Source organism: Calliopsis andreniformis, chromosome 1, assembly GCF_051401765.1.
Source record: "Calliopsis andreniformis isolate RMS-2024a chromosome 1, iyCalAndr_principal, whole genome shotgun sequence".
In the NCBI taxonomy this organism is placed as follows: Eukaryota; Metazoa; Arthropoda; class Insecta; order Hymenoptera; family Andrenidae; genus Calliopsis; species Calliopsis andreniformis.
In genome coordinates, this window is record NC_135062.1 from 3,211,213 (window position 1) to 3,782,730 (window position 571,518).

Genomic DNA, 571,518 nt, shown 5'->3' on the forward strand with positions numbered 1-571,518 from the left:
TATACACATTTATTAGGTGAACCGTTTATTAATATACATATTATCCTATCGTATTTTTTGTATCTATGTTATCACTTTTCAGTGAAATCAGTTTATTCAAAAATACAATTTCGTGTAAAAAAATATAATTCTACATCTTCAACTTACTTTTTCATGTATTAGATTGTCCTGTAAGTTAGGATGCATGCTCGATTCAGTAAGAAAACGAAAAAGGTTTATGCAACAATCTAATAGAATGAACTTTCGAGTTGTATTTACCATCAATTCAAAGATACTCAGTATGTATTCAGTTTAAGTATCTAAGAAATCCGGCGGGGTGAAGAGAACTTTTATCCTTAAATGACGACTTTGCCGATATAAGGAAGAAGAGTTCTTACTTCAACGTACTTCTCAGATCTTTGGAATTATATTTTAGTAGACATGAAATTGATTGTAATCTATATTAAACAAAACTGAAAGTAATTGTGAAAAAACATGATATTTTCAACTTATTTTAATAATAAAATTCTGTATAAATAGAACCACTATCCCTACTTTTGTGTTAAACAAGTCGGCAGTTCGTTCAACATTTCTATCTACTACGTATATGCAGAAACAATTTTTTTAATTAATCTTGATAGTACATAATAAGTCAAACCTTGAATGAGAAAATACGAACAAATGTAAGTAAGGAAATATTTTTCATATGATAGTTACCTTATTTGTTTTGTATATGTATTCCTTGCTTTTATGTAGGACGTATCTACTATTTAGACAGAAAATTAATAAAATTTGTCTCATTCACTGTTTTATGCGAATTAAACTTTCAATTAAGCAAATATAGAAAACAATTTACATGAAAATTATAAAATCATCAATCGCGCTCTTATTATTTACAGGAATATGAATATTACTTGGATTTTAGCAGCTGTCATTTGCTTGTTGTATCTTCAACCGTGCCTTACAGAACTGAGGCTTATACAAACAGTGTTCAGACATGGAAACAGAAATCCTACGGAAGCGACAACATATTACCCTAACGATCCTTACATTAATATGACGTACGAACCAGAAGGACTAGGAGGTTTAACAAATGTATGTTAATATTTATGTAACCTTAATCTAATATTTATGAAAATTCATTCAAACATTTTTAAATTATTTGCAACAAAATTTAAAAATACGATATTCAAAAATGAAATATAAATATTTATACGCTTCATCAAAACGAAGAAGAAATGCTTATAAATGATACTCTTCGATTTCAATCAAATCAGTTACTTATTTTTTGACTCAAATTAACAGCTTTATTGTTCTTAAACATAGTAAATGTTTAAGTATCAATGTTGAACAATTAAAGTCATTTTTTAAAAAGATTCATAGTAAGAAAATGTCCTTTTAGGAGGAAATTCATTGTTTAAAATAGAATGCTAAATGTTTATATCGTAATATTTTTTAATAAGAACAAAGTGAATACGATAGTATTCGATAATGTGATTTCGAAACAGTTTAAACTAATTTTTATATGTCCACAGATGGGGAATTGCATGATATTATCTATTTTCAGGGATAATATAGAAAAAAAGTAGAAGTAATTATGTGAATTAATTAATACAAAAGAATAACATTTTTCATTATACATACAATCTTGGTTCACATATTTTTTTATGTCAAACCGCTCAAAAATTACATTATAAAATATTGTTGCACTAGTTCTCTGCTTATTAACAAAGACATCAACACAAAAACATAGAATTACAATAAAAAAAACAACATTTATTCAATGACAAGCTGTATTTTAAAATTTATAAACTTTCTCTCTATCATTATTTCATTATCAATAGATGTTATACTGATCGCTGGATATCCCGTGCAAATTAGGTTTCAACAATATTAAGTAAATTACTAAAAATATTTTCTTTATACAGACTGGTAAAATGTCAGCATATAAACTCGGAGAATATTTTCGCGAAAGATACAATCAATTTTTGGGACCATTTTATTCATCGGAAAGTATCTGGTTTTACGCTGACCAAATGGAGAGAGTAATTATGACTGGAGAACTCGTAGCTGCTGGAATGTATCCCCCATACGGACAACAAAAGTAAAATCAGATGCAAATTTATTAATAAAATAAATTTCAAAATCATAAACATATTCACTGACAAAAATAAGAATATTGGATTCTGATTTAGATGGAATCCTAATTTGAATTGGCAACCTATACCTATATGGTCACCTCCTAATAATTATCTTTACAATGGTATGTTTTGTAAGAATACTCAAAAATGGAGGGCTGAGGTGGAGAAATCGGATGAGGAAGTGATAAAATTCGAAAAAGAAAACAGAGACATATATGAGTATTTGTCTCAACATACAGGGGGTAATATCACACAGCGCAAGACGTTCAGTTTACGTCAAGTTCTATATGCTCAGGTGAATAATACTACTAATATTTTGTTATTACTTTTATTTTGCAAAGTAGTAGTAAGATCTCTGCAACCAATTTCACATACAATATAGTATCTTTACGAAATGTACTAAATTAGTGTTCACAAGATTTTTCAGCTCTTTTTTTTATTAGCATACAGTATTTTAGCATTAATGTTTTAGAAAGATATTGGCTTGAAATTACCTGCATGGACAAAATCAGTTTTCCCAAATGGAAAGTTAGATGAACTTGCTGTGTACGATATTATTATACGAACTCGCACTACAAAATTAAAACAATTACTAGGTGGTAAGATTCAATTTCTTATCCTTTATTGAATTATTTATTACATGTATTAATATCATAGGTACTATTATTTTTATACTACAACATTTTATTCATTTATCTAAACAAATTTTGTAAATAATGTAGCTGTTTAATATAATATTTAATTATTGTACTTAATAGGAATATGGATGCGTGAATGGTTGAAACACGTCGATAACTACTTGCATAAGAAAAATATGCAGAAAGCATTTATGTATGCTGCTCATGAATTAACTATTGCTTATATACTCGTAGCATTGGACAATTTTGACTATAAAATTCCTTCCTACAGTAGTACTCTCATTTTTGAATTACATGAAGAAAATAATCAGCATTTTATACAGGTAACAAGTAATTAATTCGCTACTTACATATTGCAAAATAGGTACACATTATGTCACACGTTCAGTTTGTTATCATTGTAATTTTGTTACTTACATATTACACGTGCCAAAGAATTAGCATGTGAATTGTTTTACTTGTACAAACCCAGATAGCACACGAAGTCTTAAAGATGTCCAGTTTACGTCCATTTAGGTCTGAACGTCTTATGGACGTCTTTGAGACGTCTCCTGGATGTTTTTTAAGGCATCTTGGAGACGTACTAAGTTATAACTTCAGGCATCTTAAAGTCGTCTTTTGCACATTTTAAGCATTTTACCGAATGTCTTTTAGACATCTTTGTGTTCTTTAAAAACGTTATACCGCGAATATAATGACTTTATGTTAATAAATTTTTAAATAGATACTTACTTAAGTAGATATTTATATTACTTCGTAAATAGATTTTAATACGTAACTATTTTTATAACAATTTTCCGAACTTCTATTTCAACATATTTCTGTATTAACAGATATTATATAAAAACGATAACAATATTCAAGTACTTAAAATACCTGGATGTGACGAAAAAATGTGTCTGTTAGATACTTTCAAAAATATCGTAACATCTATGCTACCGGAAGATCTGACATCACTGTGTGGCGATTCGAATGAAGATAAAAAATAAAACAAAGATACAGCTTTTAAAATAAAAATATATAACGCGGTATTTCGTTAATAATTATATGTTGATTGACTATAAATTGAAATATGTAATTGACTATAAATTGAAATAAAACCAAATTTTAGTATAAATTAAAAACTTAAACATGAAATTTGTTACAAATTTATTAATATTTATACAGAATATATTACTAAGTATCTCATACTATAAATTTTATTTCCTATGACTTATGATTTCATTCTTAGCATTTTTTACATACACAGTTATGGTAGAAAGAAGTGGTGGTAAAACGGGGTGGGGATAGCACATTAATGGTTTTCTTAAATAAGATTTAAGTTTCTCTTTCCTTTAATTCATCCACTGGAGTTAAAAATTATAAATAAATTTTATTTTTTAAGAACCCCAAACACATAGTTTGACACCCACAGTCTACACTTTGGCCACCTAGCCTGCTTGACCTTAATACGTAGGTAAAATTTCCAGTAGTGTTTTGTCCAACCGTGTACTTACGCTTTAAGCGGCGGAACTAATTGATGCGGTGGTCCTTCGACCTAAGTCTGTGCCAGCCATGCTACCTACCAACGACACACTACATCCGTATATTCCAACGAATTTCCATAGTTAAATGTAAAATCTCCATAATTTTGAAAAACTGTCCGTAAAGAAGACAAATAGGGCTATATTTTAATTTTTTCAGATTTTTAAATACGTACTTGTTACAAAAAACCGCACTTATTTAAAACAATTGCCAAAAATGAAAAAAAATAGTTAAAAGCAATTATTTTTTAATTAAATAACTTTTATTTACTTTTTATTTACTTCATTTGATTTACTTTGTTTCAATATCTTCCCTGTAAACAAGTACAAACTGAGATTCATTCGTTTATTAGTTCGGGAGCTATGAATCTTTAAGGAAAGACTTTCCACAGCTACTTCAAGCAGCTGCAAAATTCATAACTTTAATGTTTTTGCGGCAGTATTGTCTTTAGGTCCTCCAGCGATCATCTGTAGTTATTTGCACCTGAAACGTCCCTACTATTGCATAGACTCGTTGACTGGGGAACAAATACCGACTACTGTAAATATTAACAACATGCATAGGCGACTGATCCTCTCCGACCAAAGGCTCAAACTTTGGTTTCCCGCTGTGAGATCAACCGAGTCAATACTTTTCTGAGGTCCCAGTCGTTCTCTCGACGTTGTTACGAGTCCAGACGAGTTACGTAAAGTAACTATGAAAAGGCTCGATTCAAAGCTCCTTCCGTTGACCTTTGACTTTGCCTGGAAGTCACCATGCAAGGGCCGATAGGCATTTCCGTTGCACCTAATTAATAGAATTCTCTGAAACTAATATCATTGAACTTTTCTCGGAAACTCTGCGATGCAGCCGAGTCCGCACCATTTTTTCCCATAGATTTTTTAGTATAAAAAGGCCAAGAAATTCGATCTAGCGGGCTCATTTCTAATCCAGTTCGAGTTTAATACGCGGCTTAGACTGGAATCAAGATCGAGCATTAATTCTCCTTCGAGCAGAATCTTAGAGTACAGTACGTAAAGTCACTGCAACGCAGTTTTAAGGACGCGTCCCCCGCATACCTCTGTACGTAATCTAGAGAGAGAGGACTTAGTTCCGCGACACTTGTATTCCTTTGAGTCAAATTTAAACTTGTAATAATACATGCTTTTATAAGGTTTGTTAAATTGGACTTAGTTCAATCAAAACCTTTCCTAAATCCAATAAGAAGCGAACGCGTAACAATCCCATAATATTATATCTTTGCCGCTCGAGATATATTATAAATTTAAAAGTTACGAGGCTATACTGACATCTTCGCAATCCTTGCGAAGGTCCTTTTCCTAACCTACAAATGGCTCCCAGTGTTGGCCATTGCGCACTGGTTCGTCCACGTCCCATGGCTCCCAACGAGTGTAAAGTTATTCGTTGGTTCGTCCACGAAGCAATAACAAAATTCCAAAAACCCTGACCCTCCGTCAGACAATCTAGTCCTCGGCTCGTAACAACGTGTACATCCAGTCCGTCATGAACGTGTTAATGCCATCGATTTTTTATGAGTGTTTTTAAAGAAGAAAGTTTATTCGCAAACTTTGATTCCAGTGGATAAGTTAAAGGAGAGAATTATGAACAATGAGTAGTACTGAACAATGAGATAATATATTGGTAAACATTATGGAAAGGATAAAAAAGTGAGTAGATATAATATAACGGTGTAACGTTTGAATAATTAAACATTTTTAAGGTAAAATATCTTAAAAAGTATTGAGTTTTCAATGACCTTCCCTCATATTTTTTATACGCATAATAACACAAGGAATCAATTTATGTGAAAAAAATCGTAGAGTTCCATTTAGAAAAATAGTGTAATTGCATTTTGCAACTGCACTGGTGCATCTATAGAAAAAGTACTGTATTATGACAGAGTGTGTTAAACAGTACACAATTTTCCTCTAGGATTTTTTTCTAACTTCACTTGAAATAGAGTTATAGCCTGTCCCAGTTATAATAATCACCGCATGTATGTACTTACATACAAAACAATAGACATAATACTTTATATGAACAGATGTATTTGCTCATTCAGGTACATACAGGTAAATCCTTAGATAAGCCTTGATTAAGGCTTTAGAGTGTGAATTATGTTTATTAAGAATTGTATCCCAATATTGTATCAGTATTGCCATTTGCTTAAACAGTGGGTGAAATGACACACTACTGACTCAATCGGATAGACGATACATATAAGGAGACGTGGTAGCATCTCGCGACAACTAGTTGAGTAGCGCGTGATGCTAGCAGTATATCTACTCTGCGACCAAAACGTCAAAAAATTTTAATAGCGATTTATTCTTTTAATGCAGTGTGTAATGGATTGTAACGATTGCCACATTGTTAAGTATCATCGTGCGCGTAAAATGAGCCCTCACAAAAAATCTCCAAATAAGTTAATCACCTCCAAAAAAGTACCCAAAAAATATTAAATAGCCCCCAAAAAGCCATCCAAAAGGTATTATTAAACTCTCCAAAAGTACTTTCAAAAAATATTAATCTACAAAAATGAAACCCGAAATTTCAAACAAATATAATAAAAGAACACCCCAAAAATTTTTATACCATCTAATTCGAAAATAGTATTGAAATTAAAAGTAGTTGGCCAATTTATGCGGGTGATCTAAATCTCGGTAATTGTGAAACTGCGAAAAAACATTAATCTATTTGATTTGTGTGCTCCACAACACGTTAATTAGAAGATCGCGATAAAACATTAATATTTTCAATGGATTCGCAAATAATGAATATGCGTAAAAACCAGAAAAATCACATTTATAATAGACGCCCTTCAGCATATAAACCTAAGTACTACGTAACGGCTGCGTAACCCATCACAGTACAATATATAAATACTACGTAACACGGGAGTCATAAGTTCTGTAACTTTTGTTACATATACAAAATATAACCATTACATAACATAGTGAGTACAATGTTCTATAACTTTCCCCGTAGTATAATATGTAAATGCTACGTAACATTGGAGTTACAAGTTCTGTAGCTTTTGAGACACGTATGTTAGCGACAACGTATTTTTAGAAAGAATTTGGGAAAGGATGATCGAATGATGGTCGGCCTTTAGGGGATTTTTGATAGGGGCTGTGCGTGGCCATGTGTCTGGCCATGAAAGAAGGTGAGTGACATTAAACAGTCTCGTTAACGGTCGATGGCTGATGGCTACGTTGGGTCATCGAGTTATTGGGTGTCATGTGACTGTTTGGCAGAAAACCAAGTGTTTGGAAAAAGAAAGCGACCCGAGGTTGCATTGCTAAAGAATAAGAATATTATTCCTGGAGGATTTGGACACGGAGTGAGGAAGGCTTTGCCTTCTGGTAAGAAAATTGTGATGAACCCCACAGCATTTACCTCAGAACCTCAGTGAGCGATTCTTCGTTAGGGAATTTCGTGGAAAAGCGAACCTCGAATCAAATATACAATTTATTAAATTTATTGTATTTATCATATTTATTAAAAACATTTACGAAAAATCATAAACATATAAAGGTATACAATACAAACATGTAAATACATTTCTTCCACTTTCTCACATAAAATCTCTCAGTATTAATTACTCTAAAGTTCGAATCTTTTCGTATGCACGATGCATGACTGGAGAGTAGTGGAAAGTGGAACTCTAAATATCCATTCTCTAATAAAATGCAGTAATGTGCGATTCAAACTGCGACAGAGTAACAATCAAAACAGAACTTTCATAAAAGTAAAATTGACATCAAACATATGATTGGTAAAAATAATAAAAGGTATTTACACATTAAATTTTTTGGGCTTCTATAATAATGTTTCGTACTAATAATATACATATAAAACATTTTTTTTAAGATAAAGTGCTGGATATGGACATGTAATGGTTCTGCCTAGGACGACAGCAGGAATCGAAATATGAAGCGAAAGGAAAGTAGGTTAAGAGATGTACAGTATGTGACATACCTATGAAAAAGATCTGTATACAAAATAATAAAAAATAATACTTTAATAAAAATAATTCAAATATATTTTATTTATGCAAATAAATATCCTATAAACATTAATTATATATAATTATTTATTACGTAACAATAACGTTAGTGGTATTACTCTGGGAATACATAAAATTTACATAGCAAATATGACACATTTATGTAGCCTGAGGTAGCTGGTATGAATCACAATTTTACGTTAATGAGGCGAACATTTTTACCTTTATGTTATCTTTATATGACCCTCGTGAACCTACCCGCGAAAACCTAAAAGCTCAATGTACCTATATTCTATACCTTTTATTATACTATTATTAGAAGCATGGTTACTTATTATCTTTACAATATGCTAAATAAAAGGAATAAAATATGGATAATAAATGTATTCAATAAAATTTAATTGTTATTCATTATTTCTTCATACAGTGTCTGAAGTTCTTCTTTTGATATATTAGCCCACATATTATTCCATTCTTCTTCTGATGGAATGACATCTTTAACTATTTCGAAATATTTGTCAATTGGACAGATCTCATCAGTATTAGCGAATTTATATGGTATCAACTTTTCTGTTGTTCCAGTCCAAAGAAGCATCTAATAATAAATAAACACATTAATGTAGATACAATTTATATTACAGAATATTTAAGATATACTAATTTTTTATCCTACTAAAAGTGCATATTCTAACATGTCATACTATTTTTTATTCGTTTGCGATGTGACAGTAATAGTAATTCAGGGTTTAAAAAAGTAGGCATTTACTTTGTTTTGAAAATAACCTCAAGATCTGACATTGATACGAGTGTAATTTAAGATAAATTCAACGAATGCAGAATAAGAATAGTTATTGGAACATATCGTAGATAGAAAATTAAAGATTACTCATTATTAGATTAAAACTTATTTTCTGCAGTGCCGAACTGTTTATCGTAATTTATAAATTGTTTTTAGCTTTATTCTTTTTTACTCAATTTAAATCCATTTTACGTTGAGGCAGTAACAAAGATAACCCGAATTGACTATTCGCCTTGAAACCAGGTGACTACTGCATCCCACATTATTATGTACTTTTGAATATGAATAATTAACCAAACTGGCAAACCATTTGTTCTAAAACTCAAAATATTTTGTACTGATTATGCACATACCAGAATGCGTATACAACGAAAGATACTGCTAGAAAACAGAAACTTGGAAATAGTGAATGCAGAAAAAAACCTAACAAGCAAGTTTTACTACCGAGTCAGAGCATTAAAATCGTAAACATATCAATACCATATTAATGGAATATATTATTATTGTAATAATTACCCTAATATATTTTTGGCCAGCCTTGTCAACCAATTTTTCAAATATAATCGCAGATCCATAAGCTGGTAATTCGGGCTCGATAAAATTGTGCGCTCTTACGAATCCTGCGATATTTACTTCATGTCCACTGTACAAATAAATCTTCCTTTGCTTGTCACGCTCTTCGTTAAGTTTCATATTGTCAATGAATCTTTTAACAAGCATACCGCCGTTAAATCGTTTTAATTGTGGCGTGTAAGAACGAATTTCATACTCAAGCTTTACAATTTCCTGAAGCTGTTTAAACACTTCACAGGTGCACCATTTAGGTAACGTAAGATTCATGTTTTCCTGCAAAATTTGTTTTCATTATTGATTCAATTAACAAATTTTGTTAAAGCTTCTACGCACTAGGGATAGCTTATTGAGCAACAATTTAGTCACATAAAAAAATCAATTAATTTTATTACTGTGTTCAAAAAAGAAGAGAATGAAAAAATATCTTGCAATCATGTAAAATGTACACTTCTCTATAACATTTCGTGAGTAACAAAACTGTCACACAATTTAATATCGCAAGTACGTGTTTAGTTCTCATAATAAACCTTTAATCTTTGTAATTAAATTATACCTGTGCTGCTAACGCATTATAAATTTCATATACTTGATTCGTTTGAGTTATATTTATACCTGTTTCTTCACTAAGAAACTTAAATAGATCGTTATATACAGACACTTTTTTGAGAACTTCATCTGAATTTTTAATTTTCATTAGAGCTTCTGAATATCTGTAGAAAAAAACAATATTCTATTATTAAGTAATAAAACAATAAGTCAATTTTATGTTTTTAAATGACAGCTACAATAACGAAATAACTATTTCGACAAAATAACGAATTATATTATCAGTATAAAAGTACTAAGGCACATTCGTTCTAAAATTTATCGTATCTGAGATATTTGACTCTGTTCATCCCATTACTTTCATTATAAAAAATTGTCGAAGATATGCTCAATACTTCGAATGAAATGAACAGATAGTGAATATGATGAAATAGCATTGTTGACTTTTCGATGTCTTTGAATGTTAATGTCTCGGGGTCAACTAATGCGAACAATAATTTCATTGTTTTCATTACAGACTTTTAATGATTATTTAATCTTACGAACAGCGAAATTTCCAGTTTCGTTTTTACACAATCTTTCAATGTTTCACATTAAGAATACGTGCGATTTTAATATCCGTTAGCTTGCGAATTTCGTGACTGAATTTAATTTTTTCATATTCCCTATAAATGAAAAACATATCCACTTGTTGTTGGAATGAAAATTTGATGTTGCTTATGTTCACTAATCGTAAGTGAGAAACTCAGGCCCACTGTAGACAAACGTTTTTTGCCACCGAGCTTTTGCCAGCCGTAGCGCGTTGTAGCAACAAGGACAATTCCAACAAGGAAAGACATATGAACGCGGCAACTTGGCATTGGCGGTACGTTTGCGTATTTTTAAAAGAACGCAGATCCTGTTTCGCCGCTTTGCGTGAATTTACCGCTACAACTTGCCGCAAACATGCCGCCAAATTGATGCGTTCGTATGCCTTTTCTTGTTTTCCACAACTGAAAATTGGTAAGTATCATTGTTACTGTAACGTGCTGCGGGCAATCGCTGTGGCAGCAAGAAATCGCGTGTCTGCAGCGAGCCTTAATGGCACTAAGAGATGTCGGAATTCCAACAATAAGTTACTATCTACTATTTCTTTTCATTCGAAGTACTAAGCACATCTTCGAACATGTTTTATAATAAAAGTAAAGTAATAGAATGAACAGAGTCAAGTATCTCAGATACAGTAAGTTTTAGAACAAATGTATCTTAGGTCTTAGTGTTAACAAAAAATTGGATATCCCATTTAAAGGAACAAAATTGTCCTCTAGATCTCTTCTACGTCTCCACTTGTAAAAAAATCTATTCATATCACATTATGTATTTTTTTAAATCTTTCAACTCTCACAGGCAACATTTTCGCTTATTGTTTGAAATAACGAATATTCAGATAGATAGTTCGTGAAAAATCTTTGTATAAATCGCAGTTAATTAATTTCTTTACAGATATCACTTCACTATTACAGTTTTAGTTTCTGCTCGTACCGCTATTCTATCTTTTACTCGGATTTTATTATAAACATATAATAAAATAAAGATAAATAAATAGAGTTGTGAAATAAAACTTATGCAACCTACATTACAGAGAAATCTGGTTTCATTAGATTATCCACTTTCTCTGGCATATAATGCGTCGGTATAGGTATCCATGGTAATTCCTTATTCCATAATTGTATGGGAATTGGATGATAAAGTCCAGCCAAGACCAATTGAAGTGACACTTTTGTTCGATCCATATCTGTGCTAACCGCATAGACGTCACTGGGGTGATAAATATTTCCCAAGAATTCATTATAACGTTCTCTTAACATTTTTCCGATACAATATTCCCTCATCTTTCCTTGCTAAATATAGCTATAATTAGTCATACATCTTTTTGTATGTGTACTTCTTTAACACTGTATACTTACGTTCGTCAACTGTGCCAGGCCCCATGGTTCATAAGTTGACAAGTTGTAAGAATCTTTCGGCCACAGTTCTTTTTCTCGTGGAGTTCGTTCTCCATGTCTGAATAACTGGTCAAATTTAAAAAACTTGATGAAAGGGATACATATATAAATAATGGAATTAAATATTTGTTTAATTTTGACAATGTTCGTAAACTAGTAGAATCTCCATTTTAAATATGTTTACGCTTTTAACTTGTAACATATTAATAGAAGAAAGACATGAAGAAATATTCAATTGTTAAGATTTGAAGCAAAAATTATGAATTGATACAAATTTTACTTGTAATTATAAGATACGTGTTACAAAAATGCATCTGAGTATTTTAAGCGTTAACAGATTGACAGTTAAATTGACTAATTCAATTGTGTACTTACTACTTGCACTAATTCCAATCGGAGCTCTGAGTGCTCTGAGTTTCCGATGTTTAAAAATATACCTAATACGAGAATGAATGACGTTAAAATTAATTGTGTGTAAATCATATTAAATGAAAAAGACATACATTAAGCGCAACGATTAGAACCGATATTCTTCAAGTGCTACACTGTACGATCGTAACTGTATAGTTTTATGTTTTCAAGTGAAGCAACGTCGGACGATTACTTCTGAGTCAAAAGTTCTGAATGTGATATTCCCACTCCACGCGCTGGTGTTGTAATATATATCTACGCACACATATACTTTATTTCTGTTATAATCGTAAATATAACAGAAATAGCAAATAAAAATATCACACTAGATAATTTTTTCACATTTTTCATAAAAATATGTAAATATGACAAATGAAAAATGTTGTAATTATTGTAAAATACAACGAAGGAAAAGAATAATAAGTAGCTATAATTAAATAATAAATATAATATATTATAATATTATAGTATTAAGTATTATGATAAAATTTTCTACTTGGATCACTTTCATAATCATATATCGATAAATATTTGTTATTTAATTTACAATATACCTGTACTACATTAATATAAATAAATACGTATACCTATTAATGAACTTTTTTCTTTTCCATTTCATTTGTACTCATAATAATTATTACGTTTCAATACATTAAAGTTACGACATTAAAAAATACGTGTAAGTAATCATTATGTATTTATATGACTACCATGTATACAGGATGTTCTTGAATAAGTTGGAAATATTTTACGTACTGATTCAACACCTAAAGCAACGAAAAAAATTTATATGTATACACATATGTCCTATTTCATCTTGTTTACGAAATATAACAAGTTTTGTATTGTAAATAATAATACTTCAACAAGCACAGCTGGTAGGTATGAATTAATCTGTTCCAGAAATTTCGTCAAATTCGAAGAATAGCAGGAAACATTGAATTGAAAGAGTAGTTACACCCGTAACAAGACAACTTCAAGCATGTGTTGAAATGGCATAATCATTTCGAGCATTTCCCGTGAAGGTAATCACATACGACATGAAAGAACACAAAATTCGCTCTATCTTGTAACCAAGGTAAAATAGAACATATGTCTACCTACACTTTTTCATTATCTTTAAATGTTGAATCAATACGTAAAATATTTCCCACTTATTCAGTATTTATATAGGGTATCCCATTGTAAGTTTCACATACAATTATGTCCCAAACTGTAATTTATTTAAAAAAGATTTCAAATAAAACTTACTCTGTTTCGAGGTGGACATCTTATGGTGGTTACAAATCCTTTCTAGGTGGATGTGCTTCGGCGATTTCAGCGTAACCTTTGTTTTTTATACTGAATTCTATGTTCCTATTTAAGTAAGCATGTAGTCCATACCGAAACGAATTCATTGACCTATGATACATTGGTCTTTCAAGGTCATTCAAGGTCATTCAATACCTTTCGAAGCTTACCTTCGCTGTACACCCACAAATTATTCCTTATCTCCTATATCTGAAAGAACGACCTCCTCAATGAACCGACTTATTCTATCCCGAAATAAAAGTGCTACGTTCTTGAATGTTTCCCTACTCCGTGCTTGTAGGCACGAACGACGAATAACTACGGTAAGGACCAGTTTCCGAATGTACAACGTAAGTAAGCTTTGAATGGCACTAAATGACCTTGAACGACTTTGAAAGATAAAGGTGTATAGGTCAGTGAAGTCGTCTCGGAATGGGCTACAAGTTTACCTAAATAGGAACATATAGTTCCGTAAAAAAGAAGCAAAAGTCACCTTAAAATTTCGAAAGTGCATCTGCCTAGAGAAGATTTATGATCACCATACGATGCCCCCCCCCCCCCCCCCCCCCCCCCCCGGCCAGCCCTCTCTCGGACAGGGTAAGTTTGATTTAAAACATTTATTGAAACGAGCAATGACTTGCGAGATCATTGCGTGTGAAACTTCAAATGAGACACCCTGTATAAAATTATATAGCATATTTTACACACGCGCGCACATCCTTGTAGTCACTCAAAACTAGTAGCACCATCTACAATTTGCTTTCAAAATATAGAAACATAATTATATAATCGACTGCCCGATAGAAAACCAAATGTAATTGTAGATTATAGTTAAAAAAAACGATGATTGAATATTTTGGATGATACACTTTTATAGTTACATACTCGTATCAGCCATATCATTCGTAAACTCTGTTTTTAAAGATAGATACAGTTGAACATTGTCATGACAGAGATATAACTTAAAGCGCTTGAAGATTATCGTGGGATTACGTCGCACACACAATAGTCCAATGCGATACTAATATAATCTACGTTATAACTATGTATATTTGCACATGTGTAAAATAAAAATTTAAAAGTTCCCTAGCGGTGGTTACAATCATTTAACCGTTGACTGCTATAAACTTTATAATTTATTGATCATATTTTTCATTATATAAAAATTTATTTATTGTTTAGAACTATCATTTTGTCGGAATTAGAAATTATTTTTGTTTCCAAATTATATCAATACATAACTGATGCAATAGCTATGACAATTTTGAACATTGTGTTACGTATTTTAAGTATTTAATTTATAAATGAACTTCTTCAATATTGCACAGAAGTTAAAATCACAATAACTTTATCGATGGTTTTTTTAATTTTAACTTATCCTTCCAATATTCTACATATTAATTGAAGGCAGATATTGTATACCATAATTTTGAATGATAATTTCCTTTTATATAGGTAATACAAAGAAATATTCTATATAATTTCTATAAATATTTTATAAATATTTACTGTATTACATTAAATATTCTATAAATATTTAACACATTTGCTATTCTGTAACTTTTATATTCTTGTTAAGTCTAATTTTACCATATATTTCCAATTCATATAGATAATATAACTAATATAAAAAATACAATGAATATTTTCATAGCTAATAAAATAAGCTTATGTATACTTGTTAAAAGAATTAGCTAACAAATAGGTACTTTTTTTTTTGTAAAATACCAAAAGTAAAGTCAAATTTTGTAGGGATTATATAACTGAAACAAATGCTTATGTAAACGCCATCTATTGGTTAAACTGAACATAATTTAAGAAACACACACACATATATTTGATTATGCATCTGCAGGTCAGGTATTCAAGTTATATATGTATTATGTATGTATATATATGTAACTTTTTCTATTGCGAATTAAAGTTAAAATGAAATTATGTAAATGTATACAGATTTTATTTTGCATGCAAGTTGTCAAAATTGCTTTATGATTATAGATTATTATGTAAAGTAGACATCAATGAAATGTATTCTCATTAAAAGAAAAAGGGTATGGGTCTGAAATCCTATAATGAAAGAAAAGTATTTAATAGAAAATATTAAACCTATATAAATTTTGTACTAAATTTTAAAACATTTACAGGAAGAAAGATATCAATTTAGAAAACATTTTCATTCGCATTTTGCAAAATACGTTAAATATAAATCACATTATACATATATATTTAACATAAATTTTGTAACACACTTACATTTTCCGTACCGCATGTATCATATGCATATTTATATGTACGTATATAAATGTATGCTCTTACTGTATTTTACACGTACGCACGCCATAAGAAAATGTAGAAACTTGATCTCTGTCCTACACATGGTGTAGGTTACGTTTGAAAAGTTACGATTTATTATTAACTATTTACACACTAATGTAATTTTTGTTTGTTCGTAACACATAAATAGCAAAGAATATCAATAATTTGTTTCATACAATATCATCATGTATGTAATATCTTCTATATATATTAATTATTAAATTGACAAAACAATCTTTTAATCCTTATTTTAATATTATTCGTGACAAACATAGTATATGAAGAGTTTTCTTTAACGAACAAGGATAAGTTCATACGTTCATACAAAGATACGTTCATACACAACAGTTACGAAAAAAATGTGCATTATTTTGCACATAACCTAACAAACGTATAAACGAAAACATACCTTATGAATGTAAGAAATATAGAACTATGAAGATATAATATTTTTGGTTTTTATTTTATTATTGTATAATAAGCATAAAAAATGTCTGTAAAGAGGAAACCAGATACACAAGTGCCAGCAGAGGAAAGTGATTTATTATCGATTAGACCACTTGGTGCAGGACAAGAAGTAGGAAGATCATGTATTATGTTAGAATTCAAAGGAAAAAAAATTATGTTAGATTGTGGCATTCATCCAGGTTTATCTGGAATGGATGCATTACCTTTTGTAGATTTAGTAGAAGCAGATGAAATTGATTTATTATTAATTTCACATTTTCATTTGGATCATTGCGGAGCTTTACCATGGTTTCTACAGAAAACAAGTTTTAAAGGTCGATGTTTCATGACACATGCCACTAAAGCTATTTATCGTTGGCTATTATCTGATTACATCAAAGTAAGCAATATTGCCACAGAGCAAATGTTATATACTGAATCAGACCTTGAAACAAGTATGGATAAAATAGAGACGATTAATTTCCATGAAGAAAAAGATGTATTCGGAATAAAATTTTGGGCCTATAATGCTGGACATGTATTAGGAGCTGCTATGTTTATGATAGAAATAGCTGGTGTTAAAATTTTGTATACTGGTGATTTCAGTCGACAGGAAGATAGACATTTAATGGCTGCTGAAATTCCAAATATTCACCCGGATGTCTTAATTACTGAGTCTACTTATGGAACACATATACATGAAAAAAGAGAAGATCGTGAAGGAAGATTTACAAATTTAGTTCATGAAATTGTTAATAGAGGTGGAAGATGTTTAATACCAGTATTTGCATTAGGTAGAGCACAAGAGCTTCTCCTTATTTTAGACGAGTATTGGAGTCAACACCCAGAGCTTCATGAAATTCCTATATATTATGCTTCTTCTTTAGCAAAAAAATGTATGGCTGTTTACCAAACTTATGTGAATGCAATGAATGATAAAATTAGAAGACAAATAGCAATCAATAATCCTTTTGTATTCAAGCATATTTCTAATTTAAAAGGCATTGATCATTTTGAAGATATTGGACCATGTGTAGTGATGGCTTCTCCTGGCATGATGCAAAGTGGTTTGTCAAGAGAATTATTTGAATCATGGTGTACAGATGCAAAAAATGGAGTTATAATAGCTGGCTATTGTGTAGAAGGAACTTTGGCAAAAACTATCTTATCGGAACCTGAAGAAATTACAACTATGTCTGGACAAAAACTACCACTAAAAATGTCTGTTGATTACATATCATTCTCAGCACATACAGATTACCAGCAAACTTCAGAATTTATACGTATTTTAAAACCTCCCCATGTTGTGCTTGTGCATGGAGAACAAAATGAAATGGGAAGATTAAAAGCTGCGTTACAACGAGAATATGAGGATGATCCTAATACGACAATGGAAATACATAATCCTCGGAATACAGTTGCAGTAGAATTGTACTTCAGGGGAGAAAAAACTGCCAAAGTAATGGGTACATTAGCAATGGAAACACCAAAACCAGGACAAACATTATCTGGAGTTTTAGTTAAGAGAAATTTTAATTATCACATGCTAGCACCTTGTGATTTGTCAAAATATACAGATATGAGTATGAGCCAAGTTATTCAAAGACAAAGTGTATATTTTTCAGCATCACTACCAGTATTAAAGCATCTTCTAACTCAAATTGCTGGAAATTTAGAAGTCATTGATGATAAAAAGTTACGTATTTTTAAAAATGTTGACGTTACAATCGATGGAAAAATTGTTACTATGGAATGGATTGCAACACCTGTAAATGATATGTATGCAGATTCTGTTTTAACTGCAATATTACAAGCTGAAATGATGGAACAACCACCTAAAGTATTGCCAGCACCCACGAAAATGGATAGAATGCACTTTAAGGAGTGCTTGATAGAAATGCTTCAAGAAATGTTTGGTGAAGATTCTGTTCCTAAGATTTTTAAGGGAGAAAAATTATATGTAACAGTTGATGGAAAAAAAGCGCATATAGATTTATTGAATTTGGAAGTAACCAGTAAAGAAGATGAAACTTTCCAGCAGATAGTACAAACAGCGGTCACAAAACTACATCAATCACTGGCACCACCTTGTGATACAATTTAAGGAATATTTTTTTAAATATATGTAGAATAAGATTTACATGTTCATTCGTATAGAATAATAAATAATTAATTTTTTTTAATTTATTGTACAGTTTAATAATGTTGCACAACTGACTTTATTTACGTATCTTTATATAGAGATTGGTAGGAATTAATAAGTAGAAACTCAGAAATATTTGTATTTACATATGTAATATTCTCAAATTGTGTTTTTTATTTTGATAATATAAAATTTGAAAAAACAAAGCAGTTCTTATACTAAAATTTGATAGTTAAATTATTGTTCGATTCTGTAGAATATTATAATATACTGATCACTTGTAAAATTTAAATATACAATTCATTATTTTAAATTATAATTTAAAAAATATACTAACAAGATGATATAAATGTGTATAACTCACATCATTGAACGTGTATGCAAAAACGCATAATAATTTAATAAATAATACATACTTTAAACAGTAAAAATTGTGAAACATGATCTGCTGTTAAAAGTATATAAATATGTATAAACGTGTTTAAAAAGTATATAAATGTAGGACGAGTATTTATAAGCACTACTACCATTAGTAGAAAAAATTAATAATAAAAACATCAACTTTAAAAATTATATTCGGAAAGATCTCCCCAGGCAGGTCCAGCTTTAAGTTTTACAGGTAATGGCACTGCAAGCTGACATACTTGTTCCATTGATTCTTTTACTATTGTTGCAAACTGTCGTAAGTCATTTATATTTACCTATTGAGATTAGGGAACATTTTCATTATCTGTTTAAAAAAAATTTATTTAATTATACAAACTGAAGCTCATTAAATCCTTACCTCATACAATAATTCATCGTGAAGTTGTAGTACTAAATAGCCACCTCTTTGTTGTGCTATTTTACTACTACTTCTTAATTTACGTGTTGACTGAACAACAGGCATAATAGCTGCTGAAGTTGGAAATTCAAATCGTAACCTTTCTTCTATATTCACCATTGCTTTTTTCACAATATCTGCTGCAGAACCTTGAACTTTAGTATTTATTGCTTGACGTTCCGCTTGTGCTATATAATGAAACAATGACAATAATTTATTTATTTGTATTTAGAAAAGTTTGATTACGTTAAGTTTAATTATTGATTAAATTGTGTTATGCTTTATAAAAAAAAATTGAAACACCATAAAATTTACATTTTTCTGATAAATTTGTGCTTGTTAATCCAGGAAGCATTCTGCGTCTTTCTAAAATTGTTGATACATATCCATTTGTACGTGCTTCTTCCAATACTCTATTTAACCATTTAGATATACCTGGATATGCATTCATAAAAGTTTGTAAAAATTCTTTGGCTTTATCTTCATCTACGGACAAATTTTCAGCAAGTGTTTTCACTCCCATCCCATAGATCATTCCATAGCACAATTGTTTTGTGTGTTGGCGCATTTCGTCGTCAACCTATTAACGAAACCATATTACTTTAATTAATACATATTTTAAGCAAGCAAACATACTGTACATGTCTGATATTATTTACCGCATCTTCAGATACATGGTTCCAGTTTGCTGCAATATTTTTAAATATGTCACCTGGTTTTCTCATAATATCACACAATGTTGTATCTTTCGAAAAATGAGCTAATATTCTTAATTCAAGTTGACAGTAGTCTGCTGATAATATAACATTTCCAATTGCAGGAACAAACGCCATTCGAACACTTATTACAAAACTATGATCTTCAGAATTAAAATCTTTTGGTACATTTTGCAAATTTGGTTCATGCATTGAAATTCTGCCTGTTAATGTGCGCATAACACAGTTGCTGTGAATACGACAACTTTGTTGAGCCAAATTCAATATTGGATAAACAATCTACAACATAAAATATTAGTTAATATTTTTTATGCACAATAAGAAATACTTTTTAGATTTTTATTTTCGTTTATATACACACTTTAGATTGGGTTGCATTTAATTTACGCCACGAAATAACAAGGCTAGATATTGGATGATCAGATTGTCGCAATACAGCCTTATTAACACTAACTGTTTTCCCTTTTGATAAACCTACAATCTATATGATTTAACACTTAATTAATAAGATTTAAACAGTTATAAATAAAATATATTGTAAAAGTATATTAAAAACCTCTCCAACTTCTTTGCTGGAAGAAAAGTTAAACTTCTTTCCAGCTAATGTATATGCTCGTTGTTCTAATGATGTCATTTCTTGACGAATAACAGAAGATAAATCTTGTAATGATTTTAAAGACACACCCAAACCAGTTAATTCCATGCACGCTAGCAAAGTTACTGTCTTCATTTCAACATCTGTAATATAAATTAAAATTTTATCAAAAGAAGTAAATACATAATAATAATAGAAAAATGTTACATGTTAGTAAAAGGTAGTTCAATACCTTTAAATGTGTATAGCAACATTGGACTTAATTGCTCTAATTTATCTAATAGGGCATCTGTTATATGCCATGTGAGTACAGCTTCAGCAGATGCTCTGAATTCTCCTGGTATTGAACTTCTAATATTCAACCCAGGACCTGTGTCATAACATGCACCTATCCGTTTTGTTATGAAGCATCCTTGTGGAAAATATTCTTTTACCTATTTATAATTTAAACAATTATTTAAATGTAATAACCATGATATATCATTTGCAAATATACTTTTATAGTAAATACTAAAGATTATAAGTCACATAAAAAATAGTGGTCTGCTTTACCATTTCATTAAAATTCTTTTCATTAATACTGCTTTCAAATAACCAATTTGCTACATTCGGATCTAAAAATTTACAATTTGTAGAAATTCCGCAACACTCGTATATGGTTTTAAATACTTCTTTGGTTGCAAAACATTTTACATACAAAAATGAGTTAGTCAATACTTCTTTTAATAATTTCATTTGTTCTTTGGCTGGAATTTTTAACTCTGGAAACATATTGTTTTGGTAATTTTTGAATATAACAACGTTAATAAAAATACAATTCTAAATACCTTGCTCATTAGAAAACGAAATGTAATATGCAATATTATTTTCCCAAGAAATAGCAGCACCGCATAATTTTTTATCTGCATGAATGTAATTATCTGATCTTCTGGACCTTTTTTTCCTTTCTAGACTAGTGGAACTAATAATTTTGGAGCCTATATTATTTGCGTCATTATTATACTGTTCACAATTTAAAGCTAGTGCAATATATCGCTTTTGCATTACTTCGCGTTTAAATAAGTTAAATGTTCCTCTATCACTTCCGACTTTTATAATATTTAATGTATTCCAATTAACTGTCTCATTTATGTTGTTTGCAGTTTTATTAATTTGTAAATCTGTTTCAGGATTTTTTTGTAGTTTTTTAAAACTAATTTTAGATTTTTGTAAATCTTTTTTTGATGTTATAGGCACATCTTCATCCGAATTTGAAATCATGCTATCTGTACTACGATCTTTAGTTATAAAATTTTTCAATTTTGGTGTAATCTTATAATTTTCGGTTTGTATCATATTTGATACAGAATCCTTACATTTTGCTGTATTATCTATTATACGATTGGGTATTTTTTGTGTTAATATCTTTTGTTTCTTTGCAGAATCTAATCTGGTTCGCAACTTAATACTTGCAGCAGGTGAATCTATATTTTGTGAAGCAATAATAATGTCATCTGAATCGGACTTGTTTGAGTCTAATGATGCCCCACGATTTTTACTGAAGATAACTACATTTGCCACTGGTGATCTTTCCGTTGCAATGTCTTTAAATCTACGTTTCTGTGATATTATTTTCAAATCATGTGAAACATCTACAGTTTTTTCACACCTTGTAGTATTCTTTTTTTTTATTTCTGGTGTTGAAAAACTAGTTCCAGGAATGTCTGTATGCTGTATATTTGTATTTTTTACATCTTTGATATGACATTTAACTAATACCTCTTCATTATTCATTTTATTAAATTGATTCAATTTTTCTGTTATTCCTTTTGACTCGTTCCAAGAGTCATCTTTCCATGAAAACATGCTTTGTTTCATTTGCGAATTTGTAACATTCATAGAGTTCTTGTTTATTATATGTTTATCTTCCGTATTTTTCTCTAGTTGTATTTTATTAGTGTTTTGAATATTTTGCACACATGTTTTTGTTTTATTTTCATCTATTATTTTAATATCAGACAGTTTAGATTCCTCAAATTCTGAGAATTGCAATGAGTCTATATTTTGCTCAAGAACATTGCATATTTGTGTATCAAGATTTAAAGTATCATCAAATAAACTCGGACTTCCCGAAACTCTTAATTTCATATCCTTTTCAAAACTGGATAAACGTGAAACTCCATTTTCACTAGCTGATATTACAGTATCTACTCCATTTAAAGTTTTTATTTTCTTAGTGAGTATCGCATCTTCAGCATTTTGTACATCATTCACGGAATGCTTGATCGTTAAATTTTGAATTCGACTCTTCTCACTGTTTTTGAAACAGAGTAATGATTCACTATCTCTTCTTTCCTCAAAATCATTTATTTTGGGACTATCGTAATCAAAGAAATCAGAGAAAAACTTTTCAGTTGGAGAACTCAGAAATTCTGGTATATCTATTTGCAATAATTGATTAGTAAGTTTGGTACTGTTACTTTTATTTTCTTGAGCTATATTGTCTATATTACTTTTGAAACTTTTTAATGTATTTATATCATCTTTAATTTTTTCACATAGTTGCTGGTTTGCTAAATCTTTTTCTTCACTAACAAAATTGATATTTTTGTTAATGACTGAATTTGAGTTCTGAACATGTTTATTTTGAAATGCATTATTATTTGTATTGATTTTATTCTGAGAATTGTTACTTAAAGAAATTTCAATACTTGTTTGTGGATTTGTACATTTTGTATCGTGTCGTGTATCTTGCTGCATTAGTGAACTTGTTACAGAGCAAGATTCATTTGTAATAGATTGTTCGTTCTGCTTCCATGACATATTTTGCAATTTTAATTCATTCTGTAATTAAATGATGAATTATTAATTTTTAACGTAAATAAAAAATATCCAATTTGAGAATAACAATCTAATACCTGAACTAACGCTCTAGCTTCGTGTACCAACATGACTGCAGCTTCGTAAGTCGTTAAACCATCTTTTCCAGTAACAAATATTGTCCGTATTTTATTTCGTTTTATTGCTTCTGATTCATGTTCACCGTCTTGTTCTTTTTCACTGAAATGTAATTTATCCGTTCAATATTTTTAGAAATTATTTTTATATACTATGGACGTTCATGAAAATGTATATTTTCATAAACACAATTAAAAAATTTGAATCTAAGCGGAAATGTTTTTCATTCTCTAAATATTACAGCATCTATTCTACTTTATTTATTTTGTATATTTTTGCATATTATTCGCATTTTGTACCTTTTTGCACATTTAAATTTTCTATAAGTGATTAAATATGATCTCAATATGATTGAAATATTGTTGCAATAAGCGTACCTTTCAAATGGAAGTGCTTTGTAAAGCGCTCGTTCAACATCAAGTTCATTAGCAATAGCTAACTCTGCTACGCACGTGATTCCTTGTTTGTAAAGACTTCTGGCACGTAATCCATTTAACATTGGAAGACGCAATAAATCTAGTAATTCTCTGCACACGCCGAATTGTAAACGCGTTTGAAATTGAGAAACAAGCAATTCCATACAATCCCAACCCAGCTGCTTACAAAATTGAGTGATCATTCCTAAACATACATTTTAAATGTGTAGTAATAGTATTATGCATTTTATTTTCTTACAAAAAATGTGAACATAAGGTGATATTACCAGCAAAAGTAGAAGCAGATTGTTGTAAACTTTGGAGAACTCCGCGACAACAGCCATACTTTTTACAAACTGTATTAAGAGGGACTTCTCGTACTAAATCATATAAAGCTAATGCAGTATAGAACCTTTTATGTATACTGAGCTGGAAATAAAATTTTTAAGATATATATTGTGATAATGAAAGTTAGCACTAATGCAATAATTAAATGTTTATTAAAATATGTACTGTTTTTCCTTGTCGTGTAATGCCCTTAATAGCTGATGTTAAAAATCGTTCTTCAACACCAACAAGTTGACCAACTCTGCGTTCACTTTCCGAAAGTGACTTCCACAATTCGAGGAAAACCATCCAATCAATCGTCCCAATTTGATTTCCAGAACTGAGTGGAGTTACTAAATATATGACATGTAATTCTGTATCTAAGACAAAACATCGCCTTGCTTTTTGAAGCTCTTCAAGCAGGATCAAACCATCTATAGGTGGTACAGAAGCTGCTAAACATGCTTTTCCAAAAGCTGTAGCTACCCATCTATTTCCTTCTTCTGTTTTTTGTGATCTAAATAATATTATAATACAAAACAGTGAAATAAAGTGTACTGATTAATATAACAATTTGTAAACACCCTTTATAAACATACATACAATAAGAATTCATTATCTATTAAAAATTTCATTGCTTCATTTAAGGGATTTTTCGATGTACTCTTATCACTTAAATTTATCAACGTACATTTAGTGTACAATTCAAGATCTGATGGTGTATATACAACTTCACTAGCTATAGCTTCTAAAAGAGCTCGAATTAAAGGTCCTGAATCTTCAAGACAAGATTCAATAGGTTCTAAAGTACCTGACAGTAATGTTTCAGCTACTTTTTGCTCACTTGATTTACACATAAGTATACTTTCACCTATTAAAATACAAAATGCCTTTTATTTAAATGCATAAAATTAAATCATTTTTCTTATTATCTTATTTTACCTGCTGTATCTTTTCCCATTCTACCTGCACGCCCTATCATTTGTTTATAGGTAAGAATATCTAATAATTTACCACCAAACATAGGAGATCTAATTATTACTCTTCTTGCTGGTAAGTTGACTCCACTACTTAAGGTGGATGTTGCAATAAGAACTCTTAAAGATCCAGATCTGAAATAACAGATAATATTTAGTTACAGCTTTTTGAGTGCTAATAATTAGAATAACTATACAAGTACCTAAAAGAACCTTCTAAGATATCGCGTTCGTCCATAGTGAGACCAGCATGGTGAAAAGCAATTCCAAATGAAACAGTATTCTTCAATACATTATCTAAACCCGTAGGACTACGTTTTAATTGCTCTAATGTTTCAGATATTAATGTGGAATCTAATTGTTGTCTTAAAGTTTCACCAAGTCTTGTATTTTCTCGACCTAAATAAAATAACATTTATATGTATAATTATAAACGGAAACTCTATTAAATATGTAACAATCGTTAGCAAACAAACCTAGTTTAAAGAATGCAAATGCTATCTGTTCTGCTAATTTTTCACACCAATTTTTTGTTGGGCAAAAAATTAATACACTATGTCCATCAGATATTGTCTCAATACATAAGTGAAGAATATCATCTGTATCCATAGTTAATTCTGGATTTGATGTTAAAGTCCTGATAAGACATAATTTATTATCATAGATACATTTACCAATCTGAAAGTAAAAATATTCTTTCCAGTAATTTTAAATTATGTAAATATTACATTTTTATGTAATTTGAATACCTTGCATTGTTCATTCAGTGGTATTGGTCTAAAATCTGTTTTATATAATTCTGCATCTAACCACTCAGCTAGAAGCGATAAATTTGGAAGTGTTGCAGACATACCTATCAGCTGTATATTAATATTTTCATTTCTACAATAAAACAAAATGAAAATTTTTATATCTGTAGCAATATGTAACTTCTATTAATATACATATATAATTATATTCTACTGTGAAATCTAATTACCTAAGTGTCATATACTTCAGTTTAGTCAAAAGTAATTCAAGAAGATAGCCTCTGTTTGGATCACCAACAAGATGTAATTCATCAATTACTACAGCTCCTAAGTTGATTAACTCATTTTCTTCCATTAATCGATTTACTAAAGAGTTAGCTTTTTCAATTGTTGCTATTGCAACATGAGTGGCTGCAAACCCCCCAGGGGGTGCAATACCACCCATAAATCCTTCAACTCTAATACCGCTATCAGATAACAAATCCTATAAAGTTATATTTACAATTGTACAATATATAACATTTCTAAATTCAAATAAACTGATAAAATACGAACTTACTTGAAAGTAATACATTTTCTCTCTTACAACAGAAACAAATGGTAAAATAAAAATCACTTTCTTTCTTCTTTCTAATATTGTTTTTAACATTAGGATTTCTGCCACTAATGTTTTTCCTGCTGAAGTTGGTGCAGAATATATAAGATTACGGTTCTCTTCAATTAGTTTATGATTGGATAAACATTCTACTTGCCAAGCAAACATTTCTTTTATTCCTTGTGTTTCGTATTTCTGTAAAATACAATTATCATTTTGTAATATGATAAATAGTATAAAATACTATTGAAACAAATGTTATTTATACTTTTGATATTCAAAAATTGAAATAAAAATACAGAGTACTGAAATGTACTACCTGAAAAATATTAGGTGGTAAACCCCACGAAGCTAATTTGTGTCTGTCTTGAGTCGGAACAATAGAAATAAAAGAATTTATTCCTGATGATTTTTCAGCATTACTTATTGCAACACTGCTAATTGATGACTGTATATTGTTTGTATCGTTTCTTAGATTATTTTTACTTTTATTTTTCATATCGCTGTGATCAACACGCGAAACTGAAGCTTCAGATTTATTACATTGTTTTGTCAATGTATTTGCATTAGATGTAAGATAACGTTTTGTACAATTGATATTAAGATTTTCTTTTTCTACATTAGATAATTTTGATCTCTCTTTTAAGGAAATAGCTTTAGTTCTCAATTTATTTGATAAGTTAGTTTTACTAATAATTTTTGATTTTGTGATACTTTTCTTAAAGTCTTCATGATTTGAATCATTCTGATTTAAATTAGTCTTATTCTCCAAATTATGTAACACATCATTTTGCTTCATTTGAGATTCTTTATCAATATCATTTAACTTATTTGTTCCATTGGAAAGAAATGTATTTTTGAAATATTTTTCTATATCACTGCCGTAAGTATCTATATTTTTAATTTCATCTTGAATACAAGCAGATAAAGTATCATCTCCAAAGGATGGTATTTTATTAAATGATTGCATTTTGCTTTGTGTTATTTAAATAGAACTATACTTCAAAAGTACCTAAAGTAAAGTTTAAAGGAATTAAACTATAATACATTATAATTAATTCATTGTAATTATACACATGGGCTTTTTGATTTTGCAGCTTTTATATAATGCACATATATGCAAATTTTCAGAGCATTATATACACATTATCATTATTTTTGATTTCAATTTATTTTACCACTTATTTATATTTATTTCATATTCACAAATAACACAATTAAACAATTAAATGTATATGATCAAAAATTATTTAAATATCACAGAAATAATTGTATAAGTATAAATTCCATTTATATACAAAATTAATAAAAAATTCATTCTTGTAGGAAACGTTATACATGCTCCATTTGCTTAATATTTAATTAAACTTTCATAATAACTAATTCATGTGTTGTATAAATGAAAATGAGGAGAAAACTATATCCCCATTTTTATATTACTTCCTCCATCATAGAAATTCTGTCAATTACAATCAAAACATTATTATCAAACTTAAAATGTAAGACACGTGATCAAAGTTGTAACCACGCATGATTGCATGCAGGGAGGCCAAGCTCCCAAGTTCAAAGTTGAAGCTACGTTTGCAGCGCCGCGTACCGTTTCGGAGAGAACTAAAATGTGTAAAAATTTACGACTCAAACTTGAATGATTATAATTATATTTTGTAAAGCAAGAAGTGTGAAAATGGGTCTGATCAGACTGATTAACTGATTCCAAATGTACAAAATAGTGGCTTTTTCAAATCAAAACAAATATATCTTTTTGATTTTCCCAAAGAACTTAGTTACTAAAAACCAATGAGAATATTATTTGTATTATTTGTATTATAATGTAATGACCCACTAGCATACGAATAAGATGATTAAATACTATATTATTTAATTATGAAGAATAGGATAGGTTATCCAACCTGTTATTTTATAGGTTGAATTGCTACATCATGAAGCCTGTAAATGTTATTATTTCTCATATACTTTGGTTTATTTATAATAAATCCAGGTATTTTTCCTATGGCATAGAAGTTGAGTCTTGTTATTCCTGCATTGAGGAGTAGAAACAAACAATTGGTTTCTATTTATAGGTTGATAAGTAAACAAAACCTTACATCAAGGATATTAGAGTACATAGTTTCTCCTGAATTGTTATTTTTATTAAAAAATGTATAAACTGAAGAACAACACAGTTTTGTGGCTAATTGTTCTACTCTAATAAGTTTAATAAATTACAGTTGTTACATTACACAGGCCATTGAGGCAAGACATCAAGATAATGCCATGTACATACATTAATTTCAGGAAAGCCTTTATCTCTCATTCTATATTATTTTCTAAACTGTTTGCTATCAGCTATAATGGTTTACTTTTAGATTGAATCTCAAGTTTTGTAACAGGTAGATCTCAAATAATATAATTCAGTAATAAGTACACCAGAAGAATTTTAGTCAGTTGGAGTGTCCCTCAAGGATCACATGGTAGACCTTTGCTTTTTAATATTTTTCAAATAGCAAGTAACTAATTGCAAGTTTGTCCTTTATGCGAACGATTTAAAAATCTTTTCTGCTGTTGTAAATGAACATGACACCATTCTGCTACAAATTATTTTCTTGAATTTGAAAAAATGGAGTTATTGAAACAATCTTAGATTCAGTATATTCAAGTGTCTTATGACACTTCTATTTTTTAATGATCACTATCAAAATATAGGTAATTCAGTTTTCTTGAAATTTGTATTTATTCATTGTTTCTCCGCACTCTTTGCCATGAATATGTGTATAATCACAGTTTATATAGTTGGTTCACTCCCTCGATTTTTGTATCGTCAAGAATACAATGAAGAACATGTCGGAATCTTAGCATTTCGCGTGGTAAAATCGACAAAATTAAGCTCAATTCAACGTCATTACGGCGTATGTAGCGTGAACGTGTCTGCGCCCATATCGAAAGAAAAGATCCAGAATTTTATAAACTGTGATATTAGTATTACCTTAGAAACTCTTATTAAATGTAATTCATTCATCTTATTAAATATATAATTCAGAATGAATAAAGGTGTAGATTATACGTGACTTATAAAGATTGCGTCAATATATTCACATAAGGGTAATGGAATTACCACGGGGATAATAAAATTCAAAAATGAAAAATTCCAATGTCTTTATGAAATTGAAGAAACGCATTCTGATTTTAATTTAATATTATGTACGTGTACAATGGATGCACATATACATATTTCGTTTTGCAATAATATTACTGATATACAGATAGTACTTAAACTTGTTCAAAAACTTGCTTATTCTTAATTAAGTTATTGTGATTTCGATGCAAAAGGGCCCACCAAGTACATTTTAAGTTTAATTGTTCAATTTGTGTATGACTCCTAAAGCGATGCTTGTCTCGCAAATTTTTTGGAGCTCACACTGAACTATTCACATAAACTATAAAAGGCTAATGTACTTAGTTTTATCATTTGATTTCAATACTTTGTAAGACCGGAATAATCACGATTTCTGCAAATGTATTGGGTATACATTTTTACACTGACGTTCTAGCTGGGATACACTAGGAATATTTTTGTTGGGATCGAAATCACCACAATTTCTGTAAATGTACTTGACGCATACTTTTACACAGACAGTGTTTTTGTTGGGATTTAGTTACTTTCTGCAAAGTTTACCCCTGTTTTTTAGTTAACACGAATGTGCTAATATGTATATATAAATTTGTCGCTACTATTGATTTACATAGGTATTTAATACAATCATACTTCGACTTAATAATTTCTAATATGTTACCTCGTGATAAATTTCATAGTGCTATATTTATTATAACGCTATTATAATATGCAACTTTTTTACTTCGAATAACTCTTCAAGAAAAATATATAAGCATTCTTGGCATCTCTAGGCCAGTTTTCTTCAGTTACAAAGGCTTTATCTCAAGGTGTAACCAAGTAGAAAGCTCGACTCTTAACATACATGTATAATGACTCTTTCATTAGAATCAGATCAGAACCTTTATTGTCGAATAGCAATATCTGAACAACCAATACATCTGTAGATGAAATTATTCCGTTTTTATAATTCTTTGAGATTCTTTGCAACTATAACATTCGCTATCAAATTTACGCCAATCTGAAAATTCTTCTTCAAGCAATTTTAGTAAAGTTGAATTTCTTTTGTTAATACAAGAAACTATAGGAAACTGAATTATGCAATTACGTTGCAAAGTGACGTCAGTATAGCTGCAATTTTTACAGAGGACAGTTACGAACATTTCATGCTCTACCTTACTTTTAAGGTATTTCAATTTAGTACATAAAGCCACAAAAAATTCAAAAGTAATCCATTGTACATTTCAAGAAAATTTTCCTCCGATGAAATATCTAATGGTCGTAGTGTCCAAACTTGTAATTATCGCCAGATACGAAATAGTCAGTTCACTCAACGGATCGGAACTATGTACCTGCCATAATAACGTTCTTATCGATACGCATTGTAACATGCATTACATTATCGCATTTACGTAACAAGACACTATGCAGATTCAAAAATCCACGTACATTCCACTACATACCATTATCAGTATTTTTTTCATTAGATCTTTCTTGCACACGTAAAATCGCGTTACTCATAGCCCACGTAAGATCCGCAACTTTGGATCTTCGTTTTTTCGTAACTTTCATAACTGGTAAATTAGATTTGCAGTTTCGTCTCATTCGATTATACTCCAAAATTGCCGGTTCATTGGCTTTTACAGCGTGAGGATCGAAATTAATCAGACGAAGACTATTTAACGACGTAACGCAAGAGAGCGCAACGTTATCGAGACTAAGTCCTTGACTCTTGTGAATAACAATTCTATAACTGAGCAATACAGGAAACTGTTTTCGAAACATAAAAGCCGTATCCATTATTTCAAATTTCACGGTAATCCGTGATCCCGTGATCGTACATTTCGATCCCAAAGGTAGAACAATTTTTGACAACTATACGCCTAGAAAGCCCAGTCATGCGAAAAGTGTCCTCGTCAGTTTTAACCAAGAGTCGCGAGACTTTTCACTTCAAATAAGGTACACAGTCTACTGTATTTTCAGCTTCAAGCATAATTTCGTCCGACGATATATAATTATAATTATATATAATTATAATTGTGCGAGTTATATAATCGCACAATTTTTGCAAACGTCTCGTATAATTCGAAAAAGTAAGTTCTAGTTTTCTGGCCATTAAACATTTCGTATCAGAGGCTAGCAATACACCAAAATTGTTGTACATTTATAATTAATTCGTCGTAAGCGAACAAAGTCCGTAAATTAATACTCCCTAAAGAACTAAGAATTCTTTCGACCTTCTTTTTCGCCAATTACACAAAAATCGCTTTTGACTTCCACACGGACATCACTTACTATAACTATAGCTATAACTATAACTATAACTTATAATATATATGCGAGTATATGTCAGTATGGCTGTTATTGCGAGTGTGGCTGTGTTGCGGTATTTCTGTTTCATTAGGAAAATTTTAATAAGTCTGTAAATGTTGATTATTATTTTATTTCGTTATAACTATAACTTATGTAGTTACAAGTTATACTTATATAGTTATAAGTTATAGTTATGAACACAAGAAGCTTCTAATTTAATTATTGATTGGTGCTTGATTATAAAAGTTTCTACTTTCACTATCTATATAGGTAAAAACTGATGAACGCATAAATAATGCCTATGCCTAAATAACTGGAATTATGAAATAAATTTATAACAAATTAAACTAAAAACATATGGAGTATTTTATTACTTTCATTTAAAATACGCAGTTAGAAACAAAAAACCCAGATACATAACCTCTGTTTCTACAACCTGTCAAACGTCGTGCACGGCAAACGAAAGTCATATCTCATTTAAAATGATCACAGCAGTTTCAAAAGAAACTAGCAATCGGTACGCGACTACTAAAAATAACATGGTAATTATTTAGGATTAGAGGCTGCCCGTCAATTTTTTTACGCCTTTGCTACATTGTAGATCTTGATGTGTAGATTAAGAATCCGGAAGAAAAAGTTGCCGCTCGCTTCTCGTTTTTGAAATATAAAATTTTACATTACGGTGCGGGCGCAGCCATATCAAATATACAGTACTGGCAGAACGGATCTCATGCGCATGCGCGAGTTCTGTGAAGTCATGGAACGCGCATATCTGCTTCTGAAAGCTTGAAAATCTAACAAAAATAGTTTACCGTAAAATGCCAGGATATTTGGTGACTCAGATGATGAATAACCCTTGGCTTGCTTCAAGATCTAATTGGAAATGCGAATGAGTGGCCCTTGTTTATTCGGCAAACATTTTGGAATAGAAATCTCAATGATCACAACAGAATGATCATTGTAAATTTCTGTTAACTAAATGGAGTTGCCAAAGACATCCTCCATGAGGTATTACAATTTACTTTAAAAGAGAACTATATGACAGGCAGGCGATATGAAATATGGAGATGAAAGGCGTGTATTCCTATTCGACGTTCCATAAGACAATGTTTTATTTAAGTTGGGATACATATCCCAAAACATAAACAATCAATATTGATTATTAAAAAACGGCGTTTTTCAAAGCCACAATAATTAACGTAGAAATAAGTATTTAGTTTAACTTTATCATGTGTTTCGAAATGTTTATAAAGAAATTATTTTTTACATAAACATATAAGTACTGACTTCTTTGCTTCTGGAAATAAAAATAAATAGCTTGACTGCAACAACTGCTTTATAAATTCATGTGCTTGCTCTATATTGCAAATTAGTAAAGTACATATTATACATGTTAAACCAACATGGAAATAATGCAGACAATTCAAAATTTCACTAGCACGCATGCGCGTATCATGACTCCACGTAAGATGCGCATGGGTCATTCCACGCGAAATCGAGCACGTTTCGGAGCAATTTCTTGTAATTTGCTCAAATTTGAATATGTTATAGTCTTTAACGATATTTAAACGTACCCCAAAGGATTTTTCAAAATTTTAAAAATTGTCGATTTTACAGCTGTTTGAAGTTAAGTGCTACCTTTTTTTTAAAAAATTATAGCTATTGAACTAGTAAGCGGATGGAGATGAGCTTTAGGTGCTTATAGAGAAAACATTGAAGTTTGTAAAAAAAATTATTTCATTACAAAAAAATTGTTTTTTAATCATCTTTTTTGCAATTATTTTAAACAAATGCAGATTTTTAAGATGATGCGCGATTTTAAAAATCTGAAAAAAAAGGAGAATATAGTTTGATCCTTCCCCTTCTGCCAGTATTGTATAACTGATACGGTGGCGACCGCACCATAATATAAACCTTTAAATTTCGAAAGGAAGAAAAGAGCCGCAATTTTTTCTTTCAGATTCTTAATCTACACATCAAGATCTACAATGGAGCAAAGGCGCAAAAAATTGGTGGGGAGGCCCTAGTCCTAAACAATTACCAATAACATTAGTAGTTTATAAACATTTTTATTTACGCAAGTCCAATAAAAATGCATTTATTAACAAGAAGTTTTGTGGTATAATTCATACTTGGCGCGAATGTCTGCCGAGACTTCTGATGTGTTGCCAATCACTTCAATTGAACAATGTAGCCACACTCTAAAATTGATTTAGACTACAAACATTGCATTTGGCATCTTCCTCGTACGCGCAAATTTACATAAATCTATCTTTCTCCCTCTAACACACCTAGTAATATAGTTCTCACAGATATCTTACTAGAGTTTACTAGACGTTTGCTGGCACGAGGCAGACATCTCTACCGAGACTCCTGATAAACGAACGATATTTTCAGCGCTGCCAGCATTGGCAGTAATTCCCAAATACATCCCCTGCATACTTGTCTGTAACATTACCAGCGTCAGTTGTTACGTTCCGGAACGGATACGTCACTAATGGAAATCGATTTCTAATTTTCCAATACGTGTCAATGTTCCACTGGGGCTCTAGAGCCCCTCTAGCATTTTCGTGTCATTCTCGACGTTATGGATTTAGTTAGAAAATTTTTTTTTTCGCTAATCTCAAGTATTTCAAACGTAAATTACTTTAAATCTTAAGAACACTTTCAGAAAATAGATTATACAATTTATTTTATTAATAAAAAATATGTTAAAAAATTTTTAACACAACAATTATGCAAACATAACTGAAATATTTATGCTTTTTATAAAAATATTAGTATTCAGTTAGTAATATTAGTAAACGGTAGAAATAACGTTTGCATTTTTTTTATAAAAAAAGTTGTATAGTAATTCCAAGCATTGCAAGTATTTAAACAATTTTTTTACACATATGTAACAGAGTTATCGTTTCATTCCATGATTGATGTTAGCTTCTGCCGCATTAAATTAATGAAATTGATTGTACAAAAAATAAAACATTACCTATTATCTTTCAAATTTTGAACGAAACATGAAAAATTTAGGTGTTCTGCTGAAATAAAACCTGTTCGATCGTCACCTGCCAAATTAATTTTAGGTGGACTAGTTTAATTTAATTGTAATGTACGAATTAATTTAAAGAAAATCAAAGTTTCAATTTAATAGTAAATTCGATTCGAATGCACTAAACCTACCTGCCGACCCTGCCACTCGATATTGACGGGCGAGGAATCCCGAAGCATCCTTGGGCATGGTGCCATTAGCGGAAATATTCACTACTACTTGTTAAAAGTCGCTAATTTTTATTAAATGTACGGTAATCACGCAGGAAAGGGACACCACATCGATTTCAATAACTTTGAAATATGCTGTCAAGAACACAATTTCAAGTAACGTTTTCCTATACATGTTATCGACGCTCAGCTTTATTTTCCGAAATGTATGCAAAAACCCTTATCTATAAATGTAAGTAAGGTTCGTCGCTAATACTTCAGAAACTTAGGTCGAGCGGCGGCTACATCTGTAGAAAAGTTGTTCAGAATGTTGAGTTGAGTTCTATAGCATATTCTAATTTCATACAATTCATAGAAGTAGCCCATTTTCTGTATAATTAATGACAAATATGAACGAACGAATCTCTTATATTCACCAAATAAAAATGATAGCAATCTCGACATAATTCGGATCATTTTTAATCATTCGTATCATACCGTTTGAATCGTATACTTTACGAAGGTTGAGTTGAGCCGTAGCGTGAAACGTCACAAAGCTCAATTCTTTTGCCAAAATCTAACGTTTGCTTATTTCTTCAATCCCCGCTAGAGACAAGTCACGCGTATTTACGAACACTACACAGTCCCTTTCCCTACGTCAATGATTAGTTCTTCAACTGACCGTTATTCATGAGCAGAGGATGCTAGAAGCACTTTCGAATTTTTAAGTTGGTACTGCAGTTTGACTGTGGACACGAAACCCCATAAGATGTAAAGTCTATTCACATACTTAGTCAATGGTCGCGGTCTTACAAATGTTTTTAATTTCAGTTCCCAGTTATAGGCTTAGCAGATACTACGAAGAGTTTCCCTTCGTCTCCGAGAGTATCTTTCGAACTTCGGATCGTCGACACAAGTTTCAAATAATGGAGAGAGGTTTGGGAGATTTACAGTACAACTATTGAGCCATTGCGGCTTCCTTCTGGCGTGCAGAGGTCCTTACCACCAGAATTTAGCTGAAACATATGTGGAGGTGCACTATGTTTTACCTTAGCAATAATTTACACTCTATACCTAAACTGGAGATAATATGTGTAGGAAAATAATACTAAATGTTTATGAATACTAAGCTAATGTATTTAAATCATCAAAATAATAAAAAAGAGAAAAAAGAATAAAAGAATAACGCTACAATTAGATTGAATAAACGCAATAATAAACGTTAAACTCTAAAATGATAAATTAAATAAATGCAAGAGAATGTAAGGAATAAAATGCAATAAATGAAACGTAATGAATAAAATGCTATGAATAGAATGCTAGGAGTAAAATGTTATGAATAGAATGTTAAGAAAAACGCTAAGGAAAACTACATTAATTGAGAATGACGCAAAATAAATGCTAGTCTAAATGCTAGTCTAAATGCTGCACAAAACACAAGGTAAGAATACTAAATAATTACGCTTAAATATACGCACCGGAGAACTAACTTCTCCGACTAAAGAGCGATCACTCCTTGCACTGTTTTATAGTTTTATTTGACGATGCGGGGAGCCGGGATTCATCGCGGAGAAGTATTACGCCTTTACACCTCTCGTCTGACTTGGAGACATGGTGTACCTAATATGAACTTCGCGCGCGATGCGCAGACCTGTTCTGTTCACAAATACTTTCATCTACTTTAACGTCTTATAACTATTACCACGGACGCGTATACAGGATAGACTGGACATGCAATGCTTTTTCTCTGGTTTCACGTCTTTAGGGCTTTAGAGCCTCATTACCATTTTCGTGTCACGCTCATTTATAATGCATAAATAAGAATGCAGCACTGTGAGCGGTAAATATATCGACTCAAAATTAAATACAAGATATGCCGAAAGGTTAATTTATTAGATCGTATTATTAGATTATTATAAATTCATACAGTCACTGGCGAGATATAAGATATACTTTGACAATAATATATGTAGATAGCATACTTAAGGAGTCAAAGAGCCGATAACGTTCTCATAAAGCTTAAAATTTCTGTTTTTCTATTTATTACAATTTTTTAGCTGATTGAAAACTCTTTTAATAAATTAATTATTTTCAAATATGAGTTTATATGAACTTTTTCCAAATGATCCACATAATACTTTTATTATGTTTTATAATCCTTCGCATTCTATAGTAAAATTTATAGCATACATTGAATAAATAAAATTATATAAATTCATAATGAAATTATTTAAAAAAATCGGTAGTGCATTAATCTGAGAAACAATTATTAAGAAGATTCTTCTTGTTTATTTATTAATCTTCATAAATAAAGTATACTTATCTACAAATAAAAAAATTAATAAAAGAGTAATTATAGATGTTAATATCCATTGTTAATGTTAATATTAATTAACAATTTCTCCAATAGTCGCTGTAAAAATATTTCAGAATAAAATTAGAGAGATATTTGATGACAGAATATCGAATGTTACGTTCCGAACAGGAAAATTTTTGGATTTCTCCTCTTTTGACTACTACGTTGGCTGGGATGTGTCACGATAATGCTTTGCATTTTGGAAATTCCTGATCGGGCATATTCCTAGCCTTTCACGTCCAAAATTCAAAATTTTATAATTGTCTTCATCCGCTCTCCTTGGAACCGTCATTGGAGATTGACGCTGTGTGTGCACGAGAGCGTGTGCGAGCGTACGTGTGTGTATGTATGTGCATTTTTCTGAAGCTTCGAGAATGTAAACGCTCACATTTTTGTCAAAGCAAGAAACGTTGTACATCGACATTCGAAATTTGCGAGTTCTCATGAGCCAGAATCAATGTAACTAGAGCATGTGCGATTTACACCTTTATCGCAGAATTGTACGCGTCGTTGCCTGTAACGCTTGTTAACATCTATTGCAAATCGTTCATGGAAACCAAGAGCATTTGAATTTCGCATCACTAGAGACTTAATGCTTCACGTGTTATAGAAGTCGAAATGAGAACTTTTCAGCGCTCAAATTTGGAGCTCGTGCAAAAACTACAAATAGCGTGTGACCACGTAAGCGGCTATGCCTCAAGTCGAATATAATATCGAATATTTTCCAAAATGGCGAAAACCTATATGGTTTACCGTATTAATTGTAAGAGCGATTAGCTGCTGAAAATTCTAATAAGTGTGAAATCTGTAGATAGCTGCATAATTGTAAAATCAAAAGATAAGATACAGAGAGAGAACACACGCAATACATTTAGTATAAATTAACGAATAGCGGGACAGCTCTCGTGACGTTACCACGCGCGATTCGCTAGGACCTCACATAGATACGGCAGGTGATCTAATTGGTAATCCGCGAAGGATCCTGGCTGTCCTAGCTTCCGTTATCAAGCACTCTTCGTCGACAAGTCGCAAAGTGCGTAACGGGAGCACGTGAGTTAATTCAATTTATTTTTTCTTTCTTTTCTTCTTGCTTATTCCATTAGTTTCGCTATTTCTATTTATTTTTTCAAGTATAGTTTCATGGGAGTGAATAACCTCAATAACTCACGTAAAGCCATAACCCAATTATCCATTTTATAGTGAAAATTTCAATAAATATATATAGTGTATATAAATCTAAGATCTCCACGCGTGGATGTGTTCTTTTTCTATTTTTTCCAGAATTAGCAGCATATTGAGCATACAATTTTCACATAACGATGACCTGACATAAATCTGGCAATTTTCTGTTGAATTACGATTTGGATTCCGATTTGGCAATTTTTTGTATATTGATTTCTTTAACTGCGTAAGTTGCACAGATTATTTCATTTAATGTTGATTTTGTTTATGTAATAAGCCATTCCATGTCAACTCGATCACTTTTGTACCTCGATGTCAGGGATTTTGATCATATTGACATATATTATAATCTATGTGCAATTAAGAGATGGTTAAGTAATTTTTGTTGACATTTTTTTTTTATAATAAACGGAGTTCTACAAAGTTTTTGTTAAAATTGACTGTTTTACGAATACTTTTTACACCATCCATTTGTATACAGGGTGGTCCGCCTAACTTTATCATCTGGAATGTGTCGCTTATTTTTGATAATATTAAAAAATGTTTCAGATACAAGTTGAATGGTTTCGAGGGTTAGGTAATTTAACGTAACTAGCTTTTTCGTAAGTGAACGTACAGAGGATATATCAAGTTCACAAATTTGTTTTTAAATGGATTTAAATATTTGTTAGTATACTAATCGATCCAGCTGGTCGTTTCTTACAAAATTTATGCCGAAAAATCATTAGTTCAGGATATACATATATACGTTTAATAATTGAAGAAATTGATATTTAAATATCTAGTAATTTAATGGTTTTTTGACAGAAGTAAATTAATACTTTTTTTGTAGAGAATGATTAGATAGATTGATTAACCTTTTCTTTTGACTTTCCGAAGCTGTCCGAAGTCTGAAGTGGTCCTAAATGCTGAGTTTATTTGCATACATGCAGCTGGTTTAGTAGTGTGTATAACGAAGAGAGAAATTTTCAGTAATGCATGTCGCTAATTTGGGTATCACAGATTCCGTTTCCACATCGGCAGCCTTTCGAATTAGGCGTCGCACAGTGGGGTATTTGCACCAGAAAGCCGGAAAAGAGTCGATTTCAAAAATTTCGCGTAAAATATAAAGTCATTGATGATCGTTGAGTGCCTCAGCAACAATGTACTAATGTTCCTTTTCGCGTTTGTGCACTTATAAAACAGTGTACTTTACCTAAAGTTAAAAGGTTTTATCGTACACATTTCTCGTTTAATAACGCTCTAAAATTTCATCTGTTTACTAGCAATTTCTGTCTCCCAAAATGAAAGCTCCTCAGATAGGCAGATACTGTACCTTCCCACAGGTTTTTGTTTTCAATCAAATATATGTATATTGTTATTAATATTTCAAAATAATCCATGACTTAGTAATTCTTTTGGTGATTATGAAACTTTGTTAACGATTTTATTATACTTCAGAGTGAGTTCCGATGCTAGTTTTTGTGTTATTTTATTCTACAAGGACTTCTGATTAGGATGCAAAAAGAAATAATTCTAAAGTCGTCCGAATTTGTTTTATAGTTAATTTTGCTAAACGTGACTATAAAGATATGTCTACACTATATAACAAAACATTGTTATATAACCGATTTGTTGTTTCTAGCTTTGTTATATGAAATTTTACTGTAACTTGTTATTAAAACTTGTTAAATTGCGTCTACATATATAACAAAATATGTTATATAGCAAAGTTATATAACTTGTTAGAAAACAGAAAACAGAAAAAAAATGTCATATAACAATGTTATGTAACAATTTTTCTGTTATATAGCAAGTTATACATTACCCATCAAGTGTCGGTAAATTTTGAAAGATCAAAGAAGATTGCGCTGCATAGTCCGTTCAACGAATCGACGAAAACCATGATTTGACATAATATGTACAACGCGAACAGCGAGAACGCAGACTTTTCTGGAAGAGTTCATGGCATCATAAACGCACGAGTTTAGGTTTTAGTGTGTGATCCTTTTATGATTGCCCAAGCTCGATCGTACTGTAATCGAAAATGTTCATCACTGATCAAGGACCGATACTACCCTTGTGTGGTGTACCTATTTCGTGTGATCGGTATATGCCGGTTCTGATACGTAGATTGAGTGTATATGGACCACTACTCCAAGGACACGAATCTGGCGTTCCGATCAATAAAATCAAAATGAAGATCATCGCGTAGGCAACGAGCGATAACAATAGTTCTTGATTCCTGCTAATGTGGGAGCGTAGAGAGCTCATTATGTATTGGACTTTGGACCATCATGGGAGTATGGGAGTTCAATAAATCAGTTTTATCGTTTTCACACTCTCTTTCCATATTTTGTTCATTTATTTCTAAGCATTGTTATCATAGATTAAAAAATTTTTTTTTTACTTTATTAGTGTCGTATAGCGAACTCTCTTAAGCCGTAATTTGTTGTAGTAGCAGTAAATGTCCAAAGAACCGTTACTTGCCAAAATTTTTAGTTTTATTATCTATTCAACACGTTGTACAGGTTGTGAAGCCTAATCATAATTGTTATGTTTTCCATATGTTCATTCAAAGTCGAGGTGCTCCTTGGGTTCATTACTCGCTATATTCATTAGTAGTATTACCTGCGTGAGTCATTTGGGGAGGCGATCGGTACCTCCGGATAATCATTGGGAAAGGTTGGAATTTGCCATTTTTAACTAACAATTTCCCACTCCATTCATTTCAGACACCGTCTTCTTGTTACCCTCTCTCTTTTACCAACAGCGAATCTGTTTGAATTACCAACTAGCATCTCGGAATGAGGTACCTTTTTTACTTATTTTATGACCGATGCTATTTATTAAATATTCAAAGTCAGAATTTTTCATTTTCGCGAAATTTTTAAAACTTCCATCGCACCTAATTCTCCCCTTAATGGATGTCTGTCGTTTCTTTCAAGATGCGCTATGTCGTTTTCTAGCCAGTAATGAAGCCCGTATCCAAAGTCTCCGGCTGGGTTTATTTTGGCTTGTCGACAAAATCACATAGCATGCTGCTGCCAGAGCTACGTCCTCACTACTTGATGACATGATGAATACTGATTACATCGCCGAAAAAATGTTACATATAAGTTGCTTTTGTGCTGTCTAACACAAAAATGTTATATAACATACATTATATAACATTTCCTTTTTTCTCTAACAAGTTATATAACTTTGTTATATGGCGTACATAAGTTCGCGTTCGCTGGTACTTCGCAGATCGATGCCATGCAATATGAGAGTCTTGAAAGGGACTATGGGCAGTATAGGCACTTAAGATATTTATGCTTTCTAAGAGATAAGACTTTATTTGAGTTTTCTATTTTTTGACTGCATTCAATTAAAACAGTTCCATCGGAGAGTAAAGACCGTGCGAGATATTCAAAGTTCTTTTCCTAAAAAGTTTTGAGGAAATCTTAATAATCTATAGTTATGTAATCAATGTTTATAAAATCTGTAGTTTAGTGTAATTTAGTGTATTTAGTGTTATATATACATATATTTATTAGTGTTTGCTTAAGTTAATTAGCGTCTTGATATTTTAAGATTTGTTTGTTTTACTTACTTTATTTTATTGATAAGTACAGAAATAACGAAATATATTATGAGTATCATTGTCCGTATTCGGCATTTTGCCCTTCGGTGTTCAGAATGAAATACATTTACATATAGGTAAAAAATGGCACAGCATTCTTCGATACAGGCTACTGTAGGGCCATCTGGAGTAAAACTAATGACTCGGAAACGTTTATTTGATGTCATGCAAGAATGCAAAAATGAAAATATAAACAAAGAATTAGAATATCTTGAAAATTACTTGTTAAATCAAGACAATTATATGATAGAAAAGTGTTAAGCATTCAAACACAAAATATCATGTATAAAATCAGAATTGAAACGTCAATGGATATCTGCAAATTACAAGGGAAAGTTGTTCATGATAACAAGTAATAATTAGCTACAAAAACATTTTGATTTGGACGACCATTTAAATCCTTTACCGATTTATGTGAACGAAGTAAAAGAAAAAAGATAGAAGATATACGAAAAAATATAAACATTGAAGAACTAATATTTGCGACACAATTAAATCTGAGATTATCCGGTGAAATAGATACTTCAGTACTGCTTAAGGAAATTACAAAATCTCCAACATTTGCAACAAAATTTAAAACACTCTATTCAAGAAAATCACAAAATAAAACAGAACTAGTATCACGCTCACAAGTTTTATTTGTATTTGTTGAAGCAGATTTAATGAAAAGCAAGTATGAAATGATCAAAACGATCGACAGAAAATTATTCCCATCTTATACTATTCTACAAAAGGTTAAAAACATCCAGTAAAGTCCTAAAGATGTCCAAAAGACGTCTCTGAGATGTCCGATGTTACAAATCAGTATGTCTTTAGGACGTCTTAAGAAACATTTATAAGACGTTTTAAGGACGTCCAAATTACGTATATAAGACGTTCAGACAAAAATTAGACGTTTTTAAAAGGTCCAAAAGCGTAAGTCTTTAGGACGTCCATGTAGTGTGTCTAAGACCTTTTATAGAGGTAAATTTTGCAAGTCTTTAAGATGTACGATCTTGGATGTTTTTAAGACGTCTAAATTATGCCGTAAGACATTCAGGCATAAAATGAACATAAAATAGACGTCTTGAAGGCGTTGTGTGCTATCTAGGATATAATTTCGAATGCAGTTTCTTGACCTGCTCAAGGATTTCTATGAGCGAGAAAAGCAATAACCCTAAGACGAAGATAGTACTAGGACTTAGTAATCGAAAGTATAAAATTCTACATTCTTTATTTGATATTGACGCAAGTACCACCAATCGATTCCTTATGTTTTCCCGACGACAGTAATATAATTTGAATGACTATACGATATCATTTAAATGATTTATGAAGAAATTATATGGAAAAAAAGATTTGAAAAATTTTAAGCTATCTTCGTTAAAAATTATGCGATTTACATAGTGCTTGATATCATTTTAAGCGGGAAAACAAAAGAAATTCATTTGTGTTACTTCTGTAACAGTACAACGCCTAATAATAAAGTTGATATTTTGTGGCAAAGTCATAAATTTTTGCCTACGAAGCCCTAAACCCATTTGCTGGCCCTGCCGCTTGACACTGACAGGCGAGGAATCTCGAAGTATCCTTGAAACTAGGGTTAACAGCGTAAATATTCATTACTACTTATTGAAATTCCCTAATTTTTGTTAAATGCACTGTAATCATGCAGAAAAGGGACCATTTCGCCAATTTCAATACTTTGAAATATGCTGACAGAGACGCAATGTCCAGTAACGTTGTCCTATACATGTTACCGCTCCTCAGCTTTATTTGCCGAAATGTATGTAAAACACCTTATTTATAAGTGTCAGTAAGGTTCGTTGCTAATATTTCAGAAGCTAACGCCGAACGGCGGTTATATGTATAGAAAAGTTGTTCAGAATGTTGAGTGAGTTTTACAACATATTCCAATTTCATAAAATTCGGTGAAGTAGCCCATTTTCTGCGTAATTAATAATAAATATGAACTCAGGAATCCCTTATTTTCACACGATAAAAATAATAATAATCTCGACATAATTCGGATTATTTTTAATCATTCGAATCATACCGTCTGAATTGTATACTTTACGAAAAGCAAGGTCGAGTCGAAGCTTAGCCTGAAACCTTACATAGCTCAATTCTTCTATCAAAACCTAACGCTTGCTTATTTCTTCAATCCCCACCAGAGACAAGTCACGCGTATTTACGAACACTATACAGTCCCTTTCCCTACGTCAACGATTAGTTTTTCAACTGACCATTATTCATGAGCAGTGAACGCTAAAAATACCTTCGAATTTCTAAGTCGGTACTGCAGTTAAACTGTGGACACGAAACTCCGTAAGAAGTTAAGTACATTCCTATACTTAGTTAATGATACTAATAGTAGTCGCGTGATTTGAAATTTGAAATCGCTTGGTAACACGTACTGCCATTATTGTATGTATAGAACGTATGTATAGAACGATATCGTGATGTACACTACTTTAGTCTGTGTGTTTTTTTAATATCATCCAATTATTGTTTTGGGATACGTAATTGTAGTATTAGAAATAAAGTATTATGCAATGAGAAGAACAAGTGCTATTCTTATAAAAAATACAGTGCAGTATAATCTCTGTTAATTTAATACCTCTGTGTATTCAGTATCAGTTTTTTCTCTTGTATTTTCTGGAAAGTGGTATTGCTAAAGGTTGAATTGTGAGAAGTCAAATTTAAGTATGTATCTAATTTTATTGCTTCTTCTATTATACTTGGATTAGAAGAGCAGAGCGTTAAAGTTTTTAACCTCCTTTTATTTGGCCTGTTAAATTTAAATCATTCTCAAATTTAAAATAGTTCCATAATATGCCACTGGCGGCAGCACTTATCACCTACAGGCAAATGGCGGCGGTGATTGCTCTGCCCTATCTACTATGACTTCTCCTCCTCACCAAGAAAGCTCCATCCTTTAGACTTTAGACTTTAGATCATTATACAATATCATTATATATCATTATATAATAGGACATTATATTAACATTAACAATCGATGTAAACATCTATAATTCCTCTTTTATTAATTTTTTTTTTATAAATAAGTACTTTATGTTTAAAGATTAATAAATAAATAAAAAGAATATTTAAAAAAATTTATTCTCAGGTTAAATACATTATCAATTTTTTAAAATAATTTCATTATGAATTCATACCATTTTATTTATTGAATATATGTTATAAATTTTACTATAAAATGCGAAGGATTAAGGGACTTGCTACAAACATAGTAAAACGTAACAAAAATATCATGTGAATCGTTTAGAAAGAGTTTATATAAGCTTATATTTGAAAATGTTTGATTTATTAAAAGAGTTTTCAGATAGTTAGAAAATTGTAACAATTAGAAAAGCAGAGATTTTAGGCTTTATTGAAGCCTAATCGACTCTTTGATTCCCTAAATATGCTCTCTATAGTATTGATTTGTAATATGTGTATTAATTTGTAATAATTTAATCTAAGAAACTAACCTTTCGGCACACTTGTATATAATTTCGGATCGATATTGTAATTGTTATTCTTACCGCTCGCAGTGTTGCTTTCTTATTTCATGCACAGCCGCTAATGTTGGGCGTGACACGAAAATGGTAATGGGGCTTTAGAGCCCCAAAGACGAGAGACAAAGTACTCGTCTGTGCTGTAACGATAACTGTAATAGCAGATACCGATCTGTCTATCTCGAAAAATCAGGTGATTACCGTGCCCCTTTAATGTACATAAAAACAATGTATGGTCCACTTTCAGTCAAGTTTGAGCTTTTATAATATAAAACCTTTTTATAATGTAAAATCTCAAACTAGACCAAAGGTGAACATACAATGTTTGTGCATTAAGCTATCGATATTTTTTGTTAATTTTAATACACCTTTCTCACATTGAAATTTTTTAATTACTTAGTGTTTTATATGGATAATTGTCATAATTGTAATAAAAGTCATTATCATAACCATGTATGTATAAGATTATATGGGGCATCGGAACTGCGTGCTGCAGCCAAGATGAAAGGATGGAGATATATGGGAAGTATATAGCTCGGTCTCTTTTATGTCCGCTTGAGCTTAATGCCAATGTGTTAGAGAGTTGACGAAAAGAGACAGAGATTAATATCTGTACTTTAATGTTGGTTTCATTCGCCTTTCATTGGAAGTATACCCAATTCCCCGTATAGTCCTATACGTATATGATCATACCATACTGAACATAGCCGACGTTATGGTAAGAACTCATTTAGTCGAAGAAGAGGAAGTACACATGTAAATTGTACTACATTTTGCAACAGGAAAAGGTATCTGTTGCTATGAAACACTTTGCATAATAGCAGAATAGCTTGTGAAATGACATGAATTCGCGTTAGCGATTGTGAATGTGTTAATTAACCTGTTATTTTACTCATCTTCATAGAATTTCAACAGAGATAAACAAAACGTAATCTGATTAACGCTTAAGGATTATGACTAACGTAATTTTGATTAACGAATAACAGAAATAGTCGAAGCTATTATAATCAAAAACATGATTAAATTAATAATCATTAATTACAAAATGGCTGTACTTTTATTCGTTATGATTGTATCTTAAATGAATACTTTTTGAAAAATACGTATTCATCACATAATTAAATGAATAAATAATTTATTTCCATCGTATAAATTAATTAAAACTGACTTTGTACGTAGAAATATTGTTTCTATTTAATAAAACTTGTATTAGAAATATTCTACCTGCTATATACTACTTCCATTAAACTGCTTCCATAAAATTGTAAGTAGTTATTAGTATTACTGATTTTCAATTACCGATTACGGAAATTACTTATGATTGCTGATTTATCGCAATAACGACTAATTGATTAATGATTATAATTATCACAATTACTTTCAATAATCAATTACAGAAGCAGGTTGGAGTCAATGGGACGGAGGCTAGAAAGGCTATAGCTCCGGAACCAACCTTTTAACTACTTCTAAGGAGACTCTTTCTGCAAGTACTTAACAGAAAATGATTTTCGATTTATTAATGTCTTTTTTCAAAAGTTATATTTAACTGAAAACATTTTTTTGCAAAATTCTGCTTACTTTGGACTGAGGATTAAAGACAATTATTCTTTCTAAAATTCTCTCAAAAAGTGAGGAAAGTTCTAATATAGGATCAACCCACCCACTCTTACCGCTTTTCATATCAAGTGTCATCAACTCTTGCCCAACCTTGGTCCTGACAAAACCTTAAGGGTCTATGCACATATAGTCGTACCACGACCGTATTGTGCCATGATCCTGCCATGACCATGCTGTCACGTGATGCCACTGACAACCAGACCTATCCGAACCGTATTCTTCAATATTTTCGAGTTAATAGAACCTGAAAAAATAAACAGAATTATATCATGTTTGGTATCATTTTCATCAGAAAAACAACAGGAATCGATCGGTGACATTTCTGAGAAGACTTCATAAGAAACATAGAAATTAGAATTTTCGTTACTAGAAGACCCATTGTCTTTGTCCTTAGGAGTAAAGTGTTTCGGATGCGAGGCCCTTAGCTGTGCGGCGTTCAACTGTCATGAAAAAAATACCCTTCTCGTATTCAAAAAGTAATGAAAAAAGCGTTCTTATCGGCCAATTTCAAGAGCTTTTCAAAGATGAAAAAGCAAGGTTACTATTTTTTTTAAATATTCTTCTTTTCTTATTATTCTTCGTTAAATTATAAACAATAATATACATATATTTGTATGTTTATGTATAAAAAATATTTCTGTATCTGAAGCCTAACGAGACCTAAAATCTTTTTCGCTATATAGAGCTGAAAAACAAATGCAGTTTCCCACTTCCTTCACTTACCACAGTTACAACATTACTTAACTGAATTCCTACTATTCTAATAAAATGAAGAGGAACTAATAGAATGAACTTGGGTTGTTCCGGTTCTGAGGTACAAATTTTATGTATGCATGTATAAAATAAATTATATATAGAATAAAATGTTTTCTTCACTGTTTTAAATGATGTGAATGATAGACATTACGCCAACCAGCGCAAAAAGGATATGATGTTTAAGTACAAATATAGGCGAAATGTGTAATAAAATCTTTTCTAAAAACGTACTGTAACTACTTGAATATAGTATAATAAAATATACAGAAAGTTTAAGAATAATTCACCATATAGTTTTATTAATTAAAAACCTTTTCAAATAAAATATTTTCCAAAAATTCCAAGATTTTTTCAGAAAAAAGAAGAAAAAGAAATTCCTCCTTTAAATTTTCTAAAATTTCTGTTGACGTACCTGTGCGCATACAACTTTTACTATTTGCGGTTTGTGCAATTACGAACTGATTGCAAGCAATATTTGGGAAAAGTGTCCATGAACTGTTCAATGAATAGGATAAAGTTACCAATTAGGTACTAGGTGTTGACCGATTACCTTGCCCCCTTCATTGTTTCCACATACATATAACAAATTACAACAGTCATAAATAGAAAATATTTGATTTCATTAAAGAAACATAAATATCTTCAGGTTAATAATGCTACAGATACATATATGAAAATAAAAGGGGATGGCACAGAAATAGGTCAGTACACAGTAGTTAACACACTTACGCTACGCACCTATCCTATCGTACGCGTACATCGTTCTAAGCGATCGAACTCATTCGATATCGCGGTAAGATAGTGTATTAGAGTGTGAACGAAACCTAAAGATTGGAGAAAACGCAATGGTTGGACGGAGGGGCTGGCGGACAGGCGAGCAGACAGGCAGACAGACAGAAGCTGGAGCACCTGTCTGTCCCTCCACTCTTCTGTTACGGCAAAAGAGGGGCGGCAGTGGATACTCCGTTCTGTGGTTCAGTTCCTCGTGCACGCTCACGCTGATAAGACCTTATTCTAATCACACGTCACCTAGCGTCGATGGTCGTGTTCGGATCTTTTGCGCGATTTCACGCCACATCTGTCGCAATTCCCTATTCCCTTCGTTCACTGAGCGTGTCGCGCGCATTCTGCCTCGTGTCTCGCTCGCGTGTTTCAAACTGACGCGGCTGCTGGTAGCACATTCATGTAACGGATCGATCCGGGAATTTCTCTGATCCGGATCCCTCGATCTCTCCCGATCAACCACGACAGCTTCTCGTTTCTACCTCGCTTCTTGCTCCATCGTCGCATACGTAATTACTCGCGGTCCGTGTCATTATATTAGCGCGATCGTTTTGTGCCGCTCTCATTTATTATTCGATCGTTCGATGGATGGGTGGAATGCACAAGAGGAATGAAAAAGTTGTGTGTTTCGTATTAGACGATCCTAATAGATTCAATGTAAAGGAATCAATCTTTAGTTTCTTTTCTGACAGCCCCCCCTCGTTAACAGCTTTCAATCGAAGCAACTTATCTCTGGTGGAATGGAGTTGTTTAATTCGTTTAGTTCGTGATCGAGTTTCTGGTGTTAACGTTAGCCGCATGAAAGATCGACCACGTGCTTTCACATAGGTTGCAAGAATATACGATCAATGATAAATGATCAGCGTTAATGGTTTTGTTATTACTAAAAAACGTAAATGTAATCTCGTTGATGCAAATGTAGACATTATAGAGGAACACTGTAGTACTCATTTCGAGAGTCCAATATTGAGGTGCCAATCAAATTCGAGGAACGGAAGGTCGAATAAGTTGACGCATATCGGGTAAGGGAACCTGTTCGGTCCCTAATAAGAGTTCAGATGTTACGTAATGGTGGAAAAGAAGGAGCGTGTTTCTGGTCGGGAGACGATTTTTCGTGAACTTGATAAACAGCACGTGTCGAACGCGATCGACATTGGGGACTAGGTTGTTGAAAGTTTAACGAAGTTTAATTCACTGATTCGCTTCAGTCGCAAAGGGAAATGAAGTCCTTGAGTGAAAGTGGTATTATCGTTAGTATTTGCAGGACTGAAACCACGTGTGTGACGTGAATTATTCGTGACAGGTGCATTATAAAGTTTATTGTTTTTGATCGAGCAAGGAAATCGATAATCAACAATTACTTGACACGTGAATGCGGGTTTCATAGAAAATCCTTTGGTACTGGCCTATGACTATCCCCTTACGCCTCCTGTTGGCTGCTGTCGTTGGATTAAAGAGATCATCCTATGAAATTGGTGAGCTATGACAATTTTGTATCATCTTATATTATGAGTTTTGGAAATTTGCGTGTCTATACCAGCAGTATGTAACTTTTCTACATGCTGAAGTATACCTATAGGTGGAACGTTAAATGTAGGTACTAACATACCTTTATGTGATTTTTGCACCTATGGTAAAAAATAAGAAATTCAAATCGAAGGAAATAAGTCGTTTCAAAGATAATGTCTCATTGCAGCAGAATTATTCATGACTATTGTTACTGAGCCATTATGTCTTCATATTTATGAAGGTTCCATCTATTCTTACCAATATTAGTACGTACACATATTGCTATTTATAAGTTCTAGAATTTTGTATAATAAAATGTAATTCAAGAAACTGAATGAACCTCTATATTCCAGGAAATAAATTATTCAGTTTATCACAATTAGTAATGTATTTTGTATTATATTAAGTATCTTTCAGCAGCGTAATGATATGTTGCAGAAAGTACTAACAAATGTATCAATGCTCGCGATATTATAAGTAGTATGTGTACATATTTCACCTTGGCACACTTTTTACCATTTCGTACCTTACAGTAAGAAAGTAATTACCTTACTTTTTACCTTGCAGTAAGAAAGTAAGAAAAAAAATATGGGGTGTAGTGCTCAACTTAAAATAATTACTTTATGCATGGTTTAGCACATGTAGTTCAAAAGTGACATAACTAAAGAAACGTGTTTTTCGAGAAAAGCAAAAACCCATTTATGAGCTTAGAAGAAAATTACTTACTGAATAAATATCTAATATTAACGTAAAAAATAGTTTTATCTAATGAAAGTTATCTGAAGAGTAGTTATGTATTATTTGCAATAGATACATGATTTTTTATCATTTTCTAAATAATTTGTAATTTATATTTTACGAGTTATTTAACTGAATTCTACAATTTCGATGTTTACTTAACAAAACTTTTTTAATAATTTTACATATTTACTAAACTGACTCATGGTTGTAATTCGAAAATTGCATATTTTTAGTTGTTATACATGTATTTTTACTTTTGAACTACATGTGCGATATGCATTACTTCCCTTGTTTTTCATTGTTTTTAGCAATTCAAAATAATTATTATCCGCAAGTGAAATGTCTTTTTTACATCAATCTTAAATTGCCTTGAATTTTATTAAATGATGTATTTTTGAAATAATAATATATTATAATAATGCATAGGATATTTAAGAACAAGAATTATCTTACAACTAGATAAACAATAGAATTTTTAAAGTAATGAAAAGTTGCTCGTAAACATAAATATTAAACTATTATTTTTGATAATTCATACAGTACTTTTTTTGCAGAAGAGTATAGTTATTCATTTCATAAGCAGTTATCCTGTTAATTCTACTTCTACAGTTATGTTCTGAGCAATGCAAAACCAAGCTGTGTTATTAGTTTTTAGAATGTGCTTTTTACTTTCTGAAAGTTCGTCGATAAGAAATTATCAGCTTATAAATATAAGAATGTTGTATGTGGTTTCTACTTGAGCAAATTTCTTATTGTATACAAATTATTTTTATTACAAATTCATTTTATTCCACTTGAATTTCATTAGAGTAAGTCGTACTAATACGAAAAATGTAATGAAAACTTTATACAAAAACCATACCTGAATTAGAGAATGGGATTTGGTGAGAATACTCTCCCCCGCCTTCAGGGAGGCCTTATTTTTTTAAATACATACTACTATGTTTTTACTTTTATTTGTAATAATTCCTTGCAAAATTCGTTCAAGGAATAGAAAATATTCTAGTATCTATTATGAAGAGGACCTCGGAGTGTATGAAAAGTAGGGGAGAGGTGGCATGAATAGAACACTTTCATTTAGGATAAAATAGCAAGGAAATTAAATGACCATTCTACATAGTTCTAAGTGTACCATTAGAAAAATCAGTTATTTCACCACAATAATGCATGGCACCAATAAGTTCCTCTCTACAAATACATACATTGTATACATATAGGTACCAAGTTAATTTTTTAGTTTTTAAGAAAGTGCATTTTATTCTATTCATAAATGGGTTGTATTGAATGGGCAGTTTAATATAATAAAATAATAGTCGCATTAATTTTATAATTATTGGTTTTAAGACATGACAATTATAATATTATTGATTTCTTTCGTAAGTTATATGCAATTTTATTGCATTAAGTTGTACATTATGTTTGTAGATTTGAAAAATAAAAAATAATTCTAAGATTCGAAAACGAAAGATAATCCTTTTAATAAAATATGATCTATAATCTCAAAAACATTTATAATATAATCAGGAAAAAGTAATTCAGTTTAGGTAACAATATCTTAATAACTATAAAATTCCCTATGTGACCTATTCATAAATATAACAACGACTTTCGAAATTTAATTGTTTATTTACTACGCTAAAGAAAGGATGTCTCACATTTTATGTTATTATTTTTGAAAAAATATCTGATCAAATGAGACAATTAAGAATATGAATAAAATGTAATGGTACTTTACAAAACGCTTCGAAAAAATAGAAAAAAAGTGAATCGTCTGTCGTCATTATGTTTGAAGTGGTAGCGGCTTCAAATTAGTGTGGTTGAATATGTCATAAAGTAAGTCCAAGATAAATATAACTTCATCGTAGAAAGTTTTACCATTTTTGACATAATTACAATGTCCTATTTAATACGTGTTCCATTTATGCAATTTCTCCCCTATATGATACGTAAAAATTATTCGCCGTGATAAACTGAAAATATTACATAAACTGAAGAATGAGTGCACATATTTATAGTTTAAATCATAAACTTTCTTTGTACAACTATATGTACCTACTTACTATAATTAACAATTATGTGTTAATACCAAACATGTATCCATGTAGAGAAACATTAGCATGTTAATTTGTTTTTAATGTAGACAGTGAAGGATCCTCAGCTCCGATACAATACTGTAAGTTATGGGTGACCATATGACATTAGGAACTCTGTCAGTAGGTAGGCAGATCAAGACAATGATCTAGAATATCATCGAGTAATTATCTTGAACTCTTGGATATGTTCAAATGTGGACTAATTTTGTTTCCATATTTTATAAAAATCAATATTATGATTATTTAATATCAAGACTTACTAAATAATTTTATACAGATTTTTCTTTGGTTCCTCTTATTCGTAATTTTTTGTTGATTTTCCAATAACCTCTGTATTAATCTTATAGAATAATTAAAATATGTGTCGTCTTGCATTGTTTCACGTAATGACTTTAATTATTAATTCCGTTAAAACCGATATAAATTCTAGCTGCTGGAGCCCGGATAAGAAACAAACACTCATTTTATATTTAATAATAATATACATATTTTGACTAATATAATTTAGTACTAACAAAGTAAGACCGTTATAACATGGTGTAAATGCTCAATATCGAATCAAAATCTGTCATATACAATTTTAAGGGGTTATATATCATATGTTCTAATAGTTTTGGTGTATGTGTGTGTGAGGGGCGAAGACTTTAGCCGTTAGCTACAGGGCAATTAAGAGAACTTTCTTCAGAACTTTGCGAAGACAGAAATACCTTACACTGAAAACAGTGATAAATAAGTTGAGTCGACTACCTAAAGTTTATCAGATCAATCCTACATCTGTTAACAAGGTGTTTATTATCTAGAAAAGTGATTTCGGCCATATTTTTTACGTTGCATTTATTAAGATAATATTTTGCTAATATTACGCACAAATTGTTCATACAAAGGAAATATAAAATATTACCATGGAAGTAATGCCGTGCGCGTAAGAGTGTCTGAGCGGTAGGACTCTGAGTTTTGCTCTAGCACACGGGTAACAGTACGCAAAACCAAACAAATACTTTACACTTTATCAGAGACAAGGGGTATTATTGGGATCGTCGAATTCTGGTCCCACATGGACTCTTTCATCGAGACTGAATTATTATTAATAGTGGAGGCTTAGAGAAGAAAACTAAAGAATAGGGTTTATGTTTACTTAGATTTGAATAAATAGCTAATGTATTTTGAACAGTTAACTTCTGGCTTAAATATAAGAACAATTTCGAAATAACAACAGTAACAAAACTGACAGTGATAGAATACTTTAACGGAATCCTGATACAGTGATATTATGACGTAACGTACAATATACATTTTTTACTTAAAGGAAAACTCACCAAACTCATCGCACTCGCCAATCTAATCCCAAATTTTGATTTATATAATTTTACAAATTTGTTGGTCTTCTCTCTCTCTCTCTCTCTCTCTCTCTCTCTCTCTCTCTCTCTCTCTTTCTCTCTCTCTTTTATTTTTTTTCTTTTAACCTAGTATATCTGTAGGAAGAGAAACACACACACCTTAACTAATTATCACTATGAATAACAAAAATTAAAATTAAAGATAATAAAACAATAATTATAAGAGTTTAGAAAATTAAATGATAACTATTAACTGTCACAAAAAATTAAATTGCCTTTTTTGAAAAATTTAAGAAAACTCTACTTAACTGACTTCGCGGACTTATGACACGCAGTTTGCGATTTCTCGTCAATGAGTGTCACAGTTCGCGTTTTCGGAAGCGTTTAGAAGTTGATGCTCCGAAATTAATTATGTTGCATTTTTTTGTTACGACCAATTAGAAGTGACTTTGTTGCGAGGCGCACCCGCTGGGTCCCTGCTATTCGCGCGATCACACATATGTGTACGCGTGTGAATGTTTCCTTCGTCTCTATCCTCACCCGGCTTCCATATATCTCTTCATTACAATATTATATAAAATTCGTATAATACATTTTCTTCAAACTTAAAACGACTTACAGATTTGAACCATACGTGTAACGCACATACATATAAAAATTCAATTACAGTAGAACTTCGATTTTAATTTAAACAGTGAAACAATGAACAATAGTTTGTTGAAGAAAATGAAGCTAGTTATTTCGTGATATTTTAGATGCTCGAAGTTATTACAGTTAAATTACTAAAATTCGTTTTGTCATTGGAATATTAAAATAAACATATATGTTATGGAAAATTAAATTTTGATTAACAAAGAGAGAAATTCGTAGAAATGATGCCTATGTGACTCGATGTACCGGATGTAAAGTATACGGTTTTGATTTTTCTGAACTATGCAATTTGAAACGCGAGTTCTTGAAACAGTGCATTCCACCGACGACTATCGAAAGTCGGTTTACAAGCAGTTTTTGGTTATGGCGGAATTTATAAATTTACAATAATAATTTTGCGTGGTTAGGCTGACTGACGCTGAAGAATTTTGAATTTAAAATGCAATCGGTAATAAATAGCAAGATTTGAATCAGGTTTTTCGGGTAACGATGACTTTAAGAAAAGAAAGGGTCGAATTACTAACTCTTATTATGCGTGTGTGTCTCGAGTAGGGAAATTTTGACTATGCTAGACTTTGTTGAGACATAACGGTACAAAAAGTTAGTTCGGTACGTAACATAGTACTATCATAGGAAATACGTAACGGGAAAAAGGAATGTCTGAAGTTCAAGTCAGCCTTTTCTATCCTTGATTTTTTAATATTACTAGTATTACGAAACTGTAATACGGCAAGCCTCTAGTTGATGTAAGATGCACTTGTTAGTGTTAATGAGGCGGCCAACTAAACTCATGCAACCGCGTAATCACAATGAAGATTCCCAGCTCAATTTGCTTTTAAACAAAACCTTCTACGCTAGTTTTACCTACTCGTACCCAATCTCGAAGATGTAACAACCGTGATCGTCCCTTAGGAATTTTCGATCACAATCGCCGTGGGAAGTATGTGGTCATTATTCTTTACTAGGTACTGTTAATTAGTAACCAATTATCTCGTGAAAGAATGTGCACGCTAAGTGCACAAATGGACTGCCAATGTCTTCGGGCAGCAATCAACTTTAGGTCAAAAGGTTTAATGAACTTGCAAGGACCTTTCGATGACGCGCAATGGCTTCATTGTTTCGTACTATGACGTATTTGCAACTAATATATACGAGATCATATCGATTGAAAACAAATAATGAATGAACTGAATAAGTGGTGAATTTAAATGAATCCTTTATTAATTTTCTTGTGCGCATATTCCATATAATACTTCCGCTGATATAAACTAAATCAAATAAAGAAATTTTGACATTTTGATGCTTTATATATGATACTATATTTGGTGCAAACATTATTAGTAGATAATATAATAGTAGATAATAGTAAATTTAAATGATATAAGAATTACATGTAGTTTTTACGTAAACAATTACTTAAGAATTATCTTATAATTTGGAAATGTGACGTTGAAATAGAATTTTACTTGACACTTACAAGTTAGTCTCAACAAACTAATGAAACACTATTTAATATAATGAATCCTGTTTTTACTTGATAAAATTTACTTACTATTCTATAGTATTTTCAAAAATTGCGGGTAGCATGATTTCACTTGAGGTATGATACTACGCATGCCGAGATTTTTTCATTGTATCTATGCAGAAGAATTAGGAAGTAATTAAGGCTATGTATTTTACATTTTCTTCGCAACGTGGTATAATTTCTTTGAACATATCTAACGAGAAAATCTTAATAAATTTCACATAATTTTCCATGTTGATAAGAAGTAACGCCTTACTGTTTGAAAAAAATTGGATGAGGGATATTCATAGGTAAATATTATACAAGTTTAATTTTTTGCATGTTTAGATATATAATTTCATGTAAACTTGATTATGGTAGGTATAATGTAAAACTTTCAGAATAACCAATTGTTTCATGTAAGATGTCACGCACATATGTATGCTAATTCAGAAAAGTTCTTATTACATATTCGTGTCTTTTAATACTCTTTGACGATATGCTAACAACGTAGTATATCTAAAAATGGAGTAATTTTCGGGTCAAAGATGAGGTGAAACTGTAGGATGAAATAGTTTACATACATGTATTTATATACTATGTATAGATTTAAGTTTGAAGGAATTCATTTTAATAATCAGTTAACCATGCATACTCTTACTTACAAATTAATATTCGCAAATATTTCTGTACACTAACATACGACATTCCGAATTGGTAATCATCAAATCTATTTATCGTCTAATTTAGAAATAAGAAAAGTAGCTCGCAAAAAAAATTTAGAATTTGAAATTTCCCAATTGGTATGTTTAGAATATGATGAAACTTTATATACATACAAGGCATCGAAAAAAATTGGATACGTATCCTTATTAGTCTCAAAATAGAATATGGGAAATCTATTTTACCAAATATTTTTGAAATAAATTATTTGAAATAAGGCAAACAACAAAAAAATGGTTACTAGTTCTTACTTTAGACAAGGTTCTTCGTGTGTGTTTGAGTCTCTAGATTAGCACGATAAGGCTAGTTGCACTATTGTTTATCTCTAAGTCGTACGGAATGACGATGGAGGCGTCATAGGTAACCAGTGATACCGTAGGTTAATATTTGATAACTACATCATAGCTCATGATTTTCGTTTTACGTAGGATAACATAAGACGCGTTTATCGCGAGAAAAATTTTGATAATATTCTTTTTTACCGATCTGCTGAGGAAGTGAGGATTTTTCTATACAAAACAATATTCTGGGTTTCTTCAAGTAATTGGACCTTCGTAAAATACCTCTGGTTGCAAAGTAATATCCAAAGTAACAGAGTCAATTTAAAACTATGAAAAACACTTGTCGAAGAGTTAATTGATTTCTTTCGATCTATCAATTTTTGTCAGTGTAACTGGCAGAGATTTGATGGTTTTAAAAACCTCGTCGAATTATCTTGCAAGAGATAGATATTTATGCTCCAATAATTTTCAGACGAAACATTTTTTTCTTGGCTTTTATAGGTATCAGCAGTGCAGTAGTTGCTACCAATTCATCCTTGAAAAGAAACTGTCATTGTAAAGTACAACGATTGTTTAATGAGTTGATAATAATACCAACGCTCTTAACCCATTCGAGCAGCATTTACTTTGTACCCCCTATGGACAAGATAAGCTAAGCAATTTTTCAGGACATTAAAATTCTGTAGCGTGGAAATACATTAGTAAACGATTAAAGATAGGTTAAGAGATAAAAGATTAGAGAAAAAACTGGAAACTATTACTAAATTCTAAATTCTAATGAAAACTCCCATTAAAAATATTTTTGACGCTACTTGCACCTGATACACGAAAATCATATTTCACCCTACGGAGTACGCCTTCATTTTTATCACGAGAAATCAACTTAGAAAAATCATTGCTTATGCTACAGTTAGTAGCTAACTTGACTAAGAAATACTTGGTGGAGTTCAGAATACTAAAAAGCGAAAAACAAACGTTGCGAGAGTCTCTAAAGGATCAAATGGAATTCGGTTAAATGGAGAGGCCGAATGAACTGTCGCAATTGATGTTTATCTCTGTGAATCGCGAGTAGTAATTCGCAGTCGCGTACACTAGTGCGTACGCGTGCAGTAGTTCTGTAGTCGCTAGGTTAATGACATCTATAATTTTGATAATTAAGAAACGATGGTCTTAGTGTAAGTCAAGTAACGTACTGTCCTTGTGTCAAGAGTAGGGGGAAGGGAGGCAGATTGATGCAGAAGAACTAAATCTCATATTTTATGCAACAAAAATGAGTAAAGTAATAAAATTTTTTGCTTTATGCATATCATAACTAATCAATATTATAATAGCAATCAAAAGAATCATTAAAGTCAGAAGATAATAAGAATATAATGACTTGAGTAAAAAATGGATTTTGTATCATTCTGCCCCACCTACGGGGCACTTACATACATTGGATGGGGCACTTTGATACAAAGCGTAAATTGTATGAGAATGGTAATTATTTACAAAAATTTAATGAAAAACACCATTTTTATTGTGAGAGATCATAATCAGTGTTACAATTTGTTACTTAAAATCTAAATTACGTATAAAAACTAACAATGATTCACATTTATCATAGACTTTATGGCAGATTTTTTAAACAAAATATCACAACTTATATTAATCTTTAATCAAATATCTATCTATTTAAAAATAAACTTTGGGAAAACTTCAAAAAATAGGAACTCACATTAACTAATCAAAAAATAAAAATATAAACAAAATGCTATTTAGCTTCTATTGCACATTAAATCGACTTAAGTCAATAGAAAAAGTATAAAGAAATGATGTTCGAGATGTGCTGTTTGAGAAATTTGGTTTTGCAACTGCAAAACAACATCCATGAAATCAACGCTTGCCTTATCTTCTACAATAGGGAAGACAAACATACAAGATCCTGGTTTTTTCCTGAGATACGATACTTGATAATCGATCATATTATATTTAGAAACGACTTTGGCCACGTAATAAACAACAGTTTTTTTCTTTTCAAATTTAATGAGTAGGAAATCTCCAACATTTATATTTTTAGAATTGAAAACATCAAAATTTATATCCTCATCTTCTGGATCAGATGGAACTTCAAAATCTTCGTCGTCATCATCACTCAATTTCACAGATTCATTCCGACTGGTATCGGAGTCAGATTGTGAACGACGATATCTTTTCTTCTTAGTTTTTTTAGTTTCCGTTAAACCCAATAAATTTTTTACCGTGTTCAATTCTTTTGCTTTTTGCTTTAACATTTCAATTTGCTGTTTCCTTTCCTTCTCTTCGTGCAATCTCTGTAATCTATCTTTTTCAGGGGAATCAATGAAAACTCTCGATTTCCCTTTCTCTTTTCCTTTCTTTGATAAAGAAGTGTTTTTACCAATGACTTGTTTTAGATATGGTCTAACTATTTCAGGGAACAATATTGACGTAGAGACTGGTGAAACGACATTAGGAAATAATGTTACATCCTCTTCCAATCGGTTTCCAAGGGAGTCAGCTTCAAAAATTGGTATCTTGTCTTCTTCAGTTTTTGGTAACCTCATTATTTTGGCTAATATCCGCTACCATAAAACCTAGCTCTTGTGTATTTTCTTCATTTGTCACATATCATTCTTGAGGCATTGCCAAATGCCTGGCATTAAAAACCCACTTGTAGTATTCTTGGGGTTAAAAGATTTCGAAATTTTTCAATGCGATGTTGCAAAGTTGCAGTTTTGATCTTGTATTTGTCAGCTGCCCTCCGTATAGATAATCTTTTGGATACAACTTCGGATATAGCAGTCTTTACATTCGCCTCATTAATACTTCCTCTATCAGTCTTAGATTTGTACGTTCGTACCATTTTCTGGAAAACAGAATAACTAGTTTACAGATTTTATACAAACTTGTATATTGGGACACTATTGTATGCTAGCGGGGCACTTTGATGCATATCAATGTGCCCCCTGTCTTAGTGTATCAAAGTACCCCAGCGAACAGTTTCAAGAAATTAACAATTATTTATAAAACCACTGAACTTATTTAAAAGTCACGTGCAATTCTGATTACTAAATAGAATAACTTACCTTTAGTATTTTTAAATATTAACTAAATGATGTAAAACAACGTTGGAACACTTTCACACTTCACGTAATTTTTTAGTTGGTCGTGCTAAAAACACACCTACTCTTGTCAAACGCCAAAGGTCAAATTGCGGGCAGCGCGGTCGCAACTGTTTTGTTCCTACATGTCTAGGCACGTTTTAGTGATGTCGCGACATGAATAATGTTTTTCGATTGTTAAATATGGTTGGTGTATCAATGTGCTCCTTGCATCAAAGTGCCCCGCCTCCCCCTATAGCTTTGTCTCTGGTTTTCCTATCTATATTATCTATTCTAACTAAAAATATATTAGGTCGGTTATCAACACATTTGACACCTGCTGGTGAATGACTCGCTGATTCTGACAAAATATCAAGTTACGGGGTCACTCGAATTTAGAGCAGCGCTCATATCATATCGAACTTTACCAGGACGTAACAAATGCTTTGTGGGATATTGGTTTCTGGAGGGTAGGTCTTTTAAAGGTTTGTTGCCTTTTTAAGGGGTAAAACCACTCTAGACATAGAAAAGAAGACCTAAATTTGACAATTTATTTTGGGAGTATGACAAACGGAATAGAATTTATTTTCAGAGGGTTTACTTAACACATATTGAAGTATGAAAAGCAATATTTTTATTTTCATTTTCATACAAAATGGCGGCGACGGGGCCCGTCGTCGGAAACACCTTTTTTTAAAACACCCCCATGGGAGGACGAATTTCTCGCCATGTATGAGTCTTGGAACAAAAGATCAAAAGATTTTGTAATCTATGTACAACTGGCTTTGGAAGTACGTAGGATTTTTCTTTTTAATCGATTTTTGTGGAAGTAGTGCACTTTTTAAGAAATGAATCGATTTCTTGCCATAAAAATGGGCATTGAATTGTTTATAAAAAGAAAAGTTTACATTCAATCAAAGAACGGCTACGTACTTCCAAAGAGAATATTGTTGTAAAGATATTGTAAAAATTTCAAATCGATCCATGCAATAGTCACCCAGAAATCCGTCCTCCCAATTTGAAAAGAGTGGTTTCGAGAAAAACGCGTTTAAAGTTTTATGAACACTTTGGTCCTTGAAATTTTTGTTTAGCTCTAATCTGCAATGCCTGCACCATACATTTGGCCATGCAGATCGATGTTCGCCTCCTCCTCTTCCTTCCTAAATGCTTCTAAGAATGTTCGGGTTTTTTTTGCGGCATCGCTAAGAAATCTCTCAGAAAAGTCTCAACGCGCGCTCTGAGGCGCTACGGCAAAATCGATAACTGGACCTTCTAAAATTTGTTTTTCATTATAAATCAAATGGCATACAGTTTCTATGACCTTAAAGTATCGTTTAAGCCAAAAAAAAATATCAATTTCTTTAAAATCTTAGAGCGGTTTTACCCCTTAAGGTTTATTGGAGGGCTGCAAATCCTTTTTGTGATATTGAACAATGGTTTAATTGTTGTTGATCAAGCTGATTTTAGCCTAAAACAGAAATACTATGTACGTTTTTGAATTAAACTTATTTAATAATTTAATGAATTGTTTAACTTGTTTCATAAAGTTCCGTAATGTATTCTTGAATGAGAAAAGAATTTAATGTTGCTAGTAATTAAAAGAGAGGGAATTGAGGAGTTGCAAAGGACGCAGTTGTCAATAATTTACTAATTTAATAAAGCTGCAAAATAAGTATGCAGAAACATTGAAAGTATACGAATGGTTTACAATGGAAAAGTAATTATTGATGCCACGAAAGTAATACATAATTTGTTTAATATTATTATTCTCTTTACGCTTGAACACAAGTAGGAAGGAAAATGACTTTTATTCTGTTTCGGGGCCCGCATCATCAGTATCGAAAATTATTGACGATATTATTGATCGTTTACAGACAATATTAAATGTAGATTAAATATTAATGAAATTTTGATCTTTAAGACCCGAAGCATCGAGTACTCATTATCTTCCGCACCAGTCATCCCTCCCATAATGCGCCTACGTCTTTACGCAGATCTTAGCAACAGATAAATCGATACATCTGTTCTATTGATTTCGATGAGACTAGGCTTAATCGAAAGATCATGCGAGCATGATATTACTATAACAACATTGAATTTTAGATCTGAGTTATGGATTTAATGATATTTGTTAAAGATAACTACACGCAAAACTCCAGTAAATATGTACGATTGTGCCAATTACGCTTTGCATACAGTAGTGGCCATTGAAATTGCACTACCTTGCAGGTGTCGACGCTTTTGCATTGACTGTGAAATTATCGTCTCTATTACTGTCCGTTAAAGACCGAATGCCTCTGACTCACTTAAAATTTTGATGTGTACAACAATTTGGATATATTTAGTTACCATAATTACAGTTATTTTCATATTAAACAAATTATATTTTTAGGAAGTTTGGCAAGTCTATTAGGCAATACAGTATATTGAAATTATTTTTTTAAAGCCATATTGGCTTTGTTCGGTATCTCGCAGTATTCAGTCACTAAAGAAGTTCACATTTTTACCGTTCACAACCCAGAATATAGGTTAGTGTTAGGTCTGTACTAAGCCTTTTTAGAGGTTGTTAATTTTACAAAGTTACAAGTTACAACTGCTGAATGATTGTTGTGAAAAACAGAAAATATTATAGACATGTTGTTGTTGAGAAAATATTATACACTTGATGTTGTCTTTAATAGATGCAATAAAATGACATAATGCTGTTAGATAATAAAGAAAATTATTAATATAATTCATACATACCTTAAGGGGGCAGCCTAGGATATGGCAGAGAGGTGACATTACAGACAAAATTTGGAAAAATATGGGTTTACGGGTGCTAACTTTTCGTCTTTATATGAGAAGCTTCTGAGCTACGAAAAGGTTCATTCAAAAGAAACACGTTTAATGGAGCACAGTCAACTCGTGATTTAACGAGATTCTGCTGATATTTAGTAATACGGGTGTTATAAAGTAGAGCAAAAATCGACCGTTTAGAGTCGTGGTATCCAAGCAATTTTATGTAATTTAGAGAACGTTCTGAACGAAATCATGAGTTGACTGCCCACTACTGAACTTTTTTCTTTCGAATGAATCCTTTCCCAACTCAAAAACTTTTCATATAAGGACGAAAAGTTATTTCCTGTAAATCTATGTCTCAGCCTTATTTTTTGCTGGGTTATCGATAAAACAAGTTTAATTGGGCTTGTGCAAACAAGGCGGTGCCTAATTAAGAAGGCTGTCGATGTGGAATCAGAATTTGTGATACCCAAATTGGTGATGTGAATTACTGAAAATTTTCTTCTCCATTGCATACACTTAGGAACCAGCTGCGTATACGTGAACTCGGTATTTCGGACCACTTCAAACAGCTACGGAAAGTAAAAAGAGAAGACGAATTTAAAGTGAAGCTTACTCACTCGCTCTTGAAACTCAAACGCTATCCAAGTCGCGGACAAGTGGCGCGAGCCATGCGCGATCATTTGGTTTGTTCAAATATTTTCACTTTCCAACTTAGAATTAGAAGGAGACTCTTGGGTGTGATCCTCAGAGAGATGTATGAAATTCTGAGGAATGAATCTAGAAATTAAACGATGACATTTTGCGAAATATCTCGTGCTAATGTGTATTTCTTGGTAACAACTAAAACACAGACTGTAGCAGGATGTGTGGTACAACCAAGAAGGCATATACGTATAAAATAATAACATTAGCGCCGCTTATTCTTTCATATATGTATAAAGCTCTGGGTTAGTCAAGTACACGTATGTATATCAGACAAATCCTTAAATTAAATTTTACCGAAAACTAAAGATTATATTCTTTACTTTCAGGTTCACTCAATCACCCTCTTCTCAATTGTATCACATGCCCTGCTGCACCGTATATGTATATTGAGGAGTTAATAGTATCCCTAAAATAAGCGGTTGAGTAATTGCGAATGATTGTTTGATTGTAAGTGACACGTCCCAGGTTCAATACCTGGTATGCAAAGGACTTTTTCTTCCTGTTTTTAAATATTTAAATTGTATATAAAAGTATTACGCAAACATTGTAATTTTCTTACACAAATTTTCATTCATAAATAAATATTTATCGTATATATTTGAACTTTTTCTTTGTGTTCAAAAAAATCTTGAAGAATGAAGTTAAGAGTTACACTTTCCAAAATCACATCATGGGATCTAAGCAACCGATGCACGGATTTTGATGAGATTAGGCTTAATCATCAGATCGTACCAACATTATATTGCGATAATATCATTGAGTTTTAGATCTGAGCTACGGATCCAATGATATACAAGATTAAAGCTTTTCATACGCAAAACTAGTAGTGCTACACTTACGCCCCGCATATTGCCGCAGATTGGCGTCACGGCACTACTGTGCTGCTTGATTCTTATTGGCTTCAAAAAGAATGACTATGCAGCCTCTATGTGGGTTTTTCACACGTGCAGGTGTAGGATTTTATTTTCATGTCATTACTTTGTTGAACCTGTCGCAAATAATTCTTAAGACAATGAATGTCAGAATAAGGTTGAATAGTGTGTTGGATATTGTGTTCGACCGCAGCATTAGTCACGTATAGAAAATTCCATCTTTAAGGTAAATGTCTCAAAACTCGGAACCTTAAGATGTCAAATGTCCTAGCAAGTAGATAACCTGAAAGTGTATGTCCTGACACTTAAATTACATCCCTGAATAGTAGCTGAATATACTATTTTTTTATTATTAGGTACATTAGAATTTAAGCTTAAAATGAAATAAAATTAGCGTTATTGTTTAGGTATCGAGTCATACCTTATTGGAATATTTAGTTTATATGTATACAAATTACTAGTCGTGATCGCATGTGCGCGAGTGAGCTTCACCCAAGACGTTACGAAAGTAGTTAATATTTAAATGCCAGTGGACACAGTCAATTGTGTGAACTTCCTTGCACTGTAATTTCTTTCTGTCTCCGGTATCCATCCATGATGTGTTTTATCCTATTAGTTTGAGATTTTTAACAGCTTTCAGAGTCTATTTAAACTATTTAAACTTGTTGTTCACTGTACTTATTAATAAGAAGAACATATCGAGCTGCACAAACTTCAGGTAAACTTCAATAGAAAGAAAATAATTCCAGGTCCTAATTGACTTTCGTGATCAGATCCATGTCGTTTCTATTGTCGATTAAAACGAAATGAAGCAGTAAATGTACACAAATGCACATGGGCGAGACGGGGACAGAGGCAGTGGACACAACACGCAGGACAAGGACAACATATCTAAATGTAGTAACTCGTTTCGTTGAATTAACTATAGTTAACTATGAAATTGCAATATATTATGCAGTTTTTTTTACAAATATATACATTACACTTTTTTATTTAAAATTGGCCAGTTGGGGGTCGAAAACATATTTCACTTAATATCTCGAAAAGTATTGCGTGTCGCAAAATGGGGCGATTGCATATTTTTGAACGATGAATTCACTCGTGTAAACAGTTTTTGAAAATATCAATTTGTCTAAAAAATATATTGCAAAATAGTATATTTTCGTTGATTTCACTAACTAACTATTGATCGATCTTTTTACAAATTTATATGCGAATACATATTATGAACCAAAACACGAAACAAGGATAAAATAGAATTTTAAATTTTCAAGTTATAAACGAAATAAAAACATTCCTAGTTGATCTACATTTTATGCGAAATTAGGGTCTGAAACGAGTGATCTTAGAAAAAACATGTATCCTTATAATGTTTGCATCATTATATTATGATACATGTTTATTGTTTACAAATGTACAAATAATAATATCGTTAATAAATACTCGCAACGTTTCGCACCTGTTACAAACTACGAGAGGTTCAGTGTCAGTAACTCTTGCATAGATAAAAATGTAGCAAGTAAAGATGGTTTATAAATCATTTTCCATCAATAATTATTATTTACTACATGCAAACAATTGGAGTTTCTCCGGAAAATATGGTTAAATCGAAAAAATTTACAAGAAAGTACGATACCTAAGTTCAAGCAGGTGATCACTCATAGTCTGCAAATCCCAGGTTCGAATCTCACGACAGTTTTTTATTTACTTTAATTTTTATTTTATATAATTCTAATTTTCATATCCGTTTTCGTATGTCCTTCGTATACCTTTTCATAGATTAGAATTGTTTTATAATAAAAACTTTTCTCATTTTTTAAAAAATGTTTCAAGCCGTTTTGTACTTTGGAAACAGAATTATCTGATCATCCGAGAAGACAGAATCACGAAGGGAAGGATATTTTTCAATTTTTGATAATTGAACAATTATGTTGTAAATTATCTACATCTAAGAACATAGGGTAGCTCTGAAAAGTGCCATTTTTGTTGTGAAATGTGTCATCGGTGGTATTTTCATCTTCGTTGTAGAAGCTGAAATGACTGAAACATATTAATATCATTCTACATAATTAATATAAAAATGTAAACTCTGGAAAAACGAAAAAAGTTTTTATTACAAAATAATTCTAATCTGTGAAAAGGTATACGAAAATTAGGTTTATTTAAAATAAATAATTAAAAAAAAAACCTATCGAGAGATTTCGAATCCGGGATCTGCAGATAATGAGTCATTACCTATTTGCATTTAACTATCGCAATTTTTTGTAAATTTTTTCGATTCAACTATATTTTCTGGAAAAATTCCAATTGTTTACACGTAGAAAATAATAATTATTGATGGAAAATGATTTATAAACCATCTTTACTTGCTATATTTTTATTTATGCAAGGGTCACTGACACTGAACCTCTCGTATTGTTTGCAACAGATGCGAGATGTTGCAAGTACTCGTTAGTGATGTTATTATTTATACATTTCGTAAACAGTAAACATGTATCATAACGTAATGACGAAAATATTATAAGGGTATATGTTTTTCTTAAGTCCACTCGTTTCAGACCCAGTTTTGCATAAAATATAGTTCAACTAGGAATGTTTTGTTTATAACGTAAAAATTAAAATTCTATTTTATTTTTGTGTTTTGTTTCATAGTATTCGCACTAGATTTGTAAAAACATCGACCAACATTTAATTAGTGAAATCAAGGAAAATATACTGTTTTTCAATATAGTTTTTAGACAAATTGATATTTTCAAAAACTGTTTACATAGATAGATTTTTCGTTCAAAAATACACAATCGCCCTATTTACATAATCTTCCTACACGCAATAGTTTTCGAGATATTAAGCGAAATATGTTTTCCACTGCCAACTTTGGGGTTAGTTTTAACCTCTTGAACATGAATTACAGTTCATAAAAAAATACGTGTCGAATATTTTCGGTTACTATACAATCTTGCTAAGTTTCATCAAAATCGAAGATTTATACCTCGCGATGTTCCCTTATTAGTGGATGTGTAAGAAAGATAAATTGAGTTTCAAAAATTAACTCTATTGTAAAGACAGGAATAATGACATTTATAAAATAATGGTTGTAAAATATTCTTTGTATAAATGGTGTAAATGCTTCAATTTCCCGTAGAGTATTACTTGTAAAAACTATGAAATAAATGTAAGTAATTATAATGTGAAAAATAAACATTTTCGGTAATTTAGTAGCATCAACTTTCTTTTTATGTCACTAATGCTGTTTTATTTTAGTTAGTATTATGAATCTTGAAAAAGATTATTTTTATTTCTTTAGAGCTCTATAATAAGAACTACTGGCCAATGGTATGACTAACAGATGAATTGGAATGCACGGATTTATTGCATTCAATCTATCTTCTACCATTTATTTTTATATTAAATTGTATAGTTATAAAATACTTATGCACAGGAATCTTTAGAACCAATTTAGCGTCCCCTATGATTCTATTCCATAGTTCGTGCAAAGTTAGTTGTCTTATTTTGCAACTTTTTCAGCGAACTTGCAAATGGAGTAATAGAAATAAACTTGCTTCATTATCCTCTACTATTTTGTAAAAGTATAAGTGTAAATTAATGTACTATCACTTTACCGTTTTTAAATTAAAATATCTTCTTTAGTGGTTCTTTGTCGTAAGTTGCTTAATATTTTCTTGCAAAAATTGATAGCTACAGAAACTGAAGCTGCATCAATTGATCTATTCAAAACTATAGGACTCCATTTAAGAAAATGAAGTTGACCGTTTTCTCTAAACCTTCACTTATTAAAAAATTCTTGATACCAGATTACGAATATGTTTCTCTCGAAATCAAGTAAGTTTCGTTTTAGTATTTTTTCTGTCGTCAACAGCAAGCGAGTTATTGAAGTGCTTTGTTTTATTTGTTGCACCCTGTATGTAAATATGGAATATAAATATAGTATGGGTACATATTGTGTCTTAATCATACGTATTTTCAAGGAAATTTTCTATCTTTTGTATTGTCCACATTCTTACAAAAATATTTTGCTGAAACTCTTCAAGGATTTTATAAGAACTATCTAAATGAACTAGAGATTGATTTATGTTAAAGTCACCATTTCACCAACGAAAAGAAACATTCTCAAACCACATACATGTATACACAGATGGATTCCAAATCTCAAACGGCTCTGGATATGCAGTCACCGGCAATAGACTAAACAATTCAGTTAAACTGCACCCAAAAACACCCATCCTTTACTGCGAACTTTACACTGTTAAACACGCTATTGAGCTTACATTCATAGAACAAAATAGAAACTTTACTATTTTTTGCAACTACATAAACGCCATTTTATCAATCCAGAATCCGTGAATAAACGACTCAATCAACTGCTGTATTTGATACAGCAAGTAGTACAGAAGTACAGAAGTATTTGACTTCCAAGGCGCGGACATCTAGGCAAATTCTAGATATTACATTTTTTCTTCGTATTGTTAAAATGTTCGCGATGTGAGTAATGGAATGTACTGAGTGCATTTTTGGCATATTGCGATGGAAATGGTATTCATTCTTTAATACATTGTTGACCGGCAATTTTACTGAAAATTTATCTCATGTCACCGGCTATTCTTTCGTAATTGGATGTGGAAGTAAAACAATATAAATGAACTTTAATAAATTTAATAAATTAATAAAAAAAGCACATCACGAGTTTACTCGTGACCGGTTAACAATGTGTTAAGAATTGAGTGCTTTCCAGCCATCAAATGCGATCCTACATTGTGTGGGACAGTGTTATACAATCTCAATTAGCAGCTGAAACACTATTTAGTTTCTTTATTTCACCCCTAGAGTGCAGAGCAGTCATTTTAAATGAGTGTCATAAGAGTTTGAGCGTAGCACTGTTGAACACAGCATTTTACCTGTGTATACGTAGTGGTGTCGTGTCATCTTAACAAGCGCAGTTGGAAAGCACCGAATCTTACATTGTGTTACACATTGTCGCCCTTACACGCTGCTAGAAAGCACATTTATGTACTTGCAACACATTTTGATTTCACATCCTTTTTTGTATTGTAATTGTTATCTTCCATTTTTTATGATTCACATCATATGTACTTGCAGCTCATTTTGTACTCATATTTTTTTCCATAATTTTCTATGGGGATATGTACTTGCAGCTCATGTTGATTCCACATATTTTTTTTATATTGTGATTTTCTATGTTTTGGGGGGATCTTCTATTTCTTTATGGCATCCCTTTTCGTCCTCGATTTTTTCACATACTTGGCATAACTTTTTTACTTTTGTGAAGTTTTTTGTTTTCTATTTACTCAGAAAGAAAGTAAATGTAAAATAAATGACTGGAACAAAACCTGCAAATCCTCATCCAAACCATGGCTAACAATAAGTAAGAACGATTTTTATAGGAAGAGCATTGCCTGCACCTTGCCAAGACACGATCAAATTATAACCTTAAGAATTATAATAAGACATACGAAACTCACCCATCAATACCTCTTTTTTAAAGAAGAACCTCCAATCTGAAAACTATGTAAAGTACCCCTGACAGTGGATCATATTATCTTGGACTGCAGAAAGTACATCACAAATCGTCCAGAGTGCAATATAAAACCCGCCCTGAAAGATATGTAGCTTGATGGACACGAACACAACGGAGAACCTATTACGATATTTAAAACAGACTAAATTATACAATAGACTATAACCTACCTGAGCCGCTAATAATCCATAATGTGGTTGATGAGACTCTAAATAATATACTTTAAAAAAAGGATTTTATAATATTTTTAAGAAGACTCTGGTTATTACTAATTACACCATACAATTACAAGGTATTTCCTATCAGAAACCTGTTTCGAGTTCATATATGAATTTTTTAATATTCTATGTAATCTCGTCACTAATTGCTTTTTGATAACGATAATTTGCAAATGTCGGTGGCATAGCAAAACGTATGGATACTTACTAAAAATGTATAAGTAGCATCAAGTAGCATGCCACTAGCATTCACTTGTTACGTATATCCTTAGGCATCGTCAGTATAATTACACTTATACTTCATGACTAATTTTTCCCTTATCTATACCGTAGCGTAAAGCTATAAAAATGTTCATGACGTAGTAACATTAGTGAACTATTACATCTTACGAGCTACTTATAATGTAAGTGAAACTCATTTTAAAAGGTAATAAGTTGGAAAATTGACTTCGGAGTAGCTAATAACTGTATTAAATAAAATGTAACAATCTTCCCCTTAAAACAGTTCTTGTTTTTAAATATGCATAAATAACATTTATTGAAAAGTTTCGAGTAAGCGTAAGTTATCATAGCAAACGATCAATACACAGTAGTGTAACACGTGTAATACTAGGTGTAACTGTACCTAACATGTGATTCGCTCGATACAATTAAGTGTCACATGGACACTAATTCTGTATTCTCTGCTTTGCTTAAGGATTTCTGTATGCGAAAAAAGGAAAACCTCTAATTAAACCTTAATTATATTTGAAAATATTCGAATTTAGTGGAATTTGTAGGGTTTTAATATGCAGAACCGTACGTAACAGCTTATTATACCAGGAGGTTTTGGATGATATGATATTAATGACTAAAAGTGATCCCAAGTATGTATATCGGATTTCTACAGCAGAATCTAAAATAATCAATCGTATTACTTTAAACAAAATTTTATAAAATTTGGAAATTTTCAGTAAGTAGTAGTGAATATTTTCGCTAATAACATCAGTCTCAAGAAAAGCTCTTTAGGATCTTTTGTTTGTTGGCATCGAGTACACGTTACTTTAGAACTCACAATCGAAGGTTTAAAACATTGCTACAAAATATTAACTTTGTTATTATGTATAGTAACATTACGAAAGTGATACAGATGAATTTCTTATGTTCTCTAGGTTAAAATGATACCAAATACTATATAAATATAATATATATATATAAATAATCTAAATTACAATCCGACTTTTTAGATCTTATAAGGCAAAGCCGAGTAGTGTTCGGTCACTTTGCCGAGGATTGGATTTTGCTAGTAGAGGATGTTAACAGATAGGCCTGTGTCTTAGGCACGGAGGTACTGCAAAGGATCGAATGGTTTTCGAAAACATGATTTTCATGGAGCATGTGCGAGTAGTATTACAAATATTTTTAATGAGAGACACACTGTAGCGGCAGAAATAAGATTAAAAGTGATATTTGGACTACAATATTGGCAATGTTTTGGTAGAAGACTTGCGCTTGATGTTTTCCAATGGTTTCAATGGTTCCATTTGCCCTAATATCTTAAATTAGGGTTTTCAAATAATTGCTACGCACCTTTTTGAATTACAGCAACTTGTTTAATAATTTAAGGAATAGTTTAATTTGATTAATGAAATTCTGTAATATAGTCTTGAATGAGAAAGGGATCTAATGTCGCTAGTCATTAAAAGAACAGGAATTGAAGAGTGCAAAATACGCAGTTGTCAATAACTTATTAATTTCGTAAATGGTTGCAAAATAAGTACGTTTTTCTTTTTCCTCGTGTGTAAATGGATTAAGCAATGATTTGTGTTAAAGAAATACATATGCTAAAACATTGAAAGTGTACGACTAATTTACAATGAAAAAGTGATTATTGATGCCACGAAAGTGATATATAATTTGTTTAATTTTATTATTCTCTTTAAGGCTGTATACAAGTAGGAAGAAAAACGACTCTTATTCTTTAAAAGGGTCCGCACGGGATAATTATTATCATCAGTATCAAAAATTATTGACGACATTATTAACCGTTTATAGTCGATATTAAGGAAATGTAGATTAAATATTGATGAAATTTTGATTTTTAAGAACGAAGCATCGAGTACTGATAATCTGTCCTACTAGGTACCGCTCGCATAATGTATGGTTGTGCCTATGACTTTACACGGCGGACATTTGGGCATGTAGACGTGCGGATTTCCAGACCTAGGAGAACAAACTCTTATAAATAAAATGCTGAAAGTGACACTTTTCTGGACTACATCACGAGATCTCATTATCTTATATTAAGATAATACCATTTGAATTTTAGAACGGAATTACGGATCAAATGATATTTACGATTAAAAGTATCCATGCGCAGATCTCCAGTATCTCAAATATATGCGATCGTGCCGGTTGTACTTTGCATACAGTAGTAGTCACTGAAATTACACTATCTTAGAGGTGCCAACTTTTTTAGCAAAAAATTTGGATTTTTAAATCGCGGCACCGTCTGTGACGTCTAACTGTACCTCGGCATCAAACGGTATGATACAGATGATTGAGAGTAATCCGAATTATGTCGTGTTTGGTATCATTCTTATTAACAGAATCTAAGGGATTCATTTATACTATTTTTAAAAAAGTTTAATCAAAATTGGAGATTTTCAATAAGTGATAATGCATATTTTCTTTAAAAACAGCAGTCTGGAGATGGGCTCCTTGGGGTGCCTCGCCTGTTGTCGTCAGGCGCACGTCGGTTTCTGGCCTGGTAATCAAAGGTTTATGGCTTTTCCGCAACATATAAGTTTTGTTATTATGCGTGCTATTATTAAAGTGAAACAAATGAATTCCTTATGTCCTGCCGATTAAAATGGTACCAAATTTTATGTAAATCGCACCATTTTTAATGAAATTAGGGAAAAATTGTAAAAATCGTGTTTTGTGCATAATTTCTTTATAAATCGTCCTGTGTCGTATTTGGTATCATTTTCATTGGTAAAACGTAAGAAATCGATTGGTAGTACTTGTGCCGAAATATGATAGAAAATGTGGAACTACATACTTTGGTTTGCTAATGTCTAGTGCTATCTTTGTTTTAGAGGTCTTCCGTTTTTCGCGCACAGAACCCGTTACCAGGCCAAGGGACTGAATGCGAAATTAGTGTCCATGTAACGCGTATCTGCATCCAGTGAATCCAGTATTGGGTGCAGTTATGTGTTACACTGCTGTACTCGACATCCTAGCACTACCGTGCCGCTTGGCAACGAGTATGGTAGTGTCGGCTACGTTCCGCATATACAGTACTGTCCCGTAAAGGGGCCGAGTTTCAGACCCCGGAAAAGGCTCATGACTATTCCCACCACTCAGTGAAGGTCCTCTAATCGAGCGATCGAGATGGTCCTTACAACGACGAGTCATACATTCCTCTGGGTGCTGGCGAAGTAACGTATGCCAGGAAAAAGACAGAATTAGGATGTTTCTTCTCACTTTGACCTTTAAGTACCTATGCATGTACACAGCCCGCGCAGATAAGTACATTTACAAATCATGCTCTAATTTAAATCGCTGCCATGCACCTTTTATTCATTATAAAACATTAATTGTAGTTACAAATAATAATTATTTTAACATTAAGGATAATATACAAATACGTATGTATGATGTTTATATAGTCACCTATACGTAACTTATACAAGATTTAACAGATACTATGGCCTTCGATATTTTAAGGGTTGATAGGAGATCCAAATTGAAGTGTAAAATGTATCGTGTCGAGGATGAAAGACAAAAAGTAGTATGTCAGTCCTGTAAAAGAGTCACGTGCAGTCTCATTGTGCAGCTCTTTTACGGGAAAGTACTGTACTTGGTGTCGCAGCACTGCCGTGCTGCTTGATACTGTGCTTCTTTTCATAGGCAACCTTCCAAATATACTCTTTTTTATCACTAACGACGAAACATGCTACTTTTTGTTGAAAATCATGTCAACCTACTATGTATGTAGTAGAGGCGTGTAGGATCTCAACTTTTCGGGACCGGGACAAGACGGAGAATATTGGGCAAGATCGGACGGGATACCGAAGCAATATGAGTAAAGGTGTGTGAGATCTCGAAAATTTCGAGACGAAACAAGACAAAAATTTATTCAGGATCTCGAAAGTATGTTGCTACTTGAGAATGCCGAGATTCTCGAATTTATTCGAGATTTATTAAAATTTGTACAATCTCGAATATATTTGAGATATTATTTCGCAAATATCGATATCTCGGTATTTGTGAAAATCTTCAGGTTTTCGAGGTTTCCATTGGTTCTAGTCAACTGATTAATGATTATGAAAATGCTATTTTTCATTACTTAAACTGTATGGAGAATTTATTTCACTTAATAACAAATCTGATGCTTTTCTTGTAATACTTTTAATAAAATTCCAATAACTGTTCTGTAAAGACTGTTACTACGAAATTAAAAATATATTTTCATGCAAATCCAGCAGCTAGAAGTATAAATATAACAGAATGGTTGGAAACAAATCATTCAAGATTTACGAATTTAGTAAAAGCCACATATTATATTGCTATTTCAGCAACCCAAGTAACCAGCAAAAGACTTTTTTTCACGGTTAGTAACAGTGTAACGCTTAAAAGAACATGATTGTTATCTGATAATACAAAAATCTTAGCATTTTTACACACAAATTTAAAATAAAATATAATACATATCAATTATTTCGTGCATTATTTTCGATCCATATTTAGAATATACTTTATATTCTTAAAACGAGAGGTTGACAAAGTATAGTCTACGTCAGACATTCTATAAAATATTTGTGATAATATTAGGTTTCCAAAAGTAGCTCATACATGAAAACTACTTGTTTCTGACAAAGAAATTCATATATGTGAATTAAGAAAGGTATGATTTTTTGCTCTAGGTTTAGGAACTCTTAAGACAAATTAAATTATTTTTCTAAAACAAGAAACAACTCATATACATTCATTAAAGAAGAATAAGTATAAAAAATAAGTATGAACACAAGTAACAAACTTTTCTTATATCCCATTGTAAAATGTATAAATGATAATTTAAAAAAAAGTTTTGATTGTTTCAGTTTTGTTCCCCATTATAAGATCAAAAATTATGGTGCTATTTACCAAAACTAATCGCTAAACAAAATTTGGCGTCTGGAAATTCTTAGAAAACTTGAGATTTTCAAGAATCCTGATTTTTGGCATTTTCGACATTTTCGAGAATCTCGATATTTTCGAATGGTGAGGTACTTTCTCGATCTTATCTTGTCTCGATCCTAGTTTTCTCGTCTCGTCTCGAACACCGAGATCTCAAAAGTTTCCAATTCTTGCACACCTTTAAATATAAAGCGCTCGTGCTCTCGAGTTGTCCCGGAATCTCGAGTCGTCCTGGGATCTCGAGTCGTTCCAGGATCTCGAGTCGTTCCAGGATCTCGTGTCGTTCCGATTGCCTTATGCACTCACGAACAAGTCAAGACTTAATACGGGATCTTGTTTCACGTTCGTTACAATGGTTTTGTTGCTTTTAACTTGCTTCCATCTTTTGGCTAACTAAGTACTTCACAATGCTGAAGGATTTGTACACGATGAATAATATTTAGCCTCAGTGTCTTAATGTCCTCTTTTCCAGAAATTAATTGAAATATTTTATTATTGTATCCATATGAAACATTCAAGTCAAACATGATATGACTATGATTATTATAGCTACTGGGCTTTCTCATATTCGTAATATTTATTAATAATAGGGGCAAACTATTTCGTGTAACGTTATAGACTAATATAGACTATACTTCGTTCACTGGGAGAACGCAGTTGTCGGTTGACGAGTTTTCGTACCCTTTGCGCAGTTCACGCTTACGCTCATTAGTTATTGGCTCTGTTACTCCCGAGCACATCCCTACCCATGAACCCCTTGTTGGGCCCTTGGAGGTCCTACCATTTCTAAAGAAAGTCACTTCTTCAAGTGTTAGCGCATAAACGGTGTGAAAGAAATTTTGAGCAAGCAAACGATATTCTTTTAGATTTTAGTTTTCTCCGAAAGTATTAATGCGGCTCTGTTAGCAAATAAAAATCTTCTTGAATATCGTCTCTGTCGACCGAAAACGTACTGCTACTAGTCAGAATTCTTACTGCGTTGCAATACCATAAACGACCCTAGATTTCCCGTGTCATAAACTACCTGGTCGCATCGAACATTTTGTAGGAAATCCAGGAAATAGTTCTACCGTTGCTGTTTCTTTATAATCAAATAAGCTGTGGATTCTTATACATTGATATCTCAATAAATATTGTTTCTTAATAGATAGAAACATTTGTTTCATTTGGACACTAGGTATACAGAGTAGAAAGAAGCAAGGTGTGTCCTTTTAGGCTCTTGAATCCTTCACCAATCTCAGTGGAAAAGTCAGTCGGGGCAATGGAAGCCATCTGCGTGAAACGACTGCGTTCTCTCAGTGAACGCAGTATAATAGATTCGTACCTTATGTAATTTGTAAGATATTTAAGATTATTTTATCATTATAGCAACAAAATCTTTGTAATGAATTTAAAACGGGATCCTAATTTCACTAAACTTTTGTGATGAAACATAACATGTTTTATTTCATATCAACTCGTAGAAAGTGTGCTTTTTCCGCGGAAAATGAATCGTGATATTTTAAGTTGCATCGAAGATAAAACTGTCTTCTTGTTCGTAAGACAAATAAAGCGTGGTACTTCTTGTTGTAACGCACGTCGCGTTGGTATTGCCAACAGGAAAGTTATCGGTATTCAAAGAATTCACCGAATTTTTTAACTCTTGAAAAGTTGACTGTTTGGAACTGCTACACCTTAAAGCAACACGGGATCAAAAATGACCTGGTGCTGGATAGGTGAGGGTTAAAATTGAATATACATATATGTTGCATCATAATGCTATATCAATTATATCAATTATAATATTCTCTTTTGTCGCGGGTGCAATGGAAGTCAAAAACAGTGAAAAACTCCTCTAATTCAGAAAGTCTATTTATAATATTTAGTAAGAATATTATAACATTACTAAGATTATCATGTCTGAGATTTGGCACATTTAATGATGTCTATGAATATATTGTCATAACAAGACTGCGGATGTTTAAAAAATTCCTACTTTTACAAATACAGTTAGAGAAATAGAAACTAATTCATGATTTGTTTCGCTCTTCAATTATTATAAATTATAGGTAATTTTTATTATTTTGTACATTTTTGTATATTAAGTATATGAATTCTATACTTTCACATATTTTGAAGTGTCTTATAAATGCATAAAGATCCGCACTCTAGTCATAATCCTCCAATTTGATAGTTAAGACATCTTCTAAAACTGTCAAGCAGGAGTATATTATGAGAGTCCACAATTCCAGCAACAGTACAAAAATTGAACGTTGTTAAAAAAACATCTGGAGTAGAACAAGTACCTTGAATTAGATGCGATTCCACACAACAGATGTGATTACAAATAATCCTACGATGCGAAAAATAATAGAAATTTTGAAATGGAACTTAACCATTGACTAGTGATTGACGATTGGCAGTACAGAACAAAAGAATAGGGTGCAAAACAAAAACATACCCGTCACTTATGATAATTGACTAAAAAATCCTGCAGAAGTATATATATTATTTTTTAGTGGTTCTAATAGTTACAAAAACTGCACATATCGCACATGTATTTAAAAAGTGACACAACACAAAAGAGTATGTTTCTCAGAGGTAACAAAAAGCTATATACGAGTTTAGGAGAAAACATATTGAATGGATTAAATATGTATATTTTGAGAATTATAATTTTGCAAAACAATAAGTTCCCACTATTATTAATAATTATGTTAGAACTGGATTCACATAAACTGCTTATAGCTTGATGTGGATTGCGATGGTCGGTAACGTCGAGTAGCGTCTAAGCGTCTGATGCCGTGTCAGCCATTTTGAATGATTATCTTTTGCCCAGTGTGACGTTACGCTTGGACAGTAATCTTTGCCTAATCGAGCTCGTGGATTTTCTATACACACACTATATGTATACATGCCGTAAGTAGTGTATATGGACTAAGGCATCTCCCTACAGGGGACGACTGATATGGCATCTTCCTACGTGGTGCGTACGGGGATGGCCGGAATGGCGCCCCCAGTAGAAAGATCATCGCTGAATAGAATACTGGGCAGCTTTTAGCAGACTCTTACGGAGCAATTTTAGACACATTGGTAGCATTCAGAGCAACGATGGACCGAGAAAAAGACTCTTTGGAAGGAGAGCCTGACCGCAGAGAGGGCGGGGGAGGCCACCGAGGTTACAATGCGCGCCCGCATAAATGATCTCCAGCAACGAATCTAGGTTATATCAACTACATTCGTAAACATAAACAGTGCAGAGTCTCGTGACAGACCGCTATATATAGCGGTAGCAAATGTAAATGGTAGTTCTGGTGTGTCTTCTCTAGTTGTCGCGAGACCTTCGTTCGCCGCTGTTTTCGCTCTGTCACCCGTCCTGCTCTTGCGCGAGAGCGAAAATGAACACCGCGTATCCTTGAGTTTGGAATACGCAGAAGACTTTTGGGGATAAAGAGTCTTGGGGAGAATACAGGATATAGTTTGAAGCATACATCGCGGCTATATCGCGAGCAAATGGCTGAGGTGGGGCGAGGAAGGCTATAGCCTTTGTCGTTTCATTGGTTAGATCGACGCGGGACGTGTTGACTTCTCTGTCTGCTATTGAGCTATCGGACTACGAAATTCTGGTTTCGGCTCTAGAGCTCCATAAAGCTTTGATTTCTATAACGAGATCGTCATGAAATATTTCGTTGACTTAGGATGGAAAAGATCGGCGACCATGTCGATACAAAACGAGTGTTTTGGGAGGGCGAGCTGGGCTTGTATAAGAAATGGTCATGGAATGCTTGACGATGGCGGCTAGAAAGGTCCTGGACGAACTCATTGGCATTAACATTACAATAATACACGTGTCGAGTTTCGGAACGATGTTCTGTAGACACCGTTTCGTCCGCATCAAACCACGTTGGTTCCAACGATCTCGAATCGTCAGAGTAGGACGATCTCTCTAAGTGCAAGCGAATAAGTGCGAGACATTTTGTCTTCTTTGAAACAAATGGAACCCGCGATACCGTCGATACTTAAGCCGAAGTTTACACTCGTGTAGCGCCCCACGGCTTACTCTATCTCCGCCTCACATGTCTTACTCTATCTCCCTCTATCACCCCCCCCCCCCCCCCTCGTTGTGTTTATTTTCGCTCTCTTTCTATTAACATTGTTTTATTACTTATTAGTGCATATTCTATTAATTTAAATACTTAATTCATATTTTTGTACTTTATTATATGTATGTCACATGTTACAGGTTTTAATTATATCTTAATATAAATATAACGTATTTCGTACGTTTTCACCTAAAACATATACCGTTAGAATAAGTGCACCATTAGAAATAAAACACTACGCATGTGCGAATTCTGACTAGCGGGTATATAAAGAGCTGCGAAAGCAGTACGAAACACACTTCTCTCTGGCATCGAATTGCGAGAATACGAAAATCTGAGAAGCAGCTAAGGTATTCATCCAGATATCGAGATCGTTCTTTTATAGCGACCGTTTTCCAGAAACCAAGAGTATTCAATGCTCCTTTACAGATTTAGGTTTGCGTAACCTTTATGACAGGTGCACTACGACGATTCTGAGTAAGTGCAGTACAAGCGATATCTTGAAGGCAGCTGATTTACTAAGCCCTGTTGGACCGAGACCGCTCCCCTAGGGATTGCAACTGTTCTAGCAAATAAAGTAATTGATGTTCCTTTAAGGTTATAGTTCACACTTGCCACAAAGCAGACGAATCGCCTGTCAACAAGCGTTAGAAGCCGTTCCCAGTCTGACAGATATTAAGACCGCGGTAGTGACTGATATAACCGATATAACGAAAGGTTTATGGATGCTTAGACAATTCAAGCAAGGGTTAATTAATTCCGAAAAGGTTAATTGTTTCCCGAAATTTGAGACCGCTCCGAGGTTATAGCTACCTATAGTACTGACAGTGACCAGGGCACACAGAACCAGACCCTTTGCACATGCACACATAGATACACTTACTCCTGTACCACGAATTAGATATAAATTAATATTCTGGTATTAATGATAGCGTAATCATCTAACCTAACCTTTTATAATAAGCGTAGACGTATAACCCTTACGCTCCTGAAATATTTTGTAGATATCTGATAATCTAGCCTCACTTTTATACAATTACATATAATATATAACCATTTTATACTTCCATTAATATTCAACTAAATTAGAGTAGGTATTCAATATTGTATTAACGTTAGGATTAGAATAGGTTTTTATTGAATAAGTTTTGTTAAGAAAGGTCTAAGCTTTGGATTTCAACTCTTTAACCGCACGCCACAAGAACTCACGCCTTTTTGTCAATTGGAAAGCCACTTTTCCATGGACAACGTAGCATCGCTTTATAAAAATACACTTAAATCCACTTAAATAAAGAAAATGCATTTTATAAAAAAAACATTAAAGGAACGTAGAGTAGCGTTCAATCTCATAGTGATTGACTGATTCCGAATTTTTAAAGATTAGAACAAGTGTGTTTGGTAGTAGAAACAGAAAATCTTCATACAGGGTGTGAAAAATAGACTTGAGCGATTGACAGTTTCCGAAGTCAAGTGCAAAATGGTTTGTTCGTTCCTTTGCTATTTTTGCCCCTCCTTAGTGGACAATCAAGGGACAACACGTGTCTTGAAATGTTTCGAAGTGCCTGCACATTGCAGGTACGTACGGAAGAGCATAGCCTTAGATAAAAGTGGCCGTTGCTTGATTGTTTGCAACGCTCGCAATACTGACGGTTTTAGTATTAGGTATGGTTCAGCGAAGGTTAAATTCTGTCATTAATACTAATAAAGTATCAACAACAATTTTCTATGTGTATGTCATGAAGGAAAATTCATAAATATACAGGGCATTCAATTGTATTCAATAAATGAAAATCATTTATTGATTCGCTGCATAAAAAATTTGTTAGACAACAATTAAATGGCTTCGAGTGGAATATAAGACGGTGAAATTAGATTTTCTGTACGTAAATGCGTACAGATCGTTAAAGAAAGATTTTATAAGATTTGTCAGTGTCAATAATATAGTTTTTCAATTATTAAAAAAAAACATCCCCTAAAGTAGTATTTTTTCATAAGTATTATCATATCTTTTTGGTGAAAATGAGGAATTTCAATTTAGCTTGTTACTTCCAATAAAAAAATATGGCATCACTTAAGGAAAAAACATTATATACAAACATATTTTAACTCAATAATTGGACACACTTGCAAAATTGACATTCAAATATCATCAAATAATAAAATATACAATTAGTTCATTTAATTGTTAAAAACGATATAAAATTCCTGTGTCCGTGCATGTATACATATGTGTACATACATAATTGGTATCACTACTATCATCTTTCTTTGAAAGAAAATAGAATGACGCATGTCTCTTCTGTCTTTGCGGCAACGGTTAGTTCCATTCGATCTCCAGAATCGTCGGTATCAAAATCTATCCCGTTCGTTCAGAATGAAAACCTATGAAGTGCTATCTGAACTGAATCTCAAACCCTTCACACTCACTATTATACGATTGGTGTCGGTGAGTTCCGTCCCTTTTCCGTGATGATCTCGGTAATAGAAACCAAGGCTTAATGAAACTAACTAATTAGCAAATTTGAAGTACGTTCTTTTCTAAAATTGCCGGCAGCAGAGGGGCAACTCATTGTCATCTTTGGCTAGGGAAGTAGAGAGATGGGCGAGGGGTCGTATTTGCAGATTGCCCTGTGGAAACGCAAGACAAATTGGCAGCCTCTCAATTTATTACGGCCCTGGAGAGCAACATTGTTGGAGGTCGTTGTCACCCAGACCCTGAAGATGGAAGCCGTGGAGGCACTGTTGTAGGAAGCAGCGCAGTGGTCCGCATTCATGAGTAGAGGGTGTTATGAAGGGGAAAAGTTTAAATCCCTGCGCGTTTTGAGTTTCAGTGGAGGAGAAATTTCGAAACAATGCAGCTTGCGAATAGGAAGCCAAAGATAAGAATGCCTGTTGGGCCTGCAGGAAACCAGGTCACCTAAGAAGAAACTGCCCAGAAGTAAATACGAGGAACTGAATAGAAAAGAACGGGCTGAGAAACAGACGAGAAAGACGGGCACAAACCGAAACATAAAAGGTCAGGGCGACGTAAGAAGGCCGAGATGTTGCATTCCCTTAGCCAAGAAAATAACCTGAAGAAAAGTTAAAGAAGAGCAGAAAAAAGGTTTCGAAAGACATTAAGAGGGAAGTTAGAAAGTACTCCTATGTAGCAATGTGGAGACAACACATCAACGTAAGAAATGGATTGCATACTGTCACCGGTAATTGTGGTGATCAGGGATTGTTGCGGGCCCTGTAGGCCGCGACCCTTGCTTGATAAGAAATCCGGTGCCGGGTCTGTCGCCTCGCGAGGCCTCCTGGTAGAATGCGCAGAAAGGCGGACGTTGTTCTGCAGGATAGCTGGGTATTCCCCATTTCTCTGTCGCATTAGATGGTGTGAATGCAGCTTTGTGAAACAGTGAAATGGATCCAGAGAATATGACTCAGGAGCACTAGCGTCTTGTCCAGGGCTTTTGCATGGTTCTCCCCTAGGACGAAAGACAAATGTTAAGACGCAGTTTGAAAAGGGTCATGCAGATACGAGTTTCTCTTGTACCTCTTTTTCAGATAGTAGTGTAGGCGCCGGCGTGAACCAAGAGAATCAAACCTGTGGCGGTTGGGACGCCCGCCCTTCGAAGGAGGGAGGCAGTGTTGCGAGCACCGGGTACGTGGTCATTATCTGCTGTGCTCGCAACGAAAAATGAGAAGACAATCGAAGCAGACGACGTCTTCCAGATTGATCTAACAGAATCCTTTAACAGCTATCACCGCGAAAGGTTATCCGATATATTGTACGCCGTTAAATAATAAGCGTGTGTAAACAGAACTTAGAACTGTAAATAGTTAGAGCTGTGAATAGTTAAAACTGTGAATAAAGCTTCCGAATCTTGTATAGTGTTTAATATATCGACACAACGAACGCGAGCTTGTGATACGTGCGGGAAATCGCCGGCGACTTCTCAAATTCGTAACAGTATATTAGTTAACGTATCATTTTTCAATTATTAACATTCTATTTCTTGAATATTGTATTACAAATAAAAATCAAAGTAAAATCGGTAACTAGCGAACTTTTAAATTCGATTTCTTCGAAACGAAGCTTTATATAAATTCATTTGATATTTTCAATTGATATGTATTAAACGTATCATCCCTTTTCTAAGGATAACTCTCATCACGCTTTACGCTGTATAGCGATACAAGAACTAATTCAGTAGTAGCACGTCCGGTTTCTCAGAGTGGAAGATTCGCGTCGACTTTGCTATGCGTCCAAGTTTACTTGTTAGTACGTGCATGTTAACATACTGCAAATGTAAAAGTGAATAATCACTGTTGGCTGCGACTCTCGAAGTTACACAAGTAAATGTACTGTGCAATTCTTTTTGAAGAGAGTCGTTCAAGAAAGTAGAATTTATTTGTTACTAGTACTTTCGAAAATAATGTTTTAGTACCGCTGAAAAAATTAATTGTAGAAACAGAATGATATTTTGTGAGTATAACATAATTTTGCTACCTCGGACAAAAAAATCATGGACAAGAAATCGTTATTTGTATATTCTCATTTAGTGTACTATAGCATGGAAGTAATAAAATCTTATGTACAATTGTTAGTTGCATAATTCTCTGGACTTAAATCAAGTTTTCGATTACAAAAATATATTTCGGCTTCAATTTTTGTATGTATTATAAAGATATTAATTCGTCTTGACTTCAGCTATTATGTTATAATAACAAAAATATGTAGTTCTTTTTAGAAAAACTTTGATAACCTTGAATCCCTAAAAAATATGACTTTAAGAAAAATTTTTGCATACTTTACCTAAAATTTGCCTTTTTGGTTAAAATCTCTAACATACTTTCTTAGCATCAAACATGAGCGAGATATTTAAGATGTTCAAGTTAGGTTGGACACTATATGTATACCGTCCCATATTACACACTATACATAGAGTGATGAACATACATTACTGTCCATAATTATTTGAACACTTGATGGAGACTAATTAAAACTTCCATATCTTTATTTTAATGAAGATCTATCTAAATAGATTAACATGAATGAATGTTGTTACTACTTTAAAGAACTAATATAAGTTGTAGATATGATAAAAATCTTACCAGCGAATCTGAAAAATCTTATCAGTATCCATTACAATCATCCGACAACAATCCAATTGAGAAATTGCGAGATATTACTTTTTTAGTCATGAATAATGCGCACTCATGATAATTAATTTAAAAAGATTTTCATTAAAGAAAAAATGTGAACGTTTTAATTAAATTCTATTAAATGCTAAGTATTTATGAAATAGTATAGCAGAGGATACGTAAAATAAGACAAATTGCGAAATTTTGAAATATCTAATCTAATTTTATTAAACTTTTCCCATTTTTTACATTTAAAAGAACGCTATTGGTATGTTCTATACAAAAATAGACTCTGTCTAGTTCTTATATAACACAGAGACGTCTTAAAAACATTTTAAAGACATTCAGTAAAGTCCTAATAATGTCCAAAAGACGTCTGTGAAACGTTCGGTTACAAATCAATATGTCTTTAGGATGTCTAAAAAAACATTCATATGACATCTTAAAGATGTCCAAATTACGTGTATAAGACGTTCAGATGAAAAATAGACATCTTTAAGACATCCATGTAGTGTGTTCTTAAGATGTCTTATGTATGTAAACGGAAGTCCGTAAGAGATACGTTGTTGGATGTTTTTCAGACATCCAAATTATGTAGTAAGACATTCAGGCACAAAATGGATGTAAAATAGACGTCTTCAAAACGTCGTGTGCCATTTGGATTAAGCTAATACACGAGAATTGAAACATAGGAGCAGATTTAATTTTTTCATTTATATCATATAATTAACATTACAAAGTGTGCGTTATTAAGTTATACGTAAAAAAATTGTTGCCATTTACAGTGAATGACACTTATAATGATGTTATAATAAATATGTTTATTAATATAAAATAACATTTGAATATAAAATATGTGTTAAACAGTGGTTCACTCAGAGCTCGTAACATAACCCAAAATATAGGGAGAACCACATCACAGGCGTGCGAGGCTTTCAATTGACGCGCAAATATAGCACCATTATCAGTACCTTTTTTAACGAAAATAAACTAATATAAAAAATTGAGGAAAGTTTAACGTAATTCAAAATATAAAAGATATTCATGTAATCGAATATTATCTATAAAAGTTAGATACAAAAACGCTGTGATTGATTTACGATCAGTATGTTTCCAAATGCAATTCCACTATGTCTTATTTAGTGATTGAAAGGTGTGATATTATAACGGTTTACTGTGAATGTAGGCAAGATGCAGTACAGGCCCCACTGCTTTATGAAGAGAGGTATCCTGATCTAAACCCGCCTTCTAGGCAGACTTTTATTAATGTCTACAAATTATTTAGAAGTACTGGAAGCGTAGATATAAGAAAGCATAAACACAAGAATCCCGCGACTAATGAAGACACTGAAATAAATGCTTTAACAGATATAGCTGTCAATCCACATGCGAGTACAAGAAAAATTGTTCGAGAAGTAGGCATGAGTCAAAATAGCGTAATACGAATTCTCGCCTGACATAAATCTTATCCATTTCACATATCGCTACATCACGAATTACACGGAAGTAATTTTCAAGATCAAATTAGTTTCTGTCAATGGGAATTGCAGCAGAATAGTTCATTTTTTTCTAATGTCTTGTTTTTAGACGAAGCGACATTTAGTAATCATGGTTCAATTAATCTAGGGAACGCCCCTTATTGGTTTGTTGATAATCTGTACTGGCTTCCAGAAATTGACCCCCAAAGACAATGGAGCGTAAATGTGTGATGTGGTATTTTGAACGACAAAGTAGTTGGGCCATACTTCACTACCGGAACAATGACAGGACAAAAATATTCTCAATTTTTACAAGAAGATCTACCAATTTTGTTGGAAGATGTCTCTTTACAAAGCCGCCATAATATGTGGTACCAACACAATGGCTGCTCCGTTCATTATGCACGAGTAGCAAGAAAAACGTTGGATTCTAGGTTTCCAAACCAATGGATTGAACGAGGTGGAACTGTTTCATGGTCAGCACATTCGCTTGATTTAAATCCACTGGATTTTTTTGTGGGGTCTACTAAAAGAGACCGTGTACATAAATGCCCCAACAACAGTTGAAGATATGCACCAACGTATTATCACAGTATGTGCAAATATCACCTCGGATACACTTGTTATAGGTGCATTGTCACAGGAACATTTATGAAGCACAGGTATTCCGCTTTCATATTTTGAACCTTATATATTTTCTCTGTCCGCGACTTTGAATGACCTTGAATAATAACAGTCACTGAATTCCTAATGAAAGGTTCTACCACTATAGGTGTTTAAAAAATGGAGGTGACCTTGATATCTCTAAAAAAAATGACAAAAAACAAAAATTTTGTTGGCATTGTGTGAGCTCCATTGAACCATTCAAGTCTTTAAGACAATTGACGTATCTTTAAAAACAACGAAAATATTTGAGGTGTAAATGTTAGGTGATTCACCTTGTATATATAAATATATGTACAGAACAAGTGAAGTCCATGAGAACATTATACTGTGTTTCTAACTCTTTTTATTTTGTTTATTTTCGTTTCATGCGCAAATAATATTCAACCAATCAGTAATCATCACCACCTTATCCGATGACTCCCTTGAGGATCATTATGTGTATCTACTATGAATTTACCAAAAGCTATACTGCATAATTACACCCGGTTTATTTAACTGCATTATATTATATTATAATTGATATTGTCAATCATTCCGAAAATTTAATAGGAATTATGAGTGTTTGATTTTGTTATAAATTAGTTACCTGTTATATGATTTCAGTTAGAAATAAAGATAAGAAAATTTCTCTTCCAAAGATAGATTTACAAAGGAAAAAGTTTAACTTATTTATCTATATTTAATAATTAACGTCTTTTTCTGACGGACATCTTTCGTATCTAAGAGATTCTTATGTAAATAGAAGGAAAAGAATGAATTCATTTAATTGAAACTCTATAAAATTAGTGAGTTGAGTTTTCATTAAGTAAAGTTAATTTAAAGTTAATTTATTGTAGAAATAAACATCTGAATTGGAAAATGCATATAACAATGCATTATAAATATATAAAATACTTACTTGTATTTTTTTTTAGTTATTTACAAATTGGATAATTGTATATTGTCTGTGACGGAAAAGTAAATTTAAATAAATTTTTTACTTATTTCGACATCTTCACTCAATGTAAAATAAAACTTTTATTAACTTGTGAATTCTACTGTTTGTCTCCATAATTATATTATTTAATCACAAATTCTCTTTTAGCGATATTGATTAATGAATCTAAAATAGTCATTCAATTTAAAAAGACAAAATTATTATTTTATTATAACAAATGTTCATGTCTTAGTTATTCGAGACTCACAAATGCAGGTTAGTTGCACAACCTGATCAATTATATTTGACCCACAAAACCAGACTGGAAGTGAGAGTTCTTCCAACGTCGTCGTATCTAGGAATATACCATGACAGGGAGCTAACAGTCACATATTTTTATTTATTTATTAGTTGTTACGTACCCCTGAGGAATGCGTATCACTCCCATAAAAAGCTGGAACGCATTACAACCGATCGCATGCTTTGTGAATGGTATTCGCTCTTTTACTATCCATAAATTTGTTAAGTTGCCAGTTACGTATGCCAAATCTGACATACCAGTTTAAATTATATTGAAGAACGATGTGGCAAACTAAACTACGATGTGTCAAATACTCCTGACAATATAATATTTTTAAATTTATAAGATTTGGATGTGAGAAAACCATACTTCAATCAGGGATACTTCCTGCTTAAGGTATTTAAATACTTTTAGTCCATTTTAGATTTTGATTTTTGGTGAATTAGTCCATGAAGATATACGTACAACGGCAAAAGAAAAAGAATTATTTCAATAAACAATGTAACAACCTCGGAAATTCTATTGAAAATATTACTTACATGTTAACTTCTAACTTATATTGTGAAAGAGTATTCTGTGTTTAGCAATCGCATCAGTTACACTTTTATAAGTTTTTTAACACATCAGTAGTGAGTTATATTTATTAGTACTGAAACTTATGTATAATTTTCTTAATTTTAATAGAGAAATATACAATATTTACTTGCTAGGAGTCATTTTAATTTCAGTAGAATGAATTTCAAAGGAAGTGGTAAAATAAAAATTCCAGATTCTGGAGTTCGAAGTTTATCAATCTCTGTAGATTTCTTTTACCATGTTAGTTTAATTGTTTTATAGTAACGTGAAATGGAAATATGTAATACGTTTTCTAGAAAATGAGTGGCACCGTAAAAAACACTCACTACTATAGCTAAAGATTAATTATATATGTAGACTTCAAATTATTATTCCTAATGCCTATTTATGTATAACTCCAAGAACAACAGTATTACTCGAGTGCACATTCATCAAGATACATGTATATATATGTGTATATGCGATAAAAATACGAAAGATCGTTAACCTATCTGATAACCAATAATTTACGATTAGGAGAGTACAATTTCTGAAGACTCCTCCTATTTTTATAAGAATGGTATGTCAATTTTTCCATAGTTCAGAAATGTAGATATACATAGTGCCTAACTGTAGACACTGTGAAATTTTCATTCATAAAATGGCAATCACGGACGGGACGTTATTCTCGATCAGATTGAAAACCAGTTCTAGACACGCCCGTTTCAGAGTAATTCTTCATTACTTTTGCCGCGTTTAATGCACAACTTCCTTGCGGTGGGATATCCATTATGTCAAACTATATTTCAAGGCTCATTTCCTTGCATTCAACCCTCATTCTTTGTCCACGCCCTAATGTGAAGCAAGAGCTAGGGTTGCACCGGAGTCAAGCTATTCAAATAATTTGACACCATCGATACGATGTATTCCTTGGTTTCCAATGAAACGACTCCGTCATGATAAATAATTCGCTATTATAAATCTTACGATTCACTAAATTGTTTCACACTTACCGTTCACACGATATGTATCTGTATGCAAATTGAAACGAAGGTTGAGAACGTTTTACGATTATAGCAGAAAGAATATTGAAGAGACTACTCTTTTCGTATACATGTTTACGAAGACAGCAATTTTAAACAGTAAACTGTATTTTCAGATTGTATAACTTTATTAATTCTGATAAGGTAACAAAAAGAAACAAAGAAATGTGACAAAAATTACGTAACTTAATCGTAGAGTTGTACAATGCTTGTCAAATGGGTCTTAGTTTTGAAAAGAAGAATATAAAGTAGATAATAAAAAGATTAATTTTCAAGAAAAATCTGTAGTATGTATCCTGTAATTCAGAGTGACTATAATCGATTTTTATCCAATTAACACAAATTTCTCAATGATTAAAATTTACTAATAATTAGATATTTGATAACAGTGTGTCATTCTTTTGTAGACCAAGAATAATTATATTCCGCATGTAATATTCTATGGTAATCGCATCACTTCAAAAGATTGAAATGATTTTCCCCGCTATGAAACTTTCCGCAAAAAGAAACATTACTCAAACTTTACATCAATAATTGCGAAAATTGAGATAATAGTTTAGTTAAAGTAATGTGAACGTATCTGAAGACTATAAGTATAAAGTAGAATACTGTAACGTAATGAACGATTTGAAAGAATAAATTCTCTCCATAAATCAATTTGTATCCTCTATCCTTATCAATGTGCATCTTGAACAAAGTGCATGAGCGCGATAATCTTGTGGGAGGTGCGGTGATTATCTCGATTACACCCTTAGTGGGTTGAGCAGAGTGAATAGTCGAATTTCGGAAAACACAATAATCCGAAAAACGAACAAAGGCATTTGATTTTAAAACGACGCATAATGATATACTATATTTCATTTAATCGTATTATAATTTATTTAATCGTAAATAATTATGGAAGCACAGAGAATAAGTATGATCCTTGAAGCTGCACCAGCAGCTAAGGTGTTGGCCATAATACGAACCGTATACTTAAACCTTATTGTCTGTATAATTTAAAGTTCGATCATCGATATCGAGCGTTATTACGTACCGTGCAAACTATTTCGGTTGTATTGTGTAAGAGAATCACGATTTCTGTCGATTTACGTCTCTTGTGAACTGTTTTGTTTGAACGTACGCTAAAAGATCACTGATAAAAAGATGTAAACGGTATTTGTACTCGAGGACTATTTTTAAGTTTAAAATAAATCTGAGAATATTTTCATTCATGTTGCACATAATCTATGAATTGTCGATCTTCTGACTTCTAAATTTCATGGCCAACTTAAATAAGACAGTTTTCAAGAAGTATGTGTCAAAACAGTATTGATACGGCGATTATCTTATATTTTATACAGCCTTTTAATGAACTATACCTACTGCTCATTTGAAAACTACTAATTATGTTTAATATATATTATATTGTAGTGGTAAAAATATTAATGAAAATAATATTTTTTTAATGAATAAGAAGTTTGAATCTACAAGTATTATGATATAACCGCTTTTTTTAAAATATTTTTTTATCTTCATCCAAATTGATTATACAAAAAGCGTATTAGGTAAATTGTTCAATGGGGAACAATTAAACAAATTCATAAAGAAGTATTTCTTTTTTAATTTCTTCGAGTTACTTTTGCTTAAAGAACACAACCATTTATGGGTAATGTTCTTATCTGACGCATGTACAAATAGTAAGAAGCAAATCCGAACCCATCACTGAAGTTTTTAACAAAAATATTATTTATTATTCGATAATATGTAAGAAACTAAATATCAGTAATGCTAATCTTTTGTTTACCTATTGCCATAAAAAGTTCAAATAAATATGTATGATTAAAAATGTTTATTTTTTCGACTGTAATAAATTGAATGTATCAAATTAGTTATGTACTATAATCTTTTATATATACCTAGTATTTTCTGTATTTCAATTTAGGTACAAGGTTCATTTTACTTTTGGTCCCTCTATATTTCAACTTGAGCAACTCGGTATAAAAATTCGTGCAGAGAGGTTGCTATATGAATTTGTTATTTTAGTGATCTTCGTAGATCTATGGAGTTAAGATTAGAATACTGTTTTAGAAACAGTCCAAAGCAGACTATATTTGAATAGTTTCAACGATGCTAGAAAACAATTTTAGGGAACACCACAGCTGGGATTGCTGGGATACATAGTGGCAAATGATCTTTCAAAACCAATGAACTAACGCCGTTTACCTTTATGAATTCTCACAACATTAGAGGTCCTCCTCCATGTTTCAAAGTTTGCGTAACTTGAGACGAACGTAGAAAATTTCCCTTTCGAATCTGGGTCGAGAAATGTACACCAAACAAACTTCTGTTAATTTTTGTTCTCCCAGTTTAGATCACACGTTTCGAATCGAGAACAGACCACTTCTTATACTTTTGTAGAGAGTCAACTAAGCTTTGCTAGTTTCTTCGATAGCATAGGATATGTTTTTCTAGCATGCTTTAATTCGCTCGCATGCTTCGACTTACTAATTTTAATTACCGTATTTCATCTTAATAATTTAGCACACCATGTTCGTCGATGCTATTTATTATGATATAGTGAATAATTCATCGTTTGTATTGACATGTTAGTATTTTTAGTCGTTCTTCCATTGTGGATAATGTACATGTTTTATAGGTTTTCTTTACAGAATCGCAAAATTGTAGGCTGACTTGCAATACATATTTTAGCTACTTTACGTGTGAAAACTAGTCTCGTAGGAAAGGCACGATTTGTTCCGACGCACTAGATGACATCGGCTTTGTTGTAATTTATTTTTGACTATGTTTACAATACTGTAACATTGCCAATATCCTTGATTGGTCCTCGCTATGAGCCGCTACTCATTTCATTTAGATTTGATCAGTGGCGATCAGCTACCATTTGGTAGATAAGGAATCCAGAGACCAAGAATAACAGTTATGTCAAAAATTTGGTAGGAAAAAATCATAGATAGAAAATGATTTTTATTCACATAAAGGGTAATCATCATTAAATTTAAAAAAAAAATTTTAAAAATGCAATGATTACAAAAAATGAACTTTTATGTGTTGTGATTACTAATCAATGGTTATAAATGATTACAATCATTTTTGGTTACCGATAACAATCATAGATGACGAAAATTGTTTTTGGTTACGAATAACAATTATCAATGACAAGAATGTTAATTTGTTACAGGTAACTTTTATAATTGACGGAAACAGTTTTTGGTTATAAATAACTATTATGGAGAACCAGAATTATATATTGGTTACGGATAACCATTATCGACGATCAGAATTTTATTTTGATTACGTCCGATTCTTGAAATTTCAATCCAGAAGTGTTTATAATATACACTTAATATGCTTTACGATAATTCAATAATTCTCTACAGAGGAAGTGAGGAATGTACAGAAGAATGTAATGTAAACAGATCTATTACTTAGTTGTGTGTAGAGTGTAGCTGTCCTGAAACTTGTGCCTTCTCCTGTTCTCCCCTTATTTTGTAGTATAGTAAAAGCACATTTAAAAATAATATAAAAAATAATTAAAATAAACTAAAAATTATAATGATTCTGACCGTCAATAATGATTATTCGTAACCTATCCATAATTTTGGTCGTTAGTAATGGTTATTTATAACCAAAAACTATTTCCACTATTTATAATAATTATTCGTACCGTATTAACATTCTCGTCACCAACAACTGTTATTTGTAACCAAAAACAATTTTCGTCATCTATAATGCTTATTTGTAACCAAAAACATTCTGGTTATTTATAATTATTAATTAATAACCAAAATCATTTTAAGCAGAGAATTGCATGGTTGTACATCAATTTATTCATGTTTTGATTATAATAGTTATGGTCTTCGAGGCAAACAATTAATTCTCGTATTTCATTAGTTGTATTTTTTGTGTGTCAAATTCATACCTCCTATAAACTAAAGTATTCTGAATCACAGTATTAAAACAGATTTATCTCTTGCATTATAAATTGCAAATGTTTTTAACATTTTCTTATATCATGCCTGTATAATAGAGGAAAACTGCTTAAGACCAATAGGTTTTTATTACCTTTTTTTAGTTACCGTTATTGTTAACATGATGCTGTGGTTCGATGTGTTCAAGAATATAAACAATAGTGAATCAGTTTACAATCAGGAGTCATAAGTCAAGAAAAGAATATTTCTCTCGAATAGATAAATAAAGAGGGATACTCATTTTCAGCATGTATTCAAGCAATACAGTTTGTATCGAAAACAGAATCTAGTGAAAAACGTGTTACGAAGGAAGAAGGTTAGCAAAACAATATTCCGCGAGGATCGCATTCTCCATCTCACCTCTGAAACTGATCGACACAAAACAGCTAAACAAGTACTTAATAAATTTAGTACTGAAATTAGTAGCAAAGATAGTAGAAAGAAAAATCAGTGTTCGAACAGTGCGGAAACGATTAAACGAGCTTAATTTTAAATTATGATTCAAATTTGCTAAAGAACATCGTTTTTGGGCTGTAGTAAATTGGTCAATAATCGTTTTCGCCGAGAAGTTAAAGTTTAATAAGATGGAGTGTAATGGTAAATCATACGTTCGACGTCTTATCATGGAAGAATTTTCACTGAAATGTGTAAAATCAGCAGTAAAAGATTCGGGAGGATTAGTCAACAGTTGGGGACGAATTATATTACAAGGCGTTAGTCACATTCATAGACTTAACAACATTATGGATCAATATAAGTACATGAATATCTTAAATCAGGTACCTACTTTTTCGATTTACAAGTAGTTAAATGACCCTAAACATACGGCTCGCAAGGTTAAGCAGTCTTTAAGCTAATGAAATGTAACAGCTAGTTCAGATGATGCGGTTTTTCGATTGATTCGATAAGTTTGCTGAGTTGATAACTAACAACAATGGACTTCTTAATCATTAAACTTTAATCCTATGGATTGATAACATAGACATAGATTTGATGACATAGACAAAAATTTGAATGAACTCTATGCTGTTATTCAAAAAGGATAGGGTAATATTCCGTTTAAGTATCGTTGTTGACTGATCGAATCGATGTCAAGATGTTGCGAAAAAGCTTTCGACAAAAAGTAGTCGAAAAGGACTAAATTTGTAGAAAAACTTGGTAGGTCTCGCGAATATTCGCACGAACGTCTGATGCGAAGGTCCGTCAAAAAACTAACTACGGCTTCTTGAAAACCTCGTCGAGGACCCCTCACAACACCTGATGTTGTTAGATACCTGGGCTTTCTCCCAAAGGTGCTTAACTTGTAGGCTTAGGTTCTCCGAAAACCGAGTCGATGCGCGAAGAAAGTTTTTCAATGTTTGACATTCAAATTCCTGGCTTTAATGATTTCTATAAACAAAATTAAACTAACTACATGAGTTAAATTGCGCTCGGTGTTTATGCCTATTGCACCAATCGCCAAAAATCTTCGCTTTCCTGAGCAAGTATTGCCAAAAATTTATAGAGGTAGAGATATTTTCTTGATGTTTAAAAAAACGGTAAAATGGAACGTTTTAGCAAGTACTGACCGGACATGCCATACGTGTCAGAAAAAATGGAACTGCCTCTTAGAAAGTATATAATTAGTTTTTCTTGTTATTAATAGATTCTATAATAAAATTCGACTAGCCCATAAGACTTGACCAGTGTCGGAGAAGCAAGATGATATAGTTTTTGTCATTGTTATTCGTTGAATAGCAAAAGGAATGTATTAATTTATCATTTTTTCGTAGTTTTATACAGATAGATATTATTTTCATACAGATAAATTAATATTTTCTAATTTATAAGAATAAAAGTTTTATACCTTTATGAAGCTTGTGACAGGTGTTCTATTTTATCCCTTCACTTGAAGATCTTTCGATATTTTCAGAGAATTTTAAGACTTTTTCTATAGTCAAATGATTTCTTTTTGCTATATTTTTATCGAAATCCGTTATGCACTACTCTCCTTCACATTATGTACGTGTTATACCTCTAAATTGTGCATTTCATAAAATACGAAGCGGCACGGCAACGTCGCGATGCCAAGTATATGCGTGACGTAGCCGACATTACCGTGTTGATACACGTTGTTTGGAGTTTTGTGTAGAAAAAACTTTAATCGTTTATATCATTGGATTCGTAGTTCAGATCTAAAATTCAATGACATTATCACAATATAATGTTGGTACGATCTTCCGATTAAGCCTAGTCTCATCGATATCGATGCATCTATTGCTAGTATGAACGGATATCCGGATATCCGTCGTGTAAAAGCGCAGGTGCGACCATACATTATAATGAGAAGGGGATTCGGTACGACATAGGAGGGGTAGCCCGCGTGATAGACCACTTGCTCTTTTCGTCGGAGCGGATTAAGCGATCTCATAGTGTCGACCTTAGAGCATATACATCTGGAGGTAGCATCGATTACTGGTAAAAGCTTAGACCATATATGTATATTACTAGACACGTCATGTGTATACAGTAAAAGTTGGATAACTGCCTGAAATTCGGGATCAGTAACCCAGATAGCACACGACGTCTTGAAGACGTCTATTTTATGTTCATTTTATGCCTGAACGTCTTATGACATAATTTAGACGTCTTAAAAACGTCCAAGAGCGTACTTCTTAAAAACTTGCAAAATTTACGTCTATAAAACGTCTTAAAGACAGACTACATGGACGTCCTAATGACTTACGCTTTTGGACGTCTTAACAACGTCTAATTTTTGTCTGAACGTCTTATATACGTAATTTGGACATCCTTAAAACGTCTTATAAATGTTTCTTAAGACGTCGTAAAGACATACTGATTTGTAACATTGGACGTCTCAGAGACGTCTTTTGGACGTTTTTAGGACTCTAATGGATGTTTTTAAGACGTTTTTAAGATGTCTCTGTGCTATTTGGGAACAGGCAGTTATATACCCAGATAGCACACGACGTCTTGAAGACGTCTATTTTATGTTCGTTTTATGCCTAAACGTCTTACGACATAATTTAGACGTCTTAAAAACATCCAAGAGCATACATCTTAAAGACTTGCAAAGCTTACGTCTATAAAGCGTCTTAAAGACACACTACATGGACGTCCTAATGACTTACGCTTTTGGACGTCTTAAAAACATCTAATTTTTGTCTGAACGTCTTATATACGTAATTTGGACATCCTTAAAACGTCTTATAAATGTTTCTTAAGACGTCGTAAAGACATACTGATTTGTAACATTGGACGTCTCAGAGACGTCTTTTGGACGTTTTTAGGACTTTAATGGATGTTTTTAAGACGTTTTTAAGATGTCTCTGTGCTATTTGGGATCGTGTGAACATCTGTTGTTACAAAATGTGACATCTTTAAGACATCTTTAGAACATTATACAGATATCTTAAAGATGACTTAAAGACGTTTGTTCTAAACATTCAGGACGTCTTACGAATACCGGTAATTTCCCAGATAGCACGTAGACATCTTATGCACGATTTAAGAATGTCCGGGACAGATATTCGTACAAAAGACGTAAATAAATTTATATAATAAATCTTTTACTAAAAAAAAAATTATAAATTTTATAACCGAAAATATCTTTATTGAAAATTCATTATAATATTATTTATTAATATTCATAAAAAAACACACTGCGTGTGCAATCCACTTTAAATTCAACTGTGGAATAATATGATGCGTAGTTATATTTTATTTTATGCAATATTTTTCATGATAAATAAGCACTCCACCACCAACACTATGGATGATATGAAATTTTTCCTAGCGTAAACATACACACATGATGAAAGTCTTCATTCCAATAGGGGTGCAGTCTGGATTCAAATTTAGGTTCTTTCAGAGTGGTAGCCAACCTCCTAAGCACGGATCTACTGCAATTCTCACGCGAATTTATTTTGCCTATCGTATATTACTTGTCCCTTTAATAACATAACATTTTAAGTAAAAACAATATTTTATAATTTATAATATGCTAAAGTAACATATTTTCACGTTCACGTTAATATATCGCGCGCGCGGTATTGTATGTACATATATTAATAACAAAATTATACATTTTCAAAATTAACCTATAAAAGCGGATGCTCTAGAACATTCACAATTTAAGTCTTACGAACATTCTAAGGATGTTCAAAACGAATGTAGGATGTGAAGTGAATATTAAACGGATGTCTTGTGGATGTATGGTGCTGTCTGGGATTCTACAAATGTCCTACTCACACCTTCCGAACGCTTTCGAAATGATATGCCTCATACATGATAGAACGTTAACTTTAGACGTTTTTAAGACATCCATGTAGTATGTCTTATAGTACGTTTTATGAACGTTACTTTTAGACATTTTTAAGATATCTATGTAGTATGTCTTATGGTACATCTTATGAACCATAATTTCAGACGTTTTTAAGACATCCACGCCATATATTCTGCAGTACATCTTAAGGACGCAAAATCAGACACCTTTAAGACATCCATGTATTGTGTCTTTAAGATATCTTATAAATGTAAATTTAAGATATCTTATAGATGTAAGACGTATGCTGTCGGATGTTTTTAGGACATCTAGATTATGTCGTACGACGTTCAGATATAAAATGGACATAAAATGAATGTCTTCAAGCCATCGTGTGCTATTTGGGGATTCTTTCCCCTAATTGAACCCGAGCCGGGGGCAAGAGTTTCCCTTTGAAATGGTTTGAACATCGAAAAAGACAGCTAGTGAAAGAGGAAGAGGGTAAATAGTGAAGGTGAGGTAAAGGAAACATCATTAACAAAATGCTAATGCAATGATAAGACTTCTTTAATTTTGATGATTTTTTAATAAATAACGAAGTTATTAACGAACTAATAAATAACGAACGCCTTCATTAACGAAGGCTCGGAGGAAATTTTCGCTGAGGAAAAAGTTGCTTAGAATTACGTCAGGAATAGTCCCTTCTCGGGACTTACACTTATTCTGGGACACCTTGAATTGCTCGGTCCCTATTTTGCTATCGAGTTTCTGAGTATCTCAAGAGGGGTCCGCTTCAGCGATGGGGATGACTACCAGGCAGTTACACCGTAGATAGATTCAGGCAGTTATCCAACTTTTACTGTAGTGCATGTATAGAAAATGTACGATTTCGGCTAAGCAAAGGTAATTGTCTAAGTGTTACGTCACACTGGGCAAAAGATAATCATTTAAAATGACTGACACGACATCAGACGCTTAGACGCTGCTGGACTCTACCGACCCTCGCAAGTCACATGAAGCTACGAGCAGTTTGTGTGAGTCTAGTTTTCAAATAATTATTAATGATGGTGGGAACCTGTTGGTTTGCAAAGTTATAATTCCTAAAATATGCATATTTCATATTTCATTCATTCAATATGTTTTCTGAAAGTTAAATATTTTCACATTCTCGTTAATGTCGAACAGTAAAACAGTGTAACACGTTCGAAATATCGATGTGTCACTCTTTCGAAATTGTAGATATGGCATACTAGCACAACTTATACATCCTGCCCGTGTGTGACGTCACGTAAATGATTTTATCTTAGCCTGAAAAAAGTTATTCGAAGCCGTGTCTATAAGTATACAGGGTGAGTCACCTAACGTTTGCACCTCAAGTATCTTCGTTGTTTTTAAAGACACGGCAATTGTCTTAAAGACGAAGTTCGATGGAGCTCACATAATGCCAAAACAATTTTTGTTGTTTGTCATTTTTTTTACAGATATCAAGGTTACCTCCATTTTTTTTAAATGGAACAACCTCTTTTTAAACATCTATAATGATAGGCCTTTTCATTAGGAATTCAGTGACTGTTGTTCAAGGTCATTCAAGACAGAGAAAACGTATAAGATTTAAAATATGAAAACGGAATACCTGTATTTTATAAATGTTCAAAATAATGGTCGTTTACGTCGAAATATTGTTGTAAACGGGCTCTGATGGAATGTTGAACTGTAATAAGTGTATCCGGGGTGATATTTGCACGTATTAAAGATGTATTGTGATGTATCATTAATGATGATATGCTGATGGATATCTTCAACTGTTGTTGTAGTATTCATGTACACGGTCTCTTTTAGCAGACCCCACGAAAAGAAATCTAGTGGATTTAAATCAAGCGAATGTGCTGACCATGAAACAGTTCCACCTCGTTCTAATCAATCGGTTTGGAAACCTAGAATCTAATGTTTTTCTTGCTACTCGTGCATAATGAACAGGACAGCCGTTATGTTGGTACCACATATTATGACGGCTTTGTAAAGAGACATTTTCCAACAAAATTGACAGATCTTGCAAAAATTGAGAATATTTTTGTCCTGTCATTCTTCCGGTAATGAAGTGTGGGTCGATTACTTTGACATTCAAAATACCACACCATACGTTTACCATTCCCATCGTCGTTGGTGGTCAATTTCTGGAAGCCAGTGCGGATTATCAACAGACCAATAATAGGCGTTTCGCAGATTAATTGAACCACGATTACTAAATGTTGCTTTGTCTGAATACAAGACATTAGAAAAAAATGAACGATCCTGCTGCCATTCCCATTGACAAAAATTAATTCCATTTTGAAAATGACTTCCATGTTCTTCCTGATGTAGCGATATGTGAAACTGATGAAATTTATGTCGGGCCAGAATTGGATTCGTAAATAAGTATTAATTATTCTTTTAATTAATTCTGATCTATGGTTTTCTTGATTATTTTCATGCCTTAGTTTAAGCAGAAATGTTGGTATTTTATTTATGATATTGCTTAATAGATTGTGATATGTTCCTTTTCTTGTAATATAAAATATTCTAAAATATTTTTCTATTACCTTTAAATATTTCAATTATGTCTTTGCATGGTTTGACTAACCGTTCTCAACTTTTTCTTTCTACTATCATAATAATAATATATATTATGATAAAACATCATAATTTCTTATTAATATACATACCAAGTTACGTATCAGGATTGCATTATGTGTTACGAAGGAAGGTGTTAGCTATACGTGCTACATGTTCTTGAAGTAACTGAGGATAAAAAGGCATCAGCCAATCCTGTGCAAAGGAAAAAGAAGAGGATATACTTACTTACAGTAGTGTTCTTTAGAATTGCACTAGCTTAAAAGTATCACCGTTTTTAATTTAATTTATGTGACTACGTTCGGCGTGGTAACCGGAGAACTGGGAAGAAAATGTCGACTCACTCGGTATGCCGGGTTCGCGTTGTTAAATGAACGAGGCGAGGTGTGGTGACGAACATAATTTATTGTTAAGTCTTATACCTAAGTATTATAACTAAGTCTTGTAATTAAGTATAATATAACAACGTCTTATACAGGGTGTAACAAAAATGTCGCAGTTCCTTAAAAGGGGTGATTCAGGGAGTGATTTGAAACAACTTTTTCCTTAGCGAAAATGTAAGATGAGGCTTCGTTAACGAGTTATTAACGAAAAACACCGGCCAATGAGAGCGCGAGTTTGCCGCCCGAGCGACCGCGGTAGCGTTGGGTACGCGCGCTAGATGCTACAGTTGTACTCCGAACAAGAAAGTCGTCATACATCGAAGAAAATAGCATTAGTATGAAAACTGAAAGCGACATAATAAATAACACCGAGTCCTTTTTTTGTTTATCACTTGAAGTGAATAATTACTTAAAATCGAGGAAAACTACGTGCAACGTAAAAATACGAATATGTAAATCTCTTATTCGCATAACGTATAAACGAAAAAGCAATACAACGAAAAATAAAGGAAGAAGAGAACAAACTTCACCTGTAGTTTGTAAACCTGTGTCACTGGGTCACTGTACCGATCCTGGTCATCGACTGTCGAAATGGTTTATGCTAGGGCACGCGTTTAGGTAATTTATGGCTTTATTGCTTTGGTTTCAAAGGAGACATGATCTCGGAGTGTCCGAACAAAGAAGGTCTGAGGTGCTTAAACTACGTGGGGGGTACAAGGAGCTTCTTTGGAAAAATTCTACCCTGCCATAAACTACTCCAGAGGTCGATGACCAGTATCGGTACAGTGACCCAGTGACACAGATTTACAAACTACAGATGAATTGCATTTAATTAATTAATGATTATTATTTTTTAAATCTAACGCAGACTACTTTCAACGTTTCTATCTTCAACGTTAATTCTCCAATTCTCCGTTCATTTCTTTTGTTGCATTGCTTTTTCGTTTATACGTTATGCAAATATTTTCACACTAATGCTATTTCCTTCGACGCATGTCGACTTTCTTGTTCGGAGTACAACCGTAGCGCCCAGCGCGTACCCAACGCTACCGCAGTCGCTCGAACGGCAAACTCGCGCTCTCATTGGCCGGTGTTTTTCATTAATAACTCGTTAACGAAGCCTCATCTTACATTTTCGCTAAGGAAAAAGTTGTTTCAAATCACCCCCTGAATCACCCCTTTTAAGGAACTGCGACATTTTTGTTACACCCTGTATATCTAAGGGGCTCTTGCCAGGCGAGTTGGTTTCGCGCAAGTCACCTATAACGTGTAGCAGAACTGTTCCCGCAGTCGATGACTCCCCGAGGCGGTCCGGTCGGACTGTGGAGTCGAGAACTCCTGCCTGGTATCGACGATGGAAGTCAGGGACTCCTGGAACTGTCGCTCCTTTGCAGCGGATAGTTCGGGAAACGGAATATGACGGTGGTCAAACAGATCCAGAGTAGCCTAACCCCCTTTTGGTATTGATTGAAGGACTGTTGTGCGTGGTCTCCCAAGCATACGCTGGGCTGTAGATCCCGTTCTTATAGATTATAGATTCACCAAAGTGTGGTTATACAAGAGTGTCTCGATAGTGTTACGCTTATCTTATAGTATTTTCTATGGAGGGCTGACATACTACCTTCCGTAGCCGCCGCGGTTGTTTATCAGTTAGGCGGCCTGCAAATCTTAAAGCGGTATCGCGCTACGCGGGGTGGCCGCCTGGCGGTCGCGGCGGTAACTAGTCGCAATTTCGCCGTTTGCGGGAGTGGGGAGTTCGCGTCCTTATAGAATGTTACAACTGTCATGCTGTCATGCATGACAGTAAGTTGCATGCAAGAAGTAATCGTCAGGGTCAACCTTCATCTTGTGGGACCATACATTTTTTAATACTTTTTGTACATATCGACAATATTTAATGAGTAGAGTTTAAAAATATCAATGTTAACTCTAGAAATACATAGTTATCAATAGATATACGTCTTTAAAAATGTATATGACGTATTTGGACGCTATATTGTCTTGGTTCAGTGTCACGAGAGACTCAGTCGGTAAAGAGATCGACTGACCGAACGAGTCGGCCGAAGGCGAGCGAAATGCAATCACAATTATGCTAGTGTCTCGTTCTCAATAATTACTTGGTAGTAATGCCTTGTGAATGGGAAACTTCACAACTTTAGATATCAAAAATCTTAATTTTTCAATCACCTACCCGAACGTCATGTTGAGAGTTGTCATATAGTTTAGAAAATAATTTGAAATTATCACTAGTCGAAGATGATTATAGGATAACAATAAAAAAGTAATGTAACTCGTTCGGTCGATCAATTATACTTTGTGTCTCGTTCTTAATAATTACGTGGTAGAAATTTAAAAATGTTATAATTTCACCGTCTATTTCTTTACCTATATAACATTACTATATGTATGTCTATTTATTTATATCATTTTCGATATTACAGGTGGAGAATACATGTAGTGAGTAACATATAGTAATGCTAAAACGTACATGAGAATACATCCAGCAGTTCTTCTTATAGTACTTAGATCAACACCTTTTGGAGTGCTTTAGAAATTGAAGCAAGTCGTGCGTTGTAAGCACTAAACTCTTCGGTATTTATATTGGCCTTTTCAATAAGATTTTTAATCCAGTGTCTAATACTGTTTTGCGGGGTTTCTTAATTATAATAAATAGATTTTTAAGTATTGTTTAATCGCAGACGCTACACAGAGTTCTGGATTAGATCTAAGTGTTGATAAAATCAGTTATAGTTGGAAATGATTATATCTAGACGTTTTGATTCGGTCAGGAATTTTTAACTGAATTGATGAGTTCGAACTTATAATATTGTCAATGTTAATTAGTGTAAAAGTCTGCAGTCTATGGACTGTAGTGAGAGTAAGAAGTGTAGTTGTTTTTTCTGACAAACTTTTTAAATCATTTAACTCTTCTTCAATATTGTTCAATATAATCTATAACAGTTTAGGTATGCGAAGTGCTTGAGTATTTTGGTTTACATGGTTATTTTTTATAAATTCCTCTAACATATCTTGACAACATCTCATTATTCGATAAATCCTCCATTGAAATTAACGAAATAGCCGATTTTGTTACATTGAGAGAACAATAGGTAGTTTTCTTGTTCTTTACTTCTTTTATTCAATCAGATAGTAGAAATTGTATGATCTTAATTACACTGGTATTAAAAACTTCAAATTTGTATTTCTGGGCGAAGTTCCACCACTGACTTAAATATCTTTCATATTTTTTAATAGCCGAGTGCGTTATTAAGCTTACTATAATATCCAGTGATTCTTCTGGTATTCTTTTTTTTGCAAATGCTTCCCTGATAAGTTCACGGCCATCAGGGAAAGACTTTTATGCAGCGGATGTCGGATTTTTTTACAAGGTAAAATTAATAGATTTTTACTTGGTGTAAATATCGTAAAGGGGTCAAATTTTTGGAAAACTTTTCTGAATACCTCAGTGGCTAGTTCCCACTCAGTATCAACGTTTTTATTTCTAGACGCACTGTCAGCTTCTATGTTTTCTGCAGAAGGTATATATGTGGCATACAACCAGATTTCTCTCTCTTCGCATCATTGCCAGATATTTCTTGCTAATTCACTCAGACAAGGGAAGCGAACATCGCCTTCTTTATTAATATAAGCTATAGCGGTAGTATTATACATTCTTAATAATATTTCACATTTTGCTAATTGATTTGCAAATAATCGTGGACCAAAAATGCAGCTAAAAGTTCTAGATAATTAATGTAGTTTACTTTCCTCTACATTCCAAAAACCTCCAATAAGTGTTCCTTCTGAGAAGGCTCCCCAACCTGTGAGTGAAGCATCTGTATCTACTTTAATTTTGAATTTCATTCTTCTGATGCGGTTAATTCCAATTCTGGAATTTTTACTCCACCAAAGGAAATCTTCTTTTAACGATCTTTTTATTGTCATTTTTGTTTCATAGTTATTATTTTTTGTTAACAACTCTAAAAATTTTAAATGCTCTAGTCTCTTACAATGTATTGTACCATAAGCTACTACTGGGCAACAAGCAGTTAACGCCCTCAGTAAATAAGCAAATTCACAAATTTTTACTTTCTTCCCGATTATAAAGAAATCTAGTGATTCTGGCACATAACTCTTTTCTTTTCTGGTAACTCCACTGTTTTCTTAGGAATTAAGGAACTCTTTTTATAATTGATAACAAAACCTAAGCTTTCTAGTATTTAATTGTCATCATTATTTTGATAGAGTTTAAAATTTGTTCCTATGCATAACAGATCATCTAAGTGTGTCACTGATAAGAACCCTCTAGATCTTAAAAAATTCGTAACAGGTTTCATGATTTTTGTAAATATAAAGGGGCCTGTGCATAATCCAAACGGTAAACGTGAATTGATACAATTTTTTTTGGAATATGAATCTCAAGTAATTTTTGCTATTCTCATGAAGGGCAAATAAAGAATAAGCATCCTGTAAATGTAGAGAACTTAGAAAAGCGTTTTTAAACATTAAGTTGTTTGCTGATCGTAAGATCTTCATTTTAAAATGGAGGTGAGTAATAAATTTGTTTAATTTTTCTAAATGTATTATGAATTTAGATGAACCATCTGGCTTTAGCATCAGAAAGAATTGAGAGACAAACTGATCTTCAGATTTTTCGCACTCTTCTATGGTTCCTTTGGACAATTATTTATTCTGGGAGGTAGTTTTTTAATCTTTCAGAAATTAGGCTAACTTCCTCTATTTGCGTATTATTGACCGGCTTGACTGAAGAGTTGATCGGATTGAAGAACGAGCCTAGGAATTCGATGCCGCTGGTCGACTTGATGTCATCCTTTGTTTGAGTCTGAAAGTAATTCGCCGATTCTGGTACAGACCCACTTTCCGGGCTTTTACAGACGGATTTTTCCAGTTTCCCTGAAGTTGTTCTTTGTACTGTTATTTTGTCTTATTAACAGCTCTGGTCTCTGAACAAGCTTTTTCTGTAGCTTTTACTTCTTTTACATTATCAGCAAGTTTCTGTCCGTATATTTTTATCAGGTTTAGTTGCTTCTACGATGGGTTTAACAGTTTTACTTAATACTGGTATAATAAAAGACCTTTTTGTCATTGATATCTAGTGGAAAGTATCTGCGAGGATTTTCCCTGCGCCACAGAGATACTTAGTGAATTTCGTATAATCTAATCCTTCCTCAGATTCATTTATAACCATTGAGACTGTTGCTATAAGAGCCACAATTGCTGTGACTACAATGTTCTGTGTGTCAACAAAATGTTAATCACGTTTTTTTAGCAATGTCTGCTAACACAGGCTAAACTTCAAGATTTATCCTGGGGCCTTTTGTATACAAGTCGTCCACTCAAGGGTACTTCTTTATAACTGATGCTTTTTGCTCCTCAAGTAAACTCTCTGACACGAATCTCCTCCAAATAGTTTTAACCCGATCCTGAAGTGGTAATTGAGCCGTAGTCTCATTCTGTATGTCTTTACCAATCATCTTTAACGCGTCAGTTTTAATTTATGTCGTTTTTTCTTCCTCCGCCCCCTCGGTATCCTCCAAGTTGATTATATTTTGGTCATTTTCTTTTTGATCAGTCTTAAAAGGGATCGAAAAGAAATATTGATTAAATTTTTAAAATTTAATATTGTCGTATGGACTTTGTCCAGTGCTTCGTGTGGAAGTAACTCCCTGTTTTATATTTCGTATCTTCGTATGGAAAACAGACGGTCATGGGTTGTGGTTTACAGTTTTCGTGTGGAGAACTACAAAGAGATAAGACTCGTGTAGACTCTTACCTTCCAATGGAGCATCCTGATTGTTCTCTTTGTGAGAAGTTATCAGAGCATTATTTGTACTTGGATTCACAATGAATTGCGTGAAGATTGTTGTTAGGTTAATTATCTGGTCTTCCAGATTTATGAACCTTCTTCCAGTTTTAGAGTCTAATGTATTATGCTCCCTTGATCTGGATCTCGATCTTTTCTTTTCTTCTCGTTTGCTATGTGAAAAAATTGAACTAATCTCTATTTAATTTACAAAAAAAAGGAACCTACGTTTTTTCCATACGTGTGAAGTCTTCCACACAGCAAAACAATATGACGACACCCAACATGGTGTTCGGAAAGGTAACTAAAAAATTAAACTTTCTAATCTCTAAAGCTGTGAAGTTTTGCATACACAAGGCATTACTACCAGGTAATAAATGAAAACGAGACATAAAGTATAATTAAGATTAAAGTACATATAAATTATAGTGATACTTTTTTCTATTATATAAAAAAATAATGTCATTTAATTGCATCCATTAAGGATGACATTAAGTCAATGATATTTTTTCAACAACAACGTCGACATAACATATTCTCTGTTTTCCACAATAATCAATCGACAGTTTTTTAATACTGTATTCACTATGCCCAGTACAAAGTACCCTTCCACCCTGTTACCGTGGTTGTTTTCGTTTCCAGAATTTCGCTTCATCTATCTTTAACAAGAGTTAATCATAAACTTTAATAATTATTAAGAATGTTAGTCACCTCATCGACTTTGACGTTTTTCAAATAAGTTGTAGAAATCAACTTTTTCAACAGCGTTTTCCCTTCTTCCAAACATGAAAATTATAATTTCTTCTCCACGATTCATAAGTTTAAGAGTACAATATGTAGGTTTTGCTCTTAAACGTATAAGACCTACCACTAACCTATATTCTGGGTTATGATCAGTAAAAATATGAACTTTTTTTAGTGACTGTAGTGTCATTTGCTGGACTTCCTAAAAATAAGATTTGTTGAATATAAAAGTAACTATAATCATGGTAACTAGGTATATCCAAATTGTCATACACATCAAAATTTTAAGTAAGTCAGAGGCATTCGGTCTTTAATGGACAATAATAGAGACGATAATTTCTCATGTCACAGTCAAGCCAAAAGCATGCACCTGCAAGGTAGTGCAATTCCAGTGGCCTCTACTGTATGCAAAGTATATCCGGCACGATTGTAAATATTTACTGGAATTTTGCATATAATTATCTTTAATAGTCAATATCATTGGATCCGTAACTGGATCCGTAGCTAACTACAGCCTAAGCAATGATATTTGTACGTTGATTGTTCGTCATAAAAATGAAGACGTACTCCATAGGGTGAAACATGATTTTCGTGTAGCATGTGTAAATAGCGTCAAAAATACTTTTAATGGGAATACCCTGTAACGGAAGAAATGAGATTGGTAGTAATGTTTTTGAAGAATATTAAATTATTGTTTTATAATGACTATATATTTTATGTTAACTCATATTAAGAATGCTTGTAAGATTATAATAGGATAAGATTCAGAACTAGGAAACTGCGCGTGCACACACCCTCGTTTGCAAGTATAAAAGAAGCTATACGTGTAGCAACTGACCGATTCTACCTTGGTACTGCGTTGTACAAACACAAAGACCTCGGATGCAGCTAATATTACCGTCCAGTGGGAATTAGACTGCTCTTCTCTTAAGCAGCGACTGTTCCTCAGAGATTTGAAAGGTACATACTATTTAATTGGTGCTCTTAGAGGTTAATTGTTCGTATCCTCTATATAAGGTATAGGAATTTTTATGTACAGCCAAAAAACGCTACTATAAGAAGCAGTTCAGTATCTCGCGAAGACTTGAGACCGCTTCTGACAAGATTAAAATCTCTAAGGGCACCGAGTAAGCCTTTAAACGAGAATAGAACTGAGCTTGAAGGAATCTTATACGAAAGAAACAAATACTATTATTTCGAAGGAATTTATAAACGGCTTTGAAATTATAGTTGACCCATAATTTAGGCAATTGGGGTTAGCTTGAAATAAGGTTTATTTCTCATGAAAGTATAACGAACGTTTATTTTAATGCATTCTCGATCGAGAACCGTCATAACCGCGTAAACACGTAGTATCATAACCGTCTATACGTATTATACCTTTACGTATGTACAAAAATCCTTATATATCTACACATTATATCATTTGCTATTGTTGTTAAAATTGAGTTAAGTTAAATTTTACAGCAATGTTTTATATCATTTTATAAAAGATCTGTGGATTTCAATTTTGAAGCGCACATCACACGAATCCCTATCTAGAGGACCTCTATTTCCATCTAGATATTATCGATATGTCGTTAAGATGTCGTTAAAGCGAAGACAATTCTATTATTTTCTGTGCAATTTGAGAAGTGCAATCAACGGCATTTCTCTTTCATGCATTGTTGTCATATCGAATGATAATAATATCTACATATATACATGATTTTACCTAAGAAAAAGGAAAAGAAATAATACAATCAATCTCATTGAGTTGTATGCAAATACCTTTTTAAAGCATACAACCAGAGGAGGATGTAAATTTTTGTCCTTTTAGATTATTATATTTTGGACTTCCCACAATAAAAGGAAAGGACACCATAAGCACTTAAGGGATTTTTCTCATTAAAAAATCGATTTCTTTTTTTTGCATTTTCTTAAAGCCTGTAATCCTGTAATCTTAAAAATATGTAATTATTGTATGGTCTTGGAATACTTAATTAATAGTAAGTGCCAAAAATCCGTTGCCATGTATTATGAAATCAAACAAAACCTTTAAAACAGTTTTGCTCGAAGAAATGGTTTGAAAATGGTGTAATTAATATCTCGAGAACTAATACACCACGCGATTTGAAATTTGGTACAGATATAGCGTGAACATTCCTTTCTAGCATGTCCTACGATAAGTACGGTTGGTCTATCCGTTTTTTTGTATAATTTGCAACAAAACCTCCTACGTACCCGAAAAATGTCAGTCTTTTTCTTTAATATTCTGCCATTTCTACAAAGTTTTTTTTATTTATCTTAATTCATACCAGGCTAATTCTCATATGGATTAAGATTGTTTTTAAGTTTTCCGTTTTAGACACCTATAGCGGGAGAAATCGCATACACCATCGATTTTACATAACAGATGAGCAGCCTTTTCATTTTAAAAATATAGAGAGCCTGACTGTTTTGCACAATTATACATCTTATACAAATATATACATATATAAGTTATTCCATCCAGTATCTTTTTCAGTTTTAATTTTTAAGATCATTGTATTTCTAATGCAAAAGACCCCTTAAAATACTACACTAAATTCGAAAATGTATTTTGTAAAAATTTATTATTTCTTATTACAAATTTTTTAATACTTATTATTTATTATTTTAAATCTTTGCAGGACTACGCATAAGTTCTGCAAATTTATTGATTAAATAATTGAAATTAATAGAAGGTAAAATTTTGTATTTTATAGGATGTTCGACGACAGGTGTTCGAAGTTTTAAAAGAAGATTCTATATGTTAAAATAAGACGAAAATCAAAAATGATAAAAATGTGTTTCAGGCCTCGTTTCAGAGTTATTAATTATTGAGAAAACGCCCGAAATTCTATTGACTTTAGTGTGCCTGACTTGGAACTGATTCTACTAATTTCTTTGTATCTGACTGGGTACTTATTCTACTTATTTCTCTGTACCTGATTTGGCTAGTACAACAAGTCGACAGTAGAATAAGTCTCAAGTCAGACACATTTTACACAAATTTAAGTCGTTTGTATAGTTATTAACAAATCTGAAACGAAATCTCAAATTCAATTTCGTCACTTTTGCCTCATATAATCTTTTATAATTGTTATCGAAAATCCTCTACATACCTATATTTAGTAATGCAAATATATTTAACAATCTCCCTAAATAATTTTTACGTGCTTTAAAATTGTAAATGACTGTTCGAAATTTTCCCTAAAAACCGACGCGTCAACGCGCAGCCTGAAATCTGTCGCCTTTGGATATAACTTATTCAGCTCATACCTAAATTCGTCTCTGCATCTAACCATCGATATCTTTCGCATAATATGCTTGACTGCAATTAAATTGTTACCTTTTTGTCAGGAGTTGGACAGATGTGACAAATGGCATACTGCAATTAGCTTTTCTTTTAACACGTGACCTTATTCATCTGTCTTTATAACAGCGGCCGAACTTGTATTTATCTGCCTACATAATATAGCGAAAATCGGGATAATAAGATTGCGAATATCAATTTTTATTTCTATTACTAGTGCATGCCGACTTTCTTTATTATGCCATTGTTGCATATGAAAGGGTAATATGTATACCTACTTTAGTATAGTAGAGTAGATATTGGATGTTACAATAGAAAATTTGAAGGTAATTACGATTCTACACGTAATTGTGGCCTATGAAAGTTTGATATCATGTAATAAATTAGTAGACAGAAACTTAAATAAAGGTAGGTTTTGTAGGGACAGTAAATTTTCATCTACTTACCTATCTACGTAATTTATAGGATTTTTAGATGCCGAGTTTGTCACCTTATTAGGTAACTATTCATTCCCTTTATAATTTATGTATACCACTGCTGTTCACTATTATATCACGAAGTTATGTTATAATAAAAAATCAAACAGATAAGTTTTTTGCCACAGAATGCTTTATTAAATAGCTGCAATATGGGTATGAAAAAGGGTGAATTTTGCGTTCATTCTCTTTGGAAGACTGGATATAGTGCTTAAACTGGTATCCTGAATCCTACACCAAGTGTTGAGAGCCTAGTGTATATACATGTTAAAATTGTATTTATCACAATAATATAATCGTTGTACATCTTACTCCAATATGTTCGCCACTTTGACCAATGGTCGAGTAAGATGACAAATTTGCTCATAAACTAATTTTTAATTTTACTAAACCATATAAGATTATTGGAGTAAAATATTATTTTTTGTATAAGAAAAAAAGATACATTTATTTTCGATTGGAATCGCCATCTTATCCTGATCTTCCTTACCTACTTCAATAATGGATCGTATAATGGTATGTGTATTACGTTTTTATGTGGACAGTACATATATAGGTATAATAATATTGTCACAGACGTTTGAATTTTACAGACATTCAACTTTATTTTTTATTATATATTATGAGCATTAGTTCACTGATGTTATACCTACATATGCATGTTTCTAATGATCGCATCGAATTCACTTTGCTTTTATCTATTTAACGGATAAACAAAGTTGTTCGTACGATTTGAGTAACAGCGTTGTTATTCGAATGAATATTCGAATAATTTGTTATTACTATATGAACATATGGATGATAAACTTGTAATTGTCCCTGTAAATTTTCAGACGCAAGGGTGACGAAAGTGTTGTAGAGAAGAGTTTTAGTCACACATAGCAAGAATTTTATTGTTTTCTGGATTTGCTTGATACATCATTATTTTTTTCTAGCAACTTTTTTCTATAATTATTTCATATATAAATTATCATCCAAAGAAAGCGAGGTGAAACTGTGAAGACTGATTATGTTGATAATTATGAAAACAATCTAGCAATAACTAAACTATTTAAAAAAGTTGAATTTACCGCTTATTTTATAATGTAAATTGATATAACAACAGATAATTGATAAATTCTTTTCTATACTTTTTTTTTTCATAGTTATCAGCGCAATTCTAATTGATCATGATTACTTTATTATATTTTTGATTATTATAACTTTTATCGTTTCTGAAAGATTAATTCATTGGTTTTTGATTTCCTACAATACGAGGACTGTGTTATAAAATAATTTATTTTCCCTTTTATCATTTTTCGATTTTCTACATGTTATTCTAGTACAATGCAATCTTGAAAAATAACGTTGTGCATAATTTTGTGATTGATTATTGTATCAATAGACTGGCATCCAAAGTGTATGAGACCGAAAAGTCGTATTCTTGCATTGAACTATATTTTTCATTATATTTCGAATGTATGGATATTCATTTCTAATTTTTTACAATGTATAAAATTACACTACGAAAAACTTTTTCATTTGAGATCACTGTAAAAATTCGTGTATTTTCAATGTCGATCTTTTGAAAAGTAGTGGTAAATATAACTTTAGGTTTAGACCATTTCTGAATTATACATATCATAAAATGAAAATGTGGTTGTAACCAATCAGACTGGAATGATTAGTCAAAAAATCACAAATGAAAGACTTTTAAATAAAACGTACAAGAATAATTGAACTTTTAACAAAAATGCGCAAATAAAATCATTAAGTTCAATGTAAAATTATTCTCGTCCATTAAAACTGTAATGTATTGTCAAGGATACAATAGTTTTCAATTGGTTCCGTATGCAATTTTAAAAAAAGAACAAATGTTTTAATCACGTTTAGTAGTACTTCCTCGTTTACTATATCTATTATACAAATCCTATGCTAGAAAGTTATAAATGCTTTGTATTGATTGTCATTTATATAGATATTTTGATCGCATAAAAATATTAGCTTAGCTGTCGAAAGAATGAAGTGCGGAAAAATTGTTATACACGTCTTCCTCATTAGATTCTAGAGACTGACTTGATTCAGAATAATCCACGTGTCTTCCTAAAAATATCAGTTCGTAGGCGTGTAAACACGCGGCACGTTATAAAAGCGCGTGTAAATGATTTATCTTGATCTTCGCCTACGCTTTTGACTCCGACGTCCAGAATTATCTCGCGGTACATTTCATTCCTCCTTCCTTTGCTTTTTATTCTCCGCGCCTTGCTGTTCTATTTACCCCCTTTATCTTCATTCATATAAATTATTCTTCCACCAGACGGACCAAGTTTCGTACGAAACGAGGAGTATCACGATCTTAGTCAAGAAACATTCGAGATATTAGATAAGCGAATTCTTTAGCGTGCAAAAACACACGAAATTAAGCTGAGTATTGTCGTCACTGGTGTAGACAATTCTTTAGTTGTTTCATTTATTCCTCCCACATCATGCTATTTCATGAATAACTTTCAATTATCTCAGTAATAAAATGTTTACTGCATTATTACACGCAATTATTGTAATAATATTGGATTCTAATATTATATCATTTTGTTCTTGAAAAATTAATTTTAATACAGGTAACAGTAGATGTTTCGGTACTGTGTTATTCGTAAGCAATTGTAATTGATTTATACTATAATCTACTCTAACGTGATATTATTAATAATCGATTGTACAATATACAGTTACTATTTGTAGTGAAGGAGACGAACAATGAAATGATAAAATATGAATAAGTAATTTTATGTACATAAATGAGAACATGCATCACCGATTCTAAGATATAGTGTCAAAGTCAACATTCTGAGCAATTCACTGATACATACATATGTATAACCACCGATTGGCCTTATAATTAGTTTTCGAATTGCACAAAATATTTTCAATATTGCCACGCCATATTTTTAAGGTTTGAGGAAGATTGAGAAAAGTTCCCGCTAGATAGGATTGGGGTAGGTTTGGAATAAGTTCAGGTTAGATTTGCATTAGTTTCGAGTTAGGTTTAAAAACAGTAATCACTACTTATATTATAATTACACAATGTAAAAAATACATTTATGTAATTGTAATATTTATATTAATGACAGAACAAGAATTCTGCTGTTATATTCGCTTTGATTTTTCTTGCATCTGCTGAAACGTGGGATACATGGCTCCAATTTCACGCTAGGCACACTCTATCATTTAAATGTGTATTATTACCTATAATACTATTTATTATTTAAATTGTATTTTAAATCTACTTTAAATCTATTCCAAATCTTAGAAATACGTGTAGTATTGAAAATATTTTTGTGTATATCTTTGTAAATAAGGTTAAGTGGCGGTTAAATACGTATCTACATTATACACTATGTCGACCAAAAGTATGGGCCCATGCCTTAGTAAAAAGGTAAGCATTACTGAACATTTAGTAGATACGCAAAAAAATAGAATTAATAATAAAGAAATCACCATATTAAACTTAGAAAAAGTTGTTTAGAATATTAATGTTGACAACATGTCTCAAGTTTACTGAAATCGATAAAACGTCACTTCATTTCCCATCTATGTGTATAATTACCTGTAAAAATTAAGAAATAAGTATCTATATTTCAACCAAATGTTTAATCCTTCATTTTTTCACATGATAAGTTGTTTAAATAACTTTTGAACATGTTATAATTGTATTTGTTAAACATAATCGAGTAGTTAAATATTAGGTAAACCTAGCACATATTTAGAAACAATGTCACAGTTTTTAAAAAATTCGAAGTCATAGAATAAATATTAGAATTGGAAACAATAAAAATATTAATTCTTACACGTTATAAGCGTGAACAAATGAATGTGTAAATACATTCGTACAAAAAAGAACAGTAAATCTAGAGGGAATAGATTTATTACACCAGACGAACAGAGTGTCGATTACACGGTATCACTAACATCGTGATTCAAAGATTAAGCAACGTTGGGTGGAGCTCAATTTTACTTTTATTTTAGATAGATCTAATTGTAACATATTTTCTACGAAATGGTTGTCTATAAAACGTCTTTGATTCAAATTTCACGATGAATTAGAAATTTGTAAATAATTTTTTTTAACATGATATTAACAATAGTAGTGTCAATTCAGTTTGATTATAATATTGTTAATCTGTTTTTATCTTTTTGAGATTGTTCATGATCAACAATATTGTCAATACTTTTTAATATTGACAATATTATTGGTCATGTGCGGGCTCATTTAGGCTATTCAAAAAATTTATTATTTATTTTATGCACTTGAAGCTACATATAGTTAGTCGAAGGTAGTAATACACTTGAAAGCTGTCAACGAATAGTTGAAAGTATTTAGTAATAAGATTCAACTTCGTATGAATCACTAGTCAATAAAAATTTCAATTTGGATTCATTAAATCTTCATGGTCCTATCAATAGGCTGACGTGATTTTGTAGATAAAGATGAGACGAAACTCAATCTTATTCGGTCTACTCTTAATTGATATTAAGCAATATAGCGTGGGAATAATCTACAGATTTGTCCTACATTTATTTACCTAACTGTATCTGTAGTTATAAAGTAAAATGATCTAAGTCACATGTTTTTGTTTTGGAGATATTGGTATTTAAATGTTTTCAATTTCAATACTGTCTTATGGTGTTGGGTTTTCTTGAACCCTTACTTTTGAATGAAAACGTTCTTCTAATATCCTTCTTCTTTCTGAAAATATAAATTTTATATTTAAAATTTCAACTAAAGTCTTAACTTGAATTTCTTGAAAATGTGACGTAGGTCGTTTTGTCTTATAGTCACAGATATAGCCTAAATAATCTTAACTGTTAATAATACACTTGTGAAGCCTTAATAAATAATGCGACATAAAAATGTCCAGTAGTGTATGAACTGCTAAATTAGTTTTATTGGACATTTTTACTTTCATTTAACAACTATTGGTCATATCTGTCTAAAGGATTATTCAATCTGAACAGTGTTCGAAAATAGAAAAGATAATAACGAACGTATCTGAAATTTTACTGAAGAGATTAATAGTATAAATTATAAATATTTTTTCTGACAGTTTCATTCTGATACTACCGGTGTTTTTGAATAATTCGATAATTGTTACATCATAGCAACTCAATGAAAATAGATTGACAGTTTAAATGTGTGACAATCCAAAAGTAGAATATGGTAGCTTTGCTAATGATAATAATTATAGTATTTCCTCTTATGATCTACATTATTACGTTTGTTTAATATAATTAAAGAAAGTATACTTAACGAAAATTTTGTTTAAACTGAAATCATTTTTATTCGGTGCTACAGTACTATATTGTTATTATGAGTTTATCATTTAAAAGGTTATAATTTCTTTAAAAGAAGTTAACATTGCACCTTAAGGAGGCGTAAAAACAACAATTATATTCAAAATTTTGAACAACTTTTCGAGATACGCTTAAGTAGATTTTTCCCAAAACTGCGATATAGGTACATCCAAATTTCAGCATTATTTGAAATGGTACTCCAGAAAGTGTTGACCTATTTTCTGCGGAAACAGAAAAGATTTTGGTCCAAATAGGCGTATATATTTCAATTTTTGATTCATAAGTGCAGAGTTCTTTAGACTTTATCTAAGTCTTCTGATGTCTATGCTTCATGGATAGAGGTCTATTGTTGCCGTCTTGTTTTATTTATTGCTCGAAGTAAAAACATACCGAAGCAAAGAAATTGATTGCTCGTTATAGTAATCAAAAGCATTGGATTGTGTTCTTTAATTTTATACTTTCCGGTACTATTTTCTTCTAATTTCCTTTACTTACGAGTATAGTTAATTGATCTTCTAATTTAATTGTAACTGTTGGCCTTTTTTGACTCGTGTGATCCGATAATTTTGAAATCGTACAGTGGTATCGGAAACTACTGTCTTTGATGTTTTCAGTAGGGTACCTTTAGCTTGCTCTTATTTTCCTTCGAAATACAAAACGCACTCGATATCGGAATATTCAGGTTTTTTGTCTTGCACATTTTATACTACTTTTTTGTATTAATCGTTCTCTGACAGAGATTTAGAAATAGTTTCTTTCTCTCTTATTTTTATATAGAAGATCCCCTCCCATCTCTTCTCGATATTCATGTACTTTACATTCCATTCCGGTGGAAACAGTCATTCAGTACACATGTGGTTATTGTACAGATTTTACTCCTTTTACTAAAACCAATATGTATTAAACATTTCTTTATTTTGTTTATTTAAAGAAGAAAACTTGTGTTTCTACCTTATGTCAAATCCTCAATAGTTCTCTATAGTACCAAGAATTCATCTCGCATTATTTGGCTCGTATAGTATTTTTTCAAATAAAATGTGACTGGAATCGACTGGACGAGAACTATTCTTCAGCTTTACAATATTGACAATTCGAACATCTACACACATAGTAAGTACTATTCTGATGGTATTCTGCTTCGAGTCGTTGTCAATGACTTGCTGATAATACTTATAACGATATGAATAACTGACCTCTCTTCCTTGCAAGATTGTTGCGTATACCTGTGCTGTAACTCACTTACGGAACATGACGACGATTTTCTCTTAAAAGGCTATGCTTTTCGACTAGGTATTTATACATCAAATCAGTTACATTTTCATTCTATTTTTAAGATTTTATTCGAGTCATATTTAAAAAATGCGGGATTTTGAATTTGGTGTTTACAGATTTCCATTCCAAACATTTTTAATAATTTATAACAAATTTGATTCAAATCATAGTGTCTGAAAATGAAATAAAACTGATTACTATTAGGAACATAGTTTCAGTTACAGCTTTCCATTTCGATAAACTAGAAAAAGCAGTTATTAGTTATTTTTACCGTATTAGTGTAATCCGTTTGTAATTGAGTTAACTGTGTCACTTGAATTGTAGATGTTTTAACTTGCCCAGTTAGACGGGTTATTTTTCGATACTGAGAACATAACCGGTACGGGTCAGGGTTCGAGTCTCTGCTCATGGGACAATAGTATTACGTGTGGATCCACTTAGATCTAAGCATTGCTGGGCGAAAGTTAACCCTTTAATGTCAAAACTAGTAAATTGTTATCTGAAATATAATGATACCAAATATTCATTTCCTAGAGATACTTAAGATTTATGACCTGAAACGTATAAAATTCTACTTTATCATAGGTGAGACTACAGATCTATCCCTGAAGAAGATTATATATTAAGAGGGATAGAGGTTGATACACTTTTAAAATCTGTTGCACTGTTGCAACGCGGATAGAACTGAAAATTTAATGTCAATATTTGGTATAGTTTATCTCTTTACTTGTGATTATACACGTATGACTAAAAGTAATTGGTTTCATAACATTAATCTAATTGAGGTCTGTATCATTCAGAGGCATTAAAGGAAAGGGTATTGTCATAAAAAACTAGTGAATAATGAATAAGTTGCTACTTTATAACGTTTTACTTTATTAAATGGTATTTTTGAAAACAAGACAAATGGCTAGAAACTTTTTCACCGATTGTGTACGTTTGATTGAAATGCATACACATACACGCGGTTAATTTTCAAAACATTATGAATACAAAAGGAATGTTTGAAACGAATGTTAAAAAATTATTTAGTTTTCTTGAGAGCCTTATGAGGAACACATCTGCATTTTTTAATGAAACTTCATATTTTGTATCAGATGTCGATATCGAAACGTTTTCAAATGACTATCTACACTACACACGTATTTTTCATAAGCCGATCTAAATGATTAATTTACAAAGTTAACGTGTCGCCTTGTTTCAAGTTTATTTTGCTATGTTTGTCATACATTTCGTGGACCTACTTCTATCGGCTCAGGGTACCGATCTGATACGCTGACAATCTTTTCTCGTCGCTTTTAACCGTAATATGACAAGGTGCTGGGGCCAAAGACCTTGCCATTGAATTCGGCCATAATCGAAGTTGACGTCATCGAGTACCCGTCTTGGTAAGGAGCGTCCACGTAAATGACTTTCACGAATATTGCCTGCGACACTTTGTTAAGGCAAGCACCCTCCGCGCGGTGAAGTCAACCGAGGATTGAACATTTCGCGTTCTTGCCTCGTGTTCTTCATATATAAACGCAATTTACGTTTTGTGTCCCTTATATAAGGGAGATATTAGCATCGATGGACCATGAACAAGAGCTCATCTAAGTTTGCTTGAATAAAACCCAATTCAAACCATTATTATTGCAAGAACGTCCTCATGATTCGTCTTGACAAATGATCATTTTCAATTGAGCTAGAATAATTTGAAAGGCTGTGGCTTCTCGGCGTAAACTGATTTTCTGAGGGAATGGAGAAAGTGTTCTCCATTTTGATATACACATGTATATGTATAATTATACAGTACATGTAGATATATTTATATTTGATTTGGAAGAAGGGATTATAATGAACACTGATCTGTATCAAATTCTCTCATGACAAAAATAATTAGTTTTGCTTTATAGAGTTTGTTGTACCTATTGCATTCGTATGCGAAGGTTTAAATTTCTTTATTGCACAGAGTTCCTCTAACAAACTGAATTTTACGAAAAACGTAATTTTCTAATAAAAGTGTCGATTTTTCGGCGATTAGGCGGAGTTCCCCTAGTGCTGGACGGCACCTAATATCGGAGATTAGCTATACCTTTAAAAAATGAAACGTAATAAAGTGACCAAATTCTAGAAGTAAATAGCAGATTGCCTTCTATTACTTTTGCCGTTTGGCCGCTTTCTAGCATTTCATCTTTTAAAGATGTAGCTAATGTTCGGTTTTAGGTACCTTTCAGCACTAAGAGAACTCCCACACTTTTTTAAAATGTAAGTAATGATCACATTTGGAAGTACAAATTGAAACGTCTTTAAATATTAAAAACTGAGTTCAAAATCAAATTATACCAAAGTACTTTTTTCCATGAAACTAGTAAATTTTTTTCTACTTATCTGTCTACTTGTAACCAGATATTTCTATTAAACAATAAGGAAACTGTTTTCTTATTGTGTAAAAAGAAACTAAAGTTTTTGTGAAAGAGGACAGTACCTACGATTAGTTCATCTAGTACGTAGATTAGGTAACTAATTGTAAGAAGTAAACGTATTCGCTTACCTTATTTCTTAGAATAAGAAAGACTTCTAAAAGAAGAAACTTCTCTTAAAAATCATCCAAACTGCTGATGTTCTATCATGTGTCTATGTAATGGGATAATGGTATTAGAACACTCAATTTCGAATATCAATAATTTATAATCAGAAGGTAATTATTTGACTGCATTTAATTTATCTCTATGTAACGTATTCATACAATACCATAACCTAGAACATGTTATGGTTAGATATAGTTAGCGACAATTTATTGTGAGTGTTAACATTCAATATAAATCTTCATTTTAATCACATCTTTCACATATTCCTTACTTGGTAATGGTTTTTGGTGTACTTCAGCGTTCTTTTTTAGACTCATTTCGCCACTAATTAAAAGATTCCGGAGGTACAGTGTAATCTTTTCCCCTGATCTTCTACAAGGTACTAAATATAACAACATGTACTACAACTTTAACATCTACTTGTACAAATACAGAATACAGGTAGTACTCACTTTTTTCATCAGTCATGCATATGTAAGTACTATCTACTATACATACGTGCATAGTACAATGATTCATGGAATTGGTCAAACACTAGACTGAAACATTGTCAACTTTTAAATTACTATAACTTTGTGAAAAGATGTCACACATTAACCTTCCTGGACTCATGTTAAAGTGTGAATCCTCTACTTTCATATCCCTAAATTTAATTGTCACGAAGATGTTTTTAGATTACTAATAAGAAGTAGATGAAAAAGTAAAGATAGTTCTTCTCTAAAAAAATTGTACAAATTCAAACGGCTCCAGTTTTTTTAAAAAATTTTTGTTGCCATCAAGATCATCCTGTTTAACATAATTTAAAAATTAAAGCCTTGCATTTGTGAAAATTTCCATAAACATTAGTATGCGATTTTTTGTTGTTGAGGTATTTCATCTTGAACGAAGTGTATATTACCGTCATAATAATACTGAAATACATTACGAAAAATTTACACGATTGAGATGCAAGATTATCTACGTAAATTCGTTGTGGTGAATAGAGTGGATTAAAATCTCGTTTGCTTAATGCGCTTATAACAATTAGGATCGAAATTAATTTGTATTCGATAACAGTAGCACATATCACAAAAGTATTGCAACAAAAAATTGCATACCAACTTTTATGGAGGTTTTCGTAAATGCGAGACTTCAATCTTTAAGTATATGATAATTAAACTGGAGTTATTTGAATTTTTACAATTTTTTAAAGAAATACTATGTTCTTTTTCCATTTGCTTTCTAGTGTAGAAACATCTTCATGACAATTAAATTTACGGATGTGAAAGTAAAAGATTTATTCTTTAAAATGACTCAAGTGAAGTTAGTATACGACTTCATTTTACGATGATTTAGTAATTAGAGGACTGATAATATTTCAGACTAGTATTTGATCAATTCTGTAAGTCACTATATGTAACATTAACACATCAATTCCAATTGGTTAAGTTAATTCGTATGTTCAACACAATTTTATATATTGAAGAAATAATAAGTACCATTGTATTTTGTTTTATTTGCAATTTAGTATTTAATAAATGTATAAACACATTATAATGTATATACATTTGGGTATATAAATGAAACATGAAATATGTAACATTAATTATTATAATAAAGTTCCATTCTTACGCATGTATATTTTCTAAACTTTCTCTAATTCAAGGAAGATAGTATTCCATATCCACTAAAAATATTTGACCCATCGAATATCTTTCAATTAAATTTTATTAAAAGCTAAAAGCTAAGGCTGCTATATTTTGAGATTTGGGTGTGACCAATCTCATGTATCATGTTCTTCTTGTAAATCTTGCCATTGATCAGTAACCTATTCCTTATAGCTTGGCCCATTGTGATTAGTTTTTGATTGTGCCGCGGTCGAAGTAGTCATGTACGCTGATTGTAATCTTCTTACATCCTGATTTAAGTGCTATGAGAAACGACGTCGTTAGTTACATACATATTCCTTTCTAGTTTCGTCGCCTTTGTCACTGAAGAAGAATGAATTTTTTTTAAATCAAACGAGAGAAAAGATTCTCGCGCCGTTAATCTTTTCAATCTTATTTTTATAGCGATATATGCATCTATTGTATTATGCGTCACCGTATTTCACTTCAATATCTTCAGTATAAGTTTCTAATACACATAATACCACTTGATTAGTTAATGCAGTCTCAACGAGGGGAGACCAGAAACAAACGTAACACGGGATGAATGTAACAAACGTTATAAAACAAATACCAATCGATTAATAATCTGTTTCCACTTTTGCATGTTATTTCCATCTCTCTTCCATCTTTGTTTTTAGCAACAAGTGATACTAAGCGGTTCTTCTTATTTTATATATTACAAGTAAACTTGTAGAGTCTGTTTCAATTACGTATCCTTTTGTTTTGGGTTAATAAAATCCTTTAACTTTTTTTATATTGTATTCAGTATAATATATTGACCTTATAGGTAGCCATAAAAACTGTTATAATTATAAGTTACATTAGCATGTAGAACACGTTCATGAGAAATACTGCTAGTAGGGATAAAAATAACAAGTTGTTATTTTTGTCCCGATTGTAACTTGCGACTTTCTTCTATACTCTTTACTTTGATGGATATGTTATTTTAATGAAACTTATTAAGGAAAGAACTTGTTGAGTTACATTTCCTAAATTTTATAGACGATTGATTTTAAAGTTTGAAACAGAACACTACAAAATAACAAAAACCAGTGATGCAATCAGCGTAGTAATATTTATCAATACAATTATTAGAAATACGTAATAACTTTGAATTTCTCGAAAATTTGTTAAATTATTCTCCTGTTTCACATAGACTTGTTAAGATATTAAGCTGTATACCAATTATGAAAATAGTTATTCTTATCTTGGGTCTTGTCACGATGTTCAATTTTTCAGCTTTAACGTACAATAAAAGCATTCTGTTTTGACTATTATATAACATAAATAAAAAACAGAAGATAGTCCTCAAATGTGATTTCTAAATACGGGATTACTGTTTACAGAATGTCCCACATTCGTAAAAGAAAAACAGATTGTGGGCTGGCTCCTTAAAAGTGTATGTTAAGTTTATCTTAATATTTATACTTATTTTTACCTTCAAAATAAGTAGAAATACCTTTCAGAATATTTTTTCTATTACTTAATTTAATTTTTAAACTTAAATAGGGTGTTACCATCGCCCTTACCTCAAATTATCGCATGTTATTTTCGTCCCTAGGGGTAGGGGCAAAAATGACGAATGACATACCTTAAAAAAAGGTTTATTTAAAAAAATTGGTGTAATATATTACTAGTATTTTTGTTTATTTACGTTGTTTAATAATGTAGGTTTACTGTCTTATTCGACCTTTTTAAAAATTTTATAAAACTTAGAAGCTACAAAGTCAAAGACACAAATTGTTACTTTTGTCCATGGTCACTGGTCTTCCCTATTTACTTACGTTTACACGCTAAGATCGCTTGATTTGTCTAAATACAATTTATTTTTTAATTTGAGAAAAGATATTCGTTTTAAGAAAATATTTAGTGTTTCACCTAAGTTAAATATTTAAATTATTTTCGCTGCCATCGAAAGTAAGAAGAAATGTTATTTCTATTAATTGAAGTATCAATATTGCAGTTTCCCAATGAAAGCTCACAAATCACAGAAGTAATGTTAATTTATACATCTCCCTACGTTCATTCAGCACTGCTAAAGCAAACACATAGTATTTTTTAAGAATGAAATCTACAAAAAGAATAAGCATACGGGTCGTTTTGACCGCTCTGATAGTTTTACTACCAAACACTTAATAAACTAAACTCATTCATTATTCTTAACATGCGAAACAATCACGATAATCTTAAAATGGAATTCAACATGTTCTCGAAGGGATATCTTTCATATCATCATATGCACGACCTCAGAACATATAAACTCCTCTTAGCCATTTTTCCTTATTTTTAATACCAGAGGTAATATTTTAGATATTCGACTTGAGACACCCTGTATTAAAAGACCCGAATTCTGTATCACTATCCCTAGATCAAAATAGGTATAGTCGATTATAAAGGATTGACTGCTGGTAACAGGAATTTAAAGCGAAATGTTGATGGATCTTAAGTAACAATATTTCTTTGTATATTGAGTGCAACGAGGGTAAAGGTCCAACGCGAAATTTATACGTATAAGTGGCAAGCTGCCCATGGGTTAATTTTGGTTTTGGATGAATGTCTTCCGCGTATTATAAGCGAATGTCTATTTATTCGACTAGTTTATGGATCTACGATGATTCACAAAAGCTATGGTTCCTTTGCAGAAATCTTTTCAATGTAATTTCTCAATTATTTCATTGTAAATATAAAAGTTGCGTTAACAATCGTTAACGACTGACGAAACTGACGAAAAAACTAATCTATATAGAATATTGTTTGCATGTGACAGAGACTTTCCTAGAAGCACTTAAACGCAAGTTCATAGATTGTAGATCATTGGTTTCATTATTAAATGTTACGTAATATTTGCTACTGTCTAGACTACGCGTCTAACAATTGAGAAGTGTTTAAAATAGTTTAATACTCGTCTATCGTATATGCAATCGTAACTATGCGCTGGCATTCGTAATTCATCAGACGAGGTTATTAAACTTGAAGTTGTAGGAAGTGACGTGAATCGATCAGCGTAATTCGATGAATCATTTAAAACTTGTACGTAGAAAGTCAATTTTTCACTTTTCGTCGTTAGAATGCTTGTCTCTTTTTGTGTACATACCAGTCCGTGACTAATGGTTTGTTTTCTGGTTTTGGAATTATCAAGAATTATTTTAGATACAGTTGCCCTATACATTATTAAAAACAAATAGTAAACCAGTCAATCACTATTACTTTATGTTCATAAAAGTAACTATTGAAAATTATAAGTATCCTTTCTATGTGAAAGGTGGTTTCGAAAGGGTTCACATGTTCTAAATATTTGTCACTTTTCACGTTATAATAAAAATAGCAAAATTTGTAATATTAAATACTACAACTTTTTCTAAACTAATTCTTACATACATACGTATAGAGTCTTGTTTCTTAATTTATTATAACAACTGAAAATATATTATATTTCGCCTATGCTCATTTTCACTTGTCTTATAAGTTTACTTTATTTTCATTTTTTGCGGGAAGTAAAGAACGTTTTATACAAATAGAATACTATATGCTATCTTCACAAATGCTTACATAATGACCTTTTGGCGACACGAACAAGTCTTAGTTTGCATATACCGTTAAAATTATTACTATAAAATTATTACTACATGTATGAATTTTACAGGAAAGGGTAAATTTAAAAGTTTGCAAATACATCTTTAATGCGTTTTTTTTTGCAACATTTGTTTTATACTTGATTTCGTTCAACATCAATTTGGGTATCTATTACTTGAAGTTAAATTAATTGAATTCAAGTCGTTTCAGTTCGAATTATTTCAACAAGGTTTTCGAGTCAAGTGCAACATAATATAGCATAATATAGCATGACATAGCATTTCTTAACAGTTACATAATCAATATTCTTAGTCAATTCTTAATTTCTGTTTCGGTTTTTTGTCCTAGTAAAATTTCAAAATAAATGAGGAAATTAAGAAGCTAGTGAAATAGATTTTTCTTTCGTCGCTTCGATGGAAATAACTTAGCGCCTGGCTTAATTAATCATAAGACGTTAGAAATATTTTCGGGACCAATTTGGCCACGAAGATTCCGTTTGAAATGATTTTTATACGGAATATCAAGAACTATGATAAAACAGACCGAGACAATATGACTCTTTAAGTGTTGCGTTAGAGCCTTAAGATTTATATAACAACTAGTGTATCTATGAAGGTGACTGACCTATTTACTATTGCTCGTGCCTATGTTATCTGCGGTAACTGACAGACTTCTGTGGGTTATTCTTTTCAATTTAGAACTATGTAGTGCAGGTGTAATTCACGCTAAGTTGACGACAGTACCAATAAATGCTAAAATTGACAACATGCTCACCCTCGGCTCTTCTCTCCGCATTTTACTGTGATGCCAATATTCGTTCTTGCAAACATTATTGTTAGAACAAGACTATTTTCACGATTATAAATCTTTTTTCTGTTATCTCAACGTAATTAACAATTTCTAATTTTAAATAGTGCACAAAAATGCAATGAAATATTTTTATACATGACTTGTTTCTAGCATAATGTTAACCTGGTATGTACATAGCATTTTAAAGTTATGTATTTTAGAAACTGCAAAAACGTTTTCTTATTAGTTAACCTTCCGTCTCCAAACTTATTTTTATCGACAGCGCTGTCTGCAAACTCGGTCATTTAAGCCCATGTAATTTTCTTTATACATTGTGTTTTAGAAAATTCAGAATATTCTTGAATAGTCTTTCAAGCTTTTACTATATGTTATCTATGGACACACGCTCTATTTCTTTCTCACCTTGGAGGAAATTCAAAATAGAAATGGTCTAGATCATAAACGTTCAATTTTTAAATATTAAAATTCACACTAATAAATATCTACTATTGACTCTTTTTAAAGAATTAATTGAATTTTCAATTCATGCTCTTAGAAACAAGGAAGGATTAAGGAGAACTAGGGTAGGGGGCTTTCCCCAGGGTGCCACTCTCTAGTTAATGTTTTTCTTCAAAAATCACATTCAATTGAAAACATGTTTTTTTTAATTCAGCTTACTTGGCATCAAGGATTGAAAAAAGTTGTTCCATATTAAATTTTCTCAGAAAGTAAAAAGTATTATAATGTAATATAAACACCCTCGTCTCATTTTCCATATCAAGAGTGTTATCAATCATCGTCCAGTCCCGGGCCACAGGAAACTTCAATTCGGACCTACTTGGAAATTTGAAGAATTTCTAAAAATTCACCGACAAATTTAATGGTGATAATTACAAGTGCCATATCCAATTAGCAATTGAGAAATAATTGTATTATCTCAGAATGTATTGTTTTTATACCTAGTTGTTTTACACTCACTACCTACTGATACTTTTTTCATACAAATTGAAGTGCACGTGTCACCACTGTACATTCTTCTAACTTCATCATTCATCGTACGGTTCTCCAAAAGATCACTTTCGCCGACACTTTCTTATCTGTAATCGATACGCGATTAGTATCCGGTTTTTATGGGCAACAAATTCAAGAGGATGAGGTCATCACTAATAAAGGCTCGTATGCTCGAGATTAAACATGCATGCATATATGTAAAGTTATAGAAGTGCGAGGTCAAGAGCCACTTAAGTACATTCTGATGTGTCCGTTTGTCTAGATAGATCTCGACAAGAATCTTGATCCCCGGTTTCTGTTCACATTGCGTGAAAGACTTTCAAGTGGTTTCAGGATGAGAACGGGAACTATAGCCATGATGATGGATGAGATATTTTCTCAATGAATGTGATCAAGAAAAATAAGATTACATGTTATAGTACAAAGTATCACATTACTAGATATAATTACGTGTAATCGTGGCGATTTAAAATTCGATAAGCGCTATATGTACATGTGTACACGTATACATGTAGTACACATATGAAAAATTTAATGTTATTTATTTTAAATAAAATTAATTGTCAAACTGAAAAACTGTATCGACTATAATCGACTATACGTATAATTAGTATATCAAATTAAAAAGACTAGATTCTATTAATTTCTGAAAATCACCCAGATGGAAATTACTTTTTAGAGCTATAACGATACTGTACCTAAGTTTTTGATTTAATGAATCATGAGTTTGGATGAAATATTTTAAGTTTCAATATAAGAAAATATCATTAAATAAATATCTACAGCGTTTTAACGATAATGTGACAACTGTGTTATTTACATGGTTGCAAACAGGATTAAAATGTTCACAGCCAACGCAAATTTTCCACAGCAACAGCAAATTCGTGGCATCCTCTTCACACCAATACCAATTCGTATGTCGTATGTTTGAGATTTAGAGTGTGAACACATTACTGTCACGTCAGATGAAATTACGTCACATATTATAGCAATTTATTATAGCGAAATAGGTCTGAAGCAAAGGAGAAACCTCTACTCTCACTATGGATTTATTATAATATGTCAGGTGAAATTATGCCACACATAACAAATCCATAGTGTGAGCCGAGGTTTTCCTTGTTTTAGACCTATTTTACTATAATAAGAAACAAAGCTAAAATATGTAACGTGATTTCACGTGACGTGACAGAAACATGTTCGCACTCTAATTCTCAAAGTTAATTGAAGCAAAAGGAGAAATAGAAATTAACTGTTTACTGAATTAATAGTTACTATGAAATAAATTCGACGACGTAATAATATCTAGTCCAACGTTTTAATATCATTGTAAATATGCTATAACTTCAAGTAACACAAAATAAATGGCAATGCAATATGTACTTATTATATTTGTTTAACTTTAGATTCTTAAATACAACTAATACAACGAAGGTGCTTACACAATGTATGTAAATGTACTATGCATGATGTCGCAGTCAACGTGTTAATCGGATCGAACACCTCAAGTCACTGAAATTCGAGTGACACGATATTTACTTTTTGATTCAGCATATTTGAAATATATCTATTAAGGCAATATTCAATTTTTATACTTAAGGCATCTATTGTGGTTGATTTACGTATATTACATTTATTTATGAGTATTACTATTGTTCAATTGATCGTAATCAACTGGATCCGATTACTGTATAAGATCTGATGGGTTTATATTACATATTAAACGAAATAGTGAGTTGTTCGTTCAACAAGTATACGATTATTCTTCAATATAATAACAGAATTTTTTACGAAAAGGGAATATTTGTCGAAACAGTTTTAATGTTTTTATTTTATAATACTAAATTCTATTTTCACACATAAATGCTAAGCATTTTAATATTGTGTTTTATTGTGGCATCACTTGATTCATTTTCTAAGTAAATCGTTGTTAACAAGAATACAATTTTATTATTCACAAATATCATACATCTGTACACGCATAGAATGATAAATCTCTAGAACAACGTGTCTATAGTTTGCATATAGACAACGTTTATGGACATGCTTAGAAAATAATTCTTAATTGCTAGAAATATGCATATGTATATATATACATACATATGTTCGTATGTATTTATGTAGGTATGTACGTATGTATATAATTTAAAACAGATCTATAGAAAATTCTTGTTCCAAATTATTTTTAATATCGATTGCCATTTTTAACGTACATGTTAAGAATTACTTGTAAGTAGGTATACTGTAGTAGATTATAAGGTATCGCTGATAAACTGATAACATTCGTTGACTTTTTTTAATTTCCTAAGAAACAATTTTTATAGGTTTAAACTGTTGGGATCTGAAAATGTATCATGTTAGAATTTAGAATTCTGTTTAATAACATAGCTTTTTCTGTGCTGTCCTTGATCGGACGCGAATAGGTACAGAGTATGATTCACTAATAACTATATGAAAGCATTTCGTAATTTAACCTGCAAGAATTTCAATACCAAATCAATAAATGTCACTATTTGATTACAAAAATTCAGCAGTGCCTGCTGTCAGTTATTGAGTGGGTTAAAGTAAAATGTCTGAAACTTTTTATAAAAAATACAAATGTTTGTTTTCATATTTAACTTTTTTTTATAAATAGTATATTAGATTCTTACAGTATAAATCTACCTGTATTATAAATACTGTAAATTTTTCGAGACCTCTTTCCTGGATTCGCTTCTACCATCCTTAACATTTTCTTCTTCATCAGCCCGACGTGCATTACGAGAAGTAACACCCAAAAGGTATACTCGCGAGCATGAGCGGTAAATATGTCCTCACTTGACAACAGTTCTCACGAGACTCCAAAATTTTATTTGGAAATTATAAAACTCTTTAATTAAAGTTTGATTAATTTTATAGTATAAAAGCATTAGTCATGTTTAATGATTATACTATAAAACACGAAACATATAACACCGTAAAACTTTAGTTCTATGTGGGAGGCCTACTATGTACATATTTAAAAGTGTTAACAATAATGAATGATCTTTATCCATCTCCTTTTCTAAACAACATGAGAATGAACAGAAACCTACATTCCCTTCAGTCATTATGTTCACTCAATAAAAGGACTACTCACTTCGTTCCACCCTAATCGAATCGCTTCAGAGAGAAGTTGTATTATTAGCAGGACGTGTAATGGGCGAAATGAAAATATGCTTACTTAGTATCTTGTTTCAAAGTCTTCTGCAACACGTGAAAAACAAGCATCCTTTTTTTGTAATACTCTTGATGAATTGCCGAACATCGTCGAAGCTAATATCAGACGTCCTGAAAATCCTGTTTGCTAGGCTTGCAAATCATCACCAGATGGCTACTTCTGACAGGTAATCTTCTATAAAATATATTAAGGGTTTACTTCATTTGCAGGCTAACTTCAACATTTTCCTGCTACGTATGAATTCTTAATTTTAAATTTTAAGATCATGTAGTCGTTTATTAATATTAAACTGAATAGATACAATGATTAATCGGTCTACAATAATAAGGCTATAACTCATCATCAGTAGTACGCTGGTTCTAACTTAAAAGCTCAGCCATTAGTATTATTGTCATTAACTGAATGGTCTGAAATAAAAAACTTATGTTGATTTGTCCACTGAAAATTATCGTCTAGAATATAGCGTAACATGTTTCGAAACTTTTAATAAGTGTGGGAATTATTACAGTTTGAAGAAAACAATGAGTTCTACTTCAAAAAGTAAAATTTAATCACTTATAAAAAATTTAATTATTGGGCTATCAAAAAGAATCATACACTAAATTATAAATGATAATTTGATTTATGAACCTGTGAAAGTTTTTTATTTCATATATCCCAGTTCTTGTATAGTGTGGTAGAGAGCAATCAATGTTTTGCGAGCAGCAAATAACTTCACCAGTTTCTAGTATCTTTACTTTTAAAAAATTTTTATATGAAATTGTTAGATTATTATCATCTCAGTCAGAAAGACTAAATTTCTCATACAATAATTACTTACAAAAAGAATGCTAAAATTACTTATTTTCATAAGTAATTAATGAGTGATTAAAATAAGTATTACTTATTTTTTTTACTTCACAGGTTAGTGTTTCCCTGTAACTAAATTGAAAATATAACTTGCTTCAATTGTACGGCTCATACTTACATATACATATAATAGGTCAAATATTAAGTGTTCCGAAAAAAGAAAATACCGCTAAGAATACAGTTACAAATGTGTATCAAGCTCAGAGAAAAATTGACTGCCCTTCTAAAATCGCTATCTTGGATGACTGATCCCCGTCTTAGTCATCTACGCCTAAACCTTGTAGTCCTTCAAAATACAAATGATTAAACGAATATTTACATAAAACACTTAATTGTTGACAACTAAGTAGTCGGATTTTCGTCGGAGGAAAGTTTGTAGATATAGTATTTCATAGTAAGTATAGTGTTTCGACAAAATTAAGATACATTGTTGTACTTAGTGACTCTCAATAGGATTAGTGACTCTATCAAGTTGAAATTGATAGTGACTTATTCGATATAGTTGAAAATTATACTTCTTCTATCGTATATTTTGTAGTACTTTTATCATATTTTTAATTCGATAATTTATTCATAATGTCCACGATAAGAGGACAAATTTTAGGTGGCTGACTTCTAATAAGTACATCATTTGTATAAATATTAAAATATACAGGACATTTAAATGGGAATAACTGAATATCTCCGTTATTCATAGTTCTATGGAAACTCTCTTCAGGACAGAATTACACTGTTTAAAAGGGCACAACCCCCATAGATCCCTGTAGTAGATTATTTTTTGTGGCAAAGCCTAGTCATAAGAAGAAATGAAATGTATTGTTTTTTGGATAGTCAAAATATCCTATTGTTGATCAGATACATGAAAGGTACTAGTTTCCATAACGTACATAGATAGTTTGTGCACTAGTAACAATGCAACGAGAGGAACATTCCTTTATGAGGACTGTAGAGATGTACGCGCAAATCGCTGAAGGCGTGTGTATACAGTAGTAATAACAACAATTGAAGCGACATTGAATAAGGTGTGTATTCAAAGTTGCGCTGAATCAATTATTATACTGTAAGCATTTATTGGGAAAAGTTATTTTATTAACATAGCTTTTTATAATCTATAGATAAATGCCGAGAAATCTTTAAATAATAGTGTTATAAATATCATTAATTTATCATGCTAAACTTAATTGTAAATGATAAAATATAGACTAATCCTACCTAATTTGAATACATGCACAGTTATTCATTCTTTTGAAGTAGTTATTTATTCTTTTGAAAGAAACAGTTAAACAAACAGAGTTTGTTTGAGTATTGCAAAGATCTCTATAGGTTTTATAACAAAGTATCGGAATGTGCGATAACGGTAAAATAGCGAAATAAAAGTAAAAAGAAATGAATTGTACATTTCCGTGCATGTTATGCAGTAACATCTACTGTGCAGAGATAAGAAGTCCTGTAGAAAGAATGCAGGTCTATCTGGTCAGCGTGAGAAGGAGCTACGTTTCCTCTCACATTTTTGGTTTTAGCGTAATATTGATCGACAGAATTACACACAAGTATTTATTCGATCGAAAGACCCTTTTTGCTTCTGTTCATCTATTCTGTCTGTTTCGTTCATACCATATGACATTTTTATAATTAGAACCAGAATCATGAAGTATGTATTCCATGGTATCATTACCCAAATAGCACACGACATTTTGAAGACGTCTATTTTATGTTCATTTATGCCTGAACGTCTTACGACATAATTTAGACGTCTTAAAAACATCCAAGAGCGTACATCTTAAAGACTTGCAAAGTTTTCGTCTATAAATCGTCTTAAGGGCACGCTACATGGACGTCCTAAAGACTTACGCTTTTGGACGTCTTAAAAACGTCTAATTTTTGTCTAAACGTCTTATATACGTAATTTGGACGTCCTTAAAACGTCTTATAAATGTTTTTTAAGACGCTATCCCAAATAACACAGAGACATCTTAAAAACGTCCTAAAAACATCCAGTAAAGTCTTAAAAACGTCCAAAAGACGTCTCTGATACGTCCGATGTTTCAAATCAGTATGTCTTTAGGACGTCTTATATTTTTTGAACAATTTTCGTTAGGTCTTTGCGATTATCTTTGTGCTTGATTTTATGTAGATAACTCTATTTTTTAAAAATGTAGCTCATATTCTTATTGCTCCAAACGTTCCAAATCACATAAAATTGGCTTAGCACGAAACGTGAAATATAAGTAACAAACATATTTTGACGAACTTCATTGCGAACAGTCTTCTATTTATCTTTTTTCTTATGCTTATTTCTTTATCGCATTTGAATTTGTATCTTAAAGAGGTCACAACATAAATCCATGTTAGTAGTTGTTAATAAAGTGGCTGTTTCCAATAAATGCTCAGAGACAACATTATCGTAATTTAATCCTGCATAAGTCTTTATATTATATTCAATGATTTGAAAAGGTGTTAATTTATGTGACTAACTTTGAGATATAGCTTTAATTATATTATTACTATATAAGTAAGCACAAATTTGCATTGAGAACGAGCGTATGCTGAATAGCTTCCTGGAAGAGGAAGACTCCCTTTTATGTAGGTTTTTGTGTTATAGCGATTGTGTTACATTTTTTGGTCGATTGCCCAGGGCTTTAAAAACTCTGCATATGTTTTATGTTCAATGATTAATCACTTCTCGCTTATGATTCTCTTCACGCGTCAGCAACTTTTTACTGTACTTGAAATCCGAGGTCTTGATACGACCTTGTTAGTACCCCAATTAAAGACCACTTTTTTAATAGCAGTAGAGAACACCCTTATCCTCATCTTTGACATATCGTTTCATCATTTTTCATGAAGACGACTACAAGTTAAATTTATTAAAAGTTGGGTTAATCCATGAAATTTTATTTAATATGTTTCCAATTTGTGAGAAATTGTATTCATGATATCTAATAGATGTTGTAATATCTATTATGTGTATAACCTAATAAACTTACCTCTTTATACGACAGCATAACAAAATGAAACTAATACTAATTGTGTTATATCTACAAAAGCAACTCATGATTAGTAAACTATTTATAAATTACTTTTAGAACAGTCACAAAATGCATAAATTCTTCTCGTGCCACTGAAGAAATACATCGTACATGTATTTATAAGGTGACGCAACTCACAAAAGTGTGTTTCTCAAGAATTGTTTTGTTATTTTAGTTAATTTAATTATTGTTATTTTCAACTAATACTTTCAGAGATACATGTATATGGTTTTGAAATTAAAATGAATGTACTGTTAGTAGTATCCGTATAGCATTCTTTTACAAAGTTATATGATATTCTTTTACAATCATATTTGCAAGATACATTATTTAACAGGTAATAGAAATACAATATACATAATCTGCTTATATAAATGAACTACTTCTTATCACTTTACTGAATATGTTCTGTTAGAACTTCATAGTGATGTATGTGTTCAAGAATGAAACTTCAATGAAATAGTAGTTGTAAACTAGGTCTAGCTAATAATGTATATTCTCAAGACTGTAGCTGCCTTCATGCCAGCTATCTGTTTGCTAATTATCAACAATTCTCACTGTAATATTATAGCGCTGTTCTTGGAATGGAGTCACTGTTCCGCGCATGTATCGTGACACGAATAAATATATTTTTTATTGATTTTTAAATATATTTGCAAGGGCGTAATCAGAGGATGAGCAAATGAGGTATTTGCGACCCCTCCCCCCACTCTGGTTTGTGGTTTGTGGCATATTATATTTATCACATGAGATTTTTAACAGATAAAAATTTCACGAGAAGATATTAGTGCTATTATCTATTAGAGAATTAGGGTAAAAATTCAAGTACAGTGCAAAAATGGAAAGATGCCCAACGAGATAGCACAAGACAAGAAGGGTACTTCGCAGGTCCCGTATATGTCAGTCTGGATATGAACTATTCAGCAATGAATCCTTAGGTTGGGCGCACATTGACATAAAGGGAACGCAGCGTTAGGCAGCGCAGGTTTTTGCAAAGAGTGAGACAGCGCATAATTAGAAGGCAGACTAGCATTGAGCAAACAAAAACCTGCACTGCCCTTACGGTCGCCTGGTCAATATATGCCCAGCCTAATCTTTTCAAGATAGTCATACGCTCGAATTTCAAAATAAAGAAAGGTATTGGCATATCGCATTTAAGAAAAGGTGTACTATGGAGATTATACAGATAAGAGCCGATTGGACTCGTATTCCCTTCGCTAGTCTTCTCATCTCTGCACAGTATGTATTACTTACGCAGACCACTACATGATCTTGTGGCCTCTCTTTAGAAGCTGGAATGTCTAGGCCCAGACACAGATAAGACCGACGCCCCTTTAATAGTATGGCGTAATGAATTTCCCGTTTCCACTTTTCTAGTCTGTCTATTCTAGTAGAGGGCATCCTCTGTTGACCAACACAAGTCTGTAGCAAGATCAATTCATAATCTCCTTCAAATAATTATGAACTATATATAATCCATATACTATGAATCTTCCATAACAAGTCCCTTGAAGAACATTGTCTATAAATCTACTATTAAACTATTTTCCAAACATATTCTGTAACTCAGCTTGTCTCAATATGCAAACTAAGTACATAGACAAAAGTAGAGTTCGTTTTCACGACAAGCACTTACACTTTAATAATAGTAAAGTCCTGCTTTACTAACACTATGGTTTCCTTACACATAGTTTCCTTTTAAATACTATCTTACAGTATTCAGTTAAAACCTAGTTAACGTTCGATTTTTAGCAATAGTATTAGAGAACCCAAAACAATACATTTTTATCCCTGCACTGAATATTAGCTTTATGACGACTGCTAAGTTTCATGAATCATTTTACAATAATGTAACTGTGTATCAATCATCGTCATAGGTTAGTAATATCTAATAGTCACGCGACCAAACTTATTATTCCCTATGGTTCCCGATATTAGCCACGTATTCAGGGCTGAGTTAAGGTTTTATCTGACCTGGGGCTGCACAACGATTGATGACACGTTTGATATGAAAAACGTGGTTGGAGGGAGGAGTTGACAGATATAGGTACCAGAATATGTCCTACTTTTTTAAAAGGCTTTATAAAGGATAACTGCTGTCCATCTGCGGTCTAAACTGAACTAAATTTTGTAGTAAATGTTTTCAATAAAATGTAACTTTTGAAAAAAAAAAAAAAAAAGAAACTAAATCGAGAATAATTTTTGTTTTCAGTATTTGCAGAAATTTAATTTAGTGTATGAAGCAATGAGGCCCCTTAAAGGAGGCCCTTTGGCGAAGCCTCAAATTAGAATTTTCAATTTTTTTAGTATTTCTTTTTATTTCGCTTGTTCTTTAATTACTTAAAATTCGAGTGAAACACACTTGTGAACCGATAATTCGTCTACTAAGGATCTGTGTTCATTTAAATACAAATGTTCATAGTTAATAAAAATACTACTTCATTCATAATTTCGCCAGTGTTGATTTTTATCATATTTGATTCTCTAACCTATGTACATACAATATATCAGGAGACGCGGTAGCGTCTCGCGCCAAGTAGTTCAGTCACACGTGACGCTAGCAGTGTATCTTTTCTGCGATCAAAACGTCCAAAAACTTTGATAGCGATTTATTATTTTCATACAGTATGTAAAGATGTTAACGACTGCCTCATTATTAAGTATCACCATGTGCATAAAATGAACCCTCACACGAGTAAATTGAGATAGAAAGAACTCAAATATCAAGATATTAATTTTACGTGTAGGAGTAATTTAGCATGCTCGGTTTCATCCGACAGGGATGCTTTTTTGGCTTTCACATTTTCGCCGCTAGGTGGTTTTCTGGCTTTTATAGTTTTGCCGCCAGATGGCTTCAGCTCCGCAACTAGGAAGCTGTCCAAATTTGTTGCGTTTTGAACGAAAATATTAGTAATAAAAGCTAATATATATAAGAATAATAATGAAAAAATTAGAAAAGTAATAAATTAAAAAACAGAGGACTCTTGTAACAACATGTCCTAATACGGGGAAAGTCGTTTAGACTAGTTTAGTCGTTTTAGACTATCAGATATTACAATACACATGCATAATAAGTAAGAAAAAGACACGTGGACAGACTGTGTTGTATAGAAATAATGATTTTCTACATATCAATAGCAAAAACAAGTGAAATCCTTCATCCCCCCCCCCCCCCCCCTCCAAAAAAAACATTTAAAACGTGAAAACACCAAGTAGTTGAGTTCGGTTTGGACTCTGGAATCTCCCACCTTCCATGAAATATTTTCAAAGAAATTAACCCATAAAAAATTTCCAAAAAAATTAATTCATCAAAAGAAACATCCAGAAGATATTAATCCCACAGAAAATCTTCAAAAAATTAATCCCTCCGAAACAGCATCCAAAAGATATTAATGAACCCTTCAAAAGTACCTTCAAAGATATTAATCCACAAAAATAAAATAAAAAACTCAAAAAGTATAATAAACACCCCAAAAACTGTTGATTACCATTTGACTCGAAAAAAATACTGAAATCAAAAGTAGTTGCCCTGATTATACGTTGTGCTTTACAACACGTTAATTAGAAAATGACGATAAAACATTAATATTTTGAATGGAATTACAAATAACGGATACGTGTGAAAATCAGAAAAATTAAACCTAAAGTGTATGTACTTGGCGAGTTCCTTTAATCAAGATCATATACATGCGAAATTGGTGTAACAAATATAACTGAAGAAATATATAAACCCCAAAAATATGAAGTCCGCCAAAAAATATTAATACATAAAAATAAATAACAAGCATTAAATCTCTAAATAATATCAGAAGCCCCCCAAATAATTATCCAAACCATATTAAGCTCTAAAAATATGTGACTTTCACAGATAAAGTTTTAGGTTATAAAATGTATATTCAAAGAATGTTTCAAATAATGTCGTTATTTGTATACTACCGACTACACTATACATAACGCCACAAGTCCGATTTTGATAAAATGCGCCTACCAAGTACACTTTAAGTTTAATATTTCTAGTTTTCGCATGTATCCGTTATTTGTGAATCCATTAAAAATATTAATGTTTTATCATGAGTTTCTAATTAACGTGTTGTGGGGCATAATGTACAGACTGGACAACTACTTTTGATTTCAATACTTTCTTCGCATCAAATGGTAACAAATATTGTTTGGGGTGTTTCTTTATTATATTTTATTGAAGTTTAATATTTTTGGGTTTTATTTCTTTGGTTTAATATTTTTTAAATGTACTTTTAGGGGTTTTATTAGTATCCTGTGGATGCTTTTTGGTAGCTATTTAATATTTTTTGAATACTTTTTTGGGATGATTAATATATTTTGGATGCTTTTTTGTGTGTATTATACTACCCTGTGTATATTAGTTTGTTATTCCAATTGTTTTATTTCATATTTGCAATTGTTAACTAAGTCATTACTTATCCATTGGTTGACATTTTACATATTTCTTCTATATTCTTAAAGGTTTTATTGTGACATTGTAAAGAATAGACGATTGTCAGTATTTAAGTATCGATTATAGTTATCCCTTGACGATTATAAATAATATTCCTCATCTAATAAATTACATTATCAAATCTTTTTGCTTCCAGGCAACATGAAGGTATGTTAACACGGTGTAAGAAACGAAAGAAGAAGAAGAAAAAGACATTCAGGAAAATTTATTTGAATGCGGAACTCAGGAACCAGTATTACTTGAGTGAGTACAACTCGATAACTAGCAAAAAATAATTGATTAATGTCTGCAGGTTCGTTTGTTGCAATTTCCAACGAAAGATCTTAAAGCAATTCGTCTTGCAGATCGTAATAGGAAAAGAAATGATAAAGACACGTCTTGAACACGTTTAATAACCTATGTGAGATACTAAATCCTGTTACTAAAGTTAGATAGCTGCAATAGTAACTGTTATGTGCAAATAGTCATAAATGCCTCTATATGCAATAATTATACAACTATGTTTCATTCTCGAAATAGGGATAATGATTGTAACTGTTTGTGGAAATTATAGATTAGTATGACTTCTTCGTATTTACTTAATCTCAGTCGCCCAGATAGGCTTGAAAATTAATACGTTAGATAATCTGCGTCAGGGTTGGTTGTAATCATTACGAAGCGCATCAGTTTACATTTTTTCTTCAACTTTTATTCAATGAAAGTATGTACGTGTCGGTAATTACATGCATATTCATACAATATATCTACTTACATCCCAATATGTCTCTTTATATAATCACTAAAAATGATTCAAGAAGTAACTTGGTTTGCTTTTGAATACGTGATAAAATGAAATTATTTTTGTCGAATAAAACTGTTGGACGGGATTCCCATACGCGTCTGACGCTGTGAGCTGTGGCCTGCGCTGTGTCTAAACACACACGGCGACTTTTAATACACATGTGATCTACCGCATTTGTTTTTTCATTGTTTTACGATGTGTGCGGTGGCCGCAGAGACGCAGACTGCTGCGTCAGACGCATGTAGAAAATCCTCAGTATGTTGTGGCAGCATTATAATATGCGAAATATGCTTTATATAAATACAAGATACTATTAAATGCTTTTATTGCATGTGCTAGTTGTATCCATACAGGTAATTAAAACTTCATTGTTTAGACGTATTCCTGTATAAAGTGTATACTGCAAATAGTAGGATGATACGTAAGAAATACCTAAGTGATAGATACTTTTCTCCACATGGAATTCAATAAAATTAAAGTAATTCATAAATTAGCAGGAACTTTTTACAGAAATATTGAAAAGCAATTATTAAAACACAAATGATTACATAGGATCGTATTAACCTTTTTTTACAGATAAAATAACTTTAAAAGTAATAATATCTGGGATAACCTAACGTTCTAATAGGTCTATTTAAAAGAAATACTTTCTCAATGATCAGCAAATATTGAATGCTATATACACCTTCAATTAGTATTAATGTACATACTAGAAAATTATTTAGCTTTCTTATTTGACTCCTTGTCTTATAGGAATAATTGATTACGTTTCGACATAATACAGTTAAATATAAATATTATTATGTTTATTATTATTTAAATAATTGCATGTTTTCAGCAGTGTGTTATTTTAAATGGTTGTCTATGATATTTGATAGGTTGACCGAGTAAATAAAGTATGATTTCCGTCATTGTATTTATCCGAAATAAAAAATTGAACGATTTTAATCTATAGCAGTCGCTACCGTCTGTACTAGCACGAAACAAATAGATTTTTGTTGATAAAATGACAGTCACATAAGGTAAAAAGTTATAAAATTCGTTACTTCTTCAGGTGACTAAAAAACTATTATAGATATTGACAATCTTAGTTTACATGATAAAGGAATATTATTTACGATGCGTATAAAATTTGAAGAAAATTCCTCAATTCTTTCTTGAGATATCATGACAATTATTCAAAATGATACAGTGCGAGAAACATGTAGGAGCTTGAATAATAATAAAGATAATTGCATGAAAATAACACTGTATTACCTTGAAAACTGACTAAACATGTGAAAAAGATTAAAGACTTTTGGTTTGTAAATATACATATAATAATTGTTTATTCTAAAAATCACCTAAAGTCGTTGCTTTCAAATGGGAATACACCCTTCAAGTACTTAATAATTATAATCGATGCAATATACCCACATTAATCAATTTATCAAATAATTCAACTTTATTATAAAGTCGTATTGTTATATATTGACCATTCTCTCGGTGATAGAATTGCCTTCCAATTTTAATTACAACTCATAGTAGTAATACAAACATGCTACTATACAATCTTAGAATTAGTAGTACATCCCATTCTCAGTTGGTTGCTTACGATTTTTTTTCTTCCAATGAGAATTTGAAATGATTTTTTATTGCCATTGGAAATCTATACGTTTTTGCTATTGCATTTTATTATTTTTAGAGAAAAATATAGAAAAAGAATTTCCCTTTTCAGAACATAGGTACATTCACTCGATCGTTTCGATCACGGAACAGTATCGAGTAGGGAGCAGTAGTTACTATAGTGTAGATATCAGCAAACTCGTTGGTCGGTAATGTTTTGTCATGGCGAAGAAATTTCCGCGTTCCAAACGATGAGGAATCCACCGTGGTTGGTGTTGTTGACGCGAACTTGAATAATCTTGTTACAGTAGCCGGACTAATAGTCAGTGTCAATCCTTTTTTCTCCGGACGCACGTGCATTGACATGTACCATCTGGTCGCTGGACGTCGACGTATAGCAATTGAACGTAATGATATTCTGGTACCATCTACGTTACGACGCCCTTTCTTCCTCTTCTGCTCCCTTTTTCTCTCTTCGCTCTCCTTTTCTTCCCGTTTAATCTTTCTTCCCCCACTTTAGAGGCTGTTAGTCGGTGTTGGCCATTGACCGACCTTCGCAGTTGAACTGTGCCGCGAGAAGATAGGAGACGCTCCTTTCTCTCCTTTCTTTCAATGTCTCCTTCGTCTCTCCGTCTCTCCCCTCTCCGTCTACCACGCGCCACGAATGTTTCAATACGCGGAATGAAAGAATTTCTTCCTGGAGATGCAATCTAATCGTAAGATCAATGCACTAAAGTAGTATCTCACTAGTCGCAATTTATTATCCAGATATACATTTACGTAGTATTGTTTATTAATTTCTTTAATAATCAAGATGTTAATAGTATATGTGTACAAATTTTAGTAGAAGCTTTGGCGTTATTGTATTAAAAGCATTAGCTCGACATGTTTAATCCTTCGGCTTTATAAGCAGCTACGGTAACGTTGTTTATTTGGTGTAAGTCACAAGTTGAAAGGTTAGAAAACGTAACATGGATATTAAAAAACTTGTGACATCTCTTGAGCTTACAATACGGCTTTTCAAAAAATTATATTTCTTTGAACCTTTTATTATTACAATTGAATTCTTAAATAATACAATCTGATTCTTAAGATAAGTTACAGAACACTCAAATAATAGTAGAGTGTTAGTGTCTGATTAAAGTTCTTCTGCATTTCAAATTCGAAAGTCCTTTTATACCTAGTGCCCTACTTAATTTTTAAGTCTCAGTTCTTATATCATTTTGTTTATGACAATCCTAGGTATCAATCTCTAAAAAAATAATGAAGCTGTTTTCGTAATAAACATAATAGAAGTAGAAATTAAATAACACAAATGTACATATTATATCAAACGTCGAGATTTATATGAAGCTTACCATTGTACGAAGACTAGTAGACTTATCCTTGATAGTTTAATGTATCACTGGTAGCACAGTGAGTAGTTTCCTTAGATCAATATTTGTGTCTAATTGAGTCTTTCATAAAAGTAGATCTAATACACATTAAAGTACTTACATACCAACCGAAAGAGTACTCACTTTAGTTAAATCATGTATAGGTTGTAACATTTACAGGGAGATTGATTGAAGCGATTGAAAGATCGACATAAGTATTCATAGTATCTAGAAATCATCATTAAGTAATTAATAATTACTTATGGTAAGTGTCAAATGCTTTAAAAGCAGATGGTAATAAATAGACTGCGGATCTTTATACAAGTATAATATGTCAAAATATGCAAAATAAATATGAGGAATACGTACAAAATAATTTTACACATTTACAAAATATTAATCATGTCATTGTCTTATTTATTGTAATTTAAATTACAAGATACTAAAATTGTTTTTTCTATATTGTCTGTTGCAAATTAATGCCTCTTTTCTGTTAAAATTAATTTGTATGCTGAAAAAGAGCGTTCAGCTTCAATCTTGTGTTCAATTTTTTGCCCACAGCCATTTTGCCCAACAGATGCATTTTTCAAACTTTCCATTATTGTATTTACTAAATTACTAGATTCTTTTAGAGGTAAGCCCACAGATTTGATTGACCATGCTTCTTTTTCGTTGAACGACTATACGAAGTCTTTTATCCCTTGTAAGTGAGTTGCATAAAAAGAGGCTGCTTGCAGTCAGCTTCCCCATCTTGTTATTACGGGTTCTGGTGGCAAAAGAATATCTTTGAATTTATTTTTATAAGTCTCCACGCGTAGTGGAGCTTTTAAGAACACCTTTTTCACACTGGATATCAATTTATTAACGGCAGAGAATTGCAGCCGAAGTTCCTCAGTATCCTGTTCAATCCATGTATGATACAAGTAATATACAGCATATTTGGATAAAATATTTTCAAGTAGTTCCGGCTTTCAACATATACGCTGCTACATCCGTGACAAACAATAAGATTTTGTCTTCGCCTCCATTTGGCTATAATATTCTCACTGCTGAATTGACAAATCTAGCAATAGCATGGTTTGTTTCTGGTTTTTGCTATGAAGCTAAAGGTTCAGTTTTTTCAGTTCCACAGAGCTTTCCAGTAATTAAATTTGCAATATAACGACCAGTAGCATCTGTAGTCTCATTCACGGATATCCAAACGTGATTGTCGCCAATATTCTCTCGAATTTTTTGGATAGCCAAATTGTAACAATCTTCCAAATAATTTTTATGTAACGTAAATTCCTCTTGAATACCTTGACTCGATTCCTTGATTAAGAAATCCCTCCACAGCTTATTACTGAGGCATTTATCACCACCATAGTTTGACACGTTTCTATTCTACTCTAAAAATTATTTTTTCTTGATGAACTGGTATCACCCTGTGAACCATCATGGCTTGTAGTAGCAAAAATTTTCTTACACTCTTTTACATTACTTTTGTGCACAGCTTCTAATTTGTGATTTTCTGGCGTATTTAATCTCCTTATTACATGCTCCACAAAATACCATTTCTTCTTCCGCAACAATATAATTATCATTAACAGGAGCAAGCCACTGCGTTACCGCTACACTTCTGCTGCATTTTGATTTAGGCATTTTTAATTTTCGTAGCAAGTATTTTACTTTTAGTGAGTAATGGACACTGTGTATATTTAACGTCAATCGATGTGAATCATACGAAGTTGTAATGATACCGCCAACCTAATAAAACTACGGAAATTTAGCCGTCTGTGTATAATGTTATTTTCGTTTTGCCTCTCGTTGTACGTAAATAGAGGATTAATTCGATCGTCGCTGTTTAATCTAATACGTCCGCCTATCTTGCTTATACTTCCTTGATAATTTAATTAAATCAATGACAAATTTTCAGTAGAATATGCATGAATATGCAAAATCTATGCAGTTATGCAGGATATACGCACTTATGTAAAACATATTTTTAAAATCTTCTAATGGCAACAAAATTTCTGTGCAGGTTCCATAAATATACATATTACCTATTAGGTTATTCATTTGCATAAAAATCCGCAGTTTAGTAACAAACGAATTACTACATACATATGATTATCTGTGAATTTGGGACTAAGTTTGGGTAACCAGGAACAAATATCCATTTACGATATACCGACTATTGTAGTTAAAAAAGTAAGATCTTTCAATTTAGTTCTACTTCATTAAACAGGCACTGTACATCCAAATGACTTTCTTATTTAATAGGCGTCTAATGTTTGAATTTAAAAAGCTCCTGTATGTTCTAGATTGTACAAGGTGTAAAGAAATTAATGATCGTGGCTTTCAAAGGTGAACCTACATCTCTGGATTGCTGGACATTTGCACAAAAAACTCGTCCACAAAATTGTTTGTAGCATTGAAAATTAATGTTAATTTTTTTTATTATGTAATCGTATTCAAATCGTTTAGCAGAGAAAATGTTTGAAAAAAACTATATGTCGTAAATGAACCGATTAGTCAGGAAAAGTTGTTAAAGATTTGACATCGCTTTGACTGTGTAAGATCACACATAGGAGCATAAGCCTATCACTACTTTTTACTTCTACGCCACCGACGCTGTTAAGCTTATCACTACTTTGGCACGCGGCAACATCTACTCTGAATGTGAGGCCTAGCATAGTGGTGTGCATACCCCAGTACAGGAGGCCTAGCAAGGTACATTGATCTAATAAGCCCAATTCGTGTAACTTTTCTTTTTTTCCAATACTTTCAATGTGATATGGCAACATTAACAATCGTGAACTATAGGATGGTATATAATGATAATGTATTTACTTACCAATTCGATGTTTAAATTTTCTATCTCCTTGTTGTTTCATCTTTCGGCACATGAAATTAACGATCAAGTACTAATAAACAAATAGTACTGCACCATTATTAATAGTATTTTGAATAATAACTGTCATATTATGCTACATATACAGAGTGAACAAAAATTAGGTGACAACTTTAAATTCAAATATCTTTTATGAAAAACGTTTTTTCAAAAAACATTTTTGCTCGTGTATTTATATTCAAGAAGGAAATTTTTTAGTGGCAATTTTAAAAGTTTTTAAAATGAGTAAAAAGTGTAAATTTCTGTCGAAAATCGAGTTTTTTTTTTGGTGAAAACATATATGTTGAATCAAGGAAATAGAAGGTTTAAACATCAAATTGGGAAATAAATATACTATCATTATACAGGATGTCCCAGCATATGTAGTACAACCAGGGAGGTGGTGATTTTACATGAAAAAACTGATCGAAAATAAAGGACACATTTTTTTCATTTGAGGTTTTGTTGTTGAGAAGGTCAGCTACTAAATATTCACTGATTACGCGTGCATTTAACTATGTTCCACCAATGTTGGGACACCATGTATATAATCCTATAGTTCATGATTGTTAATTTTACTATATTACATTGAAAGTATTGGAAAGGAAGAAAAATTACTCGAATTGGGCTTTTAGGTCAATGCACTGTGCGAGGCCTCCTCTATTGGGGTACGCACATCACTATACTGGACCTCACATTCAGGGTAGATGTTGCCGCGTACCAGAGCAGTCATAGACTCATGCTCCTACGTGTGATTTTACACAGTCAAACCGGTGCCAACTCTGTAACAACTTTTCTTGACTAAACGGGTCATTTAGGATACATGGTTCCTTTGAAACATTTTCTCTACTAAACGATCTGAATGCGATTACATAATAAAAAGAATTAACATTAATTTTCAATGCAATAAACAATTTTGTGAACGGGTTTTTTGTGCAAATGTTCACCGATCCCGAAGTGTAGGTTCACCTCTGAAAGCCACGACCATTAATTTTTGTTTATACTCTGAACAGGCTTGCTAATTTAAAATTTTTTTAAAAATTAAAGAATAAAAGCATAATTAGCGCTACAGATGCACAGCGTAGTTTCCTTTCTTTGTAATATTTACGTCTTTTTACTATAGATCTTTCATTATAGTAAGGTAATTATATCAATTGCTCTTATAATTTTCTTTTACTATTAGGAAGTATGAAAATATTTGACAAACCTCTACAACAGTTTGTAAAATTGTCTGCTCATATTTGATCTAGTATGTGTACATTGTATACAGGTTATCTTCTTTGCTATATTATTACATCCTGTCATGCCCATTTTATAAAGTCAAATATTTGTTAATCAAAAATTATAATGGTACACGTTTATACGTAACGGAAAAGTAAACTGCATAACTTGTCAATTCTTACGGAAAAACCATTAATTACTTTTATTCAAGTTCCTGCTTAATACCTTGACAGTACTCTAATACACCATTATGAGTTTCAGTCAGAGTGTACGTTCATCCGTTTGTCATTTATGTTCCGATTTAAACAAAACGGAAGTGTTTCTGCTCTTTAAGTACAATGTATAGGCAACTAGGTAGCTGCGAACTCTGAAAAATGAGTTAAACGTGACCGGTTTGCAAACTCTATCGACGGTAGCTCGTTCATCGTCGACATGAGGCCATATTTCTAGAATAAGTACGTGCCTTCAGTAATGACGTTTCTTTTCGGTCGCTGCTTTGCTTTGAAAATCGACTTATGACACGATCGTACGATCCACACTACCGGTTTTTCCTCATTTGGTGCCAGGAGACATTAACGTGCCCCATTTAACGTACGTGGTGTCCCATGATGTTAGGATTCTGTCTCGTAAATTGTCGCTATAATTGTCCCGTCAACTAGTGGTGATCTCCAGTGCAATGCCGCATCAAATTTACTGATTAGGAGACGGTTAAGGAAGAAAGACAAAACTATCTTAAGTCTACGTAATTCGAGAAACATTATAGCATATTTGTCAGGAAACTCCGTCCAAATTTTGTAGATTTATTAAGAAATAACATTTTTGACAGATTTTTAGGTATTCAGATAAAGAATAAGCCAGTAATTATGAAAGTCGTCTAATGGTAAGTCAAACTTTTAAATTTTAGATTTCTGAATTTATCACTTACTTATTTGGTATTGCGTTGATTTTACTTAGGCTACTTTTGTACACGACGTATCTTCAAAATTGTAGGACTGATTTTTTCTCAAGATACTATTTGAAACTTTTAGTGGTTGTTATTTCAACTAATTAATAAAATGTCTGAACTGAGATTTGTGGCAAGTTTCATATGTGTAACCACGTGCGTTTCGAAGTAGTCATTTTTTCGAGAATTAAATCAACTAACATCAAACAACGAGTAGCTATCAAATTTTATTTTTAAGCGGGTAAAACTGCAAGAGAAACTTAAAATATTGCGTGCAGAATGTGGAATCCCGATTGAAGGGACAATACTTTGACATCACTGAAAAAGTATAGTGTATTCCAAAAACTATTGAAGACTGGAAAGGAATAAAATTATCTTCTTGAAAGTTTAACTTTTCAGAACCCAGCCCTAAAACTTTGTAGCATCTTACACATGTAAACATGTTGACAGCAATATGATAGTGTGTGAAATATTCGCTACTACTAGTATTAGTTGACTTATACAAACTAAAAAAATAATTAACAAAATCCACTACAAAAAATTATTAGGAAAATACAAGATAAAATAAAGTTTAATGTTTGCGTTCCTTCTTTAAGTTGTTAAGACATCCGTTATTACTTTTTTATAATAACAAACTACACTAGTTCTTATACAATTTGTGTATAAATCATTTACAAACAAAAATGGAAGATTTTTACATTAACTTATATTAATTTATAGTGATTTAAATAAGTATTCCGTTTTATTCTACCGGTTAGATAAAACGGAGTGATTTGACTTTTTTTTTTAAAAAAACGCAATCTCACGGGAAACGGTTAAGAATTATGAAATGAAAACTACCATGTTTATACTAGATATCTCACTATATATGTATAAAAAATTAAGCTTAAGCCGTGTATGGGGTTCAGGGTAAGCAATTAAAGTCTAAATAAATACCCACGTAAGTCTAAATAAATACCCTATAATCTACAACTGACACTTGATGCTTTTGATAACGGAAAAATTAAATTAATATTTTGTTCAGAACAATGTAATTAAAAACAAACACGAGGCGACGAAACATAACAAAACTTATAAATGCCTAAATCTAAATAAATACATCGTTGTGTTTACAATAGTTTGCAGTAGAACTTCTCGTATTTTACATATTACTTAAATTAGTTATTTTTAAGTTGATAATAATAAAATTATCTTTGAAGTTTGAATTACTGCTGGAATTGCCTTTAAATTACATCATATTTAGTCTTTTTCTATCTACAGAGAAGGTAAGTTGTATTATTCTTGTTAAACGAAAAGCAACTAAATATTGACAAGCGAGAAGAATCAGAAAGGATATAACCAGTTCACTACCAATGCAATTATACTTATAGTGGGTACAATTTCGATCTTATCGATGCATATCGCATGAAGAACAAGATTGCAAAGGATGTGTAATAATAACATCGAATCTGTCTATCTAAGACTTAATTGCAACATGTTTACAGATCTGGTGTCATTAATTTAGTGCTTCTTTTAAAATTGAAACATCCGATAGGTACATTTTTCATTGTGTACTGATTCGAAATACAAAGACGTCGATTTCTTCATTGGTCAATTTATACGTATGCTATTTTCTGAAATGTTTCTTGCAACTAATTACAAGATTTCACAAAAAAATATTTATATATACTTCGTATCGTACGTATACTTCGATATCGTGAGTTTAGCCGCGTGTAGAAATATATCGACCGGAAATTTGAGTACTACGAAGGCGGTCATTTGTCGTTCAAGGCATCATATTTGCTCGACTACTTGAGCAGGTGTAATGAAGTTAAATTAATCTGAAAGCGTAATTTTTACTGTTTAATATTCTACAGCCACGGGTTTTTAAAAGAGATACAAATTTTAAAATTAATGAAAATTAGGAATTTGAAATAATTACGATACACGAGATTTCTGTTATATGCATAGGAACTGGCGAAAATTGATATGTCTAATACATTTTCTTCTACCAAATGAAAAGTATGTCTTAGAGAATCTTCAGGTTTTAATAATATATATCATGTTAAACTATTTCCGAATTCATGTTAAATATTTGAAAAAATAGAAACATTTTTACAAAAACACATCGTTACATGTCCTAATGTTGACTAATACCAATTTTTTACTTATTACTGGATGATCAAAATATTTATTCTGGCGTTTCTGATGTCCTTAGTATGTGTCAAATATTCGAAAGACTAATCGAACTTTCTGTGTTTCTTTAACAATTTGAATTGTCAAAGAGATGTAATGATGTGAAGAGAAAAGTTTACTTGCTACAGGTTGTTGCTATAAGTAGGTATATGAGTGTATAGTGTTTAAGGGAGTGTTACACCGTTCCATGAATTCACGTTCATAACATTTTAGTTGGAAGACTAATATAAAGACTAAGGTTTATAGATTTATGGTATGTACAGCCATCTGAAAAAGACCTCGAGGAAACATTTGAAAAATGTTTCAAGGACAAAAATAAATAGAATGTTTTTCATCTTTGAAACACGTAATTGTCAGATCTTCGTTCATTCGTTTTCAATTGTATAACTACCAAATTATTTAGACTTACGTTAAGAAAGCTAGCACGTCTCATTTGTCTTATGAAAAGTAGCCTATCTCGACTATCTACGAAGAAGAATTGTACATTTCATATCTTCTTAGAAATAGTAGCATGCTTCAGCTTCGCCACAACAAGTAATGTATTTCACCATTTTGCCACGAAAAAGATTACATTTAGACATTTTATGGCACATAGCCATAAATCATACGAATGTACTTTTCTTTGCGAAGGAAAACTGAACGTGATATTTGGAATTACATTGGGGGCAAATATGTTCTTGTTCGTAAGACAAATGAAACGTGCTTCTTTCGTTAATGCACGTCGTTTTGAAGTCCTTTTGGATTCTGTGCGAAACTTCAAATGGGTATATCAGATAATACTTATTTTGTTAGTTATTTACTATTTTATATTTTCTGAAGTGGTAGTTTGAAACATATAGGGTGTTACCTCAAACGCGAGGTTTCACCCACTTGCAGCCACTTGACAAGAAAGAGTTGAGAACAAAAGTTGCAAGGTATGGAGTGTACAATAGATATCAGTAAAAAAATTTCGAAAATTGTTTTCATGACAAAATCAAGGTCACCTTGGGTTTTACAAATAGGATTTGACTTTAGATTAAATAGTATTTGACTTTAAGACAGTGTAAACATAACTGGCCTAAGATTACTGAATGAAAACATATGACTAGAAATAAAACTAGAAAATAGTAGAACAATTGAAAATGAAAATAAATGGAAAACGAAAAAAAAAACGAACAGGGCTGAATAGTTAGTTTTCTTACAGGTAATGACTACCTACATACAGTGGCGACCATATACTTAAGAACATTTCATATTTTAGCTTTAAAACCCTATATATTTCTAAGTGACCTAAATAATAGTATGAACAATTTATTTCTCAGAATTTTAAACCATAATGTACAAGTCTATAGTAGAGTTTTTACAATATTCTAAGAAAAGAAATATTTTGTAAATTGTTTTATACAATGTATCGGTTTTGTGGTGGACTACTTAAGAACGCTGTGGTTATGCAGTTGCAGAACGGTTATGCAATGTAAACAAAGTTGACAGTTAGATGATTTGCAATAGTACAGTGAGTAGTCCAGTAATTTGGAATAGTAATACAATGAGTAAAAGACAGAATATTACTCCAGAACAACGATGGCTAGTGCAGCAGGTTCGAAAAGATGCAATGTCATTTCAGCAGATTTCTGTAAACCTAGAAATATCTGTCAGAGCTTGCTATCAAGCAAGAGAACACATTAAACTTTATGGAACATCAGACAACAGAAAGCGAGACCCCGAAAAACTGGCCAAAGAACTGATCGCAGGATTCATCGTTTACTTAAAGCGGATAGGTTCAAGACTGCTATTGTAATCCACAAGAAAGTATCAGACCATTTTCATGAAAAAATAAGAGTGAGAGCTGTTCGGCGAAGACTGAATGAATTTGAGTTATATGGACGAGTTGTCAGGAAGGAGCCACTCATTTCTAAAAAAAATCATTAGGCTAGAATTGCGTTCGCAAAAGAGCATTTAAACTCGTCGTCTCAGCAATGGTCCTGAATAATTTTTATCGAAGAATAGAAATTTAATCGATTTGGATTTAATGGTAAGATATTCGTCAGACATCGGAAAAGAGAAAAATTTCGCAAGAATTGCATAAAATCGACTATAAAAGGTGGTGGTGGATCGGTACTTGTATGTGGGTCCATGACAGTAGAAGGAACAGGCCCTATTAATCGAATAACGGGAAGAATTGTAGACACATACGTGTATTTAGATATTGTAAAAAATGTATTGCTTCCATTCATAGAACGCTATATGCCAGAAAAAGGGTTTTATCAAGTAGATAATGATCCAAACCATTCAGTAAGAGTAGTAAAGACATTTTTAAGCAACAATAACATTCGAGAAATGAAATGGTCAGCACAATCACCGGACCTCAATCCGATCGAAATGCTGTGGATTGATGTTGATAAACGTGTAAAGGAGAAAAAGCCGAGTTATACAGTTACAGTTAATGAATTATACAGTTTTATACAAGAAGCCTGGAATTTGATACCTCCTGATAGATGTGCTCGATTGATTGGTTCTACTGCGGAGGCGTGCTGCAGTAATTAGAAAGAAGAGTGTACCTACTAAATATTGATATGTTATAATGATAAATCTAAGAAATTTGTAAAAGTATAGATATTTAGATCTTATAGATCGTGCCCGCAAAAAATTGGACACTTACATACAAAAATATAAGAACTTCGTAATTATAATAAGTTAACGGAAACTATATTGGTATTTGAGTATGTATAGAGTTAGCTTGTAAAAAATATAATTTATTTTAGTATATTTGTATCATGTATAAACACATAATAAATACTACTTAATTTTGTTAATTGTTCTTAAGTATATGGCCGACACTATATATGTTGTTCATATAGAGAGTGTAAATATTACACATACCAATATTTTAAATAATAATGAGAGAGCTCAAACAGAAGGCAAAGTGTTCTATTACATAATGACGGATCTGCCTCCATTCTGCGGCAATAATGTTTCGAAGTTAATACGATTATGTGCTAAATTTAACAGTAAGAAGATTCTATAATTTTACAGATATATGCAATAATACTAATAGAACAAAATAGTTTTAATAAATTTTGCTGATGTTCGTAGAAATGGATCTCGAATTTTTAAATAAATCTCGGATTACTGCAAAATAGTCATGTTAACTTTAAGGTATTATTACTGTAAAATGAAAGCAGATCGAACTTTCTTTTATGGGATATTTTGTATTCTTTTTGAGCTTTTCTACTACCCTTTAAAATATTGCTTCATATATTGTTTACACTCTGTATGAATCGAGCAAGAAGATTCAATGAATAGAATGAGTGAGAATGAATGAAATCGGAACGTGTTTCATCCATTTAAAAGCAAATAAAGAATGCAAGTGTCGTAGAGTGAGAGAAAAATATCCTAATTTGTCTTCTGTAATAAAGGCACTGCCGCGCAGCCGCGCCGCCACACAGTATCAAGCGAAATTGATGGCTTGTAGCTGTCGTCATCTCAACGAACTATAATTAAAATAAGGGGGATTTTGCTTGTAACAAAACCTCAATTTTCTATCCGGACAGCACTATAAACAGTGTAAACAAACATCATATATGCCAGTTATTATGAAAATGGTAGAAATCTAAAAAGCAAAAATATTGAGATTTTCACTTATTTTATATTGTATCGATTTATATTTCAGTGACATAAAGATGTCACTTTCATACTTATCCGCGGCAGTTTCACGTTACTTTCGATAGTGGTGTAAGTCCCTTATATTTTATGCGTGAATTGTGACGCTTGTAAAAAAATAAATAATTACATTCGCTTGCGTGGGTCATTCCATGCGAAATCGGTCACTCTTCGAATATGTTGTAATCTGTAGTGATGTTTAAACATATCTTAAAGTATTTTTGAAAAATTTTTAAATTATAATTTTTCAGTTGCTTGAAGTGGAATACTAACTTTATTTCAAATATTCATATCTCCTGAACTAATAAACGCATAAGAATCAACTTGTGCGTTCTTATAGCGAAAACATTAAAGTACTAAATAAAAATTATCTCCTTCAGAAAACATTGTTTTTGGCTATTGTTTTTTGTAATTGTTTTAAACAAATGCAGTTTTTTGTAGTGGACGCGAATTTAAAAATTTAAAATAATGTGAATATAACCCCATTTGTTCTCTTTATGAACAGCTTTTAGAAAATACGGATATTTAAAGTTTGGCTCTATCAAAATTCGTTGAAGTTAACGCTCCGTTGAAAACGAGTGCAGCATATGTTGCCGCTTCGGCGCGACTAACTCCCTCTCGTGCGATACTAACAACTAGGCAACCATATCAGGTATACCCTGCACTATTACAATACACTATTTCACAAAAACATTCAAGTTGAACAAAAATTTATTCAAATAGAATGTTAGAGAATACGTGGAACCTGTTTTTTCATTCTAGGGAACTACAAATATTGTAGTTAAGTTATATCAGTTGCGAGCTGCGTAAAGAAGGGCATAAAGATAGTAGTGTTGGAAGCCCGGGTGAGAAACTAACTTAGACCGATTATACTTTACAATACAAGTCGGTAACGTTTCTATTTAGAACACCGGTTAGAACTAAATATTAAGCTAATCGATGTGACAACACGTAGTAAGTGCAACTGGCGTATACGACTGTGGTATAGATGAGTCTGAGTTTGATCTGAGAGCTAGAGTAGGGTATAATATAGTCTAGTGTAATATTCAAGAATGTCTAAGGATACGCTCTTATACAGACTATTGAGTATGATAGAGGGAGGATGACAAGGGTCCTTAGTTGGTATAAGTAAGCCTGACGAATTAGTATTTTGATATAGAAAGTGAAAACAGGAGTGACTAGCTGTGCTTATTTGGTTGGTCATCCAGCAGTAACAATTTCAAGAAAAATGAAGACGCTTCAATAGGACATTAAAGATGAACTTCAGTAACAATCTAATCAATAGTTAATCAAATAAATTCTATCATTTATTCCATTTCTAAAGCAAACGTGTTATCATTTTGTTCCTACCATTTCTTTCTTTGTATTTTCTCACAAGACATTTATTGAAATCATGTCAAACTAACAATAAGTTACTTTTACGTGTTTATACGAAGTAATATTTACATACCACTCACAACTTGCATGTTATCTTAATTATAACATAGAGAATTCAAGATACAGTTTAACAAATCTAGTTTTGCGAGTCTTGTTGATTGTTATCAATTATTGATACCTTATCAATTGTTTTATTTCTACTCCTTCGTAGATGTTCTACAGTGTAGCAAATACTTTATCTATGAGAGTGCAGAAATAAAACAATTGATAAGTTGTCAAAAATTAACAACAGTTGACAAAAATGACCGGTAAAACTACATTTGTCAATCTATACAATAAGTGTGATATCTTGTTATCTGATAGTGTAGATGTGTATCTCAGTCAAATAAGATCCTTATTTTCCATTGGAGCTACAGCATCGCGGAATCTGTAGTGTGCAGAAGTAAAGTTGAATGTTTAGATTTAAGAGTTCTAGCAGAAAAAAGGTACATGTCACAAATTTATGTAATAAGAAGACGGCGGATTGAAGAAAACATTATGTATCTTCGTAAGAAATACAGTAGGCAATAATGATTATTTTAAATGATGTACAAATTATTGTTAAAGTTTAACTGAATATTTCAGCTACAAATATTAGTTGTAAAATTCGTTTTATTACACATTTTATGACACGGTTTACTTTGAATAAACTACATTGGTAAATCAGCCTCTTGAATATTTTGAAATTAATTGGAACATTATATTTCTAAATATACCCCTCTTTGATCGCATTCGATGTATGATAAAACAGGACATATACAGAGGGTATAACTTGTATAAGACTGTATGTAAGTGCCTAAATTTAGCGTTTTATATATATATCTCTACCTGAGAGTCAAACTGACCCTAAGTTCTTTTTACTATTTTTCAAAAGAGCAAAAAAACAAAAGTGATTCATTTCTTCACACAGTATTACAATCTAACTCGTTCAGCTAAGCCGTGGTCGAGGTCGTGCGAAGCTGATCTACACGTTTTTTACACTGTGTATTTATTATACCGCATGATCGCAGGTGAGGTACTCGGTACTCGTTACTCGTAAAATTCTTTGGCGCATCGCGACGAAGCTGGGACGCACAGTCTTAGCTTTCTAAGATAAGACGGCCACGCGTGGCCGTGGGTACGATTTGTCGTGACCCGCAGGCCAAAGATATTCCCGCTTGCAAAAATCTCCCGATAACATAACCTCGTATGTCACCTCTACTTGCAGACCGTAGATAATCCGTACGCGAAATCGCTTCCTTCTGCCAGATTGCCTTAGGCGACCACCAGGAATCTTACGACGTGCAGTAAGCGTGCAAGATATTCTAAAATCCGGAATCACGGGGAGAAGAAAGAAAGCTTTTACTGCACGTGTAGCTTTGCCGGTGTCCCTCACAAGAAGAAGGCCGATGCTGCTGCTCTTGACAGGTTCTTGCTCCGCGGCACTTCCTTACAACCTTCCCGATTGGTCTTCACGTGTTGCGTGATTTCGCGGCCAATTATGGTTACGTATCGATCTTCATCAATAATTCGCAAGAGCTACCCTTCTGTTCTGGTGTACAGAACTCAATTTTGAATTCTTCGATTTCTTGAAGAAACTGAATCTTTAATTTCAATAAGGGTTTTAAGCTGACTCTCAGGTAGGGGAAGGTTGCCAAATTTGACCGGTGCCTCGGTTAAGCCACCAATGTATTTTGTAATATGTAAACAAATTGCACCGTATAATAAGCAATATGTGTTGTTTATATGCAAAGTTAGTTAATGCGATAATCACTGCCATACAGCACCACTTGATCCTTAAGTAAATAAACGTAGCCTGTTTTAACAACTCAGAATCGGATATTTCAATATTCGACCGTAAGCTCTCTCATTTTTACTTCTCGACTGCTATTATTATAATATATTAGTAAAGGACATCATCTAAATGTAACACGCCGATTTCAATGAAATTCACGTATAACATAGTTCTTCGAAAAATATTTGAAACATTTTTTTTGTATCCATCAATCGTCCATATTTACGAGATGAAAACCACCTTCAAAGTTTGGGGGTTAAGCACAAATATTTTCTTCTATATCTCATTAATTATTAGTTAATTAAGTTAGTGTAAGAAAAAGCTGTTTAAATCAAAATTGTGTGCTTTTTCAAAAACAATTTATTTATATAAACGGTTTTTCAAAACATTAATTTGTTTAAAAAAATGTATTACATATTATTTATTTTTTGTCGTTTTCTGAGATTTAATTATATAATTTCCAGAATATTTTTTCTTCTGGTATGAAGTTTTAGAAACAAAAGGAAAATAGTATTTACTAATGTATACGCTAAATATATTTGCTCCATCCACATTTGTACATGCTGTTTCGTTAATTTTCCAGACATAGGTGTTGCAATGTGTATGTTGGGAGCCTTGAACATTATTTGTTGTATCCGAAATTCTAATTTTCCACTGGCTTCTTTCAAAATGATGAATAACGATAATAACAGTTCACCGTCAGCTGATATAATCGGTTGAATAGTGTAACTGTAAGTCAAGTAATTTTTTGATTGAATTAGTATTTCTGTTGTCTTTTCTCCTTTTCAAGAGAGTATTCTCTCGGCGTGGATTTTTATCTGGAAACCGTTGTGATCAGGGTTATAAATATTTTCTATTCCCAGCTCGTTAATATATTTCATAACTTGCGATACAAAAATATCAGCTGCTTTCATCGTCTTCATCAAATTTGGTCATAATTTCTTATAATAAATTTTGTAGTCTTTCTTGATACAATATTATGAGCTCGTTTAAATTTCCATACCCATTGACGAGACGCTTTAAATCTTACCACGTTGAGTTTTTTCTTCTCGTATAAATTTCATCGTCTCAAATCAATATTGTGGACAGTCATTTTTCTATTCTTGGTTACAAATCTATCAAATGTCCCTTTTGCAGTAAAGTGCATTTTATCTATCCATGATCCACCTTTATCAACTTGAGTTTCCCATCTGTATACTTGATTGTATGTCTTCAGTTTTTGAATCTAGCTTTTACCATATTAAATGACAGCTTTCTCTTTTTTCCACTTCGCCAAAAGTAAATGGCAGTCTTTTTGTATTCGACACTAATATTGTCACGGTCTATTTTTAGGAGGTTTTCCTCATGTGAAGAACTTGATGAAGATTCTCCTACAGTTGGTCGTGACGACAAATCGGTTAATACGTCTCTTTCTTCATGTATATCGAAAACGGTAAACACCGATTCATCTGTATTTTCATCAAATATTAGCTCCTGTTCTGTTTCTACCACTGTATGTCCAACTAGTTTAACACTATCTATATCTGTCCGTATACCATTTGCATAATTATATGTTTCTATTAACATATTGCTGATATTAACTGGATTAGCTTTGACTTTCCATTAAAGATATAAGGTAATACCAACGAGTACACGCTAACTGCACAGTATAATTAAAATAAGAAATTCACTGAAATAATACTACATACCACAACTGATAACTTTCTGCACAAAATGAAACTACTCTATCGCACAAGCACACAATTTTATTATAATAATGACTTTCACAATGAATTCACAACTCCAAACTGACTTCGATTATTACTATTTGTAACCCATATTATAGACTTCAATAAACACTTCTTCATTCATAACCGATATTCTCTGTCTAACTTCGAACGTAAACATTCTCAAATCTCGTGTACCCAAGTAGTTCGTAACAAAGTTACTCTTGCACATCTTTTATAGAAATTTATTGTACATATCGATAAACTTACGCACACATGGAAAATATTTTGTAAGAAAAATTCACCAAAAATAGATAATGTATAATATATTTGTTAAACAAACTAATGTTTCGAATAACCGTTTGTATAAATAAATTGTTTATTAAAAAGCACACAATTTTTGTTTAAACAGCTTTTTTTTATACCTAATAGTTCACAAGATATAGAAGAAAATATACGTATTTGACCCCAAACCTTGAAGGTAGTTTAACCGCGTAAATATGAACGATTACCAATAAAAAAATATATGACAACTATTTTTCGCAGAATTATGTTATACGTAAATTTCGTTGAAATGGGCGTGTTACACTTAGGTGCTGTTCCTTGTAAGGGCGGAAAAGTTCTCAATGCTCGGAGATCCTCTGAGTCCAAAAATGTTAAAAAACTGATGATTAGGTTCTTTATGTGTGGATGTATATTTATGTGTGTGTATGTACGTATGTATGTATGTATATATGTATGTATGTTGGCGTCTATTTTGCTGTATATCCGTACAAAATAAAAGTACTATGTTTTGATGATAAGCTACTCATCTGATGTCGGGAAACGATATCGCAACCGAGTTGTCAGTTTCTTTAAAGAAAATAGCATGACTTTCAACGATATACGAGGAGGGGAGAGGTGACATGAATGGGATACGTATTGAACGAGATATTGTAATTATCTTAAAAATGATGAAGCTTTCAAGAATCAAATTGTATTTATTATGAAGCCATATTATGACATGTTCAACCCCTTAACCATATCTCTTTTAAACTTGATGCCAGTTCATACGTAACGACGATAGGCTTTAATCACCTAATGTTTTTTTAATTATGTTCTTTCTTAATTTATCTTAATCTCTTTTTCGTGCTTCAAACTAAAATTTTTACTGTTTTCTCGAACAATTTTATGAGGTACCGTTACATTTCGTCTAATATTCTTTCTTCAACATAGTAATCAATAAAATTTAATTTCTAATATAATTGCCGTATTTATGAATGGGACGCATGGGGAATTTTATGATTATTACGATACCACATTATACTTTTACCCAAGCTCAATTGTTTTTTTAACTCTATTATCATTGCTTCTTACTAAAATAGTTATCTTTTGTCTTTTAATCTTACAATAATTTTTTATTTTTCAAATATATAAGTTTAACGTAAAACTTACAATTAGTATAGTAAGATTGTGATAATTATATAATTTAAGAAAATATCAATAATATTATAATTTTAATGCCTAAAGAAATAGTGATGCCAATATTATCTTGTTTTATTACATTGTCCCATTCAATGCAACCAATTTATTAATGGGACAAAATGCACTTTTTCAAAAAGTAAGAAATAAGGCCAATAAATATAGAAAGGAACAAGTAAACATTATTATAGTATAACAACTGATCCGTCCAATGCACAATGGTCCAGAAGCCCGGTTTTTGTGGCCAAAATTCAAAATTTTGTCATAATTTTCTAAAAGTTGGTAATTAGGAGTTTTTGGAGTCGCTGATAACAAATCTGACATTAAAAATTAAAAATTTTTACGGCAGGGTTATTATGGTGATCTAAAGGGTGGTATTTCGTGGCCGCGATTAAAAAATTTTGTAAATCGATGTTTTTTATTTTCATAGAACAATATCATTGAGATACTTAATGACATGTTTTAAATAAGTATAACCTTTTCTTGTTAGTTTGCCTGAAGTAAAAGAGTTCCATTCATACCACCTCCCTCGCCTAAAGCGTAATAGTGTCTATGATTTTTTAATTGGTTCATATAACCTGGCAGGAAAAGTTGATACATGAAATTGGTTGGTATTTTGTTATTAATAAATTACACCAATTCAGATTTCCGAATTTAATTTTTCTTTTCAAGAATAGGAGCGTCTTAACTATTTTAAATGGAATCCTATATTTTTTAATATATTATCCGATAGATACCGTTATTTCTTATAAAAAGTATTAAATTATATTTCCAAAAACCTATTAGTTTGGGAAATATATTAATTTGAATATTACGAAATGGTACTAATGTCAAGCTGACTAGAGTTGATGTCGCGTTGAGACGTACGGCGTTCATTTTAATTGTCTTACCCATGTCATTATAATGAGACAGCAATTATTTTATTATAAATAATATTGGATACTTTTAAGGGTAGGGATGTAGTAAATACTCATATTAGGAGGAAGGAGGATGGTGTCCTTCCTAATTTTTTAGAAAAATAGTTCAATACTTTTTTATAACGAATAACGAGAGACATTGAATAATATATTTAAAAACATGTGGTTCTATTTAAAAAAGTTAAGATGACCCATTTTTTTAATTAGAAAAATATTTCCGAAATCTGAATTATTGTAGTTTCTTAGCGACAAAATATCAATCAATATTATGTATCAACTTTCCCTGCCAAGTTATTTGAACCGATCAAAAAATCGTGGGGACCGTTATGCTGTACACCTTGATAGATAGTATGTATGTATATCTATTAAACTACAATGTATTGTATTCATTTTTTAAATTTTTACTTAAAATTAGGATTAGGTAGTATATTTATAATTATTTGGTCAAATTGTCTGGATGGATCACTTTAATTTAGGTAGTGGTAGAATGTTAAGAAAACAGTACATGTCATTTTAAAAGACAAAGAAAAGGACACTGAGTGGTTTTATACCCTATGTAAATAAATCAGTGAAGAAAATATGATACATTGCATAAAATGTTGCACTTGGGTTTATACAGTGTTTACAGGAATAAGTGCGAAATCAAAGAGGTTCATTCTATGAAACTGGTTTAAGTGAACTGATGTCACAATTATAAACGCTACTTGTCTAACTTTTTATATTGCAATTTGAAAAAAATGAATTACATTATCTTAAAGGCACAAGTACTAATATTTTATTCCTCTATCTCTTAAATATTAAAAATATTTTATTACCAGCCTACAGTAAAAAAATATTTCAGTGGTTCAAATTCGACAACCTTCCCCTATTACATATTGTGCAAATAGTTTGGAGCCCTGTTCCACTAGTGATTTAACTATTCTCAATAGCAAAAGGTTTTAATATAATTCTGTTTAGTAAAATATACCTTATATTAAATTCGATTAGATAATGGAGTGGACGCTAGATTGCAGAAACGAATGAATTTACTTTGTTGTATGACATTGCCTCTCTTCCTCTATGTCGCTCAATCTTACGAAGGAATCAATAGACATATTCATTTCGACGGAGAACTACTTTCTCATTTGTAGTACTAAGTTTGGTTTCATTCAGAAATCAAACCTGATAAGTGTTATATAATCGAATTGAAGTACCGTTCGCGCGTGCGTCGAATCACACGTGTCGAATGCCGACTGTGAGAAGTTCGCTGGTACTCTTGCTCTCTCTGTTTTCCTTTCTGTACAGTGGCATGTTGCTACGTCTTTCTCCCTCGCCACAGCGACGTCGCACCGCGCCATCGCGTCGCGTTGTCGTCGGTGAGCAACCGAGCGCCATCATAATTTGTTTGAATTGCACGTACGCCAAGTTCCGCATATGAGATACTTAAGTCGTTGCCCCAATTTTGTAGATCCCTAATTTTTAACTTAAAAATGCCTATACCTTGCGATAATGGATTACTTTCTTTATACTATCGCAGTTGTCGGAAGTTCTGGCATGAATAAATACATAAATTATTAAAGTATAATCCTCTGAAATACTTGCAAGAAATTCTCTATAATGAAATTAAGAATACAAATGTTTTGTGTCTATTCAGTTAAGTTTTTTGACGTTTCATTAAGAATCATACTGTCTCTTATAAAAAATCATAAAGTCTCTACTTCCTAAAAGGTTTTTTTTAATGTAACTGATTGTTAGTACTCACAATTGATAAACTACTATCGATTAGTTTCCTGTTTCAAAATAGAAATATAACTTGTTATAATTTTAATAAGTCATAGGTGCTGTTTTTAAGTATAGTACTGAGTCATAAGTTGTTTTCTATTAGTTTAAATAAATAGTTTCTATATTAATTTCATGGTTCATACAATTTTTTGTATTAATCTAATCCAACAATTTCTAGTTTAAACTGTTTCGTTAAAAATAAATTTGAATCAGAGATAGTTATGGTATTTTTTTCACAGGAGAGTAAATCACGTGAATAGTAATTTTATTACTAATTCAGTAACAAATAGATGATATAATATTGAATAATTTAAAAACCTATATATGGTTTTTAACAAACTACATTTTACGACAAATACTAATTGTATTGATTCAACCTTTGATTTTACTACAAGGATAATATAGTTCTAAAATTATGTTAAAAAAACTAGATGCCTCGACTATAACAATTATATTCATTTTTTTTTATAAAATGGGCAATTAACTAACAATAATTGCAGCGCCACCTGAGCGCGGTATTCGAGGCAAGTGCTCTGTTTGCTCGGTGCAAAGAACGATACTAACTTTTACTGTCAGGTGCAAACGTACCTTTACTCCGCGTAATGACAATTCATTGTGCAGTTACGTTATATGGGTTGCTTGTTCGTAGGCATAGAGAAACCGCGAATCAGTAAGAAAAAGTACATAAAACCTTGGATAAATAACTTTACGCTATCTTATCGTAATTCACTCCTTGTTATACATGTACGACACAAGGATTGTTATTGCAATTCAGAAGTATTTTTTTGTAAACGTTATAGGAACAATACGTAACTAAAAGGTAAGGAAACTTTGATTGTAAAACTAAGTATTTGTTGAAGTGCTTGTTTTATCATTTTTTAATAATTCATTTTTTGACTAAACACATTTAAAAGTCTTTTATAATCTTTCAGATTGTAAATAAAATACGAAATTTAAAGCAACAATAACTTGTACTTACCTATTAGCTCATGCATTGATGCTGCTTTTGCATAAATATAAATCATTTTTTTTTCAATATTTTTCATATTTTTCATTCTGATAGACACATAAAAATATCCTACATTTTCTTATTTGATATTATTGTGCAACTTCTTCTGTACATACCTATTCCTAAAACGAAATATACGAAACTTATCATTATTTAAACATAGTTCAGGCTCAAGTCATTGTAAAAATGTATATTTTCAGATCATTAAAGTATCGTTAAAATCAATGACGTTCTTCATTCTTTCTTTAAACATACCTTACATTTTTATCAGAAAAATTTTTCTTACATAAGTAACTTTTCTAACAATGAATTTATTCAGTTTCGAGTATAGAAATTTGAATGAAAGATAAAATTATGCCTGCAGCACAGAACTATGGGATACATATTATGTGTTACTAAAGTTATGTGAAATTATGAATTCATGTAAAAAGCATTCAACGATTATGTGACGATATTAATCTTTCAAAGGGCGTTTATCATCCAGACACTATATTATTATCCTTTCCTGTATCAATTAGGACTTGCAAGTTATTGTGCCGTGCAAGTAAAATGAGAGAGCCAGAGAGTGAGATAGACGGTAAGTCGGTTTCCACTGACTCACCGTTGCTCGCAAACTAACGCTAATGAGCGACTTGCTTGATTACGTTCGAATTAATGTTCGATAGTTGCCTGTTTCTGCACGAGCTGGTAGGTCCTTTGGCAAGAGCGAACTTCTATTTGTGTAACATTGATCCGTTTAGACCGCACATGAAACATGTTCTTCCATCTGCTGTAATCTTGCTTTGCCTGTGCTATAATCTGCAACCTCGTTAATGCTTCCACGAAATTATTTCATATCTTGGCTTGGAATTGTGAGTAATTAACCTTCTAACTCCATATAGTGAATTTACTTTGTACTAGTTTAGTTGCATGTTTCGTATACACTTTTATACTGCACTTCGAGAATTTCTTCCTAAAGAGAAAGATCATGGTTGAATGAGTGTTTTTTGACTGAAAATGTCTCTAAGCTGTAGAAGCTGAATGTGTATTTTGTTAATAGGATGTGTAGAATGTGTATTTTGTGAATTTTATTAATAGGTTTGACGTTTTTTATAAATTTTAATTTTTTGTTAAAAACATGTAGTTTGTATGGCAATATTTTGTCACTAACAGGTTAATTACAATATTTAACTCTTTGTTTTAATACATTTTCCTCATTATCCTAGTAAGAAGTTGTAACGATTTTTCATTAAGTTCGGCAGTAATAAATCCATTTATTTTCATAAATATTTTCTTCTGTTTTATTTTTGTATTACGATTTAGCTTCTGCAGTAAATAGTAGGTACATTTATTTAAACTTAGTCTTACATTGTTACAGAAATGAAGTATAAGTTAGTTGCCTGAAATAATATTTCAAATGTGTTAAAATCTGTTTATTAATTTTTTTAGCTGTGTTTATTGAAGAACTGGAAAGAAAATGAATTTAGTTATTATTTTCTTTGTTTAAACAAAAATTTCCGAATGATTTTGATCAAGCACGTAATTGTCTTGAACCCGCTTTCGACGTATAATTTCAAAGTAATGACAGTACCTACTTGATGTTGCTCAAAATACTTATTTAAATTTACTGCTTATGTTTATAATGTGATAGCTTCCAAATATGTTGGTACAAATTTTATACGGAAAAGTACATCATACTAAAATGTATTATAATTCGCATTTTTGAGTTGCATGTAGTTTACATTAACAACTCAAGTGGTCTTCAATAGATTATAGTACTTTCAACATTTAATAGGGTAAAGAGTCAAGGTAAAAACATAATTTTGCCGTCAACATTAACAATTTTTCATACAGAAGTAATTCGTTGCAAATATTACTCAATTCTTTCTGGAATCTCCATGCTAGATAGAATTTCCAGAAAAGACTTGCGTGAGTTTAGAAACACGTTCAATTAAGGTTGAGAGTCATAAAACTCATTGGTGTCTAACAAGTAACAATATAGTTTACGATGTAGTTCATAAAATACTTTCATATTATTTCGCAAATTTTTGACGAATATTATATACAAGAAACAAACAAATGTAACATAAACACTATAGCTGTAGATACAGGATGTTTCAGCCGATGGATGTTATCTAAACACCGCTTTTGTTTTGAACATGAAAAATGTCTATAGTGTAAGCTGAATTGTTTCATAAAACTAATACCAGGGAAGAAATCATTTTGAGCTTCTTTCAAGGCCATCGTCATTTTCTATCAGAAAAATGTATACGTTCTTCCATTGTTTCTAACGAATGAAAAAATATAAGCAATATGCCTTCATCATAATTCTAAGATAACTTTGAACACCAAAAGTGTGATGAAATTGTAAGACCATGCTAGGACTAAAACTTGCATAAGTTTTTACTCACGCATAATACAGATAAATGGTAAACGAGGAAGATGTGTTAACAAGCATTACGTGTATTACCATCCACAAAATAGCCAATAAGATAATTAAGAAAAAATGGTATGTGACAAGTATTTAAAAGTAACACAAAAAATATTTACAAGTGACATGAAACTAATTGTCCATTTTTGTCGTACAAGTCCTCTGTTGCACGACACGCGAAGCCTGTGATCTATTTCCCTCATCCTATAATTGTACGAAATAACCTATAAGACATAATGTCATTCGAACAAGCTCCTTCGTTGAAAATACCAACAGTAAGTCAGAAGTTGTAATGAATTGTGCAAAAGTGCAACTTCTAGAGTCGAAAGCAGCGGGTATCGAATATGTTAAAACATAGGCAAGTTACGGCTAGATCGTCCCTGAAAATAAATGTTGTTTAATATCGGACCGGTTCTACTTCTCTTCCTTCCTCCAGCCACGTCTACCGTCTGCCGATAAACGTCGGCTTGATTTTCTTTCTTGAAAAGATTTTAGTGACTATTTTCAGCCTTCCCTCGAATTCGTTAAACAGCGGACAAAATGAATAGGGATCACTGAAGGAACGTCTATTACAAAATTAATCATGACAAAGAGGAAGGAATGCTTAAAGAGTTGAGCGTGGATTAAAACATACGTTTCCTATCAGTAGATACCTACATGTACAAACTGTATTTATTATACTCAATAGCAAACTGCTTCGACGGATCAAAGTTTCATTAGGTGAATAAATCGATGTTTGCATCCCTCGAAGAAATTATTCCAGAATTCGTATCGACATATCGAAGAGCACTTCCTCGCGCGCACGCAATTGTGTAGGCATGCCACGATACACCCACGTAATAGTGGAGCACGATGGTACTTGTCGTGTTCACGTGCATCTTATCCAAGAACCTTAAATGCATCTTGTAAATATGTAAATGAGTAAATACTGAGTATGCGTTTGCACTATATGCACACACCAATAATAGCCTAGTGGCCCTTGTGTCGTTCTGTTTTGGCACGACAAAATATTATCATAACTCATTCTTATCATATTCTATTGTTAACTCGAGCAAAATCTTTAGACGATCACAACCGGTTTCATATTGGTAATTTCAATTCTTCAATGCGAAAATGCTTGACACTGTTAGAGTCAGAATAATCGATTCAGGAAACTTTAATTTGGAAGATACAGTCTAAAATATGAACGTGCACACAATATGAACGTGAACGTGTTTTTTGACAACACAGAAGTAATATTGAGCAGTTCTTTTCAAGCGTGAAGTCAAACAAATTCTATTTGAAACTCTTCTTATAAAATAAAGAAAAAAATAATCAATTTTGTTTTTCCCAATAGGAAAATTAATTAATAAGATAATTGATACATATACCTACTTAGGTAATGATAGGAAGGAAATACAGCCGCATCGGAAAGTAGATTAACAACCAGCATGAGCGAGTAAATTAGTAAGTCACATGTTTAATAATGGTAATAAATGTCTGAGTTAAGCATATTTTTGTTTATTTATACTAAACAAATGAAGTAATAATTTGATTTTACAATAATAAATAAATAAATACAAATGAAAAATGTATATTTTGCCCATTGCGATAGGAAAGTAAGTTAACTCTTCTAAATCTATATTAAATGTTATATACCTATGTATTTTGATTCAACTAATAGCGGGTGTGGTGTCCGTTTAAGGCGATTCAATATACTGCATATTAATTTCTTAATAACATCTATGCTTAGATTAGGAAGAATTTCTTTATTGCCAGACGGCACCTAAAACCGAACATTAGCTATATCTTTAAAAAATGTAAAAGTGATACAGGGGAATCTCTTCTCTACTTCCCTCTATCACTTTTACAGCTTAACCGCTTTGCTGTGTTTCATTTTTTCGAGATATATCTAATATCCTGTAGGTGCTGTCCCTCTATCCCACTCAAATTTTAATGTGCCAATAAAGTTATTTTAGTTTTTTCTTTCGGTTCTAGTCACATTTCTTCTTAAGTGATTCCACAAATGTTCTATTGGATTCACGTCTCGACATTATAGGGGTTACTGTAATAACTGAATATTACTTTCTTCGAAATATCTATTTTATTGTGTCTTTAGCTTTATGCTTTGGGTCATTACATACTTTTCGAATCTCATTTGATCGTGGAATTGAATAAATTTTCTTGCAATATATCTATATAGTTAGTAGCAGTTAATTTATCGTTAATAATTACAGAATTTTCTAATCTTTGAACATTAAAGTATTAACAGATTATAATCAAGCCATGGCTACATTTTGCTATCATCATAATGTAATATATCTAATTATCAATTTTAATAATAGGCAAGGTATTGTAAATCTGTAAATTATTGTGACTTAAATGATAGAGTAATGTATTACAAGATTAAGATCAAAAGATAAAGAAAGGAAATATGATTAGGTAGAAGTTCAATTAATATCACTCCTTTTGCGCTTGGAGTTTCAGTAAATCTTGAATCTTCATCATTTTCTTTGTGATGTATTATTGTAATATATTGAGTAATCCTCAGTAACTTAATAACTTAATAGCAATAGCAATAGGTATAGAAATAAAAATACAGAAGCTATCTTAAGTTGTAGAATAAGTTTCTAAATAACTGTTTATAAATGATTTATAATTTATGTAATAGGTATACCAGGTAAACTTACCTATGTTATAGGTATACCCAGTCCTCAAGTTTACCTGGTATACTAATATAATTTTTTTATTTAATATAAATAATATTCATTTTAAATACATACTTACTTATTACGGTATATTTCATAATCTAATGTAACAATTGGATTCCAAATTGCATGAAAATTTACTAAATTTCAGTTATAATCAAATGATCTCATTTTGTCTCAATTTGAATAGAACAATTATACATATACCTACCTTAAATAACAATTTTAAGTAAATATAATAATACAAAACTAGGCACTTTCATTAATGATTATTTATGTAAGTCCTAGTGTTAATTATTAATAATATCTTGATCTTAACGAAGTAGGCCAGTAATCAATGCTGACAGTTGAATAAATCTATTGATGAAATCTCGTATGTATCTTTGATGGCCGATAATATCGATTCTATTGCACCTGAAGCATCCAAAAAGTTGCAGTCATATATAAATCGGTATAACATCAAAGTTATTGCATCTGTTTAATAAAAGTGTAGTAGAAATATCCAAACGCTTTTTTATCAATCTTGTTCAAAACATGTATAATAATTTTGTATATAGAAATGTTTTATTTCTACATCTTAGAATTTATAGAACTATATAGTTGTATGGAAATTACGCAATATTATTATTTATTAGAATAATAAAACATGTGTTACGTTATTACGAATATGAAACATTTTTAAATAAACTAATATAGCATGCTATTTAAATTTAATACTCTTTATATGAAGATCCTTAATACTTTATCATGATATTATAATATATACCAAAGAATATTTTTACAGCACTTATCACGTTTCAGGAAAGTCATTTATGTGCTTCTTATTGCAAATTACATGAAACAAAAAAACAAGTAATGAAATATGTAATTGATGTACAGGATCGCCGATATAAAGTGTTACTAGCTGTTTCTTAAAAGTCGAAGAAAATAGCGACTTTATTTCTTGTTTAACTAAATGATCCAAACTAATCTTTTATTATGTAATAAAGTTTTTCTACACTAATTACTATATGGAAGATTGTAGCTAGTAACTTTTTGTTATGCGGATAGTTCTTATCAAACTGATTAACATTTACTTAAACTAATTCTTTGCATTTTTTATAGTTCAAGAATCATGGTTGTAAGTTGCAGATTTTACTTAACCATGAGTCGCAGTCGCGTAGGCTCAAGGGATTGTAGTACCGCCAGGCTGGCAAAGAAAAGGTACCGTTCCGCTAAAGGTCGGATTCCCTTTGTTTAGTCTACGTTGAAGGTACCGACTTCCTCGTAGGCTCGGATGCCTTCAATCGCAACTAGCTAGTACCAATCTATCCCCCTAGCCTTAAAATCAACTTAAACCAAATATGGTTACTACGTTAGAGTACCGTAGTCAATCAGACTACGGATTCTCAGAGCTCTGATGTGTCCAGTGCCGTGGTCGTAGTTGTTCCCTCCATTTTAGTCTTCTTTATCTTTTATTATGTTTAAAATTTTCGCGGTACCTGGTATTAGTACCTATAACCCGCTTTCGTGTTCAATTTTACTGCTTTTGAAAAATATTTGTTATTTGTAATTACAGTGTTATATTTGTGAGAAGAACTTTTAAAAACCTGTGTTCATGTGTAGTTGATGACAGATTGTTATGTTTGTGGATTGTATTTTGTTTTTGGGGTGTATTGTCTTAACTTTAATGATAATGTTTTAGAGTTGTAATTTTCTAGCTTGCTTATAAGTTTGTTTGGATGGTTATAACAGTAAAGTGACTTTATTTGTGTACTCTATTATATCATATACTCTATTATTGTGTTTATTTTTGCTTCTTGATGTAGCTGGTTTGTGGAAAAGTCTTTGGGTTTATTCAATATAATTTTTAGGAATTTGTTTTACAATCTTTATAATGTTTTTATGTAAAATCGTGCTGCTGTTGACCTGATTTGAATGATATATGTTAAGATGGATAGAGCGCATGTTTTCTATAGAAGAATTTTAGTTTTACATGATAGTGGGCTGTTTGATTCAATTAATGATCTGAAATTTCGTAGAACACCATAAGTCTTGTTAACTCTATCTTTTGTTGTGTGTTTCTAGGTGAGTTTAAAATCCAGCCAAATACCTAGGTACTTGGCTTCTGTTGTCCAATTAATTATTTGATTGTTTTTTATTAGTAGTAGTGGTGGTTTTATTCTTTTAACTGTAAAATATATTATAACTGTTTTGCTTGTATTAAGTGTTAGTTTCCATTCCTTAAAATAATTTATTATTTGTTGTAAGTGAGGTGGAGTATTTGGAAGCCAGCTCTGTTTTCCATGGAGAGGTGAATGTTGTTCTGTCATCTGCAAATAGTGCTAGATTTGTCTATACATTTTTTGGAATGTTGTTGATATATAAGTTAAATAATGTGGGCCCAACAGTGATCCTTGTGGGACTCCTGCTGTTGTTTGTTGTTTAGTCGAGCTGTTTTGTCTTACTTTTACTGCAAATGTTCTATTGGTAAGGTAATTGGCTATGATTTTCGTTAGGTATGTTGAGAATTTTAGATTATACATTTTAAATATGAACCCTTCATGTTAGACTGTGACGAGTGCCTTATTTAAATCCAGAAATGCTGCTGTTACTATTCTGTTTTTATTTATTTTGAATGTAATGAATTCAGTCAATGTTGGTCTTTGTTGTATTGTAGAGTGATTTGATTTAAAACCGAATTGTTCGTTAATTATAATTTTAAATTTTTCGAGATGATTTTGTATTTCTACCACAAGAATTTTTTCTAAAACTTTTCCCAATAAGTTTAGGAGACTGCTTGGTCTATATTTTGTGGATATTTTGGGATCTTTATTTGGTTTTGGAAAAGGTATTATTATAGCATGTTTCCAAGATTCAGGGAAGTATGAAAGTTGTATAGAAGCTTTAAAGATGTAATATAGTTGTACTATGATCTTTTTAGGTACCATTTTTAATTGTATAGCTAAAATGTGATCTGGCCCTTGTGCTTTGTTATTTTTGAGTTTAGTAATAATTTGATAAATGTTATAAGGTGTTAGGGATATGTATGTGTGTGTTGTGTTATTATTTTTAATTAAGTTAGTTATTAATTATGCTTGTTGATTATGTGGAGAAGTTTTGTTGGTAGTTGTATTATGGATGTTGGTAAATTCAATATCTGTGTAGGCTATATGATGATTATAATTTATAGGTAATACAGTGTGTTTTTAAAATTTGTTTTAGATTACAAATTGGATTAAGATTTTGAATTTCATTTATAGTTTCTGAAAAAAAATTTATGTTGGTATTGGATTGATGGGCTATATGAATGTGATTTAGGTTGGAGGTTTTATGTGTTACCGCTTGTGCATAAGTGATGGGTGACGGTTGGGTTTTGCGTGTGAATGTGACGTGGTTGCTCAGTTATTTTTTGGGAAGGTTAGACAATTGATGATTTTGTGTTTGTGTTAATTTTGTAGGGTAAATGCTTCATGGTGCTGCTATTGTTTTGTCTTTTTTCTTTATGTAGTTAATTAACAAAGAACATTGATTATAGTTTGCAGGATGATTCTCTTTGCAGTTGAAGTAAGTGCTAGGTGTATCTGGTGTTTCTAAGCAGTCTTTTGTGAAGTGATTTTAAACACATTTTAGGCAGTTTGGGGATTCGTTACAGTTTTTGGCAAGGTGACCGAATGCTTGGCATCTATAATATTGAATGTATGGTTTTTTTTTATTATCCTAATTTCGGTGATTTCTTTTGGTCTCTATTGGATCCATTTGTTCTTCCAGTATTCCTTGTTCCTTTTATGTAGGTATCTCTTTATGTCGTTGTGGTTATATGGCAGATTATAGTAGAGACATTTCGTAGCTTCTTTAGCAGCTTCATCCACATGGTCGTTTTCGCTTATTCCAACATGTGATGAGATCCGTACATAAATAACTTTTTTACTCATAGCGGAAATTTCACAGTTTAGATTTATTATGGATTCAATTATTGGATCTTGTGCTGCATATGGTTGCATTAAGGTTGTTGAGATTTTCTACAACACTCATTGAATCCGTAAATAGGATAAATTTGGAGTTATGAGATGATTTGATTGCTTCCAGAGCTTGTTTTATGGCAAAAACTTCACAAAAGAAAATAGAAGAGCAATCGTGTAGTTTGTATAGGCTTTTAGTATCTGATATAGTTATAGCGCATCCATTTCCTTCATTAGTGCATGATCTGTTTGTAAAAATTCTTGTATGGTTGGAATATTTATCTTTTATACTGTTGAACAATTGTTGGTATATTATGGGATTTGTACACTTTTTTGGAATTTATGGAAGGAGGTGTCTGTTCTAATAGGCGGAATTTGCCATGGATAGTATTTTGGTGTTTGTCTGGTTATCACTTCAGGAAAAGTAGTATTTATATCACTCAGATAGGTGTTTAGTCGCAAATAAAACGGTTTGGGAAATGTTTGTCTTTTGTTGTAAAGCTCGGTATATTTATTTGAAAAGACATTATGGTAGGCCGAGTTGTACTGAGAGAGGGATATCTTTGCTGCGTAGGAAAAACAGAGTTTTCTTCTTCTTGTGTATAACGGTTCATTATTTGCTTCGGCAAGGATGCTCATAATAGGACTCGTTCTGTATTCTATTGCGTATCTCATTCCTGATGAATGGACTGGGTTTAACATATTAGATGTATGGGGCTTAGCTGAGTCCTAGACGATGGCTTCATAATCTAGTTTAGAATGGATTAAATTGTTATAGGTGTTCATGATTATTTCTTTGTCTGCGCCCCAGTTGCACGATGAAATCGATTTAATTATATTCATTCGTCGGTTGCATTCTGCTTTCAAGTTTTTAATTTGTGGTTTTCATGTTAGTTTATTGTCAAAGGTTAGTCCAAGAATTTTTGTCGTAGTAGAGATTTTTAATTCATGTGCTCCCAGTGACAAATGAATTTGGTTGTCTAGATTTTTAGATTTGGAGAAGACTATGAATTCGGATTTGGAGATTTTGATTTAGAGATTTTAAATCCTGTTTCTTGCGTCCATATTTGAATTTTATCTAACAGTTCTTGGAGTTGTTTTTGTGTAGTTTCACTGTATAGAATTGTGATATCGTCTGCAAAGGTATATATTTTAATTGGGCGGGGGATAATGTAGAATAGTTCATTGATAGCTATTAGAAAGAGTGTTACGCTTATCACAGATCCTTGCGGAACTCCGTTATTTATTGTTTTGTCAGATAAATGATTTTTGAATTTAACTCTTATTGTTCTGTCTTGTAGAAAATTTGCAATAAATTTGAGTATTTTTCCATTGATTCCGACATTTAGTAGTATTTTAACAATTCTCTCTTGGCACACCATATCGTAGGCTTTTTCCAAATCTAAGTTTAAAGCTACTAGATGTTAATTAGTAATCAAAGCATCACAAACATTACTTTCTATATTTATCAGGTGATCTAGTGTGCAGCAGTATTGACGAAATCCATTTTGGTAAGGCGAAAAGAAATTTATACTGTTTGGGTAAGGAGGGTGGGGGGGGGGGGGGGGGGGGGGGTCCGACTTGTGGGACCCAAAAAGTAGGTGATATTTACGAATTTTTTATAAAAAAAAACTGTTAGATGGATTTATTTGAAATTTGGCAAGTTGTTTTATTGTACTTTTAAGTGTTATTATAAATTTTTATGAGGCTATACAAAAAAATTGTGCGTGCGTAGAACGTTGATTGGAGAACGTTGAGAAAAAAACGGCTTGTGCTGGCGTTGATGGAAAGTGTCCTATAGTTTATCTGAAACATAAAAAGGAAAAAGGATTCTTAATCGGCATGAACATCATTATCTATGGAACTAGAACAATTCAGAAAGATGAAGAACTGTTAATATGGCAGCCTTTTGAAAAAAAACTTCGAATTTCAGTAACAGATATAACCACAATTCTAGTTCTAATTCTAATATATTTCATATAGGAAATATATATAGTGTTTATATGTAATATATATAATATATATAAACACTCGCGAAACTATGCAACGAACACGTAAACACGTTTGACTCCTGTGCAGGTACGTTTGCGACGGAATGTATGGTTTTATGAAGTTGTATTTCTCCCAGTGTATTCTAAAGGACTGGTTAAAGTCCTTTTGTCTGAAGTTCTTCTATAATTTCGTTTGATGTAACATCTACTAATCTTTAAGGGTTATAGTTGATGTTTTGTTTTTGGGCAATGAAAAAGTATAAAATTCAATTTGGTTCGTTTTTACTAAGAAATTTTGACATGTGTTTATGTCATGCAGTTGAATTTTAGTTTACTTTCCTTAGAATTTGATTTCGTAATTTTCTCCTACTATGGCCTCTATGCAATTTGTGAAGTCTTTTAAGTTGAATGATCTAGCTGAATGCAGATAGATTGGAAGTGGTTTTCTTAACTGTTTTTAACTTTGGATGCTGGTGGCTCCACTGTTGTGTTGTATTATTTTTGATTTGTTATATTATTAGTTTAATGATGTTGGAGGGGAATTCTCCTGTTAGTACTGTTTTAACACACATTACTATTTATTATAACACTGTGTCAATGCATTTGTATTATACGCACGATATGAACAGTACAAATGCTGATAAATGAGCCTCTCCTTTTTGGCAATTCTGAGCCCTTTTTATAACAAAAGACAAAACTAGACCTCACCAATAGGCGCAAACCTTTTTCCGAGTGATGGAATTTTGTTTTACCTGCGGTACAACGTATGCAATGCAACGTACTCGCGACTACGTTTCATAGCTCGGTTCATACTTGCATAGTAATCGCATACTATTTATACACTCCTACATACTATCCATACTGTTTCACATTACATACACTACGTACACGTTACATGGTGAAAAATTAAAATCGCTTCTACAATTTACGTTTACGAACAATCATTTTCAGCTATTCTAGTTCTGTTTACAGATGAAAGGTTTATGAGAAGAACAAGGAATGTCAATTTTAACGAATTTCGAGTTTAACATTATTTCGTGCGTTTAATTCTCTAGAATTTAGAGATATATAGCGCTCACAAAAATGGCTTAAAACTTATATTTATACAATATACATACATATGTATATATATGTAGATACCATGAAGCATGACATAAAACTGGATACTGGAAAAAAGGAAAAATTTCACTTGAATAACGTATAACTTTTGTTTTAGTATTTTGAGTGACACAAGATAAACGATTTAATATGCAATTTTTTTGCTGCCCTTTAATCGAAAAAGTTAAACTCGGATTACTTATTTAATTTTATTTCGTAAATTGTAAACTATAAAATATGAACAAAATTTTCAGATGAAAATTCCTTTTTAAAAAGATTTATAAAACAATAGAAAATTTATCAGCTGTTTAAAAAATTACAAACACTTCTAACCTAAAATAATAATACTTTTTTCTAAAATTCATTCTTTTAAATTAAATTTTAACCAATGGTTTTAAATAAGTGTGAAACAATATAATCCACTTTTTAATATACAAATACAATTTTTTTTGACTAAATTGTATCCCTCCATAAACGAGCAACTTTATGTTCCCACTGTAACATATACAGAGTCTCAACAATACATGTGGTAACATTTCAAAGGGTGGTAGGGAAGCTCAAATGAAATATAAAAAGTAATATGATGTCCGATCTGCCTTTAGTTTGCAAATGTAATATCTTAAAGTCCGTATATCTGTGTATGTGCTAAGTTAACGTGCTTATGTTCTAAACTAACAATCAGAGAATTCTCGTAATGTAAAAATGTTCAAGATAGCTCTCTGTATATATAACGTATGAAATTACACTGAAATAATCAGTTTTTTGCTGACCTGTATAATTTCATTTTGTTTAGATACTTGGTATCAGAATGAAAGTATTGATACTCCTTTTGGACCTCTAATTATCTAAGTCCGTTTTCTGCATGATTATTTATATTTAGATTGTGGATCTTTATGCAGATTTCTATTTTCATAGATACAAAATTACAGAAATGAAACCTAATTAAAGACTTCCTTCTCTCTTCAAATTGTACAAAATATATTTATCTTTTATAAATACATAAAGATCTGCAGCCTATTTTTAATATAGCACTACACGTACTGCGTTCATTTCATTCTGAATAGTTGTGAATAGATTTCGTTCTACAATAGTGAAATTCTCTTAATTTTTACCAAGAAAAATAAATATTTATTCGTCCGAGCAGTTTTAGATATTTGCCGAGAAAAAACAGATGAAATTACAATTATTAGCGTGTAACTACATAGACTTGAATATTATAGATTTATATAAAATAATAACGTAATTTCATAAAAAGTTTTCAAATTTAAATTTCCCTCTGGATTATAAGAATGCAACTAAAACTATATTCGCATAATAAAAAGATCGTTATAGTACACCACAAAACAAAAATTTACCATTGCAACAATCATCGATGCCTAAATATCTTAGTGAATTTTAAGAACTCTAACGAATTTTATCGATATTACCAAATTTGCGGCTTGTATTGACAAGTTTCGATAGTGCTCTTTAACAGAATCGTTGACAATGCAAGTTACAAATGCCGATATGTAATGACCCCGGCAATTGTTGTTAGAAATTAGCAGCATCCTACTGCAGAAGGAAATAAACACCTGTATATTTACCTGCAGTATTGTAATAGGAAGTATACTGTTCACATAACACACAGAACAAAATGTTTATGTAATAAAACGTTCACATAACGAATGTTTATACATATAATTCTACTATACATAGCAGCTCTTTAATGATGAAAGTTACTTGTGAGTAAGAGAGTGTAATTTAATGACATTATTATTATTTTTGTTTAAAACGTGTTTAATTATTTAAACAATTGATAATTTTGTTATCGTTTGATAGATCTATCTAAAAGAAGTAACCTTTATAAAAAAACGTTTTTGTATTTCATATAGTTTGCAAGGTACATAATAAAATCGAAAAATAGCCGAACTTTCAGGCTCATGTGAATTTAGGAAATTAAAAAATTGCGTATCACGTATCCATATATGCTCTACTTATTCCTAAAGTTCAATATTTTTCTGAATTTCCTAGTGTGCGAATATCCATTCTAAGTTTGACAGTACTTACTGCACTGCTTTCATATGTGTATACAATATAAAAACAACTAACGCGAGATACAAATAATATGTTCTTGTTTTTGTCAATTATTTTGAAGGTATCTTTACACCTTTTACTTTTTAATTTAAATTGATTTGATATAATAGTACATATTATAATGATATAATAGCATAATATAGATTACAAATGATATTTTTCTTTTTTGTTTTAAATTTTCCTATACTTATAAAAACGAATATTGTCTACTTATTTGTTTTCCTTAGCAAAAGGCAAATAATCGATTGATAAAGTGAGCGTAATCATTAATGAAGACATTTGTCAGTTCAAGAATGCCATGAGGCCCTAGTTTGCGTTTCTTTGTCAATATTTATTATCTTTTACATTTTTCTTCTAATAAGAAGATTATTGTATTGTATTAAAAATAGTACACTTGCTAAGATAACTTGAAAGTTTATTACACGCTCAATAATTCTAATCTAGATTTTTAGGTCTACATACGCAGTAAATACAATAAGAGAAGACTAATCGACTGGCAATTTTTCACACTGTTATCACTTAAAGACCGACATTTTATATGCGTTAAATTTGTAAATAATAGCGAAGATTCGAAGTCAGTTGTAGGGGATTCGTTAAAGCCTAATTTAAAGCATTCATAAATGAATACTTAGAATTAGTCAAGTCAAAAAGAATCGTAAGTGTGATTAAGTATTATTATATGGCATGTTTGCGAAGAAAGTGACACAATTAAAAAAAAGGGTTTTTTAAGGGAACCGAAAAACTATTTGTGTACAGTAAACAAAATTAATTGTTAGACAAAATAATACTACTTGAAAAATTAAATTTTAGTAAACTTTAGTATTTTTTATTCATATCTCTTGACAATCATCCCTTATTAGTATCGGACAATTTGCGAGATTTTCTAAATCATGTATAACTGAACGATTTCGAATTTGTTCTGTAGTTTTCGAAATTCAAGTACACTATAGTCCTTTTACTTTCTTTTATTTTTTACCTCAATTAATTACTATAGCTCTTGTCGTGTCACTTTCCTTGCGAATGTGTGACATTGACTTAATTATTATAATGGAAAAGCGTTATTTATTTTGCTTACCAAAATTTAAGTTGAAACTAACAGGTTTACGTTCCCAATTTATATTGTACGACAATATAACAAGTGAACTAAGTTTTCTTAAACCAGAGAAACTTTTAGTCTTTCGAGCAATTATATGAACGTTGTAAACTAGTCTTTGCATTAGTATCATTTATATTTATTCACTTCACTAGGTATATCTCGTTGCATTGCTGCAAGTAAGGATTCTACAATTTTTTTTCGATAAACGAAATCTTATTGATCTGTAACGAAGCAGCGCTCGCACTTGTAAAAATCATTAGTAGAACGAAGGAGATAACGTCTTTGTTTTTCACTTAAGAATATCAATAAATTCGACGTATCAAGCCCCCGGATCTACACGTTGACGTAGGAATACGTAGAGGCGTGTACGAAAGAATCTACGAAAAGGGAATCTACGACTCTCGAATTTCGCCGCCAGATTTGTTGGCACCCACCACTTCCGGCGCGATCGCAGCCTGTACAAATCCCCCGGTTTTACTTCTTTTTCGTCAACTACACTATTCTTACTGTCTGGCGATGTTCGCCATCGATCTTTAGACAACGTTTCAGATTTCAGTGTCGGATTTTACGACTCGTGACAACGTTTAAAGCTACGGAGGGATTTGCTGAACTCCGATTCTCCGAAGAAGATCAAAGAATTTAGTCACGTCTTGGATGAAAACAGAAGTATAGTATTATTCATTATCTGTCAACCAATACTTGCCATGTGGTTCGAACAATTATTGGTTCCTAAATGTGTCTATATGTATCACTATAGACATGAACATGCTAAAGATGTTAGGGGATTGCATCATGATGACAAGAAGTATAATTGAGTAATTTTTTAAACGGTTCCTTAAAAGTGAAGAGATAATATTACCGAAGCGCTTAAAATTCAATTGAAAGCACGTATATTGAATTATAAATCTATGTACTAGATTGTAGCTAAAAAGATAAATTTAAAAAAAAAATAGGAATAATTTCGATAAATTTGTTTGATGACTGGAACAAATATACATACATGTACCTAATCAATAAATAATTTAAAATTGAGTATTAAGAAAATTTCTTAATATACATTATGGAACTATTAACTCGTTATTATCGAGCTCACAAATTTTCTTCTTTTGAAACAACTTTTCTGCTTGTGACTGAGCAGATGTCAAAAATATCTTAAAAATCTAAGCTAAGCTAATTATATATAAAGCTATACATACGTTTAGTGTTAGCAATAAATTTAGGATTTATAAAACTTATTTCTTTTTTATATTCAGATGATTTAGAGATTAAATAATCATTCCCCAACTAATCGTAAATATGGATTTGACCATTATTTTTACCTAACCCAGACCATAATCAATGTTGAGTAGAGTTATAGTTTAATTCACATACCTTCGGATAATACTAGATGCTTTACGTTTTACTTAATAAGGTAGAGGGACATAATCTACAAATTAATATGCGAGAAATATGTTATATATGGAATTTAGTTGTAAGAACTTCATTACAAAGTCACAAACAAATAGGTACTAGAGGTCCCCATTTCACGTGTATCTTTAATATTACACGTGCATAAAAAATGTGAAATTAACATATCCGTGTTTGAATCTGTATAGTGTTTAATACACGGATACACGTATGTTGAAATACAGGTATATTGAAATGCACGTACTAAACTACAAGGATACTCGGATCCGGATTTACGCAGGTACTCGGAACCTGAAACACACGGGTACGCGGATCCCAGAATATGTACACGGTTATACGGAACCAGAACTATGTACAAGAGTAGCTATACGTGTACCGTGTATCGAAATACGAAATACATGGATACACATGTATTATGTATTGTATATCGCAATATGTATTATTAAATATGTATTAACATACTAATATTCCATTTTGTGTCACTATTAATGTATAACAAAATAGTCCAATATATTTAAGTCCATTTACCCGATGTTTATTCTACACTAAACCGATCAATTTTTTCCAAAATGTCTGAGATTTAGTTGAAACTGGACTATTTGTTTAGAAAAAGAAGAGAACTCTAAATGTAACAATTTTTATCAGTCTTCGTGTAGAATGGGTTGTACTTGGAAATTTTTGTTTTGGAAACTGTTTAGCGTATTTATGTATTTCAAGTTTTATTTTAATTGAGAACGATTAATCTTCTTAAATAAATTTGTATATAGTTGGAATATTATTTTAACAATGTTGGAAATTATGTGGAAGTTATCTTTTATGTAGCGCCTCGTTAAAAATTCGGAGAAAATAGTACCATATTTGTTGAAATGTTTTTCATGAAAGAGTTAAGGATGACAGGATGACATGGAGTTCATAAAGGATGATATGGATAGGACCATGTTCAATGACGGAGTTAAGGGTTGCAAAGCGGGTAAAAAATATTTTCCTTAATAAGAAAAATAATACAAGAGGAATCACTTCATTTTCCTTGGTAAGAGAATAGCAGTTACTTTCTTAACATAATAAATTTCAAAACAATTGATCGATTTTTTCTTTAAATCATTCCAAGTGACGACTGAGAAGGAGTAGAGGCGGAATGTGTAATAGAATTTTGTATAAAGAAATATTATAAGTACTTGAACATATAATGCAAACATATAAAAAACTGAAGATAATTTACCATATGTTTAGTTTAATAAAATTTGAATAAGACAGATTTTTTAAGAAGATAAGGAAAATTCCCTATTTAGCATGCCTAGCATGCACAGACTTACGGATAGGCTTATTTTGTGGAAAAGTTTCTAAAATATATACGGTACGCGTATACATACAAGTGTACATAGTACCTGATCCGTACACCCATGTATTTCGGAATTCACGTATCCATGCATTTTAGGATACATGTACTGTGTGCCGCTCAAGAGATGATCCCCGGGACGACAAAGGGGCAAAAGGGGTATTTCGATCTGCTATTGTTTGTGTGGCTGTCACGACGAATCGTATGCGAGAGCTGAAAGTATATGTGAGACTGGGCGTGTCCTCTTCCACTCTGACCAATAATTCTACTCTGCATACCTTTCGGGGTTAGATCTGGTAGATAGATCTGCGTAGATGCGGATCCAAGTATCCGTGTAGTACAGTCCGCGTATTTCGATATATGTGTAGCCGTGCACTAAATACTGTATGAGTTCAAACACGGATATTTTAATTTCACGTGTACACGTGTATCTTGAATACACGTACAGAATTGGGATCTTTAATTCTGCAAATTCTGCATACCGAAGTACAGAAGGTTGTTAGTGTATTATGTATCTGTATTTACATGATATTACTTATAGTTGCCGCTTCGCTGAAGTGATTCGATATAGTTAGATGATTTCTCGTTGTATTATAGCTAGAGAAGCTAGAAATTTGTCAAAATAAAAAATAAAAATTACTTGTCAGAGACCACTTCTTTAATCCTCGAGATTATTGAATCTTAGATCTTTTGATTTCTACATTTGAGAAATTTTGAAACAAAAGGTTTACGGTACAAAAGTAGATACTATCCAGAAATCGAAAGTCCAGTGAAAGAAATACGTGTCCTATTGGTCCCTTGTATATGAATATAGGATGAAGGTATATTCACACATAGTCATATCATGCCACAAAAATGCTATGACCGTACTGCAACCGTGATTTCACTGATAACTAGACCATCGGGACCGTATTTTTCAATATTTTCGAGTTAGTAGAATCTGAAAAAATAATCAGAATTATGTTCGTCTATCATTTTCATCAAATAAACAACAGAAATCGATCAGTGACATTTCTGTAGAGATCTGATAAGGAATATACAAATTAGAGTTTTCATTACTTGAAGACCTATTGCTACCATTTAAATGTTTCGGGTGGGAGGACCTTCGTTATGTAGCGTTCGGCCCGCGTATTCGAAGAGTCATGAAAAAAGCGGCCCTTTGACCGATTTCAAGAGGGCTCCAGTGAAAAAGCAAATATTGTTTGTCTAGAATACCTAACTTTCACGGTAGGGGTATGGTCCGAACACGGCAGGTAAAATACGGAATGGTATGAACCGTTCTATTCTATATAAAACAAGGAAACGATATTTTTACTGCTGACATTGAGTGTGATTTCACGAAATGGGCATGGATCAGTTACTGACGGAAAAAGTACAACCAAATGTGAATTGCTCCATTTCAAAGGTAGAGAGCTTTTAGCACTGTCACGGACGACACTGTGCCGTCACGGTATCTGTTAATCCTCTTTCAGAATCATTTGCTTCAAATCTTGTTATATGTATGTGAAAAATAAAAGGTACAATAATCGGTCAGAACACAGTAAATGGTACCCTTGACTTAATGTCCTCGCTTTGGTTCACTTTTTCTTAAAACAGATATATATGTCAATGCGTTCTTCTATTTTGGTAGCCGAGTATGTGTGTTTACAAGATTATGGATTCGTCACTAATGCATTGGCTAACGTCACAAATAGGATCATGCAAAGTGGACAAAGTACCCTTCTTCTTGGGTGCCATTCCGTTGAACTATACAGCGTGTTCGGCTACAGGTAGGACTGCAAAACATTTAACGAGGTACTAACATTGTTCCGATATTCTTTGTGTTTCTTTTCTTCTTTGCGTTTCTTATCTGTCCCATTTAATTTAAAAGAAGAGTGACGTCGATATTTTTGTTAGATTTTGAAAAAACAGCCTGTAACACTTTATTTGGCACACATTGTATGCTAATAGGTATAGTCAAAGTTTATCATTTCTGCACATCTTAATTCATCAATATCAGAACAATAAAAGCTACTATAATTAATATTAAAGTGATTTTATTCCTTATATTTTATTTCTTGTATTAATATTATTATAATACTATTTTATATTATTTACTATTTTATATTATATTATATCTAATTAATATTAGATAACATAAACATAATATATAAATGTATGTATATAATGGTTAACTTGTCAAATAATTTTAGTTTACAATTAGTTGATGAATCAGAATAAATTACAGAATTAAGGTAAATATGGCAAGATATTTATTTTCTGACTAAAATCTTCTTAAGCTATGAAGAATCCGATTTATTCTTGTTTCATATTTCATTTGAGTTTACTCTATAAATTATTGTTTATCTTCTTCGAAGAGAAAATCCATTATTTACTCGGGAAAATCTGCAATTGCTACTCGTGAAGGGTCTTCGTTGTATTTATCATAAATAACATTCAAGCGGATTTACTGAGAAGCGATAGTCAAGGACTGGACAAGGTTTATTTGTAGGGATAATCGTACTTACTGATACTTTGAAATTGCAATCTTACTTCAAGATCAAACCGCTTTGGCTCACATTCAATTTCAATATCTTTGCTCGTGCGTTCTTCAAATTTCTTTGGGAAATGTAAACTTTTTAAACCTTTTTAACCTGTCAGTATTAAATTGACTGTTAAACTTTTTAAACGTTGCTCTTTCTTTGTTATATGAGTCATGTTATCTTGGCCAACAGAGAGACATTTTTTATTAACAGAAGTTGCTACTTCGCTACAACTATGAATTAATTTAATGCTGTTACAATATATATAATTTATAAAGCCTTTATTAGACTACTATTACTCTACATATGTAAGGTAGGTGACCCAAATTTCGCCAGCACTCTTAAATTTGCCACCCATGAGGAATTCATTAACTCATAATTAAAATCGTAAAATAGAACTAAATGTAAGATTTGTAGAAAAAATGAACTTCGTTTTATAGCGTTTCAACCAAAAATTGCAATATGCTGATGAATTATAAAGATTTTTTTAAAACGCAATGTTATCACGTAAGAGGTCCAAGAATGACATGAAAAGCTCTCTGTTTAAAGGTCTAATCACACATAGCCGTACTGTGACGGCACAGTGCTGTCAGTGTCAGTGCTGAAAAGTATCGTTCTCTAATTTTGTAATGAAGCGGTTGACACCTGGCCGTGTTTTTCCTTCAGTGCCCGATTAGTGCCCGTGAAATCACGTTCACACATGCCAGTGCCAGTGGGGTGTGCCGTCAATACCAGTGGTAAAAGTATTGTTCCCTTGTGTTGTAATGGAATGGTTCATACCAGATCGTATTTTGTTGACCGTGCTCGAATCATATACATACTGTGAAAGTTAGGTATTCTTGGTAAGCAATATTTGTTTCCTCACTGAAGGCTTCTCAAAATCGGTCGAAAGGGACCTTTTTTACGACCCTTCGAGTACGCAGGTCAAACGCCTCACAGCGAGGGGCTTCACACCCGAAGCACTCCAGTCCTAAAGACAAGGACACCAATAGATCATCTAGCAATGAAAATTTTAATTTCTATGTTTCTTATTAGATCTTTATAAAAATATGACTGATACATTTCTGCGGTTTTTCTGATAAAAATGATACCAAACATGATATAATTCTGATTGTTTATAACAGTTATCATGGAAAGTGTATTCGAATACTGCGCGATACATATTTTTGCTGGGGTGGCCCTTAGCTATACATGATCACAACGTTTTGCCCAATTTTTTTTATTTTCACCCCCTAAAATGGTATGAATGCATAATAAAGTAAGGTATTTAAAAGATGGGTTCGTTCGGATATCAGGAAAAAATGTCCCTAGGATCCTAAATTCGTTTTAAATCAATTCGTTTGGATTCAACATAATGTTGCATTTTCTATGTTAAGTTATACATACCAAACGGTAATTATAATACAAGAAATATTTGCAATTTATTATGTCTGATCCTTCCTCTAAAAACTTTCCACTCCTTTTAAAAATCAGTTATGCTTTACCTACATACTTACCTGAACAGTTTTCTAAAAAGTTGCATTATATCTACAGAGAAATACGTTTGTCGTTTGAAGAAAATAAGTTCTCTCAATAAAATATTTGTGTTTCTAATGGTAGATCGGCTGAGGGAGCAACAAGGACGTTTGGAAGTTGAAGAGCAGATAATGTCCACGTGCGGCGGTAGTCAAAGCAGTCGAACATTTAATGACTCTTTCACATTGCTTTTAAATACTATTAAAATTCGCTGTGAATATCTATACTACAATTTATTTAACTGAAATTTATTTAACTGAAATATCCTGTATGTTCGATAATATTCTAATTAGACTCCCCTAATAAGACAGGACTAGAACAGAAGTGGGAAAACCCTCGAAAGGCACGAGTTTTCATTTTGCCAACGAAAGGTGGTCGTTGGAAAGGCACGGATATAGTACGGATAGGTCTGAATGGCCGTCAGAAAAATCACTGACACGGCACGGTTACGGTACGGACATTGTGCCGTCAGGTTACGGCTATGTGGGAATCATGTTTAATAAGACTTGTCTTGCCTTGTATGGAAATTTAGTACTAGGACTGTCAAAACTTTCAGCTTGACAGGTAAATTCTCAGAATTTTTTAAAATCAAATTGGCAACCTTTTTCCGTTACGATATGATGAAATTGCGTACTCCGGGTATGGCAATTTCACCAAATGCAGCCTTTTACTATTTCGATCGAAACTATAATTAAAGATTCCTTTTGTGAATAATTCTTTATTCTGGATGTCGCATAAGACCCTAAGCTTTATCAAACATTCGATAATTTTACTATGTAGTGTTCACTATGTGGCGAAATTGGGACCTACTGCCTTATTATATTATTATAGTTTAAGTTTAACGAGGTCATTTTATAAAGCAATTTTATACGTCAATTTTACCTATAAATATATACGAACATATAGTATAGAGAAACAGTAGCAGAAATCTGTTAAACCCTAGATTATATAAAAATACAATTATATTCCAGTCTTTCAACAATTATTATATCCTTGATATATTATACATAATATTTTGTTAATACACAATAAATGCGGCATAATGAATTCTTATTCATTACCCCTTTCAGATTTTTATAAAAGTTTATTAACACGTAGCCCGAAAGCACAATAGTTTTGTATTACAATACACGAATCACTTTATAACATTATCATAATTCATCATTATATCACACAGAACGCGGACGTTGAAACACGACGATGCAAAAGAAAGATATTAATGTCACCAGGGAAAAAGGAGCTCTAACGAGACGCGTAAAACCGCCAGACTGGCGACTGATCGAAATTATTCTTTCTGGATGGCAATGGAATGGCAAAAGCGAAAGTGGTCCGAAGAGCTGTAAGGAACCTGACGTGGATGACCGACCGGTTAGGTACATAACTTACGTGGAGGCGGCAAGACGGGCTCCGCTGCCCATGCACGATATATGTGCAGCACGTCGCACCACACCTCGCTAGAATAAATTTACATGCACCTCAGCTCAATGAGCCCCGACAAGTTTAGGCAGCATGGCTTACACACAGAGGCCCGGAATACGAGAGCACATGGATGTAGATCGGCAATTCTTTTTGTTTGGAAAATCTATTTTTTCAAAGAGATATGTTTTCAAATTGTGTTTCTTCTATGTGCATACTTAAAAGAGTATTCTGTAGCTTCAACAAGCTACTATTACTTCACTGTTTAAGTCTTAATTGATGCCCTACTACAGGTACTCTTATTGTTGCAGTACGCAGTATAAAATAGCGAGTAACTAAAATATTTGGTATTTTCAAGAATATATGTACATAAAACCGACTCTGCAAAATGTTCCGCATTTTCTAATACACCATTTATACATAAAATACATTTTAATAGAGTATCTAGCTCTTGAGTGTTTCAAATAGATGAAATGTGGCTCCTATTATGATAAAACTGGATCAGTACTGATATATTCTATATGAATATGGTTATTCATTGATCAAAATTTTTATAACAAATTTGGAAATTATTTATTTTCAAAACATGTCTTGTGGGCAATATTATGTGCTACTACTGAGAAGTCTAATATGAGCCACAATGATCTATAGTATCTTGTGATGGTCTATGTGCGAATATTACGAAAACATCGAATCCTTAGATTTATCATTTTTCGAGATTCACAATACAAAGTTGATCATATGCCAAAAGACACAACTTGCAAAGTACGATACCTACCTATGTGTATAATATAATGTAGAAATTTGTCGGTTCTACAGAGACTACTATTAAATATTAATATACACTCCCATTATACTATTTACGGTCTAAGGTCTTAACTAAAGATGGAGAACTTCGTGAGTAAGAGTACAGAGCAACGGTATGAAGTTTAAATAACTAAGAAAAGAGAAAGTTATGGGACACAGAAAGTGAGTCAGTGGGATGAGTTTCAGATTCGTTTAGCTGTTATATTTACCTCTTTTTGGGGGGGGCTTGTTAGTTGGAATTGTTTTCTTTGTAAATAAAGGTTTCTCGCGTTCTAATTATGTATTCAGTTACAACCAGACTGCATGATGAATACTGCTTACAATGTTGACTTATATCTGATGAACTGAATGCAAGTCAACGCCACAACTACTCATTGTAATAATAATGGTCCAAATGTCCAACCTCATAAAGACCTCTAATCTTCTTCTATCGCTTTTTTCTTATATCTTTATTATAATCGCAATATTGACATCAGCAATGGTCTACGAATCCATTCAATTCGATTTGAATTCATTAATTATCAATCGCCGAGTTGTTGATGGCATGTTTTCATACATGTAGATATAGTCTTATTAGGATGTTACGAACTCATTACATACATAGACATACACATATGTATGTCCAAATATTCGATGATTGTGGCTCTAATTAAACTCTTTAGGCATTAAGACCAATAAATTTATATTGTTCATTTTTATAAGATCGGTGGCGCCACATTTGTGTGTCGTTTGTGCAGATCGACTGCCCGCGGTTTCTCTACACCTCAGTAACACAACGTCATACAAGAAATGTCACACCAGGGCAGTAGATCCGTGCGGCAGATTTTTAGCTGCAGTATAGACCGGTACCGAAATTGTGTTTCAATTGTGCGAATCAACCGCCTACAGTATACAATGTGTACCGTAATACGCAGAATCTATTTAAACAATTGCTTATCGTATATTTATATGGTACACATAAACATTTATCTTATTTGATCCGATTTATAAAATATGGCGTGTTTTGTATTGTCTTTTTACTTTCTAACTATCTTTATAAAGAATGCTCAAAACTACTATCCTACATTGCAGACCTATAAGCATCTTGTCATTGACCTGATTACTCTTTCAATCGTTTCTAGTGTTATTTGAAATGATTGAAAACCTTGTTTTTATTTATAATACAATAGCTCAATACTTTCAATACATAGATATTGTGCACAAATTTGAGGAAGAAGCAGCGTTTATTACGAAATATTTGAGTAAAAAACTAGTTAATTTTCAGGTTAGAATATCAATAAACCACAGGCGACTTATGTTTTGTAAAGTAAACGTTTAAGAAATTATAGTATTTTTAATTATATATTAAGTTATTATATTATTTAATTATATATTAAGTACTTATTATTATTACTTTGAATAACAAAAGTATTGATGTTCGAAAAACTGAGATTGATTATTTTGTTGAAAAATATAAAATAACATGTCGTGCGATAAACCTTTGTAAAGAAAAAGGGTAGTGCTTGTCTTGTCAAGAGAAGATATACATACAGGTAATATCGAAAGTTCAATCATTTCTGAAATAAAATTCAATGAAAGATAAGATTTTACAATAGCAAGAAAATACATAAATATACTTAGCCACAACAATATAGAGTTACTCATACAATTGGAATACAATTTTCCTATGGTTTCCACTTGACTTTTTTAAGCGACTTTTTGTTAGGATCTTTATAGCTTTAAGTAAATATATTTTATATTATACTTTATACGTATTATATTCTTGTAAGTGATCTCCAAGAACTTAAGTGAAGAAGATATCAGTGGCCTACAAGAAATTAATTATTACGCGAAGAAATGGTATGCTCGTGCTAGCAATGCATTCTTTGAATATTAAAGTAAAATTTCTCGTGCAAGATACGTATATGCAAATCTGATTATTAATTATTCTGAAAGGATTACGATAAATGAGTTAGGGTGACAGATAGTTCCATAAGGGCCCCGTCACACGCAATTATTTCCCGACAGGTGCAGGCTTACGATCGTATTATACTTCACAAACAAATTAAATAACTCAAATGTAAAAATAACATATATGAAGGTCATCGAAGATGAATCCCCTAAACTGCATAACTGCCACGTAATTAAAGAAATCAATAGTTCAACTCAAATCGAAAACCAAAATCGTGTCTATTACAAAATTCTGTCATTATGCATGGGTCAAATTAATACCAAATGAAAAGTCAAAATCGAAGTCCATTATTAAAACCTGGTAGTTGTTTCGTCTGGATTTGTCTGGATATATGATATGCTTGGAGATTTCTGTCAAGCCTCGTTGGGATTAGTCAAATTACTTAGATTTAAGCTTCTTGTACTCAAATAGCTGGATATCAAGTTTGTGTTCACAGAAGCCAAGTTGCTTGACTTCAAGCTGCCATATAGAAATAATAAAAATGATGTCGGAAGAGGTAGTGCGTTATTTGATCATGTATCTTCCCAACAAGACATGCAACAACACGCGACAGTTTCATTGACGTTCACATGTATGTCGAATTGGTTGAAATTTGCCCTGTGTGGTACAGTATACATTTATACATCAATCAACGTGTATTCCAAAGCAAGGAAAAGTTGAAAAGACGTCCACTTCACTTGAAGCTTGAAAGGATATTTCAAGTCAAGAAATATATTTAATACGAGTTTCACACGTTCACATTGGTTGAATTGTCTCAAATTAATTGCATTCAAATCACCTGAATTCAAGTAACTTAACTGATCTGAATGTGCCTATACAAAATAAAAACTTGAAGGGATATTTCAGGTTAAGTAAAATAACACATTCACATTAGTCTAGAGTCTAGTTGCTTCAAATCACTTGCATTCAAGACACTTGAATTTAAGAATCTTGGCTAATCTGAAAAAAGCTCAAAGGAAGAGAAAACACTCGCGAACCTTTAAAGAACTATTATGAATAATTTAATCTGTCGCCAACTCGAACGGTTTTAATGTAGAATTCTGAATTTATTCACTGCTGGTACGTACTCTTTAAAAATGAATCGTTAGCTCGAAAAATTAAGAAAGGAAGATGAACCAACGGGTTGTGATGGCAGGTGAATAACTTCACTACTTTTGTACATGCAATAAAACATTCCAATTACTTCGGACATGTTCTGAAGCTTAGAACTCCTGAAAGTTTTGAATCCTGAATTTTGATAAGCAAACGCAAAAATTATAATAAGCAAACCTATCGACAATCCTTTTTTTCTATTTAATGGATAAAAAGACAATTGACATATAAAATTTGTAATCAACCTTGAGTTATTAATAGAGGGTTCGTATTAATGTTAATATAATAATATACTTTTATTGCTTTAACAAATAATATATTAATACTATTCGTCAAAATCAATTGTTCTCAGAAACAATTGTTTCTGAGTGTAGATAGTTCAAAACCACAAGGTCTGTATTTTTATTTAAGGAATATCATATCTTTACTGAAACTGGTTTTTAATATAATAAGTATCAAAAAGATGAAATACGAGATAACATTTAACATAATTGATATTTCGTGAATAGAAAAAACAAAGTTGGTAGAAGAAAAAGAAAAGAAATTTAACAAGTTTTTTGTAAGGATTACGGGGGAAATTTAAAAGGAGTATTCGCGTGAAATTCTTGTCTAAATCTTCGGGATTACTATCTAATGCTATTAGGAACTGAAAATGCCGAATGCTCACGTGACTGGACGCGTTAAGAAGCTTAACCCATTAAAGTAATCTATCAAACACGATATTGTCATTAGATGGTAATGCTGTATTGTACAGACAAACATGCAAATATGTACCAGGCTTCATGATATCATGCTCACAATCAGCTCACGTCAATATTCAGCAGTTCTGTTTACTAATTCAAAATCCGTTATGAATATCTATTGTATTATGTCGCGCTCGCTATACGTACGTGAGAGACATTTAAATTTGTATTTTACATTGAAAAGTACTGTAATTTGTCAAATTGTATAAACATGGAAATCAAAAAGGCTTCTCCAAAAAATCATAATTTGCTTGCGGGACAGATTGTAAGGCACTGATTCAATCGAAATAAATAATATTGGTACAATTTTAATCTGCATGATAGTGGCTCTGGTTAGAATAATAACTAGCCAGTTATGTCAAAGTTTAACAAAATAATGGACGCTTAAACTTAAAATGTCAAAAATCTCCCTTTCTTTTGTAACTTCTAGTGGCAAAAAACTAATATATTCAAATTAGCAACCTAAATCTGATTCTAGCGGTAACTAAAGGTTTCTGAAGTGTACTCGAAAAATTTCAGACCAATTAGTTAAATACCTTTTTTCATTTTTGTTTCTCCAGTAAAAGAAAGTTTCAAGAAAAGCATGTTTAAAGTTTTGGCACTGATTTCTGCTGATAAATGTAAACTTATGTTCAATTTGGTATTCCAGCTTCATAAAAAGTATATTGAGCTATTTCTTCGCCAAATTTTCAGTTTTTGCCGATCTCGCATTTCTATGAGCCGATCTGACTTCTTTTGAAGCAATAGTACCTACTTTCACGTTCGGCTTTGCAGATCCGCACTGCATCCTGCTTTTCTGTGAACGACATAACATTTGGCCAGATAATTATGCCTATCATTTGCATTATTCTTAAGGTGGATTTAAACTCTTCAATAAATTCTATTATTTTTCACTTGCTATATAACCTCCTTCGAAGACACTATTCTTAATAAAGTTCTTTAAAAACTATTTAATTTTTCTGTTCGACCTCATACAAAATATGACATTTATGTTCAAAAATGTCAATGTACCTACAAAGGTTTTTGAATGTTCAAAAAATATAACCTTAAAAAAATATATTTCTTACCATAATGTGCCCCTCGAACCAAACAATTTGTTTCTTAAACTTTTTCACCTATGTACCATTAAATGTAATCGAAATATCGTTGTAACAGAGTTACTGTGGAGCATCCTAAATATACAGAGATCCAAGACGTGTATAGAAAATGGATTGCGGATTTTTTAAGCTTTACATAAGTTAAACCAAGAGATAGAATAAAATGTATTAAGGTTCTTTTGCTCTGCTTTTCCCTTTTATGCATCTGTAAAATTACAGAATTCTCTGATTAGTTTAGCATATGGATATATTAACTTTAAGACATTATTATTGCAAACCGAAGGTCGATCAAACATTATGTCAGTTTGTACTCCAATTTGGATCCTCTAATATCCCTTAAAATATTGAAGGATATAGTTACACTCTGTATAAGTTTATCTGATTTAGAATATTTAGCTTTAGCTTTATGTTGGTTTGCATTGCACATGTTCAAACACTTCTAAAGAACTCGATATGATCAAGAATAATCTAATGTTTCAATCATAGGTACATCTTCTAATAATTTTTAATTATAAAAACTTTCCTTGCAACATAATTATTCATTCTAAGTCTCGCGTTTATAACAAGTAAACTGTGTTCATGTAATAGACATGAGATTTTAACATATAAGTATTTCCCAAGCAGTTTAACGTTTAACGTTTTTCTCGTTGCCAGTTTGAGGAATATCTTTAGCTTCGAGCAGATGTTCACAATGCATAATTTTCATGCAAATAGTCTTTCCGTGCGTGCACGAATTGCACATATTTTCCCTTGCAAAACATTTTCTTCCTCCTTGAACAATAATTCACATTCAAGATTCACAAGACAATCCTTCCATTATTCTGGTCCCTCGCAAAAATATTTAACGTTTGCCAAGGTTAGTAAATTTTAACACAATCAGTTGTTACTGTTAAACTGTACATTTATAACCAGTGAAACTTGGTTGAACGTTACACTTGGAACTTCGCTTACCATAAATTCAACATCAATAATGCTACGATGCTAACGACTTGCGATCGCGACATATTAAAGTTGACAACAAAGGACATTCAATGACCGAATAATTGGTTTGTTTGCCCGAATGCCCGCAGATGGTGAGTAAAAGTGTTGTTTCGATGAGGACGACAGTGCAGCCTAAGCGGATCGCGTTGCAACTCTAATCAAATAAAGAAATACTTATGACAAATTCCTCGAATGCGGTTAAAACAAGACAGTGGCTAACTGAGTTGATTACGTTCATGCGGGAAATGTTTTCCTTGTTGTCTTAGCAAGATGCCATTACACCCCTTGTTTAACACGGATTCTTTCGTAGTCAAACCTCGTCAAGAATTAAATGGGATTAGCTCACTCTGTAGATTACTATTTTTAGAGTGCAAAAGTGCCGACGTTGCATTGCTGTTATAATTTCCGGCACGAGAATTACGTAAATTGGAGAAACAGTCTTGCTTTCGCGGAATGTTACACCTCAATCAAGGATCTTGGGAGACTTTAAAGTAGATGAGAAAAGGGCGAATGAACAAGTGTTCTTTATGAGTTTTCTGGGAGTCGAATAAATCTTTAGAGTTCCTCGGAAAATTGATATATGTAGACTACCGAAAAAGAGAATCTGAAACTATAGGGATTTGCAGGGGCACATTCAGAAGCTTTCATTGGCTGGAAGGAGGTGAAATGTGGGAATATACTATAAATATTTACATTTAGTCTATCTGTATCTAAGCTAGAAAATATGACAATCTGAGGTTATCAAAAGTATTATGATGTTTTTAGCTATTTCTTAGCATTGATTAATGCAGCATCTCAAAATGTGTACTGGATGAAGCCTAAAAGCTTACTAGTGCTACTAACTAAAATGACGACCTCAGAGTTGAAAGAGTAAATACAGTAAATATTGTTGTCGATATATTCCTACACTATATTCCAGTATTTATTCTCATAGAATACTCTTATGAAATTTGGCCGTTGAAACCTGGGACACCCTGTATATCGAATTTCTAACCTCTATATTTTTAGACGTGGTGAAACATTATTGTTACATTAATGTTGACAATAAATGACAGGATACGATTTATTATATTATGATTGCAATTTAAAAGAAAAAGGATTTAGATTATCAATTATCGGATACTTTTAATAACTATTAATAACATTTATCTTATAATGTATGTTAATTTCTAATAACAAATGGAATAAGTTTGATGATAATTTTGAAAAAGTTCGCAGTTCATTCAATGTATTCGATGATCATACTTATAATTTCAGTTAAGTATTATAATATCGTGAAAGATATTAAATTACTATTATTATTTCATATTCTATTTTTATTATTCCATTGATGTCAAAACTATCAAAGAAGTCAATTATTCAACGTGTTTTACAGGTATGTTGCATTTATTTTAAATTGGTATTAAACAAGTAGCATAACACATATAAGTATTATACTATAAAAGTACTATATACAATATAAGTACATATACATACATATAGACCTTTACGACACATTTTGCTACTGCAGATAACAGCTGAAAAATAAGATATTATTCTTTACACATAATCTTCAATATAAGAAAAGCCGCTATATGGAGATTACAATATTTAGTGACATCATGATATTACCAACGTGCAGAAAGGCTTACGCTGAAACGATTCTGAACAGATTTTATGACTGAAGTACAATGAAGGTATTTTAAGGTAAGTGACAGGAAAAACAAGAGTTCTTCAATGTGTCGATTTTACACGGGCACAAATTTACGTATATCTTGAGACATAACTTGTCAATTAATCATGCTTCTTGCTGAGAACGGTTATCGTTGAGTATCACGAAAGATGCTGTTCCAATTTTATCGATATTTATGAACAATATGCTGCCCGCTGGTAGCGCAAAACCGGCGGCACGGCGCTTTAACGAAGTGAATGGTCAATCCGTTCATGCAAATTTGTCCGCACTAACGTGTAGCCAAGATAATGACTATAATGAATGTCGATTCAATCATGATAAATCCCTGATTGAGGGAGTCGCAATTTGTCGGAAAATGTTTTAAAATGCTTAAAATTATCTGCGCATGTTGCAGGATAAATTCGACACCTACATGGTAGTTGCTGAAATATTTTGAGTATTTAGGCAGAAGATACATATATCTAACTTTAAATTTTTAATGAGTTGATTTAAAGTTTTACCCCCTTAAGAGGGTGATCAAATATGTCAGAACGGTGACATTACCGACAAAATTGGGCTCGAACATGAGTTTATGGGAATCGACTTTTCCTCGAAAGAAAAAAGTTTAATGCAATGCGATCTGGTCGTAATTTAACGACTGATATTTAATAATACGAGCGTTACTAAGTAGAGCAAAAATCGACCACTTACAACCGTAGAATTTAAGCATTTTTATGTAATTTAAAGAATGTTTTAAACGAAATCGTGATCAGACCGCGCTGCATTCGTTCTCTCGAATAAATCCTTTACCAGCTCAAAATCTTCTCATACAAGGACGAAAAGTCGATTCCCGTAAATCCATGCTTCAGTATGTAATGCTTTTTGCTGGGTCAACGATAAAGCAGATTAGGAGGACTAATCTGTTTTGTATCAGTAGCGGATTTACGCACAGGCGGCCGCTTCGGGATCCATAAGACAAGCGCCTTCATACAACAATAAAAATGTACATCCATTAATCGGAAATTCTGTACATGCAAATGAACAGAATAGTATTAATTCCACTATCAAAACTTTCAAGCAAATCGGATAAAAGTTTACGGAGTTATTGTTAGCTTTCCACATCTACAGTGTGGATTATAAAGTCACATTTGCCTTCTCTCATGGCTTCCCACTGCTGTCTAAAGCGCCGCTGTCTAGAGCTTACATACACGTGGCTTGTATTTTAATATGTGTAGTGCAAGGGGAAATATTTCTATATCGCATTTCCAATTTGCAATCATAAAGTGAGTCCATCTCGCCATTATTAGACAACCGCGTGTCTGTAGGTAATACTATTTCTGCACTGAAAACTGTAATAACAGATACTGACCTACCTATCTCGAAAATTCGCGTGACTACTGTACCCCCTTAAAGTCGATTTGCATATATTCGTTGCCATCCAGTCCATCCCGTCCCGTATCGTTAGAAAAGTATCATTCCCTTGTTTTTAAATGGAGCGGTTCGCACTCGACGTTCAGTGACCGTCGGGCAAAACGGACGGGTGGTTTCATTCGCATATCAGTTTTCTTCCGTCCCGTCCATAGTCGTTTGGTAAGCAGAAACATCGTTGCCTTGTTTTTAAATAGAGTAGTTTGCAATTGGCCCGTTGCATTTTGTACCCATCCGTCTGTATCCATCCGGAAAAGCTAAATATCGTTAGCAACGATACTTTCGCTTTCTGCCGTAAACTAACGGAAGGCCTTTTGAAATCGAACGAAACAGACTCTTTTTTAAGACTCTGATGGGTCCTGGAGTTGAATGTCTTGAAAGATGCATCACGAGGGACCTTCATAGAAATATTTGTATATATGTGTCATTAGATCTTTATGAAAGTATTATTGCTAGATTCTTTGTGTGTTTTCTGATGAAAATGATACCAAACATGACATAATTCGGAATATTTTTAATAATTGTAATCGAAACGTAGATATATAGATATTTCAGCTTCATACGATACCAATGCGACCCATTGTGAACGTTAATTACATAATATAATTGTGGGCCTTTCCACGCCAACTTGATTATTTTTGCTGTTCAACATTACTGATCTTAACAATATTAAAATAAAATTTTCCAGCTTTCATTAATATTAATGGACAGTGCAGTTACAAATGAATTAACTCCAAAACCATTAGAAAACGGACTTCGGCCTTTTTTTAATTACGCAGGTTTTCAGATTAATCTTGTCCATCTTTTGTCCATTTTTGAATTGCTGTCACTTCCTGAAAAGAAGTCGGACAGTAACCTTCTCCCTGGATTCATTTTAAAGGTTGAATCCTCTACTTTCATATTCTTAAGTTGAATTTTCACGAAGATGTTTCTACACAAAGATACAAGTGGGAGCGTAAAGATAGTTTTTGTCCAATACATTATAAAAATTCAAATAGTTCCAGCGTTTTTAAAAAGTACAATTTTATACAGAAACTTTTCCATATGCGTCTTACAATCAATGTCGAAATATCTTTTTGAAAACTTAAAGATGCAAAAGTAGAAAGTTTAAAATGATTACAGGAATGTTAATGTACGACTACTTTTTACAATGTAACAGTAATTTAAAAATGGACAATGATTCGGTTTAGTATTTGATTAATTTGAAAGAAAAAATTACTGATCTTATTTAATTGCTGAACATTCAAAAATTGTAGTCAGGATAGACTACAGGTTGCGATGTTCATCAGGCCTGATGCAGACAAGCGATTTCTGTCCTTGTTTTTCCAGTAGAAAATAACAAAGACGGATGTACAATTGTGCAGCAAAAGACGCTCGTCTGCATCACACCTCAGAGGTAAACGGACAACAGACAAGTTGGCTTGTGAACGGCTTAGTTAGTATTTATTACTTTAAATCATTTTACACCTATACTTAAATTCTGCGAATTTGTGAATCAAATAATTAAAATCGATCTCTTGATTTGTATTTATACGTAAACAATTTTTTACACACTTTGAAGGCGAAATTGATCGTTTGAAATTGGCCCCAAAAAGCGCCACACGATCCATAAAAACTGCTGTTCTAGGTCATAGCAGAGCCTATTCTTCCTCCTATTCAAATTCAGCTTATACCTAAATTAGTTTCACTGCGTAAAAGTACGAAATTTTGAATTTCATGATAATATGATAACTGAATTCTTGTGCTTATTCTCTTCCAACATAGGCATATATTATTTCTACAGTATCTATTCTTCTTTTTTAAATGATGATGAGAAATGTAATTATACATGATGTCCCTGAACTGATGGTACAAGCGAAAAGGGGCTGATTCTACATGGAAAAATAAGGTGAGAATGCAAAATAACAACTTTTGAAATCACATTTCATTTTCGAGAAAATTGACTTTGAACTTTGACCGAGTATATAAGTGTGCCGAACTACAGTTTTAGGCGTTTGAAGTTTAAACAGGGAAAGGGGAATGCTTCTAGCATACCATAAAGATAGTGGTCAGACCGAGTGTTCCCCTTATCCTATGTACCTTTCAAGTACCCAAAACTGGACTTGCGTACGTTTGCACCAGATCATAATTTCAACGTAATTTTCTTGAAAACGGACCACGATATCAAAAAAGTTTCTTGTATATTTTCGACTTATTCTTTTATATAGAATTACTCTCTTTTCACTTGTGTCATCAGTTGTGGGACACTATGTATAGGCATTGTATAGGCAAAAAACTATTTTCGATTTATTAATGTTTTTCTTCATACGTCACATTAAATTGAAAACATTTTTTGCAAAATTCAGTTTACTTTGGACCAAGGATTAAAAACAATTATTTTTGATAAAATTCTCTGAAAAATAGGGGATGTTCTAAGTAGTATAGTATTAATACTAGCGGGTACAACACGCTGCCCCTCACTTTACATATCAAGAGCGCCATCAATCGTTGTCCAGCCCTGGACCACACACAAATTTAATTCAACCCTGAAGATATTTCATTTTTCCTATGTGTACCCACTTTGTAGATACCGGGAAACTGTTGCCATATGTCTATGCACATCCAATTTCTGGGCAAGTTTTAGTACAATTTAACGTGCAGGTGTATTCTTTGAGTTAACCACTCCGTTTATTTTTGTGACTCCTTTTTCCCCATTTAACTTTTTTCAGATTTTAAAGTTATGTATTACAAGTATCGGCCATTTCACATGCAACTATTTTGGTATGAGAGTATACAGAATCCAAATGAATTTAATTTCATACTTTATGTGGTAATTTTGTAAAATATAAAAAGATATTAAAGGTGCTGTTTCGTTATTTTTGCCTATAAAAGAAATTCACACAAGCATAGATATGTTTGTTACTGTATATTACCCATCGCTATTAACATCCCAGATCACTTACTGACGGCACTATTGTTATCTAAATAACATGTACACGAGTAAAGACATGCTAAAACGGTGCTCGCTAATTGTAGTAATCGATGACTGCGAGAGTTCTTACCTATAATAAGTATTCATCAAACTGTCATAAATTGTTGTGATCTGACGTTGCTCCATGTTATCAAGAAGTACTCTTTGAACATTGCAAATAATTACACCGCATCCGTAACCATCAGCATGTACTTTTTGCGCCTATTTCTCTTGCCTGCTACGCTGCCAGCTTGAAAGTGTAACACAGCTACGTTATTTTTCTCTGATAGACATTTATACAGTGCAGAAGAAATGCGGCAAATATGAGTCTACTTGAAAGATTTTTCCTGACCAACGTTATTTATGGCGGATTCGAAATGCAGGAAATTACTGTGTACCATCAGTAACGTATTCTCTCGGTTAAACGTCGATCATAGTTTGAACTTTCTTCCTCCCGGTGGTTCTTCCTGCTACACAAGAAACTGTACATACTCTTACAAAGTGTTTCGTAGTTTGAGGCCTTGAATTACTGCAGGTGTATTACTTAGATAGCATCGAGATTTTTAAAAGTTGCGCAAACAAAGTTGATTGAGCTTTTTCTTAGACTTTTTCTCATTTTTCTCATACTCGCAATTACAATCTATAAGTTATACCTTAAATTTAATTGTAATTAAAGAATAAAAATGTAGACCTTGAAATCTTTACAATACCTTCATGTAGGCACAAAAAAAAATGTAACAGCGGAGCTACGAGTACTCTAAAGTATTTTAATTTGATGTAGATAATGACATTTTTCGATATTATTAATACTTTTGAAAATATTCTATTGTCACACTGTGTGCACTTCACTCTACATACAGAAATACTGAATCATGTTTCACTAAATGAAAAATTGAATTACACTTTTTATGTAATATTTATACACTTTTTATGTAAGAAATATCCAACAAACCTTTGTACGACTTTGCCAAAGGCATATTATTTAAGAACAAAACACGCATTTAAAATCATACAAAGCGACGTACCTATCTGAGCGTATAGAAGATGAACATCTAACAAGCATATTCGCCTTTAGCATTCATCGATCGTGCCGTGATAAATCCTCGATCGAGCAGTTCGCATGAGATCGTCAAGCGTTTGCTATGCCGGTGTTCAATCAGAGTGAGTTGAGACTAATTTAAAAACTGCGTTGTATAACGATCATGCCCGAAGGCCTCGTAAATTCGACTTGAAGCGGTCGACTTATATCTAAAAGTTATGAGTGTATCTCCAAATGCATCTACCTGCATCAATTTGCTCGCCAATTTAACAGTGCATCAATCCGTCATTTAACTCCTTTAGCGGTGGTCTTCCCATAAAGATTACCACAGTCCAATAAAGAATAAAGTATATTAAACCGTAACAAATCGAAAAATTATTAATTTTATTTAATTTTTCATTGGACTATTGTAATACAACAATGAAGTTGAATACATTACATATGTCTTTTTACCGAATTTTTATGTTTTTATTTTTTATCTGTAATTATCTTCAAGGATAGCTTTGTTTGGTGAATATTGATATTGAAATTTATAATTTAAGTTATAAATGTTTAGTAAACATCTATATTATCATTATTACTAGTAGTAACAGTATTAAAAGCATAAGTGGTAATAGGTAATCTGCACGGTATTCCAAGAGTAATCTTGGTATGGTATGATCTTGTCTCGAATTTCGATAAAATAACAAAACAAGACTACTCTATACAATATACAAGACAATAAAAAACAAAGATGTTAATAATCTTGGTCTAGGCAATATTTTCTATAATAATTTAATTTTTCCTTCATTTTAAGAAATATGTAAAATTACATGTACATATGTACCTAAAATTACGTATAAGAACATTTTTGTGTCTAAAGTAATTACGCATAGTAAAAGTTTGTTTACTTTTTTTATGGTATATTGAGAAACAATTATTACTTATTTTGATATCAGTTAATTTTCAATTATTATTATTTATGTATCATGTATATACACCTATTAATTATTTTAACTCTTAATTACGGAAAATTATTGTGACATTAATTATTCTACACTACAAAAATTAGACACGATATATATTACAAACTTTTATTTAAATAATATTACAACCGCAAAAAGAGAATTCAGAGATTTATAAAAGGAATAAAACCTGTATATCCTAAATTTTGAGTAAAATGTCGTTCAGAAATTTGTCAGACTCCGTGTCAATAGTTAAGGGTTAATACTAATTGAATTTAATATAGAATAACAAATCGTAGTCCAACTGACTTTATATACATTAATATAGAATATAAATGTGCGTTAGACATAAAATATCTCTAATAGTAACTCTTTATCCGTATTTTTTTCAGACCTGACATATTACTATTTTTCATTTTAATTTCTTTTGTGACGTTCTCTTCTATACATAGTAAGCATACTCCTATTTTTTCAATATTTTCATTTCAACAAAAATATGTTTGATACGTAGGCTAGGCATTAGATGTGTTTTCTCCTTCGCTCTTGCTATTTTTTTCTTACGCTATTATTACTACCCATCGTAGATTATATTACAATTTAAACAGTTAAATGAAAACCTTGTGTGACATTTATTCTAAAAAGATGTTCATATTTTCAGCTCGATCCGCTTGGTTATATTTATGTATAATTATAAAAAATAAATTATAAATTAAATAATGCATTGCATTATAAATTTTACTAGTTTGCTATATTTTAAAATTAGGTTAACAAGTTGCATTCTAAATTAGACATAATATCAAGGCTATACCAAAACGATACAAGATTCTTTCAATCAAGGCTAAGACAGTATATGAATTTTCCAGATTTTTTAAGAACAAGACAATAATCTTACAAATATTGTCTTGTCTTAACACTCGTGCAGAACTAGGTAGTAGTAGTAGTATCTGCTACTTAAAAATGCAGTAATAGTGAGTAGTCCTGAGTAGCGACTCAAAAAATATATTCTGCTACTTATTTAGCTTTATAAATGTATTCTGTTACTTATTTATTTAGCTATAGATTTTTTAAGTGTTTCTTATTTTACATCCCATTGTTAGAAATATAAATGAATTCTATATGAAGTACAAATATATCATGTGAAAAATTGAAAACTATAAACTATGTATAGCGAACATGTAGTGAACAATACTTTGCAGAAAGTTCAGTACCGACTTCGTATGACAATATTCTCACATTTTGTAAATGGAATTTGTCAGTATTTGGTGAACAATATACAAGAACTAAGCAGTTTGTTTTAATTGGATTTTATTTAGCTGTTAACTTGCTTACAATTAGTATAATGTCAGACGTTTTTCTATAGGACTGTATAGTCTGACAAAACAAGGTAGTAGACAATCCGACAAAGCAGGGTTCCCTATCTCACTCAGTCAATTTCAGGATTACTATTATATTATATTATATTACTGGAAACAGTACTTTATAGAACTAATAAACATCAATGAAAGGTATCTGCAGAATAAAATATAAATGTTTAATTTAACGGTATAAGCGAACCTTTTTCACAAAGCTGCAGTTTCACGGGAAACAGTCAACATTTGAGGCGTCCTCATGGAAAATAGCTTAATTGTCAAAATTGAAAATTTTCAGTTCAATTATTAAACGAAAGATATAAGTTATACCAAATTTTTAATTTTTTAATTAATCGCATACAAAATCTAGACCTTGTATGTGATTTGGCGTATTGTAGTAACCAAGATTTTGAAGTAATAAAATGTCATTACACCTGTGTAAAATTATTTTTGAAGTTCTATCTTAAACTGGATTAATTCTGCTAATTAAGTAGATATATAAAATTTTAAATTCCTTGTGGAAGTAATACAATATTATAGATTCATATTAAGAAAATTATTTTTCGGATCAACAATTCGTATACGGCTAATAGATACATACTATATTTCATTAAATAAATTAGCGCCACACTTATAAATAAATGTACTTAAACCACTGTTTTCTGTTACACTATAATAAGTTATAAACGTATTAGATGATTCAGGGCTTTGTGAACTGAAGTAGAGTAAATTATATAGGCAATAGAATGTTGCAATGTCATTTTGTAAGAAACGTTGATATTGGAGGGGTTCATATTGAAGCAGAGACTGATCTGGTCTGTGGGCTGGCGTCTAATAAGCTGTAAATGATAAGGCTTGCGAAGAAGAACTGAACTCGTCACGAAGATATAGCATTAATCGAAAGTAAGCCAATCGATTATGAAGTGTCCTTGTAGTTCTCAATGGCGCTAGGCCTTCACGCTAGGGGCGCGTTCCTTTAATGATGTATTAGCGTCGTGTTTTGACACGAAAGACGCGGCAACTGGTCCAGGTCGCATTCTTCACCTTCTTTTTCCTTTGTCCTTTCATCCGCCTTTGAATCCACGCGCGGCCTCTTGTAGCTCCCACCATCAACCTATAGGAACATTTCACTGAACCACTTAACGTCCCGAAAGCCTTAACCTTCAATTAATCAGTCTCGACGAAGACCGTGCAGCTGAGATTTTCTGGGTCCCCAAGCGATGACGAGTACTTCTTCTACTGATATGTCTGTTAAAGAGATTTGAAAAATTATAAGTATTTATTACAAGCCAACACCTTATTTGACATTTATATAGGATTCCTTTATCATAGAGTACAAGCATCCGATATTATTCCATACGTATTGTCACTATTTTATTTGTTTTGTGTGATGATAATTACAAAAGTAGACTGCAAGAGTCACTTTCTTAACAGTTAATTATAATAAGTTTAAATGAACGATTAATTATAATAAGTCTAAAGAGATCGATATTATTATTGACGATAATAATAGTGGTAGAATGAATATTGCTAGAAGAAATCACAATACATAAAACGAACAATGATAGAATGATTAAACAAACGTAGACAATATGCTATATAACTCCACAAAAGTATGAACACAAGACAAAAAAAAATGGTGACAAGTGTATGAAGCGAAAATGATAAATGGGTTATATGAAGCTTTTTGCTCTCTATGTACAAGTACTTATTAGAGGTTAAATTTTGAATCCTCCGTAAAAATCTATTACTGTGAAGTATCTTCAAATACGCACACTGTGTAAAAAAGTAGATATACCTACGTTGAGTTTTTCTGCAATATCTTTATACAAACAAATTCTACTTTCTGTCTATATACTTTCATGAGTAGTCTCTTATATGCAGAAATAAAGTGTACAATGACTATTTTTAGTATTGCATTATAAAAGCAGAACATAATAAATATAAAAATTTGAGGGCTAAAAAGTTTCCGTGCACTTATAGACACAACGATAAATTCATAAATAATTATAAAATTCTACATGATTACGAAAAAAACCTACGTTACCGACTATTATCACAGATTTGCTTCGAAGGTAAAACATCTTCCAATTTCATACAATCAAGATGACGGGAAAGAGTTATGTGTGTTATAAAGTGATTTTTTTCTAGTGATGTGGAGGAAGCTGCAGAAACAGTTGAAAAATACTCAATTTAAAGTTTTTGACCTTACATACATAGTTAAAAGATTCGAACAAAGCCACAATCAAGTCGGCCGAAAATACTTACCTACAATTAGAAATTGAAGGAAAATTATTAATTTCCAATTACTGATTACAAAATAAAACGTAATCGTATTTCGTAATGGAAGGCTATTATTTTCATTAGTTGTACAATGTGATTTGATTGTACATACATTAGTATACTACATATATTCATTATATTCTTTAAATACGAATACTATTTATAATTTTTATAATTAACTTGCCTTATAAGTATGCCCTGTTAACCATTTTAAATTATCTTTTGCCTACGTTGGACGTCACTTTTTCCTCATTATCTTTGCTACCCTCGATTCGTGAATTTCCTATACACGCACTATACACAAGCCTCGTCCAGTAGTTTACAGTGGTCTAAGGTCGTGTTAACCTCAGAAAAGATCGGTCGTTCACAAGCCATAAGAAATGTTTTCTATTGTATAGAAATATATCTATAGCAGAGGTAGAAGAAGAAAATCTTGCATGAATAATAAAAAAGGGAAAAAAGACTAAGGTTTGCAAAATTACATCTAAACACACAACAGCAAACAAAAAACTGTTATATTTTCGAAGAGTATGTTCAATATATTTGGTTTATTGGAAAAAATTGTGTTTGGAGAAAGCCTAACATTGAGCTTGAACCGAAAAATCTTTGAGCGATATTTAAATATGGCAGAAGACATGCCATGGTATAAGGGAGTATATCATATAATGTTGTACAATTATTTTCATCTTTTATTGATGGAAATAAGAATGCTAATTATTATATTGAATTATTGTGGCATAATTTTCATGTAAGTGTCACAATATAAATAAGCTATTCAATCGACATCCTCCCCGTAATGCATATCAGTTAATGCCAATGTCGGCGGTAGATGAAAAAATACAGGAGTTAGTTGAATCTGCTGTAACCTTGCGATAAAGGAATCCTAGCGACTTATGTCTCTGTAAACGGTATTCCTGAAAAAGTTTTAATAATTCCGTGCATTTCCTACAACTTTACAGTTTTTACTATGACACATATACCTTCAGATTTAAAGGATTACGGTAATAGCGGCACACTAAACTTAAAATTAAGACGTTAGGCTTTAATTAAAAAAATAATTATGATCTCACGATGATTTTTCGTGGAGCTATCATTAATCCATGCAGGCCAACTTTTGCTCAAAATTGTTCTATGTCACAAATTTTTTTAAGCGATGTATAAAATGAAATACAGAAATTAAACAATTGTACGCTTTTTGTAGTGATAAATGTACAAGTACTTTTTTGATCATTTAAGTTTTTTATTTATTATTTTATCCCTTAAGTATTGATATGGAGTCTTGGTAGACTCCACGAAATGCACTTATTAACAATGACTTATACATGGAAGACTTTATAATGATAGTTGGATATATAATGTCATACCTCGTCTCTAGGTACTAATTACCATCATATTAATTTTATAAAAATGTAATATCCATGTAGGATTTATCCAAGTTTTCGCATGTTTTAAAATTGGGTGTCCGTAGTTGTTGGTTCCTCTATTTTTTATTACATATTACTGCATTTTATTTATTAAAAATAGTTATTGGATACATTCTAGTTACATAAAAGAGAATTATTAATAGGAAAAGGTTTTGTTAATGTGTTATTTATTTATATAAAATTATTGCAAAATACTCAGTGTACGAATCCTTCTTTTACATACCAGAGATTTATCATCATTTTTAATTTTATAAAATATAGTAAATCATATCTAACATATGTTTCATATTGTTATAACTAAGGAATAGTATAGGTGGCAATGTGTGTTGGTTTGTTCAAGAGTTTCGTTTTCCTATTATGATAATATAACAATATTCTTATAATAATATAACAATAGTATAACAATATTCTTTCCAACAGAAAGCAAACAGCTCGAAAAACACAATTTACTTAATGAGTATAACTTACATATTTTCTAATCCTTCATCAAATTTACTGATTGGTCCATTGATGTCAATCGTAAATTCAATGAAATCAAATAAAGAAAAATTATTTTGTTATATGCATATAATACTTTAGTACTTTAATGCGTAGTATATTGCATACAACATAACATATTAGAGAAATTTAAGTACAACGAAAAATAAGAAATTTTATTTTTATACGATTTTGTCGCAAATTACATAAACTTATATGAATTCTAATTGACGACGACAAGAAAAGTCTATAATAATGATGTTAAAATAATAATATTGAAATTTTATTTTAACTCGCAAGTAATATTGCTTTCTACGCAGGAAACCATAAATTTTCCAACCCAGAAATTCTAAGAGAAAATCGAAATACCACAACTTTATTAGACACGAACAGCACAGGTATGTGCAGACTTACGATCATCGATCCGAGAAATCGGCGTACACGTTTCCTTATCGTTGAGTAGCATCTATAGCCCGATGTCGAAAAATCGGACTGTGTATCTTGTAAGATAGGCGTCCTACGGTTTTTAGGTCCAGCCCCCAAAAACCCCGAAAGAGTTTACGGGTTTTGTAGCACACCCAGAGAGTGGCTTTAACAATAAACACACAGAGGCATTTATAATGAAAGAGGTCGGATGTGAGCATTTTATTTTTTCTTCTCTTCCTCTGTTTCTCTCTCACCTTCCCCTAAACTAATATGCCCTCACGGGGATGGGCTTGGCCTCGAACTCACTATCTTCGCATACATTAATCATGCTGAAAGGGTTGCAACGGGAATTGTCCTTCCTTCACGTCGTATTTTTATATTCTTCTTAGTCCTAAGGCCACGGCTGTTCTGGAATTTGAAATTTAAGCTACCTCGGGAATATTCAACGCCATCAGATTCGTGGACTTTACGTTTTGTCAAGCCGTGTTTAACGACCAGTGCATACAAAATTGCAAGAGTATCCTTTTATACAAAACGAAATTCGATAGTTATCACGCATACGAGAGGAACTATATTCAAGAGTGTTCAAATACATCGACAATCGAGACGTTGTTAAACGAACTCTCACGAAAAATTGCCTTTGCTTGTTTCGTTTATTTGTAACCAATCAAGAGAATGAGCTCGTTCCCAAACGCGCTATCTTTGCATACATTAATCACCAGAAAAGGGTTGGCAAGGGAATTGTTCTTCCGCTCGGATAGGACCAGTCGGCTCTTTTGGTTGCCACCATCTTTTCCCATCTGAAATTCTATACCCATCTTGGAATTCCAAATTAAATCGCATTAGAGGTGTTCCACGTTACGTTTTCTTTGATTTTCTGATACAGGAATTCCACAATTCGTGGAAGTTCACCTCAACCTACTTTATCTAAAACATCAAGATCTGATACTTTTTTCTAAAAATCAAGGATTTAACGCAGATATAACCATTTTTAAGCTAATATGTTTAATGTGTTACCGAATTATTAATAAAACAATTCCAGAATATTGATCTTCTATTGATCTTAGTTTCGTCGATAAATTTTCAGAAGGATGTCGCTGACAATCGTAACATAATCAAAATATACATTTATACTCTTCCTGATTACAAATTCAGAACCACAATTTTTACGAGGATAATCGTCTAATCTGATCGATAACATGATTCGCGTGCGACGTTAGCAATTCAAATATAAGAACGGATAATATGTACTTCCTGTTTGCATTGTTTCCCATTTACGATGACCCAGAAAAATTGTGATCTCGAAGAGCCTATTATAAAGGTGTTTCATTGTACGTCCTACGTGTTTCACAGTATTGGTGTTTACACAATCATCTGTGAACAACAGTATTGAATAGAGTCGAGGCGTTGTAAAAAGGGAGGCTGTCGCGCGCCGCTTTCCTTTCGGAAAGATTTTAGAGTAGCTTCGTCGTCCACAAAAGGGTTCCTATCCCCAGGAAGCTTGAGACCCCAACGATCTGAAAACGCCACACAGGTCGAACCCCAAATCAGATATTGTTTGGTCCTAGACTACCTTTATGGTGCGTGATGGATGAAACTAATCGCTCAAGCAGGTGACTATATGTATACACCCTGCAGTTGCGCATGACTTACTATGACCGCGGGTGGTTCTTTGGTTTCCTATGAGCTTTCAGGAGTTGGGAATTCCTTTAGCTTCTTACATCTTGATAAAAAATACTCGTATTAGACCATTCAATAAACTTTATTAAGGCCTAAGAAGTAGAAACTCTATGCAATATATTTATAACATGCTGGAACAAAATATTTTAAGTACTTATTACTTTTATTCGATTTGAATTTAGTAATTACTTAAATATGTTTTTCTACTGATTGTGAGCAGCTACGTGTAGGTACGATGCAAAATAAAGTATCCTGACATTCTCACTCAATATACAAAACAACTTTAAAAAATTTACTGTCAACGTAAGGTCTCCATTACGTTTACATCATTACTTAACTAACTATTATTTAAGGCATTGAGTTGAATCTTGGATTTGTAGTTACACCCTTGATGTGGTCAAGATTGAACAAAGTCCGAGATTTTTAAATGAATGGTTATACCAGTTGAAGAGAGACAAATTATATTAATATACAAAGACAAAAGTAATACACTAAAGCTTAGTAATGTTCTTATTGAGATGAATATGAAGGGTATTTTTGGACAAAATATAGTAACTTTTGGTATCTTAATAGTTAATTCTATTTACATGTTGTTTAAGTTCATTGCTCTATAGGTTTTCTCTTATTTCTTGATGCCAACTTTTGTTTGTCATGCATGGGTAGGTAGACAAGATGTAAGAAATATAACCTTCGATATTTTAAGATGTAAGTTCCACTAAAGTAGTAGGAAAACTAGTAAATTGGAGCAAGGAATGTGCTGTGACATCGTGTCCGATTTCCCTTTGTTTCGCAATAATAATGTCTTAAAGTTAACATACCTGTATCTTAAATTAATACTCAGAGGATTTTGTAATTTTACAGATGCATTGAAGGGCAGAAACAGAGCAAGAAAGTTTTAATATATCTTCTTGCATCTTTTAAAGCTTAACATTTATGAATCTTTAAAAATCTGCGATCCATTTCCTATAAACATTTCGGATTTTTAAAGTTTAAATAGAAATTCTACATGATTATGAGTGTACTTTGTAGCATTTACCTAATTTTGTTACTCCAAGTTTATAAAAGTAATAATAATGTTGTCATATTAAAAAAATCGTTTCAATGCAATTCATTAATTAAGAAGTTGTTTAAATGTTTCAGAAAGCAATAGTTAGTACGTATAAGATTGCATTATTAGAAGGGATGTTACAAAATTTCATATTTTACTCCACGAAGTTTTTATATAACTGTTCTCGATATTGCTATTTCTATTTACTTAATCATAAATTTATTTCTGGATTAAAAGAAGTGATGATGAATGATAGAATATTTTGGTGTGATTTGAAATGCAGTTTTTTTACAGTTTAATGCGTATTATTTATTATTGTATTTTAGAAAACCACGATGAATTGTGCTGACATTTACATATATAAACTTCTGCAAATGCGAAACTTATGTTTGCAACATCCTTTACATTACTTTTTTTAAATTTAAACTTATAACAAGAATTGTTTGAATATCCCGATTATTCTTAACATCGGATAATAGATCGATGGATTTTAATAGTATATAATAACGATCAGAGAATTTGAGAACCTTGTTATAAATGTTAACCCTCTTATGTGTAATGTGATTTTTATACATTTTAGGTATGTAAAAAATTCTGTGAAAATTCGCTGAAGTACTTTCAAGTATATAGTTTAGGGATATCAAATTCAAACGTTAAAACAATATACAGAACATTTTTTTATGGAATTATATTGTAGTAAAGTAACAGGAATCAGTATTTTGCTGGAGCCATGAAAGATCCTAGTGCGCTATTCCATTTTTAACATTAATGTTTCAGCATTCCACACAGTACATTTGTTGAAAAATTTTGTTTAATAAAAAGATGAAACCGATTGGTCAATAATAATGATCTAGTAATTGAAAGTGTACGAGCTTATGCCTGGTTTAAAAGGTAAGGGAACAGATTGATGTATCTTATTTACAAGTTTCTGAATAATACATTACACCGAAGTAAAGCTTTCGTGACGCAAATACCACAGATTTCTAGAAATTTCTATCTATTCTGCTTAATTGGAATAAAATAGATGAGAAATACACGAATTCGATATTAGAGAAAAATTTTGATATTCGAAGAATTCATGCCTGGAGCCTTCGGCATTCGAACAATCTCTTCCAAAGTCCGGATTCAGGCAAGGTGAACACGGCACAAAGTTTTCAGGTTATAATGACCATGATTAAGACAAAATAACCAGTAAACAATATACGACCGATACGTGATTTGAACTACTAATGGCTTCATCTGACAATTGAGGGTATAAAGAGCGAGAAAGTAAAGGAGGTGAATTATATGCTTTGTCACCATAATTATGTAACGTTCGTAAACAAATCATGTTTCTTAGAATAGGTATAAACGAGGAGTTTCCAGAAAACACGTTATCCTCAACCTAGACATTGCCCTTTGAAACATTAACACAAGTGAGTGAAACATACAGATCCCTCTTTTGGGATCCCTTTTTTGTATAACTATAATTACAGCGTTACAGATAGTCTGTATACTATTAGGTATGCAAATTATTATCTCAGGCATTGATTAATGATTAAGTATGCAAATTGTCACCTCGCATAACGGGGACCATGCATGCTGTCCATTTTATACATACTCTCATTGTCAGTTGAAATACATAGGTACATAAGAAGGTTGCAGAATGTATAGGAAACTTTCGAAAATTTTTATAATGAAACAGCAGTAGATCGAATCGTATTTTTCTCAAAGTGTATTCATTTGCTTACCTCTGGACGAACTTCGACGTCATCTTGGTAAACTCTTAACATAATGGCAGTTATTATGATAATCGCTTATTATGAGACGAATAGAAATAAAAATCGCGCCTGGAGCACATTAAATTACGTTCCAACTTGTTGTACATACACGTAGTTACGATTATGAACCTCAATATAGGGTGTATTTCAAATTGGTCATGTGTTCCACTTGAAAGTGCATTTGGCTTAAAAAAGCAACCTTTGAGTCTGGAATAAAAGTTTAATCGTGAACAATTTCAACTTTTTAAATTACTGTTACTCACCATTAAACGTATTGAATCTACTGAACATATACAATGAAATAAAAATTAAGAAATTCAAAAGAGTTTTAGTAAAAATTTGTCCATACCTACTCATACGACTTGGTTAATGCGAGCTATACTTTCTGTATAGTGATAGTATAAAACATACTATCTATCTAGTAAAAGAAGGAATACAATCGTATTAATGCATATTAGATATGCAGCTATAAAAACATATGTAAACAAAACATATATGTATGTATAAAACATAAAAATACTACAAGCATGCAAAGAAGGAATACGTACTTTAATCTTATTCATTTGATAAGATGCATTGTGTATACATTGTATACGCACTTATCAGAATGCAGAAGACCATATGCAATTATGCAAAGAAGATCCTAGTTAACTATAACTTTAATTGCATCTAATCTTTCCATCCCGATATAATACGCTCGTGTGGGAAAGGGGCCACATATAAGTACAAACGGGTTCCCCTGTTGATTACAACTTTTGCATAACCTAATCCTGCCGATCTGATAGAATACACCTTGTATAGTAGAGGGTCGTATGCCGGCGCATAAAAAGGAAACGTCCGAAATACGCGAGGGCAGCCCACGGGCTGAAATTATAGTTCGATTATTCCTGTCTGGTGGTGAATGAGGGAGAAGCAGCCGCAGGTGGGAGGCATAGCCGAGCTAAGCAGCTTCGCACAAGTCACCCACTCTTTTTACACGTGATCCATGCCGCTCTTCTCCCCTTCCTTTTCTTCTATTTCGCTTTCAGTTTTACTCGGTCCCTTTTTCTTTCTCCTTTTACTTCTTACCTTTATTCTTATTCTTCGCATCCTCCCCTATAAGCCGCACGACGACGGCGTCGTGTCTTCGGCTGAAAATCAGGGATCCGATAAGCAAACACTTTCGTGCGCCGCTCTATTATTAAACTATAAAATCCAAGGGTCCCAATGGCGCAGACCATTCGAGGATCGTTTCGAATTCTGACATATTGATCGACTCGATATACACCTTGTGGGTTTATTGCAGGCCTCATAGTTGATTGAGACGTAAGCGGAAGATATGTGCTAAAGATTCGGTAAGAATACTTACATATACCATAGATTTCTAGAAATTTCTAACTATTCTACTTAATTGGAATAGAATAGATGAGAAATACACGAATTCGATATTAGAGAAAAATTTTGATATTCGAATATTTGATATATATATGTGTATATAGATATATATTATACATGTATATATAAAAGCAATAAGACTCAGTAAGTTAATTACGTAGAGGACGTGGCAAACTGCTATAAAATCGGAAATTAACAACGTACAAAAATGAAGAAGTATATGTCATTAAGCATAACAAATGCCACGCCATTGGTTGTCTGTTCTTTCGTAGCTCATTCTTTTGCCGCGGTATCCTGGTCACGCCCTTGTTCAAACGTCGGTGCCCTTAAGATGATTATAACATCATCCTGCTGAAAATCTACAGGCTCGTTATACCACATAGAACACTGATCACCTTCAGTTCGATGTCTGCGTTAGTTGACAAAACAAGGAGTTATTAAAAAGATATGATCTGTGTAAAAAAATACGTGGTGCTACAATACAATAAAGTATCGAACTATCAATCTATAGAACGAATTTGATTAAGATGAAATAACTGATACTATGTTTATGTACAAATTTCTTTTATTTGAGAAATTAATATATTCATTATAGTGCTACTGTGTTAAGAGATTATATTTTTCATTAATATTGTAATACTCGTAAGTTTCTTGCTCTGTTCTTGCTTCAGCCAAACGATTACTGTATTTTTGCTATACAGTATACGCACCTATTAAAAACAATTTTTCAAGATATTGTTCTTTCAGCATACCTATAGTATTTACATTTATTTAGAAGTAACTCCATTAGTATTCGTATAATCTTATGTTGCTTTTTAGTTATTTTGTAATATTTTCAATTATGTTATATTTTAAACGTAGGTATTTTTAAACCTTTATTATGCGATACACACTTATATCAATTTATTATTAAATAAACGTAGAAAACGTTACAATCGGTTTACTGTCAGTTGCCAGAATCGCATTATTGGTATATGCAGGATGTAAACATTATAAGTACATACGTAATGATATTTTAAATTTTATAGGGCGCTACGGGAGTCCAAGTAAAACACAAAATGTTCTATAACATAATATCCAATCTGCCTCCATTTCGCAATAATAATAATTTAATAATATTAATTTAATTGCATTCTGCAATTTTACAGGTGCATTGAAGGACAAAAAAAGAAAAAACAAATCTTAATACATTGTATTGTATTACTTACACTTTGACGTTCGTAAACCTATAAAGATCGAATATGTTTGTAGGAAATGGATCCCAGATTTTTAAAATTGTATAAAAGTTAAACCGTAACTTTTATGCGAGAGATATAACAGAGTATATTAAGATTTTTTGGTTCTATTTCTGCTATTGAATGCATCTGTCAAATCAAACAGTAAAAAATTATTTAAACTCTACATAATATTGATTTGTTGCGCAAGAAAACCTTTGAAGAATATGATAAATGCTAAGTTCCGAATGAGAAATATTTCACTAATGATGAACATTTTTCGGTGATACCTCCATAAAGAAGCACGCTTTACCTGCTTTGGAGTACTGTAGAGTAAATTTCAAATATCCAAACTAACGTTCGTAGGAGATCTAAAATAAAGTTTTATTGATACGATCAGCGAGTTATAAGTTCACTATCTCATGGTCGTTTTGTGAGCTGTCATAGAGTCTTGTCCTTCACGGACGGTGTGCTTTCACTGAAAACTGCTATAGAATTGCAGGTACCTACTAAAGTTAGATAGAAAGTCTGGTTGTTGCAAAACAGTCGTGGTAACTAACCACCGAACAGCCAGAAATTTTACGCGAGCTAATTAAACAGATCACGTTGTGGCTGTAGGTATCTTTGGTAAACCCTTAACAACCTGAAACGACACTTATTTACAGACTGATACTTCTCAAATCCTCGTTAACCACTTAATTCTGAGAATTTGAAACTGATATAAATGTAGACACTGATATATGTAAATACAGTCAACCCTCTTATAATACGGTTAATTCATTCGCTATTATATCGAAACTGCGTTATACGAAAATTGCGTTCTCTGAAATTTGTCGAAGTCTATTAAAACGTGCTATATAGGAAGCGTGTTATTATATCTTGTTATATCGAATCTGTGTCTTTAGAGTATCGTGTTATGAGGGGTTTGAGTGTATACGTTAATATGGTAAAGTTTTAGAAAAAGCTGTCTTCACACCGATTTGGACAACGTTGAAATAGGTTATTAAATTTCACATGTTTCAAATCACGCATTAAAACAAACTGGTCAAAGAAGTTCAAGTTTATAAGAATGTAACAAAAATGCAAAGTATTAAATATGTATGATGTTAGAAGTAAATACTTTCTAATATGAGTATCTCGGAAACTAAACCCGATTGTCGGGTATATGTATAAGAAAAATTGTTCAAACTGTTGATTTCCACAACATATTTAAAAATTATGGAAATCAATAAAGAGGCATCCTTCCTAGAAGTGACCTTAAAAAGAAAAATTATTCTTATAGTATCTTTTTCAAGAAAATTATCTGTACTATATCTGTTTATTTTGTACAATTGTTGTACTATAAAAATACTATGTAGGTTCATGCCATGTTCCTATCTTATTTTCATAACATATGATACAATTCGTGTTTTATGAAAACGATCATAAATCATGTCATTACTTTTTTACGTTTTATTATATTAAAATTTGTATACTTTTCTTAAAAAGTATTGAGAGTTATTATTACATCTTATTACAAATAAACGTCATTGTGATTAAAACCAGAAGAATATATAGTTTTACGTAATATAGATAGAAATAGTAGTAAAACGATATTTATGTAAATAAAAAAAATTTCGTAAATGGTACGTTATGCTTTAACTCTTTCAGGCTTGATTTTATGTATATATATATATCCTTTCAGTTTTTCGCTATATATATATATGATTTCAGTCACCGTTTTAATATTTTAAGTCAGATATTAAAATAGTAAAATATAGTATATTGTATTATGTAAAATTTAAACACTATTAATACCTAGTTGTAAAAGTATCTTTCGAATGCCCGGCTAGCTCAGTCGGTAGAGCATGAGACTCTTAATCTCAGGGTCGTGGGTTCGAGCCCCACGTTGGGCGAAATTTTTTTTCGCATTCATGACTTTTTTTGTTAATAAAATTCTGTTGTAATCCTATTTTAGTTCCTCCAAAACTAAAAAATGTAGTATCATACGATAGTTATTAATTATTATTTTATTCATATTATTTTCCTGCTAAATTTATTACATTGATAATCGTCTTCATTAAATATAAATCATTTTCTTGTCATTATTTTATTATGAAAAGTTCATGCGTGTCGTATAATTAAGAAAACAGTCACGTCTTAAGTATGAAAGACGGTATTGTAATAAAATAAAATTGCATTTTATAGGATAATCTCTCTACATATACGTATATACCACGTCATTTGCTTCGAACTAATTTGAACTATAAAGAGTTAAAAATAAATATTGAAAGTACATTAGCGATTTACTGATATAATGCCATATGATTTCAATATAATAAAGGTTGATTAAACTTCAGTAAAATTAGTTGTTTAACAATTTGGTTTTTTTTGGGTAAAGAACCCGTACACACAAGACCATTTTTCTTTCAAAGCTATTTTTTATACGAAATGAAAAATTGACTAAAATATTATGCACTTCAATTTATTACATTTATTTATTTTTATCTAGACTCAATTAGTGTACAATAACTAAAGAAGTAGAGAAGGAAACCTAATTCTCAATGAATACATGTTACCTTGTTTCTCAACGACGAAGGAATATAAGAGAAAGGGATATCGATGATGCGAGAAATTGAGCTTTTGTGTGTGAGTTTCGAATGATCGACTTGACATGAACCGCAATGCAAGTTAAAGAGGGCTACTCGACGTAATTGCATGTATTCTCGCCGCGGTTGACGCGAAATGAAGCTTCCAACGAAGAGGAGGTCTGTTCAATACAAATGAGAGCGGTTATGTGCAAAAAAGTCGTCCGGTTGGATACGTTTAAGCCAGTGTTAAAGATAAGATCGGCGGCGCTTGACCGATCACCATGGAGATCAGCGGTGATCGAGGGATCAGCCGCCGATTGCTCTCGATCACTCCTTCCCAACTCCTTATTATTTTATTGGCTTCATCTATTTCTTTTGTGCCACCTTTTGATCACCGAGAACCGTCTCTTCGTTTTGATCTTGCTAACCATCAAGAAATCGAACCTGAAGGACCTTTATTGAATTGATAGATAAAACAAAAGGAATTACAGACTATTTTAATTATGAGCTTTCGTGGCTGCTTGAATTTTTGATGAGTTAAATGTAACAATGATTTTAAAATCATAAAAAATGTTTCTTAACTACTTTTGTATTATAATGTGTATACGTTAAAGTTATTTTGTTAGATAAAGTTTGCTTTTTGAAACTAAACTTATATGTATATTTCAGTATGCACAAAAGTATGCACACAAAGTATAAATTCGTACAACGATGTCGCTATGTTACATCAAATCTGAACCATTTGCAATTCAATTTCATTGTATGCATAACCCATTAAAGCTCAAAGTTACAAAAAGGCAACATTTCATTTCCGATTTCTTTTACTGAATTTACAATATTGAATTCCGTTCCTTCGTGTTACTCTTATGAAAGGCAGTTCCAAGTATTAGCTTAATATTTGTTTCGTTACTACTTCTCTTTTCTGATCTAAATTCTACAACTTTTTAATAATTTAATAAATTTTAGTCGAGTAAATGTACGAATTACTGTGTCTGTTAAGCTTGACTTTCCCAGTTTTGGTTAAAGTAAACAGTATTACTTTTTTTGTACTTCTCAACGTAATTAAATTATATTTCAATATTTTTTCCACTAATAGGACTTTTTCATAATTAAAATATTAATATTAATTATGAATGTATGCCACTTATTGTACAACTATTGTGTTTCCTGTATGTATTGTGTAAGTGTAAACATGTTACATTTTCAAATTGAATAAGTAACTATAAAAATTCACATTTATGAAAAATTTTAATATTTTTCGTTTAATAGTGCTACATTTTGTTACATGTTACGTGTTAAATAAGGGGGGCGGGGGGTATAGTAATCGATTCCCGTACAATAATTAACACTTTTACCGTACTTATAACGCTGGAGTATGATACCAGTTATATGTATGATACCATTATACCAGTTTTTCGTAAGTCGCAGACATTTTATTGTGGATCTTTTTCATTTAATGGGCGTCTATATAGTGTCTGATATTATAAAATGTATTTATTACTTCGACAAAATAATGTAGGAAGTATATGTATAATGTGTATGTAGGATACATACATTTATGTTTTTCAATGACGTTTAAGCCTTCATGGGTTGAGGGAATAATTTAAACTACGAATTATTAAAAAGATTCATAAGTTATTTAAGGGTAAGGTGGTAGACTCGAATATGGCAGAGAGATGACATTACCGATAAAATTTGGGAAAAATATGGGTTTACGGAAGCTAACTTTTCGTCCTTATATGAGACGATTTTGAACAGGTATAGGGTTAATTCAAAAGAAGAAAGTTTAATGAAACGCACTCTGGTCATGATTTCGTTCAGAACACTCTCTAAATTACATAAAATTGCTTGGACTTCACAGCTGTGACTGGTCGATTTTGCTCTACTTTATAACACTCATATGACTAAATACCAGCAGAATCTCGTTAAATCATGACCAGAGTGCGCACCACTGAACTTTTTTCTTTCGAATGAACTCTTTTCCAGCTCAGAATCTTCTCATACAAGAACGAAAATTTAGCTCCCCTAAACCCACGTTTCAGCGTTGCTTTTTACTAGGTTATCGATAGAACAAAGTAAAACCTGACTTTAGTTGGGTTTATGTGAACGAGGAGACGTCTAACTAGAAGGGTTGCCGATATGGAATCAGAATCTGTGATACCCGAATTAGCGACGCGAGTTACTAACAATTTCCCCCTCCACTACACACACAATCGAACCAGCCACGTGTACATGAGCTCGGCGCCTCGGACTACTGTGCATAACTTCGAAAAGTTGAGAGAGAAGGCGAATGAAAAATAAACCTTATTCCCTAGCTCCTGAAACTGATATGTTCAAATCGCGGACAAGTGGCACGATCCATGCGCAAACTTTTCGATTGTCCAAATATTTTCCCTTTCCAACTTACAGTCAGAAAGGGACTCTTTATTATGATCCTGAGAGAGTTATATGAAATTTTGAGTGATGAATTAAGAAAGTAACCGATAACATTTTGTGAAATATTTCGTGTTAATGCACATCTCTTTGTAACAATTAAAACAAAGCTGTACGCAGACTGTAGCAGGACGTATGGTACAACCGGGAAGGTATACATAAAATAATGACATCAGAACTGCTTATTCTTCCATATATGTACATACGTATGAAGCTCGGTAATGTCAAGAACACTTGTATCGGACGAATTTTTAAATCTAATTTTCCCGAAAATTAAGGATATAAAAAAATTATGTTCTTTACCTTTAGTTTGTTTTTATATGTAAAATCACTCTCTCCCCAGTAGTATCACACGCTCTGCCACATCGTATATGTGGAGAAGTTAGCAGTATCCTCAAAGCAATCGGTTGGATAGTTGCGGATGATAGTTACACTGTAAGTGACACATAGCAGATTCGATACCTAGTGTGGAAAGGAATATTTTCTTCTTTTCTAAATATATAAATTGCATATAACAGTATTTTACTAACATTGTAATTGTTGTATACAAATTTTCATTCATAAATGCATATTTAACATACATGTTTGAACTTTTCTCTACTTTTTCCTTTGTGTTTTATTGAGAAATTTTCACTGGCTAGACGCAGCGTCGAAACACGCACAATGCAATGTCTTCGTGTGTATGTGATCTAGTGCATTTGGTTTTTCATGCGTTGTGTGTGGTTGTGTGCGTTGAGCACGCAGCAATTGGCCGCAAGATGCGTTATTTTAATACTCTGTAAAACTTACATATGCAAGTATATGTACATACATGTAATGTATAAAATTCAAATATATTTTTCAGACACATATTTAGGAATGAAAATTTGTACAAAACAACTGCAGTATTTGTGAAATAGTGCTATATGCTATCTAAATATTTAAAAAAAAACAGAAAGGTTTTTACCATACTGGGTATATCGAACACAGGATCTCTCACCTAGAAAGAAATCATTATCTACAGCCACCTACCAGCCTTCATTGAGAATGCTATTATTAATTTAGACTTGTTTTAATTGTTCATAAAAATATACATAAAGAAATATTCCACGAAACGTCACTAGTTTCTATACTGATCCTTTAAAATTTCGTAAACATCTCTGGGGGTCCCACCAGTAACAGATTTATACACAGGCGGACACCTTGGAACCCGTAAGACAGGATTCCGAAGAATATGTACGTATTCATTATTTCACCAAAAATTCCATACGTGCAACGGTATACCTCAACAGAATAGTATTAGCAATAAGTACTAAACATTTGAAGCAAATTAGATGAAACTTTACTAAGTTATTGTTAGATTTTAGTGCCTAGAGTGTAGATTTATATAGCTGCATTATTATCGCGATAAATGTGAAACGGTTGTCTTATTAAATACTTGATCCAGCGTCTCGCGCTAAGTAGTTAAGTGGCACGTGACTAGCATCACGTATCTTTTCTGCAACCAAAACGTCCAGAAACTTTAGTAGCGATTTATTCTTTCACGCAGTGTATAATAGATTTTAACGATTTCCACATTATTAAGTATTACCATGCGCGTAAAGTGAGCCCTCGAACATGTAAATTAGGATAGAAAGAGTTGAGATACCGAGATATTAATTTTACCTGCAGGAGTAATTCAATATGCTCAGTTTCATCCGATAGGGATCCTTTTTTGGCTTTCATATTTTTGCCGCTAGGTGATTCTCTAGTTTTCATAGTTTTGCCGCTAGATGGCTTTAATTACGCAACTAGGAAGCTATCAAAATCTGTCACGTTTTGAACGAAATTGTTAATAATAAAAGCTAATGTATGTAAGATTAATAATCAAAATATAACAGAAGCAATAAATAAAAAACTCGAGGACTCTTGTAACAACATGTACTAATACGGGGGAAGTTGTTATACAATAAAGAGTGAGTTAATACAATATTAAATTTTGGAGATGTTGCTCATGAGTAATCAGGTATTATTAATAATCGTTTCAAAAATTAATACGTACAATATCAAAGTTGTGCCTACTACGACATTGCAAATAGCTTCGTAAACGTATAAAGTTATTAGTTCATATCGAACTCAACTACTTTGTGTTTTTATATTTCAAATATTTGTTTGGTAGGTTTAATTTTACATAAAAGTAAAGTAATATATATTTTGCATAATTCATTTGTTTTAATAAGTTTCCAAAAATTTTTAACTTTTCGGGCCTTTTGAAGACTAGATCTGCTATTTCCCCCTTTTAAAAAATCGAATAAAGAATATATTTGGGCAATTGAAAAAGAGATTGTGCGTGACTCGTGTCACTTGCCGGCAACTTGATCAGTTGAATCTCAATGATTCAAGAGCGACAAAGTAAAGATCACACCTGTCTTCTCTCTCGGCTTTTTACAGGTATTCGAAGAACTGAGCTCACGTCTTCGTGGCTCTTATAGTAGTATGTGTAGTGGAGGGAGAAATTTCCTAAATCGCGCTTCTAATTTGGAATTATAGAGTGACTCTATCTCGCCATTATAAGACAACCGCGTGTCTGTAGGTAATACTATTCCTGTAATGAAAACTGTAACAGGAGATACCAAACTGTCAATCTCGAAAAGTCACGTGACTACTCTAGCCCCTTAACGTACGTAAAGTTTGTGTAAAGTAAATATTTCTTCTGTATTTGAATATATGGGAAAATTATGGACGAAATAATAGTGTTTCGTCTGATGACACTCTCTAATCTTATCTAAATCTTCAAATGTATGTCAACAATTTTAATGATATTTCTTTGATTATGTTTGATATCTTATATACTCTACATCTACATTGTGACAATAGGTTTCGTAAAGTACTATTGTACGTGCCTAATATAGAACAATACGTATGTATAATATTTGAATAATTGTCAGTTAGAAAAGAAATAGCTGTTTTAAGAAACGAGTGATAATACTCAAACAGAGAATGTTCTAATTACCGCAAGAACCCTGTATGTCTCAGTTCTTTTTAATAATATACAAAGAGTTTTAAGAAAACATTTTATTGAACTTATATTGTAGTTAATGAAAAATTTAGATAAATAACGAGAGTAATAGCCCAAACATGCGTTTAAAGAAATTTATGGCTTTCATTTTTCTTTAATATTCTCTTGCTACGCCTACTAGTTGAAATAAACGAAATATTTAATCAATTGTTTTCATTAAGTAAGAAATAATGGTACCAAGACTTTTTACCATTAGAGAATAAGGTATGAGACTGTAATTTTTCTAGTACAAATGTCACAGAAAAAATCGCGCAACAGTTTTACATGCTGCAACACGCTGTGATTCTGTTTCACAATAAATAAATGTCCTGTTATTTAATATTAAGAGTCAAATCACGGAACATTTGGCATATTTAAACGCCCAATCTGTAGTGACAGTTTCTTTAATCATACAAAGTAAACATTTTTTTATTATGTTAAAAAATTCAGAAAACAAACATTTATTTTTGTTTGCTATAAATTACAAAACAGGAATCACTATGAATTACTTCGAAAACGAAATTTATAAATCTCTATTATTCTTAAATTGCATCACCAACTATCATGTGCTTCTGAATAAATACCACATTTTACATATATGATTCTGTTTTTTTTTCCTAATTTAGCTGTAGCAAACTTAGTTTTTTTTTTTTTTGTAATCTTTCTATTACAAATAATTGCAATTTTTTCTAAAAAATTGAATTCTGTTAACATTTGAAAAAAAATCTTTAGAAATTAAATTTTGATAATCGCAATATTTTTTTTCTAAATAATTGCTTATAGTTTCTTTTGCTCCAACGAGCATTAGATGTATTTACATAGTTCAACTGATCAATTTAAAATTATTTATACATTCAATCATTTCTGACACGCATGGATATCAAGCTGATAGAGATGGACGGAAAGAGTTTATCTTTAATTCATGAATTAACATTCTGTTATCGCATTCAAGGCAATAATTACACGACTCGAAATTTCTTAATGTTAGAGTACTTCGATGACTTTTCTTGCACTATATGCTATTATATAGGTACAATTGGTTGATTAAATGATACCATTAAGACAGGTTTAACTTAAATTACTAGATATACCTTAATTCTTCTCATTACTCACTAAAAACGGTACATTTTTGGTATGACAATGGCATATGCCTGTACATATGAATCATAATTAAAATGTAAGTTCCCTTTCCAAATTGAAGTCAGTCATATTTGCATTTTATTGGGTAAAATTATGTTAATATTAGACAACTTTTGGTCGGGCAATTGATCCAAGGTTGCCTAATGTAAACGTAGCACTAATACACAAACGTTGTGTGTCCACTTTTGGTCAAGTTTGAAATTTTATATTACAAGTAGATTTTATATTTAAAATCTCACATTTCAGCAGAAGTGGACCTACTACGTTTGTGCATTAAGCCATTCATTTATTGCCCATTCTTTTGGTCTCTTTATTAATATAATTTTACTCTAAATGATTTATTATTGTTGATATAACAAAAACAGAAAGAGTAATCTCCATAACGAATTTAATAATACCCGTGTATCCCGGGTTGTTTTGACTCATCATACAAATTTTTAATTCGCATACGCTTTGAAAGTTTTAATGTGAAATTTGATGTTGTTATTGCTTTGAAGCACTGTAGTAAATATTATATATGTCATTATTATGCAATAATAATTTTTTGTATAAATCTTTTTGTATAAGTCGTACCTTTCATCATGTTTATGTTTGAATAATGAACCGACTACTTCAACAAGCGTAGTTAGTTCAAAATGACGAGACATTCGTCGAGCAAAAGTTAGTTCCTGAAAAAAAAAAAAAAGAAAAAGCTTTTATCTATTTGATATTAAAGAACAAATTATTCCGTAGAGTGAAAGTGAGACCTTAATTATCCATTTGAACACCTTAATTATCCATTCTCAGCAATCGAAAAGTTAAAAAAATTAGATCAGAAACAAGATTTGGAAATATCCAATACATTGAGAAAGATACTCATTTTAGAAATGCTTCCATTTTAGAAACTTTTCACATAAAACATGTTTCTGAAATTGTTTTACTATTTCGTTAATGTATTATGATTTCCGTCTGAAAATTTATAACCTTGTGACATATAACATATAAATACCTACATGTTGTAAGTGTATACTACAGTCGAACCTCGATGACTCGAATGTTTTTAACTCGAAAACATCTATAAAACGATAATCTTGTCCAGTCTCTTCCGCTCCACTGCAAAAATTTCTAACAAGGAAGGGTTTTTAGGTGTCTGCCTCCGATTCTTTTGATTTTCAGATATGTTATACAGGACCAAAAAATAAGAGACACGTATTTTTTTATATCGGCCCGTTTTCCTATTTAGGGGGTGAAACTACCCCTCAAAGTTGATAAGATGAAATACGAGAAATAGCTTAAGTTAGTTACAAAATTATTATCAGAACTGGTATATATTTAATTTGTCAAATATTATATATTTGTCAAATAATGTCCCTGTTGTCAGTCACCCTTATCATGGGGTAAAATACCCCTAATCGTTTAAATACACATTTAGGACTTGAAACCTGCAAGAAGATTCTTAAAATCTTTACGAAACTTTGGATTTTAAACTAATAAATTATTGCATGATTTCAAATTACTGGTTTCATTACTTCCGATCCCTACTGAGAGGTGCACCACCCCTGTGCATCCTATAGATTTTACTTTCGAACAGAATACGCAAATGAAGTGTGCACTATATGATAATATACCGATAGTTCGATGCTCCTGGTGTCAAAAAGCATTTTGTTTTAAACATTTTTATCATGAATACCACTTCTGTGACAAATATGAACCATAAAATGTCCAGTATACGCTTAAACTGAATCATTTCGTGAACTGTATATGTACATCTTGCAAATAATTCAGAGTAAAACAAATAACGGAATACTTATTGGTGTTTATTGTTTACAGTTTTGTACTTTTATTTTATTTTCTCGATAAGCAAGACTGTATCTAACAATCGTTATCATTTGGAATTCAATTTTCAAGAAATAATCTTTACTTGAATTTGATCGACTTCTAGTAAGACAAATGTAGTTCACCAATCAGGGGTGGTGCATCCCTCAGTAGGGGTCGGAGGTAATAAAACCAGTAATTTGATATCATGCAATAATTTATTAGTATAAAATCCCAGGTTTCGTAAAGATTTTAAGAATCTTCTTGCAGGTTTCAAGTCCTAAATGTGTATTTAAACGATTAGGGATAGTTTACCCCTTGATAAAGGTGACTGACAACAGGGACATTATTCACCCACCGGAATATGCCACAAATTAAATATATATCAGGTCTGATAATAATTTTGTAACTAACTTAAGCTATTTCTCGTATTTCATCTTATCAACTTTGAGGGGTAGTTTCACCCCCTAAATACGAAAACGCACCAATATAAAAAAATACGTGTCTCTTATTTTTTGGTCCTCTATAACATATCGAAAAATCTAAAGAATTGGAGGCGGACACCTAAAAATCCTTCCTTGTAAGCTGAAATAAAAATTACTTTAATTTGAATTATTTGCCAAAGATTTAGATGCTGTTTTTTACCTCTGTAACTCGAAATTAGAATAGTTAGATCTCCACAAGTCAAAGTTTACCTGTATAATTTTTATCGTCGCTGACTCTATAACCGAAACGTATAGCTATGTGTCCTAATTTGTCAAACAAATGAATGTTAAACGAAGGCGCATGCCAATGCGAACTAGTCGTTATGATAAATCAAACAAATAATTTCTATCATTTCCGTGTCTCAAATCGTCTTCATTTACTGGGATTGTAGTTTAACTAAACAAGCAATAATATATGCAAGTATGATATAATCGTTTCTATAATATCCCTTAGTGTAAACAAAAATTTGTTACGTAAAAATTATGTTCAGGTACACCCCGCTCCCGTCCCCACTCCCATATTCATGACCAAATCTTTTGCAACTCTAATAACATCAATGCCTCATATACAAAAACTAACATACTAAATTTAATGAAATTCAGAGAACTTAATCCACATATATATAGCCAAATGTACGCCAACACACATCCATACATGCAGAATTTAGTCCATGGTTTTTTGGCTTTTTTGGACTCAGGGGATCTCAAACCGCGGAGAAATACAAAAAACGGGGGAGGGGGCAATTTGACTCATTACAATAGTTACCCTCTGTTATTATAATATAATAGTCGAGACAGTAAAATGAGTTCTAAAAGAAAACTTAAAACACTTACACTTTCTAAGAACATGGAAGTAAAAATGATAAATTTTTTTTAATAATAATGAATAATAGCCGAGTAGTATACAATAGCATTTATCGTATGATCATATTTCTTACGGGAAATTTTCTGAACTTGTGCCATTAAAATATTTTTTATTATAGGTTGGTAATATTTAACAACTAGCGGAGAGAAATGTTACTGCTTATGTCTTCAAGGTAACGTAATTGACTTTTTCCAAAATATAACATAAAAAGTTAGACAAGTAGTTTTTTATAATTGTAACATCAGTCCACTTAAAGCAACCGGTTTCTTAGGATAGAGTTTTGATTTTCTAAATTGAACCACTGGATTAAAATATAAAAATGATCAAGTTTGCCTGACAATAAGTTTACAAAATATATTATGTATGTGTTACTTTACCTAATTTGCAAAATTTCATAGTAAAAGTCAACAATTTAAGCAATAATACTTTTTTATTTCGTATCTACTCCTATACACGGTGAATGAATCTGGATGTAACATTTTATGCATTTTATCATTTTTTGTTCCTTGATTTCTTCACATGAGGTACAAAACTACTCAGGATCCTTTTCTCGCCTCTTATAATAATATTGCTTTTAAAATATTCTACCAATGACTATATTGAATTTGTCCAATGCAAGTCGCAGCGGTTCACATTCGACAACGTTCCCCTATATGTGTAAATAATTCATCTCCAAAAATTGAATTTTTCTTTCTTTAATAGATGTTAAATATTAAATGCTAAACCTCTTAATATGGTAAATCTTCCTTATTCGAAAACTTCGTTATTGTCGAAGGCTCTATAATTCTAAAATTTTAGTTCTTCTTTTGAGATTCGAGTTATCGAGGTTCGACTTATATTTTATCAATCAAATTCCTAATCAACTAGTGTAGCGATTGGTTGTGAATGTCACTACTTATTACTATTATTGTGATTAAATTTCCCTTGGTATAAAGACGAAATATGTAATGATTTACACATTAGATATTACATTGTTAGATGTATTTTATATAGTCTAAGTAAGGATAATAAATTAGTACGTACACCGAAGATGAAACCATAATACACTATAATCGTAGATAATTTAAATGTCGAAACTTACCTGATTTCTTCACGTCTTATTTTTTGCTAACAAGAAATACCTAATCGTGATTTAGAAATAAATGGCTTTATTAATTAGTTGTGTAAGAAATTAATAAAAGAAATACGAATAGAAGGTAAAAATTACCTTCTTTATTTATTCATAATAAACGATAAATAACTAATTAATCAAACATATATGCCGTTAGTTGTTAAGTATTGTTATGAATGACAATATGTATTAGGAATACTACGGATAACATAGAGTGTCCGGTAGTAGATTTAGGATTTAAAAGTTAAGCAAAACAAAAGTATAAAATACAATACAAAAATACAGATTTTAAGTTCCAACAATGTGAAAAAAAACACACAGCAGAAACCACCATGGATTTCCTATGCAATCTTTTTCCAAATAAATTAATAAGCCTATTTAATACTGACATCCCATAGCAACCATTACCACCAGATTTGACCCTCATGAATGTTTTCCTATGGGGTTATCTCAGAAGTAAAATTTAAATAACCCGAAGAATATCGACACCTGAAAAAATATAGAAGACATTTATTAGACGGAATCGTTTCTCAAAATTAAAATCCACGTTTTTGTTCTGTATTTTGGTACATGATATTAATAAAATCATAATTAATATTTTTTTGTTTTATTTAACCTTTCAAGCCTAAATTTACCACCAGACATTCTATATACATGTATGTATTCTCATATTCCAACGGTAGTGGCAAAACTCTTGATTGACAACCAACGATTACGATATTCATTTATGTGAATTATTTTATTCGTCTAAATTATCGCTTTAATCCTTTCAGTAGTTAGTAACATTGTACGCCTCTGAAACAAGCATCTGCATAGTTAATTGTTGGAAATATTGCTTTCATGCTTTACAGCGAAAGTATATGTATAGCAACGGGTACGTCAATGGATATTCGTATGAATGATTGATACGTCAGCAGCGAATTGATGAGGTATCATTAATGATCCCCTTTACGAGCTCAGCCCGTTTTGTCTGGGTTGTTTTAAACGTTCCGTCAAGGTTGTTTAATCTGATCGTTTCTATATGTCGCGACGTTAATTTGACTGAAATTACTACGTGTGAGTTTCAGCAGCAATGAGTACTTATACGTCGACTGAATCAATCAAGATTACAACCATCAAATTAATAGTTACTCAATTGCAGCTCGTATCAGTACCAATTACAGATGCTTACATTTAACGTAAAAGCGGGCGTCGAAAATTTAAGTGCGCATCGAATAAATTACGTTACTTTGTAATTCGACGACATAACGGAAGCCGTACCAGGCCCCTCGAAATGAATGAAAGCACCTGTGTCAATCTTTAATTGTGCGGCAACAGATACTATTAAAACATTCATTATGTAAGGTATTGTAAACGCTACAAAACGTTACAGCATTACTTCGTGTTTTTTCATAATATAATCGAACCTCGATAACTCAAATCTCAAAGAAAACGCTGAACTCTTTGAGTTGTGGAGGTTTTGTCTTATTGAAAATTTTATTTGTTAATATTATAGAAGTTTAAAGAAAGACAAATTCAACTTAGAGGTCAATTATTTATTTTATAGATACTTCAATGTATACATGCAATATGTACATATAAACATAAGTTTAAAATGAGTTTTAAACAAAATTTTGGTACGTGACATTTCATTTTGTTACGTAGTTATCTAGAACGATTATTTTAGGTGTTATTATCAAAAATTAATTTTAATTACGAGAGATTGGGTAAGATAGGAATATTAAGCGAAAATAACTCATTTTTTTATTCTTTATACAAAAAAAATATTTTACCCGAATAACATCATATGTTTTAGTAACAAAAATAGATTTATATAGATAAATGTTATCGTTGTCTTTGATATAAAATTAAAAACTAATTTATATGTAAATTCGCGATCTGACTTAACCATTAGGTAAGATGTTAACGTACGTACTTGTGTAAGATGATTATATTAATTTAATGAATATAATTTTGACATGTGAACAAGTTGGCCTTTTGACCCTTGGTGTAAGATTCAGGGTACCAGTTTAAGTACTTGAAACACTCTATTTAGTCCTCCAAAGGAGATAAAATATGACTACAAGATCGCTTTCCTTTTATATCATATATACTAACGAAACATTTCATGACCAAACTCGTCTGTTTGATTTTTTAATGTACCTCTGTAGTATAAAATATATAAATTGTAAAGCGAATGAATCATTGCATGGCAAGCTGACAAGTTCACCATCTTACTCTGCTACTTCTTGATATTGAAATTTGATTCTAATTTTCTATTGCTCCATCTAATATCTACATTCCTACAATTATATTACCGATTCATATGCAAAAATGCCACAACAAAAGAGTCGGCATACATTAGCAATAGCAACAGCAACTTAAACTTGCTATCTTAGCACCGTCTCTTCTACATCTTCGTGTATAATTTTTGTACCTAAAATAAGTTACAAGTGTACTAAGTGTACTAATTAATATTTTATTGAAAAAACAGGGATTTTATAATTGTAATAAAATTTACATGATTTAAATATGTACCTCATTTTACCCTATTCATGGCGTAAAATAGAGTATTTCGAGATTTTTCGAAAATTTGATTCCCATTAGTAGCCAAATATTTGTTGTAAACACAAACTGTGATTTTCTGATAGTCTAATGCTCACGTAGGATTTTTAGTAACGTTCAAAGCTTTTCTATCTTCTGATTTTTCGGCAACAGAAAGAATACCTTTGATAGATACCTCATTTTATCCAACTTTCCCTTAATTATAAAATAACAGTAATTTTTTGACTGTTATTTTTTCTATCCCAAAGAAACAGCATTAAGATAAAATGTCTTCACTGAAACGTTTATTTGATGAATTTTTGTATAAATAGAAAACTTTTATTTTCTCTCAAGTAGAAGAAAAGAGTTAAAATTAAACAAGAACATTTATTCTATTTTGATAAAGTTCTAGCAAGCAGATTCCTTGTAATAGGGTACTTAGGTTTATAATTGAAATCTTCAAATGAACCTCTCTTTAAGTCATTTGTTAGTATTACTATAAAAGTTGAAAGAAAATATCCTTTTACGTATGTAACAAAATAAGGTAAATAAATGTGTAATTTAACGGTTTTCCCAGTTTTGGTTACTTCAGCCCCATTACAAAGCTTTAGTTCGACACTAGAATGAGAAATCAATCTGGAGAGCTCGGAAAAGTAATGTACATACTATTTTTCTTAAATAAAGACGCAATAAGAATTTTTGAGATTTTGCCTACAGGCAGGCCCGTGGCAGTTAATTTAGTTTGAAATGTATTTAGAAAACATTTGGGCATTCTACAAATCCGAAAAATCCACGGAATGCAAAAATAAAGTATAACACATCCCTTCAGTGATATAAGTTACAAACTTGGATTAGGTTTCTTTAAATCTACCTCGAAACAACCCCTAAAAACCTAATCCGAAGGACCCGCGAAATGCCCAAGCGTTAGTTTTTTTTTTGTTTTTATTAAGCTATAAACCCCTACTGGGATTATTAGCAGCATGCACATTGCTGTGCATGCTACATTCCAAGCGTTAGTTGGTAGTAGTAGGTACTTACATATCTATCAGTGTGACTTCGGAACCCTTTCGACAAGTTCACACCTTATAAAATACTTAATCATGTAGTTTTAAGAAAATTAAGTGAATTAAACTAAAAAAATATAGTAAATATAATAAATATTTATATTTATTGTTACAGAATAAGTAAACTTTTTTAATTTAGCGTTTTAGAAAAAAAATTGCAAAATGTAGAGTATTTTTAGGAAATCCCCAATTGATTTCTCGTTTTAGTAATAAGATAAAATATTTTTAAAAAGGGCTGGAGCGAAATAACCAAAATTGGAGAAACCTGCTAAACTGCATATTTATCCATTCGCCCAAAATAAATCCTGAGTTTAATTTCTTGTATAATGCCAATTAAAAATAGAATCTTTAAAACTTGCTTTAATCGAGTACAAAATAATTGGTAGACCTCTTTCACACAACGATTTGAGAATCGCAATTCACGTATCCGATTCGCATGCGTCCGCTCTTTCGCATACTAATTCCTGAATCGCGATTTATATCTAATGCATATATACGTATTGCAATTCTGTAGTTGACGTGTGAATGCTATCATTTGTTTCTATTTTCTATGTATTGCCTATTTTCTAGCAAAATATTTGTTCGTCCTCTAATTTTGAGGGCTGTTTTCACCCCCTAGACGATGGCTGACAAAAAAATATATATTACTGGTTATTCTACAAATATGCACATGTAAACATTATCTGAGCATCTTCAAGGAATTTTTACGGTAAAATTCATAGGCCAACATTTTTATAAGTCAAGAAGTAGACATTGCTGTACATAGATAAAATAATGAATGTTTATTTAAAATGTTTCATGTTGTACCTTCATTGTAGTATTACAAAAACACTTTAGATACCTTATTTATCCATAAGCCACATAATAGAAATTTAGATAATAGTTACTTCTTAAGGTACGCGAAACACATTTAATTCAGTTTTCGCAAAACCTAAAATTTTAAAACTCTTCGATTTAAAGGTTCAGATTAATATCTGATATTAATAAATATGGATTAGGAATTATAAAAAATAGAAGCTGTAATAATATATCTAGCTTTTCCTATATTCGATTTTTTCCCATGCATATGTATATGGAGCAAATGAAGCTGCCAGCGATCAACTGATCGAAGATACACAAAATTCGTATCGCGATTCTGTATCTCATGAGAATTACCGCTTGCACGCTTCCATTGAATTGCATGTACGATTGATATCTATCATACGTGAATCGCGATTCACGAATTGTCGTGTGAAAGAGGTCGTAAACCCGAACTTTTATAGGTAAAAGAGTTAAAGTGTTGAAGGACGCAATTAACTTAACAGAGGAAAGCAATAATTGAAAAATTAAAATTTCAGTGACTAACTCTTGTTTATAGAAGCTAATAATTTCATTCGATCCTTGCTCAAAAGACTCAGCACAAAGTCGCGCAGTCAACATTTGGTAGCACATGACATCGTGACAAGAATAATGTAAGAATGTGGATTTTTGTGACGAATCCTAATCTTTGAGCAGTGTGTATCTGCTAACGCTATGCATCAGCTTGCACCGTTCCATTTTGTCATTTTTTTCATGTCGTCTTCACAAAGCCCTTCGTGTTTACGAGGCGCGCGGTTAAGTGCGCTCTAAGTGACTCGACTGCGTAGCAATAATCGCCAGAGTTAACGTCGATCACGGGTAACTGACAGTGATAATGGCTTGCACTAGAAAAATTATTTCCACTTTCGTTTCTTTTGACTTTAAACGAAAAAACCTGAAAGTGGAACTACTATCTTGGATGTCGAAGTCGTACGAAATATTCGAGAACGGTAGAAATTTGACGCGCCTCGTAAAAGTCGAAGGACTTTGGGCATTGGGAATGCTACGGCACGATCTTCGATGAAGAGTATCTTCCTCTTTATCTTTGTACATGCTGGAGAAGCCGCTTATACACTGTTCTACCAGATGAGATAGTTTTCCCCGAAAAAGCCGCTATTAACGGAGTTCACAGTACATTCTCTATGATCCCTTTTTCCTCTTGTTCAGTCTATATATGTCCGATACTGGATATAACTAATACTTCGTACGATTTTATGTTCCTGTTGTTTTCTTTCAAGTGAATATTCAACTATGTAGTTTGCTGGATGTCTACAGAACAGAAAGTTTCTATAGCTACATTATCGTGTTGAAGTACTTATGTTATCTAGGTTTGTTTTCGCTAAATATCTTTACGGAAGTATGATAATAATATTGCTGCTATCTATCTATGTGATGCAACCAAGTCTTGTAGGTTACGATAGAAATAATTCTGGCAAAATAGTAATCTGTTAGTCGAATTTATAAGTAACAGATTTTTTCAGATAAAAAAAACTATAATATTGTTTAAACATGAAAAACATACATACTGTTATTTCATACAACGTTGATGAAAGTATAGAAGATTCACAGATAGCTTTCTACTGTAGATTTTTCTTCATTTTATCTTTTATTATACATAGAGTACTATGAGCAAAAAAAATGTGATTAACATTAATTTGTGATGTATATACTTTCTAAATGCTGCAAATTAATAGTATACATTTTCACAGTTGTGTAATTGTTATGTAGATAATTACAAATTCGTAACATGTTCCATAACTACAAAAGAAAATTACAATTCGTAACAAGAAACAGAAAAATAAAAAGTTTAAAAAATACGTGACCGTAAATTAATCGTTATTGAAATATTCCAATTATGTTTCTCATTTTTTAAATAAATATTCATTTTATTTGTCATTAAATTGAAGATCAGTTTACATTAACAAAAGGGTAGCTTTAAAAAATAAGTTTTAATTTGAAGACAAGTTTCTGACAGTTTGTAAAAAATGTAGAAACATTGAGAATGACGTTTAAATTATCTAATTACAAGTACTTAGTTTTGAACTCTTTCACAGAAGAATATATTTTCATCGTAGAACTCCCCAAAAGCTACGAATTACAAATAACCGTCTATTTGCCGAAAAGACGATAAATAATTATTAGACTGCGGATTTTTATACAACCTCATGTTTTGATACACACAATCAAAGAAATGAAACCTAATTAAAAGTTTGCTTTATCTTTCAAACACTATAATTTTCACTCTATTCTTCATATGTTCTATAGTTTTTAATATTATGTGCGTTCTATAATTTGTTATATATTTCAAATTTTCATAAATGCATAAAAATTCAGTCTAATAACTATTCTTCATTTATCAATCGAAACATTTTGCTATAAGATATATCATAATGTAGGTATATAATAAATGTATTTATTTAGATGACCATGAGACACAACACTATCCGTGAAAAGAGTTTGCTACTCAGTCAACAGGTCGATGCAATTTAGTTAAATGAATAAAACAAAATTCAATATTTTAAGGCAGTATTATGTCTTTCCATTGTTCCTTAATTCTATTGTTTAGGTTATCTTTGCGTTGTTTAACCTTCTGAGGATAGCGTTTATATACCGCACGAACTTCCAGGTTTTCATGTACAGAATCAGAGAGTAATTGGAGTACAACCGGATAGGGGATGATTCTGTTTGCAAAAATATAAGAAAAGATTTGATATAGCATTTTTTTTGTTTGACACTAATAGACACTATATTACCATAAACAATGACGATGATTATTGTGAAAAATACCTGCTCCGTCTATAACTAGAGTAATCATAAATTTATGACATCAAAATATTTATGTTAGGTAGTATATACGAACCAACAGGGATGGTATCTTCAACAAAATATACTTCTAACATAATAGAAAATAAAAACGAATAATCTCGAAGAACTCTATCTATTACTTTATATCATTGTCAGTGTTTATAAATACAACCTCAGAAAGAGACAATCGATCACACTAGGATATGATAATCAAGTCGTACCCACAACGGATATCTGATCAATTTCTTAATTCGATTATCTAGAAAATAAAGACGTTAATGACAAAATATTATATCATGTTTTTTTATTGTTTCAACCCATGATTACCAATTCACTTTGTATAGTCTGTTCTAAAAACTAAATTAATTTTCAATAATTACAAAATGTGCTATTTTATTGTTTGTAGCATATAACTTTAGAAGACCTAAATTTTTTAATGACATAATATACACTTTCATTTCACTTGTAAGTAAAAGTGCTCTGTCATTGAAAGGTTAATAACACGGTAAGAAGAACAAGCATAATTACTTCATCATAGTGATGACTTTATTATTGCTTACAGGTACGTTTGGCTGACCTCAATAGGACTTTTGCGCGTACCTGAGGAAGAATGAAAAGGAAACGAAGAAGTCGAAGAAAACGAGAACTAATGTACGATATGGCTGATTACGTCCTCGATCATTTGCATCATATTGTATGAAATAGATGCCATAAGTCTATCCCGTTAAGGAAACAGGGGCAAACAATTGGACAAGAAAAACAAGGGCCAAGGGCGAAAGGCGCTATAGAAGTAGGAGGAATAACGAGAAGAAAATGTAATGAAAGAAAAAGAAAGTACTCAATAAGGTATAAGGTATGAAGGAAATAAGTTGAAATGGGACGATACACAGAACATTGAAGCAGAATCGAAGAGGCAGGGAAGAAGTGAGAAATTAAAGAGAAGAAGACGACGAAGAAGGCAACAGAGAAGGCAAAGTAAAGGAATCGTGACGCGGACGCGTGTGGAAGAGGTGATTTCCGAGCAATTTATCTTTCCAGGTTTGCAGGTGTTCGCGTGTGTCCTTCATAGCCTTGTTAACGGGCTTCCTCTTTCTCTAGCTTGCCGACTCTTTTATCTTTCTACATTGACCTTCCTAATAATGGAAAGGTACAAAAAAAAAATAATAGCATACCTCCATGTTTGTTAAATAAAATAGATCAAGAACAAGGGACCATAAAGAGGGCAAACGATAGACAAGAGCAGGTGAGCGAAGAATTTACCATTGGTTTTGCCTTAATAAAAGGAGGAATAAGTCTGAAGGAAGAACGAGACAGCAAGAAAGAAGCGTACTGACAGACTAAGAGAAGGATCCAGCGAAGAGGAAAGAGTAAAGCCAGGGAAGAAAGGTAAAGCAGAATAGGTGTAACGAGACAACAGAGGAAGAAGGGAGAAACAGAGTTATCCACGGAAAGAGGGAAAGAAAGGTGAAGTGTAAGAAACAGCATAGGTAGAGCGGCGAAGGCAGAGAAGGAAAAGCAGAAGGCGTGAAACAGGGAAAGAACGGAGAAAGAGGAAGAGAAAGGGGAAAGGAGGGAAGGAGAAAAAGAGATAAGTGAAGGTAGAAGAGAGGAGGGGAGTAGCGCGAAAGAAGAGAGGGAGAAGAAGAGGCGCGTGGTGGTCGTGGTGGCGCGGTAGTGGACGAGAGCGAGCGAGTATCCAGATCTGTCGCGTGCTGCGTCGCTCTGGGATGGGACGGAACCGGGACGACACGGTACGAAGCGGAACGGGACGAGACGAGACGAAACGGGACGAAACGGGACGACGGCTACTACTACAACTACGACGGGATGGGATGGATGCTGCGAGTCCGTGTGAGTAGAGAGTCGAGTCGATCGCCGCACGCTGGTATTGGTTTCACTCTCGGCTGCTGCCGGTCCGTGTGCTGGTGTGGCGGTCTGCTGTTCGGTCTCTCTACAAGAGCGAACCGAGGAGCGTGCCCGAACCGAGCCGGAGAAGAGAACCGCGGCACTCGTTCAGTAGTTTCTCGGACGCCGCACCGGCACCATCCGACCTACGAGATAACCCCGGACTCGCCGGACTACCCCCGACCTCCTAATAAACCTGACAGACAACACGATCGCGACGCTGAATCATTTCTTTCAAGAAATCGGGAACGACTTAAGATCGATCGGGTGACAGTCCATCGAAATTTGCAAGGGTCTACACTTGGATATCAGCTTGCTAATGTGTTGGATTCAGAAATCAATTACAGAATCCTGATCTTCACCATCTCTAGGAGGGTTCCACCAAAAGATTAATATTGATCTTTCACTTACCAATTGGTACCGCCTTTGCCTGATTGAGTGTCACACAGGAAAAGATCGTTAGGTGTTTTACAACGTCTCTTTTCCTCTGTTTCGCGGTACTTATTCATCAACATCGAGGTGGTATCGTGCGATCTCAGCAGGTGTTTTACTCGCGGTGACGAATGTGTCGGAGCACACTAGTTGCGTTCCTGTAAGTGCTTCTGGCTGAGTTCGCTTTCGCGAATACGTGTTCGATTGGTGGTGCTAAGTAGTGGCAGTGATACCCGTGAATATTTCGCGAAAGAACTCCGCGTGTGATTACGACCCTCCAAGACTCCGGAAGGATACATGCTTCCACAGACGGCAAGGCGGAGGGCAGACAAGTGAAAGAGAAACAGTGATATAGATAAAGACAGGGAGCCAGGAGGAGGTGGTGGTGCCCGAAGAGAGGGAAACAGAGAGAGAGAAACCCGTTAAGGCGGTACGAGTAACGTGTCGGTAGAGAAGTTCTTGCGATTGATAGAGGGTTCAAGAGAGACGGAAAGAGCAGTGAGGTCGATGAAAGTAATCGGTAGCATCAACCTGCGTGCTTGGATGAAACTGATTAAAGACAAACGAGCGACTATCGTCTCGTTACCGTTATTGTATTGATTCCATCATATCGACGGTTTTTCGCCGGTCATCTCCCTCGACCGATCTTCACCCAGGATCATTCGCAGTGTAACGAGTACCCTTGGCGATATCGGGCACAGGAAGCCACCACGATCCAGTCGCTCGTTTGCATTCAGGATCCATCGCACATCGTCTCGATGCTACCTCGTAAACCAATTCCGTGGTTTCCTATCTTCGCAAATAAGCCGTTCTGACTGGCGTGATCTGGTTCACGTTGTCAAGATTCCGTCGACTAGCCTGTCGATTTTCCGTTCATTTAAAACAGCTACGAAGGAACCGCTGCCGCAGCGGTCAGTAATAATGCGAGAGTATCGAAAACACTGTACATGGACGGTAACGGCGGGCCAACTACTGCATCCTCAGTATTCAGCGAGAATCTACCAAAAAAATCTGAGTTTGAGGCGAAAGTAACCAAGGATGAGGTGGAGTTCCATCATAGAACTGAGTTTTCACTTCTGTGACTGCTTGTATGACGAATCAAATCGTGTTTCGTGGTTTTGAAATCTAGGTAACCGAAAACAACGGGGAGAAAAGAGAAAAGGGCGAAAGATCGAAAAGACTCGGAACAAAAAGAGAGAAGTATACACATACAGCGAGAAGAAGAAGGAAGAAAAGAAAGTAAAAGAGAGATTAAGATAAAAGCGAGAAGGAAGTGGCGTGTAGGTAAGAAGGAGGGTTCGGAAAGGAGTGTGGATGAGACCGTCATGCCCGCTGAGATCGACACGGGCGGGCCAAGGGTGCTGCACTGTGATTACCGTGCCGACTGCCCGATACCGATCGTAGCATCAGCTTCCACCAAGTCTTTCTTGCGCCGCGAAAATAGAGTTGTTCGTGCATCCATTCTACGACGGCTACCGCGAACAGATGAAAACGAATCACCTGATGACAGACTTGTGCAATCTTGCCGTTGGTCCGGTTTGTCCTCTCGACGAATCGGATTGAGAGGATTCCGACGGGCCGATTTATCTACCGCCCTTAGCGTTCCTAGGAATGTTGATGTGTTGCAAACACTTCGGTACAAGGACTTCGAACGGAATGTTTTTTGTCCGGAACAACTGGAATCACGACTTTGCGACACCAGCGATGACTTCGAAGGAAACGCAACGATAAATCAAGGACAATCAAAATACAGAAGCTCATTAGAACGACGCGAGGCGTTTCGGAAATTTCAACGAGTTACGCATTTTTCGAGTTCACGTGGAAACCTGACGGGCCACGATTGCCACGCAGAACAAAGTTGTTTTTCGAAACATGACTTCTCTACTGAAACTTGGACGCTGTATCAGCACGTAGACAACGCTCGAATAGAGGAAGCGTTGTTCTCTAGTCAATCAAGTGACTCTTCGAGAGAAGATCGGAACTACGAGAAGCTCGTCTCGACAAGTACGCCCCCGTCCTTGGTCGAAGAAACGTGGGAAGAAGTGGATACGACGAATTCCTGGAGATGCGAATCGCGCATCACCAAGGTCGAGCTGACTGATCGGCAGACCGAGTTTCCCCGATTCGATGAGTCCTTGAGGAGTTCCCGTAGAACGAGGAAGAAGAGACGTGAGTGCCCAAATAACCGTTCGTCGTACTTTCAATTAGCCTTTCTCCTGTTCCTTGTCGCGTTCGGTCAGTGTGGACTGCGGAAATCGGGCGTGCTTAACTGCAGTGCGAAATCGAGTACGACCGGGTTAAGTGTCTTGGCGATTGGCACGGTTATCAGTGCAGTGAGTGCAGCGCCGGTTGATTTAATGAGTGACGCCGGCGTGAGAGCAGAACGATCGGCTAATTTGTCACACATCACAGGCGCTTCCAGGAAAATCCAGATGTACATCAAAAATCGACATCTTCAAATCCTGCCGGATGGCACGGTAAACGGGTCCAACGACGACACTTCGGATTACAGTGAGTACACGTTTAAGCATACGTCTTTTTTTTGTCGAGTGCCGTGATTCCCTGATCGATACGTCTGACTGAAACTGGAACGATTGACCCTCTTCGTTCTGGTATACTGTACAGTCATGCGTTTTAAATGACGTTTGATCGATAATCAACATATATGTGGTTTGTACAATTTTTTAGTTTATTCGGTTTTAAGGGGGTGAGTTTTTTTAAGATTGGAATTCTGGCATATGCAAGAAATAACTGTAAAATTGATTTACGATCATTGCAATTGTAGAAAAAACGGATTTGATCGTCTTTTGGCGAGAATTTATATTGGGAAATTAAGGCCAAATGAAGTGGATTTTTAATTTAATTGAAATACTAGATTTTCTGAAAATGTAACTAACTAAAGGAGTTTTTATTCTGTTATTCAAATTCAAAGGTTTAAGATGATTAATGTCGCAACTTTAGCGAGTCGAATTTATATCTACTTTTATGTGAACAACGAAAATACGAAAATTTGAACTTTAACTTTTTAAGACTTGACTCCAAAATAAATATTTAGTAAAAACTTGAACGTACTACGAAAATCAAATAATTCAATGCATAAACAATTGTGATAATATGAAAACCTAAAATTGTAGGGAAAGTATCAGCAGGTTTATAATCAGTGTATTATTGTACTTTCTCCGAAGTAGTTGTGCTCATTTCAACGTGGTAATACGTTTGAATCTCAGATAGTGTGTTCACAACTAACGTCAGTTCTACAAAATCGTTTACATATATATTTGAGTCAGTGTTTGAAGTCATTTAGCTTCAGATGTCCCATTTTGTCGACGTACATGTACGTACCTCTATTGACGACAGTGACTTTATTTCAAAATACCACTGGAATGGTCGATATTTTACGAACTCGATTCTGTATTTCAAGTAATCGAACTGTGAAATTTCAATTTCTATACTAAATTAAAATATATTCTATCCTAAATATTCTATATTTTAAATTCTATTCTATTCTATTACATATCTAAATGTATTAGTAGCAAAACAAATGATTAAATTTTAAGTTACATTTGTTACAATAAAATTTGAAGCAATTAATTCAATAAAGCTCTCAATATTGCCAAATATTTTGCAATATTTATCGTCATTTTATTTTAAGAAAGTATCATTCAAAGTCTAATATTCGTTATTAATTAAAACTTTTTTCATTTACGTTTTCTGATCATTTGAATCTTTCTTAATTTTTTAGAGAACTATATATCCATTTTTTTATTTATTTATAAGATTTACAAGCAACACTGGATACTATTTATAATTAGTATATATTTATTTTTCATTACTTAAGCTCAATATATTTCAAACTTGCAAGTGTGAAAAGATCGACTAAAATTATTACAAAAATCTGTTGCATCTCAAAAAAATGAAGTAGATACTTAGGTATACGTTACTCTCGAGGAATAAAAAAATGTGTAGAGGTGAAGAGGGGTTTGTTGGTCTCGACCGTAATTGAATCGGCGAAATTAACAAGAGAATGTGATCAGGTCTGTGACTGGGCTGAGAGAGCTGGTCCAAGAATATGCGCTGCCTAGTACATGTACCTCTTCTTAACTAGTCCACGCTAACATTTGAAACTTCGATAGTCTGTCGGTAGTCTAAATTCACATCGGCTGATCGAAGTTCCTTTTTTGTAATCAGGTTAATGAGTGTCCAAATGTGACTATATTGTCCTATCTATTATGACTTTATACTAATTCTTAAAAAAATTAATATTAGATATCTGTGTGAACGTGGTCTCTTTTAAAAACTGCTAAGAAAATTTAGGATGTACATTACTATTATAGTTTACAATTAGAACCGACTTCAAAGGATTATTTAGGTATAAAGGATATAATATTTATTGGAGGTTTTAAACTCTCCTAGACGATAGTTGCTCCACGTACAAAAGAAAAAAAAGCGTACATTTAGGAGAAGCTGTAAATTTAACAACATGAACAAATATTTCAATCTTTTGATGAAACAGAAAATAATTCGGATAACAAAACCGTTCCTGGAAAAAGGCGTTAACTGTAGAGACAAAGGAACACTGTTTTTATATTATAATTCTTGGCCTTATTTCCAATAATTGTAGCGGTACCCTTTCACGAAACACTTAAGTTCCCTAATGACGAAACGAAAGCTGTGTAATTCAGTTTCCTCTGGTTGAGGTGGTTTACGTAAGAACGCAGGAATAACGGATTCCATGCGACACTCGTAGATCTTTTCAAATACTCTCGTTCGGCTTGATCATAAATATAAAAGTACGGAATTTATTTATGGTTTAACCGATTAATTATGTAAAATATGCATGTTATATAATTGAAGGGACGGAGAGTCGATTTTAACTTGAATAGCGTTAGAAATTTTTCACGAGGTTTAAGGGTAATCGCTTCCATAATTCATTAATCGTTTTCTACTTTTTCATTGCTGTTCGATAAGGTAACATTGTTTTTAAACGATTTAATTGCGATTTGTATATATCTTGCCAAAATAGTTCTGCCTTGCCAATAGACACTGCACGCTGCTTCACTTAGTGACTAACTATTCTATTTTTGTCTTTCTTCCGGTGCTGTTTTTAACGGTTTATATTTTGATTTACTTGCGCCGTGTAATTCTTTTTTGAAACAAGGGGAGTCGAAACATTTATTTATGCAGTAAAGTGAATTTATATAGTTTATTATACAATCGAAGTAAAATATACAGAATATAATTAATACACAATAATAAAAGTAATATGTAATGTATCAAAGTCATTTATTTTCACTTTTAAAAAATATTTGCAATAAGCGCGTGGACATAATTTATGAAAAGAACCGGTAGGAATTGAAATATACAACAAAGGAATTTGTTTCATAAAACGTTCTACTGATTTCTTGTATACATCATTTGGGACATTTTAACAAGACTGACATTAAACGTCAATATAATTAGAAAAATTCATGCATATCTATGGTAAATAGTAATCATTTTTTCAGTTATTTGATCACTATTTTATATTCTCCACAGTAATCTATACTGGCACAAGACAGCAATTAACGACTACCGATCGATCATTTTGTAACATCAGATAGTCCACAAGTGACTGATCCCCTCCAGATTTAAGAACTGAAGTTAAAAAATTTTTAAATATTAATATGCATACGTATGCAATATTTACATATAAAATTTTTAATTCTTGGTCATTAAACTATGCACAAACAATTATAAACAAGTTGACAACGCGAAACGAGAGGCCGATAGTTGTTAATTCATGCCTTAGGTTAGCATTTTTTAGAAGTGTAAGACAGTTTGATGGCTGAAAAAGTGTCAAAAACATTATTCGACTTATGTACATATGAATCTTTTATTCACTATTATGGTATTTATTATCGGTCTTGTGAAAATTTCCAACATTTTTTGTAAAATATTGTTTATTTTTGAATCTGTAGAATATTTCAGAATGATATTAGAAAGATAAATCTAGATTGTAATGAAAAATTGATTAAATTGGGCATTTATTGGAAAAATGCTGTCAAGCGCATCTCGTTAAGAAATATTTGCAAGTGAAGAGGGGAGCATGGTGCTTATAAATATGCATGAATGCTCTGAGATTATGTCGTTCATCTGAAAGTTCTCTGCGTTTCGAGGTCATTTAATCGTGAGCAAAAATTATCTAGCGAAACTAGTTATGCGGTAGCAGCAGCGATGGAAGCTCGACAACGATTAAGCGATTAATCAAAATCAAAATTAAATGATACAGCATAATTCACACAAGAATAACATTGATCGGGCACTTTAAATGAATAAAATTTGTTAAAAAATTAATGAAGATTTTATAGACATAATTAAACTTAATAACAACATGATTAATGCAACCATTATGCAAATAGTGAATTGATTGTGGGCGAATATTGTTGGAAGGTTGTTGTTTATTACGGAAACTAGTGATTATCAAAAAAATTTGTTTCTTATATGATGGATCATAAACACTGCTCTATTTATTGATGTACTCTCAACTGATATGAATTGATTATTAAACAAATGGCCTCCTCAAACAAATGGCTTCGTTTATTTGAATAGTGAAAAAAGTAAATAATAATTTTTTATAAAAATATCTAAAATACTTTACAATAGGAAAACACATAGCTATTTGAAATGTTCGTTGTAAATTTATAAATTTAGTAAACTACATAAATTAGAGTTTCAATCAACATACAAGTAAATTATAATTTTGGAAAATACGCGGTCCATTCTCTTGAAATTGTTTTCATTTAATGTTTTCTAAAATGAAACGTAAATGTGGTCTTAATTAATTTTCATGGTGCTATATAATTAAATTTAATTATTTTGGGTATGTTATTAATATTTTTTCTGCTAAATATTTAATGAACCGGACATTACGGTTATTTTCATGTTTCTGGTTTAAATATAACCGTGGTTTCTGTAACCAGGTATGAGGGTGGTCCACCTAAATAAGGCCATCTGAATATTTTCTCCTATTGTAGGGGTACAAAAAATATTTGGTATGCTATTTTAATGGTTTGAAGGAACCATTGTGTTGCAAAAAATATTTTTCCCAAGATCATTTTTTTCGGAGTTTACAAGGTTATCGATGTTTTTTTGCGTATAATTGTAAAAATATGTTCAGATATGTACGTTATATGACCTTAAACTAACCTTTGACTTCGAAAACTAAAAGGAAACGAAAAATTTGTGTCTATTGAGACTAGACTTTAGAAGACGACGTGCGGGAACCTATAAGTGTCTCACGCTACAAATAATAGTGAATTAATTTCTAAGAAACTTTATTATGAATTTTAAATGTGTTTTTACGAACCTTTTTTTTTTAAATTATCACTGTAATATTTTTGTAATATAATGGTTCTTTCAAACCATTCAAATAGCACACAAAATATTTGTTGTATCCCCACAATTGGAGGAAATATTTAGTTGGCTTTATTTAACCGGACCACCTTGTATTTTTGAAGGTACAAAATATATTTGTTGTTATTATAGACGATCAAAGGGTATTATGTAACGCTATTATGGAGAAATGCAATCAGTCATGTACAATGAAAAACCAAGAGCAATCTCACACACTTCAGATTGTACTGTATGATGGGCTGAAATATAATGTATTTGTGATTGCACCGTACAATATCTTTTTGCTCGTTATACTTGTGGTTGACTTATCTTAAATATTAAATATGTGACGTGCGAAACAAATAATAGAATTAAACTATTTAAATGATTTATTTATACGTAAATGTCACTATTTTGTCTAATTACTGCTCAAGAAATACATAAAATGTTGGACAAGAAACATATGATATGTTTTTAACATCTATTTAACCAGTGTGAATCATTAGTTCCATTCATTAATCCTTGTACATTGAACCAGAAACATTTAAGAAACTATTTAGCCTTATTATATCTAAATTATTTAGCAATTGCATGTACATACACAAAAACCTATTCATTTATTTAAGCATTTAATATAACAAATATTATATGATTTATATTTTCAATTCTTTGTTAGGTAAGTATATATCAATTATAAAAAAGTTAAGAAAATATTGCAACACATTTTCAATAAAACAGGCAGCAATAAATTCTTTTCGTACTGTTGAAGAACTGGTCATCGTACACGTGAATAATCTTTCGAGCAAACATGTACAATTCTTTGAATTCATTTTATGAAATTTTTCTCACGATTAAAGCTCCTCTTTAAGCCTCGTTTGATCCAGTCCAACGGTAACTCTTACGTGTGTGTGTTTGAACGCGCATGTGTGCTTTAATTAAGACGTGGCCTTTAGAAAAACGCTTGTAAATCGGTTAGCGTTCATCTGCTCTGTTAAAGCGCAATCATGAAGCTCCTATCCCGGAAGATTAATTATCGGGGAATTCATTCGGCGGAATCTCATGCAGAGATTTGTTATTTCGCTTTCCGTGGAATAATCTCATGTAAATGAGTTGAATGGTATCATGATCAAATGTACATCCAAGGAAATGCCAGCTGAGATAGCTCTAACTCGAGAGTGCTTGTTCAACTTACGATCACTTGTTAATTGATTAAACGTAAGCATAGGTTGCAGTTGCTATTTTTCTTTTCTGTTTTTTTCAATAAAAAACATTGGCTCTAAGATATTTACTCATGATAAAAAATATTAGATTTTCGGTATTTTTATTTTTTACTCCTAAACGTTGAAGATCTGAAAACTAGAACGTTTTCAGTTTTGTATTTTCCAATTTTTGTATTAACATGTTGGTACTTACTCATTACGCATTTTTTTGACTTCTTTTAATGTTTGGTATATTCTTTTCCATTGTGTTCCGTTTCGTCAGATCGCGATGCTTCTTAAAATAGCCTTCGATGTTTGAAGCAATCTGTAGTGACTAACAGAGACAACTTGGTTCATAACCTGGTACAGCCAGTCTGTTGCTGCTAGTTTCACAATCGTAAATCACGATCAACCTGTTGTACGTACAATGAAATGTAACTCGCGATCGATTCAAGTATGGGATAAATTACTTTTCGGTTGATCCAGAAAGTGGCTCGAGCGGATTTTTCTGTCGCGCGACAAGAGCAAGTACGTGCGATCGTAGCCGAATATCATTAAAAACGAAATAGGAGAAGGGAAGGGGAGGAAGGCAGCGGTCGAGCAATAAATCAGTCGGCGAGGGCTGGTGATAACGGAAGCTTCGAGGGGATTCAATGGCCCCAATACGTCGCTATCAGCTAGACAGAATGCTGCGATTAGGCAAAGACGGAACTATCCGTAGGGACTGCGGGGTCGTGACCTATATTACCCTAGGGATATTCACGAATTCGTGTATAACCTCGATTATTCATCGGCTGGACATTGTTTATATAGATTTATATGACTTTAGTTTATACTTCCTATCTTTCATTTAACTTTGACATTTCTTAATTCTCTCTTTACTTTGCCTGTAGTTAAGATACGAAGCCTAATTTTGACGTGACTGTCATTTAGTTTATTCAAATAACTTTCTATTCTATTCAACAAATTTGTAAATTCAAAAGTAATTCAGTTATAAAACCCAATTTCGTTCTGTTTGGTTTTAATTAATTTTTATTTTTAGATCTAGTTTAATTTACTCGATCTATTCCCAATTAATTTACAATCTTATTAATTTGTCGTTTTTAATATATTCGTAAGAGGGAGTTGTTATTATTTGTTCTTTTCGCCATCTGCATTTAACTGTTCTAATTTTTTATTTAAATATTTGTAGTGATGTAACGATGCTAGTAGTTTCACTTAAACCTGAAAATATATCATTAACCAAATCTGGTATAAAGACTAATAAAAGAGTACCCAAACAGGGTGTCTCTGAATAACATATACAAGCGGGTAGGAGGTGATTTCTTATGAAAAAGTAAAAAAAAATATAAAGAATAACATTTTTTCGTTTTCGGCTTAGTTATCGAGATAATCAAGTTTGCAGATATTCACTTACGACTAAAATATGATTCTCTCAGAAATGTCTAATGTTTACAATCTTTGTAAATAATGGTTACAGGATATGTACAAGTTACTGGAAAAACACATTCTGGAAAAAACAAAAAATAAATTTTATTAACTATTTTGCTCTCTGTAATAACGAATGATAGCAGACAAATTTCCGTTACAGTTTCCGATTCATGTAAGTCATCGACGTCGCAAATTAATGAAAAGTGAGTGTTCACCATACCAAAAGTCGTAAAACATTGTCTATAAACACGGTAGCCATTATACGTCCCTGGGTGAATTGCATGTTAGCCGTAAGTGCGTATAATACGGAGCGATGTTATTAAATATTAAAAATGATTGTAGAATTTAAAATAAAGATTACCAATCATTAATGACGTAGGTGTACGTATTTTAAAAACGCTAAGTACGCATTATTTTAATGATGTTTTGTATCAACAGAAAAACATTTAGTAAAGAATATTATATAATATTTTTCTGTCATGACTAAAGAATCATTTCATAAATTTGTTTTCCACTTGGTAAAAGAATAAGTAACGTATAACTTAAAGTAATAATCGTTTATCACCAAATACATAACCGGCAATCATAAAGAGGATACCAGTTGAGTAACTTTGCCTGTACACCTCGTGCAGATTTCATCGGTCATATATGTTCAGCATTTTTCCAACCTTCCTAATGCATCCAGCTCGACGAGTAGCGCATTCGGTTGCTCGTGTAATCATATCAAACTCCGTGTAACCTATTTGCATGCAAGTACATCTCGACTCCATCCTCACGAAGCCTTGCTTAAACGATTACCCCTGGAATATCTGCAACAGTGTTATCCTGAAGCACGCAATGCAACGATATTTAATTAAATCGTAATCTTCCGAAGTATCCTCTTCATAATTAAAGGTGAACGTCCATTCAATACACGTCGACGAGATTATATCCTGAATACCGTTTCGGACTACTTAATCCGAATATATAATGTAGACGATTACCTTCTGAGCGTTTACTTAGAAAATGTACCTTGGAAATTCGAAGATTTTCTATAGGTGTAACAAAAAGTTTGCAGCATGTTAAATACAAATTATGAAAACGGGAATAGGAAGAGGGAAGGTGGGAGAGGAGTGCATACCCGTATTATATACTTAAAAGATATTTCACGAGATTTTACGTAGGTACTAGAAACGATAATTCATGAGGTTCACGTGAAACGAGGTGTGAGCATTTAAATTCGGTTAGTCGAGCAACATTCACAACGACATGACAGGCTAAAACACGAAATGCACGCGTCTAATCCCGCGAAATACTGACTTATAGCGGCACGGTCTGGTCAATGATGAGTGGGTAGAGGGTAGAATGTTACGCGTTTATGCGAAGCTATTAAATGCTCTGAAGCGCGTCGTATTTTCGTCCACTCGTTTTCGCGAACGATTTTCTAACAATGCTAACGATTTAAGCGATTTTGAGAATTGCGTCAAATTGTTGATCGGGTCTGCGGAATTAAAGTGATACGTAAATTATCTAATGTATAAGTTATACACACTTGTAAAAAACGATAGTATATACGATATAATCGAAGTAAAATGTAAAATTAAATGTATTTACATAATTTTCGTGAATTATTTCAAGAATTTATGTTATATTTAAACAAGTCTAAGTGAAATTCCAACTTTGATAGTTACTTAATAGGTAATAGTCATACATAAAAGTGTTGCGAAATGATTATAGACGGAAAAGTTCTTAATATCATTTACGTATACATACTATAGATCATATACCTATTATACATAAAGTATTATACTGATGTCAAATTAATATTCAAAAAATATTGGTGCATACATACAACATATCTATTTATATTTACCTTACAATTAGTTGTATATTCTTTTCTGCATGTCGTAAATATATTGTGTATGAAGAAGTGTATGATTTTTCTTCTGTGTTACTTTTAACTTTAAATTATGTTTATTCTGGATATATATATATATATGTATCTGTAAATAAATTTATAGATATAGTAACATGAATATCTTCCAGTAGACAGAATTTGTTCATAGTTCATAGCAAGTTCTTAATACTGTCTTCTTGATTTAAAGACATTTTGTTAAATGGTTGAGTCAACTGCACCTTAAAACCGGATGTTCTCCAAAGGAACTTCAGATTTGTGAAAAACAGGAGTACGTGACGAGACGCGTCAGACCATTAATTAGGAGGCATGTCTACGTTTCTTCTGTTCGTTTCACTATTAACTTATCAGGAGTATGATGAGCCGAAAATAACTGTAACAAACGCTATAAATTGTTAGGGCAACATTTACTCACCTTCTTCTTAATACAGCTTAAAATAGATCTCCCGAAGAAGTAAAACTCTGAGTAGTATTTCTAAAATCGTTAACCTTATATGACACAAGAGAAAGAAAATGCAATAGTGTAACTAACTTTAAAAAATTAAAAAGTAGATTAACACAGCGATTAAAGGTAAAATTGTCTTTGACTTGTCCGTTAATTTTTCTAAATTACTGTTTTCTTTATCTGCTGCATATTTGCAATCTTGCCAGGACTACAGTTTCTGTGACTTAAAATCCGCGACCAGCCAGGGGGGTCACCACTAACATCAAGAAGTTATTCTAGCGTGTCGGTCGTCGAGTCTTTGACCGCCTTCAGCCGCGATACAGCACTTGTAAAAAAATGAAAAGACGTGCATCGATGGGACAGCGTAAATTTTGATTTACGTGCGCGGTCAGCACGAAGCCAGGATGCATGCACTGCGTGCTCCAGTGCTTGCTGCTTTCATAAGGATCGCCGTCTCGATCCCAAGGAACAGGAGCATATATAACGACGATTTGTCATCGTACCAAGATTTTGCGGTTTAAGAACCCACCAATTGACCCCATGCGTTCTCGGCGGTCAAAGATTTAGGGCCGAATGCACCGACATTAAGTGGTCCCCGCGTGAAGCGCGTGGAATACCGATTGCTGCTGCCGATGTCGGCTGCATAGTTCCTTGTCAACTCTCGAGGATGCGTAATTAACCGCCTACTTGCACCTTTTGCAGCATTTCAACTCTCACTTGTTCTCGTTTATGCCTGACCACCCGCGACCTACTCGACGACCCAGGAAGGGTCGTTGAACATCTTGATAATCGTGAACAGCTGTTCCTTCATGTCTTTACTGACGCGATATACTAAAGTGGTTATTAAAGAGAATGCTGGATAGTATAGTGGTTCGATGAGTGAAGGACACTACTTGCTTTAGCTCCTTGAGCGTTACGGATCATCACTATAAGTGGTACTCTACAGTAGCAAGTATGAATTTTCCGCCGCTGATGTATACGTATACAAATACGTACGTTATAACCAGTATACGAAAGTAGCTTGTACGTCATAACTCTGTACCTGAGAGCCAACCTGATCGAAGTACTTTTTTGTCATTTTTCAAGAGAACAGAAAAACAAACGATTACCCATTTCTTATAGTATTTGAAGTAGTTTATACATATTATTAAATCTCCTTCACTTATAATGTAACTAGTCTCCTATCAGTTTATTAAAATGAAGAGAAAACAGTAAGATGTATAAAACTTAATTTTGAAAAAAATGGACTTATGTTAGTGTTGCTCTTAAATATAGAGCGATTACTGGAAAAAGAGATTGCAATTTTACAAAGGTCTAATACAGAAGACTCTCACAAGTCAATATATCCAACATAAACATCTAATCCAATTAGACTTGTCATTCCCGCTGTGAATTGATTTTGGCCATGATGTACCTACATATTATGTATACGACATAATCGTTTGAGGAGTTAAATCTTACTTCTTATCTTCCTATACCTGGAAACAAACAATGATTAAACAGGTGATTTTCAGCTTTCTTACAATTTTTAGGTGAACCATTGTAACAATGCCAATAAATAATTTTACTATTGCGTGAAATAAATTAATAAATAATATAAAAGAATTATATTAATGGCATTTCTTCGTGCCTTGATTTAAACGATATAGTTAGCTTGTTCGCACAAATTATCGTAGTATCACTGAAACGTTTGTACTTACTAACAGATGAATTGGTGGAAGATAATGTAGGTCTCATTGTGTACATTTTCTTACCGATAGGGTCAATTCTTGCATCAGTAACTTGTTTTTATAACATAATAATGACAAAAAAACTTGAAAAACTCAAAGACGTGGAATGGATAACTGCATAATAATAATGAGCATGTACTGAGAACATGCTGTGCAACCTACTGAAGTATGTTTCGATGTATGACTGGATTGCTTGTCTCGTAAGAACCATCCCCAGTCCACCTTACGTTTATTGCGTGTGGTGTCAATTGGCAATACCATCATAAATAATGGTAATCTATATTAATACCACCGTGAAACATTAATCCACTAATCATAATGGCCAACGTCCAATAAAAATCAGTTCATCTAATCAACTGTATTCTATTACCGTCAGAAAGATTTATTTGTATTGCAAGATACGCGATAAATTTAGTCAGTCATTTAAAGGAGACTGGCTGTAAACATTTAATTACAGTGTACATTTCCTCAACTTCTTTAAAACTTAGATAATTTTATGTTTATTTGGAAGGAATTCAATCTTGCAAAGTTATGACTTACATTTATATTTATATTATAATATAGAAAAAAAGATAGTAAGAAGATTAAGGACGTATGCATTTCTAAAAGTACTTTATAATAAATATGTATCTAGGGTAAGAGTACCAATTACTATGCCAACTGCTCCGCTCTTTCATTTCACTGTAGCTCAAGATGTAGGATTGAAAATTAAAATATATTTTAGCTAGTAATATTTTCAGTTCAATAGTTCCACATTTTGTTGTATATAGAAATAGAAAGGGGGATGGTCACAGTAATTGGCAATCTTACCTGACTTAAATACGTATATCTAAGTGCATTACATTTTGCAATTTCTATATCTATACTAATCAATTTCACTAACCTAAATAACATAGTTTTAATAAAAAGTTATATATTCATATCACAACCTTTTTAAATATTTTTCCCCTGATTTCTACGAATTTGTATATTTATAGATTATTTATCCAGAATTATTATAATTATATGCTGTGATTCAAAACAAGTTGAGTATTAATATTAAAAACTAGAATCAAAATGTAAAATAGTTATAAGACGCAAAAAACATATACTCTATATGTAGTATACTAAATGTACTTGAATATACAAGAAATAGAACTAAACACTGTCCAAACAATCGAACTAAGTAGTAAATATTGTCTCATAAGGACTGATATCAAATAAACACATTCGCAGATAGAAAAAGGAAAAAAGAAATCGTTTTCATCAAATAATTGTCAGGAATTCTATTTCTGTTAGTTCCTAATTACGATAACATTAATGTCGATTATATTCTTGAGATAAGAGTAAATATAAGTTTTATTTCCCTCCTCCACGAGATAATCACAAAGGTGTCAAGATTGCCAAAGGTAGCTTTTAAAGAAACTCAATTTCTTCAGGGGTGGCTATTCTGTCTCTTTGCATTCTTAACGTTCTTCGGATACACGTATTGTGGTTTAAATGCAACACGAAGGAGGTATTCCTGTCGGAATTCCAGTATCGCCAAAAATGTGGCGCGTTACCGAGACGTGGCGTGCATTCCGGCCGACACACCTTATCAGTTCAGCAAACGTTATCTATATGTCGATATTCGTACGAGTTTCCTGATGGTATATAATCGACACGTGCTTTGCGATCGTCAGCTATACCGATAAGAAGTAATTTTCACGTTGTCAGACGGTGCTTCGATAAATACCGAACATGCTGGTTTCTATGTCTTCATGTCGTACTCACTTATAAATTCATGACAAGAGTTGATAGTATCCTTATCTCGGGCGTAATTTCGACGTGACTGTCTCGCTTCCACTTGCCTCGTGATACATGTGAAACCAAGACATCTCAATAGTAGATGTGTACATTGTTGTTGCAGTACAGTTAGCCTCTTCGGTAAAGACACTGTGTTTTGTAGAGATGTACTAAGATCTTACGTATCTAATACTATCTACTAATAATACTCTGTACACCGTTACTGTTAGCTGTTTCCGACGTTAGGTTCGATAGCTTCATTCAGAAAAAGTTTTATCGTGATATGTGTTGTAAGAAATATGTCAATATATACATTATTTTTATCCATGCTTACATGTGATTTGTTTAAAAGTTTCTATTGATAATGAATTTAGTGTATTTACAAATAGTAGATGGTTTTTTTTCGATTAGATGCACACAGAATTAATTTGCGACTCATTTAATAAAGTCCAAGTGGAAATAGGAGTAACATATTTGTAGGTAATAATTTCTGTAAAAATTAATCATCAATAATTACATATTTCAAATGTATATCTAAATTGTGAAAACAGCTACTATTTATTTTGAATCATAATATTACTCATTATTTCTTTTTTATTGTTTTAAGAATGACGTACTTAGTTTGTACGATTTTTAAAATGAAGGGAAACACATATTTACTATATTTCTTCATAGCAGGAAAGGTACTCTTTAATTTTAAAGTTATTGCTAATAAAGTTTTTCTTCATCCCAGATCTGTTTTTCAAATTAAGCATTGCGAAGAGAGAATTACACTCGTACTTAACATAAAACTTTCAACTTTGGCTGTATTCTGCAACAGACACAAAGCTTACTATAAAATATGTGTTTCAAAGAAAATTTTGAGAAGGTCAGTGACTACTTAACACCAGGTCTTGGTAAACAGAGCAGATTAATGATAACAAATGACCCGTCTAAGAGATGTAGTAGATTTAGTGATTTATAGGGCATTGAAGGCACATCACTAAATCAATTATACTGTCGATCGATCCTCTCGAAACTACGTCTCCTGTATGGAGCCGATATATGCAAATCCTTTCAGGGGTTAAATCGGTGCCTAAAGCGACGTATCGCAGTTAAATCGACAAATATTTATCGTCCCTAAAAATAATAACGTACCATCTAACTTTTCGCACTTGGGGGTCTTGATCCGCCCACTGTTACATGCATTAACGAGAGCCTACGGACACAAAGCGTACACAAAGCTGCATTTTGCGCTGGTCGATGGACTATCGAGTCTTTCGTTGAAGGGTATTGAATTATACGAACGGTATTAGCTCGTATATATTCTTCGCAATGTAATTTATGTCACTGGCTGACTTAACGTTTTGTTCCTATCGGTCAGCTTCGGTTCCTAGCTTCAAATATTCATATTTTGACAGTCCAAGTGACGACAAAGGGTAGTAATGTTATCTGGGTTTCAGAGTTGAGTGCGTGTTACTTTTTTTATTTTATATAAACAATTTTTTAGTGAGGCGTATGATACCTACAAAGGGTACTTACTGTTCTGAGTCGGATGAGACGACACCAAGCATAAGTGAACAAGGCCTCAATTTATACGAAATTTATCTTACAAAAATTTTACGAAATGTAGAATTCTTATATTATGAATCCTTTGAAGAATGGTCAAAAGTTAAACTTACCATAAATTTAAAGGCTTATGAAAATTTACGAAATTTAAACCCAGACAACTGAAATAAATCGAGCAGGCTCTAAAATAGTAGCTGTTCATAATCACGCGGGTTAGCTTGTATTGTGTATATCCATAAGAACAGAATCCGACTATAGTGCAACTGTCCGGTGTAAACAGGAGCGTGAACCACTTGAGACAGTCGATTATAACAAGTCGTAAATCAAAATCATATACATACGAAATTGGTGTAACAAATATAACTGAAGAAATATATAAACCCTAAAAATATGAAGCCCGCCAAAAAATATTAATCCATAAAAATGAATTTCTACAGGCATTAAACCTCTAAACGGTATCAACCTTCACAAATAAGGCTTTAGGCCATAAAGTGTATATTCAAATAATGTCATTATTTGTATACTACCGAGGACATTATACATCACGCCACAAGTTGGTTGTCCGATTTTGATAAAATGCGCCTGCTAAGTACACCTTAGGTTTAATTTTTCTGGTTTTGATATGTATTCGTGATTTGTGAATTCATTTAAAATATTAGTGTTATATTATAATTTTTTAATAAGTGTATTGTGGAGCACAATATACAGACGGGGCAACTGCTTTTGATTTCAGTACCTTCTTCAAGTCAAATAAATTAATGTTTTCTGGCAATTTTGTAATTACCGAGATTTAGAGCACCCTTATAAATTGGACAACTATTTTTGCTTCCAATCCTTTTTTCAAATCAAATGGTAATAAATATTTCTTGGGATGTTTTTTAATTATATTTTTTTAAATTTTAATTTTTTTGGGTTTCATTTTTCTGGATTAATATTTTATTTAGGTACTTTTGGGGGTTTATTAATATCTTTTGGATGCTTTTTGAGGATTATTTAATATCTTTTGGATACCTTTTTGGGGGTTATAATATCTTTTTGAAGTTTCTTTTGAAGGACTTATTTTTTTGAAAATTTTCTGTGAGATTAGTATTTGTTGGATGCTTTTCTGGATGGACTAATTTTTTTTGGAGATACTTATATGTACATCATATGTCTTTATTTTTTATATATTGGTATTTAGTGTTTTCAGTTTTAGTACTGTCTTATGGACTTGTTTTTTTGAATCTTTTAATACCCTTTCTTTTTTCTAAAAATATGAGTTTTATATTTTAGATCTCAGTTAATTAAGGCCTAAACTGGTACTTTTTCAAAGTACAATATAGATGGTCTTGCCTTACAGCCCTATAGATATAAGAATTAACAATTCAGAATATTTAAAAAAATTTGATTTTTCTGTAACATTTTCTACTTTTAATTCATAAAATTGAACTATAATATTTAATTTCCAATATTGACAGTTATAGATACAAAAAAAACTTTACATTGAATGTCAGATACCTTATATTTTATTTGTGGTAAGTCTTCATGAAATTAAGAGAAATGAGTTGAAGTAAAGCTCAGTAGGTTTTTAAAGCAACGTGTGCAAACGAGCAACAACTAATTGTAGTTCAGTACGTAATTATTTCACACTGAACACATGTAACATATGACGATAAATTCCAAGAAAGTGAATCCAATCACGCAGTGTAATTACGTTACCAGCAGTACCTGTATTGAACATACATTACTGCGTATTAGTACATCACGTTTGTACACGCATGCAATAATACATGCTTAAGAAGTACCATTGCTATCATAGTCTCGTTAATGAACTTTTGTCGTAGTACAAGCTATTATCGCGTCGTTCTCGTGGAGCTGCAATCGTGATATGCTAATGCTCGCAGTGTCTCAAGAAACTTGCTCGATCGAATTGCACGAACGCTCCGTTCCGAGGTTACGTACGTTTCGAAACACTTGTGGTTTTTGCCGTGGGTACCACTTCGGTCCTTTGGTCTGAAGAATCCGTCTGGGTTGTACTTTCTCACGTGTCTCTTGTACTTCCTCATTGCGATCGTGGCCCGCGAGTCTTCTCGTAATATTTGGACACGGATTTTGTACATATAATATCGTTGCTGATCTTTGCCAGTTGGCTTTTGCTGCACTTCTAGGAAAATACGTATGCGTGTGTCCAGATACCAAACAGGTCTTGCTTTACAATTAGCTTTTGAACCTTCACTTGTCAAGGAATGAAATCATTTATTGGATGCTTCTTTTTTCACATAAAACTTGTCATGGATACGGCTTATTATTGTTTGTAAGGAGTTTTTGCCGAGCTTACACTGATATTGCGTTAAAGATATTGAAACGAGATATAGGATTTATTTGCAGCCAATAATCAACCGTTCAGCGATTATTTATGTTTAATTTCTTTAGTCGTGTTTATGGAAATATGAATTCGTATAAAAAGCTGACGTTTAACGAGGTTAGATTTTCTACTCTGATCGTTATAACTAAATTAAGAGAAGTTCCAAGAGTATTTGATTTAGCTTTTGTATTATAATATCCTCTGTATTCTGATGATTGTTATGTGGTTCACAAGCAGTAACAATAACAAAATAAAGTAGTCAATAAAAAATGAAAGTTTAAATAATGGTGCGTTTAGATCAAACGAGCGAATGTTCGTTGTACCCTCATTTTAACAAGATTCAAGTGACACAATTATTCTTCCATGCAGTTGTCGATCTTATTCATTCATAATTACTGAATTTTGTTGAGGGTGGAAGACAAACAGGCATTCGCTCGTTTGGACTAACTAAACGCACCATAAAAGAACAATAGTGAAGAAAAAAAATATTTGAGTATGTTATCAAACGAATATGTTCTTTAATCTTCCAGTTCCTATATCAATAGAAAAGTTAATTTCCTCCAGTACAGCTACTGAAGAAATCAGTTGCGTGCATGTTCACGAGCTAACAGGTCATTAACAGCACCGTTTCGCAGTAAAAAGCAGAAACGCCGTTTAGTTAATAAATGCGAAAGCAACAAAAGTAATTTATTAGAACCGATGTAAGATAATTGAAGGCGAAACACGAAAGCACGGAACATGTGTCATTGCAAAGTTATAGAGCGAAACCCAGCTCTTAACGCCCACGCGATAGTGCGTGGCTGTGTACCGAGTGACTGATTGGTCTACTGCTTTTAATTGAAATATCCCGGACGTAGGTAACTCAAATGAAATTAATGCCAAAAGAATGCCGGTCAGTATTTAACTGGGAATGTTGGGAATATTTTATACTGAACTTTTCTAACCACGTACAAAATCATATTTTATGGCAAGAATGAATGAATCCAAACTGACGGTGACTAAGTAATAACTTTTGCACATCATTGAAATTGTCAGGAGCCTATTGAAATCATTTTTTTCCTTTATGCATAAAGCTTATATTTCAGTTATATGTTATTATTTAACCAATTTAATGTTTCTCAACGATGATGATCGAAATAACTTTCTCGCTACAACTCACAGCTTTGCATATCTTCTTTAGGCTTATCAAAGAAGTTTGAGAATTTGTTTAATCTTGTGTAGTGTTTTGCATTAATTTGTACATGTAATTGAATTGAAAGAACGTATTTGTATTTATGTAACAGGAGAATTATGTAGAAACAACCATCTAGATTCTACATAATCTTTTGATCTATCCAATAACCAAAAGTATTCTCTAGTGATCACTTTTAGCAAAATAAGTATTTTGCATATTTTTGCGTATTTTAAGTATTTTTAATGTATTCTATTTTGAATGTATACTATTAGGCACTAATTTTTGGTTATTTATTTTAATAATATAGTGATGATATAAGTCATAAGTAAATAAACATAATATATGTTATAAAGAAAAAAAAACGAAGCACATGAGACGCACGTGGTACATGAACATGGTTTAACACACAATAATAATAAGTACGCAGGCAGGAGAGGGCAGCAGCATAGTCTCATTTTTTTCCTCTTTTATTTTTTGAACATGCACGCATCCACAATAAAGTGTGCGCTTGTATATCCAGCAATAATTTATTCGAGCGCTGTAATTGACAAATACATACTTTTCCAAAATTTCTTTTTAAAATATAGTAAACTCAAAAACTTATAGTTGCATATTTCCCTTTTATTACAATCAGAGAAATATATAGTGTGTCCTAGCATCGGTGGGACAAAAAACAAATCGAAGATAAAGAATAAAATTTTTTCATTTGATGTTTTGTTGCCGAGAAAATCAACTTTGAATATTCACCGAGTACGCATGCATGTAATTATGGCTTAGATGAATGAATCTTATAAATAGCACCAGTATCATTAGTATCAACATGATTTGCTGTGTTACTCATCTCTGTTTTTGAATTTGGAGTGAATTTAAATGAAAATAAGGCATGTAATTTATTTAATAAACTTACTTTATAAATGCAAAAGTTGTTGAAAGTGTTGACCATTATGCTGCATACACAACTGTATCAAGATCCATCTATCTAAGCTGTAGTTAAGTGCACGTGTACTCGGTGAACATTCGTTGATTTTTTCGACAACGAAGCCTAAAATGAAAAATTGAGAGGCCTGAAGGAAATGAAGCACATGCAACACGTCTAAAAAGTTTTACTTCTTTGTGTCCATTCCACGACCTTCCAGTATAATATAATGTATATTTTATTAAACAGAATTAATTATACTAATACTCTCTGACATTGAGAATAATTACATACGTATCGGAAAAGAAACTCATGTCACTTGCAAAATACATAAAACGCTAAATTTAACGACTTATTGTCTCATACAGTTTATACCACCTATATATTTTCTATTTTATTATACATTAATGTGTGATTATTGCTATTTTTTAGTTACTTACTAAACATACAACATCTACTTAGAAATATAATATTCTAACTTATTTTAAAAAATCCAAATTGTTGTAGCTGATAAGCCAGTGTAATTTTTCAGAAGTAAACTATATAACCACAAATGGTGTAATAGAACGAATTTCACAGCTAAAATTTGATAGCAGTTATCATTTAATTCGTGCACCATTCACGCAAATAATTATGATTTTGTACTATTTCTTATGAAAATGTTTTCTTCAATTTGCAGCCTTCTAAATTCGTTAAATTATGCCATCTGTCTGTTTTCTACCTGCTCTTCAACTATGAAAACTAACAATAAGTAATAAGGTTGGTATAAGTATGGTATTACTTGCCATTTCACAGAAGATTATTACTACACAATTATTACTATAATCTTTGATGTCTAACATAATCCGGTATGTCAGGTTTTTCCGCACCATACTTCCGATCATCATGATCCAATAATATTAATACGTTAATCTTCGACGAAAGGATTATATGAATTTCCTGGAAAAATTTTAATTACCCTCGAATTAGAATCGATGGTGCAGTAAAGCCGGAACAGTTCGAAGAAATAACCAGAGTGAATGCGAAATGAAATGAAATGAATCATTGCATGGAACAAGTTGCATCTTTATCGGCGAAACCACATCGTTGAATCCAATAACGATCAAATGCATCATCTTACACGTATCAGCGGTTCATGGTATTTTGCTACTGGATATGACACATTATCAACTTTGTGCATCTTAAGGATATTGTTAAGCAAAAGTAACATTGTCATTATTCAATCCGATCGGCTTCTCTCATTATGGGGCGGAAAGGATAATCTCGTTACGCGTTGTCAAGATTTCGCGTCGTAAAAATAATTATCTTGTTGCGCATCGTGTAGCAGCAAAACATTGCGCTCGCACGCTTATTTTCTTGTCAAATTATACAAAAAGGATCACGTTCACGCACGTCGAAGCGTCGATACGTTTCAGGCCGAAAAATGATAAATGAACTACGTTGCAGCTCGGCAGCCCACATGTAATACCTTTGTCGCGAAGAGAATCTCGGGAACTATTAACCTCAGAAGGGGTCAACACTGTTGTAATCGATATTATATGTGTAGCCCAATCGAGAGGAGGGCTAAGCGTGCCACGATTCTCCATTCTTTTGCATTGTTATTAATGAAAGCGTCCTTATACATATGTCTCGGCTCCCTCTTCAGCAAGCTTTGGAAGAATAAAAAGTTTATTAATGATCTTTTACACCTCTTAATAAAAGATCGTTATGATTTGAACTGAATTGGATAAAGAATATTCCTTTCAACAATGATTTGTGAAGTACCATTATAAGAGATTAAATCTTCGTATCCTAGCAACCACATCATTAGAATTAATTTGAAATTTTGCTGTGTGGCAGTATTGAACAAAACTTCGTTCAAATAATAAACAGGTAACAAAAGTAAGGAATACAATTTTCTATATTTATTTGTTTATATTATGCACATATTATATCACAGATGCACAAAGTAAAAACATATAAGATGTACTGAAAGTTTTCAAGCTTTTTCCAAGAAGAAAAGTAAAAATTAGACTAAAGTCTCTGAAAGACCAACGCGAATTTTCCACAGTATGTCAGCGAATTTGAGACACATTGCCACGAAAAATTCGCCGCAAATCTGCGGAAAACTCGTATTAGGCTGTGGAAGACTTAATTGTGATCTTATGTGACTCATATATCCCTATAAAAACATTTCTTTTAAGCATAAGAAATCAATCTAAAATCATTTGTATTATTACTCAAACACTTTTGCAATTGTTATTCGAAGCAATAATAAAGTAATCAAATAAATAGAAAAAATAATTTATTATAAACAAAGCATAATTATTATCGAGATAAAATATTCGACTGCCAGAAATTTATTCGGACTCTGCTTCGTGATAAATTTCAGTTTATAATTCTTTAATTTTTCTTGTCGTTTTCCACGATCTATTCAACTATCATAGAATGACAAGTCATGTATACTTGCATGATTGTATTATCATCTTGGTGCAACGTCATCAACAATGCATGTCACATTCCTCACGGTAACCGTTAGTTAAGCAATTGTAACATGCTTAACGTGGTTAAAAATAGATGGCATGTTCCAGTTGCTAAACTTTTGTGTATAAGTATTATTATCAATGCAAATATTGCATTCCTAAATCCTTTTAAATCAGAATTGAAAGTTCTTTTGCAGATAACTGCTTTCATTACTTTCCACGTGAAGCCTGCTTTTATAACAGATTAGAATATTAGTGTAAGCCTTGTGTGGACGAATTGCATTCGATTTGATCATGATAGTCGGTTACGAGCAACATTAAGGCTGTCAAGCTTGATGCATCGCTTGACATATCGCAAATTACATAGCATATCTCTGCATGAAATCGACTTTAGTTTATCATCTCACACACTCTAGGTACGTCGACATTATCTAAATCTCTCTAATTAATCTTTCTCAGTTCATCTTATTTTGCTTCGTTTGATTTCTCCAATCAATGCTTTTTACATTAACTACAAAAAATTTCCTAGGCTTATACGGGTGTAGTAATTATCTAAATTCGAAGGCGATAATTTTACACGTATGTATACATATACATACAACATACAAAAAATTTTAATACCAACTTTATCTATAGTGGTCTAGTTGGGGCAGCCTCTTATGTACATATAGAGCATAAACAAGGGAGTATGTACTTACTTCGATCTTACAAGTGCATAAGGGCAATATTACAGGTACAGACGGTTATAAATGATTCATTATATTAGGGTGAGAAACTTTTCTCTGTTTACGTATCACAAAATGAGTATAATCAAGTTGAATCTTAATGTGCCAATATCTAACGTCGAATATCTTTAGTTTTCATTTTAACTGCATGGCCTATCATTAGGATGTGTCGTATCTTACTATTTGTTTAGTATGAAAGGAAGCTTCATAAAACAATAAAGTATAGAATAATATTTCAAGTGCAAATTATACTATATTTTCCTTTATAAACTACTTACAATTGTTTGATGCACAATACTTTCAAATGACTTGTTCAAGGCAATTTTGTGAAATAAGTGCAAGATTGTTTTAAGAAAATGAAAAGTTAAACAATAATTCATTCGAATAATAGTGAAAATAGTAATTTTAAGCATTTACTATGTGATTTGAATGAAATTGTTTTGTTAAATTTATTTCAGTTTCTATATTCGTAATTTACTATCTATCTATAAAATTGTGAATTATATTTATCAAATAAGTAACTATAGTTGCTTAACAGAATTAACGATAATTTGACTTGAAATATCACATTATACAAAGCATCTGGAGAGGATAAGATCGAAAACGAAATTTGGGTTTTTGGGAGTAACCTCCTTTTAAAGGTTGAAAGGTAATAAAATAAACGTTTACCACTATCACATTGTACCACACAAAAGAGGAACATATTTTAATAAGAAGGTTTCGAAGGACGTGTTGACATTTTTCATTGTAAGATAACTTACCACTACTGGTTTATAAAATTCGTACTTCCTTTTACGTACAATATCTAATATGTACCTCTGTCTACTTCTTTCCTCCAAATCCTCTTCATTCTTCCCTTTCTTCACTCGAATTAAATTCCGTCGCATTCATGTCGACAGTTTAAAAGGATCACAATAGGAGGAGAATAGTATCAGACTGAGAAAGTTAAAGGACAGTTGACAGCGTAGCGAGGAATCGTCATCAATTTCGTAATCGACAGCGCGTCACGTTAAATGGATCTTCATTAATGACATAACAGAGGAGGGTCCAGCGGCTCTGCATGCATCGGTCAACGACGCATAGGTATTGAATTACATTGGCTCGTATCGGTATTATAATGCCCGGCCGGTCCGGGGTCCCTTAATGGACTTGATTGATTTTCGTCGTGTGCCCAAATCGTTGGACAGACGCATTAGTTTCAAACTGCGACAGCGTGCACCGTGCTGCTTCATCGTGGTTTTCTTTCCTTGGTGGTTTTGTGTCGCGTCGCCCTCACAGTGCGGTGGCACCTTGACGTGGCTTATCCGCATTATGGACATGGGTTGCGCTCGTGTGTAGGAGTTGCTTGTCAAAGCTTGGCTATCAAAAGGGACGAAGGGTGAATCACGATTCAATCGTTTTTCTTATTGCATTGTAGGTACGAACATATATCGAGGCGTGATTGCTCGTTCTTCATTCAGCACTTTCAAAAAAATCTTGCTATTCACAGTGAATCAACCGCATAGTACCTCGGTTAGGGAAAGGAAACTAAACCTTTGTAGTCCCTGTGTCTTAAATTTCCTTATTCTTGGTTTCTTATCATTCTATGCCTGTCTATTCAACTTGCATAGATGTATTTTAAATAAATTTGCTTTAAAAAAGAGATAAGAGAAGAGTAAGAACTTTTAAGGCCTTTGAAGGAAGTGAAATATTAGGTAACACGTGTCTTCATTTTCAAATCCAATAAATAATAGCTTAGCTTGATTTCGACTGAAAATAGAATTGAAGCGAACATTAGGAACTATATTAAAGTAAAGATTAAAATCAAGTTTATTCAGAACCTATGCAGAAAGTTTTAACACGATTAGTATATGTTTTCAAGAATCCTATCTTGGTGTTTTAAGACTTAAAACACCGACGGATCATTCGTTTCACTTGCGATGTTCTGATACACATAGATGTATTCTAATGCTTGTTGAACTTTTGTTAAAAAATTTTCAAATAACATAATAACAGAAGCTTAAACCATAGTAGATAAAGGTAGCATTACATAATCATAAAAATACTGAGTGACTTTAAGTACCTAATGTACATTTTTTAGAAAAAAGAAACCATATTCGAAGATTACAATTACGTAATTTATAATTTTATTATACATGTATATTTTTATTGACAGAACTGTATGTTTTGTGCTCACTTTACAGTTGTATATCATTTTTATACAAATTTGCATGCGATTTTGCTAGTTAACAAACTAGAGATATAGTAGTTATTGATAGTTGCGTATTGTATTAGAAGAAAGAACAAAGGGAATTTTTTTGCAAACGGGAAAGCGAGTCCATTTGTCTTCATAATGTGACAGGTGAAGATTAAAATCCACACGTATGAAAGCGGCGGTATACTTGAAAACAAGTACCGCCGCTAGAGCAGTCGTCAAGTTGTAAAGTAGTCGACGTAACGACACTTGACTTCAGCAAGAAAAGGCAACTCGCCATTACGACCAGTTGCACGTGGTACTCGCTCTAATGAAAGGAATTAACGACTGCTTTGATTTTTAGCCGCAACAGTGCACCAGCTTCGTTTTCCTTCTTTTCTTTGTGCGATTTTTAACGCGTTATTAGCGCCTTCATTACCATTGACTATCATTTCGATTTGTATCGATCAGAGCATTTTATGTTGCGGAATCCAATGTGAACTTTAGAATTCATAGTAGACTAAATTTTATAGAATTCTATGAATCATTCAAGGCTCCCATAGACTAACTCCAATTTTTCGCGGCGAATTAAGAAAACATATATACGAATTGATATTGGTGCGAAGAGGATGCCATGAAAAATTCGCTACCGCTGCGGAAAATTCGCGTTGGTCGGTGGGAGTCTTAATTCTCAATTAAAAATAATAATCAATATGATATATAAATAAAAAGCAAATACTAAATATTTATGTTTGATTGACTACTAATTACCACTGGTAGAGACGCAGCTGTTGCTTTCAGAGTAAAATTCATTCCGCGAGTACATAGATATACGTAAAAGAGGATTCTTTATCAAAGCAATTTGACTATTAAAATTTTAATGCAGGAAAATATATGAATAAAATTCTTAGATAATCTAGACGCAAGAACCTGTAAATTCGTCGAAAAAAGAGAATAATCTTTCATTTGTCGAAATATTAACATAATCTTGCGTGACCAGAGTAAATAATACAAAGTAGCAGTAATACCCAGTTTAAACATTCTCAAACAGCAAAGCAAGCAACATTTGCAGATTCCAGATGCGTTTCATCAGAAAAAAATCAGAAGCACATCCTTGTAGTAAAAGCGTATGAAGATCGGCATCATTCTTAAGAGCAAGAGTCTCAATTACAATTCTCCGCCCTTTTCCAGACAGCCATTGCATTACGGGAATTCCCTCAATTGCGCCATGAATAAAATTGTTGCATTAAGTAATACACGGAATGCATCATCCCTGTGCACGTTTTATCTTCCATAAAACCGGATGCTAAAACAGCACTTGTTATGAGATAAAGCTCAAACGAACTATCGTTCATATTTTACTCCGTTCCCATCTGCCCTCTTTTACTATGTTCGCTCTCCTGTCTGCCTATGCGAAACTAAACCGTAAATTCTTTCTAGAGGCTCTTCATCTTTCCCTTTCCGGGCATTTAGAATAATCTACGTGTTACTCTGATCGTTTGTCGATCTTTCCTCCCATGCGAGCAAGTATTCACACTGTCGAAACGTTCCGCGCAGGATATAAGTTCAACTTATTATTTTCGAAGCAACGTCAATCAAAACCTATCATCCTCGTGGCCTACGAGTCACGTAAAGTAATCATTTTTTTTTATTATCTGCCTCTCTTCTGTGTTCTACACTTTTCTGTTTGCCCTTCCGAATCCACTTTTCCCTATTTAGTTTATTTTCCATTCACAGGCTTTATTCCCAAGCTTATTAGAACGTGTGATAAAACTTTTTCATTTGTGTAAGGCCAGTATAATATTTACAATAATATTAAATCGTAAGATTATTGAAAAAAGAGATCATGATCAGTTTTTTGTGATCATGACAAACGCTTAAGTGTTAATTCCAAAATATTAGTTATAATAAAGATTATATTACACTATCGAAAGAAAATGTTATATGTGCCAGAGGAAGTGGATTACTTTAAAACTGTAATGCCAAATATTCTTTAAGTTCTTACTCATCTACCTCTGCAATATACATATACTATTTGACTATAATATTCATTCTCTATTACTTTACTAAAACCAGTTATAAAATAGTATTACTTCTTTGTTATGGTAAAACGTCCTGCTAAAGATTATTATTATGATACATAGATTGCACAGACTTATGAATCAATGAGAAATTCAAATTATATGGGAAAGTATATTGTATATGTGTACATAATCCGCAGAATAATATAAATGCTTCGACACGAGACAGTACATGTTGTAACATTCAGATAGTGAAACACATTTCTGTTTACATTTCATATTTTTATTTGTATTAATTAAAATATGAGTTGAAACTAAACATTCGCAATCTAATTATGTACGCGTAAGCAACGCGTACTTCTAACCTATTTGCGCAGACAGAATTACCCTCGTCTCAAATGTAATTAAATTTTCATTATACATAGACTAATCATCAGACCGTCAAAGTCGTACATTTCCTTTAACTAAGAAAAAAACTTCATTATTCAACAGATAATAAAATCATACAGAGATAGCTTCTCTCCTCTCTCATTCTCTTTTTTTATCTGTTTTATATCTTCAGTGTCATGTCTCACCGTTTGCCCCCTATGGTCTCTCATTCTCTCTGCTTGCGTTTAATTCTATACTTATCCTCTTTTCATGCATTCGTCCTCCACTGCAACTGTCTTTAGTTTAGTTGGTGCCGTTTCACCTATCGGTCTCTTCCTTTGCATTCCTTTTCACGATCCTCTCGCCGTGTAGACGGTGCACGCACGCCCGTCGAAATTTATGATTAACATATCGCATTGTTGCTGCCTCCTTTATTCTTTCGATTTACAATGGAGGAGCAAATTTACGAGCCACGTCCCTTGCGTTACCCCTTTATTTTCGTTGGATCTACACCTTACCAGAGCCTGCTTAGATTTTAACTAGTCCTTTTAGCTGTTTCTTCCTCCGCGAGAAGCCCATACGAAAATAGCGGGATCAGATCTCAGGAAGCGTTTCATCGTCCTTAGATGATTTTACTAGATGCGGTTAGGTGCTCTTAGCTATTGGCCACATGCTCACTCATTGACGAAACGATGATGACAGGTGTGGTGTGAAGCCACCACGAGTCAGAATCGGATCGAGTTTTCCGGTAATGATACGTGATACAAATATGGCTGTTCTTAGGGATATTGACCTGTGAGTCGTCGAATTTTATTTGTTGAAAGTTTATCGTTAGTGCGTTTAGAAAGTTGGACCTACGTTTTTGATAACGCACTCACGTTTGGCACATAGCGCAACGAAAGAAAAAGGTGTCAGATTTATTGAGTAGGTAATTAATGTTGACTGCTGAATAGATCTCTCCGTAAGCTAGGACGCTGTAACTACATATTTAGACAACATACAGATTCATTGGATGAAGTAGTTGAAATTGCATAGGATGTGAATAGTACGTTAAAATTATAGTAAAAATTATAAATATCCATGAAATGAATATTATCGTTCACACAATTTTAGTGCCTATCTACATATATACTTGAATATCCTTATTTTCAGCAATAACTCGTTAACCACTGTTACAAGTAAAAACAATAAAATTATTATAATTATTATCCACACTGTAAAAGTTATTCATCATAAAGATTTATTTTATGATTGTATTATTGCTCCATAAACACTGATGAATTCAAGTATCACTATTTGCATCAGTTACTGCATGTCTAGCAATTGAAAATCAATAAATTTATACAATTCATATAAGGTTACTTCATATTCCTCAAATAATAATGTGGATTTCATATGCATTACATAGATATATTCTTTTAAGAATCAGTACCAGTTTCGAAATCGTAGAAATCTACACCTACACTATGAATGGTTCTGTAGCTTAAAAATGCTTTTGTTGGCATCGTTCCATGCGTGCTCAGACCTACAGCAGACGGGACAGCAAATTTTGATACATTTCTGTCCTTTTTATTTTTGTTTCGTGAGACGTAAGCAACCGTATATGTAACTAGATAGGTACATTAGTAGTACATTAAGGCACACGTTTTTCTTTTTTCACACTAAACACTCCTTGCATAATTAGAGTTGACTGCTTTAATTTTACGTATAATTTAATAGATATGATAATATGAATATTATGACCATTTACTACAAGCATTTTTTCGTTGAATCAGTTTAAAAGTTAATTTTGTAAGCGTACAGATTTTTAAATCAAATTGAATTTATTTTAGCTGAGTTTTGTATGTAACGTACAAAAGATTTAAAACATTCAAAAAGTACTTACTAGTGAATACTAATCTAAGATGACAAAAGTTTGTCAAAATGTATTATAAGACAGTGAAACACGAAGATATTCTCAAATCTTATTGCACGTAATAAATCTAAAATAATAATACTACAATTGTACTAATAATTATTGAAAATTTGGAAAAATTCGAAATTTTTTAAATATTTCAATTATTGTAAAACACATGAAATGTTATTATTGTTTAATATTTTACTTTACAATTACTATATGTTCTATAAAATACAACATAACAGAATTTTTTGACTCACTGAACTGTTAGCATAGTTGCTAAAGGTTTTTATAGAACACCGCACATGTACATACAAACACTGAAACTTCCAAAGCTTAAAATACCTACCTTATCCAGCCATAAGGTCAATCGAAAAAGCAACTTTTAAACTATTTTAGACCGTGTTTAATTTACAGAAGAATGTTTCTTTTCGTATTTAGACTTTCTTAAGTTTTGGTACCAATTTAGATTAGTAAGCAGTTAGGCTGACAGAGCTTCCTACGCACACTTAGAATGTAAGCTACGTAGTCACGTATGCATTCGAGCCTGTTAGTATGATTTCGAGAATGTATCTCGTAGTCAACCTTGAACTAAGATACTGTAACGTCACTTTCAGCCCTTTGGAATTTTTTCCCAAATTTTTTTCTTCCTCGTCGAAAGAAAGAAAAGATTATGCAATTCTTTCCTGTAGCGAGCCGTCCGAACACGACAGACAGAGGGTAAATCTTTCTATTTTCTCACTCTAACTTAAGATCGAGGCTAACAAAGTGAAACCGTGCACGCGAGCCGAGGAATAAAAAAGTCACAGGAACAATCTTTTTAGGCAGACCGCCAACAACGTTCACGATAATCAGTGTCTTAGCTTGGACTTTTTAAATGTAATTGTCGAAACGATTCTGTGTGGCATCACGAAATACATCTTTCCTCCCTGCTGTTACCACACGCACATATTTCCCGCTGCCTTCCCTTCGTTTTTGTAAGCCGAACCTAATTTGTTCGTGGCAACCCACTGAGTTCGAGAACTACCATGTGAGTTATTCAAATGTACATTCCAAATAAACGTATTTCTAACAATATCAAACAATATCAGCCTGCAGAAGAGAACGGCGAACCGGGAAGAGAGAGGTCACTGGAAAGGCAGCGAAAGTGCGATAATATCCGGGATTTTCGTAGCACGTGCCAATACGCCTACGCATCGAAAAATCTCTCCGTCCGTTGCTCTACGTCTTAGGAAAGCTTCAGTTGGAAAAATGTCCCTTTGACATCCTTCTCTCTATAATTTTCCATATAGTAAACGACCGTTTATCGAGCTGTCGCGCAATAGTATACAAAATGCATATGATTAAAACAGAGGATTGTAAAACATGGTATAAATTATTATGAATTGCGACATAGGGAAAGCTTATATTGCCGATATAACATTCTTCTTATTTTTGAAATGTAACATTTATATGTACATATGCTTTTATGTATATCTAGATATTTTTCAAATTGATTACTTATGAGTAGAGAAATATGTTAGATCTGCAAATTTGATTTAAAGTGTAGATAAAAAGTAAGTACTTGAAATAATATTCAGGTTTATTATTTTCATTTATAGATATCTATTATTTTGAAATGTTGCTTTGTACATAGTACAATTACATAGTACTGTAACTATCATACAATTTTCCAAACACATATTTCTTTATTTATCTATTTAAGTATATAAAAATACATTTAACATTTTTCATTCTTTCTGGTGATATTAATGTTATCTAAAACTTTAATATACATAACAGTCTATTAAATGAATACCTTTTGGTATATCCAACGTGCCAGCATTTACCTAAGTAATTCTTCCAGCCATCATGATGTTATAGAATATAGATGTATAGAATGATAGCAAAAGTTACAGCAATATTACGTAAATACACAGATATGGACAAATTGTGTTTTTCTTACTTGCAATTTTACGTTTATATCGAATAAAAACTTGATTTAAATACTTCCCGTTACGTTATCTTTTTTCAGTAGAAATTTGTAGTAAGATAATTAACACGTTAATATTGGTAATGGACAAGAGAGTGCTAGCAAACGTATTAATTAAAAAAAAAATCGAAGATGAAAAACAGTATAAGGATAGAAGAAAATAGATAGGGTTACAACGATTAAAAGATACACACTTGTTAAGATGCTGATTGTAGATCAGAAACCTGTAAACATGACATTCTGTAAGTGTTACGTGCAGAAAAACCCTTAACAAGTTCTCGATGAAATATCATGCAGTATGCGTGTGTTTCATATTTCTGATGATAAATTACGTAGCAATATGAGAGTTTCTTCTGACTCTCCTCTGTAACAATGAATCCGCGCCTTACCAAAGAGCGGTAATAAAGTAATTTGCATTCCGAATGTGATAAATAGATCACGTTTATGGCGCCGTCTCATTATTCAGTATACTCTAAATTTGCGATATCTGTTATTAGTTATCGTTGCCCGTGCAGTACCTATATTATTAAGCGCAACATGTATAAGTACACGTGGCTGTGATTTATAGGTTCATCAAAGCGACAAGTGATCTATGGTAACGGTGCTTCCTCTGATTTTAATCTTCCAGACATGTTTGCTCAGAAACGAACGAAACAAGTTTTATAGCTTTTAAATGACACGTAGCTTGAAATGTACCAAGTTTTGATTATTTCTCTTCGCTCTTGAATCTTGCGAAATAGTATTGGCTTTAAACAAAAACGGTTTTGTATTTTTGGAATATGTTTCGCGGTTGAATGACAGATCAGATACAAACGTATGCATAAATTATTCAATACGTATTAACAAAAGACAAGAATAGTTTTATGATTACTATTGTTAGTCGCTTAACGAGAAAAACGGATATTTAACATGTTTGTCTTTGAGTAAAGGTTCTTTTTTTCTGTTTTTCCTGCCATGCATAGATTCTCATCTCTGTAATAATCAACTTATACTAAGAGTCATACTTTCGAAATTATTTTATGGGCGAATTAACAGTAGGTATACCTACAATTTTAGCAATGAGTGTTTCATGTCATACATCTTACAGGGTGTAACAAATGTAGCTTTTAATATTTTAAGGAGTAGTAGAAGGTCCATTTTTATAAAGCTTTAAAAATCTGATATGTTTGTAGCAAAATGAATCGCGGATTTTTAAAGTTTTATAGAAGTTAAACACCTTTGCTGAAATCAGTGTTCCCACGAACTGATTGTAAAAGATGACGCCAAACCAGGAACCACACGTTCCTCTTAAACGCGAACCTCTGTAAATCTTTCAGTCCATTTTCCGGCCAGTTAATGGATTACAGTACAGTTACACGCAAACATAAAACAAGTGGTAGGTAAGTGGCAAAGGAAAGAGTGGCTGGCTGGCTGACTAGTTGAGAGGGCGCTTAAGCTCCTTATGGATTCCAGGTGAATCTTTATCCCTTTCGGTGAGTCGTTACTCACCGAATTACGCCCATTTAGTCTCACGATGCCTATCAGTCGAAGTGTCGTGTCCAAAGGGTTAAGAAATTCTTCAACTCGTCTCAGAGATCAGGAGAGCGTCAACGTGAAACGGTGGTTGGCCGATTGAAGGCGGTTTAGAAACGACTTCCACACGAAAATCCCTAATCCGATTTTGCGGGTCCGTACGTGTGAAGGGGAGCCAACCTTTTCCAGCGTGTTACTCTTCGCTTTTGATGTCTTTCAATTACTCACTGTTTTCTACGTACCTCGCTCTTTTTCTAGAGTCTACCGAACGCCGTGTTTGAAGCGTCAGATTTTCCGCGTAATCTCCGAACGTCGTAATCCGACAAGGAAATTACTTAACGATCTCACGACTACTCTCTGCATCATGTACTTGGTATTCCATTCGGATCTTGCCTCTGTTTGCTCAATGACGAACAATTTCCTTCTTGTTTTTCTTTAAATTACAATGCGAACGGAATTTGCTGGGCTTGTTTCACGACTGTAGTAACTAGTAAAGTCAATGGATTTTTTTCACGTGTGTTTCGTTTGATTACAAACTACAATGAAAGTAGTTTGATATTTGATTTATCGGTCAAGACAACTGCTTAACTTTATACAGTCTTTGCGAACTCATGGCCAATTGGTGATGGGATAATGTATAGACTATGTGATGGGAAAAACTTTAAGAGATTTTTCTAATCATTTAAAGTTTGTCAATAATAATGTAAGCTTCTTAAACCATTCAAGGACGGAATAAGTTAGTCTGTAGAAGCATTCTGTAAATGGAAATAAAAATTGTATTATTACAATAATTTAAGTATTATTTGGAAAAATTCTCCTAAACAGAACCATAATACGATGCTTATTAATATGTACCTATTTTATAGTGATACATAACAAATTGAAGACTTGTATGCTGTTTGTACGACTTTCGTGTCATAGGGTTGAATATAAATTTCCTTTTTCAAATTTTTCGTTAAATTTATCAATTTTTATTTTTCTTAGTATTACGAGAGATATCAGAACATAATATAAACGATTAAAAAATACAATAATAATATCATATACTATAAATAAAATGTATTTCATAATTAAAATAAAAAATTTAACAAAGTTGATATTATAATAGTAATGTGTATATAATTTTCATATAGAAAATGAAGGTATTCCTTTCTTACGTGAAATATTTTACGATCTGATTATGAGTAATGTCAATAAATATCGTTAAGTTTGTAATACTCTACAGTTTGTTAGTTTAAAGGTACCATTTATTTTATAGTTTTAACAAAATTAAATATTTAATATTTTAAAAAGGTTTAAATTTCTTTTGATAGAATTTCGAAAATATTAAATGATGATGTGCTGAAAGTGACTTCGACACCGAGTTCCTATCCTGTTATATTTTAAGAAAGAAGGTGTAATGAAAGACGAAGATTGATATTTACAATATACTTACACATAAAACAAGTATAGTATTGGTTAGATTTACATACCTGTATGCTCATGTCACATGCGCAAATGGACTTGTTCATGTCAGTTTGCGCAAGCAAATTGTGTATGAACAAAAATTTAAACATCTAAATCAAAAATCATTAAGCCCAATTCATTCGCAAGAATTGGTATGTGTATGCCGGTTTGCGCAAATAGCATGAATGTCGTTCTTCTACGAAATCGAAATAAATCTGAGCTTTCCTTTTCGCCTACCAAACACAATTTTCCAAATGGCTACTGTTTATGTTGAGTTATTAACATTAATAATACTATGCTCTAATTGAAATTTAAGTTCAATCTAAATTGAGTCAAGATAGTTCGGATCTAGGTCATCATAATCACTTCGTCTTACGTGTAGAGTATTAAGCTCGTTTCTGGGAAACGTCTAGATCACACCACTGTCAATTCATCTAACCTAATAATTCTCGCTGTAACCCACGTTGCATTAAGAAATTGTCGTACTCATAGATCATATTATTACTAGGTAATTAGTTTACACATTCTTTACCTGGGATTCAATGGATTTCAGAATTCACGTATTTGTATATAAATTGAATTGATGAGTTGGAGAACAGTATGAGTCTAAGTCCAAAAACCACACTTTGAAATATTTGATCTCAACGTGTAGTTTTGTGCACTTTACATATCTGGACCAACTCTTTTCTGTGTAACTTAATACACTTTGGATCTGAACTCCATATATAGTTTTGAGATTATTTGAAAATGGTTTATTTTGGACTTACACTGTTCTTCAGCTCATCGATTCAATTCATGTCTCGTGTCTTGTATAAAACATTCTTTCAAATACGTTTAGTTTGGAACCACAGCCTTTTATACTTATTCTATTTCCATACAATCTTATCTGCTCCAATACGTTGAAACGTAGGGTTGTATCTTTTCAACAGATCCTTGTAGTCCCTTCGATACAAGTGTAAAAAGAAGAACGACGCTGCTTCCCCCGTTAGCTGAATATATACACTGGGTACAGTTGTATATACAGTGACTCGTACATGACAGGCGTTTAGTGGCTTATATACCAGTGAGTGTCGTAAACTGCATCGAAAGTGTACGTGTGTTTGCGTTTATCAGCCAATAAATTACGCGCTGGAGCCCCTAATTAATTTAACCAATTAGCAAGCAATGTATTGACCATTCCGGTAAAATATGGTTGGCTGGAACAACGCATGCCAGGACCGCGTTTCTTTAACGAGGACCCTAATTAACACGTTATACCTAGGTAAAATGCGCTCCATAAATCGATCTTAATAGCGATGAAGCATTTTTCTCGTTCAACCTTGATATATCAAATCCAAACGGTTGAATCTCTCGGGTACCTTTACAACGAATTCCCAAATAGACAAAAACGAATGATTTGCGTTTTACGCCGCGTGGCGCGCTATTTAGTAAATCAAGTAAGTACGTAACGCGGTGTGATCGTTTTACGCATGGTAGTTAAACCTCGTCAGAATGCGCATAACGATACGATCATATTTGATAGAAAGATGGTAAATGCATCGATGAGTATAATCAGTGCGACGTTTCCCTTCACTTAAGCCGTTAAATAATTTGCGCATTAAAGATACGTATAGGTATATAAGATTCAAGAAAGTCGACCTGGTCCAATTCCATGCAGAATAATGTTATACCATTCATATCTATAACACGGATTGTATGCCTTTTAAATTAATTAATGACTTTATTACGCGTTTAAATTTTGAACTGACATTGAATAGCAAGAATTTTGCTGAGACGTCATAAAATTTATGGCATTAATTAAAATTCCAATGTGGAAGCTTTAAAAGCAGTGTGTACAGATATAAGACAAACCACTTACAATTAATACTATTACCTGGAACCATTAATGCTTCTATTAAATCACATATGCGAAAGTAGTTGGAGAACATATCCTATAGTTCCACGAAAATTTGTACAATATAGATGAAAATTTAATTTTGAAACGTTAACTATTAATTAAGTATTATATCAGAAATTTGAAAAGTGCGGTGAATATAACACTATGGTTAATGTAATTAATAAGTTTTTAAAATGTGGGGTATTCTTTTTATAATGCGTCTGCAGAAAAATGCAGAAAAGTATAACGAAAAAGTATAAAATGACAAATTTCTACCATTCAATGTTAAGACTTGAACAAACACTTTTAAAATAGTTATCATTATACATTTCAATATAAATTTCATTTAAAACACGAGGAAATATAATCAGATTTAAGACACAAATCTGGTGACTAATAAAAACTAAACTATTAAACTAACCCCTCGAATGATATGAAAAATTAAGGCCTTCGCAGACTAACGCGAATTGTCTGCTGCGACAGCGAATTCCCGGACAATTTTTTGTGGCATCGTCTTTGCACTAAAACAGACATTCCTATGTCTATTTTCTCTATTCGCCGCGAATTCGTTGACGCTGCGGAAAATTCGCGTTGGTCTGTAGAAGCCTGTAAACCTACAGATAACAGAAGTATTTATATCTTATTTTAGTATGAATTATTTATCATATTGTTATTGTAAGGCAAAACAACGTATGTCATATTATTACAAAATTTGAAGTTCTACCTAATACATTGATATCTTGGAATTAAAATATTTTTAACAGGAAATGAGCGTATTAAAATAATGTGAGAACACTCTTTTGTAAAAACACTAATATAAACAGAGCTTGAATCCATAGTAGGTGTCATGTATACAATCGATGTTTAAAACTTGAAATAACAACATAATATGAGGTACCTTTGTATAAAGTTAGACTTTACAATCATAGGAATATCGTAACATGACTTCTAAACCTCAATTAAATGTTCAAAAAATAAACAAAGCACTACACATATGGTCAAACGTTCTATAAATGTAGACTTGAATTTTCTACATATAAAATTGTAGCATGTGTGTAAATTCTAGAAATATGAAACTTGCACAGTTGCCAACTATCTGGTCTATCTCTGACAAGCTTCTCTTCGGTCGATGAAAGCTAGTATATCGCTCTAACAATCACCGTTACAGACAAGAACATCAATTTGCAACACAGTGACACTTCTCGTTGCTGCGTGAGAGAATCTCTTCTTTGAGATTCGGTCAGTCACGCTTGAACGGAGTTACGTGCACGTGACAAACTTAGCAGGGAACGTCGTTCTAGGATAAACTGGAACTCTTGGCTGTCGTATAATTAGTTGGCGTATACGTTTATGCGTGGGATTGCGCTCAATAAACTTAGAGGGTTGCTGAATTTTATTTAGAAAAGCCATAAATATTTGTAACAAGTTTTTGCATCGTTTTCTTTTCCTTCTCGTTTGAATTCTACTTTGACGTTAGTTACCGTAATGAAAATCTATTACATCTAATCTAGTAGGTTTAACAAAAAAGTGACACAGAAAATTAATAAAATACACGAGTCACAAGGCAAAAAATATTCAATTTTCTTTTAATTGCACGTAAAATCTTCTATTAAATAGATTTACGTTTATAAATATATTTACAGCAGGTATCTAAACAAATTTTAGCTAACATATGTTTTATATTGCTGTAGTTAAGTATATAGTTTTGTACGTAATTTATATGTTGTAATTTATATGTACGTAATAATCTATGTAATCTGTTACATAGATGCTATTAGAATGTAATACTATTTAGAAGTTTTAAAAAATAAAATCAGTTTTAAGATCTAGCGATCAATTACTTTTCAGAAAAAATGAAGAACTTTCAATAAGCTTTTAAACTAAATTTCTTATTGAAATTTCTGAATCACTTTTTTAAAGTTTCGGAAAGGAATCTTCTGACACATTTATTCCTGTCGATTCGATTTGTTAATTAATTTATTCCCAATCCAAGTATTCCCTTTCCTTTGAATCCAGTCGTAGGCAATGCAAGCGAGAGCCAAGTGAAGCTCCTTCCGTTCAGCGAACAAGTTGCTGGCGTCGGTTTTTGTAATCCCATCGAAAAGCCAGGAGGTTCCCAATGAGACCAGCCATATATTATGTATCTTCGGATCTGTCGTCAAAGGAACAACGAGGCGGCGGGGCCATTTTTCAATATTACCGCAATAGATCATCTGGCAATAAAGGGATAATGCATCGAGATACCGCCGATGAGACTCGAGTCTGATTAGGTGCGCCCAAGTTTATCGACCCCATAGGAGGGAGGTAAAAGAATGATGCATGCCGCGCTACCTTCCCTAACCTTCGTTTAGTCAAAGGTGCCGCCCACATCGATCCTTCCCTTTCGTGTCTCATTGATTCTTCCAATCGTCTTGCCGCCCCACGGCATCGAATAATTGCAAACTAACATCGTTTATTGCCACTCGAACAAACTTACGAGAGAAATCTTTCTCTTCCTTCTTTCTTCCTGACTGGTTCAGTAAAACGAGAGTTTAATTAAATGCCCATCTGTGAATCGCTCCAGTTTCCTTAAGTTCTTATCACGACTTAATTGAGATTGCTCGCTTCTAATTCCCTAATAATTTTAAACACAAACGCGGTTTTATTATAGCTATATCAATTGTAGTACAGTAGTGGACTAGAATTTAAGTACTTTCCTCTTGAAATAAGTATTCGAGTATTAAAAATTAATTGTATTTGATGAGTCCACGAAAAACGGGGATTCGTTAAAATGTTAATTTTAACGAATTTAAAATGTTAATTTTAACGAATTTTGAGTTTAATAGTAAAATATTATCTAAATAACTATTTTACTATCGAATAGTAAAATAGAATCTATTATTTTGATATATGAAAAATATAAAAGTTCTGACATTATATTCAAAAATAAATTCTCGTTTTCTAAACTAAATCTTGACATTCTCCCTTTTTCAGGGAACCCTTCATCTGCTAGTACAGTTTTCTTAATACTCTAGTGACTTAAATATAGTTTTTCACTTTATTTTTGCTTCATTTAAAAAAAATTATATCGGAGTTTATTAACATATGTTGTACCTACAATTTTGTATGATTGACGATTCAGTATTCGTATGTCTACATCATAATTGAGCTATGAAAATACTGTCAACCAGTTAGCAATGTGTTGGACATTTACGAATTTGAGAAAAGATTGTTTAAAACATAGTAAACTCGATAGGGTAAATGAAATATGTAATAGAACATCAATTTCCTTTCTACATCCTTGCAAGAAATAAACAGACAAATTTAACGACTATAAGACTGTTCTATTTTGCTCGTCTAAAATAAGACTACTTTAATGCGAAAATAGTTAATACTTTTTACAAATATATATGACATACGAATTTGACCGTAGATTCTATCCTGATACATTGAGTTATGACTCATTTATCCTCCGTTGTATTTCGATTTGACTTATATATCAAATTGACTAAAGTATTTTACACGGTGTAAGAGAAAGTTGACATTGCTATTCATTGAAACTTGTTTTCAAGTTATAGCATACTTTATGTTGTAATAATCTTTTCGTATATTAGGTATATGTTTATATGAACTTTTTTTTTGTTTTAGTATCCTAAACCCACCCATATCACATTTCTCATGTACAATGCAACATCCTATACGTTTATTTCTCATATTGTATATCAAAAACCATAAAACAGTTTCGGCGAAAATGTAGCACAGTTCATTCTAACCTAGAATGAGCTATTTAGTAATATTAGTCAAGCAAGTATCTTACGAATCCTATATTTGTACTACTTAAACTTATATAAGATAGGAACTTTATGGAATCGCTTTTCTTGTTAGTCACACTTTTTTTAATGAAGTATTATTAATTTAAAAAACTTTAATTGCGAATTAAAGTTCGTTTCTTCATGAAATATTATCATGTTAAGGATTTATTTGCTAGTAAAGTTGTCTTTAAAATTTAACTGTATTCGATTTTTCTGCATAGTTAAAAATTTAAGAACAATTAATAATGAAGTACTTAACATTTATTATAGTACTTACTCGTAGAATTAGGCTATAGGTAGTATTACAATATTACAAACGTCACAATGCAGTAATAAAATCGAAAATTTCCTTATTTTACTATGTGCATGCAGCATACAGAATAATTGATTGCAAAAATGATTATTGAGAGGATGATGCAGTGGATGCGGGTAACGAGAGGCTTCTATCCTTAACCAGCAGTCGTAAATCAATTGGAGAATTCGTTGATCAGTTTACGTGCACTTTAAGACGCTCCCCTGGCACGCGCGTGATGTGGATAAATCAGTAAAACGATTAATCAAACTGTCTACATATGTGAATTATTATGAAATTACTTATTAAGTATTGCTTGTTGCATGCGTCTGCCTAAAGAATTCATAAGAAGTAACAAATTCATAGAATTGTCATTTTCATCTTTGACACATGATAAGTATGTATAATATGTATTCGGTAGTAAGATTAAGCAGTAAAGTTGATTCATTCTTTTATTGTAATGGCGTACCATGAAATGTTACTAGTGACTTTTTATTTTTATGATATATTCCTCGTACAAATATTATAACTACAGCTTATAAGTACTTAAAAGTAATTAACAGAGAAAAAATATTACGGTCCCTGTTGAATGCGTGTAATATTTTCAACTATAGTATTAAAGTTATGCTTGTATAACACAACAGTTTCTGTTGTTACACAACAAATATAAAAATTTTAATCAATTCATTAGGGTATAGTCGATTGAAAAATAATATGCGACCACAAATGCTTCGCCAATTTGATCAGTTGCACTGGCCGTACACTCCTACTGTATACATGTTGGTATGTATGTATGTGTATGGATTACTGATATATACATTCATGATAGTACCGCATGATATTTTTCAGTCGTTGCACTCATGTGGGAAATGTAATACATATTGCCGTAACGGTTCAAATGTCAAAGATATATAAACACGTTGCATGTGGTTTTTGTCCCAATTTCTATGCAAAATAATCATGTAGCAGTCTAGTAGGGATGCATGATCACCCTGATAATCAGCAATAAAATTATGGCACACTATTCTAAAAATAACTGTGAATTTAACAAAATTACTTTAAAAATTTTGTCAATGCTATTACAAGTTCTACATGTTACTGTGAATTGTACATATGTACATAAATATCACATTAAATTTTTCATGTATAATTTCATGAAAGTATTAATTTGATTTATAGACAATTATTTCGTTAGATGTCTCATATTAGCTTCTGATCCAATATCAGGGATATCTACGTTGTTCTAAAAGCAATTCTAATTAAGCCACTTTATGTCCTGTGTAACTATAATATTTAGTCCTGGTAAGGTAGTTCAAACAGGATTAATATGGATCTCAGTGTAATTTGCAAAATAATAGCAGCTAATGAAAACAAGTAAGTACATAAATTGCTTAAATCAATTGATGAGTGGGAGATGTCAGTAGATTCGATTAACTGAACACACATGGTGAACAATTCCAGCAGCGATCTCAAAAACTATTTGTATCTGTTTATCAAAGATGACATAATAAGTATCATTGACGTAATCTAGTCTGTTTTATTCACAACCAGTTTCATAATGCGATATCGTTCCAGTTGATGGTTCGAAATAAAATCGAATAGATTATTCCACTCGGCTGCACGGAAATATTTCTTGAAATCCCATAACAGGATCCATCGGGTCTATTACAATGATATGTAACTTTACCATATTATCGCCTTAAACAGATAGAAACGTTTCAGTAGAATTTATTATGCTCATTAGTCTTATATAGTTGCATCCTAGTGTTTACCAAGAAACTATTCAAACGTAGATAATCGCTCATATTAGATTACCATTCTAATCAGTAATTCGCCATTCGCTTCTAGTCGAGCGCATTCGAAGAGGAACAAGATCATGAATAATACGTAATTCGAAATAAACGCTTATTCCTCGGGTAAATATATTATATCTACGTATATATCAATTAGATTTCGTTGATTATTAGTTAGTCGCAGTTTTCAGAAACCTATTTCAATAGTTTCTGTTGAACATTTCTCAAGCGTTTTTCGTGGCATCGTTTGCGCACCACTGACCTAGTAGACAACCATGACGAACGATTTCAGAAATAATCAATCAGGACGTTCGCGACCCTTCGACCTTCCCAGGAACTAGATTCCTACGATCTAGGCACGACCTCTACACAACGAATTTTTATGTAGCAAGATACGAGATCATCGAACGTCAGGACGTCCTCGAGGCGCCCTCGAACTCCTCCAATCTCCCCATTTATCAGCTGCATACCGTCGCCTTGTTATGCAATCAAACTCCAGTAAGAAGTGCCGGTAATGCTGACGGCTCGTCGCGCTATCGGCTGTCACGAAGTCAAAACTACGCTGTGTGGTCCTTCGATTAATCACCCTGGGGCCTACGTGCGTTTACGTTGCCTATGGTCCAGGACTCTGGTCAAGTGCTCGTCAGCTTCCTTTCGTGTTCTCGGTTGGGTACTATGTGTGCTCCGTAAGTTTACGAGGTCGATTAGCATAACAATCGGACGAACCGTATTGCTGCTGCTCCTAACAATAAGTACTTGCCCACCCATGTCTTCTTGCACTTTTTTTATCTGTAATTCTCTTTTTGGGAATATGTTCGCATCCTGACGAACGCTATTAGATAGGAATGAAGCAAACAGAATATTTAGAAACAAATTTTCATTGTTTAAAACAGTATGAATTTTTTCATTCGAAGTTTGTTAACGATACACAAAAGTTAATCAAAATGCAATGTACAAAAATAATTTTACTAAAAATTCATTACATCATAGATGAAAATTTTTGTTTCTTTCTGCCTATAATTTACAATTATTTTAAATAAAAGTATATTAAGTTTACAATCTAATATTATTTATTTATAGCTTTGTAATTAGATCGTCGATGAAATTAGGAAAATTAAAAAATAATTATTTATCTATATACATAACATAATTTTTTGTTCCCTTTGATTCCGCAGTTCAGAATCAGTAGTTATGTTATAGCATAGAGCTCTGTTTTTGTAGTTGATTTTCTGCCAACAGCTCGCTTTCATTTTCCTTGAGAAAAAAGAACGAAACAAGTATGCTTCTTCTCATAACTTTAGAATCTGAGAAAAAAGGAAAACTACGAAGTCAATGCGTAAAGAAAATGAGCCTCTAATAAGAACAGAACTTAGCATGTTATTCCCAAGGTATATGGAATGTACAGGTACAAACTAATCTCTGTACAAAACGTATGACTTTGTGCCTTTATTCACTTTATTGTCAAGAATAATTCTAACGATCAACAAATTTGAATATAAAGTCTAACTCATGTTATCCTCATGATCATACATTTGTTGAGTAAACGTCCACCGAAAAGGGTGAATCTACTAATATCAAGATGAAGACCGCATTATTACTTCAAAAATATGTCGCTTTTAATTAGGGTGCAAGATGCTCTACTGAAGAGAAAAGATAAAGAAGTTTCTCTTCTTAAGGTTTCAAGATAATATCTTCAGATAAGTCCCCTAAATATGCACGGAAAATTGGACTGAAGAAAAGTTATTGAAATGGGGCCTTACACTGCGCATGGAACTGGATGTCACGTGATTAAACGAAAAATAAAAGCTCCGTTAACGTTAAAGAAACGGAACGAAGGAGGAGTTAGAACGAGCGGAAGAGGCTTTTTCTAGAACGGGCGAAAGGAATACATAATTTCTGTGCGTCCTTTTGCGTTCCATAAAATTACTAGATAGCATCAGGGCACTTAAATGAGAACGTAGAAATAAGAAAATATTCTACTGAAATCCGCCGCTAATTGTGAATTAAAAAACACTCCGTTTACAGCCTACCACGACTTATATTAAGTACCATTGCGGCAGTGAAAAAATATCAGATACGATCACTGTTCTCTCTTGGATTACGAGCTTTATGTCTAGAGTAAAATTAGTGGCACGTCGAGACAAAAATATATCAAATAGGTGTAACTTACCTTGTTACACATTTACCCTCAAAACGTTTCGTAATAATCAATATTACCTATATCGAAATATTCTTTCTATCTCTTTTATCTTTGTATCAAAGTTCAGCTACACATATGCAGATCTGACTAGGTATTGGTTTACGTTACAAGTAGTTATGTGGGAACTTCGTTGTACACACTCTTGTCTATTATTATATTCAAATATTTTAGTAATAGCAACAGTAATGTAGGGATTGCACGTTATAGTTCCCCATAATCCTATATCTTGACCGAATTATTAGATATTCAATTTGTAGCCATTTTTAAAATTTGTGAAAACACCTAATTGAATCGTTCGGCGTAACAGCAGCGTAAACCACATTGGGCTAACATTGAATACATCGACTTCAAAGGTTTCCGTTAAATCCTGAAATTAGATAAAAATTTATTAGAAGTATGCCAACTTAATTTTTATACAATTTCTGTGTACGTATAATTCTTGCTTATCCATATTGAATTAGGTGTGACTTAAGACGTTGTTGACTGAAAATAATGAAAATATTTAAAATAGGTGAATGAAAACTTTTAAGTACAGTTAATATTTGTTATTTTTTAGCAATTTTTGTTAGATAGTTGGTGACTATCTAGGATCATATTTCTATGTAGATATCTCGATTTTAGTAGAAATATAAAGTATGTTATTGTCTTGAACGCTTCAATTAGTACGTACCAATCAAGGCTACTTTGTGCTTTCATACAGAAAAATTGATATCTGATTGAATCACGGGGCAGATAATTTTGGTTTGCAATTACATGGCGAGTAATTTATAATCTTTGAAAGAAACCGAATTACTTTACTCGGTAACTATGACGATTTGCATGCCTTCGATGCCTTCGTGAACGGCACAAAAATAGTCGACGCGAGAAAAAAGCGAGCAGCACGGGATAGACTGGCCGGCTGAAAAAAGCCAAGGGAAATGCAGCTATCGTGGTTTCGCGCCGCGAAAAGTCGTCGCAATAAAATTCAGTTTATCGCCGACGCGCGGAATGAGCCAAGTTCGATGCACCTGTTGTGGCTAATCGTCCCTCTAAGTGATCGTGTCACGTTCCTTCAGGTACGTAGAAAGCGTAAATAGTCGCTTCTTGTTACCTAATGCACCTGCCCTCGTGTCTGGTTATACTCTTTCTTCGTTTAATCGCAGTAAGAGGCCTGATTCCTGCACGAATTCACTAGAGTAGACAGTGTGTTTATTGGGTCGAGAAAACTTAACGACTGTGTAATGACAACTGGAGACGAAGATTGTCAAAGGCGCACTTAAATGTTGAGAATCAAGACCTGAAATTCACATTCTCTATATGTAACTTCGGGGTATGTACTAGAATTTCAGGTTCAAGGAAGAATTTCAAGGTTATTAAAGTAAGTGTCTTGTTTCGATCCTGATTTCGTAGTTTGCAGAGATGACTGATTGCGAGCTATCACTTGACTACATACTCGTCATGTCATACTTTCAATGTTTGTCGTTTTTTATTTTGACAGTAAATATGGCAAATGCGTAGTCATAGTATATTTTCTGATGTGAAAATGTATAAAACTATTACTACGTTTGCGAAATTGTATATTTCCCTCCAAATATTCAAGTTTCAGAAATATACAAACTGTATAAAATATGTTCATTTATTGTTTCAACAATAATAGCACTAAAACTGCTATGGCTAACGTATGTCTGTTTTTATCAAAGTGTCAGAATTACAGGTCTTTGACAAGATACATCCTTACAGTCTTGAAACACTCTTTTAACGCCCTATATAAGTAATACAATTTTGTTAAAAATCATACTGTAAATAAACTGACGAAATATTGTAATTTAATATCATGAAATTCATCTGTTTGAGTTTCCTCTCGAAATCTTTATTATTTTCGTGAACCTAGTATTTCAAATATTAATCGATTATGATTTCTAATACTGTGTCTTGTCGACAGTGAATTTGCATATAAAATATTATGTTGAATAATAAATATTTTAGGAGGGTAGGTACTTCTATGTTTAATAGTTAATAATATAGGAAACTAGACGGCTCATTATTTAATCAACAGATTTAAACATTCACATGTCTCATTGAACTAAAACAATGGTCTGTAATTATGACGGGGAAGTACGAAGAGCTATCGTGCTTTCGGCGCTAGAAGAGCGAAAGTTGGACTTTCATTTTCGTTGACCTTGTTCGTTCGGCCTTCCTTCCGCTTATTTAATCTACAATTCTAACGAACCTCATAAGTGATGAAAGCTATGTATTATAGGTGTATGTACTATGAAAATTTAGAGTGAAATTTAGTCTAATACATATATTTTAATCTTATCTGCAATATTTATGCAATAGTTTTTATCTGCGTATTTTTCAGTTAGAATGTATTACTAATAATTATGTCATCAACAGCCGATTTCTTAAATTAAAAACAAAATTTGGCATATAATTAATTATTAATTGTATTAGTTATGTTGACTTATACTGATTGAAATAAAATTGAAGTCAGGTAAAACATATCTACACTACCGTGCATAAGTATTTGAACATTTTCATGTTACTATAATATGTAAAATATACGAAGTAGAATTCTATAATATAGTTTTGGGTACAAACCTCATCTCAAACGATTATACTATGATATTTACAAATATCGATGAAAATAACATCTGATATCAGTTAGTACGTTTAAATAAAAAGATGTAGGTGTTTCATGCTTTTCCAATAATACAAAAATGTCCAAATACTTAACACGGTAACATGTGTATATGATGTCTGTTCTGAATACATGTATACATAGGATACATTTGTAACTCAATAAACTATGTACAGTTGCAAAACTATAGAACAAATATGAATGGCTTTTTATGCTTTGTTAAAATGACAATACATTTTCATCGTGGTGTATGATAATTACTAGAGTAAGTATAGCAGAAGTAATGATGACAACTTATATCAATAAGAATTATTTTACCTTTAATATCTGCTACTAATTATATCAATAGTGATTTTCAAAATTAGTTTTTAACAATCAGTGGAATATAGTATTTAATAACTGCGACTTATTGCATCAACCAAAAGTATTCAGTATTTTGTCCAACTATAAATTATGCCACACAATTAATATGTAGGGTGTCCTTTAATTTTTGTTTGAATTAAAAAAAAGTAGACTAAAAACAACTAGATGGTATAACGAACTTTAGAAAATAGCTTTTCTAAAACTGCCTTTGGCTACTAACTAAAGAGATTAGGGTGGAGAAAATTCTATGTAAATACTTTCTCTATTTCATTAGCTTGTCATCCAGTTTCAAGTAATTTGATGGTTTGCTACTTATTCGACCCACCAATCTATCTATGTATCTATCTATCTGTCTACCTATATATCAATCTATTTATCTATTTAACTCTCTCTCAAACCACATTGTTCAGTATACATAGTACAAAAAAATGAAATTGTATTAATTCTTGACACTTTATTCATTTATACCCGATTTCATTGTAACCATTTTAAATGGCACGATTATCGAAAATAAAAGTAGAATTGAAACACATCTGGGATAAAAGAAGACACAATGTTTTGGTTGCGATTGGCGAAAGTTTTGTTCAGACAGAGAACGTGGAGCGAATTACCATTGGTGTTTGTTGGTAGGAGCGAAGAGATGCATGCATGAAATTGGGGTGCGCGGACGAGGCTCAGGAACGCGGCGACTCTAACCGCTTTCAATTCTATTCTAAGTTGACCTATAGAACGTTTTCTTCCCTCCTGCGCATAGTCGAAACTCGGCCTCGGGACCCGTCGACGGTCGGCTCTGTTTTCTGGGTGGTCGAAATACGCTGGTAATAAATTCAAATGACCGCTCGAACGTACACGGAAGGAAAGAGAGACCGATCAGAGATCTGAGATTTCTCTGCTTTTTTCTTCCTTTCTGCGCAACATCCCACATATTCACATAATTGTGAAATACGCTGGTGAATATTGGTTAGCTGAAAGTAACATTATACAGGGTTAAAACTCGTTTCTTTTATGCTGCTTCATGAAACGAAGGAAATATCTATATCAATAAAATCATCTACTTATAACTATTTGACAAATTAATCCAATTTATATGAAAATAACAACTACTTGGCACGTTAATTATAATTTTTGGCAAAAACTATTTACTTGATCGATTCTAAGGGTACGTTCTTATTTTGTTCTTTTAAGGAACACTTATTGTTGGAGAAATAATGTTGTTGCCAACATATGTATTGTAATGTTACGTATGTCTTACAACGACCTTTATTTTCAGAGTATGTCATTATTTAATTTTGCCCTTCTATTCTTAATTTTACTCTTATTATAGACTAAAATATTTTCCTAAAACCATTACTAAGTCTGGTCCATCTTTTAATTTTTAACCAGTCTATTACTTCTTTCCTTATTGTATACACGTATTATCACAGTTTCTCTTCCAATAGTTGCCTAACTTTTGTACAACGCTAAAGTTTGTAAATTGTCTTATTGAGCGAAATAATCCCCTGATCAAGATATTTTAATTACCCCAAGAATATGATTGGACGAGATATAGCTCCCTTGTTGCGAGACGATCTGAGGAGGCAGCTAATTGCGAGTTATCCAAAAAGATTGCAGCTGACCCGTGAAACAGCGATACGCGTTCATCGACAAAGACAGCAGTAATTGAAACTAAAACAATATCGTATCCCTACGTACGATATTATACCATGATGCTTTGCTCAGAGAAAATCACGATAAGCGCGAAACTTCAGTGGAATTTCACCGAAATCCTTTGCGCCAACGATAATCGGCCGAGCTCTAATTAATGACAGCACAAGTCTGTAACTGCTATCAACCCTGTTCTCTTTATCTCTCGCAGACTGTCCTAACTGGTTAGGGTTGGAATCTTAATGCGAGATATTCACCTTGAATCCCGAATGTCGGCTTCCTCATTCTGTGCAAACAGGATTTGTTGCGCCAGCGGACGCCCTTTAGAAATCAGGGTCGTGGAGAAATATACCGGAAGACTAACTGCTTCTTGGAAACTATAAGCCTGCTTGTCATTACAGTCCTCTTGATTTATAAACAAATTTAATAAATTATATGAATCGTGCAATTTCTGGCAGATTAACGTGTTTATAATATTTAGAAATATTTGTTATTTCATGATGATGGTTTTCTAAGAGAATCTGCATATTGAAGTAGATAAATGTTTGTTGCGCCTTTATGTATTCTGCATAAGAAATTACGAGTACGCCGAAAAAAACATTAATAATTCTTAATTAATTGTTTTTCTGATAGCAAAGACTAAATATAGGCACATGCGTTACCATGTGCAAGTATTTGGACACTTTCACATTATTGGAAATACATTTTTTTATGTAGACTAACTTATATCGACTATTATTCTCATCAGTGTTTATAAACCTTATACAACAATTGTCTGAGATAAAGTTTGTAATCAATACTGTACTTATTAGAAAATTTCGGTTAAAGTGTATTTTATGCGTTTCCAATAATATGAAAGTGCCCAAATACTTATTCATGGTAGTGAACGTATAATACAATATCAACGTGCATCTCAAACCAACATAAGTGACTAAGGAGAAAGAAAAGAAGACGAATGTTGCTTTTAAGACTACAATTATTTAGGCACAACATGCAATATCTTCTACTGAAGCTTATCTAAGATATGTAAAAGTAACAAATTTGACGTTCAGCTGTTAAATTAAAAAGAGTGTAGTAAGAGAAATTCACACTCCGAAAAAATAATAAAATTGTCTATTAGTAGGTTGTAGAAAAATGAAGTGACTGGCAAAAGTATTAGAAAACTTATACAACAAAAAAGGTAAATACTTGTAAATTTAACGAAATGGAATCTCAATAATAAAAATTGGTTTAAAAATATTGAATTGTATGTGTAACCAGCTTAAAATTAATGCAAATCAAACCGAGTTGTACACTTTCATCGGGAAGTTGTAGAAATTCATAGCTAAAGCTGTCATAAAAGCTTAACGATGAATATAAATAATTTTTCAGTAGTTGGTAACTTGAACATCAGTAGTTGTGTAATTATCCTTAACCATGAGCTACCGTGAAGCTCATACAGGAGAATGTCGGTCGTTGTTTTGTCGTGTCCACTATATAGAAGTACCAACATATGTCCTGGATGTATCCTGTTAGTCCTCATCAAAATCAAACAAGAAATGATTGGAATCACTTTGTGGAACTATTTTCCTTCGTTATGAGTGCTATGTTATATGTAATATAACACAAAAACTGAAATATTAAATTCTAGGATAGTAAAATGATTAAATGCCTACGTAATTTTTTTTTGTAAACACATTCCATGTTAAACTGTATTCTACATGTTAAAGTGTAATATGAATTTATTATTATCATAATGTTTAATTTGATAAATCGTGTTCATCCAAACAGGATGATGAATAGTTTAAAAGCATTCAATATTTAAGAAAATCTTCAGATTTTTTCGCATTGCCATTCAAATGTACTATTGCGTCGGCTAATGAAGAAACCGTTTCAGTAATAAACGCATTGTACCTTGGTACGACTCGTCTTTTTGGTAAACTGTCGCTGATAATTACAATGTGTAACATCTATTATTGGGTGTAATTAAATTGCAAAACCATCGGTATAGTAACATTGAAAGTTTGCTTGAGGCAGTTCAAAGCATAACGTGATGAACGAGTGTGATAAACATGCCGCTTGTTGCAGACGCTTATTTTCATACATAATTACTACATATAACTGCAAGCAATTATAATAACTGCCAGAGATTAAATCGCAAGTAATTATAAGTGAAATTCAATAATATTGCCGTTTCTCGCCGGTTTTGATAATCAGTTAATAACTATCCTTTAAGGGCTGCAACGAAACAGTATGTACGTTGCTTGTTAAAAAAAAAAGAGAGAAAAATAGTGTGACAGATAATTTTTGTACTCTTAGAGCTCAAAGTAAGAATTTACATTTGTCATCTCTTATTTGTGGTAAATTTAAGTATTGCGGAATGCAATTTTTAAGAAACTAAAATTACACATATACATTAAAAGAATATTTATGTACATATGTATACGTAATTGAAAAAAACTGAAATATATGTACATGTAACATAAAATATGAAAAGTTATTTATCATTCCAACATAATTATATTACATATTTCTATATACTCTAATAAGTACGATTAATGAACTTGAGACATATAAAATTGATACCTGAATTGAATACTCTTTTTCTGATCGTAAACTTTAGTTGGCTACTACTGCAACTTTGAACATGAAAAGTATTTTCATTTGATGTATAATAGTTTTACTGTGTAATGTGTCGAAAAACAGTCATGAATGTAGTAAATAAGGATTACAATGCTGTCTTTTTACATTACTGTTGTAGTCTATCATTGTTATTGTATTTGAAAATTCTTGTTGTATTATTAAATTACAATAAATATATTGTAAATATACAATTGATCTTGGAAACTTTTTATTATTTACCTTATGATCGTATTCTAAGAATCGTTTATTATAAGAATCTGTTGTATAGCGAATGCAGTACATACACCAAAAGGTTCATCTTACGTTTATTGTATTCTATAATTTATCCTGTGACATTGATGTTAGCAACAATCCAAAAAAATTATAGTCACTCTATTCGATGTTTCAATTTCACATTATCTATGTATATTTATTCAAGATTTGAACACTTCTACAGTACTTTTACACAGGCTAAGCAATAATTTTTTGTCATCAATATACCTGTCTACCTAAATTCCACAAAGAAATCTATTGACCTAATAATCTAATGACCTTGACAATCGACAATACTGAATGCTTCGGGTAGTTTATCACGAAAAAACTTGTCATTGTCTATTATTTATACGTATACGTAGTACTCTTGTACAGTAAAAATTATCCTTCGTATATCAGATGTCGATATCACAGCATCCCTCAAAATGTCCGCGGTCAGGGATCGAAAGTAAAACTTCTTGGAAAGGGCATCCTGTAATTCTCAACACATACACACATGCACGCGTCCTCGAACCCATCCCTTAAACAGGCTTCATCGCTGTCAATTTGAAATTTTATTTTTCTGATTTGTATAACGAGATTTCAAGCGAGTGACACGCAAAAGCGGAACGCTAATTGAATTACGCTGTTTAACCAAGCTGCATTTTGTTAAAAGGCGCCTGTTAGACTTTCAAATTACTGGGTCGGTGCCTGTTCGGCTGACTGAGATAGGTGCTCTCTCTATTGTTTCGGACCGAGTGGAAGTTGGCATGGAACATAAGTCGACTGACTCCGCCGTCTCGTCGTCCGTGCTTCATGAATTCGTGCGGTGCAGCCATACATTATTCATAGTGCCATGAATTATCGAATCCTAGGGGACCAGCGCGCCACATTCCCCCTCCGTCACCAGGTATCCTTTTTCAAGCCCCTCGATCGTGTGACGTGACATTTGTTGGATTCACCTAGATCTTCACCTGAGTCCTCCCTCTCGTTCCGGTTGGCATTGTTTGAAACCTCCTTCCCAATACACCTTGTCACACTGTCACGGAATTCCGGATCGCTGTAGGAGCAAGAGTACGGTTCATTAAGCGGCTCCATTGAGACTGAGCATTCTCTCGTTTTCAATGCACTCCGACTTCATTCAGTCACTCCGTCGAAGTTCCATTACCGAGCACCATTTGGCCTTAGTTTAGGATCGTCAATCCCGAATATCATGACATAATGAGATAGCTATATACATTTTACTGTTTTAGGTTGTTTCAACAAGGTCATTTTTATTATTGGATGTTTAGATACAATAAAAATAAAATAAAATAATAATTTTGATGTTAGTATTTTGTAAATTAATGTTATGAGAATGAAAGTACCGTTATTTTTTTTTGGACTTTAAACGATCTTATTTCGTTTACCGTATGACTATCTATAATTAGACTGCAGATGTTTATACAGATTTCTATTTTCTTAGATACAAAATTAGAGAAATGAGATCTAATTAATTAAAGACTAGTTTCTCTTTTCAAATATTATAAAATATATTTACCTTCCAGTAATTTCTACATTTTTTCATAATTATATGAGTATTCTGCATGTTTTTGCACAATGAAATTTCCTATAAATGCATAAAGATCTGCAGCCTATTTATAATGTACCATTTCGTATACTGCGTCCATTTCATTCTGAATCATTGCGAGTAGATTTCATCCTACCCTAACGGAATTCTGTTAATTTCTACCAACAAAAATAAATATTTATTTACAAGTGCACTTCTTGATATTTGCTAAGAAAAATTATAATTATTGAGTGTATAATTACATTTATATAAAATAATAACGTAATTCCATAAAGGGTTCCCATTTAAATTTCCCATTAAATCATGAACGCGTAACTAAATCCATGTTCGGGCAATAAAAAGATCGTTATATACACCAAAAAACAAAAATTCACCATTGTAACGATCATTGATGCCAAAAATCCTAATAATCTTTAAGAACTCTAACAAATTTTATCGGTACCACTAAACATCCAGTTTCTATTGACAAATTTCGATAGTACTGTTTAACAGAATTGTCCTTTACGATATGTAACGATACCAACAACTGTGGGTAGAAACTAGCAGAACTCCATTACAGAAGGAAATAAACATTTTTGTGTATTTATCTGCAATATTCTAATATACTGTTCGCATAATAGAATGTTCACATAATGAGTGTTCATATAACAGAGGTTCTACTGTATAACAAAATTTTGCAGTTATATTACAAGCACTATTCAACCAACTCTAGGGAATCGGTAGATCATAAATGTATGTTTGTGATACATATAATATAGGTATATAATAAATAGGTACATAATACTTATGTGCATACCTATGAAGAGCGTAAAATCATGAAATTTCTCATTGTATCTAAAAGTTTGTTCAGATTAGTCAAACTATTTGAATACAAATAACTTAAATACACGTGATTTGACTTATTATTTTATTTAACTTAAAATATCCTGTCAAGTTTCAACTGAAATTTTAAGGTTTTTTCAACTTTTCCTTGCCTTGAAAGACAATTGACGTATACCAACACTTGAATTCAAGTAACTTAACTTAGATGAACATTAGCATGATATCAAGTTACTTGAATTCAGGTGGCTTTAATATAATAATAAGTAACGTGACCAGTTTGAACGAGCCTTAACTACTTTGAGGTTAACAGCAATCTGAATAAGAAAAAAACCATGATTTAATTAAGCTGAAATATTTTACCATATTTTTTGGCAAATACCACTATTACGTGTATAATAGAATGCTTTACATCCTCGAAGGAACATTAAGTTTCGGCACAGCCTAGAAGAGGACAGAAACATATTTACATATCCAATTCAAATGAAGCGAACGTGTGAACCCTTGTCATATCAAGGCAAAATCACTCAGAGTTGACATACTGATTTCTAAGAATTGGATTTCAGGAAATCGAAACAAATATATAAATAGAACCTCGAAATATTGTAAATTAAAAGTTGAAATATCCGAAATTTTGAAATAGTACCCAATTTGAGGATTTGAAGATTCGAAAATTTGAATTCGATCGTGTTGAGAAAGTAGTATTAGAATTTTTGAATAATCTCATTTTGGTATACTAAAAATTCAAGAACTTTTTCGAGGGAGATGAAACCAGGTTATTTGTTAATTAGTTTCATGTAAACACAGCTTAATAATGGATGTACAATATAGCTTAGTATATGATATAGACCAAATAATAAATTAATTAATTAGATAGTTGAACATAATACACATAATATGATACAAGCATTGATAATGTTTCATAACATGGTATTAAGCATTTACAAATGTTAACCAATTAATACAAGGAAACAATTCGATTTTCTAACATCTTACATTGTTAGTTGCTTAAAAGTAATTATAGCTCTCATTTGAATTTAAGAAAAAGAGAGATAAAATAATAATCTGGTTATATTAACTTAGAATTCAGCTCTTAGGATCTCGAATATGTTGGTGTCAGAATAAAAGCCGAGGAAATTGATTCTGAGCGCGTGTCGGCACGTTGTTCTCATTTTTGGCTTGACTGCTTTTTACCGTTTGTTATCTTTCGATCGATGTGTTGGTAGTATGCATATTTCATCGAGGAGCAATGTACTTGGCAGCGTGGCGTGAGAATTTAATTTATAGCTCAAGTACAAACGATCACGTCAATCTGTCGATCATAAGAGCAGGACGCACTGCTAGATCGCGTGACTTGCGAAACGTGACCATGTCAACAGGGACGGGTGAAATTCGATTCACGAATTTAGTTGAACTTGATTGCGTAGAACCTCATGTCATCACCATGCCTTTAAGTTATAATTCTCGAATAAATTATCCTAAATTACAGTACTTGAAGTTGTGCATTTTTATTTTTGAAACATGGTAGTTTATTACGTGAAACGACTTTAATATCAAACGCTATTTACACTACATACATCCGATTTAGTACCTGAGTTCATTGAATCATGATCTACATAGTAGCACTTTCAATATCACAGTTTTTATTTGTAGTAATTCTGTCAAATTATCATCTTTAACCATGTAAAACAGCGATTGGGCCTTACTACTGCGCAGCACTGATCTTCAATAATATTATTCATAGCCGTATCTATAAGAGTGGCTTATATCATTACATTTATATAAAGGCGACATGGCATCAGCTTATTAGCATTTTCATCAGAAAATGTGATTATTTCCCTGAATGCAAATAAAACAGTAACATTAATTAACAACAAATTTTTATTAATTTTTCTAGAGTTATATAAATGATTTAGACCTGAGATCGTATTACTTACTCCAGTTTAATTAAAAATTATTTATTTTTGCTTTACTTCCTGGATTTTCTACTATAAGGATTGCGCTGTAAAATAATAATTTTGCAAATAACTTCTAATATATTCATTCTAGTTATGAGTATAAAACTTTCTTGCATGATAAGTATTCAAGGATACAAATAGATATATTAACATAATACTACATTATATTTTTATATGAAATAGAGTTATTTTTAACACAAAAATATGAATATGAAAGGATCTGAAACAAGTAATTTCTCACATAAAATACCATTTTTTAAAATCTATTTCAAAACTAATTACAACTAAAAGTATTATATAAATTCTGCAAACCGCCAAAAGTAAAAAATTACATTAACTTTATAGATGCATCTCACTATGATGCCGAATTTATTATTCATACTACAGAGTTATTATAGATACTAACAAATGAAACGCTGATATGTATCTTAAACAGTTGCATAATCAAAGGTACTGATTTTGATTCATATAGATACACAAAATGGTGACAATAATTGTTTATAACAAATATTATAGCAAATTACAAGTTCGTGCTCTCAATTTTGAAAATATATAAATTTGAGTATTTTATTATTACTGAAAGTAAAAAGTGTTATTATTAAAAGTAAAGGACGTTACTCATGATTTGCTTATCACAAATTGTAAATCATTGAATGTTAATTTCAGCGCTCATTGTAAAAATTATTAATTACTTATAAGTTTTACATGTCACGATGGGTATTTTTTAATGAATGAAAATTATGTGATTTACTATTAGAACTGATTCATACGGCGATACATGTATCGCATACGCGTATGATGGATACCGATCAGACAGTGAATTACGTGAGACAGTATCGCGATAATTTTTTTGGAACGAGACGGCTGCCAAGACGTATAAACAAATCGTTGTATTTACACAGAGACTGCAGTATTTTTATGAATTTTTTTGTGTAGGAAACACACGTATGAAACTTCAATCTCATCCATTTTTCTAACAAACAGTTATTTATTATACGGACGCGGTGTCGCGTGAGTATACTGCATCGCATAAGAATTGGACGCATAAAGTTGTAAACAATTGAGTACTAATTACAATTGTAATTACAAGAGCAACCATTTATTATTCAATACATATATAAATAGTTAAGAAAATATTTATGTTTCTAAAACAATTTTTGAAAGTAAGTATTCTATATCACTTTACATTAGTCAAATTTATTTGTTAACTGTTAGAATAAACAAAACTCTAATATTTTAAAAAATCGAAACGCTTCTACACTCTTGCTAAAGACATTAAGTTAAGAACAAATAAAAAACACTGAAATAATGTCAAATTTACATCATAAAAAAGACAAATGTGGAATCAAAGTTATAGTAATCTACATTTAAGAACATCAAAAATCCCACATTTTGAAACATTTTTATACTCATTATGAGTTACCTTCAGATACAAAAATTAGGCAACGCCGTTAGATATTTGATGAAACAGAAGTTTAAGGATTAAAGGATACAACTTAAACATGAAAACACCGTCTCTTCGCAGTTCTACTTAAAGAGTCATCCCAAAGTCCTGTGAATTTGGAGAAGTCAGAAACGGATTCCGTGATCCGGAATCCAAGAGGAGAAAGCAATGAACTTTTGCGATGCGAAGTTTGCACGTTCAGGTACAGCAAACCAGTCCTCATTTGTCTTTCAGGTTGGCTGCGACCAGTGCACGACGTATATATTTAGTCGCCACCTATTTCCGGCGCACTCTCTAGGTCCATTACTATCTCGCGGTAGATTTGTCATAGACATGGGAGAGATCTTGTGAATTGTGCGAACAGATGAGTGGAGAGAGTCTGGGTTAGGTCTGCGTGAGGGATCGTAGTGTCACCTTCAAGATACGCCACCTTATGTAATAGAGGCGACTGGAGGAAAAGGAATATTTGTAGGATCAAAAGGATTATCCGCTTACACCCAATGCGAAAGGATTATCTAGACCTACACTATGCAACACAAACCGATTACATTATCCAACACATTAACGTTTTTTTTTTTTTTTTCTATTTTGCCATATCCATTCCGTGATCCATGTGGGATCCTCGACCTAGACACGAATTTCGAAAGACAATTATTCTACCACCCTTAGCTTTTGAGAACCACGAATTTTTATAAATAGAAACAGATGTTGGTCCAAAATGATATAATATAACGTGAAAAGTAAAAGCGTTAGGAACTTAACATATGACCAAAGGTATCTGAATATATCAGTATTCATGGTAACAATATCTATAGTATTCATATGGATACTCCAATTTCAAATGGGTATGAATAGTCATCATATTTTTAAAAAGTCGTTTTTAAATATTATTCTTACATTTTTGCGAAGAGTTGTTTATTTTGCATGAAGTTGTTACGTAGTGTCGAATTCATTCATGAAAAGTATCGGAAGGATTTCTAATTCATATTCAGATCGAAAACACATGCACGATGATTTACTACCATGCAACTACAGCAATAATTTGCTTATCTAGGCTCATCAGTGCCGTAGCTACGCATAACCGCAATTGGTAGTATTTTACAATTAAGCCTGCTTGTGTATAATCATCATAATATTATAAAATGGCCTTGTGCATATAAGCTAACCTTGTGTAAACTTTAAAAATTCGCCCCCCGCCCTCCCCTCCACGCCTCAAAAGCCAATGAAAGTAAATAAAAAGGTAAATATTTTAATAATTGCAATGTTACTGTAATGGTCATATATAATTATAACTAATTGTTAAATTATCAAATATAATTATTTTTATAATTATAACTAATTATTAATCACCCTTTGCCATGTAACTGTAAAAAGTATCATGTTTAATTGTACAGGACCACTTTGTAATAATGAAACTAATACTTTGTATATTCCAATCTAATATTGTTTGTCGTAAATAACTTAATACTTCTTTAAATACGGAATAACGAGCTGTATCAAATGACGCTTAAAAAGTGTACGGTTTTATTAGAAAAAAGTAAATAAAATAATTCATAACATTTGAATAAAAGAAAATTTTTTCAATTTTAAACGAAAAATCGTCAATACTATTACGATGTACCCTCCGTATACATTAAATTGGTATTAATATTGTTAACTACAATATAAACATATCCTTTTAACTGTATTACAACGAAGCCATAAATGTTCGTGATAAATAATTAGCCATTTTCTTCAAACTGTTTACAAATCCTTTTCCAGCTTTTCCTACTGCAACGATTTGTTAAGGCTACCTCCTTCCATCAATACATATACGTGTATACATCAATATTCAATCAGGTCGAATAACGAATATAACTGTAGTCGAATAAATCTGTTTCGAATAACACTAGGTATTTATTCGCGACTAACGAGTAATTTTTCAATAAGCAAAATCGCTATACGTTAGTCATAAATAAATCTGAGATTTTTATTCGTTATTTGAAATAAAATTTTCCCGACACTGCATAAGAATAAATGTTATTACAATCAAAATGCCGCCTTTACAATTAGCCGTCCTTGCGCAGTAAATAACCTGCCCACCTACACGAGGTGGTCCTGTTTCTCAATCACTTAGCTAAATAAATGTTAATAACAGTGTCGCTTCATTTGAGTGTTCTTTGTGAAAAAGCTTGCTGATATTTAAAGACTAATTTCATTTTTATTCATTGGATTAAAAAGCAAAAATTGTACATTTTTTACTGGAGTGTTTAAACATTTCCGAAAATATGTATCTAACCACGAACAATTTCATCCACAAGACCCAATGGGAAGACCCATTGTCATTGTTATTGAGTTTCTTCGCACAACGAAGTTACAGTGCATGTTTTATGTTCAGTTATGCTGCTTGTCACTTTCCTCATTACTGTGGAATCTTGGAGTATATTCGTGTGCAAATCAACCTGGCGTACGTGCGTTTCTGAACGTCTTTTACAAAAAATTTCCTGTTGTTTCTCCTGAATCATTTTTACTCTTCACTTAAAGGGAAAGTGAGTGACCATATCGAATTTTAAGATTTTTCATGACCATCGAGCGTGTTCAGTATCATAAAGGTTTTCGATTGTGCATCCCTTTACGTGGCTACACACAATGTTTCAGTTTCAGTGTTAAAAGGAATAGAGCGGCATGAAGTTTCTTTTACTGCCAGCTCTTTGTGCTTGTATAAATAATGCATAGAAGTGATATTTCTGATTTTCAGAGAATATTCCAAACATACTTTTTTATTATTTTAATTGGTCCAGTTTTTTTTAAATTAATTGTATTATTTTCAAAGTATGTACATATGTCGTATAATGTTATACTAAAAATTATGACTATTACATGTTGTATATTATGGTAGCATAATGTACTAATAATTTTTATTTACATACGATATCTGCCACGGTTTATCTTTGGTAATGTAGTTTGGTTGTCATATTAGTTTGATCATAAATAAATACATTTAGATATTTGCAATTGATAAGGTAGCGGTTGTTTTGTTTGCCTGTTTGCTACCTCTTGTTTTATTAGTTTTATTTTGATACCTCCTGCTTTTCTCTCTAAGGAATTTCTCGGTTGAATATAATTACATTCGTCTGCAAAACTTGAAGATACCAGGACGGAGACTCTCTTGCGTCTTTGCAAATAAGGCATTTATTCATCTTCATAAGTCGTGATTTAAACAATAAAAACTTAATAAACCGTTTAGTGAACATAGCTTACATTAATGAACAAATAAAATTATACATGTAATTCCAAAATGTGAAAACTCAAAATATGTCCTTAAAGTAATTAAAGAACAATCAAGATATTTTTGAATTACATTCAAATGGTATATAGTGCATTCTGGCATACCTACTTCTGAGAATTCTATAGCTTTGTAACTTTTCCCAATTTTGCCTATTCGACTTCAACTGTTGAAAACGTTATTTTATCACTAAAACAAGAAATCGATCGAGGAAGGTCGACATATTAATATACCTTCTGTTATTTTATTTAAAAAACGTCAAGAAAATGTTCAGTAAATAGAGAGATGAAATCACACCGTATAAATTCCGATGACCTTGAACTGTATTGTCAAGGTTAACATTTTGAACAACTTTTCTTGATACATATCTGTGGTTGTAAGGTAAAATGTTTTTGTTTTTAGAATATTGATGTTCAAAGTTTTCAACTTCAATACTGTTTTAAGGACTTATGTCTCCTTGAACCGTTAGTTTTAACTGAAAAACTTGTCGTAATGCCTTTCTTTGTTTCTGTAAACATAAGTTCTATATTCTAGATTTCAATTAAGGCCACGGCTCAAACTTTTTGAAAATGTAACGTTTTACTTTATAGTCACAGATATAACCCCGCTTGGTTTTAGTATCTAAGGTATTCGCAAAAAACAAAGTTCTTCAGCACTGGGCAGTACCTGTCGGAGATGTGGCATATCTCCGCTAATGCCACCCAGCGTAAACCATGCACTCAACATCCCACACAGACCACCCAATTGTAACTACATCATTTTATTTCAAAGCCACCAAATATAATATTTTTCAAGCTCCTCGATTGATTCCTTTTTCTAATAATGTACTAAATTTTCCACAAATTTGAGAAGTCGCTAAGCTACGAAATTACGTTATTTTTAAAGCTAAACGAAATGATTTACATACATATTCCTGAATACCGTTTACGATGTACCAGATCTTACAGATGAAACCTCTACTTTAGCATGAAGGTGCAGTGTGCATTAGCGGGCACCGGTACTGATCCTCCAATGTCAATCACGTGAAAAGGAGAACCGCCTGTCAGAACTTAATCGCTCGAAAGCTTGAAACCAGCTACGATTAATCACAAGCGTGTGCATTTTTCCTTTTGCGACAAAAACGAAACGTGCGTGTGTCCCCGAGCAGCCATGGTTTTCCTCGGAACGATAAAGACTCGTTCTTCTAAAGAAAAAAGAAGGATGTGAGGGAGCAGAAATAAACGTGTCTGAATCGTGCGTCCCGCTGTCTGTACGAGCGTCGAAATAAAAGGGGACACTCGTGTGTCGGTATCAAACTGGTTTCACTTTCTTCTGGCCGTGTGAACTACGCGATCAGATGATATCGGCCGATGTACCTGCTTATCGGAGATCCGTATCTTTCGACCATTGAAAGGAGAATCCACCAGGGACTGAACCAGCGCCGCATGCATCGTCACATCGAATCTCTATCGCTTCATTAAACGCCATGATCCCAATAATGTTCGCCGCCGGACCTATCAACGGGGATATATTGAAAAGTAAATAATTAAACGACCGTTTGAGGTCATTTATTACACAGATTAAAGTGTTTTCTCGTTTACTCTCTCTGATCGACCTCATCTCTGTCATGACTGTGACTTTAACAAGCGACCATCGTCATGCTGCTTTTCGATGCCCATACTAAAATGTTTTTTAATTTACATAGGCACGAAAACTGATTTTTAATACGTATGGGTGAAGTTAAACATATTTTCTCTTATGGAAAAAACATCAGATAATCCCTTATTAGACACAATACACTGTTTGCTTAAGGAATGCTCATAGCTCGGAATCTTTAATTATACCTTGCTGTGGCGTAATATCATTTTTAGAACCAGTTATTTATTAATCAGTTGTTATTCATTTGCCTGATATCGCAAAATATCATAAACGATGGACATAGCGACAACCAAATGTTAAGCGAGAAAATACTGTTCATGAAATTAGAAAATATTAATATTTCTAGAAGCTAATTCTTAGAAGAGTCTAATTATAAGTTTTAAGCGTTTTCTTAGACCTTCGTGAATCATAGTATGTACCTACTTATGTTGGCAATTTAACATAGGTTATTCTAAAAGAGAACTCTAAAGGCTAAAACAAATACGTCCTTTAATTTAGTAGCATATTGTGTATGGGCACTAAATTGAGACGAGTTGGCACTAATTTTTATTGTCCATGTACAATAAGTTACAAAATTATTCGACTCTCAATTAAATTACTGAACGTGTCTGTTTCAGTCTTCAATGCGAAAATATTAATATTAATAATTATTATTACAAATTTCTTAGACATGATTATTTCATTAGTATAAAACGCTTTTAGCATGCAAAAAGAGGGCATACAGAGCCAATCCTAGAAAACAACACTCCATATTATCTGTATAATTCATACTTATATGTGCAGAAGTCTATCGAAATATTTTTTGTCGTCAATTCAACTTCATATCGTTTTCTTATCAAGGCCAATTTATTGGCCTTATCCTTATCCTTTTCATCATATAGAGAATCGTAAACTTTAAGAATAAATATAGAATTACACACGTGGATTCTACATACATGATGTGCTCGCTTTTATCGGACAGCACCACACGCAAAGGAATGATTATGTTAGTGACACGATAATATATTGATGTAGCATAATTCAGTCTAGAAGTATATAACTGACAATCGATGACTGACAATTTTGTCGATCTATTCAAAGGCTGATTAAAGACTAAGAAAATTTTACATATCCATTGTTTTTTTATCCATTAACCTAGCCGCAGAAGACCAACAAAATTGTATGACAACTGAAGGCTCATTACATAGTGAACAATCCTTTTTTTTCTATCGAATGTATACGAAGATAATCGATACATAAAATTCTGTTAAATCTGTAATCAGCCTTTAGATTAACATAGTTCTCAGTCACGGATTGTAAGTCGTGTGCACCTAGGTTAATGTATTAATTCAGTGATTGCACAATAAAATGATTCAGCCTTATCACATATAACAACCTTTGTTATATGTTATAAGATGACAATCGTATAATTTTGTTATTGACATGTGACACTATTGTTTTCGTTCACTATATTCAGTGAATATTTTAAAATTTTCCCATTATATTTGATAGGAGGTTTTCTCATCACTTTGTTGTAAACGTTACATAGTCTGCAGATGAAATCCATCAACTTTCTTTTTAAGTTTGCAATAAGTTAAACGACTGCCACATTCGAATTATTTTTAAAGATAGAACACCAAAAGTAGTTTATAAAATTTATTATTGAGTAATTATGTGTCGTTATCCTTTCAGTTGTGAGTACATTATTGGAATAGCATAATGCTTGAACATGTTTTAATAGTATTCGTATGAAGATCTCATGAAAGGACTAAAGATAGAAATTTTCAGTAGTATATCCCAAACATTAGCCTTATCACCCTCAATTGTGTCACGTCATGGATACTTTGTTCTATTATACTCGTCTTCAAATTCGTTGTCAGTTTTCTCATGAAATGATTTAACCTAAAAAAACCAGTTAAGCTTGAAAATATTACGTAACCAATTCAATTATATTATTTGAAGTATTATCTATACATATCAGTTTTACATGAATATTCTCAAGTTCAAAAAGGACAAAGTTGTACTCGGAGAAATATGGAAAAGCTAGAAACACGTTTTCTTATCGTTAATTTAAACCTCCCAAGAAATTTATTATTTTATATGAATTAATAGTTCGATTAGAATTCAGTGGAATCTAATTTTTATTAAGTATAATTTAAATTAGCTTGTACAGGATGGTTTTTGAGAAAATCGAATTTGAAGTTTACTACTTTTATTTTAGTTTATCACTTTACAAATACTGTTGGAAATGTTCTCGTTGCTGCATACATAATTATGCTCGACGAATCAAAGATAAGTGAATGGATTGCACCGTATTATCATTTTGTAGTTTTTCAAACACTTGAATTTTTTGCTTTAGCTGTGCAATGTTGTAAATATTTTTTTTGTACACTTCATCTTTGACATGTCCCTATAAGTAAAAATCCAGAGGTGTAAGATCTGGACTCCGCAAACCTTGGAAACCAGTGTATCTTACCGCCATGACCTATCCAGCACGAATATTTTTCATTCAAGAAATTTAAAACTGGTCTCGTGAAATGTGCCGGGGCACTGTCATGTTGAAAAATAATTCTAGTTCTGATATTTAGGGGTACTTCTTCTAACAATGAAGACAACGTATCACATAAAAACTCTAACTCGAGCTATCTGGGTATTTTTTACAGTATCCTATCATTATCAATGTTTATAAACATTAGCACGGATAGAGACAATCGGTAATAGAATACGCGATAAGTAAATCGCATTGCGTAGTTGAGCAAACTTCAAATTCGATTTTTTCGAAAACGAAATGGCGAATGAAAAAATTGTATACTACATTTTTCCTTACTTTTTTACATAGAATTACCCCTTGCTGGTTGTACTGCGATTTTTCACCCACTCTGTATAAATAATTTGCATCAACAGGTTAAGAGTACAGCAGCAATCTACTTTAAGTACATAACGCTACGAATAGTAATCATTACAATCCGCAGCTCAAATATTCCGTGAGTGACGTAAGTATGTACCTATTTACTTAGAGATATGCGTGTAAGATAAAAACTGTTGAATACTAAACATCCATTTACATACGTAAGTATTTCATCAATTACATTCAAATGTATTTCAAAAATTATTTTTTATTAAATATTATATATTCCGTCAAGATCTTCACTTATTATTTCTTTCTTCTCAAAATTAGTAAATAGTCTATGAAGGAGTCTAATATTAACATATTCTCTGCTGACGCCGAAATTAATGAAATACTCGAGAGATCTAATGAATCGGAAATTTGCCTATGGGTATAGTCATTATGAATAATTATCATGGTGAATTATTGATCGAGTTTGACAAAAATTGATAATAAAAGGCAACGGAAATGTTCGTAAAATTGATATTTCTTTGAACTTCTTAATATTTTGTCTCTGAAGATAGTTTCTGGTCAAAGTTGTCACGAAAAGGAGATTGTATCGATAACCCTGACGCTTGCTCCGATCGACCCTTGTGGTAGAGCATAAATTACTACATTTAGGCATTGAATACCGAAGAATTTTTTATTACGTGCCAAGCAAAGTGACATCTCCAGCAAAAGGGGTAGATAATTACGAATGGTAATTATTTAGGTGATGTAATTCGGGATCTGATAAAATGTCGTCAACTGTCAACTAATGAAAAGGAACGCTTATGTAGTAATTCCAACCCGGAAATATGGTTTCGTTACTGCGCGATTAGAGTTTTGTAGATTCAGAAGTATAAATACAGATTCCTAAAATTAACTACATAATTGAGATTCAAAATGTTTATTAATATTTGCAAATTATTTCTAAAAATACGTTTCATTATCACATTTTCCTCTATTTAAGTCAAACTAGTTTTTACATCTTTATAGAAAAAGAAAGAAGTGAAATTAAGGCAATCGGATTTCAAGAAAATTTAATACAGTAGAGCAAATAGTTATAGGTATTCAAGAAATGTGACACATACTAAATCTAGAATTCATTCCGAAATGAGTAAAATCCAATACTACTAATCAATGAACTTCAATATATAACGAAAAGGAAAGTCTAATAAGTTTCCGCGTCTTATCGATGTGATAAGGGAACTCGATAGTCGGTTGAAGATGACAACCGTCATTAAGGAGTTCAGGTAGATTTGTTCGTTGATCGGAGAACAGGCGGTGGAGTATTCATGAACGTTGCAGCCAATTAGGACAAAAACGTCTAAACGCGGAACACGGTTAGAAAGGAGCGTTCATTGACATCGAATTTTATCTGTGTCGGAGTTGGTTCAGTGATAACAGCTCATCTACATAACAAACGGCGGGGTTCCGCGCGGCGATAATGATGCGATATCCGAGTTGGAAAAAAAAATTAAATAATTTATTCGAGATTTTTACGAGTATATGTTACTATTAAGATCGTTTTCTGTTCCCTATAAAAATTTCGAAAGGACCACGCTATGCGCCATGAAATATTCCTTTATAGACTTCACTACCATTTCATTTGCATCGTTAACGATTAACGTTCTTCCTTACTTCGATCATTCGAATTCCATTAATTCACGCGTGAGACATGTTACAAAACTGATGCGATAATTTTCTTCGTTTTGGTAATAAAGCTATTAATTAAATTCGTTTTTTTATTTCAACGTTACTTTTACTGATTATTACCTACCTCGATACTCTTTAATACGTTCATAATTTTGTCAAAGGCGTTGTGTAATTTACCAATTTTACATTTTATGCTAAATTACATTTAGTTATTTATACTGACATAGACATAATCTTATTTTAGTAGTTTAGAAATAACATGTATTTTAATAGTATAGAGTAAATAAATTTTAGATGAAGTTTTATTTTGGGGTCAATTAAAATAATTGCAGTTACGGATTATACGACGAAACTGTAACAGGTGTCGATAAATAGAGAGAAATAACAAAAATTCAAGACATGAATGTCTTGAATGTATTTTCGGCTTAATGTTAAACTGGAAATTTAAATAATTAAGAATTATGTTGTAGCACAAAACGAAGTGAAATTCCACTTACAGGATATAATATTTATATAAATTCATGATTTTTACTATGTGATAAATAATTATATAATCGTTACAGTTGAATTCAGTTACACAGTTAATACAATACAGCTAAATTCCCTAGCTATTTTATGAAGTAGAAACTTTCTGATTTTTGTTTAACGAAAACATGAACTGCTTAAATTCTGAATTATTTTTATTACACTCAAATGTTATAATTCCCAAAAGGTTGTGGATAAATATTTAGAATTAATGTAAGTTATATGATATAACTTATATCAACATGGTGGCAATATTTTCATTCACTGAATATACGCATCATGTATGTAATTACAGAGTTTGCAATGCTTTGAAAATCTTAAGATTAACGGTACCGTCAGACGCTTAATTCCTTGACTGAGCACCAGAGAACGTGATCGCAAGCCGGTCAAGGTCACGAAGGTCTCTGACGTAAGGGCAAATTTCATGGACAGATGGCTGGTTAAAACATTTTTTCGCCCACGCGTTTCCTTGCCGGTACGATGCATAAAGTACGTAGGTATTATGTACGCTATACATTAAGCTTCTGATATAACAAAATTATATAGTATGACCTCTAATTCTATGAATACCTAGATAATGTAAGTTACGTTTAAAGTAATAATGGTTTATGCAATGAAAATTGGAAATTGGAAATTAGTGAAATTTTGTGCAAAATTTATGTATCGTGTTATTTATGGAGCGTCATTTAATAAAATTGTATTTGAATTACGATTATGTTCTTAAATTCTCTTTTCTTTGTTTTTGAAGTTGTCATTAAATAGGCCAAAGGATAAAATGGAATATGATTTATTATATATTAATTACAGAGGAAAAAAGATAAAACGCAACGGTGTCTTGAAAATCATCAATTGCTCATAAAGTAGTCTAGTTATCGTTATCATACTGATGAAAAAGTACCTATAAGTGAAGACAGATAATAAATCATAAAAATGATGAGATATAGAAATTTTATTTCTATGTTTATTTTGGATTACATAAAAATTATTCGTAGATTCAAGATGATATTACATTCTGCCCAATATTTACAATAAATATATTTTAAGTTAAAGAAATTCGAAAGAGCTTAAAAAATATTTTAAAAGCTGTGTCATTGAATTCTTATGATTTATCAGTCATTTTGTGAATCAAAGGTATCAGTCAAAGTGTGATTAAATGCATTCACATATCAGAGCTACCTACTATATGTATCATTAGACCTCAAAAATATTAAAACTAGTAAATAGCTCAAAATTTCGAAAAAGTAGCTCTATAAAGAAAAATTGTAAATCATTATATTTATTCTATGGCAATGCATGTTTTACATGTTTCTTGTACTTCTAAATACAACGAAAATATTAAAATAAAATAAAACATGATTGACTATATTTAGTAACTTTGAAGGTTACTAATATTAGTAACTACATAACATATATAGTATAATATTAGTAATTACGTAACATACATAGTATAATACTAGTAGCTATAGAAACTTTGTTTCTGTTTTACGATCATTAGTTTTGAAGATACAGTAACAGTGTAATACTTTAGAATAAAAATTTCTTCCTGTCCCCTCTTCCATTGTTCATTGTTGCAAATAGAAAAATAATTTTACATTATAAGTAATTTCAGAAATTAAAATTCGTTCAAGGTTTACCAAGACACATTGATTGTCAATGATATTGATTTTTTTTTGTATGTCTGAAAATATTGATCGTTTGCTTATAGTCAGATTGTGCTTTTTACGAAAAATGTTAGTTAAGCATTTTTACTCTAATCATGAAAAAAATGTTTAGCTGCAAAATGTTGCATCATGCTTAGGTATATGCGATATTCATTAACTCAATATATTATTTATAACATATAAAATAGTATAGTTTCACATATAAGTAGTAATATTTACAAAAAAAAACTTGAACTAAATTTGAATTGCTATAAAAACATATTCCTACATATCTAATTTTAAATAGGTATTTTAACATGTACAATGATTCACCAAATTTGTTCCTACAAAATGAATGATGCTTATTGTATATGATTAATGATAAATAAAATTCAAATATCATGCAACAAATAAATACAATTAAAAAACTAATATTAATTTCCATAAACGATTCATGACGTTAAATCTTCGTACATACATTATAGACATAATAATATCTGATAGTAATTCAGAGTACACAAAGCATTTCGGTGCACATAATAGCGTTGCTTCTGACAGCGTATTAAGATATGCCGCTATTTATTGCGCGTTTAAATATCGCTTTAATATTTAAACAATTTTTAGTAATGAATCGTGTAGGTAAGAAGTCGACTCGCGTTTAGGACGTTCGATACAGCTGAACCGAATTAGGTTCGCTAAAAGATATGTATATCTAATTAAGCTAAGGTACCTTTCGTACTTATGCCTCCTTATTTATCCTGAATTTTTCACCCGTCAAATTGCATTTATGAATGTTCATGGGAGATAGCTGTCCACCATAATGACCACTATAATCGAAAGCTTAATCATGCGAGGTGCGTCTGATGTATGTATAAGCGCATATACGCGAATAGCGTGACTAGCCTCTGCATTAAATCGCGCGTACCGAGATGCGCGTGCACGTCACGGGGCGCACGTGTGGACGACAACGGCGATGTGGCACGTAAGAATAACCTGTTGCTTGTACGTAACTGACAACGGATTCTTCTCCTACGGTGGAATCGAAGCTGTAAAGGAAACGCCTTCCGTGAAACGCCTTCGTTGGCCAACGGCTACGTGATTCTGATCGCTACGCAATCTCCCGTAATAAATTCTGCTGGAAACATTTCTCCCCGCTGGCCCAAACAATACGCGTCTACTTTTCTTGGTTTTTCAAACTTAGTCGATTCGTTCCTAAACGATTGTAATTTAGTCACGACATATCGTTCTACGTTGGCTGTGAAATTCCAATCTTTTCGCCGATGTAATTGTACAGGCACGCGTAGTAGAGTAACAGGAAGCGATTGGCGATTCTTCCAAATGGTAAATCGAAAACGATAAATGAAATAAAACCAGGGTATATCTGTTATTTTCTTTTTGCTCAGTCACTTGGAAAACGTTCATTTGGAAGATTTTTGTTTGAAATACTACATTGTGTGTACTGAAGATAATAATTCTGTGGCAAATATAAGGGACTCTATACACTGAAGTTTCGGACATGGTTTATGCAATACATAGGTATACCTACCATTAGATATACCTGCTTTTGCTTTTTATGTTTGTATGAAAATGTCATAATTCCTGTTCTCATATATGTATAAGTACAAGTTGTACTTTCTGTGGCGTTGAAGTTTCCAACAATACTTTTCTTTTTCTTTAGTATATAGCATATATCATTGTTCTAATAAGATAACGATTATTTATCTCAAATATAAATTTTTATTTTACTTGTTTACTATACCTAAAAGTGATATAAGTCCAAAATTTAGAAAAAGTTATTTTATCAATTGAATAGCAAAGAAATGAGTCAAATTGTAAAAAACGAATATCTAAACATTAGACAAAGTTTTGAATTTACATTATTTACATAACCACTAGCATATTTAGAAACATGCTTTACCAAAAACTGAGACACTTTCTGTCGCCAAGGTAATAATAATACCAAGCAACCAATAGTCATTTTGAATATTTTCAAGTATTATATTAACTCCAAAGCATTATCACTGTAATACGAAACTGGATCACATAGTTTGTCATACGCCTTTTTCATTCTATTTAAGTCTTTCTGACAACCGTGTAAATATATTGAAATACATGTACCAGAAATACTTTGCATGCGGTGTGATAAATAATTAAAACTGTCATTATTATTTAGTGTCAGAAGTGTTTCTAATGTTTTAAAAAAATACACGGAACACTTGTATAAAACTTTCTACTTTAAAAGACTTTGATATGATTAATTACACCAACGAGGTGAAAATTTCTTGCAATTAATTACCGTTGGCATTTCTGGTGTTTCACAAAATCATAGCTAATTTGTTAAGCTTAGATGTTTTACCTCCAGTACCGTAATTAAAACCACACGCAATAAACTATGAGATTATATCACTCACGTGAAAAGATTAACGAGTCAGAAAATTGATATTATAAGTGACTGAGTGGTACCTTACATACTCGTAACGTACACTACTGACCAAAAGTTCAGAATCATATTCTAAATAAGGAAAAATAAAGATCAGATGCTTTGTTAAACACGCAATTTGGATAACAGTAGTTAGTTGTATTAATTTATTATATTCTTCTAATATAGGAAGCATTCTAACCTGAATGAGAATTAACAAGTGGGTTCTAACTTTTGGTCTAAACTGTATATGTATGTATTTAACGTCACATCTGATAAAATCATTCTGTTACAGTAAAACTCCCCATATCCGAATTAAAGCTATATACACACCTACATATAAAACTAGTTTAAAGTACTTAAGTCGTACGTTAGATTGGCTGAAACTGAATGAAAGTAAAATGACGGTATATAAAAAATGTCAAATCCTTGAATTCTTAAAATATTTTGGAGTACTTAGTTTAACTTAATTTCAGTAAGAAGATAAAGGAATTACAAATTTTTAAGTAATTTTATAGTTACGAAATGCAGTGTGGATGCTCAAACAACAGATCAATCTTATTTGGTGATACTACCTCATGTATTTACTTACATAAATAGAATTTAAGAAAATTGATAATCCTGTTGTATATTTATGAGTCCTATATCTTTTTGACTGCTAGATTACGTACATTTTTTAATATACATCTATATATTGATATAGATATAATATATTAATATCACAATATATACATATATTGTAATATATATACAATATATATACCCCGAAATCATTTATCTTTTTCTTCTAACATTTCTTTCTAATTTTAATAAGAAAAAATATGGTTTGTTACAGTTCCGTAAATCACCCTTTATTATAAGCACTCTATATTTGCAACAGGAAAAGGTATTTATTGTTACGATTCGTTTTGTGCGCATAACAGAATACATTCGGGTGATAGAATATGTATTCAGATATTAGAATGTACGGATAATGAATATGCGAATACGCGTGGCTTTACTCGTATAATTGTAATTGTGCAAATAGGAAGTACGAACATATATGTATCCAAGTTGTGTAAAAATATTCATCATGTAAATACAAAAATGAATATTTGCTGTCACGCCATTATTAATCACTGTAGTATGACTACTATTAAAGCGAAAGTAATAATGACAATTATCTGCTTGACGGACTTTCCATAATACCTTTCAGGACTGAAACGGTAGAACCCCCGCCTGACGAAGGAAACCGAAGAATTTGTTCACAGACAAAAGAACCAGCAACAATTGACCATCTTTCGACGATAAAGATCAGAGTATAGAGGCTACGAGAAAACCAATATCCGTAAAGTAAGAACGACATGAAGGAGGGACGAAAGGTTTCCTAGGCCATTTGTGAATTAGCTCGCTGTGTTTTTGGAACACCGCTGGCACCGTTTTGTCTATTGTCTCTCCAGTTAACGACCGTTTACGCGACCAACGATCCGACCGATTCGACGACCATTGTTTGCGGTTTTCCCGGGTGGTTCTGTTGCCGCATTATTACTCGTTCCGCATCTGCCAACGCAGGATCCACCGAAGCGCAGCTGGGTCTGTCTCGAGTTTCCATTTTGCACGCTTATATCGTGATCCGAAAAAGCCACGACCACTGAAAACAAACCTGAAATTGAGAAAATGTCAAGAACGATCAGGGATAAAATTATTTCTAGAAGGCCAGATTTTCTACGAGCTCGGATATCTTCTCAAGCCTTATATATATTTCAATTGTTCTCGGACTAATATAATACATAATAGATGTTTATTGAATCAGTTGTACAAATCTGATATTCTTTCAGGAGGAAAATATTTCATATTCTTACTAATATTGTAATATTATTTTATTCTGTAATTTTTCGCTGTTTTTCCACAATGTAGATACATATGTACATTACCTACAGTTTTGAAGAATATCACTAAAAATAAGATACAGTAATGCGCACTTAAATTCCGATAAGTCGAAAGTCTGCTTTGGAATTCTCGCGTAACAGTTTCAAGTAACAATGGAAAAAAATAGAATGAAAAACAACGTTAGGAATAAAACGCTAGTATTTACCTAACAGCATTATTTGAACTTTTAGTTGTGAAGATTTATGTCGGTGAAAACACAATTTTCATTATTTTTTATGGTAATTCGTAATCGAAATCATTTAAACTAGAACATTAATTCTTATACCAGATCATTTTTCAATTTAAGTTATGTTATGACAGCTGCTGCCTCTGATTGAATGCTAATTTGCATGCTGATTTGTAAAGAGTGAGTAGTGCCGTTTAAGTAAGAAGGGCTCTGCTAACGTCACATTCATATTATTATAATAAAAAATAAATAACTAAGTTTCGTGTAAAAGTGAAATACATGACGAATTTCAAAGTTTCAAAGCACACCAGGCTTAAGTACCTACTTCTGCATATTAAAATTTCTATATTCTTAATTAAAAATTTATGACACTAGTCATAATACAAATACATATAAGTGGCACCAAATAGATTTAGTCTATTTTATAGTTCATAAATAAATGTTTTAGCTCTTAAATAATGTCAAGTCTAATAATAGTAAGTTAGATTTACTCTAATTGTAAGTAAATTATTTTCATAGGGACGTTACTTTTATACGATATTAAACAGTGGTGGTAATTACTAGTTTTTTCTATTTAAAAGGGATTCAGATAAATCTGTAGTAATCAATAGTCGATTACAGATCATGGTGGCAATCAGTAAAATTCCAATGTTAAATTAACATCTGACAAATTACATGCCGGTTATCGTTAACATTCGACATTGAAATGGCTATCAGTAGGCTGTGATCGCAACTTTTTTCAAACTTTGTACCAAGATTATCGTGACGTTCCATTATAGCAATATAAATCATTCAGTTACCTTCTTGGTAGCGACAATAGTTAGCTAATCACGACCCCACGAATCGACAGTATAATTTAATTGGCTATCTGTGATCAGCTTCAATAGGCTGATTAGCCATTCGTAAAAATCTGACCGTGCAAATTGTGATTAAACCGAACTCGTCATCGGTTACCTTCTGGATCCTTTGACGACCGTCGTGCTTGTCCATGCGTGATTGTTAATTGCCGGAACGAAGTTCATTATCGATTGCTATTTGCATTCGGTTGATTTATCGAGCGAGGTCCAGGCAAATCGTTCTTGATTTGCACATGTTTACTTTGAAACTAACAATGAACATTCAATCATCTCTGTTGTAAATTCTGTATCTTATAAATATGTATAATGAAAAGCAAAAAATCTATCAAACCGTTCAAAACAGAAGTGTTCCAATATTGTAAAGATACACGCTAATAACAAACTAAACTTAGCTTAAATCATTTAAATCTAATCAAATACATAGTCGAATTTGAAAATAACTTGGTTATTCCAGTAAACTTATCAAGATCCGATTTCTTTGAAAGATTTAAGCAGCCTGAATACATAAACAGAATAATTGAAATAATGAATCAAAATTTTTTGAACTAATTAAAAAATGATTAGTTACTTGTCAAGCCTCAAAATATTTAATTAATCGAAGATTTTATAATAATGGAATAAAACGATTCGATAAAAATAGAGGTCATTTGAGAGCAAGAATGTTGCATTGACTCAGCAATATAAAATGTAGAATATTTACGGTTATATATATATATATATATATATATATATATATATATATATATATATATATAAAGTTTATTGTTACTAATGTAAGTTAATAATCATTTTATCCTCCACGAATAACATTTGTGAGTATCGGTTAACAGACAGTGATATGTAACAGCATTTTATAATTTGGGTAATTCAGAATAACTTATAATATTCTGAATAATATATGTGTACAATTTCATTGAATATAGATGCTAAATCGAATCGAGTTTTTCATAGTCATATGTACTTTTAATGGTGAAATGTACATATGTACAATAAACCAAAAATATACTATTACTTAATATAGATCATTAACAATACATACACTTTTTGGTTAAGCTTGCAATTGATTAAATCTGGTACAATGCATTTGTACAAGCGCACGATATTTTTTGGAAGTAATTACATATACATATGTAGATGTTTAAATATATTTATAAAATTTTTTTTACCATATATTTTTACCATAATAATAATAGTAAATTTAAAAACTACTATCGCATAATTAAGAAATGGATTTTAAATAATTGTAATATCATCTTGTCTTTACATTTATATTTGTTGTAAGATTTATAATTTGAGTTTCGTAACATAAGGTAAAATGTTATATAGTTATATTACGTCATTGTATGTACATAGCTATGCAAATTATTTGTATTATTGTATTCTGATTCTGATAAAATCAGATTGTCAAGCAAAAACTTCTCAGTGAGTTTAACAACACCACAGAATAGTTTCACGTCTGTAGTGTGAATTCCGGGGTGAATCAGGATTACATTTAACGGGGAAGCCAGTCGGCTTAGGAATGGAAAATAAAAGGAAGACGAAGAAATGACTCCGAAGGCAGTTGCTTCTTGCATGCATCGCTATTTCAATGTCATTATTGCTTCGAACTTGTTCCTACGTTTTTATAGTCCGAGATCACGTTGCTTAAGCAATAGCTCTTCTCGTTTTATGGGATGTCGATGACTATCAACCCCTACATTTCTTTACCTGAGCCTATTCACGAAATGTACCTCGTAACAAGCACGATCTAAACATCGCGGGTGATCGAATATGTATCATCATTTTATCGTTCTCTGCTTGCTATTATTATTTCTGTATTTTTACATCACAAAATTTCTCAAGAGATTCTGCGTTATGCCTAACAAACGCCTGTTACTTCGACTTTTGAATCATACAGAGGTACATTGATCGAAAGTTTTTCTACTTTTATTACTTAGTTTCATGTGTCACATGTTGAGATGACTTTATTAGTTCCCGATAACGAGATATGTAGATTGATTAATAGACTGTTTACCGAGAAATGAAGATAATTGAATCGGTGTGGAGGATTGAAGAACGGTATAAATCTAAAAAATCACACTTTGAAATATTTGATCGCAATGTGTAGTTCTACGAATTTTACATATACTTTCGAGATTATTTAAAAATGGCTAATTTTGGATTTGTTCTCTCCTTTAACTCACCAATTCAATTTTAGTTTTAACTGGGATCATTTAATGTCCTCTTTAAAAAAAGACAATTACATTTTTAACCCTAACCAATTGAAATCTCTACTAGTATGCCACTCAAATTTTCTCAATTTTGTATTCTACATTATAAATGTAGACAATAAAAAAATTAATAATGTATATTATCATTACTTGTCAATTATCTTTAAGCAAGATTTTTTATTTAATGCTATTAATACTAAGTTAGATTAATCTGTACGGTATAATTTATGCTCTGAACATATTGAAGCATATAATATGTATGTTAAAGTAATTGTAAGATATAAAGATTTCTTTTATAAGCTTAATATTTTATACTATAAAGTGTTATTTAGTGTCTAAAGTTACCTTTATTATAAAATTCTGTGATATAATTTAAAATTGGTTAAGAAATTGTAATGATTGGAAGAGCTGACTGTTTCCTGGAATACTATAGACTTTACTCCTTTTTCCAAGAAATCATTATAAGAATATATTTCAAGCTCAATGAAATTGACGAGAAATAAACGTATGAGTATTACAATTAATATAATGATAGTATGTATATTAGCTATCTGTAAAAGAATACCTAGTTTGTATAAATGTATCTCTTGTGAGGTATTGTATTATACATATTTTTTAAGCATCGTTCTATCTATTAGTGATTTGTACAATTTTGAGCACATAAAAAAGTTTGACTCATTGGTCTTTTTTTAAATATCGGTAAACGATCTAGATATACAAACTAAATATTTTTTATATTTTAGAGTAAGAATGATATTTTTTTTAAATCTTTCAAAGTTTCCCTTTTCCATATACGTCAAAAGATGGTAAGTAAAATTGAAGAAACGATATTTGAACAAATCGTAATTATTTTTAGTTGAGTTATTGCAAAAAATTAAATACCTGAAAGCAAAATAATAAAAATGATTTAAAAAGTTACATAAGTTATGAGTCGCCAATGCACAATCCTACTTTACAATATACTTATTAAAATCTAAGACATCCAGTAAGTCTCGCTTTCAATGCCCTACTTGATGCATTTACAATTAGTTACGTCACTCAGGTCCTAATTAAACGTATTCAACTATACAGCCAGTACGATGGTGCTTGCATACAACCGGCAGGCTGCCTTATCTATCAGTAACACGATGCACATTTACATCTTTCTCGAGGCACATAGGAACCGTTAAGCAAAGTGATCGGAACGATTTAACAAAGACTTCACAGGAGAAACACGGGAGGCGTACTCAACACGCCCTAACTATTCTCCCCAGTCCTCTGACGTCGGGGGGTAATTCAGCTCCTATTGTAAACTGTCAGCAAGTCATACACGTGGGCATGTGCTTTACGACGCGTCAGAGTAACAAGCGTTTTGAACTACAACGATAACAATAAATATCCTTGCGTTTCCAAGCGATGCTCGTCACTACGAACCACTGCTGGCTATACTTGTACACATACAATACTATTCGACGTCGTTCTTTCAAACATAGGAACAATAAAGGTCAATCAGAGAAACTGTATGCGCTAGGCTTTGTTGTTTTCGTTGACACTTAGTTTGATTAATTGAAGGAGACATTAATGGGAAAACATTTGTGTACCTACTATGTATATGGAGTATAAGAGGTAGTTATGTAATCGAAAAGATGAGTGTTTTCTTATGCCACCTTTTGATGCATTCAATAATTAATTATACATTTAAATACTATCGTATCTTAAGATTGTAAGAAAAATTAGCAAACTTAATCTAGATTTGATAAAGATTAAAAATGAAAAAGTGTGTAACTTACACTTATAGAATAATATCAATATAAACAATAAAATAAAAAATTTCATTGAAGAAATTGCTTTTGTTTAAAGAGCGGTTCCGCTCTAAAAGGCTACACAAAATTTTTATGATTTTTTTGTATAATAAACGAAACAAGGTAGTAATCTGTGGTTTTCGGCATTTAATTATGTATCTTTTTAGCATACTTTTTTATTTCATCAATTAGTTTTGCAGATATCTGTCCCACCAGTTCGAAAAATGACGTTTGGAAAAAAACATTCAAAATTGAGCAACTGTTAGTGAGCTGTCAAATTAAAAGTATAACATTGATAGCTTTTAGAATTTTGAAATTTACTTTAAACTGCATATTTTTCAAATACCGGAGAAGTGAAAAATCTCAAAAAGAAATTCCATTTGTGAAAATTGTAGACTAGAACCTCCCCTTGACATAACCCATCATAATGATACAGATACTTGTACTAAAAACATATATTCTCAAATTATTCAACAGATAAAAGATAAATCCACTTTAACGATAAGTCTGTTAAAAAGTTATGATTTTCAAATTACTTAAGGATTATGTCATTTTACCTTGACCTATCTTGATCAGATTAGATCAAATCTTAATTTGAATCTGTTGAGAATAACACGACTACATGAAATGATCAACGCGGAGATAACATGATGAAAAGTTGCAAATAAGACCAGATGCGTCTACATTAGAGGATAAATCGCGCCAGTTATCGCGAAAATGTTGCGGTGCTTTCACAAAACTGTCGCTTTTTTATTAAACGGATATCACAGAAAATGTTGCATGACATGTCGGGCAAGATATGATATGCTGCAATTCTGCTTCGCAACTTATTGCCTGATGTCATTTCACTTTTTGCACACTAATTATTGTAAATAGGTTACACGTTGACTACAGAACAATACCAATTAACACTCCAACCGTTTACTTCGTGTTTATTGCATTGAATCTAATTTTTAAGATATCTGAACATTTTTCATTCTCTGTTTACATAATACTAATATGAAACCTACGACAAATGGAAATAGCCTACATCCTATGTTTTTGCATGGGACAATGACAAAGTCGTCCACGGCTGAAGGGTTAATACAATAATCTCGGCTCATGGCTGATATTGTTCTGGTTATTGTTAGTCACTAATTATTATGACACATTTGTAAAAAAACATTGTTATTTTTGGAATTTGCCCTATTTAGGTTTGGTTTACATGAGAATCGAAGCAAAGAACGATTGTATGTTTGCCTTTGTTATTATTTACTGGGAAACCGAAGAAAACCATGCAATCATCCGTCAAAAGGTCGCTTTTGCGTGACCCTAAGTTTAGAGAGTGAAAACAGTATCAAAGTTAGCGGTACAGATCATGTTTGTCGTAATTGATCAAACATTATTCAGCATTGAAAGAAAATTTGAACTTGAAAATTATAGATTTTTAAACAACAAATTCAAGAACTTATGAATAAACAAATCTATTTTATTTCTTAACACTTCTAGCCGATGTTGATCCCTAGGGACAGATATTGTATGTCCTAATCCACGCTGAGCGTTTTCTGCTTTCTGAACAGAAAGCATACCGAAATCGATTATCCAATGTGAAAGTTGAATTTTCTTCTATTATAATATTTACTTTTCTTATTACAGCCACTTACAGACATATTTCTACTTCACATTTTTTTCGCAATATAAATCTTTGGCGTTTCACTTGCAATAAATCGGCAATCATTAAATGTTAGCTAATGAATTAATCATACATCTAAATTATTTGAGTTAATTATTCTGCACTTAAGTGATAGCTTTTTCTAATTTCGTGAGGTAATAGATAACTCAAATACTGACTACAACTTCAAAGTCAGAGGACATGAATACTTAAAAAACACGAAATTATTCGAAAACGAGTTCCGCCTACACAGGAACAATTAGGCGCGCACGAATTAACCTCCTCTTGGGCTGAATGACGAAAATAATGTATCGAGAGGTAGGTGGCAAACGCGTGTGGTCGATCATAAAATAAAGAAGAAATCTGGGAACGCCAGGCCAGAGAGGGTCACTGCTTGTCCTGCTAAACCCGCGAGAGGACCCATACATCATTTCTCAAATCTCTCTGCAAAACGTCTTGCCCGAAACCCGTGTACGAATCGTACTGAATAAGGAGTAAAAGTGTGCGTCGTTTTATCCATACATCAGTGAAAGCTCTCTACCGTTGCAAAAAGATTAGCAGTGTTCGGAGTAACCATGGCAAATCACGACCATCGGTTATTCTGATAATATGTGTGTATGTAACAAACGAAGCGAAAGCATTTTGCAGAAGAAACCAGAGACGAACATAACACGGAATGAATGTAACAAACGTTGTTAAACAAATACCAATCGATCAACAATTATCTGCTTCCATCTTTATATGCCATCTCCACCTCTCCTCTATCTTAATTTTGGCTACACGTGAAAATGAGCAGTTCTTTGTATTTTAATGTTTTATTGAAATAATATATTAAAAGTAAAAAGTGAACTTGTAGAGCCTGTTTCAATTACGTATCCTTTCGTTTCGGCTTCGTAAAATCCTTTGATTTTGTTGTATTGTATTAAGCAGATATTGAACTTATAGTTAGATATAAAATTTTTTACAATTATAAGTTAGATTAGCATGTAGAACATTTCAGATTTCAAATTCGACTTTCTTCTATGATCTTTGATTTATCGGGTATGTTATTTTAATAAGATTTATTAGGGGAAGAATTTAATAAACCAAATTTCCTAAATTTTATACGAGAGCAATTTTAAAGTTTGAAACAAGACACTACAGAATAATAAAAACCGTTATAACCTACAGACCGCAAAAGACTTATTGAAAACAAATGTAAAAATTTATAAAGACATTATCTAAGAATGTTCTGGCAAATGGTTAGCTAAATATTTATAGTTTAACTATAAATATTAATAGAAAAAATTACTGCTTAGCTCCGACTAATGATATAAAAGAAACATTATTATGCACTAATGGATGTACAAACTTAGAGGTAACTTTATAAAAGATATTTTCCAGAAATGTTTATGGAAGGGCGGAGGAGTCTTGTTACTTTCATGGTGCAGTTACTTTTGTCCCTACTCTCCTGAATTTAACGAATTCGTTGTCACCATAGATGCAAATGTAGTAATAATAAGCCACAAATTTTCTAAGATGAATTCTTTTAAAAATCTTCTCATATACATATGAACTAAAAATTATTTCATATTTATTTGGTGCCATTCTCAGCAGGAAAAACTCAAAAGTTTATCATTAGTATTTTTATAAAGATTTAATTTGCTGAATTCCGTGTCATTTTCACCTGATTTTCCAATCAGACCGTCCGCGCTACGAACAAGCTACGTGCTTGCACTTTTCTAATACGAAGTCATCAACTCTGCATAGAAGATTCAACGTAACCCAACGATGACCCACGCGACATTCGGCGGGTAAATTATAACATGAATAGCAAATTCTTGTCTTTTGGTTTTGTGATTTTGTTACTATCGATGCTCGAATTGCATCATTTCAAATGTTTGATCACAAAACTTATAACAGTTGCTGATTATAAGATAAAATAGTTTTCATAAGTTTACTACGTACTTTGTTCTTATCATGAACTAAATCGTTGCCTGTGTAATACAATAATGTAAATTACAATAATGAAAGTCTATTATTTTCATTAGTTGTACAATGTGATTTGATTGTAGATTAGTATTGTACATGTGTTAATTATATTTTTTAACAATATTTGGTATGTCGTTTCAACCATCTGAATTTTCTATACACGCATTACACACAGGCCACGTCTATTAGTATATACATGTACATGGTCTAAGGACACCCTAATGCTGGTCCGTGTCTAGTGGAAATTTACTATATGTATAAGTGGAAATACCTCGTGTTCCAGATCACTGCTCATCAATCAGAGTTATTCTTTAATTGTTTCATGGATCAATTAATATAATGTGGCTAATGTAATCGTTGAAAATAATGTGTAGCCTGTAATACAAAAAAGACTGGTGTATACCGTTTTAAAATATTTTCTCTGTATAGAGAAAAAGACTGCTTTTTCTTTTTGCCTTTTCTTACTGCGCAATCAATACCTGAAACTATCGAAAAATTAAACTAACAATGAGAGGTTCTGTCACATCTGCCATATAGTTCAAATCTTGCTTCATCAGATATTTTCTCGCTTGGCCTCCTGAAGAAGTCATTAACGGGTCATTCCACGCGAAATCGGGCACGTTTCGGAGCAAGTTCTTGTAATTTGCTCAAATTTGAATATGTTGTAGTCTTTAACGATATTTAAACGTACCCCAAAGGATTTTTCAAAATTTTGAAAATTGTCGATTTTACAGCTGTTTGAAGTTAAGTGCTACCTTTTTTTTAAAAAATTATAGCTATTGAACTAGTAAGCGGACGGAGATGAGCTTTACGATGCTTATAGAGAAAATATTGAAGTTTGTAAAAAAAATTATTTCATTTAAAAAAACTTGTTTTTTAATCATCTTTTTCGCAATTATTTTAAACAAATGCAGGTTTTTAAGATGATGCGCGATTTTAAAAATCTGAAAAAAAAGAGAATATAGTTTGATCCTTCCCCTTGATGGACAAACTTTCAAAAAGATGGACATTTTAAAATTGGCCCTGTGAAAATTGCCGAAAGTTGACGCTGCGTCGAGTCGCACTGCTGTGGTGGGCGCGTCGTCGCTGGCAGCCTGCTCGACTCCAGCGGACGAACGTACGTTATTTGGAATCAAGGCGACTTCACCCAAAATTATTCTACATTATCTCCGAGCATTTGCAAAGTTTAATGCAATCAATAAATATTGGTAACTCAATCTTCGTGTTATTCTTGAAAACATAAATATAATCTCTTAAATCCTAGCTTTCATTTCGAAGATTTTGGTATTAATGCAGAATGGCACTTTTTTGCAACTTCACATGGCAAAAATGAATGTGAACTTGTCAATAAGAATCATTGACAAAGAGTGAGTTACCAATATTTGCCGCCTTGATCGCAAATAATAACGCACGTTCGTTCGCTGGAGTCGAGTAGGCTGCCAGCGACGACGCGCCCGCCACAGCAGTGCGACTCGACGCAGCGTCAACTTTCGGCAATTTTCACAGGGGCAATTTTAAAATGTCCATCTTTTTGAAAGTTTGTCCATCAAGGGGAAGGATCAAACTATATTCTCCTTTTTTTTCAGATTTTTAAAATCGCGCATCATCTTAAAAACCTGCATTTGTTTAAAATAATTGCAAAAAAGATGATTAAAAAACAATTTTTTTTAAATGAAATAATTTTTTTTACAAACTTCAATATTTTCTCTATAAGCACCGTAAAGCTCATCTCCGTCCGCTTACTAGTTCAATAGCTATAATTTTTTTAAAAAAAGGTAGCACTTAACTTCAAACAGCTGTAAAATCGACAATTTTCAAAATTTTGAAAAATCCTCTGGGGTACGTTTAAATATCGTTAAAAACTACAACATATTCAAATTTGAGCAAATTACAAGAACTTGCTTCGAAACGTGCCCGATTTCGCGTGGAATGACCCTAACAATAAATGGAGTCAAGTTTTGCAGCAATGGACTGATGAAAATAAATGTAGAAAACTGGATTAAAGAGCATGATATACAATTCTGTGCCACAGACGTAACAAAGCTAGTAGAGCAACGAGGCAAGTGCATTATTGTAGCAGAGGATTATATTAACAAGTGAATAAATTATAATATTGACTTGATAAACCATATTAAATATGTCGCGTAATGCTGCATCGATTAATGCAATCGATATGACTGTATAAGTTGCCAATGGTTAACCTTGACTTTTTTCATCCAATTTCAAGGTTATATGCAAATAATTTGTTAACATTGTCTAGAAGTGTCATGTGACACCACTGACGCTAATTATATTCCTTGAACAGGTCTAGCTAAAAATAATACACCATCCAATAGTCGATCAGCTTCGTTACCACTTTAATGACGTTTACGATCCAGTTTTTCCAGAATCACAATTAATAGGTGGAGGTATCTGTCAAGATGCTCTCCCGGCTGCTCTGAGGAGCATTCCTGTCTAATGTGAACCGCGTAGGTACAGTTAACCATGAAATGACTGCATGTTAAATAGCAAGCAAACATTCCATGCACGCTTATTAAACGTTTCTAATAAACGTAGCGTTCAAGTAAATTGGAAGTAATTATGAGTTGAATCGAAAATGTCTTACTTATTAGACATTAAATATACCCACAGTCAATCATATCTTGTATATTCTTCGTTTTGTTCCTTTACCTAAAATATCTTGCCTTTCTTATTGTTAAATTATAGCTTGGTGTGAATAAGTAACAGACAGGTATGTGTCATATGAAAATAAGTCAAAAACTGAGAGTTAACGAAGATTTCATTTTTACCTTTCTCAGTATACATGCTCATATAGGCATATGTATATGTTCTGCACTGAATGGATAACAACTGATTCGAATGAATTTGTATAAACCACGCTGTAGATTAGAAAACGTCAAAACCGTGATCACTGGAGGAATGAATAATAACTTTGCTTATTTACTTTACTTATTTAATTTTAATTAAGAATTCTTCACATTTTAGATTAGCAATTGCATAAAAAAGATGGCTTATTGTCAAAAGTTGCTATTTGGTTAATGATCGATATGTTGAATATACTATGTGCTACGGAATAGTAAATAATAATAAAATATATCATTTAAAAAGTAATTTTATTCAGCACTTGTATTTTAATGTTACGAATTATGTAACTTTTCTTTATTCGATGTACTCTAAGTACTGTAACACGATAAGTAGTTGGAAATTAGTGCAAATGTTTCATCTGTTAATGAATTTAATGTCATTGTGTCATTGTGAACATTAAATGATTATGTTATGATGTATCAAAATTTTCTTTACAAAGAAAGCACATTAAATTTTATTTCATTCAAATTTCATACATCAGGATATTTCTAATATCTCTAAATTAGACTTATTCTTACTTAAAAAGATGATATAATAAACGCCCATTTAGGGAACACCTTAAAAACTATCATAGTATTGGTATGATAATGATTAATTACTAATTAATAATAGCAGATTTCGTATCCAATTCATAAGATACGTTATTGTTCATTTACTGTTAGTTACAATCTTGTATTCACAAGCAAACAAGATTCATTATCGCTGACCTTGACCGTAGAAGCGAAACCAAGCAATTACTCTGATACAGGCAGACCATTGTTCACCATACTAATTACCTGACGAAGAAATGTTAGGAATGCTGTCGACCATTGTAGTCGAATCATTCTTTTACGATATTAAATGTGATAATGGTTGATAATGATGATTGTACTACAAATGATTTGTTATTAAAAAGTACCTTTTTACAGTTTTACTTCTACATATTGGTTTTTATGGCTTCCTTTCAATGATTTTTTAATATACTTGTATTAATGAATTTACAGTATTTTTGTAAAATAATTAATTGTTTATAATGAATATTTAACGAATTAAACATCAATTTTAATTAATGAAATACTCATACTATGTTCAATATAAGAGTTCATGTTAAAGGGAAATGAATGATAAAAGGTACATTTTATTATTGACGCTATTACATCTAAGAGAAAAAAAAAAGAAGAAAACTAATTAACTCGCAAAGCCGTGGATGAAAAATTCACAATCGATTCAGTAGCTACTTTTATGTCTGCTTAAATACTAAATCGTTATTACATAGTGGTCTATTGGAAATAATCAGAAAGTACGTAAGAGTGCATTAAGGCTTCAAAATAAACAGTACATCACGTGATTGAAGTACATCACATTAATTAAATATAAATTTACCAAGAATTTATTGTTCTTTTATAACAAAGATGTTTTCATGCATTTATATGCTAGTCATTAAAGCCAATACATCAAATTCGGGCGAGAGTGTAAGTGATGAAGCCTGTAATCGAACGATTCCTATCAGCTGGAATTGCTTGGTCCTTGATCTTGTCCCATCGTACGGGATATATAAACTACGATTTTTGTCTTGCACATCGGTTAACAAGCGGAAGATTTATAGTACCGCGAAACGAGTTATTCCTGGATGGGAGTGAGAGAAATGGGGGTGAAGATTACGAAGATAAATGGTTATTCTATACTTTTTAGTTGGTTTGACGCTTTGGTACAATTTCTTCGTCTTAACGTTTCACTAATAGTCCAGAGACTTAGTTAGTATATTACAAAGTCCGCATGAAATTATATCACTAACATACATATGTCTCATGTATTTATACGGTGTAATAATAATATATATCATTTTTACATAGTTATTCAATATTCAATTTTGTACGTACAGTATTCATAGTTTTTAAAGTACACAATTAATTTTAATAATAATTCAGTTATATAAACACTTACAGTATTTAAAAAAACGAAGAAAATCTGAAATTCTTTGGATATTTTCACTTAATAGAATACTATCACATGCAAGCAATCAAATATAGTAAACAAAAATATTTTTATAAAAGAAGTTTTAACAATTTAGATAAATAAAATTTGTAAAATACATATATGCGGATCATCGAAACGAGTCAGCAAAGAAACACAAAATTTTCACGCGATATGAACAATGTCAAGTCCGTGCATTTGTTTACATCTGCTGATTCATTTCGTTAACCCGACTATAGCGAGTTTTGAATGAAAATAAATTAAAAACTAAACGGTTAGTATAATTTTAATCTGAATGAAAAATCAAGACTTTTAAAAAATAGCTAATTAATAGACACAAATGAAACTCACATATCAGAAAAATCACATAATTAACTTTTGAAAGAATGATTATCTATCTAGCTTCTAGATTTTATAAGAAAAGACTAATAATGGCTATAAGTTATATTTCCTCATAAAATGACCATTAACTTATAAATGAGGAAATAACTAACTCTAGAAGTAGTTTAATATTTGATTGCTTTCGTTAAATTCGTAGAAATGCAGTGCAGATGCGTTACTTCAGTACATTAAAACTCCGTTAAAATTAATCATTCTAAGTTGCAAGAATTATTTTTTTTACTACTAAATACTTGCCTGGGTGTTTATTTTTTATGTAACTAAATTGAGAAGTCGAATTTGCGGTAACTGTTTAAATAATGAATTCTACTAAATTACATACATACATAAGTATGTGTACTACAAATGAAACATTTGCCTTATAACAAACAAAAGCAAACAAATCAAAGAAGGAGTTATTAAATAAGATCTGTATAAGTGTAAATTGAATCACTCAAAAAATTACGAAATATGTCATTGAAATTATCAAATTAAAAAAATGAGTACCAAATTGCGCGGTGTAGAATGTGCAAAAGATTGGTGAAATCAGTAATAACAAACAAAGAGATATTCTAGCAGGCGGCATATAGTAGACACACGGCAGTAGTATATGAAACACGGGAGATCGTTTATGTAAATTTCGAGATTTGACCTAGGGAAGGGTCGTGGAGCACACGGATAAATATTGTATTGTGGGAGCAGTGTGGAGGAGAATCTATAAAAATTCCAAACATCTTATTCCTTCTATGAAACGTGAATTACGATCCTGAAAGCCGGCAGGAGGTCTTGACACCCGCTCAGGATTAATATACCAAGAAGACAAAAAGATCGATTGTACTGCCGCTCGACCGATGTCGAGAAAGGAACCTGAGGGAAATAAAGATACCGAAATTAGAATTCGAAGTCTTCGTCGAAACAACGGTCGAGGATTAATAAACGTAGCTCCTTCGTGCAAATGCTGCTTGTAACCTGGTGAGAAATGCCTCGTGAATCAGATTTCAACACAATCTTTAATTTTTCTTTTTTTATTCGACTTTTAAAAATATTCCTTTTGCGGAACATCAGTTGCAATTTCTTTGATTTCTATATTTCACTTCTGTATCCTGGATGGTAAGATAACGTAAACATTTGCACCTATATTCTTGTATTTAAACAACCAAAACATCTTGCTGCATTTCATTTTAATTTTCATCATTGTATTTCGTCTAAACAACAAATATTTTCAATAAAATACGTTTAGATTTTGTTTATACTTAGGTTCTTTTATAAAATTGTACATACGTATATCTATTTATTATTTGACTAAAAGTGAAACCATATGTATGTACATTCGGCATTTAACAATCTGCTGGCAAATCATTAGCGAATATTAAATGTAACTATTTATTATAATTCAATGTTACATTATCCAGTGTTTACTAATATTTGTATCTACTGTAAACTATTTAAACTTTTAATCATTTCAAATCACAAGATATTCAGATACGACAAATACTTACAAGTTTTACTTTATGTTATACATTGATTAAAGTATACAGGGTGATTAGTTTAACTGGAAATCTTCTAATAAGTATTGGCAGCACTTACAATGCTAGCTGTATTTAAAATGCATGCTGCCAACACTCGAATGATTTCCAGTTAAACTGATCACTCTGTATTATATGGGCACCTTAAGACATGGGTTAAAAATTCATAGTCTTTATACTTCAATTTATTCAATACCATTTATACATATATATTATTTGTCTTAAAACATCTTTTGTGTACCTATTATAATATTTCCAAATATACTATAGGTAATGTTTAATACAGAAAATGATTAAAAGCATAATTACATAGAGAAGGAATAACATAGTTTAAAATCTTTAAAACCTCCATCATCTTTGGATTTTGTTGTCGAGTAATAAAATTTGAATAATAAAATTGTTAAACTGTATTGAGTAATAAAATAGCTAAAGCTTTACTATAAAGAAAGCAGATAACACTACTGTTTTCGAAAATATAAATAAAAACGGAAAACATCTTAAGCAAAAATGTTAGAGATTGCACTATGTTACTAACCATATGAGATTCTGTATAATAAACTGTTTGCAATCCAAATAGCAACATAAGTTTGTCTATTGTTAAATACTTTTTCTGAGATTAACAGACACCAAACTTTGTGAATTTCAAATGCAAGAAAATTTAATTTAGCAATTTGGAGCACAAGTTATTATGAAATTTCTAACTACATAAAAATATGAATTTTTTTATATTTTTGAAAGACAATTTGTGTAATAATTTATTTAGCCTTAATGATTGATAGGATCATTTGCATGTGTAAAAAGGCTATCAATTTCGTCATAGGTAATTCGTAGCATCATCAAAGTTTCCGCCTGTGTCCGACCTTTTTCGAAGCGGTTTCCCTGAGCCCAGCGGCTTCCGGATATTATACGACTGCCGAACTCCTCGGAGCGTTGAATTTACATAAAAAGGTACCTGTGTTTCACGATGTCGTTGTTCCTACAAGCGCCTTCCCAAGGAGTTATGCTGACTGGTTATCGTTTAGCGGCACAAATTACTCGGCCAAGATGAACAGGAATGGCAATTTATCATTGACCACGTCCCTACTGTTCATCGTGTACTTTCCCCTTTTGATTTTGAATTTTGAATTTTCTGCTTTTCACCTCGAAATTATGTCTCATTTACACGATGCTCTCTTAAACGACGAATTCATGATTATGGTATAGTAAGTATTATGTAATATAACTACAATATAATGATATAGTAAATTTATGGTATAGTAAATTCAGATTCCTTCGTATATTTTATCTTCACGCTTTTATATTATTTGAATAGTTTGAAGCTTATTGATGAGCACATCGTCCTTCAAATATCTTCAAAGAAAAAAATCTGAATCTAGGATCAGATACATTAAAAAGTATTAAACCATTAGCTGTATATTAAAAAATATACTGATTTAAAAAAATTTTACTTTCTACATTTTACATTACAAAGAAAGGGTAAATACAAATAAGTAAAACGAATATGTAGAAACTATGTATTTAATTCTTAAATGCGAAAGTGACTTATGCAGCAACCTGTATTTTCAATCTGTGTACACACGTACATTCATACATGATACATACAGATAATAATAAAAACATGTGTGTTTTCGTGTTACAGACTATATTTTGTAGTTTATGATTCCTCAACAGGTAAAATTTTCCGATATAGTTAAAATACAGAAAAAAGTAGAACATTTTGGTCTCGTTTAAATTGTATCTTTTTAAAAACATATGATAATTTATCATAACAGAATCTGACACAGAAATGAAACTTTTTATTCAAAGAATGCTCGTAATTGGATATTCCATTGTGATGTGGTATCATTTCTGGTACCTAACTACTCATCGGTGGCTACTCATTTATTTGATACTACTTGCTACCATACAGACTTTGGATAGCGACTACTGTTTATCGTTACTCAAAAACTGGGTAATTAATGAGGAAATATAAATGGCAGAACCAGTTAAATAGTTATTGTACAAAGTTGATAAAACGAAGTACAGACTCTTTTCATCTGTCATTTCAAACTTCACTCATGAACACCTAATCACCCTGTCATACTTTTGCATTCATACAATCATAGTGTTAAAGAAATAATTTAAATTTCGAATATGATTGAATTAGTAATGCTGTGGTGGTTCAATTCTTGTTAGTTTTTCCGAGTTGACAGTGAAACAAGACTTTACTCAACTTATTAGTTCAACATTTTTATAAAATAGTCAATTTCATATTTTTATACTTATGATATGTAAGATTATTAGGTACAATCTTCAACTGATTTATAGAAAAAAATGAGAGGTTTTATATAGCTGTTATAGAATTATTAGCAATACAACATGAATTAGTGGAATTATTTAAAAAAGTAATACAAAGTTAGTCAATGCCGGAATCGTAAGAACAATGAAACCAGTGAACCGGAAATGACAATATGTTCGTTGCAGTTGGAGGAAATTTGGGGTAGAGGGAAGACGTATAAGGGGTTAAATAGCTGCGTGTAAAAAGGAACAGTTTATTGTAGTAGTCGACAGCGTCAACAGGCTTCTATTAATATTTTCGGTCTGTGCTACGAAGAGGACGCCGACGAGCATACGACGCGACGCAGCTCCTCATGACATAACCACGGGTTAGTGGCCTCTCCGTGACACTCGTAATTCATTTGCCGACTTCGCAAAGCCCATCTGTAATTTATTTCGATGCAGCACGTGTACTGGTATTCTTTTGAGCGGTTCCTTCAGTTGTCACGTCTTCAGTTGCTCCATTTACGGGGTAAGAACCGGAAAAGAGAATAGAGCTTCCAGGAAAGGTATAATGAAGAAAGTAATTAAAATGCCTCACTAACCGATGTAGGATTCTATCATACTCTTCTTTTTAAAGCATTTTAGTAGACAAGATTGAGATATACTATGAATGCGTGCACTATATTTTATAAACATTTTATGTATTTTCCTATAGGTACTAACTTCTTTTTAAAGTATTGGGATGTTAATAAAAGTAAACATATTACAACGTAACTTTAGATAATTTCATACTTTACAAACAAAAGGCATTTTAACAATTTTAGCAATATAGAAATTTTATAAAAAAATCACAAGGTTATAAAAAGATACAATAATAAATAGGTAATATTTGTAGATATTCAAAACTTTTTGAGAGGATTTCTTCAGGAGATTTTCGGAAAAAATGTTAATTCCAATCTTCTATTTAATATTATTCAATCTTTTTCATGCTTATTGAAAACAATTTTAAAACTGTAAGTTTAGTTATTTGTAGGACCAGAACCTTTTTCACTCATAACAGTTATGACACCATTTGTTTCTTCATAACTGTTGAAGTTAGAACTTTTGTCTAACAATCATTTTCTTAATCTTCTCAACCCTTGATTCCAATAGCCCATTGTAAAGTGTCACCTGCAGATATTTATACATAAGTATATTGTCTTTTTGTCCAGTGTACCATTATTTTTTTACAATAATTAAAATAATATCCACGGTTTTATTACTCTTGTGTTATTTTTATTATTAGGTTCAAGTCTTCGTCCTTTTACTTTGTTCTGTAATTTATGAGATACTTCATTTTACAATGAAATGATTCTATTAATACATACAAAATGTATTTATATGTAGTATTTATATGTAGTATGACTAGAAGGAAATAGAATATAATAAGAATAGAAATATGAGATACGGTAGGTGTATGAGACCAAGAGTTTGATTTAAACACAGCACTGACATCTTTGACAAACTATTGCCATTCACTATTGTTACTTCAATAAACAGTTTTTGTCATTATATTGTTGTTACTTTATAAGTTAAACAAAGAATTAAAAAATTAACATTTCACACGAAATTCTATGAAGTTATTCATCTAACTAGCTCCCTAGATTAAAAACTAGAACGAGTGTATCATATTTCTACCCTCTCTTCTATACAACTATAAAATTACTTAATGTTCGACCGTGTACAAAACTCATAGTACTTTATAGCACCCTAAAATTTGCAAGCCTCCATAATATTACTCATAAGTCAAATAGATCTGCCGTATGTAAGCGATATCATGAATTTTCCGGTGCACTTGGAAATAAACCGCAGTGCATTGAAAATAAACGAACTTCCTTGAAGGTACGGATGTACCAGGGCTTCTACACCTGTTCCTACTTCCTTAATTCTACCCACTTTATACTGTATATTATTCTAAGGTTCTTATTTTGTACCAGAATGTTCCTTTTGCCTTCTACTCTGCCTAACTTCTACTTTGTCTTTAAATGCGAATGTACCAATACTCGGTGTAGGCTTTAACAAAGAAATTGCGAAACGAAGAAGGCTTTGTTTTAAGAAGTATTAAGTTGTTATATGACCTAAACTCCTCTTCTCTCTCGAAAAATTACAATAAATTAGGCTTCAGAGGTTTTATTTCAAACCGAAAATTGTTATTTTTATAAACATTCCATTTCACATCCTGTGTTGTCTGTAGAAACGATTCACATCCACATAATTTTCTGCTAAAAGCAATCACATTTGAATGCTATGCTACTTATTTACTTACTTAAGTTATGGTTTACTTGTTTTAATTCAAATTATTTATTTTTTATTTTATGAACTTGTCTTGTAAGAGTAAATACTATAAGTGTGCGTAATAATGTTTTTATCTTTACTACACTATAACCGTCATAATTATTCGATTTCTAAATTATATTAATATATTGTGTTCACGTCAACATAAGTCAAAATAAAATAATAATTTCTACTCATTTGTAGCAAAAAATTGAATTCACATAAAATTAGTTGACTTTTAGTAACAATGTTTGAATACATATGAGGGCGCATATAATGGCATCTGTTTTATTGAAAGCAAGATTTGTTTTATTAATATGGAATAATTACTGAAACGATATACGAGAGTTAAAAGAAAATAGTCGTTTATATGGAAAAGTCGAAAACTTTATAAACTGTTCGAAAAGAAAGGAAATTATTTCACTAAAATTGCGAAACATCTCAAAGTACATAAAGAATCTATTAACAAACATTTCTACACAGTTGTTAACGTTATTCTATTAGTTACAAGTGTTTAATCATACCTTTTCAAAGTACAATCATCATTCATAGTCAGTTTCTCCTAATTAGGTGCCTCCAATCGTGTTTGCGCATGTCGGCGTTTCAAGTGATATTCAGATAATTTTCTATTTCCGACCGATTTATAATCGTGTCATTTAATCCTTTCGGATAGCAGGAATGCCCCATTCGGTAAAGACGAGGATTTAACGCGACGAGATGAGTAACGCGTCTAGCCGTTATGCATCACCCTTCCAGTTATTTGTCCTCGTTAAAGTTTTTAGTTTCCACTTTAACTTGGACCAGGATCGGCGCTAATTTGCCCGAAGATATTCCTTACGATTCAAGCCCGCACGACGTTTGGAATTTAATCAGATAGGCATAAATTTCGCCCGGCAACGTAATAAATCCTATCATTCGTTCTTTCATCGGTTCCGATCTCGAGTCGAGCTACTAGGAAGAAAGGAGAAACGGACGTTCTGCTTCGGTCTGAAATGTGAGCAACCTGAACTCCTGTTTCTGTTTCGTTTACCCATTCGCACAGGCTGTCGCGAGTATGCTGTGAATTTTTTACACACGTCGAAGACAGTGTCTTCCGAAATACATTATTTTTATATTCAGCATAAGGATTAAATGAAAAGATTACTTGAGAAATATACATTTAATTACAGGAGTACTTATTTAATGTATATAAATCTTTATTATACGTGCTCTTCTTTTTTACTTATTCTTTAGATATACTATCTATTGATTGTATTACTATTATAAATAAGGTACAGTAAGACCTCAATTATCCGAAGTATCACGAAATTCAAATATGAAGCATCATTTTAATAGCTAATTTTATTTTCCTCAGCAAACTACTATTACGTACGGCACTTCTTACAGTATATTATTACATATTTATTATTATATTAGTTGTATTATGAAATCATAAAAAATGAAAAGGATTTTTTATAAAATTTGTTCTTCTTTGAATATTTTATTGACTAATTGTAGGTGCTTTGTCTTCGTTTTTGTATCCATGACAGTATTAATTTATTTGTACGTACAAATTGTTTTTATTTTGTTTCGCCTTTAATAATTTTAACAAATTTATGTGAAAAAATGAGTTTTTGATAACTGTAAGAAAATATACTTACGTAATTAAAGAAATTCGTAATTTTATCGCATTCGTAAGTTTCAGACGATACTAATATTTGTAGAATGTTCAATATTCACGAAGCAAATCATTTAAGTATTGGATTAATTCATAACAATAGAATTTTGCAGAAAATTCTATCATTTTCATCGCAATCATAGATAATCATAATTAAGATCAGTACAATCTTTAGAAGTACTTTTCCTTGAATTTTATTGCTTACAATTATAAAAATAAACTTTTTAAAAAACACATCTCTCAATAAAAACTTAATTGGTAAATCTTTATAGCACGTGTACCATCAATATGCAATATTGATTACATATTTTTTCTGCTACAGTCTTATCGGTTAAATATTTTTACAAGGTTGACTACTCAACGAAATCGTGTGAATATAAGAGAATGAATAATAGAAATATAATAGTATCGTAAAAACAAAATTTACTTGTGTGCCAAGAAATAAATCCTTTTAATTTGAGGAGTTGTCTATTGAATGGTGCTTACGTATTAAATAACGAAAAAATCTTGCACATTGCTACATCGCGGCAATAAAAAATTCATTATCATATTTTATCAGGTTATCATACTCATTGGTAGATTTATTACTCATCGTATCGTGTCGCTACGCCCGCTCAGTAAAATGTTCGCTAATAATACATACCTACGTAATTAAGTACCTATGTGGCGGCTTTTAATTTGGTAATTGGCTTATTTAAACTATTAGTAGATTAAGTGAACTAGTAAAACATTCGAAGCATTATGAATCCAGAGGCTATGAAACACTAAATTTATATGTTCAGAATTTTGTAGGCTTAATTTTATAATATAATAACAAGAATAACATTTTCCATAGGTCTGTGATTAATTAAACTTTCTAAATATTTCTATTATGTTTTAATCAGACAAAATATACCTACGTACTTTTAACTTCATTGTGATCTTGCTCTGCTAAAAAAGTTCAGAATAGCAACAATTTTCCAAGAACGATAGAAGACGCAACTGTACATCGTATTAGAAACGCTACAGTAGAACTAATTCAGCTGTAGAGCGAACATACGTAGTGGATTATAATACACGACACTTTCGTCGATGACAGAGGTCAAAATTTTTCTCGCGCGCTTATTCTTGAGACATGATTGATCGGTCGATTGACTTCTGACAAGGTCGTATGTGTGCACATTGTCACGTAACATTCATCTATTTGAAATAAACTACGTGAATCAAGTCACGCAACGTTTCGCTCTTTTGAATTAGAGCGACAGGTCAAGATTTGAACTTGATTCGTTGCGTATCGTTTGAACTTAACCTTCGTCACGATGTTTCCTTTGATTCAAAGCTTGTTAAAGAACGATTAGCCTAATTAAGAAATCAATGGAGTATTTTAGATTAAATTTAATATTCATTATTAAGTGTTATAGTTTTATTATAATTCAAATATCAACGATTTCAATTTGATAGTTAAGCGTATTTGTTTAAGGAAAATATTCTCATTTGAATGTATCGATTTTAGACGATTTTTAAAATAATGGATTATTAAATAACTACAGATCATGAGTTTTGACATTTCTCTTACATGTTTAGTCATGTTTCAAAATAAAAGTTTAATTTTCATGTAATTATCTTTATTATTACTCAAGTTATTGTATATTTCCCATAGTATATCATTTCGAATAGCCACCCTGATATTTTAATAACGTTTTGACAGATTCCCTTTGAATTGCATGTATCTGTAAAATAGATAATCCATTATCCTCCGAACAAGTCTTCTAGTGAAAAACGATGTTGATTTTATTACGATAACTATTTTGCGAAGCTACAATTTTTTTTTTATTTGTTCCAGTGCGAACGGTATCTTTCATTTTTTACAATGAATGGGTTTTCTGACGGATATGTCCGAATTATTTATCGTATTTATCACTGAATTATAGCCTTAACCAGTTAGCTGTGGCGCCCTCTTTTCAGAGCGCGTACCTATCTATGTCGCAAGAATCAATCGATGACGAGTATACTCGTCAAACACAGAGTAAGTGTTCCTGTTAAAATATTGGATCAAAAAGACGATTTTATTTTATAAAATTAACAATTTTATCATTAATATTTACTTAATATTATAATAAACGAAAAACGCAGGAGAAATCAAATACTTAAAAAAGTTAAAAGTTCAAGTTGCTGCTGTAGCAGCGAACGATATATAATGGTACTTTGCACGTCAAACACCAATACCAATACTTTTCTAATCTTATTTTTATAACAATGTAAACATCTTCATGTAGGATTGTTTGTTGATGAAGTGCCTATAATCCGGAAAATGTTTGCCAACGAAGCGTGTAACGTTAGGCCGAGATTGTGTTGATTTTACAGGTTCGATTGGATACGATGCAATAGCTTTTTTAATGTATTTCATCAAGAAGTTTACTCGCGTTAACGTTCCATTATTATTTTTACATAGTAAAAATGAATTTAAACAAATAGTATCCAAAAGATGCAGGAATATTTATTTATAATATTTCTTTAGTCTTTTCCGTGCTGTTAAATAAATGAACTGATAAGCTGTTTTAGTCAGTGCATATGGGGACGCCTGAGTTTATCTCAAATTATTCATATTTTTTATTTGTTTGTTTTATTCTGGCCTGGCCTCAAAATATTCTAAACATCTTGAAATTTGAAAATATGTATTTGTTTTCACTAAAATTACAATTTAAACAGCCAATGGTCACTACTTTTTACGCATGACGAGTATACTCGTCATGGCACGAAATACTGCCACTTCTCCATGACGAGTATACTCGTCAAATACAGCTAACTGGTTAAATAAATCCAACGACAACAACGGAAATTGTGGCAAGCATTCACAACGATCTAGCGCAGAAAGTATGCAATAACTAGAGTAGTAATAAAGATAATTGTATCAAAATTACGCTGTGTTATCTTAGAAAATGACTAACCATGCAAAAATGTTTTCAAAACTCTTGATCTGTAATTATATAATAATTCTTTATTTTAAAAATCATTTAAAGTTGATGCTTCAAGCGAGAGTACCTTTAAAAATATTCGAAGTTTGAGGACAGACTAAAATTTTAATTCCCACTTTAGTAAAACAGCAATAGGCGGACAGAAATTAATGAAACGAAAATGGAAATATAGCTTGATTATTTATTTACAAAACTACTTAATTATTTTTCAACATAATCTACTCTAAGCTGGTCTTTTGTTAGTGCGTCACAGGTTTACAGAATACATCACTGAAAATGTCAAGAGTATTTTTGAATCCACTAACATCCTATTGTTTTCACTTTTTTGTCAGACTTTAAATATTTACTTCCCAAGTGTTCTCCCTGTTTTGGGAGAATAAAAAACCCAATGTAATCAATGACAGCAATAGTACTTGCAATTAGTTCTGCTTATGTTCGACTTGGAATTATTAGCTCTTACTAATTTCTATTCAATTATTACTTTTTTATTAATTTGGAATCAAAACATTTTAACGAAGTTTGTGAATTTTATATACCTATTATTTTCTCATGCTATGTATACAAATTCTTTAGTAACGTAATCTTGAGCAATCTAAGCTTTTAAAGACTATTTAATATTTGAATAGTACTATATGTGATTTGATCTTGTCTAGTGAATATTACCTGTTGCCATTTTGCAGTAGATCGTTTTCTATGCGCAAACATTAATTATCATTATTAATTAATAAACAAAATTTTAATAAAACAGCTAAGTGTAGTTGCATTTATGAGAAAGTAGGTTTAATTAGTACGTAACTAGTTAATTATAAAATTCTATTCTTCATTTTAAATAGGAATGAATTTCAGAAATTCTAGACACCATTTTATTGATCTTCCTATCTTGTACATAGTGTTGTTTAAATATTTGCTTGTTTAAAACAAGATAACGCTTCCGCAATCAGAGAAAGACACGCAAGAACAAACTTGATTCTATCGCAGAGATTTAAACACATGCCTAAAAGTTAGTCCCTAATTATACTATAAATAGGATAGAGTAACAAGCGTGTAACTGATTTATGCATTATGAAAGAATGTGAAATCAACTTATGTAATAAATTAAATATAACACTTGGGAGGATCAAAAAATGCATCATCGACAGTGAAACATGTGAAAGAACGAATATTTTTATAAATATGGGTAATACTAGAAAATGTCACCGAATATGTAAAACTTGAAATTTCGTATTACTATTAAAATAACAGTGTTATTTAGTTTAGTATAAACTAAAATAGTAAAATAAATTTTTTCTTTTTTGTATTTGATTTAGAGGTGGTTAAATGTGTTTAGTGAACCTGCTTCTATTCGCATGAAATTGTATACTTAATCATTTTAAAACTTTATAAACATTGCTATTCCAGTCTTTCATTTTACATGTTACGTTTTCCATTTTTTATATCTTACAGATATTTTTCATTCAACTTTCTTTTGTATAAGTATTATTGCGTTCACATAACTCGATTAATAAGACACATATGTATGTATGTAGACATCGGGAAATATCCGAATGTGTTAAGAAAAAATAATTCACATCTAGAATGTTAACACAAAAGTCACTTGAGATTCTGACATAAATCTGATTTCATACGTGTCAATATCAATTCTCAATGTCACTTCGCCCATCAGCTGATATTAGTATTCATATTGACTCATCAATGTGACAAACTATGATAAACAACATGAAAATTACAATGCTCGATTTTCATTATTCATAATGGTCATGCATTATAAATAATGTCCATATTAATCACTTTAACACTCACAATAGTCCATAACATATACATAGCTCTTGAAAGGTTGAAATAAAATGAGAGCTCGGTGAAAGGGGTCGGGATAAAAGCGAAGAAAGTGAAAAACGTTCTTATAGAACTTGTAAAAGGTTTAATGGAAACAAGAAAAACGATGAATTATCGTGTAACGGTCGATTCTGTGCTGATCAGTATTTGTAATTTATCGATGCGCTATCAAGTAAGGTACCTATATGCGTGAACTTCACTAAATAGCAATTTACTAGTGATTCTGTTACCAATAATCGACTCGATGAATATTGCATGAAATAAATTTCATGTAGTTTCTGTTGTCGTTGGCCTGAACTGGCACTACAGCGTACAACAAATTTACCGAGGTTGCTATGTTTATGAGAGAAATCGACCTATCAAATAACGATTAGGATGTTTCTGTAGCCAGTCCGTTGCGTAAATCACTGAACGTTAAACAGGAATTGCTGAACAAGAACGATTATCGAAAAGATACGAAAGTTACAAAATCTTTTCTGAAGAAATTAGAATCTAATTGTAAAAAATTCGTCTTTTTATCTCTCACATTTTTTAATAGTAATAACTGCAGCTTGTCATAACTCCAGCAGGAATCGGATTAATTGAGCTGTCAAAAATATTGAAAAATTATTCTTAGCAGATTTTCTTTTATTCTAGTACACTAAATCGAACCTATAAAATCTTTTTTATAACACATTGCACTATGTGTATTATATGTAATTTGATAAAACAGCTATACAAAATGTACAATACGATATAAACTATATTGAGGCTTATAATTTATTTCTTTGGAAAAATAACGAAATTTTAGCGTCAAGTATGAAATATAGCTTTCACGATTACGTGTATGTAAATACTTACGTGACCAGTGTAGTATTAGAATCAGCGATTCCATCTCATAATGAGTAGCAATTTTAATCATAATATCAAATAGAAGATTACAACTATAATGATATTTGCAATTTACACACTCACACAGCGACACCTACAATACAAAGAGCTCACAACAGATCTGCTGTGAGCTGTGAGTACTGAATTGTATATACTGAAATCTCCTAAATTTTCTTTCTATATATTTCACTTGTCCCCTTTGCATGGCTTAAAATGATACAATCTTCAAAAAAAAGTTTGTTTCGCTCTAATAAAGATTATTAATCCATACAAGCTGCGCAGCTTTATAAAATAAGTGTATACAGTATTCAAATCAGCACAATCAAACTAACGTCAACTAACGCCTCTCGTATTCAAAAGCAATAAGATCACAAGTAATTCTAACAGAAATTACTAGAGGCACTGTCTATGTTATACGGTTAATCTAAATTATATCTGCCACTAATCTAAAGTGGAACCTGGCTGTCGCTTATTTTCTCACCCTCGAGTTAAAGTATTCTGAGGAAGAAAGGTTCCAACTAAGACTGTGGCGGAAGGTGATGGCATACGAGGAGTTTAAACCTTACGTTCTTATTAATGAAGTGTTGAGAAAACACGACGACGAGTAGACCAAAAAATGATGATGAAACCAGTTACCCGTACCTACTAGTGCAGTCCACAGATTTCATTTACATGAATAATCAGTCCTCTCATATCACGTCACGAAATTCATACGTGTAATATTAATAAGATTAATAAGTTTTACATAAAAGCAGAAGAAAAGCAGGAAATTCTTTGTGAGTGTTTGTGAATTACTGAATAAAAAAGACTTCGAGTGGCAACAGTAACCAAGATCACCATTCCTAGAATTGTTGTCTTATTTCTCTCCATCGCTATGTATCTTTTTTATCTTGGATAGGAGAAAATTCTCATGAACTCTAAATTCTACATCAGTAGAAAAATAAGATCGTCCTAGCATAACTTTCGATTCGTAACGATTCTTAAATTATAACTAAAGTAGTAAAATAGAAGTACCGCTTCATATGGGAAATTATAAGAATAGATAGCTAAATCAGCGATAAGATCACTATTTTCATTGTCTTCATTTGCCGTATTCGATCCAACAACCTCAACTTGGATTATTGGACATTAAAAGGAGTTATTAGAAAGCTATAAGTTGTAAAATATTTACAGGGTGTTTCAAAATATGTAGGCGTAACTCCAAGGGTGATTCGATATGCTAAAATAAGAAAAAAAGTTCATATAAGTATATATCTTATATAACCTTTTCGAAATATAAAAATAGTGTTTACATAGCAGACAAGAAGGATGTACATGAAATAAGAAGTGTATACAGTTTTAGGAAGCAGGCAGTAGAGTCATGAGAATTACTGGAAGACGAAAACAGCTGTAACTCGCAAATAAGGTCATATCGGGTATATATTTATATGAATTTTTTTCCTTATTTAAATATATCGAGTCCAGTTCTGAAGTTGTGCGCAGATATTTTGAAATGATAGTATGAAGTGGGTGGGAATATTGTTTTCTATTATATTGTATGGGCTGCATTCCGAAGAGTGGATTATTTATGATCTATTTTCTTGAAGTCCAACTTAGAATACAATTCCTTGCAGTTAGGAGCTCAAGTGACGTCCTTTGGACCCATCCTCCTGATTTCTTTTGCAGACAACTAATTCATTTTTGTTCAGTCACTTATATTAGTGATGGTGTTTGCTAGAAATACAACAGTAGGGTTGAGAGATCCCTAGGATCTTTAGGCCAGAGCAACATCAAATGTTTCTTTTAGACGAAATCAAAACAACAGTTTCAGTTTATAAAGTTTATAAAATAACAGTCTCATACAATTGGAGTAAATATATAAAAGCATCTATACGTTTCAAGAAAGGAAATATAACTTATTACAGGTCAGACACAACGCTATCAATTCAGATCAATTCAGATAGTTGTTTCATTGATACGTACACAAGGACACAAATATTTGAAAGGATCTCTTCCAAATTTGCGAATAAACTTATTATAACACAACTGAACTTATCTGTGTATAAATTCACTAGTAGATTCTGAAAACTCATTTTATGCCAAAGAAAAAGTATTTCTTTTGCATAACTGTGTACTCTTTTAAAAGACATTTTAAATTACATTTCAACACATAAACAAAAAAGAGCATAGAAAGGCAAAACTGAAAGGAGCTATGTTGAGTAGAGCTTACAAAGGCAAAAATTAGAACCAACTGGATCAAAATGCAGTCATAATTTAAGATCAATTCCTCTAAACCCTGCTCTTGCCTTGTTTGGCAGTATTTCATTATAAACTATTACGCGATTAATTACCCAAACAAACAAGAAATTTTGATTTCTCGACAATGCGCGATAACGAAGCTCGCTACACGACTGTCGTAAAACGGCGATAAATCACACTGATAAAACAAGGGACCGTTAGTTCATCAATTCTAGTTTGATCACGAGCATCTAAGGCCTAGGGGATAACCACCAGCAAAAACAAGTCTCTGTGTGTCCAGCGGAAAAGTGTTCGCGATGGTTCACGATCAACGTCGCATTCCCTTAGTTCGTTAGTAATCATCAGCACTTCTCGTGCCAATAATAGCGTTAATGAATATTGCATGAGAGAAACCGCGCTTTTTTCTCTCGACGTTTGACATCGCCGCGTTCCCTCGCATGACGTATCGCGACAAGGAACACTTAACTTGCTTTTTGCGCGGCTCCCTTCGATCTAGCCGCCTATCAGCCGCGAGCTGATACATGGCCCACCTGCGACACCGAGCCTACAAGATTAGCGTTTTTCTCGTTTCAGAGCTTTCTCCGGCGTTAAGCGTCGCGAATTAACAGTACACCTTTATCGCGAATACTCGTTTTTCATGCCGGTGACCCACTTGTTACACTACCGGAAACCGCTTCGCCGCCATTTAGTTCCCGGCTGGAAATATTTTTCCCGCGCGCCCGCGCGTTTAATGATTATGCGACGAGTAATTTGATAGGACAGATAAGACGCGGTGGAGCGCGCTGTAACGGTGAATAATTAAAAATCGTTTGATAGTACGGAATACGATACGTCCTTACGTGGATCAACAGTTTCGCGACCTGACAGATTCGATTAATTTGCTAATCCTATAAATGAAGAGAGATGTTTGACCTGACATATTCGATCAATTTGCTAATTCTATAAGTGAAGAGAGGTGTATTAGGTTATGTAAAATTATTGGTATGAGTAGTGGAGCAGACATGTTATCCACTGTACGTTTGACGGTATTTATTTGTGTTCTAAGTGGAAATCGCGACAACTGCTGAATGCTTTTTTGTGATCTTGTTATGTTTTAAGTATATGTTGTCAAATACCTACTTCTTATGCAAATACGTACTTCTTAGTACAATTTCATTACTGTTATTATTCCATTAACATTATTACTGTTCTGCGGATGCTTACGCAAATTCCTATTCTCATAAACATAATTAGAAAAATGGATTTCAATTAAGGAGTTGTTTCACCCTTCAAACTTTATAAAGTGTATTTAACTTTCGATATTTTGTACATTTTTTCATATTAGAAAGATTTTGTATGTCTCTGAATATTAAAATTTGCCATAAACGTACAAGTTTTCTACGTAATACATTTGAATTTAAATACACGTTTGACTGAGTAATAATGGGTACTTGTGATTTATTGTTTTTTTTTTATATCCGTATAATGTGCAATAGGAACATGTAGCATGTACGGCCTGCAGATTTATACATGTGGGGGAAATTGAAGAATTGATTCTAGATGTCAAAATAAAACGTAAATCAAGAATAATAAGTCTTCGTCTGCTAATTATAAGCGTTAAGAGATTGTAAAACCCGCCTGAAACTTGGTAAATCGAATGACACCATTGCCAGTACCGAGCTCGTGGCAGGGGTCAGGTCATGGGAGAGCAGTAATTATTATAGCTACTGTTCAGGTCGACGGTCGTACAATTTTACTGTTACTATGTGAGGCAAATGCCTTGTTATACCAGTGGCTACGATAGTCGTTTATAACGAAGAAATGAAGTTCCCATTGCAATTTTCTTATTCCTAATTTTTGTCTTATTTTGACGTTTAGAATCACTTCGAATTTTTTGCACTTATAGTTCAACAGTCTAGACACCCAGTACAGTTATGTACTTATTTATTAATAATAAAGTTTTCGAAATATGCTAAAGGATTTATTTGACTTATATTAGATATATACGCCAACAATTATATAAATTGACAAGTTAGGATTTTTATGTTATTTGTATAGAATATCTTACTTATAAAAATTTAATTGAAAATATAAATTACAGACTAAAGTACAGGAGCATGCTTTATTATAGAGCATACGTTACCGCAGAAACTACCGAGATATCTTGAGTTATTTATAAGAACAAGGCTTTGCAATGATTTTGACTGAGAAAAAATCATATCTGCGATATGAACAAAATACAACAAATTATGATACTAGAGAGAAGTAACAAATCAGATGGCACCATTTAAAATGCCAAATTCGTTTTATGCATATAAATTAATACTGAATTCTATAAAATAAATTTACTATTAGATAATATACAGGGTGGGTGGAAAATCGTAGTATAACCGGCCAAGGGGTAATTCTACGTAAAAAATATGAAAAAAATTTGGTATTCCATTTTTTCATTCCAGACTTTGTTTTCGAAAAAATCAAATTTGAAATGTATTACTTTCATTTTAGTTTATTACTTTACAAGTTCTGTTGGAAATGTCTTCCTCGTTGTCGTATTATCATTTTTTAGTTTTTCAAACACTTGCAGAATTTTTGCTTTAGCTGTACAATATTGCGAATATTTTTTTACACATTTTTTTTGACATGTTCCCATAAGTAACAATCTAGGGGTGTAAGATTCGGAGATCTTGAAAGCCAGTGTATCTTACCATCACGACCTATCTAGCACGAATACTTTTCATTTAAAACTGATCTTGTGAAATATGGCAGGGTACCGACATGGTGAAAAATAATTCTAGTTCTGATATCTAGAGGTACTTCTTCTAACAATAAAGACAACGTATCACGTAAAAACTCTAAATGTATACTTCCATTTAGGTTGTCTTGGAGAAAATAAGGTTCTACGATTTGATTATCAATTGTGCCTGCCCAAACATTCACACTACACTTCTCTTAAAACTGAGTTTCACGATAAATACGATGATTTCCGTTTGATCACCAATGCGTATTGTGGACTGAAAATTTCATCTCGTGTAGGCTTGTCGAACCATAAAATACTTGATAGTAACCGTTGATCTGCAGCGTGACATTCGACTAACCACTGACAAAAATTCATTCTTGACATGTAGTTCCGTTCCAGAAGATTCTCTATCCGCGTAACGTGGTATGGGTGCATGTGGTTATTGGACAGAGTACAACGGATTGTTTCTATACTAACATTACGTGTAGAACTAAAATTTTTTGTACTAATACTAGGTGTGTCATTTACACTCTGAAGAACACTTTCTTCAATGCTGTTGTGCAATCGTCGACTACAATCAAGATTTTCATGACACGATACAAATGAGCGAATCTCAGCTGCCGTATGTTCCATTCTCTGTATGACTCTCCTATCCGGATGTCGACAATTAGGAAATTTTTTGCGTAATATCTACTTGCAGCAGAAGCTTTACCTCCACAAGCTCCCAAAGCAAGTAACAGGTCAACGTACTCTCGATTAGAATGCCTTGCCATAACTTAATAATTTGCAACAAACGAAACAAATGAACTGTTAGGCAGTCTAATAAACTATAACTTCTGTTAGACATAGAACTATCTATGGTATTTCCTATAGTATTCTATCATTATCCATGTTATAAACACGAACATAGACAGAGACAAGCGGTAATAAAATACACGATAATTATGTCCCATTGTGTAGTTGAGCAAACTTCAAATTTGATTTTCTCGAAAACGAAGCCTCGAATGAAAAAATTGCATACCACATTTTTCCTTATTTTTTTACGTAGAATTACCTCTCGACCACTTGTACTACGATTTTCCACTCACGCTCTATACTTAATATGGAATATGTTTGATCAGGAAGACATCTCTGCTTTAAATTGAAACCTAAAGTTGTTTTCATTAAAACTTAAAATTCTTTTGATTATAGAAATTAAAAGCTACCAATGTCAGATTTTATCTTCTTATTTCATAAATGTTAGTTGCCTAAAATTGGAGATTAATGCTTAATGTAAGTTTTAAACATATTCTCCGTTCCTAAAATCAATAAAATCTTTTTCAATTTACATCTGTAAAATTATTGTGTTTAATCACTTATGTATTACTGAATTCGATGCAAAGAGTGGAAGTAATTTGGAAGTGATTGGAAAAAATTTTCATTTCTATTAACATGGGTTTAAGAAAATAAGAATTAAAAATTCAAACCAAGTCTATTCTTTTCAAAATTAAGTTTTTTACAGAATTTTATTGTTTTCTTTTCGTTTTATTAGAATAATAGGAATTTAGTTAATTTACGTTGTAAGTGAAGGAAATTGAATAGTGTAAACTACTGTAAATGCTATATTAATAAATGGGTAATCGCATTTGTTGACTTCAATTATTCTGGCTCTGAGGTACAGATATATGAATACTGTTTAGAACGGTTAACTGTTTCAAATACAAAATTATATCCTTCCTAGAATCAATAATAGGCCAAGGTGTCGTAGGGCCTATAAATTCTAGTCATTTTTTTCTCATCTCCAGAAAAAATTACTCAATTAAAGCGAAATCAGAGGGTTACGAAAGTAAAATGTAGAGAAACTGTGTGGAATAAGTAATTCTAGCTTAAATTCTCTTACGTTAATTGTGAGATGTTCTTAAGTTTCCTGCGGCTTCAACAAAGCAGATTAAAGGCTATCTTTTTAGAACCTGAGTGTGAGATTCCGACGTAATTATAAGCGTCTCTTACCGCCTCAAAGAAAAGACGATAATCATGTGTTCTATTGGAGCATCATAAATCGATCAATTCAGATCTCACTTATCTATTCTTGGTCCCTATCATGAATTTTCGTCAGGTTTCTCACGTTTACATTTAATACATACTATCTTTCAACTATCCTATCCATGTACATAAACCTAATTTCAAAAGAAATCATTTATAATGTTGTTATGTAATGCTATTATTGGTTCATATTACTTTTAAAAAGTGCAAATAAATAATAGTATTAGTCTCCGACACATATAAATGTGGCTAAGTTTGTAATGTTACTGTAAGATTTAATAGAATGTTTTCAGAGCATTTGAAAAATCAGTTATAAGTAGGCAGTATGTATTAATAAAATAGTGAAACATTTTTTAAAGGAACAATATAATACTCAAAAGCCTTAAATATCTGATCCTAAATAATTGCATAATAAATATAGTATCTATGGCGTGTAAAATTGCAAACAGTTTTAGCTCTAACCGCGATAGATAAATCCTTTACACGCGCATATAGTTACATAATGATAATAACTGCTCTTAGGATTCAAAAATAAAACTAGATCTCTATATCAGTGAAAATTTAAATAAAATGCTTGTCAAAAACTTGTTGATAACATCGAAAATTAATCTTAAAGATACATAGTGAGAAGCATAAACTTAATTATAACATGAACTTCCACAGTTTATTGTGTTGAACCGGTGCACGTTCTTCATACGATTTCTTTAAATTGTTTTTCCGCTCGTATGTAGCTTAAAACTTGTTGATGTACAAAACCGTACCATTAAAACGTAAGTAAAACGTATCGTAAAATTTCATGTTATAGACAATGTGACTGTAAGTCTCTTGTGTCTCTTATAAACATCCATCGATCCAGAGGTCTACCTTTTACCGTGAAAGCATTGACCACTATCACTTTCTATACTCTCCATACAGATATTACCGTACTAGTTTAACCTCTCAAACGGTTATACCGTGTATACAGGGTACTTCAAGAATAGTTGGCCAAACTTTAGTATCGTATTTTCCTATTTCTAAGAATGGAAAAAGTCTCATATAAACATAGGTCCGAAAACTCTTCCCTTTCGAGTTATAAAAGCTTTTTATTTGTGAGGAAATATTTTACAAATGATTTCCTTATGCAATAATACACATTTGACATCAACGTTTCAGAAACTGTCAAAGATGTTAAAAAGTTCTGATATATTTCAAATTTCGTCGCATGCAGTATCTTCAAAAAGGAACAGTTTTCGGGCATATGTTTAGATGATCTTTATTCATTCTCAGAGAAAGTAAAATACGATACCAAAGTTTGGCCACCTATTTCTGAAGCATCCTGCATACACCATGACCAAAATCAATCCATAGTGGGAATAACGTATACATATATACATACATGATTATGACAATTTTTGTATTTCAATATTTGTGGCGGTAGTGTTGATTTCTAATATTGAACTTTGTTAGATGATTGTAGAATTGCAAAATTTTCTTTTAATAGTGGTCATAACGCATGAGCTTCTCTTCCATACTGGTTATAACGCATGAGCTTCTTTTCCATACTGGTTATAACGCATATATGCAACAGTAACAAAAAATTTGTCTTACTGTAAAGTACACTTTCAACAGTGAACCGTAACGGTTGAGGAATTAAAGATCAGTATTATAATCAGGGCTGTGGAGTCTTAGTTCAGAAGAAATTTCTGATCACTAAAGTCGGAGTCTGTCATATTAGTCAATTTTATAGAAATTAGAAATGTGGTAAAAATAAATAATTTTTTTACGCATGCATAATTAACAGCTGCAATCTAATTTAAGAAAACGAACAGTTTAAAATGTTTCTTTGCTTTATTTACCTTTACTGTTAGTGTTAGTGTAGCTTTAGCTTCTTGTAAACATGCTCTGTACTAAATATAAAAACTGAAGTTGTATGCATATATATACATATATATGGTTGTAAGAAAAATTACAGCCGTATATCTTTATTTTTGAAATATTGACATTAAAAATTTTGAACTTCAATACTATTTCATGAACCTGTATCTCCTTGAACCCTTATTTCTAAGTGAACAAATTCTTTTAACGCCCTTACCACTTTGTGCAAATATAAATTCTAGATTCTAGATCTGAATTAAAGTTTTAACTCGAGTTTCTTAAAAATGTGACATAGGTCCTTTTGCCTTACAGCCACAGATATACTTATTGTGTTAAAGACCTATTATAAATACATACAGCAGTTGTGGTTGGAGTCGAAATCCGGAAGTTAACGAGAAAGAGGAATCGAGAATTTTTACTGTCAACTTCACAGTTTTCATTATATTCTTAAGGCAAACTCAAACTTTTCACTTTGGTTGACCACCGTGGATGATTCATCTATAGTGATAAATGTTAAAGATTGTTTTCATCTGCAATTTATCTAAAGTGAAAAGTCTAAATTTGCCTTCACTATAGCCGATGGATCTCATTTTCTAGTCCGTAGTTGCAAATCATCTGCCCGTAATGAGTAATAATTCTTATAATGCATACTTTATTTAGCAAATTAAACACGTCATTAGCCACTAACGTAGTTCTGGCTGATAGCAAAAGCGATAGCCACGCAAGTTGTGTTCCGCACGCTCTTTTAATAACTCAATGCATCAGGAAAGTCAAGACAAAATCTCGGCATGAAATGAATATCAGCTCACCTGTAGACAGTGTCCTTCGACCGCGCGCGCGCACGCGGATTAGTCACGCGTTTGGATACACTGTCCGGTCGAGGTGCAGTTAATGACCTGCAACGTTAACGAACGACAACGCTCTAATTGATTTCCCTGCATCGTTTCACGCGCAGTTCAGAGATTCACCGGTAACGACGCGCTAGACGTGTTGCATCGGCTTCGTGGCGATTATCAAGATGGGACATCGTGTAAGGGAGCCTGCCACTCCTCCTTCATTTCGTTCTTGTCGGCGAAGTTGAACGGCCAGAACAGAGTATGTATTGGCTCTTGGCGCGAAGAACGCGGAGATGCGTCGGTAATGATTATTATTTCAACATGTTTTGTGCAAGTTCTCAGCGTGCAAGTTTTTTTCGTATTTATCTCTAAAATATGATCAATTTTTTATAACGAAATTCGTTCTTAGGTGTATAATAAGATTACTTTAAACTTGTTTGTGCGTCTATAATTCTTCGTATTATTGATTCAACCGATTTCTCGAGTCAGATAAATGTTCCAATATCCAAACGCTCAAGATGTCAAATGTCCCAGTAAGTGAAAAATCTAAAAATGCATGTTCTGTTGCTTCAATTATAATGTCCCAGTACATGATTTTATGATACTTTTATACATTTTTAATTACATTAGAATTTAAGCTTAAAATTAAATAAAGTTAACACTAGTATACGGATATCCAGACGTGGTCAGCTACTGGCACATTTACCTTAAGTTATTATTCTTAAAGGTAATGCTGTCTTCGTAATAGTGCAGAAAAGTTCTATTTTCTAAATTTTTACTTGTTCCATTATGCCTTAACTTAAAAAAAGAAAAAAGAAGAAAAGAATTCAAATTCCAGAAGGTCGACAATATTTATGTTTATACAACAAATTTTACATAATATCCCCTAAAGCTATTCGTTTACTTTTTTATCTAAAGTTGTTCTGGCACTGCCTCCCAGCCAGCGAACAAATATTGATACATAGTACAACATAAAATCAGTGAGTTGAAAAACATTACAAGTCCAAAATCAGGCATATTCAAATAATCTCAAAACTCTATGTAAAATTTATAGAATTGTACATTCGAATTTAATACTTCAAACTGTAGTTTTTGGACTTATACAGTTCTTCAACCTACCAATTGAATACATTCTGTAACAAAACTATGAGAATGTGTGTAGAATTGTTCCTCTATTGAAGAACAAACTTGATAGGAAAAATATATTTTCTTATGAATATAGCGTGTACGCAACGTTAAAAAAGAATGAGTAAAATACAAGCACACGAAGTACGATAAACAAATATTAGTCAGTAAGTAGCTACAAAAACATCAAACTAATAACGAAAATCGAACTATTTGTTCAATTGAGGAGCGCTGCTGAACAAAGTGCTGAGTTGATGCACTTATCGCCATTCATTCTTCCTTATGCGTGAAAAGTAATCGTAAACACTTTACTCAGCGAGCCATTTGATCCTCCAGACAAGCAAATGCCTGATTAACTCCAGTATTCTACAGTATTCTAAGTAGAAGAAATTGATCGTTGAATTGAAATAAGATGCGTGCTGATACTCGTTTGTTGCTTGAATGTCATTATCATCTAACACTATGCGTTATATAGTAATTGATGGTCCGACACTTTGTCGTTTTAGACGAATATATTTTACTTTGTTTTGATTAAGGCACTATTTACTTGAAGAATATTTTCAATTCGGAACTACCGACGATGATTCATTGTGAGGTGAACGCATGTCCCTTTTCAAACTTTGCCATTTGTTGATCCGTTCCTATTTATTTGTTTATCAACGTTCGCTCCACGTATTTGCAGAAAATGTTGGGAGCAGTGACGAGTATTTACCATGATATAATGATTGTGCGTTCAACTAGAAAATAATGTAACATATCAAATTTGTTATTGCAATTATCTGTTTGACCCTTTTACAAATACTCGCTAGTTCTACTGGAGCAGCTCCTATTGTGATGAAGTATGTACAGTCTTTCCTTCTGAACCCAGAAATATTATCTTTTGAATCTTAATATTGTTCTTTACTGCTATTCTGAGCTAAAAAATAACTTTTTAAAAGTAGTGAATCTACAAGTCTGTACATATGAACATGAAAATTCGCTTTAGGTCGGCCTGCAACTAACAACTTGCACTGGGCAATTGTATTAGAACGTATTGTACCTCGAATTTGATTAGAGATATCAAAAAATGAAATTGTAAAAAAATGGATAAGGATCTGCAGTCCATGTAATTTATATTGCTTGATTTTCTGTACGTTTCTCCCTTTTAAATGTAACTAAATTTGAACTATAATCGACAAAACGGTGCGCCAGCACACAGTTAGATGATCCAGAAAATTTTTTAAAATTTGCTGTACAACATTGCATTTATTAAAGGGGAAGTTTCATCCATTATTTCTGAAATTAAATTTTAAGAAATAAGGATACAAAATACAACAGAATCAATATCATCTTCATTGCAATTATATCAATTTTAAGTTTGTAAATGTTAAATTTTCAGAGTACAACTATCAATTTTTGTATCAGTGTTATTGCTTCTCTAAATTTAATATCGTAAGTTTTGATAACGTATTCTTTCCTCTCTAATCAAATTTTATATTGTACCAAGAATATTGATAAAATTTTTGTTCATCGTTTAATAATTGTTTATATCTATAAGCAAAAACAAAAAATTTTACCTTGTAATCCTATGATTATTTATATTACATTTTTTACGCTTCTATATTGTAAATGAATCATCATATTCCACGTTTTTATATGATACAGATCAAGGGATAGCAAAATTGAATTAATCGATGTACGTATCACGGTAATCGCCAAGTCACCTCATTCTTATTATAGTATGTATGCTTAGTTCAGCAATCTGCGCAGTTAGTGTTATCGATACCGTATAATTTCTAGAAGTTGACGCAGTACTGGATAGATTTACATGTTAGTTTGAATAAATTTCTCTAGTATATTGTTACATGTCAAAATCTAGATACGATTATCTGTATAAGTATCTATCTTTGACACATTAATATTCGTTACTATCGGGAACGGAAGCGACCAGCCATCTTGGAATGAACAAAGTAAAAATTCATAAAAATCGCGACCGTTGTTCGCACTATAATTTCAATAATAATAGTGCTTTACTTTCCTCCTATGAGACATTTCACAATTTATAGGTGTTTTATAGTGTAATATGAGTAATATAAAAATATTTATTCACAGAATGTATATGTATTGTTGTAAAATAATAGTTTGTGTCACATTACGATTAGTTATTTTATAAGAGGAAGAAAATTATAGTATGCATAAATAAAGGTGTGTAATTAGAACCAATTCTGAAGTGCGATTTTACCCTTTCATACGGTAATCTATAAATTTATTACAAAGATACAAATATGTTTATAGTATAAAATAAACGATAAAGTATTCGTTTCCCTGGAGGCGAAAATTCGGTTTTCTATAAATCACTGCTTCGTCTCATTTAACTTAATCATTTGTGTTGCTTGTAATCTTGTATATACATGATTTTTGACAGAAAAAAATGTTTTTTCATAAAAGAGAATACGACGTAGGTATTCACAATATCCTTTTTAAATAGAGGATATCCTCTTAAAATAAAAATCATCTCCATGTCGCATATACTAAAAAATTTAAAGTACCATAAAGGACTGGTTTAAATTATATACCGCGTTAAGACTAAAATAGTTACAGGATTTTTACATTACTAATTTCAAATATTAGGTGGTTCCATAAGTCCTTTTCATAATTTACGCGCGTGGCTTAGTAAAAAAATGGAAAAGACTTATGGGACAACCTAATATACTATTAATAAATACCATATGTTGCATAGAACATAATTCTAATTTAGAATTTAATTAAAACTGCTAACTTTCCTGTAATATCAACCTTTTAAATCTATGAATTTTTTATGCATCTTGTTCCCTTAAGGACAATTAGTTAAAGGGTGATCGAGACAAAAGAATCAAATATACGCAAAGATTTCTCCGTCAAAAGGAAGTGATTTTACATGACAGAATGAGTCGAAAATATAGAATAAACTTTTTTTAATATCGTGTTCCGTTTTCGAGAAAATTGAGTTGAAATTATGTTCGGTTACAAGCATACGGAAGTTCAGTTTTGGGTGTTTGAGGGGTTCTTATGGTTAAGGGAAACAGTTTCGGTCTGACCACTGACAGTCTCTATGGTACACTAGAAGCATTCCTCTTTTCCCGGTTAGCCCTAAAACACCTAGTACTGTAGTTCGGTATACTTGTACTCAGTCAAAATTCAAAGTGAATTGTTTCGATAACGAAGCATAATGTCAAAAACTTTTATTTTACATTTGCGTCTTATTTTTTCATATAGAATCACCCCCTTTTCACCTGTACCATCAGTTCTAGAACACCCTGTATACGCCACGTCGTGCTAAACTATCCGCAATCCTCTTTCATGTAAGGTCGACTGATACTAAAACAATTTTCTCTATTTTTCACGATTTACTGTAATGATAGCTTGTATTACAGTCATAATACTGGTTCGGAATAAATCGCTATCATCGTCGCTTTCTTAAAGTGACGAGCAATAAAACAAGCACTAATTTATATTCCAGACGAAAGATATACAGAGTTACGCTTAATTGTCCTTAGAATATATTTTTATTTGTTGGTGAATCAAGTAGAAAGCTGCACCAGAGCAGTAGATACGTCGACAGTTGTATTTTCAGAGGAAACGAGTTTGCAATCGTATAGTAAGCGTATCGTAATGGTGAGCAGAGTCAAGCAGGAAGCAAAAATTCGTTAAGTAAGGAAGGAACAGAGGAGGCGCATTCGCCAGATTATCCAAGATACGCTGGGAAAATACATGATTGCAGATTAGTAATTTATAACTAGCATGAAATTCACGATCCGGGTTTTGGTTCGACTGTATGGAGAACGGAGGCATCTAGGGTTGTAATCTACTAGCTACCAAGTTCCTCGGGGAAATTGCACTTCTTTCATTAATTAAGATCTTCAATCCAATCACAGATATTTTAACGTCGTTTTTTCCTTTGTCTGCCTTACAGGGACACGATGACGGTTATAAGTATTCAAAAGTTGTCGGATCGGTTCGTAAGTCTCTTTAATGTATGTATGTAAAATAAAGACTTAGTCCTGACTTAAACTTTATAGGGCACATATGATACAATTGAAATATTGAACAGTTTTGTTTTTTTGGGAGATGTGACATAGATGCTGCGCTTTTTATGGATTTGTCTCAATGGAGGTAATAATAGACTTCTCAGAACTCTTCAATATTCAATGTTGAGTGCTTTGCAAAACCAGAAAGTCAAAAATATATGTACACGAATTAGCATCACTTTACGTCCAGAATCGTCACATAATTCTTCACTTGTGACACGTCCTACAAGCTAAAGCATTGATATATTGGTAAAGAAGTAGCGACAAAACAAGAAGATTACTAGCTTTGAATTCCGATAATTTTGCGGAGGGAGTTTCAAGCGTCAATTTCCTGTAACAAATTGCTAGTTACGACACCTTTTCGTTCCCCATGAGCGAGCTTTGACGCTCTCTCAGTAGGCTTCATTTGAGGTGTTCACGGTCACGGTCATTTGTACCGCGGAAAATGAACGTTTCGGTTAATCGCACCGACGTGCATAAATGATTACGTATTTCCGTGTTTACACGTCGAGAAGATTTACGAAACGTAGATGTAACCGAGTTCACGTTGCGCCGCTCTGATCGCACATTTTAATCGTAACGGCAGCGCCGATGCAAGCTGAACGAGCTAACGAGCTTCATAATAAGCGAGAACGCTTAGAGGCATTCGCGATAAAGGAAACTTCATGTACCCTTGATATAAGCTTAAAGCGGGGTCCTACGGCGCGTGGCTCATGTTTCGTTTTGGCTCAGCAAGAAATTCGGGATGACTCGTGAAAGAGACAGAGCTATACCGTTCATATGGAAATCAACAGTACATGGTCTCTCTCGTCTTGAGCCTGGATCTCACGACGCGTAGTAATTCGCCGAGCCATTACGAGCAACAACGAACCATTGCAAGTCACGCGTCGTTGGAATGAGGTTGCTCGCCGTTGCGTGTAGCTCGTGGTTCGTAATTCGATAGATTGCTTGCAAAGCGCTAAATGAGCACGAGTCAAAGGATTGTTTTTGTTCTAACTATCCTGAATTTCGCACCAGAAATGCCAAAAGGAGTATTATCAACAATGCAATATCGTCGAATCACGAGACATAGCAAGCCATGCGCCATCGGAATAGCATGGCTCATCTTTTCTACGAACCGATCCCGAATTTTTCGCCGAGCCAAGACTAGCCACGAGTCAAGGCGAGTCACGCGCCGTGGGATCCCGGTTTTATAATGAGAAAAGGAATGAAAGTGAGTCGTATCGTACTTAAATGATCCTATTTCATTTGAAGGGATGCGTTCTCATTCTCAGTCATGATATAGTACTTATTAGATACAATTAGACTATGACAATTCCGCGTTATAAGTAAAAAACAGCATGTATGCCTAGGTGTACATGACCGATTTTTATCGGTTCTAACTAAAGGCCGATTACAGATTGAACAAAATTCTATATATCGATTGTCTTCTTATCTATTAGGTTGAAATATAAGGATTGTTTAGTCTGCAATTGGTCTTGCCTAGAGCTGTGCACCTAGTACATCTTTTACATACATATGTAAAAGTAAACCTGGTCACACGAACGTTAATATAACGGACGTTACAACGTCTGTCGTTTGTCTTTCCTTGTTTTTCGAGTCGAAAATAACAAAGACACAACTACAATTGTCCGTCAACGCTTGTGTGATCAAGATCTAAGTGAAAAGTATTACATCTACAGAGTACAGTTTCGTCTGCAGTTTTGTTTTTAAGGAAACTGACTTTCTACAAATGGACTTTAATTTACTTTCTCTAATTTGTCGAATATTTTATAAATACATGTAAGTTCTTTTAAGTATGTTAATAGTCGCAATCTATTTTCGGATTCTGAAAACTATCTTTGAGTTCAATGAAATCATTATTGTTATTGTCATTTTTATGGAGACTTTTAACTTGAATAGGATTTATTCTAAAATTTGTGTGCAAGCATATAATATAATTATACCTACAATCATCATATTTTGTTTTAAGATTTGCTATCTAAAGTTAGTTATTATATAAATATGCTTTTGGAAATAACTTACTGATTTAAATAAACCAAAATTCATGTAAAATTCATTGTTTCTTATTCTCATTCATTATTTAAGATAGTTACAAAAGAGAGTTATCCGACAAATCTAAGTGGGACTACTTTGAAAAATACTTGAAGTCTTTGACCGATTGATTTTTTTTACGTGATAGTTAATCAATCCAAATAAAGTGATCCGCCGAAACATTCAATTAAACGTAGTCTGCAAATCAGCAAGCATCGCTCTAACCACGCTGAATGTCCTTAAAAGCAAAAGTTTGATGACCTCTAATCAGGCTCGGTTAACGTCAGCCTTCTGTCACGTTCTACTATTTACGACAAGTAGTCTGTTTAACAAATAACAAGTCACGTTTACGAGTCAACGACACTCAAGAGTCGATTTCCTGTGAATGTAATGACGAGAAACAGTACAATATTGCACTGCTATGTCTTCTACGCAACCTAATACTTCTTCTTACTGCCTACATAGTACCCATGTATATAGTTTGTAGGCTTAAATGTAGCAACTGCTCAAAAGAATGCGGAACGAGTATTCTTCACGGTGAGGGTTTAAACACCGGTATTTATGTCTTTTTTATAATACAGTTTATTTGACTTCGTAAATTGTTCTACTGTAACACACTTAACCGAATCCTCATTTCCCAAATACATACATATTTACTCTATTATTCGAACGTAGCACATTATAGACTTCTTATTACATATGTTCATTCTATCTTAGGATTTTAGTATACCTACCTACCAAACGAATGAGTTTTACTGCCTTGGATTCTCAAGTATGTTCGACGGAATAAGAAATAACTATCTCAAAATTCAACCCTAGGTGACTAACTCGAGAGTTAGTCATTCAAGATAATCATAGTTAGAAGAGGGACTCCGAAATTCCGGAGATGAGCTGTTACTGACGAGTTGGCGTGAGACTATGTAGAACTACTTAATCAATTTGAGAGTCCCGACAAAACTAAAAAAAAGAATCTCACAGTTAAATAAAAACTTATTGACTTATCAATAAAATAAGTATTATAAATTATCCGAACACTCATATACTCCTATCAATTGCAAATGTAGAGGAAATTGGGGTAAAGAGTTAAATCGGGTAAGATAGAGAATATCAGATTTTGTTTCTATTTCTAATATATGTCGATTTTTTGTTATGTCGGTAATACAGTTTAACATAGTAAAATAAATAGGATAGAATGCAATAGAAAATTAGAACGAAATTACGATTTTGTATATGTGGTTTATACAAGTTTGATATCATGAACTACTGAATAGAAACTTAAATAAAGATAACTTTTGCGTGAACAATACATTTCGGTGCTTATGAAAGTGTACAATTCAATATTAAAATACTACGTAATGCTGTAAAATAAATTTGGTATTTCAGTTTTACCTTGATACTATTTATCTACATAACTAAAATGGAGTAAGATGGTGAACTTATATTACCAGTGACCTTACCATGCAATGATTCAGTTATTTTATAATTATGACTGACATTTGATTATATTAGAATTATATAAAACAAAACAATTCATTAATACAATTTCCCATTTATTTTGGACCATAAGATTAGTCGTTTTTTCTGTAAATTGGACATAAGTCAAAAAATGTATACTTACGTATACTTACACATACCTTCATATGTTTTTACAGAAGCATCTATTCTATTAAGGAATTTCTAAAGGCGTCGGGCACTAATACCACAAGTACTGTCGAGAGTTCATTTATTCTTTTTCCATTGTCACTAAATTCATAGTTACGTTGAGCAAGGAAATAGAACCTATTTCTACTTTTTTTTCACTCTCGTAATGATCAGGTTTGAATTAAATCAGTGGCCCCGCGAACAATGTCATTACCTGAAATCTTAGCTGAGCAAGAATGAGTTAATAAGTACAAGCGATATGACATGCAATAAATGTAATCGCGAAACATAGCCCATGAAACGAAAAAAGACCGAGACGTATTATTTACGACATGTCTCGGACGATACTATCGATAATTACCAGTTTTTATAGTCGTTTTTGGCGACAACATTTGATTACTCCGTCTCTTAGCGCGATTCGATTCCCATAATCGATACCTTCAAGAGTATAGGGAATACACGCCGATTCACTGGAAAATTGTGAAGAAAGATCGCGGTCTATATACTTTGTATTTCCAGGCGGCGAAAAAAAACGAATGATTACACTGCAGTGGAATCAGAACGAGCCAAAGTACAGTGCATCCGGAGCCCGAGGATAAATGGGTACCAGCTATTAGCATGTAGAAAATTTCTAACAAAAAAGATTTTAATAAATGCTTTTCATCAATTCACGCGTCAAAGGAATTTAGATCAGACCTACATTTATCAAATTCACTCTAATTTCGAGCTTATTTCGATTAGAAGCCTTATCAAATCGTGTGTGGGCTCTAACGTCGCTAAAGTATGGGTGAATGCATGATTTATCAAAAGGAAATATTTTCGCTGTAAAATGTTAAATCTAAAATAAAGTAAATAGGTGCAGACTATCGTTTCACCACATTCATTATAATTACATCAAAACTTTCAATTAAATATTGTCCACTATTAATATTTACATGAATCGTAAGCTCAATGTTGTGAATGTATAAAGAAGATTGCCTCAACAAATTCCCCGTAATTATCGAAATAAAATTAAAATAAAATAATGCTAATAATAACTAAAAATAAAAATTAAGTACAATTTGGGCTATTGACTGTTTACTGTTATTACTTTAATTGTCAAAAGTGTCCTGGTGTCTGCTAACTCTGCACATGCGTGTATTACAGTCCGTCATTCGAGGGTTAATGATAGTACCTTTTTCTTGTTTTCAGCGATATTTCAAAGAACGTCGGTGTCCAGAGGTCAATTAAGGATCCAAGGTGTCGCGACCTGCCTGTACTTGTGTATGGATTCCTGTGGTCTTCTTTATGGCTCGGTAAGTTAAACAGTCTACTGGAAAAAGTTGTTCTACCTTCCGATGAAGTTGCTTGTAGTACACTTCCGATTGTCGACGAAGAGACATTCCAGAGAAGGAAAAGCGAGCAAGCAGTAAGCTGCCACGCGACGCTGTTCATTTCTCCTCCCTTTCTTCTTATTCCATAATTCGCTATCGCGGAATCTAAATTACAGAACAAAAAGAAGGGAATGAATCGATCAAACGGGATTGGATTCACCACGCAGGGATTCCGAATTTTCAAGTAATCGATTATTTAACAGTTTTGCAGTAAATTAACTTCATATCATTAGTAAAAATTCAATAATAAGAATGATGAAAGTTCGCAAGGGAACTTTGATTGTTTTTTACTATTTCGTTTCTTTAAGAACTAATTTAGCTGCAGTTTTGTAAAGCATAAAAACCATTACATTTTTATTTTAACAATTTTTTATATTTGTTAGAGTTTTCAAAATAGACAGGAAAATAGGGAAGCACATATTAAGCCTTAAAAGGTAGTTTCACCTTGAAAAAGTAAAAAGTAGAAAAAAAGAAAATTACCCGATACGGCTTTCGAGGTCTCCTGCAAACCTATAAAGTTTAACATTTTCAAGCTAGGACGTTTTCGAGCCATGAAAGAAAATTTTTGTACTATTTATTAATAATAGCAGGCTATATAAGCTTTATATAAAGTTGATGATTTTAAATCTTTAAATTTAGTACTATTTGAGGTCCAATGTTGCATGTATACACCCCATCAAAAACAAATACATGTTTTAATTGTTTACTTTTTATGAGCTAAAAGTATAATGTTTGTATACGCATCGTCAAACGTGGAGGAGATAAAAAGCACTAAAATTTTTGGGAATGATTTAATTACGCTGTGTGCCACAGTGTTATTACTAATCCATGATATTTCTCGACTATAAAATTTTCACGGAAGAACACATCTGTATATTCTAAAACTTTTAATTTTAAGTTTATGTCTAAAATTCTGAACAAGTATTATGTACATAACTTGTTAAAGAAGATATATTTACTTTCTTATCGAAAAATTCTTCGAGAAATTTGACGCAAAGAAATTTCCTAATTATGTACCTAACGTGTTATCGCGTATGTGTCTAAGTAGCTTATAAGCAAATCCCCCATAATGTAGCAGAACTTTGTATAGTAATACTTGTAATTTTATTTAAAAATAATATTATGAAACTTCAAACTATATACAAACAGTACAACATATTTTCTTCATAAACACTGTTTAAGTGTCAGATAATAATGAGTTTAAATATGAAGAGATTCAAATGAAAATTCTGAATTAATAATTATCATAAATTATTAGCTATCCTCTGATTAACACGTCTAATATCTCCGAAATAATTTGCATTCAATAACTTCAACCTGTCACAAAGTTCTCCTATAAGTTCGCCTAGGTTTGGAGAACTCAGAAAATTTGATATAAAAAATTCTCTTATGAGCTCGATACCATAATGATTTGATTAACATCCTTCTGCGAATACAATGTTCCATGTTGGAACGTAGAATTCTCGTTCCCGCAGTGCTTGCATTGAAATTTGTCTTTACAGTTTGGTCCTTGATGGAACAAGACGATGGTTCGCGTACGATCAATTTCATCGACATTTTCGAGACTTAATTAAAGCCGATGACGTTTGATCGAAATACAGGAGCAGCTGTGCGAGCCTGAGAAACAGGTTTAGCCCTTAACTACTATCGTTCCTTGTTTCGTTCGTTTTTTTACTCCGCGCGGCTGTAACTAGTATCGAACAAAAGGAATGCGTTCCTGTGGGGTTGATACACTCTTGACTGTATTCCATTTCGCAAGAGGATGCATTTAATGGTCGATTAATCTTGTTCCTTTCCGTAATTTTTGCGGTATTTCTGCGATCGTTCGTACGTCGTCCAACAAGAATATTCCTATCTGATTTAATTTTGGCGGAAAAGTGTTTCAGCATTTGGTTAGCGCTGCGTTGCTCGAGTGCGTCGCCAAATTTCTATTCCATGACGACTTATGTTTTCAAGTCTAATTCGATAATCTTATACGCTGACGTGAAACTACGAAATTAAAAGCAAGGATTCTATAATATAAATAAGCATGAAACATTAAACAGTAATAAAAATTTAAATATAAATTCACCTGTCTATTCAAGATTACAAATCTCTGGAACGTATCAAAAAGTAACACATGACGATTTCTTCACCGCTTTTGAAAGACCTTAGGTTAATCAAATCTATTGACAGAATAAGTACAGGTGTCAGGGGAATGATTAAAAATTGACCGGGGCAAAGTAACAATAAATTCATCTTAATGTCAGGTATTCTCACGTAATCTTCAACGTTCTGCGGTTAACTGCGTTGATAAAACAAGCAGATACAGGGGCAAGTGAAATCAAAGCGAACATCCATCGCGATAATGTGCAAAAAGAATTAGAGGCAGAAACGATTGAAAATAGTTTCATGTACCGTTCCAAACGAGTCCTTGTAACCACGAATGCTTGGCGAATGTCACAGATTCCGAAGTGACTTCCAATGCTTTCCGATTAGACAGACCGATAGAACAAGCAGAGATTGAAATAAAGACGTGGTAAACGTCCAGTTTAAAACTAGTCTCGTTAAGAACCGCATTTCATTAAAGTCGTTCCATATGCTTCAGCCTATATCAGCTGGAAAAACATCAAATAACAACGTTCGTAGATCTGCTTCCTTGTATAAAATGCGCACCATTGATCTTTTCATGAATAAAGATAATCATGCATCTATGTTCTTTATTTCAATTACAATGGTTTAGAATCATCCCTCATTTTCTACTTTCTTCTTTCGAATGGGAGAGTACGAATAAGCTTTTCCAATAGAAACGCTGTATCTTTTATAGAACTATATATATATTTGACTATCTCCTAATTGAACCGTTCTGTCATTGGAATTCTATTTTGATCATAATTATTTCGAGTGTAATTTTGATTATTGCTCTATGAATTGAATGAACGAGTTAAAAAAACAATATTAGTCCAAAATTAGCCGCTTTTAAATGATCTCAAAACTATATTTGAATTCCACTTATCCACTGTTTAAGTTCATTATGTCTGCGTGACTTAATAAACTTTGGCGTTGTGGACATTAGGATCAAAAGTTTCAAAATGTGGTTTTCGAACTTGTAGGTACTGTTCGATTCATCGATTCAATTTCATTTCACTTTAAAAAAACATGTAAGTGTTAGATGGGATAGCAAGCGATCCGACATCGCAAAATCAAGTAAACAGAATGTGCCAGTTCACGTTGCCAAAATTTTCCTAAGCTTCCGAAGCTTGTAGCATACGTTAAAAAAATAACAAGTTAAATTACTAATTATAAATACATATATTTACTTAGGTATTTATGTATATCTAGAATTGGTAATGCGGTACAGGCAAATCTAGCAATGCCTGATCATTTGCTCTTAATATAGTTGTACTAATAACATACAAGAAAGATAAATATGTATGTAGAGAAAATAAAACCGATGTACAAAACTCTATATAGGTATACTTGATGTATATCAGGCCGACATGACTGTTTTGTTTACAATAAAATGCAGTAAAATATTCTTAATTAACTTCGCATTCAAAATCTCGATAATGAGAATCTTGTAATCTGATTTCAATTTCCTTGGACATAAAGGAGAAATGTATCTTTTCGATATCAAGATTAATGATGTGATATTTAATGACTACACACTCTACATATATGATGGTTCGTCATGGATAGTATATCGCGAAATAATTCTTCATGGAAAAGTATATGCAGAATAAGATTGTATTGCAAATCACATAATCATTGTTTCTATTTACAGATACTTTTAAAGTCAGATTAATCGGAATATATTTGATGTAAATCAGAAAGTGAGATCTTTATTAAAGAATTATTAACATACTACATCGAAAATACGTTATAGGTATTTATTTCAGAATAGTTTTCACAAAGAAATTAGTTGAATCATAATTTAGTTTCAACTAGGAAAATATTTTATTTACAAAATCGTTCTGTGCCTCTATATTGTTCACTCACATCCTCGACTCATTTGTATTAACAATAACAAGCTACATAGTTTCTGTATTTTTACTATACTTTATCGTTTCTTGAGTACTCATCTAATCACTTATGGATGTCAGAATTTAAGTTTTATAGATCACAATCGTCCAACACTCTCTCGTAACTTTAATCACAAAACTTCACAAAAGATGTCAGTTACTGAAATTTTAATAACTGTAAATTCTAAATAAGTATATTTAGTATAAAACGTTTTGGTACAGTTTTGAAAGTACATTAAGATGTATGTACATTTCTAAACATGTATAATTATAAAATATGGATCCTGGCACGGCAGTAATATGACATTAATGTCTCATCAGAAATGAATGCAATAGTTTTCTACCAAGAGGCTTGAAATTAAGAAATCGTAGCAGCTTCAATAAATTTGCAGATGTCCAATTTACATACTCGGAACTACTAAAAAGATAGAGTACACCGCCGAAGTTCCTACGCGAGATCTAATACTAGTGTACCTGATAACTAATCTACATAACACAGACAGCTGGGCAAACATTTCATTGCTGCTGTAACGCAACCGGTAACAGATTAATGTTCTGTTAGGCTTCTTGTCAGGTAAACCGAGCACAGAAGTACAGCATTTCTGCACTACCTCCGATACCTACCATTTTCAATCGTTCGAAAGCTACACGGAAATGACGATTGAACTCGATCCAGCATCGCGGAGGAATTATCATTCTTGTACCCTGTAACAAGCGTAGAAATATTTCTCTGGAAACTATTAATTAACATTCAGTGACAGACAGGCGAGTGAGCCATATGAACTTATATCAATTAACAAGTGGTTATTTAAGCACTGAACGTCTCTATCGAAAATAAAATAGAAAATTTAATGGAGAAAGAAAACGCACTGGTTGTTAATTAGCTACTACTCATATTCGTACTTGATTTAATTAAATTTATAAATCAACGAAGGGAAGTCATAAATGGTGGTAATACATCACATTCGTTTTATTTTTGTGTAAACTATATTTTCACAGCTAAATATTACACGATATCTATTTCTTCTTAACCTTTTCAACATTATTGACGGATATATCTATCAATATATAGGGTGCCTCGTAATATGTCGGCAATATTTTAGGGACTGATTCGGTATCTCAAAACAATGAAAAAGATTCATATAAACATATATCCCATTTGACCTTATTGACGAGACATATGGGGATACTTGAAATCTCTAATGTACGTAAGGCCACTTGAAAGTATTCAAATACTCTGATATAAAATTGGACAACCATTTCACCAAATTCGGGGAACATTAAGAAGTATTAAAAAAGTAGTTACTCTAGAAAAAGTACTCATTTCAAACATTTCCTCTGAAGGTAATCAGAAACAAACAACAGAACACAAAATTCATTGTATCTCATAAACAAAGTGTCGTAGGACGTATGTTCACAATACGAACTTTTGTTAGTGCATATTGTGTATTACTAGTCACTCAATACTGAAAAAGTTACGGCCCAATCACACTGCTGTCACGTCACGTGAAATTATGTTACATATTATAACAAATTTGTTTCATATTACGTTATAGCAAAATAGATCTCAAATAAAAGCAGAACGTCGTATCACACTATGGATTTGCTATAATCTGTAACATGATTTCACGCAAGCAGCTTCAGGCAAGCAGTTTTTTACCACCACCCGTTGCAGCAACAAAGAGAATCCCCAATTCTCAGTTATAAAAAACAAGGAAAAACATATGAAAGCGGCAACTAGGCGGCACATTTACATATTTTCAAAAGGATGCAGCTCCTGTTACGTCACTCTGCACAGATTGTCGCTATAACTTGCTGCAAATGCGCAGCCTAGTTATTACGTTTGTATGTCTTCCCTTGTTTTCTATAATTGAAAATTGAGATTTCTCTTATTACTACAACGCGCAGCGGCAAAAAAACGCTCTTCTGCAGCAGGCCTGATGTGTTCGCATCCCTAGGGTCGAACCTATCAATACGCTTGCAATTCACTCGCTCTCCGCTCTCGGTTCAATCAAATCCTATTTCATTGTATTTCATTCTTCTTTTTCACTCGGTAAATTTGCTGATAATGCGGGTCTTCATAGATTTCGACGATTTTTAAATATGTTATTTAAACATATTTTTATTATGTTACAAATTATTTTTTAAATATCTTACAAATCCATACATTTTGAGTACCTTTTTTCTTTGAAAAAAGTGGCAGTCAACCTTAGTTTCGCAGATATTGGCAAAAACACTTTCGTCTATAAACACTCCACAGTCCCGGTCTGCAGCAAGCATATAAAACAGGTGGCTCGCGTGATTTTACACTCGCTCCAAAGAAAAACTAGTCCAACTGAAAACTAATTACAGGACATTAATAGAACACGGTACTTTTAGTACTATATACTTATCCAGACCTAAGCCAAACCTAAATCAAACCTAACTCAAACCTCACCCAGGTTTAACAAGTTTTTTGTGAATATTTCGGAAACTAAGGTCAACTGCCAATTCTGTGGAAGGAAAAAGTTGTTCAAAGTGACGACATTTATAACATATTTAAAAATCATCGAAATCAGCGAGGACTCACATCATCGGCAACTCTATCTTTCATTCATTCATCAATTCATATTATGAGTAAGACTCCAATCTCGATTCAAACGTGTGTTAGAAGAGTATGGCTCTAAGAATGGAGCGTGAGCGGATCGTGAAATTATCGATAGTGTGGTACAATCCTTAATGTCCATTTAGAAACATGAGAGATGATAAGGTATGGTTTTACAGAAAGTGCCCTGAAATAAAATTTAAAATTAAAAATAACAAAATCTGCTACAAACGTACCTACAAATGGGAATTCATTCAACGAATATATTCAGCAAACAATTTTCAACATACATATACACAAGAATGAGGCATTCATCTCAACTATAAAGATCCCACGTAAAACATTGTAAAATGAAAACATTGTTTGACTAATTCATTGATATCATATCTTTTGGAATCTGAAATGATATAAAAGTAAAGAAGGGGCGATAGTAAAGGTTAATAAAAAGAACTTTATACCACGATCATCTTCTTTTAGTTACAATTAGGTCGACACGATGGCTGCGTCGAATTCGTATGATTCTCATTGGTACGTTCGTTTTTTCAAACGAGTCAAGAAGCGTGTCATAATCACAGGCCTAACGTCTCATAATTCCATGATAATAAAGTCTACGAAAGCTGATGGTCATATTGACCCGATCAACCGTAAAATTCTAACTTAATTACAAACATTTTGTGCGTAGCGAGTCCCGGCAGCTGCACGTCCTCTCGTTCTACGGGAATCAATCGGGGGTGCAAAAAAGTCATGTTACCGGCAAGAATCGCAGATTATAGTTATTAAGAAATGTCGGGAGCCAAATGCCGGTGAAAGGAAGCTCGCGTTAAATCGGATGGATCCAAAGAACCAATTACTGTATAAACTTCATGGTAAATTGTTCAACGTATTGGATGCTGGAAAGAAATTTTGTAGTTTTCAATAGCTTTTCTGGTTTTACATAAACAAACTACTTATTATTCGCCGCTGCGAAGGAAATTAAGGTATTTGATATAGTTCGACTGGAGGAAAATTTAAGGGGTGGTTCTGGAGGTCAAAATAAGAAAGAAATCAAGACTAATGACGTTACGTTTAAGCTTCTGTTCGTTAATTTATAAGGGTTTCAAGAAAACAATGGCTGCCATACCCGCTGACGTAGGAGGCCGTTACTATATCGCACAATTGCAATAAAATCGTACGATATTCAACCTGCACAGTTGTTATTGAAGTCACTGTTCCTTATGGTTTGTCTCTACGAGTCAATAGTCAAATAGTATTTCGTAGTTTGTAAAGTTTCAGACAGATTTTAGCAATTCTTAAACAGTTACAGTTAGTAAACAAATTCTACTGCTGTTTCATTTAGTCTTAAACATTAATTACGGACACTGAATTTTAAGAACACAGACTTTGATTAAGACATGTTGATATTAAATATTTTTAAAATTAATATGATCTTAATTGGAATCTGGTAACAAGGTACGACATATATTCCCAACTTTCATTGTAAAGGCTCTAATATTTAAATGGGAACAATAATAAAAATATATTACCTGAAGTTTACTAAACTTTGTGTCAATAGTTACATCTTAATTTTTGACTTACCTTAAGAGACTTATCTCAGTTCTAGACTTATCTCATTAAATTTTCCTCCGCCTGTAGCCAAATACTCTGTAGATATGTACGAGATTCATTCAATAATTATAGAGATAAACGACTGCAGTTTTAATATAGGTTTTCAAGTAAATGTTATCATTTAGGTATCTATTTTTTTATATAATCTTTTGCTAAGTGGCAAAGAAATTTTTATCGTATTGTCTGATTCAGTTTTGCACATTTATTTTCATCTCTGCATTTGACTTCAGACCACCTAATAACTCCTTCAGGTGGTTGAATAAAAATAAATCTGATGAAGCGAGATTTAAACTACAGGACGGATGTAACAGAATCTTGCACATTGCTGTGCATGCTAACATTACAAGAATAACTTAGAACCTAGAGCTGACAAATTACTGATACATTTTTAAATTATTCTCTAAAGGTGCAAACAATGAAACTTTAGAAATTTATGAATAACAAATGATCGGGTTTATGAACAACAGGTGACGGAGGGTTCATACAAAAAGGCATCTATTATATACTGTGGAAAGTAGCCTTTGTTGCACAGTTTGTGAAACAGAATATTTCTATTATTATCATAGATCGGACATTGCCATAACACATGGTTATGATCCTGCACCAAACAACCACACAGGCAACTTGTGTCAGCAGGAAGATTGATCTTAAAGAAGGAGGCCTTCAGTTGATAGTGTCCAGACCGAAGTCTGTTAATCCAGAAAATGAAATCTCTAGGAAGATTACGATGGGTAAACCAAGATCTAGAGCCAGGATAATAAAAAGATTTGAAAAACTTGGTACTTTTGAACTTAGCTTCTTCATGGATTCTACTTATTCTTAATATCTTAGCCTGTTTTCTGAAGCTATGAGAAAAGTCGGAGTAGGGAACTAGGATGTTGGACGAAACCTCGAGATGGGACGCTTCTTTAGCTAAATCGTCTGCTTTTTCATTAAATGTAATGCCAGTATGAGAGGGAATGCAGAAAAGAAATAATTTCTTTGTTTCCGTGAAGCAGGAGTTTATCAGTTTATGAATGTCAAGTAGAAAGGGATTGGATTTAACACTGCCCGAATAGTTACATAGTACTTGCAGAACACTCAAACAGTCAGAATAGATGTAGATATTATAATTAGAACAATCAGAAGCAAGCTCAACGGCAGTTTTGATTGCAATACATTTAGCAGAGAAGACAGATATGTGCTTATGTAGACTTAGTAAGCGAGATTTCTTTAGCTCAGGTGAGAAACAAGCCGCACCGACCATTCCTGTCTTTTCATTTTTACTACCGTTAGTAAAAATAGTTATAGAGTTGGAAGGCCTATTAACGAGGTGGTCTGAAAAGATAGAATTAGGAAAATGTATTCACAGAGGTATAGAGCGAAGTTGTTTTTGGTTCTAAGCCAAACTCTATGTTGTTGTAAGCCATTAATTTGACTTGGAAGTATAGATCGAGCTTTGTTTACTAATTTGGACCATCTTGTAGATTCTATAAGCCTTTGTATTAAATTATAAAGAGCTGTTCCCCTGTTCGAAAAATTTTTTATAAAAAAATTGTTACATAGGAAAGCAGGTCTATGTTGAAGCAGACAGCACTTGGACTCTCCCAAAAGGACATTATTAGGAGTGCTACCATCTATAACCCAAGGTGATACGAAGGGCTGCAAACTGAATTCTCTCAATTCTTAACTTGAGATCCTCACTCTTAGGGAAATATATAGCTGTAATCAATAATTCAACGAATGAGACTTTTGTATAGAGTAAGAAGAGTAGATGGGTCTACGCCCCATCTTATGCCACTTGTAAATTTTAAGATATTAAGTCTATCAAAACATTTGTTGCGTATGTATTCAATCTGTTTGCTGAATTTAAGCTGAATTTAAGCTAGATTTAATTCTATAATTGTCAATTTTGATGGAGCAAACACTTGGGTAGATTCCTCTTTTGTTAAAATGTATTAAAACAGTCTTTTCGGGAGATAGTGAGAGTCCAAGGAGAGTAAGATTTCTATTAATGACAGAGACTGCATCCTCCAAGCCTTTTCTTCCAATATTAAGAACAGAAACTTGACAAGAGACCGCGATATCATCTGCAAATTAGGAAATTTAGATACAACTATCATGCGCATTATCAATATTTTATGTCAAAAATATAGTAGAGAAGGGAGCTGAGTACACCACCTTGCGGTAGGCCTTTAAATACCTTCCTAGTATGTAACAGAATCTCTCGCGGTCTAAGTTTCGGTAGATTCAAGCACTGACTGTGTATTAAGAAAAGGCAAGAAAAAAGCAGTCATTTTGTCTGTGAACCTCGTCATTCTTTTTGTATCGCGTGCTACAATTACAATTACAATTTTCTGTGATCTTTTGTCTTTTAAAGAGGATCTCTCTAATTCATTCTTTGCTGGTACGCTGTATATGGTGTATGCGTATCCAAAATAAAAGGAGAATTCATATAATTTATTTAAAATTTCTCTCGAAACTAAAATTATCAATAATTTCATTAATAGTTCTATGCGACACTCTGACATATCTGGTAAAGCTTTGTATTATTATCAGCTCACTTAAGTTTTTATTAATTTGTGACGAAAGCTGCTAATATAATATTGTTTGTTCAAAAATTTAACTAAATCTACGAGGCCTCTGTTGACTACTAATTAACTAGCTGCATTGGCAACACTATTGAATGAGAGGACATCTCTTTTCCTTTTCACTTCTAACGAGGGAAGACGGCAATATTTGTACCACAATAAGTGAATGGAACTGCAGCAGATTGTCGATTCCTAAAGTCGTTGTACTTATCTATCTTGTCCTTTAGAGATCCCAAGATTTATGATGCAATTTTTGTGATAAAGACAGGAAAAGCCGAAACTCGAGTATACGTTTATCTTCAAGTCCAGTATTTCTATAGTATATATCCAATATTTGGCGTAAAATATTTTTCTCGCCATTGGCCAAAGACAGTGGAACACTTATGTCGAAAAAGAATAAAACAGGACAATATTAATGGATACTTCCTATATGGAATGTCCTATATGGACACTTCCTATAGGCAATATACTTACGGCTAATACATAGTCAATATTGTTAATATCATTAATATTATTAATATTAACAATTCTTGAATCAAAATTGAATTTTTCGTATACTATCATGTCGTATTTTTCTGAAATCATTACTGTCAATATATTGACAATATTTTCGTTAAGACGGTAGTACAAATACGATTTTTCTAGATTACATTTAACTTTTTTGCAACGACACAGTTCAATTAGAAAAAAAATGTGAAAAATGTAAGAAAGAAATATTTGAAACAAATGCTCATGTAATTCTATTGTTTTATTTCAATATATAAGTCCTAAACATGATGAGCTTCAACTAAATTGTACCAATTAAATATCCATACACTAATTATAGAACAATTATTTTTATTCCTGTTCTCCTATCAGTATGACAATAAAGTGCTAGAAAATTCAGCAAAATCGAATACATGTAACTCGATAAATATATGAGAAACACCACTATAAAGTGTATTCCACAAACACGTAGAGCCTTACAGTTACTTACGATGTAATGTATGAAATTATAGTTCAGTCGAGATCGATTTTTCGACCGAGTTGCTCAAAAGCCAATAAATCGTAATTATCCCCGCGATCGGACCGCGTGGACAACTTAATTAAGGTGAAACCAGAAATGGACGCGACATGAACAAATTAGATAATATCTCTGGAGGATTAAATAATCGCAGTTATAAATTCTTCTGGTGTTAATCGCGAACGTATTTCTGTCAAAGTCCTCCGAAGCAAACGGAATAAAAATTTCCATTTGAAAAAATCTAACATGAAATTCTACTGTAATTATAAGCACCTCTCCGACAGAAAACGTATAATTATACTTTTGATCAAGAAGCTGAGTAGGGATCAAAGAAATGTTGTAGCGCCGCCTTTAAACCGTATTCTCAAAAAAAGAATCCCAGTCCACGCCTTGCCTATTTAGGTTTATACAGCGACCTTATTAGCGTAAAAATTCTGTGGTTGTAAGGCAAAACGACCTATGTCACATTTTCAACAAATTCGACTTAAGGTCTTAATTGGCATCTAGAATGTCAAATTTATATTTAAAAAAATAGAAGGAGTATTAAAAGAGTTGTTACGCCTAAAAATAAGGGTTCAAGAAAACACGAGTTCATGAAATAGTACTGAGGCTGAAAATTTTAAACGCCAATATCTCGAAAACAAAAACATATGACTTCGGTTGTTTTGCCTTACAACCACAGAATTAATATTCACAATTTTATGATTATAAAGTTACAACGATTTTTTTATACTACCAGCCAAAAACGTAGGTAATGTATGACATAAATCTACATCTATATAAATTCTACTATTTGCTAATAAATAACTTTTGGCTAATCGACAATTAACTTAAAGTGACGTTTAGTTAAGAGAATGCTTCTCAGTTCTAAACAATTCACCATCTGATCTGGCAAATGTAGATAATAAGTGTAAAACATGCTCACTCAAATTTCTTCATAGAAAGTGCAGGTACATATTTTTCTTTCTACTACTAGCAAGGAACATCACTTTAGTATCATCTTCCGATTTGAATGAAACTTGGTATACGAGTAGAACATCCAAAAATATTAGATACGTGTTATTTTTATCTGATAATATTCATGTTTTAAGGGTGAAAACCACCCCCAAAATTGGGGTGGAAAAAGTGTAGTAGGTAGGTAGAAAATAATATTAAATATTCCAAATGCGTGTTTTCTTATAAGCAATAAGATGACATCAATGAAATTCGAAGTATTTACGAGAACGTATTTTCATACAGCTAATACAACATACATGTATAGGTTAATTATTTAAAAACATTTTGATATCAGCTACATGAATATGCAATGAAAAATATAGGGTTCCATTTAAAAATTTAAATGTGGCCTTCACAGGGCTCTCCAAGGTCATCGCAAGGTTAAATTGTTATCATCATAGTATGTCCCTTTTTATATCATACAATTACTGCCTGAAACATTTTTTCTCGTTTTTAATATTTACGGAAATATTCACTGTATACATTTAAATTAGGCATACTGTATGTCATCCCCACCCCCATCTAATTGGGCGATTGTCGACAGAAAAGTTTGTCTCCATTTTTCTCTCGCATCTTTCTATAGGGGAGAGCGGGATCAAAAGTAACATACTATGGGAATAAAGGTAATACTAATTGTTTCGAGGAAGTCGAAGTAAAAACATTTTCCATTACAATACTAGAATATTTTATTATAAAAAACAATGGAAACAAACATTTAAATAAATATATTTTAAATATCGATAAAAAGAAATATATTTTAAACAAAATATAAAAAGTATAACCAACTTCGTACATTTCTTTGATATTGTGTATTGGTTTCATGATATTCCTTATCTACTCCAAATTACAATTATGAGAGACGTAATGAAGATCACTTATAGTGCAGTCTTCGTGAGAGCAGCTCTTATAATTTAGACATTGGATCCATATCTTTCTCGAATAGCTTTCATTGAAGGACTCTAAACAAACCAGACATATACAATCATTGTTATGTGAAGAATTCCTATCCTGTATGCTATTATCCTTGCCTTGGTTTTTTGAAACACTTTATTGAACTTTCATATGAACAAAACTAACATGTTATTTTTGTCCCCATAGTGACGAGTTACTTTTACCTCCACCCACGTTTTTCAGAATAAAAACGCTATACCCTATAAACCACAAAAGACTTATTGAAAACAAATGCAAGAACTTATAAAGGCATTATCTAAGAAGGTTGTGGCAAATGGTTAGCTAAATATTTATAGTTTAACTATGAATATTAACAAATACGAATATATGGTTGAACATATGTTTACTTCGTTTAGAAGTATTTAACAAAAATATCTCAAATCGTTTTTTTCACGTTTGAACCCTCTATGTTCGAACCAAAAAAAATTGTGAACATAAGCACGCGTTAACCTGTTCCTACGCTCTATCGCTACCTTATAATTAGAGTAACTATGTATATCTGTCGTTCCAGACCGCCAGCTGGCAGGTAATTAAAACAAACGAAAAAATCAACCCACACTGCCTCTGGTCCTGGTCTATACGCTTTTATAATTATTACTTTACACCTATCTCCTAATTTATATACATTCCTGACACGAGTCCGGATCATTAATCAAAAGGGGGTGAAGGGAGGGGGACGAAGACACGCGTAAAAATTGATCACGTGAGCTGGACGCAAAAGTTGATCGCTTGATGTACTGCGCAATGAAATCAAATTGAATCTTCTCGTTTGAAACGCGTTCAGTGTAATCAGCTCAAGGTAAAGTAGAAACTACATCAAGATTATTTATATATATTGTTAGTTTTAACTGGATAACCTTTTTTGTCGAGCACAAGTCTTGGCTTGCATTCATACGCGTGTATATGTACCATTTCAAATGATAAATAACTGTTTCTTATTTGTGTCGTTGCTAATAACTGAGGAGATGCAATGTAGTATGAATAAACTGATACATTTATTTTAGTATATTCTACAATCGGAACGTCTGCTATATAGGTAATTAAACACATGAGAATAATATAGGTATACATAGAGATAGTTAGTGTTTTTCAAAATAAAGTTATAGTGTTCATAAAGACATTAAATAAAGATCTAGAGTTAATAGTGTTCGATGATAAAATGGAAAGTATCAAGGAAATCACAAAATAAAGAAAAAGGAATCAACATGATTAGATCAAAATCAGAAAAATCAAAGAAGACTGAATATAACGATTCATGACTACTATTAATTGGAATACTGCAAAAATTGTTTATGAGGAATAATACTCATATTTTAAGTAACTTAGAAGAAAAGAACAAAACGGAAGTGTATTGCAATTAATGTGTCAAATAATTTTGCTTTTTGCAGGATTACAAATATTAAATTATTAATATCATGAATAAATAGGTGTATTATGAGAAATCAATATTCATTACTTAACTTGAAATGAGATTCCGTATAGGTCGTTAAAAAAAGAGATAAAGACGTTAAGGTTTAGATTTAGATTTAAAAAGCACTATGTGTAACATAAAATGCAATGTTTAATTTAAATTGCTAATCTAAATGATTCTCTTCGATTTATAGTACCTGCATAATCAGTTGCGTAAGGCTATTATAAAACAAAGCATTTCAAAACAGCTGTTTAATTTTTGATATTTTAAAGATACAGTTAACTCAAAAACAAGGTCTGTATGAAAAAACAAGAGAGCATATCCTATACATTTCCTATAATAATAAAAATAAACAATAATAAATAATAAATAATATTTACATTAAAATCTATAATAGAAAATTATGTTTAAAAAAGGAAAACTACAGTTTAATAAAATTTTAAAAGCTCTGAAGTAGACGAAATTGTTATTAATCATTCAATAATACAAATTGCTGCAAATACTTAAAATGCAAATATTTAATTTATATTTAAGATGTTCCTCATTTCATTAAATCGGACAAGTAAATTTTTTATTGCTTCTACACTTTTAATTTGTCATACATAAATGAAGAATTGCTAGATGTCAATTATAGAGAAGAATAAAAGATGTCAATTATAACAAATCAAAACAACTATATTAAATCGAACAAAATATACTCTGTAAGTCTCTGACAAAATACTATGTTTTATAAAATATGCAAATTCAAATCTACGAATTAAACTTTTAACAAATCAAGAGTGATTAAAAAAATCTGTTTGCACTAATAACTTCGTTTCACTATACACTGTTGATGCTTGTCCAAAAATATTCAAACACTTGCTTACTTTCGATAGACTAGAACAATGATTTTAGTATTTCTTTAAGAATACTACAATACAATAAAATTGATTTTTATCTAGGAATTAGTTTACCAAAAAATCTAATAATAACACCGTGTCCATAAATGCCAAATCTTAGAACGAAATTAGGTCAAAAACAATTAAGAAACTTATGGAAAAGTTACTGCGATTAATTCAAAGAATAATATCCAGTCGCTGAAAAGCGGTTAAAATTACTTTCAATTACTACTTTACAGGTTTAAGTAATATTTAAATATTGCCATTTCCCATTTATTCAATTGATATTATTCTAGTTATCCACAGTTATTTAATTAATATTAACGCGAAATAAGAAGAAGCAGAATTTAGCATTGATAGAATCAAAAATATTAATAGAGGAGAATAAGGTGGTCAAAAAGGTCCATTAAAATACTTGAAATAATTTCATTTAGTCGAACGCATAATTTATGTATAATCGAAGAAAGGGGTGAACGGGGCGTGCTTGTGGCGTAGATTTATCCGCATAATTCAGGGATGAAAATGAAATATCGGTGGTAGGATTGAAACTAACGACATGCGTACGTTCCCCCTGCAAGATAAAATCAATCGGACTGAAAACCCGCGCACCGTCACGACCACGGGCAGCTGCTTTCCACGGATATTGCCGCATTAATCGGAGTAGAGAGCTTGAGATATGCGGCAAGCGTATCGATGCAGCGAAGGAAAATGCTCCGGAATGCAACACGCTCGCCGGTTAATCGGAAGAGAGAATGAGCCACGACAGGGGCAAGAAAGCGGACCGTCTGATTATCGGTTTGCCCAGTTTACCGCATGCAAATGGAACACTTACATATGAGAGGAAGTCTCGGAGCAGGTATTGCGTTAGGTCGAGAATAGATCTGAAGGCCGTTTGAATGCCGGCTGCATCCTGCGCTGCCAGTCGATACTTCAAGCGACTTCAACTCGATAAAATTTGTTCCTGTCGCGTGTTTACATTCCGCCTACCATCATCAAGCGACTTCTTGTAATATATTTTAGGCAACGGGATAGTTTCTTTGATGTTACCGCCAGCGACTCAGTCTCTCGATATTCTTTTCCATAGTTTCTTCTTCATGAAAAAGTGAAGCTATACTGTTAGTATTATTATTTAAAGAATTCTTGTTTTTGACTACACCAAAAAGTATTGATAGTATTTGGAGGAAATCATTATTCATTTTTCTTTTCGGTCAAGGAGTCTTTTTTTCGAAGCAAGTATTTACACACTTACGTTTCGAATGTGGTTTGATTAGAATCCAGATTTTTTATCGTATTTTAAAATGTACCTTAACAAGAATAGAGATTTCATATATGTATACATACCTACGTAATATTTAAGTTATAAGATACTTGAGTAGCAGAAGTTACTTGGGAGACGATTATCATTATTTTTAAATTTTGCTTATTACAAACATGTTCATACACAACGATGTGCAATATTCAGCGACAAACAAATCAAAACATGGATTCTAAGGGTAGATAAAGAAGTGAAGGAATGTGTTACCTCTTAAGCGTATTAGAACTTGTTATGGTTGCATATTTGTGGAACTAGTTTTTATTAGAGCACTTATAATACTCATATATATAAATTTATTAGTATTTGTTTATTTAACTTATAGATATTGTATTATTATTATATTACTGCTGCATCACTTTTAAATGGACTTTTAAATGTAGTCTGAGTTCTTGTTTCTGTCTTTGTTTTTCTCTGTATCTATTACACGCTTTCTACTTATGGCATAATAAGCATTTAAAACAATTTTCAAATTTCCAGGTGATGCAAGACAGACACGTTTTGTAATTATATAAGTGTATAAGGGGAAAACACTTTTTAAATTTGGCAAACATCAAAAGTTTTTGTTGAATTAAATCTCATTGTCAGCGAGTAATGCATATATTAACACGAATAACACGTACCTAACAATCAAAATTGTGAGACTAGGATACTTGTCCCTATTTTTGTACTTTCGGAATAAAATCATTTTTAAAAATAGAACTTTGATACATAAATTAAGAAAATATTTTTCATTTAAGTTTACTTATTAACATGTCAGATTAAGAAAAAAGGTATTACATTTTTAATAAAAATTCATTTTTTATAAATTATTCTAATCTAAAAAAAAAAAAAAACAGAAACAAGAACAAATACCTACCTTAGCTTTTGATACATAAAATATTTGTTTTCAGTTCTTCAATAAGTTCGCCGAAGTTAGTTTGCATCAACAAAATTGTTAACACAATATAAAAGCCTTAGAATTTTCATTTTTTATTTTCTTAAATAAATATATTTTAAAAATTCTGTACCTTTTGATTTTCCTGTACTCTTAAAGTAAAAAACGACCCTACAAGTTTCCTTTTTAAAATGAAATTTAAGTTTAAGAGCTCGAAGTTAACATTTTTTGAGTTATGAGATCTGGATGTGATTTTGGGAAAAAATTCATAATGCTTTCTAAAGTAAGGAAAAAAATGAAATAAATCAAATTAGAGTAGGTATCAAAACGATAAACGTGTATAATTATTTGTTGAAAAAATGTCTCGTAATCATACGTAATAAAACAAAATTTGACTGCTATATTTCGTCCCTTCGGTTCCACCACGCATCGGTTCCTATTTTTACAGGGAATCACAGACAGCGCGAGTCTTTTTGTTATCGCGTTAGAAAGTGACGAGAGAAAGAGTCAGCTTCCGCTGTCGTGTCGTCGTTCATCAGTTTCTCTTTCTGGTTTAAATCGGGGTCAGTTTGAAAGTTAAACGAATTCCGGCAGCGAAAATCCCGATTTAGAAGTTCGTATCGGTGCGTTTGATGACGGAACGTAGGACGTAGTGTGCTTCCAACGGTGAACTGTAAACGTCCGCTTGTTACCAGGCATCCTCTGCGTTCCTCCGTGTTCCTCCGTAGCGGTAGCGAAAAATTAGCGACTATATCGTCGGTCCTCCGTCCCTTCCCTCTTTCCTTCCTCCCTTCATCCAAGTCTCGCATCAGTCTGCCTCAATCCCCCCTCCACGGTCTCAACCCTTGTGCTTACTCACGTAAACGAGAGCGCACGCGAAAGAAAGGGGGAAGAAGAGAGGTAAGGTTACTTTCCCTTTTTTCTCATCTCACCCGTGAGCGTTAAAGCGGTTGAATTTTTTTTGCATAAAAGCAGGTTCGTAAGTTACACTTTGCACGTGCAGGGTCATCGTTACGTTCGTACACCCTAGGGGTACTCCCATTCGATTACTCGATGAGGCGCGATAACACTATGCATTGGTTACTTCCATTGCGGACACGTTTGATGACCATCATCGTATCGAAACATGATTCCATCTGCACGAATATAATGGACTGCGTGTGACGGAAGGACATGCAAGAGACTGGCACAATCAAATTACCTGCAATTTTGCATTTTCCTGAAGATATAGTTTTCATGACACGTAGTTAATTAGTTTAACAGTCATTGCGCTTTAAATAGCTTTTAATATTATAATAAGTGATTAATATATTAATTGTATAAGACTTTTGTATAGTGCAATCGTTGATTGTGTACATTTTTGCAATTTATTTATTTATTGCTATTATTGTTTTGAAACCATGTAAGATTTTATGCAGGAAACTTTGATACGATCAGTGAGGAAGTAATTCGAGCCTAAATTAATCCACTACGATGTTTTATTAATTGTTTGACTGGTTCCAAAGCAAATCCGCCTAGTAGGGAGGATACAATTTTTGTTTACCCAGGACATGGGCTTCCCATTTATCGCAACAATACTATAGCTATACTTATTCGCATTCTAGGTGTTAAATTCATTATTCTCGAAACCATGTTTTTTTCATAATTCAGTAAATTTTTATTCGATTTGCTTAAAATTATTGGATGAACCTGCAGATTAGTTACACGATCACCGATTTCGATGCCCTTAAAATATATTGTAAAGATCATCATTCTGAAGAATTTAGTCCTATACACGTAATGGGCGGTCAGCCTTAGTTTTCAAACTGTTTACACCACACTATTGCTACTATAATAGTGAATTTTGTTTATGTCCAGACACGTCTGTAACATCGTATGCGTCGGGATTATAAGAGGTGGACTATTTAGTTGTGATTTTCGAGTTCAAGTATTGTTTTCGAAGCCTTTACTTAGTGGTGGAATAAGTTGACCCAGTGGACAAATCCTATAGGGGGGTTCCCTGTCATGGGTCCCCGCCTCCACCGCATGTGCGTAAATCCGCCACTGCTTCTAAAGGTATTTGATTTTCTGTTGATTTAAATCGTAGCTAAACGAAGGATCAAATCTCACAGGTTGGCTAATTTAAAACTATTGGACATTTGAAAGACATAAATTAAATACTAATGTTTTCAACATTACTCAATAACGATCGACATGTTACAAAGTTTACGACACACGACGTGCTACGTGCAATCATTCATTTCATCTATATATGCTGCAATGAATTGAGGTCAATTCTTCTATCATACTTTTCGCAATTCCAGTTTCTTATGGAATATGATTTGTAATTAGTGTACACGAGTTACGATTTTGGTTAAACACATATTTTAAAACATGGTATGTTAGAATAGAACTTTAGATCAGGTTTGGATAACGTATAGCACCAGAAATCGTTTTCTATTGGTTCTCCGTGGGCTGTTTTGTCCTATTATGAACTTATAGAACAAAATTAAAATGTGTTGTTTCTTTACTGAAAAAAAGAAACGATCATTTTATCAAATAAACAAACGAGATGCGAAACTGGTTTACACAGAACAATTTGTACTGGTTCCACGTTTGGTAACGGTATGTTTAGTAACCTTACTTCTTCACTTGCCCCTTGCTATATTAATTTCTGATATTTATTGATGTCACTACTATGAGGCGACTACTAGCTCTTTAATATTAATATTACTCATTTCCTGCAACAATAGCGTAACTCAAAAATTTGTTATTTATAAATTATTAATATAGGAAAATCAGTTATTGCCATTATTGCTATGAATGAGCAATACATAAAGGTTTGTCTTTAGTAACATTAGCTACTGTGCTCCGCTCAAGAGATGATCCCCAAAAGGTATGCAGGTTTAATTGGTCAGAGTGAAAAAGGACACGCCCAGTCTCACATATACTTTTATCATGGCTCTTGCATATGATTCGCCACGTCAACGACACATATACAATGTAAATCGAGAGACCCTTCTTGCCTCTGTGCCTTCCCGAGGATTATCTCTTGAGCGAAACACAGTACTTACCTCTTGCTTAGTTTGAATCCCAGGTCCGTAGATTTGTTTCCTGATTTACTTACATCAATAGATTTAGAATGTAAAGGTAAGAAAAGTTTCATATAAATTTACGTATGTCGATCGAACTTGGCTCAAAATTATAACTTGTTTTATTTTCCATCCATTTCTTCGGCCAGTATTTACAAACGATTTAGTTCAAAGTTCTTGAAATTTTAATAATATTTAAACATAGGCGATGATATCCCGATAAATAACATTTAACTTAATAAGTATGTATGTGCAGTGTACACTCAATTTTTAAGTAAAAAAAGAAAGTGTTTATAAAACAATTATTTCGCTTTAAGGTGACGATTTAATGAAAACTTTAAATATTTTGTGAAATTCTTACTTGTAAATATTTCAATTTTATCCCTAACATCGAAGGATAAAATGACCAAGCTAACGATCCATATGTATCTCTGTACGCACGCTTTTTATTGATGTAACATCACCTACAGGAATGATAATTATTAATCGTACTTATTTTAATATACAACCTATTAATTTGGAATGCACATTTGATTAGTATTTGATAGATACATAATCAAATAATAACAGGACGCATTTTGTCTTTTAATAAAACGTTATTCGTTCTCTTTTATTCAATTTGATTGAGAAACATCAAGCTACGCAAACAAAAATATGTGAATCAACTCCATTTATCTCTTACCTTAACGAGTCGTTTGTTTTATTTCGTTAATATGCTCCTGTCCGATGGCCAATTAGCATGGGCGGCACATGGCTCAGCATGAATTATATCTTTCAATTTATGGAAACATAAGATGTTCGACGCTATTTAACTTCTATCTGGAAAAACGAGAATAAAGTGTGCTATAGACCAGAATTTTAGAGATACTGAACGGCTTACATGGACTTTCAATTAATTTTATCAGATACTGATTCAAACATAAAATATCATAATTGGAATACGTTATAATAGTAAAACATTTTAAAACAAAGTATATTATTTAGGAAGTCAAATAGATACATATATATGTATGTACAGGATAAGATGTGGCAGGTGATACAATCAAACAGGGAATGATTTCTCATATAAAAAAAAAGTTGTAACAACCTTACAAATCTTTTAAATTATTTTGTCTCTAATAAAACCTTTCGTTCAAATTATATATAAATTGTTCAAGTAAATCTATAATATAATAGTTAATTTTCTTTTGATGTCTCACTTTTTTGTAAATATATCTTTCAATCTTTTGACAGATTATAGAAATTGAAGTGCCGTTTAGTACCGGCTGAAAAATGTTGAAATTTCTCGAAAATGACTAATTACTTAATACCACCACCTAATACTAAGTACCATCAATTCTAGGACAGCTTGCATGTACCGACTTTGTAAATATGCTAACGGAATATAAATGAAAACGTATCTCTGCAAGAAGCGAATGAACAACCAGTTAAAAGCTGTAATGCTATTGAAAATAAAAAACAATGGGTATCAATACAAAATTTTAATCATTTTGCATATTCCCAAAGGCACATTAATTTGAAGACAACTGTTTAAAAGCGATGATTATACAAATGCTGTATGAAATTCGAAGTTCGAAAATTAGTACAGTTACTGCGGTGAAAAAAGATAGAATTATAAAACAAAAGATAAAGTACTATTATAATGAATATAAAAATGTATTTTTATTAACAAAGAATGCGTATATATTGTTTTCTTATAGAGGTTCATCTATTCCATGTACTATGGGATAAAGAACCATGTCGTACTCATAGGGTATGCGCTAGTTCTTCTATTTTTATTTATGAAAAAGGTAATAAGTTTTATTAAATTACACGTTATTATTATAAGTTCATTAAACGTATTATACAAAACACAAAAACGTTTACATTTATTCTAGTATTTTTAGACGTAATTTGACTTTTTAAAAAAAGTGGGCCATCTCAGTCAGAATTCCCCTATATTTGGTTAATAAATTAGAATGATTTTCATAAAATAAATAAACTGGTAGTCGGTTAGAGCTGTCGAGGTCGACATACCTTTCTGCATACATTTCTGTCCATAGATATTTTGAGGAGCACAAATTTAGAGAATTACACACCACTACACGAGTTACATAAGAAGCACTGCATCGTTCTTGTCAAAGTTGTAGTAGAGTAGACGGAAAAGCCACTGTCTGGAAGAAATACGCGCGTCATGCGACGTTCAAAGTTAAAACAAACAGGACGAATCCTCGGAAAACCGGAGTCGCCTTGTTTCATGCCGCCGCCACTTCATCGAGCCGGAATTAACGCAAGTGCAAGTACCCAAAAGGCTTATCGTGAACACTGCTACGTAAACCTTTTTCATCCCTCGGACATCGGGTATGCAACTATTCGGACTTTCCTTTTTACATTTACATGTCGCAAGCATTCCAAATCCAGGATCACGCAGGAATTCTTATCCACTCTACGAGCAACGATTTTATTGGAGGCATATTATCATTTTTTCTAGGGTCCAGCTTCTTTTCTAGACATCCTATCTGTGCATGCATTCGTAACGATCAATAAAAATGGCTTGCTTAAGTGTAGTCCATGCTTTAATCAACATTTCTTGGCTTACACATTTGATAGCCATGCTGCAGCAAACGGAAACAAAGTCAGAAAGGCCTGGTACTCGCTTCCATCGTCATTCTGTTCATCTAGAAGAGATAAATTATCAATTTAAATGTGTATTCCAATGGTTTGCATCACACACTACTAATTTATTGAGCATTTTAGGAGTAGAAGCTTAGCTTAGAAAGTATAACACTCAATATGACTTTAGTTTAAAACCAAAGTGTGGTTTATAACGGTGTTAGCAAATTTAAAGTTTCATGAAATACTGACTCATTCTTTATGTGCTTCCATTTCATTGTACATTTCTAGCTTAATAAAATATGGTTCCATTTCTCTTCATGCTTTTACGCAAAGGAATTGTCAAACATAATTGTTCAGGGGGTTCCATAATTTGCAAGAAGAGTAAAGTTGAGTCGCAAAATATTTTCAGCTTTTCTTGAGACAAATCATTTTTTATTATTTTTTGTGAGCTAATTTAAACAATCATGTACTCAAACAGATAATACGTTTCATTTAAATGAATTAGAAATATTAGCTCATTTTTTATTGCAGGAAAAAGAAAATTCCGTCTTAAATACAGTCTTGTCTGTCTTTACTGTTATTATTTACGTTTCTTGATAATTTACAAGTTTTTTTGTTACGTATAACCATTATGTCAATAACCAAAATTGTCGACCTTTTAAGAGAATATGCAAAAGGTACTCGGGTAGTCGGTTAGCATAAGGGATAAATTATTTTAAATAATGATGCTTTTCAATCTGTGGGTCGCGTTAAATTTTTAATGGGTCGTGAAATAATAGCTACTACCTTGTACAAAAGCTTCGTCATAGATTTTATTCATAAATCGTTAGTCTTACATTTTTCCATAATTTTTTCACCTAAAGTTAAATAATACATAATGAAATTGAAATAGTTGTTATAACTTAAGATTTGTCTGAATTGCTCTCAATAAAAATGTATTGAATTTTAGTTTGCACGTGTACAAGATAGAACCTATTATTAAATATGCATACTTTTATTTATTTATATGTATAGCGTGTCATAATTAGAATTTACCAGGTTCTTAAAAATTTTATATTATAAACATTTATGTCGCGGTATTATTACAAATAAAAATAAGTATGTTAGCTCACGTAACAAAAAGGTTAAGATACAGTGCTGTAAATAAAGTAGGACCAACCTTTGTAGGAATTGTCTTACTTATAGTTAAGTTAGCATCTGAAGATGAAAAAACTTAATACTCAGTTGTTGAACTTAAAAAGTTTTACAGTTTCTCTTGTAATTTTGATATTTATTAAATAGTATTGTTTTATTCTTAATGTTTAACTCACTGTTTTGAATCGGTCGATATACATATGTACATGTTTCAACAATTTTGATTGATAACCTAAATTAATGTTTGATAATAATTATTATTCACATCTCTCTAAATAAAAAACACGGCAAGAAGAAAATGCAATTGATCTACTGTTAAGCAGAAGAAAAATATTAATTTCGACAAAAATATTTGATACCCAGATTATTTATAAGGGATTAAAATTAATGGTGACTATTATGGGCACTAAATATAACAGCATAAATATTAAGTTATATCTCAATTTATAGTTGTTAAATACAGTAATAGTCAGCGATTGTGCTACAGTTATCTTATGTCTACACAACATCAGATAATAATATATTTAAGTTCCTACATGTAGAAAATGTGACCAATTTTGGCCACCTTCTTTTACCTGGGATTATTCAACAAATTAAGTCAAGGGTATATCATAAACCATATCCTCAGGCTAAAGTTGCTTTGCAACCGTGTTTTGCATGGTTTATGAGACCGCAAGTGGACGAATAACTACTAAAAATAAAAATATAGAACAAATTTCATCTTGTAGGTACGGTATTATCGTTGGCAATATTTTGTAGTTGACATGAATTTTATGGTAATTGAGATTTACCCAGAACGAGGTTTCCACGTTTTGTGTTCAAAGTTCAGAGAATGAAGCAAACAAAGAGTTCTATTTGCCCAAGAAATATTCGCATCCTTTAATAATTGCTTAATAAAACAGAAGCTACTAATTCCAGTTATTAATTTCATCATATGGTATACCTAAATTAACCCTCCGTGGGCATACTGGGTCCATTTTGTCTGAAGTAAATTCTGGTTGTTTGTAAGCTTCTCCCGAATTTCAATTTTTCTTAATTAATCCTGTAAATATTTAATTCAAGTAGTGATGGTACATTAACATAAAGACTTCAATAAGTATGCAAGAATTTCTTCAGATTATTGAAAACTTACAAAGAACAGTGAAAAAAATAGTCACGAATGTAATGAACCTAATGTGCCGACTGGGTGCATTGCGAAAAGTAGGAAAATCAAATTAGCCAACGAAAAGTTAATTAGAACTATGATTTAATATAACTATTCTCTAACTATAAAATCAATCGATTAATAGTAATTAAAACAATATTACAAATACAATTATACAAATATACTTAACAAATATACTAAACAAATACAAATATACTTAATACCCACAAGGAATACACATGATGTGTCATCCTGCGAATTTGATGAAACTATTCAGACTTGCCATGTACCTAGGTATCTATACGTTGACTAGAATAAGAAACAAAAATATACAACATTACGTTAAATACAATTTTTCGTGTTATATAGTAAAATAAGATTTATGTAACGTAATTATTCATACAAATTGTTTTGTAATTTTGTTATAAAACATATTTCTATACCCTTTTACAAGATTATACTTTTCGGTATGATAACAAATTTGCATAACATATTATATCTCACTCTTAATAATGACGTCTAACATTGAGAACGTAACTCTGGGAGCAGCAGCTTATGTGATTTTGACTACTTGCTAGCAGGTCCTAAAGATGATCGAAATTTATTGATAAAAGATATTGTTGTTACGGAAAATTTAAAAACTGTATGAGAATAAGAAGTTTCAATTTTGAATATTTGTTATACAGAATCAGACATAATAGTTAGGAAAGATACATAATTTCGAGGTACAGTAACTTTTGTGTTCGTACTAGGTACTTTCCCATCGTACATCAACTTATCTTTGTGCAAACTATTTAGTTGGTAAAATAAAAAGCCTAGAAAAATGCTCCGGTTGGATCGGTAGACCGATTGGATTATGAGATCTTGTTACATATACACTTCCAGTGTGTCTTTTTTCCTTTTCCTTGCGTTTATTTTCCAAGACTTACAGACTGTTCCTACTGCTTCCGTGCACGACCACTTGCAAACACACCTGGGCTGCCCTTGATTGCTTGACTTCCATAAGTGCATACAAGCTCGAGCATCACAAACACTACGAGCATCGCAAGCACCACGAGCACCACGTGCAGCGCGAATACGACTTTGAACATTTGTTCGTACTGTTAGCAAATTTGAAGACTCACCAGATAATTTGGTTCCTTCATGCGGCGCCTTCTGTGTTATTCGGCACATAGGAGGTCCATCGCAGACATTTTGGTAGTTTCATTTAATTCAAACTGTACTACCTCTTACAAATTTTTTCCTGGGCTGTTCTGCAGTAATGTTTTCGGGAAGCGTTAAAGGAGTCAAAATTTCAACTTGTTCAACGTTCTTCTCATAATATAATTAAATATGACTCTAAGATAAATTGTATTTATACTGAGAAGTTGAAACGTGCGTACCTACAAATTTTATACACAAGGGAATGTGCCACATACAATTGACTTTTTTTCACAATTAATTGAAGGTTTTTGATGCCTTCAGAGAGGCAGGAAGGTAAATTATCCGTATGGAATTGCATGTAGATATGGAAGAGAGCTATTTTGGAGACATAAAGTCCTCGGATAAGCTGTATCAGGCTCTGACATCACAGTCAAGTAATACAATAATAGAATAATTATAATATAATTACAGCTAGAAGCTAACAGCAGTGGTTCCAACATTCGTTGAACAGTTGCTACATTATCACATTAGAGTGTCGTTTTTCACTAATTAGGCTATACCTTTCATTGACTCAGATCTCTGATAATTCCCTTATGTTGGCAAATCCTTTCTATGTTAAGTCTCTAGCTTGAAAACCTCGAACAGGGATATCCACTACTTGCAAGGAGGTCAAAACTTGAGACGAGAAAGCCAACACCAGACCCGGTCTCTCGATTCGTCATGCTGTTAATTTTCTTCCTTTTCTATTTTATTAGTTTACACGAAAAAAGTTAAGCGCTCAAAAGCAATTCAGGCATACTTGCAGCATGAGTAGTAAGGGCGCAGCATAACGGCGTGTAAAAACGGACAGTTTAGCTCGTCAGGGTCGTGTTAAGTGAAGACGGCTTAAATGCAATAACCGTTGTCGTAATGCGCTACAGGGATGTGTTTAGCTACACGTCGCGCGTTCCTCCTTGTTGCACAGGTGGCGAAGCTTGGTTCAGTAATTGTTTAGTCGCGCCGTGCCGAGAGATAAAAATAATGACCAAGCGATCCATGTTTCTGTATACGTTCACGTAAATCAACCGGTCCAGAAGCGGCGAGGAGAGGACCGACAGAATCAGCTGAACCCCGATAAAATCTTCAACTCTTTCCATGGGCGAAGTGAACACCGTGACTGAGCTAATTATTTTAAATACTTAATTTGTTCTTTAGGAATTTGAGACTTTTCCGAGGGTCGATGATAATCGGCACCAATCTCTGCAAAAGAATTCTCGAAATTGCATCTTCCGCGAACAGCTACACAGATCGAGGACGATGACTGTGTCTCCAATTATCGTGGATGCGCGTTATTCAAGTTGATACTGATATCCTGTTGTTTGCTGAAATTTGCTTCTTTGTCATATATTTTTAAGTTTCTTTTGTCTCTTTGGAATTCCTTTCGAGCTTGTAAAATGCTCCCTCGAGACAGCATTTTATTAAAAATTTGTAATTATATTAAAGTAACCAGTTAGATTAGTTATATGGATAATATTTATTTATACACTTATCTTGGTGCCGGTCTAAATATTTTTACAGGCGCCATTTAGATACTAAAATTGGGTTTTAAAGATTTTGATATTTTGAAAGTATAAACTTTGGTGTCAGATCTTTAATGATGGATGGTAACTCACCAGTTACAATTTATGTTAGTTTAACATTATTATTCGGTTTCCAAACTTCAAAAATTATGTATATATACCTACTATTGTAATTAAAATAGTTATTTTAATCCAAGTTCAATTTTCACTTTATGTTTTAAACATTTGTTAATATTTCAAGTATTTTCGTAGAAGTTTATGAAATTAGAGCATTCCTATTATTTTATTTCTTCTAAATTCTTTGTTTCACCATCGTTAACAGACACGCATTAAATGAAAGCGAAGGGGTAAATGTTTTTAGTAGTTATCTACTATATAATTCCATTCGTCATTTTGTCCAAACATACTATACGTATTAATTATTTTTATCTAAATTTATTAAGTTGTACAGATATGCTTTTTCTTTGAATTTAAAGTTATTCTGACATTAACTAGTTATATTATATCATACCATTCAATTACTCGTTTTTCCTGCTTACCATATCTGAATGTCTAATCTTTCCTTCAGAATGGCAGAAACTTGTCCAGTGTTCTCATTTCGCTAGTAATGGGAACAAGTGTATCACAAATAATATCGATAGATTAAAAATAATTCCAAATTTTAGAAGAATAGTTCAATAAATGATATTAGTATTCATAGCTAAACTATTAAAATATGTTAGAATTGAGTAAGTCAATTGGAACTTGTAACAGTAGTCAACTGTTACTGCAAGCTACTAAAAACTGTAAACATTTTGATTAAAAATTGCATGAAATATTGAAGAATGGTTAGGCTGTCAATAAGTAAATATGAGTGAGAATTCAGTATAAAACTTAGAAACCTACCTTCGTTTGGTAAGACAAAGAATGCAAACCAAAAATTAAAATAATATAAAATAATGTTGAAAAAACTGTAAATCAAAACAAAAATATTAACCTATAATAAAAAAAGTATGTTTAAGTAAAGAATATTTTTTATGTCGAAAAACCAGGTAGTTGAATAAAAAATCTAACACATGTGTATGTAAGAGAATATTAAAGACTTCCTTAGACGTTTTCCTTTCTAGAAAACATTAGTACTTAATGCATAGGCACTTATTAACTGGATGATAAGTCCTTTGCATAGATATGGAGCAAGACATTTTTTTCCATAAGTACCATTCAATTTCAAAGAGATAATACTGAACCATTAGCTTGATTGATATTCTTAAACTTACTCCCATCGCTGACCGCCACCATAACTTGTACTGGAATCTCGGAACCGACTGGTGAAGAGTACGAAGAAGGAACTGGAGAATCGTCCGACCGATTCAGCCCACGCGATCACAACACTGAGAGCTGCTTCGGTGACGAGACGTAACTCGAAAGAAAGGCTTCACTTATCGCGGGAGGAAGTAAACTCATATAAATTAACAAGGGTGGAGAGCCCGGCAAAGAGGTAGATAGGAAGGCCATGGTTATGGCGGTTCGATGAACACCGAGAAGAACTTAGGGCTTTGGCTCGACGAGCGCGAGAAACTCGCAGCTGAAGACCTCGACTTTCGAAACCAATAAAATGGAATGCACGGAATAAATATCAGCAGCGGCGATAAACCTCGTGCCGGTTTCATCGTGGTAAAGCGGTCGCGTTTCCGTCGCTCTCTATGGAAACCTTTTCATTCACGTTAGCTGTATGTCAAGTCATGAGGACATTGTAATGATTACATTGCACACTATTTGGCGACCCAATAAAAACTTTGTAATCGGCGCAACAAGTCGACAGAGCCTTTGCGGCGTTCTCAGTGATAACAACTTCGTCTCGTAACACTGCCACATGAAACCGAAGCAATGCCCTCTAATGTCACCAACATAACATTTTGGTAGAAAATCACAGAAGATCCGAATAACATTATTGTTCTTACTGCCTCTTTCGACGCTAATGCAATTTTGCAATTTTTTGCGAAAGGATTTACAAGAACTGGTTTTTACTTTCCATAATCTGAATGGAAGAATTATATAGAAACATCTTGCAATCAATTTCGGATCTTAGTGTAGATATAGCTGTATCAGTCTTCTTTCGCATTTTCATTTCAAACTTTCGGCAAAAGTGTCACACAGTCTTTAAACCGATACTCTCGTATTTCTATTTTCATACGCTTCCAAAATTTCTTAATTCCAAAAGGCAGAAAAACAAAGCTCATTAAAGTTTCCCTTTACTACTAAATATTTTTGTTTCAAAAATATCTAAAATTCTCAAAAGTAAAATAAGTAAGTGCGATAAAAATTGTTCTTCTTGTACTGATTTTTCATAGTCAAAAAACATAAAGGAAAGACTTAAAAATTGTACCTGACCAACATCAACAATTTGGAACGTCAATTTCACGTTAGTATCCAGCATAAACTTCCTTAAATCCACCCATGTGGGTAACAGAGACCTTGAGAATTTACAGGACGTTAAATCTTTAAAGAAGTCGTCTCGCAACAAGACTGTGGTAAACTCCCAAAGCATTTCTGGTCCAGAACATCACAGGGGCGTGGTGAAAGGGAGACAAAAGGATGCGAGTGAAAAGCTGACGTCCAGTACGCTGTGTGATTCGGTGATTGAAGCCACGTCAAATAGCAGCGGGGGGTTAGCTCTCCAAGTTCGGGCGGCTTTCAACTTTAATTGGCTGTTGGTCTTATCGACCAGGGTGTCACATAAATATATTTCACTGTTTCTCACGCGCGCGTCTAAGGATGCTAAGCGGCCTTCGGATCTTCTCCCCACCCTGAAAGGACTCGTACGTTTTGGAACACATGTGAATTTCCCATAGGACCTATGTCAATGAAAAATCGATGTTTTCGACACTGTTCCTGGATTTCTCAATCGGGCTTTTTACATTCGAACCTCCGTTACGAACTGTCAAACTTATATTTCTTTTGGGACACTTTTTGCTTTTTCTTTTATGAATAATAGGCCTCAAAAACATTAAAAAGGAGGATTCGCTTTCGTGTCGGTTATCGGATCGACTTCCAGTCATCTTGAATTACAGGCACGTTAATGTCACACGTGTAGGAGATTAATATTAACACGACAGCGATATAGAGTTAGTAAAATAAGATATTTAAACGAAGTTGTTTTACACAGTGGATAAGCTTGATACAGGAGTGACGGTAGTTATCCTACCAAGGATAAGAATGGCGTAATAAAACTTTTTGGAACAGGCTACCTTGAAATTGAACCCTTATCAGACTGCTGTTGCAGAAATGGGTATATGTAGATATTGTAAGTATGTATTAAAGGTCTCTTGGATTCTCTACACATCGCATAAAAATAGAAATATTTATGTAAGTTTTATAATCGAATAACATTTAACCACCAAGAAAATATAGTAGGAACAATATTTTTTAAACTGAATATCATTGATAAATACAGAAAAATGCATATATCTCAAAACATCTTCTAATACAAGTTTAGACAAAAATAAGAATTGGCCTATTTTACACATACCTATAGAAAGTAGCGACTAACCTCCGTAATAGAAACAAATGGCAATGGAACATAAAAAATTCTATCATAATCCTTGATAAATTATACAGCAATCTGTATAATTACTTAAAAACTTTCCGGATTTAAATCCATTGGAATTTTGCTTTTGGGGACTTTCAGGGATTTTTACTTTTAAAATACTACGATTTAGAACAGAACAAGGTATTCAACGAATTCCGAAAACACCATCGAAAGAGTGACCAGATCAATTACAAGATATCTACAGGCTTGCTATGTAGAACATCTGTAAAGATAATCAGACAATACAAAATTTGTTATATGTCATAAATAAGGACAAATGGGACGTATGTTTATATAAACTATTTTCTATTGTTTTACGCATACAATCAAATCTTTGTTCAATTACTATCTTTTCATTACTATTCAAGCTTGATTTTTTCAATATGTAAGGTGTTTCAACAAAATTTGTTAACACATTAATAAAAACTATCAATAAAATATCCCAGAAAAGTATTAGCCCATGTCTAGTCAGTGGTTAGGGTCGACTGGAACCCTGTCCGGCGATAGTTTATCAGACGCTAATCTGGCTAGATTCTCGTTAAAATCAAACACGACGCTTGCTTGTTCGGCCTATCGTACATCAGACTCGTATTTACCGACTCTCAGATTTGTCTCTCTCGCTCTCTCTCTCTGTCTCTCTTCTCTCTCTCTCTCTCTCTTTTTCTCTCTCTCTGTTTATTGCGCGTACGCGAGTCAGACAGATCGTCTTTCTTTTCTTTCTTTCATTCTTGACTACTCGTTACAACATAATTCAAGCCGCCAACACAGGCACAAATGTTATGATAGACGATCCATCGTGCAAGATCCATCGTGCACACCCTATCCTGATGCAACGAAAATCGAGGACCGAGAGTCCTTGCCTGCCTTTGATTTTCGCGCTGTTTTATTCTGCAATCCTGATATGCGTTGCTTTCTTTTTAAAGCTTTCAGGTGAACCCTTTCTCGTTTTACAGTGACACGCTGAAATATCGTAAATATCGCTGCTCTGAGAATCGAAAATCTAGAGTTGTGCGTTCTTCCTTCAGTTTTCATCGTTGTTCACGTTACATATTTCGTCTTGAACTTATTTCTTTAACCAATCTATTGAATTTGTTTTTGAGATTTGATATGGGAAAAATATATGTACGCGTACATCGTTAGTGAAATACTATTTCGTTTTAATGTTGCTGACGTATATAATAATATATTGTGACAAATATGGAAGTTCACCTAGTTAATTAGTGGTAAAACCCAAAGAAGTGAACGAATCGATGAGAGTGAACTTCTAAATGCCGTGAGTCATGGACAAATGAAGTTTACATAATATTTTAACGTTCTTCCTTTTAATGAGATTTAATAATATCACCTTTTTAATGAGATTAAATACCTGGTGCAAAATTATAGACTCAAATCGGGAGCAAAATTCAACAATACTTTCTTACATAGTATGATTGTCTTCTAATAGACACCTATTGCTTTACAATTTACGAGACAGTTCGTTTTAGATTACCGTCTTGATAGATTTCTTTTAACTTACGTAAGAAAAGTTATTCTTCTATCACATACACCTTTTCCAAAAGAAATCTTCGACAAATTATGAGCTTAATGATTCTCGATGTTGAAATTTATTGATAGAAACTCCGATAAAATACCGAGAATTAGAAGTGTCATATAGAATTGTATATTATCAAAAAGAATAAATATGAGAATCGAAGAGAATAACTTCTAATATAATCATCTAATATAATCATTTTAAGATTTTTAACTTTCATTGCGTATTGTTTGTTTCGTATAAATAAATTTATAGTATTATTATCAACAGGAACAGTACGTGTTTATATTCGTGATCCAGAGGTACATAATTTTGTATATTTATTTAAACATTTCTGACCTGTATTTTTTTCTTAAATCTTCCCTAAACTAAAGATTTATAATTTGTTATTCTTAATTCTTTTAGGCTACAACACATACTATAATTGGAAGGAATTAGTCTGCACAATGTCACTACTCGTATTTAACACATACACATTATACTGAATATTTAATTCAATTTTTGTGAAAATAAAGTTTCATGAATAACTAATAGTGAGCTAAGACCCGTTGCAGACGAGCATTTTTTTGCTGCTGCGACAATTCGCCGCCACGTGTTGTAACAACACAGACAATTCCCAATTTTCAATTGTGGAAAACGCGGAAAGGCATATGTATGCGATAACTTGGCAGCACGTTTACGGCAAGTCATAGCAGCAAATTCACGCAACACGGCAAAACAGGTTCTGCGTTCTTTTGAAAATACTCAAACGTGCTGTCAAGTTGCCCCGTTTGTATGTCTTTCCTTATTTTTCACAATTGAAAATTGGTAATTGTCCTTGTTGCTTGCCGCAGCGGCAAACAAACGCTCGTCTTCGGCGGGCCTAAGTGAAGTAAAATAAGTGAACTATCATTCACCCTTATTCAATCTTTACATGACACTAAGTTTCAGATTTTGTCTAATCTATTTTCCAATGTCTGAAATAGTAACCTCGTTAACAAAACAAAGATTCTAGGATCAGCCCCTTCCTAAAACAAAAATAATAAAATACAAACAGAGTCAGTATACGCGAACACCGTGCTGGACTAATCTGAAGAGTTGAAAATCGAAAGTTAAGAAGATCCAAGCAGGAGTTCCTCCCGTCCTATTTTGTCTTGTTTAGCGGTGTCTCGAAAGGAGGAACTTAGGGACTCCTCTGATCTTATGGTGGCGGTTCGTGGCTCGTAGGTGACCAGTGGGCGTTTAAAGAATGCCTCTAAATAATCCTGAAGGAGGATCCTTCTCTCAAGCCACGTCCGGGGCAGTAACATTTACCCTTTTTGGGGTTCTCAAATTTTCGTCGGGGTTAGCCATGGGAAAATGATACGGAAAGAAGGCCGAATAGTGATATCTTATTTTAAGAATGCTTCAGAAAATGGTTTATAGAGACCTACTTGTTTAAAATTCCTTCTTCATTTGTTTTCCTTCTCTTTCGATTTTAAATGTATAGTTTTTTTATCGGGCCTCTCTTCTACATTCAATATGAACAGTTTTTATTTATTTTCTGTAGCTTAATATTTGTAATTTTAATATGCAAAATATAATTTTGCAAATATTTCATGCTTAAATAACTAACAATTTTATTTTTCATTTAGCGATAGGTAATAATTTAAAAGTGTTATAAAACAAAAACAAATATGTACTTGTATTTTGTTTTCTAAATTTCAATAATATCGTGTCATACTATAATATGTTTCATTTTTTTGAAAACTCTTAAATACTTTCATTAACTTTCGGTTTCATTAACTTGTCGGTAGGTATTAATAATAATTTTTAATCTCATATAATTAAATAAAACAGAATCATAAAGTGTTATTGTAAAATTTTCACGGAGGAATTTAATTCATTCGTGTATTTCAAAATTTTAGGCTTTAAAAACTGGAATATACATGCACCTTTTCATTTTATGTGCACTTTTGTATTAAGTAAACCAATTTAGGTAGTGTTTAACCATTTTAGAAATCTTTAAGTAGTAGTATTCAACATTTTGTAGAAAACAGACCGTTGGAATTTATTTATGTCCTTTTCATTTATATCAAAATTTGGAACCAATGCAAATAATATCATATCCAATAACATGTAGGTGAACTCCTATTCTAACAGTACAGAGACATTGTATCACCAGTCCCATGGCAGAAAATGAATGAGCAGACATAAGAACCACTGAAAGTCGCGAGTCGCAATGTATCTTCTCGCGTGGAAGACACTGACATTGTATTTCGTTTGGTTTACGAGCGCGGTTCTTTCGTCATGCTAACACGAAAATATACGATATGTACTTACGATATGTCTAACGAAAGAGCGTGATTCTACATGAACGGATGTTGGTAGTATGCTACAGGACAGGAACCAATCTCATAATTTACCCAAAGAAGCTTGGCTATAGTAGGCGTCCTATAAAAGTTGGAGTACTGTCCAGCAAAATTAATGATCTTCCTACTGGCAGTTGCTTTCAAACATTTTAATTGTTGCAGACACTTTGAAACCTAATACTACTGCAGAATTAAACTGAACAGTTATAATAAATAAAACATTATTAATATTAGTAGAAAAATTATTTATATTCCAAACCACTATAAAATGTATCATCAAATACTATTTTTAGTTTCGTCGAATTGAAGATTTGTATCTTAATTCTTATGATTTGAATTAACAATTTTGTTAGTGAAGTAATTCTGGTAAACTTGAACATTATTTAAAGAATGTAAAATTCAGTTTTGATACCATTTTTTAATTATCTTTTCATAATTCTGTAATAGGAACACGATACAGTTATGATTATTATTACTTTTATTATATATTTATATCGCTTAATTATTTAAATCATACAGTACTGTATACAGTACTATAAATTATACAGTAAGTATCGAATATTTTTATGTAGTATGGTAATAAATACTGTATTTTTTACTAAACATTCTAGATTTCTTACTTTTCTTTAATCACAAGATGTGCTTTCCAATTAAAAATGAGAGTCTTTAATTCGTTCTTTCCAAATGAAACTTTTGAACGAAAGTCGTACAAATTTTGCATTTATATATCATGTATTATTTTTATTATTGTATTTTCATTCCTATTAAAATATGTATCTATTTTAAATTTGAAAAGTGTCAATGACACTTATCAAAGTTATGAACGAAATTAATTTTTTAAATCTGATAGATATAAATCGTTAGTATCCTCACTAAGTTAAAGAACTGTATTTTTCACAAATTCATAAAAATGAAGCTTTTTTAAAACATACGATCTGCAATGTTTCGGCTATTGGACAATTAACACTACAGAATTAGCAAGCAGTAATCAATGCGGGATAATTTAAGTGCGAGAAAACGCGAGACCAGGGAATCAGTATTCAAAATCCAGTCGGATGATTTATGCTTATTGGCATGCATACCCATGTAAACTTCGGCCCCCATATCTAATAACGCAATTAATTTGCTAATTCGATTAGCTGTTCGCAGCTGCCTGCCTCCTTGAGTGCTACAAATTAGCGTGGCGCAATTAAGGTACCGTAAATCTCTGTTTCGGTCGTCGACCACACACCATACTTCTTCAGCCTGAGAAATGAATCACTTGTTATGACCTAGTCACTACGCTTCTGTAGACACTTTTACTGCAAATGTTTATACGTATATGCATATCACACATATATTTCAAAAGTGACATAACTCAAAAGAACATATTTTTCAGCAGAAGCAAAAGAAATGGAATTACCTAATGAAAGTTATTTGTTCCTCCTATAATTCGACTGAAAATGTTGTTCATTGCTGCGAAGAATGATTTAGTCATTATGAAAAAATTATTTGAAATAATTTCTAAATACTTAATTCCTTGTTTGGACAAATCTCTAAATGATCTCTCAGATTTTGAAATTTACTTTGTAAAATTATTACGATATGCAGAAGTTTGTTTGCTAAACTGTTTTAGGATTGGGATTTTAAAATACATCTACGATATATGAATAAGAGAAGTATGTAATTTTAAAATTTGTTCCCAGTAACATTGCCAAAAATCTTTCTACAGAAAATGTTTATAATTTGTGCTGCAACTTTCTGACTGTTTTATCTATAAGTGTACAAATAACGTAGCGAGACAGATAAATAGAAAGAGTATTTTATTTTTAAACGTAAACCCTCAATCTTAAAAATGCTTAAATTCACTCCGTCAGTCTGTTTTGTTCGGTCGAACGTCAGAGACTGCCCTTGTTCTTGTCTTCCGATTTCGTTCCCCTCGCGATATCTATGTTTTTGTTTATATCTGGGCCCTTGAAACTGGTCCTTTGGGACCACCAATGTACACTTTCTTACCCAGACAGCGGAATGAGATTTCAATTAGCCTTGCTGGTTTTACGACATCTTCGACATACATTTACCTGACGATTCCTAAATTTGTAGAGATTTATTAGTCACATGCCGACAGTAAGGAATAGGTATCTGGGGATGGGGTACGATAGGACAATATTTAAAGCACTATATAGACAATGTATGCTAATCGCGGTTACACGCGATGGTAGTGATGGTAGTGATGGTCACTACCATTATATACTATCATTTATCGAAGCTAGGTTACTATCATTCACCTCACTTGGTTACTATCATTCACCAGGGTCGACCGCTATCATTCATCGAAACTAGGTTACTTTCGTTTACCTCACCTGATTACCATCATTCACCAAGATTGATTGTCATCGAGATAGTATTAATGAAAACTCGAGTATTGACACCGACCGTTAGTCCGGACTTCTGCCGGAAAACAAAGTCACGTAGACCTTGACCAAGGGCAGCACGTCAATGCTTCTGAATCGCAGTCCATGCTGAGGGAAACAAGAACAAATAGCTCAGTAAACTATTGAGCTGGTCTACCGCCACAACTGTTCATTGACCTGGGGTATTCTTCATATCTTTGATATCCTCCATCCCATACCAGTCATTAGATAAAACTGCACTGACCTTGAACGGTCCCACAGCCTTCGCATCCAACTTGCGGCTTTTCCAGCTGGTACAGCGTTGGACTTTATTATGACGTCACCCACGACATTCTTCGTTCTCTAAACCTTTTCATGTCAAAGGATTTCTTTTGCTATTCCTGTGCAGTGCCAATGTTGTCCTTGGCAAGTCCCCGCATTTCCTTCAGATCCACACGATCCAAAATTTTTTGGACCGCTGAAGATAACATCGCATCAACCATTCTGTGGGGCTGGAACCTGTACAGCAGCTTCGCTGGTGTAGTACGCGTGCTCCGATTCGTAGTATTGTTTATGACACTTTGAACTCGCTTGACATTTTCGTCTGAGGTGTCCTCATGTTCACCCGCACAGATAATGGCCATTGAATTAAAACAGTGCGATTGAGTTGCTCACACTGGCCGTTTGCCCTGGGAATCGTTACTGCATTTAGAATATGTTTAACGTCGTATTCTATGCAAAATGGCTTAAACGTGTGGGAAGTAAACGCAGATCCTCGATCAGAAATTATCCGCGTGGGCATACCAAAAATAGCGAAGACAGTTTGTAAAGCCTTAATTACGTATTTGGTGTCGATGTTTCGTACTGCTTTCAATATGCAAAATTTTGTGAAATCGTCGACACTTGTCAGAGTCTGATTCTTTTTTCTCTTACTGTATTTGAATGACCCAATGTGGTCAAGGTGTACCATGTGGAGTGGAATGAATATTTTCTCGATTGGGTGCAGAAATCCAGACCTCTTGCCCGATGGTGTCTTCTAATACAAGCAATTCAAACAGGCCTTAATGTATTTTATACAAACTTATACATTCCCTTAAAATAATAACGTTCTCTTATCTTCTTCAAAGTTCTGTCAATTGCAAAATTCTCCAAATCATCATAGCACATTTTTACTACATTTCATCTCACTGCTTTGGAGACCAGCCATTTATTGCCATTTTCAGCAACATGAAAGACTACTCCACTTTTTAATATATACATTTCAAAAACATCTTCCATATCAGGTTAAACATCACCAGATGCGAGTACTTCTTCAATAGCTTCAATCTCGTCATCTTGTAATTGGGCCGCCTTTATCTACTCGGAATCAGTTACACCGACAGCTAAACACTCAATGGATTTCGACTCAAGTGATCGACATGTGATACCTGAATTTCCAGTCGATGAACGATATTAAATGAAAGATCCTGCATGTAGATTCACTACATTGCGGCCCTAGCGTTCAAAACCTTTTTCGACGCTATAGTTCGAATGATATTGCAATCCGTGACAACAATAAACTCGATACCCATCAAATAGACCCTGAACTTTTTTAACTCGTCCACTATCGGTAACGTCTCAAAATCATAAGAATGGTATCTTTGTTGTATTGAACTCATTTTTCGACTATGGTAAGCTATTACTCACGACTTTCCATTCGATTTTTTAATTAAAATAGCTCCTAACCGTATGGAGCTCACATCGGTATGCAGTTCAGTTTTGAAAAATGGATCAAAAATGACTAAAATCGGACGCGATGATAGTATCCTTTTTATCTCTAAAACCCCGTTTTCTTGCATTTCACCTCATTTTCAGGGAGTATTTTTTTATAACAATTGAGCAAGGGAGCTACCTTTTTAGCATCATTTTTTATAAATTATTTGAAAAATCCTGATAGGTCAAGAACTGTCGCACTTGTTTTACGTCTCTGGGTGAGTCAACCTTCATCACCGCCTCGACTTTACGGTGACTAGATCATACTCCCTTTTCCGATATTTCACTACCTAAATACCCGATTTTGCGTTGAAACAATCTGCATTTAGAAAAATTGATCGGAAATCGTTCTGTTAGCAATATTTCCAAGACCTTAGTTACCAAACTAAATCGCTCCTCGATCGTATTAGAATGATACACTGATATTTCCATGTACTTTGTGGTGATTCACTACACAAGATGTTGAGCTACAGATAGAAAAACAGTTAAAAGGAAAATTCTAAGTGATAAAATAAGACAAAAATCAAGAATAACACAATTGTGTTTGAATCTTCGTTTATTACTTAGTAGCGTTTTAAGGAAACGATGGTTATCATAGCCACTGACTTAAGTGTAAGACGATGTTCGTCTCAAACATTGCTATGGTTCGATTCCTCCGCTCTCAAGCTGGAAAATGGTTACGATAATCATTGATAATTACTGCTCTCCGTAGCTTAACCCCTACCTCAAGCTTCGTATTAATGATGGTACTATTCGATTAATCGCATTTCAGATGGACTTTACCAATTTTTAAATGCTTATAAGTAACAAATGAAGGCTTTTCATGTCTAGAAATACTCCTTGAAACACTCCTTGAGTTTTCCCACATTTATAGTTTAATATTCTGTATAAGTGGTACTTGCTCATGTTCCGCATGATTGCTGGTCCTTTTAATTGATCTACATATATAGCAATTAAAAAGGTGGAAAAAAACTCGAAAGATAGAATTGTAACTTGTATGCCTGTGATGTTATTAACGTGTTTCAGTATTTCCATCATTTTTTTGGTATTTCATGAGAAAGAAAAGTACAACACCCTAAATATAATCCATTACTTAGTCGATTTGAAAGTAAATTAAACGCGTATTACAGCAATTTTGGTTGAACAAATTTTTAATTGCCTGAGGAACAAACACATGATTTCTCAGAGTTGGCATAATTAAAAAGTTCTTATTGTGATATGCTTATTGCATATTTAGGATATACTAGTACTGGAAAACTCTATCAAATCAAGTATTATTAAAAAGGTATTTAAAGGGTTTTTCTCATTGGAAACACGAGGGACTTAAAAATTAAAAAAAAAAGAAAGTATCCGATGGAATAACTACAAATTTTGCACATACATTTGTAAAAGATGTACGATCGTACAAGAAAATTGGAAGTTCGATATGTTCAAAACAAAATGGTTACTTATCTATTATGTAAAGTCGATGGTGTGTGATCACACGATGTATGATTTCTCCTGCTATGTAGGTTATTCTGATATGAACTAAGATAAATAAATAAAAAAATAAAAAAAAAATTGTAGGAATGGCAGAACATTAATGAAAAAACTGACATTATTCGAGTATGCGCGAGACTTTGTTGTAAATTATATAAAAAACAAGTAAACCGATATATTATACTAAAGAGAAATATTCATTGTATATCTGTATCAAATTTCAAATTCATTGGTCCATTAGTTCTGGAGATATTAATCACACCATTTTCAAATCATTGTTTCAAGAAAAACTGTTCTAAAGTTATGGTTTGATTTCACAATATGTATCGGACAATGGATTTTTGACACTTATCATTAATTAGATATTCTAGGATCATATAATAATTAAATGTTTTTAAGACTAAAAACTTTAAGAGAATACACAAAAAAAATTGATTCTTTTTTATGAGAAAGACCCCTTTAGAATTTTAAGTAAGTAATCAAACCGTAGGTAGTAATTTCAGAGTGGTATCAAGATTCTTCTTGCTTTTATAAGGAAAATGCTAAAGTAGGCACAAGAATATTTCCCGAACAAAAAAATAACCATTTTCTGAAGATTATACCTTTTTGTGCAATTATCCCGTACAAAACTAGAGTGCTTATGCACTCGAATGTTAAAACTGTACGAAATTAAAGAGATCCTGTCCTGATCTGAGACGTAACAAACAATTAAGCTTTCTTTAAAACGATTTTTAATTACATGTTTTGACCACTGACGCTTGTGAGGATTGTGTTAAAAACGTAAAATGGTCTTTAGCATCAGTCTCGCGTGAGAAACGTATTACACGACCTATGTTACTGTCACGCGTTCCTAATCGTGATCATCAAGTGAATTGCATTTTGTTAATTGCACTGGAAGAAACGTGGCTGCAGGCTAACAATACGAGCAGAAGAAGAAATAATGTGATCCGGTAAGATATCATCTGTTATATGTATAGCAATATGTCAATTATTCTCGGGCAATGATCAATTACTCTGTCAACTTGAAATGATTATAGAGCTCCATCATTATTTATTACCAATGTTTTTTCTCGTTAGAATAGTCACAACAGCTGCTGATCAAACGTTATTCTACATCCTATCATTCGTACTTATTTGGACGTGTTTCATTCTTATAATTCCTTGTATGATGAAAGTCAATTCTACCAAACTAAATTTCTTTATTATTTACACGAATTTCATTCGCTTAAAATAAAACTGTCTTTGAAAATAATTGACCATTTGTGCACATAAAAAAATCGCAGAAGTACAAAATTGCAAATTTTTATGTTTTTATTGCTTAAAATTTATTATGTTAAGTATTAGTTAACTAAATTTGTTGGTCTAATATAAAACGTCTACATTTTAAAAATTATAAGACACTAATAAAGTATTGATTTAGATTATTGTAGTACTGATATAATGCTTACTTACAGCTTTATTTCATGCTATAGTTATTAATGCATAACAACGGTTTCAGAAAACATATTCAAAGAAACGAAATACTAATGTTAAACATTAACCTTTTTACAATAGGACACAATGATCTACGCAAAGAAAAAGTAGTGAAATTATAGTAAATTACATATAAGATATATGCATATGCATGTCAATAAACTCATCTTATAATTTCACTTTGATATTGTCAAAGTCAAATACCAATCAAATTGGTATTTGATATGTAAAACTTGGGAAAAAACAACTAAATTTCATCAATACTACCGATTTCGATCAGTTTACTGTGTTACGTGCGTACCGGCGACCTGGCTGATTATTTAGGAGGCGTAAAATTTGTCACGATTTGAGTTTACGATTAAACCTGAATAATTAGATAGACAGTACTTTATATAGCCCCGAGCGCTCGGCCATAGAAATGATACAAGTTTAGCCAGGGCATAACATTAATTTTAGTGAATCCCGCCTTACCAATGGTAAAGTGAAATTCGGGTCCGTCGACAATTTAGTCCTATACAGGCCCTTTCACTGAGATCCTTAAACTATTGGAATTAGGAATACAGTAAAATAGAAGAATTTAAATATCTTTTACTACGTATATTCAATAAAAAGCAAAAATAATCTTAACAATTTCAAAGATTAATCAATTATTGTTTGAAGTAAAGGAAAGATAAATCATGGTTACAAAATACGTAAGAACAAGTAAATGAATTGATTAAGTCAAAGAACAAGTTACAAACGAATTGAACGAATCGAACAATTTATGAACGAACCTCCAGCAAGGGAATTCCCACAGTCTAATGACTACTAGAGATTATTATTGCTAAACAAGATCGTATAGAAATGTTTAAAAAGTCAATTAAGAAAATGGCAATAAAGGTCTCTCCCAATAAAATCAACTCATAAAAAAAGTATCAAAAAATATTGAGAAAAACCGAAGTTATGAGGTTTTTCCGCGATTCTTATATGAACAGCTCCACTGTGCGGCGACGCGAGACCAGACCGTGCTGAAGCAGTGGCGCGTCCACTGGGAAAAATAAAAGTCCCACCACGTGATAGTCCCCTCGGTGCTGAACAACTTTTATCTGAAACATTTCTGCGTGTAGTCAGTATTTTTAAAGGTATTCGTCTGTAACACTTTATAATTTCCACCCTCTATACACATATACAACTGTATATATATATAAAATGAATATTGAACACTATTGCTTTAAACTTCTTCGCGGACTCGACAACATGTACTTCGCAATTATTCATCGAATAGTGATGCAACTTCGCACCCTCGGAGAGATGCAGAATCCAGTCCGAAGAAGCTGGGCTGCATTCTTTTATCTCGGTAGCTAATGAGAGCGCGATTTCTGCGTGCGGTCAGTCGCGATTGCTTACAGTGATTACATCTAAAAGAAAGAAATGTGTGCATACACGTATGCGTTCTCCTCCACTCGGTCCCCGAGACTCTCACACAAAGATACACTCGCACATACTCATGCAAATTACAAGCTTCGCAGGTTATTACGACCAATAAAATTCGGAATTCACTCGTTTCAGAATACATTTTAAAAAAACTATGAATGCAAAGTTACATTCAACAATACACACGTATCAAATCTTCATACATTCGAACTGGGCGATGACAAGTTTTCAGTACTATTACATTAATTCTAACATTTTACGATATTGCATTCTTTGATACAATCTTCGGTTGAACATCACCTTCGATTAATAATAATTTGAAAATTTTAAAATACGCGGTGATCCCATGATTTCACGCGTCAGATGCATCGTTTACGGTTACCGATAAGCTGGAAATGACACACGTACTTCTCGGCGGAAATTCTAAGAAAAGGTTCCGAGATGAAGAACATTCTCCTACACTATGCAACGATTTTCAATCAGAACGCGCAATTTACATGAAGACTTTTACGATACTAATTTACCAAACGTACTACCTTATAGGTAACTCTTTAGAATTCTTCTGATAAACATTCACCCATTACAATTTTACCATTTGTGGTAGTAATCCATTCAAAAACGGTAGTTTCTATCGTGTCTTTAGATCTCCTTTCGCTAGCGGATTCCGCGACAGAGCGCGCAGTTTTCCGCGACAGAATGAGCAGACTCATTTACCAAATTGATGCATGAGTTGCTTCAAACCAACAAGTACTCATTGAAACTCGTTCACACATTCTCATCAAGTGTTCAGTCACATTCATAATGTTTCTAATGTTATAAAATTATAGGAACTGACTGGCAAGCAACAAATAACAATTTCAGATCAACGATATATTCGATACATATTTAAAGGTCAAACTTTTAAATCAGCCTTGGGCACGATGTTTCCACACGTAACGCGTCATTAAACAACGTTTCTAGCAAAGAAATTCGCAAACTGATATCTTGCAAAATAATACTTTCCCAATGGCAACAATGTTGGTTATGGATCATCTTGGTGACGACGATTCAAAAAGAAGTGGTTCATCTTGTTTAACGTTAGATACTCTTTCTTAAACTTCAACGTGCTAGACAAGGGAAATTTCCACAATGCTATGCATTATCGAAATACGTTGACCAATAAAAAGAAAAATTCCAGAAAATTCTAATTCGGAATGTAAGAATAGCATCTTTATGCGTGCAGTTACTGTTTTTCGGTTTTGCAAAATCTTGTTTTTGTTTTTCGTAATATTTTAAATTTCGACTGTTAAGTCATAATTACAATAATCAATTATCGAATGCTACCAATTAGAGTGTATTCTAAAGAATATTTTCTTGTGCTTATGGGTCAAGAAGGTCATAAAGGACTAAAAATATACGGATACTACATCTGAAATTTACTAGAGATATGTCTTCAACAAATATGATCTTCTATAATAATTTTTTCTTAACGTCTCCATCTTGCCTCTCTTTTCTTCATTGCTTCCCACCCACTAATTCGTCACAAAAATAGAGAAAGTAAAATCGCATGCTGTTTCCGCCTAGTTAAGTTATCAAATTATTTTAAATATGAAATAAGCACAAAAACAACAGCACCCTGTTTCCTGTGAGTGATGGCAGAGGTAAGTCACAAGAAAAGACAGAAGTGGAATTGGTCTATTCAATTATTAGAATCAAAGACGCGTGCAGGAATGACCGCCTGCACGAGGGGACAAGAATAGAACGATGGACTCTACAAAATTGTCAAACACGTGTGCAAGTTCGCCAACAAATGTGCACGACCTACGATAATAGTTCGAAGACTCGGCTTCCTGGCCAGGTTAAAGAGATCATTTTTAGTAGGCACACATACGATGTTCTTATTCACTTTAACAAGTATATGTACATCTCCGCTCGAACGTATTATGACATTTTCGATGAATTTTTACTTTTCAGTGTAAATTATTAATATTAACTCTCTGATTTTCACAAATTATTTTGCGAATAGAGATTTAATGTACTGTAAATGTATGGACGTGAGTAAGTTAATTAAATATTTAAATGTTTGACAATATAAAACACTTAAAACCTAAATATTCTAGTAAAAAATCCTGCTAAGATAATGGAAAAATATAACACCTGATACATTATGAAAATTGATAACCAGGATGTTCAGAGTAGTAAAAACAGTAGGTAACAGAAGCAAGAGGTGTATATATAGGTATGAAAAAATGTTTCCAACGAAAGTTATTTGATGTTGAGAGGATCATATAATATAACGATTATATTATTTTTTCACTTTTTTATCAAGATATGAACCATCGTATTTCTAATCACGCGGCTTAAACGATTGAGACCCTTTCTCAAATGCCTCACATGTTTTGGCACGAAAAGATACATCTTCATCAATTTCGTTTGCTATTTTAGTTTGTGCAAAATTTATATGCACCATATTTCCGACACTATTATCTTGTTTATTGCAGAAACATACATATACATATTATACATTGGTCTGTATACTTGATCTTGTGAATGCAGGGAAGTGTACAGGATGTTCCAAAATATGTGGATATAATTTTATAGGTGAATTCACGGCACAAAAGTAAGAAAATAATAGGTTTATATGAACAGATACCTTATATGATCTTATGGTAAATACAAAGGGTGTAAAAAATATAACCTTCAACATTTTAAGGAATGGTAAGGGATACAGATTAGAGCACAAACTATCCTTTGACATAGTGATCAATTTCAATGACTTACAAATTACACAAAATGGAATATCAATATATTAATACATATTTAGTAATGAATATTGCGATATACGTGTATCCATGTATTTCGAAATTCAACACACGGTACATATATACCCGTGTACATAGTTCCAGATCCGTGTACCTGCGTAGCTCTGGATTTGAATATCTGTATAGTACTGTCTGTGTATTTGAATACACGTGTAACCGTGTATTAAACACTACACGAATTCAGAGACAGACATTTTAATTTCACATGTACATATGTATTGAAAATACACATTTTTGAAAATGGAGATCTCTACTAGAAATACAACTATACAGAATATACCTATATACGTGTATACAAGTATGTACGTGTTCAATACTTAAATATTTGTCTATTTTTCAAACTTTCCTAAATTCTCTATTTCCCGTCTTTAATTTTTCGTACAGACTACCAATTTTCAGAATTCCATTCCCTAAAGATTAACCGAAATCGAAAAAATGATCGGTTTAGTGTTTAGTGCTATCTAAGAAACATCGATCTATTTTAAATGATCATTACCTTCCGTAGAGGGGAAGTACAGCAGAAAGTCTCAGTGTTTGCTTCCAACCGCAACTTTACACTTGATTAAAAATCCATCTGCCAGAGAAGTCGTTTAATCATGCCGGTCACGCACTATTATGAGGTGGTTATCATTAAGGGAAATAATCGTTTCATAGCATATCAGGCTGAATGTTACAGACTACAGACACGATAGTAAATGCTTTTTCCTTTTTTTTGCTAAACATAGAAATTGTAGCAAATCACGGAAATAAACTATTTCGTATTTTCACATAGTGCGCGGTAGACCAGCAACACTGGACCAACATCATCCCTTTATACATTATCGGCAGCGACGGAACACGTTTTGGCAGGAAAACAAAATTGATAGAATATTAATGACGGATAAACGAATGTGTATAAGAGCATGGTAACCACCAGATAGGTATAATTTTATATGGAAAGTTAAAATTATACGAGAGATCATTTTCCAAAGAGGAATTTCAGTATCCAGAAATAATTGAAATTTTCTTGTACTTTCTTAATTATGTTGATGAAACATTGAACGAGAAAAATTGTCATTTACATAATTACAGAGCAGCCTAAATTAAGTAGTATTAGTCGCCTGATACATGATGTATTGTATAATTTTCAAAAAACACCTAATAGGTTGTAAATGTATTTGTGTTCTCCTCGTTATTTATAAAAAGTATCGATCAGAATTTAATTGATTGATCTACGACGATTAACCATTATTTATGTGAGACGATTTTACTTTGAATTCACTTCATTCATTCAGAATAAGGAAAACCATCAGACATATTCGTTTATAGTGTATTGTCTACTACCAATCGTATTTTTCACTGAACACAGGTATGCGTACGCAAAGGAAAGTAATAAAATGACAACTAGACATAACAAGCCGAATTCTGTTCACAAATAACAACGACGAACGTTTGTACTCCAAAAATTGCTTCGACCATTTTAGCGTCACTCGACAACTTGCGAAAGAGCTGCTCGGTGACTTCTTAAACTTGTTCATTCATTCCCAGTTATTTGTTTTGCTGAGCTACTGTTTAGTGAATAGATATCGCATAGTCATGTGCTGTGACTAGTTGAATTCCAGATCCAAACAAGCCTCATAGATCCCGTGTTAAAGAAAAGAAAATGCTCTTAAATCAGTAACATCATGTTAGCTATCAAGAATTCAATGCATACCAAAATTCAGTTGGTTACAAATCATACTAATCGTAAATGTCTAGACCGTTAACAGTAGTACAAGAACCGTGAATGATGCTTTCAAAGCAGAGTTATACAACGCATTAAATTCATGCCATTCTACTACGAACATACAAATGAGAAATTTTTCCCAATTCTTTTAATATCTTATCAAAAATTGTTGACAGTACTCATTATGAACATAATTTATCATTATGTCAGAAACTTCTAAAAATATTTCTTATTTTTACACACATGATACAAATGTAAACAACTATGACATCAAATTTTTGTACGTTCTTAAAGCAACAGTCTTGGTGTACAATAGAAATAATTTAATGGCAAAAATAAAAAACAATATGCTAAATAAGAACAGACATTAATGAATTATAATTTTAAATATTTAAAATGTAGAAAATTAAAATTTTAGGGGAAAGAAAAGTGTAAGAAGTTTATACTTTAACGAATCCCGTAAGTACATACATTAATAAATTAAGCCTTTAATGCTTTTTCTCAAAATTGTTGGTAATAATTATTCAGAAATTAAAATACCATTCTAATCCTAATGTGAATAGAGCTTAAACAATTCTAATAAATAACTCTATGTGTTATCGTCGGATAAAAAATGTCTATAATATTTTGGGCTGTTAAATTTTACATACAAAGACAATAATCAGATTTCATATATACCTATAAATGTTCGGGAAAGTACATAGTTAGTTTTTAAACTATTAGGATATCTTTGTAAAAACATTTACAAAGACCGGAGTTTGGTCACTGCATCTCCATACGAACGAATATTTTACAAAATAAAAAATACATAATGTATAACTAAAAACCTAACGTTTTTGGATGAAAATGTATAGGAACTTTCTTTATCTTCATTATTTCTTTTATTTATTTTCAATATTTTCGTGTATAGAATTTATCTTCCAAAAATATTTCACATTTCGGTTGCTTTTTATGTGTTTGGACCAGTAGTATCTACTATAAGCCGTAAGCAATAACAAATAGTATACAAATAAAAAAACAAATATTGCTGAACAAACCTTAATGAATTTATTTTTATTTGATGTATACAACCTACTTGTGAATTTGACTTTTACTTTTTATTACTATTTTTTATACATTCTTCCAAGACAACAGGTATACGATGGATTGCACATTAACAAGTGCACCTTACATGTCTTTTAATATGTTCAAATTGAAAATTAACATCTAATACGCGTGCAGATCGAAATTTTTTCCACGGCTCCTTATGTATAAATATAACATTTTCATGTACGTATACACGAATACACCTTCTCCAGCAATAGTGTACGCGTAAATAAATTTGTCGGGCTCCAGAGGGTATTTTAGTCGACTCGGTGGCAGTCATAGAGTTCGGAGAAAAACTTCGCAAGGAATATAACCGAAAAGTGTCCCAATTAAATAGGAGAGCTCTGTGTTTTGAGGATAATCATCATACATAAATTCGTGTTCGAGGTAATCTCTTTGAATGACCGTAAGCTCCAGCTGTAACACGGCACACCGACCGGACAGTATTATAGTAATAATAAATCTTTTATCTGCAGGCAACAGGCGCTAGTTTTGCAAGTCATAAAGTTTTCTCACCTAGGTATAAAACAGCGCGGCCGAGGAACGTGGTGCTAGTGGCACCGCGAGGTTACGTTCTCCATTAAGTAGTTTCTTTCTAACGAGACCATTATTTACGATAAGTCGGTTGTAAACGACAATATTCTCCGGTAAATGTACCTGCCAAGCGAACGCCGTGCGTGCAACGCGCCTTCCACTGGCTTATGGAAACGCGTATTATGCTTGCAACTACGACGGGAATAATGAGTCCGATCTTTCACTCTGTTATTCGTCTTGCCGTTATGTAATAATACAATAGAATATGTATATCATAACGTTATACAAAACAGTTATGTGGATAATGCTAATGTAGATGTAATGACGTCAAAGTTAACGGTAATTTAGGAAGTGACAAACCTACTTACTTGATAGAGGCTTGTTCAGCTAACTGATTTAGAAGTTTTAAAGCTGATTAAAAAGCCTGATTTGGGGCTTATGATGTCGTGGAAATACTGCAATGATGTTGACACAAACTTATACTCTAGGATCTGTATAATCTATTTATATATTCATAAATTGCCCCATCGTTAAATTGCTAGATCATAGAAATGTTACTTCTGCCTCTGTAAAGCTGTGAGATTCTTATTGGAACCATTTACTGAACAGGCCTGGTATAGGAAGTGCCTATGTAAATACATTGTGTTCCAGGACTGGTGATACGAGCGGAAAGGGGGTGATTCTATGTACATGCTGAATAAGTCGGAAATATAGAACTAAAAATAATTGAAGACAAATGTACCGAAATGCAATTTCTGGCACTTAAAGGGTTAACGAGGAAAGGAGAATGCTTCTGGCTTACCATAGGAGGCAATTAATAGTCAAACCATGAATGTTCACCTTATCCCGTGTACCCTTCAAGCACCCAAAACTGAACTTCCATATACTTATACTCGATTGTAAAGTACTATATCAAAAAATATTATTCCACTTTTTTGTATCCTATGCTGCATAGGTCCAACTAATTGGAACAGCAAAATTACATTTATGTTATTAAGGTCATCGGACCTCGTGTTGTCAAGCCTATCGATTTTCTTCCAAGATATGTAACGGATTCGCGACAAAGTCAATAATCGGACAATTGAACATCATCAGATTGAGTCAGAGTTTTTGTGGTGGCCCTACGAATAGTACCCTCCTCCTTCCCTGATTACCATGAGTCCTGCCCCTTCCTGAAAACCTGAAAATTGAGTTTACTCTCGTACTCTCTATTTCTGTCCTAACCCTAGGAATGATAGTTGGAGAAATAGATTTGATTTTAGGCTATTAAACTAGGCGAAAAAATCGAAGTTGTAGGTCGCGATTTGCCCCCCTACCTAGTTCCCCTTTCCCTGTGTAAAATAATCGGTCTGGTAGCTAGATTTCTAACTATCTTCTTGATGATCTCTTTCCTCGTCTATACAGCTAGGCCAGTTGCTATACTGTTGTCAGAACATGTGGAAACATATATATATATATATTTTTTCTTCTTTTTGAGGGGCAGGATTCAACAGGTTCTGATTCCAGTGGCAGGTTGCCCATTTATCGAACCGTGTGTACTGACTTATGTAGTTGTAGTTAGTTTAATTTTGTTTACGGAAATCATTAAAGTCAGGAATTTGAATGTCAAACATTGACAAACTTTGTTCGCGCATCGACTCGGTTTTCGGAGAGCCTAATCCAGCGATGCTCAAGTATCTTCGAGATGAGCGCGAGCGGTGTCAAGGCCGACTTCAGCAACAGAGTAGGGAGTCGTCGTAACTATTCTAAAACTGTTCCTCAAGGAGTGGGGATACCGCTCAGGCTGGGCCGCTCATGAGCGATTTCGGGCATTGCTAGCCGCTTCTAGGCACTTTTCCTGAGCATCACTGATCTAGACTATCAGATTTTGATTCTTATATGCTTGCATTACATAACACTTTTATCATTCGTGTTTGAATTTCTATTAATTGTTATTGATAAGTGCTAAGACACAGCACACCGTATTCAAGATAGTATAGCGTAAACAGTATTATTAGTCTGTGTCTACTACATATAGTGCACACCTAGCTTCCGAGCAAACTGAATTATAATTCTATAAAAAAATGTTTCTTTAACACCAAAACTTAGAACATTAAATTTAAATCAATTCTATTTTTAAAAGCAACTCAAGAACGTACATTTACTCTTATCGGAGCAACAGATAACACATAAAAAACAATTCATGAAATTTATAACATCACCTAGTAATGTTTACAACATCTCGTTGAATCTTTGACATTTTATTCAAAAACATTATTCTTATTGTTCAAGTCAATAAAAGTAGATGAACGAAAAATTTTGTTCGGTCCTTTCAGCTGTAACATTTCAGTGTGTGCTACGTTCCGATTGGAATTCTTTTGCGAGGAGCCATTCGGCAAGCATGCCGCACAGATTCCACAGGAAATAAATCAAATCTTGTTAACAAGAGGGCCATGCAAAAATGATAATCTCGGCCGTGAGACAGGCACATTGCCGTTTGCTACACACTCGTTCGCACATTGAAAGAGACGACAGACAATTTATGGTGGTCGCGCGGGATCATGCAGATGAAATGGTGACGCAATTGCTCTCAAGTATTCGTTGCACGCTGAATGTGGGGTAGGGACCAGTTGACTTTGACCCCACGTGAACCGTCGAACGTAGTGCATATCTTTCTCGCGTGTGTGCATTCACGCGTGTAAGTCGCTCAAAGTGAAATGCGCACCATGCCGAAAGAGGTGGGTAACCACTTTGCCGCATGATTAAGTCACGTCGTGTTTTGGAACATGCTATGTTAATATGTTGGTGTTCACAAACAATGTTTTTTGATTTATGATCTCGACAAGCTTGATAAACTTAAGCAGAATGCGATGAGATTTGTGATTTCATGAAAACATTTTGTAGAATTTTGGGCAACTTTAATTAACCTCATTAGGGTTATTTCGTGAAATTTTAAATGTGTACCTATTTGTCTATTAGTAATGTATATACACAAAATTTAGTAGAATTTTCTGAAATGAACAAATTGGGTGTTGTGTTAAATTTAAATCACAAATAATAGGTGTAACGTAATTACAAACTTTAGTAGGGTATTTAAGCAAATCTAAAACAAACGTGAAAGTAAATGGGTTTATCAAAATAACGTTTAAACTGACTTAAAGAAAAATAGCAGTGACAAGCTAAATCTACATATTATCGAAATGATATCTTTATCTTTCTATAATTTGAAACTCAACATTATATTAAACTTACAGTTCGTCTGAAATTCATATTTAATAATAATACATTACTTGTTACCTAGGAGGTCCTGTTCATATGTTGATTGTGCTAGAAAGGTTATAATATACAGGGTGTTAAAATTAGTTACAGGTGTGATAAAATTTGAAGGGTGATTCTACAAGCTAAAATAATTTGATAATCAGGAATAACCAAATTGTTTGTTTGTTAATCATAACTATCTACTGCCGTAAAAATGAACACTTGCTTTGCATAATTACGCTGGGATTCTAAAACTCTCAACTTGGACAGTGTCTATGATAATTATTGTTCTCAATGACATGACTGCTGCCATAAGTTTCACACTGACAATGTGAATACCATTTGATTTGCCGAGTTTCAGAAGGATTTCACTAATTTCACCGAACACCGTCATCGAACACCCTATATAAAAAGGTTCCTTTAATAATTGCAATTAGCGCATGATTTCTTATGGTTAAAATATAACTGAACTTTGACGACCCAAATCTCAAGAAAGGAGCTAGAATTTTCGGATCGTAGAAGTTTCGTTTTACCGAAGTTTTCGAATAGGGAAAGTTTAACGAACACTTTGAGGAAATATTAATATTTTTTAAAATTATAGAACTTCAAAAAAAGAGTCTTATAGAGATTTTTTAAAATGATTCGATTGTAGGTATATCCATATGCCTACAAACTTATAGTTGGAGTTCTATCATCCACTTCACTCGCGTAATCCTACTTAACACATTTTCAGTAACGTAATTGTACCTCAAGACAAAAACCATGATACGTTTTGTCGGTAATACAATTGATTCCTTTTGTAGAACGCGGTAGTGAGAAATATGTTTCCCCTTACTGACGCCTTCTTCGAAATAGCGATCCCACCAGATAACAGTAATTACAGTTGCTTTAGGATGTTACGGCTTTGTTGATACCGATAAATATACCTAAAAGTGTAATTCGACTTCTGTAGTTACCACTTAACTCCAAAGTCCCACTCGTGTGCCAAAGGAAAAGGCTCGTTACGAAGTTACGTGATTGGCGGTTTAACTTCGGCAAGGGTATGCATATGTACTCAACACGATTGCATACTCCCATCTCGTTTTAAGTCGATTGTCAGTGCAATGATCTTTTTGTTCTTGCCGAAGCACCTTCCCTCCGTTAAGATTGAGAGTTTACATGGAGCATCCTCTATACTTGTGTAATTAAACTATAAAGCCTTACTTAAACATTTATGAAATTTTACTAACAATAAGAAAATTACTACCATCATATAAAGTGGTATTTGTATAATATTAAAGTACGTTATATCTAGTTTAAAAGTGTTCGCATAAAATGACAGACACATATAGACATATAGTTTATGTCCATTATTATTGTGTATAATTTTTTAAATGTTGGTTGTAATACTTAGAACTATCTAATAAAAAATAAGTAGAACAAAAAACTTCCATGTTGTTGAACAAAATAAAATACGAAAAGAACGTGAATAGGTCTCTGTTTTAAACCAAATAATACCTGAAAACCTCGAAAGAACTTTTTTGAAGTCATATTTCTACAGAGAAATTTAGGTGTATCCATTCTATTAGTTAGACAATATCAATATCTATATAATGTTAGAATAAATAAATACAAAACCCACCTGTAATTTAAGTCTTTTTAATACAATTATTATTCCAATAAAATACCTATGTGTCATATATATCTATAATTTTATACGAGAAAAATTATGTCAAATTTGAATTACAAAATTTACATTCACAACGTAGAGACCGTGTGATCTTATCTGTCCATACAGGATCAGATTCCGTGTATCGTTATAACCAGATGGTCGTACCATAAAATACTGTCCTATGTTCGTCAAATTGCACGACTTCGCCTGTTATCCTCTGTAGTTACGTGCGTACAGATTAGATAGACTGATCTGATTTTATCATGCTAATATATTCAATAAGTCGCCTAAAGTGAAAGAGAGATATATATAATTAATTAGTCATATATCACGGAGGATTAGTAGAAATTTATCAATATCCACCTTGCAACCTAATACAGGGTATTACATATGTGTTTATAGGTATACGACGTGCACATGCGCATCCGCCAACTCAGTATTTTCATACATAATTCGTGATCGCAGACAAATTTCAAGGAAGTGCACGGTTATAAGAATTTCCCAAAATTATAGCCATCCAATAGCCTGTAGCATTTGTTTATAATTTGCACGTAACTCGCCAGTGCGTTATCAGGAAATAAATGAATGTAAATATGAAAAAGTCATGTAAGCATGGGTTCAAAAACTTTTTTCGAAGAGGTATTTATATTTTTTTTTATAACGATTATAATACAAGGATTTTCACACAACAAGTTATCAACCTCTTAACCTCTTTAAAAAATTCTATTATATTGGCAGGAATTCATTTTCATATCTATTCTGTAATATGCCCATTTTTCTAGTAACTGTTGTTGTAGTCTCTTTTAATTAATATGTATCCATAATTGTGCAAGTTAATGTTATTCACAGTTATGAAAAAGTGCGATTCATTATTGGTGATAAGACTATACCGTATTAATACGATAATGCAAGAATATATTTATCATGATTAATTTAAGCCTTTAAAGCATGAATGTATTTTAAAGTTCCACTTATTTTAATATGCCATCATGAGCCGAACAAGTGTAACATTCTAGTGATGCTGATAAATCCTAGTTTCTTATAGTTTCCTGAAAAGTCGTAAAATGATGTCAACATTGAAGGGTTAAGAGTAAATAAAATTTTTTCAGAATATTTTTTTTTTAAATACACAGTTCCTATGACGTACAATGGTACATAATTACTTTTTAAATTTATTTTATATAAATTTCTTTTTCACTTTTCAAAATAGTGATCTATTTTACCAGATATCTATTCAAAACAGATATCTACTTCTACTTCTCTGCATATTTTTTTTGTACGTGGAAACACGTAATTTTTTATTTAATCTGTATTTTGTATTTTGTATGAAAATACTTTCTTTAAGGGCGCAATCGTGATTAAATAATACATTTTACTATGTTTAATTAACTAACACATTTTTCTGCATTTAAAGACTCCTTTATTCCTTCATAAGTGTAATAAAAAGAAAAGGTACAAGAGGAAGGAAAAGTAAAGAGATATTATTACTTACAATTAGTACACGCTGATAATGATGTAGTTAAAAAGATGTAAGTTTTGTGTTTAGTCAAACATAGGTTCTATGCAATTTCTCTCCATTATTTGAATAGTAGCAGATGGCGACACACTTCCACGTATCTTGGACGACTCACAAAATCTAAATGCGCAATTTCAATAATGTTATCCATACATTCTTCACCGGAATTGTCGACGGAAAGACAAATCGACCATTCTGCACCTCACTTCGTCGTATCCGTAAATTTACCAGCGAAAATACAAAAGTTTGTTTAGACTTCGCGTTTGATGTATGTCTGTCCATTTTCCTTCGCCCAATGGAATTCGAGGCTAAGTGTAATCGCTCTCAATTAACTGCAACATGTGCCGCTCAATGCAACACCCTTTTCGCGGTACGCCATATTTATCGGTGTTATAAAAGGCCCATGCGAGACATTTTTTTCGTAAACTTAATCCTGTTCTAATGCTTAAATTAGTGATCATTAAATAATCAACCATTGCAATACAATCATTAAGCTATTAAGTAGTAGTATCTAATTTGACTATATTTGAAATTTGTTTATAAATTGAAATGGTAACACTAGAATTAGAAGTTTTGGAAGTCATATATGTAATAACTTTTAATTTAGAAATTTTGAATTGAAATATTGTGGATATTATGGAATAATATACGTATTAATCGATTTAATTTTCCTTTGTATTTTTTTGTTATAGTCTCGTTATTATATTCCCTATAATTTGAAATGATTTGGAGTGGAAAAATTTTATTTGTGAACACTATCAGTCACCATTTTTAAGAAAATCAAAGTCAGATCCTATGAGCATGAGTTGACTACTATAATGAGTCCCATACTATAAATTCGACAGTGGGCAGCAAATTGATATCAACGAAATACAGTTCGACTATGGGGAGGGGCTTAAGGAATGATTTTAAACCCTAATTCTAAATAAGTTTAAATATTGCTGAAATACGTGAAGTGAAGATTCTTGCACTAAATGAAAGGGTTACCTCATTTTTCGGAAAATAGTAATTTTTTAATTATGTCACTCTTACAGCAAATAATTTACGAGTAAGTAATAAAACAAATTGTATTTTATTTTTCATCATAATAAGATATGTAATTAATTATTTGTTAATATTAATTGATTGATATTGATTAAAATGCATAACTATTTTTGCTGTTGGCTACTGACTACATTTGAGAATTTTCATTTGAGGTAGTGATACATGTGTATACCTATGTGTACAGAGTATTCCATTTAAATCTATAGAGGTGTAGGTTTGAGATAGTGTATATGTGAAATTTAAAAATTCTTTTATGCATTGTCAATTGATAATAAACAGAACGGAATCTGAGGAACACAGTATCTTTAAATATAAACACCATGTGCAGATACATATGGTAGATACAGTTGGGAATAATTTAATAAAGCTAGGAGATGAATTAAAACTGAAACCAATATTTAAAGGAATTCTTCTTTAAACGTTAAACGTATTAAATTTCATAATACAAAGAGATACTAAAAAATGCCCCTTAAATTATTCCTATTTTAGATTCAATAAATGCAAAGACAGGTTTAGATATAAATTGAATAAGCTGTAGTCTAGAGCAGCAGATTACAGGGGGCGGCGACTTTTGGGGAAAATTTCGAACGGTCACTTTTAACTTTAAAATGCAAAAAATATTATTTACAAATTAAGATTAGTAAATGCATTGGCGTTACTAAATATGGAATATGAAGTTTAGCTTCTATTCTTTTTAATGTTATCAATAAATATGCAAATCTTAAGCATAGGCCATAACGGATTCAAAATAATAAATATTCAACAATTTAAAATAAGAAATATTAAGTTTTCATAAAAGACACTTCTGGATGATCCCCCATTTCCCTACCCTTTCATTTCATTGTGAGGCCCAAAAAGGTAATAGCCTAGCGCAGTAAACGTTTTAATTCGTCCCTGGCAAATATAACGATTCTACATAAATATATAAAACGTGTATTTGCAATTATTTATGAACGAATATTTGTAAATACACCGTAGGAAAAATATCACTAAACAATAATTTTTTGAATCAATTGAACTTCTGTCAAATTTATTATTAGAAAAGTCACATGGATACCAAATATTTTCATTTGTTTTATTGACCTATAGCACAGTTAGAACTTAGAACCCTTAAAACTCAAAATTAAAATAAAGGGATCTTGTCAAAGGACTATCAAAGCTAGGAGTTACGTGAAATGAAGTTTTGTTAATATCTACATATAAGAGCTCGAAGAAACGTTAATCAATGGGCTTTCAGCGAACCAGCGTGTTTCCGCCGAAAAATACATAAATCGTAAAGCTATTCTCGTTCGCACCCTCTGTAACTCCGCAAATATATCTGGTGAGATAAATCACATTATTCGAGGGTCAATGCGATCGTTTCTGCAATCACGCCGTGTGCATATGCTGGCTCAATGAAATTGCTCGTTCACAGTAGTCCACATTTATCGTTGCCATAAACGAGAATATGCCAAACATCAGAATTCCTTTTGGCCACGGACATGAAAATTAACGAGTCTGTTAATGTGATATAAATCATGTAAGATGTATTCAGGAAACTCACGCAAATGTTTTCTTATAATTTATTTTTCTCGGTTTAAAATAAAAGAAGAAATATAAGTTGACACTATCAAAAATGTTTTCATTAGTTTGTATGTTCTTAAATTTAATATACTGAAGACGTACATATAATTATATTGCTGTAAGAAATGTAATAAACCTGTTTCGTAAAAAGTGGATTACGTTCAATGAATCTTATTACAAAATCAAGATACATACATATGTAATACATAATGATGTTCAATCAATCAGTCATGAATTACGAAGGCATGCGTTAAAATTATGAAATATGTAAAAGATTATTTTGTTGTATTGCATTTCCATGTAGAAATACACTGTGGTCCAGTGCACCCAGACAGCGGCTATGGTAATTGCTGTTCTTCATAGCTTGAACTTATGTTGAACTATTACAAATTTCACGCTGAAAAATTTTCCAGGCGAATTATATTAATTTTAAACGCTCAATTAATAAACGAAGGCTCAATCGCAATTTTATTATTCTCGATTTTTCTCTTCAGTTTTGCTCTACTTGTAGTCAAATACTCTGTATAATGTATAAAGTTCCAAGTACAGGTTACGATCGATTAAAAATACTGTAATGTTATTTCTGCACAACATTTCGTTTCATTAAAAGTTTAGTCAATAACGTTCAACATAGTACTTACAAAGTATGATACACAGTAATTTCTGTAGTTTCTTTGTAATTGCCATGACAACTTTACAAGTGAGAGAATCTGAACTTAAACAAACAGGTAGATACTGCGAGAAGTCATAAATTTCGATTGACATTGCTGCAGTAGCGAATGTCATACACCCTGTCAATGTAAAACTTAATGTATGGATTGCCATTAAAGCACTCCCTCTCACTTGTTCTCAGTTTCTCTCACTTGTAGGAATAAGAAACAATAAATGATGAATAAATTATAAACCTGATTTTATCGTAAAAGTGATCGCCGCTAGTTACAAAGTGCGACGCATAAGTTTTGTTTCGACAAAATTTTAGTATGCCATTATTTAACAATAAATCAATTTCTTGAAACATATTAGTACGCGAAAATTTCGAGAGTTGCTTCTGCTGATAGCTCAATACCTTAAGGGGACACATATGTACCTTCATCGCAATGAAAAATGGGACTTCTTCAAGAATTTGTCTAAGAAAAACTATTTTATAGAGTGACTTAATTGTTTGTATTAGAAAGGGATACATTGCAGATTATTTTTAAAAAATGACTGAAATTACATAATAGGGGAAATCGGATAGTGACCATACTAAGTGATAATAAGTCAACTTTATTATATTTCTTATACGAAAAAAACAATACTTTATTGAAACTATCTTGCATGTTCTGAGAACAAACATATATATACTAATTATAAGAAAAAATAACTTTATTGTTATTCTTAGTTTAAAATGAAAACTTAGTTTACAAACTTATAATATTCATTCAATTAAGTAAGCCGAATTTAGGGAGCTGTTGATTTTTAGTTTCATGTAAATATACAACATTCACGAATCTTAAATGGATCTGATTTTTAGGTTATAAAGTTTTCATTGAAAGCTATTATAATTCTAAGACAGTATTGAGGTACCCGTAACCCTATTATATTATTGAAACCACTGCAAATACTATTACAATTCTATTGAACTTACATAATTTATTAAGGCTAACAATAAAAAAATAAAGTCCAATGTAAGGAATAATAAACTGAATCTACTTTTCGAAATAATTTTCTCATAAGTAGAAAATACGTTGCATTTAAAAATTAGGAACAAAAACATATGTCATGCAACGGGCAAAATTGACACTAAATTTAACTACTGGATATATTTAATTGTACAAAACACGAAGAATCGTAAAATAATATTTCTCACGACATTGATGCTATGACTGAAACGTTTTCTTCCTGTATTTATAAGAATATACATACATATAATACTCCTTTTGCGTATAAATATAATTCATACAAAATACTGACGATTTTACAACAAATAATTGTCACAAAGTTTTCAAGATCAAAAACAAGACTCGAGCACAAATTTCATTTCAACCTACCCTAATTAAGTTACAGTCTAGAACAAAATGAATACATATGTATTTACTGAAAATAAGTTCAGCAATTTTATTTAATTTCTTTTCACATAAAAGCCCACAGTGCGAGCTGCTCACTGTCTTCGTTAGTATCTCTTTGAAGCAACGCCACGCCTTCAAGGTGTTCTTCAACCCGCATGCACGAACATCTTTCGCCTTAACAATCAATAAAATCAGATTCTCCGGTGCGGAAAAAATAACACAGAATTCACGCGACTCGTGCATTAAAAACGGTCAGAGCACCGACACAGAATCAATTCAATTCCTGCTGTTTCGAATAGTCTCGTAAATGATGAAACGGTATGAGAAACAGTTGGTCGGTAGGTTTCGGCACCGTAAAGCCAATTCTTGTTTTGCGCGTATCTTTACGCTTATACGCGCCCGTTCGCCGCGAATTTTTTTCTAGCAGCGAGCAGGATAAACGCTGTAATTAGAGCCGATGAAGACTGCAGCCGCTTCCGCTCATCTAGAAACGAGTTACCATAAACCGGACAACGAAAATCACAGCGCGGCGCAACGCTAGCGAAAATATAATGCTTGGTGTACGCCATCGCTGGCCGGTCGAGCTGGTTCCGCATTATGCTTAATGCTCATTCAGTTTCCATCGGGAAGTGCCTGTTAATATGTATTTCGCCCAGCGTTAGCCCCGTTTTGTACGTGGTATAGAGCAAGACGGAATTGCATATTAACACGTGTACCATCACACAATTTATCCATGTTTTTCGTGATCTTTAACCTGCATACCCTCTAAGCAAATTCCTCAGTTATAAAATACACTTTAGTTTCTATAACTTTCAGTGATTTGGAGTTTTTTTTAATGCCATCAGGCAAGCACATGTTGGGTGTTTTTTAAGTAAGGACGCCATTTTGTTTTGAAGTAAATATTAAATGAAAAATATTTACTTGAGTTTTTTTTACATATTGCTCATTCAACTAATGGCAATTAGGTACTTATGGAATATGATATTGAGCAAATGACTGCCTCCAGTCGTTTGCCTGGCTTCTTTTGACATGTTTCACTGCATGTGGGAACAATTCAGGGGTGATCTGTTCAATTTTGTAGTGAATGTTTAGCTTAAGCTGTTCAACCGTTATCGACTTGTTAGTGCATATTCTTTTCTTCAAGTAGACTAAGTGAAAAAATCTAGCTCGGACAAATCGAGTGAAGTGATCCATAAATATCAACAGATTTTAACATTATTTGGTCTGGAAATGTGTCCCTTAGAATTTGCATGGTAATGCAAACTGTAGAACATGCTGCATCGTCCTGTTGTATGTGATGTAGACCCTATCGATCAATTTCAAACAAAAAGGATTACGCACGTAATGCAAAGAAAAAGAATTATGTAATTTTCTTTAAATATTCACACTAATGATTTGTTTTCATAAGTTCTTATCTCTAACACACATTATTGAGATATCAAACTCATCATAATGAATTGCATTCGAATTACACGTCAGTGAAATCACAACTGACAACAAATACAATACAGGAAAATGACGACAAAGCAAAATGGTGCCTTTAAGAAACACTCTGTAGGTACATTATTTTTATATAACCACTAGTTAGAGCGAACAAAGTATAAATTATTATAACTTCCACCAATAGATAATATTGCCAGTATTTAAATATTTGTTAAATAAAGTAAAACATTTAGTATCTGATTATGTCTTGTTAGTGAATTTGAAACCGTATAATGTGTTTTTATATTTTATTGTTAACGTTTCGAATAACACGGAAATGGTAATGAAATTGGAGAGTCTCAGAAAACTGGGACGCGAAAATACATTGGATGATAGGTCTACTCTTATACATCGTTTATAATGCCAACATTCCCGACTGCCCCTTACATATAAAGTTCAACCGTGTAATTACAACGTGATAATGACGAGTAATTGATGCGCAGAATTAATAACAATGGCTAGGATTCTTCGGAATTTCTGAGAATACTCATGGAATACCTTTTCATTAAACTATCTGGCGTGTAATTTCAAAACTACTATTCGTTTTGCGCAAATTTGTTAAGCCGTCACCAAAATAATTATGGCTTTTATGAAATACCTTGTAGTGCATCGATAGAACCGTGCTACTAAATTTCTTTCGAAAGTACCTATGTTTTGACTACATACACGCACGTATTATAAAATACTACCTCGGTATAATAACATGAACTATTAATACTACTGACATTTTTAGCAATATTAAGTACAAATAATTTATCAAGCAGAAGTATCATAATAATTCGGTCGTGTATTTATAAATACAAAGAAATATTCAGAAAAACATAAAGTTATAAATTCAACTAAATTCACATAACATAATCTCAGAAATGAATTTTATCCGAATTAATTTTCTTAACTGGTTCTTGAATAAGTACGTAATCAAATAACTTTCCTCTAAGGTAGAAGTAAAAATTTAAGAAATAATTCTAGACATAACAAAATAAGACGAAAATAAAGAATAACGAAATTTCAGTTGAGTCCACGTCTGTTATTTATATTTGTTTAAAAATTCATAAAATCTGCTTGAAATTTTACAAATCAAATGGCATCATTGTAATCTCCTGATAGAGATTAGGTCATGCAGAACAGTTATTACCATCGTTCGAATCAAAAGCTGTAGACTTCCATCACAACTCTTTACACCTTCAGAATTAATGAACCTATTTAAAATTTTTAAATATTACTATCTTATTGCGTTTTTCTAACTAACGTGTTGTGGAGCACGCTGTAAAAACAGGACAACTACCTCGATTTTATTTCAGTACCTTCTTCAAATTAAATAGATCTTTTCTAGCGGTTTCGTAATTACCGAGATTTAAAGCATCCTGATAAATTAGACAACTACTTTTAATTTCAGTACTTTTCTCGAATTAAATGGTAGTAAACATTTTTTGGAGCGTTTTTTAATTATATTTCTTTGAAGTTTAATATTTTTTAGGTTTCATTTCTGTGGATTAATATTTTCTGAAGATACTTTTGGGGGAAATATCTTTTGAATACTTGTTTGGTAGGATTAATATCTTTCCGATGTCTTTTTGAAGGGATTAATTTTTTTGGAGATTTTCTGTGGGATTAATATCTTCGGGATGCTTTTTTGGGTAGATTAGTTTTCTTGGAGATATTTTGTGGACATTTTTTGTGGCAACCAGAGTTCAAACCGAACTCAATTACTTGGTGTTTTTACATTTTAAATATTTTTTTTTGTGGGCGGGATTTTACTTACAAATTATTATTTGTATACAATGTAGCGTGTCCACGTGTCTTTTTCTTACTTATTATGCGTATGTATCATCATTTCTGATAGTCTATTGTGATATGCTTTCTACAATAAATATATAATCGTCTTTGGCATCTCATGGCCAACGCATCTGACGAACGTTATAGACATCAGCATGCATCCATGCAGAATTCTTTTACCTTAGGAGACAAGTATAATATCATGTGTGAATAGATTCGCCGTGTTGAAGTATAGCACTAATAATGTTATATTTATTAATTTTTGAAAGGGTTATTAATAATACCTGATTACTCATGAGCAACCTCTCCTCCAAAATGTAACATTGTATCAACACACTTTTTATTGTGTAACAACTTCCCCCGTGTTAGGGCATTTTATTACAAAAGCTTTTAATTTTGTTATTTATTGCTTCTGTTTTTTTTTATTACTACTCTTATATACATTAGCTTTTATTATTAACCTTTTCGTTCAAAACTTGACGGATTTCGACAGCTTCTTAGCTGCATAGCTGAAGCCACCTGGTGGCAAAAGTATAAAAGCCAGAAAAAAGCATCCTTGTCGTACGAAACTGAACATGTTAAATTCCTCCCACACATAAAATTAATATCTCTATATCTCAGCTCTTCCTATCCCAATTTACATTTGTGAGGGCTCATTTTACGCGCACGGTGATATGTAATAATGTGGTAATTGTTAAAATCCATTATGCACTGCGTCAAAAGAATAAATCGCTATCAAAGGTTTTGGACGTTTCGGTTGCAGAATAGGTACACTGTTAGCCTCGCGCGCCACTCAACTACTTGGCGCGAGCCGCAGCCGCGTTTCCTGATAAAAGCTTCAGCTTGCGATTTCTTTGCTTTTGATTTTCGTCTTATTTTAATATGTAGAAGTATCCCTTGGATTTTCTCTTTCCTGTAACCAAACAAATGACGAAAGCAGTCAAATCTGTTAAAATTAACTCTAATCCTTTATGACATATCGATTTTAAGTAAGACTGAATTGAAAGAAAACCTTAAAAATTAATACTTATTTCTCTATGTTGCACACGCAAGTTGTAACCATGGCTACATATAAAAACGTAAAATGCTTGTTCTCTATGATTTTGCAACAAGAACTAAGCCGGAGGCTGTTCAGAGACACAGTGAATAGTATTATAAAACATCAAAAAAAGAATTACACCAATCAGGAATACCATTTTGTAATAATAGTACTGACCATTATTGCACACTGACCGCCATTGCCCCATTCTCCCCTAGTTTTTGTTATTCTGAAAACTAATTGTTGACTGTTTTTTGTTACAGCGCGAGTACACAGACGACTGCGTGTTTAACGAGACCCTCGAGCAACATAACTATAATACTTATAGTTCGGCGAAATGGTCCACGGCAAAGAAGACGCTATACCTGGGCTTAAACCGTCGTGGCCAGCCGAGAAGGGTACAGGCCAAAGGTCACAACCTGGGCAGACTCTCAGCCTACGCAAGAGTACTAACTCAAGTTGCTCCGTCGGAGCGAGTAGAAGCGCTTCAGAGGCGGATGCTGGGCGCTCAGCATAACGTTCGTCATCGACACAACAGCCATCGAGGTGATTTAATTCAACAATCGCTCTGCCCCACTCTTCCAGTACAGGAAAAGGACGGCAGAGACAAGTTCAGGTGTCGTAAGCGGAAAAAGAGGAAGAAGAGGAAGCGAAAGTGTCGGTCAGGTGAGAAGCCCGGTCCACAGTGCCAAATCGTAGAGGATAGCAGCATGACGGCTGCGCCTTTGCCCAAAAACGAAGGTCTGCGATTGAACGGAACATCGCCGGAGTCGAAGAGGTCCTGCGAGGACGCAGCGAGCGAGGAGGCCTGCCGAAGAGAGGCTCTCTCGGTACCGTCCAAAAAGCGGAAGCTGCGGGTAGAAGAGCCGACGAAGAGCACAGCTGACGGCAGGAATGTCACCGCAAACAACGGTAAGAGCAAAACACCAGCGTCAAATGCAAAAAAAATAAACGCCGCTGAGAGCATGAGTCAAAGTAAAAAGCCTAATTTGACGGATGGGAAGAAGAAAAAGAAAAAGGGGCCAGCGGCGCGAAGGAACCCAGCGGCGTCCCCAGGCCGGAAGAAGTTCACACCAGGCAGAACGAGCAACACGTCTGCGGTGCCCACGGCAACTTCCGTACCGATCTACGTAACGTCCTCCTCCTCTTGGTGGTCTTCTGGTACGTCAATCGCCCCTTCAGGGAAAGGAACCTCGCCTAAGCGGAAGACTAAGCCAGCATCCAAACCGAAGGCTGAGTTCGGTGGCTCGAACGACAGGGCCGTGAGTCCTCGTAGAATAGGAAAAACATTCGCGAGAAATCGTACGAAGACGATAAATCGTGTCGCTGTAACGACCGTGTACGAGGCAACCACGAACCTTGATCAAAGTTCCCAATCGGTGACTACGAAAGTTCCTGAATTATTTTCCGACCGATTTCTCCGAACCTCGAGTCCATCCTCTGCAGAGAATGTCGAGGACGTCTCGAGATCGTTGTCCGAATCCTTATTTATCGACGAAGATTCGTCTTCGACCGTTTCTAGCGAACTAGCGACTACTACAATAGATTCGATTCTAGCCACCTCGATCGAAGCCACCGGGACGCCTACGACCTTCAGGTTATTCGAAGATGAGACCAGGTCGACTGAAGAAGTTGACGATATAGACGAAAACGACAGGTTCGATACGTCGGAAAGTATACAGCTGACCACCCCGGAGGTTTCGCTCGAGCGACTGGCTATGTAAAGCATCCTCGCTTTCAATTCGCTCGATCCTATTCATGGAAAGCATTGTAAACTTACGTGTACATAGTAATGATGTTACGTTACAATTTACAGCGTACTATACTTCATATGCGACGATTGCGTGCGCATGATGTATTTCGCACGGAAAACTTTTGGTATTTGATTTGTGAATGCTTTTGAAATGAATCGAATCGACATTATTCTGATTTATATCTTAATTTTCTAAGGGCACAAAAATAGTTACTTTAATATGTCATGATCTGAGGTGTTTTTCGTAATTACGTGGAGAACATGTTTTTTGAAAAATTTTCTGCCGTTAGGTAATACACATTGAATATTTCGTTCAGTTTCATAGAGGCGCACAAAGAATTGAAATTTTCTGTTTGTATAGCATGTATAGTGAAAACCAAGAAGTTATTTAATATACGAAACGTTATAAAGATACTATAATTTAACAAGACAAATACGTACATATCTCGACGGGGATATAAGATGGACTGAGAAAATACTCCAACTTAGATTAATGATATCATTATCAACCCTATATAAGTACTTATATGAGTACAAATCACATTATGAATTTACAACTAATAGAAACTTTTTTTGTTATAACAAAAAATTATGTCTACCAAAAATATTAGTCACAATTTTAATTAAAGTAAAAAACGAATACAGAGACTAAAGAAATAAGGAAAAACGTAAGAGAATAGATTGTCAAGTAGACGCCTCAGATTATTTAATTAATTTCGATCTTATTTGGTTTCAGTTTTGAGCCACTTTTCCAATAATCGTCCAAAAAAAAAGACATGGCCTGTGTTGACGGAAGGAGGCTGGTATGTGAAATAAATTATTTAGCCTGACAGTAGATTGCAGAACGTACCCGTCAGCCAAGACAACGACCCTCTCTTCCTCTCCAAGAAATTCTCGTTATTTCAAAAGACGTAATTACGCAGGAGAAGAGATGGGCCGTATAACGAGCACGAAACTCAACTTCACTGTCGTGATGTAAAACCGGCCTGGTGTTCCGGATTGTTCACGACGAGTGTAGTTAATGAGCTAATTACCTGAACGGCCGACCGAACGCAATTCGCGTGGCGTATTTTCTTAATGACCACCCCCGTATTACTCGTATCTTGATGCTAATGTTTCTTTTGTAAGTCGATAGAAATGAATGAATTTGTTCATCATTCGCAATTAGTCCTTCTTCGCGGCGGCGCGGCAATGTGGTTTCCGGCTACAAATGGGCTGACATTCACAAATTGGTAGACATACTGCTGATTTTTTGTAGCGTATGTAATCACTGCTTCTGGCCAAATATTCATTTCGTTAAAACAAGCCGTTCATAACAACGAGGCGCCTCGAACGTTTCAAACAACGGGGAAAAAACTATTTTTCTTACACTTTGGTGACGTTTTTATATTTTCTCGTTCAACTCGAAGAAATTTTTCTATTCATTGACACCAATTTAATATTTCTTCTGACGGCAGGAAACACCTTGTACATTACTGACAAAATCCTAATCCTGTCCTAATTAGTGATACAAATATTTAAGTAAGAGAAGTAACGATAGTATTTGAACGATAGCGAGGAGCACGGGAAAAGAGACAATATGCAATGCGAAAGAAGAGGATTGAAATATGAGCGATGAAACAAATTAGATGTACGACTGAAATATTGATTAAAGGGCCTGAAAGTAATGGTGCGATAATCGAGGCAATAAGGAGACGATATTACGTCAATAACGATTAGCAAAGAGAAAATATGCGGCACAAGATGATAGGAGAAAGATAACATTAATTCAAATTCATTAGTCTAGAATTGGGTTGGCGTTTAAACGCGAATCATGTGAATGTTCCTTTTAGGATAAAAATAATAGTTTCAGCTGCTAACTTCGAAGAAAGCGATGGTCACAAGTACTTGCGCTGCTCTAAAAATTTAAACGTATACTTATAATTTGATTCCTATTGCGGTAATTAAAACGTATAAATGTACAAATTACTTCGATAATTGCATTGTCCGTTTTACGAAATAACAAGTATTTTTTACATACAGAGACGATTAAACAAAATAATCGTGGATAAGGAAAGCATTAGTAATTCTTAAGAAAGCAAATTACAACAAATATAGAAAAATAAATAATTTCATACAGAGAGATCCAAAGTATTAAATTACTGAAAAGAGTATTAAATTGTTGTAATGTATTTACAATTGAACTTAACGGTAAGATAAATTATATTGTAATAATGGCATAACCTGACTGCCAAAATGTTCATAACATAAGATCGACGAATAGGCATAACAACAATAATAATTAATACAGCGTAAATATTATAAGTCACAAACTTGTTATCACTTGTTACAATCGTGAGTGTTACAAAATCAAACGATTGTGTTTTTTCTCATGCAATTTATACGAAAAATTTGACAATATAATGGATTAAAAATCTAAGGCTGCAGTATGATCGAAATGCTATACTCCTGTGTTACATTGTATTCGTTCTTATTTTTATTTTTATATACGTTTTGGCGTTTAATTTAATTTTTATCACTTGAGAACTAAAGGCTCACGTACATATGTAAATTGTTTACTGTTCGTTCGAAACGTAATTGAGATTATGAAGAATTAGCAATAATTAAATGTATTTGTAGGTACAAACCTCGCAATAGCGATTAAGCTTCGCAACAAACAGTAAATAAGAAGGTATTTATATGAATTCTTATAGTAATGTGAAACGACTTTTCATAACCTCAAATCTCAGCCTATACGATATATACGTAATGCGATTCTAAAAAATAATCTCTGTTTAAATTACCGCTAAATGTCCGGTTATATTTTATATTTCGCAAGATACAATGAATATTTATAAAGTATAGAAGGAGCAGTCGTAGCATCTCCAAAAGAGATTCTATTACGCGTAACGTCTCCTTGAATCTCGATTAAAATATTTGTAATAATCAGAAAACGAGAGTGTGCGAGAGAAAGCGAGAGAGAGAGAGAGAGAGAGAGAGAGAGAGAGAGAGAATAAAGCGTCCAACAGAAATGTCTTGACCTCGCGTACGAATCATTGTAGGGATGACCTATTAATATTTAGTAGTATATTTATTAAAGACTTATTTATTGTAAACAATTGACTCCGTGTACATATGTCTTCGTTAATTACTTATCTATCATGCGCATCGATCATGTGTTCTTCGTATGTTGTGTCTGTTCTTCGAGCGTTAGAATTCGTCAAAAATAATCGGCGAGCCAACTGAATGTTTGCATATGTATTATAGGAAAATACAAATGGCAATAAAGTGTAAAAATTCAACGTATCACGTGTCAAGAATTTGTTGATTGTACCAGGGGAGAATAAAAATATAAGGAAGAAATACTTGATAGTAAGTCTGATTACGTTTAATTGTCATTAATGAAATTGTATACTAATATTATAAATTAATAAGAATATTAAACAATAACAAGTCTCAAATTTCGTAGAATTTTTAAATAATTTTTCTGTTTTTAATTAATCCTCAACTGTTAAAACCGTGTTTGCATCTGGCGAGAGCAAATAAGTAAGTACGTTTAAGTTAACGCAGGTAAGCATACAGGAGCGTGTACATACAAAGGCAGGTGAGCGCGAACAGATTCGAACAATTGCAAACAAACTCATAGTAAGTATCAATTAATAGTGAATTGCATTTGTTTGCTATTTGTCCATGTTCATATCTGTTCGCGTTCTAGAGGTAGACACGGCTTAAAATAAATTATGAAAACAACGAAACGAAAAATTTTCTAACAAATGAGAAATGAGCATAATAATTTTATCAGTTCTTATAAACAATTCTTATAAACAAATAAAAGACAGCAGCAGAACAGTTTCGATTACTTTTATTGTATCTTATCAGTTGAGGACTAAACATTGTCAAAATAAAATATATTAAATAAATAACAAAAGTTTATATCGACACATCGATTAAATACATGACGTGATTAAATACGTTTTATAAAATTGTATATAATTTCCTGTCCTATTTTAACTAAAGTACTTTAACCAAGTTGCACTCCTTAAATACAAGGATGTTTATGTTGAGATCGTATATGTATTTTAACATATATAATAGAAGTACATATACTATATAGCTGAACTGACTTCTTGGTTTAGATACTCCATTCTGTCAGCGAAAAAAGCATTGTTCCCAAGCGTACCGTGGTTACGTAACTCAGTTAATAATAGTTACAGACAAAGTGCACTGTTACTTCCGGCGGAACTGAAATTGGACCGCTTTGAACTCAACGAAGCCACGTGAATTCGTATTTCTAGATGATAACGTATAATGCCTACTTGTATTTCAGTACCTCAAAACTGCGACAATAAAACACGAAAAAATGTTTCTATAATTTTTTTTTACAAATACATATACAGTATATAGCCTATTCGTAGCTCTATTCTTCTGTGATTTCATGAATTCATTTTTCGATAAGTTAATATCTCTGTCTCTATTAATTTACTTTCTCCCATGTTACTGTATAAATATCTTTTCAATTGTATTTCAAATCTTGTCGCATTAAGACAAACGTTAACAGTTTTTAATTTTATTATCAATTTTTCAAAGTTTAACTTCATCTTACTGAAAGAAACAGGACTCTACTAAAAATGTAGTCGCATTGAGTTTTCATATAAATTTTGAATTGTATCAACACACTTGGAGCCAAAGGGAAATTTCAAATTTTTAATAAACAATAAGCATAGATAGTTAATTATGATATTTGATTATTCAAAAAGATGTGTTCTAGTTGAATATACAGGATGTAACAAATATAGCCTTCCATATTTAAGGGATCCTAATTGGAACACAAAATTTCCTATGACATAAACCTGGTTCTGGAACCTGGTTCAGATTAGCCAACTTACTTGAATTCAAGTGGTTTGAATGCGAGTAATTTGGGGCCATGGATCTAAAGGACGACACATTAAATGGACTTTTTAACGAAGGGATGAAACCGATGTGCTACATTACTAATACTAGCGTGATTTGAATTAATTGAATTGATTATTGTACATATATTGATCTCATAAAACGATATCGTGATACACACTGCTTTAGTCTGCGTTTTTTTTAATAATATTCAATTACTGTTTTGGGACACATAATTGTAGTATTAGAAATAAAGTATTATACAATATAAAGGACCAATACTATCCCTATAAAAAACACAGTGTAGTATAATCCCTGTTAATTTAATACCTCAGTGTATACAGTATTAGTTTTTTCTCTTGTATTTTCTGGAAAGTGGTATCTCTAAAGCTTGAATAATGAGAAATCAAATTTTATTTTATTTTATTTTATTTAATTTTATTGCTTCTTTTATTATACTTGGCTTAGAAAGGGTCAGCGTTCGAGTTTTTAACTTCGTTTCATTTAGCCTGTCAAATTATTCTCAAATTTAAAATAGCTTCATGATATGCCATAGACGGCACCACTTATCGACCACAGGCAAATGGCGGCAGCGATTACTCCACCCGTCCGTCTATGACTTCCCCCCTCGCCAGGAGGATTCCATATTTTAGATCAGGCTTCGGAATTAACTGCTCTTTTCGGCCGATTTTCGAAAGCGACGCCTCCTTTCTCCCTCGCACGTCACTTCTCTCTGCGGCAGCTCTAGTGCTCGGAAGGCCTCAGGCGCGTGCCACAAGAATCGCGCGTCAGGGGATACCACTGACAAAACAAAAACACATCAACAATAGTACCTCATGGGTGATGTGGAAATCTATTGATATAAGTGTCGTCGCCCAAATGCGCCACGCACGATTTTTGTGGCACGCGCCTGAGCCCTTTCGGGCACAAGGGCCGCCGCGGAGAGAAGTGACGTGCGAGGGAGAAAGGAGGCGTCTCCTTCGAAAATCGGCCGAAAAGAGCAGTTAATTCCGAAGCCTGTTTTAGATCCATGTTCGGGGCACCATGACCAATGTAAACATGTTATATTACTTGATGTGAAGTATTCGTTCAAGCTTCAAGTGAAGTTGTCCTGATTTCAACTTTTCTTTGCCTTGAAACACACATTGATCGATGTAGCAAATCGACGAAGGTGTAAACGTCAAGGAAGCTGTCAAAAATGCATGTCTTGTTTGAGAAATACATAACCAAATAAGTAGGATGCACCACCTATTTCGACGCCATTTTTATTATTTTTATCTGACAGCTTGAATTCAAGTTACTTTTAAATTCGAACCACTTGAATTCAACTAACTTGATTTGAATGAACACAAACTTGACATAGGGCTACTTGAATACAAATGGCTTGAATTCAAGTAATTTGTCGAATCTAAACAAGGTTTTAGTGTCAGGCCTGCCTTCATTTTACAATAATAATGCTTTAAAGGTAACATACCTATATGCCAAACTAACAATCAGAGAATTGTGCAGTTTGTCAGATACATTAGGAGGCAGAATAAAAAAAAGTTTTCGAGATCCATTTTCTACGAACATCTAGGATTTTTAAAACTTTAATAAAGTTAAACCGTAGGAGATACGACAAAATCTATTGTGATTTTTTTGTTCCATTTCTAGTGTTTAACTCGTCTGTACAATTACAGAATCCTCTGATTGCTAGTTTAGCACAAAGGTATGTTAACTTTAAGGCATTATTATAGCAAAATAAAGGCAGATCGGACACTATGTCATATAATATTTTGTACACAAGTTTGGATTTCCTGCCACGCCTTAAAATATCGAAGGCTATATCGTTACATCCTGTAATAAATTATTGAAGTATTTGTCCTTTTCCCTAAATATTAATTTAACAATAGGAAACATGTTAGCCTGTCAGTCAATATGGGAAAGCTAGAATGAAAAATTAAATTGTAAACTACCATTAAAAATTCGATTTATCTACTTTAAATTTTATTCCATCAAATTGGTCTTATTTTTCTTCTTCTTATTGCAATTTTTTAATTAAATTTCAGACAATAAATGTGAAAATAAAAATACTTTCCACTAATTTAGTTTAATCAACTTTTCACAAATGTTTCTATATGTCAACTTTCTAATAAACAAATCAAATATATGTATTAAAAGCAGTGCAATATATTAACATAAGTGATATAAATTTGTTTCAATTGTTTGATTCTTATAAAAAAAAGGAAAAGAGCAGTACTTTAGGTAAAAATTTGTCATGGGAATATTCTGTTACGCGATACAGTTACTTCGAAGATGCAAAAAAACAACGCATTTCCGTGCACGGAATCAAATACATGTTACCCGGGCGTCGATATTTTTGGCGAGTTCCAAGTCATTTCTATTGTAATGAAGTATGCGTGTTTTCTAGCGAATGGAACAATGAGCGATTCGTCGTAACTACATATGTAAAGGTAAAAAGACAATTCTTGTACAGATTGCATGCGCGTTTACGTATACACACGGGACTGTACGAGTTTGTAATGAGACAATAAAAGAAGCGATGTTTTTATAAAACTTAGACGTAAAGGAAGAGAAAAGCGGCCTTTTCAAAAGCGATTTCGTTTCTGTACACGTCATTTAATCAAACTTAAAGCTAAATCCTTCACATGATCTTACGACAAACGCGATTCAAAGTAATACCAAGTAATATGTTATACACATTCTAATCGTGCAAAAGAATCGCAATAAAGAGACACCAAGGGACACAAACACAATCCGTATGATAATTGTACATATAATACGTTGTCGTCATCTGGTAATTTATAATTTATATTTAATATTTTCATATTAAATATTCGACTCAACGTAAAAAGAGACGTATAAAAAAAATATTATGAATGTTTGTTTTTAATTTTCTAGCACAAAGATAGATTATCGTAATTGGTGCAAGCAATCGACTTTGATGATAGTGTCACAACAATTTTGACTAATTGGAAGAGAACTATGGATCAAGGTTTGACAAGGTTCAAAAAATCACTGTTTCAAATTGTAATAGGATATCAGTTTTCGGTTGAATAGACATGAGAACCAAAATACATCATTTCAAAGCTGTTATGACGAAAACAATTTCCACATACGCACATACAATATCAATTCTGGTTATGGTACTAATTATACTACTCTAAAGGAGGTTTCTTACGGTGCATGATTCGACTCGTTGAAGCTTGTACGAATCCGAATCTGCGATTCGTACCTCTTGTACCTCTCCCTCCCTCTCATCTTGTACCTCTCCCTGGTCTGCCAAGTCTGAAATTTCGTATGGTTTGTAGATTCGAAATCGTACAAGCTTCCGATTATCAATCAATCGCTGTGAGATGCCTTTTTAAAGTGTTTATTCTTATGGTGCGTTTAATCTTTAGACCAACCGAGCGAATGCTCATTCTTCTCCCATGTTCAGCAAAAATTCAACTATTATGAATGAATAAAATCGACAACTGAATGAAAGAATGTTCATTTTACTTTAATTTTAAACGTACGATTATATCGGTTCTATTTCAATTCAATTCGCGAAAACTAAAAAATAGGAACAGAGTAATTATATATATCATGTTTTATAAATTCCTCGTTTTTTAAAATATATTGCTGGTATTAATTCTCTTTGATATCTAACTAAACATAAAGCTAAATCCGTATTTCTGTTATAAATAAGTGCATCTTTTCTTTATGATGTTTTTCAAAGCATATCAACGATCCTAGTCCTTCCATAAATAACGTTTGGCATAAGTCAATTAAAAGTGATTTATTACGCTTACAAAGTAGATAAAGACATACATACACCTTTAATCAAATAGATCCACGTACTTGTCAGACGAATCAATTCTGATTTAACTGTTGCAAGGCACAGACGTCTACAAAACAACTGCAATTGAAGATTGCGATAATAATAATAAAATTAATACATACAATCATTTTATTAATATCAGTAGTAACATACAAGTACACATAGACTTACATATATGTATATACATACACAATACAATATATTGTATACAATATTGTATGTACATATATCGTATATACATATACAATATTATATGTACATATATCGTATATACATACACAATATTGTATGTACATATATAGTATATACACATACAATATTGCATATAAATACATATATACATACATATAAATACATGCATATGTATTTCGGTTCTTACATTGTATATAAATGCATATATATGTATTTACGGTATTATTTAAATATATGTATTTATATACAATATATGTATATACATATGTGTATACGTACATCCAGTGATTACTGATAGAGGAAAATTTAGGAAGGAATTTTATGCATCGAAATTGAATTTAGATCCTTATATGTTAATTGTTCAAAGAAATAAGTAGCCTTCATCTCCGTTTGGTTTCTATGATTTTCGACTTTGACAGTGGTTATAATAATAATAATCACTGCTCTTCACAACTTGACTCCTGTCACTTGCTTTCTGCTGACAGTGATGCTATTTGTTTTGCCGAGTTTCAGGCGGATTTTACCAATTTTTAAATGCTTATAATTCTCACTCAACGATTCAAACGCAATTTTATTATTCTTGATTTTCCTTTGATTTTAATGTTTCAAATCACTCCTTAAATTTTTCGCCGCTTATAACCCAACACCCTGTATTATAGTTCCCGCCTAATTGTTGTACGTATTATACATGTCAGTATTAAATAATAGAATAAAAACCTTAGAAAAGAGAATTATTATTTTTCCAGTATAAGAATTAATGGAACAATTATTCCAAGATATTTTAAATTGCTTGATGATAGACAGAATCTGGAATGGATAATTGAAGACAGCTGTTTAATTATTTTGGTGTATACAATTTATTTCTGTTTATGTCGCAGAACAATTGCAAAATTAGTATTCATACAGAATTTTTAGAGTTACAAATTTCTAATCTTTTAATGGCATCCTATGTTTCTCGAATCTGATAGGAACTCTTAAACCGAAACCAAATAAGGTGGCAATCTGTGGTTTCCGGAATTTTATTGTGTATATTTCGCGCATATAAAAAATTGACTACCTGTTTACTTTAGACAAATATTAAGAGTGTCAGTGCTGCGTCCATTTCGAAAAATTCTCTTTGTATGGTGGATCGTGAGAATAGCCTCTTGATTATAAGTCTGAACCAAAAAAATCGAATATATTCCTAAACTGCATGTAATTTTTAAGGCAATGATCTTACGGAAGTGATAACAAATTTTGTTTTATAATTTTTTTACAACTTACCGACACACATCATTTTTTAATTTTTTCATAATTCTATGTTCCTTAAAAATTAGTAAATTTGGAAAAACTCAAAATATCACAGGTTTATTGTCTACGAAAAGTATAGTCATTGTATAGAAAAAAGGCTGCTCTTCAGTTTCCATGACCTTGAAATATGTTATCAAGGTCATTATTCTAAACAACTTTTCCGTATACAAGTACCCGCGTGCCGCTCGGCTTTAGCTTTGAGATACACTGAAAAATATTTTCAATATTACATATTGCCTTTTGAACGTTTAAGATAAGTTTAGGATAGGTTAGGTACAAGCTTATCTTGTTTCTCACTTACATTCAAATCAGAAAGACAAGGAATTAATCAGCGGCTGGAAAAAACAAAATATAGTTTTGCTTATTTTTAAAAAAAAAACGTTCAATTTAAATATTGCTCACACCTGAATACTTATTTATATAATTACCAAGATATACTAATATACTAATATTTACTCAAATATTTCCTTCGGAGAAGTTCAAAGCTTTAAGCGTGCAACAACACCCCGTAGAAGGGCCTAACCCAGACTAACTCTGATCAATCTTTCTTTCCCAATTAGAAGAATATTGAAATAACATGAACAATTCAAAATTCAGCGAAATATTTATTTCATATTTTGCATAATCTTTTCATACATTTGTTACAAGTCCAGACGAGTTACGTAAAGTAACTATGAAAGGGCTCGATTCAAAGCTCCTACCGTTGACCTTTGACCTTACCTGGAAGTCACCATGCAAGGGCCGATAGGCATTTCCGTTGCACCCAATTAATAGAATTCTTTGAAACAAATATCATTGAACTTTTCTCGGAAATTCTGCGATGCAGCTGAGTCCCCACCATTTTTCCCATAGATTTTTTAGTATAAAAAGGCTAAGAAATTCGGTCTAGCGGGTTCATTTCCAATCCAGTTCGAGCTTAGTACGCAGCTTAGACTGGGAAGCAAGATCGAGCATTAGTTCTCCTTCGAGCAGAATCATAGAGTACAGTACGTAAAGTAAATTCACTGTAACGTAGTCTTAACGACGCGTCCCCTTACACATACCTCTGTGCGTAATCTAGAGAGAGAGGACTTAGTTCCGCGACACGTAAACTCATCGATAATTGTATTCCTTCGAGTCAAACTTAAACTCGTAATAATATACATATTTATAAGGTTTGTTAAATTGGACTTAGTTCAATTAAAACGTTTCCTAAATCCAATAAGAAGCGAACGCGTAACGATCCCACAAATATTATATCTTTACCGCTCGAGATATATTATAAATTTGAAAGTTACGAGGCTATACTGACATCTTCGCAATCCTTGCGAAGGTCCCTTTCCTAACCTACAAGTGGCTCCCGGTGTTGGCCATTGCGCACTGGTTCGTCCACGTCCCGTGGCTCCTGGCGAGTGCAAAGTTACTCGCTGGTTCGTCCACAGTCTTTATTCCATCCTAGTGACTCCCGATACTCGCCAAGTATCGGTTGTCCTCGAAAATCTACCTAAAATCTAAAGTGGCTCCCGGTGTTGGCCGTTGCGCTCTAGTTCGTCCACATCCGTGAGGTGGCACCCAACGAGTGCAAAGTTACCCGTTGGTTCGTCCACGATACAATAACAATATTCCAAAAACCCTGACCCTCGGTCAGACTATCTAGCCCTCAGCTTGTAACACATTTCATGGTTTAGCACTATTTCAGTATTTGCCCGAATGGAGGAAAAACTGCCCCTGACAGAGCCACTCCTGCGTACGCTTTGAAGTTTTAAACATCCCTGAAGACAATATTTACTAATATTTCGATAATTATTTAAATAAGGGCTCAAGTATTCACAGAATTAAAATGTGACATTTCCTTAAAAAAAATTGGAAGAAGTATATTCACCACGACGTGTTTATAGTATACAGTTTTTCCCGATTTTTACGATAATTACCATTACGTTTGAATTTATATTTCCGAAACTATTAAAAATACAAAATTCAACTTTTTTCCTGTTAATCTTAAAGGATATATGCCTAGCTCAGACGTATTTGGGCGCATCGTTACTTTCTATCTCATTCTTACACGGGAGCCACAGAAGAGAGAGAGGGATAGAAAATGTATTACGGCCAGAATCGTTTGAGTTTGCCGGACATATCTGAATAAATTTTTGAGATATTTGTCCTACAAGATGGAAAAACGATGTTTAGAAAAGGAACGTGTATAAAGTTAAGTTGCTGATAGTAAGCAACTACCACTTAAAAGTCTATAACTGTGGTAAGTTTTAGGATTTTGAAGTGTACTTTCAAGTACATTAACTATTCTAACATTTTTAGCTATTTTTAAAACATCAAAGAAGTAAAAAATCTAAAAAAATTGAATTTTTCGAAGTTCTAGGCCAGACGATACATTTGAAGATATGATTCAAACAATACCTTCATAAAAAGTGCACGACATGTAGAAATAGTAGGAGCAAAAAAGAAAATTGCAAAAGAAATAAAAAACAAAGTGATATTTCTGAAAGCGCGTACAGTGGCTCGCATTAATGTACAATTTATAGAAAATAGCAAAATATATAATTGCACATTAGAAATCGTTGATCTGTCTAGGAACTATAGTGCCAAATATTTGAAACATATTCCGTAAACGTACAATGTATTCCCCTACTATGATTCCCCTATACTGTACAAGTACCTTAATTTCATTAACCAATTGAAAATCTTTCACTGAATTTAGGTAAAATGTTAATACCAACACTCAATACAATAAATTGTAATTTAATTAATGTACTTTCTATACATTATTTCCTATACATGTATATTAGTACAGTATGTACATAGTTTAATGTTAAATTACTGACTTTAAAGCAGCTGGAGAACTTTTAGTTTGATTTTAAAACATTTTATTCTTAACTGTTTATGTATAAACTTATAAAGATTGATTTTATGTAGCTGAATGTTAGGTGGCGATGCATGATAGTAATGATTGCATTAACTAAGCCACAATTAATAAATATGCAATATTTATTGTCTATCATACGACACAAATTGCTTATAAATGACAAATTACAGTAATAGTTTAACCTAGGCGATGCACAGCGTGGCAAGTAATGGATAAAAATCGAAAAACTATAAGATCTGAATTTCATAACTGTTACGTCCTAATCCAATAAATAACGCTATAATATATGAGGTTTAGACTACTATTACCTTCCTTCGGATCGTCGGAATATTCGTGATTAGGAATTAGTTGGACTGGTGGTTTATTTAATTATATCTCTTTTCGGAGATAGTGTAGATACGTTATTACAATTTTACCTTTTTTTCGGAGATAACAAATATAGTTTAAGTCGCGATATCTCTTTTCGGAGATACAAAATACAGTTTATAAAAGTTGACAATTTTTGGTTACCTTAAAACTAGTTTTAACAAAAATGTTTCTTCTTCTCGTTCCACAGTTTTCATGTCGCGTGGGGCACTAACTAACAACCGTGCACTCGAAGGGCTTACAATTACTCGATACTTGAGTTCGATTTGTTCAATAAACAGCTATAACGTCCCTAAAACGATGCTACGTTGTCCATGAAAGAACGACTTTCCAATGGACGAAAGGTAGGAGTTCGTGTGGCGTGCGGTTAAGGAGTTGAAATCCAAGATTTAAATCTTTTTTTAACAAAAATTTATTCAATAAAAAAGACCTAGTCTAATCCTAACATTAGTACAATATTAATATGTAAACTTTTATTTTTTACAGCTAGAACTGATACACCAAAGCTGATTTCCAATTCCACGACTCAATGTTTGGGTCACTAATCAGGCCAGTCTCGCTCTTTCCAATACGAGCCCTCACACTACGCACCTATCTCGCGACTGCTTATGCTCGCGATACACGACACACATGGCACACTCACTCACACATACCACTCACTCCTACAGCCACCTCGCGGTTAGAATTGCTTACGGCTGACAAATACCTATTCTAATCTAGTTGATTAGATAATGGGTTATGCGTCTACGCTTCATATGTCGTTGAACGAGAGTTAAGTTATGTGATTACTCTATTGCTAATTATAGATATATTAATTTATATAATTCGCGGTAGAGAACTCTCTATACGAGGCGCAGTATGAGTTATGTGTGTGTATGTGCAATGGATCTTGGTTCGTACGTTTCGGTCGCTGCAAAAGCTATAGGTGGAATTCGAGAAACAATAAATCCCTGCTTGAATTGTCTGAGCATCTATAAGCCTTCCGTTATATCGGTTATATCAATCACTACCCTTGAGAAAATACTTTTCAAGAGCGATCTTAATATCTGTCAAACTGCGAACGACTTTTAACGTTTATTGACAGGCGATTCGTCTGCTTATGGCAATATGAACTACATTTATTTTAAGGGCGAGGGTAGAACCGTCATTACCCCTAGGGGAGCAATCTCGATCCAACAGGGCTTAGTACATCAGTTATCGCCAAGATGTCGCTCGTGCTACACTCGTGTAGCGAACTATGTTACACTAATCTAGCTTTACTGATTCTACGGGATTTCGGGTTTCAAATATTAAATTAATCGGCTCTCATATAAAAATATAAACTTTATTAATAAAATACTTTGATTTGCGTCGACTACTAATGCGTACTAGTACTCGTTTCTTGTACTAGGGACGCTCTTCTCTAAAGTCTCTTCGGTAGACCAAGGTAGCGCTGTGATTGGTTGGTTGAACCATACGCTAACGCCATCTTCTTCCATGCTCTACACTCGCTTAAAATCGTCGTAGTGCACCTGTCATAGAGGTTCTGCAAACCTAAGTCTGTAAAAGAGCATCGAATACTCTTAATCTCTAGAAAACTGTAGCTAAATCTAAAAGAGCAGTCTCGATAACTAGATGAGTATCTTAATTGCCTCTCAGATCCTTACATTCTCGCAACCCAATGTCAGAGAGAAGTGTGTCTTCTGCTGCTTTCGCAGCTCCTTATATACCCGCCAGTTGGAGTTCGCGCATGCGTACTGACTTATTTATAATGGCGCACTTATTCTAGTCGTTGGTTTTAGATGAAAAATGTACGAAATACGTTATACTTATATTAAAATATAATTAAAATTTATAATATATGACATATAACAAAGTACAAAATTATTAATAAGCATTTAAACTAATAGAATATGCAATAATAAATAATAAGACAATATTGGCAGAAAGAGAGTGAAGTAGATACAACGAGATAGAGAGAAATAGAGAGATAGTGATAGAGGGGTGGGTAGAGGGGGGGGGGGGGGGGGGGGGGGTAAGGTAGAGTGAGATGGAGGTAGAGTAGGCCGTGGGGCGTTGCACAGTCAAAAATAAAAGTTACAACAGTTTATAATGGATTTGATTGGAATTTGTCTAAATAGTGGCGCTGAATGACCCGTCGCAATTGATTCTTACCTTTGCGATATTTACAGCGCGTGCTCTGTATTTGCAAAGCTATTATCTATAACTTTGATTAATTCGGAAAACGATAGTTTTGATGTCCACAAATAATGTACTAGCGAGGGCATAGTCTAAGCTTCCTACTTCCTCGTAAACTATCTATTGTATAAAACACAAAATATACAGACTGTAACGTGTATACTGATTCGATTTGATTAACGTGTAATTGAGTGATTCTCTGAATATCGTTGTTCAGATGGGGTGGGGAAATTAGGTTTCTTCCTTGTATTGGTACTTTTCCTTGCTCATTGAGGGCATCGGTTGTGTTTTAAGAGCGTCGGTTGTCCTTTTCAATGTTAAACAATGACTTCCCAGGATCAATTCTTGCCAAATATTCGGTTGATCCATACCTTGTTCCTATGGCACTGCTACATACATTCTGCATGCTTCTCGTCGGATGAACGAGCTATGCTTTTCATCAAATATTGAAGCTGCAACACACCAGCTCTGCTCGTATTGTTGTGGACGTGACCAGGTGTGCATGCTGCTTTTCCAAATATGTATGAATAATTTTTAGGATTCGTGCATCGAGTTCCTCCAGAATCGCATATTCGACTCATTTAATGGACGTAATGCAGTCAAAGAATTCCTCACACTGAACGTCCACGTACATCACATATTCATCGTAGGCCCTATCGAGATTTTGTAGCCCTGCAGGTGCAGATTATTATTCTTGCAACTGCGTCGGTACATAGTTATATCCAGGAACGATTAGACACATGCTTCATACAATTCCAACGATTAGCACGATTTTCGTATACTTAAAAAATTACATATACGTATTAAGGATATGTGAGTTTTAGTTTGTTCGCATGTTTTCTGAATCTAAAACCAGTTTCAGTTTCTGATATAACATTATTATTCTGACTAAGAGTACCGCACGAGTTTCAAGTCATAAGGGAGTTTAGATTCGACCTTGAGTTTTCGTGAATTTGTAATTGCTATACCGCGCACTTCAATCAGGTGTGAAATCAAATCGTAAAGATATGATCTGTAAATTTTAAGTTTGTCAATTGGAAAAAGAAGACGAAATTCTTGCAGGCTTTCCATAAACTAATTCAGATAGCAAGAAATGGGTATAAAGTATATTATCTGTGTATAAATCATTGGGTAATGGCGATATACGTTCATTTAAAGTAATATACGGATATCTGGACGTTTTACTTATAGTAGGAGGCTATTAATTGCTTAGTGGGGATGGTTCCGGATCAATTTGGATACGAGGTGTATATTTATCTGTTAATTTTAACGTTACATTTAGAGAGAAGTTCTCATTGTTTTTAGTTCCTTTCCCTAAATAATAGTCGAAAGATCGGAAAGTTTAAGGTGTGATTGTGTTTTTGACCAGCCGTTTAGCGTAGCCGTCGTTAACGTCTAACAAGAGAACATCGTGAGGTGGAGATCTCCGATTTTGATGAAATTTTGCAAGATTGTGACAATAGAGGGGATGGATGCTGAAATTTCTTGTGAAATGCCTATCGGAGGAGCACTTCTAGGTGCAGATGGAATGAATAGCTTAGTTAAGTACGGATTTTTTGACATTTGGAAAAACACCTTTTCATTGGCGTATAATAGACGGTGTTTCTTCTGATAGAAAAAGATTTCCTTTAAACTGTAGTATGTGTAGACATACATAGCACAGAGGATTCTTACAGAGGCGAAACTTCGGCGTTTCTAAGGTTTTAGTTTTCAGTGCACATGCGTGGCTGTGATGTACATACCTGGATGTAGCTGCAGTAAATTAAGGGATTAGCTTCAGATTGCGAAGCTATGACGTAGAGATGTGAAATCAGCTACAGGAGCTATGATGTATAGTCACGAATGTAGCTACATAAATACGATTTAGTACAGAAGGATTCATCATTTAAAATTTCCACAGTCTGTAATCTACATGTATCAAAGACTGTAATGAAATTAAAGAAGTTATAATTGTCGTTGTTGTAAATATAATTGAAAGAGAACAATATTTGTCTCCAAGCTTTTGTTGTAACCTGCAAATTACGTTCGAGTTGTAAAAATTATAAACGAATTTTTATTACAAGTTCGCAAGTTTCTTAAACGTTTTCATTTTATTCAGGTATAAAGTATGTGTTTCGGTAATATAGATGTATGCTTGCAAAAGTGCAGTACTTAATAGCAAACAGTATTTCTAATATTTTTTGTCATTGCAGTATATGGGTATACTACCCCTACAGCACAAAAATGTAACTGCTACGTAATTAAATTATGTTGGTTATATAACCTGAGGATCTCATAAAGACAACTAAAGAGTAAAAATGTCTGCCTCATTAACTTAACATTGCGACTCACACCAGCTACCTTAGGCTACATAAATGTGAGTCACATTTGCTATGTAAATTTGATGTAACCTCAGAGTAACAGCACTAACCTTATTGTTATAATAAATGTTTATAAGATATATTTGAATTCTTTTCACTAAACTATTATTTCTTATTTTGTACAAAGTTGTTTCCTATACGTTGTCAGGTATTACACATAACTTGATCTATTTTTGTTTCGTTTCAAGTCTTGTTTTCCGCAACTGTCCTAAGTGGACCCACTCCTCTGAAGTTTTCAAATGTATTTAGAACTTTATCTAGAACGAATGTTTTATATAATAATATATATTATTAGTACAAGATATTACTATAAAAGTCTGATAAATTCAATACGTAAATACTTTTTAAATACCTTTTAACTTTATTTTTACGAAAGTTCAGTTTTGGTTATTATGCTGTTGCAGTTCGAATCGCACGTTACTGCATCTTATACTACAGAATGGACATTTAGAATTCCACTTTTCACTACTCTCCAGTCATGCGTCAGACATATGAAAAGATTCGAGCTTGAAGGATAGGGTAGTATAATGTGAATTTACTCAGAAGTATAACTACATTTAGACTCCTTATTTCAATATACCGTTCTTTACACAGTCTGCTTGTCTTATCGAATGCTCAATGTCTACAACTCTATACTTCGTTCACTGGGAGAACGCAGTTGTCGGTTGACGAGTTTTCGTACCCTTTGCGCAGTTCACGCCTACGCTCATTAGTTATTGGCTCTGTCACTCCCGAGCACATCCCTACCCATGAACCCCTTGTTGGGCCCTTGGAGGTCCTACCATTTCTAAAGAAAGTCACTTCTTCAAGTGTTAGCGCATAAACGGTGTGAAAGAAATTTTGAGCAAGCAAACGATATTCTTTTAGATTTTAGTTTTCTCCGAAAGTATTAATGCGGCTCTGTTAGCAAATAAAAATCTTCTTGAATATCGTCTCTGTCGACCGAAAACGTACTGGTACTAGTCAGAATTCTTACTGCGTTGCAATACCATAAACGACCCTAGATTTCCCGTGTCATAAACTACCTGGTCGCATCGAACATTTTGTAGGAAATCCAGGAAACAGTTCTACTGTTGCTGTTTCTTTATAATCAAATAAGCTGTGGATTCTTATACATTGATATCTCAATAAATATTGTTTCTTAATAGATAGAAACATTTGTTTCATTTGGACACTAGGTATACAGAGTAGAAAGAAGCAAGGCGTGTCCTTTTAGGCTCTTGAATCTTTCACCAATCTCAGTGGAAAAGTCAGTCGGGGCAATGGAAGCCATCTGCCTGAAACGACTGCGTTCTCTCAGTGAACGCAGTATACGCTTCTCGATACTCGGATCGTCCTGTGACGTTCACCCTATGCGATTGGACCTTTTTCAGACGAGTCCCTATTTTTCCTCAATCCCCTCCCTTGAGTCCTTAGCGGATCTGTCTTACGCGCAGCGAGGCGGCCGATAAGAACAGACGATAAACGACCGCTTAATTAGAACTTGGAATTTTCCTGGACTTCATTCAATGGGGATCCACTCGGTGACACGATGGGTCCGCACTGAATGTTCTTTAGAAACCCATAATTTATGACGGCCGCCAATTACTATTGAGAACTCTTAACGGAAAACTTTACAACATGCTGCAGCTAAACAAAGTTTAAAAACGTCACTTAACAAATAGCTTCACAGACGCGCGAGTCATAAATTGTATTAGCCATTTGCACGCCAGAAATTGTTTTGTGCGTACAGCTAGTCGCTACAAACTTTAGAGCAATTAATGTTAAAGGATTTTACGTGAAAAAGTAGAAAAAATTTATATTGTATATATGTATATGTATACGATTTTTCAAAAATGTTTCTAAGAAATATGATAAATGTAATAAATTTAATCAATTGTATATTTGATCCCTGCGACATCTACGTTCCGCAATATGTACAGAAAAAATATGCTTCGTGTGACTTTGAGATAACTTTCTCAAATTTGTTCATCAGTTATGCTACTGCTATATTTTATTTAGATAACAAAAGTTGTAGAACATTGTGCCCACTATGTTAGGTAGCAGTTATATTTTGTACATGTATCAAAAGTTACAAAACTTGTGACTCCTATGTTATGTAGCATTTACATATTGTGCTGTGGGGATAATTTATAATGTAAGGTGCGTGCAATCCAGTTAGTATTTAATATTTGACACTTTCTTCTCATGATTTATTATGTTTTAGTTACGGGGTGTGACTTGCAGGCGTGTATAGCCATGGTTTCCTGTTAACTAAATCAGAAATACACACTTTACTTTTGCGAGCCTCATCTACTACCAACATGTACACACAAGTGTGTAATTTAATATTTCACACTGTGATCAATAATCTTATTTACAGGTTGTAGATTGCAGGAATAAGCCACGGTTTGATGAACCTCCAATCAAAAATACAGTTTATCTCTGCGAGTCTCAACTATTACCAATGTATAAGAGCTGTTATTTGAATGAACAAAATATTATAAAATTTAATGTAAAATATATAAAGCAAAATTACGAAATAATATATGTGCAATTATACCAATTATACTTCTACTATCTATGTCACTATTTATATTATATTGTAATATTTTCTTTTAATATCACAATTTTTCCAAATTAGTGGAAGTATTTATAATTACATGTGTAAAATAGTAATGTCAAAAGTAATTATTATGAAAGACTTGTTTCATTCATTAAATATTATAAAATATATTTATCTTCCGGTAGAATTTACATTTTTCTATAGTATAAGAGTATTCTGTCCTTTTTCTTCTCATAAATGCAGAAAGATCTCCCGCCTATTTATAATATACCATTACACATACTACGTTCATTGCATTCTAAATCATTGCGAACAGATTTTATCCTACATTAACGGGACTCCTTATTTGCTAGAAAAAAGAAACAAATGCAATTACAACTGAGTGTATAACTACATAGTTTTGAATATATGTCATTGATTTATGTAAAACAATGACGTAATTCCTATAAAGCGCTTTCAAATTTTAATTTCTATCTGGATTTTGAGAGCGTACGTAAACCTTTAAAATCGATTCCCGCATATCCGTTCGTGCCTGTCCGTCTATACAGGTCCATTCGTCTCAGTTCGTTTTCCTCTGAAACGTGATGGAGAAGAATGTCTTTCGCCCCTCAATTGTATATATGTCTGTCTCTATTATTTTCTACTGGAAAAACAAGGAAAGAAGTCTCTTGTTGCGTCAGGTCTGAATCGGATGCGCATCGCAATCTGTAGTCTATTTTGACAACAATTTTTGAATGTCCACCAATTAAACAAAATAATTTTTTCTTTCAAATTGATCAACTACTAGATCCATTTTTAAATTATTGTTACTTTGTAAAAAGAAGTCGTATATTAACCTTCCTGCAGTCATTTTAAATGCTAAATCTTCTATTTTCGCATCTCCAAGAAGACATTTCGACATTGATTGTAAGAAGCGTATGGGAAAGTTTCTGTAAAAAATTGTACTTTTTAAAAGCGCTAGAATCGTTTGAATTTTTACACTTTTGTTACGAGCTGGGGCCGAGTGCAACGCTTGAGGCCGACGAGAGGACGTTATTGATAGACGAGTTATTGACGGCGAGGACGAACCTAAAGTGAAATCAGGAAGTCTCATGAATGGTGGAATCAGTCGCGGACGAACCTGATGCGAAATCAAGGAGCTGCAGGAGGTTGAAACTTCGTGAACGAACCCGATGCGAAATCGAGGAATAACTAGGATTGAAATTCGCAGACGAACTCAACGCGGAGTTGAGGAGCTGCTAACAAGGTGGTAAAAATGCAGACGAACCTGGTGCGAAGTCAGGGAGCTGCTAGGAGGTTGGTAAACGAAAAACACAGACGAACCTGATGCGAAATCAGGGAGCTGTTAGGATGCGAACAAACCTAATGCGAAATTAGGGAGCCGCAGGATTATTGGCCTCGTAACTTTTAGTAATAATAGAATAGAAATATAACTCGAGTGATAAAGTTATATTTCGTGTGGGAACGTTCGATTATTACTAAGGATTGTGAAGTTCAGACTGCGGGTTCAAACTTTAACTCAAATTCAAAAGTTCAACTCTAAAATATATTGTAACTAAATTTTTTGTTTACAGCTGTGTCGTGCAATTTTTGTGATGTGTAAGAATATTTAGAAATTGCCAAATAGTTAATGCTCGGTTTTAACGCACTGGCAATGCGGGGGTAGAGTGATTGAAAATAATGCCTGAATAGAATTTATGCCGACTCGCGGATCCTATAAGGTTTGCTCCGATTTGAAAGGAAACATTAGCCCGATTTCACAATAATAATCGACTCTGGAAAATGTGACGCGGCGTTGACTCTGAACGTGACGATATAATTCTGATCCCCCGATGGTTGAAAGCAAGGGGTTTATATAGGCCGAAAAATGAGTGGGGATGCCTAAAATGTCCTGAATAAAGAAAGTTCTACATAAGAAGGTTCGAAAGTTGCATCATACTCCCCGGAATTACGGTTCAGTGCAGCTATTATGTACGATAAGCGAGTAGGCAAGATTAAGAGGTTTCTTTATTGTCAGATAAAAGCTTCATTGAAAAGTCTTGGGAAATAGTGCGTATGAGATGCATCCGTAATACTTTATTGGATAAAAACTATCTTTACTCTCCCATCTATTTCTTAATGAAGAAACATTTTCGCGAAAATTTAGCTTAAGAATGTGAAAGTAGAGGACTCAGTATTTAAAATGACTCCAGGAAGAAGATTACTGCACATCTTTTCAGGAAGTGACAGTAATTAAAAAATGGGCAAGGGTTTTGGTCTAGTATTTGATCAATTTGTGAGTCACTAAATTTTTATTATATTTATATATTCTGAAGATCTTATTTGTAATTCACAAAAAATTTATTCTCAAAAATCTAAGATTAATCTGAGAAACCTGTGTGATTAAAAAAAAATCGAAGTCCGTTTTCAAATGGTTTTGGAGATAAATTATTTGTGAACGGACTGTGCATAAATATTAATGAAAGTTGAAAAATTTTAAGGGTTAACATTTTTTAAATGATTTCCAAGTTAAAAAGCTTACTTACTTAATTACACGTGCACCACAACGTATTTTAATATTGTTAAAATCACTAATATTGAAGAGCAAAAGTAATCGAGTCGGATGGACGGATACTGAACGGAATGGACCAAATGCAAACTGTTCCTTTAATAACAAGGGAACGATGTTTTCACCAACGAGACGGCATGAGACGGACTGGATCGCAACGGATATGTGCGAATCGACCTTTTTGTATTCATACAATAAAAAGATCGTTATATACAACACAAAACAAATGATTCACCATTGCAACGATCATTAATGCCTAGAAGTTTCATCGATATCACCGAACTTTCAATTTGTATTAACAAGTTTCGATAGCGCTGTTTAACAGAATCAGCCCTTACCGATACCGTCTATACCTCAAACTACAAACGCTGATTCGAAATAGCACCAACAACTGTCAGTAGACATTAGCAGAATCCCACTATTGAAGGAAATAAACACTTTTGTGTCTTTACCTGCAATATTGCAATAGGAAATGCAGGGTGATCAGTTTATCTGGAAACCTTCCGAGTATTGACAGCATTTATTGTAATTGCTGTTAGCACTGCAAGTGCTGCCAACATTCATTACAGAGTTTCCAGATAAACTGATCACCCTGTATAGGTGAAACGGGGCTCAGTTGATATATTTTTAGTTTTTGATTTATACAATCTTTGTTTGAGCTAATTACTTAATAAAAAAGATACTAAAACATACTTTTATTCTTCCTCTTTATATATTCTAAAGGAAGATTTGAAAAAATACATAGGATAAGAGACCCTATTACTGTGCCTGAACCTATTACTGTGCTTTACATAGATTTTATATGAAAAGCACAGTAATAGCTTTACATAGATTTTATATGGAAAACACAGTAATAGGTTCAGGCAGTGTAATAGGGCTTCTTACCCTACAATGTAAGTTATAATATGTTTTCTAAATGAATGCAAAATGTATCAATTTACCCCAGTGCCGGACAAATTAATAGTCATGCATAATATTTTGATTGAATTGCTAATAATTATTCTTATTAAAAATGTTTTAAGAATGTTGGTACAGTATGTTTTTAGGTCGTTCCACTTTGTAAACTGAACCTTCCTACGACATTTGGAGGACTTAATGAGAATGTAGAGGACCTCTGAACTTTTTCGGAAGGTCCATCGAATATACGAATGTCCATCTCGGACGTTCTCTAAACGTACATTAAGGTACCTACGTGCTGTCTAGAGTGTGACAATACACAGTCAAACCGATACCAAATCTTTAACACTTTTTCCTGACTAAACGGTTCGTTTGCGGTACATGGTTCCTTTCAAACATTTTCTTTGTTAAAATATCTGAATATGATTACGTAATAAAAAAAATTAACATTAATTTTCAATGTTATAAACAATATTGTAGATTTTTTTTACAAATGCCCACCAATTCAGAGGCGTAGATTCACCTCCTTCAGCCATGACCATTAATATTTTTACATTTACTTCGAAAATAAGTTGTTACAATAACTTTAAAAGTTGTTACAGGTGAATCAAGTCATTTTGGCGATAGCGATTATTTGCTTCTTTTGTAGCATTATCGAGAATAGAGTGAGCGAGGTGTGACAGCAATTAGAAACCTATTAATAAATTGATTTATGACACTCGATTATTAAAGAGGGAATCTTATAGCACAGGATATGCGATAAAAGTCATGAGCATATTATTAAAAGTGAAGAAAATCGATCAAAGGAGAGAACGATGACAAGAAACGAAATTACGATGGCGCAACAAGCAGCCGATCGAGGTAAACTGTAATCGAAAACGTTCAAGTAGACAGCACGTAATAGTAGATCCAGACAAAAAAGAGCTTACGGCTGGAAAGTATCGAAAACTTATAAGACAAGAAATTAAGTTTCACATCCGTTAGGTCTAAATACATCGATGTTGTCCGCGCATTACTACGATAAAGATATAAAACATAATTGCGATTAGTCAATCGATCCTTCGGTGGTAATACTAATTTTGTTACATACTGTTGCCGAGTTCCGTTAACATCGTAGATGGATCATACAATGTTATTGGGAACTGCAAACAGTTTTAACTATGTTCACGCACCAGTAAGCCCGTATCATCACAAAAAATGTTAGAAATATTGCCGATGGATAATTATGTTATATAAATTTCTTTCATCTTGGTCGTAATCAGAGTCAATTGCTAAAAAAAGATATCGTATCATCTAGTATGAAATGAATATGAATATGAATATGAATATCAGAGTCAATTGCTAAAAAAAGATATCGTATCATCTAGTATGAAATGTGAGGTAAATAATCTTGTTGACTTAGTGCGGATGCGAGTCAATTATTCATACGTGAGTTAGTTGAATTTGCTGACCCATTTAAAGAACTTTTCTAGTTGTATAAATTGAGTGCATAAGATTTCCAGTGTTGCATATCAGATTCAGAACTGTAGGCGCAGTAAGAGAACTGGTCTTACAATTAGAATTATGGTATTATCCAAAATTGGTAAACGGTACGTTGTAGAATTACGTTAGAAGCTGATATTATCAAGACGTAGAAACACGATCAACTAGAATTAATGTGAAATAAAAATAAAGTTGACTTAAATTTTGTGACAGTTCAATATCAGTGTGTCATTCCAACCCTTGATAACGCTAATTGTAATACCGGTGAAACGTTAGGAACTGTAACGGACACAAGGTATTTAATACACCAGATGAAGGTTTTTATGAGATATTTATTTACAACGTTCTAGACAGTAACTGTGTAAATTAACTTCTAGACAAATACTAAGCTCATGGTGTGAAAATCCATGGGGTTTCAAGGATTTTAGAGAAGTAGTAATAGGAATGGAACAGAGTAAGCATAGAAAAATAGCTAGTTGGTAATGGCCAGGAGGAGATTCATATGATATGGATCAGGAGAAGCGGCAACGTCTTTGAGTGGTTGTGACGCTAGCAACGTATCTTTTCTGCGACCAAAACATCCAAAAACTTTGATAGCGATTTATTCTTTTGACGCAATATGTAATAGATTTTAACGATTGCCACATTATCAAGTATCACCGTCCGATATTGATAAAAGTGACCGTCTAAGTATACTTTAGGTTTAATTTTTCTGGTTTCCACATGCCTCCGTTATTTGTGAATCCATTTAAAATATTAATGTTTTATTGCAATTTTCTAATTAACGTGTTATGGAGCATTCTGTACAAACGGGGCAACTATTTTTTATTTCAATACTGATATCCAATATCTTTTGGATACTTTGGGGGGGGGGGGGGGGGGGGGGGGGATTAATTCTTTTGGAAATTTTTTGTGAAAATTTTCTCTGACAACCAGAGTTCAAGCCAAACTCAACTACTTGGTGTTTTTACATTTTAAATGTGTCTTGAAGGGTGACACTGTTTTCGAGTACAATAATAAAGTCTTCAAATAGGATATGCAATATAGCACCCCAAATAGGTGTAATATAGAGTAAAATAAAGTAAATGTAAAAAATATTTGCAAGAGTGAGTAACAGAAGCTAGTACATAAGAAAACGCTTTTCCGAAAGGACATAGTTTACACCCGGTAAACGTCAACAATAACAATTGTTTATTATATATTTATTACATTTCTAACTTGAATTTTAAGGCATATTTTCCAGTAAAATTTTTACAGTGTCATGACTATACAGTGTCTTGACAACTGTACATAGTCATACAATATTTAAATCCTGGTCACACGAACATTAATATAATGGACATCACGACGCGACGTCCGTCGTATATTTTTCCTTGTTTCTTCAGTTGAAAATGACAAAGACACGCGTACAATCGTTTCTCAAATCTGAATTCCGTCAATGCTTATGTAACTGGATTCTTACTGTCATGACCATGAAAGTCATAATTAACTGTTACGTAATAACGTATCCTTAGATTTTTTGGCATTTCATGACAAAATTCATATTTTAAGTATAATCAGATGATTCCGAACAAAATGTAATCGGTCAAACCATTTACGGTTCACAAGTTTTTGCACTACATACATATTACAACCAAAAGGACAATGTTAAGTCTCTAAGGTGTGAACAGATCCAAAAAGCATGCAGTAACATCTATGCATAATTGGAAAGATCTCATTAAGACGAATCGATTTATATAATTTTTAACTCCAAAGTCAGAGAAGACCACTGCGAAAAATGGCTTCAAAGTTCACGGTCTTGCGGTTTTAAACAAAAGAAACCAGTAGTAAAATCCCATCTAACTCAAATGTCCCAGGCTCGACGCGGGAGAAAAAATCCAAAGTGTAAACAATAATGTTAGATTTGTTTACACCTTAGAAACTTGACGTTGTTCTTTCTCGCATTTTTTAGTATGAGATCACTGAGAGAAATATAACACGAACTTCAGTCAAATCTCGATATTGATTCTATGATTTTTAATAATTCTGTAAATATTTTATACATGTATTTTTTTCAAAGAAATTAAAAAAAATTCCCGTGTAAACTGAATCAATATTGACCATTTTTATATTCATGCAAGAAGGCAAAAGTTTTATTTTTTAAAGAAAAAGATTAAACTTTATCATTCAAATCATAACAGCTATTGAGATTAACCTTTCTTAAATGCATCCTATGATTTTTTAATCTGATGTCGGTACGCACATTCAGAAGTTAATTAAAAAAGTTCTGTTAATTATGGAAATTTGAATTTAATATTTTAGGAATATTAGGATATTTAGGAAGCTACCCCCACGATGTCGTTTTCAGGAACACAAAAAATCAAATTCAGTACTTTACTTTGTCAGCAAAATGTCCAAAGATTGCTTTATATCAACGTCATATAAAAAATATCAAGAATTTCGGTTTATTAAAACCCTTATTAACGTATCAGGTTTATAACTACTCGAATCGAGAACTGCCAAATCAGTAGTGCGTAACTACCAAACCTTATCTGATATTTCAAAAAAATGATGACCAATAATATACATCAGCCGGATATATAAAACTAAAGCGTGCCCTTGATTACCACTGAAATCGAACATACCTTCAAATCCAGGAGATAATTTTATTCGCACGATTAATCCATGTTTATGCGATAAGTGAACTGCCCGTTGGTCTGCCAATCCAATCATATCATTAACAAGCGCACTAAACGCCTGCACGATGTCATTATTGTCAATATCATTTTATCGTATTTTGTGAAATGCATTCAGACGATATCAAGAGTGACATTATCAGTATTATTGGTGCCATCGTCATAGTCATTAAAGAAATACCCCTGGTCGATCATTTTCTTCGTCATGCGTTAAAGCACTTTGAAAGAGAAGCCACGCTATGCTTACGCACACTCGTACGGTCATTCGATCCTGTGATCATCCACTTGGCAGATCGACTTCAATTATTCAAATAAGCGTAGATGAGAGAATCGATAGCTTTAGTGTGTGTATACAGTTGGAAGCTACTAGCTCGAGGAAGCGTTGTGCCGCGGGTGCAACCCATAATTCCTAGAGGATTTTCCCTTGAGCGGCTTAGATGTGCCTCCGATGCGATGCTTAAACAACTCTAGGCACGGTCAGCTATGTGGTATAGAGTCAAATGAATTTTTCTCAGAGCAGAGAAGTAACCCGGCTAGCTTAACGACGTCAGGTTCTCTAGAAGAATGAACCGACCCGACGAAGTGTTGAGAGAATAATTACGTTCCTGCGTAAATACGTATTAACGAGACGATTGTTCTTAGCTATTCGCAGCGAGCGTACAATACGAAAGAAAGTTTTCTAAACTGACGTTAAGCGCCCTTGAAAATGTTCATCACGCTTCTTTGTAATCAAGCAGTGTAGGTAATGACAATTTTCTTTTTTCCTATCGTTATAGCCTGAGGGTCGTACGTGAACCAATTTCCTTTTTTTCTCTTCTATGGATCAGCTGGAATGTAAAGTGGAAGCAACTATTCAAGGAATTCAACAGTATTCTTCTTTTTGAGTTGTTAGATCGTGGTATGGTCGTAGGAGCAGTAAGATAAATGACTACTTCCAGTTATCAATTGACGTTTGTGGACTTTTTGCGCTAACATATTTTACTCAATATGTGATCCTCGAGTATAGACTTCTTTTATTGATTGTGTTTTGTGCTAGTTTTACAATCGAGAGATACTTCTTTGTTCCATTTTGAAGTAAACTTTTTGCAATTATTCATACAAGTAAAATCGCGAAAGGCTGCTTACATAAGTGGGGAATTTCAATAAAGTGTGAGATAAGTATGGATTCTAAGATGAGTGTATTTTCGTGTTCATGTTTTCTGTTTACATATGCACGTGCGTATAGAGGGTGTCCCACTTGAAGTTTCGCACGTAATTATTTCCTACATTATAGCTCGTTTCAAAAAATGATTTAAACAAAACTTACCATGTTTCGAGAAAGACATCTTGATGGTCATAAATTGTCTCTAGGTGAATGTTTTACTTATTTAGATTACTCATGCTGATTTCGACGGGTTCCACCATCTATTCTCGCGTTGATATGATTGGTCTCTGTTTGTGTGTGGGGCAAAGCAGTTGAACACAAATAGTAGAAGCGTAAGGACAGCCACCTGTTTATAAAAGTTTATATATAATGAATTACTAGAATAAATAATAATAAGCAATATACAAACTAAATTAGTGATTTCTATAAATTAAAACATTTTTTGAAACAAGCTATAATTCAGGAGATAATTATATGCGAAATTTCAAATGGATCATTTTGTATACAGCATTACTTACGTAAGTATGAATTTAAAGCAGGAAGTGTTATATAAAAATTATTCAGAGCTGGAAAGAAGTCACTTGAAAAGAATACAAATGCGATTGATCCTACTACATTCTCTTCCCTATGTCTCATCTTTTCTTCTTTCTTTCTTTCCTTTTGGATGTATCAGTAAGTTCTTTTGTTTTGATAATCGAGTACATGTGTATATTTATTAGATAAGAGATTTGTCTCAAATTCATAGACAGAACTACACGGATAGGATTACGTGGGAGTCAGCGAAGTACGTGTGTAGATTTACATATGTTGTTCTTGTCTTGCATCGTCTGAAGAAACTTCTTCCCAATTTCACCCGGTACCTAAATTATTCTAGAATTTTTTAATTGTGTCTAAGATGAGTCACTCCATCAATGAAAGCGAAAGAAGAAAAATAAATCACATACTTACTCTACTTTTATTGCGAAATCAGATACAATCATCGCGGAAATTGCCTTAAAAATATGCAACTTCACGGTTTTGGTAGTTTTTTTGTAATATAACACACGAAGTGTAGCTCTCAGTTTTATTTCAGAGTCATGTTGATGTGTACTTATTTGTATATCTATACGGTCCTTTCTGGTGCGTAAAATCTCACAAAATCGTTTTGTAATCAAATACGACCATGATGCACATTTTGAATTACAAGTTATTGCAGTGTCACTTATAGTTGTCGAATTTTCTTCAACTGTTAGTCAATGTTTTTTAAATCGGCTGGAATTTTAATACTGGCATTTATTTTCTAAAATTGTAAAATCTCGAACTCTGACCTTTTCTTTATTTAATTTTGCCTAATTCCAAAATTAAACATAGTATCAACCAGTTGGTCGTAGCAGAATCTTTCCAATAGTGCACTGCATAAAAGTCGCTTTACGCTCTTAGATAAATAAACAATAAATACCTACGAGCCTTAACCCCTTCATGGACAATTTTCTTTTACACCCTTATTACCTTCGCTGCCAATCTGAAATAACAGAAGATCTCAAACTGCCAATCACACAGCTCCCGTTATTTGAACATAAATACATCGTGAGCTGATGCGTGACTGCCTACTTGTGAAGAGTCTCATCGCGCGCTGACACGTGGGCGACAATGAACGTATTGTAATAAGTACAGGCCATTCCAAGCCAACTCGATCACTTTTTTATACATCAATGTCAGGGATTTTGATGATATTGAAATATATTGTAGTGTATATACGATTCCAAATAATCCTTTCGAGAGCATTACTAATGCTTTCATGAAGCCAGTCCATCAGACTACCAATGTAACTCATAATGTACAAACAATTTGCGCCGTACAACGGTACGACAGGCAATATATGTTACTTATTGTATACGTGGAATACTGACAATAAGTTAGTTAATGCAATCACTGCTGTAAGGGTAAATCAGGATCAACGTGATGAGCGGTCAAACGAAATGAATTTGTAGGCGTTTATACAGTAAAAACGATGTTCGACTTTATTCGTCGTATTTGCCAGTCACGACGGCTGCTCGTACCAGAATGATCTTTTGATTGTCTTTTAGCCGTGAGCACGCCTTCGTCAGTATCGCCCTTTTCTGTGTTTATGGTATCCTTAGAGGTACTTCACTTGACTATCGATAGAGAAAGCGCGTTGACGAGAAGCTCATGACCTACTCGAGCATTCATTGACTTCGAATATTCTAACACTACTATTCTAGAACACTACTTGACGATTAAATAAACAAACGCAATCTATTTTAACCATAGTTACACCGCAACTGGCCCACTGGTACATGGAGTTCTCTCTTGTGAGCCGTTATTATCCAAGAACAAATGAGCTATCGTTGGGTTCAAATTATGGTTTTTGTTCACTACTTGAGAAACAGTCTCAAGAAAACTTTTGTCAAGGTAAGACGTATTTATAAGTGTATGCTAGTGAGTGAGTTATATACAAGTGAACGTGCTTTTTATAAATCCACGTTTCAATCCGTCTGCCACAAGGTATACTAGAGTAGTTGTTTTTTAACTCCCTCCACTACTTAAAAAAAGAGAGAAAAAGGAAAGGAGAGAACCGCGATTGTCTCTGACTGCGGAGACATTCGCAGACTTTTCTCTAAAAATATGACTTTGATAATAACGGAAATCACTCCTATAACGTCCTACGGACAAATGGCTCAGCAAGTACAATATCCCAGGACACAGTATCAAGGAACAGGCGCTAGTGTTAGTCTCGATAGAAGACCTTACAATACAAGATTATACAGTTTCAATCGGTAATCTAATTCAGCCAAGCAATGTACGGTACATCCAATCTCACGAATATCTTATGGACACATATGTACACAAAATTCCATTGAGCCTGACAGAACTAGATGTAGGGGATGCAGAGAATTTCGAATAAGCTAGAAACATAGTTCCGAAAACCTCGCTCAGGCGCCGCCAGTGTTTAAATCCACGGCTGGCGAAGTCGCTTATTTGACGTATAAACTGACATACATACCTGAGTTCTGTTTCAATTTAGATTCTACTTTAATTCTGTAGCTCAGCTGTTGAGAAATCAACAGGTTTCTAAAGTTTTTAACTAATTTTTTATGAATAAATATAATTTTCCTTATTTGGTACAAGCATGTACAAATATTTTCTCTTTAATAAACTTAAGTTACAGAATATGTAACGCAGACATGCAATGGGAAATAGTTCACTGATACACAGTAAAAAATACACCTTAAAAGTGATATACTTTCATTCTTATGGTTTATTATCAAATAATTCAATTACTCTTTTATTACTGTAACATTAAGAAACTAATTGTTTACACTTTCTATATTTCTACCTGAAATAATAAACCATAGGAATGGAATTAAATCGCTTTTGAAGTGTATTTTTTGCTGTGTATCATTAAACTATTTCCCATTGAATGTCTGCGTTACATATTCTGTAACTTAAGTTTATTAAAGAGAAAATATTTATATATGCTTGTACCAAATAAGGAAAATTATATTTATTTATAAAAAATTAGTTAAAAACATTAGAAATCTGTTGATTTTACAACAGCTAAGTCACAGAATTAAAGTAGAATCTAAGTTGAAATAGAATTTGGGTATGTCAGTTTATATGTCAAATAAGCCAGTCGTGGATTTAGACACTGGTGGCGTCTGAGCGAGGTTTCCAGAACTATGTTTCTAGCAAGTCGGCATACGCTTATTTGAAATTCTCTATATCCCCTAGATCCAGTTCTGATAAAATCAATGGAACTTTGTGTACAGTATGTCTGGTTTAAATGTATACAGATGGTTATTTTCGTAAATATTAAAAATAAGAAAAAATGTTTCAGAGAATAGTTGTATGGCATCAAAGGGGGCAATACTATGATGATAATAATTTGACCTTGCGATAACCTTGGAGGACCCTATGAAGATCACATTTAAATTCTTAAGTGGAACCCTATATTTTTGATTGCATACTCTTGTAGCTGATATCGAAACGTTTTGAAAACACTACCTACACATGTGTTTTCCGAGTTTTTCTACAAATCTAGACCTTTTCTTACGATATTCCCGTTGTATGTGCGGTTTTTGAATGTGTGAAATGAACAGAGAATTTATACGAAGGTGGATATATTAACCCTTTTTATTCCACAGTGAGTGTATCTAGTTGGCCTATGGATTGCAACCAATAAACAAAATTATTGTTATTCAATGATATTCATCAATTTTAACTGAATTTTAAATCTTGTAGCCTTGTCGAGTGTGGTAAAATATCGGATCAGATATTCAACAATGAGTGACCTTTCCCCTCCCTTACGTCAGTGCGATGCTGCTGTTTGTGCAACCACTGCTCGAGACCTAATATAGGATCCAATGGCGTGTATTATAAGCATTTTATGCTTTAGATCAGGCTTCGGAATTAACTGCTCTTTTCGGCCGATTTTCGAAGGCGACGCCTCCTTTCTTCCTCGCACGTCACTTCTCTCCGCGGCGGCCCTAGTACTCGGAAGGCCTCAGGCGCGTGCCACAAAAATCGCGTGTAGCGCATTTGGGCGACGACACTTATATCAATAGATTTCCACATCACCCATGAGGTACTATTGTTGATGCGTATTTGTTTTGTCAGTGATATCTTCTGACGCGCGATTCTTGTGGCACGCGCCTGAGGACTTCCGAGCACTAGGGCCGCCGCGGAGAGAAGTGACGTGCGAGGGAGAAAGGAGGCGTCGCCTTCGAAAATCGCCTGAAAAGAGCAGTTAATTCCGAAGCCTGCTTTAGATCATTATCTTGTAAAAGTATATAATTGTCTTGTAACACCATTTTATTTGCACTAGCTTCAAGATGCTCTTTTAAGTATCAACTATTGATTCGATGTTAAGTTCGTTTGGGACAAATGCAAAATTTTCAAAAATAAATAGGTTAAAATCAACCCTTCCCGTATTACAGAAAACTGCGAATAAAGATTAGGTCAAAAAATGGAAGAGTCGAGAAGGCGGAGGAGCAGGTTCACGAAAGCCTTATGCACGGCGGTAACGAGGGCACGCAGTTGTCTGTTCTTGTTGTCTAGCGCTAGATTTGGATTGTATAATCTGGTCGTGACTCTTTTTCAAGCTTTTTTCTCTATATTTCTTTGCTGTATTTGTTTAATAGATCGGTGCCGGGACACGTATCAAACTACATAAGTAAAACTGCCCAACGTCAGATTAAGTTTGAAGTTTCGTGCTGCACCAGTGAGTATGATAAACGTGAGTGTGCCTTATTGTTAGCTGCATAAGAATCGGGCGGTTCAAAAACGCGTGCCTTGCTGCACGGTCATATTGTCCGGGCCCGTCTCGCTGAGAGAATCTAGCTTAGCGTAATCATCTCGTTAGGACGCTTGGTTAGTGCGCAGTCATCGATTAATATATCGATCTCCCAATCTTATTACGGTGGACTTCATATCGTTTGCCTACGTTGATAGTCTTTAATAGTTAGCTATATTCATAGTTATAATTCGTCCGGTTTGTATTCTTAGTAGGGCTCTCAATATGGCTCGAATTTCCGAGTATTCGAATCTGGGTATCTGGATATCCCAACATAGGATCCGAGTATTTCGGATATCCGAACTTGAATTCAAGTATCCGGATCTAGATTTTTTCTCTTAATTATAACTCCTACTCCTCGGATATCCGAGAATTTTATATTATTTGGTTTTCGTCTTAAAATTGAAAAATGAATGTTAGCCGATCATCGATCGATATAATGCTCATTTTCAAGTGGCTGTGCCGATTTTCTTTTGAATTGTTTTTATACTAATTGGCACGAACGCGTAGAAAATGAGCATTATACCAATCTATAAACCACCAGCATTCATTTTTCAACTTTACGACGAAGAACGAACTAACTAATTTTCTTTCCTATTCTTAATATCCCAAATACAAAACTTTTTTTATGTGAATACTGAGTAAAAGGAACAAAAAGCACATTTTAAAGCAGGATTAAGATTGAATAATGCAAAAATTGTACCTTTTATAATATTGTATTTATTTATTTGGAAGAAAATTTTCTAATTTTATACAAAAAAAAAAAAAACAAACAAATAATTTACATTATCTGGTGACAAGCACAACCTCTTCGCAGTTACTATATTTCCTGTGGTGGAAAAAACTCGTTCTACACTTGCGGACTATGCCAGAATACATAAATATTTTTCGCTGTTTGTGAAATTTTTGGAAATTGAAATTACCGTCCTTGCCACCAACTGATATGATCAAGTTTGTAACAAATTTTGGGTGTGGCCAAATATATTTCAAACTCACTAGTTCGTGTTTTTATTTCTTCGTTATTTTCGTTGTATAAAACCTAATACTATTTCATTGTTTTTTTCTGTATGTCGATTATTTTCATCCGCCACTACCTTTCAACATTCTTCGTAACGTTTTACAGATTTCACATCGGAATATTTCCGGTTCAAATGCAAAAGATTTTATACCGAGGATCCAGGAATGATTGCAGATTACAAGCGTTTATTGTTCTTGTATCGGAATTTCACTTCAACTAGAATTATGACGATAAGTCTACTGCGATTGCAGTTCTGAAAGCTGTTATAGCATAACAATCATTATCATTTATCCTTAAATGTTTATTTACAATGCCGTGTATAATAGGGCGAATTATTGAGATGGTAGCAGTCTCTTCAAAACAGAGAACGACAATAACCATTTCGATGGGTTTTAGGACTTTTACTATACCCTCTAAGAGAATCCAATCACTTTCCGTCGTCTCCAATTTTTTAGCCACATCCGCTTTTGTTAGATTTCGATCCGAAAATACCAAATTAACCCCTTGCCGTCTTTGACGAGTCTGGCTCGTGTACTTTTACAATATCTTCGCTGCCGATTACGCGGTAGTGCGTGATGAAGCTTTTAATTACTAAATTAAAATCTTAAATATCGTTGAGGGACCCGACTCTCTCGGAAATTCTGATTTTTTCAGGAATTCCAAACATTCTCATGTATCCCGACTCTATCGGGAATCCCGAAAACTACGGGAACTTATCCCAATAAAAAAAAAATTCCCGTCCCAACCCGACCCAATTTGACCCGATATTTTCGGATTCTCGCACACCTCTAGAAACAAGCCTTTAATTAGGTTTCATTTTTCGAATTTTATATATTAATTTATTAATTTATTTCTAATTTGCTTTACTTCTAGTTTTAATTTCTATATTTTAAAAAATACCTTTTTATTTCTAATTTGATTTAATTTTCTAGTTTTTAATTTTTTATTTTTAATTTAATTTTCAAACAATTCTGAAATATAAAAATTATCTATAATCTATTGTTTTACATCATTTGTAGTCGTAAAACCTAAATTAATCGAAATTCATTTTTTCAAAATTAAGTTTTTTTTAAGATATATTATTTCTTGCTTTTTATTTTATTAAAATAATGGGAATTTATTTGTATTATGTCATAACTGTAGCAGATTCTGAAAGGAAAATTTTGTTGTTTGGTTTGCTCAACTGGAGGTTGCATTCGAGTTGACGAGGATTAGAAACGATGACACGAAGCAAACAAGTTATCACCTAGTTAGATCGATCTATTTTACCATTCATCGCAAACGTATTAAGAGGATACGGTAGTTACGTGACTTTTCGAGATTGATAGGTCGGTATCTGCTGTTACAGTTATATACAGATGAAAGGAGAAATTTCTTTGTCTTTGAGTAAATAAACAATTTTTTAAAACGTTTTATTAATGAAACTGTATAATGAATTATGTTTAGTCATTATACATACATGATTTTCTTGTATGTTCAAATATTTATATTTTTTTAAAAAGTATTCCATTATACATCTCATCTATATTTCTTCTCAACCATTATGTTCTTTTTCCGCTGGCTGACACAATACCTCTCCTCCTGATAATGTAAAACAACGAAGATGGTCTTTTATTTTATATACATACAGTCTTTATGTACATATAATTATCTTATCTCTTTTTTGTAATTAAAGAAAGAATATACAACCTAATATTTTTCACCTTTATCAAAAAATAAAGAAAAATACTTAAGTTAAAATTTTCATAGTACATAAAGTCACATTTTAAAATCGCATGAGCTTCTTGGTTATTATCATACTATGTATTTATAAATGAAATAAACAAAGCATGGTAATTCAACTGTTCGAGGAAAATAGAAAATATTTTTTTAATATTTTAATTCTGAATATTTAATCTTTTGTTATGGTTTATTACTTTCTTCAAATATACTGTCTAATCATTGATAACTTTTGTCAACTATGTATTTTGTATAAGTCGCGAACGTCTCTTTTTTGCTTTTGTTTGCAGTAAGATGTACGGCCAACTCAAATGATTCTGGCCGCATCGCAGTTTCTATCTCTCTCCCTGTTATTGAATGGCTCCCCTGTCAAAAAAAGATAGAGAGTATCGATGCGGCAAATGCGTCTGAGCTGGGTATACATATATTACGTATTATTTCTTTTGTCATATGTTTGATAAAACATGTAAATGTAACTGATGATTCTTTATAATAATAGTTCGAAATTTGCCGTGCTCTAGAACATTAATTTGTTATATAATTATATTCGTATATAATCTCTGACAATGAGTACATAAAAAGTCAGTAATATCGAGCAACTGCGTCTTTTATGAAAAAATTACCGGCTTGTATTACACGCATGCGCTCTGACAGTCTTATTCAGTCAGTTGAAGATGGCGACCGTGGCGATGTTGTCACGACGAATGTCGATGTTTTCGCGGCATTTTCATGGTGTTACCCGTTCGTACGTGTCGTGGCGAAGCAATGGTGAAGCGAACAAGTGGAAAACAAGTGCTGGATTTTTTGCTGTGACTTCTATTGCATTTCTTATTGGATATAGACACTCAAAACTTGATGTGGTGCACGCCCTGAAGTCACGGAAGGTTCGTAAATATTGAACTCTGCGTTTCTTCGTCCTTTTTTTTTATTCGCCTGTCTGTACCTGTGTTTATCTGATTAACGTAGGATTATTTAATTAAGACAAATTTAGAAGTCTTAATCTAGATAATATTTATCTTTTGAAATAAATGATGCACAAACTAGGTGCGTAAATATTCGTACACTTTTCATTAGCATAACATTCCTGGTCACGTCTTATTGACTACTTTGACTTGTATGCGATTAAATTAATTGAATTTTGTTACACCTACGATATGTCGTTTTATGAGAAGAAACATTTTCTGATACGACATTGATTTCTAACGATGCATCGGTTATAGGTTAGGGTTTGATTTTACACGTGGAGAGTACAACGTGAACATGGTCACGTAAGTAATATTTTCTGCTGATTATTTGAAGAAATAGTGCAAGTACTAAATAAACAAGAACATTGTTGAATAAAAAGAAACGTGTTTACTAAATAATCAAAAACAGAAGTCTTTAAACTTTTAAATTCAGTTAACATTTAATAAAAAAAGAATCTGTTATTCTAATTGTATTAGAACATCTTGTGAGTGTAAAAGAGATAAATGTATTCTAAAAGCAACTGTTTGTAAATATAACGATAATAACTTTCTAAACTTATGAGATAGAAGTAGAACAAAACAACAAATATATTTGTGAAGTTTTCATGTTCATCTTATAATTTATAAGCAAAATAATCTATTCATTAGTTTATATGTAAATTCTTATTTATAAACATAGCAAAAAATTAATTTATGTAGAGATTAATAGTAATTATTTATATTAGGAGACATAACACTGATTTTGATAAAATTGAAATATGTTGCAGAAATTAGTATTTTAAACAAATTTTCCTATGTATATATAATTTCATTGATGTTAACTTTCACGTTGTCCTTAGTATTGCTGATATTGAGCACATGTTATTGTTTTAATATGAAAATTCGAAAGGACGAAACGCGTAAATGAAATTAATACACAATAAACCTGTAAAGTGAAAATCAAATTATTTTTGTGAAATAAATTGAACACAGCATTGTTAAGTGCATTGAAGTACAAGGTAATCATTTTGAGCACTTATTAAAGAACAAATAAAATGCAATTACGTTAAATTATCGGTACATTTATTTCAATCACAATTTTCGACATTTTCCTCCAAGTTTGATCTTGAATGACCTTGTATAGATAGTTTTCAAACTCGTTTTAAAATAAGCTACAATACTAACAAAAAATAAAGGTATGTTTCCATTTGAAGAAATGGTCGTGACGTTCATCTCCCCTTTCCGCGTCCACTGGGAAAAGTAAAAGTCCCATCACATGATATTTCCTTCGGTGCCGAACAACTTTTATCTCAAATATTTTTGCGTATAATCAATATTTTTGGAGATATTCATCTGTACCGCTTTATAATTTCCATCTTGCATATATATAAATACGTATAAAACCGCTGTTTGGCTCTAGTTCCCGAGATATTTGCAAAAAACTTCATGTACTACACAGTCGAATTGTACACTGTATATACATATATGTTATGGATAACGTATGCATGAATCCGATGCCTCCGTTTATTTATTATTTCAATGAACACATCGCAGCAGTCGGCAGGCAACTTATATAACGAGTAAACTAAAAGATTAAACTTGACCAATTTCAATGTTGAATTTCAACGAAATATTCATTCAATATTTTCCACAATGTTTTCATACATGTCAATACTCCTTTAACTAAAAAAAAAATGGACCAGAGTTAGTCTGGGTTTAGTCCCTTCACGGGGTGGAAGTCCTCCGCCCGCACTTTTAAAATTGTGAACTCCAGTCGTAAACGTACCTTCACAGGAGTCAAACATGTTTACATTTCTCGGTAACCAGTTTCACGAGTGCCTATATAGACATAAATATATTAACACAACTAGAATACAAGTTCAAGCCTACCACCTACGTTACGCGTTCCTTTTGAGACCCACTAAAGGTTTCTGCACTATCTACAACGTACGAAATGACTTCTGACCAAGAAGTTCATTTCCGTGCTAATATGTCAATGTCCAATCAAAATGTAAGTAATACACACGCAATTAGTTACGCCACCATAGCTCAAAAAGACAATTTCCCGACTAAAGAGCAAGCCATAGTGATTGACTCAATTGAAGGGATCCCTCTAAAAGATTACACCCAAGCGGTTGGTAAATTAGTAAACCCAAACAACATACGATTTGTCTCAAGAATTTCTAGAAACCGAATATGTCTATTCCTGGCAAACAAAGAAATTGTAAATAATTTAACCGTTAACAAAACAAACATAATTATTGGTAACACTACACTCGAAATCTGTCCCTTATTAACAAAATTCAAAAGGATTATACTGTCTAATGTCTGCCCTATAATTCCTCATAACGTTTTGGAAAATGAATTTAAGAAACTGAATATAAGATTGGGATCCGAAATAACCTTTCTGAGAGCAGGTATGTCAGAACCTGGCTTCACCCATATACTAAGTTTTCGGCGACAAGTCTACATTCACCCCGAGGATTTAGAGAAAATTCCAGCTTCAATTGAGATAAATTTTGAAAACACTAACTATTGGATTTATCCTTCATCTGGAGTAATGTCGTGCTTCCTCTGTAAACAACAAGGTCACGTAGCTAAAAATTGCCAAGAAACCGATACAAATACATTACCAAATGAAAATCAATCAATAATCAACACGTGATCAAAACAAAACAACATCAATGAAGATTTTCCTGTAATCACACCGTTGCAAAAGACTTTCCATTCTCCACAAATGGTTCCTCTACAAAAACCATTAAAACGTCCTCTATCAGAATCCTCAAACAATTCAACGGTACATAATGACAAAACAGAATATCCTTCGAACAGCGATGAAAACGTCTTAAATAAATTAACTGCAATAGAGACACAGAAGACTGAAGAAAAACAAAAAAAAAAATGAAAACCGCCAAAACTGATCCTGAAGAAGAAGATTTCGTACTAGAAAAACAGCTCCTACCAATCAAAGAAATTCTGTCTAATCCAGACAACTCTTACCCCCTAAATTATTTACAGTTCGAAAGTTTACTAGAAAAAACGAAAAGCAACCCTAACATTTTAGAAATCACATCAGAATGTACGACAGATTTTGAGTCCTTAATTGCTATGCTAGAAAACACTTGAAAATTTCTTACCGACAAAAACATCAAAAGAAGATTTACAATATTAAAAAAAAACTAAATAAGCAAAACCCCTCCGATAAAGACTCCATTACTCTATCCGAGAATAGTGACGACGATTTTAAAACATTCTAGTGAGTAACGAAACAATTATGAGCTATATCCTGCAATGGAATATCAACGGCTATCGACCTCAAAAAGAAAACCTCCATATTCTAATTAACAGGTATAGTCCAGACGTGATATGTCTGCAAGAAACGAATTTCACAAATACTTACTATGCATATTTAAAATGTTATTCCCAAGTCTTCAAGCATAGAGAAAATCCAGACCATGCTAGCGGAGGTATAGCTATCTACACAAAAAAGAATTACAAAACAACCGAAATTATATTAAACACATCACTGGAATGTGTCGCAACCTCTGTTCTCTGTGATAAAGGAGCAATTACCAGCTGTAATATATACTTCCTCAACAGTCGCTCTCTATCCCATTATGAAATAACAAACCTAATCAATCAACTGCCAAAACCTTTCATAGTAATGGGTGACTTTAACACTAGAACTACCGACGATTGACATATACCTACTTCTACCGGAGGGGTCAAAATGACTTGTTTCTTAAATTACTAAGACATTTAAGAAAAGACAGCAATTTTTACGATTTTATATATTTTTTTACTTTTATGAACAAAAATTGAATATAATCTGAATAATAATAGTAATATAATAGCAATAATTTATTAAATAATTATGCATAAAAATCAAAGACATTTTTTGCAAGTTATAGTTGCTTTAGCAGAACATTTACCACAGACTCGTTTATGGCATGTACCACAAATATTGTTCGTTTTATTATTAGTACACTGTGCGATTTGACACCGTTTACGTTTCATCGAAATATGTGTCTGGTTTTGTGACGATGTAGATGATGATATTCCTTCTGCTTGAACTGTAGATCGGCCGGTTAGTTCTTTGTAGTCAATTGCAAGCTCTTCGGATAACTGGAATAAAAAGTCTTTTCTTGAAATATTTTCTCCTGTTGTCTCTTTATATAATATCCAGGCATTTATTCCGGCAAGATCTAGGATATTGTAAAATACTTGTAATGGCCATCTTCGAGATCCAGCTTTCACAGTATATTTCCGAGCCATTTGATCCGTAACATCTACGCCAAATTTGGTATTGTTATAAAATGTAACCGTTTCAGGCAAACGTTTGCCATCTTTTTCAATTTTCACTGACTTATGTTTTGAACTGAGCACTAATACTTTTTTATTAGGTTTACTCTTGTAAATGGTCAGAGTACATTTATCTGTTTTATAAAGTACTGTCGAGAAACGAGACACGTTATCCTTTTTTGATTTTGCAAGTTTAGGTAGTTCTCTCTTATTTTGTCTAATGGTGCCAACTAAGGAAGTTCTTTTAGTTAGTAGTTTTGTTGCTAATGGCAAACTTGTAAAGAAATTATCTGTTGTAACTATTCTCCCGCAACCAATATATGGATCTATAAGCTTTAGGACAACAAATTCACCTAAAGGTACGTATAATCTCATTTCATCTTTTCCTAAGTAGGGAAATGCATTTACAACATATTTACTTTTTACATCCGACGCCAACCAGAATTTTATACCAAACTTATTCGGGGGGTCAAAATGACTCATCTCGGTATATGTAGGTATACTGCATACAAATTTACAACAAAATGATAAAAAAAAGAAAACTGTTTTACAGAATTAATTATTTGTATATCTTAGAAAAAGTCGTGCAAAATTTCCAGAAATAAAATGTACCTGAAATGAGTTATAATTATAAGAAATGTCAAACAAGTCATTTTGACCCCCTTGGTAGTTCTAGTGTTAATAGCCACAGCTACACTTGGGGATCATATAAATTAAATGACAGAGGAAAAACAATAGAACAAATTATAAGTGATTTAAATCTAATACTACTAAATAACAATCAACCAACGCATTTCAATAATTTCTACAGTAAATTCAGTTCAGTTGACCTCTCAATAGCTAGCCCTTCAATAGCTCATACTATAAACTGGACAACTACTCAAGATTTATATGGAAGTGATCACTACCCTATACTTTTACAACATAACCTAAATCCAAACCAAAATAACAGTAAATATAAACCAAAATGGAAATTTAACAAAGGTGATTTCACAAAATATCAAGAAATAATATCCAACAAAATTGATGATCTTAAACTACGATCAGAACAAACAGAAACGAACATTCATAAAAAAGTAGAATCTATGACTAACATAATACTTGATGCTGCTAAAATTTCGATCCCTAAGTCATCAGGTAAACCACAGAAAAAAAGATTGCCATGGTGGAACGAAGAATGCAGCGAAGTAACTGAAACATATAAACATGCCTTCCATAGATATAAACGGCACCCAACCTACGATAATTTATGTGATTTTAAACGTTCCAGAGCTTACTCACGTAAAATACTAAAGCAACAAAAAAAAAATCTTGGGAAAGATACATCTCATCCATGAACTCCTCTCTTCCACCTCCATAGTATGGGATAAGATAAAGAATATTAACGGAATAGAAAAGTATTCATCCTTCCCCAATATAATACTAACTGCAGAAGGTACTACAGTCAACCCTCCTATAACGCGGTGAGTGCGTACCGCGTTATATGGAAACCGCGCTATAAGAAACTCGGATTTAACCGTACAAACCAGGCTAATTCGTAGCGCGTTCTATGGAAACCGTCTACCGCGTTGTATGGAAACCGCGCTATAAGAAACGCAGAATTAGTACAAATCACATTATTCGTACCGCGTTATATGGAGACCAATAAGGACAAGATAAATTATAAATTATTTTTATTGAATTGAAGAGTTTATATAAAGAAATGATACCAAAACTAAACTGAAAAACTGTTTTCCAACAAAAACAAGAAAGACTTTTGTAAAATTTAATCTTTCAACACTCATCCTCGCTGTCAGATAATATGAGTCGCCTAACTCGTCTTCTTTTAATAGGCAAAATGTCTTTCTCACTTGGCTCATCTTCACATTGGTTTTCGATTGTAGCTTTTTTTTCTAACTCCACTAAAACCTCTCTATAGGGAGCTAAGCAATTTCTTAACTCTCTTTTAAACTTTGCGCTACGCACCGTTGAATGATCAGTTTGAATGAAATGGAGTTCTAATTCTTTAGCCAAATTTAGCCCTTTTTTCACATCTTGTAAATCGACATTTGGCACCCATTCGTTTTCCTTATTTTCGTTTACCAATGGATTTGAGGTGGGTGCATCAATTAAATCCATCAGTTCATCCTCATCTAAAGTTTCTTCCCCGAGTACGAGTTCTCTTACATCCTGATGGTTTGTTGTAAATTCTTCATCGCCTAAACGAGAAGCAATGTTTACTATTTCTGTAACTGGGAGTAAAATTGTAGAATCATCTTGTATTGTTTGAACCATTTCAGGTAAAAGGGGTTTCCAACACGCATTAAGCGTTGATGGTTTAATTTCCGCGCAAGCCGATGACACGGTTCTAATACAATCTAAAATAGAAAATTCCATCCAAACTTGAGTAAGGGTTTTATTTTCACTACTTTCTAATCTGTCGAAAATGGTTTGGAAAACTTGGCGTGTGTAATACATTTTTAAAGTTTGAATGACTCCTTGGTCCAAAGGTTGTATTAATGACGTGCAGTTAGGAGGAAGGAAGACAATTTTTACATTTGGATGATCCAGTTGTATGTTGTGGCAACCAGCGTTATCAAGAACCAATAAAACTTTGAAATACAAATTTTTTTCCATCGTATGGGTTTCCACTGCCGGGATAAAACAATTATAAAACCAATCTTTAAATAAATCTTGGGTCATCCAAGCTTTCTTATTAGATCGCCAGAACACAGGTAATTCGGTCTTATTAATGTTTTTCATAACACGGGGAGTTGAAGAACGATTTATTCGAACTTATGGGATGCTGTTGACGGAAACCGCGCTGTAAGAGTATCGTGTTATAGGAGGGCTGTCGCATTTTCAGCTTCGCGTTATATGGAAACCGCGTTCTGAGAGTACCGCGTTATAGGAGGGTTGACTGTATAGTAACCAAACCTGCAGATATGGCTAACATATTAGCACGCACATTTGCAAAAAACTCAAATGATTCCAACTACGAATTAGAATTTCAAACCTATAAAAATAGTTCAGACGTAACCATTGAAAAAATCCTCGAATCCAATACCCAATCAAATGAAGATATTAATTTATCTATTCAACTATCAGAAATCGAAGTAGTTCTCTCCAATACAAACAACTCAAGCCCTGGACCGGATGAAATCTTCAACATTTTCCTCAAGAAACGTCCAAAAAAAGCTTTAAAATATATCACAAACTTGTACAATAATATTCTGATATCCGGACATTTTCCAAACCAATGGAAAGAAGTAACAGTTATCCCAATTCTTAAACCAAACAAAGACCACACTAATCCAGAAAATTACAGACCGATCTCACTCACTTCAACATTATACAAACTACTAGAAAAAATTATTAACTAGAGAATAACCTGGTACTTAAACAGTATAAATTTCTTTTTTCCTTACCAAAGTGGATTTCGCCAACACTGTTGTACACTAGATCACCTGATAAATATTGAAAGTAATATTTGCGATGCTTTTACTACTAATCAACATCTAGTAGCTGTAAACTTAGATTTGGAAAAAGCCTACGATATGATGTGGCGAGACAGAATTGTTAAAATACTACTAAATGTCGGAATCAATGGAAAAATACTCATATTTATTGCAAATTTCCTACAAGACAGAACAATAAGAGTTAAATTCAAAGATCATCTATCTGACAAGTTTACAATAATAAAAACGAAGTTCCGCAAGGATCGGTGATAAGCGTAACACTCTTCCTAATAGCTATTAATGAACTATTCTACATTATTCCCCGCCCAATTAAAATATATATCTTCGCAGACGATATCACAGTTCTAAACAGTGGAAAACAAATCAAAACAACAAAAAAAAAAAACAAATATTGTGAACTTCCCCTATGACAATGTGTTCGGCTTTCATTGCTACGATATGTAGATCGGCAAAGGGATTGAACACCCGTGGTATACAGGGTGTTCATTTGAAACTTTAAATCTAAATATCTCAAAAACAACACATTTTCGGGAGAAATGTTAAATACAAAAGTTACTCGATTTCAAGGGAAAAATAGAACTATTCTAATTTTTTTTGTTGAACACTTTGAAGATTAGAACTAAAAGAATAAAGAACTTTTATATAAATAAAAATTTCTATAAAAATCTGTAAATAAAAATATAGGATTCCATTAAAAAAAGTGATCCTTCAAATAACCTTCAAAGCGTTCAACCAAAAAAAAAAAAGAATTAGAATAGTTGTATTGCCCCCTTGAAACCGAGTAACTCTTGTCTTTAACATTTTTCCCGAAAATGTGTTGTTTTTAAGATCCTTAAACTTAAAGAACTTAAGACCGATCGCCTGTTATGTGCAAAGGAAAAAGTTCAGAACCACCTCCTTTATGACATATTCGAAAATCATTAAAATCAGTGAGGAACCAGTAGATCGAGAACTTCACCCATTTTGGATTTTCCAAATAGGATCATATAAGTATGTATTTTTATCACGGTATACATATATTACACATTATTTTTATTAAATCAATAGTACATTTACAATACTGGAAGTAGTGATACTGAATTTCTCGATGGATTTTATATTTGTGCACTGTAAACACATTTAACCTTCAATTTTTTGACGTGATTTTATTACATCAAAGTAGTATAAAATTCTAATTCAATGTTTATATTCAGTAATTTAAGGTTAAATGTACTTACAGTGGGTCAACTTGCCGAAGTTTTACACTATAGCCGATCTGCATGATTTTTAAGTATTTTAATAACGGTGATATTTTAAATAATCTTTTCCTTCTTGCACCAAGACCAAGTCTATTTTAGTCTTCGAAATATTAAGGAAAATATATTAGTACAACATATCACAGTTTGACTGTACGTACACGTGCATGATTGTGGATACAAGCCGTAAGCGTCGTAAGCGATTGTTTATGTTAGCGGTGATGTCCAAAGTTACAGCTACTTTTGTCAGTATGTGCAGATCGTCCTATTACTTAACACTTAGCCGATCGCATGCACCACAGAGAACTGTTCAGTTTCCACCACGCTTGGGAAAGCCAAACTGCGCTGTCCACCGCGCATTTTTCGGAAGTGGCACGGACTGAAATTCACTATTTGAACTCAAAAAAGTGTTGGATGACCAACTTAGGTAACTATTTAGTGTTACTGACTCACTTAAGAGATAACTGCGATCGGGACCAAAACAACCGCGTCAGCCCTGTATTGACTGACAATATCAAAGTCCAAACTCCTGGAGAAAACTGAATTAGTCATCATGTAACGAAGGGCTAAGGTGATCCTTTTCCCCACCGCAAACCACTTAGATATAAGGCATCGTGAAATTGTAAAACTCACTCACTCTGAACTGATCAGTTAGTTAAGACAGTTCTCATTTGTAATCCTGTACCTACGGTGTACGCAGACGTGTCCGAGTTTAAGCCCTAGTAACTGTAATCCGTGCAAGTCTCGAAATATATTTATTATAATATTATCGGAGTATTTCACTCGCCGGGTTCCCAACAAAAGTCCGAAAACTAGTCATGTGAGCAATTATATTTCACGGCAACAATTTCACATATTATTTATACAAAACATAAAATTAAAAGTTTATAACAATTATTTTTTAATCGGTTTTCAAGTATAGGCAACAAAATCAGGAAATTAAGGACATTAAAGATGACTAAGGATAAATAAGACGACTCAAACATGGAATAAAAAAACATTAATATATTCTAATATTGTTTTTTTGTGTGGTATCGTTCAAAACATTTTAGTTATGTAATGGCACATTACAAAATTCGCAAATATACCGGGTATAACCCGATTTTTTATTTGCAGAGCATACTCTGCATCTCCGGTGAGTGTTTTTTAAAATCGTGCGATAAACGTCCTGGTGGGTCATGTCTCGGTGCTCATCTTGTTGGTTGAACTAGGTTCGATGGTACTGCCTGTTCGGAGTCAATATCTTGAATTCCCTCTTCCTTTGTTTCCACCAATGCAATTGCCGCTTCGAGTAAAAATTTTTTATAGCTCGTCTTGTTATGACTTGTTTTTTTGTGGACTAGAAAGGAGTTAAAAAGAGCAGCGTTAAAAAAATAAAGTACTGCCTTTTTGTCCACTTGGTGCTTTTCCGGAGAATATTATAGTATGATATGTACTGATCTGCACGATCAACTCCTTTCATATAGGTATTTATTGTATTCCATAACAGATGTAGGTTTTGTTGTCATCCCTGACCAATGTGGAACGTTAACCATTTCTGCCGAATGCATTGTCGAAATGGTTCTGACGATTCGGTTCTTCGTAGCCTGCCAGACGTGTAAAAGGACTTGCCCCTTTCTTGCAAATTTTGTTTCATGTTGCTTCAATGTAACGTTTCTTAAATTCTTCGGAAGTCCTCTATTTGCCCTAATTGTTCCGCAAACTCTTGTTTTCTTCTGAAGGAGCAATTCGGCTGTATGTACGCTATTGTAATAATTGTCCATATATACATGATGATGGAATCCCACATAAGGATCTAAAATCGTTACGTAAAGAACCGTAATAATAGGCAATAAGGAGCCTTAAAAATTAGTTGATTTTATTATATGTTGTACTCCACAGCAGGAGTCCGTCAGCAATTGCGAAAAACTCTAGGTCGAGGTAGTTAACAATGACAGAAAACGAGAAACGCGTTGCTAAAGTCAAAATGGGAAATCTCCCCGATCGGTCGGGCACCGACTTATTTCAAAATGGGGAGATCTCTCCGATCAGTCGGACACTGACTTGCTTCAAAATGGGGAGATCTCCCCGATCGGTCGGCTAAGTGTTAACATAATTGAACGCCGTGCCGATCCCTATGGATTGGTCTTAGAATTTCCATTTAAAGGTCGATTCAGAACATATCCCTTGCTGTCCAGTTCGTTTCGTTCTGTTTCGTTGAAGAAAAATATTGTTCCCTTGATTTTAAATGGAGCAGTTCGCACTCGACGTTTAGTGTCCATTTGGCAAAACGGAAAGGTGGTTCCATTTGCACATCAGTTTTCTTCCGTTCCGTCCGTAGTCGTCCAGTAAGCAGAAATATTGTTGCCTTCTTTTTAAATGGAAATCGGTTTCTACCGAGGACCGACGGAAGGACTCTTAAAAGTGGGTGAAGGATGTGAGGTCTTAATTTTATTTTTATCTCTAAGAGTTAATCTTTTACAGTTGCGAGTGACTAAACTCATAGCAACAGCATAATGCAACATATTCTTCACAAATCTCCCACATAACCAGCGCCCTTTTGATTGGTACGAGCAGGAATTACCCCCGAAATTTCCTCGCAGTCCTATCAATAAATGGATTATGTATAGTATGGGCTAGGATATGGCTCATAAACTCAGTCTCCTTCCTAATCGGCATGGCATTAAAGTGTGAGAACACACAATATAGGTTAGATGTCCCAATTACTGCCACCTTAAGCACATTGCGTAACTACAGTTCATTATTTCAGAAGTTATTTAACCTCAAAATCATTCCACTTTGCAGCATAATAGTGTTTAAGATCTCTTTTATCAAAGAAAATTTTTTATACAATAAATAGTATGTGTTAATTCCTAATTAATTGTAAATGTATAAGGAAGTACAATGTCCCTAGAACTGTCATTTAAAAAATTGTCGTGTCTGTGTAACTGCCACAAACACGACACAATAACTGTCACTCCTATTAACTGTGATCAGACAACTGATGGTCCTTATTATTGACAGTAAGACCCGATTACAGATAGATAGCCTTTTTTATTGACTCCCTATTATGTTCAGTCCTTTTTGCTACGAAGTAATTAATTAACGCTAATTCAAATTGAATAATGAGAAGTAAACTTTAAGTAAATTATTAGTTCTATATTTGCACAAAGAATTTATATAATAATATAATTATGTAACATTATTGTTTATATAATAATTTATTTATTTTTGTTTATCTTTGGAGCTGTCGTATTTCTATTTCCTCTTTGTGAGTTTGTTGCCATTTGCTACTTCATTTGCATCTTCATCCTATTCCTGTTTTATTTTTTGTTTCTGTAGTCGAAGTTGTTTCCTTAATTCTTTTTCCTCGTTCATTCTTCTTTTCAGATTCTCTTTCTCAGTTTTGTATTTCTTCCATTCGCCGCTGGTTATTGCAGATGGTATCATCATCTCTTTTTGTTTCTGATTTTTGCCCTTATTTAAAAAACACTTTTTCGGCCAAAACAAAGTTTTTATAAATGCTTTTGGCAATTGTAAATGCAATTCATTACCGTTTTCTATATTAATATTTGGCTCTTTATTCTAAGAAGCTATAATATCTTGAAATGATTTATTTATCAGAATTGCAAATCAGAGGCAAAGTCAAATGTGATGCATGTCCGCCCACGAAAAGTATTATTGGACGTAATATGTGTTTTTTAGCAGCCAATTATTAAACGTATTTGCCACATATTCAAAAAATACTTCACTGATCATCCACCCGCTTTCTGAGCGACCTAGTGCCCAACCTTCTGGCAATTTTGACTCAATATAAGATGGAATTCTTTTGTATGGCATAAGCATCATAGGTGGATACTTGGAGAAACTATCATACGAGTACCAGCTTGACCTCTCTCTGTTAGGTACTACGTCTACCATTAACCCTTTGCACTCCGAGTAATTTTTAATATGACCTTTCAGCAACTCCGAGTCATTTTTACTGTGAGGAGCAGCTACTCCAGAAGTATTTATAATGGTGCGAGTGCGCCTTTGTGAAAGATTGAAGATCCTGCTTTGTCATTAAAAAAAGACGCGTATACATTTTAAAGTTATGTTTTATTAATACAATTACAATATAAAAAATATAAAGAACGAAAGATAAAAATTATTTTTTGAATTTCTTCATTTTATGGTATCTTGAAAAACAATTCCCAAGGTGCATTTTTGGCTTATCAGGACAAGTATCGAAGTATTCGCTGGTTTCAAGTTTTTCACCTTTCTTCTGTCTGTTGAAGCAAATAACACAATCCTTTTTTTTACCTTTGTGCATTTCATGAAGTTTCCTACTTAACCTGATCTCAGGAGATGACGTAGAGCTCTAGATCTTTCTTGTCGAAAATTCTTAGTCAGTTGGTCGACTAGTAGTTTAACATATTTTAAGTGTATTAATGGCTTCTTGTTTTTATTCTTTTTTAGAATTTTATATATGATATATAAATTAATTACAGACACTTCCATGCCCAAGAAAAAAAAAAACATTTTTTTTCACCACTTAAGAGACTTTCTCAAAAAACAATAAGTAGATGCGTATTTATCAGCTCGATCAACACCGCCCATGGAAGTTGTGTAGTTGGCAACTGCATTAGACTTTCTAATATTTACTTCTTTACCTCTTGTTAGAATTCTTTGTGTATCTATCGTTCCAGCATCATTCCAAGTACTAAAAAGTGACACAATTTTCTTGTCTTTGCAGGCTAAGAATATGATTTTTCCTTTATTATAAGAAAAAGTTTTTTTATCTGAAAACGTTTTTTTTCCCCTTTTTTCCCCTTAAATGTTGGGATGCCTTTCCTGTTAGCTTTTATAATATTTTGGCGGACACGTACTTAGGGACACATGAAAGATTTGTTTTTTAAAATCGCAATGCATCTTTCTGAGATTAAGGGTTTTTTTAGAGCAACACATTCCTTCAAACCAAATTCATTTAGACGGCCACGTACAGTCCGGACACTTATATTTTCCTTTAAATATGGCGAAATTTCAGCATGAATATCGACTGTTGTTTTAAATCAATCTGTCTCTGACACTCGATGAATTTTCTAGGCAGTTCAAACGTCAGTTTTACGGCTACGTTGTATCTTGCGTGAAACATTATCTGCAGTCCCATAACGCTCAATATAATGAATTGCATTACAACAAGCTATCCTGGATATGAGGAGCCTCGGTAGAGATTCGTGCCAAGTACATTCATACTACGAATAGTGGGGATGAATTGGCGAGAGACTCTCGCCGAGACTATCTATACACGAGTAAAAAATGAGGAGCTGTTGAAACTTTGAACTTTTTTAAAAGTATCTTAGAAGATGCTTTTTTCATGGAAATTGATTAATTATTGTTCAGAATATTTTGAATCTAGATATTCTAAAAAAAATTCTGGCTCGTTGTATACATGTTTTGAGATTTTGCTGACTGAGTCGGGTGTTTTTAAGTGGAGCATCTAAAATATTTCGAGCTCTTGTAAATATATCCGAAAAAGGATTCTACTGTTATGTTTAGTTGGCCAATATTCTTGCATATTAGGAACAGGCATTGTACCCCTATTTAGGATGAGTCCAATGAAAACCCAGAATTCATCTTTACTTACATCATATCATGTTTGCCATATAGTCTTTAGTCAAATTCTTTGGTAACAACACAGATTTTGCATAGATATTTCTTTCCCTTATTATTTCATCAACAAGCTGATCCGTGACAAATAGTTTGAAAAACTGAATTGGTTAAAAAATATTAGGGGAAATTTGTGGACCTGTCTCTGTTGATCCTATTGAAAAATGTTTACTCTAAGGGGCATGTACTCGTTCTCTCTAATACTAATCCAATCATCTTCTTCCGTTGAGGTGCTTGCGTTATCATCGGTGTCAGATTCAATAGGCTATACCTTTCGTCTTCGACGAACTATTATATTGCTATCGTCACTGTCGCTCTCAGTATCACCATATCCATTTTCATTTATATAATTTTCAGCCAAATTGTCTCTATATAACGTATATTCGAGTCCATCTTCACTTTTTTTCATAACTACTATTTCCTTTCATTTTGGGCTAAGAAATATGTTGACAAAGGCACGTTCAGAAGAAACGCAGATTACAATAAGCATATGTCGAAATATCTCCCTACATGTATAAAAATACATGGTGCAAAATTCCGTCGCGACGCAGCGCTGCAGCGGCGACAACGGAGTTACTAGCTCATATTACAATGTTGCCACAGCAGCGACAACGGAGTTATCAACTTATAATGTCGCTGTGGCGGCGACAGCGGAATGCAAAGAGTTAATATGTCGCCATCCACTTCCCAAGTTTCAAAATACCCTAATAACTTTGAGAAAGTTACCGGCAGCGTGGTCCTTCAAAGCAGCTTCAATATAATTCCTCTTTCTCTCATACTACCCCTGTAATTTCCTCTATTTCCTTTTCCTTTTGGCGATATAGATGATTTTTGTCTTTTACATTCTGCCAGCAATGTGGCCCAGCCCGCTACAATTAACACATTGTCGTGCGTAGCACTGGTTTGCTAAGTGACCTCTCGTCCCATATTTATAACATTTAATTTTATTTTTATTTTTTTCTCTTACGTTACGTACACTTTCACTATTTCTGACAGCCTTGTCTCCTCGCTTTTTATCTTTTTGCATTTCTTCTTGTTTAAGAGCATACCTCGCACATATCATTGATGCTTATGCTTGCTTGGCTCTCTAATGTTCTAATGTTCGATTCAAATTCTACTTTCAGACCCTTTATAATAAACATTTTTTCAAATTCTTTAATTCAAATCCACAGTTTCTTTCTTTTTCATTTTTAGTTTAGATAGCTCACTTAAAGATTTGGTTTTTAATTGTTTCATTTCGGTTGTCTATAGTATTTTATTAAATTCCACAACGTTTCTGCATTCCTGTCATGGTTGTATTTTAACAGCTCTGCCTTACTCATTGTGTTTAACATTATCGTCCTAGTCGTATAGTTATCGTCATCCCAGTCGTTCCACATGTGGAATTTTCTCTTGTCCTCCGCATCCCGTTCTGGTTTTTCCGGCAGTTTCACTCCTATTATCTTTTTCCATAGTTTTCTCGACCTCAGTATTCCCTTTATTTGTCTACTCCACAAGAAGTAATTTGTGCCGTTTAATTGTCCTATTGCAGCAATATTCCAGTTCTCCGCCATTGTGTTGCACATGTTTGTTTTTACTCTCGCGCTTCTCTGTATCACGCTGCTTAGCAACCACGAACCACACATCTTCGCTACCATACGTGAGATTAAGGAGTAGATACGTAATGAATTGCACACTTATAATTACAAAATATATTTAATGAAAGATGAAAAATTGAAGTAAGCACGATGCACGATGTAACAAACGACAGTTACATTTTGGAGGATTCCCATGAAAGGAGATCATGTTTTGGAAGAATAGTTACCAATACCCCAAGAAAAAACACTAGAGTGTAGGTAGATGTCGCTTCCTGATACCAATCCAGGTGATAATCCTAGCATGGACGGATATGTGCGAATCGACCTAAGCCTTGCTTTTCGTTCTCTTATTTTTTGTTTATAGCTCACACATCACACACGGCCGTCTCCACTTGACAACACAATTCGGTGTGAATGGAACGCCAGGGCCGGAGAGGGGTTTGGGGAGATATACGAGGAATTCAATTGTATATTAAAATGTACGTATATCCAAACTGTGACGCATTGTACAAATATATTTTCCTTAATATATCGGAAAATACAATAGACCTGTTTTTTTTCCTCCTTTCATGCAAAGAATAAAGTTGCTTAAAATAGCGTTGGTAACATATTTAAATTTCATTCAGATCGGCCATTGTGTAGACTTCGGCGAGTTTATCATAAAAATATCATGCAATTATGCTTTTTAAATTTGTCTCTAATAATCTCTAATATCTACAGTATAATGAGAATAAAATATACGGTCTTACATATATTAAAAGAAATCTAAGGTGAAGTTGGTTTCGCCATGAAAATCAAACTACTTTCAGAATTTTTATTATCGTAATTTATTTTATACTTGGTACCAATTAACTTTTATTCAAAACTTTTTTCGAAGAACGGCTGTAATGGTTGAAATTTTGTGCGTCGCATTAAGGTGCGACTCCATCGAGGCAACGAGCAATATTTTGTCGTTTCTTGTTGCTGCATGTTTCGAAATGTTTTGTCCATACTGGAGTAACACACTCCAAGGAACATTTGGATTTTGTAGGCTACATTTGTTACAACAAATTGTCCACATATACATATAAACCGTGTTCGTTCCAACGGCGACAAAATTGGGAGACAAAACGTACAGGCTAAAGCAAAATGTATTTATATTGCGAATAGAAACTGTTCCGAATGCAAACAAACTACAAGCGGCGACAGTGTCGCCAGTGACAAAAACGTGAAGAAATTACGACAGCAAACGGCAATTTTTCCAAAAAGCACGGAACCGCAACAAAATGTTGCTCGTTGTTGCTTCAGTGGAACCACATCTTAAGGAGCACTATTCAGAGTTGAAGAAATTGTATCAAGTATATAAAGTTATAAAATATTCGTTAGGAATAAAGTATTAGCACATCAAAAGAAAATAGAAAAAAAAACATTGTCACTTCTGTCATCTATATACTCGAATTAAAAAATCAGAAATTCATGTTAAATATGAATATTATTATTGCTGAGATTGTAGAGGAAAAAAATTTTTAAATTGTCAATTTTATTTTTACGGGAAGGTGCTGGAATCATACTAATCGTAAGAAACGGATTAATTTCTTTTTATAAAAAGTAAGTGGTTGCAGTTACTTGTGGGAAAGATGAATAAACTTTTTACCTGACAAAAATTTTAAATAAATAAAAAATTATTTTACATTTGTCGAATAAAGATAATCCCAGTTATTTTTATTTGTGGTATGTTTCATCTTTTCTTGATGACGTTACAGTCATATCGTCCAATGATGACAATTTTCAAAATTGAACATTAATGATTTCCGAGATATTAAGAAAAATATATTTTCACTATTTAATTTTGAGGATTATTTTCACATTCTTGACGTGGACGATTACGCGTACTAAAAAACATGTGCACCTCCACTCAAAAGTATGTGGACATTAACCTTTTTTATGAAATTTGTGATATATTATGTATACTGTTATTGTTAGACGGTATTTATTGCTAAACTCTGTTACGTACATATATGTAATGTATTCTAGCAGCATAAAATTAAACAATTTACTTATTTAATTTTCTTAAATAAAAAAAATTCGCCCGAAGAGCCTAATGCTGCGTTATATTCTTTTGGTTTATAAACGTTTGTTCATGACCATGATCCAGAGTGGGAAAACCGTAAATAGAAGCGTAGCGACCGCTCTGTTAATCCATCGACATCAGTTCGCTTTGAATTCTTGTGAGAACACGATGGGGAGAAAAAGAAAGGAATTAAGTGTAGAAATGCGTTCTCAGATAATTACGCTACATAAAGAAGGATATTCTATAAGGGAAATTGCAGGAAAAGTGGGAGTTTCTAAATCTTGTGTAAATTATAGTGTTAAAAAGCACGGTGCTACAGGAACTTGTTCCTCTGTGAAAAGGTCTGGAAGGCCTAGAAAAACAACTGAGGCAGAAGATCGGCATATTATAACTATAAGTAAAAGAAACAGAAGAGAAACAGCCCCCGAAATAGCTGCAGAAATTAATAATAGATAGAAATTAATAAGTCCAGGGATGAAACTGTAGCGACTAGCACTACCATTCACCCTATCATAAAATCGGGAAGCGACGAGTCGGCCGGGGTTTTTTCCGAAGGTTTGTAGCGAGGAGTTTTCGCCAAGGTTACCCATCTGGGAACCAGATGTATCTAGGCCTGCGTTTCGTGCCAGGTAATTGTTCCGCGCGTATTGTAAGGACAAGAGTCAAAAGGATAGAGGAGCGGACATTCCTTGACCGAGACTCGAACCCGCCAGGTCGCTGTCGATCTATCGCTCAGTTTTTTTGTACTTGTTTTTCACGTCGTATGTTTAACGATTGAAAGAGTGTGGTATATATTTACGGAGTGAATTCTTATTTTTGTTACCTACCACCTCAAAACAATTTCGGTGTCAACGGTGAAGAGGCGTCTTGCGGAGGGCGGTCTCCTTGGCTGTGTTGCACTAAAAAAACCATTGTTAAGAGCACAAAATAAAAGAAAAAGACTTCAGTGGGCTAAACGCCATAAAGATTTGTCATTAGAAAATTGGGAAAAGGTGTTGTGGACCGATGAATCAAAATTTGAAGTGTTCGGATCCAAACGACGTGTTTTGGTTCGTCGAAAAGTTAGTGAAAAATTAAATGAGAATTGTGTGGTGTCCACCGTTAAACATGGAGGTCGTTCTGTGATGGTGTGGGGATGTTTTGGGAATAACATGACAGGAGAACTTATCAAAATAGACGGCATTTTAAAAAAAGAATCTTATTTAAACATCTTGGTTCAAAAAGCGATTCCATCCGGACAGAGAATAATTGGTATCAATTTCACATTTATGCAAGACAATGATCCGAAACACACTGCCAAAATCTGTAGAGATTATTTACAATTGCAACAAACTTCTGGTTTAAAAATAATGGACTGGCCACCCAAAAGCCCTGATTTGAATCCCATAGAGAAGCTATGGGATCACTTGGATAGAGAAGTTAGAAAGCATTGTCCAAAGTCAGAAAAACATTTATGGGAAATATTACAATCCGAATGGAACTGTATTGACAGTGAAATAATGAAAAAATTAATAGCCAGGATGTCACGACTAGTAAATGCGATTATAAAAGCACGCGCTGGATATGTGGATGAGAAGAAAATATAGGCTTTGCGGACGAATTTTTCTTATTTAAGAAAACTAAGTAAGTAAATTGTTTAATTTTATGCTGCTAGAACACATTACATACATGTACGTAACAGAATTTAACAATAAATACCGTCTAACAATAACAGTATACATAATATATCACAAATTTCATAAAAATGGTTAGTGCCCACATACTTTTGAGCGGGGGTGTACGTGTTGAATATTTTATTATGTATCGGGTGTAAAACCAAAGTTTTGTCATGGCTATCATATGCAGATTATTTCATTATTCCACACCTTTGAATCGGTGATAACAATTGATTTAATTAATGCATGAATTTGTTTGAAAAGGAAAACATATTTGAAATGTAAAGTTCCTCTTGTTCTTCGAATAAATTCAAATGCTCCCGATACAATGAAATTTTCTTGAAGTGTTTTTCCAATTAAAACAAAACTATGAGAAGTACATATGGATTATCGAGAGCACATCGAATAGTAGAAAATGCTTTTGGTATTATCACTAAGAAATTCTGAGTTTTTCGGAAACCTATAAACCCTCTTATCAATTCATATTAGGCAATTGGTATGGTGGGATTCGAAAATAAAAATGATAGATCATGTGTTTCACACAGTTAACAGGGTAATATTTAATATTAAAAATAAACGATTAAAGAAAAAGAAATTACAATGTCCCTTCACGAGGTTCGGTTTGCTTTGTCTCTCTCGCACTTTTTCTCTTTAACTCCGCGTACTCTCCTATGCGCAGCTGAATACGAACTAACTCCGTCTTTCCACCCACACCATAAATCATGAAACAATCAACCTAGATGGGCAACTCACTCTCTCTATATATAGTCATGATGAAACTAACCTCACAATTGGCGGGATGAAAATACACCAGATACTATTTTCTTTCCACTGAACATTGGAAACTGAAACAATTATACAACTTCGCAACAAGAAGTAACAAATAAGTTCAAAGAATTTTTCATGACACCGATCGGTGATGTTTCATGGAAGTATCGATATATATAAGTAACATTAAATAAATAATGACGTATATAAGCCATATGTACTTACAATAGTTACATAGAATCTTCTATGACACCTAAGTACAATCATTTGTTAATATTGGTAATAGAAATCGTGTCAATTCGACGTTTTGCTTTCTTTTGCATTTTCTTTCATTTTTGTAACATCTGTAGTTTAGATAATAAAATGATATTTCTATTCAATTCTAGTAATTTTATTGTGTGTCCTTTACTTGTTTTCATTTTACATAATGTAAATTGTGTATTTTGCGTTGCACTTCCTCTATTGAACAGTTAAACTTTAACGCAATTTTTCCCTCCCTATTTCTGTATTGCGTGTCCTTCATATTCTATAACGGATATTTCTTCATATATTGTGATTAACTCTATGATTTCATTGTTTGCCAAAGCTGTTGTAGTAGACATTTTGCACGATAGCATACTGTTAGCACTTCGAGACCCTTTCGTATTCCAATAGCAACTATCCGAGAGCAACGTATTATTTCCGTCCTGAGACAACATAGGACAGATCTGTTTTACGAAAAGCAATTCGTAGGAATTTCTGTTGTACGCCTTCAAGTCTGTAGAATTAATTGTGGTGATAAGGGGTCCATACAATAGAACAATATTCGAGCTTAGATTTTTAACGTATTAACACTATGAAAGTATTTATACTGCATACAGTGCAGAAAACAGCACTAATAATGTTACAAATATGATTAGAAAAAGATAGATTTGAGGAGAAAGTTACTCCCAGATAGTAAATATCATTAACATTGCATAAAATTGTTTCGTCAAGAATATAATTTTTTGAATGTGTGAATTGAATAACAACACATTTGTATAAGTTAAGTGAAAGCTTATTCCACGAGCACCACGCTTCAAGACTGGAGAGATCACGTTGTATAAGGGCGGAGCTGGTAGTATTTTCTATGGCATGGAAAAATTTTTAATCATCTACCAATAGTAGAAAAAAGAAGTAACTGTAACATTCATAAATCTGTGTGTTACCGTTTCGAATAATTATTTTTATCAAGAAACACGTCCATACATTTCGGTTGTTGTCATTTAATTGTTTGCACACGATCACACGTTATAGAAATCGAAAAAAGCCAACATAAGTACATAAGTAAAGACGATAAAACCAAAAACAATGACTTTTGTTTTTCCGTTTTGTTTTTCTTCCGTCTTAATGGCCGTTTTAATTTTTCACTGATTTCAAATTTTGACGGAACACTTTCTTTAAGGTCAAAGAGCATCAATGTTCAGCGGAACACTGGTTAAGAATCACTGGTTTTTAGGACGATCGCCACGTTCAAAACTAATCCGGGTAACATTGTAGATAGAGATACCAGCTGCTTGAAGATGTCATTTGCAAGCTGAGCATCACGATCCCTGTTGATGAAGGCAAAAGTCGTTGTTGAGAAACTTGAGTATTTTCAAATTCTTTAAGATTGAAAATAAGGGCATTTAAAGACCTCTTATTTCTGCCCGCCATTTCCGCGATGATGTATTCTTCAACTTCCAAATTAGAAGTAGAGGATAGGCTAGAAACTTTATCCTCAAGCGTAGATATCCTCTCATTTACAGCATCAATATCAGATTTAAACTCTGCCTTAGCCTTTTTAATTATATCCAGGAACTTTCTTTCCTGCTCCGCAAACTTTCTCAGTTAGGATATCATTTAAATTCTGTTTAAAAATCAGTCGAAAATGATTTAAGAGCGAGGCCTCAAGGGAATATAACTCCAGAGAAGGAAGAGGAAGAGGTAGGATTGACACACATGGTACTTCTGCCCCGCAGTCCACAAATTAACCATTAAGATGTAGGTGCTCAGTACAGTGCAAACATTCAGGATGCAATGGGATCCCGCATAAAATACACACTATGGGTCTGACCACCTTTGAACCATAGCCCTTACAAATGACAGTATCCAGTCTTGATTTACGGTTAGGAAGAACTTCGAAAAACGTTATGTAGGTGTCACATAGCCGTTAGTGACCCGATGTGTTGTATAGAAAGTACGGTAAAACAACCGTCCGACTCCTACGAGGTCTCAAACTATTATCATTAATGTCAGAATTATTAGTTTCGTGTTCTTCGACTATTGTTTCTAAGTGATTTGTATGACCTTCCAACGGATCAACTTGATTAACACGTTATCAAGCCAGACTTTTTTTGCAGACAATACCTGCACTGATCCTTATGTAGCTTTTCTCGCTGATTTTGAATCCAGAATCCGTTTTTCCCAATCACGTATAGTTTTCATATTATTCCGGTTTGAATCACTGAAACACGCCGACTTGCTCGTACGTCGCGTCGTCTCATATACTCTTTGATGCGGCGATCTTCGCTCAAGTGTGCTGCGTATTTCTAGTTTCATTTCGGTCCAAACTGCTTATATTCTACTTTTCCTTTGCTTACTTCGTATTACAGATTAGACAATTACCGTTTCTGCTATTCTTGAGATCTGTTTTGCAGTTAATAAAGGAATAAATCATAATTTATTTGAAGCTAGATCGGTTAGTGTTTTAATAAATATTTAAATCCATTTAAAAACAAATTAGTGAACTTGATACGTCCTCTGTACGTTCACATATGAAAAAGCTAGTTATGTCAAATAACGTATCCCTTGAAACAATTCAACTCCTACTTAAAACGTTTTTTAATATCATCAAAAATAAACAACATATTACAAATGATAAAGTCAAGTGGTCCGTCCTGTGTACGTGCCGTGTAATAATAAAATTTGCACGCCAAGCCTATCACTTATTCATCCAATGTAAGTCCTATTCTATAAAGGTTATTCACTAAAGTCCTTCGTCCTTATTGCTGCAAATGTTAAAATTTTTTTTTAAATCCCGTCTGAATATTAATATCAGTTAAATATTTCAGTGAATCTTCTTTCAGTAAGATATATACAATCCGTAAGAGATAACATTTAGCTCGTTTTGGTTTGAAGGAGTTCGAAACTGTTGAATCACCCTTTACGGCATCGTGAATTTAACTACTGTAAAATTTTGTTCATTTCAACGAATTCTTCAATTTAATAGAAGTTTCAAAAGAAACCTAGTAGTAAAAATGTATCGCTATTTGTTGTGTTTTATTTCATTTTGTTTTCGATGTTTTTTTTCACTCAATTCATAAAATTAAAATACAGTCAGGACATGACTGTCTTTTGCTTCAAGTTCAGGAGCATAGGCAGTTCTAACTGATGAATTTTTAACAGGGGATAATTGTGATTACTAATTACATAGAAAACATTCGCGTTAAATATTGGCGCATCGATACACAACAAAGAGAAACTAAAGTGGTTTTTCAATATGCAGACTGACAAACAAATTTATAGAGCATATGATAATATGAAAATGAGTCAAGAAGTCGGGTAGGTATCGCCTTCGGGAACTATTCAAACACCGTTTGAAAATTATCCAGCGTCTATGGGAAATTCAATCGAGATACGATCATTCCTCGCGGCCATCGATGTAACTGGATTTGAATAAAAGGGCTCGATGAAAATGATGCCTGCAGAAGAAACCAAGCGTGCTTCTTTATTGAAAAGCGTAACAACTAAAATGTTGGGAGGTGAACAAGTTTAATGGAACCAGAAGCGTTTACAGGTGTAAATGAAACGGACCTTAATCACTATAGTGGCTCGTAGAGACAGAATAAAAAAATGGGACGTCTGACACTTAGCATAATCTTCATTACATGTGTCGTTCCCCTGGACCGCTAACATGCCAACCTAACACTAATATCCTCCCTCCTTAGATTCAATAGACATGCAAAGTTTCGCCAGCAAAACGTTAGTTAACATTATGACATGATGCAGCTACTTGTACGAAATACCAATAAGGGCTGTTATGAAGTATACGTTAGTTGACTTAAGAGCTGTTCTATAGAGTGGACTGTATAAATAGTAATTCCCATATAAGTTTGTAATAACTTACTTTATATTACGTCCCGTGCACATATTCGCCATCTGGCTTACAGAATCTCCCTGCCGCTTACAAAGAAACAGAAGACAGTCAAGTATCTTGCGTATTAAACAGGAGCAAATACGTGATTCTGTTTAAATATGAATACAGTATTTTCCATGAATATAATTCTACAAGAATTTCTTCGTTTCACACTTCTTCATTTCTACTGACACCATGTTTCCGTTCCTAGATGCTTCCAGTACTGTCCTTTGCAAATTCCGCCAGTAAACTGAGCTTATTTTATATACATCGCTTATAGTAAGCTCCAGCATGTCCAGGGGGCAATTGATTCTCGATCTCCAGCAAACTGACACCTCATGTCTCTACTTGATCATATATCGCTTAAAACTGGATACCGGTATCTGCTCATTTCTACCAAGCACTGTTATTTTCTTTGAGAATTGCATCCTAGCCATCAAAGGAGGTCCTCATTTCTAATCAGTAGCTATAGTACCACCTATTCACTTCCGTGAGGGCTCTATATTCTCAAATTCGAAACTCTTCGAGAATTCAATCGGAACATTCTCTGATTCAGTGCGGTGAAAAATTCTGGACATAGCCCGTCTGAAATCATTGCTCAACTTCTCACCTATACATTCTATCCCCTTTCCTAACTTTTCGATAATAATGTTTACTATGTATGAAAAGGGACAACTAAGTTCAATACCGACACAGTATAGCCTATGGCATGCAATCTAATTGCATACAAAATTAGCATGCTCCACTCAAATTGAGTGAACCCTTCGGGACATAACAAGCATTTGTTAGGAGGAAGTCCCCTGCTATATTTTAGCTGCAGTAAGTCTTCCATATGTGCGCTATTTCCTCCAAATCAACTGCTTGCTGCTGTCAGATACTCGCTCGATAATTGGATATTGTGATGTTTCAAGCCCAACGTTGTCTAGGTATGGGTTATGATCCTTAAATGCTTCAATGCTACATGCTTCTTTACTATTAGTGAAGTTGGTCATCACTGGATGCATAACTACTAACGTTTTGGATCTCATTGCTAATGTCTCGTATGTCAGAAATTGAGGATCGTGATTATAAATCTAAGATAGAGCAAAAGCAATAGTGAATACACTAACAACACAATCGGTATTCAGTTGCTATATTTGAGAATACGCAATTACTAAATTTTTGAAATCATAAAATGGATAAAATCTGTTGGAACTCCGTGGAGAATTGGAAAAACTTCTCAATATAATTTTAATTTTTGCACACTCTAAAAATTCATATATTCACTAATTTGTAAATTGTAAGCCGAGTTCGTGTGATCTCAATAATAGCCGGCACTAAGAGAACTATGATAGCGATAATGCATTAATGTTTTCCCTCAGTCATACGAGTGGGTGGGTGGCGATGCCACATCATTATTTCTGTTTCTTAACTAAACTAGAGGTATTGCGATTAATCATATTTCAACACAAACTTCTTAAAAACGTATCATGATCGCTGTGCAATGTTTTCAGATTCAGTAAGTCATATATAAAATCTTCGTGTACGATAGCTAAAAAAATCAATGACCGTTCCTGTTGTCACCGTTATGTAATATTTTGATATGCCTTTCGATCGGTGAAATTGGTTCTTTTGTTTCTGGACGTTGCGATCTAAATATTATTTAGTAAATAATCTGTGAGAGGGTCATAACATACGTACTTTAAGATATTGTTGAAACAATTTATATGTGCATTTGTCAACAATTGTCCAGAAGTAAAAATTGAACTGTTAATCGACGAATCTTTTGCATACTTAGCATCGTTTCTTAAAAACTAAGACTGTGATCTTTCTTTTGGCGCATTGAACAAAATTCTTGTGCCTAATTTTATCGCAACTTGCGCATTCTTCTATGGCGATAAGTATTTACCTTGTTTCGCTCTTGTAACATCTTTCATTCTTGCATTTAATGATAGAAAAGGGTTGTAAAGATTTTGCATTAAAAATGCACAATAAATACAGTCAACCTTCTCAGAAACTTAGAATAATTCCTGTACAATGTCTTTAAATTTCAAGTATCGTATATAAATATTGTGGTATCGTAGAAAGTATAAACTCAACGACTACGCTTGTCACCACTGTGCAATATTTTGATATTTTTCGTCTCAGACGAAACCGGTTCGATAAACTGAGGGCACTATATCGTCCAACGTCCGCCATAAACATTGCAGAAGCCACTACAACTTAAAAGACGATTCAACTGATCAGTATCTGTAAGTAAATCTCCATCGATAATCATATTTCTATCCTCCTCACGCAAAGGCATGACCATTAGCCATTGTAATTAAAAAAATGCGTTTGTCGCAACTTTATTCAATGTTACGTCACTTAAGATATGGTGCAAACGATGCAAGTTTACAACAAACAGGTAGGAACGTAAATTACTGTCCAACAAGTAAGGAAAAGCCTTGGATTTTACTCTCTAACCAGAGTAATTTCTTCCATATACAGGGTAGCTCCTGTAACAAATTCATCTTTTTTATTTTAGGTTTCCGTGAAGAACTCAGTAAGTAACGTACACTTGCTGAGTTGGTTTGCGCTCTTCCGAGTAAGCTTTACTGGCTGTAATGTTTACTTGGAACTTCTTTACTGCAACCTTTACTGACTGTACAGCTTACTAAGCTGTAAATTGTTTACACCGTATTTTGAGTACGACAACTTCGAATGAAGTCATAAAGATATCTTTTTATTTATAATGGCTGTTGATCAAATGGCGCTTTTACGTAAGGAGGATAGAAATATGATTATCAATGGAGATTTATTTGCAGATCAGTTGAACCGTCTTTTAAATCTAGTGGCTTCTGTAATCTTCGCATCGGATGTTGAATGATATAGTTTCTTCAGTTTATTGAACTTGTTTCGTCTCAGATGAAACACTGAAATATTGTACAGTGGTGACACAGAGTATAGTCATCGAGTTTGTACTTTTTACGATACCATAATATTTATACATGATTCATTAAATTTGGAAACATTACACAGAAATTGTTATATGCTCTTACAACTTACATGTTCTTAAGAAGATCGTATCGCTTTTAAGATAAAAAAATTTGGGAGTCCAATTTTTTCAAGTTCACCAGGAATTACATAATATACATACAGCGTTTGCTGTATCGTTGGTTCATTCGCAGACAGTATCGTACCAATTTCCTCTGATGAGGTGACATTTACTGTTTACTGTGTCATCATGACGAGGCTTAAAGCCTCTATCTTGTCATAAGAGACACTGAGGTATTGGATATTAGCGAAAATCAAAATGATCGCTAGATTTGCAGCGTCTACGATATAAACAAAGTATTTATGTATGATTCATTGCATTCGAAGAAGTTGGATGAAAATTATGTTTTTAAAAAAGTTATATCTATTTAATGATTTTGAAAATATGGCCGTTTTGTTTCTGGAAATTCAACATCAGCCGAACATTAACGACTGTGGCGTTTTTGTTATTGATTTCGCTGTGTCAGTGGTTTATGATTCCTTAAACTGTCAGATACAAGAAGTTGGTGATGAGACCGATTGCATTTATTGTCCATTCTTAATGCAAAATCATTGCAACCCTTTTTTAAAAATATACACAGACTGTATCAAAATGAAACGGAGGAGCAACGTTTAACGCAGCAACAGAAAGATGCATAGTCTAAAATTAAAAAACGACGTATGCAAAAGATTCGTTATTTATCCGTTCAAGATAGAAGAATTCTTATTTCTGAGCAATAGTTGACCGATGCACATGTAGATCAATTCAACGATATCTTAGACGACGTACTTTATTGTCCCCTTCATGGATCCTTCAGATTACAATGTCCGGAAACTATAAAACCTGCTTTATCGGACGAGAATGTCGGAAGGGAGCGGTAACAATAGAAACAGTCATCGGGTTTGTAGCTATTATGGCATGAAGAAACTTTTCATATGTGACTTACTAAATCTGAAAACGTTGCACAAGGATCATGATATGTTTATGAGAAGATTGTATCTGTCTTGTAATTTTAAAAACTAGTAAATGACGTACCCTCGAAAGCAGTATTACGCACAGAGAATATTTTCTGTTACTCTCCTAAATATTCAGTCACGACGCTGTACCAACCGTGACAAATTTCCTTATATGGAAATTTTTAACGATTATTTCGGCCTATATAAACCCCGAGATTTTAACCTTAACGGGTTCAGAACAGTACCGTCACGTTCACAACCAAATTCGTCAGAATTGGTTGCTATTTCGTTAGATCGGCTTAAAGATCCCTTTCGAGTCTACATAAATTCGGCATAAATTCTATCTGTCGTTAACATGGAGTATTTAGAATCATACAGTCTTACGTGACAACACTACACTATACACTTGTATGTAAGTACTGATTTTAGAATATACTAAAGTATTCATTGCAATTTGGTTAGGTTGTTTTCAAACTTACAGTTACGTTAAGCGATCCCATTCGAAGTTGACAGATCCTCCACGATACAATTTAGCCGCTTGAGTTATATCAATTAATAATTAACAAGTTACGACTGTCTGATTCCACACCAGATTCGTTCATATGCCCTTACTTCCAAAGAAACCTGTATCCAACCTAATGACTCCTTAATTTATTCAAGTTCGTCCACGAAAGTTAACCTATCCAGCAGGTATCTGATTTTACATGAGATTTGTTTGCATCCTACAGCTACCCGTGACATCAGGTTCGTCTGTACATTATCCAATCTCCTTATAGCACCCTGATTTTGCATCAGGTTCGCTTATATGAACTCGCCAACCTCCTTAACAGCACCTCAATTTATTTTGAGTACGTCCGTGAAAGTGATCCTAGTGATTCCCCGATTTTGCATCAGATGCGTTCATGAAACTCATACTCCCATGGCTCACTGATTACAGGTCAGTTTCGTCCTCGTTTACAATAATCTCAACGGCTCACTGATCTCGCATCAGTTTCATCCGTTATACCAACTAACACTTCAATTACTATATTCTTTGGAAATACGTTTATCCTCACCAGCCTAGCGCGCTGCTCGCGTCCAGTCTCGTAACAGTAGCAATAAGCGATTGTGAATACCTATGATTGTGATGTGTTCGTTATTGGTTTTGCCCTATCTTTGGTTTGTAATCACAATCCTCAATTTATGACGTTACAATAGCTCGAAACGATGAAGTTCTTATGGAACTACATCCAAAATATTCATATCTAGAGTATTATTTTAATAATTTTTTCGTTAATTTTTACAGAACAAAATGTCAACCGAAAATACACAAAATTGTGGTAAGTTTTGTTAAGGACAAACGTACACACATAAAAAAAGAAACAGTTATACAAATTTATAGATTTACACAATTTTTTCTTTCTGTTGCTGCAGCTTCATCGCCTCCCCAGCCGCTATTTCTAGCTGCAGCTACAGCTCCATCGTCGCCCCAGTCACAACATGACGCGGAAGAACAAGAAAATCGTATTTTTAATAAAAAATATAGCAACATAAAATAGGTAACTATTATTTTTAAAAACGCATTTTGTTAATCAACTTGTTTGTTACAGGAAGAAAGGTAGATGAGGACCGTTCTCCAACACTTTGGCGATACGCGCCCAATACATGCACATACACACACACACGCACGCACGCACACACACAATTTTGGCGTACTTATATTATCCTATTTTAATTAATAAATAATAATTATTAAAGTAAAACGTAATTATTTATATGATTTATAAATTTACTTGTTATTGTTAAGGGGAAGCAACACTCCTCCATCACTAGGAGAGAAGGTATGAGCAATGTTTTTCGAAATATTTTCATAAACAATTAACAAATGAGAAATTTAGTTCTTTTTGGAATGATATACATATATATATATCAGTTTTATTTTTCAATTTCTTATGAGTAGAGGTTGTTGAGGAGTAAATAATTAACCTCTTTGGTTTCTCTATGTTTAATACAGGGTGAGTCACGTAACGTTTTCACCTCAGATATCTTTGTTGTTTCTTAAAATACATCAAATGTTTCGAGGAGAAAGTTGAATGGTTTAATGCAGCTCATACACTACCAAAAGATTTTTTGTTTGTTTTTTTGTCATTTATTTAAAGATATCAAGGTTAGCTCCTATTTTAAATGACACGACCTGTTTTTAAACAACTGCAATGATAGTTTTTTCATTAGGAATTCAGTGACTTAATTATTTAAGGTCATTCAAGGTCACGGATAAAGAAAACGTACAAGATTTAAAATATGAAAGCAAAATGCGTTTATCACGAGCAAGACTTGTGAATATATTAAGGTCATATTTAGTGTTATTGAATATTTTCAAATATCCTCTATCTCAATTAATCTACGGAATCCCCATTATTGGTCTGCTGACAATCCACACTGGCTTCGAGAAATTGGCCACCAAAGACAATGGAGCGTAAATGTGTGGTGTGGTATTTTGAACGACAAAGTAATCGGGTCACAGTACATCACCACTATATCACAATGACAGGACAAAATATTCTGAATTTTTGCAAGAAGCTCTGCCAATTTTGTTGGAAGATGTCTCCTTACAAAACCATCATGACATGTGGTACCCATATGACAGCTGTCCTGCTCATTATGCACGATTAGCAAGGGAAACGTTGGATTCTAGGTTTTCCAACCGATGGATTGGACGAGGTGGAACCGTTTCATGGCCAGCAGGTTCGCGTGATTTAAATCCACTGGATTTCTTTCGTGAGGTCTGCTAAAAGAGACCGTATACAGGAATGCTCCAACAAGAGTTGAAGATATGCATTAGTGTATCATCACAGCATGTGCAAATATCACCTCGAATATACTTACAGTTCGACATTCCTTCAGAGCCCGTTTACAGTAATGTGGCGACGTAAATGGCCATCACTTCGAACATTTATGAAACACAAGTATTCCGTTTTCATATTTTAAATCTTATACGTTTCCTCTGTCCCTGACCTTGAATGATCTTGAATAATAATAATCACTGAATTCCTGGCACCTTGTAGGTGTTTAGAAAGAGATGGTTCCATTTAACCAGTTAGCTGTGGCGCCCCCTTTTCAGAGCGCGCACCTTGTATATGTATCGCGAGAATCAACCGATGACGAGTATACTCGTCAAACACAGAGTAAGTGTTCCTGTTAAAATACTGGATCAAAAAGATGGTTTTGTGTTATAAAATTAACAATTCTACTACTAATATTTACTTATTCACTTAACATTAATATATACTACATACATAATAAACGAAAAACGCAGGAGACATCAAATACTTATAAAAGTTAAAAGTTCAAGTTGCTGCTGTAGCAGCGAACGATACATAATGGTACTTTGCACGTCGAACACCAATACTACGATCCTTTTCTAATCTTATTTTTATAACAATGCAAACACCTTCGTGTAGGATTGTTTGTTGATGAAGTGCCTGGTGTATAATCCGGAAAATGTTTGCCAGTGAAGCGTGTAACGTTAGGCCGAGATTGTGTTGATTTTACGGGTTTGATTGGATACGATGCAATAGTTTTTTCAATATATTCCATCAAGAAGTTTACTCCCCTTAATGTTCCATTATTCTTTTTACATAACAAAAATGAATTTATACAATTAATATCCAAAAGATGCAGGAATATTTTTTTATATTTCTTTAGTTTTTTCCTTGCTGTTGAAAACGCAATCACCACACCATCTAAAAAACGTTATCATCGCACATAAATAAATTCGTTATGCGAACTGATAAGCTGTTTCAGTCAGTGCATACGGGGACGCCTGAGTTTGTAACAAATTATTCGTTTTATTCTGGCCTGGCCTCAAAATATTCTAGACATCTTGTAATTTGAGAATATGTTTTTGTTTTCACTAAAATTACAATTTAAACAGCCAATAGTCACTACTTTTTACGCATGACGAATATGCTCGTCATGGCACGAAATACTGCCACTTCTCCATGACGAGTATACTCGTCAAACACATATAGCTGGGTAAAAAATGGAGGCAATCTTGATATCTCTAAAGAAAATGACAAAAAAGATAAAGTTTCGTTGGCATTGTGTGAACTCCATCGAACTATTCAGTTTCGTCCTGAAAACATTTGACGTATCTTTAAAAACAACATATTTGAGATACAAACGTTTGGTGACTCACCTTTTATATATCATTATGAAGAAGGTATATCTTTCTTGCTGGAGCAACTTACCTCACCAACGCATAGAAGAGGGATTGTGACCCACTACGCTCCGGTCCTCCATCCTTATTTCTTACTTAATATAAATACTTGGATCTTAGGTTGTTATTAAGAAGAAAATATACCAAGATCAAAAGAAGTCTTAAAGTTTTAAACAAAGATAAATTTTTGAAAAGGTTTTTAAAACTAGCAATATTGCAAAATGGTTAAGTTATTCGCTATTCTCTTTGAGTAAAGCATCGATTGCTAGTCGTAACAGTAGACACGAACTGAAAGATATATCAAATCAATTTTTATTGATTTATGAACAAGAAAGTATTGTTTTAAATTAAATTTTAAATTGTAACGAAGAGAAGCAGGCAATTGTTTTACACATGCATTCTATTATTTCGAAATAATATTCAAGACTCTATACATTAATCGACTTCGAATTATTCTGTAATGGATGCTAACGTACTTATTTATCGAAAAAAATTGTCGATGACTTTACCGTCAAAACGCACCATGGCATCGATGAAATTCGAAATTGATAAAAACTGCGTCAGCGAAATGATTGTCTGTGATCTCAAAATAACTTGAAGTAATTATTCCGTTGTATGAAATAAGTAATTCCTAGAATTTGATTTATCTGGCTTATGTGAGGTTGAATATCTAAGACTACCATGAGAATCGTGATTAATGACTTGAAATCATCCAATATCAGTTTGTACAAAAATAGCAACACTTTCAATGCCTTTCGGAACCTAATGGGAAGATTAGACCTACGTTTGGTAAGTCATAAATTACCTGCGCCACGCATTAACCTCTGAAAAAAACGATACGATTTATGAATGTGTCGTGGCGTAAATTTATTCTCGCGGAAGTATCTTTTTCCCACGAGAATGAACCACCTCCGCCACTGACGTAGGTACAGTTTCGCAAAAAAAAAGCATATCCCTATGTTGGTAATGAAAATTAGCGGGAAAAGAAATATGATCATAGATATGTAAAGTACAGCGCATAACTACTGAAATTCTTAAGAGGTTTGGAGCTGCGAATAATGATTTCTACATCTTATGGCAGCAATAGGAATTATATCTCTTGGAAAAAGAGTGTAAATAACATTTATTTAAAGCAAATAATAATAATAAAATAAATATTTCATCGGGGCACATTTATAGTGTCAGCGAAATTATAACATAAAACAGTATTATATATTGCATTGAAATGATTAAATTATAATTTTAGTTCAAAAATGTGATTAGCTCTGACATTACTGGTCCGAAGCAGAGTCATTTCTAACTCAACGGCGAGCTACTAATGAATCCGATATGATACTAGGACGGATAAGTATGCTTCGACCTAATTTATTCATAATGTTCTCGTCAATTTAATTCCACAATTGAATAGCAACTTCTTTCAATTTCGAAGTGTTTGGAAACTGCCGATTTTTTGTAAAAATTTACCATACTACAATGCCCTACGCACGACAATGCACATCAAATATAATAACACGAAGGGCGTGCATAACGAAATAAGTACAGTTATTGATAGAAAATATCCGTCAAATTTTGCCAAATTTTGGACCATTGTTTTTATTAATTTCTTTAACGAGAACATTTCTTTCATCATGCAGAGTGTCTTTTTCAATTGGAAACGGTGAAATATCTCGAAAAAACCCGAAGGCATCTAAAAAATGTTTTTACAAAGATTGTTTGGTATAGAGAGAGACATTATGTGATGAAAATTGTTTTTTTTGTGAGTAGTATAGTGGGGGAGATTCTAAAACTATGTTCACTTTTTTTAATGGAACTCTATACTTTTTTAGTCATAATATGTAAGATATTACAACAGATGTAGGTAATTGCCAGAATTCACTGTCCATCAGTCCTAGATATCTACTAAAACACATCATTTCTGCTGCAAACATTTTTAATCTTCTTTCACATTTTATATATTTCTCTGAAATTATCAGAATTTCATTACTTTTCTTTTAATTTACCATAGTAAAATGTCTGTATTCTACCATTTAATATATCTAAAGCAAATAAAGATTCTTTATAAATTAAAACATTTAAAATGTATACGATATCGCAACAACACGCTCAAATACGTCATACATAATGTATATACTTGAATTATCAGTAAGATGAAAATCTTTAATATCATGAAATACTGTATCAGAACTGTAGACAATATCTTTCACTACTTCCCAAAGAAAAAAGTCCAGCGTTGTTAAACCTAACGATCGAGAAGGGGGCAAGTGTGGAGCAGCTCTATGGTCTATCTGTCATGTTCCAAACATTTCGTTTAAAAATCGACTACTGGGTTAACTATTGTGAAGGCGGAGCACCATCCATGCATGAAGAAAATAGAATGACATCTGTGTCGTGATATAACTTCATGTAATTCGCTTACGAGTCGAGTTCGCAAAAATTTCAGATATGTTGCACTTCCTAATCGTGTGGGTAAATAAATGGGACCAATAATGTGATTCACAGTGATTCTAGTCCACACGTTGATGGCGAAGCGTCCTTCATATGTTTGTGGATTTCGATGGGCCCAAATCCTGGCATTGTATTGAATCAAGACATTAACACTGGAAATAGTAACTTTTAACTGTAAATGATACACGATCTAATACATATATCCCGAACTTCATGTCACTGTAAACTTTTTGAAAACATGATAAAAAATAGAATGAAATTGTGAATAAAACGTAACAACATTCTTCCCAAGAGTCAATCAGGGTTTCGCAAAGGTCAGTCTACAATAGATAATCTCACAAACTTGACGTTGAACGTACAATAAACCTTCAGTAGTAAAAAAGATCGCCTAGCAGCATGTTTAGATATTGATAGCGTGTTTGACAATGTAAATGTAGACATTCTCTTAGAACAATTAACAATGATGTCCTACTTATACCTTCTGAAGGCGTTGGACACCATTTTACAATAATACTTTTTTATATTTTCTGCTGTTTTCTTCGAAGTTACATTATATATTTTATTTGTTAACTATTATCTGTACCTGTTAATCAAACCTATTTGCATTAATACAAAATAACGCATGGAGAGCATACAGAGAGCAATACATGAAATAGCATATACACAGTTTGATTACTTACATTATCTTCCATTGCTATAGTTCATTAAATGATTTAACTATAAAAAATACGTAGTTAATAAGACGCTAATGAAGTAAAAAAATGTAACAGAATAAATTGCTTTAAAGATTTTATTGGAAAAATGTTGTGAGATTATACGTACGTCTGTCTACTCTTAACGATTTATATGTGTATACTGAAACAATTGTGTATCTTTGCCGGGGGGTCCGCCTTCTGGGACCCAAAAAGTAGGTGATATTTGCAAATTTTTTATAAAAAACTGTTGGATGGATTTATTTGTTTGGCAGGTTGTTTTACTGTACTTTTAAGTATTATTATAGATTTTTATGAGGCTATACAAAAAAAATTGTATTGTGTGTAGAACGTCGATTAGAGAACGTTGAGAAAAAAACGGCTTGTGTTGGCGTTGATGGAAAGTGTCCTATAGTTTATCTGAAACACAAAAAGGAAAAGGGATTCTTAATCAGCTTGAACATGGTTATCTGTGGAACTAGAGTTATGGTTGTATCTGTTACCGTTCTTGTTTTATTTAAGTAATTCCATGCGATTTTTGAAAGAAATTCGAACTTTTTTTTCAAAAGACTGCCATATTAACAGTTCTTCATTTTTCTGAATTGTTCTAGTTCCATAAACAGCCATGTTCATGCCGATTAAGAATTCCTTTTCCTTTTTGTGTTTCAGATAAACTATAGGACACTTTCCATCAACGCCAACACAAGTCGTTTTTTTCTCAACTTTTTCCAATCGACGTTCTACACACACAATTTTTTTGTATGGCCTCATAAAAATCTATAATAATACTTAAAAGCACAATAAAACAACCTGCCAAATTTCAAATAAATCCATCCAACAGTTTTTTATAAAAAATTCGCAAATATCACGTACTTTTTGGGTTCCACAAGGTGTGGAATCCCCCCTTAAAGGAAAAGAAGATGTAGAGAGTCGCCTTGATTTTTTTATTGAAACAAGGCTGAAATTATCAACAAATCAACAAATAAGGGTTCAACAAGACACCGGTTCATAAGACAATATTAAAGTTCAAAACTTTAAACGTCAATATCTTGAAAATAAGAACCTGTGACTTAGGTCATTTTGCTTTATAACCACAGATATAGTCATTTATATTTTCATTACCTGCAAACCTGTCATTACAAGCGTGTCGAGATATTAATCAAATAAGTTTTGGGTAAGACTGGATAACCCGGTCTGAAATTTTTAAGTAATTATAAAACGTAGCAGTGTCTCGACGACAAGTACATGAGTCGATTGCTGCCGTGTATGTTTTACCAATCCGATATTAATATCAATGAAATAAGTTTCCTTAACATGTTGAGGTTAATTTAAGTAAGTAAATGACAGGTGAATTAACCTGTCATTACAAGCGTATTGAGATCAAATAAGTCTTAGATACGATTGGATTACCGGGTCTGAAATTTTTAAGCAATTAAGAGACGCAGCAACGTCCCGATGCTAAATACTTACATGAGTAGATCGCTGTCGCGTATTTTTTATCCGCAATTAATAATAATTAAGCTGACTGATACATTCATAAATTATTTTCAGATCGAGAGGTATAAAACGTTGTGGGACAGAATTTCCTTGTTCCGTACTTTCTCTTTTTCTTTCTTTAATTCAACTATACTCTTGGCTGCTTATGCACTGAAACCAAATTCTTTGCTGAAACTTCCAGCTGCTTATACACTAAATTACTGAAGAGTACTCGCATCTGCATAATAACCAAGTTATTACAAAGTACTTTCAGCTGCTCAGTCGATTTCCATCCGAAGAAATTCATTTGATCGCTCGTGATACAACGAATTGCGCACCGTATTTGAAAAAAAGGTGTCAAAAGTATTAAACAACAATGACGATAATAGCTCCTGAATGGCGAGGGTCGTAATTGTTAAAATAGGGGTGCAAATCATAATTAGAAGGAATATTGATATTACACTAGGTCTTGTTTACAGTGTCATTGCTAAAATTGTTTCAGTTATACGAGATGTTGAAAAATAGAAAATTATATTACCCATGGGGCAAGAACATTATTATAGAACATGTGAATGTTAAATTTGAAGTAATGGATAGAGCATTAGATAATAGCAATTTCCGATTTGCATCAGTTATGGTATAACTATTCACGAAGGTCAAAGAGTGAGCTTGCAAAATGCTATTTTGTTTACGTTGCTCTTTGCCGGGAACTACATTACAAGGACTGCATATTAAAAGCATAAGAAGATTCTGTAAAAGCATAAGAATCGGCTATAATACAATACAACAGATCAAAATAATAATGACCACATCGTAATTACCCTTCAGTGCTATATAAGAGGACTCCCGAATACTGATAATGTGTCTTGTTACGCAAATGTTACAATTCATTGTATTGTTACGTTCCGGTTAAATCATACCATAATATGTATAACATTTCAACAGAAGTATTGCTTCAAACCGAGTGTTCCTGTAACCTGGTATTTTGACAACCTCAGCGTTACACTAACCGGACAGGTGTCAAACGTGTGTCGATGACCGACTTAGTATATAATTCGCGTTTTAAGAACAGATTTTGCAAAAGTAAACATCAATTGCGGCAGGTCATTCGGCCCCACCATTCGAACAAAATTCCAATCAACTCCTTTAAAACCTGCCGTAACCTTTGTCTCACGCCGATTCCTGTACCCAAATTCAAGTAAGGAATATTTCACCCGTCCGTAGTCAGTGTTACGCGACGTAAATCCGCGAGTGAAAACCTTTGTAAGTCTCCTAAAGCCGAGCCATTAGGTCTTGGTTACTCGCTACCATCATAGTTATAAGGTAAATCAATTATTGTAAATCATACTTGTAATAACGTCTCATCTTATCTCCGAAACGAGATATAATAAATTAAACTATTGGTACACATATACGTAAAGGGTTAAGTGACAACAGCCTGACCAATTCCCGATTCCCGAACATCCCGAGGATCCCGAGGAAGGCATACATAGCCTAAACCTCTTATAAATACTGTATATAGTCCCCGGTAGCGTACCCAGGACGTAACAGTATATTATATAGTTTATCAATAAGAGAAAAATTATTCTCGTCTAAAAAAATTACCAATGTTATATAAATTTCTATAGACCAATATAAATCCGATCAAAAGTCTGACATAATATTACTTCGACGATTTGCTGGGGAACAATACACCTACAATCACCTACATGACGCAGCTAAATTTATTATCTCCTTTCGTGATCATGAAATTGTTATTAAAAGTACAGTACAACGCCAAATAACAGCGGTATTAAGATGTTCTATGTGTAATTATACAAATACTACTATTAGAACAAATTGTGTGGTACATCGTGCACTGTCTACGATGTCCAAAAAATCATTTGTAATAAAAAAAAATAATGTAACTGCATCCGAACAAATTCTTATTACAAGATTACTGTTGTTCAATTAAAATGGTAGTGGTGCACCAAAACTGGATGATTTCAACATCAAAACAGTACCTACTGCTAAAATACAAATTTGAAATTATTTTTATAAATTTAAGGTGGCTATTTTTCAGCAGAGTAAAAGTATTATAGACGGTCATAACACAAGTAAGGTACTGGGTAAAGGTGCAGCATGGATATCCGTTGATGATTTATAAATTGAAGAACAAACTTGGCCACAAAATACTAAAAATGCATACACATTTTTTGTTTTGGAGTATTAATTGTGGTTGTTTTTGTCAGGATGTTTGTCAGGCGTAAGGTTTTAAAATGTGGCCCTATAAAGAATGATGCCGCAACTTGTGCCTCATACACCTTATGGTAAATGCAACCCTGGTTATTATAGATCAATGTAAAAAAAGTTCAGTGCCCAAGGCTGCTTTTAGCGCCATAAGCTATATCGAGCACCATAGATGGACCATCACACTGATCGGCGGTCAAATTACTATATCATACATATAAATTGATAATATACTGTTCATTTTTATAGTTGTTAAATTTATACTGAATAAATTCTTAATTCTATCCTGTAATGAGACAATAAAAAAGCTTCAGAAAACTAACAAAATGAGACCAACATTGAGACAATAATATTGAGACAATAATATACTCATAAAACAATAATATAGTCATATACTGATAATACAAAAAGGGTATAAAATCAGAAACTACAAGTACATTTAAATTATGCAATCTACTTATATCGAGGACATTTTAACCATTTGCGATTGGCAAATTTCTCCGATGGGAGTACCATATAGTCGGAGCAAATTTAGCTTTTCAAAGTTATTTTTCTCTAAGTGATTTAAAGCAAATATATGGATATTAGAAAACACAGAATATGTTGACGCTAATATATTGTGTTTAATAGCACTTATAATACGTAAAAAGCAGAAATGTCTAATTTTTGTAATTTTCCAAAGTGTGATATTTGACAAAACAATCACCGATATGAAGCTCTAGCTTCCGAATATAGGTATTACAATATGTGCGTGTTTCTCGTCTTTTCCCTAGAGTTTTCCTGTCGGAACATACTGTACAGTCCTTTTTGGATCCTGAACGAATTATGTGAAGCTGATTATTTAACCTAATATCTACGAATGACGTTGCGCTCTAGATGGTATTGCGTGCCGGAAATTTCCTACTAACTCATCAATTAAACATTTCGTTGCGTTGTTTTTTCTCTCATCATTTTATATATTATGCATGAATTGATGACGCACATCTCCATATCCCGAATCAATAATTTCCTCCACCATTTTAGCGATTTTTGGAGGAAACAATACGTTGCTGCATATTGGTCGGCGCGATCAACTGTTCTCAGTTTTTGAGTGTAATGTATAGCCACAATTGGCTTCAATACATTTATTATACCATCATCGCGTGTTTTCGTTGCACCGAGTTAAAGGTTTGCTGCATTATTTGTGCTCAGAAAAATTACAACTCGTTTGCTTCTCCATGCGAGGATTAATGTATTTTTTTTCTTAAAAACCACAGTAGACTTTGTTGAAAGTCTAGGTTTTTTAATTTCAGCTGGTAAGTATTTCCGATTAGGCATTATTGTACCAGTTAAATGGACCTTTAGTTTCAAAAGCTCATTAGCAAGCGGGATACTTGTAAAGTATCTATCGATACATAAGTGATAGCTCTCAGCATTTGGAACGTTATCCAGAAGTTTTCTTTACTAATGTCAGTGGAATTCGAGAATTAACCGGAAGTTCTGATTTCTCTAAACTCTCGGTTGTCAAACTTCCATAGGTTTCCTCCGGTTTCCCCATTCGCTAAGTGAAGTTTATATAAACGTATCTAGATAACACCTAGAGATTTATTTCAATGTGCGCAGCCTGAAAGCTAAATACTTAAATGCTACTAATGATTTTTATTTACAAAAATTAGCAATGATAATTGAATTTTTATTAAAACACTTTATGAAAGATTAGGTTAATAAACACCTGGTAACAAGACAAATTCAACCGGGAAGGATTGTTGAATTTTTAAAAGGGCGAGGCTCTTTTGTTAGATGTTATCATGGAATCCTGTACGCCCACTTTGTTCCCGATTATAGTCCTCCCACATCTACCTGCTTACATACACTGGAGCAATATGCATAGCACGTATTTCGCGACCTAAGCCGCAGTTAAGCCCTGAACGATACGCAGACAAGCGTCATGTAACGACATGAATTTGTGACCTAAGCTGTGCAGATTGAATCGTTCATTCTGTGAATACAAAATTGCAGGAACAGAATGCGACTCGCGCTCTATGCTTTGAAAGCTTTTCAGAAGAACTGATTATGAGTTATTGCCATAGTATCATGTACACAATTTCAGACCTCTTTTTCTGTTTTGATCACGGAAGGTTCTGTGAGTGCAATCGACGAACGAGAATAAATGTTACAACTCTGCTACGATACACACTGGTTCCTAGTCTAGATTTAGTAGTTGATATGACTTAAAATCAAATAAATCAAAATCCTGTATAAGACATGGTTTCTAGTTCAGTAAGTCATGGTCTAATAAGTAAGAAACGAACTATTTCCTATCCATATTCTAAGGTAGTCATATTGATTAAGTTATTAAAAGCCTGGACCGCTAAATATTGAGCTCAGACCACTGTGTGACGCTCCTATTACTGATTATTAGGTTTGTAAAAAATCGTTCAGAACACTTTAGGACGTTATTCTTGGCTCGAACTAAGGAAAGATATGACGAAACATATTAAAAACTGTAATGTCTAACAGTATACGGCCAATAACTTGAAATCAGCAGGATTACTTTAAATACTGTAGCAGTGATTCGAAGTAATCTTCGTAAAATCATTATCCTTTATACCGTTTCTTATGCGATACAGTTCATGTTACAGATAAGTAAAGTGTTAATCCTATAAATTATGCAATACCGTATACCTACTGTTTATCATGGTATTATAAACTTGTTAACCTGAGAAATAACAAGGTACTTGTAATTATACTCACAAGGGAACATCCCGCGGTATAAATGTTCGATTTTGATGAAACTTAGCAGTTTCTAGATTAGCCAAAAATATTAGGAAATTATTGCGTCCATGGAAATGATGTAAATAGGGCAATTGCATATTTTTTCAACGATGAATCTACCTTTATAAACAGTTTTAGAATACATCAATTTGTTTAAAAAATATATTTAAAAAAAATATATTTTTGCGGATACACTTCTGAAAAGTATCCACACCCATTTAACTGTAACTTTGCACAGAACTTCTATTTGAGTATATAAGAATATCCATAAAAGGATTTTTTGCGATTAGCACTTTTTCCAAAGATATTGAATTTTGCAAGCCAGTTTTCTGTCATACGGTGAGAAGTGAGCAGCAAGGCCTGTCTATCTTGAACGAAAGTTTATGTCTTGAGAGTTAAAACAAACTACACAAAACACCTAACCAAAAAAAAGTTCTTAACCCATACCTAACTTAACCCCTAAATCAAACTTAAAACTAAGCAAAGTTACGTGAAAAATAAACTAAACAGAATCCCGAACCAAAAAATATAATCTTAGATATTATAACTTAATAAAAAATATACCCAAACAAAGAGACTAATCTAAGTCATATTTAGCGTAATCCTAAATCAAAGTTAAAACTAAGAAAAATTACTTGAAAAGTAAAGTAAACCAAAACGCAAAGAAAAGGATGCAAAGTAAGCCAAAAAAGGACTAACCAAAACAAAAATAAGAAAGATCATTTTCTAGGATAACACCTCCTTTAATTGATTGAATGGATCCTTAGCAGATTTTGTAACACGACGAAGTCACAGAAATTCACACATATGATCCACAATTTTATCCCTGTGTACGGCGCCACCTCGATAGAAATTTCAACGCATACTTCACCACGAAGACTCAATATTTTAGGATTGAGCACCTGTTTCAGGAATCAAAAATTCCTTCGAGTGATATATTGTCAAGTGCTTGTATCTATACAATTCCAAATCCACATGTCTCTTTCAGTAATCTGTGTGAATTTTAGACCCCGGTTCAACATGTTTTTGAATCAATTGTAGAACAATATTTTGATCTCCCTTATTATCTAGACTTTCTAACCGGTAATTTGTTGGATGTCCGCGATGAATCATTTCAATGATCTAGTTGTCTTCAACACTTTTCCGCGGTGATATTTGTGGCGACCAATCTACTATTATATTGAAAAAGTTTTCATGAAAATTACTTTCCATTTACACCATAGCACACGTGTATCGCGATAAAGTAGATTGGGGACACCATTAATTAATTATAAAACTTAATCAATAATTCTCAGATAATACTATATTTACCGTCTGCGTTACTTCGTCTAATAATTTTGAAAGACACGGGTATTAGGAATAATACGTCCGATTACTTTGCCAATTGCAATAAGTTTGTCGACGTAAGAAGAAAACGGGAAAAGCGCGGTCCCGTTGCTCAGTACCAGCAAACATAGATTAAGACAAGTGCTATCGCGCTGCTTGGCTTTTCTCGACATGAAGTAAAAGCGCTACGTGCTGCTTAGTATTTTTCGACACAATAAAAGGAGCGCTATCGCGCCGCTTGGGTCTTTTCGCATCCCATTCAATAAGCACTATTGCGCTGTTCGGCTTTTTTCGACAGTGTTTTTTTTTTTAAACCTACCTCTGGTACTCAAACGGATAAGAAACAATTTGTAGGTGTGCACAGATATAATTAACAATAAAAGGTGTCATTGTCCAAGAGTGGGCTTAAATAGTAGTCTGTAGTTACAAATAACACCATTGTCTGTAGTTACAAATAACACCATTCAGTTGAGTACAATACCTGTCGACAATATAAAATTGGCCAAGTAAGAATTATTAGACAGGCCTTCCATGTTAAAGTTTAAAAAAAAAAAAAAAAAAAAAAAAAAAATTACGGGAAAAACAATGAAAAAAAATATTTTCGAGGAAGTAAACATATAGAAATGATTAGATGGTATTCTGCTACATTCTGCGATTTAAATATACATATTTTGTGATTTAAATATACAAAACTGTCTCTCACTGTTTCAGAGATATTTCGACTTCCACCTTTTTTGTTATTTATTGTTTCCTACAGTCTTTTCTTATTTCTGAAGTGTAATACAAATCCGTAACAGTGTGTTATTTATATTAATTTAATCCTTAAGCATTATTGGAGTAACTGTTACATACCCATATTTGCAATAAATACAGGGTATCCCAAACCAAGTGTGGGAGCCATTAAAGGGGGATTCCTGAGGTGATACTAACCAACCTTTTCCTTTGCAAAAATGTCCTCTGAAACTTTGTTAACGAGCTATTAGATAACGAGCTATAATGCACAAACTACGCGTAGCGTTTGCTCTCGCTGTGCTCGAGCCTCATACAAAAAACTCAAGATCTCTACGTTATTGCCCAATTTTTCTGAAACTATTGTATGAAAAATTATTAGAAACATCAGGAACACGTTAGCTATCGCGACACAAATTATGGAATTTTTTCAGATTTTTGAATTAATTATACAAGTCGTAAAAAATAAAAAACGAAAAAAAAATTAAAAAATGCCGATTTTATATTGTAGCAATACCGGAATAATAATCATATTAATAATTCAGCAGATAAATATCACTAATATCATTGTTTTCAATTTTTTTCACATTTTTCAATTTGATACACCACAGTAAAAAAATAAAAAACAATATTTGCGGAGTTTCTACGGATTCTACACTATTATTATGTGTATTAAAACATTGGAAATCGTGTCAAAGTATTTGTTTCCTAAAAAATGTAAAACTAACCCGTAAATGCCATATGTTGCAAAATGTAATCCGTGAAAACTATGTAACCAGCGATTTTTTATTTCTTTAAATGTGGTACATTAAACGAAAATGTGGCCAAAAACTCTAGATAAGTGAATGAGTAGACATGCAATTCTTGTCGTTGAAACTCACCCATTCGGAGAAGAATTCACCTGTTGTTTGAAACACTTGCTCCACTGAGTCAGGCCGCCGAAGCCGGTCGTTCAGGGATAAAGCAATGGTAGCGTAGGACCTGCTGATAGCAGGTATACCTTCTAAATATTTCAATCCCCCTTCTATCGTCTCACAAGGAATTAAAATATTATCGATTTCTTAATTTCTTAATGATCTCAAAGTTTTATTAATTGCCCGTTGAAAAACAACTGGGGCATTTGCTAAGCTAAATGGTATACGCAAAAATTCAAAATGACTAACCGAAGTCACAAAAACAGTTTTTTCAATTAAGTCTGCCGCTATCGGAATTTTATAAAACCCAGATGTCATATCTAATATAATAAAATATTTCTTCTTATCTAATTGATGATCGAGTTGATCTTCAATCAACGGTAGCGGGTATCGATCTTTAACCGTTATTTTATTCAACGCCCTATAGTCCACGCACATGCGATCCTCACCATTTTTTCTTTTTGACTAATATTATAGGACTCGCAAAAGGCGAGGTACTCTTTTGAATTATATTATTGCGTAATAACTCATCTATTATCATGCGTATCTTGTCACGTTCAATAAAAGACAACCTATAAGGTCTATAATTTATTACTTTATCATTTTGAGTTACTATTTTCATTTCTGCAGTATTTATACTTTTAACATTATTAGTTTCAGTAAACATATGACTGTACTTATTGAATAACTGTGTTAGTGGCTCTAGTGCTTCTTCAACACCACAGACGATTGTGTTGCACACTGGATCAGCTTCTCTCTCCTTCAGTGCAGCTTTCGGATTGCGCACTAGCCTGGTACCATTTGCAGGTTTCCCTGAACTAGAGCATTCCTCCCAATAATGTCGCCATAAAGGGAGTCGTCGGTGTCCTTCACAATATAGAAGTCTAACTCCGTTGAGGTCCCTTCGATTTACACCATTGTTGTTGTACTATCAACAGTAGTCAAAAAGGTATTCCCTATTCCTCTTATAGGGGTGCTGCACAGGTCAATTTTACAATTTGCCGCTCGTGCCGTCCGCTCCTTAATCAATGAGCATTCTGCCCCATTGTCCAACAAACAGTGAACAAGTTTCTGATTTAATATTATTGGTGTTAGCTTGCAAGAAACTCTTCGGCAAGTATTAATCTCGGTTGGCTTGTTATTAGTAGCTAGTTGATTGGATCGCCGTTTCAACCAGCATTTCACTTTCTCTTGTCCCATTTTTTTGCAATACGTGCAACTAACCACCCTTCTAGTTGAATCCAAAGTCAGTTCCAGTCGTCGCCTCTTTGGACAATCAACTTGCACGTGTCCCTCTTGTTTGCAATTATAACATCGCTTTTTATGTTCGCGACGTTTAAAATCCCGATTATCGGCACGAGTCAGATTTTTCTCCTCCTTCTTCTCCTTGACGAAGTGAGAGATTCTTGATAAAAGGTCTGCGGTGGTATCGTACCGCGCATTCATTAAAGACTGTTGCACCGTAGCATCCATGACATGTCCAATCACCAGACTGATTAATTGTTGCTGAGTGAAATTTATTTGCGTCTTTCCATAGTATTTTAACTTATTTCGTGCATATTCAGAGTACGTCGTCGCATCATCGCTGGTATAATTAACCGCTCGCACCAAACGTTCGCAAAGTTTATCTTCGGAGACCAACACCACACATAGGTCCTGCCTAAATTTTTCCCACGTTCTAGGATTTCCTTCCCACATCTGGTACCACTTCTTAGCGGGACCAGCTAGAGTATGAGTCGCGAGGCTAAGTCGTGGGACTGAGACAATTTGGCTGTGATTTCCTTCACTATGTCACACCATTTTTTCGCGTCCTCACCAAGATCATTGCCACGAAACTCAGGCACAGCATCCACAATGGGAGCAGGCCCAGTATCCGAGGTACTAGGCGCCGAATTACTAGTAACCCTCTCCATGAACTGACGGAAAAGGTCTTCAAAAAAAGGGGTAGCTGTATTAGCGCCTTCCATCTTCATCTAATGTTCACAAAATGTCTAATCCTATGCACCAAATGTCACAGCACGCCACTACTAATAAGTGTCACAAAGCACAAAATCAGTCGCGATTATCTCGCGGTTATCTTGCAGTAACGTACAGACACGTTCACAATACAAAAGTCAGGACGTACTAGCACGTTACGTTCAATCCCACTTCTGATATTAGAAAAACCACGTTGTTTCCGTCGAGGTTTTGGGGTAAGTGCCGTGGGGTTCATCACAGTCCTCTTACCAAAAGGCATAGCTTTCCCCACTCCGTGGCCAGATCTTTTAGGAACAATATTCTTATTCTTTAGCAATACGGCGTCGGGCCGCTTGCCTTCTCCAAACACTGGCTCTTCTTCCAAACAGTCACACGACACCCGATAACTGGGAGGCCCAACGTAGCCATCAGCCATCGGTCGCCAACAGGACTGTTTAGTCTCCTGCACCCTCATTCAACCACGCGCTGGTTAAGACCCTATCGTAAATTACTCAAAGGCTAATCACCATTCGGCCATCCGTCCCAAACTCTCTCTTAAAAATACGTTGGCGCTAACATGCCTCATACTGTTTCCTGGACGATGTTCAATCGTATGGCCAAATTCTTCTAGCAGTAATACCCATCTTGCCACTCGGGCACATAAGTCTTTCTTTTACATAGTAAGTGTGAACGCACACCTATCAGTCACGATCTTAAACGAAATCCCTAAAAGGTAAACTCTAAATTTATTTACGGCCTTGATTATAGCTAATACTTTTAGCTCATAGCTAGTATATCGCGAATCTGTTTCCGATGTCTTCCAGCTCGCATAATATATGGGATGAAACCGCTGATTTACATCGTCTTTTTGTAAGAGAATAGCACCGAGACCTACGCTTGATGCATCGGTATGAAGTTCTGTTTGCGCGCCGACGCGATACAACTTTAAAACTGGTTCATTGACCAATGTTGATTTCAATTGTTGAAATGCAAATCTTTGCTCTTCATTAAATTTTTTGGCGTCTTTTTTGAGTAAATTCGACAAGGGATGAGCTATTACCTTGGAATAAACTTCCTGAAATAATTTGTTAATCCTAAAAAGCTTTGTAAGTCTGACATTTTTTAACGGCGGAAAATTCATGTTAGAACAAATGTTTATTACGACGAAAACGTAAAGACACATAGTCACGCACATCGCATCAGCCAGAACAGAACAAAGAAGACGCAGCTGCGCAAAAGAACAAAAGAAAAACGAAAATTATACAGGCGCAGAACAGTTCTTCAATTCATAACTGCTAACTTCTTGCGTTTCGATGGACGAACGCGGCTATCCTCAATTATGTGACCTAAATATTTTATACGACGTTGAAGAAATTGACATTTTTTTCCAATTTACACGTAGTCCATAATCGCTCGCAACAGACAAAACCTCTTGTGATCTTGACAGTGCTTCTTTTTTATTGGGGGCTAGAATAATTATATCGTCCATATACGTCAGTAAGATGCCTCTTTTAATTAAATCACAAAATACAATACGAATGAACTTTTGAAATATAGCGGGAGCATTGCAAAACCGGAAAGGTACCTTTAAAAATTCATAGTGTCCGTCTGGTACTATATAAACGCTGTATACTTGCAGTTATTTTCCTCTATTAGCACATGAAAAAAATCATCTTTCAAATCGGATACACCGATTATTGTTGAACTCTGTAACCTATTTAATTCATCCTCTATCAACGGGAGAGGATAACGATCTTTGTATACTTTTTTTATTAATTAGTCTATAATCTACGCATAATCGCATTCTACCATCTTTTTTTCTGACAATCACGGTGGGACTTGCGTACTCTGATGTAGTCTTGCGGATTATACCGTGTCATATCCATTCTTCTATTTGTTTATTCACTTCCTTTTTTTCTTGGCGCTAATCTACGTGAGGATTGATATACAGGCGCATCGTCTTTTAATAAGATTTCCATTTTAATATTTGTCTTTTTGGTTGCTTTCGGCTCATAATTATTTATAAGATTTTCATTTTCATGTTTAATATCATGATCTTTGATATTCTGAAAATTTACTGCACAGCTAGTTTCATTATTTTCAGACGCATCAAAAGTATCAATACAGTATATTTCTGGAACGTTATGAGTCTTACCTGCTTTAGCGTCGCTCTTCGATATTATTGCGTTTTTACCGTCTAAAAATATTTTGGATTCTTATAACAAATCACAACCGATTAAAGGATTTTTCAAATAGGCATCGGGTACAACGTGAATTAATAATCTGAAAGCGTTTCCATCAATTTCTACGTCTATATAAAAACTTCCCATAGTCGTGATTCTATTCAATCCAAAGCCTTTGCACTGAATTTCTGGACCGGTTAATAGCGGACATCCCAACCTGACATACTGTTCGGCTGTCACTAAATGTAGATCACTACCCATATCAAGAAATGCAATTATTTGCTTACCCATAACGGTTACCAACTTATATACTTTATTGTTTCAGATGGTGGCTATAGTGCACGCGTTTACCTGTTTCTCTTGTCCTTTCTTACAATTCACAGCTTTAGGTCCAAAGTCGTTGCATGCAAACCATTTCGAACCCTTTTTTTCACAAAACACTTTACACTGAGATGTTTGACGTCGCCGCAATTGAAACATCGCACTTCGCTCATCGAAACCTCCTTTTTATCTTGCTTTTCTGTCTTGACTGGACACCACTTCGTATCTTTAGACTTAGTTACTGCGTTGTTTTGTACAAATCTTCCTTGAAGCGAAACTCGTTCGAACGATGCTAGCAGTTCTTCTTTCGTTTTGATCTTCTGTACTCGTGCCAGATCTCTCAATCCAGGATCGGGAATTCTTTCAATAACATACTCAACGATTTCCTCATCGTTGATCGGTACACGATTTCCCAGGATAATTTTCTGGTGCAGATACTCGCTAAAAGATTCTTCTTTCTTCCACATGCGTGCCTCGAAACGTCGTCTCGTTTCCAGCACATTTTCAGAATGATAAAACATTTCTCGTAGGTTATCCAGTAATTCTTTGACCGTCATCGCAATATGTTCGTTTTCCGAATGCAGCCATTCAAGCGCATTTCCTCGTAATCGTGATCCAGTTAACAACTTCGTTATGTCGACTGTTAACTGGTAAGTCGTTTTCAACGTTTGCACTTGTCGTTCCCATGTACTGTATGTGTCGCTACTTCCTTCGAAATAACTTAATAAGCCAGAAATAACGGTTATGTTCGCCAGTTGTTGCCGTCCTTGCACCGCTGTCATCGCTGCCCGTTCTTGCGTTGCGATCCTGATGTTTAGCCTTTGCGTCTCTTTAAGCAGATCGATTTGCTGGCGAGCTAATTCAAGCTCTCGTTCTGCTAACTGCTTTTCTTGTTGAAAATGTTTCTTCTTGCGGCGCATGTGTGCTATTTCACTTGCGCGTTCAGATGATTCGTTTCGACTCATAGCGTTTTTATCAGCGTCTTCGGTGATTATTTCCGTCCTTAACCATTCGCCCGCCGGATCTGCATCGTTTAGCCGCTGTATTAATTCGGCTTTTAGACCCGATATAGCTAGTCCTCTTTCTTTCAATTTCTCTTTAAATGCTGGCATGGAGAAGTTGTTCGGATCTTGCGTCGCACTTATGTTCGTTGTGACACGATGCACACGTTCTCGAAATGTCTACGTATTTTTTACGGTTAGGTTGACCATATCAACGTGATTCTTATAGGACGAGCCTCCAATTTTACAGGAAAAAAAATAAAAGGGTGATGAGATAAAGAATAATAACTATAATTATAACCAGTAGAAAGCGTTACACGTTGCTCGCGTCCTCTGCTCTCGCAATCTACTTCTCCCGTTTTTGTCTGTCGCTTCACCATCAAATCTAGATCGTCCTCTGTCCTCGCGCACACTTTCCTCCCATGCTCTCTCTCTCTCTCTCTATCTCTCTCTCATACTCACACGCGCATTCTCTACAAAATTATTGGCGTTAGCTTGCAGGAAGCTCTTCGACAAGTATTAATCTCAGTTGGCTTTTCGCTAGTAGTTATTTGATTGGATTGCCGTTTCATCCAGCATTTCATATCGTCGTTTCCTATTTTTTTGCAATACGTGCAACTAACCACCTTTCTAGTAGACTCCGAAGTTGACTCTAGCCGTCGCCTCTTTGGACAATCAAATTGCATGTGTCCCTCTTGATTACAATTATAGCATCCCTTTTTTAGGTTCATGACGCTTAAAATCCTGACTATTGAGACGAGTTAAATTTTTCTCCCCCTTCTTCTCCTTGGTGAAGTAAGAAATTCCTGACAAAAGCCTCCATGACATGCTCAATTACCAGATTAATTGTTACTGAGTGAAATTTACTTGCGTCCTTCCGTAGTATTTTTGCTTATTTCGTGCATATTCAGAGTATGTTGTCACGTCATCGCTAATATAGTTAATCGTTCGTATTAAACGTTTACAAAGTTTATCTTCAGAGACAAACATTACGCATAAGTCTTGTCCAAATTTCTCCCATGCTCTTGGATTTCCTTCCCATGTCTGGTACCACTTCTTAGAGGGACCAGTTAAAACATGAATAACGAGGTTAAGTGGTTGCAACTGAGGCAATTTAACTGTGATTTTATTTCTTTTTATCTATTACTATCTCTCTCTATCTATCGCCATCTCTCTTTATCTATTACCATCTCTCTCGATCTCATTGTATTTATTTCCTTCTCTTTTTACTAATACTTTCTTATTATATATTACCGCGTATTCTGTTATTTTAATACTAATTAATACTTTTGTACTTTATTTTATATCATATACTATAGATTTCAATTATATTTTAATATAAATATAACGTATGTCGTACGTTTTCATTTACGATTGGAATAAGTGCGCCATTAGAAATAAGACATTACGCATGCGCGAACTCGGACTCTCTGGTATATAAGGAGCTGCAAAAGCAGCAACAGACACACTTCTTTCTAACATCGAGTTGGGAGAACACGAGGATCTGAGAGGCAGCTGAAGTACTCATCCTTTAGAGGCAGCGACCATTTTCCAGAGATCAAGAATATTTGATGCTCCTTTACAGGTTCAGTCTTGAGTAACCTTATGACAGGTGCACTGCGACGATTCTTGGTAGGTGCAGTGCGGGCGACATCTTGGAGGTAGCTGATATACTAAAATATGGAGACCGCTCTTTTAGAGGTAACGATTGTTCTAACAAATAGTAATTGATGCCCTTTTAATATAGAGATCGTGCTCTCCGCAAGCAGACGAATCGCTTGCCAACAAGCGCTAGAAGCCATTCCTAATCGGACACATTTCTAAGACCGCTCCCGAAGAGTCTTTTCTCCAGGGTAGCGACTGATGTAGAAAAAATAACGAAGGGCTTACAGATGCTTAGGCAAATAAGCAAAGATTACATGTTTCATGAAAACTTGAGACCGCTCTGAGGTTATAGCCACCTATAACTTTGGCAGCGACCAGGACATATGAGACAGGATCTGCTACAGATACACACACAACACTCACACTGCGCCTCTATAGAGGATCCTCCACCGTGAATAATATAAATGCATAATCACATAACCTAACTCTCGTTCAACGATATGTAAGCGTAGTTACATAACCTTTGCGTTATTGAGATAATTGATTGATAATTATATTGTTGCGAGCACCCGGTACGCAGCCATAGCCAACTGGTGCTCGCGAGAAGAAGACGCTCAATTATCGAAAGGGATCGATTGCGGTGACAGCTGTCAAGCTGTCAGTCTAGATCGTGAACACGTGCGCATTGCATGTATGCGAAATCGTCAGACGTAAAATTGTATATATTTGTGAATAAAGTGGCGTACAAAGTGTAAATGTCTCGTGGTGTTCCTCGAGCGACGGTGGGTCGGTCGCCGACGGCCCGCCGCCGCAGCAATATTGTTAATTTCATTATTCCAACAGGTTTTGACGACACAATGAGAGCCTTTATTTTATCTAGAATAGCGTACTACAATTTTTCGTAGTACGCTATGTTGTAACGCGGTACACATGTGCTCCGATCTCTTTTGTTTTCTCTACTATTTATACCGACTCGCGACACACACTGTACATGTATACCACACACACCTATTTGACTTTCACGCCTGTACAATACAAATGTACCTGCATACATATTTCCTAACAAATATGTTAGAATTGTTAGATGATAATCACGGTCAATATGACCTCACATTTATGTAATCACATATAATATAACCTCATATTCTTTTATGATTTTATTAATATTTAACCAGATTAGAATAGATATCAACATTGCATTAACGTTAGGATTAGAATAAGTTATTTTTATTGAATAAATTATTGTTAAGTAAGATAGCAGCCTTGGATTTCAACTCCTTAACCGCAGGTCGCACGAACCTTCACCTTTTCGTCCATTGGAGAGCCGCTCAACGTAGCATCGCTTTAAGGACGTTACACGTACATATGTACATGGGTCACATTCGGATACGTGGGTTCTTCCTATGTTTATTTATGTAGGGTGTAACTCATTCGAAACTATGTATGTAACGCTCACTTACACGTATATACATTGATACATAATAATCAGTAATTATTCGGTGAAGCCCCCCCCCCCCAATCCCGACTTAATCTGAACTTTGAAAATATTTAATCGACCCCTAACTTGAACCTAACGAGTGTTAGAAATCTATAAAAATGGCTATCATAAGTAGCACATTTATGAAAATTATTTTGTTAATTTTAACAGATCAGCGTTGATCTAGGTTAAGTTCTTTTACAGGACAGGGATGCATGTGTTCTGCAAAATTTTGAACTACCACGAAGGCAATGTGTTTAGTATGACGCGACATGTCGATCGGCAGAGAAGTTGAACACCCGTTGCATATATTGCCTGCCGACTCAACTATGTATAACGATATCTTTATAGAAACAATAAACAAGAGATAATCAACTGCGTCATGCTCACGGATACATTGTCGAAAACGTATACATATAAGATACAATTGAGACTCAATCCTGTGCCGAAAGTTCAAGAGTCGATGACTTCCGATTTAGAAGAGTATAGGATAGTATAGGAGAATACGGAAGAAAACAGATGAAACTGAAGGTATACTTCCAAAAGAATAAGACAGAAAACAATAGACAAAATGACGAACCCACCAATGCACTATTAACCCCTTGGAATACTTTGACGAGTCTGGCCCGTGTACTTTTTACAATATCTTCGCTGCCGATTAGGATGAGGATATTTCGCAAATAACCGATCACGCACCATTGCGTGAGACGTCTATGTTTGCTCAATGGTGGCTTTACGGTTGGCAGTTTAAGATAGTTACACGTTTAAAATCGGCAGCAAAAGTGATAATATTACGAAAGGAAATTTTACGTCAAGGGGTTAATGGAAATCATAGGAGTAAACTCAACCCAAAATCAAAAAAATAATCTTTAAAGGATAATACAAGAAAACTCAACACCAGAAAAATCTGCAGAAAAAAAAACACATCCGCACACACACTAAACAACTACCAAAGAAAACAAAATACAAAAAATTTCAGGAAATGCAAACGTACAACATATGCGACAAAGATGCATCTGGACAAAGATACGATTCTAGAATCGCATTAAATAAGCAATTAAAAATTCTGTAAAATCAGCCTGTAATCAGACAAACCGTCTTATAATATCGATTGCATCGGGTGCGTGGCAAATGACAGCTGATCGAATCGCAATGATAATCATTGCCATTAAAACAACAAATGACTTACCTGATAGAGAGGTAGCAAAATTGGACGATACTCGTCTCGACTAGATGATTCTGCGACGCGCTTTGTAGAAAATCAAAAGGCATCGTTGAATAACAATAAACCTGTCTACTCCCAATAATCCATAAGGCAAATCGAAACATTCCCTATGAGATTTTGGAATAGAGAAGATTAATACGTTCATCTTCTCATTCATTTTCTGTCCAATCTACACACGCTAGAAGTGTAGAAGGTAACTACAAGAAGTTACGAATATTTCGAAAAAATCACACACAAGTACAATACGTTAATTTCGTATTTGTGACACTCATATTTTTAATAAGTGTATATGAAACATAATTTCACCAATCACTAGTACTCACAGACTGCTTGTCGAATATTCGAACATTTATAATTACAATGAATAAGTAGAAAATTCGATTTGGTTATTCACGTATTTCACGCTCGACGCGAATTATCTCGCTTTGAAAGAATCGGAACAACTAGACGCATAGTTTGATAAGACAATGTTAAACTTTAAGCAAATATGATGTTGTAATGTGCGTCCAACTGTTACAAACAACACGTGTTCCGATTCTTTCAAGGACACGAGATGATATGTTAGGCGACTCGATTCCGATTTTCGAGAAAAGAAAAACGTCGCAACAACGACGCGGCGCAGGAAAGCGAATGCATATAAATACAAATTTTAAAGTGCTTATAAATAAATAACGAAGCTCTAACCAACAAATCATCATTCGTGATTTAGGTCTTATTTTGACCTCTAGAATCGCATCTTAAAATTTCTCCTATCTGTAGCCGAACACCCTGTATATGTATAATTATTAAGTACTATGAATATGGGCAAAAGATCTGAAGTACGCCATGACACAACAGGGAGGTCGATATCAATTGAGGATTGCTCGCTGACTACACGTCCCAGCGAGACTATCACGTCAAACTGTGCCCCCCAGCGAGGCAGTCTCCGACAGTATTATTGAGCTGTAAAGCACAAGATAGCACAACAGTGTGCAGTCCTCAGGCAATGTGCAGTAAGGCACGAATTTCCTAAACCTTTCAATTCTCGCGTGGCTAAGGCATAACGACGCGTGTAATACTTACGCGTGCAGCACGGCACATGGAACTCTATTAGATTTTAAGGCAGTTCACTTGTGTAACGTGACATGTACCCTGAGACTGCTCAGAGAAACAAACACCGTAAAGAGACGTAGAAAAACTCGAAACGAAGTCATGAACGATTCGTTGATGAGTATCGATACACACTCAGAAATCCAGCGCTTACAACAACACAGATGACTGCATGTCCTCATCACCACCGTCTTTTAATCTCTCGTGACTCTGCTCCTCCACTTTTTCGACTCTTCTTCTTTTGATCTACTGTTTATTCAGTTCGGTACTGTAAATATAGCTCACACTTAAATATTCGCAGAGATAACGAAAAATCCGTATCATATTTTTAGTGCACAAACAGCTATGCGAAATTTGTTACTTTTGCTTCGCTGTTGCTAGGAATATTTCGTTGCCATTTTCTCTAGGAATATTTTGCATTGATAGCGTTGGGTCTTTAACACTTTAAGTCCGGTGTAAAATGTCCTTAAATATCCATAAAAGATACTGGTACAATGATTGGGTTTAAAGTTTTAAAGTATCCTTAAGCCTTGTTCAGATTAGTCAAGTTACTTGAATTGAAGTGGCTTGAATGCAAGTGTTTTGGGCCAATTTGACAAATGTGAGCATGTTATTTTACTTGACTTGCGATATCCTTTCAAGCGTCAAATGAAGTTAACGTCCATTCAACTTTTCCTTGCCTTGAAATACACATTGATTTTATTTCACTCCACTATAGGGCAAATTTCAAGCAAATCAAGGTAGTTATCAAAAGTACATCTTTCGTTTGAAAAATTCATAATCAAGTAACCTCTACACATCATTTCTTTGGACGCCATTTTTATTATTTTTATAGGATAACTTGAATTGTGTGAACATCATCTTGACATCAAACTACATGGATACAAGTAGCTTGAATTCAAGTAACTTGGCTAATTTGAACGAAACTTTATCACGTAAGTTGCCGATCTTAAAACAAACTTGTTTGGGTATTGTATCCTGCGCCGTTTAATACTTTGAATCCAACACAATTGAAATATCACTGAATTCTTATAAACCTAGTACGTACACTAGGCAAGTTTAATATTATATTACAGCTTTATTATTAGTAAAGTAGGTAGGAAATATATACTTACAAATACTCCAAAGACTGAAACGATATTTAGGTATGTATAACTAAACGAACAATGTACATGTACCAAATAGTGAAAACATTTTTTATTAATTTCTAATTTGCATATCGTATTAATATATGGGTATACTAAAATTACATGTTTTTTATTGTATGCTATACCTGTATCTAGGGATGTCGATCTTAGATCATTTTTTCAAAAAGTAGATTTTTTTACAGAAGTGGATCGCTTTTTATATCGACATTTCGTTACCCGGTTTCATCATGAATCGATTTTTTTCCTTACAGAGCCGGATGGATTTTTCTTCAAAAAATACAATTTTCATTTTTTATTTCGAAAAACTTTTTAACCGTTCTTACTTTTATATTGAATCACATGGAAGAAAATTTGATTTTAGGTATAAATGGAATTAGCTACACCAATTTATTTCACCTTGGTTTGTTTCCTAAAATTTAATTTTCTGGATAATATTATTTTGTCTAGTAATTAATCGTGTCCAGTCTTCGCAAATAGTTTTTCTCTTCTCCTGAAAAGCCACCTTTTTTAAATTGTATTACTTTCTTCATGGGTTTGTTTACCTATGCAGTTCTTTATTGGAACTGAAAATCGATTCTTTTGCGGCCAATTTTTTAGCGATTTAATTTTGTAACTTTCAATTCGTATTGATTTAAAAAACGATTTCTTCAAGAAGAATCGGCATTACTACGTATATCACATTCTTATAATTGATTTGTAATAGAAATGTAAAGCCTCTAAGTTGAAAAACAATTAATATAAAACGGAAAATTATCATGAATTATATTGGAAACTATCTACAAATATACATATGTACAAGACCATCTTTCTTAAAGTAACTTTCTTAATAAAAAAAGATATAAATATATAAAACTAGATTTCTTCTTAAGGAAAACATTATATTCTATCGATATTTCATACTTGCAAAGTCATTTTAATCTCGATATTATAAACTGCACAGGATACAGAAAATGGTGAATTTCACGCTACATATTTGCGAATTCACCATAAGCGTGACATTAACAAAGTTCCTGAGGTAGCAATAAAAAGCAAAATGTAACTTTTTGTTCAAAGATGCCAGTTACAGGAGTTCTTTTTAAGTAATCTTTTGGTGGATCTTTGGTGGGTTTCCTAGACAATAAACCTATGTCGACACCACTAATTCTAATATAGAACTAACATTATATAATAATACATAAAGTAAATCATTTTACTTGATTTACAAAACCGATATAAGTAATATTTATAAATTAAACAATTTTAATATGGAAACATATTTTTATAAATTCAAAAAATATTAGCAATCATAAGAAAATATTATAAAAATCTTAAAAACAATGAAGAGGTAATAAATCAAATTAAAGTCTTTTTCTCTAAAAATTAGTTGATAAGATTTAACCCTTTGAACCGTATATATTGGTAAACCAGACTGAAAAAATGACGCATATACTCGAATGGTTGGTTTACTGACCTCGTCATTTATCCATTATATTATTTGCAATGAAATAAACAAATAAACATTACTGTTTTCTATGTTATGTCGAAAATTGTTCAAGAACCCAGGGTCACAGCAATTGTTACATAAGAAGTTTACAGTTCAAAAAGTTAATGAATAAAAAGCAAGTGGAGATCTATATCCTTCTTATGCTTCTCATTATTGCTTCTTTTTTCTAACTATGAGAGTACTGTAAGTAGTGTCAGTTCAATAGAAGATCAAAATATATATTTGCATTTGAAAAAAAAATTAAAAGAATCCTCTCAAGAAGAAGCTTTGAAATCTTTGAAAGAATTTTCTTCTGTAATAGTTTATAGTCAATCGATTGATGATTCGATAAAAATATTACTTGATTAAGAAAATATATATATAGTTACCGAATACTGTCCAATGCAGAATAATAAGGTCCACAATACACAGAAAAAGGATAGAAGGATTCTAGTTTATCGAAATACTGTTTAACAAATAATTATTAAAATAATATCTATATTATCTTGTTTGACTAAATTTTATTTGAAAGAATCATGTGTTAGTTTATGTGAACACACAAATATTTCTTTAGATTATTTTTTTATGCACCTCTCAAATAAAACAATTTTTTATTTGTTCTTTTATTCTTTATTCAAAAAATTTCTCAAATTTTCTGTATGGGTGTCTTTTTGACGACCTATTTGAAGCGATAACAATTTTGAGAGCAAATATGAAGTTCTCTCTCATCAACTTTTCTATTTCCTCTGTTTTTGTTCCTACGTTTAAACGTTTAATGATGACGTTGCACGTTTCTTCTTTTGTTTTCTATTACTTCTAGGGATTTAATCATCTCCTCCAGACTTTTCCTTTCCTCTGCCCATTTTGACTCTTTCCGTTCCATTTCCTCTTTAATTACTGCTACCTCTTTTATTAAGTTTATTATCTCCATGTATTTCCTCCTTGTTTCTTCCATTTCCTCTTTCACTGTTTGAATTTCTTCAGACATAGAATCCATCTTATCCATCATTCTATTAAATACTATTGTTATGTTCTGTTCTGCCTCATTCTCATTGCTAGATTCTATTGCTTCCTTTTTCGAAGTTAGTGTCTTTTGTTTATTATTTTCTGCTGCTATTTTAGTTATTGTAATGCTTTTTAGCATTTTTAATATGATGTTAAATATGTGCCCATAATTATGAAACTGGTCTAAGTCATATAATGGACCGTTTATTTTGAAAGTGATGTAAGTCCATTTTTGAAAAAAATGAGATATCACGTAATTCATGCTTAATTTAATGTAAATTTTTTATGTCCGTCTTTAATTTCTTAAAAAATTTCCATGTTCTGTACAATTTAAAATTGGTCGGTAAATGAAATTCCATAATCATTGATCATGAAAGTGGTGTAAGTCCAATTAACAGAGGTAGCTGGCTTAGCAGATAATTGCCGATCAGTAACATGTATCATGTATCATGTTGAAAACATGATAAATTCATTTTACATGAAATGAAACGAGAGAATTTCGTTTCAATAAAAAATCTTCAAAATGCAATTAAAAAACAAATAAGAAAAAACACTAATGGAAAACAGGTAAATTGGTTGCAAATATGTTGGATGAGGTTTCTCAAAAGTGCACCATACACTATTTTATATAAAACATCGATGGAGAACAAAGAATTTAAAACTATAAATTTATTATCTACACGTCCTGAAAGACCGCTAAAATTTGGAAAAATCGCCCTGGCGCCTTTGTACCAAGATGCCAGGCCTATTACTTATAAAAAATATAAAGACATCAAGCAATTATTACCTTATATACATCCGGTGCATCATGCATATTTCGAAACACTGCCACATGCAGAGCATAAGTAAATACTATCAATATCTTGTAATTTTAACAATGTAATTAGAGTCTAAAATTTAAAATACTACTTTTATTTTATATCGTGTCATTATTTGTAAACAAAATTGGATTAATATGAAGTATATTTTAAGTGATATTTGATTTTTCGAAATTGAAATTAAACGATTTTTACAATTGTCTAATTTTGAAAGTGGTGTAAGTCCATTTGCAGCCCGTAAGTATACATCAGTTTAGTAAAATACGCCTAAAACAAATTTATATAACCCAATTACATATTGATAAAACAGTAGAAACATTGCCAGACTTCATATAATTTGCCTAAATTTTTTAATTAACAGATATGTTAACCTTTAATTTTCTCGAAACAAGAGAAAATGGACTTACACCACTTTCAAAATAAACGATCCAATTATATTTCTTGTTTCGAGATATTTAATGAATTGCATTTGAATAAAATAAAAAATATTTTTACATTATGCGACATTTTAATTTATAATTTTATTAGTCTTGATTAATGGAAATTTATTATGAATATGAAATTTTGTGTGAATTTCATACGAAAATGTTTATAAAGTTTTGGACTGACTTAAACCATTTTCAAAATTAACTGAATGTCCTATAAATGACTTAAAGCAATAAAGAGCTATGAGTTTTATTTGAAACAATAACTTTAATGAAATAATTCTTGAACATTTATTAATTATTTTTAAAAAGTAATCCATTTTTATCATTTCGGGTTTTTAAGATTCTTAAAATGTTCCTGAAAAACTGGAGGGATGTATGGTAGTAAACACATAATATCTTTATGTTTTTCTTCCGTTACTAGTCTAGTGGTGGTGTATAATGGAAGTAATTTAATATTTTCGTATGTTTTTGATCTTCCTTTTTTAGGTGAAAGATCCAAAACGTGGAATTTAGAATCATCTAAAGAAGTTTTATAGAACATTTTATAAAGTTCATTTTTCAAAAGAATCTCATCCATTGAAGTTTCTGCAAGCCGACACTTGCGACTTATTATTTTTTGCAGAAAATACTTGTAGCTGCATTTTCTCATAGGTCTTTCAAAAGTTCTGGGCCGCCTTTGTTTTATTAATCGTTGATGAACTGTAGTACACAGATATAGATTCTGGGTTTCAAAATCCTTTAGTTTCCAGAAATTATCAAAATTAGATTTTCTTTCATTATATTCTACGCGATTTAAACATTTTTGAAATGACCACGCGCCATTTTCAAGTGATGTTTATATAATTTCTTTAAATTTTTGACTTAGACCACTTTCATAATTAACACTAAATGAATACCATATAATGTTGAAATTACAACCACTATCTAATGGTTCATTTTTGACGATATCGTAAAAATTACATTGAATAAATTTAGTTTAAAATAATGTGATGTGAAATAACTGATAAACTCAGTTTTTTTAAATTTTGACTTAGACCACTTTCATAATTATGGGCACATATGTTTGCAGTCTCTTGGAAAGCGCGACGATGAGACACAAAAGGCAGTAAAGCTGACGATGAGAGAAAGGAGATTTATCAAATTTGCATCAGTCGAATATGATGGACAACTCTACATGACGCCTCAGGACTTCCTCGACAGTGTTGTTGAACCTGAACCCAGACGTGAGTATTAAATAAATTTACACAGACAGCAATAGCGATGTCAGCGATAATAGTTTGCTTTTACGTTAGACAAGAAATGCTCTCGTAATTTTAAGCACGAATATGACGTATCTCTTTACAACGTCGAAAGAGTATGAATGGAAGTTCAGAAAACAAATAGCCTTCTGCGCACGTAGCAGCATTATGTTTCGAATAAAAATTGTATTAATTATGGAAAGGACTTCATTAATCAAAAAAATTTACGTTACTATTTGTTTGGATACTGTAGAGGGTGATTCATACAATTGTAATAAGTTATATCTTTTTTTCAGTTGGAGTTAGAAAAAATTATTACAGGAAAAAGTTGAATGGTTCCTAGTCAACTACATACTCACGCCCATATTTTTCATATTTCTTCACAAGTGTAATAATGCATGTGTATTTTGCAATTGCACTATTTTTTTGTAAATGCAAATTTTCCTTTTTCGATTCCTGTCATCGTTTTACATAAAAAAAAGTATTAGGCTAATATCATCGATAAATGATAAATTTACAAAATATTCTGAAAAGATATCTTTGTATAAAAGTGTTCAGACGCCTTTCCATTATATTTTAAGTATCTAGTACAAAGCTTTTTAATAGTTTTTATTACCGACTTCAGGTGCCCTTTAATAATTTCTTTGCAATTCAAACTTATTTGTTGGTTTACATCTTATACAAAATGTAAAGGATGTGAGTACACTTTATATATATAATCCCATAGACAATAATCTAGGGGATTTTAGAGATGTAATTAATGGTACAATTATCGATAAAATATCGATAGACTCAATAAACAAAATATGGCTTCTGTGTACAAAAATTACCGTACACTTGATTACCATATGTGCTACATAAAAATTCGAAATGAATAGTTCTAGAGAGGTCTTTTTCGGTTCTTTGAAGCAAAGTCGCTTGTGCAAACTAGCAAAGACGATGCAATGAAATGACGGACCCCTGATGAATTACTTCCACAGAGATAACGTAAACAAATTTCGGTGATGTTATAGCGAGACTGAAGAGACGGGTGTTAACTGACAAGGAGCTGGAGGTGATGAGAAATAGTATCCCTTTACTGCACCATGGAAGTCCACATATGTTCAGAAACCTCCGAGATAAAGGTGAGTAACAGTTCAAAAATATCACTTTCATCTTTCATGGAAGTAAACACACAACTTAAGATTGAACTTTTTTCCTACTTGTAATAGTTTCAAGATATTTGAAAAAATATATACAGGGAGTCCCAAAACGAGCAAACAGGAGGTGATTCCACATGAAAAAATAAGACGGAAACGTAGAATAAAGTTCTTTTTATCATGTTTTGTTTTCAAAAAAGTTGACTTTGAATTTTGACCGAGTACTAGTATACCGAACTACAATTTTAAGGTCGATTCGCATATATCCGTCCGTACTTACTAATTATTTTGTTAATAATTTCTTTTTCAAATTGATCAAATATTAGACTGAACCTTTATCCATCCTTGAATTACTGTCACTTTGTAAAAAGAAATCGTACATTCACCTTCCTGAAGTCATATTAAATGGTAAATCTTCTAGTTTGACATCTCTATGTTAAAATTCCAAGAAGACGTTTTGATACTGATTGTAAAAAGTATATGTGAAAGTTTTTGCAAAAAACTGTACTTTTTAAAACCGCTGAAACAATTTGAATTTTTACAGTTTATTGGACAAAAACTATCTTTCATCTGTTTCTTAGTATGGAAACACCTTCTTGAAAATTCAACTTAAAAATGTGAAAGTAGAGGATACACGGACCAAGTGTGAACTGCTTCATTTAAAAACAAGGGAACGATATTTTTTCCAACGCGGCGGGATAGCATGGACTGATTGGCAACGAATATATGCGAATCGACCTTTTGACATTTGAGGGGAAAACAGGAAAGGGGGAATACGTCTAGCAAACACTTTCCTGACAGGTCTGCTTCTAGCGTACTGTAGAGGCAATCAGTGTTCAGACCGAGAGTGTACCCTTTAAGCACCCAAAACTGTATTTCCATACACTTCAGTCAATTATAATTCCAACTCAATCTTCTCAAAAACGAAGCTTAATATCAAGAAAGTTTATTGTATATTTCCGTATCTTTTCATGTGGAATCACCGTTTTTCCATTTGTCTTCGGTTAAGTAAAAAGTAATTTTGTATTTCATGGATAGATGTCAACAGGAAGTATTTGAAACAATCTTCACTCAATATCTCATTAGAGTAGATGTCCCAATTACCGTCAGTGGTCCTATAACTGCCACTTCAATTGCTTTAGTTAATAGTGAAGTAATACATAGAGAATCACGATTAAGAAAAATTCTAATGAAAAAGTTGGACGTTGTTTTAAGTAACAACACAGACACATTACATATGTATTTATGTTTGTATCAAAAAATAAATATTAGAAGACGAATGTGCTGTTTGAGTATCGGAAACGCGACTAACTTAGGTAGAAAGTAAGGGAAAAGTCATAATGCACAAAGGGCAGTCATCAGGAGACGCGGCAACGTCTGACGCCAAATAGTTGAATGGCGTGTGACACTAGCAGTGTATCTTTTATGAGACTAAAATATCCGAACATTTTGATAGCGATTTATCCTTTTGATGCAGTGTATAATGGATTTTAACGATTGCCACATTATTAAGTATCACCGTGCGCGTAAAATGAGCTCTCACACATGTACATTCAGGTGAGAAGAGCTGAGATATCGAGATATTAATTTTACGTGAAGGAGTAATTTAACATGTTCAGTTTCGTTTGATATGACAGGGATACTTTTTTCTGACTTTTACATTTTTGCCGCTAGGTGGCTTTCTGGCTTTCATATTTTTCCGCTAATGAGCTTCAGCTATGTAGGTAGGAAGCTGTTAAAATCCGTCAAGTTTTGAACGAAGAGTTTAATAATAAAAGTTAATATATATAAGAATAGTAATAAAAAAAGAACAAAAGCAATAAATAAAACAATCGAGAGCTCTTGTAATAAGATGCCCTAACACAGAGGAAGTTCTTACACAATAAAAAGTGAACAGATACAATGTTAAATTTTGGAGGAGATATTACTTCTAAGTAATTAGGTATTAATAATCGTTTCAAAAATTAATAAATATAACATCAAAGCTGTGTCTACTACGACATTGCAAATGGCTTCGAAGACGTACAAAGTTAATAATGCTACACTTCAACATGGTAATTCTATTCATATAGGACATTATACTTGTCTCCTAAGGTAAAAAAATTCTACATGGACACATGCTGATGACCAACATTTGTCAGATGTGTTGATCACGAAGTGCCAAAGACGCGTATATATTTATCTTAGAAAACATATCACAGTAGACTCAGAAATCACGATACATACGTATAATTAGTAATAAAAAGACACGCGGACACGCTATATTGTATAGAAATAATAATTTTCTACATATTAATACGAAAAATAAATCAAATCCCCCCTGAAAAACATGTAAAATATAAAAACACTAAGTAGTTGAGTTGGGTTTGGACTCTTGGGTTTGGAAAAATATACAAAAAAATTAATCCACAAAAAATCTCCAGCAAAGTTAATCCACCCAAAAAACCGTCCAAAAGATGTTAATCCCACAGAAAATCTCCAAAAAGATTAAGTCCTCTAAAGGAACATTCAAAAAATATTATTTCCCCGAAAAAGTACCCAAATTAATAAACCTCAAAAGTACCTTCAAAAAATATTAATCCACAAAAATGAAACAAAACAAATATTAAACTTCAAAAAAATGTAATAAAAGAACACTCCAGAAAATGTAATAAAAGAACACTCCAGAAAATGTTTATTACCATTTCATTCGAAAAATGTACTGAATTCAAAAGTACATAGTTGCTCCGTTTGTACAGTGTGCTTCACAAGGCGTTAATTGGAAAATCACGATAAAATATTAATATTTTAAATGGATTCACAAATAACGGATACATGTGAAAATATATCAAAATCATATACATTCGAAATTGGTATAACAAATAAAACTGAGGATATATATAAACTCCAAACAATATGAAGTCCACCTAAAAATATTAACCCATAAAAATGAACTTCAACAAGCACCTCTAAACGATATCAAAAGCCCTCCAAACAATTATCCAAAAGATATTAAACTCTAAAAACATGTAACCTTCACAAATAAGATTTAAGGTCATAAAGTGTACATATAAATGATTATACATGATGGATCCGCCAAGTACAACTTAGGTTTAGTTTTTCTGATTTTCACATATATCCATTATTTGTGAATCTATTTAAAATATTGTTTTACTACGATTTTCTAATTAACGAGTTATGGAACACACTGTCAAATTGTTAAATCAATATTTTCTAGTGTATCTATTCATTATATTTTTTTGAAGTTTAATATTTGTTGGGTTTCATTTTTGTAAATTAATATTTTTTGAAGGTACTTTTGGGAAGTTTATTGATATCTTTTGAATGCTTCTTTGGGGCCATAACTGAGCTAAACTGCAAATACATTACTACCGGCAAACCAACCTACTGGCCAACGGATTTCTCCAAGATATCGGATCTGCTAGACTCTTTATTTTCAGAGGAATTAATCCAACCTACTCTCAAGCTGAATCCAACTTTGAACTATCATCGGACCATTCTCCAGTTCTTGCAACCTTAAGTACTCAAGTAATAAGCAAACCAGTCATACCAAAACTTATCACAACCAAAACAAATTGGGACAAATTTCGTGCATATATAGCTGAACATATAAATCTCAATATTAGATTAAAAGAACCCAATGAGGTAGACAATGCAACGTAATACTTCGCCACCCTAATACAAGAAGCAGCATGGTACTCAACACCTATTCCAACTGCACCAAAAGAAAATCGAAATCAAAATATACCACAACACATACGCGAGCTAGTAACAGCAAAAAGAAGAGCACGAAAGAAATGGCAAAGAACGCAAAATAGGGACGACAGGCATGTTTACAACAAGTTAAGACGGAAACTACATAAAGCGCTAACAAATATACGAAACCAAAGTTTCGAACACTACATCACTACTCTATCGAAAAGCGACCACACAATCTGGAAGGCCACCAAAAAATTTAAAAGACCACAAATATGGATGCCACCGCTGAGGAAGAGAGACAACAGCTGGGCAAAAAGTGATATCGAAAAAGCCGCCGTTTTGTCAAACACCTTGAACAGGTATTTACGTCATCATCAAATACCAACTCCGATAATGAAATAGATAGATTCCTTAAAGCACCACTCCAAATGTCGTTACCAATAAAACATTTCACGCCTAGGGAAGTAATACAGGAAATAAAAAAAAATAAAACCACTAAAGACTCCCGGCTACGATCTAATCACCGGAACAATACTTAAGCAACTGCCAAAAAACGCAATAGTATTACTAACAACTATTTACAATAGCATGCTCAGAATGTCATACTACCCGCTAATATGGAAATTCGCCCAAATCATAATGATACATAAACCTGGTAAACAAATCAACGAAGTAAGCTCATATCGTCCGATTAGTCTGTTACCCATGCCTTCAAAATTATTCGAAAGACTGCTGTTAAAAAGAATCAGAGAGGATTTAGATATATCAATTATCATCCCTGATTATTAATTCGGATTTCGGCAAAGACACTCTACTCTACAGCAAACGAATAGAATAGTAAATAAAATCGTAGCTAGCCTGGAGCAGAAGACACTATGCACAGCCGTATTCCTCGATGTTGCCCAAGCTTTCGACAAAGTCTGGCATAAAGGACTCTTACACAAAATTAAGAAAAATTTCCCCAGCCCATACTACATGCTGTTAAAATCATACATCACTGATAGATTCTTCCAAGTAAATCACAATAATTCACACTCGGATTATTACAAAGTACAATCAGGCGTACCTCAAAGAAGCGTGCTAAGACCCTATTATACCTACTATTCACAGCAGACCTACCTACGACAGAAGATACTACAATTGCAACCTTTGTAGATGATACAGCCCTATTAGCAGTAAATAGCAACGCAGAATTGGCATCAAAACAACTCCAACATCACTTAGCCCTTTTACAACAGTGGTTTACCAAATGGAAAATTAAAATAAACCAAACAAAGTCAGCACAAATCACTTCCACAACGAAACGCATAAATTATTCACAAGTCTCCATCCACAACACACTAATATACCAGTTCAAACCAAAGTAAAATACCTGGGTTTATACCTTGACCAAAAACTAACATGGCAGAAGCACGTCAAAACAAAACGACAACAATAAACTTAAAGCTACAAAAAATGTCTTGGCTACTGGGTCGTAAATCTAAACTTTCCCTAAACAACAAAGTTCTACTTTAGAAATGTATTATAAAACCTATATTGTCCTACGGGATACAATTATGAGGTTGTACTAAACCCACAAACATAAAAACCATACAAAGACTGTAGTCAAAAACATTACGCACAATAACTAACTCGCCCTGATACGTTTCAAACTTCACCATACACAATGATCTCAATATCCCATTCGTAACTGAAGAAATACGTAGACTATCATCACTCTACCACCAAAGTCTTATGGATCACGAAAATAAACTGGTTGCTGAAACCATCAATCTTCCAAAGGTAACAAGAAGGTTAAAGAGGCAGTGGCCAATCAACCTACTACAGATTGAAGAAGACAAAGACGACTAACCATGGAAATTATAGGAGTATCATCGATGAATGACATCTCTCCCCACGTCATTTCCCCACAACATATTTAATTATTGTCCTTAAAGGGCAGATTGTAAATATGCAGTAATAAAAGAAAAAAGTTCTGAAATGGAGAGTAGTTCCTACATATTGATCAGACAAATACATTGAAAGAGTCCGTTGACCTACAAAATTCGTTTGTTTGAGAAAGTTGTATTTGTTTCGGAAGGCTCTGAGCACGTCTTAAGATCTTCATAGACACAAGTCCTTCAATGGGACTCCAATTTTAAACGGTCCCTGCTCTGTCGATCATTGGGTCGATTTCAAACAGCTGACTGCCGGCAGTCTTTTAGATTACACTACATCTATGTGTTACCTACGTTCTTTTCCGCAAGCATTTTTGATCTTTAAAGCTTTATAAAAATTGAACTGTAAAAGATATAATAAAATATATTTAGATTTTTGTCTTCTATTGCTTCTTCTTAATATATCTGCAAAATTACAAAATCCTCCGACTCGTAGTTTACCGTATAAACATATTAATTTAGAATTATTATTACTGTAAAATGGAAGCAGATCAGGATCTCTGTTATGAGACATTTTGTGACCCGTTTAAGGTCCCCTATTACCCCTTAAAATATTGAAACGTATACATGTTATACCCTGTATAGTGCCATTTAAAAAAATGATCTCCCATTTTCTTTATAATAATAAAAAAATCTTTCGAAAATGTGAATCATTGTAATTTATAGGCGACAAAATACTAATTCATTTTATGTATCAAATTTTTCTGCCAAGTTGTTTGAAGCAGACAAAAAGTCGTATGTATATGTATACCTTTATTCTGTACACCTTGTATACCAGCAGAGCGCAATATATTCTCGAAAATTAAGAATTTCCAATTTGTGGCATTGATTTCATTACATAACATGAAATTAGTTTTTCTGCTAGGATGTCACATGTAAGTGTACTGTTTTTCAATCTAAAAGTGAACTAAACTTTTGGTGGACTCTTCTTCGATCTTTTAGTTAATAAAGTATGATTTGTTGTCATGATTCTTTCGAACATAGTTAACCATTAAACGTTGAATATTCTACTAATGTTTTAAATTTATTAAGTTCGAACATATAACATTATTTAACATAGTTATTTAATGAGAAAAATTAAAACATTTGCTACACTTCCTTCAAATTTTCAATCTATTTTCCAATATTATAAGATTCTCAGGGGCATGCAGCCTGAAAATATCTGGAACGAAGCGATTAATCCCACCACCCACAACAGGATCAAAACAACGGTGCCGCATCGTTAACGAGTCTTCTTTGCGGGTCGTCGGACCTCTCCTTAACTTTTTGCGCGTTCATCGTACATTTGTCGCTCTAATGGAAATGCAAATAGTCGCACACGGAGCCAGTTTCACACTTGCCTTTAATAAACGAGCTTCGTCGATTCTCTGTTCCCACTTTCTCTTTTTCTTTTAGACGCGACCCTCGCGTCTACGTGAGCCCTCCGAGCCAGAATTTCATGCTCGAATATACGAGCTCAACTTGATCTACTCTTCTTTATAGACATTTGTTATGATTATGGCACACCAATACGAAACACTAGAGACAAAATGCGAAACAAGGCGTTATAGATATTGGTTTGTCTTGTATGTAAGTCTATTTGAAGCGTAACCGGACTACTTACTTCCTTATTGCAGAAACGTGCAGTGGATAGTTCTGTATAATGAAGTGAGCCATAAAACTGTATGAGTCAAATTTCACACGCAAATTATCCACCTACGATATAACTTTCAAGCGACTTTTCAAATGTATCAAACGTAACAAGAAAATGATTTATAGAGTAATGTACCCAGCAATCGACACTGACATCGTCACTATTCATCAAATTAAGTTAAAACTAAAGTGCCAGTTTAAGACTTACTTAATCTGTTATTTTTATAATGAAGGATGCCAAATTTGGACAACTAGTCATGCTACAGATGAGCGTTTTTTTGCTGCCGCACGTTATAGTAACAAGGATAATTCCCAACTTTCAGTTGTGAAAACAATGAAAGGCATACCAACGTAGCAACTAGGTGACATATTTGTGACAAATTGACGCAGAGCAACGAAGCAGGACTTGCGTCTTTTTGAAAATACTAGAGATCCCCATTTCAATTCAGTGTATTGAAAATACACGTGTACACATGAATTTAAAATATCCGTGTTGAATCCGTGTAATACACGGACTGTACTATACGGATACGCGGATCCAGATCTACGCAGGTACACGTATCCTGAAATACACGGATACACAGATTCCAAAACGAGTAGTAGATGTACGTGTACCGTGTATTAAAATTCGAAATACATGGATATACGTATATCGCTATATTCATTACTAAATATATATTAACATATTGATCAATTCGATCAAATCGATCAATTTCTTCCCCCGATACCTGACATTTAGTTGAAATTGGAATATCTGTATAAAGAAAGGAGAGCACTCTGAGTGTAATGATTTTTATCCGTCTTCATGTAGAATGGATTATTCTTGGAAATTTTCACTTCGGAAACTTTTCAGCGTATTTACGTGCTTCACGTTTTATTTTAATTAAGAACGATGAATCCTCTTAAATAAATTTTTGTGACTTCCAGTTGGAACAAAACCGTGATCAAGTGTTTTTGCGTAGAGTGAGCTTAATAAGAGAAAAATAAATTAAATTAAGAGGGTATAGAGGAGAGATAAAGTAAGAAAAGCGAAAAAAGGAATTAGAAAAGATAAAGAATAATAAAACGATTAAACTAAGAAGGTATTAGGAAAGGATTATTCACCTTAAAAAAGAAGAGGTAAAGTAACTAAATGGACATGAGTGGTAAAGAAAAACAGGAAGAGAATATGCCATAGGGAAGACATCCTAAGCACATTTTAAATTCTAGAATAGCAACGGTAGATAGCAGGCAGAAAATACTAAAAATAGAATATAAGAAAAGGGAAAATCTAATAAAGAACAACAGTGAGGTTAGTGAACCTTCAATGTTGAATAGAATATTAAATAAAATGGACGAAATAAACAAAGAAATAAGGTTAATAAGAAAAAAAATATGGAGATGATGGAAATAATAAAAGAAGTAATAAGTCTAAAAGAAAAAGTTAAAGAACGAGAGAAAGAATGGAAAGAAAAACAGACTAGATCAGAGAAAATAATTTTGGAATTAGAAAGGACTAAGAAACAAAGATGTAAATAAGAAAAAAAGAACAATTTAATCATAAGAGAGTTAGAAATTAGAATAAGTGTAGAAGAAGGGGTAAACCAGTATATAAAAGAAAAACTCAACAGAAGTGAAAATTGAAAAAACAAGGCAAATAAGGAATGACAAAAACAAAAGTTTGATAACAATAAAATTAAAAAGCTTTGAAGATAAAATGAAAATAAAAGCTAATAAAAAATTAGTTTCGCATCTTCTTTATTAGTAAATGTACAATTACTTATTATTGACTTTAATTCCTGCCACATGTGCTCGATTAAATTAATATCCGGTGACTATGGTGAAGTAAATTTAATAATTTTGATGTATTATACAGGAACAATTCCTTTAGATCGTATACTGAATATTTAGGATTGTTGTCCTGTTGGAAATAATACGTTGCAGGCGTTTGTAGTTTTTCAGCTAAAGATTTAACTTTTTTTCCCCCAAAATATCTAGATACTTCATTTTGTCCACAGCAGTTTTAATAAATTCAATATTTCCCACTCCGCTTGCTGCCATTCATCCCCATAACATTATTGAACCCCCGTCGAGTTTTGCTGTCATAATCGTATTACATATTTCAAATTCCGTATTTGGTTTCTGCCATACAACTATTTTTCCATTTGAATGAAAAAAATTTATTTTAACTTCATCGGAAAATATTACATTATTCCACAAATTTTGATCACAATTTATATATATTTATATATTCTTTTGCAAATTCAATCTGCTTAATTTAATTGACTTTAGAAATATACTGCTTTTTGCTATCCTGCCATGATAGCCATTGTCACTTAGTGCTCTATAGACAGTTTCCGCTGATACTGTTTGTTTAATTCTTAACGAAACGTCTTTGATTAATTTTAGTACACTAGTTCGAGAATTAATTTTAATTTGTCTAACTATATGTCGTTCTTCAGTTTCACTTCCACATTCTGTTTTATTATGCAATGTACCGTTGTATTTATAATTATTAATAATTTTCTATGCAGTAGAGTGGGCCCTACTTATTATTTCTCCAATCTACTTTAGAGATTTGCCTTGACTATATAATTTTACCACTAATTTGTGTATAGAAGTGTCAGTCTCTGATCTCTTTCAAGACATGATACCAACTTTGACTAATAAACAATGAAAGATGAAGATCAAACGTAACATAGCAGCGAAATAATCTAAGCTAAATACAATTAAAGGAATTCGAAACCATTAAATTATAAAATAAGTTTTACAAAACTTAGTTCTCAAGTTAACTGTTTACTCAATTTTTTAACGATAAAATAAGCATGATTTTACATTGTTTATTAAATATAGATGAACAGTTAATTTTATTTAAACGTCTTTTCACGAATTATCTGTTAAAATAAACGAATAAAATATGTATTATGTTTTCATTCTATTATTTTATCTGCTATTATAGTATTTTCTTTTATTTTATGTATGCGATTTTCCTCCAAATTCTATGGTCTTTCAATATTCGCAAATGAGAGAATCATGATATGTGAATGTGTGAAGTAAACAGACAATTTACATGAAGGTGGACACATTAACCCTTTCTATCTCATAGTGAGTGCTTTTAGTTGGCTCATAGATTGCAACGAATAAACAAGATTATTGTTGTTCAATGATATGCATCAATTTTAACTGAATTTTGTCGCTACATCTATATTATATATTTACATCATTTCTATTTCTTACTAAATAATGTTATTGCACGCTTATAGATACTCTGACTGTTACTACTGTTTTTGTTAAAAGCTAAAACAAGTTTTTTCCGCGATAAATAACACTATAATCTGTAAGTATAATATGTTGCGAGCACCGGCTACCTGGTTATCGCCTGCCGTGCCGAAGAACCAAGAGACGACACAAGAAGACACATTTAGAATCAACAAGAGACAGAGAGAGAATCTTCTGACAGCTGTCACGGAGATAGCACGCAACCTAAACGTGTAATACGAAAGCGACTAGGTAGCAATTGTAAATAAAGTTGTAACATACAGTGTTTAATGTTTAACATGTTGGCGCGACGGTCGCGAGCTCGCGAGACGCTCAGATAATCGCCAGCAACTCCCCAAAATCGCAAAAATATGAACTCTACCTATGGATGGTTATCATATTATCATGTTTTCACTTATGTATTATTATAATAAGGTATTGATATATTAGTATAATAAATATTAGCTATTATTAATATTTGAATTTCGATTAAGGACAAGGAGAACACCGCAGAATTTTTTATATAAACTTGGTTTTCATTATTAATATAAAAACTTATTTTCGAACATAAGTAATAAAGAAGAATAAGAAACATAGATTACATAAGTGAAGATAGTCTGCCAACGAATGCATGGTGTGGCTTCTTTTCTTGTTTTGTAGATCTCTTCCGATAAGGATGCCACCAACCTTATCAATAGCCTTCCAAAAGTAAATACTCATAAGATTTACTATAATAAACTTTGAATTATTATATCTTCTACGCTTCTATATTTACAAATTTTTATAATAATCACAATAAACACAAGAGACGCGTTTTTACAGATTGGCGGTTAATGACAGAATGAATTATGTTAAAAAAGAATTTCTTTCTTCGTATTTAATAAATAAAAACAATAAATTAAATAGCAGCTAATTTAACCGAGCTGCAGGAACACCAGTGCCAATATTCGGGATGCTAAAGAGAAAAGTTGCTTCACACTTCTTGGGTTCTAGATGAGATTACCCATGTGAACTTTGCGTTTTGAATCTTGGCGCGCTTCGGCTGTGGAATGTGTCAGTGTCGCCACAATGGAATCAGGTGTGACACCACCTATCGGATTTATCAAGGACTAACATTAATCACAACAGCAATAATAACACTATTATTATTATAATTAATATTAATAGTAATACTATTACTATTATTAAATACTTATTCTGCATATAATTTGAAAAATAAAATTTTCGATTGCAAACTAAGTGTTATTTCCTCAAATAATTAGTTCTTCAATTTACTATTTGATTGACCAAATGAAGAACATAAAATCAATTGAAATACATTATTTATGAATTAACAATTAACGTTACTTGAAACAATTACTTTTAAATTACTATTTGAAATAAAGTTTGCCTACGTCTGCTGTGTAGTAAATAAAATCATTTGATAGAGCTTAATCCGAAATGACTGATCCCACAAAAGAAAAGTATCCTGAAGATCGAAACTTCTAATTGTAAATTACCGTTTCTATGCCCTCGCTTTTATCGTTTTCCGCTCTTTGTGTAGATTGAGACCGTGAAAATGTTTCATAGAGTGCTGATGATGCAATAAAATCGAATTTATGTCGCCTCTAACGCTTAACACTCGCAACGAATATTTTAGCGGATGAAAATTTAGGTGGACAAAGATACTTCTAACACCAGTTGCCGTTAAAGCCATGAATTATTGCGCTCTCTTGAACCCAGAAGAGGTTCTTAAAAGATGCCTGAAACGTTATGAGGCGTGTCTGATACCATTTATGGCTACTCTAAATATCTTCGATTATCGCTTTTTACGGTCAAACCGAACCTAATGTGATTATCGTGAAAATTAGTATGGAACTTTATTACTGCGTTGTCATAAACAAAACTGAAGGGAGGTCTTGTATTCAATAGATAATTTTCTCACAGATTTAATATCCTTAAATGGATATCAATTTACTGTCAACTTGCTTCAAAATTTATTACTCAGTGAGGAAGAATTTTTTAATCAAAGAATAATGTGATTACAAGAACATTTGGAATTTAACATTGCCTAAGTAACCATTACAGTTTTAATAGTAGTAGAGAATAAGTTGGGCAGACTGAGGTAAATTGATACATTTTTCAGTTCTGAATATTAACTACCCAAATTTTCCATGGGGATTCTTTTTTTTTTTTTTTTTTTTTTTTATGCCGCGATAATGTCACCTTATAAATTTTATGTTTTTGTATGTTGTTTCAATATTAGTAAATCGGCATGTATAGCAGCACAAGTTTTATACAAAAATTTTTGTGGTATTTCGCTACAAGTTATTTTTTTAATATAATTTCGAGCCATTTATTTAGAAATAAAAAGAAAGAATTCGATTAAAGATAATCCCGGAAAGTCGATACACTATATTAACATATCCCAGAAGAAATATGTCATCGTATCCAACAGGAACTCATTACATAAACACATCATTAACTTTTAACATCCTTTTTTAAGATTTTCTTCTCCAGTATGTACAAATGTCCGGATGTCCGTCACGTAAAAGCGCAGGCGCGACCATACAAGAGGTACTTGTCGCTACTGTATAAAAACAACATGAATTATGCTTCTTCATAATTATTTTTACGATTAAGTTTTCATGTGAAAAACTAATTTTATTAATAGTTATCAACATTTTTGTTTATAACTTTTTTCTAATTGTTTAAACAATTGATCAGTATTTTACCATTTGATACATATAATCGAAAGAAATAACTTTTGTTTCGAAAGCTTTTTCCTATGAAAAAGAGAAGAATGTGAAGTGAAAGAAACAGAATCTTCAGTTAGGTAATCCAAAGTTAATAATAACTTCCTAAGATTACTATTGCCATTAATTTACATCAACCAATAAAGAAAATCAAATCGAAGAATAATCGAAAGATGACAATGATTGTAAAGGACTCGTCCGGTCTATACGAAATGTTTGGATTTAAATTTATAAAAACTTTCCTTTGTAATCTTACTATGTTCTCTATCTCTTTCTTTCTTTTGGCTATCTCAGAATCCTGTTCCAGGGAAAGAAGATGCACACTTATACACACTCATTTTATTTTAATCATTTTTTGATTAAAAATGAGAATAACTTGGAATCAGAAAAATAATAAAATCTAAAGAGACAAATATGAATAAAGTAATAATCATGTATATGTATGTGTAATAAGTGAATGGATTATTAACAGGCTATAACTAAGTGATTTTTACGTGAGATGAAAGTCTGTTGCACTTTTAACTAGTGCAAACTCTTGCTTAATACATCTCACGGACCGATCGGTACGCACCTCGCGATTATTCGTTGAAGAATGTCGCAGCTTCGCGCATCCAGAAGCGTCCAGAAGCGTCCAGAAGCGTCCAGAAGCGTCCAGAAGCGTCCAGAGTCGAACTGCTCCAATTAAGACGTAGCCGCATTGTTCTTTCTCATTAGCTAATGAGAGTGAGATTTCGGCGCTCGATGATCCGTGATTGGTCAAGTCAAATCAGATTCAAAAGAAATAAATGTGTGCACCTACGTGTCCATCACCCTCCCAGGTACCAAGATTCCCACGCGGTGCTCATTCATACGTTCATGTCAATTACAACTTTGTCATTCAAAAGAAAATTAATATTCATACATTTCAGAAAAATCACGAATTTCAATGCAATACATAATTAATTTTGAATAATTCTTCGTTAGTACTAATGGTTCGCAATTTCATACTGATTATATACGCATCACCGAATGTATAGTATAGAACCGAAAAGCTGAAACATTACATTTCCTTTCAATATTCTAAGAAAGAGAGACACTATAAACATTTCATCACAATACATGCATGAACTTGGTAAACATTTTCCTCAACCTTATACGTTACCAAGCTACGTATGTTACGTTCATCTGTTGAAAGAGTCCCTCCCTTACATATGCATTTTACGTTGACTTTATAATTGCATTCGTAACAGTTCCGAAATTGTACTGGTTATTACATGTATCGATTATTTACATGGAGGTACTATTGCTTAACTGACTGCCACGTTATAATAATTTTAATGACGCAATTTTCAATCCGCTCGAGATGATTCTCATAGCGGTACGCAACTATCGCGCCACGTATTCGCCGAAGAAATTCGTAAACGATTTTATCGCGATACACAGTACTCATACTAAGACGAGAGTTTAGGGTATGGACCACCTTGACGACGACAATTCCAAAGAAGAAGAGAAGAGATTTACAGTTTGATATCTAATAACATCCTGTGCGTTTGATAAATCTATAACGTATGTGCTCAACTAGGAAAACTCCACAATGCAAATGCATCGTTGAATCACATCGCTCGATATTTTGAAATTTGTTCAAATTTGTTCAGAACGTAACAAGAGTGCTTAAAACATTAATTAAAAACAACGTGGCAGATGTGTAAAAAATAATACACGACGTGCAGAGTGGGATGAGGATATCTAGTCTTGTTGGAAAAATTGATTTTTCGAATCGATACGTATCGGGAGCTTTCGATTTGAAATTCGATTTCGAAATAGATAAAGATTTTTATATATTTTTGCGCCTTTTACATGATGGACACATGAATAATACACCTTTAGCTCCACAATCTTTACATCTTCATTGAACACAGCGAACACATTATATCCATTATTTCTCCGTTAGTGTCATTTTTATAGTTTTAAATAAATATTATTATTTTAAATAAATTGTTTTTTAACCATTTTTTTGCAATTATTTTAAACAAATGCAGGTTCTTAAGATAGTGCGCGATTTTAAAAATCTGAAAAAAAGGAGAATATAGTTTGATACTTCCCCTTGATGAAACTATATTCTCCTTTTTTTCAGATTTTTAAAATCGCGCACTATCTTAAAAACCTTTTTTTTTTATTTTAAACTTTTGTTTAAAATAATTGCAAAAAAAATGGTTAAAAAACAATTTCGTTTAATTGAAATAATTTTCTTTACAAACTTCAATGTTTTCTCTATAAGCACCGTAGAACTTATCTCCATCCGCTTACTAATTCAATAGCTATAATTTTTTTAAAGAAAGGTAGCACTTAACTTCAAACAGCTGTAAAATCGACAATTTTCAAAATTTTGAAAAATCCTTTGGTATACGTTTAAATATCGTTAAATTAATAACATTCAAATTTGAGCAATCTACAAAAACTTACTCCAAAACATGCCTGATTTCGTGTGGAATGACCCTTGTGAGACGTGAATAATACACGCAACTTGTACGATAGTATCTGTAGTGGAGGAGCAAATTCTCAGTAACTCGCATTCCAAATCTGGATATCACAATCCTCCTGATTAGGCGCCGCCTGATGTGTACCAGCCGAACTAAACTTATCACTTTTTTACTCTGTTTTATCCCTAACCTGGCAAAAAGCACTACCGCCACAGGAATACACTTTTCGTCTTCATATTAGGAGATTATAAGCTGGGAAAGGGCTCATTCGATAGAGAAAGGTTCAATCGAGAGCGCTCTGATCATGATTTTGCTCAGAACAATCTCTAAATTACCTAAAAACTGTTTCGATTTCGTAACTGTCAATTGTAGATTTTTGCTTTACTTTAAACACTCATATTACTGAATATTAGCAGAATCTGACTAAATCATGATCATTGAATCTTCCTCTATCATTGAATGAATTTTTAGCTTTAAAGATTTTAAGGTAGAAGAATCCTCTCCTAGAGTATCGGCGAACTCATCGTAAACGGACTCTCCTGTTCCGTAACATTTTGTACCTCCACTTCGGTAGATCCTTCTGACAGGTTCTCATTATTACCTTCAAAAAAACCAATAAAGTTTAATACGTCATACGAGCGTATAAACGTCCAACTTGATCAACTTAAATGATCTGTCGTCATGTAACATGAATAAACACAAATTGGCTGCCAATATATTCAAAGTCTTGTTATCTGAATGACATATGATCCCATCTTACGAGCGAGACCATTTTTATAATATGACTTATGATTTCGTGAATCTCTGTATCATTGCAGAGTTTATTTACGCACGTATTGCGAACGTGTATATTTATGATCGATTTAAAAAGGCTTTTTCTGATGCCTATCTCGTAAGATAATTTCCTGTTCTGCTCCGGAATTCCAATTATTGTTTTTATCTCTAACCTTTATTTCTTTATTGTCACTTTCTCACGACTTTTTGTCTTTTCTCTGCTAATTTACTAATACTATCCTGCGGCGCCTTCATCTGCGCGCTTAATTCCGCTAAAGTTTTCCTGTCGTTTCCCTTACACTTATTCATGATGAAGAAGAAAAAAGGAAATTGCTAATTATACGTTACCTCTAACGTACTACGAAAAAATATCAAAGCACATCATAGGAAGCGAATATTCACGAGCGGTTAGTGTTTTGTTTTATTTTACTTTAAACGTAATGACCACTGACGACCACGAAAGGAGTACTACATTAGCAATCTCCAGAACGAGGCGAATGAAACATAATTAGTTGGAATCAACATACGATTAAATATTCATTTTTAATTAAATCATCATTTTGCTAGTTTCGAATTTATTCAAAACATACGGGGCTTCAGATTTTGCTATTTATGCCAATTTTTGTAAAAATAGGTTCTAGTTAAAAAAATATCAGAAATCATTTTTCTGTACTAATAATAATATTTTGTATTACTTTTAGGAATTATTTCGTACACGGAGTACCTATTTCTCTTGTCCATTTTAACCAGTAAGTATTTACCTTCAATTTATTCAGTTGTCATATAGAGTAAACATACTGTTACTTCCCCGATAATGAAAAATTAACGAAGGACTTTCTTTTAGAACCAAAAACTGGTTTCCACATTGCATTTAACATGTTCGACACTGATGGAAACGAACGCGTGGACAAGACTGAATTTCTTGTGGTAAGGCAATTGTTTTTCACACATCTACTCACTCTTTATCACTTCTCCAAGTAAAATTTTCAGTAATTATTCAGTATTATGAGAGCTAGCTCGTTTGACCTTGAACTTAATACTTACTGTCAAGAACATTCTCCTCAGTAGCCCTCAATAGGTTTTAAGCGTCGTTCACTGTTCGTTAAAAAATTATTAACAAAAAGTGTGTAATATATGTGGCACTTATTTTTAGTATTAACGTGTGAAATAACGGAATGGAATACACAATACTGAATAAATGTGTTATATACACTAAACAGATATATTTTTACCAGAATTTATTCATTTACACAAGTAAAGCAGTACAATATATATTAAAATGATTTTTACCTTTTGTAAATACTAATTGTATTTTAATACGTGATATCCGCTCATCCTCTTTACACTACCGTCCCGAGAAAACTCTGACTCTAACGTGTCCTTATGTGAAACCAAATTCAGTACTGTCTCAATACAAATTCATCACTTATAATCGATTACATGCGCAAATAATATAAGACGTAAGAAATTCATTTCTAACAAGGGAATATCGCGAAGTCTAAATCTCCGACTTTGATAAAACTCCATACTCCATAAATACTTATCGTATTTAACACTTACAAAAATTAAACTACCATTTTGGTAAATATGATCGTTTAGAAAATGACCTCTGCTTAATACTTAATAACTTTTCAAGGAATAACGAGTGACGGCTGAAACCAATTCGTGATTACTCAGGAGAGTGTTCTTGACGACATATGTCAAGGTCAAAAGTTATCCGAGTCGCCTCCCCTGTACTGAATATTTATATAAATTCATTTTTTTAAATATTTTATTGAGACAAAAGGACCTAGCATATTTTCCAAGTTTTTAAGCAACTGTAGTTTAGGATATAATTTACATATCGACAGGAAATAAATTATTTTAGCAGGTGTGACCATAATACCGCTTGAAACTTCATTGTTAGCATGTTTTTCAAATTATTTAATTTTATATATACACTTACACGAAAAGAGCATCAGCTTTTTTAAATATCTTCATGTACGTCAAATGCATGCATGACCAAGATTTCAACTCTTTGCAGTTTTATGCTACTCATTTCATATTCAGCTGTAGGTACTATAAAAAGCACGAAACACTGTAAAAAATGTAGATAATAAGAAACATTCAAATATATCTAATACATTTACTTTATATGTTTTCTATGTTTAAATTAGGAAATCGTAGTTGACCACATAAAAGTGTCTTTTAAGAGAAAAAAAATATTGTTTATCACCAATTTTCGATCGATCAAAATACTATTGTGGGTCTTCTTACATTCCATTACAAATATCATAAAAGAGTTCTAATAATCACAGTATCTAAAAGCATCTTTTTAAAACGAAATTCTTCTTTAAAGATTACTTCATAGGAACCCTCCAAAATAATTCCTATCAGCAATTACACAATCAGTGATATACTTCTACCAATACATATGTTTGTACATACAATATGTCTGGTTTAAATAACAGGTGGTTATTACCGTAAATATTAAAACTGAAAAAAAAATGTTTCAGACAAAACTTCTATGGTATCAAAGTGGACATACTATTTGACCTTGGGATGACCTTAGAGAGCTCTATGAAGGTTACATTTAAATTTTATATTAGAATCCTATATTTTTGATTGCGTATGCTTGTAGCGGATATGGAAACGTTTTCAAAACACTGCTTATATATATATTTTGCATAAGCCATTGCTGAGTTATTAACTTTCAAAGTTCGCGTGTCGCCAGCATTGCCGTTACACGATGGATACCGCGTGGAGGTTGTATGCACGTGCGTGCGTCTACGTGTACAGCGACTGGATAGAAATCGTTGTAATAAACAAAACCGTTCAACTAAGTTTTTCGTATAGAAATACACCAAGCCCTATCAAGCAACTTGTTCGGTTGTGTGCATCAAGTAACACTAATCTTTCGATGTTAGTTACGTTAGTTATGTTAGTTAAAAATTTAAATGTGACCTTCACAGGGCTCTCCAAGGTCATCGCAAGGTCAAATTGTTATCATCATAATATATCCCCTTTGATACCATACAACTTTTGTCTAAAACAGTTTTTCTCACTTTTAATATTTACGGAAATAACCACCTATACATTTAAACCGGACATATTGTACATAAAGATGTATCTAGTAACTCTCAATGAGACGAGTTATGATTCTATTCCAAGTAAAATTAGAAATAAATATGGTTATGAAAAATTAGAAAAATAAGTTTTATGTCAAATTATAACACGATAAACGTCGCAATGTCCAAGTCCTTGGGATGCCAAATGTCCTAGTAAATGAACAATCTACAAATACATTTCTTAATACTTGAGTTATGACATCCCTGTGGCTGAGAATACTACATATGTTTTGTTTTTAATTACATTACACTTTAAACTTAAAATTAAATAAAATTAGTATTAGTGTTTGAATACCGGGGCATTGTTGGCGACTGAGACAATAAAACAATTTGAATATACATATAAACATCGCACAGTAAAACGAAAAGTCTGTTTATGTAATATTGACATTACTTGTAAAATTTTTCTCATATCTCTAACAAAAATGATGCATTGTTTTACACGCTGTATCGTGTATACAAGGGCCATGCAGTAAATAAAGGTAAAAACTGTAGTTTAAAGAATATTGCTATAAGAAATGTGATACTTTCAGAACCATAAGTGGGCATCCATGTAATTTGTTTAGAATTTATATCAGTTTAGCAGTTATTTCGGTATGCATAACCTGTGTCAGTCAATTAACAATGATAAATGCTTCCGAAAAGTGTACTTTGGAAGGAGTGTTCTATTATAAGAATTTATATTTATATCTAAGGTTATTCAGTTTAGTAATTTTAAATGTAATTCAGGATACTTAAATAATTAGAAGTTACATAATCTGTAAACATTTTTACATCTCGTGGATCAATTTAAAAGTGACCGAACGAATGTTACTAATATACATTATACAGGATGACCAATCGAGATGTCAATTCCAGCTGTAAACTTGCATTTATGAACTAATTTTGGCAACAGGTAAATTACGATAAAAGAAATCATTAGAAGTTGCAATGTAACATAATATAATGCTCGAAAATAATGTGTCGCCTAGGATACGAAAAGAAATGACGAGATTTACAGAGAAAAGAATTGCTATTTCTTCTTATCCTTTTTACAGTACAATTAACACTTGAAACTACCGAAAAATTAGGCTGGAAGATTTTACCACATCTGCCATATCTCAAAAATCATGATTTTTCGAGAAATAAGACAATAACTCCATCTCACACAAGATCCCGTTTTCCACACTAATAACTCAGAAACAGTCATTTTTTTAATTATGTCGTTATTGTAGTCACTAAATGATGTAGTTCAAATCTGGTTTCGTCAGATTTATTTTTGTTTGATCCCGTCATAAAGTCATTAAGTGAATTCAAGTTTTGGAGAAGTAAAGAGATGAAGACAAATATGCAAAACTGAATCAGACAATAATATAAACAATTCTTTGCTAATGCCACAAAAAGCTAGTAGAGTAATAGGGTAAGTGCATTATTGTAGCAGTTAATTTTATTGAAAAATGGATAAATTATAATATTCAGGTGAGGAACCATATATTAATGGAGCAGTCGTTTGTCCCTTTACTTATTGAATGACCCTCGTAATAACAGAAAAGTGAAAAATCAAACTGCAAAGAGTTGATATCAGCTAAATGTTAAATAAGAAAGGGGTATTTGTAGTTCATAAATGTGGGAAACGAAAATATCGTAATTTTCAATCAATTGTTTCACTACCTACAAGGATAAATCGTCAATTCAAGAACGAAAAGGAGCATTTATCAGGAAACGAGAAAAAGAGACAGGTTTGTCGAAAGAGAGTAGAATGCCTCAAATTGCATGCATATATTTGTAATTTTCCCAGATTCGACGACTACTCGGTGGCAATCTGAAGAGACGACACCTCGACGAAGAAACGAAACGTGCAGTGAGTTTTAGCATATTCGTCAAGAAATGAATCGACATTCGCGCATAGTCTTGACTACTACCGTGCGATTCATCTTACTCGCTTGCAATACTATAATCAGCCCATGACGGCTGTGTCTATAGCTATCTAACGACGTTACTTAATAGTACAATTTAATTTCATTTAATTTTTACGATATCTAACAATTGCGTTTAGAACATTTTCTACTTACTAACAGTAGAGTTTTTTTTTTTTTAAATTAAACTAAACTTTTGTTTTCATGCTTATTTGTACAAGACATACCTTTAACTAAATCAGATAAGTAATAATAATTAAATTCCTATTAAGACTACTAGGTAAAACTTTATTTAAAGTTTTATAAATACTCCCACAGTCATTTTGCTATTGCTTTCCTCCATTTTATTTAAAAGCAAGCTCACTAAATAAAAAAGTAACTTATTGCTATTATTGTATTCTTTTTATTTTTTTTTATGCTTAAAATGTTTTTTAATGTGTTGTTTTTTCGTACTTTCATTTGCACTCTTCTTACTTTACCCTTTTGAACATTATCGAAGCTTGTCCTTGTGTATTACATTAGTTTGAGTTTCTTGTTCCATTTTATCATTTAGAACCAAGATTATTAATATTTACTGTTTTTATTTTCATATACTAGTTGAGTCGCATAATTCCTCCGTACACGGACTTCATTCCTAAACCGAAATTTCGTAACAGTCAAGCAGAAAATATGAAAACAGAGATTGTCTCAAACTCTTACGTAAGTGGTTTTATGCGAAAACATGTCAACACTGTTTGAATTTTCCCCTTTTTAACAGAAGTGGATTTTCGAATACATAATGACTTTGAAGTAAGATTTCAATTACTGCGATTTGATGTTACATCTTCTACTATAAAAGAGTGACCGTATAGAAGAATTTTGGAATGGCAATCTTGTTAACTTCATGCCAAAGATTTAGACTCCAAATTGTAGAAATTCAAATTTTCCGTTTTTGTATTATGTCTTAAAAAGTACAGTGCAAAGAAAGATAGAGGAAAACTCTTAAAAACAACTTATAGACATTTTTGCAGAAATGTAAAATCGAATTATGTAACTGCAAATCGGAATAATTGAAATCGTGTTGTACCCTTAATAAATCGTGTATGATTAACTGATGAAGACATTGATGAAGAAATTAATAATTGTAGTACAATTGATGCTAAGCAGTTATAATATTTTAAACACCGCATGCATTTCTGATGGATGTTAAAGTGATTACGAATTAAAAGAGTTGTGAAAGAAAAAACATTTCATTGCCTGCTATAGTGGGAGAAGGAAGGAGGCGAACTAGTAATATCCTTCTCCCATTAAAGTACACAGGGTGTCCTATTTGAAGTTTCGCACTCAATTATTTCCTAAACCATCATTCGTTTAAAAAAATGTTTTAAATGAAACTTACCCTGTTTCAAAGGAGGTATTGATGTCGGAGGTCATCCTTTTGAATACATCGGATGACAAGCAATTTCTGTGTGTACAATAAAGGTAAACTTTAACTGCATTAAATGACCTTGAGCAACCTTCAAAGATCAAAGTATTATAAGTCGATAAATTCACCCTGAAATACACTATTCGCTTACATAAAAAAAATACAGTTCTCGGAAGCACGTTTACCTAGGAAAAATTTGTGACGATTACAAGATGCCCCTTTCGAAATAGGAGATAATTGAGTTCGAAACTTCAAATGAGACATCTTGTAAATTAAGCATAATTATCCCCCCTCCACCCCATACTCTTACATATTCAATGAAACCAATCACACATACTCACAGATATAACGCATTCAAATTTGTTTAATTACCTACTAGGAATACTTGATATCTTGAGAATTTAAATAAATTGTCAAATACTGGACTATAACATATAATGAATATTTAAATTCAAATTCAATATTCACATACGTATACGGTTAACAAATTTTACTGTAACTGGTAGATAAATTGAAAGGAAATTTTATGCATTATTTTATTTGTAATATAATAGGCACGCGTACAGATTTCGATTAACCTTTGCCGAAATTTTAAAGTGACCAAAAATATTGATACATATTTTCTTTTAGCAGCAATTGTCCATGTTGAAGTACTGAAAACAATCTGTCGAGTGAGGGTCAACAAAATATTTTCTCTAATATGTATTTCAAAAACTATTAAGCCTGAGAAAGAAATTCTGTTTGAAATTCATATTTTGGAAAAAAGATTCAATCCAGGAAGAATTCATAATAAATGTTTTTCCCTAAATAATATAACATAAACAGTAACATATTTTTCCGAATTTTTTCCACCAAAAAATCAAGTAGGTAATTAGTATCTCCTACGCCAACTTTATTCACACAGCAGATAGCCAAGGCATAAGTGATGAAACATACCATCATGACTCAAAATATAGGACAACTGTACAACTGTTTCCTTTAATGTGCCTTCGAAGATTCCATTTTGTAAAGATTGAGAGTAAAGTACCTGAGTATCTAGCTTCGCTCTGATATAGTGTCATTCAGTTTTCTAGTTTCAGACAGCTTTTACCATTTTTTGAAACACTTATAATTTAGAAAAGCAGACTGAATTGCAATTTCATTATTATTGACTTTTGTTTTATTTTGATGTCCAGAATCGCTTTATAAATTTTTCCTCGTTTGTAGTCAAGCATTCTGTATAATAAATTGTTATTTTAATGACAAAAATAAAAAACATATGTAAGGGAGGGTGGGATCAAAGTAACATCGTCGTGAACGTAACAAGCCTCGCCCTCTTTTTCACAAGCATATCTAGACAATTTCTTGCACGCAATTACATCTGTATAATAATATGTCTTTTATTTCATCAATCGGAGTTTAGCAGTAACACGAATCGCAAGTGATCTAGGTGAATTTATGTATTTAGATCATCCAGATAAGTTCGCTTTTTTTGTTGTCGTTAGCATTCATATACTTATTGAGCCAACCATTTGCCAGAGCAATCTTAGATAATATCTTTATAAGTTCTTGTATTTGTTTTTAGTAAGTCTTTTGTAGTTTATAGGATATAACATTTTTATTTTGAAAAACGTAGATGGAGTGAAAGTAACATGTTACTTTTTTTGTCCATATGAAAGTTCAATGTGTACATACATATTGACAAGAAAATAATGAAGAAACAAAGCAAACGAAATAGCATATAGAATAAGAATCTCTCAGGTGGCAGTGACTATATGTATACATACGTCTAGTTTGTTTAAAGCCCTTGAGTAAAAGCTGTCCGAGAGACAAGTTGATCCAATGTCTAGATATACATTACTTTCATCCCCATCCTCCACCACGAAAGTAATGATAACAGTAACTGCAGAAAATTGCCATAGCTCTTCGATTATGTTACGTATGCGTCGCCTACGTAACCTTTTTCATTCTTTTTGAGAGCTGAAATACACTGGACGCATAGATAAGGACCCTTCGTGTGCATCTGCTTTATACAGGGTGTCCCAAAACTATGGGACAAGCCGAGACATGCATATTTTTCATGCAAATAGAAATCGAAAAGTCCTGTACCGTTTTGCAATCTGGAGCTTCATCTTCGAGATATCGGTGATTGAAATTCAGGTATTGGACTTCCGGGGCGCGCTGTTCAAATCCCAGTCAGCCGAACGTGTGACCAGACACACGCGAGTTCGAACGCGAGAAGCACGCGTCGGTGAACATACACACGCGTATACTGCTGATGTTACAGATGTTAATGCACTTCCATGGTATGAACTGAACAGTTACTTAACTTTTTCACTAATTGTAAGTCATAATAAATGTTCCAAGAGCAAAGGCAGCTCATTTTGTAAAAACTCCAAGTACGTCCTGGCTGGCTGTAGAAGTGTGAAGAACCGATATCCTGCTGTTTTACCGAAATCGCTGTATCTGGCTGCCGACTGTACACGCGCCTATTGTCCCTCGGCAGTGGACAGGGGTAACATAAGAATCTGGTCACCACGTGTACTAGCCGAAGTAACGTACAGATTAAAAAAAAATAGCTTATTGTTCAGAACGAAGACGTCTGAACTCTTAAAAGGTGTCCTTTTGGGGTGCTTTTCCAAATGAAGCAAGCTGATATTTTCCAGACACTCCTCGAGAAGAAATAACTGCATGTCGTGAGACAAGTGGGTCTTTACCTCGCTCGTACCCTTCTTAGATTCTATGAACCAAGACACTTGGCACCGTCGTAAATTTTCCACACAAACAGCTAATACTTTCTATGCTGTATTTTTACCATTTCTCTGCCTGCTCTTTTCAAGTTTCTCAACCAATCTTCGTTCATTTTCCAGCTTTCTTAAGTGTTAAAGGAACCAATAATGTTTTTTCGAGGTATCCCCTCGACTTGATCTGTTAACATGCGGATTCTAACAGTCAGAATCATTCTTTGAGCGAAACCGAGAGCATCGTAAAAAGATTTCTGAGGACAGACATTATTGGTGTCCAACTAACTATTAGCTTAGTTATTATCTAGTTTTTACCCTTAATTATTGTTTAGACTTTAGTTTAAAGTAGTGTGTGGATTTTAGTGTGTGTCATTGTGTAGGTTTTAGTGCGTTATTTTCTAAGTTGTAGTGTACTAAGATTAGTGTTTTGAACTTACGTCGAATTAAAAACTCGAACGTTAAACAATGTTCTCCAACGAAGAGTACTACGATATGATGCTTGCATTAGGTGAATTATGACTTACAATTAGTGAAAAAGTTAAGTAACTGTTCAGTTCATACCATGGAAATGCATTAACATCTGTAATATCAGCAGTATACGCGTGTGTATGTTCACCGACGCGTGCTTCTCGCGTTCGAACTCGCGTGTGTCTGGTCACACGTTCGGCTGACTGGGATTTGAACAGCGCGCCCCGGAAGTCCAATACCTGAATTTCAATCACCGATATCTCGAAGATGAAGCTCCAGATTGCAAAACGGTACAGGACTTTTCAATTTCTATTTGCATGAAGAATATGCATATCTCGGCTTGTCCCATAGTTTTGGGACACCCTGTATAACAGTTTTTCGGAGAATCTTAACGAAGACGTTAGGTAACGCCTATATCCCCACCATTTTTAATAGCCAAATTTTGAGTATATAAAGAACTGGAGGTAAGGCTCCGTGGGCTCAGTTTTCGAGGAGCACTAGCACGTTATGCCGTTTCTCGTCATAAGCAAGTTCAGATTTAAGTTCCTTACAGATCAAATAGAAAAACCATACAGTACGTATTAGCTACCGTTAGGCATTATTTTACTCTGAGACCCCTTCATTCTTCGGTGTGTCAAAACTGAGAGTGGCTTAGCTGCGCGACAATTTCATACAACTACCAATTGTAAAAGTCCTATTATTTGTGTAACAATATAGTTACTAAATTGTAAATTTGAATTACGATTAGTTTATTTAAACCGACGAGTCAGCATCTAAATCCCATTATAACAAAGTGTGTTGGTTAAAACGTAAGTTACGTGCCTTTATTAACAGTCTCAGAGGTAGCCCTGTGTTTAATACACAGGCATATCCTCGAGATTTTCTTTAGTGGTACCACCGTGTTTCTGACACGCGCCTATCCACGCTTCGAAACTCCTCAGACGTACCCCTGTGTGTCAAACACGGACCTATCCTCGAAACTCTTTCCTTATACGGCAGCCCTGTATATGTAGTAATATACGGGCTTATCTATGATTGTATCCGATCCTGGGATTCCTCGTGTTAAGCATACACGAACTGTTCACACCATCCGATCCTCTGCAGTATCCCCGTGTTTAAGAGACGAGTCTATCTGTTAACAGCCTCTACTAGAAAAAAACAATTCTCGGCAACGCAGCCGAACTCTACTCACTCTTGGCTCGTAACAGCTACTTATCACATGAAGGTAAAATGTGGGTCAAATAATAGACCAAGAAACATATTTGCTTAAGGCATTCGTTTTGTTTTTATATCAATACAAGGTTTGGCAGCTAAAATTAGCAGCTAGGCCAAATGTAAAAAATGTTACTTTTGTTTCCACTCTCCCCTACGTACATATTTTGGACCATAGTTTATGGATATAAAGTTATAACATTGTATAATATGTTGTTTAAAAAATGTTTTCCATATTCATGAGAGTCAATTCGCGCTTCGAAAATACAACTTAACACAATTTCTTTCTTACGTCTGATAGTTCATAAAATATTCGAGGAAATATGTTTTCAGCTCCCAATTTTGAGGATTGTTTTTATTTCGTCGACATGGACGACTGCTGATAAAAAGATATGTATCAATATTTTTGAGCACTTTGAAAATCTACAAAGGTGGACAAAAATCTGCGTGTACAGATTTAGAACATTCCCTGTCAGTATACATAATAATAACGTTCAACGTAATTTAAAAAATAATGAAAAAATGTTTAGGAAGTTATTAGTAATAATGTTATGATGCCAGTATATATTCGGTAAGTAAAACATTTTATTCCATGCAATAGCTAAACTGATTTAACTGTAAAAAGTTAAAAATAGATCTTGCGAGTTTATGGCATGTAAAGTTGTAATGCAGAGTACGTATATTATCATTTATCAACTCTCATTACGAAAATTGATATGTGTGCTTTTATGTTAATCATTGCTACGCTAACTCTCTTGCTACTTATTTCAGACACATTAGTACTGGATGCTGAAATCATTGCTGCCATTTTGCCTGTCTATTATGCAAATCCACCTGTATGTCTTTTTATAAAGGTTTCATTAAGAATTGAAAGGTCAGGAAAATTTAATAAATGTTTTTCCCACTATTCCGTGCAGATGGAGAAGATTTTTAGTCACGCTTGGAGAGGCCGTCATGGTACTGAAACCAAAGAAAAATTGGAGCTTTTAACTGAGAGGCAGACTACTCCTGAAGAAATTCAAGTTCAATATATAGACGATGATCAGGTATAATGCAAAATTGTTTGTTTCTTCCTTTTAAAAATGCATATTATACTTCCAAATCAGTATTTAACGAAAATTCTATTATAATCAACTATACCTACTGTCTTTTCTACCATATCTAATATTTAACACTTTGGTATCCTGGTTCTAAAAAATATTGACGAAGAGTCCTCTGCTTGCCAAGTAAAAAAATAAAAACAAAATACATCATACACATTTTTTGTGTTTAAGCTATAAAAAATTCAATTTTCTAACGATTAAAAGAAAAAAGTTATTCAACTTTTAAATGCAAAATGACTATAAGCTATCTCATATTTAATAGACATCGATTATTTACATTCATGTGGGAATTACATATATATGTGTATAAGTTGGTAGACTAACAAGGAAACATTTAAAACTATTACCTGTTTTATAGTCCATGTATTAGTAGTTTAACTTGAAATTTCATTTGTTTAGTCGCTATGTTAAGGAAAGGATATAGCAAATATCTTATTGTTATATGTTATGTTGAGATAATTACAAAGTCCCATTCGTGTTACCTCACTCTTATATTTATTTACGTAATTTATTACGTGCATATTAACCTGTTATTGGCATTCTACGTTTGCGATCCAGTCAAAATTATTATTGTAGAAATATGTAAACATACGTACTAAATACATACTAAATAACATGTTGTACGTATTTTTTGTAGGGTTTGCAAAGACGTCACGCTGTTGACACAACTCTAATGATACACTTTTTCGGGAAAGATGGCACCAACGAATTAAAATACGAAGATTTTAGAGGCTTCATGGAAGATTTGCAGCAAGAAGTTCTAGAGCTCGAATTCCATGAATTTAGTAAAGGACGTGACACCATTTCTGAATTGGATTTTGCTAGAATATTGCTACGATATACTTATCTCGATACTGACAAGTAAGTACAATACACACTCTTCCATAGTTAACAAATTAATTTCACGAGATATAAAATAATTTCGGTTGAGATGGCCCATTTTTCTCTAGTATGCCACTATATAATAAATACAATTATCATCGCACATGCAAAAATATATTTCTAAAGAAAAATACATGTAGAATTAAAATATGTATGAATAAATAAAAAATAATCTTTGATTTAAGAAAAAAAAGAAGTTGCAACATATACAAAAGATCATCTCACTCGGACAGTCCGTGTGAGGTGACTCAAATAGAAAATACATAGTTTGGAAATGATAAAAAGAACAATTATTTTTTCCGTTTAGACAGAATTTTTCCACGAAGATTGCAGAAGTTTCAAAACTTGAAACGCCCTTCATGGAACCATTTTTTATATTTTAAGCTTTGAATTGAGAGATCTTCTTTTGTAGTGCAACAGTATTGGTCAACATATCACACGCATTTGGTATTGTCTTTTTCATCAAACTTCAAAGTTCAAAAATCTAAAAAATTTTCATCTGAAGATGACTCTTCCATAGCGTCACGCATGGAAAAACGTGTAGCGCATTTTAATGCTTTTGCCGCTTTATGTTGTTCGTATTTTTTTTTCTTTATTATTTCCTGTATTTTTTATATTGTCAAAAAGTATCAAAATTAGAGCATTTTATTTTTTGAGTTTTCTACTTTGCTGAAGATCCGATGTACTGAGAATTAGATTAATTCCATCGAGTAACATGTTTGGTGTGTCAGTCATTTTACTAACTATATCTGAACAACTGGGTAAAAACGAATTTAGATTTTTCACTTCGAGCGATCATCGCAGACAATTCGTCCACATTGAAAATGAAAGACGAAAGCTGGAGTATTTACACCAGTTCAGTAGTTGAATTCACTTCATTAATTTTTAATGTGCCGTCAAGTGAAATATTGACTGTTAGAACTGAATTAATAACTTCATTCTTCGTAAAAGGATATCGCAAATTATTAGAAATATTAGTGCAGCTTCACTATGGATGAATCATCCGTTTGTTTCACCAAAAACAGTGCAAGGATCTACTTCTTTCGCTGTTTACTTTCAATGATCACTTTGGATAAAATGCAAATGTAAATGATCTTTACACTTTTCATTATGGATGAATCATTCGCGATGATCACCCAAAATGAAAAGTCTAAATTTGCCTTAAGATAGGTATTGGTTCCCTATGTTACTCTAACAATAAGAGAACAAACATTTACTAATTATTATAAAACAATAACACTTACTAGTCATTATGCACATTTCTACAGTGGGTCAACTATCCTCTAAAAAAGTGAGCCATCTATCCCAATAGCACAGGCTAGATGACTTATTTGTTCATTGCATAATAATATCAACACTATCTCATCGTAACAATTGAAACATAATCTCTAAACACTGTATTAACGTACTGCATTCAGAAAAAGCCATTGTTTTTTTAGTAAAACGTTAGTAAATTGAAACTTACAGAATATGCAGACAATTTTCGAGAGTAGTTAATTATTGTACTACAAATAACTTACCTAATTTGTTAATTTTTGAACAGACAAAACGAAGGATTGTTATGGTTTGTAATCAATATAATTAACTAAGATTACAATAAATAGCGTGAATTCGAACATGACAATAAAATATAAAATCGATTTATCATCTCACTCACAGAGCCATCTCTCTCGGAATTACCCTAATATCCTGGAGCTTGAATATTCTACAGTCATCAACTCTTCTAATTTGATAGTGCTATTGATATCCTGCTTATTTAGAGCTTTATGGGGAGTTCCCCTAACCTCGAACGGTACCTAATACCGGACATTAGCTATACCTATCATTAAGAAATGAAACGCGACAAAGCAACCAAATTGCAAAAGTAAAGAGGAGATTGTCTTCTATCACATTTACAGTTTGGCCGCTTCGTCACGTTTCATTTTTTAAAGACGTAGCTAATGTCCAGTTTTAGGTGCCGTCCTAGTGAAACTCCCCTATATATTATCTCTAGTAGAAATTTGCTAAATAGCTTTTAACAAAAACAGGCAAATTTAACTTGCGATTTAATATTTCACACATTTATAATATATCAATGCATTATGATAAGAAATATTAATCTTTTAGTTAAATTGTTTCTCGTGACACACGTATGTGCAAGATTTTACTTCGTAAATTGTAAAAAATGAGTAAACGATACACAAATGGAAGAATTTATAAATACATGTTTCTTTTATAGATACGACAAGTATTTAGATAGGATGCTGCACAATTCAGAACTTCAGATCGGAATTACGTTCGAAGAATTTCGGCGATTCTACCAGTTCTTAAATAATCTCGACGACTTTTCAATTGCTATGCGGATGTACACACTTGCCGATCATCCAATATCCAAAGGTTTGAGAAGCTGTATTTTAAATAATAAGCTTATTATGTCTTTACGAAATGTAAAAGTCAATTCTAAATAATAATTTCTACCTCTTCTCAGATGAATTTCAACGTGCTGTAAAAATATGCACAGGAAACATTCTCTCAACTCATATGATCGATACGGTGTTCGCTTTGTTTGACGAGGATGGTGATGGTCAATTATCTTATAAAGAGTTTATTGCAATAATGAAAGATCGTCTTCATAGAGGTTTCAAGGTATTGGTTAAGAAATTTAATAAATTTACAAAAGAAAAACTTTAACACAGCTCAATAAGTTAAACCGAAATGTTTAACTTTCTGAACAGTCATGTTCAACTTTCAGTCGTAAAGAGAAAGTAATTGTACTACATTCCTATTTAATAGTTATGCTATTGTTAGTTCAAAACTGAGATAAAAAATAAGATACTCAAATATTACGTAATACATTGCACAAATATATAATTTAATTCTTATAATTTTGTTACACGCAGACTAACACATAGAGGAGTCATTCCACATGAAATCGGACACTTTTTGGAGTACCATCTTGGATTTTGTTCAAATTTGAATATGTTGTAGTCTTTAGTAATATTTAAATGTATGTCGAAGGATTTTTCAAGATTTTGAAAACTTTTACTAAACTGAAACAATTTTTTTTAGTATTCTTATATATTCACTATAACTACTCAGAAGCATATTCTCGTGCGCTTAGTGGTTCAAGAGTTATAATTTTTTGAAAGAATCTGAACACTACACTTTGAGTAGCTGTAAAATCAACAATTTTCAGAATCTTGAAGAATCCTTCGATATAAATTTAAATATCACTAAAGACTACAACATATTCAAATTTGAACAAAATCCAAGATGGTATTCCAAAAAGTGTCCAATTTCCCGTTGAATGAGCCAATAAGTAAACACAAAAATGATTTCTGACTATCAATAAAGTTGTAATTCTCTGTAGTAAATGTCCACTTTCATAAAATAACTATTAAGATAACTCGTTGTCATGACATATCATTATTTTTATAATTAATTTTAATAGTTATTAATCATATCTAAATTTATTTGTATTTTGCAGTCACAACAACGACGCGAAGGTTGGCAAGCATTTACTTACTGCGTGAAACAAGAGATGAAATCGTGTTAAATGAAAAGAAACCTATAAAAAACAATGAAGAAACTTGGTGATACAAGTACAAAGCATTGAAAGAACCAGAGTGTCAACGAAGTCCTAGTCCATTGTTAAATCCTAGTCGGAGTACACTGACTATTTTGTGATAGTAGCAATTACCGTTGTATAACAGATTTCTCTAACTCTTTGTCCCTAATATTTACTCGTTTTCTTACACTTCTATGTGCACACGCTTGTTATGTTGTATAATACTTCGCGTTACTTGCCGTATGCTAGTCTTGTTAAGTACATACAGTAGACATCAATAGCGAGTATCTTATCGTTCTGTTAAATATGAATTAAATTTATTACATATTTTATTAATGTGAAAATAAGTATTCACTAAATGTTATATATATAATATGTTTTTACGGTTTTAAATTAATAATACAGTACTATGAACACGTTTAATTTATGCAATTATTTTATTGTAATTAAAAATAGAATTACCTTCGCACTTGAGATTCTAGAATAAATAATGGATGGAAAAAGGGAAAATATTCCATATCTTCCAATATAAATGCGTTGAAGAATTTACAAACAAGCGGTGAATCACCGAAAATCCACTAGCAGACGAATGCGAAAGGCGAAGAGAATGCAAAATTTTCGAAGGTTAATGAAATGGAAAGAATTACTTTCTTATGCTACGCAAAGAATACAAATTATCTTTATAGAACTCCTTCAATGAAAGTTTATGATAACATTATTAGTTCCAAATAAATTTGACGTAATAAATGTAAACCAAAGAACTTTTTCTAATAAAGAATTAATTTATTAAAACAATTAAATCAAAACAGTATCTATGTATATATGACTATATCATTGAAAATGTTCACAAAATATTGTGCACAAAGATTTGAAATTGTACAGTCAAAGTTCAAAGTTCATTTCTGTTTTAAAAGATGAAGTTCGGTTATATTTTATTAACTGTCAATTTGAAAATCTTGATAAATTTGCTAATATAATTTATAGAGAGCGCCGGTGAAGATGCAAACCTCCCTCCACAAATCTCGTGGACGTAATATATTTACGATTTGAAGCTTAAAGTTGTCCAATAAGAAAATAATCATGCACGCAGAATCTGTAGAACGTTATATAAAAAATCTCTTGTTCAGGAAACTGAGCCATTAATCCTAAATAAATTTTATCGAATATAAATGAAATATAAGTAATGAGTTTGTAAAATATAAGTAAAATCCTAAAAATATTCGAAATAAAAGTTGAAAAAGTACATCGAGTCATTGACTTAATACCTCCTGTTTATAAGTCAAGTGAACTTCACATTCACTTACAGAATTTCGATGATCATGGTATCAATTTCAAACCTTATATTGTATATATTTTAATTATTTATGGTATATATTTGCCATTCTTGACCTTGGTCTTGTTTTGTCATGTAGAATTACCTCTTACAAGTTGTATCCCCTATTACTAAATACATACCCCGTATATTTCAAACCTACTTATTCAATACAAATTTCAATATCAGCTTTGTCTAATATTTTAATCTCATTTATGTTGACTTTGAATAACCATACGCTGTAATGTAATGTAAATACGATTATTGCAATTATATTTATTATTTTCTCGATTCAACTATACTTAAAAAATATAGAGTATAACAAAAATTACATTTCATGATAAAAATACAATTCTTCCATGTTCAGAGTATTTAAAGTTATTACTGTAATTGCAGATAGTATATACTAAATGTACAAATAATTGTAACTTGAATGCATCATAGACACAGTAATCAGTCATAGAGACAATCAAGCGGCATTTTTACTCTTAAGTTATAAAAATACCACTCATCCCACATGCACTCTACAAATGGTCCAATTCTCTTCTTCTACTGCATACTACGCTTGGTAATTGTTTGTTATCACTCATCACAGTGATTGCTGTCTAGTGGTTTCATAAATTGAGTCGACGGAAAGGGAGATTCTTATTACTTGTCCCCACAATCTGACATCAAACGAACTTCGTTGGAAACACGAATTTCACAAAAATTCTTCCTAGTCCCAATGTAATAAGCGTTGTTTGGAAATAGAAATTTCAAGTAAGTTTATAATTTGCACTCTTTGTTTAATATATTGGTAAGATCGTTTTAAAGAATTACAGTTTTTAAATATACTTTTATCAGTTAAAATCGCCATTACGAACATTCCTCTTGTCTTGCACATTTTATAGAAAAAATATGACGCTAAACATGAAGACTATTTGCAAGAATTTTTTCGGCTAAATTTAGAGTTTTTTCTCAAATGTCTTCAATGCTTTCATAAAATACATTTCTTGAGCTACTTCTTTTAAAAATTGTGCACAAAAATATTAATAATTGTAGTCATAGTAAGAACCAATGTGAGAACTCTCCAAAAATCTGTTGAAAACTTGCGGATACGTAACTTTTCACCATGCCTTAAAAGAGAAACTACATTTTCTTGAATTATAAGTTTGTAGCTTCAGTTGCACGTATAGATCTGAAAAAAAGAAAAATTGTTATAAAATGATAGAACTTCGACAAAAAATATCAAAAAACTATGAAAAAATCAGTATTTCTTTTAACATTATGTAAGAAGTAATTATTATATCGAAAATTACTTATGTGCAACTAAGGAGAATGGTTTTAGAAACCACCATGCGTATTTTTTATTAACAATTAAAACCAATCTATACATAGACTATAATAGAACACGTGGCACAGTAGGCTAAAACGCGAAAAAGCTGGCCAAAACCCAATTTTTCGAGTAATGAATATGGTTCAAATGAATTACTATATCATTAGACTATACTTCAAAGTACAAGGAACACTAAAAATTAGCAGGAAAAAATAATTATAAAAATACTAAATCACAGCTTCATTTTAATTTTCATTGATTTAGATTGTTTGGAACATAATGTCGTAATGTTAAGATTATGCTTACTTTTTATCGTTTGCAACACCTTTTAATATTGAAAATGGTACTTCTGTGATTGATTAAAAAGTTAGTTGCGTTATTATTATTCTTATTATCGCATATCATCATATGTACAGCTCGAAATATACGAATTTATGAAGAAAAATCACTTTGTCCAACCTTCATTCGTAATAAAAAAAATACTGCACATGCCTAGACGTTTATTTTACTTAGAATGTATTCCTGGATATGCCTACAACAGTATTCAAAAAGAAAATTTTGCACATATTTACTAAAAAAAAAAATCATGTTTGTATAAGAAAAGTGACGATACGTATTTCGCTAAGGTGATCACATAACATAGACCTGAACAGTGTACAACTTAAGAAAACTACTTTTTATATATTTAAAAAACAGCACGATACGTATATACGTATATTAATAATTTTGTTATTTTTAATCTTTCTAATGAAGTTCTGAATGCAGAATGAAGTTCTGCAACAGTAAAATTGTTGTATTTCTCCTACGTACATAAGTGGGAATGTTTGCATTGAATATCAAAGTATAACTAATCTATATTTTCTTTCTGCAGGAATCAATATAGGATTGATCGATCGATCGGTTTCACGTAATAGTAGTAATGATTTCATGCGGAATAAATACTAAATATAAAGAATTTAAAAACGGCTGCCTAGACACCGCGAAATTGTTCATACAATTATATCCCTGGTTACATGTCTCCATCTGTTCATAAAATGTTAATACACAGGCCTTTCGTTGTCAAGAATTGCATCTTACCGATCGGAATGTTCTCGCAAGAAGTTTTGGAAGAAACGCATAAAATAAGTAAATCTTATAGAAAGGATCATACTCGCAAAAATTCTCGATTAAATACAAATTCGGATATTTTCGGATTCCCCTGAAAATAACTCATCTCTGAAAATTTCATAAAAATCTCTGAGCATCGCATCAGCAGCTGATCTACGCACAGGCGCTAGGTGGTTGCCTGGGAATCCATAAGACAGGGCTCTCCCCCCCGCCCACCTCCACCCCCCAACCCCACCCACACCCCATACAATAATTAAAATATACATCATTTAACCAGAAATTCCGTACGTGTAAACGAATAGAATAGTATTAGCAGCCATTGCCAAAAATTTCAAGCAAATCGGATAATACGCCAGTTGACGAAGTTATTATTAATTTTTAACACCAAGAGTGTGGATTATATAGCTACATTATTATCAGATGTCTCTTCAAATGCTTGATAGGCATTATTGTATGTAGATAAAATAATTAATTAAAGTAACAGTAATATATTAAGCTTTTCTTACATTCGATTTTTCCCACGTACATATTGAAAAAATGTATTTTGCCAGTGTTTTTAAATCCACGCCGTTACTTGCTTCTATACTTCGTCATTCGCATCGATTTTTTAAGGAAGCCGAGCTGGCGGCCGATCGATCGAGGATACACGAAATTTGTATCACGATTCTGCAATCGCCGTGTAAACGGTGTCATTTATTTCTATGTTTCGTCATTCGTACCGATTTGAACAAAGTCACTGGTAACCAACCGATCAAGGATACACGAAATTCGTATCCCGATACTGTATCTCACGAGAATCGTCGTGTGAATGATTCCATTGAATTGTATGTACGGTCGATATGCATCATACGTGAATTGCGATTCACGAATCGCCGTGTGAAAGAGCTCTAACAGTAGATACTGACCTGTCAATCTCGAAAAATCACGTGTTACGTGACTACCGTAACCCTTTAATAAAGTGTTGTGGATTTATAGAGGTACTCATTCAAAGCAACAACGGTGCAGTCTTCTTTCATTTCTTCACTTCTTTTTAAAATACGCAATCGTGCCACCTAGTTGGCTCTACAACTTGCGTTTGTATATCTTTCCTTGCTTTCCTCAGTTGAAAATTAGGAATTGTCCTTGTCTTTCAAAAACATACTATTCGATAGGACTTATCATTATTAACTAACTAATAGAGATGATGTATATGAAAATAATTGACAATTAACTATTTTGAATAAATTACAGGGATACCCACTTATGATTTTGAAAGTATTATATTTCTTATTTGGTTATTATATGAACTAGAGTGTTTGTTTTCTTACTTACTGGATGACTCTCACAGAATCTTTCCAGATTCTATCTTCCAAATTATAAAAATTTTTACAAACTATCAAGAAAAGAGCAAGTAATAATTTTTATAATCAGAATCAGCCGTAAAATCACCCATATTTATACAAAGATACTACTCAAGAAACTGACACCTAGTTGCTCTGACTGGAACTCAATAATTATAGTGGAATACATATTGCTCAATTACATTATATTCCCATATGCTATATTGCCATGTTGCCCATTGCCCAAAATACAATAATTATCGAAATTCCTTTAAAACTAAACCACAACTAAAAGACACTTCACAAAGAAAGTATAGAAAACCTCATCAAATTTCTAAATTAATCTAGATTAATCACCAAAATGGTCTAAAATAATTTACAGTCGCCAATAACCAGGGAATTAATACGACTTTGATCCATACGAAAAAGGAATAGTAGTTTTCACCTGTGTTTTAATAATCAGTAATTAAATTAAAATGAAGATAACGTTATAACGAAAAAAAATAGGATTAAGTGGCCACCAAGACATTTTCACTACATCAACTATCAATATTTCCCTTTATTTCCCTTTTTGAAAAAGGGATAGAACCTCCGAAATCTCGTTAAAAGAACATATCAGTCTACAAGTCAATTTCTTCCTCTAATTGCTATGAACAAAGAAAAAACTAAAGTGACTGGATTTTATACAGTTTTGCGTAATTTTAGTTGATCAGTTATTTTGCAGAAAGCATTTTCTAACATCCGTAAAATATAAAATAATCTATGCTACTGCTGATGCAATGTGATATTTCGACACTTGTGATTTTCCAGTCTAATGAATAGTATAAGTAAAGTAAGTATCAAGGCTGAGTTACATTTTAACCCCTCAACGGCCTCCAACGAGTCCTGTTCACCATGGGTAGACTCAAATACAAAATATTTGGCCGCTGAGGGGTTAAGCTTATTACCAAGAAATCAACAGTTTGTAAGAGTTGAAATAAGAATTGTGTAGATTATGCCATAGATTACTTAATTAATGGAAAAACTTGTTTGAGTTTTACTATACACTAAAGTATCTCTTTACGAGATCTGTTTCAAATCTTATTCTCTTTTCAACACTTTTTATACAATAGATTAAAGGGCTTATGAATAGTAGCTATATGTAACAAACTGTTACGATAAAGATATAGGTATATCATATTTCATTTAAAAGAAAAGAACATCTACAATTTTTAAAATTAGAAAATTTAAATTTCGAGTAAGTCGAACCTCAAATAAAGAATCTACTATATTTAAAAACCTTTGAATTTCAACAGCTTATAACTTGCGTTCATCGTATTAGAACTTTTTAAATGTAAAAAGTAGTTCACAAATATCAAAAATATTCGAATATTAACAAAAAATATAAACATATGAAGTAAACGGTAGCCAGAGGCTATTAATCGCCTCGCGCAGTTTCTTCATGTCAAAAGTGTTGTCAAACTTGAAGAAATCGCAACGTCAACGTTTACTGTTGACAATAAGGCTTGTTTCAGAAGTTGATCTGATTGACGCGATATTGCACATACTTTCTCTCTGAGAACTGTGAACAATATTTAAATTTTCATGATTACAAACTCTGTAAATAAAGTCAAATTAATTAAGTTCAACGATGATCCAGTTAAATAAACATAACGATTAAATAATAATAAACAGCAAGTGTGACTAGTGCTAAATTTTGAAAACTTGTGACGCAACGAATATTAAAAAACTTGTTAAGATATAATTAAATTATACAATTTATTATTAACGATACACTAGTTACAAGGAATTACAAAGTTATTTAACAGTACTTCTATCTAAACACGAACTTACGAAAATGATGGACATAAACAACTCTTATTGGTAAGCGTATTAGTATGTATTATTATAATAGATAACGTTCCTTACTATCTATCAGGGAGAGATGGTATTTGGTCCCGTAACTAAAATTCATTTTGCTTTTGGTATACCTTTTTTGAAATAGACCATATTTAATTCGGTCTTTCTTTAAGATACCGTTGTAAAAACCTTATTTACTGATTTTACAAGGCGGTCTCATTTTAAAAACCGCAATACTTTTCGGTTTTTTAACTAGTCTTATAAAAGATAACGAAATTAAATTTCAGTTTTATAAATGACCTCGAAATAGATGTTATTTGGTCTTGAAACCGAAATTTTTGTTGGGTCCAGGAACACGCTTATTTTATTATGAAATTAAATAAAAGGTATTGATAAAATACAGTTCTTTACATAGA

The 571,518-nt window shown here is 32.8% G+C and overlaps 6 protein-coding genes, 1 long non-coding RNA gene and 1 other non-coding gene across 19 annotated transcripts in view; 6 read left to right on the forward strand and 2 right to left on the reverse strand.

The window, feature by feature from the left end:
• The window catches only part of LOC143179182 (venom acid phosphatase Acph-1), a 12,046-nt gene extending 8,182 nt beyond the window's left edge, over positions 1-3,864 (forward strand). For all 4 annotated transcript variants that reach the window (XM_076378390.1, XM_076378324.1, XM_076378471.1 and 1 more), the window contains 6 exons: positions 879-1,074; positions 1,908-2,083; positions 2,175-2,415; positions 2,593-2,719; positions 2,879-3,081; positions 3,592-3,864. In XM_076378390.1, the coding sequence (XP_076234505.1) occupies positions 879-1,074; positions 1,908-2,083; positions 2,175-2,415; positions 2,593-2,719; positions 2,879-3,081; positions 3,592-3,747 (1,099 nt within the window). In that variant the 3' untranslated portion in view covers positions 3,748-3,864. The remainder of the gene's footprint in view (positions 1-878; positions 1,075-1,907; positions 2,084-2,174; positions 2,416-2,592; positions 2,720-2,878; positions 3,082-3,591) is intronic.
• A 4,446-nt stretch (positions 3,865-8,310) lies between these two features.
• On the reverse strand, positions 8,311-14,915 carry LOC143178864 (venom acid phosphatase Acph-1). 6 transcript variants are annotated; one of them, XM_076378203.1, is made up of 8 exons: positions 14,778-14,883; positions 12,695-12,857; positions 12,567-12,628; positions 12,153-12,257; positions 11,821-12,086; positions 10,214-10,370; positions 9,604-9,933; positions 8,311-8,883 (listed from the first exon to the last, which is right to left on the reverse strand). In XM_076378203.1, exons 5-8 carry the CDS (start codon positions 12,075-12,077, stop codon positions 8,686-8,688), a joined length of 942 nt encoding a protein of 313 aa, XP_076234318.1. In that variant the 5' UTR covers positions 12,078-12,086; positions 12,153-12,257; positions 12,567-12,628; positions 12,695-12,857; positions 14,778-14,883; the 3' UTR covers positions 8,311-8,685. The 6 variants fall into 6 exon arrangements, with proteins under 6 accessions (XP_076234318.1, XP_076234069.1, XP_076234235.1 ...); XM_076377954.1 differs by lacking the exons at positions 12,695-12,857; positions 14,778-14,883 and adding exons at positions 13,854-14,003; positions 14,063-14,334; XM_076378120.1 differs by lacking the exon at positions 14,778-14,883 and adding an exon at positions 13,854-14,332.
• A 1,315-nt stretch (positions 14,916-16,230) lies between these two features.
• On the forward strand, positions 16,231-18,963 carry Cpsf73 (cleavage and polyadenylation specificity factor 73). Its single transcript, XM_076378301.1, has 2 exons — positions 16,231-16,395; positions 16,484-18,963. The coding sequence occupies exon 2, from the start codon at positions 16,699-16,701 to the stop codon at positions 18,757-18,759; it is 2,061 nt and encodes a 686-aa protein (XP_076234416.1). The 5' UTR covers positions 16,231-16,395; positions 16,484-16,698; the 3' UTR covers positions 18,760-18,963.
• Positions 18,964-19,221: 258 nt separating this feature from the next.
• Positions 19,222-27,903, reverse strand: Dnapol-theta (DNA polymerase theta). The gene is made up of 21 exons (XM_076378289.1): positions 27,253-27,903; positions 26,898-27,128; positions 26,569-26,822; positions 26,339-26,471; positions 26,066-26,267; positions 25,793-25,988; positions 25,555-25,724; positions 25,216-25,483; positions 24,799-25,129; positions 24,573-24,714; positions 24,247-24,490; positions 23,830-23,971; positions 21,760-23,755; positions 21,485-21,693; positions 21,165-21,366; positions 20,894-21,075; positions 20,699-20,818; positions 20,281-20,616; positions 19,937-20,201; positions 19,583-19,809; positions 19,222-19,499 (listed from the first exon to the last, which is right to left on the reverse strand). Exons 1-21 carry the CDS (start codon positions 27,901-27,903, stop codon positions 19,362-19,364), a joined length of 6,639 nt encoding a protein of 2,212 aa, XP_076234404.1. The 3' UTR covers positions 19,222-19,361.
• Positions 27,904-50,694: 22,791 nt separating this feature from the next.
• LOC143179412 (uncharacterized) lies at positions 50,695-238,598 on the forward strand. Its single transcript, XR_013001966.1, has 3 exons — positions 50,695-50,823; positions 140,217-140,323; positions 237,152-238,598. It is a non-coding gene; the product is annotated as an uncharacterized LOC143179412 (long non-coding RNA).
• Positions 217,769-217,841, forward strand: Trnak-cuu (transfer RNA lysine (anticodon CUU)). Its single transcript has one exon. It is a non-coding gene; the product is annotated as a tRNA-Lys (tRNA).
• A 1,234-nt stretch (positions 238,599-239,832) lies between the features above and the next one.
• On the forward strand, positions 239,833-429,549 carry LOC143182661 (uncharacterized). The gene is made up of 3 exons (XM_076383843.1): positions 239,833-241,437; positions 361,410-361,513; positions 428,089-429,549. The coding sequence occupies exons 1-3, from the start codon at positions 240,252-240,254 to the stop codon at positions 429,547-429,549; spliced, it is 2,751 nt and encodes a 916-aa protein (XP_076239958.1). The 5' UTR covers positions 239,833-240,251.
• A 37,968-nt stretch (positions 429,550-467,517) lies between these two features.
• On the forward strand, positions 467,518-565,469 carry LOC143179147 (calcium uptake protein 3, mitochondrial-like). 4 transcript variants are annotated; one of them, XM_076378244.1, is made up of 13 exons: positions 467,609-467,718; positions 468,055-468,102; positions 530,088-530,241; positions 531,270-531,380; positions 548,570-548,617; positions 548,713-548,795; positions 552,753-552,815; positions 553,468-553,569; positions 559,596-559,724; positions 560,419-560,642; positions 562,882-563,039; positions 563,131-563,288; positions 564,130-565,469. In XM_076378244.1, the coding sequence occupies exons 3-13, from the start codon at positions 530,136-530,138 to the stop codon at positions 564,196-564,198; spliced, it is 1,251 nt and encodes a 416-aa protein (XP_076234359.1). In that variant the 5' UTR covers positions 467,609-467,718; positions 468,055-468,102; positions 530,088-530,135; the 3' UTR covers positions 564,199-565,469. The 4 variants fall into 4 exon arrangements, with proteins under 4 accessions (XP_076234329.1, XP_076234338.1, XP_076234349.1 ...); XM_076378214.1 differs by lacking the exon at positions 468,055-468,102 and having other exon boundaries at positions 467,518-467,718; XM_076378223.1 differs by lacking the exons at positions 468,055-468,102; positions 553,468-553,569 and having other exon boundaries at positions 467,518-467,718.
• Positions 565,470-571,518: the final 6,049 nt, after the last annotated feature.

What these genes read in the sequence shown, in the direction of transcription:
- LOC143178864 (XM_076377816.1), bottom strand. Translation starts at nt 12,674, where the DNA reads ATGATTTACACACAATTAATTTTAACGTCATTCATTCTCGTATTAGGT. An exon ending in GATTGGAATTAGTGCAAGTA is followed by an intron (nt 12,258 to 12,566) that starts GTAAGTACACAA and finishes AAATTTGACCAG; the next exon opens with TTATTCAGACATGGAGAACG. An exon ending in GCCTGGCACAGTTGACGAAC is followed by an intron (nt 12,087 to 12,152) that starts GTAAGTATACAG and finishes AGCTATATTTAG; the next exon opens with CAAGGAAAGATGAGGGAATA.
- Cpsf73 (XM_076378301.1), top strand. Translation starts at nt 16,699, where the DNA reads ATGTCTGTAAAGAGGAAACCAGATACACAAGTGCCAGCAGAGGAAAGT.
- Dnapol-theta (XM_076378289.1), bottom strand. Translation starts at nt 27,903, where the DNA reads ATGCAATCATTTAATAAAATACCATCCTTTGGAGATGATACTTTATCT. An exon ending in AGAAAATGTATTACTTTCAA is followed by an intron (nt 26,823 to 26,897) that starts GTAAGTTCGTAT and finishes ATAACTTTATAG; the next exon opens with GATTTGTTATCTGATAGCGG. An exon ending in TTCGTTTTCTAATGAGCAAG is followed by an intron (nt 21,694 to 21,759) that starts GTATTTAGAATT and finishes ATATGTTTCCAG; the next exon opens with AGTTAAAAATTCCAGCCAAA.
- LOC143182661 (XM_076383843.1), top strand. Translation starts at nt 240,252, where the DNA reads ATGCCCGCTGAGATCGACACGGGCGGGCCAAGGGTGCTGCACTGTGAT. An exon ending in CGACGACACTTCGGATTACA is followed by an intron (nt 241,438 to 361,409) that starts GTGAGTACACGT and finishes TCTTGTTTTCAG; the next exon opens with CGATATTTCAAAGAACGTCG. An exon ending in GTGGTCTTCTTTATGGCTCG is followed by an intron (nt 361,514 to 428,088) that starts GTAAGTTAAACA and finishes TTTTTGTTACAG; the next exon opens with CGCGAGTACACAGACGACTG.
- LOC143179147 (XM_076378214.1), top strand. Translation starts at nt 467,524, where the DNA reads ATGTTGTCACGACGAATGTCGATGTTTTCGCGGCATTTTCATGGTGTT. An exon ending in CAGAAACCTCCGAGATAAAG is followed by an intron (nt 531,381 to 548,569) that starts GTGAGTAACAGT and finishes TATTACTTTTAG; the next exon opens with GAATTATTTCGTACACGGAG. An exon ending in AATATATAGACGATGATCAG is followed by an intron (nt 559,725 to 560,418) that starts GTATAATGCAAA and finishes TATTTTTTGTAG; the next exon opens with GGTTTGCAAAGACGTCACGC.